General features: G+C 44.3%; 10 protein-coding genes and 1 non-coding gene across 12 annotated transcripts; 3 read left to right on the top strand and 8 right to left on the bottom strand.

The window, feature by feature from the left end:
• The first annotated feature begins 60,777 nt into the window (after positions 1 to 60,777).
• dpp10 (dipeptidyl peptidase like 10) lies at positions 60,778 to 213,890 on the top strand. 2 transcript variants are annotated; one of them, XM_076746890.1, is made up of 26 exons: positions 60,778 to 61,113; positions 150,792 to 150,906; positions 153,525 to 153,620; positions 176,506 to 176,600; positions 176,707 to 176,781; positions 190,475 to 190,527; positions 192,218 to 192,299; positions 194,745 to 194,865; positions 195,474 to 195,628; positions 197,029 to 197,126; positions 197,733 to 197,856; positions 199,368 to 199,406; positions 201,275 to 201,382; positions 202,686 to 202,777; positions 202,979 to 203,026; positions 203,604 to 203,725; positions 205,336 to 205,380; positions 207,353 to 207,451; positions 207,532 to 207,601; positions 208,362 to 208,556; positions 209,653 to 209,707; positions 209,846 to 209,945; positions 210,362 to 210,420; positions 211,094 to 211,166; positions 211,468 to 211,541; positions 212,294 to 213,890. In XM_076746890.1, the coding sequence occupies exons 1-26, from the start codon at positions 61,054 to 61,056 to the stop codon at positions 212,429 to 212,431; spliced, it is 2,391 nt and encodes a 796-aa protein (XP_076603005.1). In that variant the 5' UTR covers positions 60,778 to 61,053; the 3' UTR covers positions 212,432 to 213,890. The 2 variants fall into 2 exon arrangements, with proteins under 2 accessions (XP_076603005.1, XP_076603006.1); XM_076746891.1 differs by lacking the exon at positions 60,778 to 61,113 and adding an exon at positions 130,988 to 131,794.
• A 1,938-nt stretch (positions 213,891 to 215,828) lies between these two features.
• On the bottom strand, positions 215,829 to 308,616 carry LOC143330370 (inactive dipeptidyl peptidase 10-like). The gene is made up of 26 exons (XM_076746893.1): positions 308,242 to 308,616; positions 253,683 to 253,794; positions 252,901 to 252,996; positions 246,904 to 246,998; positions 246,435 to 246,509; positions 230,843 to 230,895; positions 230,400 to 230,481; positions 228,904 to 229,024; positions 228,116 to 228,270; positions 226,325 to 226,422; positions 226,086 to 226,209; positions 225,967 to 226,005; positions 224,836 to 224,943; positions 224,351 to 224,442; positions 224,218 to 224,265; positions 223,755 to 223,876; positions 222,807 to 222,854; positions 222,182 to 222,280; positions 221,525 to 221,594; positions 221,204 to 221,398; positions 220,463 to 220,517; positions 220,288 to 220,387; positions 219,555 to 219,613; positions 218,446 to 218,518; positions 218,214 to 218,287; positions 215,829 to 217,219 (listed from the first exon to the last, which is right to left on the bottom strand). Exons 1-26 carry the CDS (start codon positions 308,296 to 308,298, stop codon positions 217,082 to 217,084), a joined length of 2,388 nt encoding a protein of 795 aa, XP_076603008.1. The 5' UTR covers positions 308,299 to 308,616; the 3' UTR covers positions 215,829 to 217,081.
• Positions 231,971 to 232,044, bottom strand: trnan-guu (transfer RNA asparagine (anticodon GUU)). Its single transcript has one exon. It is a non-coding gene; the product is annotated as a tRNA-Asn (tRNA).
• Positions 308,617 to 331,288: 22,672 nt separating the features above from the next.
• On the top strand, positions 331,289 to 339,471 carry cops8 (COP9 signalosome subunit 8). Its single transcript, XM_076747286.1, has 7 exons — positions 331,289 to 331,421; positions 332,129 to 332,199; positions 332,487 to 332,535; positions 333,030 to 333,162; positions 337,724 to 337,831; positions 337,984 to 338,046; positions 338,910 to 339,471. Exons 1-7 carry the CDS (start codon positions 331,350 to 331,352, stop codon positions 338,987 to 338,989), a joined length of 576 nt encoding a protein of 191 aa, XP_076603401.1. The 5' UTR covers positions 331,289 to 331,349; the 3' UTR covers positions 338,990 to 339,471.
• trim63b (tripartite motif containing 63b) lies at positions 334,363 to 335,979 on the top strand. Its single transcript, XM_076747285.1, has one exon. The coding sequence runs from the start codon at positions 334,500 to 334,502 to the stop codon at positions 335,568 to 335,570; it is 1,071 nt and encodes a 356-aa protein (XP_076603400.1). The 5' UTR covers positions 334,363 to 334,499; the 3' UTR covers positions 335,571 to 335,979.
• An 18,154-nt stretch (positions 339,472 to 357,625) lies between the features above and the next one.
• Positions 357,626 to 453,587, bottom strand: LOC143330789 (collagen alpha-3(VI) chain-like). The gene is made up of 45 exons (XM_076747549.1): positions 453,503 to 453,587; positions 452,340 to 452,960; positions 449,844 to 450,434; positions 448,643 to 449,236; positions 447,217 to 447,840; positions 446,530 to 447,123; positions 375,606 to 376,217; positions 374,808 to 375,428; positions 373,929 to 374,528; positions 373,161 to 373,766; positions 372,688 to 373,022; positions 372,344 to 372,419; positions 372,075 to 372,220; positions 371,895 to 371,987; positions 371,725 to 371,778; positions 371,426 to 371,497; positions 371,291 to 371,317; positions 371,147 to 371,191; positions 370,918 to 370,971; positions 370,754 to 370,816; positions 370,405 to 370,470; positions 370,224 to 370,277; positions 370,096 to 370,131; positions 369,945 to 370,007; positions 369,663 to 369,725; positions 369,332 to 369,394; positions 368,939 to 369,001; positions 368,404 to 368,454; positions 368,190 to 368,225; positions 368,018 to 368,080; positions 367,642 to 367,704; positions 367,383 to 367,415; positions 367,224 to 367,260; positions 367,098 to 367,109; positions 366,496 to 366,989; positions 366,276 to 366,378; positions 365,137 to 365,838; positions 364,917 to 365,019; positions 364,764 to 364,819; positions 364,170 to 364,430; positions 363,718 to 363,801; positions 362,140 to 362,325; positions 360,978 to 361,037; positions 359,891 to 360,076; positions 357,626 to 358,528 (listed from the first exon to the last, which is right to left on the bottom strand). Exons 1-45 carry the CDS (start codon positions 453,585 to 453,587, stop codon positions 358,488 to 358,490), a joined length of 9,492 nt encoding a protein of 3,163 aa, XP_076603664.1. The 3' UTR covers positions 357,626 to 358,487.
• Positions 377,917 to 381,535, bottom strand: LOC143330763 (collagen alpha-3(VI) chain-like). The gene is made up of 4 exons (XM_076747523.1): positions 381,486 to 381,535; positions 380,389 to 380,975; positions 378,747 to 379,340; positions 377,917 to 378,542 (listed from the first exon to the last, which is right to left on the bottom strand). The coding sequence occupies exons 1-4, from the start codon at positions 381,533 to 381,535 to the stop codon at positions 377,917 to 377,919; spliced, it is 1,857 nt and encodes a 618-aa protein (XP_076603638.1).
• Positions 383,107 to 384,865, bottom strand: LOC143330762 (collagen alpha-3(VI) chain-like). The gene is made up of 3 exons (XM_076747522.1): positions 384,816 to 384,865; positions 383,730 to 384,282; positions 383,107 to 383,112 (listed from the first exon to the last, which is right to left on the bottom strand). Exons 1-3 carry the CDS (start codon positions 384,863 to 384,865, stop codon positions 383,107 to 383,109), a joined length of 609 nt encoding a protein of 202 aa, XP_076603637.1.
• Positions 386,414 to 387,849, bottom strand: LOC143330761 (collagen alpha-3(VI) chain-like). Its single transcript, XM_076747521.1, has 3 exons — positions 387,837 to 387,849; positions 387,037 to 387,596; positions 386,414 to 386,419 (listed from the first exon to the last, which is right to left on the bottom strand). The coding sequence occupies exons 1-3, from the start codon at positions 387,847 to 387,849 to the stop codon at positions 386,414 to 386,416; spliced, it is 579 nt and encodes a 192-aa protein (XP_076603636.1).
• Positions 389,721 to 391,479, bottom strand: LOC143330760 (collagen alpha-3(VI) chain-like). Its single transcript, XM_076747520.1, has 3 exons — positions 391,430 to 391,479; positions 390,344 to 390,896; positions 389,721 to 389,726 (listed from the first exon to the last, which is right to left on the bottom strand). The coding sequence occupies exons 1-3, from the start codon at positions 391,477 to 391,479 to the stop codon at positions 389,721 to 389,723; spliced, it is 609 nt and encodes a 202-aa protein (XP_076603635.1).
• On the bottom strand, positions 396,358 to 446,405 carry LOC143330759 (collagen alpha-3(VI) chain-like). Its single transcript, XM_076747519.1, has 12 exons — positions 446,401 to 446,405; positions 445,809 to 446,353; positions 444,710 to 445,291; positions 443,667 to 444,101; positions 442,752 to 443,294; positions 441,551 to 442,144; positions 441,116 to 441,427; positions 400,502 to 400,847; positions 399,550 to 399,823; positions 398,689 to 399,171; positions 397,885 to 398,289; positions 396,358 to 396,363 (listed from the first exon to the last, which is right to left on the bottom strand). The coding sequence occupies exons 1-12, from the start codon at positions 446,403 to 446,405 to the stop codon at positions 396,358 to 396,360; spliced, it is 4,530 nt and encodes a 1,509-aa protein (XP_076603634.1).
• Positions 453,588 to 454,056: the final 469 nt, after the last annotated feature.

The raw sequence follows: 454,056 nt of genomic DNA, 5'->3' as shown, positions 1-454,056 counted from the left end.
GCCAGAGCTGGAGCTCAGGGACATGAGGCTGATGGAAGAGGGAGAGTTCGTCAAGAGCATATCTTACCATGCGCAAAGCCGCCACGTCTCAGTTAATCAATCAGTCGACCAATCAACCATCACTAGCGTTAATTTAAAGCCTGTTGAATGACTGTGAAATTGATCTAAAAGCATGTAAACAGCCAGCGTCTCGTGGTCAGCAGGTGGTGCAGCGAAGCTTCTCTGGCCCTCATTTCTAATCAGAACTCCAGTTTTATATATGCAACAAGCTCAACAGTCCTAAATACGCTGCAAAGCTTCACTAATCAATATTATCACAGTAAGAATGGATCAAATAAACATGTGTTACATGCCCTCAGCTCTACGGAGCAATTTCACCTCTTTTAGCTCCTTGTTTTGGTTTTTTGAGCCATGACTTGTGACTGTTCTGCTCTCAGCAACCTTATAAGTTTATGAGCTGCTTTTGGAAAAAAGCATCAATAAACCCACCGTACAGCATCGTGGAGCACGTCTTGAGCAGCTAAAGATATTTTTCTTAGGAGTTTGTACTACTGAAATAGAGTGAATACTGGACTGAAACTCATCACCAGACAGATGTCAAGCACAATGCTAACCAGAGCTAAACTAACCACACTGCTCCCAACACACATACATACATACATACATAAGGCACCGCTTAATAAGTTACAGCATACATGTACACATTTCTCACTCAGAGCAAAGCACAGGTTTGGTCAAAACACTGCGAGCTCATCATCTGTGCGGAAACAAAACCACCTCTGGAGTCTGATGATTTTATTACCATCAAATGTCAGAACAAAGGACAGAATAAAGAGCTGTAACACAGAGCAAAAGGAAAAACATTGTTGGAAAATGCCACATCAAAACTCTCTCTGAACTGTTGGCCTTGGAAATAATTATGGTATGAAATGCTGAGTTCAGTCTGGAGTGGGTGGAGGTGGCAGTGCCAGCAGACTGGTGTGTGACGGAGGGATGGAGGGACTGGCACACCGCTGCATCGTGGACCTCACATGTTTCCTCCAGGTGCTCCGGCTTCCTCCCACAGTACATGAGGATTGTTGAATTGGGACACCTGAATCGCTGCAGGTGTGTGAGCAGCAGTCTGTCTATATGTGTCGGCCCTGTGACAGGTACACCTGGGTGTAGCTGCCTCACACCCAGTGAGTGCTGGAATTGGCTCCAGCCTCCTGTGAAAAGGCAGGTGAGGATAGAAGCTGGGGGGAAGTGGTGGCTGCTGGGAATCGTAGATGCAACAGTTTATTTTAACCTCATACCAGTCCAGTAAAAAAAATAACCTAAAACACCTATTCAAGGTACACCTGAGGTAAACTGAAAGCTGAGCTTGAACCATGTGGAGAACATGGTTTTGGTCTCATTTGAAAGGTGCACTCTAAACTTTTATCGTCACACACACTGAAGCAGGTTTGTTTCCTGTCTGAATTTGCGAATATATGCCTGCAGATGACTTTATCTGGGACTTTGTAGCTGGAAAACACAATGGGACCACAGCATGAAGCCAAGTCAAAGTTCAATAAAAACTGATAAAAATAACACAGGAACTGAATATTTTCATGTTTACAAAAAAGAAAAAAAGAATATCTGTATTTCTGAATATCTATATTTGATAAATATCTATATTTATGAAATCAAACATTTTGAAGGTATTTATACATATATTTTGGTTACATATCTTTATATTGAGGCAATTTACCATATTTATCACTTCAAACTGTGTGTCATATCCATAATCACCCCATTATCACTGAAATCTTTGATATGAGGTGATTGGAACTCATTGAAGAAGCATGTGGGGGGGGTTGTTCAAAATTTTGCTACTGGCTATTTGAAGTGTCAGTCATCAGCAAAATCAGCTTGATTGGCTTGATTGACTCTTTACATGGAAAAATAGAAGGCGGGCCTTCTGTTCATCTCAGACCTTTATTGGCTTCTCTGGCTCTTAGGCTTCATATAGCAGATTGTGATTGGTCAGATTAGGCAATAATTGAATTTGGCGCTTTTTTTTTTTTTTTTTTTTAACTTTCCGGAAGTTATAACAGAAAACACAGTAGTCAAACGGATGACACGTCTGTTAATTCGAAAGGAGAAAATGTCTTTCTGGAGATTATTATCATGTTTTGGACTAAATATTTTCACTGTAGTGGATCTTCTGGACCTCTGTGGATGTTTCCAGACCGTTTTTGTTGGACTGTTATGGACCTGCGGATGACTGAGAGACGGCAGCGGTGAGTTAGCTTAACTTTAAAAATGTTTGTTTGTGTGCTGCTGGCTACCTTTGCCTCCTGTTGTCATTGTAGCTTGAAATGGTTTACATGAATGATTCCCGTGAATTTTATTTTTCAAACGGCGTGTAATATGAGTATAGAGGTGAACGTAACGTTTGTGTCAATAGACGGAAAGAAGATTAAAGACCAATAAGTTCTCCTAAGGCCCACTGGCTGGCCGTTAGAACAGGAAGAGTTTCTAACGTCAGAGCAGGAGGGCTAACATAAGTTTATGGGTATGTCTGTTTCTTTGATTACGCCTATAACCGGACCACGTCATTAAATCTGCCAGCGAAACTTGTTCAGCTTCGTTTCATGGACTTGCTCTGAGCTACCAGCTAACAAGAAATCATTTGTCAGTTTACAGTTGAAGTTGATGCAGCGTTGTGGCTTAGGCTGCGGCTACACGGACTTTACGGAGGTGCGCGTGCGTGCGTGCGTGCGTGAGTGAGTGAGTGCGTGCCCGCGGGATGGCTGCTAGCCTAGTGAGTAGTTGCCTGTGTTGTGGTTTTGTTGAGGTTGTGTAATGAGTGACATTGTCACAGAGTCTCAGGTGGATGTGTGGTTGGCTCGCTTTCACTTGACTCTGATGCTTTGCGTCAGCTGCTGTTTGTCTGTGGTATTCAGTGCAGTAAGTGAGATTTTGGGTGACAGAGCTCAATAACCAAAGGCAATGGTGCTGTGGTTTGGCTGTTTGTGTTATTTATTTATTGTTTTTTTTTTTTTTTTAAATAATGCTAATTCCATGTGGCTATAAATGTGAGTAGAATATTTTCATTTTGGCAAATCGAACAGCAGAATGCCTGAATGTAAATCCTCAATTTTCTCTGTGTAGTTACTGCGTTTTGTCTTTGTATGGTAACAGCAGTGGGATCATTATGAGAGGACATAAAGAGGAGGAAACACTCCAGAACAGCCTCCCTTTATGAATCTATGGCAAAGGCCAGATATCATTGTGCTGTATTGCCAGTTCAGTGCAGCATTGAAAACTTTTGCACAACTGCTGCAAACTTGTTGTTCATGAGACTCCATGTCCGTGTACTACATGAAGAATTTCAAGTGAAGTTGTCCCTCAGAGATGGTGGGTGGCAGACAGGCCAACACAAACCCAGACCACAAACATACACGATGAAGATAAAGGGGGGAATATACTGCAAAGTGCTGTGATACTGTCAGGTTGATACGCAGTAAAACTCGCCTACAGTGTGGTTTAAAACTGATCTACAGACATGAAATCTCACAAAAAGATGCTCTGATGGCTCAGTGAGAGCAAACCAAACAGGAAGTCAAATCCTGTGGAAAGTTAATGCCAAACGTTTAGAAACACCCATCAATCAAATGAGGATGTAATGTTCAGGTGTTCGTATACTTCAGGTGGTTTAGTGTAGCTGTAAATTTGTCCAGGTATTCTTGGTTGTTTGGACCTTGGAGATCTGTTATTAAAGTCTTATTTTCAACATTTTGATCTCTTCAGTATGAATTACAAATTAACCTGAAGGCGAGAGCCTCATCTGAATGGAGGGGGAGTGTTGCCCCCATGTGGGTAATCACTTCTTACTGAAAGTCAAACAACACACCACAGCACCAGGTGGAAATCTGCATTTAAATAATGTTATCCTCCTGACAGGAAGTCAATTTGGGAAAAAGCTGGCACATAGGCTTGTGTGACATTGTTTTTAACAGCGAAGGACGAATCAAACTTGTGACATCTACATTTAACTTGACAGAATTTTTTCAAGTCTACAACTTGATCTTGTAAGTGTCTGGAAACTAATTGTGAGCAGAAATAAATCTGCTGCAGAGGCCGAACTCTTTGAGTCAGGTCGGGCTTTCTTTTAAACGGTCTTTCTTTGATTGAGAGTCACGTGCATGCACATACTCACACACATAATATCGCTTGTTTCTGAGAATATTTCATGCATGAAGTTCTCCATTTTTCCAACAGATGTCACTCTTTCTCTGCATTTCTGGATTTTTCTTTTCCATCTGAACTGTTATGACATTTGTACCTTTGTATGAACTTGTAACCTAATGGAAAGTGATTAATTTGGTCTGTAAGCTACATTGTGAGCACCAAGATGCACACAAGGCATCCGCTGGGTGTCCTCATACGTTTTCAAGCCACACTTTTTTGCAGCAGTGTAGGTGAAAGGTCTCAGGAGTGGGAGGAATTAATGTCTAGACCAGCACCGTGTGCAAAATGATGTGCAGGCACCATCCAAAGAGACTGCAGGAAGGTTAAATACTGACATGTCACAGCAGGCAGATTGATTTGACAGGGCATTTCCTTTCAGAGCCTAAATCGTCATCACTTTTCACTCCACACAGCCGATGTCCTGATTCATTTGAGGGCTAATGACACATGTACAGCAGTGATCATCGTGCTCCATAGAGGAAAGTCATATCTTTTTATCTTTAATAACACGCCAGAAATCAGATGTTGGCCAGTCTCAGGATGAAGCTAAGACGCAGCTGTACTATCAAGATGTACATCAAGTTAAAGACGGTCGCTTATTACTGCAGAAACACAAACGATCTCGCAACTGATGTGTTTTGTATTTCTTACTTTCTGTATAACAGAAATTATACATTATGAGTGACAATGAAAAAAATAAAGGCTTCTCATTACATGTTTAACAAAAGCCAATTGGTCATTTGGCTGCACAGCAAGGAGAGAAGAAAAGAAAAAGGAAACGGGTAATTATTCTGCATAATTTGCAAACAGGCTTAATGCCAACGTTGTTTGGTGTAAAACAGAAGCGGGCATGGTGTGACTGTCTGTGACACGTTGGAAAGGTCAAATTATTTAGAAGAAAAGGTGCAACGACAAGATGATGCAAAGCCTCAGTCTCTTGCATGTCTGTCAATTCCTAAACACGTGGAGCCTATTCATTGATGCTACCCACGAAGTAGCACATTTTTTCACCTTGTTTGCTAATTTTCTGCACGTTTTCAATAGAAATTCCTAAAATCATCGCCAAGAATCAATTGATTTATACTTCTCTGAAACAGTTGCTTCTTCTATGGCTGATGTGCTTATCTTTCAGTTCATACGCACAAACAAGCAGCTGCAGCATGAGTGACGCTGTTTACGTGTTCACCTGTGTACTTGGAGTGAAGCTGGAGGGTTGAAAAATCTTTAATTATTCACTGCTCAGCAGATCAGAGCTGATAACAAAAACTGGAATATCTTGCTTGTGAACATATTTGGGACATTAGAGGAGGTTACTAGCAGTTGTATAGTGAGTTGCTCTACAGGTCTGTGATTTATTGAGACATTTCCTGATATCTAACTATGACGCTGCTCTTGGTTTGTACAGAGAAAACAGACAATGTTCTGAGACTGTTGTGAGTTTAATTAGTTGTGGTGAGTCTATAAACCAGCTGTTGGGCTTTCAGAGGAATACCCTTGAAAGAAATGTCTTGTTTAGTCATTTCATCGACTTTATTGGAAACTGTTGTTGATATACGTTGAATCGAGTGTTTGGTTTCTGAAATGTTTTACATTTGCTTCATGTTTTGCTGATCTGCTGTGCACTGACTTAAAGAACTCTGTGAGTTATGCTGTCCATTAATTTGAACTGCTTAATTGGTAGTGTACTATTTTCCCTAAAATTAGCACTTAATTACATTTCCAGGATTTTCAATTTTACAGGAAACCTCTGAGGAAATAGTAGAAAATGACAAACCTGTAATGTAAAACCTTTTTATTTTAATGGAAACATGTCAGAAGAAGAGGCAGCATGGTGTATTCTTTCCTCTATTCTGGTTGTTTGCTCAGAAGTGCAGTATTTGAGGATGTGCAGCCGGTTTTCCTTGGCATGTGTAAAACCATCAGCGAAGTGAACACAGCAGTGCAGCAGTAAACATCTTGTATGTAAACATGTGGTTCTGGCATATTTACAGTTTTTATCAACATGTACCACCCCTGAGAAATAAACTAAATAAATACATAAAAATCAGCATGCTACCTTTAATTCTACCATTAACAGAAATAATGAAAATGTTGCGAGAAGCCCGTCTTTGTGCTGCATCCTGCCCCGATGTTTTTTTCAGATTATGCCGAATGATGGAGCGAGATGTCACCATTGCCTCACCAAAACCCTGTTGACACAAAAATCAAGCAACACTAAGATCACATCAGTCAATCTAAAAATACAAATTGTAATCAGCTGATTAACAGTTTGCCTTATTATCTGTAATCATGCAATTCCTCAGTTTAATTTCAAACTTGGATGTCTCCCTTCATCAGTCACAGCTTCTTCCCATGGCCCACATACAGCAGGCTTTTTCAGACAGATGCATTCAGATTGATGTACCCTAAAGGGTTTTAGTGCATTGAAAGTTTGATTTGTCTGCCAGACCTCTCCTCTAAACTCTCGTCCAGAGCGAAAATGTAGAGAAGTAGAAAGACTGATGAGAAATTGGAGACTTTGTGTCCAGTGGAGGGAGCAGACATTATGTTTCCAGGAAGCTGTTGCCAGTGAGTAGCACTCAAAATGACTTATTAACAAAATCCTAGAACAGGCAAAATGTAGAGATGCTTCGGCTGCGTTCATCATCTGTCTTTTGAATATTTCATGGTTATGCTACGGGTCAAACTGCTTATGAACCAGTGCTGTGTGGTATTAAGTTGGTTGCTGCTGCCGCAAATGTCAAAGCCAAAGTCCTACATTTTATTTTGGAAAAAAAACACACATTCATTTCAGGTGGAGTGTAAGACGAGAGGATCAATACCCTGCTCATTAATAAGCAACTGCCAGCAGCCTGTTAGCTTAGCACAGCACAAAGACTGTGAAACAAGGGGAAACAGCTAGCTGGGCCAAATGAGAGCCGACTTGTAATAAACCTGCCTTATCCTCTAGTATTGTCAGATAGTTTGGTCCAGACCCCGTTAAAGCCCCGGAGCAGGCTCCTCGGTATCCTTGTTAAACTTAACTACATCCTCATAAAGCCTCAATTCAGAGGTTGATGTTGTTGTTGTTGAACCTCAGCATGTGCACTCTTTATGACTCAAAGGCACAGAATATGTTGTCACTATATTGTGAATGCAGAAATCATGATTACATATTTAATTCATTAACAGCAGAGCTTCCTTTTTTACATTTAAATGGAATCCGTCAAAATTAAAGTCGTCACCCCACAAAGGCCTTGCTCGTGTCTGATCTTGCTTTATGTCGATTTTCCTTCAGTAAACTACAAAGAGCATGGTCAAGCTGAAGAGCGGAGGGAGGACATCAAGGTTGTTGGATTTGTTTTTTATCATTTGGGGGCTGAACTTGAAGGAGTCAGGAAAGATCGAGTCAGGGGAGAAGAGTGGAGATAAAAGCGGCTGAAGTCTGAGGGCTGCATAGAAGTGGATAAGATCGAGTCCAGGACGTATGAAGGAGACAGGCAGAGATGTGGAGGGTGATAGGAGTTTCAAGGAGGTTGGACGGTTCCTCTCCTCTCGCGGCTGAGAGCAATCAGGATGTGGGAAGGAAAGAGACGACTCAAGAGCATATCTGTCATATTCTCTTCTTCACTGCCTCTTTCATCTTTGTCAAGATTATCTCCTTTTACACAGTCGTAGATAATAATGCTGGTGTGGGCGCAACACAGACAAGATAAGCACAGATTCAACATAGCATGTGAATCTTAATGTGACCCCTAATGTGACTGCAAAGCAACTCACAACAGCACTGAAAAAAGGAAGGATGTCACAGATGCAAACCTAATGGTAAATCTAATGATACTGTAGTGCTGATGTTTCACACTATGACTTCTAACAGGATGTTTAATCATTCTCCGCAACCTGTGCACAATCGGCAAGGTAATATCCTTGGCAAAGAGAGGGTATTTGCATGAGGATGGTAATATGTCTGGCGAGCGGTCGCAGATAGGGCGGAGGCAGTTTTTGAATACCTCCAGGAGGTGGTGTGTCAGCCCCGCTCACTTGGCAAATGTACACATTTAGGACATAGAGGAGCAGATGGTCAAGCTGACCTTAGCGAGCAATTCCAACAGCTATAGCTGTGTTTACCAAACAAAAGGGCATTATGGGATGTCACATATCAACAGTGCCCCCACCAAATAGGGTTATTTGTCATAGAAATAATCATTAGCTGACACTAATATAAGCCAAAAGCGTTAAAGGACAGAGCTTGTGTTTTTCTCACCATCGACAAATCTCATTAAGACCAAAACCAGCGATGTGTTTGCCCATTTCTTCTGCAGGATGGCCTCGCTGATTCATTGATGAGATATTCTACACACAGGTGCAGGTGGGCAGGCTGGTAGGTAGACAAAAACAAGACACAAGAAAGCACCTGGCTGACAGTGAATGGGAGTGGGCAGTTACAGCAGCTCGATCAGCTGCCGTAGAGGCTTTTGATTTGTGTCTGCGCACATGGGCACTGTGCTAACACCAGTTAATCAATGACTGATATCCAATAGCAGGGCGTGCTGACCAGTAGAAGACTTCCATGAAGGCTGCTCTTGTGTGTTCTCGCTCATAGCTCCTCAGAGGTTCCTCCTTGCCCCTCACAGCAGAACTAAGAGACAGCCTTCAAAATGGCGGACCAGAGCGACTTCTGGTCCAAGCAAGGAGATGTCAGGCTTGAGATGTACCGACAGAATCAGACTGTGACAACATCATTGAAAAGCACTTAGAAGTGTGAACACACTGCTCCAGAAGTGGGTCAGAGCAGGTTCAATGTTAATTAGCAGCATTTTCCGGCAATGATGAGGTCTGGCAATCAGCACGTTGATGTGCAAGGTTTTAAAGTAACACCAGACAGCTAACACAGCTCCAATTAGGCCAAATCATCGGTCCACGGTGCACCCTCATTGGCCCAAAAAGAGGAAAAAAATGAAGTGTTAAAATGTCAAGAGGCTCAAAAGCCTTGGCGACATATTTCAGGCAGAAACACCACATGGACAGCGCTCACATGTACAAATACTCGTCATAGTTGTTCTTTTGCTAACATATGGCCCAATGTGGCTCACCTTTCTAACGGTGTTTGCAGCGTTGATGTATTGACTTTTATTTCTGTCCACATTATTTCATTCCTCCACTCATATCTTCGCAATTAAAAGGTTGCTGGTTGTCTTAATGAATGATAGCCATGCGCTGCAAAAGCATGATGCTGCTCCATTGTTCCATCTGGCAGCTCAAAGTGTTGCAACGACAACAAAAGCCTTTGAGCCAGGTGACAGGTGTGGTAAATAACCCTGTCTGTGACCCTGGGGATTCCTTTGAGGATGCTGCTTACAGTTAATAAGGTGTGAGGCGAGCTGTAGTGTTGCTGTCAGGGCAGCAGGAAGAGCAATGTCAGGTTCGGTGTTTGGAGGTGGATTTTAAATCCTGTGTGTCTCACAGACCGGCCTGGGGTTGTGATACAAGTGTCAACAGTTCAAAGACTTGTATTGTGACCAGAGAGACGAGAGCCAGACTGCAAGCCTGATGAGCAATCTTCTCTGAGGAGCCTTCTGGAGGGATTGTGAGCGCTTGATATGTGCTTGGAAAAATAACAGTAAGAAGCGGTGCGGTTATGCCTCCGTGCTACATCGAGAAAATGTGAGTCAGAACTAAAACGGCTGCTCAATTAACCGTTAGCTGATCAAGCAAAAACTTTCGGAATGAATTAACACACCTTTCAGGAAAAAAATGGCAACCGTTAGCTGGATCAGCTTTTCAGAAGGGAAGAGCTGCTGCTGCTCTCTGTTTCATGTAATTGTAAATTGAATTGCTTTGTGTTCAGCGCTGTCTCCATTTCAAAGTCCTGTACTCTGCCTACCATCCACCACTGTGGCTTTCATGTTGTACAGACACTTTGTGAACGGCAAAAACATTGCCAATTAAATGAATAATCTTTGCAGCAAATGTGTTTCCCCCAAATCATATTTGGCAAAACCATTTAGTGCTATATATATTTATATATTTGTAGGAAAAGGTAGGGACAATGTGTAAAAGATAAAACACACTGTGACAGTTTGCTAATCCTTTTTCACATATGCTCTATTGAAAACAGTGTGACAACAGATTTAATGTTTGACCTCATCAGCGTCATTGATTTTTGGAAATGTATGCTTGTTCTGAAGACATGATTGTAGAAAGGATATTACCACATGGGCTCGAGAACACTAAACTAAAACCGTTATCTTTAACATAGTTCTTTTGGAAGTAATTGCAGATAGATGGATAAGAGTTGTGTTTACTGTCTCAGTGCAAGCAAGATAACAGGAAAGACCCATGTGCAGACCTCTGAGGAAGAGCTGGTGCAGTTCACTGATTTTACTACAGCAGCCAGAAAATCTGAAAGGCTTGCAGCATAGTGAAGCAGACATTGGTCATAACTGTAAGGCAGCAGTCCAACGCAGGCAGTCCAAAATCCAACACAGAGGTAAAAGTCAAAGACAGGGATAAGGCAGCCAAGACAGGTTCTGTAACAAGGTAACACATAAACAGGGAGGAGGAAAGCCATGAAGCATGTGGATACTGAGCTAACAACCTGGAACAAAGGAAGCAGAGCAGCAGGGGGCTGATGATGGAATGAGTTGCAGGTGAGGAGGTGGGGCAGCAGTCCAGGTGATTGCAAAGCAGATGAGGGAAGTGAGAACAAGGCTGCGTTTCATTAGTGGTTCCACCTCCTCTCCTTCCACCTCCTTCGCTTGCCCTCAGCCCTTGGTTTTACTTAACAGCATACGTCGCATGGAGGCCACGTGGAGAGCGGAGGGGAAGTGGACGGGGAATGTAAATGGAATGCACCTGCACTAGTCATAGGCTCAGTGCCATACCGCTTTTACAAACCATCAGAAATACCTGCAGACTCATTTCAACGAGTCGAAGGCATCTTCTGTGGATAATTAGAAGTTATTAGCTCTTGATGATTATCAGTGATTTAGAAATATCTGTTTGTGGTCTGTATCATGATCATCAGAACTGTTATGGGTTTATATCTTGCAAAACAGCTTTTTTTCCACTCACTTAGATATAAGCAAGTTTTATCTACATTACTGCCACCAAACCTTGGATGTATTTTTCTTTCACCAAATGACTGCAATGCATTATGGGTGATATACACCTTTGGAGTGCCCATCGTTGTTGACTAGCTCCCTCAGCGCTCTGAGGATCGATCACACCAAGTTCCCTCCAGTTTTCTAGACTAATGGAACAAAACGTATGGCAGTGGTGGAGGTTCCCCTGAGGAGACGAGCTGAGGGGAAGTCAGCGAGGGCGTGTTGAACGACTAATGAAAGGCAGCACCGGCGTGTGGAGGGGCGGGCCGGCCAGGTGATGGACAAAGGAGAGGAAATTCAAGGGCATCTGGCGGATCAGTCGACAGTCGCACTGAAGGACCAGGGAAGCAGAAAACTGCTTCATTTTTGTGCTTATTGTGTTTTCATACATAACGTTTTTTATTCCAAGAGAACAATTTGACTCACTCTAAATGAAAAATACCGACGTGAAACATCAATATATGAATTTCTGTGGTGCTGTCAAGATTTTTGCTTATCAGTACAGAAAGAGTCATTTAAGCTTCGGCTGAGCGTGTTTGAGAAATAGCATTAGCTCTGTGCTTCTGTCACAATCAGATAACTTTTAACTGTGAGCGCCGGTTGCACTTTATCTGATTCCTGATGTAATTTGTGGAAGTTCATAGAAACTTTGTTGGGAAGGATGCATCCACTGGACCACTGCCTATAGATGTGGGTAGAAATTTTAACATTCGAGTGTGCTGATGTGATTGTAGACAAGCAGTGATGTGGATGGAGGAAATGTATGCAGTAATTGCAAATGTGGCTGGAGATGTAGGCTGTAATACAAAAGCTATTGTCGGCGGTTATTGGATACTTACAATGTTTTTGCACTGAACTTACCCGACTACGGATCTGTCGAATTGTCAGCCCGAAATAGGGACCACATGTGAGCTTGCTGATAGAAAGAGCCAATGTGTTCGCACGCTCAGTGGGACTTTTCCAGTCAGTTTAATCAGAGAAGCCAATGTAGAGGAACTACAAACGCTTCACACATTCATACATACTCCACTTCCACGCATGCCTGCTGGCAGCCATGCACACATACACGCATGGCACTAATGGAACATGAAGAGTGTGATTGATGTAACTGTTAAACGTGTTACCTGCTGTAACCCATATCTTGAAAGTCATGGGAAATTGAACACAGTTTGCCGGCCTTGTTCCATCCGCGCAGGTCAGGCTAGACTGCCCTGTTCCCATGCAGGTCTAATCTCAACTCTCCCCCATGTGTGTCACCTCGTACAGCTTGTGGTAGATGAGGACACTGAGGAAGGTTTGAACAAAAATGAGTAGTGTTCAGATGAAAAGCGATTGCTCACAGGATGAAGGATTACTTTTTGCTGGAAGTGATGCAGTTTCAATGCCAGAATTTTAAAGTACTGACAGATGCTTTGGTACATTGGAAGGGCATCTGCTCCCATCATCTGTGCTACATTAAGCCTCATTAATATACATATACTGTCCATCTTATGCTTACTGCGGCCATTAGCATATAGCATTAAAGCTGCGCTGATAAATATGTTTAAATCAACAATAGATTAAATGATCATGCGTGATGTGACAGGTGTCACTCATACAAAAACTCTAACTTGGCTGTGACCTCGTGGAGGCTTTCAGAGTCTTTTAGCTCATTGTTGGAAATCTTCAGGTGGCACCTTTTCCCCTCCTGTCTTTGCTGGATCGTCCAGTGAATAGCAGTCAATGCCCAGACCACTGTCTCAATTAACTGACTACGCCACTTGTTTTTTGCTTCTTGCTTACAGTTTGCTCTTGATAGGTCTGACTTTTGAGTGAATGCAGCCTCTCCTCTTTCACCCAGTGTGCTGTGTGCATTGCAAAGAGAAACAGAAGTCTATTTTTTCCTGCTGCTTCTAATGTGCACGGACAGGTCAGACCTAAAAAAAAAAGTGATTTTCCAGACAGGCAGATCATTGGACAGAACGTAAGGCAGATACTTACGGGTTTATGAGATCCACTGCTTTCCCCAGTCAAACACCTTAGGTGACAAGACTTTAATATAGTTTGCACAGCAGCTGAAGAGACAGGTCACAGCGAACGGGGCTTTTCCATCACTTCTCGAGCTGCTCAAGGCTCGCTTCAGTGAAATATTTCCCAAAATGAATCGTCTACGGGCCCCTGTCACCCGAACTTACCCGTAACAAGCTGTCCTGTTGAAAGACTCTTTTCAACTTTCAGTCGGATAAGGACTGGAATCAATGATGACGTTCAGGCTGAACTCTTTGTCCCTGCTGTCCTTTCAAAGGCTGAATCGTTGGACTATAATGAATTCATTTCAGTGTTCAACACCAGGCCTCATCATCTTCTGCTGTAATCACCAACAGTAAGCGAATGGATCATTTTCAGCTGTTGTAGCTGATGTCAGTACGGTTGTTTAGAGGCTGTAGATTTGGTAACGGTGTACAGTCGGATTTTATGCTGATGTTGCTGTGTCAGCTGTTTGTATGTGTGTGTGTGTGTGTATATCTGTGTGTGTTTTTATGTGGCCGCCATGTTCAAGTGCCATTTTTAATGTCCCTGAGCATGTTTATGCCGGTGTATCCTTAGGCTTGATTAATGATACTGTTTGGGTGCATGCGTGTGTGTGCGTGTGTGTGTGGCATGCTATGCAATGCTGTTAATGTTCGTCTCGGTGCCTGTAACGCCTCTAATTATGTATAAGGATTCTATGACCGTGGTGCATTCAGGCACGTACAGTTACGACAGTAAACAGTTGTCACATACGTGTTTCAGAACATATTAAATATGACTGGTCATGGCGGGGTTTGGTCCACCTGATTTTGCCTGTGCCCACCCACACTTTGAGTTCTGCCTACAGACTAACAGTGTCAGCAACTAGCTGGTGAACATTAGTCCTTCAGCCAGGTTATTATAAAATCTCGTTGATGACATCATTCAGCCGATAATGCTGCCATGGGGACTGAAACCTTTCACTTCTCCTGAAGCAGCACCTCCTCTGTAGTCATGATTGCAGAAACGGATTCAGGCTTCTAAAATATACATGAAATGCAGACACATCCAAACAGGGCTGGAATCACATACATACACTTACTATTTATTTCTATTGTATAGTATTTGCATTGTATTATTGATGTGTGAAGACTTGTTCTTTTCAATTGGCCATTATTGCAGTTTTAGAGGTTATGAGCTTGGTAAAGCACAGGCCTGCGTAGAGCACCTCGCTTTATAATGATTAACATTTTTATTATTTCCCTGAAGAGACATCAGAGAACAAACAATGCATTTTTAAAAGATATATTGACTCAAAGTGTACAAATTCAGTGTCTTTCTTGGATTTTACCCAAATTGTTCAGAGAAAACAGTATATTTGAATAACAATGATAAATGCATGAAAAGAACAAATCTGAATGCATTTTCCAATGACATTAAGAGGAGAAATAATTTCCCCACATTTGCAGTTTCATAGTAATTGATCCTCAGTGACCTCAGTAATCCTGTTAAAGCTGCTGGTCATTCTGTAATTTCAACTCAAAAAAGACAACGAGGTTTCATCTCATTCCCAATTTTCTCATGGTCAGATGATCTGTCAGCTAAATGTGAATGAACCGTTACGGGCTGAGGGGGTGGATTTAATCCTGTCACAAGGGGCAGAGCAGTAAGGCACGGCCGTTTGAGAAAGACGGGCCAATCAATTGTGGCTTCTTGCCAGAGATATGGGCTGTTTATTCAGAGAGAGGGGAAATAAGATAGGTCTCGAGATAGGCTGGAGGAGACACAAAAACACTTGGAGGTAATCAGATTTTACCCACATTTCCATACGTGGGCCTTTTTTCAGAGAAAGCCTTTAAGCCCGTGGCTTTGACCTGACTCTGCAATGTGATTTTCTCATGGTACATATTGAATTAAACAAAGGAAGTTTTCCAGAAAGTTTCATGTTGTTCTATTATTATTATTATTATTCTATTTATCTCACAGGGATGATAGCAGACTAACGGTACGTTTCAATTGTGGTGGACGACCGTTCCTTGATTCTAAAGCAGCAAAGTGGCAGGATAGATTTTGTTCCTTGTGTGGACTTTAACCCTGATGTCCAGATGTGGGTGTGTCCACTTGCAGCTTGCCGGTCAAAAACGGTTAGCAAGCAACCTCTTGCAATCTCAAGTCCTCAGAAGTTGCAGAAAAGCTGAAGAAAAATGAGAGAATAGACTCATAAATGAGAGCATGCATGATCGGACCTGCTCTCCATAACACCTTCATTTAAAACCACTAACAAACACTTGTAAAACAGGCCTCCAGTTGTACAGTTTGGTCAAGATTAAGGTCATTTGGCAGCCAGTCATTTAAGGATTGAGTGGACGCAGAAAGAACCCCAGTTTTTGCAATTAAGCAATAAAAAATTCACATTGGACTTACTGTCTCTGATGAATTAGCCCCATCCTCCTGCTTGTATCTAAAGGTGACCTGCTGCAGACAGATATTTTCTGTTTTCCATCAATAATTAGTGTATGGATATGAGCTCAAATCATTCTGAGAGTTCTGGTTTCATACCCTGTTAGCTTGCCAACATTGCTTACAAACATCAACAGGAGTCTGGCACTGATTTCTCAGAGACAAACACAAACCAAAATGTCCTGCAGGTCTCTCCAGTGGGGTTTTGGTTCATGTTCAGCAGGACCAGCTTCTGATCATCCTGAGCGTTCCCTCGAAACCCCAGCAGCTCATGGCAGCCTGTAATGTTTACTGTTCTCATGGCATCCTGTTTGCTTACAGTTAATTTAATGTCACAGGCATTTACTGCGTTCCCATTGGCTACATGGGTCCTGTGAGAGTGATGAGCAGTTCTGGTACGCCAGCAACCATGAAGAATTATTAAGTAAAATTGGATTTTCATGTAATAATACATTGAGGTAAAGCTATGCAGATTTCATGAAATTGTCTCTTAATGATCATGTAACTTTCACGCTTTCTTGAATTAGAGCTTTAAGACTCAGGTGCAGAAAATCATCTGTGGGGCTGTTTGATCACATTTTCACAGGAAAGCAAATGTCTGCGACGTCTTCTCAGTAAAGCAGACACAAAACACACAGGAGCATTGGAAAACAGCACTAACAACAATAATAAACAGGTATACAAAATTGCTTAACAGCGAAGAACTGCCGTAATGTTTCTGTTGCTGTGGAAGAATTGAAAAATGATGCAAATAAAGGCAGCAGGAGTCAATAAAAGTACATATGCAAATATGGCAAGCTTGCAGTTAGACTATTATTGCCTGTGTGAAATGGTTATTGCTGTGAAAATGAAGCTTTTCCTCATTTCTCAGTATTATCTTGGCATTTGGTAATGTGGGGGGAAATAAAATGGGAGCGATGGAAATATCAAGGCAGTAATGAAACTATAATTTATTACAGGAGGGCCAGAGAGGGAGAAAATGATGACACAGTAGCCTATATTTAATCTATGATCACAACATGTGGGATTATCCAAAAACGTTGGGATGTTGCTAATTTTGCACTCAACACATAAACTCATAAAGCTTAACAGAATTGAAATAGCTCATAATTAGACTCATTTTTAATACGTGTTCACAGGTGCAGGAGGCCTGAGCCCTGCCAGATCCAGCAAACTGTGAATAAGATTACGTTTTTGGACAAAATAAGAAAGCTCATCTTGCTGCTGCCTAAAAGCTGTGTTTAGTAGACCAGGAACGGGTTGTGAATGTTTGCAATGGGGCACGATAACGTCCAAGATACATACATAGCACACTTATAGGCTGAGAATTTCATTCATTCAGTTATGCATCGAGTGAGCGCCGTCCCAGGGGCGGCGTGAGAAAAGAGGACTGCCTTCAAACACACTTTCATACACACATTTTCGCATGCACATAAAGTTAGCAGAAACACACAAGACTCAGGGATTCCCAGGAGTAAGTGGAGCTGGAAGAAGTGGAACAGAGAGCATAAAAGACATATAGGCGACTTAGCCTCCTTTAAACTGTCACAAAACAAATGCACTTTTTTGGAATAAGATGAAATTGAGCATTCACTAACCTCTGACACATACAGTGATGATGACGGTGGCAGATTTAAAGTACAACTGAATAATCGACTGGATGCATAAAAGATGAGCAATTCAAAATAAATGAGACAAAAAAAGAAAGACTGGAGCCGTTGAGTAGGTATTTACCGTGCGCTTTGATAGATTAATCCTGGATTTGAATGGTAAATGGCTGCGTTTATGTTGCACTTTTCCTCTAAAGCTTTACAATTTGCCTCTCAGTCACACACACTCACGCACTGATAGCAGCAGGCTGCCATGTAAGGTTCTGCCCTAAGCATCGTGTGTGGCTCAAGGATACTTTGACAAAACAAGCTAGCACTTCACACTTTTTAAAAATATATGCAGACCATTTCTGCAGCTGTCTCACAGCAACCAGATGCAAAGTAAAACGTCTTGTTTTTGTCAGCCCTGGCTGAAGTAGGTGAGGATGAAACCACATCAAGGCTAAAACAGTGTTTTTCAAGCACAGAAATGAACCCTATATTCCCACTGACCGGTGTGATGAAGTCCTGCAACAACATGAAACACTGTGCTCCATTAAGCCAAAAAGAGTTGCATCTCTTACATCTGCCTCTGCACAGCTCTCACGCTAATAAAGCATTCAGTGTCCATACCACTCAGTTGGAAAGTCTCTCAGATCAGAGCGTGTCATCTACTGCATTCCCTCTCATACCGCATTGGAATAATGATTTAAAGTATCACGGTCAAAACACGGTGTACAAAGGGAGGTGAGCACCATGGACCTTTTGTTCTTCAAGGATGTGCTACAAAGCTGCAGCCTAGTCCATCTGATGTGATTATATGGTTCTATATCTCGTTATAAGGATGTTACTTCTTATTTAAGAAGACAGGAGAGCAGAATGATGAAGCCTCTAACTAGAACAACGATTATTAAACCTCCTGGCAGATTTTTGGCGAGTGTCCATCAAGTTCAAGAGAGAAAACGTGTTTGAAGAAGGTCTTTAAAGGCACGCTCTTGATAGAGTGCAGCTTGAAACAGTCCAGTTAGTGGATGGATGGAGTTAATTTTGATCTTTGTGGTTATTTTATTCTGTGTGCACCTGTGAATTTATAAAAGAGGGAATAAATAAAACAAGAAAATCACTGTTGGCCCTAAGATAAGATTCCTCCCCTCTGCTGTTCCTCAGTGTGATGCCACATGATCTTGTCCTCCTGCTGCTCCCTCCAGCTCCTCAAACAGGACCTTTTCCTGACTCTATATAATACTACAACCATAAAAAACAGCATTCAGTGCATTACTGCTGAGCATGTGTTATGCTTATTTATTCAGTAGAGTATAGCCTTCATGGAAATATGCTTTGGTGGCAGATGAATCTGAATTCAAGCAGACAAAGGCAGTAAAGATGACTCATCATGATGCTGGGCAACCACTCGCTTTTAAATATCAGATCAACGAGGTTTGGGTTAACTAGTCCATCTTCTTCTTCTTCTCTTATTGGTGAGTGCCGTTTTAATAGGAAAGTTAGAAATACAGCAGAATTATAGGAAAACACGGACAGTGGGAGAGACAGATCAAATATGGGAGAATCCAGGGGAAAAATGGGAAAGTTTGACAAAGCTGCTGTCACATGACCTCCCTGCTGTGCATTTGCTGAATGTGGACTACACGGTATCAGCCCATTAATAACTGGACCGGATGTTGGGCGCGACAACTGATGGATTTATCCCGTGTAGTGTATCATAATGGACGACAACCATTACAGCATCTGGGATGCCTCATGACATCAGGCTCAGAGCGCTCCTCCACACACACACACACACCTGTGAACATGGTGAAGCAAACAGGAACGAGGTTTTTGTGCCGCGAGGTGGAACTGTGAAACTGAGGAAAGGTCACCGTCAGTTTTTTTTCTTTTTCAGGCTTCTCCAAACACCAGAGAGCCAGTATCACACACACTGCCATCACTGGTTTGATTGGCTGTTCCTGGAAGTCTGTCCCCAGCACGTCCTTTCCAATGAAATCAAGCAGGTCGTGACAGGCGGCAAGCTGTGATTGATTGAGAACCAACCTGTAGTCTGTCATGTCTCTCGGCCAAGATTTTATGACTCTAATCACCAAATCTGACACAGTGACCATCTCAGCAGACAGAAGTATTATCGTCTGGATCCAGCCTAATCCTTTTTGGATAAGTTTGCCTGTTCGTATCTGCCTGCATGGCACATAATCATACCTCCCAAAATGTTGCAGGAGCCCACTAAAACTATATTACCACTATATCTAACTGTGTACTTACAGCCATACGAGGTGAATGCAGAGGAGTGAGGGGGTGTTCAGAGTTTCAGTTGTCATTGGACAGATGAGTGAATGATCTAAACGATGTCCTCAGGGCTAGCCTAGTGCTTCATATGGTTGGAAACGAGAAGCTGTGCCTGATCACACCTTAACTAAGCTTTATCTGAGCTGCTCATATAATCTTGCTAGCTGGTGAAAGCAGTATTTATATATTACTGAGACTACGCTCACCAGAACAATGACAGAAGTGGTCGTTTTAATGCTCAAAACGGCTTATCTACACTTTCCTGACAGAGTGTGTGATGTTAACACGTGTGACCGTGATGGTAAACACTCACATTAATGGACACGCGGGTCTTTTGGACTTTTTCTCACCGTATAGCAAATGCTACAACATACTGGCTACTAAAAATCCAGATATTTTCTGTTATCAGACACTGTTTACCATCCTCACCTCAGTCTACATGCTGTGTTGTACAGACGTTGCTCTGCTCATAATTGTGGGGAAGAAGAGCAGTTCAGGCAAACTACAAATTTCAGAACCATTTTTTACTTCCAATTATAGCACTGAAATTTGCTATGTGTGGTGGCCCCCAAGCTCAAGGCACTGAAGCTCACAGATGCAGCCAAAACACTGCCAAATGAGAGAAGAGCTTCACCACTTTGGCACCACATATGCAGGATAAAGAAATGCTGTGCAAATGCAGACACACAGCAAATTCTGCATAGAATCAAAGGTTTTCATGGGGAAGTAAAAACTGAGCCACCGTATGTCGGTCATTTTATGAGCTAATGATAAGACATGTCTGGATTTTGAGCGCTAGATTGGGAGAAGTTAAATAAATTCTTGATTGAGTGCTTCAGCAATGCATTAAACTGAAATCAAGCCAAATTTTTAGGAGGCCCTCAGTGGCTGGAGCGTCCCTTTTGAAGTTGAACTGTGAAAACTTAAAGTGCACTGTGAAGATAGAATATGCAGTGATTCTTATAAATATCTCTGTGCTGCTTGAGAGCAGGCCCTGGTTTTAAAGGCCACTTCTGAGACTCAGCAGCTGATGGAAAAGAAATAATGTGATGTTGAGGCTCTTTGAAGAGTATCTACGATCCACGGTCACTTTCAAAAGACGTTTCACAAAAGCAATTAATTCTGTATCTGAAAGGGTGCAGTGGTATGTTTTAACACAGACCCAAACTACAAGTCGAAGTACTTTCTTTCATACGTCATCTCTATCTGCTCAATTTAGAGAAAGAACTGAACTGCAGGGTTTTTTTCTTTACGAGACAGTGTGCTATGGACAGCAAATATAAGCAGAGGCAGTGGATGGCAAAGGGCAAAGGTCCTAAACACCTGTATGACGTTGACCACACCTCCCAGAGTCAGCGCCGTGTGTAACCAATCTGAAGTTCAGTATTTGCATTCAATTTATTTTAACTTTTCTGTTTGCAGTGTCAAATATTTAAAATGTTCCTCTCTTAAATTCGTTCATGCTCATGTTCCCCAATAACTAAATCTGTGAGCCAACATCATCTCCATTAATCAGCTGCAAAAAAGAAAATGGAATAGAAATCATTTTGTGTCTGCATGCAATCACTTGAATCACAATAGATTTGAAAAGCAAGAGAGCTGTTGCTGAAGATTTTGGAATATGTAGATGTGTGTATACTGTATATATATATTTATGTACAGTATGTATGGTGCATGTGAGCGGAAACTCACCTTTACTGTTCATGTGTAGTATTGTACATACAATGTACAGTATGCTCTGTAATGAAGTGATGGTCAAGTTCCCCGTTGATGACTAGTGTACAGGGGGGATTTTAATAGAACTGATTCGTCTTAGAGTCTTAAAGTTATGCAAAATTACAGGCATGGCCGCTAGTCCTGCCTCAGCTCCACCCATGATCCACTTCTTGGCCTGTTTTTTGGATTAGCTGGGAGCTTCGCTGAGTCCTTTTCCCTGCAAACTCTGCTGATTAATAAGCTGTTCAAGCTGTGGCAGCCACAGCACTGCCAGGGCACGCTGTGTCCAGTGAGCAGGACACATTTTAGCCATCATCAATCTCACGTGCATCCCACACAGGAGACGTTCTTCAGTATGGCCATTTACACCGGACAGTTTTCTTCCAGCTTACACACTTAACTGATTCTGTGTTGGGCTCCAAGGCAGCGGCAAGACACTTCTGATTGCACAGCAGTACTGTGCATTACCACATCCAGTGTGGCACTGGAGCTGCTGCTGTTGAGCTGCTGACCTGCTGCTTCAGCTGTTGTAGACAAGCTGTTGGTTCAGCAGCAGGCTGTCAAAACTAAGTAAGAAAAAGCAAGGGCTTGTATGGAAGGGGTGTATTGTTTCAGGTCGTGGAGAGAGGATAAAAGATGGTTCAGGAAGGTTTGTGTAATACATCATAGAGTTTGAAAGATTAATCAGATGCTGAAACACTGAGCACTTTGTTACACAATGAGACAGGGTTTAAAACTCTGGAAAGCAGCAACCGTTTTATCTTTCATCATATCAAGTGCTAGATACACAACAGAACAAGTCTGTCCTGTACTCCACCAGGAAGAGTGAAGCTATCGGACTGACCAGTGCAGGACACTGCAGCAAAATACTGAGTTATGTCAAAAGCTGAGCCAGGTTCGACTTTCTTGTCTCAACATAGACTAACCGCTGATGCCAACAAGTCCTTCAAATTAAACCATGAAAGCATTGTTTGTCCACGCCCTCTTGAACGACACATAGGAGTGTTTTCTGATCTGATGCCTCTGTTGGCAGGACCAGATCATTTGTCAGTGCCTTCCAAAATTATTCCAAGTCACTGGTGCAGAAATAAATCAGTTTTATGATGTGACAAGGCTGCGGTTTGGCACCCAAACAACTTTGTAAGGTGGAGGAAAAGATAATGGTTTGGGTTTAGATGATTAATTCATTAAGATTAGAGACCTCAGTGAAGATCCTTGAATGATCGTGGTCATCCTCTGGCTCTGCCTTTGGGTTTGGGTCTTGCTCTGATGAACCATGGCTCCTCTCTGTCACTCAGCTGCTTGCACCACATGGTTTGTTTGGTTGAGCTGTACCTCTCTGTATTTTGCACCACACAACAGTACACTTTAATACATCCACTCACCAACACCGCTGACCTGCTGAGGAACCATTTCACACATTTAGTTCATGTATTCTGTTTCCATTTATGTCAATGAGTATGATTTTTAGTTCTGCATTTATTTATTTATACATGATTTATTTACTCTTTTTATGCTTTTTATTCAAAGGTCATCAACCTGACAAACTCCTTCTAACTGAACTGTGTATTAAAAACAAATGCTGTGAAATTGTGAAAACCTTTAATAATTTTTCAAGTTTATGCAACATTAAGGCACAAAAGCAGGAAAGTACCTCCCTACTGATGGATGTTTTCCTCACAAAGTCCACCATCTTCATGTGGTTTTCCAGCAGTTGATGTAGAGTGTGAGCACAGCTGAAGTACTTTTGATTATCAGTATGAAGCAAATGTAATTTACCATATGAAGGGCTGTTGGTCTGGAATAACTATGTATTCCATTTAACACAACACTGATTATTTGTATCACTGCCAGCACCAAAATGTGATGCCTTTGAACGTTACACAGTCATTTGAGTTGACTGTCAGTGAAGGCCTGAGTGCTGCTTTGTTGGATTTATAGGATCCCATCATGGTTTTGACAGGGGCTGTTTGTAACTTTCCCCTGGGTCGCCCTGTAAAGCGGCTATGTAACACCCGTACAGCTTATTCACAGCAGCATCATTCAGTTCACATTTGGCGCGATGGTCTCGTATTCATCTAAGACAAAAGAGAAGCACGTTTTACAGAATTCAATCCAGCGACCGTTTTTCACCCAAAGAAAATGATTTTGTTCTCAGGACCCCACATGAGCTCCAAACACCATAAAGAATGCTGGTTACATTAGCTAAAACTGTTATTGCCTCAATACTATTACCTCTAACTCCCATGGTGATTTCCTGTTAATGGAAAGGTGTGTAGCTCTCTGTAGCTTCACCCCTGTGTGTGTGTGTGTGTGTGTGTGTGTGTGTGTGTGTGTGTGTGTGTGTGTGTGTGAGTGTGAGCGAGCGACGGTACTGCATGCCTACGGCAGACAGCGTGTTCGTCTGCGTATATTTAGCATTGCTTCCTGAGTGCAGGTCAGCCGACAAAATAACAGTACACATTTTGTTCTGTGTTAATTAGAAAAAGTCGATTATTTTCTGCTTTGAATAAGCATGAAGCCTAATGGGGTTTGGTGGTTTGTGTCACTGGCATTCTTTGGAGGAATGAGCTCTGGTGTAATGACTTGACAGGTGCAAATGCCAATTTACTGTAGTGTATCAGAATTGACCTTATCAAGGTTCAGAATTTCATAAATCCACAAGAAATAGCTGTTCATTATAAGTTTAATTTGACACTCCATTGGTGTGTGTCCTGGTGAACTTCTCATTAAAGAATCATAATTAATCATTGTGTGTGTGTGTGTGTGTGTGTGTGTTAAAATACTTCCTAAATAAGTAATCTTTTATTAAATGCCACTGTATAAGTGGTTAGCTAAACGAAGGTGTCTCCGAGGTGTTAAAGGGGCGGCACACAACAGAGGAGATTATTTAATGAATGCAGTGCAGTTGATCTGTTTCACGTTGACAGTGAGCGCTGTCAGTCAGGCAGCAGCCTGGGGGGTGTTTCAGGGCTAGATGTTAACATGAATGTACACAGCTGGTGGGTCAAGCTGCTCAAGAACAGCTGAGTGATGACTGGATTCATGACTCATCATTCTGACTTATATTTCAGATATAGTCTCTCATGATCATGGTAAATTCACACACTCTTGCACAGACACAAACACATCGATGGCAGTGAGCTACGACGCAGGGCTCTGGCTCTCAGGGCTCCTGGGTCCTCTGTTCATATATCAACAACAAACCGTAATAAAACAACAAAACATATCGAACAGTAACATTCTGTGATCACCGCTGAAAGCCTGTAAACCCAGAGATTCACACAGTGGCACCATGACACTGGAGATGGACCAGGAGGTGTGGATCCACCCTCTGCAAACCTCCGTAGCTGACCTTGTGCATCCATCACAGGCTGCCGGTGGAGCTGACCTAAACACTTCTGTCAGGCGTGGGAGGCAGTTCTAGAACTGTCAATACAGTTAGTCCCATCCACAACATGATCAATTGCAGCCATTTGCGGAAGTTTTTCAGTCATTTGTAGCCATTTTCTTTACCAGTTACACTGCAATAGTGTTCAGAGACGGACTGTTTTAAAGTCCAGAGTCAGTCAGGAGACTGGCGTTAACATGCCTTTGCTCTGCTTATTGTGCTTAAGTTTACTACCAGTTTTGATTATGTTAGTTTTGTGCAATTTCCATTATAGGTAAACATCCATTGTTTGAGGGTTTAAGGAGCTTATTATTCTAACTCTAAAACTAAAGCTGCTCTTCCCATGCTCTCCTGTTGATGGTAGGTCTGAGCTACAGATATGTTTTTAATATCCACACAATATAGCTGTTAATGTAATATTATTGTACTGATGATGTCCTTGAAAAAAAATAAAAATCTTAGAAAGGAAGTCACATTGACATTAAAAACTCCTTTACAAACGAGACCTAGTCTAGACAGGGTCAGAAAGCAGCATCGAGCTGAATCAGTGAGTGATAAATGAGGCTGTGAATGAGGCATCAAATACGCAGAGAACAGTGGATACCAGCAGGGTCTGTGGTGGCAAAAGTTCCACATATAGACCCTTTTTACCGACTTGATAAAACAGGAAAAAGCAGCTGTTACTACTGACATTACGGCTCCATTCCATTAAGTCTCAGTGAGCATGCATAACACCAACCCTGGAACCTGCTCACTTAACTGTCTGCTGTGAAAAGGATCTATTGCAAAGTAATGATGACGAGTAAGAAAGGCTTCTATAATAAGTGGGCTAAGTTAGAATTACCAGTACCCTCGTATTTTGTTTTGGGCCTTATTTCCATCCAGGAGGGACGTCAGCGTAGACTGTTGCTGGACGGTTGACAGTATTTCAACAGAGTCTCACCTCAGCATTAACAGCAGCACTTAAGAGATGTGAGTCACCTGCAAAATGTGATGGAAGGGGTTTCAAAGCGACCTCTGTGCATCGTTCGCTGCTGAAGGGAGGTCACTCGCTGTCAATGCTGTGTGACACACGTTTTTGACAGCTGCCATGACAGGGCAAACATCTGGATTCACAGCGGACACCTATAAATCCAGACAGATTTACTGGTCCTGATCTAGGTCCTGTGGGATCTGGACAGCCGTGCTGCATTCTTATGTCAGGGTGAAATCAACAGTTATTATCTTTGACTTTGACACACATACGACCTGTATCCATGTCATGATTCTCATCCTGGTCATGTGATCACGTTCGTATGGAGTATAGTCACCTGGTTGCTTATGTGGGATTCTGATGCAGCAGTGTGAGCGAGGCTGCAAAAGAAGAGGCATCCAGCCTCAGCAGGTCTTCGTAGCCTCAGGTGTTTAGTGCAGTTTGAGCACTCATTGATTTTGGCCCCCCTCCACCCCCCTCGATCACCTGCCTCTGGGCCCAGGTTAGTATAAGTCATACTGATGTCATGTTAAGTGATTGTGGGTATTGAACTCTGTGGAACTCGCTGTACGCTGATCTTGTGTGTTTGGGGTGACAGTGTCTTTGAAGTACTATTCATGTAATACTTTTAAACTGCGACGTTCATTCTACTCGTGGTTTAAGGCTTGAAAGTATCGTTTTCTGCCTTTTCAAATGTTATTTTTATCACCACCGAGAACAGCCATGAAGTGGCAGCAATTACAGTATAACCGTAATGATAGCGGATCATAAGATCATTTCAAAGCATTATAATATAAAGAGTAGTCAGAGGATCCACATCACAGCATTACAGAGATAATCAGACCAGCAGGGGACCTGGACTCCTTGACACAAATGTCCTTGGACCTGACTATTATCCTCACTGTCTCCATTTTTCCTCATAGCTCTCGCTCTCCTCCTCCTCCTCCTCTTTCCTCTTTCAGGTGTTTTCCTCTCATTCTGCCTAATGATACATGCTAATTGTTTCTAAATGGGTTTTTTGTGCTGGCGCACCTTCTCTCCCTTCAATTCTATTATATCTGCTGGACCATGAAAAACCAAAAATTCACACAGAGGCTGGTCAGACGTATGAATCAATACATCTAAGTACAATTGGAGGGTGACTCGAGGCGCTGGGGGCTTTCTTTTTCCAGCCCTGATGAAAAAGTAAGAACAAAGACAGTATTGTAACGTTGGTGGCACGATGTGCTCGGTTCAGACTCTTCTATAAACCCATGCAAAATACAACGCTGTCATGTCGGATAGATTACATGCCGGATACAACAGGATGCAGGATTTGTTTCTTATCCACAGCACATTAAGTGTAAGACAATGAATGAATCTGAACATGAAACCAAGTAACAGCTGTTTGCTTTGTTATCCAGTTTATGATTATAATTTCTTCCATAGTGCATCTCGGCTCCATATGGCACATTTTCACTCCACATCCCTGCGTAGTGTGTGACATTATCTTTTATTACTTGCCTTGTTGGCACAGATATGAGACAGGAGCAGCGCCAAAAGAAGCAGTGCCTAGAAACAATGCTCGCAAGATGAAAGGAACAAGTAAAGTGGGAAAAGAGGAAGGAGGAAAAAAAAGATTTAAAATGAGCGTGAGAGAGGTTTTTTTTTTCTGTGGCCGTCCACGGCTTTTTAATTTCATCTGAGATTACAGAGCGTGATGAGCTTAGTCGTGTTACGAATCCCTCCACACGGGCTTCTCCAACGCACCCCCGCGCTCTGATGGAGCTCCATGAATTCCCCTTATTGCTGTTTAATGGAGATGGGTACCCAAACAAATGAGCAGCCTTTGCCTGGCTCAGCACCGCGGGTTCTCATTAATCCGGATGCTGAGACGCTGATGGCACTAATTTTTCAGACTAAGCGGTGTGTGTGTCTCACTGCTTCATGGCACTCCCACAACAAGAGAGAACTTCAATCAGAGACACAGCCCAAAGGCAAAGAGGTTGTAGTGTTCATGTCACACCTGGTCTGTTGAGCGAGCTGCCTCACTGTTGGAAAATCTCCCCCTGCAGTGCCCATCTGTGTCTGTGGGAAAGCACAAAGTGATGCAGGCGTGATGAGAGTCTCTGCCTCAGCATTAAAGGAGACACATAAGTGCAAATTACATTTGAGGCAAAATGTCCTCAGAATGCAGCCTTAATTTTCAGACTAACATTTTTTTAATTCATTCTTTAAAAAAAAAAAAAGTGTAATATGAGCTGCGTTGCAGGGAATGAGAACTAGATTGCTGGTAAACACAACAATATTAAAATTTGGCTGTTAGGCTGAGCAAGGCTATTCAACCGAACAGTACGGTGAATGAGAAGCTGCTGGCGAGCTGAAATCAGTACAGAGGTGCTTGAAACCGTTTCCATACGACACTGTGGTCCAGTGAGATGTAAGTGAAGGTGTTGAGGCTTTGAGTGTAGCTGAGAGGCACATTGGGCATTTCCTGCATCACTATTTGCATTTATATGCAGTTTAAGCTTTAACACTATCAAAGAGCTTTAGCAAAAAAATAAAACAAATAAGTAAATAATGCAGGGTCATCTGGCAAAAACGTTTCACGTGGCTCGACTTTTGCCGTGATGTGACCTCATCCGGCCGATCAGGGGCGTTGAAGCAGACTTTGGCGGTGGATTTGTGACATGAACACTGCTCTTACTTATACTGGACGTCCACCTTCTGCCGATGTTTCAATGCTTAGTCTGTTCAGTATGTTCTACATGCAACTGCTTTATGATGCATGTATCTCCCAATACTGACTTATGCTGAATACAGATGGGTCTCTAAAGAGGCGGCTCAGTCGTTGCTTTGCTTTCTATCAACAGATCCAGTTTGTGTTGTAACGGTAAATCCATGAGAAATACTCTTTTGTTCAAATCTGAGGAACAATTGTTTCTTGTCAAAATCAAGATTAAGGCTGCGTCGGCCAGGTGAGAACTGCTGCTCTTCCTCTGGAGGTCGGCAGAGCTCAAAATATTCAGGACTAAAGCAGATGATGTGAGCGGTCTAATTTTGGATATGTGATAGAGGCTGATTTTCTTTTGTATTTTGAAAACTACGATGGTTAGAGGATGATAATTATACATGAAATAGCTCAACAAAAGCCTGGCGTATTTTGTTGTACAGATGATGAAAATGCATGTGCAGCCTGGTGGATGTGGCTCAAACACTGTTCATTCATTCAGATATTATTTGACCACAGTGGTAAAAAAGTGTACCGCCTTGTTCTCACCGGGGCTAAAAACGAGCTCACTTTCTGTACTTTGTGATCAGGACGACCTCCTTCCTCGGCTCTGGTCACTGTGGTAATTATGCGTGAGCCAGAGTTTCCCAGTCGCCCTGTGGGAGTTCCTGAACTGCTTCACAGTCACCGAGCATGGGATTCCCAGGGGACTAACCGACATGGAGAGTGTCAGCGGGACTGATGGCGCCTTTTGAGATTTATTATGAATTTGCATAGATTTCAATATTGGATGGGTGCGGGGGGAGGCGGGGGGCTGAGATAGTGCTTCCATTTGCAGCAGCGATATGGCCTACATTAGAAATTCAATATCTCAAGCGTGGTTGAGAGCTGGCGGTATAGAAGAGGGAGGGCGATGATGAGACCTGTGCCTTGGTACTCAGGGGTAATAACCCCCGGGGAACGCGGGCGGTAAAACTGCAGATGTTCGCCTCGATGGATACTCACGTGTGCTTGGCGTCAGTCTGCTCTACAGTGCGAACTAGCCAGCGACTGTACTGTAACCCAGTTTGTTAGTCAAACTGACTGGGGTGGGTTCATTTTCTCCAACTTTCTGACGGATGTTCCACATCTGCTCATTTGCACATGATGATCTCTCAGCAGGAGCCATCACGCTGCGTTACTTCACTGCCTGTTTCCTGATTCCCCCAGCGCTGCAGAACCTCTCCAAACTACCACAGATGACGCAGACTGTTTGTGGAACGTCTTTATTGGGTGGCGGCACCATCCCTGCAAAGAATTTCACATTTTGCCGAATTTTGTTGTATTATTCATGAATTGTGCCGGTGTGATTAAAAGAAGGAGAAAACGCTCTGTATTTTGATGTAGACGACATAATATGTGGGAGATAAATGTGCAGCAGATTTCTCAGTAATGAGTGTTTCTCGTAGGTTGGGAACTACTCCGCAAGGATTTTTGAGAATCTGTATCTATTTGCAGAAAAGATAATGAGAAGGTTACAGCAATAAAGGAGCTTACAAGATGTCAAACTATCCATCCATTTTCTTTACTTATCTTGCTGAAGGTTTCAGGGACGACAGCTCTTTGCTTAGGATTCACAAAGCCTCAGCTCACCAAACCAAAAGGCTTTATTAAACATAGAATCAGCAGCTGTATACTGCACCCTCTGACCTCTTATTAACTCATCTTAGGCCATAACAGTGAGCCACAATATGACATTTTATTCACTCCTTCGCTCTGTGTCCTTTCAATGTGGAATTGAAATGTGGTTAAAATACACAAATGGCAAACACGTCCATTAACTGTGACATCAGGAATACGTTTCCTCTCCAGTTCTTTTTGCTCTATAGGTGTTTCTCACCTCATTTGATAAAAATATGCCTTTTGCATGATCAATCTGTGCAACTGCAGAGTTCCTATTGATGAATAATTTGTGAGATGTCAGCTTCCAGCTCAGAGTAGGCTTACGTCATCTTTAGTTTTTCTACAGTTCAACAAATGGGTCCTTATTTCCATATCGACCTCAGACTGTTGCAGATGTTAATATAGAATATGGGAAATAGAAATGCTGTAGAACTGAACTGAACAAACAGCTCTGAAAGGCAGAGCCTGGAAGAGGAAATATTCACTCTCATTAGAAGTCAGTGGTTGGGAGAAATACAGCTTTGCTGTTTTGTTGAACCAAAGCTCATTAAAATGCTTTTATTAACTTCAGAATAGCTTGTGCATGAGGCCATCCAAATGACTTTCACAAATGACCCTTAAATCACTCTGCAAAAATCCAAAATAGATTTAACCAACACTTAGGAGTCTCCAGCCGTGCCTGCAGCTCTGTGAGGCAGCGCTGAGGTCTGTGTGCTCTGAGTTACCGTCCTGATGGATCCACAGCGGCAGCGTTTAGCAGGTTTACTGTGTTCATCATCTTGGTTTGGTGTGTTAGCATGCTAACATGTTTAATTAGCACTGAAAACAAAGCACAGCTGAGGCAGATGGGGCTGTCATTAGTTTTGCACTTATTTGGCCATAAAGTGTTGAACAAATTAACATTTTGAGCCGATGATGGTGCTACAACAGTAATCACTGAAGTTATTACAAACCATCCTGAGGGTGACATCAATGTCTGTACCCAAATCCTGTCCTGTCCACTTCTATTCATAATTGGATGGATTGCCATCATATCTGAGACACTTTTCAAAACCACAAATGTGGAAAAGACACAATCTCCAAATTCAGTATCACACACCAGGGAACCATTAGCGCCTGTTCAAACTCTGTGCCCGTCCATCCAGTAGACGTTGGTACCAGCCCTTAAACATGCTGTTCCAAACTCCTGTTTGGACAAGTGTAATATTATCCCATGTGAGCATCCCTGGAGGGGTGCTGGAGGGTCGTTTCAGATTTCCACTCCCAAGGTCACCCCCCAAACAAAACTGCGCAGCGCATCATCGCACCAGTGCTGTGTTATATTCACTGGCTTCATAGAATTTCTCACACTTACACTTTAAACACACACATACACCAAATGTTAAATGTGTTCATGAGTGAGAATAAAAGAAAATGAGAAATATTCTTTGTCTGTGTGAGCCTCCACAAAATGAGTCCACACAAAACAACAATAAAAAGACAACAGTCAAAGTCACACAGTGTCGACCGTAAAGCAAAAGCAACCGAGCTATCACAATAGTCTCACATCGACTACATCAAAACATAAAAAACAACAAACAAATGGGTTCCAAATACAACAAGGCCAGTGACTTTTTGATGGAGGATCTTTCTTTTAGTCAGTCAGATGTTTGCTGGCAGTATATTCCAGGCAGAAGAACCTCCTTAAAGACAGTTCTCATCATGAAATAGGTTCATGGACTTGGTACCAGCATATGATCAGTACTCACTCATACTCGTCTTGCACCCATGAGGGTGTATTCCACATGAGTAACAGAGGGCTCGTTCTCAATTTAGCCTCCACAGAGAGCCAAGATGGTATTTTGTGCGTATCACACACATCAGTACAGAAAGACCATTCTAGCTAATTGGCAGCTCTGTCTGTGAAACATCTCTAAGTGTTTTTTTCTTATATATTTTCAGCAGCACTTGACCAGATGAGTGGGCAGTACTCAGGCGTGACAGGACAACATCAAGCATAACAGAAGATGAACAGTGATGCTCTTTTGCATCTTGCAGATAATGATATCAGTCTGGTCAGACCAAGACAGCGAGGTGTCTAATTTAACATCCAGTAATCTGGTTTTAGTGACCCGCTCAGATGAAATCCATCTATGACACGTTGAGCCCAGCGGTGTCAGCATGAACAGTCCTTCTGCTGAATATATTTAGTTTTGGCAGCGTTTGTTCCTTTCCACCTATTTCGCAGTCATCTGCAGCTCAGCCTGTAGATCCTCTCTCAGCTCTGTTTGTGATGCACAAAGCAAAGCCGAGTCATCAGTACACGTCGCCACATTGGCTCTTTTAACAACATGTGGTAAATCTTTAAGAAGAATTCAAAATAAAAGTGGACCCAAGCAGCTCCCCTGTGGAACACCGCAGGATCTGTTTTTACTGTCAGAAATATTGGCATTGAAAAACACTAATGTGTTGACATGGTTTCACGTTGATGTCATTCAGCTGCATACAGAGACTCAAACTGTCCACCTTGTTGTTAAAAAAGCTTCAGTGACGAACTGACCTGCACATTCCACATCTTTTTCATAACTGCTTGACTTCTTACACATTATTTCATTCAATGTTTTCCATCATTTTATTTTTATTTTTTTTTACTATCATTTACATATCTGCATTTTTTTTTAATTCAAATTATTCTTTCTTTTTGAGTAACTGAACTTTGTGACCTTGTTTCTCAGCCTGCAGTAAAGGCTTCTTTGTAAGAGGCACCCTGATCTCTGAGCAGCAGCCTTGGTCTTGTCTCTTTGAACCCACCGTGTAACCGCTGCTGCCTCTACACACCTTTGTCTAAGTGTAGCATGTGTGTCCATCACCTTCACTAACCACTTCTCGACATAGACAGACCACTGTAAATCTTCAACAGCATTTAAAAATCAGGTGTGTATTCAATCTTTTAGAAGACCTGCAGTAAACAATTGTAGCTCCAGAGTTCAAATTATTAAATGAAATAACATCTCAGATCCACAGCGAAACTATTCAGTTGCTTCCTTTGTCTGATGAATCTGTTTAGTTCAGTTTACTGTAAAATATGTGTTTTGAGTTATGTTCAAGAGAACTATGCTGTCATAATAACATGATGTAAGTGAATCTATTATAACAATAATAACATATCACGAGTCAGGTGCATTCATATTATCGGGAACATATGAATCCTTTCCTATAGGCAACAGCCAGAATTATGAATGCAATGCACTCACCAGATTAGCACCTATGGTGTGTGTGCAGAAGCACATACATGTGCATGAACGTGTGGTCCACTGAAGGGTCCTGGGCTCAGGGTTTGAAAATATGGTCAGTCTAAAGTATAAATATTAGCAGGAGCGGCGGTGTTTGCTGTAGAAGCAGTGTGATCACGCAGATGGACTGATACTATTGATCCAGAGGGGGCAGCAGCACAGTGGCTTTACAATCTCACAGCTCCCTGGAGAAATCTCTGCACTGCTTTGCATTGACAGTTTGTTGGTGGAGAAGCATCGGCACACTGATGGATGTCTTATCACCTGAGGACGTACTTAATAAACATTTTATTAACTCCCATAAACGGTCCACAGAGGATTAGAGACATGCTTGTTTGACATTTGGATACATTCGGCTGATTGGCAATTCGTCATCCAGCTTCACACTCAGCAAGGCTGCCCGTCCATTCAGACTTTATCTGCCTGTTCGCCCAGTGCTCTCATTCAATAGATGATCAGAAAAACTGGTTTAGGAGAATCAGAACTCCAGTAATCACTCGCTGGGCCTTGGAATCTGAATATGTGAGTGTTGAATAAGAGAAATTAAATAATAATAAGTGGAATTTGTTTTGGCTCTGTTGTTAAAAATCTGTCTGAAGTGTTTTTTTTGTTTTTTGCTCTGTTGCCTTTGACTCCCCCTACTGGCAATGAGAGTAAATACACAAACACGGTCAACGTGATCATGACGCCATCGGCTCCGTCTTGCTTGTAGTTGCTGTAGTGTGCTCCTTTGTCTTTAGCTCTGGAGAACCAATCAATGCTAGATTTAAAAACTCTGCAAACAGAGAGATTTACCTGCTGCTCAAAGGCTTCATCATTGTTGTGTGAACTCCTCTGGAAAGGCTGGCGTTCATTTATGTGTAAAACACCCACACAGCAGGTTTAATTCAAATCACACAAAATACCAAAGCTGACCATTTGCAGTTGTATTCAGAAGATTAATAAGAATTCTGCTTTGTAAAAAGTGGAGATAAATGAAACACTAAGCTTGAGAGGTAATATGTGCCACAGTAATTCAGCTATATGAGTAATGATAGCTTTCTGGTGCATGATCACAGCGGCTTCTTCAGGCTCTGATGATGAGAATGCTATGAATTAATCAGAATTTGCTCGTGGTAGAGGGTCAGCTTCGGTAAATGCCACAGCTGCGACTGTAAAATGGCATCGGTGTGGTTTTTTTTTTCTGCTCCTCACCCGGCCACTTCCTGTATGCTTCTGAGTTCGGCTTTGTCAGGTTGTCCAGGTATTCCTTTGATAAGTGCTGGTGCACTCTTAGAAAGTCTGCTAACCTCTATTTGCCTTGTCATTCAGCGTCATTTTTTTTTTATTCACCAGGTCGGCAAGGCACTGAACTGTCACCAGCAGGTCTTGACCAGTGCATCCAATGTTCAGAACTCCTCAGCAGAAAATGGTTTCTTTCGTAACAGTCAGGCTCCCATTGTTCAGAAACAGAAGGAAGGCGAGTGCTTTCCACTGCAGACTTAGCTACTCTCCCCTGGTTCAGACAGGTTTTGTGGTGGGAAATTTCACTGAAATTTTCATGGTATTTGAGTATGAATGAGGCCTCATACTTTCCACATCCATGGCTCCATTATGGCAATAATAACCTCTATAATGAGCTCTCGCTCTCTGCAGCGAGTCCATTACTTTCTTTCCGAGCTGCGGTCTTGAGACGCGCCCATATCGTCAGTTTGATTGTAGATTATCAAACAGACTAACTTTTGCCTAAAACTACAGGAGGAGATCGCCTTCATCCTCGCAGATAACGTGATTCTCTGCAGTGGCTAAAAATTAATTCAACACAAGCATGTGTGTTCACTTTACATCACACTTTTTTTTTAATAGAAATCTTTTACTGCATCATCTAATCTCACATTGTGCTCGTGATTATGTCCAACTCATTTATTTCTTCCAAACCGTAGAGCTCACAGCTCACATCAGAGACAGAGATGTGCAGCCTCCTGATGGCAAAAACACCTCTTATTTTATTTAGTGGACCTTTATGTTTCTGACTGAGGCTCCCATTCATTGTTCATCAGGGCCACCTTTCAGGACCGCTCTCATATGACTCTTAGTGCACACCGCTGTAGATCTTGCTGACAGTGAGTTTGGTAGACATGTTGTCAGGAAGGTTAGATTTCAGTACAAAGATTCACAGTCACTCCCTTTGTTCCCTTTTTTTCCTGAGCTCAACAGTCGAATCACCCTTCCGACGCTCTTCAGTACATTCTGTACAACTGTAGGTAAACTCAGCTCCGTCCGTGTGTTCACAGCAGCAGTGCTGTTGCTACTCCAAGTCCAGTTCAGCTCGACTCCAGGCCTAGGATTATTATTACAGCAGCCTGTTTCTTACAGCTGAGCCACCAGATTCAGATTTAGTCTGTGCCTTCACATTCTTTGATATGAAACTTTTAACAATGAACTAATGTGCTGTGAATCACAGCGAGCTGACGTCGATGTTTCAGCGGAGTCAGTTTGCTTTTCTGAAAGTTTGAAAGATTTGTTTGTACTGAACACCTGTAGTAGACACTCATCAGCATGCTGAAGTCCCAGCTGTCATCACAGTCTGTAGGACCAGTGCACGACGCCGACAGCTGGAAAACACACAAAGACGATGTGCCGCGTCTTCAGAATCAACGCTGGCATTATTCAGTACAGGACAGTTTAGTTTTATTTATCAGGTTTGAATCTTTTTCCTTCACGTTTCTGCTTCGATTACACAGTTCCCCAAAGAGCCATCAAAATTCCATCTTTCATGTTGTCATGTGTTGTTAATTGTCACATTGGCGAACATGCTGTGAATAACACAGAAGAAGACGACTCGGGTCTGACATCTTTCCTGTCCTTTGTAATATTTTTAAGTTAATGATGTTACATGTCATAATTGTTTCAGACACATACACCCACACACCTGGCATGATGAGAAACTCTGTCTTTAGTTGGTAAATTAATCAAACCTCCACTGGGTTCATGTGGAGTTAACATCACAGCCAGGCTGGACTCAGATGAAGCAGAAACATTATCGCTTTTATTGAGAAGTTTTGGGAAATTTTTGTCACAATTAGAGTTCTCATGAGCTAAACCACATTAATGCCTTCTGATCTTGAAAACACAAACGTGTAAATTCCAATTAATGGAGCTCAGATGTGATTTTTATGTCATGTGATGTTATGTAATTGCAGTGAAGTGGTTTGAACATTGTAGGTGCAGACAGCACAGCTGCAGCTTATCAGGCTGGTTACAGCATCATATACAGACCAGAAAACACACACAAGAGCAGTTCACTTCATTAAGTCAAACCTGCAACAAGGATAATAATGTGGAATTCAACGACACGACGAGTAACAGACAGCAGGTGCTTTGAGCGTGTTTCTCAGAACAGTTGATGTGTTGAGTGGCACTGCTTTGTCACGGCTTCATATAAAACCCAGACAGAGAAGAAACCAAGTGACACTGAGGGAAGAAACTGGTGAAGACAGCTGAGCATCCACAAAGCTGAAGACCCAGATATTTTTCACAGGATTGGAGGAGACCAAATCCAGGCTCGTTTCATGGGGGAATGAAAGACCGGCCTCATGGTGATCATACTTCTGACTGCCTAACTAAATTAACAGATGAACACGATAGTTCCTGAATTTGGCTCGATGAATGAGAGGATTTTGTTTTGGTAATGAGCTTTTTCAACACTGCATCTTTCTTGATGAAGTTGGACTGTGTTAAGTGATAATGGTGGCCTGTGGTGTTTTTTTTAATGCTCATAACATCTAATTTAAATCTAATGTGCCTCACTCTAATGATCTCCTCGTCTTTGCAGGTAGGGCCATTTTAACATTCTGGCAAGAGACTGCAGATGAGAAATGAGCCAGGCTTGGCACAGTTAAAGTTTCATTAATGTTGATTAATATGCACTGTCCCCGGTAAATAAATACATACACATACAAATACTTAAATCAGGTGCACTGAAAAAAGGTCTCCAGTGGGAGGTGGATGTTTTTTGTGTCTGCTGGTTGGGTCGTTTGCTGACAGCCATAACTAAGTGAAGACTGAAGGTGTTGGTAGGCTGCTTTTTTTTGGCTGTAAAACCTGAACTTAAGGCAAGACCACCAAAAGTAGAGAACCACGCAGCAGTTGTAGTCATCCCTTCAAACCTGTCTGCTTTAGCCAAAATAGCTAGCATTGGCTAACTTCATGGCATTTCCCAACTTAATCACCAGTGGCAGAAAGGAATCTGCATTTACTACAAATACTTTTGTACTGATTGTAAATTTGAGGTACTTTTGCTTGAGTTTTTCTATTTTCTGCTTCTTCAAACTTCTACTCCACTGCATCTGTCTGAGCTTTAGTTACTTGTTATTTTGCAGATTCAGATTAACAATGCAAAGTATAATCAATCAATGAATTAGGATATGCCACAGCAGGGCATCAGCAGGCACCGGGGACGAAGCTCTGAGGGGGAGCAGCACTGAGTTTAGCTGCCAGCTGTGCACAGACGAAGCGCGGCTGAGCTGGAAACGATGGTTGCCAAGTGGCACAAATGTGCATGAAATGCTTGTACAGGTGACAAGAATTAAAAGTAAAAAGAAAGAAAAGATGAGGTGCGTTCTCCCTCTTCTTCCCTGCTCTCTCTTCCTCCTTTCTCTCCTTTTGTGGCTCTCAATAACTGCACCTTTTCTCCTCTAAATGAACATTATTAACACGCTCAGCGGATATATTATAGCTCCTGCATCTTGCAATCTGATGATCTTAATGTGACATTAAACCACTGCGGTCTGAATGAGTTGCGATAAACTGTAAACAATGTTATCGGGTTTTAATTTGTCAGTTCCAGCAAGCGTAGAACACATCAGTGAAACTGTATATTTTGCATCCGCAGTGAAGCTCCAGGGTGTAGATGACAGCGACATCCAGCAACGCTTTCCGAAGTGCAGTAAAGTATCTGGAAGAGGCTTTTAAATTTTCCTCAGTTTACATCAGCTGTCTCAGTGGCAATAAATCAAGTCAACTATATCAACTCATCTGTATAACAGCTTATGTGCTATAAAACAGGACGCTCTGAACACGTCTAGAGTTCTGGTATGCATATCTTTTAATAATCTATATAATGAAAAAACAGTGTCAGAACACAAAGTTCCATATTACAAGTAATAAAGAAGTTATTCAAGTAAATATCACATCCTGCACGATGAAACAGTCGCACAGCAAATGAAAAGCTAATATTGATCGACGTGGACTTTCCAACACTGGAGTATGGAGCTTTCTGCCAGAAACATTGACTTTAATAGTATGGAGTTAGAGCTACTGAAGGAATGCTTCCTTAATGTAATGACATGTAGTTAATCAAACAGTTTAGATGCTGTTATTGTCATTTTCAGTCTCAATGAATTTCATTGAAGTTATGTAATATAAGCTCTATGGATGACTAATAAGAAACAAGTCCTTCACGGTGGAGAGGAGATGTCCTCTTTGCTGGATGTGCAGATATAGAGATATGTCATCCACAGCCTGCTGGCAGAATCAGCCCTCTGGTTAGCAGGCTAGCTGTTGTACCACAGCCCAGTGATAGTGTACTGTACAGAGCAAAGCCTAACGTCGTCTGCGTTAGCTAAGTGATGCTAGCAGGAAAAGTTAGCGCAGCAGACAATGTAGAAGCCTTAAAATCCAAATTCTGAAATGACCTCGGGCACCTAAATTTAGCAATTCAGACCACAGTGACTCGAGGAACAGAATGTATTCACTCATGTTCTGGAGTGAAGCTGACGTGTTTTGAAGCCAGGTGGGATTTCGTGGAGCCGGCACCGGGCGGCCGTCAGCAGCGTTGCACGTGAAGGTGCTTCCACGCTGGCTGCAGCCTCCAGCCGCGGCACTTGCTGCTTGGATGGCTGCTACAAATGCCAACATACAAATAAATCACACCTCAGTCGCTCACGCACCCACACATACAGCAAGACACACAAAGTCTGTGATTTCTCCGCATTCATCAGCGCTGTTCTATTTTACCACTAAATGAGTAGGCTGGTGCAGAATCTGAGAGAACGTCCCCCGAGTGCTCCTTTTACAGTGCAACTACACGCTCCTAATAATAACAGTTTACTGCGGATGTGTGTGTGAGTGTGTGTGAGTGTGTGTGAGAGAGAGAGAGTTAAACAGGAGGAGTGTGTGTGATGGAGCCTGCAGAGAGAGAAGGACCTAGACCTTCTCTTAACCGAGGTAACTCTTGCCTCAGGGCGGAAGGGGAGAAGACTTGGCCTCTACCATTTCTCATTTCGCCCATTCGCCTGCCTTTAACACGATTTTCTTCCTGGGCCTCCCCCACACACACATGCGTTCACACTACACACACATGAGTTCACCAGCAATGGCACCTGTGCTTCGACGCCTTGAGCTGTCTCGAGTGGAGAGCTCATGAGTTGCTCCTAATGGGCTGAGGGGAATCTATAATAAATCTGCATATGAATTCATTAATGCTGGATACACACTCGCATGCACTTGGTAGATATTTATTGTGGAAACAAGCCTCGCTTAGAGAAGGATTGCTTGTGTTAGTGTTGAAAATACATGCAAATATAGCACCAAAACGAGGATTGTCACAGCCTGGTTAGTCACCCGACGCTGCTGAGAGCGGTCTTTTATGATATCGGGACTGAAGCGTCTGTCAGGTGCTGATTCTAAACAGCTCACAGAGAACGAGCTGTTACCCACAATATTTTATGTTTGTAAACTGCCAATATGTCTCTTCTCATGCCTCCTGCATATTTACAGTATTATAGGTGCTGATATTCCATTTTTCCAGTTCTCCCACACTGCTGCAGTTCTTTGACCTTCAGGGCGTTCTGGTGGACTTTAAGCATCTTCTGCACTGTGTGAAGAAGTGATTCTGAAATGACATGCTGTGGAGGAGTCTTCGCCCTGAGCAAAGACATGCATGGACACTGTATGTGAAATGTATGCAAAGCAAACACCGGCTCTCTTGAACCTTCAAGGACGGCGTGATTTAGGCTTGATTATTACTCACCTACGCTACATTTCATTGCTGGACTTTACCATAATCCTCAACACTTCTCACTGAATCACTATTATTGATCTCTCGGGCAACACAAAAGCATCAATCCCAGTCATCTTCACCCCACCCGCTGTCAATAGGCACGATATAACTTCTCTGACCTTCAGCGAGCTCGGTATGTCAAGTCTGGTACAATACCACACACTTCATGGGTGGTAAAAATCCTAAATAAATGGTTTTAGCTCCATGCTCCTGACCTCTGTCAGATAAAATATGGAGGTGAAATATGAAGAAATTCTGATGCCTCCACCATGATCCATCACATTAAAATCCCCAAAACGTAGCAGCTGTGCTTCAGTGAGAAAACTGGTGGCCTTCTTTGGTTAGAAAGTGAAGTCTGTGGAGTCACTGGGACAGTGATCCTGAGAAGTGACACATGTAAGTGTTTATTAATGCGTTTGTCAGCTCCCGCTCTGTAACTCCTCCTCCGGACACTGATGACTGGAGGCTGCTGTATCGTCAGATACTGACTGGATGCACAGTTGTAATAATATATGTCTTCATAGGATAATTTGTATTTGTTGTTTACATAAAAAAACAATTACAGATGTCTTTATGGCTTTCATACATCCTCATTATTTTGTGTTTAGTTTTATTTATTACATTAATAAATGCTGAACGGGAGGACTTAAAGTGTTACTAATTGTTCAAATGTCATCAGTCAATGTTTGAAGCTCTGCAAGCTAAACACAGCTCACTTCCATTATGTAGTATTCTGGTGGCTTTAATTCAATTAATTTACGTTATTGCTGTATTAATTTGGCCTTGGGGGTAATTAATGAACAGCAGATAAAACAAAACAAGTGAACAGGCAGTATGTGGTGAATATTACACTCTATATTAGCTTGTATTGTGTCAAAGATCCAACCTCCACATGCACACAGTTGAACAAGTTCAGTCATTTAATGGCTTTATGCTCAAACCTCTTCTTTGGGAGGCAGAGGGAGAAATTCTTCATGGATTGATGGTCACATTAAAAATATGCTGAAGCTTATTCAGAGCCTTTCTGTCACAGCGCTCTTTGGCAGACATACAGCTTTGCCCTTCTGATCTCACTGACCTGCTGGGTGACATGGGCGAGGGCGTTTCTGTGTAGTAAAACCAACAAAGCATGAAAAAACATAAAACTGACTCAACAAAGGAGTCATAAAGCATTCTGATCATGGCTCTCTGAATGCTAAAGGATGTCAGCTTCCTTAAGTTTCTTACACTCTGAATCAGCTTGTGGTGGCTGAAATCTCAACATTAGAGACCTTAAACCTGGACCCAGACAGGGACGCAATGAATCCTGGCCGGAGTGGAATGCAAAACTCAACTTCAAGCTACATCATACAGCGACATGAACATTGTTTTCCCTGACAAAGAAAGAACAACCCTTTAAATAGACCCTTCAGTCTAACAATCAGCCTGAACCACTTCATTCAGGGATGTCTCAGTCCCTCACCAAAGAGCACTTCGCAAAAGCTCAGTTTATCTGTAATCATCATCACTACATCAGACTTCAATAGTCCTCACCATTTTGCCAAGAAAGCTCTAGAGCCATTACAAACAAACACTTAACATGGCCCGCTAAACCGAGGACAGTCCCACCGCACTCAGACTAACAGGTGATGTCTTTGATGCAGGAGAAGCAGGAAGTGTACCCATGGATTCATGAAGAGAGCTGGATGTGATGCTGCCAAGCCCAAGAAGCATTTTCATCATCAGAAAGGCAGAAAGGAGACATCTGTGAACTGTTGACAGGACATCTCCGCTGCAAACCAGGTCAGTCACGACAACAACAAGGAGCTGATAGATAGCTCAAGAAATTAAATGGGAAACAGAACAAGTAGAAGACAAAGATACAAACATCTATAGAAGGCTGTGTGCATTGTTATTGCACATTTAAAAAACACACATATATATATCGCACAGGATAAGTTGCGTAGTAATGATATTAGTGTATGATGACATAAATAATCGTGAAAAAGCAGGTTTGTGATGTGAAACGTCAGCACGGTGCTGCGTTAAACGATGCTGGGGTTGAACAGTCTGACAGCTGTTTGAATGAAGGACCTGCGGTGGCGTTCCTCCTTCCGCAGTGGATGCAGCAGTCCGTGGGAATAACAGCCGATCCGACCTTTTAATCCATGCACACGGTCTTCCTATCCTCCATCAGCGATACCTGCTGCCAAGGTGTCGTATATTCCCCCGCCACAGCTGTGTTTTTTATGATCAGGAATTGATCTGAGCTGGAGTTTGTCCATTAACTGCTGCGATTGTGCAGGCTTTAAATTATGAGTGCGCCTGTTCGCTGCACTACCGATCGAACAGAGGAGAAATAACTGGCTGTAATAAGTGCAGAGAAACTGTAGTCGCTCACCACAGACGCTGTCAGGGAGCACAGCACTGACACAAGATGTGGCCTCGAGGAAAATGCCAGCAGGTTGTCTCAGCTGCTCTGTGACTCATTGCTCGAGACGAGGACGCAGAGTGCAGTATTTCAGTCTTAGTATCAACTGATGAACACTTGTCTTTGCTGGGACCCTTTGAGGTTCAGCCATGAAATCAGCCCGGTGACAAATCAGTCATAAAGTCGAGCTCATAACAATCGATGCCTGTTCTCATAAAAACAGAAAATGTTTATTACTTTAATTAAGCCCTCCTTATTGCTGTTTGGTCTTTGCTTTTATCAAGACTCACACCTCGCACGGTGTCATAGCACGATGCTATCAAAACTAGTCTGAGAGAACAGAGTTCTGATCATAACACAGCTGAGATACCCATTTTTACCCTGGAAGCTCAGCACTTTGCACGTTGTTTGACAAGCATTTGTTTCTGTGTTTGCTGAAACGTACCTGTGTACATGTACGTGTACTGTGTACTGTGTACTGTGTGCGCGCATGTGGTCGTTGCTCATGACTGTAGTCATCCACAAAGCACAGAGGCAGATAAATGGCTAAAGCTGTAGCGAGCTAATTGCACAAAAATGGCAGAGGAAGTTCAGCCAAAAATTCCAGTTCCACCTCTACAGAACTACGTTTAGAAGAAAAGCTGCAGTGAGAGGAGACAGCAGAAAACTCCACAGAACATTTTCTGTATTTTTGTGTTTGGTAATCTCTGCTTGCTTTGCATTACACACGTCAGAAGCACATACAGTAGATATTACACTGCTCTGCACTGGCATCTTCTTTCATACAACACATGCAACTGCATTTCTACAGGGGAGACACTGAAGGAGCTGCGCAGTTTTCACACAGTACTTCCAACCCGTGTCATTAACATATGGATCTGTTTAAAAGCACATGAATTATGAAGCGCATCATTAGAGTGGGCTTTGAGAAATATGCAGAAGTTACAGTTGTGGACTGGGCAATTCATATCAGCTACAGTCGGATCCTCACGCAGAGACGGCAAAGATAAATGGCGCACACTCAGGGGGTCTCCCATGGAAAAGTGCAGGGGGGTGTGCTGGGGTGGGAGCTCACCTGGTGTCTGATGGAGCACTGGATAAGGTCTATTCATCAGCCTGCCTCGGTGAGAGATCGCCCCGCCAGCGCATCCACTGCTCACGATGGGCTACCTTGAATAAATAAAGGGACGATCCGTGGGAGCACCCGTGCTGTTGACCACAGCTGAAATAGGATCCTCTGTCACTGGACTGCGGGGGAGTGTCAGCTGAATGATGGATTGTTTTTATTGGGCTGATGAGGCTTTTTTACCCCTCAAGAAAGCGACAGCCGTAGCATGTCCACAGAGTTCAAACCAGAGCGTGTTTCACGAGGAGCTTTCAATTTTCTTTCCAGCATCCAAGTGAACCATGTGAATTTGAGATAGAAATTAGCTGATGTGTCTTACTGTCTGACACAGGCACTGACAACCAGATCCATCCCCGATAATCCTCACGAATGAGATTTCAAACGTTACACCTCTTAGAAGTGCAGTGACAATCGCTCTCGCAGGTTTTCAGTTACCAGGCCTGAGCTCTGTCACTGAGGTGTTTCCAGGGATTTAGACCTGTCACAAAGCAACAGATGCAAAGACACCTGTGAAAGTTTTCACTCTTCACCACTGAAGTTCAAGAGGAATAACACATCAAAGTTGAGCAAACCACAAGCTCGAATCAAACGCGGAAACAAAATGTCCAAAACAAGATGGGTATTATCCCCGAGGACACGGCGCTGGATGGAAAGCTTGAGAGAAAAAGATGGAATAGCTTCTTCCTGCTTTTTGTTCCACAGAATGTGATGTCAGATGTAACGTCTCATGCATCTGGAGATCTGTCCAAATACTTCTAAGTGCAGATTTTTTGTCTCATACAGAGACAGAAAGAAGGAATCGTCCACATGCTTCATTATTGCAAAATTCTCGCGCTGTTTCTCTCACTTCCGTTTGGCAGCAGTGTGAAACACACATCTGGACAATTGCTCCCACTTAGCTAAATGAAACATCTACTCTAAAACTCTGACAGCCAGTTTATACACTTAGAAAGAAGAGGAGACGCCTGTAAGTCTTTTCTCCTCGAGTCTCACACCACACACATAGATTTACAGCAGTACTCCCTGAAATACACAGTTCCCTCAAATTAAATGAAAAAATCTGTTTCTTCGTGCTCTCTGGAACGACTCAAGTGTTTTCTGATCGTGTCCTCTGGGATGGTACATAAAACATGATAAATTGTTCTCTACAGTTGTCCAGTGTGCACGACAATGTGAGGCAGTGTCGTTTAAGATTCCTACCTGTGCAGAGGTGAAGTAGTTCTACTTTAAGACTTTAAGACAAAATACCTGAGTTTCTATAAAGACATACTTTCTAAAGAATATAGAAGTTTTAACTAATGGCCACGATTAAATGTTCAGTAAGTAACTTTTCTAAAAACAAACTTTTTTGGTCATTTTTTCTGAAACTGTCACTGTATCCTGACAACACTACATGAGACAAATAATCTGAAAAAATCCAGTCCCTCTGGCTCCTCAGCACATCCTCATACCTAAATGACTGAATTGGTCACTCGCCAGTGACTCCCAAAATGAAATATATCACTGTGTGCAGATGACACACACACACACACACACACACACACACACACACACACACACACACACACACACACACACACACACACACACACACACACACACACACAGCTAACATAATCTCGTTCTGTTTTTCCCTGTGATATTCGTTTCGTCACTGTTTGCTTAACTTTAGGCCCCAAAACTTCTTGGTTAGCTTCAGGGAAAGAAGGTGCTTTGGGCTCTAATGAGTACATTTACATACACGACGTAAAGTGACGCTGACTTTCAGTCACACGTGGGACATGACCAGCGGGCTCCTGGGTGAAAGGTGTGTTTGACCATCCACCTGCCCCACCTTCCTCCACATGCAGACTTTCTCGCTCTACGTCACCTGACTTCCTCCTTTGCTACCGTCACAGTTACAACAGCCACTAGAGATCACCGCCCAACAATTAACGTAAGTGTGGGTTTCAATGAGCTCCTTGTAAAGTCGACCCAACACAGACGTTTTCCTGGGGAGGACGGCCCGCCTCCTCCCAGTGCTCCTTATAACATCTACAAGAAACCAGTCTGAAGGAAAATGTCCAATCAGAGGCAGTTGTTTGCTGGATCTCATTCCGGGTCGTCACGCACTGAAGCTTTGACTCTAATGGCCAACCAACAGCATCAGCATTCGACGACTTTGGAATGAGACTCAATCAGCTGTCTTCCTCCAAAGTGGCCTACTGCACCTTTTAATGGTGAATAAATTATTTCTGAATGCTCAATGTATTAAAAATATGCCTTTAATAAGTGAGTGGAAAAGTCCCTGAGAGGCAGCTCTCATGGAGACGTCGACCAGTTGCAGAGCTGCTCCTGCAAACCCCTCACACTGAGATCTTATTAGTAAAATTACGAGCGGCATCATTTCCCGGACTGTTTGATGAAACAGGAGTTTTGGCTCGTCTGCACAGTGAGCATAATTTGCTAAGATGATTTGGTTATTTCACGATATTTCATGAGGCCAGAGTTTAAAGGAATTCTGTCTGATCTCCATTTCAAATTAAAAAAAAGATGCTCAAAATGATCTCATTTTGTCTCAAAGAACAAATAAGATCAGTCTGTGTGATTGGAATCGGCCAAATCAGTCAAGGATAAAAATACTTGACCGCCCTTTGATCACCCTCTTCGTTAATGCTCTGCATGCAGCCGCGTTTTAATCCCTGCTGGAGCTTTCCTCTGTGGTTTGGTGCGACTGTACCTTGATTAATAATGTAATGATCTCCACATAACGGCCTAAAAGATGGGAACAAGCCCCTTTTACTTGAACACTGCTGAAAAATGCATGAAAACCGCAGCGCGGGGGGGGGGGTCGTCGTGATCGGGGGCTACAGGTGTGAGTGCCACAGGTGATTGCAGAACACCTTCTCAAGCTGCTGTTAACACAGTACATGTGTGATCATGCAGAACGGAGCAGATGCAGAAAAACATAAGCCTCCATCCCTCAAGAAAGAAACGTGTGAAGAAAACAAGCCGCCACCTGTTGTTGACAAACCTGGCCAAGACGTGCTCGTTATTTTCCTTCAGTCACACTCAGTGATGCCTTCACTGAGTGTTTGAAGGCAGGCGGTAAACTCTGCTTCGTGGGCATAAAACCTCAAAAGTTCACAAATACACTAAAAACTCATCCAACCGTGGATGCCTTGTCTACCTTCTACGTGATATCATTTACATATTCATGACGAAATTAATGTCTGCATTAAAGAACTGAGATCAGGCTTCTAACCTGCTGCATTATGGGTAGATTTCAGTGTGCGTCCAGTAAGTTCTGTCTCAGTCTGTGTTCAAGATCGTCAGACCCCACCTCACGACCCCAGTCCTAACCTAATATTAACTCAAAGCTGAACTTGTGGACATCAGACACTCGTCCCTTTTGACTAATTCAGGCGAACGCTCGTTTACAGACGTTCACATCATTAAAGAACCAACACACGTTGATTTCACTGTTGTTTATTCACACCTTTGACATCATTTCTGAATAAACTGGCTCTCCTCATGTCATTCCCTCTCTTTTGAGTGACGGAGCTGTCGGTCGGGGACGTCTGGCCTCCACCATGCAGAAGACTGACTGGTGTAATGAGCGGTGTTAAATTTGCACACCTGGGCCTGGACCCGGACCCGGGGGTGGGTTCAGTGCGCTGTATTTTGAGTTCAGTTCTGTTTTGCTGACCTCCTTTAGGGCCCAATTTAATTAATGCTGCTTTGCCTTTTATGCTCCACTTATGAACCCATAATCCTGCGTCTTGCTGCTGCTCGGTCCCTCAAAGGCTCACATCGGTTTCTAACCAACGGTGGAAACAACAGAGGAATGATGTGAACCACTAATTTATATTTCTGTCCTTTACAACCAAATGATTAACATCAAATGATGAGCACAGGGGTCTTAAAGTCAGTCTGAAAGCTGTTTCCTTTTAGTGATTTCCCGTCCATCCATCCATCAGCTATCGAGCCTCAGCGTCATGCTGTGCTGACTCAGGGTCAGGACAGGGGTGGAAATATTGGACACGTGTCCTACATGCAGAGTTGGGATTAAAGCTGGGTTTGTAGTCGATGCAGCAGGTTAACTACCTACAGTGAAAGTTTCAGTTTATAGTTCAGTGATGGATGTCACAACCACAGCAGCAGACTGATGTAGTGCATTATCAGGCTTTAAAGACTTCCCCCACAGTATGTGTGTTTACTTAGTGTGTTATGTACATTCTGGAGTTACATCCTGGTAACTTGTACTTTGTTGTGCTTGATTTGATTAATGTGCTCTGACAGAGTGCAGCTATCGTGATGAGAGGAACTCGAGACGTCTCTTTGTTAGATGTGTTAGTTAAAAATAGCAGATTACTGAGCCTTTCTTCATCTTCCGTCGTGTTGTCATCAACATGTCACAACGATTTCCACCAGCAACAGAAACTTGGAGAGACCACAGGAAGCCTGACGCAGTCCTTCTGGTCTTATGGCGTCTCCATGCGCTTCAACCCTTGAATACAAAACTAAGATGAAGGTTTATTCTGTTATAATTTCACCCAAAAGCGGCACTTCAGCTCGCCAGACAGGAAGTTTGCCGACCAAAGGGGCATTTTGGTGGACTAGAAGCACTTCAGGTGACGAGGGGGGACTTGAGGTAACATGCACTTGTTTTGTACGTGAGCCACCAGAGTGGAGGTTGGAGGCCTTATAGAGCCACTGGTGGCTAAATCTAAAAATATACTGACACCACAAGTTAGTAAGTTTGTCAAAGAATTAGTCAAATAAACCTCATAATTCCAAGGTCACGATACACGAATGCAGCATGTGTTTATAACTCTAGCATATGTGTGCTGGATCAACTGTCTTTTTAAGATGAGGACGACATGTTCTCTCACCTACAACAGAAACAATTTTCTAAACTGGAAATAAATAACGCCCTTTCCGCAAAACAAACACATGCATCCGCCCACGTGCCAGATCCCAGCTCATTGTCGTCCACTCTTCCTCCAAACAACCCGGGCTTGTCGGCAAATGAAACCATCCTCTTGCTTCCTGTACAACAGACAATAAGGCTGCTTTGAATGAAGGCGAGGATCGTTCATGAAAACCCGTTTCGAGTGGCTCTGTGACACCGCCGTGCGCCGCAAACAGGGCGAGTTGAAAAGGCAATAAAGTTGCTTGCTGTGGGATGCTGACTAACAAGATGAACAAAGATCAGAGCGCGATGCCTCATCTTTCATTCTGCGACAGTTAGAAGTTAAACGCTCTGCAGGCGCTCGCTGCTCCGCCCGCTTTGTGCAAGCAAAGCACGGGCGGGTCAGCAAAGGAAGGGTGCACACGCTACATGGCGGTTATTCTCTCGCTCGCCGGCACATGAATAAACGCTCCCCAGAGGCGCAGTGGATGTCCCTTCCATGATCGACCAGGTTGAACCGAGCATCGACCTGCAGATCGTTTTTAGCAGCAGAGCCAAAACCCCAAGGCTTGACCAGCTCATCATCCCTATCCATCTTTAGATTAATAATCTATAACCTAATCCATCCTCTTACACAGATTCTATCTGGCTCAGAAGGAATCCCTGAAGAAATAAGCACTCCAGTGCTCTGAGGTGTGTGTGTGTGTGTGTGTGTGTGTGTGTGTGTGTGCGCGCGTGTGTGTGCGTGTGTGTGCGTGTGCGTGTGTGTGTGTGTGTGCGTGTGCGTGTGCGCTGCAGTTACGATTTGTTACTCCAGAAATTAAACACAGGAAAGGTGTTGAGCTTCAGCGCGATGCAGTGATTATGTGATATTAGATACTTTTACAGTAAGATAAAGAATGATGAAAGGAAAGTGCTGCAAACCTGCCTCCCAGCAGGGATTTAAATAAGAAATCAATACTGCTTAAAGGACTATTGTCATGATTTATGTGACAGTGTCTCGATGTAAGGAGACTAACCATAAATGCATTTGTTGAGTCATTATATGAGAAAAGCTTGGCTTCATCTAATGGAGCTGATAGTACAGCGCATTGCCTCTAAAATTCAAATTTCAGTCGCGCGTTGGGAACAGATCATGTTCATCCATAAGAATGTGTGCAGCCTTGCTCGTCTCCAGGAACAAAAGGAACATCTGATACCATCTGCAGTGCTTCGCCTGCCTCCACAAAACACCACCCGGACATAAAACAATCTTAAAATAAAATGCTTTTTTCTAAAAATCTAACTCCGCTGGGTGAGGGATAACATCTGTTCCATTTTGGATGGCGTCTGTGAATGTTACGTCTGAGATAACCATTTCAAACTGCTCAGGTTTTATTGTATTCCTGTGGAACCATCGCGCCGAGGAGTTCTGCGCCGTTCCAAGTGAAAAATTGAAATGTGCAGTCTGCAGTTTCTGAATTAATTCCTAACATTTACCGAACGCTGATGTGAGCCTCTTCTTTGTAGAGCCACTGATATTCACGCTGCCTCACACCAGTCCGTCTCCTCTGACTGCAGCACACTGGACACGCCGAGCTCTCTTTGGTGCTTACTGCAAAGATCTTTCATTTTCACACTAACTAATTGGACAAGTACCTGCGAAGTGGAATGCACAGTCCCTCTTAATATATTTTTAGTAGTCAGATGTGTGTTTTTTATTTTTTTGTGACCTTTGACTTGCTGCTTCTTGCACAGCCCGGCAGATTCTCTGTAAGAGATTAAAGATACTCTCAAAGAGAAAATCACACACTAAAAAAAAAAAAAAAAGAGCTTCAGAAAAGATTATACATTTTTGATGAAGTGCCCTTTTAAAGCTTAATTTCTGACACCCTTAGAGACATCAAGCATTTGATCAAAGGCGCTGAATAATTAATACCTTTCATGGAGATCATAAAGATTAGCCTAATCTGACTGCTCTCAAAAATAATATTTAAAAAATTACTAAATGCACCCGAGTGCATATAAGCTGATCGGAGGGATGCTGAGTGTTTACTTCATGTCACTGACGGCTTCTGTTTTAAGCACTTCTGAAGCACTTTGTGCCTTTAAATTACAAGTAGGAATCTATTCCCGGAAGCAAAGGTTAATTATGTTCTTTCTTTATTAAAGGTGATGATTCGTTCTCGCTGAACTGCTTCTGATTATTTTTACCCACAAGTTCAAGTTCAGTTTAAATTGGAAAATGAAGAATCTGTGCACACTTTACAAAACAGATAAAAAAACATGTGTTTATCCAACTCACAGTCACTCATGAGTAATGCTCACATGCATACATGCCCAAACACGTGATAATCATCAGTCAGCAGGTACATGTGTGGATGATAAAACACATGTTTCTGTGTTTTGAATATCTTAAATGTGGACACTGATGCAGTTAAAAGGTTGGTTATAAAAATATATTTTTACAAGTAGCCAGCATTCTAGACAGCGAGCCTGCTAAGGTCACGTTAATGAAGTGCTTGATGATGGTATCTGCAGAGTGACATCAGTCGGCGTCGGCGTTGAACTCACCTGTCTGACCAGCATCCTGAGGTCACACCAAGTCCTCCACACTCTGCTCCAGGTCCACCTTGCATACAGTCATATAACCAGTCCACTCAACCTCTCCGGCTCCACTGCACTCCACCAACAGTTTTCAAACACTTGAGCTGAAAGAGCTCTCAGTAGTCAGAGCTGTGACAGGGATTAACAGTCACAAAGAGCAGAAAGGCCTGACACACCTGAGTGAAGGAAGGAGCTCTGCAGTGAAGGTAGAGACACTGCTGGGTGATCCTGCATGAGCATGTAGCTTTTTGGTTGGCAAGTAGTTTCAGGTGCTAACTCTGTCCGGCTCATAAATGGATTTAGAAAACATGCTGCAGAATATCGTTCAACTCCCTCCACTACATGTATGTACACGTTTGTGTTTTAAAACAAAGTAAAACCAGAGAAAACGTGATTCTGATATCGTACCTTGAGGTTGTTGAGAACGTTGCTGCACAGCAGTTTTCTTATCCAGGAAGTAAAATCTTTGAACCTCAGTACCTCAGAACCAATCCTCAAAACACTTATGATCCAAGCTGAATCAGAAGAAATCAGAAATCAGAATATGGCACCGCAGACGGCTGCCTCGGTGTGTTGGTGCGCGTTGTTTTTTTTTTTTTTATGATCCAAGCTACATGCACATAAATATCTCACACATGTATCCGTCCAGTTGCACCTTCTCCTGAACACCAGGTTAGCATTAGTCTTTTATTGGATAGTATGTATGTGCCAAAGTTGTTGATTACACTCGGAAATTGGGTTTTACTGTTCGGAAACTGGATTTGGCATCTTTGAAAATCAAATCTTACGCTGGAGGCACACTTTCAGCTATATGCTAATGCTGCAGACCTACGGTGAGGGGCTGTTGAGAGGATTAACACCAAATACAAACAAAATAATCACAAGCTTGCAATAAACACAGGTATGTGCTTTTCTCGCCAGGTATTGTTTTCCTGCCGTGTATTTTAAAGGATTTGATTCTCTTGTCTCTCGGAGAGAGTCTGCAGCTGTGCTACAGGACTGTCTCGAATGCTCCAGTAATTATTCCTCCGTCTTCTCAAACATTTCTGCACCAATTTATGAGCAGAGGAAGAGATGAAACTATAATGAACATGAGTTATTTTTCATTAAGCTTTTATTGCTCAGCTTCCATCTGTCAGTCATGTTGTTGCTGCTCTGCACTGCACTGGCTCTTATTTCCACACCATGCATATATTGTTTGGTATACTTCATTGCATTTCACTCATATTGATTGATTAAGATATGAGCTTAAAATTGTGGTTTTATCCGTATCGTCTGCACGACCCGCAGCACAATCAAAACACTTTTCATCGGCCCATATCCACTCATACTAATTGTGTGTAATGATGTTTCTCTGATTGTGTTAATATCAAGAGAGTCCTTTTGGCTCTCGGTCTAATTGCCCAACCTGATTTCTCATCTCTCCCATCACCCTCGTAGGCCCTACGCCGCATGGATTCCATCACAGAGTGCAAATATCTTCTTTTTGAGAGAAAGTAAGCGTGATGCCACTGGCCTGTCAGACTGTTGCAGCAAATTATTGCTTTGTGAAATGACAGCGTCGTGGGGTATTACTGCAATTAGGAGAGAGGATCAGTGAAAGCTGAGCAGAGCCACAGAGCCGCTCGTCTCGTGTCTTCTTTGAGTCACAGTGTTGATGACCTGTCGGAGAAGCGAAAAGTCACTTTATCTGTCAAAATGGCTCCTTGTATTGGATGTCAACAGTCATTGGCACGGTGAATAAAAGAGCCACGAGGGCCTCAGAGACGTCATATTACAGGTTGTGTCTGGTAAACAAAAGCAGTCTCTCGTGCTCGTTGATTTTGTCGACTGTTGCTGGCAGATTTGATCCTCTGAGCTAACGTAGCTAACATTGCTGCACAGGGTGGTTGATAAATATCTGGTTGCCTTTTTGATGCTTCCACCTGACTTGTACTTAAATCTTGTGAAAGGGATCTGGAATGACCTCACGCATGATGTTTTGATAAAAGACTGAGGCTACGGGCACATGTCCCAGGGAAGATGTCAGCATCCTCACCGCTGAGGATTCATGGAGAAGACATGCAAATACACACATGGCATTGTTCTTGTATTGCAGTGTTAGAGCTCGTTAGTCATGCTGTCATAAGCGTGATATGGAAAATGCATAATCAGACTGACTGCTGCTTGGCTTCAGTGCTTTTTTATATTCTTTAACATTTTCATTTTAAATTCTGAGAGAAGCTTTCAGGATGCAGACCAACCGATGTGTTTGACAAACATAATGGTATCTTTGACTTCCTCAAATCCAATAAAGAGCGAGAGAGAGGTGCAAACTCCTTGAAAGGAAAGCTGGTTCACTTCTGTAGGTAGTAAGCGTGTTAGCAGGGCATGCTACGTTAAAGCAGACAAACACACTTTCTAATCCATTCCTTACACTCCTGCTGCTGTGATTTTTCTGCTGGAAACCGTAAAATAAAGACATCACCCTCCGAAATCTTCAAATGCGTGATGTCATATACAACAGCCATCCACATGCAGAGAAACCAGGAGGTCTGCAGGTCCCTGCCACAGTTCAGGGGAAGGGTTTGCTCTTCCAAAACTTCATACTAGTCCAGTTTGACTTGTGAATGTTCTGGAGGAAACGAGTAAGTAGACCTTGAGTTGAGGTTGAGGTATTTCCAAGGTGAAAATGAACTCACATGCTTCTGTTAACAATGGAGCGCTGTGCTTGTGCTCTGTGTGATTTCTGCCGTGTTGAAGCAATATTGCATTTTCAAGCTAAACGCCTGCAGTGTGAATGAAATGGTCCATCGGAGCTGAGGGGTTGGAGACTCACTGATGTGGTACAGGGTTGTGTTATGTTGGCTCGTTAAGTGTTCGGAGAGACAGGCTCGACTTCTTTTCCAGCTTGTGAAGTCCGTATCTGTCATTAGTTTATTATGAAGGAGTGGTCACCTGAAGTAACGAAAGCCATCAGGTATGAAGAGCGATGCTAATATTGCATGATGATAGTCATTCAGTTCACTGCATCAGCCTGATTAATCTTGTCACTTGAAACCGTTGCTGTGACTAAAACTCACATTCATGACGCCTATGGGCTCCAGTGTATTAGCACACAGCAGGACCTTAGCTTATGGAAGCATTCAAGACTAAAATATAAATCAAATAAATGAAGGCTCAACTCATTCCCATGAAATGTTATTTCATCAGTCATAAAAACAGAATGTTATGGGATAGCATTTTATTCCAAAATACACTTTTTCAAAAGCCAGTTTTTATTTCATGATATCAGTTCTCCTAGAAACTCATTTATTTTACGCCATCACTTTACGACCGTGGTGTTTTCACCGCCCGTCATGCTCCCCGCCATCTTAGCTAGTAAACAGAATAGCTCCTTTTAGCCACATCAACAACAATGTAAACAGACAGTGACTGTAGTTTTCAAGCCTTAGCTTAGCGATCATGCTACATACCTTAGCTGACGTATTAGCTAGCAGCTGCTGCCTTTGTTTACTTTTGATTTATAATGACTTTAGCATTGTTGTTGCTCTAGCTAACGGTGCTAAATGGTGCACACCACCACTGAGAATTTCTGATTCTGAAATAAAATGTCCTCTTAAGCTCTGCAGTACTTTAGCATTGATTATAAAAACCTTATATAATTATAAGGTAAAGGTGATATGTAAATATCTGACGAGTTATTTTATAGTTACGTATTTAACGTTGCTCACCTAAAGCAGAGCAGTGCTCACTCACTGATATGCGTCATGATGTTTTTCTTCTTTTTTTAAATTAGTTTAATTTGTTTTCTCTCTGTCTTAGAGGTTTTTAAATTTAGTCCATCTGACTGTGGCTCATTAATGGAACGAGGCCACGTGAGCTGTGGCTCCTCACTTGCATGTTATTTATATTTTGCTACCTCATATTTGCATCACCATCTGTACTCTTTCCTGCTGTGAGAGTAAACAGATTGTTAGTGAAAGTACACTCTGAATTCACGCCCCTTGTTTTGCAGAGAAGACTGCCAGCTGAATCGTAAATCCAGTGTAAAGCACATGTGTCAGTATCAGCATCTAACAGTCCCTTTGTCACGCTGCTGTCCGCTGGATAACAGCTGGCACGCACTCCAACCGGCGGCCATGAGGATTTAGACAGGTAATCCAGTTTCCCAGCACCGCATTTCATGCAGGCGAAAGGATGAGAAGACTTAAAATCTCATTTGTAGTCCATTGCATGGGCAAGGTGAGCAAACCCAGAGACGATGACCCATGAAATGAAGGTGCTTCCATCGGGCCCCGTCCTCCTTACAGCGTCTTACAAATCAGGGAGGAAAAGGTCACAGAGGCTCCGAGACCGAGGAGAAGTGAGATTCAACCTTGAAAATGTATACAAGGATATATTTATATACAGGAAGTGCACAATCTTGACTTGGCTGGGGGTGTGATCAGTGCCAGTAATCACACTGTGAAGCGACATGAAAGGATTTCTGTGGATGATTTTTGTCCATTTTGTCTCTGCATGCACAAAAAAGCCAGGTGATCAGACGTCGTTAAGCTTGTTTAAAAAATGCAAATTTCCGGCTTTTGGTTTCATAACAAGGAGTAAATAGGGACAAGTCTTTGTGTCCCACTGAGCTGTGATGGACTCTGCGAGATGAGGAGGCTATTTCCCCTTCAAAGCAAATTGAACAGAATTGATTTGGTCCCATCCTCTGCGAGAGTGCAGCTTCAAAGAGAATGTTTCTCCAAGGCCTCGTAACCAGTGTCATTTCACTGAAGCAAAGCAAATCCCCTGTGTGTGTGTGATCCGGTCTCCAGTGAACGTGTACTTAATTCATTCCTCTGAAAGACAATTAGTCTGTTCAATCAAATCCTTTGGGCCTGTTTGAATTCGGATAAGTCCAATTTCCCACTAAAGCTAATGATTAATCGCATTGATTACCCACTGTGTTCATAAATAGAATTTTTCATCGCCACACAAAGTGAACGCGTCTTATCCTCGATCCCACAGCTTTGGTCACGCATCATGATTTACACCATAAACAGGTTTATTAATATGACTCATTATGGCTGCTTATTAATCTTGAATGCCCATCACAATGCATATGTATGACTTCACGACTGATATTTGAACATTTTAGCATTTAATTTTCACATCAAAAGGCCCGTACGTACACTGGTAGTACTGATCTCATAACAAAATGCTGTGAACACGTATCCTTAAAGACCAGCTCCGAGTTCAAGACGCAGAGTAGGAATACTTGGCCTTGGGCCGTGTAGTATTCAGGGTTACCGTGTTTTTTCTCTTTGATTCTGTTGGTGACGTGTGATCGTAGCCAGGCAAACAGAAAATCAGACTTTTTCTCAAGGCTAACATACAAATGATGAAAAGAATGGAATAAAAACCAGCTCGGAGGGAACAAGAGATGGGTCAGTTTTCAGCTTTTTTTGCATGATTTTGCAGAACTTTCTCTTGATTTTTCGAGCAGATCTGAGAGAGCACTGTGATATCCTACACTGTTTGAACTAGACTTGAATGAAATGTTCCCAAACATGAATAAGGTCTTTACTTGGCTTGAGATGAATAGAACTTTATTTTAATGTATACTGGAGTAAAAGTTTAGCGTCGTTCTGTCAAACATGCAGTGTCTATTGTACTGCTCACAGCTGATGGAATCGCTAACTGTACTTGTGTGGCTTTCAGATATCAGTAGATTAAAGAACATGGGAGGTCAGCAGCAGTGTCTGAGTTGAATGGAGGAAATCTTGCTTTCTCAAACCTATACGTGTCCATTAGTCAAAGCTTTTGCATGGTCCTTCTTTATTTATTGAGAAGCTCTCAGGAATTGCTTTAATCTGCAGCTCTGTCCATGTGTGGAGTAGGCAGGCAGCCTTTCACTGAGCTGCTTGAACCCGGTTTCGCCTGCAGGTACTATGGATCTATTAGCCCCAGCCACCGCTCGCCGTGCCGTGAGTGCTACAGCGTGCACACAATGGTGCTTTGTAGTGACGAACAAAACGTGGAAGTCATTGAAAGGACCTTTTTCCGGGATGCATGCATGCTCAGTCATGCGCATCACCTGTAGCACTCCGCTTCTGACCATCTGAAGGAGGAAATATCAGTTATTGCAGAGTGATAAGAATCTGCTGTGTGTTTAATTTGATGCTGAGATGTGCACCTATACAGGAAAATACAAACATTTAGAAATGTGTTAATGTATGTATAGTTGTATAGGGTACTGTGTTTTCTTATTTTCCAAATGTTAAGTTTACAGGACTGAGAACTGAAACTCGTTTTCAGCTTGACTGCAGTGCCTTGTTCGGGTCATCCAATGTGCTCTGACGTGACTTCATCAAGCGCTGCAAATGGCAATACGTTTTTAAAGGTTTTCATACGCAGATACAGAAACAGACACAGGAAGTCAGATGCTTGCAGAAATAATTAAGTACAAGACGCACATTCAAACACAGCAGCAGTATACACATCCATACACACCCTCATCACCTATTCAGGCATGACGGATTAAAGTGAACCTGAGCTGGTGATTCAGGCGCTGCATACACACCCCTTTGCATGTAACCAACCCCACACATTTACACTGAGCTCACTACACAGCCTATTAACTCATGTGCCAATACACCTCTGCACATGGGAACTTATTACCAGAAAACCTGAACATGTACAAGCAACCAACAACGGTAATTTACACCTATGTGTACGCATTCTTTCAGACGCATACAATGAGCTGACCTTCATTAGCAGAGAGTAGCCTTCCAGTATTAGCATCAACCCTCCAGTTTAAATTAAAGCTTAATTAAAGGCTGAAGTATACTTGAATATGCTGATGTGCTGGGCATTAACACGCTGCCAAAAGACACAACAATATGCAGAAATATATACAAATGAGAGGCGTGTTTTCCTTTCCCCCTTATGCAGACATTGATATGAGGCTTCAGACACTTGTAAGGCAAAAAGCTAGTCAAGATGCAACGGGCAGGTTTGGTGTACAACATCCCTCTAATGAACCCCCAGATGGGAAACAGATGTGCTACAATTGTTCAATTAACCCCCAGTCCTTTGATGCAGAGGGTCCCTGAATATCTCAACATGCTCTGCTGCAACTATCTGCAAAGCAGGACCCAGGGAGACATGTGGACAACAGAAATGAGACAAAAGAGGAAAACAAAAAGGATGAAAGGCAGTTTTTTTCCCTTCGACAAAGAAGCGAAGCTGAAACGCCGTGACACCAGAGGGCTGCGCGAGTGTAATTTATCAGCTTCTGAAGGCCACTGCAGACACATTTACTCACTGTGTCATGAAGAAACATATTTCTCCTCTGCCTGTGGAATCACCTCATATCAGCGCTGTTCCTCTGTAACTGAGAGTTTCATTCAGCAGTGGAATAAGATTGTGTCCCTGTGTGCTATACCATCCATGATTAGGGTATTTTTCAATGTTAAATTCCATTATTGATGCACACAGTGTCAAGAATAGTGAATTACATGTGCTGGAATGGTGTGGACTTATATCTGACTGTTCTGTTCCCAAGGTGTACCGTTCTAATGGCTTTTTTGAGGGAGGAATAAGACTTCTGCTCATTCTCTTTCTCAATTCACAAATGTAGAGATGAAATTACAGTTCTGAGACATCGTCATCACGAGTCACTTACTGCTGGACTTTAGAGTTCTACCCACGAGCACAACAGTCGAGGCTTAAATCGTCTTAAATTTGGCAGGTTTCCGTTTCGTGGTCTTTTAGTAGAAATAGATGGAGATATTAAAAAAAACAGAGGACATGATGAAGAAGTCACACTGACAAGGAGAGTGAAATGAGATGTGTGTTATTGGTGTGTGACCGCAGAGCTGGCTGCATCCACAAAGGTACAGAACATCATTTTTAAGCTGACTCTCCATCATGTGCTGCATCGTTATTGTGAAGTCGGGCCTCTGCTCAACAGCAGGTGTGACAACTCAACAACCAACACAACATGAAGGCACGTGGGAAGACTGAAACCGCACCCAAGGCTGGTAATTACTGCACATTGTCAAGCAGAACGTCTTAGCCCTCATAAGTGCCTCATTCAGTGTGTGCGTGGAATCATGCCAGTTTCACACATGTGCACGGCTTCGCACTGGCCTGCTGTTGGAGATGCGGCAGAAACTCGTAATCCACAGTAATTAATTAGACACCAAAAATAGTAGATTCAGGTGCAACACGTTGAAACTTTGAGGACGCACTCAACACCACTTATGACCTCAAAATCTGCTCCCCCATGATTCACAGTGAAAGCAGCACGTGAATAAAATGTTTCCTGATGGTACTGAGTGAAACACAACATCCATCTGCAGCAGATGGAGATAGACAGCCCGTCTATAATGTGTGGATATACTGCGTCTGCAGCCGCAGAGATATCAAACAGAATTAGTCAGTTGTCTTAAAATGTCTTCAGTAACATGCACCTCTAACGCTCTGAGTAAGATAAAATGATCAGAGCCTTCAGGCAGCTTCTGCAGTCCCACATGATCCTGAGGCACCTGTGCTGTTCAGGGGCCCTTTGTCAAACCTGCTCTTATCGTCTTCATCATTTCACTTGATATTATGCTTACATGCTGTATGTACTGTCCCTCGTTAGGGATTTGATCAAACTACAGTTAACTGATGCACAGCAAACTTGGCCATGAACGGTGGTATTCCAGCATGGAGCTGGCTGGTTCATATGGCTGTGGGCTAAATCTAATAAAGCTGGTGAGTAGCCTGCTGCGTGCACTGTGCTTAATGCCAAATTAAAGCTATCTGAGGAAGGTTTGGGCTTTAGGAGTAAAACTGACTTGAACTTAAAGCAGTATGAATTGATATTTCTATTGGCAGTCACAGGAAGTGGAATCACCTGAAAACACAGCTGTTACCTTTAAAGACAGTATGGCTTTTAGCAGACCGCTGTCTCTTATGTTCGTTTGTATGAGCGACCTCCGTCACATTTGATGCAGCCGTTTGATTTATTGTTAATATAAAGAAACTGACTGGTGCTGTTGTAAAGGCCATGGTCAAAGAGACGCCATAGTTTATCTGCCTCGGGACATTCTGGCAAGTTAATCCAGTCCTGCATTAATCATCAATATTACAAGGTATTTTACTCTGTGTGTGCGTGCGTGTGTGTGTTTACACACTGCTGCCTCTAACATATCTTGTGTAGACATATTCATTTTGCTGGTATGTGTTGCATGTGTGCACGGTACATCTGCAGGCGTTACCTGCCTGCTTCAAGGTGTGTTGTGCAGCATGAAGCGAAGTGAAGCCTTTTCTTGGAGGTGATCGTCTGTCAGTGCTCGTTTGTGTGTCATTAAGCTCGCGCTCATACCTGGGCTCCTACTATCCCCTGGCCACCCCATTCAGAAATTTCTGCGGTCGCCCCTGACTAACCAATCATCAGCGGTCATTTGTGCACATACCAGCCGCGCTGCGCTGCGCGAGGCACACATCCTTACAGTAGCTGTCAGATGCGGTCGCGCGCACCAACCGTACACCGACCAACGATCGAAAACAGCGATCATCACCGAGCTGGAGAGAGGAAGAGGAGGCTCGCTCTGCGTCTCTCCCCGGCTGCTTTCGTCTCACTTGGATAGGAGAGCTGCTTGTGTCGGCGTGCCAAGATGAACCAAACCGCCACCGTATCGCATCAAGTTAAATGCCAGTCCACGAAGGCCATCAAGGTAAGGCTGGAATGAACTTCTTCGTGTTTCATGGAACTCTGAGGCAGCAGCAGCAGCTCTGTGGCAGCTCAAAACTTCAGTGCGGCTTTGGTGAGCGGGGATGCGCATTGACGCACAGGGCTTTGGAGACGGTCTGGACACATGCATGTCAGCGTCCTCCTTACAGCCCGCTGAAGTTGCGGCTCCTATTTGAAACTGTTTGGTTCTGACATGAGAGTAAGCAGATGATCTGACTCCTCTGGTCTTGACGTCCAGTGTGAACGTGTTGGACGAGGAGCCACACACTGGTGCAGTGGCCAGATTTCATTCATATCACGTCGTGCTGCTTATTATTATATTGTCTGAATAAGCTGAGAGAAATTATAGAGGCCGTCTTCAAACAGAGTCTCTGTCTGCCACTTCAGGCGGTCACAGAGAGAAAAGGATGCCTGATTGGTCCTTGTTGGCGCATCAGTTGCTTAACTTTACCGTGCATGGTCTCAGGAGATCATCCTGATTTCCGACCTGTTGTTAAGAAATCGTATGAAAAGTGGCTGCAAGGAGGCAGCAAGACGTGTGTGTGTGTGTGTGTTACGGACGGTGTGACGGCAGGTAACGCAGGTTAACGCCGCCGTTTTCTGTTCGAGTCACGATCGAGAAACGTCTCCGCGCGGCAGCATCCGCATTGTCTTCATACTGTGCACTTAAACCTGAGCTGTGAAGGAGTGGGGATTTTCTGCTGGTGTGTGTGTGTGTGTGTGTGTGTGTGTGTGTGTGTGTGTGTGTGTGTGTGTGTGTGTGTGTGTGTGTGTGACTCAACAGCAGTATCGATTTTGCCGCGGGTTCTGCATCACTTTTCAACCTCGAAGTCCCACCAGAGAAATTTAGCTTGGGGCAAATCTATCGATCCTCCTCCTCACCATCCCAAAGGCTGCAATTTTGGAATACAAGGCCGAATGTTGAGAATTAGTGAAGTTCAGTTTAGCATGAGAGATGGCAGAAAATATGAAATTGGTTAATATGATCCGTGGTGCTTTTTTTTTCCTCCTGGTATTTCACCATTTTGAAGGAGGGACTGGCTGGAATGGCTGAGGCAGGTGCAGGTGCTGTTGTCAGCTCTGGATGCTGAGTGTGAGACATCAGCGGCGTCCCTTGCTGCTTTTACATCCATGTGTGCTCCTGATTGTGGGTCCCTCGCTGTGACCCCTGAGCTGAAGCCGACTCTTCATCTGTCATCTGTCTTTGCAGTGCTGACGCTCACCAGATCCTTTCTGTAAAGCCACGAGATAGCCTGCTCATAAAAGGCACTGGGCTGTGTTCAAAACGAGGTTGCGGCTGTCAGGCTGCACGTTTTGGGTGCAGTGCATTGTGGGATGCATCCCGCTGAGTGCTGCTAAACATCTTTAATGTTAATTCCCTTTTTTAAGATCAAGCAAGCTAACTGAGAGAGTTGAGTTCTTTTGTTCCAGCAGCACACGTGGGATGACTCTTTGATATTTCTGGTGTATTGCATGTGGCTTCTTGTTTGCGTAGCTTGTGCATTTCTGTCTGTTCATTGCTCAGATTTGGCAACACAGCAAAATTGCTACACGCCACGAGTCCAGTGGGACATTTTACTTGGAGCTAAAACTGAAGGGGTACCCACCAAATAACAGTTTGGGTAATTATTCTGTTGTGATCCTTAGTTTTCTATTCCAAATTAGTTTGGCTAAGCTGAGGGTTAGACTGTATTTTTAGTGCTTTTTCCGTCTTCCCTGATCTCAGCGAGTGCCTTGGTGAGGAGAACGTTATCAGAGATGATATCCAACCTTTGTGAATAAGACCCATGTTGTGATAAACAAGCATTTTCCCTTAAAACCTCTGAAGACGAGGCTCCACATCCGCAGTATTTCTGCAGAGCATCTAAATATGAATCATCTTCAGGTATCATTTATTCAGGTTAACACTCAAAAGTTCAGTTAATCTCTGTGTGAGCTTCATCATCATCAGCTTTTGAGTCAAATGTCCTGATTGGTTCACAGAAGTATGTGACGTCACCTCTTTCCAACCTGCCTCCGCCCACATTCAACCGGCGAGACAAACAAAGACAAAAACACAAATGCAGAAACGTCGAGTGCAAAAAGACCAAAACTGTTGGAACTTTCACAGAAAATAGTTTGCTCTTGATTCCGTCATTCATTGTAAGAGGCTGACTGAGGAATTATGTTTTCAGGGCCTGTAAAGAGCAGCCTGCCAGATTAAAAAGACAAATCTCAGCAAGGTCGATGGCGTGGAGTCACTGAAGGTCCATCGATTTGCTTTTTGTCAAATCTTAAACATGTCTGTCGTTGCCTGTGAACAGCCCCTTGGATGTCTACGCTCTTTGGCTTCAACTGTGTGAGTCATTACTCAAAGTCAAGTCATTGAGACGCTCTACACCAAAGTGTCAAAACACACCTTTCCTTGAAATGGTTGAATCTTTATTCCTGCGTGAGGCTGTTAATGGAATAAGAGTTTCGCAGTCAGTCGGGATGGAGCAGCATATTCCATCAGTTTCACTTGAATTACCTACAAACTCACACTGGCAAGGACGGTCATTTGGGAATTTGGGGCTGCTTTAATCCAGTGAGGATCAATAGAGGTTCTTGAAAGCAGCTGATTGGCTTCAGGAGCCAAGGAAAAGAAACAGACAGGGCAGAAATGACTGGTCTTCAATGGACTGAACGCACAGAAAACCAGTCCTGTTGTGTTAATCCCAAGAAGAATTAGAGGTGAAAGAGCTTGTGTAATATTTTTTTGCCTTGGTTCGCTTCACTGCAGCTTCGGGCACTGACACATATTGACGCATGGACAAACAGAGGAACACGATATTCTGTACATAACTGTGAACAGTCTGTAACAGCCTAATACATTTCAAGTTTCTGAATAGTGAGCGAATACAATCAACACGGTATTCCACAGGAACACACTCGCTGAGCCGAATTGGTTTCAGAATCTTTGCTTTGTCTTATGGTGACAATAAACAGAGCTTGAATTCCATTCTTTGAGAATATTCAGCCTCATATTCGGTTGCCTCGAGGGTTGCCGTGTAAGAAAAGACATTTTGTGAATCTCTGTGTGCAGCACTTTTCTCTTTCATGGCCTGTCTTTTCACTTTTGGAGAAAACGCACTGGAGCCGGGCTGCCTGCTGCATTCGAAATCGGCATTGTATAAAACATCCCCAAATCGGTGAGCACTGGTTTGGAGTCTCTGACACCCCGAGGCATCTGCTGCAGCTTGGCATGATGCACTTTGCCTTCAGCTCACAGCGAACCTGTCTCGGAAATCAGTCAAACAAGCAGGGATCATAGTCAGGATTAAGCACTCTGAAACTCCCGTGTGTTGCACAAAAACGCTAATCTCTCCATGTCTGACCCCCATCGTCTGGCTCTGAGGTCTTAACAGCTCTCTGTTATCCTCTTAAATGCCCCCTCTTCATTTCATAGCTGTGTCCTTACGCCACATGCCAAGATAAGAAATCCAATTAGGACGAGGAAGCAGATTTTTCGTGGGCCTTAACTCCTGGGGTCTGGCTGAGTTTGAGCCTGGATGCGGCCTGAAGCTCATGCCATGGCTGGTCCTTGGAAGTGTCAGGTCCACCCACGTGCAGATTGCAGCTATAAAGTGGGATTGTCAGAGAAGCAGGGAGCTCTGTCGGAGATCCTCTCATGGTGCACGCATCAGTGATGGGAGCACAAGGTCGTATACGAGAATGTGCTGTACTTCACAAGCTGTGCTGTAACATCGTGGCTTTTACACTGAATTTACACAGCAGGGCTCTCGACAGGACGTTTGGGTGAAAGTGACAGTCAGAGATTTATGTGACAAGAATGAGGTTCTTTTTTTTTTTTTTTTTTTGTTGAAATACCAATTTTAGGATTCTGTTTCATGTGAGTGTGAAGGTACGGCTGTATCCAACACCCTCTACATTCAAGCCATTTATAGTCACATCACTTCTTGAGTGACAAAAAAAGAGCTTTGAGCTGCATTTGTTGTATGAAAGGTGCTATACAAATTAAGTTCATTATTAATATTAAAAAGCCTGAAAGTGAAAATTAAAGTGACATGAGGTCTTTAAGCAGTGGGAACAACAGTGTCCTAAACCAGATGTGTTTGATAAAATCTCTGCACAATTAAAGCAGTTCAAGAGAATACAATCAGAAAATAACACACTCTTAGTCTCTACCTCTACCTATGTACAGCTAACCAATGTATAAATGCTAAGCTTGGGATTACCTACTTTTTTTTGTTGAATCTTGTGAGTAAGTTGCAGAAATCTAATCAGGATGTTCAACAAAAGCCACGAAAGCAGTTTCCATGTTCTTTTCAGGTTAAAGGTATGACATTTTTTAAATATAGTGAAAGTGCAGATGTTATGCTAATAATGGGTAATGTAGTTTGGAGCTGCTAGCTTCAAGCAGAGATGAGGTAAGCTCACATCTTTTGAGCTCCACATCTGCAGTCAACCTACGCTGACTCAAGTGACGTCACTTGAGGTAATTTATCAGACTTCATGCAGCTCCCTCTGGAGTCACAACAGGGAAATTTTTTCATATCATACATGAGTGATTTCCAACACCTGTAATAAGACTTTGATGTGTAAATTAGTGGAATTCTCATTGTAGATGAGGAATTGTGGGTTTGTACAGCTCAGCTCATCATCTTGGTTTTGTTCAAGCTAATGGTCAGGCCGGTATGCCTGTGTGAACTGGTCAAAGAGGGTTTACAGGTGTTACTGGGAGTGTGTCCAGGGTGATGAGTGGTCTGACCTTCGTTTTAGCTTTGAGTCAAGCGAGGTTGAATAGATTACTGTCTGTCCTTGTGTGGAGATAGACTCCCATAGTTCATGTTCTGAGGCTTTTCCGCAGAAGGAGGGGAAAGAATATCAAAACAAGTTGGGCGCCTTCATACGTAACTGCTTGACACCATAACAGATTTTGAAAGGGGTTGAGGTGGACCCATTAAACTGGATGGTGCCTTGCATGTCAGTGGGGATGGACTGGGAGCTGCAGAGGAGTATTGGGGCCAATCTGTCCATTCAAACATCTGGAAGAGGTCGCTCATACTCACAAGGTCAAAAGCTTTTGTAGGGTCAGTTTGAGTTTGAGATTTCCTGCTCTCTGCTGTTGTCCTGCTCCTCTCTCAGAGGGAAGATCATACCTGTAGTCGATGTTCCTGCTCTGAACCCTGCCTGTGACTCTGGGTAAAGCTTCCTTGAAGTCTGTTCAGTGCAACGCTAGCAAAAGGTTTACCGGTGATACTTAGAAGAGGGATGCAGCTGCAGTCGTTGGAGTCGCCTCTGTCGCCCTTGTTCTTGTACAGAGTGAGGACAGTTGCACCTCTAATGTCCTTTGGGATAACACCTTCCCTTCAGCACAGGGAGAGGAGCTTGTTGAGTTTGTGAAGAAAAGCAGGCTTCCCACACTTCTACCCAACATTTGAGCTGTTTTGAGCAGTCAGCAATCAAATTATCATCTGGAGGTATGATTTGGTAATTCAGAACTCAATGATACACTGCCCATTCTCATTCATTTTGCTAATGCCACGGTGTTTTAAGCTATACGGCCAGAAGTCTGCACCAACTCTTGAATTGAAGTCACTAAGTAAGGGAAGTTGTTCATGTTTAGGGATGTTTTTTTACAGTCCCTTTCGCTTGGTGAGTCTGATGAGTTGAGTCAAGTTTCCTGAAGGGTCGAAATGTCAGTTTTTTGCTTCTGGAGTTGTCTCTTGGTCTGGGGGTCATGGTCCTGATGTTCCAGCTTCCCAAATGTAATGCTGGAGTTTTTACTTTCTTTGTCATGTTTGCTTCCCAAATTTACAGCCCACTTGTCTGGGTAAATCCATAAGCTTCATGCATCTCTATGACATCTGAGGAAGGGATTAAAACCGGTAAGTGCAAAGTTAAAATCTGCCGGAACAATGCTTCAAAACACTGAACTGCCTGACTGAGTCCAAGCTGTGATTTCCGTCATGGTTTGCTTCATTAACCTTTTCCTTTTAAGACGATACCCACAAAGTAGTGGATGCTTTACCCATAGGTGGAGCAGTGATTGATGAACGCCATGGTGTATCCACTCACTGGTGGGTCTTTGAGACATGCCTCTTGGGCCTGCTTCTGTTCTGAAATCCCCTTGCAGTTCGGTCTTTGATCGCATGATACCCAGCTACCACGTGTTGCTGCAGGAGTCTTGGTGGTATAACGGGTATGTACTGGCAGCGGAGGCTTAAGCACTCGGCCCCTCTTTACTGCTCAAAGTTGAAGAGCTAGCCAACGGTAGGCATGCAGAGCAAGTCGCTCAAAGCAGGAGTCCAACATTCTGCCACAGAAGAGTAAAGCTGCTGTTCTACCAAATGCCGTCTTCGCTGTGTTCTTCAACGCTAACACACGTGTGAGAAGAAAGCTAATTGAATCCTGGTTTACCGTATTTATTGGTTGCAAAGTTGAGTGTACTGAAGAGCGAGTCTTCATTTGAAAGCCTCTTCACCCATAATGATAATTAATTATTTACTCTGCATTACATAGGCCAAGTGGAGGGAGAAAAACGCACTAGATTGTCAGTGATGAAGTCCATGAAAATGCCTGCTCTCAAAATAGAGCATTTTTGTCACTGGAGATATATTCAGAGTTTACACACTGACGTGCTTTGATCCCGCTCAAAGCGAGCCTTATTTCAGATAAAGTACTTTGACAAGTTCTTATGTTGCAGTTGAAGTGAGAGCTACTCAGATTTTAAAGAGAAGTAATGAGGACAACATTGAGGGAGACAGAGCTGCAATCTGTCCTGAGTCGGGGAACAAAACAAGTCTCAGATTGAAATTTCTGCTGTCATGTCTGCTGCTGAAGGATCAATGAGGTCGTTTAATGGTTTAATGTGAAACTTGTCCATCCTTAAAAGAGTTTGCCTTCAATCTGGAAAGCCGAATCCCAGCAGATATATCAAGTAATGCTTCCTAGATTACCGATGGTTGCTCTGTATTGCGTGATATATTTGTGTGATAAAAGACAGAAGAATATAAAATGATGAAAAATGTTCGGGGAGATGAACACAGATAGGATCACTTGTCTGGATAAACAAAATATTGAATTCCCAGATATTTCATTCATAGTTCACATTGTATGTAAATAACAGTACGCTCAGATGCACTTTTCCTCCGAGGTTTACCCCGTCGCTGGCAGGAAGACCACCATTGTTTGCAATATCTCTGCCAGCGTGCGGCACCGATAGCTCTCATCGCCGTAACTCGGCACACTGGATGCTCAACAACTCAGCCGGCAGGTTATTGAACCTGCGAGGCGTTCCCCTGTTCTGAAGATCTATCACATAAACAGTCTTTAAAAACTGCTCGGGACTGGCTGGCTCTGGGAGTGATAGATTGCCAGAATCAGTCTCATAAGAATGATTGCATTGGCTCTTGAGTCTCTGAGTCTATAAATTATAGAGCTATGCCAGCTGATCTCAATCCATCCTCCTCTCCGAGCACATCTCTCATTCCCAAGACTCACCGACGGATATGTGATAGATGTATTGCTAATTTGTGGTTGATTTTGTGGTTGAGACGTATCCGCCATTCATTTGCATAAGAGCACTTCCTCTGGAGAAGGCTTATTTGTCCCTGTAAAGAAAAAAAATGTAACATGATATAACCTCTCATTTGCCCAGCCATGCATACTCCACTTACCCCCGTGGGTCCTGTAGAGTTCTTGCTACTGCGTAATGACTTCCTACTTTAAGATCTAAAGTCGATGCTCCTGAGAATGTAATAGAAGTCAGTGTTGTTAAAAAAAACAATTAGACACTCAAACATTTAGTCTAAAGCTAAAAAGCAAAGTGTGTAAAGACGTAGGTGGTTCAGCTCTTCCCATAAGATTCTCTGAGGGTCACATTTTACTGAAGGAGCTCAGTACAGTTGAAAACACAATCACAAAGACTGATGAGTTCATTCTCATGCTGAGTTCGTCTCGCGTTATTTTTCTCTGCTTAAGTGTGTGTGATGGTGCCGTGTCTGCAAATGAGAAAGCCATGGAGAAGAAGATGCCATTTAGATGCAATTTGCTAACTTCATTAAAGCAAGTTATGCAGTTTTTATACAACAGAGTGAAGTAACTCTTAATTTATCACTGTTATAAAGATTTTGCAAGAAGTTATATTTCTGCGTGTCTAATGAAGTAGAGTCTGTGGAAGTCAAGGCAGTGAGATTACGTCAGGCCCAAATGGGCTTCAGAGCCCGCTGTGCAGTGAAATTAATAGGTGTGAGTGCATAATGGAGTGCTAGTAGGATACACTGATTCCTGAGGTGCAGAATGACTACATTTCGAGTGGAGTTTTGGTTATAAAATAGGCGATAATGTCCTCTCTGTGCTATAATTTTAAAGAATTAATTTAGTTATGATTAGGTGAGTAATCATCTAAGAGATTAAAGAAATGACAAAGTTTTTTTTTATGGGTGTTTTAGTCAAGAATGGCAGGAGGGATTTCATGCAACAGTTTTTTTTTTTTTTTAACAGACTCATTAAATTCCCAGATCTGGGCTTATCTAAACAAGAGTGTTGTTTGATGCTTTGTAAAATTCCACCCATACGTGGACTCTTAAGTGTTTAGTATGTCCCACAGGTGCATGTTTTTGTTTGCTTTATGTCTTTCATGGTTTTCCATATGGAAGAGCCATATGTTTTTGTCTTATCCGGTTGTCCTGATTGCAGCAGAAATGCTTAGAAACGTGATTTTGAATTAATGCCATTTTTCAGAAGCTGTGTACAGAAAACAGGCTTTCTTTGGGGCCTCAGGTGAATCCCTGACTTCACTGCACTTCACATACATCAGTCGCGGTTTAAAAGTGTCGGCACTGCGTCGGGCAGAAATCTGATTATTGACCAACTCCGTGCAAAGTGGGCTTTTCTTTGTCTCAGTTTTTTACACGCAGGACACTGACATAACAACAATCAGAAAGCTAAATCACCTCTGTGAATAGTGTTTTTTTGTACAGGGATAACGTGTGCATAGTTCATTGTTGACCACATTGTTGGAGTATCTGTTATAGCAACTATCTGAAAATTGTTGACGGACATAGTGTTTGTCTGAGCTAACTAGCTAACATTAGCATGACAGCAAGTGAAGGGACGTAATGCTAACATGATGGTTTCGTCATGTGGCATTTTGACATTTGTCTGACAGTCTTTGATTTCTGTCAGACGTTTGTCTTCCTTGTCAAAACCTGGCACCTGTCTTTCCCACAATGCAACATGCCCGCTCACAGGTCTGTCAGAGATTCTGAGTACTCTTCTTTGTAACTTCACACCTCCAAATGAATTTCATGTTCAGACTCGTAGTCTTCAGCCCCAACTGCCACTGACTCAAGTGATGTCACTCGAGGATGTGTATCAGATTTCATGCAGCTTCCCCTGGAGACACAAAAGGCTTTATACAGCTTTTTCCACCATGTAGAAATACTCCTCAGCTGCTGTAAACTCACCTTGACGTGTAAAATTGTTGACGTTCTCCTTAAAGTCAAAGTCCAGCTTTTCCTGGAGCTTTGAACTGCATCTCTTGATATTCTTAGTCTTTCAAACTTCACGTCAAGATTGATTTGTAAAAAAAACCACCAAAATCATAAACAACAACGATAAACATCGCTCACCAATCGGAGAGTAATTGAGAGCCTGTACTCATAGAAAATGGGGTTATGGCACATAACCAACATTTGCTTGGTTTAAACATTTGAAAAACTTTTTTGAAACACGACAGCAACAGAGATGAACAGGCCGACATGTTGGCACATGGTCATGAGACTGAAGGTGTGTCAGGCGTCAAAAGCATGAGAGTCGGCAACCCTGATGCTGTGCAGTTTTCTTTTAGAGGGAAAATGACAACAGATAACACAACAGGGGAACAGCTGGCAGACTGAATCGGAGGTGAACTTTTTGAAGCGAGGTCATGCCCCATGCAGAGAGGACGGAGCCAACCAGCAGCCTCAGTTCTGGGTATTTCATGAGAACTGACGTTTTAGAGAGATTTGCTGCTTGAACTGCAACACTGCCGCCACAAATACTGGTTCTCTATTGAAGCCCAGTGCCAAATTTAATTTACTCTCTGCTGGTGGAGTCAATCAGTGACCACATACATACGCTTTTACTTTTCCTATTGTTTAATTCTTTGTTCCAATGCTTTGATGAAATATGTTAGAGGCAAAGCATAGAAATAACCTGTATTATTGTGAGCACATTAGCATGCCAGCCTTGTCTGTGAGCCCCCTGAAGAGCGAGAACAAAATCTGAATGTTTTTCTTCTAATCAACATCAGCAGAGTATGTTTGAGGTGATCTACAGCTACTGCGACCTCGTCTTGTATGAAGGTGGATCTCAGATATATCACATACGCACACGGTCTCCCAGCAGTGAGGATGACTTAATTAGCACAGATGTGGGTTTTATTTCAGGTTTAGACAGGAGGGCAGGGGTCAATTGTTCTTCTCGTGCTGAATATAGTCATTAAAACAAAACCTATTCATCACTTTCAGCAGCTGACACTATTGGCAGAGCTGTTTTTGTTCTGATTGATTTCTGGCTGAAGAAAACGTATTGCTCGCCGTCTTCCCCCGACATCAGGTCACGTCAGTGATCTTACATTAGTCCTGTGGAGTGTTTTAGCATCTTCTAGCTCATTGATTTCATTCAGCCTCACTGCTGTTATCCACCTTGTTTGCAGCCTAAACAGGCAGCTTTTTATATCGAAAAAGCTCTGAGAAACCCACTGCACGCTAAGCTGACAGGCAAAGTTAGCAACTAGCAAGTGAACAGAAACATTTCATTCGCCCTCAAGTGGCCAAAAATGCAGCAAGACAGCAAGCTACTGCAGCGGTTGTATTTGAGCTTATATGTTGCATCGATTTAACGTTTTAAAGGACCAATGTGTGGGATTTATAGGCATTTAGCAATGAGGTTACAGACTGCAACCAGCTGAATACCCCTCGCTTCACCCTTCCTGCTAAAATCCTAAAAAAGACCAAACACCCACTTTAGAGCCAGTTTCCTTTGTCCAGTCTGGGCTTCTGTGGAAACACGGCGGCGCAGCATTCCTCTGTAGATATAAAGAGCTCATTCTAAGGTAACGAAAACCCAATTTTGAGGTGATTATACACTAATGAAGACATAATTATGATTACTACATTTCATGCCTGCCGGTAGATCCCTGTAAATCCTGCACACTGGACCTTTAATTTAAGAATTACATTTAAACCTCCCTGAGCGGCTGTAAGTCATTCCTTAAGTGATGTCATGAATGAAACAACCTTATTTCAGCTGGTGCGACAGCCTGCAGGACCCTCCAGGACTTATAGCAGTAGTATCATGTATCTTGGTAAGGTTACCACAGTGCCACAGTAAGCAACATTAGCTGCACCCTCCAGCTTTCATATATATATGTGTAACAAGTTTTAGTGGCCTGGTTGTAGCTCGACCGCAAGAGTCAAGCAGGAAACCATCTGTTTCACAGCTTGCCAGCAGTCTGTCCAGCGGTTCCCTGCCTCAACACGCTGCCAAGTTTCTAAGTTGAAAGCTAAGGGGGACATTTGCGCTGTGAATACATAAACCGAACGCAGTGTGCTCTTCAGCCAAACTTTAGTACGCCGAGGAGTTTATCCATCACCTAATATTCAAGGGGAGGACTCCCTGTTTCTCTGTTTTTAAATGATTATCACCTCTGGTTCACAGTCGTTGCAGTGGTCAACTTTGACCCAAAAGTCTTGTGGTCTTTAGGGGTAAAAAGATTATAAGATTATATAAGATTAAAGCTCTTCTGTCACCTTCTCTTTCATTCAGTAGTCACAGAAAATATCTATATCTTTGACTCCCTTGTGCAGCAGTAAGTGTGTTTATTCTACTCATTGTCATATGCTCCACAGACCTTTACCCTTTCATTAGTGCTCCAAATGTCTGTTTGTATGTACTTTAATATTCCCACGGTGTGTAGAGTCCTTAAACATTCCATTTAAACGAGGCAGTATGTAAATGTCACATCCCATTCACGATGCGGTGCACCAGCCATGTATGGCTTTCTGATGTATTTCCTCTGCACTGCAGTATTAATATATACACTCTGTGCTGTGAAGATGCATTTAGACTTCTCCTCCTAAAGGAGAAGCAAGAAGCAAGAAGTTCAATCACTGTTAAATATCATCTGAATACTGCTAGCATCTAAAAGGACCTCATGAGAGGAAGCGGTGGAGGATCAGCTGAAGCAGAGGAGAGAAACACTCACGAGTACGTGCTGACATCTCGTTGTTACTGCAGGTAACATGGCCAGCGAGGGGCCACCAGGCCACCTCGGCTTTCAAATGACTGTCCCCTGGCGGTAGAAGACATTTATAAAGGTTTAATTCAGAATGTTAGAGTGGGCCTAAAAGGCATCCTTTGACATTTCATTTATTTTCTCTTTGTGTTTTACTGAGCTGGGGAAGGAAATGTTCTCTTCTGTCTGTCTGTCTTTTTAATCTAAAGATAAACTGGGTCAAATCCAGTGCAAAGTGATTAAAAAACACTGGCTGGGATGATGCGTTTGCTTGGATGCATGTAAACATGTTTGCTAACGTACGCTGACAGACGAGCGCGCAGCCAACCTCAGCGAGGTGTCACGTTGACCTATGCATCAAGCAAGCTGATTGGCTGATGCAGCTGCAGCCAGGAGGCGGATTGGAAATGGAGAAAAGAAAAAGCACAACATTATACGAGTTCTGTGTACACCTGATCAGTGTCTGCACACAGGCGTCGTGCACATTTGACTCCATGCAGCCCAGAGACGTTCGTCCCAGCCTTGAAAATAATATCAGGATGCTGAATTTCATGTGAAGTCAAAATCCTTGATTTGCCTCAATCCAAACTGGCACGAGCCAGAAAATTATGTACAAAATTATTGTCAAGTAGTGCAGGTGAGAAGAAATAGTCTCTCACCTGATGCAAATTGGGTTGTGAAAGTAACTCAGTACATTTACTCGACTGCTTTTGAATTTATTGTACTTTAGTTGAATCCATTTTCAGCTGCTTTATGCTTCTGCTCCACTAGATCTCAGAGACAAATATTGTACCAGTTTATTTGTTAACTTTAGTTACTGTTATTCAGATTAATTATGCAAAATGTAATCAACAAATGAATTCTGTTGTTATTAGAGGTTAAACTTAGAAGACAAGCGATCCAGAAGTATATAAATTGTTTAAGATTAGCCCCACCTTCACACATGAATGCATCAATAATCACAATCCAGTAATATACATCATTCTGAAAAGTGCATTTTGATGCCAGTGGTTTTATTTTGAGTGCATATTTCCGCTGGTTTTGCTCCAGTGTGAGGACAGTGTTTGCTGGTCTGCTGTGGGAGAGGCTGTCGTCCTCCTGCAGCCTGTTTATTCTCTCACTGCTGCTGCTGTCATGATTCAGGATGCATGATGCTGACATTTACCCAACATCTGATAACTGATTGCTTTCATTGTCCTTTTGCACAATCGCATTGCCAATATTTATCATTTCATTGCAGTGCAAGCATGGATTAGATTTCCACCGTTAGCGACTACCCATCATGCTCTAATTTTGATATTTGGTGCAGACTGAGAACAAGTGATTTATCGGTAATTGCTTTCTTCTGCTGCACAGGATAGGAGACAGAAGGTGGATCAGTGGAAGATGAAACATGACTGAAAACATGAAAACTGAAACTTTTCCACCTTCAGATCTTGCTGAAAAAACAAAGACTTAGATATTAAATTGCTTAAAAGCTGACCAGTAATTGTCACATTTAAACAGATTACTATATCATCCAGCACTCACACACAGCATAATCACAGCGTCCTGACAATGACAGTGTCATGCATTCATGCATAATTTTTGTTTACATTGAGTGATTTAATGATGGTGTGAGCTGACGGCTGACCTCCCGCCGTCAGGCTGCTGGTCAGGGCAGAGCAGATAACCTGCGACTGAGGCTGATGTCATCCTCTCCTCCCCTCTCTGGGGGCTGCGTGGGAGACTGTCTTGCTCCGCTGTCGGCTGGAAAACAACAGGTTTGATCTGTCGGCCGTACTCACCGTCTGCTGAAAGGTTGCTCTTTAAACAGAATCTAAAATGAGCGGTGAGGGGAAGGCAGCGCTGCTTTTGGCCCTGATGACTGTTAAAGCTGCACCTGGTTGAGGAGGCTTTCAGACAAAGAAATCTCTCAGCACCAAGGACTGTTCCTCCTTCAAAGTACGGCCTTTACAGACGCATGTTTCATTCTGCTGTCCTCGTTCATCTGCCACAGAAGCAGGGTGTTGATTGGTGCTGCACCTCCAGATTAGTATGTGAAAACTTGGCCAATTAACAGCAGGTCTGAAACCTGCCTCGGGTGCTAAGTAGAAAGCTTTTTTCACTTGACTCACTAGAAATAACGTTCATTTTCAGATGAACAATTGCATAATGTAGAACCAGTTCTCGTTCAGAGGTGGTGCGATGGTCTTCACTCTCGACACACTGTTCCCATGGCATCATTTAGCAACACCTTAGAGTTTAATCGAAAGCCTTTTACCTTTGTTTCAGTTTTATATAACGAGGGAACTGGACCTCCAGCGCTTCGAGGCACCTGAATGTAGAATACATTTGCAGTCCCTGACTGGATATTCACTGAACAAAATAGGCTGGACTGTGAAATGAATGTATTCCTCATTGCCTTTGCCGTGGCCTGAGGCTGCCCAAGAACTCTGGGGAGAGAGGAGTTATTGCTTAAGTGTGTTATGTGTATGCTCTGTGCATTTGTATAAAGTGTTGTACCAATGTGCCCGAGGAGGAAGCAAAAGCTCATCCCAGTAACACAGAGGAGGGGAGGGGAAGAGGTGTCAAAACATTAATGAACGGGTGCGTGTTCCTCCATTCACTGCTCCAGTGAGGTGACAGAGCTGCAATAATAGGAGCTGCACATAATGAGTCGCAGCAAGAGGGGAGTACACACACACACACACACACACACACACACACACACACACACACAGTGCTTAAAAATCGTGCTTACAAAGAGAGCCACTGGCCCCTGTTGGTTAGCAGAGGAAGTGACTGTGTGCTGGACACGTTCAGCTGGACGGGCTTCAGTTCTGTGGTCCCTCGTGTTCGTCTCGTCCTGCATTTACAGGCTTTTGGATCAGCCTCGCGTGTCTTATCTCGACGTGCCGTGTATTATTATTTTCAGTGTAAGTGGGGAGACTTAGAAATGTCAGCAATTAGCTGGAGTGGTGTTTATCATGCTCTAGTTTCACAGTTTGAAATGAATGACGACTGTAATTGTTGTATTAATTATCTGGTTTGAGCCAAATGATTTCAGGATATTTTAGTTTTAATTCAGTTTTCACGTCAGTAATTTTCCTGCAATTATTTGACATTTCATCTTCCAACAATCTTCCTTGTTGCATCTTCATTTAAGACACTGACACCAGCAAGTCCTCGTGGTTGGTTGGATCTTTGTGGTGCGTTCAAGTGCGTCTTACAGAAGACACGAGACGACACACAGCATTTGATCGCTTGGCTCGTGACGCTTCAGATCTTTGAGGTCAGGGTGGAGTTCAGGGTGTCTTAAAACAGCAGCGTCTTCAGTCTGGAGCTCGTTCTGTCTGACACTTTGCTCGTGTTGTCTTGAAAGCAGCCTGTACGGGATCCTCCCTGAGCTTTAGACCTTTAGCTCGACGTTCAGCTGTCTTCATGTGCTTCTTCATATGCATCTCTGAAAGCTGTTTTTTAATCATCGCTTCAGACTGAAGACACTGAACATTAGCTGCCAACACAGAGAAACTCACTCCACACTCGATAATCACTCCCCTTCCACTGCTCCAACAGGAAAATTCCTCTGAAAGCGAGACCGTTCACGGTGCAATGGGATTTAATGGCGGTAATAATCTGTAGCAGTGAGACCTGACAGGTGATGTAATTTCCTGGGCCTTTGCTTTTCTTCTAATCTGGTTTAATAGGATGCGAAGCTCCGGTTGTACTTTAATCTCAGTGAACAGACCACAATCCTTTACCATGCTCATAGCCCAGCTTGATATGACAGAGTACTCAGCAAATTATTTACTTGGAAAGAGATTACTCTGTGCGCTGAAAGCCAAAGGTGATGTAAGTTTAGCTGGGGATTGTTTTTGCCAGTGTACTGCTCGGGGATGTTTTGGGGGCTGACAGGGACGCGACGCCGGCTATTCATTGGTATTCTGGCGCGGCTCTGCCTGTCTTGCTGTACTGTAGAATGCATAGACTTTGTGACAAAGTTGATGAAGCGTGCATTTTCATCACAGTGCCAGGACAGAGCCCCGACAGAGTGCGGTGGAAGCATTAAGCAGCGGCGGAAAAAAAATAAGGAGCGCGCACACACGACTTATGTAATGTGTGTACAGGTCGTTGTACGTGTGTGTTTTTGTATATCTCAGGCGTGTGTGGCAGCTTGTATGTACAGTCAACTATTAAAACAAGTGAGAATCAACAGCGGCGCGTGTCTTTGCAGAAAACTTCTCATGTATGGAGTCAAAGTGAGTGGGAGGAGTGGGAAATGTGATAACTGTAATCTAGATATGTGCATTTCGGCCTCATTACTGCTGAATGATGACTTGTCCTTCGCTGTGGAGAAGCACACTGGCTCCTAATTATAATACAAGATGTGTTTTTCCCCTGTGGTCTAAATCAGAGGTTTTCACGTTGCGAGGCAAAGGGACAGGTGTGTGCTCGTGTTATAAAAACAGTGGGAAGTATTGTAGTAATTATTGTAATTTGGCCTGCTGATTAGGGCCACTTATGGTAAACAGTTGCTGCAGCGATGTGACACCGAGCTCATGGAGGCGATTAAGGAACTTTAAAACCAAAAGCGCCTCAGTGCCGCAATTGGCAGCAAAATTTCCGTTCAGAACTTGTCTTAGAATCATCACATTTTGAAGTTTTCTTCAATGTCAGTGAAATCAAGTCATAGTCGTCTGTACATCCTCGGGTGCGTGACAAACAGCAGCTGCTAACAGCTAGTTTGGCAGACTTTTAATGGAGCCAATGTGCTAAAAGCGAAACGAATATAGGCTAAAAAAATACAGGACCCAAGTTGTAGGCCACAGCGTAACTCACTGAATCCATAAGATCTTCTGACTTCTTCAGTTTGCATCATCCAAAGCATCACGGGGGTGTTGTGGGGGTGCAGGTGTCCCACAGTGTCAGGCTTTGAAAGCCCCTGACCTAAATTCCACCTCATGTGATGAGTATGGATCAGTGAACATCCTCAGACTCTGATAAGGCGCTCTGTCATTCTGTCCTCTGAGCTCTAAGAAGAATGAAAAGTGCCTGCTGCCTGTGCTTGAACGCCACTCTGAGTGTGAAGATAATCATTTTATTTTATGGCAGTCTTCACGCTGTGTTCCAGTTTTCACGGTTTACCAGGATAAGATGCGTCTTCTCTGTTGCTGAACTCTTCAAGTGACATTCTCCTCAAACGCAAAGCTGCTGCACGTTTACCCCGAGCAGAGACAGTGCGTGAACTTCACAGAAACGATGGCGTGGTGATTAAAGAGCTGACTGCTGGGCTCCCACAACCCGCAATTGAAGCGTCCGAACAAGGGCAGTGCAGCCAGTTTGTGCTGCATTCAGCGGGTTTCTGCAGATCTTTCTTCGTCTCATCACGTTCGCTCGTCACCTTAAATAAGCCCCTCTATGCTACACGTGTGTTCAGTGGTCAAAGGGCTGCCCTCTTCTGACAGATTGAGGGTGGTGCTCAGGGCTCCACCTGCATCCATCACGCAGCTGCAAAAAGTATTTTTCACTGCCTCTGGTGCTGACTTTAATAAGAGTACAGGGTTGCTGGGAGAACTTTTCAAATATAGAAGAAAATGAAAAAAATGATCTGAGTGTAGACCCTAATTAAGAATTTAACTCGTCTCTGTTGCCACGTTCATTCTCACGGTCTGTGAATATAAACTGTGGAAATGAGGGAAGCTATTACTGGCTGCCTTAACTCTTCGACCCCTCTGCACTTGCAGGGCAGAAGTGTTCGTGCAATCAAATGGCCTCAGTGTAAATGCAGAATACGGTCGTTGAATGGCAGTGATGCCTGAAAGCTCAGGAAACAACATTTTTCTCTCCTTCAGTCAACAAGTGTGTTGACCTCCAAACACCAGCGGAGCCTCCCCGGTTGCTCGGCTTTACAGACGAAAGATAAGACGGGTCGCACGCCATTAGTCACGATGTGGAAATTAATTATCCAAGTTTGGAGCTCAAGGTCTTCGTCAGGACATAAACGTGGCTCAGTGTTTTCTAAAATGGAAGGGCCAGTGTTGTGTACCTGAACACATCAGTTGTGACTCTTATAGGGACCACTAGTACTAAAATGGACCATGCAGCTGAGCTAATGAGAAATGTGGAACTTGCACTTAATGAAACTGTCAGTGTTGCATTATGGGAAGTGTAGGATCTCATGTTCTTTGGAATTTGACCCATTCCAGGGACTAAAACGCCTGAATATCTGGGCCTCTGCTGCTTGATTTTGACCGTTCGTTTTATAATCTGTCTGCTGCAGATTACTCCAAGTCGTTAATAGAATTACCACAGCGACGCCATGACGGCCCTGCGACTGGCTGCTGACCTGCCGGTGCACCCCGCCTCTCTTCCACTGCATGCCCCCTGCACCCTGAACAGGATAAGCTGTGCAGAGACCAGATGGATGGATGGATGTTTCATGTGAGCATCGCTGTCCGAGTCTGAAATCTGTTCTCTGATTCTGGACAAAAAATCTATTTTTTTACGTCTCTGGAGGCTGTGCGTCCTGCACAGAACTGTGAGGAAGGACAACACTGTTTTATTTTTCTCCTAAGGCAATGAGAGCGAGCGTTACGGAGGGTAGATGGAAGATGATCGCGCAGTACTACGAGATAAGTAACAATGTCAGTGAAGCACAGAATATTGAATGTAAAATGAGTAAAAAATCCATTAATTTTTGGCAAAATCGATATGAAGTTCCAGTCCCTTTGAGTGGAATTGCAGCTGAGCTGAGTGTGGTCATTGTGGGGGCTTCTGTGATTCAGTCTCATAAAAAAAACATTAACTTTCCTCCCACATCTCACCTACTTGTTCGCACTCAGTCAAACCACAGTGACTAAACCTCACACTTCGTAAGTTGAACTAAAACTCAAAGAGAAGCCTTCTGTCACCCCCCACTTGCAACTTTGTGATTTATAGTTGCCAAGGCTTCGACTTATTTATTTATATTCTCGCAAGATAGCTGATCGTAAACCAAAAAGGCGAGAGGAAAGGGAGGGCTGGCGAAGCAGCTTGATAAATGGTCTGTGGAAAAAAACGGACACCTGATAGGCAATTCCAACGGGCGAGAGACGGATATTGGCCAGAAAATAAAAACGCCTCCCTCAGCTCAGATAACACCTCAATCTGTCTCTTAAAGGAGTGAGAAGAATGGAGCTATAGTTCCACGATGGGGCACAACCGATTCTTTTCAATATGTTTGGAGAATAAGGGTGCCTTCGCGTCCCCTTTTCTGAATGTCAATTGTGTTTCTCCTCGCTGCCGTTTCGGTCGCCAATTTCCTTCTGGATTTGCCGATTGCGAAGCTTAGAGAATTGAATATAGAGCGGACAGAGGTGCTAATATGCGTCTTCTATTGCTCTGTGCCTGTGGTGAGACAGAAAGCAGATACATGGTCGGGACTTTAATAACAGCTGTTTTGTGTACGGCTTCAGTAACAGAAATGAGGAGCTAAATAGGCTTCTCATTGTGTCGGAGGGCGCCGTTTAGCTGTCCCTCATTCTCTGCATGTTAACAGAACTGCTGCTGACATCAACTGTATTGAACGTAAACTCTCTCCTCCTGAGTCATGCGCTTTCAATTTCCCATCACTTCTTCCATTTGTGGGCTCCTGCTCAATTTCGGCTTTGTGTTCAGAGAATTATTTATGTGAGCAGTACATATCAGCGAAGGCGGCGCTGCCTTCAGTGCTGAGGTGTCCTCTCAGACGTGGGGGGGTGAATGCAGGATGCTCTGGCCGGTGGGACCGCCGTGCTGCACGTGTGTCACGTCTCCAGGCTTCACTCATGGCCGCTGTGACAGCAGGTTTGTTGCTGTTCACAGAGGATTCTGCAGCCTCTTCAGGCAGAGCTGTGCCTGCTCGTGCAGTACCTCCTGCTGACCAGCAGGAGTCAGCATTGTTCTGCATAAAACGGTTTTCAGACCGCTCTGACAGACTGCAACAGACTTATTTATTTTTTTATTCATTTAATACCTTTGTAGGCTGATAATGGTACCCATAAAAGTCACTGAATTATATTGCTCATACTAATAACAACAAAATGCACTTATGCACTTTTGAATAAGCCTTCAAGAAAACAAGAGAAACGTTCAGAATCTACAAACAGAATGTGCTCTTTCAGCCCCTGTTTGTTTATGAAAGGAAGAAATAAGGAACTTTGTTTGGATTATTTATATAGTTGACAGACTACATTAATACTCTATTAAAAATAATCAATTTAATACATTTTTACATATGAAGTTTGCTCAGCTGCAGCAGTTTGTTACTGCTCCTCTAATAAAGTGAGATCACGTGACTTTATGTATCTGACATTATTGAGTCATGCGTGAGTTACGCAGCAGTATGGATCCTGTAGACCACCGAGGCAGAGTCCGTATCAGGTCAGATCAATGAGGCTCATCAATGATCCTCCTGGTGCCGCTGAATGCAATCCACGGACAGGAAGCCGAGAAGTCAGTAACAAAATATGACGACAGGTTAGAAAAAAACGTCAAGATATGTGGTGCTCACAGCATTTAAATAAAGTTTCTATGGTATAATGTTTTAATAGAGCAAAAAACGGATGTCAAACACTGACACACACACACACACACACACACACACACTCATATATACAATGGCTTGTTGCTTTCATTGTCCTTACAGCAACGTTGCCCTCTTCGTAGCAGACTCCCACACAAGCTGAATATAAAGTTCTAAGCACTCACTCAACAAAGTTGCAGCAGATGTCTGAATGTAGGGCAATGTCACAGTTTTGCAGAGAGGAAGGTGGAGGAAGATGAGGTGTGATACTACAGTGTGAGTTATGAGAGCTGGGGGAGGGGTTCCGCTCGGCAGACAGCAGGGGAGGATCAGATGCAGAAGAAGAAAAGCCACAGTGCACAATGAAACCTCTCACGTAGTCATGGAATCGCTCTTTGGGGTCACGCCTGCAGTTTGCTGTCACCTGCAGGTCTACCTGAGCTCCGACACGCTCACATAGGCCTTTCTGCTGGTGTCAGCTCACAACGTCAGCGTGGAGGATTTACTGTCAGCGGGCCAGGCTAACGAGAGGTCATGTGGGGACCCCTCCTCCTGGGTTCATCATTACTCCCACCAGTCACTGCCAAAAAATCAATAGCTGGTGCTGTGACACAGCGAGGTCGAGGATTTTCCTGAATGTTTTCCCTCTGCTTTTACACAATACGGGACACAGCGAGCGATCCAGCCCTTCATTATCACAGGGGATGTTGGGAGTCAAGCTGCAGGGTGGTGTGATGAATGGAAATAGTTCTCCCCTCCTCTGGCGATGAAAGCACAGGCATCCCCGCTGAGATTTACATGACCCTTTAGATTGCGACTCAAAGACAACATGATGATGATCCATCTTCATTTACCGCTCCTCACATCTGACGGGGCTGTTGTGTGTGTTCAGTTGATCTGTTCATAATGTTATGAATTTATACAAGGCTATATCTCAGTATGAGTACCTATCTGCATTCCCCGCGCTCACACCCGCCTCTCATCTTTCACATATCAGTATAATCAGCAAGTACAACGCTGACATTCAGAGCCTTGACAGTAAATCAGCGGGGACTTCTCGGCATACTAAATCACGCTGAATGTGAATACAAAACAATGTTCTGAGGCTCTTGTGATGCATGGATGTGCATAATTACACAACACAGGATTTTTCCCTCAGCTGCACTCCTTTGTCTGGAGATCGTCCTTCCTTTTGACATAGTTGTTGTATCCAGGGTGGCTTCAGTAAGCCGCCTCCACGTACTGTTTGACAGACGGGAAGATGTGCGCATTGAGTCTAAAGAATGAGAATAAGGCTGCTATTTTTCTTATCGTCATGAACTGAACCTCCTTAAAACTGCTGTGTATGCAAACCCTGATTTATCTTCTTCCTCCATTGTTGTGCAGAAACTATTAAAAACACACCAACGATCACACTGTTGCACTGGGTGACATGTTCATCGCCGTCCTGCTGGATGCACTAAATGTGGATTGGCCTTAATGAGCCACGAAACAGCAGGGAGGAAGAGACTGCCAGCTAGTAAACATGGATGTAAACAGTGTTAAGCTTTAAAAAAGATCAGATACCTTAAACTTAAGTCACTGCTGAGAGCTGCTAAACAAAACAATGACTGAATAATTTTACCATTTAAGTGATAGATCGTTTGGCAGATTGAAGTCTTCTAACCAGGCACGCATGCTTTCTCCCACTTGTATTCATTTATCTTCATTTTGATCATTTCTGTATTCCTGGCTGCTGCTGGCCTGTTACTGTGTGTAACATTCACAGAAGGTGTGATAACACCTGAACGCTGCAAACCCATTACTTCCTGTGGCATGGGTCCAGCCTGGCGGCCTTTCACCCGAAGTGCAAACTGAAGTCCTTTGTGTTGTTGTGATGAAAGCGGCGGGCATCCAATCACATGAAGGAGAAATCGAGGGTGAAGATGTCAGAGTTCTTCATCTGAAATCAAATGGAATTTCCAAGATGTCACATTTTGGGCGTCGAAACACAACGAAAAAGATGTGTCTAAAAAAAGAAATATGAAAGGTGATGATGTAAAGGGGAAATGATGGGAAGTGGAATTAAATGAAAAAGATAAAGAGGAAAAAGAGCCAGCATGTATGGAGGAGGTGGACTCGTGGACACATGTCCCACGCTAATCATGTCAGCCTGTTCCACACTTACTGAGCACAAAGATGAGTATGTTGCTGTGCTGCTGCTGCAGAAAGCCTGGAGCTAGCAATAACTCTGCTGTTCAAGGTGCTACGTGTGGACCCTCGATCACGACAGCACGTTTATTTACACCCCAGGGAAGGAGTCTTCTTCTGCTGAAATAGCAAATGGGGCTCCAGAAGAAGACTGTGGACAGTTTATGTAACGCCTCAGCTTTTCCAAACACCGAGTGAACAAACCGCAATGTGTAGCAGGAAGGTCTGTGCATCCACCAGAAACCAGTTTGCTTGAAGCCAAGAACAGTCTCACAATTGATTGGTGCACGGTCAGAGTAAGCCAGCAGCAGTCAGGAGGGATATACTATATATATATATGTACGTGAGGCATTCAAATACTGTACATCAAAATGACCAGCCGGTGGACGGAGTGGGCCTTATTGATTTATTCGTCAAAGAGAAGTTTTACTGATGTTTGAAGCTTGGCAGGTGTTAGGATCAGACGCCACAGCCAAAGTTTAGTGCTGATGCAGAGCATTGACAGGCCAGTGGGATATTTGTGTGTGTGTGTGACAGAAGTGAGCTTTAATTCGCGGTGCCTACAGGGAAAGCCGATCGACTGGACCGCTTCATTTCACGGTGTGGATGGAGGGATGAAGCGCTGTATGTGTGGACGGGAGTGTGTTGGAAATGATGCATTTTGAGTGCGGTTTGTGTCAAGGTGAGAAGGTGGTGCGACAGCTGTCTCCAGGAGTCTTACCGGCGAGGCCACAGGGGGCCGTCTGGAGGATGTTGTGTTGTCGAGCTTCCGCTGTGGACGTTCCTCAGATGAGACAGACACGGGACGGCCAAGCAGTGTCAGCTGGTACTGTTAACTGGAAGAATGAGACGAAGCACAGACGCTTTCCTTTTTAAACTCTGCTGGCTTTGTACGATTTCACGGTGTTTGCAGACTGAACACATATTAGCTGCTCTAATCTTCAAAGGAGTAGTTTGACATTTTAGGAAATACACTTATTTGCTTTCTGACAAAGAGTCAGATGAGAAGGTCGATGCTATTCTCAGGTCTATAGACGGTTAGCTTAGCTTAGCATAAAGACTGGAAACAGGGGGAAACAGCTAGCCTGGTCCATTTTGACCAGAGACTACATGACTTGAGACTATATGATTTGTTAATTAGTCGACCTTTGGACTGAGCTAGGCTAGCTGCGTCCCTGCAGTCTTTAAGATACGCTAAACTTACGGCCGCCGCCTTTCGCCTAATAACTGTCAGAGTGCGATGGAGCTTTTTCACCTAACTGAGGGCGAGACAGAGAATGAGCGTATTTCCCAAAATGTCCAACTGTTCCTTTAAGGACTTCATCTGTATTCTTCTGTTTCACCGACTGCTTCAAATCTCTGTGTTCATATGTTTTATCTGTGAGTGCAGGAGTGTGCCGTGTGTCTGCAAAGCACAGTGTTCTGTCTCGAAGGAATACATGTTGCTGCACATACACGTGTCCTGTGTGTGCTCGCTGCTGCTCATGCTGCAGCTCGTCTGTTTGAGATTCTCAGCCTGTGTTACAGTAACTATCAAAGGACAGAGTGTCGCTGTGGAGGAATTAATTACAGCAGAAACGCTCGCTGCTTCCCGCGCTCAGCGGCGGCCTGATTTGAGCAATCCGTTCAGCATCTCTATCTGACCTGTGCAGCACTCCGCCTCATCAGATATGGATGCTGTTATGTGGGTCATTGATAGCCTGGTCAAAGAAACAGATAATTAAATCTGCTTGAGAAGGGAAACATAACGGACTCATCGAGATAGGCTGTAATTCTTCGAAGTGTTCCAATAAACAAAATTTCCCATAGAAGTTGTGAAAGGGAAGAATAATTGCTTTGAACTATCTCCACCGGCTTCCAGTAATGTGTTTCTTATCACGGCTGGGGTGGCTGGAATGCACCATAGCGCCATGTTGTTATTAGATGCACATTGCAGCCTTTATGGAAGATTCCAGTTTTTCAGCGAGATAGGAGACGCTGCCGGAGAACAGTTTGAACCGCGGGTGAAAGTGTGCATGTTCTGGTTCTGCACTATACTGCTAGCAGCTGTCAGCTTTGCTCGTCTGCATCCTCCTCCTTGAGTCCTTTTAATAAACATACAGTCTAAAAAACAATAAGCTCAAACGTCCTGTTGCGATCTTCTGAGTTTGCAGTATTTGAGCCAACCCTGCACATTTGCTGAAGAAGAATGACGGAAGAGCTCTGAAAAGCAATAAGTTCACTATTGTAATCCAAAATCAGCACTTACTGCAGGATTAGTGAAGTTTGCGAGCAGGTGTGCCGAATTAAAAAACTCCACATACAGTCAGTTCCAGGGTGTCAGCAAAAAGTCACATGACCGCTGCACTTCAACAGGTCCTCCAGTCGATGTTTCCCGCTGAGACTGAGGCGCCTCGGATCAGGTTTGACCTCGATCCTTTTCACTGTCCCAGGATGAAAACCATTCCTCACATTAGCCTCATGCTGCTGCTTCTGTTATGGTCAGCTGCATCTTACAGAAACAGAAACACACACATACAGTAAGTAAACACCAGGAAAATAGAATGATGCTCGATATAAGAGTGTTAACCCCGTAAATAAGTCTCATGTGATGCTGCCTGCCCTCCACACACAGCGTTTTAGCCTCCAGTGCGCAACAACAGCGGTTAGACTAATACGCCTAACCACAGAGAACCTTTTGAAAGCAGCACTCTCTTCATTTAATCTCCTCGCTCCCTAACCTGATTCCCCTTCATCTTCTCTGCCGTCAGTGGCCGGGGGAATCTAATTCACGAGAGGTCGATGACAGAATGGGGCCTGTGGTCCTCTTAAAAGCCTCCTGTGCTTTTTTACCAGTGTGGAGAGATTAGTGTAGTTAAAGCTGGACATCAAAGGACGAGTGGAACAGGGAATTTACACTGTGGAGTTACTGGAGTTGATGTGAGTTTGACGGAAAGTTAGAAGTGAAATCCCACTGTTATCTTTGTAAAAAAACACGTCAGAGAACAGGATTTTTTTATATCTACATGAGCGCTGCAGCAAAGGTGATGCGTGCAAGGTTTCATGCTAATTGATGATCCCTGATTGGCCAACTGGTGTGTCCATCATATCCCTAATGATGAGTTTTAGCTTGTGACCAATGTCAGGATTTTGAGGTTGGCCCCTGTGACAATAATAAAAGATCAGTCAACATCAAAGGAGAAGACACCAAAATGTCCCGACAGTTATTCAAAAACAGTGGATCCTACATTTCCCATCATGCATAGCATCTTTTCGTTAGCCCCTGCCAGCCTGGTGAATGCAGACATCTTCCAAACTCCACACATGCTGGCTGTAACATTAAAATTGGTTGTCTACCCCCACGACATCATCAGGGTAACTTTCTCAGACTGAAGGACGCCCCTTCTGGATCCACATACGACTGTTTTCACAGGCTGAATAGTTCTCCTCATGATGAGTAAACTGACATTTATGCGTAAAGTTGATGGAGTGCCTCTTTAATGCAAAGTCCCCTTCCATGATTTTGTATAATCACACTAAATGCCACGCAGAAAATGCCAGCTCATTTTCATTTCCACTGCTAGCGTGATGCTGCAGCCTATATCACCAGAGAGCAGGAGCTCGGTAGCATCAGTGCACTGTGCCGCTGGTCTGGCAGTGGACTATTTGGTTTGGTCAATTTATGGTTCATATTTTGCTGCTATTGACCCGCCTCCAGAGGGGAGCGGCTGAGTTGCCCACAACAGCGATTTTCCCCTGCAGCATGAACACCCCTTGCCCAGGCATGAAATTGACCTTGGCCTGCAGGCTCAGCGCTGAGATAAGCCCAAACAGGTGCGATAAAAACCTGATTCCCTGGGCACCCGTGGTCTGAGCGGTGAGAGAGCAACCTTGGGGCCATGACGTCAGAGAGGTTTTATTATCCCCTCGCTGCGAGCGGGGAAAGACATGCAGAGAGTCTGAGCGCAGCTCGCCTGCCCACCTGCTTGCACATACTGCCTGTGTGGCGTATTAAAATTCATGAGCTACGTTGGTTTGAATGCCAAGGTTTATGGCAGCGTTCTCCCTCTGCATAGGTCCTCGGGGATGAACACCGGGAGAGATTAGAGAAGGACGGTGGAGAGAGATATGGGATCAAGAGGGGAAGAGAGTGATAGAGGGAAATATGGAGGATAGGAGGAGATAAGGGGAGAATGGAGGATAGGGGGGTTAAAGATAGTGGATGGAAGTCGAAATCCCAACCCTGTTGCCAGACACAATGTTGATATTGCACATTTCATTAAAGCCCAGGATTACATTCAATGTTTGTAAAATTAGCTTTTCTCCAATGATAGCCGAGCGTGGCGACGACAGTGTGTTAAGGTTAGAGGAAGGTTGAGGCTTAACTGTGGTTTGTGCTTGTGCGCTAAATGCTAACATCAGCATGCCAAAATGCTAACACAGTGAAGACTGTGAGTCTGAATCAAAGCGATGCAACGCCGACCAACCGACATTTCCATCCCCCGAGCTATGCCGCTAGCGTGGCTAAAAACGCAAACATTGTGATGAAACTCTGCTCTGCTACATGAAACTCAGATATACTACAGTCCAGCCACCGCCCTGACCTCCACAACCTTACTTTCCGCCTGGCTACCTAAGCACATTGCTTCCTGCATTGGCAGAGGATGCTAGCACTGGATGCGAGCCACGCCGAATCATTCAATACAGCAGTAATTCTTTGAGATATTGAGCTGAGAAATAGTTTGAGCAAGGACGAGAGGAAAACACTGAGACAGATAATGGAAGAGAGAAAGAGCGAGTCAGAAGAGTTGAAGGCGGCATAAAGCAAAGAAGTAGTAGTGATGAGAGGCAGAAACTAAATGAATTGCTTGAGGCCAAGCGGAATAAAACGCTGAAGAGGTTTGAAGCACAGGGAGCTCCAGCTAGGTTCTCCAAAACAAAGAACACGAGGGCTTTGAGAGAATGAAAAGTTCCCCCAGTCAAACGACCGACCAAAGCAGGCTGCTGACAGTTAAAACCTCAAACTAAGAAGTGTTCTGTGATGGATGGGGGGAAAGTGCAGGTGAGTGAGTGAGGGGGAAGTGAGGTGTGCAAATAAGGAGAGAGGGATGGAGTGAGTGAATGAGCGGGAGACTGACAGACTGAGAAGGCGAGGCACTGGCTGAATAAGGGAATGGGACACGGCTGACTGACAGACAGAGAGAGAGAGCGAACGAGGGAGAGATTGGGTGACAGTCTTACTTAGTGAGACACTGGGTGGAATAAGAATCGCAGGAGTGTGATGAAGAAGTGCAGTGCCCCGTGGAGACACAGGGGGGCAGTGTTGCACCGAACACGTCCTTCACATGGCTCTGCAGCGGTTTGTGGTTAAGGCAGGGCCGTCTTTGCAGCAGAGGGGCTTTAGACAGATTGCAAAGGTTCAAATGAAAGGCGACTCTTTACTTTAACCCCCTCCAATCCACAAAGTCACAAGCAGCACATAATCTGTAAACTGTTTCTAACACACGTTATAATGTAGTGATAATGTGTGTGTTTCTAAAAATAAATGTAAAAAATGGTGAGGAGGCTCCTGTGACTCGTGGCTAAAAGCAACAGAAAACTCTCATATTAAGATTGAAGATTTATTTGTAAGATTTTCTTCAGTCAAACTGTTTTTTCAGGGTCAAGATTTAACCTTGAACACATGAATAAATTCTAGATTTCACCAGTTGCCAATCTGGAAATGGTTTGGCCATCTGTCTAAAGGTAAAGTCATTCTTTAGAAGACGCTGTAAGGACTCGATCCCATATCATTCCCTCAGATTAAAGCCATGTTGTACTGCATTATTTATGTTCATTAACCTTTTACCCGGGCTGGCGCTCTGGCTCTGGGCCTGGTTATGTCAGTGAGCCGCTTTGGTCCTCACTGAATTTCTCAGCTGTTTCTGTAGACGGATCGCTGTGAAATTTTGTCCAGACGTGTGCTCCCCAGATGGTGTATCCTAATGGTTTGTGTGATCCCTGACTTTTTGTCTGGTGCCACCATGAGGTTGGCATTTAGGGCTCTGAGTGAAATATCTCCACAGCTATTGAATGGGTTTCCATGAAGTTCACTAGAATGAATTGTAATAACTTTGGTGACGCCTCACTTTTCATCCAGCACCATCATCATCATTCAGTTTGAAAAACATCTGCAAGTTGGTGGAAACGACCTTTGTTTGTGGTTTATCTGGTCTTCGTAGGATTCAGCTTTTCTTCAGGTTTGGCCCATGTTTAACTTGCAAAACTGATGACATTTCCCTCAGCGTCAGAGGTGCTTAGCATTTAGTGCTAATAAGCATATGTTAGCATGCTAGCATGCTTACTAAGATGGATAAGGTGGTAAACACACTGTACCTGCTAAGCATCATCATGTTAAAATTGTTATTGTTAGCATGATGACGTTAGCAGAGCTGTTAGCACGGCTGTGGACTCTCAGTAACAGATGCTTCTCAATGCTGACAAATTGATTTGAAGACATGTAAAGTGGCCTTTCCTAACAACAACGTTGTGTTATAAACAGTTTACGTGTTTACTGCTTATGAATGCTAAATAGGTGTTGTTAAAGTGAAGTATTTCCACTGACGTCCCAATTTTTCATTCATGTGGCTTCACCAAACCATTATAAGAGGAATAAAAGTGGATCAATCCAGTGAAGAGCCTGTTGGAAAAGTTCGGTCTTCTCTCGGCAATCTCTCAAAAACATTTCAAGAGCTTCCTTATCAACTCGAGCCTTCACCTGAAGTGGTGTAACATTCAGTTTTAGTGTGAACAAAACAGCCTTCTTTCAGAATATTCAACACAATTTACCTTGAAAAACTTGTGACAACGTCTGAAAAGAGAGCTTAATGGCTTTTATGGTGATTGTGACATTCATGGAGGCCAGCAGAGCCTCTGTTCCGCTGATCAGCTGACAACGCTTTCAGCTGAACCCTTGAAGACGTTGACAAAGAGCCACTAATTAGAGACTGAAACAAGAACTGCTGTAGGCAAGTGGAGAACTGCAGTGACTCCTATAGAGAGGGCGAACAGCAGGAGATGTCTCTGCGCAATGACGTGCTTTATGCATAAAGCACGGTGTTGTTGGAGGAGAGAGCGAGTCAGTGAGAGTTCACGAGGACACCTGCTGCAGTGGATTCACGCATGTGTCGGTGCTGCACGTTAGATCAGGATTTGATCCTAAAGCCTCTCTTTGAAACGGCACTGTATACAGTAGCTGCTCTCCTGCCTTTGTTCTCTGCTCTTTTGTGCGAGACATTTCCAGCAGTCACGGTCATCTCGTTGTGGTTTTGGTGGAAACAAGGACACGAGCGCTCACGTGAGCTCCATAGACACAGTGTGAATCTCACTGAATTGGACAGTTGAACCCTCTTAAAGGTCCCACCCGTTTGTGCTGGTACAGAGCTGGTCTTCAGTGAGCAGTCAGAATAGTCTAGAGACGGCCGTCTCTCCTTCCTGTGTGTGTGTGTGTGTGTGTGTGTGTGTGTGTGTGTGTGTGTGTGTGTACATGCACCCGCTATATATGTATATACACATGAACATGTACCTTTTTATGTATATATAGTGTTTTGAGTATATGTCCAAAAGGATTAACAGATAGTCACATTAGATAGTCACATTGTGTTTTTAGGTTTTCCACAGTGTCCAGACTTCTTTGGAGCAGATGACTAAGAGACGAGTCTCATTCTGTGGAAAACATAAAGTCTGCACTAGAGGTGAAGTTAGCAAGAAAAAATAATCTCCTACTGGGACAGAATTTATCAAGCGGCTGCAGACAGAAGCCCCCTCAGTGCTTTCAATGGATTATGTTCACCTGCGTTTCCTGCTGCTCAAACCCACTCGTGTGCAGAGGATCACAGACCTCTCCAAATCCAGCACGCTTTGCTGTGGCGGCATGGACGCCTTCATTAATTATGGAAATCTTTGTACTGACACCAGGATTTAGCAGAACTTGTGTGCTTCTCCAAACCCCATTTTGCATTTATTGGATGATAAAAGAGTGCACGTGGATTTTTATTTATTGGCCTTTTGGAACATGCAGAGGACGAGCGGAGCCGCAAAGATTAAATGAAATAATCAGCCCAGATTTCTGCAGCTATATTAGACAGGCTGATGTTTACCTTCTCACTATGAGAGGACTGTTCAGCAGGCGTGGCAGACTAACGGCCACACTTGAATCGTCTCATAGGCTGACATGTTTTACCGTATTCTGCTTTGTGCTGAGATGGGAAGTGAAGCCGGGAGCTGCTGTAGACGAGTGGAGAGCGATGCCCTCTGTGGAGAGCTAACGAGAGCCAAGACCCACGTCTGTTCTGTTCCTCAGCAGCCATGTCGGTTTCAGTAAACCTCACGAGGCAAAGCTGAAAACCAGGGTGAGAAAAATTACAAGACCCTCCCCATCCATCCAAAAAAGTCCGGAGAAAGCCACAGAGACGGCCTGCTACACTAATGAGCATCAGCCCATTAAAACCTCCATCCTGCGCCTCCTGCTCTGATATCACCGACTGCTGTGTCACATCAACCCAGCCTCACATCAGCATGTCGCACAAAATGTTTGATTTCCACAATAATGGCTGTAAAACATGAGATACTTACATTCTGCTGCCTGTTCGTTTCTATTGTCTTTCACTGTCATGTGACTCCAGTTTCTATCTGTGAAAACACCAAAAAAAAGAAAAAAATGTCAGATTTCTTTTTCATTCTCAGTGGAAAATTCAGTATTTTAAGATTCATTTAAATGAATGTGATAAGATTGACAGTAATAAATGTGTGTTGTGTTACTGTAGAAGACTTTTCAGGTCCTCTGTTGTTGCTGGACTCACTGAAACCTCACATTAGATCTGTTTGGCCAGTGGCTGTCTGCATTCTGGGCTCATCTGTGCTCTTGTGTTATGTTTTGTAGCTGTTTGATGATGTTCAGGCTTTCATTTAACGATGGCGTCGACATTTGTCAACACGGAAAGCAAAGCGTCCTCGGTTATTGATGACGAAAGACCAAAGTGGATAACTGTGAGAGAAACTTTGGCCGTCAGTCAGAAGCAGGTGACACATGTCCCCGATGACTGAGTCCACATTTAGGACCAAGGTCCCAGCATTCCACGCTGCCCTCTTTTCTCTGGCCTCCGCTGGCTTCACGGTCTCAACCTCCTCTTTTGAGGTTTTGTGGTGCTTAGAAGTGCCAGCGTTTCACTTCCAAAGCGTGAAAGCGGGGCAGACGACTCGGTGGTCGTTTCACCACCTTCCATGCCTCGAAGCTGACGTGCACAGGATGACACAGACTGAAGACTATCAGACCCGCCTCACACAGTGTGACCTGCATTGAAAACTGCACTTCAGACCTTATTAAGGGTTCTTGTAATTGGGGTTAAAGCCACTTCCAGTGCAGCACTATTCCAGTAATTAAAGTTGCAGCATATATTTTTGCGCCTGCGTTCGGGTCATAAGCCACATATTGAGAAACTTTACGAGGGTCGACAGCTCCGGCTTTGCGACCCTCCACCGCTGATTAGATGTCCCGTTTTACAGTTGTGATAATTAGAAAAGGCTTACCTGGCACTTTCCCAGAGGTGTTGTCCCCAGAATATGGCTCTCAAGGCTGTTGAACACACAGTTAATTGCTCTGATGACTGCTTGGTCCTTTCACCTTCATTCCTGATGCCTTCCTCTCTGCTCCTCTTTTGTCTCTCCTCCTGTACTTAACATCCTCTGTTCCTCCCCTGCCTTTCCTCAGCTTTTCTTCTCTGTGGCCATTATGTGATGAAGAAATGAGTCCTATTTTAAGATCGCTCGCGTCAGACTCAAACCCCCTCTGGTGCCTTTTTCTCTGAAGTGGTCTTGCAGTCGTAGCTACCTTTGCAGAGGCACACCTGAACGATGCATGGCCAAATCACAAGCACACAACTGGGAAGTGCACATTTATAACTTGACATCCAAATGTGTTGTTTCCCTCCTGTAATTAGCTGGAAATAAACCCAGAGACTTGAGTGTATTTTTAATTATACCCCCCATCACAACAACAGTGACATTTTGCCTGAAATCAATCAACTGCAGTGAATTCACCATGATTATTTTTCTGAAGGGGGGCAGTAAGTTCACGCGTTTTCTTTTAGTTTTTTTGCATCAGGTTCAGCTTTGTTAGATTTGACAGACGAATTGGACCTTTGAGGGAACGCAGAGCTGCAGTGTCGAAACTGGACAAAGCTAATTTAGCATATTAGCTCCTCTGCTGGAGTTTGAAGTGCTTGACAAAAGAATGATGGTTTGCAGTTGATTATATAAAAACTTCTTTCCCCTTCATTAACTCACTATTAAATAGATTAAGTAGAATCCTGAAAACAAAGCCAGGAAGAAAAAGAGCAGGAAGAAGAATATAGAGGTGTTATGTCTGACTGACGCCAGCCTGCTTTGCTTGTGCGTTAGCGGTTAGTACCACATATTTCATGAAGGTGCAGATGAATTTCAGAGTGCCACCTTCTGATGCAACCAGGCCTTTACTCACAGTGTTCACTGTTTTTATCTTACTGCTGAAGCTCTGCCTTCAGCACCACACCACAAGCAGCTAGCAATTAGCGCCCAGTGCTCACAGAGCCTTTAAGAGAGTAATACAAAGATCAAACCTTTGACAAATCAACCATTATTAGAAAACTGCCTCCCTGTGCCCACTTCAGTTCATGGAGAGCTGCAGCCACTTTAATGAGAGTGTAATTCAGTTAGTGTTTCAGGCAGCAGGTTTCCTGATTTCTCTGCAAACAGATGACAGATGATTTAATTTGCATGAAGCAGACGTTCTTGGACAGCTTGTCCAGTTTGACCCAACAGTTTGGAAAATCTTTCTAAGTGTGTGACAGACTGGAGTTTGCCGACTGCACTTGAGGTCTTAGCTGACCAGGTGATGGGAAAAGTTTCACAAATCTGCTCCCCAATTAAAGACACGCATAAAGAGAGAGGCACCCCGAAGGTGATGTGATTTAAATAACTGCTTTTAATAGGCAGTGGCTCGGAGGGGTTCGCTGGCAATTATCACTTGTGACCCACAGCAATTATCACCTGCTCCCAGCAGACAAAAGGCAATTTTCAACTAATTGAGTGCTAAGCCACAGGAATTGTGAGAGCTTGACCTTTCAGTGGTGGTTTGGAGGAGGCACGGGCACATTTTTGAGGCCAGAATGTCGTTTTGAAAGTGTGACAATCAGCTTTACTTCCCTGACCTTGATGGCATGCAGAAAGGCAGAGGATGGACACAAAAGTACAGCGCATCACGTGGTTTGTTTAGGCAGTCAGATCTAATGGCAGGTTAAATCATCCATCGTTTTCACCCACATCGGGTCAAGTGCTTGAATGTTGACTCAATCAATTAACGATGGCCCTCTGTCACCGGAGTCATAATCACGACTCCCCCCCAGAGCATTGAACAATGGACTCTGCTTGTTGATTGGCCGATGAGGGAGAATGTCCCTGAGATATTTTCAAGCACATGCATTCAGTATTTTCTGCGATTAGCGATGCAGATGATGTCATCTGAGCCATCTGCTAACAAAAGGGCTAATTAGTATATCGCCCTGATCGCGCCTGAAGTGCATTCTGAGTGAATCGATCCGTTTCAGGGATTCAGAGATCATCCATTTCTTTAATGGAAAAAGGTGAAAACACAGATTTACTGGTGGGAAATTGAAGTGCTCAGTCAATGTCACGTGGGCGTCAAGGAGACCTTTGTGACCTGAGGACGATCTGCCGAACTGTTGTCCATATAAATGGTGGGCTGGTGTCAGTGTGCAGCTGTTATTCCCTTCATCAATGCTGTTCTCCAGTAGCTTTACGTCGACATGTGACGTGCATATAGTCCTGGTGGGGGTGTCGGTGGGTGTTGATTGGGCGTAGAACATGCTGACCTGATGGATGCACTGTATGGTAGGAAAACTCTTTTTTTACGTCTGAGTCCAAATGGAAAAGTCTTGTTAAAGTTTCCACATTGAAATGAACTTCCTTTTGTCCTTCCTGTGTTTACGGTTTCTAGCTGACGGGACTTAACGCTGCTGCCTCGCACCCTGCCTGCGCTCCATTTAAATGGCTTTTTGCCACCGTCGCTGCTGCGTAACAGGCCAGCTTGGCCAAATGGAGCCCAGCAACAACTTCCTCGCTCACTGACGTCGTGAGTGCTGCTCATTGTAGAACTAAATAACAAACAGGGAAGAAGAAATGTCTTAGAGAATGTGTGAAAATATGTACACTGTACTACAATATAAATCAACCATGAATCATAAATGTGAATATCTACACTGCGTATTCTGCTTGAAAAAATAGTAACCATCTATATAGAAATATATCTGTTGTGCATCATTCTGCATTAAGTAACAAGAATAAGAGAATACTAGAATACTACTACTGCTAAAACTCATACTGTAATAATAGTAATACAAATAATGATATTGATATATAGAGGTAGAATAATGCAGTATGAATAATATACAGATACACACACTCCAGTTTTCTTATTTTAAAATAACAAAACTAGTAGAAAAGTGGATTTTTAAGCAGCCTTGTGATTTCTTCTGAGTCGATGTATTTTGTTATCCTGCACACAGCAGGCCGTCCTGCAGGAGCAAACTGTATGATTATGACATGGCACAGAACATAATACTCCTCTGGGTCCAGAGGGGGAGCGAGCACCTCTGGAGACCTTTCCCACGTAGTTTGCTTCATTCTAAATGGCCTGTGGCAGAATTTATCGTCCTCCTCTCGGCTCTGCATGTTCCTCCATCTCTTTTGTCCGCCTGTTTTTGTCTGTTAATGCAACCTCAGCTGCAGCTTCAAGCGTGTCTGTCATCAAAGTAACCTCTCTGCACTCTTTGTCCCTGAAGCCACGACAAACTGCGCCTTTGATATTAAATTAAAAAATACATCTTTTTCAAATATTTCTTTCATTTGATGAATTTAGCATCTTAATAGGACTCTCAGAAGAAGTCAGAGCTGCATGTGAATGAGTTGATATTTAAGAGCTGAGTTTCATTTTGTTTTGTTTTTAATCAGCTTCTGCCCTGCTGCTCTTACATCATTCTTGACTCAACTTCAAAAGTGGATTTTTTACTGGCTGAAATCAATGAACAATGATTGGTCTGAAGGAGACGGCTTCAAAAGACGAGACGTTAGCTGAGTTCACCTTCATTCATCCTGCCTAACAAACTATCAGCACGCTGAATGCCCGAGCTGAGCGGTAATGCGAGGCCTCGCTCCACATGCGACCTCAGCACTCCAAAACCTGGTTCCAGAGGCTTCTCAGCACAAACCGTATTTCAGTATTTCAAACAGTATTTCAAACCTGTTAACCTGTGCTTTGCATCTTCATGCAGTTAGCATTTGCATTTGTCTCCTGAGAAAGAAAACATCTTTGCACAAGGCGGAACCACCTCTCAAATCCAGCATTCCACAGTCCAGAACCCAGGACTGCATACCCAGTATCCGGTTTCTGGAAACCTGGATGCCCATCCTTTAAGGAACGCTTCCGTAGGCTACATAGTTTTCTGTGTATGTCGCATGTTAGCAAGCATTTAGGAATCAGTGACAGACACATGACAACCAGAGGTGGAAGCTTGAACTGAACTGGAAAACACTGGATTTAAACATGGATTCCACCCCTTGCAAACATGATCTCGTCCCTGGCAGCCATTAAACACCTGTGCAATCGTGAAGCTATGTCGGAAGCACAGCTGGATTGCAGGTACTTGGACTCTAACTACTGCAGTATATCAGTAGTATCCTAAGGTACACTTTGCTGTGACGAGAGGGACAAATGCTATCTGATATTTCTCGATACACGCAGCGGCACCAAAAGGCTAACAGGCTAATGCTCTGACAAAAATGCAGTTGTAGGTATTAAAGCTTTTAAATACCAGTAATACCTGTAAGCAGCACATGTACATTAACGGGAAGTCATATCCATACAGTGTATAAAAGAACCTGAGCCATTCATCGTATGTCATTTAAAGACCATTCGATGCTCGCAAAGTCTTTCGTTCGTCCCCACTGAAACCAGATGAAGGAGCTATTTTGGGCGTGCTGAGTGCACTGAAGGTCAGCACAGCGCGTGTGCTTTGATCCTGGAGAGAGATACAGCCAGGTCTCTGAACGAGCTGGCCGGCTTGCATCGAGGCCCTGGAAGAGAGGCGGTGAAATGCAAACATGTCCGAGGTTATCCTTCCTCACAGCACCGGGCTGGAAGAATCTACACAAGCATTGCTGGTGTCGATGTTTGCAAGAGTGAGTTATTTATGTCTCTGTGAGGTTTCATATGTGTTGTGTCTCCAACAACATGGTTCCAGAAGATAATTCATTTACTGATGATATGTGAGACTCAAAACATGCAGTGGAGTAGTCTTATTTTCTACATGTAATGGCAAGCAGGCAAATTGTAATGCTAGCCAGAGCGGCTTTGCGTTACAGGGAATTATGGGTGATCTTTTATCTTAAAATATGAACACAAAAATGCATATTAGAAACGGCTGTGCAGACAGGCTGGAGGTCACCAGGTGACTTCAGTTAGGTAATTCACATACTTCTGTGAACCCAAACCACCAGATTCTCCTCAACCTAATCAGGCAGTTTTGGTGCTTAAAGCTTACCAAAGCGACCGTTTCACGACGTTAGCTAAGCAGCGACAAAGTTTCAGCTCGCCTGTTGCTGGTGTGTCGTTTTGGAAGTCGCTGGCGATCAGTGCGTGCGTTCGCTGAGGTGTGAGGACACTGGCCGTGCTTCAGTTTCCACTGCAGCACCTTCGTCCCACTGCTGGGCTCAGCCTGCCAGCTGCTGTCAGTCGTACATGAACGCTGATCTGCACTGAAGCTAACATTTGCTCTAAAGCCTCACCCGATAAACAACATTAAGAGCACAGTTAGAAATCACATAACAGTTCAAAACAAAAAGATTTTTTTCTTCAGCTTCAAAGTAAAGCCAGCGATGAGGCGGTGCTGCTCCCTCCTCGTCCTTCATCCCTCCATGTTTCCACCTGCTGCAGATGATGCTTCACCTTTATGCAGCGTTTCCTTCTATAACTTTCAAACATGCTGAAAAATTAATTCTGCTGAAGCAGCGCCTGTAGCAGCTCCATCCCTGTAGCCCAGTGCAGCACCACCCAAGAGACTGGAGTTCAAACAGGTAAATAATCACCAGAGGCCGTCCTGCTTTCTTCTGTCTCCTCCAGGTTGTCAGACGTCATGTTTTTGTTTCTGTCAGTGTTTCTATCGCCGTTGTTTTCTGTAATGCAGGATTTTCTGTCGGACAGAAACTGTTGCGTTCTGTGAAATATTACTGTCTGAAATGTTGTGTTTTCTTATTTGTTGGTGTGTTCATTCCAGTGTTTTCTCTCAGGGCCACAGCACAGCACAATAAGTCTTTTCACAAAGCATCTATACGTGGATTGTTGGCTGTATGGAAGCATTCATTTTTCAGTTGGAGTGAATAGAAAGCGCTGTGTTCTCTTTACCTGCAGCAGACAATCTTTCAGAGCACATAGAGGAGGTGATGGTCATTCAGGGCGGAGTGTAGACGTTCATGGTCCACCGCTCACAGACATGACCAGCCCAATCATCTGCTCCGCTCGGCCCGCCGACAGCTCGGCTCGTGTGCTCTGGCTCGACTGATCAGTGATTAGGTCTTGGATCGGCGACAATCCTCGTGGACGACGGTTACATCGTTCACAGTGAGGCTGAGAACCATCGCACCATGCAGCTGTAATCTGGAAATGTGCGAAACCGCCGTCCCTTAGACTTGAAGAGGATTTAGTGTATTATTCCATTTCACCTCTGTTTGGCCTTTCCTTCCACTGTGAGATCCTGTAATTTGATAACTGCCATAAACACAGCAGAGTTTTTCAGGGTTACATCTCCGACGTGGACACACGTGCAACGCGTACCTGCCTGCAGTAACCTCGCTCTTTTCATGGCACGTTAATCCAAAGCACACATTTCTTGAATTGTTTAGAAGGAGCAGAATTGTATTGTCATCACAAAGGGGCTGTATAAAGGTGCATTTTGAGCCAGCGCCTTCACCTGTTATTTGTCTGCTGTGCACCGTCTCACTCTGTGTATCTATTAGTCATAAGCTCCGCTAAGCTTCTCAAGGTTATTTGGAATTTCGTGCATGGATGGTTTTCTGTCATGGGCTTAATATTGGTGGCTTCGAATGAAATATTTAACCTCTCAGGTGCACTTGTTTCAGATTATGCGAGCTACAAGGTTGCAGACCTTGAGTGGAGCGCTGCCTCGGGCATCATAGACATCTCATTGTATCTGTCAATCACTGGCAGGTGATGGACAGTGCTGTATTTACCTCATTGATTTAAAATCATTGACCCCATCTTATTACTGCCAGTCAAACAGGTGGCGGTAGATCCTGCATGTGTCTTGTGAGACAACAGGCTGTCCTACGTTTCATTTGTCTGTTGGCCCACAGTGCAGCACAGTTCAATGTGTTACGGACAGCAGTAACAAAACATGATGAACGCAGTTATAACACGAGAGGCTCAAACGGGGGCTCGGACCCTCCCGACACTGGACCCAGCACGTCTCATGTACTCTATAAAAAACTCTAATTCTACAAACAAGTACAACAAAATGAGTCCACATGTCTTTGGTCCATCCTCAGTGTGATTGAAATGACCTGACTGTGCAGTCTTATCCTTCAGGAGCGTCTTGCAGTTTGTGTCGTGAGTCAGCAGTCAGACCAGCTTGTACAGTCGATGCTGCTCACTTTGCCGTCAGAGTCAGCAAACAGCCTCACATTCACCGTTTACGGCGTCGAACCCCGAAACACGTCGGATGCTTCTCGGAGTCCACGGCTTTCCTCGCTAGTGTCGGCCATTTTTAAAATTAGCTTAGTCTGCTGATCAGATCAATTAGGCATGACATTTGGTCTAGCTGATGGAGAACTTTAACAGCGCCCTCTGCTGGACCACAAGGAAAACTACTTGAGGTGGTCTTGGAGGAGCATTATATTTATTCAACAGTTATTTTTAACTGAGCAGATGTGGAAAACATATTGACTGAAGAAACTATACTCCACTGTAGATAAAACGAGATTTAAATTAAAAAGCTTTACCTTCTTGTTCTGCTGCTCAGCGCTTTTTATTCTTCAGTACATCCACCATCGTCTTCACTCTCGCACTGACCAAACACAGTCTGGAAATCCATTTACGGGCTGTGTGAGATATTTTTTGACTTGCCGTGTGTTGTTGTGAAGGCTCCTGATACACAGCGAACACCGTGTTCTGCTCAGAGACGCTGGATGAACGTATCGTTGGTGTGTTTCTGCTGCTTCCTGTAAGCACACAGTCTGGCTGTAGTGATTTCATTGTGGGTGGTCGGGGGAGGGGGAGGGCTGAATTACATGTTAGTGTGGATACCATGAAATGGTTTATTGATTACGCCGGTGTGGGGGTGATTAAAATTCATCGAAAGGGAGAGACAGACAATGGCAGGTGTGGCGACAAATTACCCGTCCACACCTTTGAGGCGGTCGGCCCACGTCAGCTGTACATTTCAATCCTTTGTCAGCCGTGCTGCTCATCCGTCAGCTCACCGCCTCGTATAATGGCTGACAGTGACTGAGACCGCTGAGTGCGTATGGATTCGTGTACTGTACAGTCACCGTAGTGTGTATGTGGATGGGTGGGTGCATGCTGTGAGCACGCTGCTGTGCTGAGATAAGTCTCTGCTTCAGCTCTGATAACGTCCAGCGGATTGGATACTTATCGACTGATGCTGGTCATCACCGATAACTTGGTTCAGAAGTCAAATCCTGCTGATTAGAATAACAGATTTAACTGTGGTCTCCTGTGGACAAAGAGATGTTTTCAGAGACTGTTATCATCTGTTTGTCCAGCAAACAATCCCCAACTTTAACAGAGACAAGTTTGACTTCACAGTTACATTCACTCATGATTCCACTGTTCAACGTCTGATCACACACACACACACACACACACACACACACAAAAAAAAAAAAAACTCCTGAACATACACAGCCCAGCTTATGATGAAACTAACAGACTCTGCAAATGTTCAACATGTTTTTTGACAACTTGGAGGCAGAACACAAGCTGTAAACACAATATTTACATATTAGCTGCTTATGAATTTGTTATGGGTACAGTGTTAGCAAACAGCTGCCTATTTGCACAACCAGCAGACACGGAGCGACATTAGCATTCATCTAGAGTCGTGTTTGTGGCCACTTTACAACCCCTGAGAAAGATATCTGTCTCTTTAGCTGCTCCGTAATGTTCACCAGCTCACGGCTAACGCGGGATCATCGCAGCCTGACAGTCAGAGCTGTGAGAGGGGACCAAAACAAGTCTGAGGCTGTAAAACCGATGAGCTGATAGAAGCTAAAACGGCTGCACTCTAACGCTGTGAGTCATTTCTTCCAGTGATAACGTACAAATATTGATTAGCGGCTGTAAATCTTTACAAAACAACCCGCAGGGTGTTTTGGAGGAAGGCCGCTCCTCTGTGAGTCTCCTCTGCGCATTTCTCTCAGAGGTTTGCTTTCAAGGGAATCTTATTTTGAGTTTTTGATTTTGGTCGACCGGACGCAGACGCACCATCTGTGATTCACGTCACTCAAGGACGGACCCGAGTAGCTCATTTGAAACTTCTTCTTCGTCTTCCTGTCGGCGCTGACTGACTCTGACTTGATTCTTTCCATCTGTGTCAGCAAACTGAACATATTTGGCTTCCCTCCTGCTGAAGTTCCCTTGGGCACGGCAGGAATCCCCAGCTGGCCCAGTGAAGCTGACGATCGTCCAGATGTTCTTTGGACAGCTGTCCTCTTGTCTGCGTGTGAGAGTGTTTGCTTCACGTCTTCTGCGACTCTCTAATCAGTTTGCATTGATAACTGAGAGGTAACACACGCCCAACCACGTATAGACAATGCACAAGACGTATGAGGCCAGCCTTCACTATGCATCACACTGCTTGATGTATAGTTCTCCACAGCGGCAGGCGATGGATTGATTAATCATGCCTGTCTTTAATAAACAATGACTGGGCTCCGACGAAGCGTCTTCTCCGAGGCTGCAGCTGTTTGCTCTAATTCCTTTGCGGTCAAGGTCAAACACAGCGACTGGAGCCGCGAGCAGCAGAAATTGATCAGTCTCTATTCATTGTATTTACTGTGCTGCTTTTCGACAATTTGATTGCCACAGATCAATCCGTCTGCACCTTGAACCGAGGTCGCAGAATTTGGGCATGTGACTGTATTGTGGCCAAATGGATCTGAAATTGATATTGATCCCCTGGTTTGCCCAAGAGTAGACATTATTCATTCAATAAGAAAGAAGAAAATACAGCACAGGGTGAGCAGAAGTGATGCTTTCTGCTTCAGTGTGTTTGCTTCACTGAAATGTAGCTATACATCTGTCTGGAATTTAATGACGGACAGATGGACAATGCATTGACTTGCCCATCCATCCATGGAGACGTCAGCCAGATGTGTAAATGACAGACGGGGTTAATGACGGGTTCAGACCCCAATCTGTTCAGATGCTCGCTGTGTCACATCAGGCCGTTAGAGACTCTTGAATTCGTCGTCCCTCGTCATCCCTCGTCGTCCCTCGTCCCTGTTGTCAACTGAAGAGCGCTCTGTGCTCCCGTTCTTCCTGTCGGGATGTCGTGCAGCGTCGTTGTTGACCTGACGTCATGTTGTCTGGATCTGGCATTAGACGCTGACAGCGTTGGCGCTGAGTGAGAGTTCACGTTGCTCACACCAATGCAACACATAGATGAACTGTGCCGTACATTGTTAAAGTCATCGTTTCACACTTGCTTTTACCTTGAAACTCTCTCAATCTCACCTACAGTTCAGCCATTTATTGACCCTTAAACTTCATTATTTATTCTTTGTCATGCAGTCAGGGTTCCTGTTGTCTCGTGTCTGATTTGGACGTCACTGCTGCGCTCGCAGTGTTTAATGTTTTCTCGTTGTTCCTGTTATAACTTGGAGGGGTGTAAACGTATAAAACTGAAAAACCATTAGAGCAAGAACATCAAAGCTGTGCTTAAATGCAGGACCTCAGTGCTGTATTTAAAGTCATTGGTCTTGACTTTCCACCAGTAGCTACTCCACGAAGCAGTTCATGGCAGAGAAGCAGCCAAAGTAAGTGACTACTCACGGCAATCAGTAGCCTCTTTAACAGCAATAAGATTCTGTGTTAGAGAAAAGGCGAGAATAAGGCTCCCGAGTCATTACAGTCACCCCTGACAAGCACTGCTCTCCTCGCGGTCAGACAGCCTCAGCATACAGCGCACTCACAGGCACAAGCTCGACTCATGAGCTGGAGGTTCACCGAAAATGCCAACGGCACCCACCCACAAATACTCAAACACACACACACCCACATTTAAAATACACGAGTTATGCCTTCCATTGTGTGTTTGGCATGGAGTGCATAATATTCTCCGTGAGCGAGTGGTTTAGATAAAGCAGCGCGTCAGGCTTTGGCCTTGTGGAAAGAAGCAGTCCTTAAAAGCACGTCTTTGTAAGCTGGACCAGTCAGACAGAGCTTGTAATTAAGGGATCCATTTTTAACCAAAGCGATTCAGCGTGCACAAAGAGGAAGTCATTGTCCCCTCAGCCTCATGCATTAACAATGAACGCCATCTCCCTGATAGGAAAGGAAGAGGCGGCGTTTGAACGATGAAATATTCGACCCATTTCTGTCGCAGACTGCTGATCAGCTCCCTCTGTGCGTTCAGGCCGGCCAGGCGGACTCCATAGGATGTAAATGCAGCTCTTTAGGAGCGTGTTAAAGCGCATACTCGCATCTGATTGGGCAGCTCGGCGTCCAGCTCTGATTATGTGAAAAGTGAAGCTCACGCTGAGCCGCAGTGTCTCCTCTGTTATTCTGCAGGAATGTCTGCTCGTCTGTCCAAGCCTGCCCATCCGTCTGTCCAAAAGCTTTCTCATTTTTGCTGAATGCAGGTCAAAGTCAGCCTCTCTGGTGGAAACTGAAACCGTTGTACTGCTACTTACTACTACTACTGCTGTTTTATACTTCTTCTTCTCCACATTTCAGGCAGAAATATGTGACGGTAAATGTTAACACAGGTGATAATCAATGATACGTTATAGTTTTTGCTAATAGTAATTCTGTATTTTCACTTGAGACCTGAAGCAAATCAAAAAACACATGCACAGTCCGCTCACTGGAGGTGTTTCCAAGCCATTACCATGCGCCCCAGATTGCTTGTGTTTCTCCCTTTGGTGGCTCTGAAATTACACTGTGATAAATAGTGTCTCCTTGGCACATTATTAAACGCGTCCTTTGCTCTGATAATAGTGAGATCTCTAGTGGTGCCCCCCCCAAGTGATGATGGACTGTCTCGGCTACAAACCGCTCGCCATCCATTCATATCCCGAAATGCAGTTTGGCTAAATGTCCCTGGGCATCGCTGCTGCCAAGTTATGGAGCCGCGAAGACGATAAAGCAGATCCTGCACTGTAGTCGCAGCTCTAATCGTTGTTTCGCCTCAGTTTAATGTTATATGTATGAATAGAAAAGAGGCGCGGTGACATTGCAGATACAGGACAGCAGCTTCCAGCAGGCGGGCAGCAGAGCAAAGACCAAACACTGATGGACAAACGTATAGAGGACATACAGTACAGAATCCATCATAATGTGCACCCTGCTGGATGGTGTACAATAACAGTGTAGATACAGGCTACTGGGAGTTTCCCCCAGTGCAGTGAACCACAGCACCACTACACTTGTAGCACTGTACAGAATAAAATGCAGCCCCACAGCACAGCCTCTGACTGGATGACCAAAATAACCACCGGACACCGCCAGCCGTCCCACAGGGCTAATAATGGCTCTGCCTCTGCGCCCCTTGGCTTAAAAATATAATGTCTGTGCACTGGGGTGATGCTGGAGCTTGTGTTGCCAAACACCGGCGCGCCATTATCACTGCTTCCAGAGTGGCAGCGAGGCGGAGACATTTAGCAGGGTGTCAAACTCGCTGGGGTCCTCCATCAAACAGCAGCGACCAGAATAAAGGCTCTGTCAGAAATACTGACAGCTGTAATATTTCACCTGGCCCTGGAAGCCATTCCATCAGCCAAAACACAGACGCAGAGAAATATTTCTTCTCTTTAGCCCCCCTCCTATGAATATATATGAATATTTTTGGGGGGTTATTGCCTACATAGTTGTTGTCATTGTTGGGCTAATGCGGAGAAAGTTAGAAGAGCAATTTTTTTTTATGGTGCCTTTGAGGACGTTCGGAGTGAGGTTGATTTAGCAGCAGAAACGATGTGTTTTCTCATTAGCTTGAGTCATTTTCTCTTCCATTTTTATTCATTGTACCGACTTGGATAAAGTATTTTCAATTTTGGCTAATTGTGTCGGGTCTTGAAAGTGCGAGTCCACCTTCAGCTGAGGATGTCACCCACAGAAGTGCAGTTTTGCACAATTAAGAAAAGGAACTTTCACTTCATTTATATCATCTGCACAGAGACACAAGGGCACAACTGCAACTTTTAATCAATGTAAGTGATTCATGCGTTCACATTAATGTCACGTTTCTCAGCTGAATGGATTTATGGCCCAGCTGCGCTGAGTCTTTAAAGGACAGTTGCACCGGGCATAATTTCCACGTTGAATATCACCTTTCAGCATGTTTAATTTCAATGCTGCTGCTCTCCTTTCTGATGAGCAGGCAGAGGCAGCGTGAGAGTGATGTGGCAGGAGGGAGATGTCACGGATAAGGTCATGGATCATTTTTAATTGATGTCACTCCTCACGTCCTACCGCTGGAGCTTGTAGGCAGCCATTTTTCTTAATATATATTGAATTATCCATAGTTGCAGTGAGGGTGTTTTATGATTAGGCCGTATGATTGCGTACAGCACAGCTGACACGTCTGCACACGATGCCACCGGCTGACCGCTGAAAGTACACAATATCGACTGCGTGTACATCAATACTAATGCATGCAACATGCATGCTACCAATCTGTCAGTGTTATGTCAATATTCATAGCTTCATGGATCCCTCTGCCATCAAAATGCAATGAAGACTCAAACCATAATCTGTCACTCGACGCTGTCATGCTGATGGCAGGCTAATGGCTGCTGAAGACCTGACACTGATCGAGTGGACCAGGGGAATACTGGAGCTTATTCATATGCCACTTCCCCTTTGTATGACATTATAAGCACAGTATGGCGAGGCAAGTTTATTTGTACAGAGCCCTTCAACAGCGAGGCGATTCAAAATGTTTTAAAAGGATGTTAAAACAAAATGAAAAGAGACACTTAACGGCACCCTGTGGAGCTTTATCTCTACCTGTGGCGATTTTATAAGGTGCTTCCTGCTCACAAGCCCGACGACGCTCTTTCCTGCCCCTGGTTTCACAGTGTCCCGCTGATTGACAGCTGGTGGCAGTAACATGTAAACAAGCGTAGCCCCGCACCAGTAAAGGCAGTGAAGCAGAAGACGGACGATGAGCTGATGAAAAACAGACGTAGAATCAGCTCTGTGGATGTCTCAGTGCACTCAATCTGTCTGTTAGACAAACGTGTAAAGACTCAGCAAAGACACGTTTGAACCCAAAAGCACAACTCTTGAGATCAGACCAGTAAAATCCGCAGTTCAAGCTGAGTCAAAAACAGGCAGAAAGCCGAGCAGGCGGAGAGGTGAGGCGGACGCGTCCAGTAAAGGATCAGGCTGCAGAGCAGTGGTGGGTAACACCAGCTGAGCGGTGCCTAGTTTGAACCTTTGAACTTTATGTACCGCTAACATTTTAACGATTACACCAGCTGAAATAGTTGCAGCGTAGACTTAAGTTCCAACTTAAATTTTACACCTAGCCTGGAGGAGGAGTGACGTCCTCCATAAAATAGCAGCCAGCATCGACAACATATGGACGGTGTCATAGGCTAGCAGAGCCACTGGACTAAATTTGACATTAGATACCAACGTTATAGTGTTGGCAATCAAATGTTTCAGGTTTGGTAACTTTCTAATGAACAGCTACTATTTCATAACAGGTTTCCAGTGTAGACTATCGTTACGTGTTTGTCATCATGTGTTTGTCATCATGTCTGCCCTTTAACAGGATGTATCATCCTTTGTTATAGTCGGAGGTTTCACCACTCGATGCCACTGTGGTTATTTTGCATCAGCTGTGGATTGAGGTTGTCCAGTTATCACCTTATCATAACGCTGTTTTTTGGTGATAAATGTTAGCTATTTTTAGCCATTAGCTTCTTCACTATTACATAGCAAAGAGCTCAAAGACGATTGGGCACAGGAGACGACACGGTAACACACATGACTCACAAACCTGACGTTTAGCTGGTGCAGCAGGCCACAGGAGTCCAGAGGGTGGGAGGGGAGTCATAAGAAGGCAGAGGCACAGCTGAACGTGTGATCGCTGGGAAGTGAATGGAAGTGGGCAGGTATATGTGCTGCTGGGCTGATGGTGAAGTGGGTGCAGGTGTGTAGGTGGATGTGAGAGGTGAAGTGACGGAGGATGGCGAGGACAGAGGTGTTACTGAAGGGCAGGTAGGAGCGGCAGATCTGAAACAACAGGAGAGCGAGGAGGAAAATAAACAGACTTGATTGACAAAAGATGTTACTCGAAATAGAAGTTAAGTAATTATTCATCAGTACTGATTTTTTAAACCTTATTAGAGGATTTTTCTCTCTTTCCTCACACACAAACGCACACCCACGCGCACACACACACACACACACACACACACACACACACACACACACACACATACAAGGGACTGCCGTTAATCAGCACCCTTCATCCATCAGACCAGCAGCCTGGCAGACTATTACCGCTCTACCTCCGGCTTCCTTTACTAATTAAAAAGCCTCAGTAATTGAACTTTCTATTTTCACCTGAGCTCTTCATACGCTGGCGCTGGCACCAGTTAAAGGGTAAAGAACACGCAGCTGTCACAGCTGCCACGCCTTTGTTTTAACGCCGGTGTGACACGGTAATGAGGTCAGGAGACCTTACGGCAGCTGACAGACGAGGAAAGCTGCGCTGTTTGTTCATGTTTCTGTGGGATGATGAGAAAGCTGGAGAGTGGAGGCGTGTGTTGCTGTCTTGTCAGCGACCGCGTGCTACCTCGCCTGTACATGTACCGGCATGCCGTGACATCTCTGCTTGTTTTGTTTCCACCACACAGCCCAGTGATGGATAGGCAGGTCATCGTATGAGGAGGCGCCGTCAGCCGAGCGCCTCGTACTTCGTCCCACTCGCCTGACTGATTCATGGTGACGCGATGTGGAGATCTGCAGGCGGCACGTGGATATTTAGAGACTAGCCCCGGCCTACGAGGAGAATTGCATTAGAAAAAGATTGATTCAATTCAATCCTGAGACAAAGGTCTGCAGGAAAACAAATCATTGATCTTCCCAAGAGCAAAGAGGAGAAGATCATTCTTTAAGAGTTTTGTCTGAGAAATGACATATTGTTTGCCAGAGGAAGGCAAACTCATCCACATGTGCATGGTTCATTAAATGTATGAAATCCCACACTGCTTCTGACAAACACCGCAGAGATCACACACTCTGCATGTACAGTATGGTTTGTGTGGCATCGGCGCATGGCTGAGAGAGCGTCCATAGTCGAGTGTCTTTGTGCCCTTGTTTGTCTTTCTTGATATAGACCGATTAGTTAAAATGTCAGGAGTATCAGTCTCCAGAGGTAGCAAAGCCATGCTGAGCTTTTTAGGGCAAGGGCACCTTTATCAGGATTTGTATTCAGCATTCGACGAGATTGGTCCTAATCAAATGACATCATTGAGACGTTTTTGTCCTCTGCTGGTCCTCAGCAACTCTCTCAACATTACTGGAGACATGCCTGCAGCACAACATGAGGCGAGACAGACAAAATGAAAAGAAACTGACAAAATACAAAAAACACTGAGGTTTGTTTGCTAGCCCGTCAGATTGATCAGACACTGTAGAGACTTAAAATATTTAGTTAAAACGTTCAGTGAAAAATGTTTCTTCACAAAGACAGAAAATGTGATGACAGTACACAACCTTGGAAATGATGTCTATTCAGCTTTCGCATCTGAATTTCAAATATGCTCGTTGGAGCCACCTGAGGTCAGGTGTAAACGACAGTTGTTGGAGTTCACGTTCACAGTTGGCCTGATGTGACATCTTATCTAATCTAATCACCTGATTGGTTACTTTTGCATAGAAAAGCCTCAATCAAGCGGTTTGGTGACCAATCGAAGATTCTCCACAACTCTATTAAGCATAACTTGACCTTTACTTCAGCATTTTTACCTTGTTTTACTTCTTCTCCACCATTTTTTGCATCTGTTTTTAATTATTCGTACTAAAGCACTGAAGGAACACAGCTGACCTCGACCTTTGGACTAACACTGAACGTCCATAGTTGAGTATCTCCAGTAATGAAAATCTCTACAAGCGTCAAACGCTGCACTGCTGTTCATTGAGGTTATTGATAGATAATGTGCCGTGGCTGCTTCAGGGAGCCCGGAAGATTCATTACTGTCATTTTCTGCTAAGAGACAAGCAAATATTGTAGTTTACAGTAAGTGAAGTTTGCCAATTAGGCAACAAAATGATGGATGAATGCACGAAATCCAAGCACTCGTCATCAGCTCTCTGGTCCAGAACCAGATGCGGATGCTAGCTGCAGCTTAGTTCAGGTGCCACTAACTGAAATTCATTCTCAGCACAAACTGGCTCAGGTTAACGCCTCCCAAACCGAGCCAGCATCTGGTGCCAGAACACAGCTGCGAGCTTCACCAGGTGTTCAGTTGATGTAGACGTTTCCACCTGAGTTTCATTATTTCTAAGGCCAAACTCGCCGTGATTGTTCCCAGAATATACAGAGCTGTACTCTGCTGAAGTCTCGACTGCTAGCTCCAAACACTGCAGCTGTGTGATGTGCATCGAGACAGACCACTATTATTTTCTATATAATCCTATATTCAGTGTTGGCAAGGTGCACAGGACAGGTGGAGGGAACATACCATTTTCCTATTTTCCAGTGTCGATGCCCCAGAAAAGGAGCGCAGTCCCTCCCTCGCTTGGCACAGCGACTATTGCACCTCCACTTCCTTTGCTTGTCCGGTGATAGTACTCCCCTGTGGTCATGTAACTGTAATAAAAAAGGAACAGGAACTCAGTGATGAGGGAGAAAAATACGTTGACCTTTACCTTCCTGCAAACCTGGCAATATAAAGATAATTTTAAAAGGACACTGTGGTGCTCTAAAAGCCTACAGCACTCTAAAGCCAATTAATGCTTTACATATAGCAGTAAGGTGCCCTGTGCGTAAGCTTTCGTGTTTCTGGCTTCCTGTTTGTGTTCAGTGCATCACATAACACACGTTGTATGATGTGTTGCTGCAGCAGTACTGCATGGTTGTGTGTCACTGATCATATGTTGATATAACTATGCTTTAGCTGCATTATAACTGTCAAAGCTCATACTCAACAATCCAGTGATCTCTGGGTGATTTGACAAGACGAACAACATAATACTGATGGAAGGAGAAAACCTTTATCATGAATAAAAGCGTCGCCGTGCGGTCGAGCCTTCAGAGAGGCAGTGGCTGTGACTGGTGTTGCTGTGTGACACAGTTTGTCAGGACAGAGAGGTGCAGGGCTGCACAGAGGTGGCTGGATGTTTCAGAGGTTTACTGAAGCAGACCTGCACGTTGTACCAACAGCTCTGACAGTCCATGCATGAGGCAGTAACTCTGCTGTCTGACAGGCTACACAAACACAACACACTGACAGTGTGTACTCATACACAGGTGTCCATACCTTCCTACCTCAGCTGTACACAGCATGTCCTCATAATTAAACAAGCGAATATGTTGACTGCCAGAAACTCCCAGAATGACAAATATCACCTTTGGAGAGTACCAGCAGCACCACAGTACCAGGCCTTCGTCCTCACCTCATCAATGCTCATGGGCTCATACCTGTACAGCTGTTTTTCCGGTGAGGACAGGCTGGCTGTACGATGATCAAGCAGCTAACAAAGCAGCACAAACAGCGGTATCATAAATGATAACTGTGAAATTTTAGTTCACCGCTGAGATCCTTCAGCGTCCAGATGAACGCATATTCACCTGGAGCTGCTGACAGAAACCTGAGGAGAACACTGAAAGATGAAGGAAGACGCGTCCCTGTGTGTCATATTATTTATCAGGGCTGCATGAAAATTAAGGCAGAAACAATCAAGAAGTGATAAAACATTTAAAAACATGGAGTGCTAGTGTTTGACCTAAAATGAAAAACCACTGTTTTATATTTTCTCTCCTTCTTTTCTTTGTCTGAACAGGGTTGAATCACAGATCACCAGACTCAATAACATCCTCTATGTCTAATATCACAACATATCTTGCTTGCTGCAGAACTTGCTGCAGAACCTCCAGCATGCACTCAAGGCTGCCTTGAACATTGCGTTTCACCTCTTGCTGCCCGCTGCTCGGCTAAAACCTTTAGCTTACTTGGGTGAAAACGAGCAAAGATGAGCCAGCAGTGTTTTCAGAATGCTGTTGTTTTTATTCTAACAGTAAGAAGCCATTGTTGGTTGAAAAAATCCTCAAATTAAACTGCAGGTTTCAGTGTCCATGCTCGAAAAGTTAAGCTAATTAGCCATTAGCCAAGGCTGCTAAGTAAGACGGGATAAACACACACTTCTTAGCTGACCTTTTCAAACTCCCAGTTCAAATTTATGCTTAAATGTTTTACTTATTGCCAGCAAATCCCATGAAAACACCTAAAGCAACAATGTGCTCGCTATGTGCCCCCCTCTAAATACTCCCCGACCCCGTCTGTGCTGGGGGTGCAGGCAAGTTAATGTGGCAGAAGAGTTCTAGAAAACAATCATCAGATCAGATCGTCTTTTCTGGTCTCGGCTGGTTACTTCAGGCGCTGGCAGCCACTGTTTCAAGGGCTGCACCACTAGTTTCTCTCCTGCAGTGTGTGTTGTGTCTTAGAAGTCCTCAAATGGACACCCGTCCTTTGTCTCTGATCCAAACAACACCAAGCTGCAGTCAGTAGATGCTTGTTGCACATCCAGCTCCCCAGAGCATTACCTGCTGAGTTTCCTGTCAATGTCGCGTCACATACAGGTGAGGTCAGAGAGCAGATCACACATTCTGTGCTATGGCTTTCAACTGACACACACACACACACACACACACACACACACACACACACACATATCTGTTGTTTTCTCCACATTGTCGGCAGCCATCAGTTTCCCAGCCATGAATGAGGAATGGGTGATATGGCTCACCTCAAGACATCCGAGGCTGAACCCCTCCCCTCCAATCCCTTTCTTCACAGCCTCCAGTGTATTTATTAAATGTCAAGCAGCCAAATAGCTCTTTTCCTGCGGTGGAGAGTTCTCAGAATGGCACGTTAGGGTTGCAACAGTGAGGCAGGCCGTTCTAACTCGGATGGATGAGCACCCGGGACACAGCCTGTAATTTAGATTTCATTACGATAGCAGCACAGGTGCAGAAGGCAAGAGGTGGTGTGGCGAGGAGGAGGACGGTTGGATGGTTCACCAGGGAAGGTGGTGCACGGTGGTGAGGGGGGCTAAAGGAGGAGATGGTTGTGGCAGATAGTAACCGACAGAACAGGAATAAAACCAGGGTGAAAAAGAATACAGGTGAGTGGTTTTACAGAGGCACGAGGTCCGCCGAGTGCCAGGATGAACAGTTAGAGTGGATCAAAAGATGATCGCTTATGAAAATGGATGAGGAGGAGAGGGCAGGAGAGGTTTGTGAAACGTGGCGCTGGTGAAAATGACCATGAGGGAGGAGACTGTGTGTTCAGCAGCTGCTTTTAGGTCCTTGCAGAACATGAATTACATCATCTTTTCTGTGGCCTGCCATGGAGCTTGAAAATCAGAGCAGTGGGAAAAGCGTAGCAACATAATGTCCATCAGATAAAGCTGAAAACTGGTCAAAGCATGTCAGTAGTCCAAATGGGTATTTAATAAGCTGTGCAGAATAAGTGGAGCACACATTGCAATCCTATTAAAACTTTGCCACCTCTCAGCTCTTTCTTGATCTGTCGAGCTGCAAACCCTCAGCCTGCTCCCAGATGGAATTTTTTTCCGATGCTAGAGGTGATGTCATCTCCTGCAGCCAGTTGTTAATTGGATGTTGTTAAGCTGTCCACTCTTCCGCAGCCTTATCAGCTAAACGGTCTCATTAATGAGATCCAGCTTTCTATATGATTCAGTCTTCACATTTCAAAGCCTTTTCTGATCAATTTCTGACAGAACTGTGGACTGTCCCCAACATCCTGAGCTCAAACTGTGCCAAGCATTTTGTTCTTTTAATTTAATGTTACAATCAGGTTGGATTATTTCAGGAACTAAAAGATAATTTAAAAAACTAGTGACAAGTGTCATTTGGCTTTTGGAAATAGCTGATAAAAATTAGCTGTCCACCTCCATTAACTCCTGTCTCCAAAATGCCAGACTGTTCATTTCAGCCTGATCAATCTAAATGTTTTTTAAAGGTTTTTAGGATTCCAGGGGCTGAAAGTGTTGAGTTTATTAGAGCCTCATGCATCAAAACTAAAAAAAATTAAACAGGCAAGTGTACTGTAATTGTTAGCAAAGATTTTTCCAATTATATTCTAATCATGCAGTAAAAACACAAATATAAATATAAGCTATAATCAACAGTCCCAGTTTGCCCCCCCCCCCCCCCCCCCGCTAGCTCTGTTTTCAGTTTTTATGCTAAGCTAAGCTAACCAGGTGTAGCTTCACATTTCCCTCCTGTTGCTGTGCCTCGTGCAGCACGTCAGGCATACAGCTCCCGAACAATACCAGAAAATGAAAACGACACAATCAGCCTCTGTCTGCGGCTGCAGGCTGAACGACAATTACAACGCACAGCTTTCTTTATTTTCCCTGATAGCCTGGCAATCAGTGAGATGTTCGTGTGATGGCCGTGCGATGACAGTAAAACCCTTAAAATGCTGAGTCTCAAAGGTAAAAGACGAGGCTTTAGAGGAACATTCACGCTTCCTCGTCAGCTGAATTTATGTGATTTGAAGTTGTGTCTTCTGAAGAGGCAATTTGGGACTTGATGGCATCAGGCAGTCTGATTGCTTATACTTGCCAGTTTTGTGGACTGGATACCAATGTGTGCGAAAAGCAACACTTTCCACTGTAATTAGGAAGCATCAGGAGTTTAGTGGTGATTTAGAAATCACTTGTCCAGACTGCCATCATTTGAGGAGAGCAGCTACAGTACGCCAGTCACAGGATTCAATTCAAACTGTCAGGTGTTTCACGAGCAAATATAAAGAGTCTTCTGTCAGAGTGGCTGGATCCATGTTTAAGTGTTTGAGCTCGCCATTAGCCAGCATTCAGGTGTCATTTTTGCAGTGCTGCTTAAAACAGCAGCTTTTCACATGTGTGCCTGCAGCCTGTAATGCATCCTTTCCTTCGACGCGAGTTCTCATCGCTCTCGACCGAGAACAGCCTGATTGAAGGCAAATGGATCAATATAACGATCCTTCAGCGCCTCTTTTCCACACTCCTCTGTGCATCCTGATAGACCTCTGTGGAGGAGAGGTGATAGCATCTAACATGTGGCTAACAATCCTGACTCTTGGAGAGACTGCAGCTCTGGCCTGCAGTCAACTGAATGACTATCCATCAGGACGGGTTATTTTCTCCACGTCAGCTGTGCTGCTCTCCTCCCACACAGCGCTCGCAGAGATTTGGCTGTGCAGCGCGTAGTCTCTCTGTCTTTTCTCTCCCTGTTCATCATTGTTTTTCTGTCTCCTCTCCCTTTTCCTCCTGTCCCTTTCGTCTCCCCCTTCTGTCAAGCCACCAAAAAGCTTGAAAGTGATTCCCCTCAGTTCTCCCTCTTAATCCTGTCATATGCTCCATTTGAGATTTTCTTTGTTTGTTTTGACGTACGTGCTTGAATACTACAAATCGCTCTCTTCTGTGAAAGCAATTTGTATTTTTCTTCAAATTCAAAACCAGATGGAACAAAGGAACAGTTGTTCCCAACAAGTGCAACGCAGTAAAAAAACAATGCAACAGAGCAGAAAACAAAACAAAACACTGTTTAACTGCGTCAAAAATATTGTCACACATTTGTGTACTTCTCTTAAATTATACACGTATTTATTTATCATTTACAAAAATAAACAAAGTGTTTGAAGGCCGTGAAGGCCCATGGTGACATCAGGTGCGTAGGCAAACAGAATCTGAAAAGGAAAAATGAAAATCAGTAGATTAATACATTTATGATGCTTCAACACGACGTCTTCATCAGAAACATGTGACCAAGAAGGTCCATGTGTGGACTTCACCTGTTCAGCGCAGGTGTGAATCCCAGGATGAACCATAGGAGTAAGAATAATAAGGGGTATGGATTATGATTGGATATGATACACCCACTGACACAAAGCAAGGATCCATCACTGCTTTATCGACTAGTTAACAAATAAACAGATAAAATACATTTTACATGGAACTGCTCCATTGACCATACATCACCTTTGCACTACCCTCATTCCCACTTCTACCTTAACTCTTTTGCTACTCACATATTATGTTGATATTGCCCATATTGTATGTATTTTTTGTATAATATATACATAGCTGTATATCTTCCTTGTAGATATAATTCAGTTTTCCTGTTTATTTCTACTTTTAGTGCATCCTTTATACGTTTAGATTTTCTGCGTGTCATTTTGCAGAACTGTGCTGTGTAACAAGAATGAAGCTTAACATTGACGTGAACAAATGATGGTACGCCAACCATAATCAAACCAAAAACTACGAACGAACGGACAAAATAACACAAAAACACTTTAAATCCTTGTCCAATCTATGAGGAGACGCACTGTTAATGTTTATATATTCAGTGTCCTAAATACATTTGTAGCTTCCATCCATGTCAGCGGGTAAAGAAGAAGAGCTCGGAGGGTCACACACGTCAGATTTAAGCAGAATATCGTGGACATTGGGGGGTTTTGTGAACACAGTGTGGGGGGACATTTGAAGAAAGGTTTTAGCTTCAGACCAGACTGGATGATAACACTGCTGCTCATAATTGTACCATATTCTGCTCCGAGGGCAGAATATTCAACACAGCACATAATATTATCTGTGGGAGCGTTTAGACAACCAGACTATAAACTCTGTGCCTGAGAAATCTTATCAAAGCAACTCCTGGACACATCAACCCATTTTCCTTTGAATCCCCCTAAGAAAGCGATCAGTGGTGTCTGGAGCGTGACAGGCATAGAGTTGATCCCTGCCGCAAATTCTCTGTGCTCGGTGGAATTGACTAATGGGCGAGCCTTTAATAAGAGACGTCGGGTGGAAGCTATTCCCCTGTAATACTGTGTTTCGGTCGGTGGGTTTGTGATATAATTCACTGTGCAGCTGATTATCCACTGTGTGTAACCATGCAGGCAGAAAACTAATACAGAACACCTCTCATCAAGCTCCAAACTTGTTGAACAACTGTTGAATAATACCTGATGATGACGTGATGTCAGAATGTCTCAACCCGTCTGTTTGGGAGCATCTGTTGACAAAGGGTTAGGGTCCACATATTCACCCCTTTAACGGACATCCAGTGATGTTTACGGTCCTGACTGTTTCTTGAACATGCACATTGCTCTCAAAGCACTTTGACTTTGTCTATTTTAAACAACGTTTGGACGTTTTCAGGTAGTCGGTTTGTTTTTGACCTTCGTGATTTGTGCTGGTTTCAAATGTGAGTCAATTAAATTCAGCCTTTCATATGTTTTTTTGTTTACAATTCTTTTAGTTCTTTCTGAGGATTATATATATGAATTTGATTTATTGGTATTTGTTTTTCTATGTTTTTCCCCGTACGACCACATAGTAAGCAAATGTAACATAACAGAACGATAGAAAGTTTATGATGATGCTTACTTGAAGAAGCCAGTCCACAGTATTGTGATGGACTGTGACGTTTTTGCTTTGACACAATTAATATGTTTTTTTCTAGTATTGTTTATTGTCTATAGTCCCAAAATTTGATTTCAGACACTTTCAGATTCAGCTCAGCATGAATTTGTGTCAGCATCCACAGTGTCCAAAAGGTGTTCCAAAAATAGATTTGTATCATCTGCAAAGAAATAGATAGAATACATAAAATACTTTTTCGTGTTTTTGGAAAACTTGCTTTTGTCTCTCGTGAATAATAATCAGTAATGGGTCTGACATTGAGCCCTGAGGAACCCCACAAGTAGCCATCAGTAATTTTGTAATTGATATAATCTATCAGAACATATATTGATACCAGTTTTCCGGGTAGATAATTAACCTTGAGTGTTCACCCCCTCGAGTGACATGTCTCCTCTTCCTCTGAAGCTTTAAGTAATCAGTAGAGCCAAATACTTTCTTTAATACTGTACACTGTAAATTCATTATTTTCTATTGCACTAATTTATTATATTTTTCCTTCAAAAGCTCAATCAATGTAAGTAAAGCAACCAATCAGCTGATTAATACTCAGCCTCCTAAAGGGACTGTTCCTGAAATGTCAGCTGGATTAGCAGCTGTTCTGACTGTAAGCATCCTGAGTGGAGAAGTGAAGGAAGGCGTGCATTGGTTTGGACGGACTCTGTGACCTTGAATAAATAAGCTCATACTAAATTTCACATCACCGGTGGACTGATATTCCCTCTGAAGGGTCTGGTACAGGGCTCCTCCTGCTGCTGCAGACACTGGCCCACTTAAGGGCCACTGGTGATTTTCTATCTGGGCTATCATTGATCCCAAGGCAGTTTCAAGTTAATGTTGAGTTAGCTTGAGGTATCTTGAAGTCTGCTCTCTCTCTCTCTCTCTCTCTCTCTCTCTCTCTCTCTCTTTCTCTCTCTCTCTCTCTCTCTCTCTATTATCCCAAGTGGAAAAAGTTTGCTACTCTAATTCCTCCCATGTCTGACAGGAACATGCTCACTCCTGCTAGCTCAAACTGCTAACTCCGTAGAGCTTTGTGAGTGGAGGACTGTGCGTATGACTGTCATTGTAAGACACCAGCGTTTCTGGTGCAGAGCTGTGTGCGTGTTGGTGTATTCCTCTTTAATTATGCTCATATTAAACATCAACCCTTGCTGTGTAGGATGTGTTTTCACAAATGCTACCATTAGGTCTGCTTATTGTTATTATACAAAACCAGGTGATAATTACACACATAATTAGAATAATGACTTCTCCAATCAGACTAAATGGATCAGCGCTCCTGTGGGCTGGCTGGGAGCGTGCAGAGCTGTTGACCTCTTGGTCTGATGCAGTCGACAAGGAGAAAACATGAAAACCGAGCTTGAATTCATCAGTTGCGTGGGCTTTAACTGAAGTGAAAGCAAGATGGAGCAAACATCTGCAAGATGGAAGCATTACATAATCCTCTTTGAAGATTTACATTTGGTATTAATGTGCAGCCTGTACTGGTGTGATCTTGATATGAAGCATTTCAAGGGAAAGCAAGGTGTGAATATATGCACAAAGCAATGCAGTAAAGTGAGAGATGAGCCCGTCCTCAGCATAAGACAAACAGGTAGAGCCCACACAGCAGCAGCTCTGCCTGCCTAATGCAGGCTTTTATTAACAACCACTATTAATATCAGATGTAAAAGCACAGATTGTTATTATTACAGAGAACGTAGCCTATCCACAGACTGATCCTGTGATCACACTCGGTGTAAAGGCAGTCTGAGCCATAGGTGGAGCTTCAGGGAAGCTCAGCCGTCTCATTAACAGCCTGATAAACAGACAGAAGCTGTGCTCTCAGCGTTTTAAAGTGAGCTTTGAGCTAAAGGGGACCACAGGAGCAGCCAGCGAAGCCAAGATGTGCCGTTCAGCTGCACGTTTAATGTCCATTTTTCACCACACAGCCGGCCAATCTGAACCTCAGGATCACTTCACACTTGTAAACCTGCGTGACTCACACCCACATGGGATTGTTCTTTTTATGTTATAGCGCTTTATTTTATTTATTTATTACAAAAATAGCTTCGATAATGACTCTTTTTTTTATCCTGACTTGTGAACATGTCTGTCATTTTGCAGCTTTCAGCGTCACTCTCCTCCAGGGCTGTTATTATGCTCCCTCTCAGCTCCACCTTTTCTCCGTCATTCTTTCTCTCACCTGCTCGGCCTCTTTTCTCTCCACAATGCTCAGCCACGTGCAGTCCACACCGACCGCTGCGTGGACGCGTATGTGCGTGCTGCCAATGGCGTGCGATGACAGACAGATCATACAGCCGGGTTAAAAGCAGGCCGAGCGCTGATGGTCTGCAGTTCTGAGTGACCGTGGCTTCCCTCTGTTGATTTTGCTTTGATTTACACATTTCATTTTGCATTTTTAACGCTGTCCTGACACTCGGGCTAATTAGCTGGCCCTGATGGCCAGTCTGGGCCTCGCTTTAAAGGTCCCAGAGGGAGCACTCACACCCTGGCCACTTTCACGGTGGGCTAGCTCGGAGCTGTTGTGGATTTATGTGCAAGTTGCGTCAAAAAGTCTGTTTGTTTTTTAGACTTTTTGATGCATAAATACCCTTAAAAGACATATTTAGGAGTGTGCTTCTTTCAGTCTGTGTTCATATTGTATTTCCCTGATTACAGCAAATATATGTGCCATTTATCCTCTGCCTACTGGTGTATTCTGAGGCTGCAACTCTTTGTTATAGTTGCCTCTGAAATATTCATATCCCTGTTTAAGTATGTGTCCTGTTTACACTGTGCTTACACAGACAGTATGCACTCTGTAGATTTTCTGTTTCTAGAAAATTGAACAGTTTTCTCAAATCAGCAAATGAAATACCTCTGTGTCACAGGAATTATTTTCACTGTCAGTGTTATAATCCAGAGGTCTCCCATCCTGCCATGACATTAAAATTAATCACCTTGGAGCCTGTCAGAATGGATGTAAGGAAACATCCTCATGTTCTGCATAACTCGTGTCAATGATTAGGATGACTTTACACACCGCATGCCGCCTTGGCTTTTCTGTGGCGGGGATGAAACGCTGCATCCAATGTCAAAGAATGCCTGAGGGCTCTCAGAGCCCTTTACTCTGCAGCCAAACCCTGCCTGCCTCTGCTGATCCATGATGCACAGAATGCAGAAACAAGCTTTTGAGAGGCGAGAACGCAGAGTGCTTCAGCCCTGCCTTTGATCAAGCAGGGAGGGCTTGAGCTTCCTGTTATGCAAAGACCCAGAGGCTGTATCGATTTTGAATAATGCTTTGTGTCTCCTCGAGCTGCATACATGCATAATTTATCTTCATTATGTGTTGAGCAGAGGCATGTCTGCGTGTTTTTGCTTATATTCCAAAGTGGGTTTGTTTTTAGTGGAAGAGGTCGAGACTGTTGTTAGTGGAGGAGGGCAGATAGAGAAAAGTACAGTGTAAACGGCATTGCATAGTTTTTGTTTTGTGCATCGCTGCTGGCCTGTGCATGAAGGTGGTTAAATCAATACATTTCACAACAGGGATGATATGAAAGCTTTTTACTCCAAATTATTTATTAACTGCTTTTAAAGGTGTCAGAGGTGAAACATACCTCCTGTAAAGTTGGGCTCATTGTGTCACATCGAGAGCAACATAAAGCCATCATCTATCATTTTACTGCATGAGGCTGGCTTCACTGTCCTCACTGTCCTCACTGTCCTCACTGTCCAACAGACCAGCTCTCAGCACTGTCCAGCTTTCCTAACCTGTCTGTGGCACTCAGCTCAGACCCGTTGGTTCTGACCAAAGATGCACTTTTTAAATGAGGAAGTTGAAGATGTGGAGGTTCTTTTTAAAGCTCCTTCAGGCTCAGTCGTTTCCTCGAACAGCTGGTCGCTGTAGGTTTTCACAAACATTACTCAAAGAGGAAACAGTGCATTTATTGGGGACTGCTTTCAGTGGCGGATAAATCCTCATTTGTTGCTCTGGTGAGTATTTGGGGCAGTGGGATGGCGTGTGTGTGTGGCTTTGAATCACAGTAAACTACAGTGTGTGTGTGTTGATGGTAACCACAGTGCAACAGTGTGTCTCACTGATGTGTTTCTGGACAGCAGTGGAGCTCTGTGAATAACACCAGGTTTGGATATACACAAAGTATCGATGGTCAGATCAGTTCATTGATGGATTTGATCTTTCATGAGATGTATTGACTGTAAGAGACACAACTTGGCCAACAAGGAGGATTCATTTGTGCAACATCTGCACTGAATCCTGCTGAGACTCATCAGACTGCTCTTACAAATAAGTCAGAGCGTTTGGAGGCTTTATGGAGCTCATTGCTGCTTAAAACTGTTCCTCCTCCTCGACAGCCAACATTCTGCTGAACCGCTGCGATCCGCTGCAGCGGTGTGCTATTGTTATCATGGACTGTGAAACGCTGGCCTTTATTGATCCCTGTGGGAAATTCTAGCGCTTCACTTTCCAGCATCCGTAGTGTGGTCGAGCTGTTAGGAATGCAGTGATTCAGCCGAGGACACCTGGACAGGTTGGATGCCTGTGGCTCCTTTGCTTGAATGTGTTCCTAATGAAAACATACTCCAGTGCTTCTAAGTTGTGCTCACATTGATAGTGGATGATGATGGCAATACATTTGGGCTGTTTGGAATCAAATAACAGCAGCATGTGAGATTTTATGTGTGTACCAACAACAGTTAATTGCATTGCAGTTTCTGGACTGTAGCTGCCTTTATAATGTTGAAGTAGATCTGTGTGAGTCGAATATAGACGAGTACAGCAGCTGTTTTCTGTCTTGTCTGTAGAGAAAACACTGATGTTTGGGTCTTTATTCAGTTTCAAAACACGAGTGTGATACTGGATATGATACAGGATCAATGTCCAACCTGCACGCTGTGGATGTGAAAGTGCTGAGGAGGAATCAAACCCCACATCATCAAACCTGCGCTCAGTGATTTCTTTCATTTTAATCTGAAGAAATGTTTCGTTTAATAAGGATCTGAACTGCACAATACTGTAAAAGTGGAATGACGGCCAGAGAAACATCAGGGAACACAAAGCAGAGCGATAGAGAGCTGTTGGCTCGCCGTGACATCATTTCATGGAGGAGGTGCTTTTTTTTTTCTCCCCAAAGTCTCAGTCTGGTGTTGGTGCAGCATTACACCATTAGTGCAGAAGATTACACTGTGAATAATGGAGCACTGTGTGGCTGTAATCTGAACCCGCAGACGTCTCTTCACAGATGATGCGTTAACCTGGACTTCAAGCTGAAGACTGAAACTTTCGTTGTCTGCCAGCGAAACGCGAGTCGACCCAAAACCTGCGAGCCGGGCCGGTTTGGACGCTCATTCACTGATCGTGGCCTCTACCTGTCTGACCCTGACTTCAACCTCAACCCAAATCTTTCCTCAGATTGAATGATGTACTTTATAGCTCCAGCATTTTGGTCTGCACACCATGAGTGGGCTTCTGGTGTGGGACCCCACAAATATAGGAAAACACACACAAACGCACAAGCAGATTTCTGATCAGTTTGTCCTTCGTGGTTTTGGTCTGCATGTGTTTTACAGTGTTGAGGTTTCACCCATGATTTTCCGTTTGTTTACGTTGCCGCTGCCAAACCTCCTACACGTAGCACTCCCGTCAGGTCCAGGTTCATCATTAAGATGTGAAGGATGCATCGTTTGTTTGTTTATTCGTGTGGGTTAATGAAGCTTCACTCTGTTTATTTAGCCCAGATCCTCCCCCTGCTGTGGGTGAGGCAGAGAGGGAGCACCATGGACAGTCCGTAGCTGCTCCCAGCTTCAGGGTCGGGTGCGGATGGTTGATTGAGGCATGTTTTTGCAGGTTGGGCGTTGCTGATTGGCTCTCACGGCGGCTCAGGTGGGCGTGCAGGCGTCTGACTGAACTGCGTCTGAGAGTCTGAGCTGGCGTCGCCTTCCTCACTGTGGGCGGCACCCTCATTAGGATTTCATTCAGCTCATCTGACACACCCCTCAACAAGCACAGTGGGAGAGCACAACGGTAATGAATGAATTACACTGACTGCAAAATGAATGACGTCGCAGCGTCAGCAGCGGGGGGCCTGTGTCATCTCAACTCTGCCGCATACGATTGAATTAATGAATTCCTGTTTGCTGGATGGAGCGCACAATGTTCCCCAGCAAAGATTTAAGCTTGGTGAGGCTCATTAGGGTGGCATTTGGCTCTCAATCAGTCCACACTCTGCATTTATCCCGTCTAATGATATAATTACAGTTATTACTTTGATGCACGATCACAGATTAGAACACATATTAGACAATCAAAGACATTAAAGTTATTATTTGCTCTACTGTTTGGGGCTCGTTCCATTTCTCCTCTTCTTTTGACTCTTAACCATCACCGTAAACCAAACAAAACAACCTGAAATGCATTTTCTTTAGGTAAGATTGCAAATGTTAAATGTGTTGTGAGCAGTATTTTACTTGAAGTGATTGTGCTTGTAAAATATTTTGCAGAATGATCTCACTTAGCTCTGTCTGGTGATGAAAGGGGCCTGTGCTGGTCATGTGGTGTGTCTGATGTTTATGCACCCCGGGCAGATCGTTTGAAAAACCCAAATTGCGGAGCAAATCGACCATTTTGATGTCAGTATTCATGGCACTGGGATCCTGAAATTGGAGCTGATATGCAAATACTGAGTGTAAAAAAGAGTTTATGGCTGGACTTCAGAACCGGCCTTGGTCCCTGTCTGCCTGTGCCAAGCAGACCACATAATATATACATCAAGAGATGTTTGATTAATGCACACGATACAGACAATCATCTATTTTTCCATGTTCCAAAGATTTAAGTTGCTCTCAACATTTCTAACAGCCGTTTTTATGGGAAATAGACGGAGCTTGATTTACTTTGTATTGAGTGTTAATGTAAGGGAGCTTTCAAATCCCCGAGTCTTTCCTGCAAACATTTGGCCTTTAATGAAAGAGGAGAGCGATCAAAGAAACAAATCACCAAGCGTGAGCCGTATGCTTCACAGAGAGACAGAAAAACATTCCTCTCTATCAACTTTGTCCAGATTAATCCGCAGTGACGCTTTCAGTCTGCCTGTGAACTCAAACCCTTCAATCAGCATTACAGGTTCAAGCCTCCAGGAGATGAAAGAAAGGGCCAAATCAGACATAACGACCTTCCAGTTTGTGACTTTACACCAACCAACGCGACTGAAAACAAAAGGACTGCACGGAGGCCGAAGACGACCCGCCGAGGATAAGCCTGCTGTTTATGAGGGTCCGGGCGGTGATACAGTCAGAAGTGCTCGCAGTGCTTGTAATAATGTGATGTGCTGAGTGTGGAGCTGCTCGCTGAAGCCACAGTGGCCCACAGCGAGGCTGGTCATGAAACTTTCATCAGCGGTCTGGTGGCGTGGACTTCCTGAATGTCTGCACTAAATTGCCCCAGGGTCATAAATACTTTATCAAGAGCGGACACCTCAGCAAAACACCTCCCCAGGGCTCCCTTTCCCTCCCCCACCCTCCCCTCTCCCCCCTCCACCCCCTCACACTCCTTCTGTGGCTCTCCACAGCCGTGCAGGTAGTTTAAAGTAAAGTATTTCACCCTTGCAGCCGCTCGCTCGCGCTCTCTACCTTCACACCTCCTCTTAGCAATTATACGCGCTCAGGCTCTCTCATGGAGTCGCAGGCTGAGGTGTTTGTGACTCTGCACTGCTGGAGCAGCATGTTCGCCCTCAAATATGTGCCAATGAGAGTCTTTTCTTGGAAGTTTTATTGAAAACAAAGGGAGGGAAATGATCCAATGCACCAAAGCAAACCTCTTAACTCCTATCTGTTAAAGCACTGCCTTTGATCTTGTGCCGGTCGTTCAGTCCAGGCTGCTTAACGTTAACGCCGCTGCCTTCGCTCTCACAGCGCCGTGCACGGGCCGTGTTTGAAGCGGGACGCCGCTCATTCAGAGAACCTCAGCTGACCTTAAACAAGCCGGAGAGCGAGCACATCTCCAAAAGGCTTGATGAGAAGTGGAGAGAAATAACAGTCAGATCCTGCAGCAATCCTGCTGCAATCACTGTGACTGTACCTCTGCTGCATAAGTGGACATGAATTTAGCTGTGAATGTGCAGCAAATCACCTGAAATACAGTTTGTTCCAGCTCACCTTCATGTCTCATGCTATGAGTAGAAAGCTGACACTTATGGGGTTTTTTCTAGGTTTCTATTATTTAATGTTGTTTTATATTTCAGTGTGTAGATGTCTGTTATCACTGCGTCACACAGCAGTGTTGATGTCGAGGGGAAATTATTTACCCTGATTTATTTCACATTTCTCATATTAATAAAACAAATGGTACTTTGCAATGTTAAACTTTTGAAATATGAAGTGCTCATAAATATAGTTTTAATGTCTTTAAACCTTTGTTGCTGCTGTGGATCGATCGTGAGGCTCATCCTGGGAACACGCTGTGTCTTCATAGCTTTAGCTGTTAAACAGTTTATGGTTTGATAGGTATGTTCAGAAATGGTGATCGAATGCTGGGCTGTAAAATGAAGTGTCCTGTTTATGACACATGTAGTTTGGCTCTTTCGTCTGCTGGTGTCCTGTTGGACCCTTTAATTATTCATTATGTGCTGGGTGATTGAAAAAATACTAACAGTCTAGTTCAGTTCCACATGCCTGAGTACAAATTTTCCATTTTATTTCTGGGACTTCTTCATTTGTACTGTCAGTATAATTACCCCGTCACTGTTCTGTGGTACCTGTAACTGAACAGTTCTGCTCAACATGCCCTCAGACCACTCCGAGATTTAAAAAGATCCCATGAGTTTGCTTCAAACTGGTCCAACAGTCACAACAGTCACGCTCTTAGTCCTGTGTTAGACCCCCGCCTGCATCCTTCGTATCTGAATACACCATAACCAGGTGCCATATGTGTCACACTGAGCTGCTTTACATGTTTCATTTTCTCTCGTGTCAATAAGCTCATTAATAGTTTATTCAAACACAAAGTTTAAGAGGATTTATATGCTTCCATCTAAGTAGCATAAGTGTTAGATCTTTGTGATTAGATTGAGGCAGAGATCATGTGCGTCACGCCAAATATAGCTGTGAAAATGCAGCGTTCAATCTATGTTATAATAGCTACTTAATATTAATTGTCAGAAATGAGTTACTTTAGAGCGACAGCAGATGACGTGTGGAAGGGTTTCTGTTTTTTACCATTGAAGAATGAACTCCAGTTGAAATTTCCTGACAAACATCGTGAAGAGGCTCAGTTTTAGGTTCTTCTTTCTGTTGTTTCCATTCATTTCAGAGCTCAGTACAATGACAATGAGTCAGCGTATTGATCATAATGAAGAATATAAGATGAGCTTAACACATGGAAAAGCAGTATTTACAATCCTCTCTGACTGAAAGTTTCAGGTTCAGACACTCAGCAGGGATTTCAGTGTACCTGAGTTCAGCAGGTATTAAGTTAAATCACCAATAATGTGGCAGACATAGTTCAGTTCCTCAAACCAAACGATCCCTTTAAATCAAGCGGAGTGAGCTGCTGCAGCCTCATCAGGAGTGGACACAGGCTTCGCATTGTGGACCATACGACCACTGGCAACAGTCACACCGCCGCGCACAGCGAAGGCAGAGAAAAGCCACATTTTGCAGATGCTTCTGAAGGCTAACCAGAGTGGATCCAACCTTTACCTCCGGATGAAACAGTCCACTGAAGGTTATCAGATATATTCATCAACAAGCAGATCCAGTGTGTGTATCACTCCCTCTTCCTAATAGGCAAACTCCATTAGTCTCCCAGAAAGAGGTGCACACAAGCAAAGGTTAAGAGGAATTTATGCTAATGTGAGCTCTGCTAATGCACTCAACACACCCACAAAGAATGAAGCCCAGTTTTATTCTTTATTTTCACCTCAAATTCGTTGTCAGAGGCAGCGCTCGCGTTGACCTTCAGGGATGACCACAGTGTGCTGTTTGTACCTTTGTTACACGCCGTGTTTACTTTACAATAATTTCACGTCTTTGACATTCTGAAGGTGGAGCAGGTCAAACACAACATGTCAATATTTGAGCGTCAGTGTTTTGGCTGAGAGAGATGTTTAGTCTGCCCTCACTGCCTATATGAAGGTCTTTTGCTGACATTTCTCCCAATTGCTTGAAATATTTGACAGGGGCTTTACTCCGTGTTGTCACTGTGGTGGAAAGTGGAGTAGATCTGTTCCCTGAAGAGCAAATACCCAGTTTCATGTTTTAAACTGATAATTGACATCAGGGCTGAGTTATCAGGAGGGCAACAGCTGCAAGTTTCCAGAGTCAAAGGGACAAAAAGTGTCCAAGGTTTGGGTCATCTCATGTGGTTTTTGCTGATATGACGATGATGAATCTACCAGCCGCATCTCTCATTTCAGCCTAACATCGGTGGCTGCTTGTTTTGTCCACCTTTATCGGAAATCAAACACCCCTGGTTTCAAAAATTATGAAGAATTTTGAGTGCTAAGTCTGCCGATATGGAGAGGTTGATATGTGGTGTGTCATGGTGGACCACAACCAGTAAGAAGACCGTGATGTCCCAGTCTGTTGCTCAGTATGACGACTTTTTCGACGTTAGCCAATCTGAGCGCGCAGCACTTTTCCACCCACATGCATCACAAACACCCCACCGTCCCCTGAACACATCTTTATGCTGCTCGCCCCCCCGCTCAGAGACCATGAATGGCCACAGGTTGACTTTCATGAAACGTGATCAGAAACTGTCTTTGTTTGTGCCGTCAGGTGGAACAGTGAAGTCGGGATTATGAGCCAAGCAGCACATTTTTGCTGTGGGCCGTTACAGCAGGTTAATTCAGCCATGACGGACATCGCTGACAATCTGAATGTACTACAAATTAAAACAGAGCGAGACGTTTGGGCGCGCTGATCGTCCATCCAAGGCTGATTCTGAGGGAGCACAGGAAGAGGAAGAGCACTGAGAACGAGCTGTTAGAGAAAAGCAGCTGAGCTAACTCAGTTATTGTGTCTGATCCTCATAATCATGCAGCTGTAATAGCAGCACTGAGCGATGCCGTCGGCCCGTTTGGACCAAACTTACTTCTCAAAGTGGATTGATTACCCTTGTCTACAGAATGGAGCACACGTATCGATTCCAGCCTTCATTTCAATACAAGCAGAGTGTTTTTTCAACGCGGCCGTATTCCACTCCACTCTGTTTAATGTGATCTCATCTCTGCAGCTCGACAGGTGGCTGACAAATGAAAGAAATCAGAGCGGAGATAATTCCACACGCATCACGAGCGGCCGCTGAATAATTTAGGAAAATTGTGTGAATCCTATTGTTTTACACACTGAACCCTCCACCTGGAGCTCGTCCCTCCAGCACAGTTTCACACACTTTATGTCAAAAGAACAGCGAAAAAATGATCCGTTTTATTTCATGTGGTTTGTCTGTTCATTTTAATTCTCCGCTGAGTGTTTTGAGTTTGTTTTATGAGCTACAGTTTGAAGTGTAATCAGTAAAATGGAGCTGATTTCAAACAGTAATTGGCTGCAGGTCTGAGAAGAATGCTTAAAGAGCCTCTGGAGGAACGTGAGCTTGCAGTGAGCGCAGTGCTTCTACGACTGGAAAGTACAGCGCTGTCGTCGTCTTCATCGTCGTCCCAGCAGAGCTTTGAGTTAGTGTTGAGCACAAAAACTCTCCCAAATCTATTCTACTTAACTGCAGTTTGAGTTGTGTTCAGAATAGACACTCAAACGTCAGTGATTGGTGCACAGCAGTGGTCGACCGGTTTGGGTTTTTCAATGGCTGAGTCCAATATTTAGGCTGCCCCAGTTTTTAAGGTGATATGGTGAATTTGTTTGGAAACAGTTGCTTCTTCCAATGTGCAGCAGTTACTGTCTGTTCATCCACGTGATGTTCCGCCGTGTTCACCAACTGGGCAGGTAGTGTACGGGGGGTTTAGAGCTTTTTCACTGGTTTTCTGGATCAGCTGAAAAAGATGCTATGAGAGCAGGGAAGTGCAGCAGAACAGTGGGTTCACTATGAGAGCTGGACAGATAAACAATGAGCTGAAACTCATCGTGAAGCTCTGTAAGGCTGCGAGGAGCCGCAGCTTCAGGTGATAACTGACATCCTTCAGGTAAAATATCAGTAAGAGCAGCTTTAAAGTAACAACAGTCAAAGAGGTTATTATGCAGGCGGCATTGAATTATTCTATTATTGAATCTTTATTATTGACACATTTACATAAAAAGGACTTAAACGTTGGAGATGAAGCTAACTTTAACAGCTTCTTATACTTTTAATCCTTAGCATGTAGAGGAATACGAAGCAGCATGAAACAGGAGTACTGGAGCAAACTGTACTTACGTGAAGCACGTGAGTAAATGTCGGCTGACTTACTTTGACTGGTGTGTCCTCATGTGAGCGCATGTGTGAGCCTCACGATCCCTGATCAGCTCAGTGATTCACCGCACAAGTCAAACTCAGATATAAAATATCGATCCTCGTCTGGCAGAGACATTAAAGATATGAGACTTAATATCGCAGCCTCTCATCCTGTGTGTGTGTGTGTGTGTGTGTGTGTGTGTGTGCATCATAAAGTTGGCCACAGAAAACGTTGCCCTCTTATAAACCCGGCGGTAAGTTTGATATAGCTTCGGGTTCGCAGGTGTCATTCCGCTGCTAAGTACTCCAAAGAGCGATGCAATCACATCTTTGCCCTGCACGTATTTAACAGCCCACAGCGAGCTGCGGCGAGCTGAGGCTCTTCTTATTGACCGTTTAAGCTCCTCGCCTTAGGCCAGGGAAAAGCTCCTTCATAGCAAAACAACAACGATTTTCAGGCGAAAGCGGCCGTCTGACAGAGCGTGGCCAGTGCTCGGCTCATGAGGACGCAGGCAGAGGTGCTGCGGCGTGTGCACCTACGCGAGAAACAAGATGAGTGTGCGGCGGGCTTTCAGCACCGCGGACAGCTCCCGCACTGCTCCAGGATCAGTGGCTGGGCGTGATGCGGGATTTCAGCCACGTTTTCAGGGAACTCTCACACGGTGCCGATAAAACAGTGTGCAGACATCATCCACATGCAGAAGAGTTCGTGCTGCACTCTCATCATGAGCGTTTTTTAATCCAGCAGGCGCAACCCCCCACCCTCCCGGGGAACCATCACAAGACCACTTGAAGACCCCTCCTCCTCCTCCTCCTCCTCCTCCTCCCCCTCCTCCTCTCTGTGCTATATCCCCCCCCCACCCTCCAAAATACCAGCGTCACTGGGAGTAGACGGGGGGAGAGTTATCGAGCCCCTTCCTCACCCAGACGTTCAAGAGAAGTGGCAGAGCCGTAAAATGCGCGAACATTTCGGCTTTCTCGGTTCGGTAACGAGCGTGTCCGAAACTCTCCTCCCTTCCCCGGGGCTGATGTGAACGCACAGGCTGCGTTGGCTCCTCGTCAGACGCTCGTCCAAGACCTCGCAGATATTCAATCGTGACGGATCCGTCCCTCCGCTCCGCTCCTCTTTAAGATTCCGCAGTTGACAAGACGGCGCTTCAGCTTCTGACTTTTTTCCACGGAAAACGGGAATCTGGCCGTCTTTCTTCCAGGATTCAACCAAGTTTGATCATACGAGGAGTTTATAATGACAGCTACCAAGGAGCAGCCGAATCAGAGACCCAATCAGGCGCAGCAGGATGAGGTGAGCAACTGGCTTTTCTTTGGACTTGATTCGCAGGTTCCCTCCACTTTATCCCTGCACGTTAGGCTAAACTGCAGCGGGAGACCTGCTCTGCAAGGTCAGTTCATTTCTCAGCGTGTAGCTTTATTTGATTGGCTCAAACGGCGGCTGACAGCCAGTTCTGGCCACATACGTGAAGTGAAATGTGTTAAAGCCCGTAAGTTGCCTTTGGCTGCTTGCCCTCATCAGCATCAGTTTTGTGCTGTGACTAAAGCCGAGACTGACTCCAGCCGGGCCGCACGCGCCAGCGCCGAAACAATCAAGCCGTCGTCAGCTGTGCGCGCGGCTCATTGTCAGCAGTCAGGACTGGGTCACACGGATCTTGAAGCCGTGGGCACATGCAGTGCCAGTGAAGGGGAAAGAGGAAGACTGCGCAGGGCGCATTGTAATTCCGCCGCTGCCTCCTGTCAGCTGCCCCTCGACACCTTGAAAGAGAACAGTGGTGGAAAATCACTTTGTGAGAGGAGGAAAAACGGCGCTACGTGCGCATTTCCCTCCCAGACACACTGACTTCACGACGGGCCGCTGTGTCTCATCTCGGCACCTTGAGTCGCTCCCGTCAGACCGCAGGGGTTAAATGATCCCGTTTGAGGCACCTTTCCACAGGTGGCGTCGGGCACTGCAACGCTTTTCAAGGCTTTAAGAGGAATGAGATCACGCTCTTTGCCCGGACTGGCGTGTGCAACTTGACAACCAAGCACTTGTGTTTGCGTCAAACCGCCGAGCCTCTGTCACCATTAATTATTGATCTCCGTCCTCTGAATGTGTTCCTTCAGGCACATGTACCCTCCGCTCAGGAAATGCGCTTTTTTATTACGTTGTAGACCAATAACTAATCCTGTGAATGATGCAAAATTCATCTGTTTCACTGTGGGCCTTCCTCTGAGAGATTGCCAAATATATTCTGGGTGCTCTTAATTGAATTCAGCCCTGTAGCCCTATTATTCTAAGAAATCAGAAACCTCGGCCTCGTAATTGAGTTTCTGTGCCTGAAATATAAGAAGGCCTCATGAGATGTGGTTGAAATATGATAGCTCGCAGCCTCCAGTGCTCTCTCCTTTATATTTAAAGCTGTTGGATGCTGCTCAGTGGCCCTCAGGCTGTTTAACGTCGTGTTATTGATTTTATGTGTGAATGGTGTTCACTGTAATTAGCGGTGATTCTGTCCTGTGTGATCACGTGTGTGAGGAGCTGCTGCTGGAGCCTGCCGTCGTTGCAGACATCATGAATGTTTTCATGCTTTTGTGAGTTGCTCGATGCTCTTTTTTTGGGGGTCTAAAGGTGTCTAATAATCAGCAAACAGCTGCAGGATATCAGTAAAACACTGATTTTTAAAACGGTACATTCCTATTTACAGAAAATATAAGAATGTAAAGATCACAGAGTCCGATGATTTAAGTCTTTGTGACTAAAAACCTCTGTTTGCCAACTGTACACAGTCTGAAAGCCTCAGTAAATTTTTGATCACTGTATGCTGGGCAGCCAGTCGAAGATATTGCGTAAGATTTGTGCAGCAGGCTGGCGTCACGTTTGCAAGCATTGGGGGTGAGAGTAGTGCCTTAGCAGAGCCGAAGCTATTACTGTCCCAGGCTCTGTCAACCCACAGCCTGTATACATAGCTCTTTGGCAGGCTCTTAACAGGGTTACTCTTCATCAAAGATGCATGACGATGCTGAGGGAGTTACAAAAGGGGTAAACACGAAGGATCTTTAAATAATAGGTGAAGGTGAAAACCAAGGCCTGAGCTGTTTCAGTGTCTGCAGGGTGGAGGAACAGTAATTCTCTTCTTCTACTGTTTATGCTTTGCTACAGTTAATCCATTGTTGTTGCGTTGAAAGCTCTTTTTTGTTTGTGGTTTAGTGGCAAGAAAATGCGAATGTCTTGCCAAATAAACAACATTGGTGGGAAGTGTAAGGCACAAATCCATAACTCTGCAGCTCGAAGATTTCTAGTATTTTTGTCTGGTTGTAGAACTTTGACGGCCAACTTGTTCTTTGTTTTGCACCAGCGCCAGTTTTCACAAAGCTACCAGAAAAACACATCAAAGGTTCAGGTTTAGTAGCAGAGGGTGCAGCAGCAGAGGGCTTGTTTGGTTGAATATGTTGGTCTAGTCTGCCCGACTCATCGATCCGTTATCTGACTGAGTTTTGTGAAAGTTCGAGTCTTTGTCCCCGACCATGACTTAAACACCAGCAGTCTGACTGTGCTGTGCTGATGAATCCATGCTGCTGTCCACGCTGCTGAAGCAGCAGACGGATTTGTAATTCGTCTCAGTTTCATCTTGAATCTGAAATATTCTCCAAACTATATGCTATAAATACTCAATTCTGTACTATTCTGAAGCCTGTGTACTCAATATAGCGGCGTCACCTTCAGGATCGAAGTGACAAGCAGCAGCGTGTAGTCACAGAAGAGTCAGAGGATCATAGAGACACACCGCTGCCTGTGCTATTCCTATAATATGTGTGTGATCGTTCAGCAGCGTCTGGGCTGCTGAAAACACACCTGCAGATGAAGCCACCTCTGGAGCAAAATATTTTAGGTGGAGACACGAGTGCAGAAACAGATTTTACTGTGGATGCTTGGTGCAGCCTGGGAGTGGAGCAGCTAATGTGAGTGAGGAAATGAACCTGCACTGACTGCACCACACTCAGCTGCTGCAGGAAGACAATGGGAGATTAAGTTTATCCTGCCAATGTATGTATGTAAGATTTAGCTTTGAAACATACGTGACAAAATGCCACAATTCATTTTATTTGAACTATGGTGTCGTTAGCGACTGCTAACGTTAAAGAAATGTATAAAGCCTTATGTGGCATCAGTGGGAGCTGCGTGAAGTATGATGACCTGAAGCTACATTAGCGTCGACTGAATAAACTGTGGGTGGTCGAGGTGCATTGTGGGAAATAAGATGCCAGGTAGATTAATGTGTGGAACAGCAGAGTACTCTTTTAATGGGGATTAAGGGTCAGCAGCTACAATAATAACCAATAACACAGACAGCTATTCGGTGAACTCTTAACGGAACACAAACAAATGATGTTGCCTGGATCCTTTGAACAACATGTAGACGTGTAGGTTGGAGTTATAACCACTCACAGTCGTTTTTTTTACTCACAAGGCTTTTGTGCTGTTTGCTCATGAACAGACACCACTGGTTCATGAACAGGCGTCACTCAAACGCTGGGACTGACGGTAAATGCAGCTCATTAGGATAAATGGCTCAGTGGTGGAGCAGTGGTCAGCGCTGTGGCTTCACAGGAGGTCCTGGGTTTGGGTGGAGCCCCTCTGTGTTCACATGTTGTCCTCGTGTCGCCGTGGGTCGTCTGGTGTTTGGGTTTCCTCCCGCGGTCCAAACAGGGCACGCTCGGCTGATTGGAAACTCTAAAGTGCCTGTCTGAATGTTTTTCTCTGCACTGTGTGTGACCTGGATAAAGGGATTATAGGAAATGGATGGATGCTTTTTTTAATAGCAAACCTTCATACAGTCATAATAAAACAGGTGGATACATATGGTTGATATGACACCACAGGCCAGACTGACGGGTTCACCCTGGATGTGAATAAATGTACTTAAAGAGAATACGTGCATAACTTCAGGCAGCCGGCCATGACTGGGAGCACTGGAGCACTCTTGGCAGTGAAACTGTACAGTGTGGCCAATCCCTCTTTAGTGTCGCTGAAAGAAAAAGCTGAGAACAAACTGACTCGTTTGACATTGGCTGGTCTCAAGCTGTGTCACTGCCTCCTGTAACCACAGACATAATAAAAGCTGACAGAGAGGTTGACCCCTCGCCGTGACCCCGCGGCCCGCCCAGGCTCTGTGTAGTCAGTGGGGTGTGTAGACTTACCGCCTGGCCTGTCCTCCTTCACTTTGTTAATGGAGCTGTTGTTGTCTGTGCTTGGGACAAAAGGCAAGCGTTAGGAAAAATGGATGCCTAGCTTATTGTGAGTAAGAGGAGCGCTTTCACGCGCCGAGCTCCTCTGGCCCGGGAAACTGTAATTCACACTAATGGAGAAAATGTCCGGGACACTGCTGCTGCTTCACGGCGGCCTCAGAGAGGGAGGGAGTGAGGAAGGGATGAGCCGGGGAGGAGAAGAAAGAGGAGAAAAGAGTTGTGAAGGATTAGAGATGGAGAGAGGGAGAAATGAGGGGACTGATGAAGAGACAGAAATGCAGAGGATAGATGTAAAGAGAGGAAGAGGGGGAGGAAGGCAGGAAAGTCCAACGGCGTGAATGACGGATTGATTTGAAGGAGCGGATGACGGGGAGGACTAATGAAGTGAGAAGAAGAGGTGTTAAGATGAAGATGGGTTTGAGAGGACCAGTTTAGAAGCACGCAGGTTTTTGTTGCTTCATCACTGTACCAAAAACGACCCATGAGAGCATTTTCTGATCTGCTGACACGAAGCTGAAATGGAATAAGTGACCACGCAGGGACCAGTCGCGGCACATCGTCACATATTAAGTTAATGTGACAAACTCGTTAGCAAACAGCAGCTTATTTACACATCCAGCAGTTACACCTGGTCAAACACACGTTCAGCAGAGCGTAAAGGCGTCGTGATCGGATCTGCCTGGAGGTAGACATGAACGTAATCTTACACCCGTGTTTCTGCCCACCTGATGATATTCTCCCTCTTCTAGCTCTGGTTTTGGTCTCCTCCAGCTCCTGAGGCAACTGGCTGTTTTAGCTGCTAAAAGCTTCACTGACCCATCTCACACCGTTGAGTAAATTTGAGGTTGTGACTGCATATTTTTGTTGTCTTAGAGCCTTTTTACGTCTTATGTGAATCATCTTTGAATTATCCTGCTGCTCAAAGGTGCACTAGCTTGCCATGGCAACTAAAACTGTGGATAGGAGTAAAGTTCTCAATATGGATCAAACAAACAAACAAGCAAGCAACCAAACAACGCTTCTCCATGGCAGGAATGATGTGACTGATTTGCATCCAGTGCCAGTGCAGCAGTCTGTGTGTTATGAAGACCAGGCAGGACGTCAGATCGGTGAATTGGGGTTGTAACGTGAAGCAGCAGCTCACAGCTTCACATCTTAAACACTGTGTCAGGTTCACATGGCAAGCATCAAAACAAACAAACTCACAGATAAATGGTCGTCTTATTTACATCAGCGTGATGAAAACAGCAGAAATGGCCAATTTATGTACTGTAAACTGCGGAGATTCAAACAATAATCTCCATGATCGGATCCATCCGCGGATGAACCGCCTCCTAATTAAGGAGGTGTGAAACAACAATGATGAGTGTCCCCAGCTGAAAGCTAATGAATGTATAAGAGTGAACGCTGCGGACGGCCGTGGATGAAGCATCTCGTCACAGAACTACAGTTTAGGCAGAATCACAACCTTCACCTGAACTCCTCTTGTTTAGTTTATGCAAATATCCCTCTGATTCACTCAGTGGAAGACTTGACGAGTCGTTTCCTGTGTTTGTGTCACATGGGATTGCACCGCCCTTTAGGGAGACTTGCAGCAGGTCCCGAGTCTGTTCCGTCCAATGGGAGGACGAACCAATCAGGAGAAAATGAACTTTGTTTGAGACCTCATGAGATCTTTCTGCCAGCTCTCAGATAGAAACGAGCTTCAAAACAAGGCCCAAACATGACATTTGTAGTGTATCTGGTGTTGTTTTGGACAAGAGGTAATTGTTAATAATGCAAAATGGGGACGGAGGGACGAGACGGTCTGTCAGAAAAATGTAAAAATGAACAAACTGTTGTTTCTTCTGTACTGTGGGATGAGATCTGTGAATGTTAAGTGCTGACAAATAACTCAGCGCCGGTTTGCATTCATGAAAGGACAGGAAGAAAAAAGGCTTTTGGAAATACTACAGCAGCTGATCTGAATTCAGGGTGCGTCTTTGCATGAATGTGGTATAAGGTCATCCTAATAAATGTTCAGCCCACATCTGCACTCGCCTCTCTGAATACTGAGCTAGTTCACAGAGAAGTGCCGTCTGAAAATATCACAAACCTGCTTCCTCACGATTCGGAGACGCAGACGCAGAAGATTTTATTTGCTTGCTGAACTCAGAGGTTTTATTTTCACATTTCTCCGTCGAGCGTCTGGATGTAGATGTGGCTTCATTTCGGTGTTTGTTTGTTTTTCTCGTGTCTCCTCCTGCCTTCCTCTGCACTGCTCAAAGACACCTGGCAGACAGTTGAAGCAGGAGAGAAGTCAACGCTCCTGCATTGACTTTCCTGTCCGACACTCCCGGCCGGGCTGGGTGCTGATTCACACTCGCGACCTTCGTGTCATAAGCTTTCCTCGGTATCCCGAGGCGGCCGGCGCTCCGAATTACCCGACACTGACACATGTTCCATCCTCGAAAGGATTAAAAGGCAATTACAAAGTTTGAGTCATCAGTTGTGACACGGACAGGGGACAGACTGCAGTCAAACCTGAGATAACGGGAATGAGGACGAAGGAACTGTGTGTGTGTGTGTGTGTGTGTGTGTGTGTGTGTGTGTGTGTGTGTGTGTGTGTGTGTGTGAGAGATAACGGAGGATGGCTTGTAAGTGCATGTAAACGTGGAGGGCGAACACAAACCTCAGGCACCTTCATCCACTCTGATTTTACGGGTGCAGGAGTAACATCATGGCATCTTTTTAGAGCCGTATTGTGTAAATGGATAATTTTATTTTATTTATTTATTTATTTTTGTCTGGCATCCAAAATGCTTGAAAAATGTAACGTCCCCTCAGGCGAGTTTCTGCAGCCAGAGGCTCAGCTCTGATTGAGACGGCATGCATGGGCTCTGGCGTTGTGCGTACGGACGGTTCTGGCTTCACGGTGAACCGCAGAACTTTCTCCTGAAAGAGAAGAAGAACAAAAGGAACAATTACCAGAACAAACGTCGGCAGACGGGCACGACTTCTTCGTTTCCTGTGCGTTCCTTCACACACAGCGATGGACGCTCTAGTTTGAGCTTCCTGTCGTGTGAAGCCGCCAGACGTCAGGCACAAACGCTTTATGAAGCACAGTTGATTAAATCTGCTGAACTTTATATTTTGTGTTAATTAATTCCATGTGCCGCACGCCGTTGGCATAGTTTCTCTCTGAGGTTGAAGTAAAGCGATTATTTTTAGTGTATTCCACGAATAGTGCTCTCATTAATATTGACAAGGTGGCTCCTGCCAGGCCTTTACTCACCACTAGTTCATCAGCTCTGCTCAGATGAAGTGCAGGAGTGTTTCTGGCAAACACACTTTTCTGCACTTCTAGGACTTCTAGTAAGCTCTGAGGGCAGGCGCGGATCGATTGGACTCCCCGGGGCAGATAATCAAGGCTCATCTGAAAGGGCAGTGATATTGATGGCACTCTACAGATAGACAGAGCGCCACGTCTACCTGCTGCCTCTGTACTGTACTCATCACGGCTGCTCAGAGGAAATTAAGCAGACCTGTACAGTGTGTGTGCAGGTGAGGGATTTACACCTGTTGTGAGAGTCAGGTCAATCTTAAAGGGACATTTCTGCTTTGTATCTCGTGTTTGGCTCTCTTTCCTTAGTGAACTACTTAGTGAAATAAAAACAGATCCAAAGATCCGACAGGTTTTAAACAAACGTGTTAGATAATGTAGGTTAGTATTTGTTGTAAACATCCGTCGTATTTTACTCCAGTGTTCATCTTCTAGAAAGCAGCCTTACTTGCTTTACTGGCCTTCGTTGTGTGGAGCCGTGAAGCTTTTCAGGTACGCCCACTTTCACTTCTCCCTTTAACTTCATCGTTGTCGTGTTCTTCCCAGATGACAGCAGTTTCTCCGGTGAGTCTTAACCAACAGAAAAGATAAAAATCCAGCTCCTCCGGTTAATCAGAAATGAGCTGGAATTGGTCCCGTTAAGATGACTGAAACTAATCTGTGCTGTTGTGACCAGAGTCTCACATTCCTCTCATTAATCACTGAAGCTGCATCTTTTCTTCTTCGCTGTGACAGAAAAACATCAGTCAGATGCGTCTCAGTTTCCATCATGCTTAAGTCAGTATGTACGACAGCGGCCGTGGAAAGTCAAAAATGGTTTGTACAGACGTGTTATGAACGTCTGTAATTATCTGGATTGACTTGACTGCGTCCCTCCTGTGTGTGCCGTGCTGCTGCTCCCCGCTGTCATCGTTCACCTCGTCCTGAAGCTCTTCTCTCCGTCTCTGTCTCGTTGTGTTGCTGCTGTCTGCGCTGCGTTCCTGCTCGGGCTGTCAGCTGGTGTCAGCGTGTCGTACAGTGAGTCAGGAGAGGTGTCGACGATGGGAATGCTTCTTTCTGCGGAGCGGAGAAAAGGAAGGAAACTCATGCAACATGCTGTAATGTAGCGTGAGTTAGCATTTTGAAAACCATCATTCTTCCTTTTCTTCTGCCTTTGCGCGACACATTCAGCCTGTTGGTGTTTCACTGCAGTGTTGCAGGTAGTTATTATCTTCTTCAGTCTGCTAGAACATCGAATTTTACGGAGCGAGACTGACCTTCACCTTACTGACCATAATTGCATTCAAAGTGGAAATCGAGTTATTCACCCTGCTGCTTCAAACAGAACCCTTTAGCATTGAGCGCTGCTTAGCTTAGCTTACAGTTAGAGCACCAAAGGTCAACCTGTTGCCAAAATGGCAGCCTGATTGCAAAGGTCAGATGCTAACAGGCTCAGTGAAGTGTCATTGGTGAACGAGTCGGCTCCTTCATGCGAACGACGGGAGTCGGCTCTTTTTCATAGAAATGAACCAAGGACAGAATAACAGATTGATCACAGGATGTGTTGGATATCCAGAGACGTCTCACTCACACATGATGACACTTCTGAACGTCACGCCGCTCGCCAACATCTAAAACAACGTTCAACACAAATAAAATGAGCAATAAACATGTTAGAATTCCAATGTTTTTACGTCATTTAAGGCTTTTAAACCAAGAATAATTGAAAGTTTTCTGGAGATTAAAAGGTTTAGTTGACTGTGCATGGAATAATTGAAGTGATATATGAGCATACATACCAATGAAAGGTCAGAATGATGCTGAATTTGGCTGGATTATGAGTCAGAAGCACTAAATGAAGGGCTGAAAAGGGCGTTTCTCCTCACTGAGCTGAGCCAAATGATCTGGACTCTCCATCGCTGACAGGCTTCCTCTCTCCACCCCCCCCATATGTGAACCACACAAAGCCCATAACTAACCACCTCTGACATATTCTCCTAATTCATCGAACCATCCATCGGTTATTAAAAATTAAAAATGCATGACACAGTCTGCTTTCAGGCCTAGCGTGCAGCAGATTTCTGAATCTCTTCAGCTCTGTGGAGTCTTGCATTAACCTTGTGAGCTTCAGTCAGTCACGAAACGTTGTGCTGTCGGCCTCGGCGTTTTCACAGCTCGCTCAGACAAACACACCTGTTACACTTCTTCATCGACTTGTTTTTGAAAGTGACATTTCATGAGTCAGACCTCACAATTGAATCATTCTCCTCTCATCTGTGTCCTTAAAGTCAAGCATTTCTTCAGGGCTGCCAGCACACGTGTATCTGTGACTGCCAGCAGATTAATGATACTACTAACAAGTACTGTCTGCGTATCTGCAGCCTGTCATATCTTATCCCTCCATTGTTGTCCAAAAGCTATTTAAAACACATCCGTGACATGTTCCTTCATCACCATGAACACACACACTGTAGTTTATTCTGACTCAGCCCCACAAACACACCCCGCTGCTGCAGATCCTCTCCAGAGAAGCAGTCGTGTATTAATCCGCAGCTGAAAATTAATCACGAACAAATGCTCCTTTTCCTCCTGTTTGAGTCACATTTGTTAAAAACTTCAGTGCCGTTGTTTCAGGAGATTACTGAGCTTTTTTTAAAAAATGAGGCGATGCAGTTTGAAGTACTGCGTTTTCATGGGATTTGTTGACAATAAGAAAATTAAAGAATAATGTCAACTGTCCTTCGTGGCTTTGCAGCGTAACACTGCTGTGAAGTGGAAAGTGCTTCTCCGTCATCCTAACAGCTGATTGGATGGCAGCATTGATGAACTGTATTATTATCTCACTTCCTTTGAGTGCAAAGCAGAAAGGTTTATCTACCTGTCTGACTGACCTCCATGACTATCAAACATGTAAAGGTCGTGTGTAGTTTGCAGTGGAGGAGGTGGAAAACTTCATGTCATCACATCTTCACAGTTGGAAACATCGCTCATGTCTTTGGCGTCAGCTGCTGCCCTGACATGGAAAGTGACATGTTTTTTTGTCTAAAGTGACTCATGTTTACCTTTTTCTGAAAGGCGATCTCTTGTGTCTGACTGTTGTCTTTCTGCTGCAAAGCAGAAGTAACATAAAGATCAGCATCGTTCCCAAAGACTTGGCTGCACAGCAGGTGTTTTTTCAGTCATGTGTCTCATGAATCTAACAGAAACGTGTATCCTTAAACTTCAAGTCAGTTTCCTGTTTTTATATTATGCATTGTGTGTTGGGCTGCGAGTGGTGCCAAACACTCAGTAATGTGCAGGCGTGGACGCAGGACTGAAGGTGCATCTCCTGCTCTGCAGATGTGCTGCTGTGACGTTATATAAGCTTATCCAAGAACGTCCAGTTCCAGTGAACCAGACTTTAACCAGAGGTATGAGGAGTCAGAGGCCGCTGAGGAGCCTCTTCACACTCCTCCTCCATCCAGACTCTGAGGCAGAAAGCCCACCTCTAAATTCTAAACTGCTCTCACAAATCATTTTTAGAAACGTTCATGTACATTATGGACACACTGACAAACACAGCGACCCTGATGAGGTGGGCACCGGATGAGGAAGGCCAAGTGTTGTTCAGGTTATGGATGTTTTTCTTCCTGCCCAGGTCCACTCGTTAACCAGCTTCCTCCCCTCTCCGCCTCTCCATCCCCACTAATTCCCTCTCAACTAGCAATTTTATAGCTCGGTGCCCGCTGAATCCTCCAATGTCACCCCATAGGTATGACAAACACACAGCGCCTCTTTCAACCACACACAGAGAGACAATTTCCTGCCTTCACTCAGACACATTCAGCTCCATGTCAATGAGCTTCTGCTGCCTTTGCTGCCGATGTCAGGTTCTCCTTTCAATTTTTATTTCTCCAGATAAATGAGATTTGTTTTTGAATTGGGAGGAAATGGCTAGAATCTTATCCACAGCCTGAGGAATAATTTGCCCACGAATGTAGTCAAGTGTGTCTAATTGCGTTGAAATCAGAGATTTGACTGCCAGGGACAGACAAAGGCTCTGGCACCCAACATGCAAATGACTTATAATCATGTTTCTATGTGCAGAGGAAAATCACACATAAAAGCTGATTAATGGAATTAACGTTATTGTCCTGTGTGTCTTAACGTACGGTAGGTGGTGGAGCTCAGATTGATCCTCTGTAAAGGTCCAATGCAGATGAAAACGTTCCATTAAACCCTCTCGCTGCCTTTGGTCGACTTAGAAAAATCAGACATTGCTTCCTTTTTGTGCATCAGTGGCTTCAGCATTAGAATGAACAAACCTTACAGTACGAGGAAGCTTTTTCAGATGCCTTCAGGAAGAATTCACACAATCTGAAAACTGATTGGAAACCTCCAGCAGATTCCGGCCCCCCCCCCCCCCCCCCCCCTTTTAAAGTCTCCGTGCAGCACGCTTTATGCAGGTCTTCACAGATTTATTTATCTATTATCAAACACACATTTGCATCATCTCTGTTAACCCCACAGCTGTAAAGAATGCGTATTAGCTGTCAGCTTTCATTACGTTAAGAGCAGCTTGATTTAAAGTGACAGACACTTAAACAGTCTCAATGTAGATGGAACATTTTATCACAGCGCATTTAAAGCGTCACCGTGGTGGAAACCTCAGGAGACGCACAGTAGCTATCATTGGTTAAAAACATTAAATATGGCATATTTGTATATACCATTCAAGTACTGTATGTAGTGTAAGGCACAGCTGTACCTCATATTTTATACATAACAACAGCCTAAATGGTTATTTTTTTATTGCAATTGCAATTTTGAAAGGGTTGACCCTTAACCCTAAACCAAAAACTTCTGCCGATTTCACAGACCATGGAGCCCACTGCCACAGACACGTTCACTCAGCTGCAGCTAACTGACCTGAACACCATGACTGGGACAAATAACAACCAATAAATCAAGGACAGATTGACGCCTTAAAAACTTCATGTTTGATTCTGCAGAATTCAGGGGTAAGCAGCTCCTCCTGTCAGGCTAAAGTTAGCGTTAGCTTAAGCAGCTTTTGTGCGCTAACAGTGACTCATCGTGAATGTATTTTAACATCATCAATTAATGTCAAGTTCACCAATTAATGTAATAATAAATGTGGGATAAACTGGCCAATTTATCTTTATGGAAAAGTCTCCAAGTTTCCGAGTTTGTTGATACAGTGAACGCCTCAAACACAGGCCTGAGAGGTTAAACTGCAGTCACAGCACTGCTTTGTTCAGTACTGTACACTGTACCCAGTAGAGAGGGGCGTCCTACAGAGGGCTGCCCTCTCTCGTTGCTGCAGTCAGGACCTGTTAGCCTCACACACTGAGCGCTCGGCGTGAGCGTCTTCCTGTGCCACAGCCACACACCCTTTCAGGTCGACTATTGACGATCAATGCTGAGTTTGAGTTGCGTGAACCCCCGCGTGTGCAGGCTTAACTCTGCTTTGACAGCCTCACTCTCTCTCTCTTAACCTCATTGTTTGTTTGAATCCTGCCGCTCGACTTTTTTTAATTCGCTCCATTATGCTCATGTCATTTAAGGCACTCGCACGGCGCAGGTGAAGGCTGAGCGAGCTGCTGGCTGATGGTTCAGATACATCTTCACATTACTTTTTAATAAGCCAGAGATTGTTACATGCGTTTCCCCGAGGAAGACGTGCAGGCTGCAGTTTAGTCTGATATAACGAGGTGTACGTTTTCATCTGCTAACAGTTTTACTGCAGAAGCAGACGTGCTTCAGTGCTGCAGTCAAATAACAGCAGAGGATGCACACGGCCGCGTTCTAACCTACAGACTCAACTGTAGAATTGATATCAGACACAAAAAAGATTGAAATACTTCTGTTTTGCAGGCCTGTGCGCTGCAGCCCCTGTCTTAGATCTCTCTTACATTATTAATGAGTCAGTCTAACTGCTGGAAACTCCACCAGACTATAATCAGCAAAGCAGCAGCAGTTAATAAGATAACGACAGAAGATAATGTGAACTAATCTCCTCCTCATTTTTAGAAGCTTATTGATTCATAGACAATAACATGACTCCTCTTTACTGTGAGGCCAGCAGTGTTCAAAGAAACCCAAGCAGAATGATGAAGTTTGTGCTGAGTTGTGTTTGCAGAGGTTAACGACATGCGTTGGACGGTGCAGACTTTTTCACTCTGACATGTAAATCTGAGGATATTAGTGTCACGCTCTAACCAAAGAGATTTTACAGATGTTTAAACGGGTTAACACAGACTTTAATAAATGTGTTAAGAGCTCATATTTCATTTTCTATGCAGCTTTGGATGTTAGACGTGTGACTACGGCCTTTAAAATGCCTCTTTAACAGTATGTGGTTAGCATTCATGAAGCGTTTACAGAAGGCCTCTTTAGTATGCCGTCCTTGTGGAGCTCAGCTTGCGTTATAGATTGCATTACCTTCACTTTCTTTATTCCTACCAGCTTATTATTGGATGTTCAGGAATATTTTTGAAATACCAGAAGCAAATTGCATGTTTTCAGCACATTTTCCAGTAGCTAATGTGGTGGTTGTGTATTGCTAATCTTGGCGTTCATATTAATATACAGTAATATCTTTGTGCTGCTGTGTGAGTCAACAACCTTGTGTATCTGAAACCAATATTCAGGGACAGTGACTAATTGAGAATTATCTCACACGGACCAAAGGCCAGTGGCAGCGTCCTTGAGGGCGAGGCTGATAATGCTAAATACAATAAGATGACAACATGGAGCTAAGCTTGTCGTTTCCTATTATCCAGTGGATCAATTTCAGATTTTAAGCCCTGGGACCCCAGCACGGCTCTGGCTGTGGCTGTCAATGACTCGCGAGGCGGTGAGAAATGGTATTTCGTGGGTAAACAAAAATAAGCCCGTACAGATAGCATTATTTTTTATCTCCCCCTCTGACCTGCTGTCTTTGTTAAAATGGCTGGGCTTCGGCTGAAATGCTGCTTGTCATTTGTCACACTCTCTCCAAGGTCAGGGTCCAGGCGAGGGGAGCTCACAGCTCTATAAATAGCCTCCAACATTGGGCTTGTTGCATGTGCACTTGTGCATAAACACACATGTGTGCACAGTAATCCAGTGAGGACTAAGCTTATTAGCAGGAGTTTGATGAAGATGGCAGGGGTCTTAATCAAACATCTCAAAGGCAGCATTAGCATTCTGATTTTACATAATGTTGTGTCGCACTCTCCCTCTGAAAATTAAATGTAGGCCAGTAAACACAATAAGTGAGCAAGTAGTGAGGCGTATTGGAAAAAGCAGCATTTTCAGCGTTGGAATAGCAACAGCTCACATCTGGATGCGCGCACACCTCCATGACTGTGTCATAGCTTATTACTGACGTCTCCTGCAGCTTTCAAACACAGGAGGGCCACACTCTGCAGCGGCTGGGAGGACGGGTACACCTAACGTGCAGAGCTGTTAAAAAAAAAACACACACACACTGAACATCTGTGGTGTTTTTTAAGGTCTCCAGCTGAGGGAGAGGAGGGCGACAGCCACCGTGCTCCCGTCCAAAATGAAAAACTTTGCATTAAAGGGACAGAAACACAGCGAGCACGCCCTTCACAGCGTCCCTGCTAACCCAGCACAACACCCGACTGATCGTACAGTACGTACAATGCAGTATAAGTACCATGAATGTACTGTCAGTGACGTCGTGTCAGTGCTGCTCCTCGCCTCCCTGCAGTTGTCTTCTCTCTCTGCTCTCGTTATAATCTCGCTGTAATAATGAAAGTCAATGTTATTTTTTACGTTCGGTTGTTTTCCCTCGGTTTCGGGGCCGCTCAGAAACAGATGATGTGATTAGAGGAAATGGCTTCGGTTAGCCCACAGCTAAAGCCCAATGACGGCCGAGGGACTGCTTTGCAGCAATCAGGGGGGTTTTTCTCCATCGTCCTCTCGTCTGCTTTACTGCTTTATAACACAGATGCCCTCCTGACGTTAATTATTTAAAATATTATGGAATCATCTCACCGTGACTCGGATACTGCGAGCTGAAACTGCAGGCGGATGCTTTGACAGAAGCTCGACTCAGTGTGTGAGGATGTAACCCTGATGTCACCGGGATAGCATTACCGCTGCTCACTCAGCTCGGCCCCTCAATCCTTCTCCAGCAACAAATGTGTCCCATCATTGCCTGTGGTCTGCTTGACCTCATGAATAATTGATTGTATTGATTGAGTGTGATGCTGTTTGCTCCAGAGACAGACAGGTAGAATTACAGTCAGTCAGTTTAATTAAATGAGGGCTCTAATCGTTGTCCTGGTTGCATAAATGAATAATAACTGATGGGAGTAAAATAAGAGGCTGGGACACGCAGGCGTGTAGTGTTTCTGGAATGTGGGCGCCGAGATTCAGCAGAGGGGAAAAGGGATGGAGCTCACACCAGAAGCGAGACATCAAGCACCGTTCAAGCATCCGTCCTTGAAAAGACACAAGTTTCGACCTCCATACTGTCCTCAAAGCCAGCTGCCTCGTCAGCAGCATGGGGGACGTCAGACAGACGAGGGACTGGCTTTCTCTTCAGAATATTCTCAACTTGGTTTGCTAAATTATTGTGTTGCGGTGAAGCTTGATCCCTGTTTGGGTGAATGAAACGCTGCATTGATGTGGCGAGCTGAGTCACAGGGAGGCGGTCGGGGTGGAAGTGCAGGACTGTGGCAGAGGGATTCAGGGCGCTTCCTCCACTGTATGCAGCAGACTCAGGTGCCTCTGGAAGGAAACTTCCACAGGAAAGCAGCACAGATTGCTTCAGTCGCTTCTTTTCCAAATGAGTAGCTGTGATTCGTTGCTCTCTGCCTCTGCATTGAAGGAAATACATGTTTTTTTGTTCTACGTCAGTGCGTTGGTTCATGCTACTCTCCAGCTGGGTGTACTGTTAGCACACTCAACGCCTCCTCTGGTATCACTGTTGGCGCCTTTGTTGCATTGAGACTTTGACATTTAGACATATGCGTTAATGCAGTCGGCGTAGATATACCACTGACACCCGCGCACTTTAGCACAGACTCCTTGTCAGGTGTACTGCGTACAGCCTATTGTACTGTGCGTACCATGATACGCCGACAGCTGATGATTCCCACGCGCTGCACAGACACACATTTATAAGTAGAAACATGTGAGCAGCTCAGACTGTCAGACACACACTTCTGTTGTGATATTGAATATGGCAAAGAGCATTCAGATCCTGTACATAAGTAAAAGTACTAATACCACACTGTAGATACTACAAGTAAAAGCCCTGCATTCCAAACCTTACTTCAGTGAAAGTATGTGTCGGAAAGTAAAAGTACTCACGATGCAGTAAAATGTTCCCTGTCAGTGTTTTTCTCTGCTGTTTGTGGATTCATCACTGCTGTAGATGTTTGAGCTCATTTGAACTCCTTTAGATCCTGTTTGCTGGTTTAATCTGCAGCAACGCATCATATTCTGTAAGATCATCACATTTGTCCTGTGAGAACCTCGTATCTCTAAGACGTTTGACGAGCTCAGCTTTGTGACGATGCGTTCTCAGCTGATCCAGGAGGATTTTTGAAGAGTTTATTCATCCGTTTCAGTTTTCTTAACCCATGAAGATTCATCCTTCAGTTTATCTGGAGGCTTCAACATCACCAAATCTGGACATACATGTTTTTCACTGGATGAGAAGGGTATAAAAACTTCAGTTTAGTGGAATGAAAGTTTCATAAAAAGGTAGTACTGAGGTAAAGTAAAAGTACCTTTAATTTCTACTCAATTCCAGTAGTTGTACTGAGCTGACTGGTGGAGGAGAATGGGTGGATGAAGAGGTACTTTCACTGGAACAGGCTTTTGTCCTGGTACTTTCAGTGTGAGACGCAGAAAACTGAAGGCGGTGGACTTTGTGCCTCTTGCTGCCCAGCCTGTCAGGGGTTTATTTATAACCCTGAGTGTCCCTTTGTGGCACACTCGCACCTTTATGTGAAGGAAATGAACACATTTTTAAAGCAGAGGGACAGAATATGCTCTCAGGGAACAATTTGAATTGGAAATGAAATGTGCCTCATTAAATCATGTTAATGTGGGATGGTGGAGGTTTGGGTAATACTCATTAGCAAGTCTTTTGTTTGTTTGTTTGTTTGTTTTAAAAGCATTTTCGACTGAAACAATGACTGCAGCTCTTACTGGCTGCTGAGAGCTCCTGAGGGCCCCATCCTGTCCGCTAGTCTCATGGATTTCTCTGGAAAAGCATTTCCTGGGACGAGGGTCGAGCGGCGGCGATCCGGCCCGGCTGTGGTCCCGCTCCCTCTGCTGGCTGACCGTTTATCAAGGCCCTCTCTGTGCTTCCTCTATGATGGTAATGCAGAAACTCAGCGGGTCAGAATTCTCTTAGTGGTTCCATCATTGCTCATAATTGAGTTAATAAATTGAGGATGATGATTCAAAAGTGGCTAAATAGGAAATTGGGGGAGAAGACGAGATAGAAAGTGAAAAAGAGCCGCAGAAAGAATCTCATGCATGGAGGCACAAGGGCAATTTAGAGACGGCGCCAGTTTTCAAGGACACGTCAGCGTTTTGTGGCATTAATGAAGTGAGCAGCGGCCCAAGTCCTGATAATAGATCAGTCCTATGACTCCAGGGGGGGCTGTAGGGGGCGTAACGCTGCGACCGTGTGTGTCTGCGGTCACGGGGTCAGGAAGTCCGTGTAGTCTGAGGAAGAGCCGAGTGCGCTCTCGTGTCCACCTGTTACTCAGTCTGACGACATCAGCAGAACATGAGCGCTAAACAGCCAAAACTCTGTTAGACCGGGGTCGCAGCCGCTGACTTCGTCTTCCTGTCTGCTACTTTGTGGTCTGTGAGAACTAACAGGAGGTGCTTCAGTCATAATTGGCTCATCAGTCAGTGTGTGTGACGTTTCCAGTCACGACTATCAGCTGAAGAAGTGAGCTGCGCTGCTTTGAAGCCGCCATGTGAAGTCGTTAGGAAATGGATTTCAGAGAAAATCAGACAGATGTGAGGAAAGCTTCTTTGTGAAAGCGGAACCCAGCTCTAATTGGCAATCATTTTGCTCCCCCTCCCCTCCAGCCAGAACGCCAGAAATCACTGTACTTCACCTGCAGGGTTTTGTGGGTAATTGAGGCAGAAGATGCTGCAGTGAGGAGGAATTTATAGGGGTGGGGGCTTAATTCACCTTATCAGAAGCAGCAGATTTGGTGGAGACCCAGTTTAAGAGCCTCTAATGCAGAGACTCAGAGATGGAGCTGCAGGCCGAAGCTTCACAGACTCTCCTGGAGCTGTTTCAGTGCAGATGATATCACACGGTGCGCTCGACCGTCTCTCCGATTGCTCAAATCGAGCTTGTCTGTGGCCAGTTTGACCGTCGGAGCCCTCAATGCAAACGCCGCTTTATTCCTTATCTGCAAAAGATGTAGCGGCAGCTCCGTCTGAGGGTTATAACACAACATTCAACTGAGCTGAACGGAGTGCGACTCGTGGGTTAGAAGGTGTGATTCAGAGGAGAGGCTGTCCACGCGGAGATTGAACTGTCTTTCAGCTCTGCAGCTCTAATCAGACCCGGCGAGCGTCATCCTCCAGACTCACGCCGTCGCTCACGCAAAGCCTTTCGTGGCAAATGTGAAGTGTGCATGCGACTGGGTTGAAGCGTCAGTGCGACAGTGCTAACAGCGGCCGCCGGCAGCACCACGATGTGTGGCATGTGCAGCATCTTTCTCTCCTCCACCCTGACCTCCGTCTCTCTCGCTCTTTGCAGGACCTGGGTGGGGTGAGTCCTCCTCAGAGGAACTGGAAAGGGATCGCCATCGCGCTGCTGGTCATCCTGGTGGTCTGCTCCCTCATCACCATGTCCGTCATCCTCCTCACACCAGGTAACACCCAGCGGCTGTGCTCTGCTCTTACATCTGCTTCTGCTCCACCGTTCAGACTTTGTCCCGACATTTTTCACAAGTCTACACAAAGAACGACCGACGACACATCATGCGAAAATAACTTTGCATGACACTGAGGCATTAAAGCTGCACTTATCAAGATTGACTCTGTGTGCTGATGTGTGAAGGGGATCGCTCACTGACAGTCACCGAACCCTCAGTTCCCCTCAGCTCTGCACAGCTGTTTAGCTCCTTTTAGTTCATTATTTTGCTTTCAGGGCCCACAAATTCAAATCTGATCAAATTCTGCAGCTTGTTCTGTGAGCAGAAAGAGATTTTGATTCAAGGATTTTGCATTTGATGTCAACAAGAGTCCACACGGCTGTAAACATGCTTAACATTCAAGCTTGTAATAGACCTAAAAGCCAGTGGATGAGCAGATCATGGACCTGTAGGAGGCGTCAGTGTGGTTCAGCCCTCCTCCAGAATATCTGGAATATGCTGAATGCTGACAGTGAGACGATGAGTCAAACCCAGTAAATGAAGATGCTGCTAGTGTTCGTGACTCCAGATGAATGCTGATGCTCCTGTAAATAGGCTAACGTGAGGCCATATCAACTTTAAAGGCCAAAATATGTCAAATGTGTCTGATTTTTAGCAAAACAAAGCAAAAAAAACAGTTTGATGCAGCTTTAAAATGTTGTGCTGTGTCTGCTACCCTGAGTTTTTTTTAGCACCAGAGATACCCACACTACTCCAAACTGGTTTTGGACCTGTGAGACCCCTCAGACCTCTAACCCGGTGCCTCTATACCACACAGTGCTTTGATCCAGGCAGCTGATCGTCTTCTTTGGTTATCTGAATATCATCGTTCACTGTACACCTACAGAAAAACCTCACTGCTACTCAGATGTGCAATCATCACAATCCGCTCCCCATGCAGCCACACTCTCCCCTGGGTATTCCACGGTTGGTTAGACTTTCATTGCCTCCATAAACAAACATGCTGTGTGGAGTTATAAAGGGAAGCCAATATGGCTGACATTCAAAATGACTTGGCCCTCCCATTCAGCTCACAATCAGCAGCTGTCCTGTTCAGAAGGAGCTTACAATTGGCACGTTTTTTTCTGCTAAAGGCGAAACATTTCATAATTAAAAATGAAACATTTCCAGGGGCGACGCTGGAGCAGCTTGAGGATTTTCGAGCCTGCTAATGATCATGTTCATGAACATATGAAATGCCACACGGAGGGAAAAAAAAGAAAGTGTTCCGTGTGCATCTTTTCATGTACATGGATGTCATTGTGTGTTCAGGTGCCTTTATGCAAATCTGGATTAGAGGATGCTCAGCACACCTGTCCACCAAGCACATGTAAACATCCAGATATTTCCATTTTATCCCGCAGGGAGAAGAGGACGTCCTCAATGAGACAGAAATCCACTTTAAATCTCTAAGACACTTTCATCAGATTTCAGCCGCTGAGGGCGAAGTGTCCACACTTCGTGTTTGACCTTTTTGCTCTGGTTTGGTCTCCATCAGCTCCTGAGACAAAAATCTGACATCATATTGTTTACGAAGACATGAAGGAAATCATTTCGTATCCATTTTTTTATGTAATTATTCTCATAATTCATGCAGCTGCTGTATAAGCGTCCCTCTGTTCCTACATGGACGGTGGTTTCTTGTAATATCTTGACAGGATTTCAAACTCTGATCATAAAATTCTTGAAGTTTCCTCCTCGTGCGACAGACATGAGTCACACCAGGTCGTAAAAAATGATAAAAAGCTGAAAAATGTAACTTTGGGCAGAAATGTTAGCGTTGCTGCTGTTCTCTGCAGGCTCATCCACTAAAACGACATCCGGTTTGCCGTCCACCATCTGCCTGAATCCATGTCAATGCCGGATGATTGCTGTGTAATTGAATTTAATTAATTTTATGACTCAGGGTTTGTGCCAACATTTGTTATACTGGCCGTGATTCTTTTCAATAGACGTAAAAACATGTCATAAACAAACATTTTTGACAAGGATGGCTTAAATTTGGCTATTAAGGAATTATATTTCGCACATTTTACATCTGAAAAATCAACTTGTCGGCTCTGTTGGCCAAACGATTGTTGCTCCTGCGATTTATCTTTGATGAGCCAAAATCAATCAGTGATATTGGCCCTGCTGATACATGTTAGACTCCATCATTGATGTGAAGATAAAAGGTATTTAATATTCTGTGGTGCAACATAAAAACGTCCTGTTTTATTTTCTCATCACCTGTCCTGGTAACTGCACCTGCACTTCCTGTTTAGAGAGTAACACACACACACACACACACACACACACACACAGGCGTATCCCCAGCATGCTCTCTCAGCCCAGCGTCTTTCGGTTTAGGGGGTGACTTTGTGTTGGTGGTGTTCTGATGTGGGTCATGTTCATCTCAATGCCGGTGGTGGAAGTGAATCCCAACGTCGGGTAGTGCTGAGGATTGATTTCATGTGTGCTACACAGCAAATTGGCTCGAGAGATAGAATTGATGTTTGATAAGTGGAGCGAGCTTCACGTTAACACGGCGTCCAGAAATGTTAGGCAACTTAATGATTCACGGCTTGTTTTTGCAGCTGACAACCAAGCTGGAAGCGACACCAAGCTGACTGTGGAGGATCTGTTCAAACCCGAGTTCAAGGCCCACGACCCGGACGCCAAGTGGATCAATGGTGAGTAATTCTGTACCTGCTGGGATTCACTGAAGAGTCGTGAAAAGGTTGAAATACACATAAAACTGCAGCGTTTTCACACAATGACCGTTGGCCTTGACGAGGTTTCTGCGTCCGTGAAGATATAATTTGAAACTGGTTCTAATGAAGCTTGTTTTCAGGCTTTTGTGCCTCCATAGAACAACAGAATCAGCACCAATGACGAATAGTTGTTGTCACTCTTGAATTATTCCCCGGTTGAGTGACAGCCCGCTAAACTCCGACATGTCTTGTCCTCTGCTTCATGTTGCTGTACGTGTATTTATCCAAAACACACCTCCACTCTTACTTGGCACGAATGACATTTCGGTGAGTTCTGAGTGTGTTTTGCAAAAGCAAACAACAGCGCTGCTTTTGTTCGGCAGCAGAGGGGTGACATCTCTCTCCGCCGCCTCTCCTGCTTTGTAATTGAGGCTGACTAAAACAGCAAGCAGACAGTTCAGTCTTTAACAGGCTGCCGCGCTTCGCCCCAGCTTTACCTTGCGTGTCGTTATGCAGATTCAGGCGTTTTTAGAGTTATTTTCCCTCCTCTTATTTGCATTGTATTGATTCCTTATTTGCCAGAAGGGGATCACATGTTAAGCCTGGAGGGCTTTGGCTGGAAATAAACCACATCAAGTGAAGTGCAAGAGAATCTGATTATGGTTTGCTTAGGGGAGGGAGAAGATAACGATACCTCGGAGGAAAAGGATGGACAGGATTGTGGCGGCCCCGCTCTCCGTCTGTCTCCTCTCCTGCAGATTAGTCTGTTTGTTTTGGCTTTCCTCTTCGTTGCCCATCAACTACGTGACTCTCAGTCCACGCCTGAGGGCGAGGGAAAGAGGCGAGGCCTTTCTGTCCATCAATATTTCATTCCCGGGTGACATTTTTCCACTATCTTCGCAACGCCATCTCATTCCCTGAGCTGACCTCGGGCTAGACAGAGAGAGCCGCGATGTTGTGCGATGAGGCAGTCAGAAAGTCAGCTTTATAGGGTGGTTTGTGGATGGATGGGGCAAAATAGACCCCAGACAAATGGGAGAAGATAACAGACAGACGGGCTAGAGGAAAGATTGATCACTAGGATTTGGAGCAAAAATGAGATTTTTTTTCCCTAAGTCAGAGGCTTTGGAGGTTTTGTTTGAAAGTCTTTCATCTCTGTCTACATTAGAGATCAGCTGGGCGGGCATGTCATGTGATCCGACGAACAGTCCAGTGCAAACTGGGTGCAGTGACATGCAGATCACTGCATAACTTTATTTACACAGAAGCATTTGAACAGTCCCTGCTTTTAAGACGACGTTAGCTTCACGACTGCAGAGGATGAAGTGAAATAGAATTCCATGATGAACATACACACGAACATGAACTTAAAAACATGAACTCCTCATCATTAACGTCTGCTTGCTCAGGTCAAAAGTCACGGTGATGATGCAGGTTATTAAATAGAAAATAATGTATATTTTGATAATATAATTTGGAATAATGAGCTTGTTACACAACAATGATCCCAGACTGGACGGTGGCTGCTCTGGAGGAAGAAATACTGAATTAACACACGTTTTTTAATGGCGGCACTCAGACAGCATCTGTTATGACACACTAACGTATATTAGCACATAATAAAACACAAATATCACCGTGATTATTAAAACAGCAACACGTCGAGATGATCCTAGATGAGTGTCGGGTGCAGGAACTGATCTAATTAGTGCAGCTACATAAACAGCAGTCGATGTCAGTCAGCTCCTCCACCTCCGTCAGTTCTCACCAGAAACACAGCCGCATAGGTCGACCTTGCAAGTACGACCCATATTTACAGTTATTGTTAGGCTGCAGTAATTATTACAGGAGCAAAGCAGGAAGTCAGGTGATGCTGCATTCAGAACAAGAAAGTCTGCATTTGGAGGAAGGTCGGGTGGATGGATGGTCAGACAAACACACTCAGGAGGCTGCTTCCTGACATCACCTGCATAACAGTGACGTCCTTGTCTTAAGCCACAACCTTTTTCTAAACCTAACCAAGTAGTTTTGACACCCAAACCTGAGCAAAATGCAAACGTTTCACTGCGTTAATGCATAAAGACGACGGGCGCTGTCAGTCTCCAGCAGTCATATATGATGTATTGTGATGGAAGTCGTTGGCAACCAACCTGTTCAGACTTTCGGGTGTGAGGATGCTCAGTCCTTCACGCTGTACGTTATGCTATAAAACTCATCAGATGTAAATCTACGCAGTGCAGCGCGTTCACACTTCCGGTGCGGACAGGAAGTCTAAAGACCAAGTTGCTGCAACACATCAGATGAAGACCTCCTGGTCCGTTTGTAATACGTCGGTGTGATCAGCAGTGAAAGGCGACGGTGTGCCATTTCTGAGCCTAAATGTAAAGCTGCACATGGATAGGTTACTCCAGTCTGATGATTAGTCAGATGAAGTGCATCATTAGGGATTAGATGTGCTGCTGAGAGCGCTGTGATTCACCGGGCACACCCCCATCTCTCTGCTAATAGAGCCAGTTTTTCACAGGAAACTGCTTCTTTGAAATGCCTCACCTCTTTAAACACGGTGATGATGATGACTATAACCCCCAATTATCTGCAGTTTGGACGGGTGAATTAGCATCTTTTGATTGGACCGTGCATCATTAAATCAATCACATCAGTTAACACTGCAATTAGATTATAAATAGCACAGTTATTCTCCATTTTTTATGTTGTTTCAGACAAATCTGCATACTTACTATCCGTCAGTGAGACATCCATGTACAGAGTGTCACCAGGCTGCAGCGCTGTCTGACATTGCTGCGATATAACATGAACTTCATTGTCATTCTGATGCGGTGTGTTATTCATGAAGATCTGTGCCGAGATTAGAGCGAGACATCTGGTTAATGTCGGGCACGTGTGCAAAAAATGACGTGCATCACCTTCTCCAGCTGTTGTGAGTGCACATCGGTGCGCGCGCCTGTTTTTCACCCTGATGTATTGATGGAGAAAGTCACATTCAGCTGCCGCCACATGATTCAGCGAGCGTCGCCGTCCATCAGTGCTGTCGCAGGCCCCTCTGGCGGGCTGGCACCCTGAGTCCATCATTGACAATCTGGTGAGAGAGGGGCATCGTATTGTGCTCGCACTGGCTTGGAGAGTTGGCCAGAAACTGTTCAGTCAACAGAGAGTCAGTGAAGTGGGCAAACACTTTAAGATAACTCAAGACAAAATGTATTCTGAACATCCACTCAAACATTCCCCGTTCCTTCAGCCGCTCTCTTCAGCTTTCACATCAGTGATTGTTTATGGCTCGTCATGCTACGTGTTGGATGTAAGAGTGTGTGACAAACAGCATTCCTTGCAACGTTTCTGCTGTTCGAGCCTGAAGGTGCATTCAGAAGATGAGTGGATACGGATTCCCCCGAGGCAGATCGAATCGAAGCGACGAGCCGAGAATATCTCCACCTGAGCTAAAACTTATTGTGTCACTCAAACGGTTGGAGAGAAGAAATAAAAGGCCACACGTCTTCCTACTTGATGGCTGAATAGGTTGATAGCCAACGATTCCAAACGCCACATTTATCAGTGTTGGAGAGCAGCAGCAGCAGCAGCAGGCCTTTGTCCTCACCACCCACCTCCTGCCACATGTGGGTTTTCTTGCTCTTTACACTCCGTCATCTGACTTCCTCCTTTGCTCCTGTCATAAATGCTGTGGCCACTAGAGGTCACCGTCTAAAAATAGCTCTAAATGTGGGTCAGATTGACCTACTTACCAGGTCGACCTATATGGCCGTTTTTCTGGTTGGGACTTGAGGAAAACATGGGAAGAAGTGAAGTTTTTAATGAGGTCTGAGATCAGTCAGAGGCTGAGCTGTTACACACGAACCACACACACACTGTCAGTGTGTTTGGTGCTAGCTCGCTAAAGCTAGCTGCTGCACAGCTAACGTCAAAGTGCAAAGTGATGCAAGGTGACATTATGCTTCAGTCTGAACATTTATGGTACAGATTCACCGTCTCAACAGCTCTCTAACAACTGTCACAAAAACAAAACTAACACATGTTTGTGTAAGCAGGATCATGTGTCATCACAGCTCGTTTGGAAGCCCGTCATTGGTCCATTGGTGTGATGTGGAAACTTGGAGGAAGCCTCCAATGCAGACATGCTGAGAACGGAGTAATTGAACTGTTTTTGTGGAAAAAAAACATATCAGAGACAAATTATTATTAAACCCAGATTATTTTAAGTCTGAATGAGAAGTTTTAAGATGTTTTGTCCAACTGTCTCTCAGTTCTGCTGATTCTCCTTCTATGACATCGATCTCTCAAACGTTCTCAATCTTAAATATCGTTTGATTAGTTGTTTAAGCTAAGAAGTCACTTGATTGTTCTTTGGTTGTACAGGCTGTAAGTATAAAGGCATTTTGGGACCCAGGTTTTAGCACATTTGAAAATATGAGGTCAGACTTTGTGCACATGTGGGAGCAGCTGTGTTCCTCCCACTCACACCAATCATCTCTCACCTCAATAAATGGTCAGTTCTGCAGTAATCTCTGTAAATCTGTTACTGAGCCTTCAGCCGCCAATACTGTTTACTTTGTACAAATTACCATTCGACTTCACCCAATCACCAGTCAGCTGTGCTGCCTGTCAATTCTCCTCCTTCACTGCCGTCGAATTCATCTTTTTTATTGCATGAAAAGCTGGCGTGTTCGTGACAGATTAATAAATCCTCCCCGGACTGTTGGGTGTGTTCGTTTTTCTGCACAGCTCACAAAAACAAACGTGTGATTATGTGAAAATGAAAGTGGGTGCTGCTGAAATGAAGGAAGAAATGCAGTGCATCACCGTGAGACGTTTTGGTTTTTGTAATAGATGCAACAACTATCCCCCTCCTGTATGTCCCTAACACAGTATTGCACTTAATGATCTGTTCATGAAATGTGCCCTGTTTCTCTATTCATGTTAGCAGCTGTGTATTCGTTTAAGCCTTTCCAAGCTAAGCCCATGGTCACTTCTCCATAAAAGCAGAACTAGTTTCTCATCTAGCAGCAGCATCTTCTTACACATCTGACAACTTCCACAGAATAATTCGAGGTGCACTCACATACCCGAGTGTCAAACTTGAGCCGCGAGTCTCCTCACAGGACGTGATTGCCACGCAAGCTATATTATTAACAGGTGAACTTCCTGAAGCAAAACTGAGAGGATAATGATGCTCAGAGGCGCGAATGCATTAATGGGCAGTGACATCTGCCGAAGAAAATCCGCGGTCGAGTGTGTCGAGTCCTTGACGGTGATGAATGCTTTGCTGCTGTGGCCTAATTACTGACATAAGCCCACTAATTCTGATTCAGCTAAAGGAAAATCCCAATTTTCATTCCCTGCTCGTATCTGTAGCTCGTCTGAACATGTGTGGTGTTTGATCTCTTTCTAATGTGTAAGTCCACAAACACTGATAGACATGATCTGTGAATGCTCTTTGTTTACATATGTGACACTCAGAATGAAATCATGGCTCGTTTGATTGGCAGACGTTGGAATGAGTTTCTGCTGTTTGACATATTCAAACACAAATCACAGAATAAAACAGGAACAGATGAAGCAGAAAGACGGCTCGTCTCAGGAGGACCGGCTTTCGTCGCTGCAGCCTTGAAGCGACTGTTTATTAGAACGATGAAATCACATGAAGTCAAAATATACGTTTAGCAGAGCTGAAATGATTCATCAGTTCATTAATTAGTCAACCTACAGCAACTGTTCTGGTAATTACTCAATTATTCAGCTTCTTAATTGTGAGGATTTTCTACTTTCTGTGTCTTATGCGATAAAAACTGAATGTTTTGGAGGCTGCAGGCTGTTGGTCGGACAAATGAAGCAAAAAAAAAAAATCAAGTTTCACCTGGAGCTTCAGCAAACTGTGATGGGAATCATCAGAATGATTACTCAGTTCATTGAGAAAATAATTAGCAGGCTAATTGACGGTGAGAACCTTAGTCACAGCCCTAATTTTGTTTACTTTACCCCGAAAACATCCAAAGGAGGACGAGTAGTTTCTTGCGTTCAGCCTGCAGAGCTTCACACAGTCACAGGGTTAGGGCGGCGTGTGTGCAGCCTGACAGGCAAAACCCAGTGATGAGCGTTTAATGTGTTCAGCTCGGGCCTCTTCTCCTTAGGATTTTGGCAGCCGGACTGTGGGGTTGTGAGGAGGTCGTGTTCCCTCCATCCTTAGTGGAACTCGAGCCCTTGAACTCGCTGCGGCTCAGGAAATGAGAACCACTTTCTCTCCCGCTCGCGTCAACGCTGGAGACACAGCACGTAACATCAGGGTGATCTTTGCCACCAGTGTTCCCCTCGGCTGAGCCTCTTACCTTGGCACCGACACGTCCCATTACTCTCACTATGGGGCAGTGTTTGGTGAATCACTGTTTTCCTTCCACACCTTTTATTCTAAATCAAGAAATTTGGCATGCGGCAGGAAGCTCTTGGCTCGACCGCCAACGAGCAGGCTGTGACCGGAGCTGCAGTTTGTGGGGTGTGGATGCGCCGACAAACTCGAGCTGAAGCTGTTTGCTCATGGGTGTATTTCATGGGCGTGTGGACGTAAGATAGCGTGCACATTTTGTTAATAAGTGTAAAGCGTGCAGTAATTGCATGTCAACGCCAGGTCATGGTCTGATTTCTAATAAATGTTTGCATGCAAGCGCACATGTTTTCTGCGACTAATCACCGCCGCTCAGTTCAGTTCCATAGACCCTCTCACATTCAGCCTTCAACCCACCTTGACTTTCTTTCATTTTCTTAATGAGCTACATGATCACACCAATTAATCTGCGTTCCCCTGCCGCTCGGCGTGGCGGCTGAAGGAATAAAAGATCAGCCGTGCTGCTGTCAGTGATCTGCGAAGCCCGTTGCAACGTATGGATCGTTCACAGGGAAACGGGGGCTTTGAAAAGTAAAGTGCATTCTTCCTAGGCTGCTTTTCCACTTGCATGCCTTTGCAGCATCGTTCTCAGGGGTTAATTAGGAATCGCATGCTCTGGTGCCTCCCATTAATTAACATCAGAGACATCCCAAGCTGCACTGGGAACTGCTGCGAAGGCATCAGTGTGTTTGTGTGCACGCGTGTGCGCTGGTCTCCGCCGACATGCATGTAGCGCACACACACGTCTGTCAGAGCGTGAAGTTGCTAATGGCTGCATGCTACTGCTCGCCGGTCAGCTGTGGGTACACGCAGAGATCAGCGCACACGTGGAAACCCAGCCTCCGCTCCTCTTCGTACTCTAAACATTCTGGTGGGGAAGGCGTCTTATTTGTTGAGCCTCCGTTAAGCTTTACATCTCTCGCACTCCTCTCCATCCTCCATTAAGCTCCTGTCAGCGCATCCTATTTTTGCGTCTCCTGGCATTTCCATTGTCGCTGCTGTGAGCAGGGAGGGCCTCTGATTAAAAGGGAGAGATTGGATCCTGCTCAGCTCTCCCTGCGCCCTTGCTCGTTGCATGCAGCGCTGAAGGCAGACATGAACACAGCCATTAGTGCATCAGAAGTCTGGTGATTCAGCGCTGTTCTCAAAAACAGTCTCTCAATAATATTTCTCGCTCTGTACGTTGCATTTGGATGCTTTTTTTGTCATTTGCATAATAACCCGACACGAAAAAGTGGACAAATGGCTACCAAAATAGAAATTCATAACGATGCTCAGCCGTAAAAGCAGGGCTGTCAGGAAGCTGTCCTGTCACAGAGCGTGATGTTTGGGCTGGAAAGAACAGGGCAGGGGCTGTAAAACACTGTGGCAATAAAGTGGAGAAATGAAATGTCTGTCTCTTCTTGTCCTCTGTGAGAGACAGAGGAAGCGAGAGTATTTGACAGCTGAAAAAATGGTTCTCGTCCATTGATTTCCCACTAACAGAACCATCAGTGTCAATCCACCACATGCATCTTAACGCTGGGAGGAGAGCCACGGTCCCCGGATCCCTTTTTCCAGAACTTTCTGTATTCTGTTGACCCTTAATGAGAAAGTGCAGCGCAGACAGGCTGCAGACGCGCAGAGGCAGCCTCCATCGAGTGCTGTAAGTCCAGCTCCATTACACCGGCACTGTAATTCAGAGGTGTAGACAGAAAACAGTCAAAACGAGTCGGCCTCACCTGCTGTCGCACCGTTTGGCCAGAATGAATGAAGTGGATACCTGCCTGCCTGTCTCCCTACGCACCTGCCTTCCACCATTCCACAAGAATGACAGAGAATGCTAACATGCTAACATCCTAGCATGACGGCTGTGAGTGCTAACAGTAGCCATGTTGGTTGCTTACACTCATTATGATGAAGTTTGGTGTTTTCTTGCATGTGAGGTAGTAGGATGCAGTGGTTGATGGCGGTGAAGCGCTGCCCTCCAGCACAAACCCCCTGAGCCTTCAACGACTATGTTTTTTGACCCAAACCACAAACTTCCAGTAGATCTCACTCACATCCAGCTGCGTTTGGGTCACGGGTCACAGTTTCTAAAAAATCAGCTTTTGTAATCTCCCATCAGATCAATATTTTAAACACTTTCCAATTTGGCATGCATCATGGATGGATTGCAGCTGGAAGACCGATTTCCCCCCCCTGCAGGTTGTTATAGATTAATCAGCGCTGCACTTTACATTTCACAAAACGAGCCATCAATCATCAGCTAAGGTCACAGTGAAACACGAGTTCGAGCATATTTATCTTCCATAACGTCACATTTATGATATGATGGTTGTTATCAGCTCTTCGCTCCATATCACATTTGATTGGAAGAAAATGTGGAATTGTCATCCAGGTCAAGATGAAACATCAAAAAATGTAAAAGTGCATGAGAAGGTGTGTTAGAAACGCAGGTGTTTTCACCTGTACACACACGGCATGTACAGTCCTGAGAGGAGGAGAGGGGGGTGTGACTGTGGGTGTGAACGGCCTTTACTGAAGTTTGTTCTGTTTATGATTAGATGCAGTTCAGATTGTCCTCTGAGCAAAATCAGATTTCCCTCAAATTTAATGCACCCCAGAATCAAACTGGTCAAACTCAGACTGCTGCTCATTTCTCCCTGATGAACACATTTTACTGATGTGATGATGAGATGTGCCCTAATGACGGTGCAGTCGTCTGTTGAAGGCCATTTGTTGGGATTCTAACAAAGGAGGGTATTGATTGGCTCACGCCTGCCCGCTGGGGGAAGACAGTGATGTATTGGATGAAGGTGAGTGGCTGACAGGTCTCAGCAGCAGACCTGCAGAGGGTTAAAACCACCAGTGACAGCCCATTCACGCTGGGAGAAAGCAGCTCTGAGGCGGGGGAAAGAGCTTCAGAGCTGAACGTCTGGCCAGATATCTCTGTTTGTTATCATTAAATATTTATTCAAATAACACTGTTTTGTGCCTTCAAAAGCATAAAAGTTCTAAAATTAGTTGTTTAAAGGTTAAATGGTGGAAGTTAACATCCCTCAGATTTTCACAAAAGGCTCTTTTTCTGCTTTGTGTGGCTCTGTGCCTCCAGGTTTCCTGCCTCATAGGTTAGTTTGAGCTTTTCCCAGCAGTTTGTTTGAGGGTGGAGAAAAGTACCCGCTTTCTCTTCCCTTTATTCTCATTTCCATCCAAAAAGTTGAAAGGAGGCTTTAAAATTGCAGGTGCATCACAAATTAAAGTAAAACACAGTTCGCATCCAAATGCCAAATGATTTGGAAGGGAATAAATTACACTTGGATTAAAAAAAAAAAACTTTTCTCAAACACACACTTTCCTTTCGGAGCCACACGACACGTTTAAAAATAATACGACTGTGTCTCCTGAATATGTGATGAATAGATGGTGTCCCAGGAATTAAGTGATTAATGTCTCATACGTCATTTACTTCCTGTGATTACGTGAACAGTTTGGATGACCTCTGTGTGATGTCACACCTTTAACAGCGTTCTCTGAGGGGCAAAGCATGTAAACAAGTGTTACTGGTCATATAACACGTTTAAGGGAAGCTCAATTTCGACTTTGCGGCGTAGTAGAAGTAGTAGTAGTAGTAGAACCTTTGGTTGTCTTAGATCTTTGTGTGGGTGTGTTTTGTGGGGTTTTTAGGAGGGTCTGTCTCGTTTCCTGTTGCTTTCAGGTGCTTAGAGATCAGAAAGCACGGTGGGCAGCATTTAGTGAGAAGCAGAGCGACGTTCTTAATTTGATTAAAAGTAAATGCTTGAATTCATTTCGCACTTTTATCCAAAGTGCTTTGCCTCTCGTTCACCCTTTCACACACTGATGGCAGCCAATCAAGGGTCCTGCGTGCACCACCAGCCCTGATTATGGTTCTACCCGCTCAGCAGCACCATAATCCAGAGTCCACAATTCTGGGCGAAGCTAACAGTCGGTGAGCAGTGGCTCATCAGAAACAACAGAAGACGAGCTGGTGTTTCAGTGCAGCCAAAAAGCCTGACGCTGAGAGTCCTGACCTTCACGCTTTTATGCTACAAAAACAATACATACTGGACTGTCACCGAAAGCCGTGATGGATGCAAATCACAGCAGTGAGTCGCCCAACGCTGGCACAGTTCCTAACGATGCTGCACTGCTTTAAATCATGAACCGCCGCTCACACAGTGGCGCTCTGTGCTCCTGGTGACCCTCTGAAAGTGTCAGACCTTCTCTCGTCTAATCAAAAGTCTGCGTGCGGCGTCTGTTGACGTGACAGAACAACACAGCAGAAGAACAACAGCAAAGCCCGATTAAGGTTCCACATCCAGTTTGATTTATTATCCACCTCAGGCAAAGTCTGAGGAAGTCCGCGCTCCACAAGCTAGCAGGACTCATTTCAAGAGCGTGTCTTTAACATTATTTCCGTGATTCAAACAAGCTTAAAAAAACACTAAATGCTCTAGAGGTGTCGTTGAACAGGACGCTGATGTCGCGGAGAAGCGGTTGTATCTGTTGCAGTGTGATCCACTTTACACTCAGGCCTCGGTGCCGCTGTCCCCCTGGGTCATGGGGGCCGATGCATTATGGAGTGACACTCATAGCCCATCTATAACCTGCGTAGCCCTGCCATAGGGCTGTGACATTTCACTTCATTAAGCCCTCAGTACGTTTGATGTTCCGTCTCAGATACAAGGCCAGTGTGAAAGGACGGCGGTTGACGATGAATTAAACATGGCGGGTTTAAATATAGACTTCTTGGGACAAAGGAGGCAGTATAGTATCTCATTCTCCAACCTCCTCACACCCTCTGACATCATCTGCTGCTGATGGCGACGCATTTTAAAAGGTTCTCTGTGTAGAAAAAGGCAAATACTTTAAAACATCTTTTCTCACTATGGACAAATCCCAGTAAAAGACCAAATCCAAAAATGAACTGATTGTACTGACAGTGACTGTGTGTGCATCCACAGCCTCACGTCTCGCTCCTCTGCACCATAGAGCTCCATTGTTGTCCAAAAACACATCAGGGAGCCGCACTTTTGCACGGACGACATAATCCTTCATTACCATGAACACACTCACTGTGGTTTGTTTTGACTCAATCCCACACATGCTGCAGTAAATACCACTAATACACCAAATGTGTATTAATCCACCGCTGAAAATAGTCCCAAACAAGGGCATGTTTTTAAGATTTCCATCTTCAGAGGGAATCCGTGGGCGTGGGGCTCGGTGCCACAGACTAGCACATGAATGGTTTTGGTGTCTTTGTGGGATTTGTTGTATGATAAAAAGAAAGTAGAAACTAGCATCAGTCTTATCCCTTAAACCTGTGATATCAGATTTTTTGCCCTTTAGCAGAGCAACAAGTTGAATATGAACGCCTTGTAACCTTCAGCGCTGCTGCAGATCCTTCATTCCAGCAGCTGTCAGACTGTTAAACTCCAGCATCATTTAACGTAGCGCTGTGCTGAGGCTGTTTTCCCTTTCTGCCTCACAAACCTGCTGTTTCTGCAGCGCTCTTGTTTATGCTAATATCAGCACACATCCATCACATCTGGTGCAATTTCTTACTTTGTGGTATATTTTCTTCAACAACACCAAAACAGTGACGCGTCGGCTCGTCGAAGCTGAAAACACGGTGCGTGCCGCGGAGCTGAGGGAGCTGAGCTGGGTGATAATTCTCTGATTATGAGCCTTTTCACACGTCGTCATCTGATTCATGGTTGATGTAAAAGCGTGGATTAGTGCAGCTTTAAGTTTCAGATGTGAGCTCATATTAATTCAGTGTCGCTGCAGTGATTTATTTTTGAGCATCCCGACTTCAAGTGTGGATTTTAGCATCCAGCAGTAATATTTAATGTGTTTACTCCTCCAGCGGCGACCAGAGGGTTAACTGCAGACTGGCTGGGAGACTCCTTTCCTTCCATCCTCCCGAACATGTTTGGTTTTTTTAACGAGTGCATGATTAACACGTTCAATAACGTGCAGCGCGTCAGCGACACTCGCTTTGCAATGCAAATCAGATGTGGATCATATCAGGCTCGCTCGAGGAGCAGTCAATGAAGAGAAATTAATAAGAGGAGTCAATGAGCTGCGGTGACTGAGGTCCGCCGTTCAGGAAGCTTTAAAACACACTTCCTCTGAATATACAAGACATAGGTTAGAGGCAGCCACTGTGTCTCATCATTACAGCACGTCTCAGGAAGCTTTAAGGACCACTCAGCCACTTTGGCAAATAAAAGGTGCTGCTTGCTACAAGATAGAGGAGACCAATTAAAGTGAGTCTGTGATGCATGCCGCTGCCACCTGTCCATCTGCAGACGGCCGATCCCGCAATTTAGATAAAATATATATATATTCAGCACTCAGACCGCATCCAATCATCCACTTTACACGCCGCGCTTTTCCCAGTGCGCTCACATAGCAAAGTAACTGCAAAGCCTCATGCAGTGGAGATTTGTGAGGTTACACATGTTGAGCTTGTCTCACTCGTGGAGCAGCTCAGTGAGAATTATTTCGATGTCGACGAGGATGGAGGCGCGTATCGATAATAAAACAAATGCCACATGCTGACATGCTAATTAAAACTAAACAGTGAAGACAGCTGGGTCTGAATTAAAGGTGATCATGGAGTCTTTCTTTCAAAGCATACCTGAGACGCACTGAAAACAGTATTACAGCCTGCTGTTTGTTCAACAGCCTGAAAATAATTAATGTTTGCAGATTTTAATTGTACAATTTGACTGAAGTGTTTTTTCTTATTTGAATGAAATTTAACTGCGGTGGAGGCCAAATATTCAAAATTGGAGTCAGCCTAAAATAGTTTATATAATGGTGTTTATCAGTTGAGGCAGGCATGAAGGCAGACCTCCCAGCATGCACCAGGACAGCAGACCTCCTCTCTCTTCATGTGTGCTCCTGCATCCTCGCTGCCGTCCGTTAAGGCCTCTTTTGTCGTCGTTTCTTCGAGTGTCTCCTGTCTGCTGAAATCCAGATGAGGTTTGAGACTCTCTCCTTCACCGCTGCCACGTGTACCATCTATATCAGGTTACACATCTGATTGCATCAGCTTAGTTTTCCCGAGCTACATGCAAATCAGGGCTGGCATTTCTCCCGAGCGGCGGCTGGCTGGCTCCGACTCACGCCGCTCCTTCACCCATACTGATCAGTGAGTGGTTGAACTGATCAGGGATCAGATAAACGCTGCAGCAGCCTGATGTCCGTGTGTATTTAATTCTATGACTAGACATTTTCTCGACGCTTTAATGAGACAGGAAATGGTGTCTTTACCACAGAGGACAGGCAGGACAGTGACTTGATGAACAGATCGCTTCCTGACATAGTTACAGCGGGGAGGAGTGAGACTTATTGTGGAGACGGACTCATTTCTACTCATTTAATCTGGCTGGAGAGCAGAGGAATGTCGGATCTCGGATGCTTTTGAGATTGGATTATTAATACAGACCCTGGTGCATCGCACAGGTTGGCCAATCAAACCCCGATGTGGACTAAAGCACCGGACTGAGACATGGGGTCTCTACGTGTTAGCTGTCCAATAACATGCAGTCGATTTGCTGCTCTTTGTGACACCAGAGAAAACAGATGTAACCATGAGACGTGAGATTTCCTCACGCGGGTCCTGATGATGCAGGATGCAGCTGCCTGTCGTTCACTCAGGACACTGATGCTCGTGTTCCTGTTGGTTTGAAGGTCAGAGTTTGCAAAGACTGAGATGTTGAAATACAACACTGCACCTTTCTGTGTGCACGATACGCACCAAACCATAAATACACATCATAAACGACCTGCTGCAGTTTGAGTCAGGAGCTAGACATCATCTCCCCGATTTGAATGTAAATGATGTTGATTTATCTGGAGCATGTTCAGTGTGAATCCTTACATCAAAGTCGGGTCACGTTGTTTATTTTCCCAGCTCTGTTCCTTCGGGCCGCTGTCGGTCGGCTGCACGCTTGATGTTACTGTATTTAGCGAGTTCCAGTAAGGTGACCTAGTGATGAAGGACCTTGAGATAATGGAAATGTTCCTGTTAGAGCCACAGGGGAAGCACAGGTTACAGGAAAAAGTGCTGACTGCACGGAACATCGCAGCACAGGTGCATGCTGGGAGCACCTTTGAAGAGGACTCTGCTGCTTCCCCGAGGCAGAGGAGCCCTCGCTGCAAGGGAAGGACCAGGACGGCTCAGTAACAGGAGGAGCTTATGATGTTCACCTGCTTTCAGAAGGTGACGATGAAGAAGAGGAGATGTGTAGCTGAAGAACACAGTTAGGGTTCTCTCTCTCTCTCTCTCACACACACACAGACACACACACACACACACACACACACACACTCACCAAATAAATTCATGATTCATAAGCGTATGTATTCAGGGCAGTGGTGCAAACTGATAGCATGTCTGTGTCTCATTCTTCTGGCCTGCATGTCCACTGCTGCGACAGTGAAAACCTGATGGGCTTTGAGCTGATGTTCGGCACAAAGAAAGAAATCATCTGCAGTTCTGATGAAAATGAAGCATGTGGTCATTAGCGTGTCGCGTGGGTGGACGAATTAAGACGAGCAGAGATGAAATATAAGCACACGAGTTGATGGATGCGGCTGAAACATGTCAGCATGCAGCCCAGTGCAGGACATGCGTGTCTCACATGAGCTCCACGTGTTCTCTGGGTGTCTTACAGCAGCACTGAACTCTCCTAATGCTGGAAAATTCAACCCTGCTGGCACATCGCCCTCGGACAGTGAACACAACCCCAACGAGTCAATTAGAACGATTCAGAACGGCTTGTTAAATAATGCTCAGTAATTAATTAAATCTCCTTATTGACGATGTCTAAAAGGTTCGTGTTGCAGAGGAGGTGTTCTGCTAATCTGTCTCTTAATCTTCTAATCTAATCAGAGAAGGTTACTCGTTTATTTCTCTGGTGGAAAAAATATCGAGTCGCAGGCGAGAGGGATTGCGGCGCTGTGCCCTAATTCAAGGCGCTCGTCTGCTCCTGTTTTGTCAGTCAGAGCGCTGCGAGACTCAAAGCAACGGGAGACAGTTTGTTGGACGCGGCTCGTGCTGAGAGTCTTCCAGTGATCTCAGATGATACAGAAATGGTAGGTGTAGAAATTCAGAGGGATGGCATTGAACTTTCATTACGGTTACACACTCATGGATGGATCAGAGAGGCGACTGTGCGGCGGCCTGTCTGTTAATGTGATCTGTGAGTTTAATGTCTGTAAGTTGAAGTGCAGAGGATGTGAGTGAGAAGAGAGCTGAGGAGCTCCACCGCTGCCTTCACACATTTCCTCTTCGTGTTTCCCTCCCCGCTGCAGAGTGACGACGGTTAAGCAAAGTAGACTTGGATTAAAGAACACAACAACAACAACAACAACAACAACAACAACAACAACAACAACAACAACAGAGCCACGTGTTCAATGCTGTTCATGTACTCAGTCCTCTGAGGTCTTTAAGGACGCCCATCTCGTCCTCGTCGTCTCAATATTTACATTAAAAGTTCACTATTGACTAATTTTGGAAAGTACGTTTACTCTAATACTACACTTAAGTACAGTATATTGTACTTTTTACTCTGACATTCATTTCACAGCATTAGTTAGTCTGCAGGTTCAGATTGATAATCAATTAATAAATGACAATCTATTGCTGGAGGGAAGTTCACAAGCTCGCCGTGTTTTGAATAATTCAGATGAGCTTCACCTGGACTGCTTGCATAACGAGTGCTTCTACTTTTGGCACCTTAAGTATATTTTAAGTACTTTGACTCTGCAGGACCTGTAACAGAGTATTTCCACACTGTGGTATTGCTGTTTTTCCTTTGACCTTTGAAACAGTATTTACCAAAACAATCACACACATCACACTGAAGGTAACGTGTCTGAGCCCTGCAGAGCAGCTGCTGTGTTGCTTACTTGTTTCCGAGGTCAGTGTTGAACCTGTAATCTCAAAAAGTGCTTCACAGTCGTTTGTCTCGTTAGTATGCAACCGCACTGAATCTGAGGGGAAGTTAAGGTTTGGCTTCTGCAGCACGTGCGCACTGTTTCCCGTTCATGCGCTCTCTTTCCTCTTCCTCTCTGTAGACCAGCTGCAGAGCCCTCGTCCCTCATGCCGTCATGGATTCCAGCACCAACCTGTGCTTGCTTCCCGTGTTTGTGAATACATGTAGCAGTGAAACTAATCAACATCAAACTAATGTCCACAGAACATTCAGAGGACGGGCCCCAGTTGGATGCGCTCACGGCCCCAACGCCCACTCCTCCTCCAGCGGGAGCGTGTTTACCACTCAGTGGCGCTCATTAACAGCTATTGCACTGAGTGGTTGTTGTGTTCATAATGTTGTTGTCACGCGGCTCTAAATGAGCTCTTGTGTCATTAATCCTCTTTTGCGTTGAGTCTCTGTCCCCACAGGGTTTATTTATTCCACCAGTATTAGTAAAAATCTTGCACATCCTCCTACCAAGTGAAGTGATGAGAGTGTGTCAGTAAACAGTGGTTTAATCCACAGTAAATCTGTGGTGGAGCTCTGATTTTGTGATGTTTGTGGAAGGATTTTAAATTTTCAAGTTATAGTTCACCGTCCAGTTGTGCTGCTGGTTGTCTGGGTGCAGCATGCGTGTCCAGCATGTACCCGACAGACGGCTGTCACAGCATCCATCCCTGCACATGAGCTGACAGAAGTGCTTCTGGTTCTGCTTTTTGTTCATCAACACGAAAACTGGAGTCAAAGCAGCGAACCACAGAGGCCTTTTTTAATTAAACACACACACACTGGCAGAGGCTGAGTCTTCACAGACCTGCACATGTGACCTTATATACTGTCGGCATCTGCAGAACCAAGCACTGGTGTTCTATCTTTAACAAGTTGGCTTTGAGTTTGACCAGCTGTGACATTTGGTGGAACCTTAGGGACTGCAGATACAGCATTCACGCATTACGCAACCTGAGCTAAATTATTCACTGTATGCTATGCATATTACATTGTGCCCAGACTTCCCACTTGGCCCCCAGATTCTCCTCTCCATCGCTGTGCATCCTCTGCTGGTGGAGGGGCTTTCAGTCGGGCTAAAATCCGCTTCTGTGTTCCTCGCCCCCCACTTTCCTGTACTTATGAGACTGCAGTCAGTGTCACTGTGGCTGCGTGAGTGATGACTGTGCATGCTTTACAGGAAGTGACAAACGTTTCTCTCTGCTGCTGTGCACAAGGAAACAGGAGAGGAGCTTCCCCAAACTGCTGGCAGAGGGATGGAAGCTCTTTAGTGTCTAAAACAGCCTCCAACCAAAAGTACAGAAATACATGTTATAGGAGTTTCCACGTGCTTTTGGCCATATGTGTGTCAAACCTGCAGAGAATGACAGTAAACACCAACGAAGAAGACGCAAAGACACTTTACAAAAGAACAAAAGAGACTCTGCGACTCTTTGCGTGACTCCACGTACATCTGATAAACACTCATTATCGTCTCCTCAAGTAATGAAACACCGGCTTTGGATTAAGAATGTGACACGTTACCACTGGCTGCTGTAGTTAGCCGTGAACGCTGTCTTTCCTTATTGCTGCCTTCTGGCGGTGTGCAGAATTACTCTTTTATTTCCTGACAGTTGTGTGGGCAGCAGACTCTGGAGCTGGACGTTAAAACCCAAATAAATCTGCAGTTTTCAAAGGAAAATTACAAAGTGTCTTGTGGCACACCAAGTACAAACACTGGAGGAGATATCATTACCCAGGCCTCATTTATTTCTTCAAGCAGTCCTGCGCATGGCATGGGAGTAAATACTCACCTGGGAGCAAATTTCCAAGGACTGTTAGTATTATGAGTCGACAGTCTGGGTGCAAACGCGTTTTTGTTTTTAGAGGCAGACATATTTCTCACCTTTTGATAATCTGTTGGCGTGCTGCGAGCCGCTGTGGACTTTTTGTGTCAGAGAAGCCTTTTTGTGGATATGATGCCAGCTTGGTGACATTTCCCCTTGAAGCAGGACATATTAATATGCTGTGGTTATAACTCCAGTTGAGCCACGTGTGACTGTCATACGGACGGTTTTTAATGAACGTAAGGCCGTCGCTGTGCTCGGTGGTAATCAGCAGGGACTGTCGGCGCTGAATGTTTTATTGATGTCGGGTGAACTAAACTCTTCCTGCACTTGTACTGGTTCACTTAAGGTGCGTTCAGACAGAAAGTGAAGCGGCTCGGACGCTTCCTGTCATTTCCCTCCAGTCTCTCCTCTTTCTCCTCTCTGGACATTTGTGAAGCAGATTCATATTTGATATACGTGTGAATTTTTCAAGCTGAAACATCTTCAGCTCGTGCATGTTTGTGTTCAGGTGAATTTGCACGTTCTGTCTGAACACACAGTTTGAGCCGGAGCAGCAGCAGCGTCTGTCGTTTCTCTCTGAGGTTTGCTTGTACGAGCGCTCCATGTTAGACTCATTAAACTCTCTCAGCTGCACCAACCTGCTGTAAACTGTGTCTGTCAGATTTGTCCGTTAGCGTAATCGACGCACCTAAAATTGTCATATCTTGCTGTGCTCCATCTGTGGGCACGTTTCATTCATGACAATGTTACCAAAGAGTAGAAAGAAAAGTCACGCCGTCAGAAATCTGCAGCCAATAAGTTCAGCAGGTAACGTGATGACATCACAGCTGCCACTGACGTGTGTCAGAGCAGCGACGTATGCTGCAGACATAAGATAGAGATATTAGAGGATATTAAAGCCCACAGAAAGAACAGCTGCCAAGCAAATCGGGGTTCGGACTCTGAAGTCGAGTGTTTTTTAGCTGTAGATGTTCACTGTCTTCATTAATGAATTCATGAACTTTGTGCCTCCGAGAAAAAGGCTGAATGACGCGAACTTCCTTAAATCTGTCAGAACGAATGGTACCAGCGTTGATCCCATCAGGCCCGTGTGTCCTCCCAGCCCTAAATGGTGCTCATTAAGCGACGTGCACCTCTCACAGGAGGACACCGCCTCCTCTTCCATGGCTCAGTGCTGAGAGCGCTGCTTTAAGCACTGAGTGTTTCATCGGGGGTGACTAATGTCAGCCCGCTCCTCAAACACTGCTCACGTGTTGTTTCTTTCACTCAGTGCTGTGTCGAACTGTTTTAGCCACAAAAGTACATCTTTTTCTGCCCAACATCAGAGAAGATAACATAATGGGCTAATCTTAAACTGAGTGATAATGACTTATTTCAGGAACATCTCATACTCACTCGCCTGAAATAACACCCGGAGCTGCAGCGGTGGCGTGCGGCGCGTACGGTGACCATTACTTAATCCACAGGAGTCCACCTCGGTTCAGAGTTAAGTGTGGTACAAAAAAGCCGAGGCGTTTCATTATTGATGGGGTTACAGACGTAGGACATTACTTATACATTAGAGTCTTAGCTTGTTCTTTTTCAGCTGCGAACGTTTCATTATTTAAGGCGACACGTGCAGAGCAGTGCACAGACCTATGGTGATGTTTTAAAGATCACAGGAAAGAGTTCCTTTTTATCAGCTCTAAATATTCATTTCTCTCTGGAAGGCATGCGCTGATTTGAGGTTTAACACAGCCAGACATCAAGAGGAAGTTATTTCCATACTTTAAGCAGTGACCTCATCGGCGACGAGCGTTTTTGGAGGGACTCAGCGTCCAGCAGGGGAGCCTCGATTTCACCTTCCAAACCACCAGCACGGCCCGTTCAGACCGCTGCGCTCCTTCACATCGCACACTAATCCAAATTCTTAAATCTCTGCTTTAATCATGTGTTCCCGTGGCCACGTTGGATGACAGCAGAAGAAACCTCGCAGGCCGGAGTGAAACGTGTTCCTCAGGGCGCAGAGTGCCGACAAAACGGAGCATCGGCAGCTGTCTGGGATTAGTCGAAGGATTTCAGCACAGGCAGCTGTGTTTACTTGTAAAGCTATTCATTACTATATGAGTCCCAGTGGCACTGGATAACCCCAGAGACCCAGCCATGACCCACACACACACACACACACACACACACACACACACACACACACTGATCTGCTGCTGTTTCCACCAGATGGACACATCATTCATGTCTCACTGCCACTGATTGTCAATGCCGTCACTCCTCCAGAAGGTCTGCAGACAGAAGGAATGATAGTCGGTGTTGGGTTTGGACAGCCTGGGACTCAAAGCTCTTCTGTGGGACAGCGTCTCACACACTGTCTCTCTGGATGAAAGCATCTATTTGGTCATAAATTAAAACATTGATTTAGACATTCGGAGCGGATGACAAAGTCAGAGGATGACCGCGGTGTGTCCTGAGGGAGGCCTGAGCCAAATCGCTGCGATCCTTCGTGTCGCTGTGGAGATGTTTCACTCTGGAGCTGATAAGTCAGCCTGTGACGCCACAGGACAGTCGGGGATCTCCAAAGCCACGAGGATTAGCTGTCTGGGAACCGTTGTTATATTACTTATATAAATGAAAGCTGAAGTGAACTGATTGCAGATCTGATTTAAAGGCTGGCTCTGTCGTATTTGCTGGCAAACTGAAGTACAGTAGGCAGGTTTTTTATATCGTAATATATTTCATCACATGACTGCCACAGTGTCAAAAAACAGCGTGGAGGGCGGCGAGGAAGCTCACGTGGTTAATCACTCTCTGTCACCAAACAATGCCTCTCCATTTATCCACGCTGGAGTTCTTTATGACGCCGGCTGCTGTGCTGCTTGTCAAAGCAGTGACTCATGTGTGGTTGGCATTTCGCTCGTCTGCCGGGGGCACGGTGCCCACGTTCTGTCACCGCTTCATCCCCATCACTGGGTTCCTCTCATGTCATAAAGTGCTGTGTTTACTCACATCACAAACACGTGTAAATGTGACATCCTGGCCAATAATGTTGACAGGTAAAACACAAATAAGGGGACGCTTAATTAACCATTAGCGGCCGTCTGCCAATCAGGAGGTCGGTGGTTCGATCCCCGGCCTCGGCAGTCCACATGCTGAAGTATCCTCGGCAAGACGCTGAACCCCAAAACTGCCCCCGATGCTGCGCCATCGATGTGTGGATTGACGTGTACGTGGCTTTGGATGACAGCGTCTGCTAATGACCGACTGTAACTGACTGCTGATAGCAAAGGTCTGTCATGTTTCTTATAACCACAGAAGAAGAGTTTACAGGTCAGAGCGCAGTCAGACATGACACTTAACGTGGTTATAGACAATATAGGTGTTTGTTTCTGATATTTCTATGTGTTTAATATGTATTATGTCCTTGTTTAGGCCTATATTTAGACGCTAGGCTGCATTAAATATGATTTACAGTTAGATATCAAATAAAGGAATAATCTCTTATGCAATTATCATTATAACAACATTATTTAAATGTCTTTACAACAGATGACAGCCAGTTTTTGGCGTCTGCTGCGTCTGTCGAGTCGTCCCCAGCTCACTGTCCGTCTCTCTGGCTTTTGAACGTATTAAACAGCGTCGTCTTTGATGCCGTTTCATTCGTTTTGGCTTCGCTCGCTGATCTTATTGATCTCTGCTCAGCTTCATGCGTGACTTCTGCCGTCTGCTCTCTTCTTCTTCTTTTGTCTTTGTCTCTAAAACACTTCGGTCAGCTCATGTTGTTGTTAAAGTGCTATTGAAATAAATTTAACTTGACAGTAATCGTCGAGCTATTACTGGACTGGAGGGGTTTAAGATTAAGTGCCTTGCTCGAGGGAATGCTGTCAGTCGCTGGTGATGGAAATGCCTCCGCTCTCTGTGGCCAGACTGAAAGATTCATAATTTAATGAAAAAAGGGAAGAATATTGATTGTTTCCGTCTGTTTATCTGCTGTCAGCCAGCATATTGAGCATTAAAATGGTTAATTTGTATGAAACAGATTGGTTTGCTGTAGTCATGCTCAGTAACTGTGTATTCTGTGTGTGTGTGTGTGTGCATGCATACACTTAAGATTACAAGTATTTGTGCGTGCTGTTGTGTAGACACAAGTATTATCACCGGTTTTATCGTTCGTGACAATCCCTCGCACCGTGACTTTGGAGGTGGGCTTCGCTTCTGAGTGTTTGGCTCCGACACAAAACAAACAAAGCTGTCACGTACAGGCAATCCAGCTCGGCACAAAAGATGTTTTCCTGGCGCCGCCGCACAATGCTCCTCTCATCAATACAGAACACGCTGTGTTACCTAGAAGATGAAAATATAGGCGTTCGCTTTGTGTGTGTCTGCCATTCAAATCTCATTTTGGGTCCTCACAGTTAATCACATTACATCAAAGTTGCACTAACTTCTGGCTGCTGCTTTGTTACTGTTAGTTAATTTGAGAGAACAATGAGGCTCGGAAAGCGTTCGAGGCTGCTCCGCCATGTTCGCTGCTTTGATGTTTTTAATGTGTTTTTTGGGGACGGCTTTCGAAATGAAGTTTCCTTCATGCAGATGTTTTCTCGTCTTTGTTCCCTCTGTTTTCTGCACAGACTCTGAAGTCATCTACAGGAACAGCGACGGCCACGTCATCAAGTTCAACATCCTCACAAACCAAACCGAGATCGTCCTGACAAACACGACCTTTGTGAGTACACATCAGTCAGCGTGACATCATTTATTAGAATGGTTTCAGAAGACGCTGTTTAGCTCTGACCGTCTGTTTCCGCCTTTGTTTCTCTCATTTGCACCAGATCAATTTCAACGTGGCCAAGTACTCCGTCTCTCCTGACCTGAAGTACGTGCTCTTCGCTTACGATGTGAAACAGGTACGTTTCCTAACAACAGCGGTGCCGTGAGTGTCTGCCTGTAAGACTTTGAATTTCATTGGACCACAGTGGTTGGTGCAGTGTGCTAATGTTGCTGTTACTTCTTTTTAGAAACGTTTTCGTTGTTGAGACGCTCTCATATGAGGCTCTCTCAGTTAGCTCAGAGTTAGCTTCAGCAGTGGAGCTGTGGGTGGAGCTGATGGATAGTTGTGCACACAGCCTGGTGAGGAAGAGCCAATGTTTTTGAGGATGTGTCCGATCTTCAGATGTCGTTGACGTGATGAAAAGCTGACTTTCCATCCCTCCTGTCACATCATGCGTTTCACTTGGCTTTGAGAAATGATGTCGCAGGGCTGTGAAGAAAACCCCAACGCACTGTGAGGGCGGAATAAACATCTACAGCAGAGTCCTCCAGTGCTTGACGACATCTGACGAGCGCTCGGGTCAGGGGGTGATTAAAATTCCATTGTGGCCTGTGTGCGGCTGGCAGATCACATTCACTCACTAATAGAGCGGCGGGGCGAGCTTGAACCATAATTACCAGCTTTCCATCAGAAAAGAGTAGATGCAAAATGAGATATGCAAATTGGACCCTCCACTCTGGAAGGGATCAACTGTAAGGATTAGTGACAAGGCGATTAATCAGAGCTGATTTGCATATTTTGCATGAAGGGTTACACTTTGGAGCCATGTGACCAATAGCCACAAGCCCAGTTTATTTTTACCACAAGGTCACACTGAAGGAAGACGTTCTGTTGGTCTGTTTCCAATCTAGATGTTTTTGTAAGCTCTAATAATTAAAGAAATGTGTAAAATTATAATTACCTCACAGGCTTGTGAAATAATCTTGTGTAATTGAGGAAAGGAGGAGCCTGCAGGAGGAGATATTTGGAGGATGAGTCAGTGTCGCTGTAAGAGCTTCACCCAGAGAGGGACGTTTTCGATTTGACTGGAGCCACTGCTGCTCAGTGTGGACTCCAGACTCCAGCCTGGACTGCCCTCCGGACTCCACGGAGGAGGTGGGCCAGAGGGGGGTGTTAGCCAAGCTGCCGTCGATCACGGACCATCCCTCACACCCTGCACGAGCCGGTGGGCCTTCAGCAGCTCCTTCAGCAGCAGACTGCTGCATCCTGTTTCACATCACATCACAAACCTTCTTCTTGCTCTACTCCTCGTTTGCTGATGTCCGTTTCATCTGTGCAATTTTACATATTTTTTACTGTTCTATATATATTTTTACTGTTCTATACCTTCTACCATGCAGTAGTACGAAAAAACACTGCGTTTTATATCCACTTTAAACTTTTCCATCGTAAAGCAGAGCCGTCCTCCACAAGTCATTACTATTTTTATACTCTTTTCTATATAATGTACATTCTACTTGTTCTTTTTCTCTTTTTTATTCTGTGCAGAACATTTCTCTGGCATGGAATCACTTAAGTTTTATCTCATCTTAACATTTTCTACTTGGCACAAATCACAAAGTACCGCTGAGGCTGATGGGAGTGTCATTAGTTTTGCAGGTGTTGAAGTGCTGGACAGTTTCAAGTTTCGATCTGATGATGGTGGACACAGAGACAGACCAGGTGATCACAGTTCATCGTTAAGGGAACAGGAAGGTTCAAACCTGCGTTCATGGCAATCCATCCGATGGTCATTTCACTCAGAACCATGAATGTGAAGCTCATGTTGGCGCTCAGGGAATCACTGACGTCTTCAGGATGAGCGTCTGTTCCCGATCGTGTGCCCATCCATCAGGCGGACGTCGGGAAGTTTCACAGGATAAGTGAAAACAGCGAGCTGCTGGTGGTGCTGCAGGGAAAGGATTCATCCTCTGGGCACCATGAATGTCTGCACAGAATTACAAGGCAGTCCATCCTGTGGGCTGAAGATATTTCACTCTGGACTATCGCTGACAGACCGCCTTCGCCTTCCCGAGAGCCACGCCAGCAGCACGGCTATAAAGCTGCGCTGTGCTGCCGTAAATATTTACCACCATGATGTGCTGCTGAATGCACACCTACAGGTGCAGCACTGCAGAAAAAAATGGAAAAAAATCAGAAAATTCCGATAAGAGGAACAAACCTTTTATTACAGGATTAATTAGCAGATAGATCCACGTCTTTCACATTCAGCGCCGACACACAGACCCGTATTTATGTGCTAATTCCCACTTCTGGTTATTAGGGAGCCTTCCTGTTCTTGTAAAACACTGATTATTGTGAGAAATGGCTTATTTCTCATGTCACGTTTTGACTAAGACAGCTGCTGCACGAGAGCTTAAAAATATCTGATAAAATGCCTTTTGGTGTTTCAGCAGCTCAGTGAAATGTGCTGCTGGAAAAGTCTAAAATTACTGTCGCACATCTGCTCACGATGGTCGATGAGCACGGACGCTGCGCTTCACGTCATCCTGGATCTAACCGACAAAACACACCTGTGTTCAGCTAACCAGGATGTGACTCACAGGGTTTTGCTTTACCTGATGAATCTCCTCATGATGCCCTCTGATCAGAGAAAATATGTCGTGAATGAAGAATCATTAGTGTTAAAGGTTAATATTCATTTCTTTTCGTCTATAAATGTGCATCCTTCAAAATGTCGCAGCAAAGCGAAGCGTGTGGGTCATGATAACAGCTTTTCTGACCGGCTGGCAGGCTCTTTTAAAGCTGAAGTTCCATTAAGTGGCACAAGCCGATGCCTCTTCATTGTGGATTGTTTTAACTTCGGAGGCAGAAATAGACACGAAACGAGCCTCCATCAGCTAAGTTTCTGAAAACGAGAAGAAATGAAATGAAGACAGAGCAGCGGGGGGGTGCTGACATGAAAGCTAAGAAGTGATGGTAGAAAAACTCCTGAGCAGACCAGAACTCATCGTCATCATTAGTCACCTCACAGTTGCCTTTAACTCACCTCTTCAGCTGGACTTGTGCTGCACTGCCTCCTTTGTTCTCTGTAGACTTTGCATGCCAGTCGATAGCCTGCGCCTGCTGCTTGACTTGCTGGCCATGTGTCAAAACCTGAGGCTCCAGTTGGACTCGATCCAAAGAAAAACAGCTCTGGCTTGTCCAGTGATGTGCATCAGTTTCGGTGTACCGGCTCTTCCTGTATGTACTCGTACTCTCCCAGCAGCGTCAGGCCTGACACCTGTGAGATGAAGAGTAACAACAGCAGATTAAATAAATGACTTTTCTAATAGTTCATCTCTGAAGCACTGGATGAATTAAAACATTCATTAAGGCTTCGTGCCAAATGTCAGCGCCTTGGTAGAGCTGTGACAGTGTTTGATTCTCGTGTTTGTTCTTACATTTAATGTTAATTCATCCGCTGCACGTCCAAATCCACCGTACATGTATGAAAATACAGTCCAGCTCGAGTGTGCGTGTCTGTGTGTGTGTGTGTGTGTGTGTGTGTGTGTGTGTGTGTGTGTGTGTGTGTGCGCGCTGCTGCCAGTTTCAGCGTCTCCCTGAAGCCTCGCAGACTTTAAACAGCATCACCTGTGAGATCTCTCTGAATGTGTGAGGATGAGGAGGTCATGTTACCTGGACCAGCGTTCGTTTGGACGAGAACTTTGAGAAGTTTGAGTTTTAGTGGCTCACTGAAGTCACGTGTTCGTCAGTGGATCACTTGTATTGATAATGTAATGAGTTTCGTGCTACAGTGATGATTTGACTGAGGGATATTTCTCCTCATGACCTTTGTGGCCTCTGCATGTTTGGTTGCACAAAACAATCTCATCTGACATTATCGATGTTACAGATGTTATAGGAATCAAATTATGGGCTGACGGCCCCTCTGTCAGCGCGCCGCGTGATGAATTATAGGAGAGACAGCCTGCTTTATCATGTTTATTTCCCAATAAAACACTCATTATGTTAATGCAGAACATAATTCCATCAGCATTACATTTCCTTCAAAACATATTTGCTCTTGCTAATCATATGTCTGATATTAACATACTCTCTTGGAGGCGGGGCTCCTGGCACTTGGTGACCAATCACGACATTGCAAAGAAAACCATTTTCCCCGTAGAGCACCGTTATAAAAGAGAGGTCTGTAAAGATGCTGATAGAACAGTTTGACCTTGCATCAGGGTCGGTTATCTTGTTCAAATCCGTGAAGGCTGTGCGTTTGTAAGACTTTCCCAGAAAAGTGACTTTAAAGTGCACGATGTCCCGGCGTGAAGTTTACGAGCCGAGTGGGAACGTTCGGGGGGGGTAGAGGGAGAAACATGCACCTGAGAAGCAAACCTGGAAGATGGACAACTTTCTTGGTTAATGTGCTCAGTGAGCAATTTTCATTCAAGTGACTGGACGCCATCTTTGAGTTTGGTCTCCAGTTGCGATGATCCATCCATGGACAGCCCTGTGAGCGCGTTAATGAGTGAAGATTTGTGAATACATGACGATCTAAATTAAATCTGGTGTCTGTGGTGACATTCCTATGAATGTGAGCACCGAGATGTTCATGTTGTCTGTTTAATTCACGATGTTTCAGGACGCTGCTGACAGCAGTCACACCAGCTGACAACAGTGTGTATCTTATTTATGACCAAGGCTCAGCCAGAGATACAAATGAAGGCGAAATGTGCTGAACGTTAATCCCTCCAGAGCGTCACACGAGACGGACCAAAGCCTCCTGGCTGCGAGACATTTGGTGAAAACTGGCAGAGAAGCAGACAGTGTATGCTCGTAGCCTTGATGCTGTAGTTCAATTGGTGCAGACAGTATTTAAAATACGTCTGCTGCACAGGTCTTAAGGGCACACTGACCAACAGAGTATTTAGTACATGTATATAGTACAGGCTCCTTCAGCGATGCAGGAAATACTTCATGATTTTTACACAATGGCCTGTTTAAACTCTCGATTGCCTGCATCATATTTATTACTTCACATCAGGGACGGAGGCTGTGTGAGCGGGTCAGGGTTCTCCGGGGAGCAGTTCTCAACAAACCACAAAGATCTGACGTAGCAAGCATGTGAGAGATAACTGAAGGACATCAAAGGTCAGAATTAAAAAAGAAAATTCCCCCTTTTTTTTTTGCAATGGTTGCATAAAGTAGACTTCAGTGCTGCGGGGATAACAGTTATGCATATGAATTTGGATGACCTTGAATAAACCAGCCTCAGATTTCTTCATTCTCTCAACAGTGGCAGTCATCTGCAGCTCTTTTTTCCACTTTCTATGAAATTCAGTGGTGATTCTGGGGTCTGTTGGCGCCGCGGGCCAAACATAAAGAACATTAACAACCTGAAGAATAAAAACCTAAATAAATAACTGCAACGCTGTCACATTGTAAATAACCCACATTATAAAGCCGCCGCTCGTCAAGACATAAAGCATTGATTTTAGAAATTCTGCTGCTGTGTCCTCACATCATGAGCTCACAAGCTGCCGGAGAGGTGGAAAACAACTGAGCTCAGAGAACGAGGAGGCGCGACGGCATCTCAGGCGTGACCGAGGGAGGAGGAGAGCACTGAGGGAGCAACGCTGTCCTCCTGCACCAACACTTCATCTGTTTAGGCGTGACTCAGTGGACTGCTTAGCATGTTTAGTTCAGACCAGTTAGCAGTGTTGCTAGCTGAAGTGATACCAGTGTCCCCGCCATTAGCTGAGGGTAGCCTAAAGAACGGCGTTCAGTTACTCACCATTCTGATTAATCAGCACAGAAGGCAGTGATTCAGCGTTCATTTCATGTTCAATGCAACACAACTGGCCTGCTTTTGAATAACCTCTGCGTCTGTTCCATCGTGCTGCTGCAGTCTAGTTTGATTGGATTTCGTCTGAAGAGTTCTCTTTGTGCACACGCTTCATATATAAATGTGAATCCTTTTGTCAGCCAGGTGCCAAAACCAATTCATGCTGCACAGCAGTGGAGCGTCGGAGCACGAGGTCGTGTCCAGTCATTGTGTGATACGGGATTCTTTGTAGTATCTGAATGCACTGTGTTTTTCTTAATTGAATATGTTTTTATTACATGTGTGTTTTGCCATAATTGCATTTTAAAATGGTGGGTTTTTTTTTTTTTGTCTTTCAGACTCGAAGCAGGCCTTTAATGTGGGTTTGTTGTATTCCAGGCTTTGATCTATGAATTGTACAAAGAAGTCTGTGCTTGCAGTTAATCATAACCTGTAATTAATGATGAAAAGAATAACAAAGGGACGTGGATCTGTTCTAAAACGAGTAAACCAGTCTCCTGCTAATCACACACTTTGATCCCATGCAGGCTTTGAACTGGAAAGTTGTTCTATTTAGCACAGTCTTTGTTCTCGGGCTTCATAAGAAACGCTGGTTATAGCTGCCTTCAGGATCTGCTCTGACGTCAGTGAAGGACTCTCCTGTTTCAAGGTGTTGGAGAGCTCTCTTCTCACCTGTCTGCAGGATTACATACGGTTATCTGACTACATCTGTATCTGGAAAGGATTAGGCTTGATAAAAGCTGCTAATCTCTGGGACTGTTGTTTGTCACTGCTGACAACAGGCTTGTGTTTTTAAGTCTTGTAGACATCTTGTAATGTTCTTGTTAGTGCAAATCCTCCCAGCTTAGTGACTTTTTCCATGCATTGAAATGAGAGACGTCTTTGTGGGCTGTTGGTTTCAGTCATATGTGAATTTATATCAGGTGTGGGGGGGCATTTGTCACATATTCTCTCTCCTAACGTGCAGATTTTCTGTTCCTTTTCCACTGAAGCTGAAAAAACATTTAAAAAGAAAAGAAAATAGCTCTAAGCCATGAAGTCACAGAAGTGTGTGGGTTTGAAGTTGACTGATTTCTCACTGATTCTGACTGACAGCCTCCATTCTTTGCATGTCAGGACATAAATGGTTTGGACGCTTGCGTTCATTCTGCGTTTTTCTGCAGCACTGATAGAAGATTCCTGTTTGTTTCTGCCTTTAAAAGCCAATTTCCTATACAGAGTGTTCTGAATAATGCAGATGTGGTGAAAAACCTTAAAAATAATTTATTCCATATTCGATGAGTGTGTGTTCCAGGGTCCCACCTCGAGCCTGAATTGCTGATGAAAGAGCAAATGAGCTAAGTGGCGACCGCGAGTGGGAAGTCGCACATGTAATGCCGAAAACAAAATGAAAAGGAACGACGGGAACTATCGCTGCTGCCTCCGTTGAGCCCACCTGGTATTTTAGAAAACGAAGCAGATATCCCACTGATGTATAATTTTATGGTGGAAAAACAGCACCTGCGTCCTGAAACAAGGCATCGCGTCTGCTTGAATGCAATGCCGAATATTATATATCAACATTTCTCCAATCATGCCGCAAAACACAAGCAGCGCGCTTTTGTGATTTTGTTGACATGGTGCAACACCTGCGTTCCTTAAGGTGTCTCGAAAAGCCCGTCGGTGCTGTTGGATATGTTTAATGCAATCTGACTATGAGTGCATGCAGAATATTAGGAGGGAGGGAGCAGCCAGAGCAACACAGTCAACACAGACAAAACTCCGAATCACACAGAAACAACACAGCGAGCTTCTGTGCGTAAGCTCGGGCAGCGTGACGAAATACGCCGTGAGATGATAGAAATGTATCTGTCAGAGATTATTCAGGCAGAGGTATCCATCCTCCATACCTCTGCAGCTGCACCATGAACAGGACAGGCTTACTGGAAAATGGGATGTAGAGGATTTTGCTTCAGTGTGATGGTTTCTGTGATTGTCTGGGATTTCAAACACACATTTTCACATGATTTTATCCAAAAATGTTCCGTGACTTCACTCACAACATACCAGAGGTGCATTGTTTTTATGTTTATCAGTTGCAGTTGTCTTGGCAGTGGCATGGAAACAGAATATTGCCGCTTATGAATCGTTTTGATAACTTACTACTACTTACCACCAAAGTCACTGCTGATTTCTCAGTAACGAGCGAAATCACTAAAATTGATTGAAATTAAGACATTCAGACAGGTTGAGACACTACAGACAGATTAGTTCGCGCTTTATTTGGAGGTAAAGTTAGCAACGCCCGGTTAGACTTTCAAAATAAAGCTTGCCAAGGACAATGATAAACACGAGGTTAACGTTGTGAAACAGTCACACTTTAGTTAAGACTACAAAGCTTCTTGGTTAGGTTTAGGAAGAGATGACGGTTTGCTTAAAATATGTACCCATGTACCCAGTGCTGTAAAAAGTGACGCAAAGGGGTCCTGACCAGGTGTCCATATGTGACGATTTGAAAGGTTGTTCTGATATATCCTTTTTAATTAGCGTTAGGGGACAATCTTTGTTGTTGTTTTTTTTCTGTGGATTCTTTTTCCTCTGACTTCTTGCACTCTGTCTTGTTGCTGCTGTAACGTGAATTTTCCCCCATTGTGGGAAAAATAAAGTCTATCTTATCTTATCTTATCTTGAAGCAGCGTTGTCATGGCAGCCAGGTGGTGTCAGGGTGGTGTCATTGTCAGCTGCACACATCCTATAGGCCAAAGCTTTGCTGTTCCTTAGTAGCTATTTGGCCCAACATGTTTTCCACTTCACAGATGCATCCAGGGAGCTGCTCCCACCAGGCTATCGATTTTCTCTTTGCTTATAAGTGGGCTGATGCCAGGAAGGGGAGGGCGAGACTCAGTTACACTTCTATGGTGACACTCCCAAGACGCCCCTTAAGTGTTTGTGCTGTTTTTCCTTGTTTTTTTTCTTCCTCTTTGTGTTACTCACATGTTGTAGTTTCATGTCATACAGTGTCTATGGGGAGACTCCGTGTTGTAAAACTCTTGTCTGTAGTGAGCTGAAGTGAAACAAGAGCTTTGCATTCAGTTCTAGAAGCTTTGGGTTCAGTTCTAGAAGCTTTGCGTTCAGTTCTAGAAGGTTTGCGTTTTAAAAAAAAAAAAAACTAATTAGACAGAGACAGGGAAGATGTTTTATTTTAAACGATGTCATATTTGTCTTTACTTTAACATTTGGCTCTAAATACAGCAGTCACATGTCATCTCTGTGTTTACACAATTATTGCAGTCTATCATCCATTCAGTGAAGCCATCCCTTCACAGCAAAATGTAAGAAATGGGAATTTTTCGTAACTCAGTGTGAAGTCTCATAGATTCAACTGAAATGTAGGAAACCTTTTTTCTACCAAGGAGAGAACTGTGGATTTTGATGTTCACCATCTTTTATAAAACTTTTACTATTTCCCATAAGCCTGAGAAAAGCCACAAACCTGACAGACTGGAGCTCAAAGCACACCTTCTTAATTCACCTTTTTAAAGGCGATCCCAAATGAGAGGAAGATATGAATAAGGAAAGATAAAGAAGAAACAGTTACAGTCGTGAATGATGAACATTATGAGAGCAGTCATTGTTTAACTTTGTTCAAATGATCAGGGGTAACAGCAGCAGCTGTAGTCGATGCTCGTGTACCACAGAGTATTGATGGTGAATCCAGAAACATGTTTAACTTTTGCTTAAGAGACTTGAATTGCAGTAGTTGAAGTCAGGCATACTCAGTCTTTTTGTTATTGTTCCTCACAAATACAGCTGACAAAGTGATAAATTAACCTGCTTTCTATAACATTTCAAATTAAAGTTAGGCAATGTGGCAAATCATAAATAAGCTAACTAGCTTGCCAGCCCTGCAGCTTGACTGCCCTAAACCAAGAACCGCAGAGAACAAGTCTGAGTGAAAATTTGACAAAACTTCTGATAAAAAAGAAAGCGTGTTGAGACTGGACTTGTGGTTTCATCACTACAACCAAGACGTGAATCACTGGAAGAAGTCACCTTGAAATTATAAGTGAAAAGGGGACAAGTATTCGTTCATCATATCTAATACTACTGATCCTGTTCAGGCTGGATCTAAAGGTTTGGACATTGATCCAGCTGCTGCTCTAAACTGTAGCGTCACGCCTCATCAGCCAATAAAAGATCATTAAAATTCAGGTTTCAGTTATTTGTAACTGAAGCTTTGTGTAAACGTTGAAGGACAGAATTCTGTGAGGGATTCAGAAGCTTTTGGGTTTGATGAAAAGCCGTCAGACTCCATCCCTGTTCGTCAGAGGTGATCAATAAGTGCTTTCAAAGATCAGCCTTGTCATATTCATAACTTTCCGTTATATTGGCCCTCACGATTATGGTTTCGGACGTTATATTCATCTTCACAGCCACTGTTGTGTTTGAGTGCTGGAAATGTCACAACCTTTTTTGTTTTATCATCGAGCCGGAAACAAAGGTCACCGTTCCCATGTGAGCTCATTTAATGGAGTATTGCTGAAAAGTTCGTTTGAGGGCTCATTTGGGGCCCGTGGAGGATTTTTCTATTTCATGGCGGAAAATTAGGAAGTTTCAGCTCATCAGAGTTTGAGAAACGTGTCTGAAAACCTTGGAGAATCAGTTTTATACTCCCGGGCACAGCTCTCCACAGCACAGAGGGATATTTGTAATAACGCCCACAAATTTATATCCAGCACCCTCAACCTCTGTGTCAACAGCAGTATATTCAGTGTTCGCTGAGAAGTTACACTCTGCATAAAGTCGATATGAGTCACTCGGAGTTCGGTGAATCCTCTTCTCTCTAAACAGTAATTTACTTTCACTACGAGCTAGAGTCTGTATTATTGATGTCCCAGCTTATTGTTATGGGCCGTTCATGGGTGCTTAGGCTGGGATCCAAAGCCTTATTGTAGTCTTTGTATAATGTCTTTGTAACTGCCGTAAGCCTCATTAACATCTGTTTAGTTTCTTAGACGTGTACTTTGGAGAATAAGATAACAATATACTCTGTAGGGTTTAGATACCATTTACACTGCAGTGTAAACTTAGTATACAGAATATTTCACGTTTAAGGGAGGTGTAGCACACTGTAGTTATTGCTGTAACACTTACAAGTGCAGTAAGTGTTTGTTTGGTCTCCTGGTGGCAGCAGAAACAAGCTGTGAATGCTGACAGATGATGATCTGAAAAGCTGATCTGGTGAACTTGTTAGCAAACAGTTTCCTGTTTATACATCCGGCACAGTAAAATTAGCCTCCTTGTTTCTTGTCTGTCTGCCCTTCGGTGCTGAGCGGTGGTGTGTGTGGTGTATGTGGCTGAAAAGGATGCCATGAGAGCGCTGACGCTGAACCCACAGAGGAAAGCTGCGAGCCAGAAAATCAAAACAAAGAGCTGAAAGGTGTTAAAAATGTCTGCAGAGCTCAGGGAGCTTTACAGAACCACATCCTGCTGCTGGCTTTACACAACATGATTCAGTGGCAGAGACGCCAGTCAGACCTGCTGTTTAGGATAATTACACTTGAATACAAACTCCATGTGAGAAATAAACCTTTCATCTTTCAACTGAATCCAAATCTCAAATCCGACTGCAGTTTCTCAAACAGCGTCTCCAAAGTATAAAACCACCATTAACAGCATGATGGTCACAAAGCCTGTGAGCTCTGTGGGCTCCAAGTTTACCTTCTTTGCAGTTTTAGTCTCCACTGTGTTGCTTTTAATGGCAGACATCCATGAATCTCCTGATATGATGACTTTGGTGCTTTACACAACGTGTGTCGGGCAGAGTGGAACATAAGTGTGATACGCTCTGTGTTTGTGAGATGGACGGCAGCAAACACGTCCTACGAGTTACTGAGGAGCTCCAGTCATGTTGCTGCCTTTGTGTGCCGGGGAGGCGGCGTCATTCTGCCAGCAGGCTTGACACACTTGTAGAAAGAAAAGGAATAAAAACATGAAGGCTTAGCCTCTGCTGGGTCGGCCAGCCTGAAGGAACGGTCCAAAATTAACTCCACCTTGGACAACACCTTCCAAGATGATGCAGAGCCGTCGTAGCCTGTGGCTCGTCCCTCCGGGGTGCGGGGATGTGCCAGGGAGCACTCGAAGCTCCCATTTGTGCCATTGAGGTGCACATTTGTTCTTGCTGAAGCAGCCTCAGTGAAATGAAAAGGTGCTGAAAGCTGTTTCTTTGGACTGTTTTCTCCTCTCGTGTTTGGAAAGCTGCACCTGCCTCACCAGGGCGCTGTGAATCTGAGAGCGTGCTCTCTCAGGTGTTCTGTATTTCTCTGCATATCTTTGTGAATGCACAGACACGTCATTCATTAACAGCCTGTTCAAGGCGGGAACGTTGCACCGTTATGTGCCGTTCTGCACGAAACGTATGAACACGGGGTGAGGGGCCATTGTTGTCCCACCTTTAAGGCGGACCCGGTGGCTCTGTCAAAGCTTGGGCTGACAGGGTGTGTGACATGTTGATGCTGTGTTATGTGTGCGACCCACCAGCAGGGGACTTCAAAAGCAGCTAGCAGCAGTTAGCAGCTAACTCATAAAAGAAGAACAGCGACAGAGAAGGTCTGAAAACTGGGGAGACAACAGGCTCCAGGAGCCTTTTAGCACTCTTCATGTCTACGGCTCCTTTCAGCTCCTGCACTTTGTGTAATCTACATGCACATTTCACAGAGTTAAAATGTTCCCGACCTGAAGCAAAAAGGCCCTTTTTCATTGACGAGAGCCCTTGATGTTACAGCACACAACAATAGTTTAGACACTATTGTGTGTCCAACTTTGTAGCCACAATTTAGGGAGCGCCATTTCCTGTTTCAACATCACAGTGCTCCTGTGCAGAGAGCGAAGTCCACAAATACGTCACTGTCCGAGTCTGGTGTGGACGAGCCTCTGTGATCTGCACAGACGGCCCAGCAGCCCTTAAATTATATTGATATTCGACGATTCTGCAGCTCACCGTCAATGTCAATGGACTGAAAGGGTGTGGACGTACCTTAATTAACCATCGTTTATTTACCATAATCACAGTCTATCTAATAATCTGTCAATATACTGAATATGATTTATTCATAGTCACGATGCAGAGACAGGCTGAGAAAGGCTTTCACACAGTGTCTCATTTCAGTTTTTCTGTCATAGAAATGATTAAAACTGTCAATTATTGATATTTACAAGGACATAGTGCAGATAGACTTTCAATGAAAATGATAAAATCACTGCACATGTAAACAGATTGTACTATAGTTTCATTTTCCTTGCAGTATTTCAGTGTATAAATAGCAAAACAATATCTTTTGTCATGTCATGTTTCCTTGAAATTTAGGCTCTCTTGCAGTTTTTGTCTTGCTGAACTTGAAAAAGATGCAGAGTCAGACTAATAACTGAGTTTGTACTGACAGTTTGAAATGTGTATTATACCAAAGTGCACTCTGTCTGTCAGTCAGGTCTATCTGAGTTTTTAGCTGTACAGAATACTGCGTCAGTTGCCTCTTGTAGTAGATTCCTCTGCTCTGTGTCTGAAGACACAAGTGTCATTTTCATGATGAAATGCAAAAATATGGCCTGTTTCTGCGCCCGATGGCTCGCCGCGGTCAGAGGTCTATTATCATGTCAGCCACAGCTTCTCCGGTGGGGGTTCCAGACAGCTTTACATGCACCCCTCTGTCACTTTGAATCTCTCTCCCCCCTCTCCCTCTGTCTCTCTGCCTCTCCCGGGCTTTCGGCGCAGAGGCACTCGGCGATGATGGGTTTTGCAGATGGAATTAAAATGTCTCGTCCCACAGCTGTCACCCATGCAAATTGCATTGTCTACAGATTCTATCACTGAGAACAGCCAGCAGTCTGTTTTGTTTGACGCCTCCTTCCTTTTCATTTTTTTGTCATGATGTCATTATCCGCGGCACTGCTGCTTCTCTCGTTAATGTTTCAGACAGTCATCTTTTAATCTCCCTCTCTCTTTATTTTGCTGCAGGTTTACCGCCACTCCTACGTGGCCTCCTACAGTATCTACAACATTCAGACACGGTGAGTGTTTTTGTTCCCCTCAGCAGTTGCTGCGAGGCAACCTGTCTACTAAAAAACACTTGTCACCGGGGAAAATATCTAACTGTGAACCGTCCTGGTTTGCAGAACTGCACAGCACAGATTCGCTAAATGAAGGCTAAGTGTGAGCGGTGTTATTTTCCTCTGTGTCAGGCTCGTTATGTTGCAGCATACATGAAGAAAAGGTGGCTGCTTGTCAGTTTGTGCTGTGGCCTCAGATTGGCTAAAAAATGCATTTTTTGGATGAATGTGTGCATGAATTTGTCCCATATCTGTTGATGCTACTGAGCATCATTAAATGTATGCTGAATTAGCGATTAGCATTTCCTGTTTAAGTACTGTCACTGATGTCGAGTCTCAGGTAAGTTCTTCTAAGGAACGTCTCACTTACTGTGATTTCTAACTGGATCTGTGGATATTTGTTGGTATTCATGTGTTTGGCAGCGCAGTGGCTCAGTGGTTCGCACTGCCGCCTCAGTCTGAGTTTGATATGATCAGATCTTCTTCTTCTCTTTGTGTTGGACGTCAGAGATAATGACACACTGATCAACAGGATGACACAGATTCACCTGAGTCCATGTATTCATCTCCTTCATCCAATCATGTGTTCACAAAGTGTCGACCCTCCAGCTGTCTTAAGAACACCAGCATGCTCCTGTACCTTCCACCTCATGCAGGATGTTTGAGTCACGTCTCTCTGAGGGGCGCCTCACGGTTTGGAAACCTCTGCTTTAGGAGAACTCGCTCAGTTCCTGCCATCGTGGAGATTTGCATGATGCTGGAAACAGGAAGTCCAGGATGTTTTGTGCTGAAAGAGCAATCTGGACTTTGATTTTAATAGCACTTGTGCAGACAGACATCAGATGCCTGCTGCTTTACACAGCAACACTCTAGAATAAATAAATCTCTCAGTTATTGTTTCTAACACACAATAAAGTGTTCTTAAAGAGACTTTTGTTATCTTCAGTCGCTCACTATCTGCATTGCGCTCAGGCTGGTGTCAGTGTGCTGTGGAGCTGCAGCAGTGTGGATCAAAAAGGTGAAGAACTGAAAACTTCAGTGTAAAATAATGTTGAGTTATTGTACAGGCTGGAGGCGATCAGCAGATCAGCAGACAGTCTGCAGCCGCCCGCTGCTTTACAGGAGGATCCTGCACACAGTGGCACAGTGTCCAAAGTGCTGATCCCAGACCTGCTGGGATGAGCTCATCCTGCCAGTCACGGTGAAGGGCAGGATCAGTCGAGGAGGATTAGAACGTTACACGGCCGATTATTCCACGAGGCTTTGTGATAAATTCCTCGGACTTTGGGCCATTTGGGGGCCATCTTGGTCATTTCTGTGCTGATCTGAGGCTGCAGGTCTGTGGCCGCTCGCCTGCACACACACAGTCACGTACATTAATATCAGTCATGAGCCTTAGCTTGTGTTAAAGTGTTCGTATCACAGGTCATAATTGTACGTGTGTTTTCGTCATTGATCACACTGCTGATTATTGATCACAGTATCAGCGCTCAGAGTGACCTCAGGAAACGTCTCAGTTCAAAACCCTGAACACAAAAACCTGCAGCCATCATCTTCTGTGCACTTCTTCTTGATAAACGTCAATCAGAGTCTCGTGGGAGCCCCTCCACGGCCTGTCGCTGATAAAATGGCTCTTTGTGCTTGTTTTCAGGGAGGTCTGGGAGCTGGACCCTCCTGAGGTGGTGAACTCGGTCCTGCAGTACGCTGCCTGGGGAGTGCAGGGCCAACAGCTGGTGAGAGCACACACGCTGACTTCCCTGCTCTTAGCTTTGTGCCTGCTCAGCCTTACTCTCATTAAGTTACTGTAAAAGCAGGATTTTTTTCAGGGATCCAGGAGATACTGGAATAAAAACCACATGGAGCACATTTGTCTTCACATGATGTCGCAGCATTTCAAAGGCCGTGTGACTGCAGAGAAAACAAAATAAGACTTTAGCTTCAGCTCCAGGCCTGTAGGCGACACGATGTGTATGAAGACACACCAAGTGTCACGGCGCTTTCCAGCATGGCTGGAGGTGTGTGTGTGTTTCTGCTTTAACCACATGTGTATCTGAGCTGTGTGTGTGTGTGTGTGTGTGTGTGTGTGTGTGTGTGTGTGTGTGTGTGTGTGTGTGTGTGTGTGTGTGTGTGTGTGTGGTTTTAGTGTCTGCTCGTACTGCACTCATGTTCACTTTAATTAGCTGTTAATTTCCTCCCATCGTACCTGTTTTATTTATCTGCACTGAACAGATGGAGAAGCTTTTTTTAAGTTGACAACTGAAAGACTAAAGTGCAGGAGAGCTGCTGCTTTGTCCATATTTTCACATTTCTGCACGTCATGTTTGAGCATAAATCAAACACGACTCCATTAGGAAGTCATTACGGCGATAAGGAGGTGAGAGCTGCGCTGATGCGAAGGCTTCCAGCTCTGGAGGAGCATCATTAGCCAGAAGTGCATCTTTGGAAACGAAGACGTGACGTGTGTTTTTGTCAAAGAGCCTCGTTCTTTGGGAATTTGTGTGTTTTATTGATGAAGATGCCGGAAAGTTACCTGTAGAACAGGAATCAGCGCTCACCGTGTCTGAAGCGAGGGATCGTTCAGCCACGGCGGCGCTAACAGGACTAGCTGACGAGCTAATCGTCTCCTGTTTGAGTGTCTTTCTGACGCCGTTAAAAGCTTGTTGAATTAGCTGTGAGCGGCTCAGGATGGAGGTGATGATCTTATCAGAGAAAGCAGAAAAATATCACAGAAGCTTAATGGTCTCAGTGTTTCAAAGATCTGAAGTAAATTATGGTTTGAGTCTTTGTTCATATTCTGCCTGTTTGAACCTGTAGTCAGAGGTGTTGTACAGACGGTCCAAACTCTGGAGTCTCGTCAAGTCTCTCATTACAGACACAGAGCAGCATTAGCATTTCTTTATTACATTTAGTATTTATCTTGGTTTCCAGCAGCTTCTTCAGCTCCTCGATGCTCCACTTTATGCTCATTAGTTTTGGTGTTGGACACGTTTGAGTGGAGAGTTTTTTCCAAGCACATTTCTGTTTTTAATAGCAGTCACAGGCTTCGGAAGTTGGAGATATTTGACAGATTGATTAGTTCATTGTTGTTTTTGGTCTTTTCGTGGGATTTGTTGACAGCGTGCCTGTCACTGTTCCAGCTTCAGTCGTGACCTTTATCCCCGACAGATTTTCTTGTTGGCATTTGGAGCGATGAGAGCTTCTTAAATGTAAACACTAATTCAAAAATGTTCATTTATTGTCGACAAACACTTTCCCCTCAGAACAAAAACTCATTCGGTTTTATTACTCTTCAAGCATCGTCATCTAGAGGTGATAAAATGAGTAAATAGCACATTTGTGGTGGTAAAAAAATGAAAAATAAGACACGTCCATGTTGTTAAAATCGTCCAGCTTCTATCGTGTGATCACATTGTAAAGCAGAGCTTCGTTTTTGCAGAGTCTGCTGTCGAGTAATCTTTGTCTGAAGCTTTCAGCACATCCTGTCCGTAGACCGGACTCTGGACCGAGGATATCTTGATGCCTTCCAGCCCTGCTGACAGCGAGGCTGCGTTAGCGCAGAGAGAGGCCCTTTGCTGATTAATTTTTATGTCAGATCACATGAGGCCGCAGACTTCTGGCTCTTCAGAAAGGCCAAAGAAAGACGGTGTTTCCATCGAGACGCACTGCGGTCTGCGTGATGTTGAGAGACGGATTTCTGGGATGTTTGATACCAAGTGGGGTTTGTGAATTGTGAGATGTCGGTGTCTAAGTCCAGCATTGTTTTCCTCTGCAGGGACGTGTAGGTAGCATACTGCATACTGGAACGGTGCTGAAGGCTCGTACTTCTGTACTGTTCCAAACAGCTCAGAGGCGAGAGGAAAGAAGGCTCCGTCTGACTCCACAACTAGCCCGAAAATCATCACCCTTTTCTTCAGAGTCACATTAAAGCAGTGATAGTGTCCTCTGCCTCCATCAGTACACTGCACACAGCTGGCTTACTTTAATAGTGTGAATATGTTAACAAATGTAGGCCAGCGGTTCACAGAGTATTTCACTGAATCCATAACAACATTATACTTCCTGTTTACACTCTGGAAAAGCATCATGGGAACTGTGGACGTGTTCTTAACGTCTGAAATCCGGCACACGCTCTGACATCTCGCAGCCCTGCAGCTCTGAAGTCTCGTCTCTGTCTGCAGATCTACGTGTTTGAGAATAACATCTACTACCAATCAGACGTCAAGAGCAACTCCCTCCGGCTGACGTCCTCGGGAAAGGAAGGGGTCATCTTCAACGGGATCGCCGACTGGCTCTATGAAGGTAAAACCAGCCAAAGCCGCAGCCCACGTACAGATGAGCTGACTGTCTGTCTCGCTGAGCTGAAGGCCGTGTTGAGAGACATTAGGGATCAGACTCTCCTGATGTTTGCTCTGGTGCAGGTGTCTCCTCGCTGTGAGGACTCGTTTCATCTTATCAGAAGACAAGCAGCCGCAGTACCTGCGCTGCTGTTTTCTCCTCTTTTTTCCTTTACACTTAATTATATTGTGAAGTATAATAAAGTAGCAATCAGTGACCGTTGACCCCAAATTAAAGCTTCATTTAAAGCCTCTTTTGTTAGATTAGTGCGTTTTTCTCTTCAGTTTTTTAGATTCTATTAAGAACTACACACGGCTGTGTTTCCTCTGAAGTGACGACTGGACGACATTTAGACATGTATCATTACTTACAAGTACAAGTACATAATAGTAGTATAATAGTACCACTGGGGGGGGCACCGCATCAAACTGCTCCATATATTTAAGCTGGCGTTGAGCACTCATATGTTATTTTGTCTCATAAGATGGTAAAAATTTGACCTTTTGATCTTTAACTTGCATGACTGATGTCATTTAAAGCATGTAGCTCATCCTGTTGTTGCCTCCAAACAGAGGAGATCCTTCTGACCCACGTGGCACACTGGTGGTCACCTGACGGAGAGAGGCTGGCCTTCCTCGTCCTTAATGACAGCCTGGTGCCAAACATGGCTTTACCCCGCTTCACCGGCATGATGTACCCCAAAGGAAAGCAGTACCCCTACCCCAAGGTACTCGCTATTCAGAGGACACGGTGCCGTGAACGTTAGCGCTGCTTCCAGCAGATGTTAGGGACCACACACGCGTGGAACGCTCGCTCGTTTGCTTTATTTTCAAGAGCGTGATGAGGAGATCTTTGCACTCACCGTCCAATCAGCAGGCAGCACATACAAAGCTCTCGTGCGGACCTGCACCCACGAACTCCGGCTTTGAGGCTTCACTGCCGCCGGCCGTGCCCACCCATGACCCCCATCTTCCACTTCATCGGGCTGGAGTGGGAAAGCTGAGATGAGAGGTGCTGATGATGATGATTGGTTGATGATTAGCCTATCAGACAGGGCCTGGCCCGGCTAGCTTTTAGCCCACACTGTCCTTTCAACATGCTTTCTGTGTACAGATTAAACAGAGAAGGAGCCTCTTCACTGGGAAAGTTGTTTTTCCACTTCGGACCAGTGAAGACTGCTTCCTGCCTCCAGCCTTTATGTTAATCTCACTCATCTCACTCTCACAAAGAGAGCAAAAAGCATTGTTTCCGAAATATTGAAGTTTGCCTCTAATGAAAAATTGAGCGGTTGTGTCTTGTTAAGTGAGTTATTCAGACCTCTGAGGCTATTTTTGTGTTCTCTACAACAAAACATGTCCGTAGCATTTAATCAAAAGGCGAATAACACCTGAACAAGCTCAGCACAGAATATTACCTGCTCTCATTCTCAGAACGGGGTTTTACAGGCACTACAATATTTGTGTTTCACTGCAATCAAAGAAAAACAGTAAAACAGGTTTTTGATCAGTCTCTCAGAGTCTGTCTGCAGTCAGTCTCCCCATAAAAGAGGCAGAGAGCAGGCTTCCCCCGACAGCGCTCTCCTGACGTCACGTATCCACGGATCCCGGCGTCCGCAGAGCGTCCGTCCAGCTGCAGCAGCTTCGTCCGTCCCTGACTGTTGTCCTCTCAGCAGGTCTTTCTGTAGAGCTGTGCAGCAGCAGAGGTCGTTTCAGGAAGGAGCGGTTGCAGGTGGCGTGAAAATGAAAGTGAATTAATGGAACACCACAGAACACTGATCTCAACAGCGTCACGATGTCTGAGCGAAGGTTTCAAAGTTCAGATGGGAGCAAGACAGAATGCAAAGTCCTGCTGCTCAGGGTTGTAACGTCCAGCTGCTCCAGCGGAGGCTTTCTCTGGTCTCTCATGTTTAATGTTTGTCAGGTGAAACTACATCACAACACATGCTGACGTGTCCAACTCTGCTGATTTTAGAGAGTTTGAAGGGACTTTTAAAGGGTTCTCAGTGAATTATTCATCCCAAATCACTTTCACTCATTCTGCAGCCTTTTATGCAACACATTTAAAACGGCAGCACCGCAGTGATGTGAGGTTTGTGTTTTAAGCCCGGACTGTTTGCTCTGCACGCAGGCCGGTCAGCCCAACCCGGCCGTGAAGCTCTACGTCGTCAATCTTTACGGGCCGACGCACACGCTGGAGCTCATGCCTCCAGAGACCCTCAAACTGAGGTAAGAAGAAGCCTGTGGGGCAGTTCTGACGAGGTCAACTTCACCTGATCACTGTTGTGCACTGCGCTGCAGATCCCAGCCTTTCCATTTCACAGTGAATGCAGCTGCATTTGTCATTTGAACAGTTTTTAGAGACCTCGTTACAACCATCAGATTTAGGAGGTTTCATCACCGTGTACCAGAACTCAGTCCTATGGCTGTTAATGAAGAGGACTCTTCCTGCTCCGTCCCCTTGCACCACTCGTATAAATGTGTTTTATTGTGCTGGACTGAGTCTGGGACCTCTCTGCATCACGACACAGAAACTACGTCCTTCATGCACTAAAAGTCATCTCTTGTAGCTCCGTCATAGGTTGGAGTTACAAGAAACTAACCTGCATCTCTGACCTGAGTTCAGTTCCCGACAGCAAAGAAGTACAGAAACATCAGCATCACATCCACTCTGTGCAAATACATCATCTTCATTTGTGCTTTATTTCAAGCATTTTTCTTGTATGTAATTAATCTGCATCTCCTTGACGTATGTGATCACCATCCATTATCCCTGACAGCCTGCAGGTAATTACAGAATTGAAATAAACAGCGTGATTATGATGCTTTTCACAGGGAACACTATGTGACCATGGTGAAGTGGATTAGCAAGACCAAGACATCTGTCAGGTGGCTGAACCGGGCCCAGAACATCTCCATCCTGACCGTGTGTGACACCACCACCGGAGCCTGTGTCACGGTGTGTGTGTGTGTGTGTGTGTGTGTGTGTGTGTGTGTGTGTGTGTGTCCTTGGGTAGAAATAGAGACTGCCAATGCAAACACAAAGAAAGGTGTCATCAAGTAATCAGGGAAAACGCTGTCGGCTAAGTTATCAGGTAGAAAATGCGACATAATGTTTCCTTTCTGTTGGACGACTCGACAAACTTCGGGCGCTCGCTCTTTGAAAAGTGTGTGTTTGATGGAGCTTCGTCGATTTGATTTCCAAGGCGACGCTCCAGCCTCGTGTCTTCTTCATCTTTCATGAGCTCTCGTGGTTTTAAATCGTTTCCTCGGTACGTCTGCTGAGTGGCCGCTGTTTGCTGTGTTGTTGTGAGTTGAAGAGCTGAAGTAGGAATGAAAAGAATGATGGCATCTGTAATTGATGCTCTGAGCGCTTCGGTGAGACTCGTTAACCTCGTCAGCAGTCACGCAGACAAACATCGTCTTCATCGCAGCAGCACAGAACCTGGAAATACGTCTAGAAGGTCTTTACTTCATGTAAAGCATCGACGTCTTACCGAGCAGTGGACTTCTGCCGTGTGAGCTGGATCATATTTAACATTAATGAAGTCAAATAAAGGACCTGCAGCACAGATCCAAGTCTGAAACTTTAAAGAAAAGGAATACGCTCCAGGTGAAGATGAGGTCCAGCTCTTCTTCTGCAGGGGTTGAACGCTCGTCTTGTCCGTCTCTCCTGACTGGAGCATCATGTCACGTAAAGCTCATTTAGTAGCAGCTGTACCTTATGTGTTTCCTGTTTTAATGAACAGGCTCAGATATGTAATAAAACTAACAGCAGGCTTTGGAGAACCGTCGTGGAATAACACGTGAACGCTCCCGTGTTGCATTGAATGCAGCATGAAGGACGTTACAGGTGTGAATATTTCGAATATTTACACTCTTTAATTACTCTCTGATTGGTGTGTGATGCTATCATGTGTGTGGCTCACAGTCACTTGGCACAGATTTCATCTTAAATTGGAAAGAATGCAACAGTCATTTGCATAAATTTCTGAATTTGTAATGAATCGGTCCCGAGCAGAGCTGAAGTCAAACACTGGCCACCCTGAGCTGACCATAACGGCCCACCTGCTCACCTGTTAATCTAATAATTCTTTGGTTTGAGGAGAACTTTGCTGAAGCACATCTGCGTTAACCCTGCAGTTGAACCGCGGGGACTGGACCGGCTGTTCCAGCGCTGTGCTCCCTGATTTGGTGTGATTTGCACGAACAAACGTCGCGCTCAGCCAAGAGGCGGCTTAGCTCGGATCTGGACGCGGCGCCCGGCCTCCGCTGCCAAAGCTCCGGCTCCCGCTCGAGCATGCGGCTTTGAAATGAGGCGTCAGACCGGGAAAGGTGTCGCAGTGGAAATGAAGGACGTTTGCAGAATCTGAAAAATAAAACGCTTTCACAAAATGTTTTCTGACGTAGAATCTAAGTGATTTGGGGAAAGCTTGTTGTGTCAGCTGACGCTCTTCTCTTCTTTTGCAGAGGCATGAAGAAAGCTCCGAGCTCTGGCTCTCCAAGCAGGTAAAGTGCTCCCCTTCATGCATCACAGCTGGTACCTCTCTATGCTCCTAAACTATAATTTCACTGGATGTCAGTCTTCTCTGTCTCAGTACCTTTTAAATCATGAGACATGACGGACATCTTCACCAGATTTCCTCCTCATCTCTGCACGTTTCTGCCCGCGCTGCTCTCCGTGCTCTCCGCCCTGAAGGAAGGCTCTATTCGCGGCTGAAATCCTTCACCTGATGACACAAACGCAGGCTGAGCAGCGGCTGAAACGGCGCACGTTGGCCCTCCGTTCGTGCTCTGAACGCAGGGAGCTTCATTACCGTAGCAGCGCGGAGCAGAGCCCTCCATGGAGATGCAGATGATACTGAAGTGCGTTAGATGTACAGTGTAGGACAGAATCAGCTGTTTCAATCAGTGCTTTTTATTCCATTCATGTAGTTTCTTCCAAGAACCTGTTGAGCTCTTTATGTAAGAATAATAATCTTGGAGATGGACTTCTGCAGAGCGTGGCTGTGCTGAGGCTTTATTTATCTCATCATCAGCCTCTTTGCTCGTGGACATCCAATAACCTGCAGCCTGCACCAGCAGTTTGATGAAAACATTATCCAAACTATTATTTCTGTGAGTCCAGAATGAAACGCTCCCATTTTGGCTCCAGTTATTTCAGAGGAGAGGCTGAATGCTGCTCAGCGTTAGCGCTTTCGAGGCGGAGGAGAGGAAGTTCTTGGCAGGACTGGATCCTGAAACCCTGCAGTCATACATGTTTGGCTGTGACGGCGGGTAATTTCACCACTTGACAGTCTTGGCATGCAGAGCTACTTGTCTTTGTTAAGGTGGTAATCTGCAAGATGCTCATTTATTTCCTGACTGTGAGGTTGTGTCAGCGCAGAGCCAGAGCCTCCGCTAACAGGTCTTTATGTAAGATCGTCCCGTAAGACCTCAGAGATTTACAGCACTTTCTTGGAAATGCCAAATGCTCATTCTGGATAAACTCTCCCCATCAGAGGCTGAATGTGTTTCATCCAGCGCTGGTTTCATGAATTAAACTCGTAAAATGTAAAGCGCTCCATCGAACACTGGGTCAGCGCACAGCAGAGTGTGTGTTTATGTGGCTGGAGGTCGAATATTTCATTTATTTAGGTGTTAAAAGTAGTCAGATACTCAGGAAAGGTAGTAATACCACAATGCAAGAAGATACTGAGGTCAAAGTCTCAATAGAACATACATATACTCAAGTAAAGTACATGTACCTCAGAAATGTACTTAAAGGGCCGCTGCAGTGTGTTGTAGTGTACTTTGATTAACACTGACAGACTCAGAAAACACAGTTTGAAAAAAATGATCACATTTATGCATCAGATGTTGAGAAATCCTGACTTTCACTCTGTAGAGGTCGAGCTCTCAAAACACTGGATCCTACATTTCCCATAATGCAATAGCTTCTTTTGTTTGAAGCTCCCAGCCTGGTCTGTCAGTGTTTTAATCCCACACACGTGTCACAGGTGGGCTGATGTTGATGTGTGAAGTCAGCGCCGTTCCTCCTCCTCACAGTTTCAGGACGTGGGAAACGGTTCGCGCTCGCTTCCCTTCGTGGAAACGGCTTCACTCGCTCAGACCTGCATCAGGCAGCAGCAGCAGGATAGACATTTATTTTCAAATGATTGTTCCAAATATTGCAGATTACAGCTTTCAGGCTCAAAGTAATTGAACTGCAGAGGCCGTCTGCACGTCACGCATCACTTTAATCTGCATGCTCGTGCTGTTGACGCAGACAGTGAATGCATCGTAAGCCTCTGAACACTGGATCACGCTTCACACCGTCTCACACTGATAAGAGTCAGCTTTCTGCTGTGGAGCTGATGCATCTTTGCTTTCTGCAGACTCAGCAGCCGGTGTTCTCCAAAGACGGCAGCCGATTCTTCCTGACTGTCCCGGTCAAGCAAGGAGGACGTGGAGAGTTTCATCACATCGCCATGTTCACCACGCAGGTGAAGGTCCGGTTTCTGAAGCAGCTTTAGCAGAGCCCTTTTATTTAACGTGCAGCCGAGCGCGCGCCGCCACGTAGTTTAACCAAAAACTGAGGAAATGACTCACAGCAGGCCTGTTTGTCACGTTAATTGAAGCGTAATCTAGAAACTTCTTGCCACTGATTTATGAGTCTTTCCTCCCCAACAGTAACCCAATAAAAAGAGCCTGTTTCCACCAGCACAGACAGTAAAACCTCCCCATCGAAACCAGACAGGTACACAAGTTCCATGTTGGATTTCAGCTGTTGGTGATGGTGATCGGGGTTAGTGCAGAGCAGGTTTTTGAGCCGTGCACAGTTCCCCTGCTGTTCTTCTACCACAGAGGTTCCTCATGTTTCATTCCAGTGATGGGAACAGTTTCCATTTTAAAATTCATTCAGGACCAGATGAATAAATCTCTGGGCGAGCTCGTTTGGCTCGTAATGAATTTGGCCTCATACTGTTTTCTACAATTAAAAGAAGCTGCATGAGGGGATTCTACCAACAAGTCTTTGTATGTAAAGAATAAAATTTACTTTTTGAATGTTTTCCAAAGTGATTCATGACTAACAGAAGTGATTTATATGACCTGCAGCCTCAGTGGTTACAGTCCAGGACTCCTCTGTGTAGATAAAATTAGATCATGGTCAAGATGAAACGAAGTCTGCATTGACTTTTTGACAGGAAGTGCCTCACTGAGATTAAAAATGTCTTCACAGGAGTGTTCTGCACAAGACACGGTGCCAAACACCATAACAACCTTTTATGAGCTGAAATCACCTGAACGGATCCACACGAGATCTTTTTACTTAAGTCAGACGTTACTTAATACACCGGTGCACTTTGGTGTGTCAGCAGCTTGATAGAAATGCATTGTTTCATCGTCAGACGTCCTCAGGGGACGAACCAGGTGCTGGTGACACTGAGAAAGCAGAGGCCGGCATGGAGGGAGGGTTAGAGCCACAGCAGCTCCTCCTCTGCTCCTCACTCCTGCCGGTGCTGCTCGCAGGGCTTCGGCTGGACGAGCCCCAACGTTCATCTCAGTTAGCATCACCTGCACAGACTTTGTGTCTGTAATGTTCTTCCCCTTCAGCCAGGAAACACCTTCAGAGTCTTTGCAGTATTAGAACGCAGTAATACTACTTCCACAGTGATAACACACGTGCACAGAGGCCGTCATAAAGACCTTTGTTCTTCTGTGACGCTCACAGCATGAGGCTGAGACCTGAACGTTCAGAAGCGAAGGGCTCATCAAACTGTGCTCACTTCCTGCTGTTTCTCTCAGTTCAGAGCAGATCAAAACGAAGTCCGACATCTAACGTCGGGGAACTGGGAGGTGACCCGGATCGTGGCCTACGACGAGAACACGGACAACCTGTAAGTCTGCACGGTTTCAGAACAGGTCTTAGAGAACAGTGATCCCTCAGATGGATGAATTAGCCTCTGGTCTGATGAGTCACACGTGAAGCACTGAGCTCATGCTGTACCTAAACGAGCGCGTGCTTTGCTAATGAGATGTACGACGTGTGTCTGCGAGGAGATAATGAAGGTCTGTCTCTGTCTTTGTTTTCTCCTCAGTTACTTCCTCAGCACCGAGGGGTCGCCGCGCAGACGCCAGCTTTTCAGGTTTGGTCTGCGCTGCTGACAGCTGCTGCTCACACACACACTTTCATGTGTGCAGTTTAATTAACATTTGTCATAACAAGAGCTTTGCAAGACTCTGACCGCACACGTTCATTAACCTGATCTTATTATTAGAGAAGAGTTGCTGAGTATGTGTTTATTAAAGGACAGTGCTGGGAGTGTTTTAGATTTAACTCTCTACAATGATAACAAGTGTTGTCTGTGTCGTGGATTGAATAGTTTATTCCTCTCTGCCAGAGATCTGCAGCCTCTAAAACTATTAAAAATGTAAAACACAGCCATATTTTTGTATTTTATATTATGATAATCACAGCCAGCAGAGGTTATTCTGACATAATCTGGCGACTGGATTATCTCCATCAGGCTGACGTCACTGAGCGCGCTCAGGAACACAGATTGGCTCTTTGTTTGGTCTGAAAAGTGTCAGAAAATAGTGAAAAACACAGCGACTTGAAGCTGGATCCAGGGAGTGTTTAGCAGAGGTGTAGCCTGGATCAGCTGGATGTGTTTCATCGTGTGATCTTTGTCTGCTTCCTAACTCAGCATCTTTTCTCCTCAGTGTTAAAACTGTGGGTCTCTTCCCACGACGGTGTCTGACGTGCGAGCTAAATAAAGCTCACTGTCTGTACTTCGACGCCGACATCAGCCCGACCAACCAGCACATTATCCTCCACTGTAAAGGTAAGCTTTCTGCCTGATGTCCTCTCCGACGCGCCTCCAGTGTCTGCTCTTACATGTCTTTAATGTCCAATCGAGGGGCAGTTTGAGCATCTCCAGCTTTCATAATGAGAAAGATGATTTTATAAAACCGCTCACAGGCTTGATTTTCAACACGTGGGCTTGACTTGAAACTTGAAGCCAAAAACACGACTCACAGGCAGGTTAAGGTTAAAGTTCACGTTGACTGAATTCAGCAAACAAACAGAAGTCCAGAGTCCAGACCAGGTCCAGAGTCCAGACCAGGTCCAGAGTCCATGGATCAGGCAGAAATGGTCTTTTCTGAGTTTACGTATAAACTGTAAAACTGGCTGACTGAACGCTAGTCGTGGTTTCTTCTTCCAGGTATATGTGGTGGTGCTCTGCATCCTCACGGCTTTGCTGTGTGAGATGCATAAAGACAGTCCACATCGTGCTCACCTGCACAGGTGGACCAGGCTCAGGTGACCTCAGCGGGATGTTTGTGTGTTTCCTGCTCCTGATTTACTCGTCTGGCAGATGTCAGGGTTTGCCCGGCCTAATCCGTCACCCTCCAACTATTCAGATTTAAACTCATCTCTCATCAGTTCCAAATGAGAGGCATCAAATTAAAGTAATTAGCCTCACTATTGTGTATAATTACTTCTAGGTGGTGTTATTGGGCAACAAGTAGCTGTTTAATAGAGGGTAACTCTTTATATTGTTTGTAGTTTCAATTTATTTTGAGCAGATGAGAGTGCTTCACGCTCAGCGGCGTTCGGGCTTTGGCTCGTGATTTATTGAACAGCAGCTCTGTTCCCTCTCCCAAAAACAATACAAATAATGGCAAAAGCTTGTTGTCTTCACAGGCCAAGTTCACACAACCCCGACAAGTTCGCCCCGACACCTGATTTCATCCGGAGCGACAGCGGCCTTTTAATTCCACTCGCAGAAAGCTTCTGACTGGTTTAGTGTTTCCAAGCAGCTGCTGCACATAATGAAACCATCTCTGTGTGTGACATCAACAAGTGTAGTAAGAAATGCAAAGGTCACAGCTAATGCAGCACGGCAAGGGTGAGCGCAGGGGAGGGAGGGAGGGAAGAGCTGCGCTGAGTTTTAGAGCAGAGAAAGCGGAGCAGGAGGAATGTGGAGGAGGTGGAGGAGGTGGTGGAGGAGGAGGAGGAGGTGGAGGAGGTGGAGGAGGAAGAGTGTCTTTTGCGGCTGCCAAGGGAGCAATTCAGCTGCAGCTGAGCCATTGAGCAAACCTGCTATCCCATTAACCTCTGACTAAGTATTTTGCAAAAAGGAAATTGAAAAGACTTAATTTGACACACTGAGGCTGTGAGGGAGGCGACGCGTGACCTTTGACCCCTCCTTCATACAGGTGAGGTCAGCAAAAGGAGAAAACAAGACGGCTGCAGCTTTCCTGTAGCCGCTCGTACAAAGAGAACCGTTTACAGAGACGATCTTCACTCGGTCCAAATGTCTTCTTCTTCTTCTTCTTCTTCTTCTTCTTCTTCTTCTTCTTCGTGTGTGCGGCGGCTCAGTGAGGACAGTAACAGGAAAATGATTCAATCACACTGACAAGCTTTTTTTTTTTTTTTACCCCTTTGTAGGTCCTGGAGCTCCCACTGTGATCATACACAGCCTCAATAATTCAAGTAAGGCCTCCCTTTACTCCTGTGTGAGTGGTGTGTGTGTGAGTGGTGTGTGTGTGTGTGTGTGTGTGTGTGTGTGTGTGAAGATTATGATAATTCCACTTATTTCAGCCTCGTATATTTCCCATTAACGTTGAGCCTTTATGATTTATGCTAACTGCACTCACTGCGTAGATTTGGTGAAATGAGGGCTGAACGTATATAATAATGATGATTCCACAGTTATTTCAGACACTCGTCTCTGAGTGAGAGCAAACATGAAGACAGAAATAAGCCACCTGAAGGGGCCATTATGGCCAACTGCACGCAGCCGTCTGCACAGCAGGGCCGAGCTAGCTCGACCCACCGAGGCACAGCACACACATTTATGGGCGACGACAGCAGGTGGAAATAAACTGGAGTTTCTTCAGTGGTGGTGGGCAGAGTGGCCGACTTTCTTCTGGAAAGACCCTCCAGTTTTACCAAACTACACAGAGAAAAAGCTCCTTTCAGAATCCACCGTAAAGAAGCTGCTCAGTGAAAGCTCATCGGCTCAAAGTCCACAGCCCTGTTAATGCTACGCTAACGTTAGCTTCCTCTTTTTCTGAAGGTGTCTCTGGTTATTTCTTTTAGTCGGATTGAGGATGAATTTGGTCCGTAAATCTGTTTTGCTAGCTCCACGTTAGCAGACGCTAAGCAGCTAGAACAGCTTGTGAAGAGGAGATGTTTGTGGGTGGAGGAAGATGCTGTTCAACCAGCGAGAGTTCACAGCATTCGAATCCACAGATTCAGACTTTTAGAAACTTTAATTAGCTCATTTGTCCATTTTTCACCTTTTACTCTTTATTCCTCCATGAAAACCGTGATGTCCTTCAAGTTTCAAAGCTCATTTTCATCTCGTTTTTCGTGGAAACAGAAGCGACGCCGTCAGGGACAGCAGATAAAAGGCGACCACAGCCCTCCACCCTGCTGGTGACGGAGGAGGAACAGTCAGCCTGCACATCACGCCGGTGAAGCAAAGTGTGCTGAAGCTTAATGAAGGCTGATGAGTGTTTTTAGGTGACGCTGTCAGAGCTCCACCTCGGGGGTCTCAGGGATGCAGATTCTTCTCTTTCGGCCTTTCTTTCTTCGTCCTCTCCCACCGCGTGGACACAAACGCACATGCTTCCTCTTCTTATCCACGCCTGTGTGTCTATCAGTATTTTTTTTTTTAGTGAAAAAAGTTAACAGCTGTGCTGCAGAAAAGCAAGCAATTTGCCCAGGGTTATTTGGACAGGCCCTCCACCCACAGCTGGGAACTGCGGGCCCCTGGCGGTTTCATAATGAGACGTCTATTGATTTTGGGTTTTCCATTAGAAATGCTGGATGAATTCCATTTCATTTAGCTGCTTCTCAGATGGCGCGAATGGAAAAATGGCCAAATCAGAGTCATTGTTTATTACATGTGGTGAAAATAGCGGGGCTCTTGTTTTCGAGGCCAGGATGAGCAACCTGCTGCGTGCAAACACCTTCCACACATCCACCCTTCAGCTGAATGTGGGGTTTTGTGCTCATCCAAGTTTAAGAGCGGCTCCACATTGTTGTTTTTTTAATTAAGGTCGGAGGCAAATTATTTTGTTTCCTTTCCAAAAACCATATCCAGCTTTTGGGATTTTTGATTGACTGTCGTCCTCGGCTGAATGTTTCGTATCACAGCTCGCTATTTCCACCTGTATCCTGTATTTGCAGCAGTTAAACCCCAGAGATGAAATCCAGGAAAGTCTCCAGCTTCCCGAATCCTTGAAATTGACCATAAAATCAAACGATGTCAGAAAGGATCCTCCAGACTCGGCCTTTATCCCCTCACATACTCTTTCCATCTCATCTCATTATATCAGCGGCTCCAAAGACAAATCCTGGGGTTATTACGGGTCATTTGTATGCAGCGACACTTCGATTATTGGCAGCAATTTTTGGACTCTTTAATCCTTTAAACGCATTCCCCTCATCCTGACAGATTACTACATCCTTGAGAACAACTCTTTGCTGAAGGCGGCCTTGAAGTACAAACGGATCCAGCTGACTGACTTCAGAACTGTCGCGATGGAACACTTTGGTGAGAAAAAACCATTTGTTTCTGCACTTTTACGGCGAATCACCGGCGAGTTTTTTTTTATTCATGTGTTTATTTTGCAGATTTACCTCTGAAGATCTCCTACCCACCAGACTTCTCTGATTCCCGTCACTATGGGCTGCTGTTGGTGATGTACGTACATGAAATGCTTCTTCTCGTGCAGTCAGCGGTCAGCCGAGCTGCAGTGCAGAGCACAAGAAGTGTGTGTGTGTGTGTGTGTGTCTTTAAGGCGGCAGGTCGTCTGTGGGCAGTGACACACTGACCCCGGCCATGTTCTGCCAATCACAGGGCACCTTTGTGGCACCATGTGACTCAATGAAACCAGTGAAAAAGAGAATTAAAGGCAGAGAGAAACATGTTCAGACGTGCCGCAGTGACGCACTGAAAGGCTTTTTTCTTCATCCACAAATTTCACCAAACCAGCGATGAGTCGGTCGTTTTAAAGAGCCGCTGTTTCCCAAAAGTGTTAAACACTCATCAGTGAGTCACACCGTCGCTCTGACACGACACGAACACACACACACACACACACACACACACACACACCGTCCCACTGCTTTAAATACTCACTGAGGAGTAAATGCACGTTAATCCGCCGCTGAAAATAGTCCCTACAGACGCTCCTTTTTGTACAACGTTAGCTAAAAAACTATTCCAGGACGTCACTGAGCCTTTTTTAATTAAAGCTGTTTTTAAGGGTTTATGTCTTCAGTGGGACTGAAGTGTTTTATGTCACAGACGGACGGAGACGGTTTGTTGACGTTAAGATTACGTCCCTTCAAATTTCACTTTTCACATTAGAACAAATCTCCTGAAACTCTGAACTAATCCTCACTGACTGCTGGATTTTCCCTCTGCTTCTGATTCTTGTCCTCGTCTGCGCTCTGTTCAGTGACAGCGCCCCCGGTGGTCAGGCCGTGAGCGACCGCTTCTCTCTCGGCTGGGACTCGGTGCTCGTCAGCTCGGACGGCGTCATCGTGGCTCGTCTGGACGGCCGGGGCAGCGGCTTCCAGGGTCAGAGGATCCTCCACGAGGTTCACCACAGGCTGGGAACGGTGGACGTCCAGGACCAGATCGCAGCCGTGGAGTACGTCAGATTCACTTCATTCCACTTTAATTCAGCTCAGAGCTGGTTTGTACAGAAGAGGACTCACCTTCTAAGACACCTGTGGACAGACAGTCTCACCTCAGGGTCCAGTTAGTGGTTGCTGCAGAGCTTCTGACTGTCAGCTGATCCTCTGAGCCGCTGAGGAGGACCTGAGTCACAGATCAGAGGCTCCAGAAACGTGAGCTGAGCTGCTTCTCCAGCAGCGGCTTCCTCTCTGAACCTCGTGGGCTGGAGAACAGTGTGCTGTGTGTATAATTGAAAATGTGGCGTCTGCACGGCTGACCTGCTGCAGCTGCTGCTTTCGTCTGAGCTCCAAACAAACTTCTGGTAGAAAGTTACAGCTTTCTGTTTTGTTTTCGGTCCCTGAGGTGCTCACGAGAAGAATAAGACTCGCATTGATTTTGTTTGCAATCTCTTTCCATTGTCTGCACTCGTCAATGTGTCACTAGACTCTCTTTATTATGTGTTTTCTCTGCTCTGTTGTGTCTCGTCCACCAGCAGGAAAATCTTTCTCCTGCTCCACTTTGGTTTCTTTTCACTTCCAGACCATTTTCAGACGCTTCCTTTTATTTCACAGGTCGCCTTTTGCTAATTTCACTTGGTAATTGCAAGATTTTAAACACATATCACACAGAGAGCAGCGGCTGTGGGTCAAGCCTGGTGTAGATTGGCTGCAGTTAATCACATGATCAATGGAGAGCGGCTCTTAGAGCTCATTCACACACCTTGCTGCAGGTAAATGCGTCTTATTTGACACTTCCTGCAGACTTTTCTCCTCTCAGCTCGGCTCCTCGGGGCCTGTCATCCTCAGACCAGCCTTACTGAAGGCCGCTGCTCTCCTCCCGCCCTCAGTCAGCTGTTTGTCAGATTACATCATCCTTCATTTGGAACAAACCCATCTCACCGAGCTCGTGCCGCTCATTACTTTGCATTAATTAACCAACATGGCTGCTGTGATCCAGAATGTGATTGCTGAAACATTTGTGACACAGCTTGATGATGATGATGATGATGATGATGATGATGATGATGATGATGACGCGTGTTTGAAACGCTCACACTCTTTCTTTTGCAGATACATGATGAAGTTCCCGTATATCGATCGCACGCGGATAGCGGTGTTTGGGAAGGTGAGGCCGCGCTCTCGTCTGTCATCGGATGTAAATTCAGCCAATCTCCAGTCTCCTTTCCCAGTGAAGTACAGAATATTCAGTGAAGTGAATTTAGGTCGCGTGAAGCCTCATGTTCGTGTCCTCTCTGTGTGTCAGGGTTACGGAGCGTACATCACGTTAATGATGCTCAAGTCGACTGACAGCCTCTTCAAATGCGCGTGCGCGATGTCGCCGGTGACGGACTGGAAGCTGTACGGTGAGTATCCACCGACCCCGCACCTCCTTCCTTTAAACTGCAGCACCAAGCGAAGCTTTCTCTGCTCGTTTCTCCTTCCGGCAAGTCGAGAGTGAAATGAAACGTTGAAGCATTGAAGTGGAGTTTGTGTGGAGGCAGCAGCGTCACTAAAGGTGGAGTCTGAGCTTCATCCTCCGCCCGAAAACAATCTGTTTACCTATGAACAAAAACAAAAAAAACAAAAACAAAACGTGAGCTCCCAGCAGCAGAGCGCAGCCTGGCGACCCTCTCACCTGCACAGGTGTCATGTCCTCGCTGACAGCACGTCACGTGGGCTCAGGATGACAGCAGCTCCGCTTTGTTTACGCACTGAGCTGCAGCTGAAGCTCCGCGCGCCGCCGCCTCTGTTAACAGTTTATCACTTCTCGTTTGCACAGCATCAGCATTCTCTGAGAGGTACCTTGGCATGCCATTACGGGATGACAGCAGATACCAGGTGCGTGTGTCCCGCCTCCCCTCACTTGTCTGCCGTTGATCTTTGAAAGCGGCTTGCCGTAACATCACTGACACACCTGCAGTTAAGCTCCCACCGCCGCTGAATGCTGCTATCAGAGTCGGAGGCAGCGGTGCTTTGCCTTTTCTTCTGTTTTTTCATGCTCTGTAGGATTTTGTCACTCATCTCTCTTTGGTAGCGCCGGTGTGTCAGATCACATGCCGGAGGTTTCTTTTTTTTTCTAATCTTCTGCAGAAGGGTTGCCTGGCTCTCTCAGGCCTCCCGCACTGCCAAGATGTTGAGCTATCAGAGGTGTTTTCAAGATGTTTGCAGGCACATTGTAAGCAGGCGAGCACCGCATCTGTCCCGACAAGTAATTGACTGCTTTCGCTTGACTCGAGCTTTGCATTTCCTGTCTGCAGACCCGATTTTACATCTTCTTCCGCACAATTTGTACAAACACGCATAGAAAGTAATGTCAATGGGAGCTGCTTTATCACTTGGAAATCTCTAATTGGACTGAAAGAGCGTCTGCGGGTGCATGCAATCAGGATATGAAGTCATTTACCGCAGCGTCTTTCATCTGATCATACTTTTATGTTTTCATTGCTTCCCTCAATGCCAGCTAGCGTGTCTATCAGCCCATTATCTCCCCACTTTTTCTGATTTCTTGCAGTTTTCCAGTGTGCTGCAGAACGTTCAGGCACTTAGGGAGCAGACGCTGATGCTGGTGCACGGCACAGCAGATGGTAAGAGAAAATAAACTGTGACAGAATGAAAATAGTGTATCTGTGGAGCATCGCTGCTGAGCACAAAGAAGCATGCCATTCTGGAAGGTAATGAGGCAAATGGTTTTTAATCAAAAGATAAAAGCAAAAGTGGGTTATCTAAATTGATGCTGGGATTTCCAGAGGAAAACATTCACCGGCGAGCCGTGCATGTCGGCTTCGTCGAGGTATTTCCATCCTGCCACAATCTGATCGTCTCTTCTTTTTCCCAGTTAGGATTCAGGCCGAATCTTGCTGACATGTTTGGTTTCTTTATTCACAGCCAACATCCACTTCCAGCATACTGCTGAGCTCGTCAAGAACCTGGTGAAAGTTGGAGCAAACTACTCGATGCAGGTGCGTATCGCAGCGACGAGGAGGGTTCTTTGTACCGCATTTGTAAAAACACATTTTGTATAATGAAACTGCAACACACACAAAATATTGTAAATAATGCATTTAGATTCGGCTGAAAGTGTCAGAATGTGCTGCTCAAACCTTCGGGGAGATAAGAGCCAGGCCCGACAGATAACGAGGTTTTACCTCAAACATCAGGACGTCGACTGTCAGAATCACAGGAAGTCAGTGAGCGTGCTCTTCTTCAGCAGTAACCGCAGACTGCAGAGGAACACGAGCTTCTGGGAATATGTTTGTATGACCTGTTAGAGGAATACTACAGCTCAGCTGCTGTTTCCAGCTTTGCTTTGGTCTCTACCACCTCCTGCCTTTAGCAGCTGTGTTTTGGTGCTGAGCAGGTTTTGTGTAGTTTTCACACGTTGTAAGCTGATGATGCTCTACAGAGAGGTGAGCGGGAACAAAACATTTCGCTTACAGGCCGTAAAAACCAGAACAATGAGCTGAACGATGCTGAAACACTCCGCAGAGCTGAAGCTAGCACAGCTGGGTGATGACTCGTGGGTTTGTCGACACCTTAAGGATCCCACAGTTATTCTAAAGATCGTGATTGGAGCAGCATTAAAGACACAAGGTGGAGAACTTTAGCGCCCCCCAGTGGCAGAAGATACATTGGCAGACAGCAGGGATGTGCATCTCTTACCTATGCTAATCCTGTTATGTCAGCTGACCTTCATGCACCTCTCACCCTCCAGATCTACCCAGACGAGGGCCACTTCCTGTCCCAGCAGAGCCGCCAGCACCTCTACGCCACACTGACCAGCTTCTACAGGGAGTGTCTGAAGGAGGAGCTACTACCGCTGCCTGATGAGGAAGAGGAGGAGGAGGAGTAGGCTGCAGGCTTTGAGGATCAGACCTTTGGCAGAGCTTGAGGAATTTAGCTAAAATCCGTCAAGGCCTTTCGCGTTTTGGACCAAGTGTTTAGCCGGACATGGAGACTGGGTGAGAGCTGCTGAGGCTCTTAAAGTGTGTGTGTATGTGTGTGTGTGTGCGTGTGTGCATGTGTGTGCGCGCGCGTGCGAGTGTGTGAGCACTCCAGTGTTGTATGCCGGTGTGTAAATGTGACGAAAAGATAACCGAAGGACACGACAGCGACGCTCGCCGGGACTTGAGACGGGAACTGCCCTTTAGCATAAAGTCCTTTCAGTTCTGGGACGCTCGTTTCTCGTCACAGCGCCTCCATCGTCTGCAGGCTCTCGTCACCCTCACCCACCCACCAAGTGCATGGTTCTTTTTCCCCTCTCGGCTTCACCCATGTTTGCCATGTTAGTCTCCTCCGTGGTAGCACACGGGAGGAGGACACAGATGTACACTCTCGATCTCACCTCTCCTTTGGTCGTTGTATTGTTGCACAGGGAGATGCTGCAAAAATGTTTAGTCACCCACTCTCAGCCGACCCCGGATAAGTGCTATTTCCTGCTGAAACCCTCCGCCATCGCCCACCCTTGATGAAAACAGTCTTTTTAGGTCACACGTTATTGTACAGGGGTCTTGTGTAGACATGTACGATGCCTTATAAGGTTCAACATACTGTAATACTACTCGCTGGCAGTGATAGTCGTCCATTAGCAGTGTCATGTTAACCTAAGTCAACTCAGGTCCTCGAGACACAGCATCGCAGTCGGTTTAGTACCTGGAACCTGCGTCTTCTGTACGGTCATGAGTACGTTATGAATTCCACGTGAAGATATCGGCCGTACAGTCATTTCAGTGTCAGCCCACGCTGCAAAAGTTCTCCATCTTAATATCATTTAACCTCGTTTTCTCCAAACGATGATGAAATCTAAACAGGTGTGAGGTGATTTTTCAGTGTGTCTCCACCCGATTCCAGAACTTTCTTGAGGTCAAGAGACTTTTTCTCGATTTCTGGATGTTCTCTTACTTCAACAAAGGACTGCTGAACCGCGGTGGATGTTCATGGAAATAGGTGTACTAAGATGGACAATTTTCCAGTGTCAGTAAGGTGTTTGCATGTCTACAGGGAATGTGTCAAGTGTTGCCACATTTTGTACAGTACAATACAGCAGAGTGTGTATATAAATATATTTTTGAGATGTCAGATCTCATAGATAGTTTAGTCTATGGGGAAGGATTGATTTGACCTGGATGTCTTGTACTTCTTCTTTTGTTTTCTTTTCCTTTCAGCTGTTGATTTTCTTCTTAGGATGGATTTTGTAATGCTTGTTCTTCTTCTTTTTGCTGTTTTAAAGGGAAAGGGCAGGGCTGAGGTTTGGGGGTTATTGTGATTGTCCTCTAGTGATGATTATGAATAAAAAAAAACATGAAAAACAACTCTTCACGCTGATATGCAGAGCACACATCACCGCGGAGAACCCATCAGCCGCATCTGTTTGCAGGATTGATTATTTGGGAGGATGACTAATGCAATCATCTGAACACTTCAATTTAATGTTTCATTTGTTTCTTTACTCTGGGACTCACATTAACGGGTGGAGGTAGTCTGTCATGGTCTGAAGATATCTGCATTAATGACTTCGCTGGCCTGATCTGCTTGTTTCCAGCCATCCCGGCCGCCTCAGCGCCGCGTGTCCGCCTGCATTAATCAGCACGCGGAGGCCGAGCAGATGGCGACTCTGCCGAGTGACAGAAACTCTTAAATCTGCAGGATGTGAAGCACCGACGTTCACGTAGGTGTTTCTTTGTCACGACAGACGAGCCTCTTACCCACACCGTGATTTATTTCCAGTCCATGAAAAGGTTTTGTTGTGATTTGAGAGAAAACTCATCAAAGGAACAGCGTCGAGGTTTTTATTCGTCAGATATAAACTCCAGTACGACCCGCGTGCATCAAACTCGGAGTAACGAGTGCGTGAGGGTGTGAAACACATCAGCTCAATGCAAATGTGCAGGTGGCGTGTTTACGGCTGAGGTCTGATGGAGGCAGGATCACTGTTGAATCACGTCTGCACGGGGAGCTACAGCCAGCAGCTGCTTAGCTTAGCTTAGCATAAAGACTGGAAACAAAGGGAAACAGCTAGCCTGTGTAACAGCTCGTCTAAACTCAGAAACTGAAGTGTGAAGACAGAAAGTTGTGGTTTCACCGCGAGTCATGTGCGAAACGATCTCTGGGCTGGACACCGTCGCCTTGACGTTGCTAGGCAACCAGTGGAGACTCCAGGAAGTGGCTTCTTCCCGCCAGGAAACAGTCCAGCAGCAGCTGCCTATGTGAGTACTCTAATTATGACGTACTTCATAGTGTACTCCAGTGGTAATCAGTATCACAGTAAGCATGCAATTAGATTCCAAGTTGAAATTATGGGCTGTTTGCTGGCACACATGGAGCTTCAGCTTCCAGATGCAGTGTCAGAAACAAACCCGGTAACCAAAGAAAGCACGTTAAACATTGACGTGTCTCTTTGATTTAAAGGCTTTTCAGTGTTTTATATCGTTATTTGGCCTCACGTACAGATAACGCCTAGTTTACGTCATCACTTCCGTCAACCTGCTCACCTCGTTGTCTCTTTCGCAGCGTCCAATCAAATCACACGAGCTTCCTCAGCAGGAGTTTGGCCGGTTGACGTTTGTCTCAGCTGCTGGGACGAACGTCGAACCTTCTGTTGAAGCGTTTAGTGAAGCTGAATCTTATTTACTCCGAGTTCATTTATTTATTTATTTGTACAAGGACGAGGGGCTTTAATCAGCATCACAGTAAATGTGCTGGCGTCGGCTAAAAGGCTCGTTTTTGACTGCTGTCCCTCTGCCAGATGTTAAACTGGCCATTACCTGATGAGATTAAACACACGCGTGTCGTTATTATTCAGGAGCTTTTCCGCGTGGAGCCAAACTGCTGCTGCTGGAGCTCAGCTTTGTTTCTGCTGCAGATAAAATATCAAACAAACATTAACCGTCAGCACTGTAAACTGAGGCTGAGAAGGCAGAGTGATGGGATGTGTCAGTGTTTATGAGCCCAGTCGCTGGTTTCACGTCTTCAGCTCAGCTCGATGGTGTTTTTCTAAACGATGGTCCCATTCAGAGTAAAACAGACCGTAAAGCAGGTTATCCTTCAGGGCGGAGCCACCTTTGACTGACGAGCTGCTCCCACAGTGAAGTCACATCCAGTCAGGGTCCAAAAACAAGTGGGTTTATGTTTCAGTCAGTCTGTGTTGGAGGGAAATCTGTGAAACACACACAACATCCTGCCTCTCCTCTTGAAGCTAACCGCTAAGCTAACGGCTAAGCCGCTTTCCACATGATTCCACACACAAGAAAAACTGTCTGAACAATTTATTTCAGCATATAAAGTTTCCCAAGCATACAAACGTCTACTGTGACGTCATGGCGAGGATGACAGTTTGACAGGACGAAGCGAGTGCAGCAAAGGATCATGGGGTGTGAGGGTGGTCTGGTTTGTGATGAGGGAGATTCGGTCGTCACAGAATTAAAGGACTGGTTATGGACAAAGCTCAGTGTACACACAGACTGGTAGCATTTCCATTTTCACTTTTCACATTTTGGGATGTTGAACGCTACATGTGACGCTGAAGAGTGACGGAGGAAAAAGACTTCATCAGGACAGGAATCAGACGATCAGTGTCGTCAATAAGAGACTAAATTTATCATCATGTTGCCCTGAAAACAAACACTCTGATCAATAAAACGTCTATTATGTGATGAGTTTGATTATATATATATGTATTTCTGAAGTACTCCAATTTAATTCATTGTATTTCTATAAATAGAGCTCAGAGAGTTCAGAATCATAAAAGATAAATGTCCATCTGTAGTTTAGCTCATCGTCCCAGATGACCCTCTACGGTCTCTAACGTGGACGTTCAGCAGGACAAAGACAACAGAAGAAGTCAAATTCAAACACAAAGACGTCCCTCTGGACGGGTTTAAACCACACACAGCTCTCTGTGAAGTCCTCATTGATTTAAAGGGCTGATCAGTGCAGGTAACGTTGATGAAGTGAACGTGAGTAAAACCACCAAACAGCAGCTGTTCTTCATCGTCTGGTCGGCGAAATGAGGAATTTATCACTATTGAAGAAGCAGATGCTCAGTCGATCCTCAGTGCTTCATTATCTGATTAGACGTCATGCTAAGTGTTGCTCTACGGGCTGAAAATAAGGACGGCTGTAATGAGGTAAAGGCACCCGCAAGTATTGTTTAGTGACGTGACCGCTCAGAATCTGGTGTTTAATGAAATTGCTTTGTTTGCAGTAAATAGAAATATTCACAGTAGATTACAGCGATCAGCTAAAACTAGAGCTTCAAATGGAAAAATACGAGTTTCTCTTGTTCCCTGACATTTGTGCTCAGTTCATGAGACAAACATTACAAAGCATAATCTGGAGCTTTAGAATACAGCGACAACAACAGCTAACGCCACGTCTCCTGGCTGATGCTACGTATGTTACACGCTGGACGTCCTCCTCGCGCTCTCAGTGTTTCACAGACTGCAGCCCTTCAGGAAAACGCCGCCTCTCTTTGTTGGCTCGTGGCAGCAGGAGCCTCTGCGGGTTAGTCGTCCTCCTGAGGCGCCTCAGACACGACGACCTGCTCGTCCTCGAAGCAGCGCCTGAAGAAGGTGAGCGCAGAGTTCAGCATGTACTGCTGGCTCTTAGCGGAGGAGATACTGTGTCCTTCATCAGGGAAGATCTGGGCAGCAGGAGACAGAGCAAAGAGTCAGTTAGAAAAGTCTGCAGGCTAAACATGTAGCTGGAGCTAGCAGCCGATTAGCTTAGCTTAGCACAGTGACACATCATGTCTTCTTTGTTTAATCTGGACGAAGTGACAGTTTCCTGTTTGTGTTCCCTTCGTACAGATGATGGCTGGATCATAAGCTTCATACGGTCCAGCCATAGAGCACCACTGTGAAAGATTATTACTCTTTGTCTTCTACATTTTTAAGCTGTGGAGGTTTAATGTCAAACTTTTTTCTCTAAACTTTTCTGAATGACTCGGATTGGTTCACATCGCCCAGCTGGGCCAGAGGCATGATGGGATTAACAGGACTGCAGGTATTCAGTGGGTTGCATATTCCTGGAAGCCACAAACCTTCTGGCTGATGCACTTCTGATCGGACTGAAGAGCCCTAATGACACATCCATGGGACAGGGCCGGCTGCTTCCTGCTGCTCCTGTGCTAAACTAAGATAAGCTAAGCTAACCGACTGCTATCGAACTTCTCATCAAACTCTTAGCAGGTCAAAGTGTCAGTACCAAGATGTCAAACTTTGCCTTTAATGCTGAGCTGCTGAGCTCTTTGTGTGTGTGTGTGTGCTGGTGCTGTGCAGCACTACACCAGGAGCTTTAACCTGATGAAGGCAATAATACGACTGCACAACTCTCCAAATCAGCTTTACTCCAAAATAAATGAAAATCAGCTCATTTGTCAGCGTCTTCCAGAAGCTCTTCTTCTGCCTGCTCTGCTGTCAGCCTCCTGCAAATCCATTACAAATGACTCTCACAAAAATAACCACGGTGTCTTCCATCACACCTCACCGACCCGACCGTCGAGCCTGTCTGTCGACCACGCAGCAGATAACTCGCGCTGCACACACAGACTCCTGTGATCGTAAACAGACGAACATCTGACAAAGTGCTGTTAACTCATCTGACCCATAAACACGCCGACACCTCCCGTTCCTCACCTGGAGAGTGTAATTAACGTTGGAGGCGGACAGCAGCTTGACCAGCTCAGCAGAATGCTGGAAGTGAACGGTGGCTGAAAAACAACAGAAGAAGAATCAGTGAGAATTCAGCCACTCAGTCTATAATAACTGTAGTGCTGCAGCGTGTGGCCAGCCAATCAGATCACTTCATGTTGAATCTTGTACAGACCTGTGATGCCTTGTATAATCTGTATGTATGATCCGCACTCACCGTCCGCCGTGCTGTGGATGATCAGGAAGCTCAGAGGACTCGGCGCTGTGACGTTAGTGAGCAGAGAGGAAATCTGCAGGAGACAGCGAGCAGTAAAGTTAGCGTCCGCAGACAGAGGCAGCACCGTGACACCGTCTCACTGGAAGCTAATCAACCAAAAGTCGAGTTTGTGCATTACTGAAAATAACCAAATAAACATTAGACGTTAAATAACATTATGAGGCAGAACTGCATCTGCTGCTATTCAGGTAGAAACCCAGCGTCAGCAAACAACTCTATAGGCTTCATTTTAGGGGAAATCATCTGTTTTGGCTCAAATACTACAATACCCATCAGCCTCAGCCACCCTCGCCATGGACAGGAAGTCAGTCAAAGGTACGAATCTTTGTCCTCTCGTGTCCATCGAGGATGTTTTGTGATTAATCACCTGTCCACAGTGTCTCTAAACCACGGCAGGGAGCCGGCATGTGCACGACACGAGCCCTGAGCTAAATGGAACGCAGCCACCGTTAATGTCATTGTTTACACCTGAGCTGAGAACAGGGCCACAATCTGAAAGAGGAAGACCCACCTGCTCTGACGCAGGCACAGAAACAGCTTTAATGGATTCTATTCTACTTGATTCTATTTGTTTTCTTTCATCACACATCAGGAAGTAACGACACGCAGCAGCTGTCAGCACGACAGGAAGGACACGGCTGGACTTCCAGCCTCTCCGTCACTGTCTGGAGAAGCCGTCTGTGCCTCTCTGCTGTCTGCAGAGGTATGAGTACAGAAATGTGTCCGGCTGACAGAACAACGACCGCCGCGCTCTCCAGGTCTGACCCACCCCCTCTGCACGTGCCGCCAAAGCCCCTCACTCGGCTGAAAATAACAGGTGTGCTTGGACGATTCCTCTCAAGCGCTGCCGCTTTGAGCCGGCCGTTGAAAACTAAACAGGCTCCTGTGTGTCATCTGCATGCTGAATGTCACGATAAAGAGTTTGACAGGAGTCTGGACTGGACTCCAGCTGTGGGGCAGCGTCGTTTCTGAGGCTGCGTCAGGCCAGGAGCATCAGCTGATGTGCTCCAGCTGTTCGCTCTACATGGAGAAAATAGCTGCAGTCATACTTGGTATTTGTGGTCCTCCTTCGCCGGCGAGCCGAAGTATTTCTCAGCGTGGGCCGACCCTTTGTGAGGATGAAGAGGGGAAACATTAATGAGCAGACATTACTGGTCTAATTAAGTCACAGTTCATTCACGATAACGCTTCCATTACCTCTCAATGGACAGACTGTTTACTGTTTGCTCTTTTTCTGAGAAAGACAATCTCATTTTTAAGCTGCTTCCGTGGCTAATGAAAATGAACATTCCACTAATATTCCTGTTTACATGCAGCCGAGCAAACTCTGATTAATGAACACATGCACATCCAAAAACCTGTTGATATCCAAGTCTTTCATAACGTTTGAAGTCGGTTTCTGCTTCAGACTGTAAATGTGGGCTTCTCTTTCCTGCATGCGTCTCTCTCCAAGCCTTACAAACCAGTGTCTTCATCAGGAAACGCTCCACTGGGAATAAGGTCTGATTCAGAATATCCAGATGGAATATGTTGTTTACACGAGTCGAATCAAAGTCAGGCTGTTGTCATGTTTGGAGTAATAGTGGAATATTCGCGTGCATGTCACCAAAGTCATTGTGACAAATGGAAAATGCCATTAAAGATTAATGCTGCTCCACTCGCTCGTTGTTTAATGACGTCTCCTTCCATGAACGTGACAGTGAATACATGGCAGCACTGATGCTACGAGCTGCAGCTGCACATCACTGTGATACTGTGAGCACGTGTGATACTTCATCTCACCGTAAAGTCTCCAGTTTGTTATAGGAGCCACAGCGATGCCGCACTGGAACACGGAGCTGTGGGAGAGGAGCAGGAGCGAGGACAGAAATCCTCCGTACGCCTGCAGGAAAACAGCATGGCCGCTTTAAAAGGAGTAGACATGTTACCTATATGTTACATACAGAAGCTACGTTACCTTTCCATAAACTCCAACTTTGTTGCCATCGATGTAGGGAAGCCTGACCAGGTGCCTGAAAGGTTGAAATAACAACAATCATCCCTTCCTACGCAGAATACACATTACAAATTCAGCCAATTTCAGCTAATTTAAGGCTTTAGCAGCTGAGTTGGCAGCATAAGGCGGATGTGTTACATCCGTCAGGTGACTGTTTGGATCTGAGAAGGTTTATTAGCATTTCTCACAGCAGGAAGAAACAACTTCACAGCCAGTGTGAAGAGGAGGAACGACTCCAGTGACCAATAACTGTCTAACGAACGTGTGATTATCGTATTAAAACAGACTTTTAAAAACCATCAACTTACTTTTTTAACAAGCAGCTAGCCTTCTAGGAGCGACTCACTGACCTGTTACAGCCAGCTTAGACCATGAAGCAACCCAGAAGTCCTCACACTGAGGTTTACCAGCGCCTAACCAGCTAACAAGTCACAAACTTTGGGGTTACTGGAGGGCGGATTCTCCTCTTCTGACAGAGTCTGAGCTGGTGCATTTAAAGCAACTGCTGAATTTCAGAGTGCAAACACTGACACCACATTACTGTAACAGCTCATGTGTTACAGCTCAACACCGGTGTGGAGATTTAAAGACATGCAGCATGAATTCAAGTTATACATATATGTACCATACTGGATCATTAAAAATACACACATACATACATACATACATACATACATAAATAAATAAATATACAGATCTTACTCCAGAGCTGTGATCTGGTCCTGGACGTCCACCGTTCCCAGTCTGTGGTGAACCTCGTGGAGGATCCTCTGACCCTGGAAGCCGCTGCCCCGGCCGTCCAGACGAGCCACGATGACGCCGTCTGAGCTGACGAGCACCGAGTCCCAGCCGAGAGAGAAGCGGTCGCTCACGGCCTGACCACCGGGGGCGCTGTCACTGTGAAAGCATGACTTTAGACCCTTCAGAGGCTCAACAACTCAATATAAACCCAGACTGAATAAGCATGCATGGTGGCTCGTGCTCCTTACAATGTTAAATGTATTTGAAGATGAAACTACGTACAGAATCAGTAACAGTGGGTGCTCCTTGGTTTCATCCAAATTTATCGGGACAATTAACTCCAGACGAAGTGCTGCAAAACAATGAATTATCATGAATTTACATGACGGACATTCAGGTCCATTTCAGTCTGTGCAGGTGAGTCATGCTGGAAACCATCACACCTGCCACCAACAGCCACAAGCTTGAAGTCTGACCTTCTAGCAGCTCCCACAGGTTTTCAGCTGAATGCTAATGTCAGCATGCTAATAAGTTAGCAATGACAATACCAACATGCTAACGTTTAGCAGGTGCAACGTTTGCAGCATGTTAGCATTGGAGCTAAACACAGAGTAGAGCTGAGGCTGATGGGAGTGTCATTCGCTCTGCAGGTGTGAGTTCACAAACTAAGTACTGGACAGATCTCGTGTGCATGGAAACACATGTATGGGAAAGGCTGCACCCTTGAAGTTTAACCTAAATTTGGTTCTTCAACCTCCCGATTATGACTTATTAACTGAGCCGGGAGAGAACGAGAGGCAGTCGGTGGAAGGAGCTGCTTGTAAACATGGTGACGGAGGAGGTGGAGACAACACAGACGACGCTGGAGGGCAAGCTGAAGAAAAACAAATCATTACCACAAATATGAAAGGTTTGCACATCGTTAAAAATGTGTCATACCATAGTTGTTGATTTGTACAGTTCTTCTTTCCCACTTGGGTACTGTCCTGTTTCTCAGAGCGTGTCTCAGCGCCGTGTTCTTCTCCAGAGTCTTGTGCTCTGTGACACGACAGGAAAGAGCAACGATTACCTCCTGATCGGCTACAAGCTGCAAAACTCTGCTCAGATGCATCATCAAACATGCAGGAGTCACATTTAAAGTCACCCGAGTCAAGAATCAGTGAGACGACGCACTGAAGTGTCACCGAGTCAATGTCAAACAGCACGGTAACAGACGACGTGCGGGATAATCCACACGTCTCAATCTGCAGCCTGTCGGAGTGGAGGAGGATAATCACTGCTCTCAGTGCCTCTGATGTACACGCAGAAACATCTCAGGCACTTAACGCTTTAACCTTAATTGCATCCTCACATGCAGCTTTTTCTACGGCCATAAGTACGTCTGTTGTTGAATTTTGGCTAAACGACTCGTGATCTTCATGTCTTAATCTCCACAGATGAGCTGATGGATTGATGCACTTTTCAGACACAGAAGGCGCAAAAATCAAACTCCTACCAAACCATAAATAAACATGATGTAACTGAGTGAAAACGGGTTCAGGTTCATCCATGTCAGAGTACTCACTGTTCATATCAGTCAGTTTGTGGAGAGTAGTTTGTGGTACTCCAGGACCTGAGCGGGAAATAAAACATCAGCGAGGGTTAACGAGGGTTTCATCCAGACATGAAACCTGAAGAGACTAAAAACAAACGGTAAATATCAGGAAAACGGAGGAGTGTGAAAGATAAGACACACTGAAGCAGAGGCGGTTCTTTCGCGCCTGCAGATGATTTAATCTGGGTCTGATTAGCTGGAAACACGAAGGGACCACAGCATGAGGCCTGAGCCGAGTCCAAGTTCAACACGAGCTCAGAACAAACTGAATGTTTGCATGTTTTCTCTCAAGGTACGTCTGTGTATCCAAAATAAATATTTATCTGCATTAAAATCTACAGCTACATTCATGAAATCTACATTTTGGCCAACTGTATTCATATTTAACATTTCTATACATATAGTTTGGCTTTCTATGTTTATATTGAGGCCATTTATCATATTTACAAACTGTGTGTAGGCCGTGTTTTTCATTTAAAGAATACTTTGGTGGTAGCTCTCCGAACACCGAGACAAGCTCATCGCAGTCGAGATAAATGCAGGGATTATTGTTAAAACCTCGTCTGTGGATGAGTTCTCACTAAAGGCTGACATGTCGCTGTAAACGTTCATGTTCTGAGCGTCCTCGGTCAGGACGAACACTCATCAAAAGCATGTCAGCCTGCAGTCCAGCTCGCTTTAACGTTTCATTGATAAATAAATGATTTACTGACTGGACTCCGCAAACACGGAAGATCAAGACTGAGACTCTCAAACTAAACACGGTGTCTGGCATGTTAATGAAGCAGGTGCTGTGAAACGTGCGGTTCTTCAGCAGGTCGCGTTCCTGCGGTTTCCATCTGATGGCGCCGCGTTGGGCCAACCTGCTGTGAACCGCTCCGTCACGAAGCCGCCGCTCAGGGCTCGGTGAGGCGTTACCTCTGCAGCTGAGGAGAACGTGCTGACGGTCCGGGCTGAGGACGCTGTCGTAGAAGGTGCACTTTGACCTGAAGAGGGAGCAGGTGAGGCACGCTTTATGGAAGGGATCCACGGTGGAGACTCTGTTAGAGGGAAACAACCGAGACGGGTGAGGAGGGACGCTGATTTGACACGATCTGAAACCTTTGAGACAAAATCAGTCTGCGGCAGAACAAAATGCAGTAATTCATCGTAGCAGCACTGTTTTAGTGCGTCTCCATCCTGCTGAACATGAACACGACTGTCGTGGATGGAAACACACTTCAAAAATAAAACACTCTTTATTTTACAGCCGCTTCGCTCCTGTTTTGCTTGTTTTATTAATGTTGTGTTTAATATTCACCGTACGGACACAAGAGTGATACCAATCAGTCAAATAAGCACATTTCCCATCATGCCCTCCTTGATGAACTCAGTGTGGTACCTGTACAGGTGCCGCTGTGTTGAGCCCTCCTCTGTGCTCAGGAAATAACTGAAACACATCAAATGAAGCAGTTAGTGCAGAGTTCATGCTGTATGTTCTGTCGCGCGGCCTGGTGTTAATGACTCCTGCTTACACTGAGCTGCTGCTCTCGTCGTACGCCAGAATCCGAGTCACTTCCCAGCTTCCTGAGGTCAGGTGGCGGATGTTGACCTCCTGACCCTCCGACTGAGGAGCAGCAGAGAGAGCCTGTTAGCGTGCTCTTTAAGGGATGTGATGAGCTTTCTTAACCCGGCCTCGACCTTCAACGTTAAACTTCTGTTCCATTATTGTCTCGACAGAAACTGAATTAATGTGGAACGGCGCCTCCAGTGCATCTACTGTACAACCCTGTTCATTTATTCAAGTGAACGTATTCTTCAATCTCTGCTGTTTCAGGAAACAGAGTCAGGATATATAATTCAAAATGATGAGACTTCAAAATGGAAGCAGTATGAATAATTGGAAGGCCGTCACTGCAGGCGGGACAGATAAGGGACGGGAGAGCAGACAGACACGAGGAGCTTCATTCAAACAGCGAACTGAACGCATTCGTTAGTCAAAAGTTTGGAAGAGTTTTACGAGGTCGGAGATCATGGTGATGTGGTTGAACGTCCCGCGGCCGCCGTGCTTTAAGGGCATAGTGACGAAGAACGAGGTGCAGTCCTTGGAGAACACTGGCTCCTCGTTCTGGGAAAGAGACAGAAAAAACGAACTTTTAGACATTTCCACACTGCAGAGCTCCTCCAGCCTTCTTCTCCAGGTCACCAGAGGGTCCCCCATCCATCCATACCCAGACCCTCAGCTCAGACTGAAACTCCTGAATGTTAGAGACACTTTGTCTCTGGCTGGATTCCAGACTTACTTTGGAGGCCCGTGTGGAAAACCCATCAAGCAAACTGAAGGTCAAAATTGGATTTCTGAATAGATGCAGATGGTTTCTCACCCGCGAGGACACAGAGCGTCACAGCTCTGCAGCTCTGTCTGTCTGGTGATGTCGTATATTTGCATTTTTCTCCCTCCACTTAAAAACCTCCTGACTATTCGTTTCTCACTCTGTGTCTTACGAAGAGCTGAGATGGTCCTCCACAACAAACAGAGCCGCCAACTGTCTCACAGTTGATGCTTAAACTGTGTTTATCACGTATATATTTTCTAACCGGGTCTCGATCTCGATGACAAACTGTTTAAATAAGGGATTAAATGAATTTAGCATCTTAAATAGTTTAATAGTTTCCAATTAAGTTGAAAAAGACAGAAGATTTTCTTCGGTGACAGAATCGGCTCTTTGGAGGAATCTTTCTGAATTTTCCAGCAGCAGTCCTCCTGACTGCCTTTCATTCAATTTCTGCTGTTTCACAGATAAAACGTATCGTGTTTAACATGAAGTTTTCTGATCTGGTCCACTTTTAAGGACAACAATGGACTTTTCAGTCGCACTAACTCAATCAGCTCAACAGCTGTCACATCAGCAGGAGACAAACAAAATGTTTTTATTCAATTAATGATGTTTCATGCTACAGTTAAAGAAATTTCATCTGCCGAAACAAACAAAACAGCCATAAAAAAAAAGTTACTGAGTAAGTATTTCTGTCCCCCTCCCTTCCAGTGTTTCCACTGCCCTCCATCAGTGCTCTGTCTCTGTTCATGTGGCTGTTTTTTAGATTTGGGCTCTTCACTTCATGCGAGGCCTCTCTGGAGCGACGCACTCACCTGACGATCGAGCCACTTCTCTGTGGTCATCACGTGTTTCTGCAGAGGACAGATCTTGTCAGCACAAAGCTCTTGGCTAAACGCATATTTTAGAAGACTCTTGACAGTAAGCTGCTCACCTTCGTGCAGTCGCCCGTCGTCACGTCACACAGCGAAAGGATTGACGTGTTTTGAGCTCGATTCACCCAGCGCACGCTCAGCCTCTCGCGCCCCACCCACTTCAGCATGGTGACGTAGTACTCGCTGAGGAGAACAAACACGGGAGGCAGTAAGCAATAAAAGCAGGCTGGATCCATCAGATGCTGTTAAAGGTAGATAAGAAGGGAATCAGGCTGAATTAAGTGAAACTGAAACGCACCTCTTTTCAAAGCTGTCAGGGGGTCTCAGCTCAGTGGTCAGGGAGCTGCCGTCCACAGTGACCACGTAGAGCCTGACGGTGGGGTTGATTTGACCCATCTGGAGTAAAAACGGTACAAATGGAAAATTACATTCACAGCACGCCGCCCTTGTTTTCTATTTTTATGTGCTGTTATCCTGAACAATGCCGGCAGGACTTAGCCACAGAGAATATAATGGAATATGAAACGAGCAGAGAACAAACTGAGTTGTTGTACCGCGTGCGCCCCGAGGCCAGTCAGTCATTCTCCTTCGCCTCCCTCCAAACACAGCTCATTAGTCAACAAGGGAAGAGACCTATCACAAGCATGGCAGTCTCTACTCTGCACTTACGCCCTCTTATTTTCACTGGTTATCGTTCATGTCTTCTCCGATCCTTCACTTTCTGCTCTCCTGGAAGTGAAAGAGCTTGTTGAATAACTCTGTTCCGTTCTAATGAAGATGTTTGCAGCATATTACACGACAGGTGACACGTCTGAAACCTAATGTCACATATGTGCACATGAAGCATGCTGAACATGGTAAACATGGCTTTTAAACAGCAGCATGTTAGCATCGTCATGTGTTAGTACATAGGCGTTAGCACTGAGCTCAAAGCACTGCTGTGTCTGAGTGCAACCTCGCAGAGCTGCTAGCATGACTGCAGACTGTTAGTCTTGATGTTCTATAATATCTATATTGGCATCGGCTTCAAAAAATTAAGTACAGATCAGGCCTTAATGGGTTTGTCTCTGAGACAGTAATTAGATGTTTCCTTAAGCGTGCATGCATGATAGCCGTGAAGGATACTCTGCAGGGTATTACTTCACTGTGTACTGGCTGATGAGGAGATTCCCAGCTGAACATTTATCCCCCAGAGACTGAAGCAGAAGTGTGACTGTCAGACTGCTGTACAGCATCCACGCTCTCACAGACCAAAGGAAAGGGACGCCAATTAAATCTCTCCTTCGTTTAGTCCCACAATATGATAACACTGACCCCACTCAAGGGTTTAAGCAACATAATCACTGTGTGTGTGTGTGTGTGTGTGTGTGTGTGTGTGTGTGTGTGTATAGAAAATTTACACACTGTGTAAGAAGGCTCAGATCAAGGACAGTGCTTCGTTAATTACAAGCCTTCCTAAGAACCCCCTCCCCCCCCCCGTGGTTCTGAACCGACAAATAAGGTTGCTCGGCACCTTTTGACCCCCATTCCACCAGTTTTCCACAACCCATCTCCCATCTTAGAGGAATTTGATACGCTAAACATCCGCATCAAAGGATGGGAGGTGTGTTAACTTGCCTCGCTGAAGCATTTCACATTCCCATCCCTCCCAGCACCACATATCCCTACAGGCAAGCCTTCAAAGGAAGCACTGTCAGATAAATTAAATAAGAAAAGGATTCACTAACCTTCATGGATAAACTGAGGCACACAGCCTGTAGTTGTATTATTCATAGTGCTGGTTTAATACGACGAAGCTCTGTCCCTGCTTCTGATTATTTGTAGCGCTGCTCGACTGCTGCAGGGATCAGAGCAGGCTCGAGCTGGCCACAAGGTTTTGGATACTGATGTTGGATTCAGTTTTAGCTGTAAACAATGTTTGCAATTAAGAAGTGCAATATTGGAATTAGTGTCTGTCACTCTCAACTGAATGTGTGTGTTCGCCATCTGGTGTTTGTTTTAAAAGAAGGCCCCTTTAACTGGAATAATCAGCGTGTGAATACCCAGAACCAGTGCAGTGATGTCATGTGTAACCAGCTGTGAGTCCCACCTTTGGATAAGGGTACTCCTTCCCTCTGGGGTACAGCGAGCCCGTGAAGCGGGGCAGGAGCATGTTGGGAACCAGGGAGTCGTTGATGGTGAGGTAGGCCAGTCTGGAGCCGTCAGGTGACCACCAGTGAGCCACCTGTGTGTGCAACACCTCCTCTGGAAAACCAAGAGAAGACCGAGTCACACGTTCTGCGCTCAGGACTCAGGACTGCTTATTAACCACAAAATGTGATCCCTTCAGTCTTTACGCTCCTCTGTGGTCAACATATATAATTAGTTAAGATGTAAATGGATGGCTGGTTAAATAGTGGCTGACTGACTCCTCAACTGAGTGAACTGATGGATATACTGCATAAGGTACACGTTTTAATGCTCAATCAAAAGACCTAATGATGTGAAGATGTGCAGAAAACAGAACAGACCACGCACACGATGACTTCTTTCAAGCTTCCTCTAAGCTTGAGGTTTTCTTTGGTTTGAGCTCTAAAAGTACTCGATGATTGGAGAAAGCTCATCAGCACTGTGCACAGAGAGAAGCCTTCACTGTTCGTAGGAAACAGGCTGAAACCGCGGTCTCATGTATCCAAGTCACTCTTTTGACCCTGACATCCATCCACATGTTCTGTAGATAATCTAAAAAAACAACATGATTTCTGTCATCTGCTGCTGCTGCACTGCTTTCTTCAGCTACAGGAAAGCCAGACTGTGTAGGGACACGTGATTTCTTCTGTCTGTCCTTGAACTCCGTGCACTGTGTCGCGCTGCGTGGAGCCTCAGCTTCTCTCTTACCCTCATACAGCCAGTCTGCGATGCCGTTGAAGATGACGCCCTCCTGTCCGGAAGACGTGAGCCTCCACGAGCTGCTCTGAACGTCCGTTTGGTAGTAAATGTTATTTTCAAATATATAAATCTGTGGGATGGAGAGGAAATGCCACAAGCTGTGATGAGTGCGATATTATATTGAATGTAACGTATCTTTGTACACACACAGTTTAAATGCAAAGGGAACCAGAGAGAGAGAAAGATAAAATCAGCTGGTTCTCGTATTTGGATTTGATTCATTCAGAGCAGGAACACGTGAAGATGTCACATAGACGAGTCATCTTTTATGAATTAGTCTTGAAGTTGGAGCACGCCACGTTCTGAGGCCGTAGACAAACCAAGTGCCAGGAAACATGTTGGCATTGAACATTTCTGCAAACCACAGACATGTTGAGACTTTATGCTGCTTCGTGTTCAAACCTTATGCTTCTTTATATTTTAGCTTCTATGTTGTGCTAAAGGTTTGGCCACAAAAACCCCTCAATTAAGTTCTGAAAAAGATCAAGTTTTGGCTTAAAATATCTGGTTTTGTCGTCACAAACGCAGCTCGGACAGCGGTCTGCGGTGTTCTCGCCTATCTCCTCCTCCTGATCACAGAACCCAGCTCATCTACACGTACTGGTGACCTGAAGTACCTCATTTTGATATCTCTTGTAGAAATTACCGTACCTGGGGTTTGCAGAAAGGCACAATGCTAACATTGTATTTTGCCGTCTGCTGATCCCCGGTGAAGGGATCTCACTCAGAGAACATGCTCATCGATCAACACGTATTCAGTAACTGCTGTCATCTCCTCTGATAACAGACAAATATGCCAAGGAGGGTTCACGAGCGCTGAACACTTCTTTATCATCAGCGGTGTGAAACACTGCTGCAGGGCCTCCTGGAGAACAGCTTCCACTGAGGGCAGGTAGAAATACTGAGGAAACGAGATAAATATGCTATCACATGCTTAATTACTTTCCTTGTCTGCACTGAAGAAAATAATGGACTGATTATTCTGTGCAGAACACTCTGCCCGACGGAGGCATTACTCACAAAGAGAGCTTTGGCCGCCCAACAAGATGTCTTCCAGCGGCCGTGTGATTAGTTAACTGTTGCTGGTTGCTTTTCAAATAATTGTTTTCTTTAAGGGGAGTTTGTCTTTGCTATCAAGTCAAAAACAGCCTGTGATCCGCCTTCACGTAGAACAGAGACGGTTCGACCAATGCAATGATTTATACATCAGTGGCGTTCACCTTTCTACATGCAGCAACGTTTCTTCATCTGAACTGAATGAGACAACACTGAATCCAATGCAGGCGTTCAGGGCTGCAGCACCATCTGCTTCATTAGCAATAACTGGATTAACTCTTTGGTCTACATTATATTCCAGAATGTCTATGTGATGTTTGCATGTGTGTATGTCTTTATGTGAATAATGGAAGACTGAGTTCATGTGATTTGACCAGGTCAATACTCACCAGCTGCTGACCATGAACGCCCCATGAGGCAAACTGGAGGACTGAATCTGAGACCTCTGGAGGATTCAGCTCCCGCACCTCTCTGATGTGAGCACAATTAAAAACAGGACACACCAGAGCAGGACGCATTTACATCTGCCTTTAAACCTCAGAGCAGAGACAACCAGTGCAGATTCACAGGTTGAATCATTTTCAGGTGAATAATCTGAATAAAATTAAGTGAGTTTAACTGTGAAGGTGATGTGAGGTCGTCAAACATTTCATCAGGAAGATACATCAGTCCACTTTAAACTTAATCTGAATTTATCTGAGCTTGATTTGTCTCAACTGTTACTGATTTTATAGAAATGCTTTGATATGTTTGTCCTTAATTTGGGTTAAATGAAAGAGAGGTCCTTTAATGATGGTCTGTGCTGATTAGGTTTAATTCCTGGTTTGCTTACCTTGTATACAGGTTGTAGATCAGGTACGATGCCAAGAAAGAATGCTGGTAGACCTGAAAGACAAACAAACGAAAAACAATTCAAAGTTATTATGAGACCTTTGTTCTTTCCCCATTAATGATAATTAGGACCCCAACAGCCCAGAAAAACAAGGAAACAATTCAAATAATCAGGACTAATACTGCAGATTCATCCAAAGATTCATCATCAGAATGGATTTTCTATCATTTTAGCCTCTGGTGAAAAACAAAAACACACGATGCAAAAACATCCTGAGAGGATTTTGTGATTATGTTCTGTGATGGAGCACCGGCTTCTTCTTTACCGGCTTTGTGTGCTTCAGTTAACTATTTCCTGATTTGTCTTCCTGTTCTTGTGCAGAATGAGGTTCTCTGTATTTAATTGGACAGTCAGTAATAACAGAGCTTGTTTCTCAGGAGCACACGCTGTGATTGGACTGCGTTATGGGCACGCCTTGCTCCTTCAGTCTGACCCTAGAAACTAAAAATAATGAAATTAATCAACTTCAAAGTGTCTTCTCCAGGCTGTTTTACTTACACACGGCACATGTGAACTAACTGTGAGTACAGAAAGAAAATTGTGGTTTAATGAGCAGCATACACTGGAGCTCACTGACCAGTGACTGGGCTCACTAAGCATTATCTCAAAAGTCCCACCAGCACAGTGATATTATCGGCTTCACACACTTCATTAACTCTGAAAAATAGCATGTGGATCTTTACTGATTGCCACCTCGATGGCTAACAGGATAGAACATGTAAAGAAGGCCATTTCGGAGCAGCTGAGAGACACATTTTCCTTCTGTAGCAGAGACTAACGCTAGCAAGGCCGATGCCCCGCTGCTTCCAGGCTTTGTGCTAAGCTAGGCTAACAATGTCCCAAACACGCTAGATTAGATTAGTTGCAACTTTATTGTCATCGTCAGAGTGCAGCACAGAGACAACGAAATGCAGTTTAGCATCCAACCAGAAGTGCAAATGGTCATAATAGCCAAAAACATAAGTACATGTAAGTAGTGCAAGTGGCATGAAGTATAAACAGTGTGACAGTCAGACTGGCTGTCTGTGGTGACCATGTACGTGATGTTTACTCAGGCGTAAAACACTGCGTCCCTGGGTGGGCTCGAACCACCAACCTTTCGGTTAACAGCCGAACGCGCTAACCGATTGCGCCACAGAGACTGCTCCCATTCCACTTTTTCAGAAAAATAATCAATACAATAAAACATTGAAAACATGATTTACATTATGAGGAGCCCATATGGCGCCTGCAGCCGACACAACAAAGCCCAAAGCCGATAAATGGATAAATTACAACGATTAATTTGCTGTGGCGAAACTCTCATTAAAACCTTGCAAATAAAAGTGAGGCTGGAAAGAACCCAAGAGGTACTTAAGCTGTATAACTTCACATTATAGCTCATCTTAGATGATTATTTTCCAATTACCTGTAAATAGGTGCATTTGAGCATGAAATGTTCGTATGAATTCCGCTCCGCTGTGCCATATTTAGAGTCACTTCACCGTTCTTGAGCTTCCACTGCACGTGCGGTGAAGTGACCAGAGAATGTCCACTCACAAAGCTTTTGTTTTAGGATTCAATTAGATAATGGCTGAAAACCTGAGTGCCTCTGCATGCTAATCAGCTGAGGCATTAGCATAACAATGTTACAGTAAGCTCACCCCACAGCGATATGATAAATACTGTAGAGCCACTCCGTTCCCCTCGGCTAAAGATCAACTGTGTGCAGAACGGAGTCTGCTGGCTGATCTACTCGCCACCCAGCCTTCACTCCTAATTTGGACTTTCCTCTTCACTGTACAAAAGAGAATTCTCCTGGAAGGAAAAATGAAATTGTATTTGAACTTGACTGCTCTTCTTCTCCTCCTTCAAAAAAGACGTCAACATCATTCGGCAGACAGCCCTCATACAGTGGGTGACAGCTCCGTGATGACTCCTTGATAAGGCTGTCAGTGATGGGTGACACATGAGAGGGGAGGCTGTTCAGAGATGTGCAGCGAGTAACAGGCCGATTTCGACGGCAGCCGTGTGCTGTGCGGCGTTCTCAGCAGACTGGGGCTACGTGCCACTTGTAAACACTGTAATTCCTAGTATTTGTTGTATATATCTTAGAAAAGCACATAGATGGTGTTCGCTGCATCGTCACACCTGCAGCAGAAAAGCACTTTAATGTAAATACAACAATCTGCAACTTAATTAGTGCTTTTTTCTCACAGCTGAGTCCTTTACTGAGAATCTGTGATTCACAAGCTGGAAGGCTTTGGAAGGTTGAGAGGGTGGAAAGGAACGAAACGTGAAAATACATGAGTGGGAAAAGATAAAAGGTGCATGGATGTATGTTGTACTGCAGTTTGCACAGACTGTGGAGGGCTGCATTTACATCTCGAACAACACCGAGAGGTGCAGACAGAGCTGGAACTTTGTATTCACCGTTCGAACACAACTAAAGCGCCAGTGTTTGATCTGGAATGATCCAATTCAACGAAGGTGGGTCGCAGAGATAACATGCATGCTCGTGCATCGAGCAAGCTGATTGGTTGACGTCCTGTTGGGAAGTCACGTCTCTGTTATTCCAGCATAATACTGCCACATGTGATCTGAGACTACTCCTCTTCAGATTCTTAGTATCGTTGGCCGTCTTGTCATTGTCCCGTCCATTATGCTGATGGATGTCTTTGTTTTTCTTGTTGTTTTACAGACGGAGGCTCGTGGTTCGTTCACAGGACACAGTCACAGTTCTCACTGTGCCTGAAATGAACGACACTGTACGATGTGTTCGCACGTCATCCTGACGGCCACACGTCTGGCTTCATCGCACTGCCTCTTCAATCCCTCACAAACAGATCTGTGTCATTTGTCTTCTTTGGAGTCTTGGCACAATTAAGCATACATATGGGCAGTTTCAGGACGGCCTCTGCTCGAAGGCATCTGTGGTGCTGTGCTCTTCAAATCCTGCCTACTTTCTTATCTGCGCACATCAAGCCGAGCTGCATGACTGGCTCTTTGAAGCATACTGACCCTCAGCTTGGGAGGCAGCTGGACTTGCGACAACATGAGATCAGGCGACTTGAGAATCCATCTTACCGTTTTCCAAGTTTTGTACTTTTGACTGAACAATCGGTCAGCGTCCTGAGGAACTACTGGCAGCTGTGGGCAGGTGAGGTGTAGGTGTGACGACAATGTCACGGCTCCTACAGAGGTTAACGTAGATGCTGCTAAAGCATCAGCGATCTCAGAAGTGGAAAGTGTTTCTTCATTAAAAGAAGAGCAGATACAGACACTGAAGGCTTCCTGGGTGGAAAAGATGTTTTCGCTCTTTTCCCGACTGGCTCTGGCAAGAGTTTCTCTTCTTGCTGATCTGAATGGTTGTAGTTAGCCCACGATAGACAGATGGTTCGTCCAATCACTTGCCAAGTATTTGTTTAAAGTACCTGCCCTTTTCCAAACAGTTTCCATGGACATTTTCCCAGATGGTTCAGTGTGACAAACCATCTGGTGCGTCAGGTTATAACGAGCCCTGAAGCTCAAAAAACTGTTTCTTGTCCATCAGCCGCAGTGTTTGTAAAATGCTGTCATGGTGGACTTGTGACAGTAGAAAGCAAAGACGTTATTAGTGAGATTAACAATGGCTGCACTCCAAGACCACTCTACGGGCATAACTTATTGGAGCTTAATAACTTCATGGAATGGAGCCATAATTAATATTATTGATTACACATCTGCCTTTATTGTTGTGCTGTGAAGTCAAAATTCAGCCGTGAAAAAGGGCCTATCGAACGACCCGCTGTCAGTAAACGAGGCCGCGGCGTGTCGAACATCGCGACCGAACCATCAGACGTAATGTGAGGAAGCATTCACTGAAAATTATTTCATAAACTCTCAAGTTGTGATGATTAAAAAATGAACTTCTAATCCTTTAAAAGGAGTTTCATATCCTTTGAGCACCATGAGGAAAACACAAGACGTTCTGAGACGTATAGAAACATTTTTAATTGATGATTTGAAGTCTGCCAAAGAAGAATGTGGCTCATTAAATCAGTTTCTGTCTTCTCTCAGAGATCAACTCTCCTGAATGCTTTAGCAACAGATTATGGGTTAATTAGTGCCCTTTGTTTATTTTCACACTATAATTTCATTAGCATGATTTCCAAATGAATAAAAATGGATACTCTGTGACAGCTGCACTAATCAGCACCTCAATAATTATGTAAGTGTACTTGTACAAGTCATGAAAAATGCCCTTTGTATTCTGCACAGAAGGCTGCTGACCATAAAAAAACAGTAAGATTTATGGAAACCTTTGACGCAGCAGTACAGCACAGCAGAGACTTGGCATGATTATGATAAATTCATAAGACAGCGGCAGACAGTGGTGTAGCAGCAGGCCATTACTCTCCATAGATCCACGCCGTCACTCCGACGATGAACACATCTGCTCCGTCCATCTCAGAAAGAGACAGCAAAACTCTGCTGCCTCAATCCCATCGAGCTCATTATCAAGCCACAGACACTGAGATGTTCCCGTGGATCTCAAGCAGCTTCTTCAGCACCACAAAGTCACAGCCGCTCGTCTCTTCGCTAACAGAGTCCAAGGTGAGCCGTGCAGAAAAGCGCTTATGGAGACCAACTTGGTGACCAACATTCAGCTCTTATTCTTGTCACAAAAGCTAAACCGAGTGCATTTCTACGTACAGCACTTCTCTACCTTAACGGACAAAACGCTTCACAGCTGGTCCCTCGTTCACAGTCATGCTCTCTCATTTATTATATTGCACACTTGCTTTTACCAGTACGCACGCAGTCAGCGTGGAGCTGCAGGGATTCGTTTGTGAACATCAGGTCTGTTATTCAGTGAGATGTAACCACATAATAGATGTTTATTTAGCAATTATGAGAAACATCTTTGCTGCTGGGATTCTATTCTGCGACAGTGTTTGTGAAGGGAGGCGCTACGCCGCCATCAGTGGGTTGGTTTAGGCAACAAAAGCACTTTGGTTTTAATATTTGAACCAAGACCTGAATCTACACCAGAATCTGTGCCTGACCACAGCCAAGTGTGAGCAGCTGAAACAGCCCCTGAAACATTTGACCTTCATCATGCAGACGTAGAAAACAAATGACGTTCGTGGATACGACCAATATAAACACATTTCAACTTGCCAGATGTGCTAATTAACATTGTTTGTTGATCAAAAAATAGAACTCTGTGAAATTGTATGTGCTTTTGTAAAACTGAAGTGTCTGTAAATGTTATTTCAAAGACAGAGCTGTACATGAACGTGTGTGTATGTGTGCAGAATGGCTGCTAGGACTGGGATACAACACCACTGTCTTAGTTTTATTATGGACTACACACTACTCCCATATTGTTTTAACTATATTTTTTTTATTTATTTGCTCTCTATATGTGTATAGATATGAATTTGTTTATGGTGTCAGTGTATAAAAAGTCAGACGTTTTGGTTCCAGAGGTATTTTTATCAGTGTACATTTCTGTTTTTTAATGAAATGCCCAATAACGGTTCATATCCTGTATAACACGGGAGCCACATAAATAATTCAATGACGCTACAGTTTAATGTTGAGGCCGTCACATTTGATTATTTCAGCGTTTTCTGTACGGCAGGTGACTATGAATACAATGATAGTCATGAGCTTCAGCCACTGTTCCTTCAGTCAAGAAGTCAGTCTGAGTGACGACTGTCCTGGAAAACACTGAACTTTGAACCACAGCGGAGAATTTTAAGCGGTGAGGCTGGACTGAAACGCTCACTCTGAGTTGTTGTTTATTTCCATATTTGTATACACACACTATTGTTTGTTGGCTGTGAAAAATAAACAGCAGTCTTATTCTTTAATTTTTAAAAATGCAGATTTGTCTTTTTCCACCATAAAGGAAACATGTCAGGAGACAAACGTACTTTAAAAATGTGATCTCAGCACGCATTCCATTTCTATTTGGTGGTAAAAAGGAGGATCCATGCAACATGCACAGCAGCTGATTAGCACACATTCACATGCAATTTCGTCCTGGAAGTGGGAAAACGTTGCATTCAGTCAGCTTCAGGGTCCATCTTAGATATGTTAACGCTAAAAACAAGAGTGTAAGAAGACTTTCAGCCGTGTCTCTGTAAACAAGTCAAAGAGCTTCTCTCCCTTACAGATGGTAGCTAACAAATGCCCTCTGTATGCTGCAATGTTAATGAGTTTTCCAGGATTGTGTGCACAGCCTGTTTCTATCTTTAGATCCACAGTCCCTTATCTCTGCTGCATGGCTGGATCATATCTCAACTGTGATGAGAGCAATACAAAGGACACAAAGAGTTAGCGATAGGCTTGATGTGAGACTTGGGAATGGTGATTATTTTATTTAATATGTTGAAATACAGCTGCACTGCTGCCGTAATATGAAAAATACACTTGTGCTTTTTGATTTCTCTTACGGCAAGATTTCCTGTGCCCTTTTTTGCATTTCAGTGAACGTCATTGAGAAACTGTTTGCTTCGCTGCATCACTCAGAAGCTGTATGAAGCACATGAATGGAGTCAATCAGCTCAAGTATATGCAAAGATCTGAGCAATTAAACAAGCTTAAAATCCCCATCAGGGCTTCAAACCAGGCACTGAAAACTTTAGCTCAGTTTTACACAGAATGTTCCTCTTTAAGAACAGAACAAAGTAAATGTGCTCTGTGGACACACACTGCTGCATTCACAGAAATAAAACGCATTTCTCTGAATGTCCGCAGATTAGCAGACGTGAATGTTCAGTTTCCAACACAATAAATAAACGGATATGAGACCAAACAGCTCCATTGAGTAAATGTGTGTTTTCCAGTCCTAAAACTGCTCTATCTATCTGTGTAAGTAATGGCCTCCTAAGTATGTGGAATATTCCTAACCAATCTGTTTTCAGACCAGGAAACTGTAAGTAAATACGATGTCAGACGTGTGATGTATGACGCTGTTAAGCACTATTAATCCAAATACTGTCTCTGTAAACACAGCTAAACTTTCCCACGTGATCTTTTGTGGCCACTCAGATTTATGTGCTGCACACAAATTGAAAAATGCATTAGTTGTGTTTGAGGAAGAAAACGGTTCCTCCAGTCCGACGGCCATCAGGCAGAATATTCACACTCATCTGCCCTGTGGAAATGAGTTCATCACAGCTGCCAGAGGACCAATGGCCAGATCTAAATTTGGGCTTCAAAGAGAGTTTTTTTTTTTTTTTTTTTAACAAGCAAGTTGACCTGCACACTTACAGCAAAGTATTAAGCAGCTCCAAACCAATGTCCACCATCCCTGCACATCCACTGACTTCATTTTCAAACAAGTCTTCATTCTGCGAGAGGCTCAATGTCTGAATCTGTGAAGGAACGGTGTGTAAAAAGGTGTGTAACAGACCTGCAGAAAGGATAGTGTGTCAGTGTCACGCCTGACACGCTGTCCTTTAACACATTTACAACTAAAAATATCAAAACAACTATTAAACGGATGACCATGAAATTTTACCCTCAGGATGAGCTGTACTAACTTCAATGATTAACGGACTTTTCACTAGCGCCATCATCAGGTCACGCATGTAGTGCCTCAGCAAATGTTAGCATGCTAACCCACTGAACCAAGACAGCCAACATGGTAAACATTACACCTGCTAAACATCAGCATGCTAGCATTGTCACTGTGAGCATGCTAGCACGCTGACAAAGAAGTAAACAATTCCACGACTGCACCAGAATCTGCTCACAACAACGAAAACCTGAAATAGTGCTGACTCAGCAGGTACAGAGCTGATTGTTCTGATAATCGTGCATTCCCTCAACACACACAAACAATCCTCCAACCCATCAACAACTCTACAAACACCACGCTAAATGGTGAAGCCAACCTGGAGTGGCTGGGCAGCAACACAAAGCTCAGTGTTCGTTTTTTGATATTGCCATTTTAGAATAAGACATGCTGGGACTGCTGGGGGCTCGGAGTGCTGATCCTCAACTAGGCAACCATTTAAATGGGATTTTGCTATTTATTTTTTCTGTGGCACCAAAGAAAGAGAGGATATGTGCAACCCCACAGCATCACCAACAGCCCTGCTATGGCTGCTCTGAATATACCTGAGACAGATTCATCATTCATCATGTGAAAGTGAAAAACGCTGTTCGAAAACACTAACAATGAAGCAGATCAGTGGAGAGAATTAAACAGTCAGCTGGAAAATGTGATTTTAGCAAACTCGGTGTTAATTATCTAGCGAGCTAGAGCTGGTAAAATACACCAGTGACAGTCATCATTTCAGCCAGCAAAATCGATGTTTGTCAGCTAGAGATGAGACGCCTGCTGCTGTTGACTCCTGTGTGAAATTGAAGAGCCATCCACCCATTATTCCAAAATTTCTGAGAGTGCTGAATCTGCCACCAATGTCTTTGCAAACGGCATAACTGCTGTGCTTGAAGCTTGACTGGCAGAGCGACTGTAATTTAATTGAGTCTGACACGTATGTACACAGCCTACACGTATGTGATGATGCCTGGTATGTCCCACACTTGGTTGGGAACAACAGGGGACAGCAGGGAGGTGATGACGACGCTGCCAGTGCACAGATTTTCAAAGTGAATCTTAGATGGCTAAATTAAGTGTCTGTTGTTTAGCGGGCACTTGGCCTTAGCTGCTAGAGGCCAAGAGCGGCAGCCAAGGCCATCCAAGACACTCGGTGGGTGATGCATTTACTTTTATTCTCTGCCAGCTTGTCTCATAAACCAGCCCAACTTCACCCATGAGGCTGTTAGAAGCAGCAGGGAGGGAAGCTGCGTATCACAGCAGAGATGGTAAAAGTTCCTTCAAGGATAAGATGAAAGAAACATCCAATGATGGAAGCAGCTGTACAGTTGCTGCAGTCCGTTAGCAAGTTAGCAGAGCAAACAATGGGTTCATCATTGTGACCAAAGCTGACTGTTTCTGACCTTTTCTGTGAGCAAACGCAGCCAATTTTTCATTGTTTTATTTTACCTTATTTCAAGCTTTGCTATTTTGCAAGACATCTGGATATTAGCATGATTGTTGCAAATGAAAAAGATGTTTTCAGTCAGAATGTCTTAGTGTTCGTGGTATCGTATCTGTGCGAGCTCTATACATGTAAGAATATTAGCAAAAGACCACAGCTCTTTGGTCAAATAAGCCTTTTGTGCCAGTCTGACGTCTGCGTGTGGAGTTCTTCATGGAGTTAAGAGTAATTGCTAACGCATTGGCTCAGTCTGGTGTTGGCCTGTACCTGCCTTAATCTGGAGGTGACAGCTGGACTATCATGTCAGTGTGTGTTGTGTGATTGGATATTTAATCAGACCCATTAAAAAGCAGTCCATCTAAAACTACCAATAGTGCTGGTATGAAACTATGAAACTACAAAAATGAGGGAGGACAGAACTATGATTTTGAAAAGTAAGAGGGACATGTCTCCTCGTCCCCAGTGGACATCATGCCGAGCACACAGAGATGACTGTGGGATTGTTACAGTTAATCTATCGCAAAGCTTGTGTACCAAATCCAATTACCTTGGAAGTAAAAAGACTCCTTCATGCAAATATTGAAAAGTTAGAGAGCTCAGATCTGATACATACGAGGTTTCGGCCTGTCTAATAAACCAGCGTCTTCTGATGCTTGATGAAAATATAAAAGGGAGTGAGAAAATAACTTAATTATCATAATGCTGGCTGCTGTGCTGGACTGCATAGAACAGGTGTTACTGTGTTCGTCCCGTCATTGTGCTGACTTCCTTTGACTGAAGTCTTTCACTGTGGAACATGTAAAGAGATTCAAGGATCTGCACTTCTATAAACTCAGACTAATATCAAGTGTTTTCACTTATTAGCTGGTGTTTTGCTTTGCTGGTCATAAACTGTGGAGCATCTTCTGTTTTTCTGGTCATTTCAGTCATAGTTTAGGCAATCAAGCATCATTTTGTGCACGTGTGAACACCTCTGTTCAGCAGTGTACCGGCACCGTAGCTTACTGGGCTTCCTTCTGACTCTGCTGTGATGTGGGATATTTAAAGCATCAAGCTGAACAGATGCGTTTGCCTCAATCTAAGAAGCTGTTTGTTGATGAAATTAAAGCAAGAAAAGAAAACATAGCTTTGAGTAGCTTTCCACAAAATGCAATAACTACATGTTTGATTGTTCCTCTCTCTAACACTTGCTTAAAACACTGCATGGTGCCGTCGTGGCTGCAGCAGCTGCAAAATGAGCTTGTTGATCAGAGTGTGGAAACAGACTGTAAATGGCCAAACTGACACACAATAAGCTTTGTTACATTCAGAAAATAGGTCAAGAGGCTTCAGTGTTGCATGGTCTAAATGATGAGTTCTTCTCAACACAGTGAGGAACAACACTGATTACAATTATGTGCACAGAAGACAGCAGGTTATTGTAAGAAATCAGGTCAGCACCACTGGAGGATACATTTCCACGTACTGCAATAACCTGGTTTCTTGCATATTTTCAATTTATTATAGTTCAATGTTACAACGTAGATTGTACCCCTTTCACACAGCAGACGACCCGCACGGCTCCATTCATATGAGACAGCACGCTCTCAGTATTATTCAGTTTATATCATCGCTCACAAAAAAAACAGCTGGTCACCAAACCTGGGTCGGGGGAGGGTTTTGAAGGAGGGTCAGCTAATGCATGCTGATCCATTCAGATAGACTGGCGACATGACTTTGACATGCATCACTGTCTCAGGGTTACTGAGGTATTAGAAACCTGTTCCCATCAGCCTAAAGGGCCTATCCAAGGCATACCCAAAGTAAACTGAAAGCTGCTCTTGACTCATCTACAGTGCGTGCACGGTTTGGTCTCTTTGAAAGGTAACACTCTGAAGTTTTACCTCCAGCAGTCTGAATCACAGTAAGTGCGACTGGCACTCACTATTATAAGTTTGAACACACTCAAGCAGAAGGTTTTTAATTTCCACCTGAATATTCTTTTGTAAATAGATGTCTGCAGATGGCACAATGGGACCACAGCATGGAGCCTCAGCCTCGTCCAAGTTCAATAAAAATTGAAAAAAGCTTTTTTATCTGGTTGGAACATTTGGACTGAGGTCCTCGTCGGATTAAAAACAACAAAAAAACAACAGAAAACAGCAGAACCTGATGTGCTTAAAGTACATCTCAAAAGGGAGAGCCAGTCTGGAGGACTGAGCACAGGCAGACCAGAGAACTATTAAAACTAATCCAAAATACTGCTGTTGAATAGAGTGAAAGTCACATTCATCCCACAGTCAGGGTTACGTGACCCACAGCTGAACCACTTCAGTGTCTTAGACAGGCAGAATCCTGCTGATCAACAGGACAAAAGGTGGACAGTTGTGTCAGAAAGGTCAAAGCTATAATCCTGAGCACATAAAAACATCGGGGGAGGACTCAGCTACAACTCCCACGGAGCCTGATTACGCTGCTGAGAAAACTCAAATCTGCAATCAGTTTGCTTCTGGATCCTGGGCTGCGACACCTCTGACTGACGGCTCCTTCGTAGCAAAGACGACTGACACTCATGAGTGCTGCAGTATTTAGAGAACATGACTTCTCTTGAACGAGGTTGAAATTATTCAGACTGGTGGCCGAAACACACACCTGTAGGATCATTACATTATCAGGGAGAGTGTGTTTTCGTGTTTAGTAACGCAGAGGATATAAAAGAAGAAAAAAAAGAAAAAGAAAAACCTGAAATGGGAACACAAAGTTTGGCATCTTAGCTATTCGATGACGACAGGAACAACAAACAGCAGTGGTCAAAGAGAGCAGCCGTATCAAATCATGCTCTGAACACATGAACGAACGAACGTTAACTCAAAGAAACCAAAAATAATGTTTATATGAGCAGTGAGCTTCACTGACAGCGATACTTTGTCTGAAGTCTTGGATTAAAAGATAAAAATGAAGGTTTTTGTGGAGTAATGTTGCTCTCTGCATGTGTTTATCCCTTACCCTGCTTAAGGAAACAAGGTTTATTGTTTGCGACATTCAAATAATCAGGCTGGTGCAGAATGCCAACAATACCACAATTACAGGCATGTCAGCGCATCGTCATCTGCGGTGATTATGAGGGAAATGAATTGTAAATACAGCAGCAGAAGTGCATGTTAAGTGAACAATAGGAGACAATCAGGAAATGTCAGAGAAAGAACTCCTTCTCATACGGATAAAAGCAGACAAATGTCGTCTTAATAGGACAATGAAGCTGCTTCTCCACAGTCCACTTCCTGGTCCTCTTTAGTCTGTGTGTTTCTGACAATGTTCAGTGTGAAACACAGTAAATATTGCTCCTCTATGTATGTATGGGGGAAAAAACTTGTAAGGTATTTCTCAAAAGGATGACCTTTCCTCCCAGAAAATTCACAACCACAGGGATCAAAACAACTTGTACAACCTCAGCATCACCATAACCAACGGACTACAGGATACTGCATGTTTGGATTATTTATTTTGTTTTGTACTCAGATGAAACATGAAGGCTTTCTGCAGACGCCTCGCTTGAGCTGGGCTTGGAAAGCGTGTCTAAGAAACACTGAAGGAGTGCAGTTAGCAGAGTTCACGACACAATGAGTGTTTGATGAGTGGAAGTGACGAAGAAAACAAACGCTTACAGGACCGACAAAGCATCAAGGTCACTCTGTCAAGGTCCTGCAGCTGATGTCAACAGCCTCCAGCAGCCTCCGACAGCCTCCAACAGCCTCCAACAGCATCCGACAGCCTCCGACAGCATTCGACAGCATCCGACAGCCTTCAATAGCCTCCAACAGCCTCCTACAGCCTCCAGCAGCCTCCAGCAGCATCCAACAGCATCCACCAGCCTCCAACAGCTTCCAACAGCATCCAACAGCATCCACCAGCCTCCAACAGCTTCCAACAGCATCCAAAAGCATCCAACAGCCTCCAACAGCCTCCAACAGCATCCACCAGCCTCCAACAGCCTCCATCAGCCTCCAACAGCATCCAACAGCCTCCAACAGCCTCCATCAGCCTCCAACAGCATCCAACAGCCTCCAACAGCATCCAAAAACCTCCGACAGCATCCACCAGCCTCCAACAGCCTCCAACAGCATCCAACAGCCTCCAACAGCATCCACCAGCCTCTAACAGCCTCCAACAGCATCCAACAGCCTCCAACAGCATCCGAAAACCTCCGACAGCATCCAACAGCCTCCAACAGCATTCGACAGCATCCACCAGCCTCCAACAGCCTCCAACAGCATCCACCAGCCTCCAACAGCCTCCAACAGCATCCAACAGCATCCAAAAACCTCCGACAGCATCCAACAGCCTCCGACAGCATCCAACAGCCTCCAACAGCATCCAACAGCATCCAACAGCCAAGCAAAAACTATCCTTCTTTGGCTCCTGCTTGCATGCAGCACACTGTAGGTGCATTATCACCACCTAACTAAGAACTATAGGTATCACCAATTGAAATAGTTGGATGGTAGAACAGTGTGACGTGAGAATCAGTCTGAACATACAGACTACTGCCTGAAACGAACAGAATCAGTTAACGTTTATAAGATGGTCTGAATCACGACTGATCTTTAGAGCAATGATGCTGAACAGCACAGGCGGATGGTGTTTGTACCACTCGAAGAATATGATGATTTTCTATGTATTTCCTATTGTCTTTAAATTTACTGAAAAGACCAAAATCAACAATTAGTGTATCCCACTAACGAATGGCTTGTGTGTGTGTGTGTGTGTGTGTGTGTGTGTGTGTGTGTGTGTGTGTGTGTGTGTGTGTGTGTCCAAAGCCTGATGCATCTACTTCCTCTGGGCCATAGAGCTCCATTGTTGTCCAAAATCTATTAAAAACAGATCTATGCGGGCTGTAGGAGCGTTTGCTGTTGTTTATTGTTATTCCAGGTTATTGACACAAACACTACATTCACTTATATTCTCATATTCAACACTGTTAGAAAGCTAAGAGTCATGTGAATTGACTGGTTGACGACAAAGGTCCTGACGATCCACCGCAGTGAAAGCATTTAGTCCAACACATGATAATAACTTCGTCTTCTGCTTTTTCACCGTTGCAACTTCTGGAAACATGTACAGACAGGCGCCATCTTGTCTCCAGTTACTCTGTGGAGTCTCAGGTTTCAAATGACACCTCACTGACCAAATGACCAATCACATCTGTCATATGAAGCCTAGCAACCAGAGCAGCCAATAACATCCTGTGTGGAACACAAGAGCCTCGCTCTCATCATCCATGTGAAGACCAAGCCAATCAGAACTGACTGTGCAGGTGACTGACGCCCTGAACAGCCAATGAAATTCTGAAAACACAGATATGCCACTTTAGTGGCTTACTTACAAGGTTTCATCACTAATATGGACATTATTAAAGACAGCTTTGGGTTTACTTTGGGTAATGGACACAGCTGGGACGAGCTGTTAGGATCATCTGATACTGAGGACAGTGAGTTTGAGGGAAGTGACAGCGAGAAAGCTTTTACACATAATCTGACATTAGCAGACCTCGATGTTACCAAAAAATAGGATGAAATATTTCAAAGGAAAAAACATAATATGTGGAGTAGAGGTAAGAGATAAGAGGTAAGAGAGATAATTATTAAGAAATGAAATAGCATTGACTCGTTTTGGATCCACGCTGACTCTGACTCCGTTCAGCCGTCACTGTCCTCATGAGCAGCTGTCCTGTCAGCAGTACAAACTGTCTTCACCAGGGTGAGTAACATCAGAGATTCACCACAACAGTATTCAAGTAGGTTCCATGAGTAGAACACAGGAAGAAAACAGTCTTTAATCCAATGATTAATTGACTTAAATTCTGATTCACTGTAACGGGTGGAGACCATTTACCTACAGTGAAACCAGAAAGCCAGCAGAAACCGAGGCCCCGGATCAATGATTGCGACTCGGATGTCACATAGCGAGTTGTTGTGGATCTTTACGTTCACTAGAATAGAAGCGTAACTGTTTTCTGAGACGAACGAGTGGGAGACGTCAAAAACACTTTGTGTTTACACTGTCCTCCAGGCTGACTCCAGCATATGGAGGGACTTCTAAAAATAAGTGCACTGAGCGATAACAGAGTATCACTCGGCACAAACAGCTACTCATGCCCCTCCAACAGAAACGGTCTGATAAAATAAAGATACTACCGAGCATAGAAACATCTCTTCTTTGAATCACAGGCAGCGAGCGAAGCAGCTCAAGCACGAAGTCGTTTAACATGTTTTGCAGTTATGTTTTAACATGTATTAATACTTGTAAATTTCACAGCCCACGGCCTTGATGAAGTGTGTTTGTGAACTGCTCCCGTCTCACAGATGAAACATTTCCTCTCATATTTCTTAAACTTGTACCCTCCTGCTGGATCAATACTGGCTTTAACTCACTGACTCTGAACAGATAGATATCTCCATGCTGGTCACATTTCCATTTTAGTTCATGAACTGTAAACCTTCAATATAAGCAGCCCCAAGCCAAATACCAGTGTCAGAATATATGCAACCTGAATATTAAGAGGTTCTCACCTGCTTGACATCATATCCCAGAAGAACAAAGTTCAGATCTGGAGAAACTGCAAACTTTGAGGCCTTAAAAGTTGCCTGTGGGGACAACAAGAGATGGATGAGATCTTCTTTTTCCAAAACAAACCAATTTTTATTCTAAAACTGAGAATACTTCTCAGAAACACATGCCAAACAATCAGTCTTGATGCAACGCCAAAAGCGTTCGCTCAACCTGACATCAGCTTAAAGTTACAGTGAAACTTTGGCAGGTTAAAACACCTGCTGAGGGCGAAGCTTTACCAAACTTCATTCTAATACAATATTAGCTTGCATACAATAAAATGTGTGACAGAATTTTCATGCGATGTTCTTTCAACGAATCTTTAAATCCGTTGTCATTTTGTTGACACTGGCATGTTGGGTTTTTCTTTATTCACACTGTGCAGGCGTGTGGAAAAAGCATCTAAATGCACTGAAAACTCGCACTTACAAACGTTGTGTTTTTCAGCAGGAGCTCGGTCTCGTTGCTGTGAGTGCTGACTTTCAAAATGTCTCCATCCCAGCTCCGAAAGATGATTTCTTCATCTAAGACAGAAACAGGCAAACTGAAAGTACTGCACGTAATCATTGGATCGGTAATCATTTTTATTTTTACTTGGGCACAAACGGTGAAATGTGACAGCTGCGAAAGCTTTGGATACTTGGTTTGAAAATTCTGAGTAAAAGAGAAAAAAGTCATGTCTTTGGATGTCAGAGCATGTTGGAGTTTAGAAATGTGTTTCACCAGAGAGATGATTCACATCATTTCAGTATGCAGCACACGTAGCTTCGGACACATTATATATAATACTAGTTTAAAAAGCTTTCATCCGATTCTTTTTGTCTATACTTATATTACGCTCTGTTATACCGGCTGCAAGTACTTTGAGTGACAGGGAACCTATTACCCCTCCAATAATGGGCTTAATTAAGAAACTGTTAGGATTAACTTGAGCACGTCTCTTTTAATTTACAGCGCTTTGTTAAAACATACACAGAGGAATCATCATTGACTGGGAGTTTGGAGGAATGTTTCCAAATCATAAACTAACAAACATGAACTTCACATATCAAACTTATTGGACACCAAAGCGCCGTTTCACGATGAAGATGATTCCTTGTCTAAACTGTCGTCTATGTGATTTGAACCAAGCGTGTCCTTCATTTAGATGTTGTGGGAACACATTACAAAACGTCTACCTGAGTCCTGCTGAACGATGCTGATTCCAGGCAGAAACCAGCCTCAGAGCCAGCTGTGGCTGTCAGCGACACAGACCGCAGGCTCGTCTGTTCACCAGTGAGTCGCTCTTTAATAGAGATTTTATCTGAGGAACTGTGTGTTGTTAGATGGACGGGCAGGCCAGGTGACACTGTGGCTCGTACTGTCTAAGTCTTAACATTATGCTAATTATTTTATTATTTTCTGTTTCTAATTTACCACCTCGTCACTTTTATTAACGTACACATATTCACCATTAACTAGTGACACATTGGCATTCCTATTAGTAGCATGTTGGCCATATATTACTCATTATAAATCACTTATTATTGCCTCATTTTAGGGGTTACGCTTGTTCGGGTTAGGATATTAAGATCGTAATTCATGTACATGTTCCTTATTTACTACCAATAAGCAACAGTTGGGAGGTTATTGAGGCAAAACTCAATAACTAGTTAATGGTCTAATACTTGAAGAACATGGTGAGGCATTAATAAGTGCTTTATAATGACTAATAAAGAGCCAATATGCTACTAATATGCATGCTAACAAGTTAACTAGTTAAAGGTGAATATGTCCACCTATACCCCTAACCACCCCATGGGAGAGGTTAAAACGTCCAAAATGACTCCAAAAACAACAAGCAAGAAGATGATTATGTGAAGGAAAGATGCCAGTGGAGCCCCTGAGAGGAGAGTTTAACAAGAGAGAAGAAAACAACAACAAAGACTCATTTAGGAGGATCTGTCTGAGGCAACTCGGCTCAATGAGATTACACTTCAACTTTCAACAGTGGAAACAATGACAGGAGTGCCTGCAATAACCCCGTCTAATCCCAAACCAACACTATAGCCCAGGGAGGCTGAATTTCATTAATGCATTTGACAGGTCTAAATAATTTCAAGGTCCCAATCTCATGTAAATGTCAATGAATAAGCTCTGAGGCATCAATCTCAGACAAGAAGGCTATAGACTGGCAAACACTCAAAACACTTCTGAGTATAATGCCGGGAAAATAAATATGAAAGACAGATGGATTGCTTGTGCTCAACAGGCAAGAAATCCTCAAAAGGGCTCTTGTCATTTAGAAACCCTACACACAGTTAAAAAAAAGAGAAAGAAAAGAAAAAAGTCCTTTTGCCTCTTTGGTATGCCTCGCATGTATCAAATCAATGGTTACATAAAACATTTTACAGCAGCATTAATTGGAAATCTGGGCAACTCCTGAGCTGACAACAGTTTCATCAGTAAGAGCTCAGAGGATACGATGACACGCAATCTCAGCCGTGATTAAAAGTGTCCCCGCTATCCCGTGACTTGAAAGTGCTTTGTGAGGCCAAGAATTACAGGAAATCCCCTGTTATGCCGCTATCGACACGGTTACTGAGAAATGGCACATCACCGGTCTGTGAATTTAATACAGCGATGTGGAGAAACTAATCACGTTTCAGCGTCGTATCAGTTAAAGCAGCAGACACGCTTTTAATTGTTGACCCGACATGGTTGATTCAACATGCAAAGGGGCTGGAAATTTAAGGTGAAGGTAGCAAACAAGTAGGAATTCTACCCTAATGTTGCACTTCAATATTCAGCCTGTGGAAACAGTACAAAAACATGTTTTCTGTGGCTCTGGAGGGCTGAGCCCATCCTCGCCAGAAAAGCCACAGAGCTTTCAAGCAGGTTAGTACGACCCATAGTTATTTAGTTTTGGTGTCTTGAGCCACGTGATGATGAAGGTTGTCTCGGTTTGGGTTTGGTGGCAACAAATCTTCAAAAGAAAGTCTGTTACAAACTGGGGCTGTGGAGTTTGAAAGAGCAGTCAGAAGGCGGCTGCTGCTGAGTTGCATTGTGGGAACTCCAGTGTTTTTGGAGCTTGGCACTTAGATCTAAAACAAAGAATATCTTGGCCTCCACTGCTTTCATCCATCCCTTCTTTCTTTTTGTTATTTGTTTATCGCAAGTCTACCAACTTGTTTCACTCTCTTTCAGCTCTGTTTGCGTTTGCACCAACATCTGAGAGAAATATCTGGCTCTTTAGCTGCTAAATGCTCCCCTGGTTTGCCAGCTAGTGGCTAACTTTGGCTGTGTGCTGCTTGGTTCTGGGCAGGAAGTGCACAGTGGTTCATCAGAGGGTTTTGCTGGAAACAGCTGCCTGCTGCAGCCAGAAACAAGGCTGATGAGTCTGCAGGCCAATAATCCACAGTGGACTTAAAGGCTTAATGGAGGGAACTGCAGAGTAATTCAACATGAGTGACACCTTTCACATTCCACAGTCCTTTGGCTGATTGCTAGCATAAACACCACTGACTGGTGCAGCGTTGAGTGAAAGAATAATTAATCATTTGAAGGATGTACTTTTTAAAGTAGAAAAAATATCCAATGTTATTATATTTATATTATATTAAGATGAGTACTCTACTTGTACTGAGTTTTATACGACCTCTGCTTCGGCAGCATGCAGGCTCTCTGCTCACTCTGTGACTGTTGTACAGCAGCTGACACTGTGTATTATGGTAGAAACACACTGGAATAACAAAAATACTGCTGGTTCTTCTCTCGTCTCACTGACTGCCATAGATAAGCTGTGGAAAAATATCCGTTGGTTGATGTTTCAAAAACTGAATTCTGCTGAGTCAAGGGCAACTTGACTTTGTTGTAGAAACTTGGAAATGTTTCGCCTCTCATACAAGGGGCTGCTTCAGTTCTACCTGATTGGTAGAGAGTTCCTGGTATTTAACCTCAAAGACTGTGAAAATGACCCCAAAGGAGGTTAAATATCAGGGACACCACACCAGCCACTCAAAACTGAAGGATTTCCTTGGATGAGAAGCAAAATGTTTTCCAGTTCCACAACAAAGTCCAGTCCCTTGACTTTAGATAACCATGACCTGGATGACTGACACTCCGCACGGACATGAGTACTGTGAGGTTTGGAGGCCAAAACATCTCAGCACTTGTGTATAAATGACCAGCACAGCTGAGTCACTGCTATTGGAAAATTCACCCTGCAGACACATTGTGCTTATTTTGGGCTTAGGAGCAACACAAGTTTGACTTGTTGTACCTTCATGATCCAGACGGACCTCACATTGGCTGACCAGAGGCTCAAAGGGCAGCCGGACTCTCACGAGTCCTAGTTTTACTTCTGAAAAATGAGCATGATTGTCAAACTGTGACTGTCAAAGTTTTTAAAACTAAAATGACTGAAATTGTTGGTGCTCTCATAAATATAAAGTTAGACAACCTTTGTATCTTCTGTTGGTATTTCCATTTACACCTTGTATGGTTTTGTTTCCTTTGTCTTCTTCCTATATATTGTAATTACGCACCCTGGTGTTACTCCAACAAATAACAGGATGCTTTTGGACCCTGGACACTGGACTGACTTAGCATTTTAGTGTGGAGCAGCTGTCATGGAGCTGGCATTCACACACAAATGGCACTGCAGTCCGTGGAGGGGGCGAGGTGTGTTATCTGTGGCGATGAAGCAGGTGTTCAGATGCACTTTAACAGCCGTCCTGATGGCAGGTGTCTCTGTTGCTCTGATGGTCTGATTTAATTTAAGTTTAAATCAACATGTTGTCAAGGTAAAGAAATGCACATTCAACAGCCCCTTGTGAAATAAATTCATATAAACCTGTGAGGAGAGTGATTCTTGATGCTGGTATGTAAGACTGAACAAGTGTCACTTGTCATTTGCAGTCCCATAGAGTCAGTTAGTGACATACGGTTTCTCCAGAGAAGTAAAAGTTTTGCGGCATCAGACGACAACACACACAAGAACCAGCAGCACGGGCTTGTTATCGAGCTATTACAGAGGAACATTATAATTGTGTTTATAGCAGCAGCTTTCATATTTGTATTGAGCCTGTCATTATCATAGCCACACTGAAAGCTCCATTTGTTTGTCACTGACATGTGGCTTAGTGCTCTCAGAGAAGCTTTATGTACGAGCATAAAGCTGGGTTTACTTAGGTCCATACAATTTGCAAGGGCCGGTACATTGAGCTTTCTGGTCTCAGAGCTAAATTCATCAATATTACTACGTTTACAACGGAGACAGTGAGTATTATGAAAGATCCCACTAAGACCACCCAACTCTACGGAGAGCTTTAGCTTTGTTTTGTTTTGTTTATTTCTGCCAGTAAACTCTCATCAAGTTTGACTCCAGTCACAGCAGGCAGCTTCTTTCAGCCAAAAGAATGAACCACAGCAAACTACCTGCCCAGCACCAAACAGCAGACAAACAAAGTTAGTAATTAGCTGGTCAAAATATTGGAGCATTAGCCACCAAAGAGCCAGATCTTCCCTCAGGAGCTGGTGGAGGCCACAAACGGAGGTAGAAGGAGAGTGAACCTCAGGTGGACACAAACTCCACTCCAAATGAAGACCAACGTTGATCTACGTCTGCAGACGTTTATTTAGATTACTTGAGCTCTTCTATGAGCCAGCCAGCACTTGAGCAGGTAGATTTGCAAGGTCGTGCTTTCAGAAGTGGAAGGCTGAGCGTGACTGAGCCACAGCGGTCCTGTCAGAAGAAGGAAGGCTCAGACAGCTTGACAGCACCAGGACGAACAGCTGGACTGGATTCACCAGAGAGCCTTAAAAGAAGAGGACCATTCCATTCTGAAAAGTGGTAATTGACGTGTAATTCATGGTGTCTGCAGGAGGAGAGCCTCTTGGATTCTTAAGAGAAACGAAGAAAACAGATGGTGGCACAAACATCTCTCCCAGCATCCCTGAAGGGTTTCACTTCCAGTCGTTGACTGTGACCCACCGTGGGAACTCACTGGCTGAAGATGGTACTTTGTGTGACAGAGGCACATAAATGACATCATTTCATTGGTTAAATACTGCCAACAGCACACTGACATGTGTTTCTAAATGACAACACGCCGTCTGTAAGTGTCAGTGATCCTGAGTTCATTATTCCTGGACCTGAATTCCCGACTCTTGTTTATCAGCATCTCGTGATGTTTGTCTGAGCACACGTAGAAACTGAGCTTTGTCTTGAGGGGAAGGGAAGACTAAAGCAACAGAGTTATGCAAAAATACCCAGACTAAAACCTGTTTCTGCTAATCTGTATGCCAGATTAGAGCCACTCAGCAGTAAAATAAGTAATAATGGAGCTTCCTGTTCCTATGTCTTAATGTCTTACCGTAACAGGAACAGCAGTCTGACTAGCAGAAAGCTTTGACAGTTGTCTCATGAGTTTCTGACATGCTTACCACTGATCCACTTCGCGTCGGGATCGTGTATTTGGAAGTTTCTTTGAAAGAGGTCATCCAGTGTTAACTGTGAACCAAAGGGTTTGCCACCATCATCTACAGGGGAAAAAAAACACATTTAATATACTGTTGACAATTTATCAAGTGTCAAAACAAAACAAAAAAATGAACTTTCAGTGATTTACAACTTAATTGTAAATTCAGTTTTTCTGAATTTACAATTAAGTCTTAAAATGCAGCGAGAAAGGTTTAAGAAAAATCACACGTTTAATCAAATGTTCTTCTATAAATCACACAGAAGGAAAGTGTACAGGCACTGAGGGAACAGGTAAAGGGTAAGGTAATATTATTTAAAGCTACTGAATAATAAGTAGCCCTGCTTCATATGGACAAAGCATTTTTCATAAATGTCAAAAACTGACAATTTTTGCAGTAAATCCCTTCTCGATGTTGTCTTACACAGCTCCTCTCCACGTTTTTATTTCCCCATCATCATATTTTCTCTGGGTAAACAATTCAAACCTGGCTTGATTCACCTCAGACAGTGTCTCTGATTACCCGCTGAGTACTTTCAGTGCTGCTCTCAATGAACACAAATGCTAATTAGGCAGAACAAACGGAGGAGTTTGCGGCATACATGCAAACTGTGAAAGGATCCTGATGTGATATAGATTAAACTGATGCTGAGCACGAGAATAACAAGTTGAAAGTCTGCAAACGTACATTTTTCCATTTATTTTTCACAAACTCTGACGATCTGATGGATCCGTAGGGAGCCTCACCTTTCGACAGCAGAACAATGGACAGTCCGATAAGTGAGAGCACCACCAAAATAACCAGCAGGGAGATGGCAATGCCCTTCCAGTTTCTATCCGGTCCAATAGGTCCGATGTCCTGCACAAGACAAACAAATCACATCAATAATGATGCATCATGTAAATAATACCACAAAATAGCACGACACAGGGAAAGAAATGAGGGAAAATGATTTATATTATCTGTTGGTATTAAGCATCCTCTTTCCAGAAAGCTGTTGAAGTGTCCTTGAGCAAATCAGAGTACCTACATCCGTCTGTGCAGTAGTTGACTGAGCCTGTGCATAAATCCAAGGGGACAAAGCAGATTATGCAGATTAAAACGAATTGTGTGAGTTATGTAACGTACAAGATCAATAAAAAAGGCAGTCTGAGGTTATAATGGCCACACTGCACACCTGAATGAATATGATTGGATGTTCCAGCCCACACAGCTGTTAATGAGCCAGTGATTGTGAAGCAGCTGATGCCAATCAGTGGCGACAGACTTGAAGGCAGCCCAAACCCACTGGTACACTGCTGGCTGCTGCCAATTCATCCAACTCCTCCTCAGTAATCAACACAACATTCCTAAAGCCCAAGATGATGTAGGCTGACATTAGACGGTGTGTATGTTTTGTTGACACTGGCTTTACTTCCTCATTGATGTGCTACACACAAAGCCAACAATCCAGAGAAGCATTTCCAATATCCAGAAACATATTTACAAGGCCAGTCTGTCACAAACTGTTCGCCTGTTTCATGAGGGTGATCGAACACAGAAAAGACCATAAACCACTGTTTGGCCTTTAATGTTATATACCACGCTCCTGTATGCACACTTAACCTGCAGTATATATGCTTTCACATACCCATACACATGTATACTACTGTCTATACTGCATAACTGATATATATTCAGATTTATACTGCTGCTGTCCATACTGCACATATATGATCTATACTGTCTCATGTACACATTGTATTCATATGATACCTCCAGATATTCATTCTTGCCAGTACTTGTACCTGTACGGTATAAATCTGTATAAATCTTGGTGTACACATTTGTACCCCTTACTGTTTATTCTATACACACGTACACTACTTTACACTTATTCACACCATTTGCACTTGTGGTTAGATGCTGAACTGAATTTTGTTGTCGCAGTACCTGAAAATGAAGGTGAATCTAATCTAATCTAACCTAATGTGGGTTATGCCTGAACAAAGAACCTGTTGCTGTTGATATGACATGTTGTGATCATATGTTTCCCAGCATGGTCACTGAAGGGCTGTGTCCATCTTTTTGTTACGAGGATGGACAGATGGAACATAAAAGACCACGATGGAAGTAAATCTTTCACTTGACAATGTTTTACTCACTTGTATTTGTACTACTACATTTAACTTCTGTCCGATAAACAAGGATACTCCATGTTATCCTACACAGTGATGCTTAACCAGGACAGTAAAACACTGAACCTATCTGGAACTTGGCTTGATACAGCCTGAAATAAACAAATAAATAAATAAATAAACAAACAAAACCTCCATTTGTTCTTGGTTTTCACCGTAACTCAGTAAACTTGCTCCTTGGAACAAACCCAGAGAGTTGGGAGTCGTAGCTGTTCTTACTGTGCTGAACTTGATGAAAGCTTGATGAAAGAACAGAGCAATTCTCTGAAGACCAGGCCCATTTTTGGACGTATCACTCTTTGTCTTCCTGACATCAATTATGCAGCCTTATTTCATTTGCAGTGACAGAGCTGTGTTATAAATATATCTTGCTTACAGAGCCCCAAGCTACTGAAAACTCATCTGTGTATTTATGGATCTATTTGCTCTCCAAGTCTTTTAATTGGGAGGATGATTCAAAGATAAATATCTTGGAGCCTTGTCAATTCTACACCCCCCCTAGTTCTACTCAACAACTTTAGCCTTACGCCGAGTCCCTGTGGCTTCTCAGTAATAAAATTCTGGATCTCTCACAAGAGAAAGTAATTTTCCACAGTGGACACTTTTCCTCCAGTCTGGATTCAACATCATTTTACTTGTGCTGTCCCCATTTTCTCTGTTTTGTTTAGCCTCATTAACTAGACCAACCCTCACTGCATGTCAGGGAACATTATTTGCCTTTGTGGTTTCTTCATCAGATCATTATTCATAGACCTCCAATGATGCACTGTGCTGTCAGGCCGTTATGTTCCTGATAGTATACATTTACATATGCTGGAATTCAGTGAATCTTGTCGTCCCCTGAAGTGAAAATGTGCTGCTGTGTATTCAGTTTAACGATAATTGCAACTGCCATGACAGAAATCCATTGAACAGCTCTACCTAAAATGTAGAAGAGACAATTTCAAACCAATTCAGTTGACTTCAACTCAGTTTGATTAGATTCAAGTCAGAAAGTTTGTAAAAAGAGAACCTGCATGTAAACAATTAATAAGCAATAAATGAGTGCACCCTTTTGAGCACTAATTACAAAATTTCATGACATTCAGCACATATGGCTGAGCCACTGCACCGTTTTCATGTCCATCCTCAACACCGGCGTCACCCGAAGCTGCACCTCAGTCCACTCCTCTCCTCCCGTTTCACTACACTCCCACAGCTCAGACGATATAAGTGTGGGCCAGATATCCAATGAGAAGCAATCAGCCGACGTGGGAGGAGGTCCAGACTGTCTGCATGGTGTCAAGACGATGACCTGAACCTGAGGATCCCGAGGTGCAACAGACTCCTCCAAAAACTGCACTATTTAGAGTATTCTGACATACTGCTGTAGTCTGGTACTCCAGTTGCACCGCAGCAGACAGGAAGGACCTACAGCGGATAGTTGAAACGGCTCAGAGGATCATTGGCTCTGCACTCCACAACCACACGGACCAACAGGCTGAGAAACAGCTTTTTCCTCGGAGCCTTCGACAGGCAGCTGAACCCATAAGAAGCCCCGGCCTCAAGTGGAATACCTAACTGCTGCTGCTGCTAACGCAGTAAGTGCAGTAACACTGTCAATGCACGTATGATACTTTATTTCATTTTAAAGATGTATGTATGACTATTTACAAATTAGGATTATTTGATTTCTTGTTTCTTTTATATATTTATTTATGCTGCTGAGTGGATTGCTGCAAATCTAATTCTCATTGTGTTTAATTAATGGGATGTCAGTAAAGCCCTTGTCTGGCTGTCCGTCATGAACTGTTACTGGCCTGACCAATCAGTAGTGAAGATAATTCAACTGAGCACATCGGGGCAGAAGAACTAGCTTTAAACACAAATGACACATTATCAATCTTTTAAATAGTTATAGCGCGAGCTTAGCTTTACTTTGTCTGAGGGAAATATCTGGATCTTTAGCTCCTCAAAGCTCCATTAGCTAGTTGCTAAGTTTGTCTAAGGGCTGTTTGGTGTTGTTCAGGTGGAGTACAGTGACTTTATCAGCACTTTTTGCTGAAAACTGCTGTCAGGGGTGAGCTTGAACCACAACCGGTAGAGCTGCAAAACTGATGTAAAAAGTGAACCATAAAAGACAATAGAGGACTTCACGGCATCGAGAGGAACTGCAGTGTGAAAAACACAAACTCTGTTGGTCTTTAAGATGCCAAGTCATGGTTTATTGTTTGTCAGCACCGTGCGAGAGGGCTTCTTGTTTATGAAGCAACACCACCCAACAGATACCAAATACAATGACACGTATCTCACCTGCTAACCTGTCAACAGAGGCAAATTATTTCCCCACACATGCCATTTCTGTCTTTGCAACTGTTTTTTTTTGTGAGGTCGGTGTGATTTTACTTCTTGTCTAATGCACTCACCTGTCTGTAGCACTGTGACAGGTGCTGTTTTGAGGATGTGGTTGCAGAAAGTGAACTGCACAGTAAGCAGGACATGAAGTGTACTGTGTTCCAGTGCAGCTAGTCTCTCGTTATGTCCATCTGAATGTAAGCCTCCGTCTCCACTGTGTGCTCTTGGATTCTTTAAGGGAGGGACCAGCGTACAATATCCTGCAGCCGAACGCTTTGTCTAATCATTGGATTAGTTGGCAGATCAATACAATTCAACAGGAACATGCACAGTGTGTGTTCTGGATAACACCGATCACTGGAAAACACGAGAGGAGCCAGCTGGGAAACTTCAAACTGACTAAACTTCAAACAGAAGTTAACTTTGTGTAACTTCACACTGTCAAACAACTTGCATCAGAAACATGAAATGGCAGCTAGTTTTCGTCACACTGTGATTTCCTGTATGTCCTTCAGGCCGAGAGCTTGAAAGCTGCTCGTTTCCAAGGCTCCTGCTCTTTTTCCAGCAGCGACAGAGCTCACTGTGTTTGAGGCCGGTTAACCCTTCTCGACCAGAAACAGGACTGCTGGCGATTCAGCACATGTGCAATACACGAAACCTACACAATTCTCTTAAAAACACAAGATTGGAAAATTGTTTCTGTGGTTGTTCTTGGATATTTAGTTGTAGCAGTGAGGTGATTATCTGCACTCCTCTTATTCACTGTGTAGTCTGATGGAGCCTCTATCCTTCATGGCCAGTTAAGCAAATTGTTTAATTGCCTTCGTCATTTTCATGTACAGATTTACACTCAGCAGGTACAGCTGAAATGATTATCCAGTTATATTACAATACGAGCAACTCCAAATCTGGGCTATAGCTACAGCTGTTTCATGGTCGTGTTGATGAGGGTTTGGTGTTTTCATTAAATATGGTCGCCTTAAAGGTATAAAGCTTTTGACCACTTGCACTGTTATGAAGCCATGTTTTTAAGAGTGGGTCCCTACTTGTATTGTGCACCTATGGACGCACATGCCCAAACAGACAGGCGATATCTGCATTAATGCTGCTGGCTTCACACTATTACTGATCAACACTAGGTGGCGTTAAGGTGCTAAGAAGTATAGCAATGAGCCAACAAAGGCAGCAAAGATGAAAACTGCCTGCAAGTAAATATGGATAGCTTAGAACGGTTAGAAATATTTTTTATGTTTGACAGACTTCAAGGATGAGCACAATGAATGTTGGTGAGTTGTTCACGAGTGAATGAAAGAATGAAAGAATGTAAACATTGTTTGTTAACAAGAAAACTCTACACAGGACCTTTAAGGTGCACACAGACACAGGATTTCTCCTTGAAAACCAGAGCGCCTGTTGGCATGAATTCCTTGGACATACCAGGATTCCTCACACTGGACAGTTTCAATAGACCTAAATGCTTGTTCTTCATCTTTATTAGTTTGCCATTTGACCGCTGAAATGTACCCATTGATCAGCTGCCAAATTTGATAAACTCATCTGTGTCCAGTCACTGCCTCGTTCTTCCTAATTCTTTGCAGTTCCATGCAAAACTCTGAAACCAGGTATCTGACTATGGTGCGTAATCAGTTCTATTCATATGGCACATATTTTGTGTTTCCGCACACTTTGTGTTTTCAGTCATTATTAACCTCGGACCTTTGTGCTAGTCTGACAGTTTGCAGTTTGGATAGTACTCAGACACATCAGCGTCGGCAGTATTTATCACTATCATACTCCATCACCCAGGGGAGCAGTACGAATCCTCTCTGCTCAGACTCTCTTTTCACCACATCTCCGATGGGGAAAATGGCTTTTTCCACATTGTGTGACTGTTACCTACTGAATGTTCTGTGTCGACAAATAGAGACAAAGGGTCATTTGGGGCAAAGCGCCACCTGCTGGGTTCTGGTTTTAGTGGCACTGAGTAACTTAGAAATTCATCTAATTCTGGATTAATGCATGTTAAACAAATCCTTGGTTTCTGTTATTTACCATTATTTAAGGTCAGTGGCTGGACAGAATATTTTCATTTTATGCTTGGTTGAGAAGCTGCTATGTGTCGCCCCACGCTCCCAATGACAACTGATGGAAGTCAACCTGGTCAAGAGCAGGCTTTCAGGATCTCAGGTGCCTTTCTGAGGGGATTACAAAACACGAAAGCAGCAGGAGTCCTTTAGGCAACGCTGGGCTTATTCAGCAGTGCAAACAAAGCTACCCAAACTAAAACATTTAAAGAGTAAAATTGAGGAGAACAAGTTTATGCTCAGTCAAACGTTCACCTGTGTTAAACTGTGTGGAAAATGTAAAATGGCACATTATGTCGAATTGTAAAATTCTTTCATTTTCTGTTTTTACATCTATCCAAAGTAGCTGCTCACCTAAAAATGCTACTGATGATGGAGATGGTTACACGCGTTGTGTGTACAAATGCATAACTCTAATCATGACGTAAAAAAGTCAATTAATTAATTGGCTTTTTGGATTTTCATTTAGAGCAGAGGAACCCAGTCAGTCAGCCACATACCTCTCAAATGACTCCACTTTCAGATGCATTCCTATGCAACAACAACGTTTCAAGGTAACTTGCTTTCAATGAAAGCGAGGGTAAAAAGCTTTAAGTGCAAATGTCGCCAAATTCAGACAGAAGTTGTATAAAACACATTATGTTTGGTTTAGCAAAAATCCCTTTAAGGCTTGGGAACATCTTTAACATGTAAAACGGCTACATATAAAGTCATAACATTCAGTACTCGAACAAAGCAGGCAGATGTGCTACAGAAGGGAAAAAGCTGCAAAGTGCCTTGAAAAATTGCTGGATTAAAAGCAAGGCCATGAAGTCGTCGTTTTCTGTGAGCTTTAAAATGAGTTTCGTTTGGGTCAGTCTCAGATGGTCAGCACTGGTGCAGGGTTTGAGCATCCGACTGCATACAGCAGCTCTCCACTATATACAGCTCTAATGTGTGTCTGATGCACGGCTGAGCCAACCAATCAGAGGGATCAGTCTACTGAGCAGAACTGTAAGGATCGAAAATAATTCTTTACAATTTCAAGTCTTATCTAAATTAGGGGGATTTCAAATTCGGACACTTTGGATCCTCTGCAGACAAAATCAATACAGCTGTGTCGCCCTCCTCATCATGTTCTGAGTTTCTCAACTACAGTTTCAATAATTTAGGGGCTTTGGGGGACATGAAATAAGTATAATGTTGCCATGGTGTCCATGAGTTATGCTGTGGACTGCAACTTCACCTCCATTCTTTTAGTCCCTATCTGTTTACATTTTTCTTTTTTAGCTGTTCTCATCTCCTGTTTGAGATATACAAACTACAATAACTAACTTCCTGTTGTTTTAGAACACAGACATGCACCTGTCAGTTTCACATAAATACAAATAGCTGGCTTCACTGCAGCTGCTTTTGACCCCGTAACTGTTGCAAGAGTCCAAGTCATCCCCAAATCCGTCTTCTGGTGATGCAAACTCAGGCCAGCTGTACTTAGAAAGACACACTAAAGATACACAATCGTTGTCTTCACCTACAAACCATTAAACTATAGTTAGGTTTTGCAGCAGGAAGAGAAAATGGACGATGATAAAAAGAAACTTACTAACCTTACTAGACACTAGTCTGTGTGTATACAGGCTTGTCATTTGGTATGAATGCATACAATACAATTAATTTTCCATTACTCATTCAATAATGTTGTAAATCAAGGCACGACACTACAGATGAACAGAGTAAAGAAATGAACCAATAGATATCAGCAGGAAACTTCCTCAGCTGATTACTTACATTAAGACAATTATTTCTTGCATGACAAATCCTCTGAGCTTTTATGTTTGAATATGCAAATGACTCATTATATAATTTAATAGACATAATTAATTAGCATACATTTCCAGAATAGGTTCAAAATTCTTTTATCACTCGATATATCAGTCTGTGAACAGCCATTAAAAGTCCATTTTCACCACATTTTTAGGAATAAAAAAATTAGTGAGAGAGAAGATATGTTGTGGAAGCAAAATAACCCAAAATCTCCAAATTGACTTTGACGTTTCCACCTGTAGTGAGGTGAGTTTTTTCACCAAAAATATGACCTGGGACCAAATCCAGCCGAAGTGGTCTTGAATGCTCTTGCCCGAGTGGTTTTGGACTTATTTAACCTGACTGAATTTAGCATGCTCATCTGTTGACAATGACAAGCTAAAGAAATGGAGTGCATGCTGTGTCTCAATTCAGTATTTTACTGAGCTCTTTGGCAGATGGGAACAAATTTACATGATGAATTGGCAGAGTGAAATATTCTAATAAATATCCCAAAGGCTGAATTTGAGAGATAATATATCACCTAGCTTTGAGTGTGGAGCCTGGACCACTTGACATTTCTGTCATATAAAAGCAGGGAGGAAAGCTTTGCTTCAGCGGTTATTCAGGACACTGAATATTAAGAGAAAGCACGAGTAGGAGATGTCCTTTGGTTGCATAAAAAGGCTTGCAAGGTTGGTCTATGAACGTTGTAATCTCTGCAAACAAACCTAAGGAGATAAAGCAGTCTGGTACAGATGGAGCAACAATGGATTCATTACTCATCTTCGACAGAAACTGAGTCATCTTATGCAAACAGGTGTCGGACCAATATGACGCTCCAAATCTGAAGCTGCCGTATTATTCAATCTAAATACACTTGAGTAAATTCTGAAAAGTCATAGGATGCTACCACTGTTACATACTGACACATCCTTAGGAGGGTAGGTGCAACAGACTTATCGACATGAGCTTTAGTACATGAGTGCACAGCTCAGGCAACACTGTTCAAGGTGAAATCACAGTTCCTCCTATCTTTACACCAAAGTTTGCCACATGTTTAATCACAGCTGGTCACATAAAGTGGTGGCCAGCACTGTGTGAAGCACTCACACGTCACAGGGTTCTCCAGGAGGCAGGTGAAGGCACTGACTGCTACCTGCTAACTCATCACAAGCAGCAGAAAGGGCCTGTGTCCTCACACCTGGATCTTATTCCTCTGCTGTGGACCGTGATGCTGTCCAATGATTCAAACACCTGAACCAGTCACACTGCTGCACTGGATGACACGCTCCCTCACTATCATGAACACACACGCTGTAGTTTATTTTGGCCCACACTCCTACACACACCACGCTGCTGCCTGAAATACATCAAATGTGCATTGAATGTGAATCAATCCGCTTATAAAAATAGTCCAAAAATGCTTCTGTTAATGATTACTTTTTATTCTTTTTCTACATTATACACAAGCCAGCTCAGCCTCTTGTGGACAAAATCATGAATGTGATCAACTTTGTCAGACGAACATCAAGCAAGTTGATGTTTGTATTTTTGGCCAAAACCTTCGGTCACTTGAATGCTCTTTATTTTCAGCTGCAGGAAAAGAGAAAGCGGTGGTGGATACGGTGGGGAAACTGGAGGCCTTTTGTAAGAAACTTGAACTGTTCCCAGCAGATGTGGCATGTGGACGACCCCCTACGCTTCAGTGCGCTGCAAGCAGCCAGGCTTAGAATAAATGGTAGAGTGGCCTCGTTTGGCATGCCTCTGTTTACGCAGACATTGAACGTTATTATAAACTGCATTTCATTGTCTCTGTGTTGCACTCTAACAATGACAATAAAGTTGAATCTAATCTAATCTAAAATTATTAGATGATGAGCAGCCATATTTATCAGAAATTACATAAGACTTAGACGTAGTCGTATAGTTATCAGCTGCAGGTATATGACAAATCATGTACAAACTATAAAAAGAAAAACTGTTGCTTTCATCTGGGGGCCAATTATTTCTGCTTAAGGGCTGGATTTTCCCCACGAGCCAGTATTTGCCGACCGCTGCTGTACATGATGCATTATATTAATAAAAGAACACTGAGGGTCACAGCTTCTACTTCAGGTGTGAACCTCAGCCTTTCCCACCTCTCTTAAATTATCCAAAACATTTTCTTGTAGTGCAAATAAATAAAATAAATATTAGAGTAACGTGTGATTTTTTACTGAGGCTGGATAACAAGTGCAAACTCTCAGGGGTTTTCTTCAGCATGATATAGTATATCTGAGTTATTTTAACACAGAGTGGAGCCACAGAGGCAGCAGATACAGGAGGCTGGAGGAATGCATCACATTAGCACTGCAGGCTCTGAGCATGGCTGAAGTGCTGCTCGCTCTATGTTTCTGAGTGCGTTATCAAGCAGGAGCAGCTTGCCTGGTTCGTAAAGTGGTGGCTTCTGTGTGTGTGTGTGTGTGTGTGTGTGTGTGTGTGGAGGACCATATGAGAAGTAGGGCGAGCAGTTGAAGTGCAGGACAGTAATACAACATTGAAAACTGTTTTCCATCACACTTCATCCGGTCTGACCTCACCAGAAAAACGACCGTACAGGTCGTCAGTGTAAGGAGGATGATATGACTTATATTTCCGTTAATTGCGAGGCGGCGACCCCTAGTGACCGTAGTAATTACAACGGGAGTAAAGGAGGAGGCTGCTTGGTCAAACAAACATGGGACTTCTACCGAGGAGACCTCTGTTAGTGTCCTGTGTGAAACTGAAAGTCAACGCTGACTTATCTTAACCCACGTTAAGTACTTAAGGAGCATTTTTAATTGCGTATCATCATCATTTATCACATAAATAAGTACGTAAGTAGTAGATTTGGTGCCTACACCGAAGCAAAATGACTGTTTCACGACATTCACCACGAGATGTCGTCAGATATGTCATTTTGAGAGTCACTGGCAATAAACATATTCTCTCCCACTACGGTGGCGGGTGTTCAGAGTTCCTTTAAATCCACTTAATCTTAATTCAAGCAAGCTAACAATTAAAGCACCAAACTTACTGCAGTTTACTGTGAAAAAAGAATAGAGAGGAATGACCAAGTGGGTTGGATAAGCTGTTATTTCAGTGGGTCAGATACATGTTCCATCCTCTCCTGCTCACCTCACTTTCAGGTTTTATCTATGAGCTCGTCACCTTCTCAGCCAACAAAAAGTATGAATCTCATTGAAATCTTTTCGGTTTAATTATTTCTAACTTTTCTTACAAGTGTTGCTGAGCCCAAATTGATTCAACAGGGGATTCAAAACTAGACTCAAGTTTTGGTAAAATGACACTGAACCCCAGGTCTCATCAGGAGTAATATCACACCAAAGCACACCTGGAAATTTGGCTTTTAAATGTTATGCAGTTTATTTTAGAGTTTAGGACTCAAAACACAAAATGTAGGAATCAGACTGAACTTTGGAAGAATGACCAGCGATGGAATGTAACTAAAGACATTTACTTTACTTGAGTATAAGTTTGAGGTACTTTACTTGAGTATTTTCATTTAGTACCACTGAATACTTCATACTCCATGACAATTGACAGGTAATTATTTTACTTTTTTTTCCACTGCAGTTATTTGACAGCTGTGGTTCCTTGTTACTTCCCAGATATTTTTCACACAAAGCAGATGATGAGAATATAATACACATTTCTTGTACCTCAAATGAGATGTTTTTGACGTGATCTCCACCTTTATCTGTAACAACAGTCTTTGCCTTGATCAATAACTGACAGTGACCATCGTCAGTGCTCTCCAGGCATTAACAGTCCAGGACATTTAGGAAAGAAAACTGTCAGCCAGATTTAATGAATTAATCTGAGGAGTTATAACAAAGTGAGTTTTCATGCACAGGCAGGTTCTGCAGACTCATTTGCAGAGGTGAGCGGAGCCAAATTGAGGTCACGAAAAAGGTAGTGATGTTATCAGCCAATTCATCTCCTTTCAATGAGCTTTTTAATTAAAAGAAAGAAAAGTCAGTTAAAGGTAGTCTTTCCATGCTGGATACTTGCTGAAGCAGGAAAGGACTGCCGTTTCAGTGAAAAGCAATCAATGGATTTATCTGCAGTATTACAATTAGCACAATTTACTTTATGAAAATAAAGTCGGCCAGACATCTTATCAGTAAGATAGGCAGTTCCATTTATATATTACTTCCTGATTCCTCTTCTTAACTCTGTACAGATTTGGCACAGTGTGCCATAACATCATCCTAACATCATTTCTGTAAGATTTGGGTTGTTTTTATTCAGAATTTGCTCCACATGATCGCATGGCTTACAGCATCCTTGAGTATGCTCACTTTTATTTAGCATTACAGACAATATTCTTCCCCAACCTAAACCAGAACAGAAGGTTTGGATGTGTTTTGATAAATATATTTTGGGGAACAATGCATACTATACAAACCAAATCTTTTTTTTTTTTTAAACATAGCATGGCATTCTTCCAGCATCTAAATGTGTTCAAGTTCCTTCAGCTGAAACTGTCATATGTCCTGCAACACTTCCATCAAACCACGAGTTAATTTAAAATATCTTTATCAGAGGAGTTAGCCTTCAGTGTTAGCTTTACAATAGCTTTATCAGAGGAGTTAGCCTTCAGTGTTAGCTTTAAAATATCTTTATCAGAGGAGTTAGCGTTCAGTGTTAGCTTTAAAATATGTTTATCAGAGGAGTTAGCCTTCAGTGTTAGCTTTAAAATATCTTTATCAGAGGAGTTAGCGTTCAGTGTTAGCTTTAAAATATGTTTATCAGAGGAGTTAGCCTTCAGTGTTAGCTTTACAATAGCTTTATCAGAGGAGTTAGCCTTCAGTGTTAGCTTTAAAATATCTTTATCAGAGGAGTTAGCGTTCAGTGTTAGCTTTAAAATATCTTTATCAGAGGAGTTAGCCTTCAGTGTTAGCTTTACAATAGCTTTATCAGAGGAGTTAGCGTTCAATGTTAGCTTTAAAATATCTTTATCAGAGGAGTTAGCATTCAGTGTTAGCTTTAAAATATCTTTATCAGAGGAGTTAGCGTTCAGTGTTAGCTTTACATTAGCTTTCTCAGAGGAGTTAGCCTTCAGCTTTATCAGGGGCCCGAAATGGATAGGAAACAGACAGAAGGAGAGGTAGCAGGAGACATTGTCAAAGTAATCAATGATGAAATCCATTGCCATCTATTTCTGTAGTTGATTTTAATCAATTTAATCAATTAATTCTTTCAGCCTAGTCAGAACTAAGTGGTTAATAAATCTTACATGTGATTCATTGAGATATACACTGTCAACATATTGTACAAGTGAATGATAATGTGTACCTGCACAACATTTTGAGTTAAGCTGCTCTCATGTCCCCCAGCTCCTCTGACGAGCTCCCTGTGGAGTTTGTTTACTAGGAGAACATACTGATGCTCTGGAATGAGGTGTTAATGTCCTTGCTCCAGATGTTGGAGAGTCATTATTACCATTGAGACATTCGGGTCTTGACTTTGAAAATGTCACCTAGGGCAGACACTCAATTTATCAAGCTTGGCAACAGCAGAAGTGTCATTTTAACCTTGAGCAATGACCAGATAAACCAGCATGCAACATTTTAGTCCTTGAAATCAGTGTTCAGGCATTTTGGGGATGTATTCCGGGAAAGGTCTTCTACAATCAGATGAAAGCTTAAAAAAGAGGATATGGTCAGTGAATACTGATGATGAGGTATCAAAATGTTTCTGTCCTCGAACTGCGTTGATCTTCTCTGACATGTGATTACAGAACGCCGACTTGGTTCAATTCAGACAAGCCTTCAAAGGCCCAGGAACGCTGAATCAAAAAGTCCTTATGGGTCATTTTGGAAAGCTATGACAAACTACCTGTTCTGTCGTTAAGGGATGGGGATTATTGTATCAGAGTTACGTCTGACTCGGTTTCAAAATACACTTAGAAATACATTTATTTTTTACAAGAGACGAGGTGGACCTTTTGTTAAAGTCCTCGTGTTGACTGCTTTTCCCAAGATGAAGAATAAATTGCCATTTAACCTGAATTTATACTCTCTTGACCAAGACAGCATTGATAAAAACATGGGAGGTAGAGGTGAACTCGATCAACGACATGGGAAAATATGATGCTTAAGTCAAGAAACCTTTCCTTTGGAATGGGTTAATTGAGTGTCAATATCACATACTCCATAGACTCCAAAGAACATCACAGTTTCTCAACAAGAACAGGTCCAACATCTCGGGGTGAGGAGACCTTCTTCTTCTTCTTTGGTGGTGCTTGTGTCCGTTTATTAAAAGAAATGAGGCGAATACGAAAGGTTTTATTTGTTTGGGCTTTGCACTGAAGGCTCAGACTTTAATCCTGGACAGTACATTCTGATAAAAAGGTGTTTTTATTATTTCTTTAAGCCACTGGAGTAAAAGGCACCAAGTGTATTTGGTTCAATATCAAAGACGTCCTACAATACTATTCACGCTTAAGGGCTGAAGCCAGAAATCGTTTGGCCCTTTGGCTTTTAGAAATGTCTTCAGTGATTCATAAAGAAAGTTGCAGACTGTTTTTCTGCTGATCTGCTGGTCGACTCAGTGTCTCAGCTCTAATTTTCTTTAGGAACTCATTTATCATGACGGACTAATGCTCCAACACTGCACAATCATCACTGGTTTTCTTTTTCTTTCATACTGTTGTTAATGATGTGTGCAGGGCAGTTTTGATATTGACGCTGTCATAAACAGTAGTGGTAGCAGCAGACTCATACTTTTCAAAGCTCCCTTAAAGGGGATTTGGCATTAAAAAGATATTGACATCTTTGAGGAATGAGGACACTGACTATTATGAGGAAGCAATATAACTGCTGTGTTTGGAAAAGCAGCGACTGGTGACTATTTTTCCAGGAAAAACATTAATGCAGTTCCCTTTCATCTCCTCACCAAACAACACTGGACTAATAAGCAAACGGCTTCTTTTTCCAGCTTTAATACTACCTTTCAACAGTGTGACAGCACTAAATTTCTGTCAAAACAAACTGCATTCCACAAACATAATAATGAGGCTGTTACCATATTGTCCACTGGTGTGTTTACTGACATATATTCTCTTTCTGTCCTCGCCATCTGCTGTCATGAGAGGCATTATGCGGAGGTGGACCTTTTGCAGAGTGGCACGCAGACAAGATAGGATGCTGTATCTGACAGGGAGGAAAACGATGCACCGCCACCTCGCCATGCGGCACATCTCATTACCCTGGCCACCCTGTCGACAGCGGGATCATAATTAATCTTCATTGAGCCACTGGGCTGTCTGCCTGACAGGCTAAATGATTGGGGCGGTCGAAAGGGTGGATAACAATGTCCTCCAACGTGGCGTTAAAGTGGGATTCAATGGAGTTTAATAGCATGTTGAGGAAACACAGCTAGTCATGGCTTACAATGACTGCTGACTCTTAAAGGAGGTAAAGAGCAGAGTAACAACTGGGGGCTCAGTCACTTAGTCCCATGGGCATTACATAAGTATGAAAGTATTAACTGTGCTGCGGTGACATGCAGTAGATCAGCACCATGGTAGAGTAATTTACTCACTACTGCTGAGGTGTTGAGAAGTTTCTGTACCTCAAAATAAAAAAAAAAGAAAGTATTAGCATGGCAACCCACTCGCTTGATTTAAATATCAACTCATTTATACCAGCCTCAGTCTCCCCAGATTCAGGGATTTGTTTACATCCTGACAGTAGCCAGAGGGTGATCAATTCACCAAATCGATTGTAACTCCTTTTGAGCTCATCAGTTTATTGCGCTGCAAAACAGCCTGGAGAAAAACAACTTATTCCAGCAGTAATGGCATGCATGTATGCGTATAATGTGATTTCTGCACAACTCATATCCAGTGTTGCTGTCAGACTGTTTGACAGACCGTCAATGGGAGGTTTGAACTACAGTCTGTCTAAAGTAAAAATCTGTGAAGCAAACGAACAGAAGTACGCAGTCTTCAGCTCATATATAAACAGTGTGTACAAACCTTGTTCCGTGTCATTAACTGCAGTCAAAGATGGACGTCCCAGAACACTACATAACCTGCCTTTAATGTAATCATAATCATGGGCTCAGAAAGTCTGATTTGTTGGCCTGATCCTCTATACAATCAAAGGGGCTTTTATTATGATGCCTGATTCATTCCTCAATGTACATTTTTCTTCGTTCTTCACCTTTCTGAACAGTATGATTAACAAAATGATCTTAAATGAAAGGGCCACTTTTTAGTAGAGCTCTCAAGTGATTAAAACATGAATCTAATTAATTACGTGCTTTGTGATTAATCAATTTTAACTGCTCGCACATATAATCTGTCACAGGTGGACTTACGCAGCCAGCCTCTGAACACCTGTTGGAGTGTGACGAGACTGGTCGCTCATGGCGGCCTTAGAGGCTGCGCTGGGTCTGACCTCTGAGCTCGCTGCTACGCGCTCTGTGCTGATATTTCATGCTTGAAATACTCTGGTACGTAAATTCCTTCCTAGGACAGAGCTCCTATCAACAGCTCCATCTGGCTGTTTTTTTAATTGATTTTTCTATTCACTGGGCCAAGCAACGTTTTGTCATCTGTTTACAAAGCTACTGCGGATGGTTGTACGTTCAGTGATTTAAGGTGTCAAGCGGCGTCATAGATTGTGATTATTTTTTTACAGTTGAAATGAACACATTGTTTTGACAACCCTACCTTTTAGCTTTCTGAAGCTTTTAACCTCATCTCTGTGATTGACAGTTTGACAGTTCAGAGCATCTACACACCCACCACCTGCATTAAATTCATGTAACAGATACAAGAAGCTAATGTTTTGCTCTTAAGACTCATGTGTTATTCCATCATCTGTAATGTGAAAACTCATGTCACTGTGTTGGTATGAATCTGGGGATTATTCGATGTGATTCAGTGTAATTCTCGGGTTCATCACTGAAGTGTATGCTGTCAGTGAGAAGCAGGGTGACAGCAGTCTAACAAATGGATCCAACATGGGTTGAATTTGCATTGCGCAGACCTGCATCACGTCTGAAAGAGGTAAAGATGAGGTCTGACTCGGGGGCTTCCAATCATTTGAATCATCAACATTTCTGGGACAGCCCTAATTATGTCACATTCAGCTCTGCTGATTTATAAAAGTGTGTCAGGCTACACAGGAACGTAAGCATGCATACTGTGCACATATTGTTTGTCATGTCCCTTCTTTATAAATACCAATTCCTGTTTGTAATGTGGTGTGTGAATTCCTGATTTGAAATACAGGACTTGACTTAGGTCATGAACACAACTCAGATATGGTAGTAATGGTTTGTTTGCTCCCGGAGGAACTCAAGGTAACCTTATCTCTGTTTAATAAAGGGCAACTCGCAGGCTGGCTTTTTTCTTTAGGTTGGATTTGATGCATGCCAGTTACATTCCTCCTCTTCTTAGTTACACTCGAACGTACTTAAACCTCACAGTGATGCTACTTTGCAGTCTTTGGCGAGATGCGGCTTTGTCCTCTGGGAGCACAACAATTAGCCCATGCTTAAAAGCATATTAAGGTCTATCCACAAGCAAGGAAAACAATCAATTGAAGAAGTGGAAAATCAGACCTGAAGCTGTTTAACATGCTTCATTAAATCCAAAGAGAAAATGCTGGCATGTTCCCAGAGATGCTATTAACTAGAATTCATACACAACCATGTTTTGTTATGTTCCTGCTTTGGACAAAATGTGAAAAATAAACATGACTACACTTTCAAACACCGGCAAATAGACTGAACTCATTAAGTATTCTGTGGGTCACTGGCACATGCATCTAGAAGAGTAAGTACTATGATGAGGAAAACCACTTAAAAGGCTGCAAAATAATCCATCCTGCACTCAGAAACTGCCCATGGGTCAAGGTACATTTTAATATTCGTTTGCCAGTAATTAATATACTTATATTTCATGTTGTAATACCCTCTGTGGAATAAATAAAGAGGTTTGAATTTAATGCTAACATTCTGCCATTCAAAAGAGGGGGAGTATTTGTAATCAGTTTCACATAACTGCATCGTACTCAGGCAAGTCCATTTAAGCACACTGCCTTTGTTAACTTATCCAGTGAATGAGTTACGTCTCCATGAATCTGTACTGCAGTGACAAATCATCAAACACTAAACATTTCTCTCCAGAAATGACTCAACCTATTGATCCATCACTCCAGCACAATCCCTCTGCCTCTTTGCTTCTCCAAACGTCAAATTACCTACATTACTTATCATATTATCTATCTGAACGGTGACAAATAATGCTCTGCTGGAGCTTTCTACATTTTAATCAGCAGGTACTCACACAGGTCAATCAGCGGTACACCAATGGCAAACTGAAGTTATCTGTGTAAAGCAAATGGCACCTGAACACATCACTGCATTTCCTCTTAGGTAAACAGTTAGTTGCTCATTATACAGACGACTGACGACATTATCAAAGGTTAGCTAAATGACAGAAAGAAAAAGATTTCATTATTACAAGGCACTAGAAAGTTTGATCTGAGTTGAGATTAATCACACCAGAACATTACAACTTGTTCTCATAGCTAAACGACAACATAGGCTGTACTAATTTTAACAAATCATTCAGAAAATTTTCAAAAAAAAAAAAGTTAATTTAATTTTCACTAATTTTTTAATGCAAAATCTGAAGAAGCACATTGAGAGTTTTTTTTTTTAGCAGTATAACAATGCTACGTCATATTACTTCTGCTCATTGTAACAGTCTTTGTTTAGCATTTGAACATGTGGCCAGTGCTTCTGGTGAGGACAGTAATGAACCTCATGCACCGCTCTAACATGCCTCTGCCTCTGCCTTCACTCTAATGAGAGCGGTCCTTCTCTGAATCACCTCTACTGCCCGTCAGTCAAAACTGGACCCTTTCCTGTAGCTCCATTTGCTGTATTTGTCATATAGCCCCCAATTATTATTTCAAGAATCTCCATTAACACAATTGCTCATAGAGTCAGTGAGACCAGCTCAGCTCCATGTCTGTCAAAGGTGTTCTTCTTTTGCATGAACCATTTTCATGCATGTGCTGCAATTCATGTTGTTACTGTTGGCTTCAGGGGGGTTCATGTAATGCTGTATTTTCTTCAGTTTGATCAGGTAAAATGGTGTGAAGGATCTCACTTGCAGTGACAAAACCACAAAGAATTATCACCTGTCTCACTCGGCTCTACTGAGTGTTTAGCATCTTTCTTTCTCTCATCCCTCATCAGCCCTGTTTCCAGCAGCAACAGGTTTTCAGCTGATAAACACATCACAAACACACCATCTGCCCTGCAACAAACAGAAGACAAAGTTTGCAGCTAATTAGCAATAACTGCTAAATGTATGTAGAAGTTAAAGAGCTGATATTTTGAGTTGATGGAGACAGCAAGAGTCTCTGAAAGGAGAGTGAATATTGGTCTGAAGTTCACCATGTGGGCACCATTCCTAATGAATACTTATGTTGCTCTATGTCTGATGTTAACTTTGTCTCTAGAAATTACATCAAATTACAGTTATTCTCCTAAAGTATTCCCTCACTACAACAAATAAACATTAACATTATAATGATTGGGCTGAAGCTAAAAGCATTTGGTAAAGGTTAGAGAAAGACTGTCATCATGAAGGAGGGGCATGAAGGTGCGTGGCACATGGCGTGTTCCCCCATTAAGCGTCCTCCATCTCCCAAAATAAAATTTCAACCGAAAAGTAAATAAGAAATAGCCTGGTTGAAAATTGGTGCATCCACTGCAATGTGGGAAAAGTCAGTGTGAGTATTGAGGAAAGGTCTCGCTGACCACTGACTGATGCACCACGCAGGCAAGATACATCTGGTCCTGAGGAGAATCCTCAACGAGGAATCTGCTCCGACCTGATTGTCTTGGTTCAGCAAGAAAAAGATACTGTGCAGTAAATCTTGCATAAGGATCACGATGCAACAGGTGCAGCAGCCTCTCAAATTTAAATGAACTAATCTATCAATATATTCCTGAATTCTGTCAAACATGACTGTTGAAATAAATAGGAATAATAATTTATTAATACACACTGCCCAGGGAAATCAGATGCCTGTCAAAAAAAAGGTTCCTTCCATTGTATTTATTCTCAAAGTCCCACATTTTTATCAAAACAAATTAACAGTACATAAAAATAAAAGTCATTTCTAGGGAGAGAGGGCTGCTGCTGTACGTGCTAATGGGCAACTGTCTTCACCTTATACCACGACTCTCTGGGGCCAAGGAGTCAATTAATGCTGATTTAATATTATCATTAGTCTTAGTATGAATAAAACATTTACTATTACTTGACACACGCTTAAATGGCTGCCTCTGTTTTAACGAATAACATCATTCATGCTTTTACAGTGACATTTATGCAGCGTTACAACAGCCCATTTGGTGAGCTCAGGACGTGTTGCTCTCATGTGAACAGTGTTGGTATTAATGAACTGCCATCCATCACGTTAGCAAAATCCTTCTGTACTTCTTCAGTTGTCTCAAAGACCTGAAGCTGTGTGCAAAGCTGATCAAACTCACTAACAAGAAGCACAAAATCTCAGAAACATTTTAAAATGTAAAGCCTCTTAAAGTATGGCAAGATGAGCAAAAATCACTGACCATTTAATATAAAAGTCATCCACATGGGTCCTTAGAGTGGTATGAAAACAGCAAGAAGTCATAGGCAAAATGGGAGAACTTACATTATTTTGGACTCCTGTTTTAATTGGCCAGTTGATTAAGTATGATCATTTTTTAATTCTCACTGCTGTGTGTGAAACGTAGCTCATGGATTTCAGGTATATTCAATCAGTCAAGAGCCTCTAATCCAAAGTTAACAGCTGCAAAGTTTGTGCCAGCTATTGAAAGTTTGGAGCTGAATGAAACAGTTCTGCAACTCAATATTCCATCAGCTAAACCTGGAATTGTAAAGAACTCGTATTCTCAAAGTGGCAGAGGTAAGGAGAAATTCTGTCTGGGCTGCAAGTCGTGACAGAATACAATTAGATCTACTATTAATGACTGTGCAGAACAGCTCTCAATCTGCGAGGCATTTTATGCCCTCACAGTAAAGCTCATCCCACTAACTATATTTCAAAATGCTAAATCGTTACGAGGCTGACCTTACAGGCAAATATCCACCAGGATCCTGGGACATGCTTGATTATTTATGAGTGAACACATTGCAAATAATGTTTATCTTACAGAGTGAAACCGATTCATTAAAAATCCCCTCACTTTCCCTCAATCGAAGCACTAGTGATATACAGCACGTATGACTCTATGAGCTGTAAAAAGGCATGATTTATATTCCTCTCTTTACTTCAGAGAATCCCTTTCATGGCAGCTTAAGATGGTAATAACGATAATGTCTGACTTAAATGTGTAAACTGTATGTATCTCAGTAAAGGTTTATGATGTTGTTTGAACGATGGTGTAATAAAATCTAATTTATTCACATTTGTTCTGTGTACTTGATGTTTACAACAACTCATCAAGAAGCAGTCTGATTTGTATCTGTTTATTTTTAGTGGTACCAGCAACTATTTGCCATTACAATTTATCCAGACATTCACAGTCCCCAGAGGATGAGTTCTACAGACTTTGGTGAACATACGAGTTTTCATCTAGCACCGCCATCACCAGGATACTCAGTCATATTCTAGTGCTGGTACAATGTTAGCATGCTAAGCTAAGATGGCGAACATAGCAGACGCTACACCTGCTACACATCAACACATTAGCGTTGTGAGTACTAGTGCAGTGCCGTTCAGAACAGACCACTTGCCTGACCTCGCTTCTTGAATAATGTAGCTCACCATAATGTTGAGTCGACAGGTCAGCAGCCTTATACCTTTCACTTACTCCAGAAGATGGCTGATCATGTATCTGAATGAAGCTGTGATGCCGAACCAGCTGTCTCACCCCGTATTACATTATCAACTCTAAGCTTTGCCACTGGCCACACAGAATTCATCATTATCAGTGTGTTTCTTGAAAGTAGAGTCTCATGTTTTACCTCTGCAAGAAGCTGTCGACTAGAATAAGAGAGCAGCACTGCGGTGCTCCACAGAAACAGACTCATTCGCTTTGTTTTGGATCAGCATTTTAACTGACTGAATTAGTTTGGAATGGCAGGTTACACAATGTACTGTCACTGGCAAAACACAATGAGTTCCATGATGTGAATGGGAAAACATAACCTAACTGCTTACAGCAGCATGTTCACATGCCATTTGCAGAACTGCTTTCAGGGAATCTTTTTATCACCAATAATCACAAGAAACTGTTAAAATCGTCTGGAGATTTAGTGACAAGGCTGTAAAATACAGTGAATATTGGACGGTTGTTGTAATAACAGCAGCGCAGACTGTTTTTGATGCTTTAATAGGATGAAAAATCTAGTTAGGTTCCTGAGCCTTATACTTCGCCGTGTAATTCTGGTAAAATACAGCATGGGAGAAATTTACTAGGTGCTTAGGACTCCATTACATTTCATGCCTTGATTTATCATTTGGGATAGTGTTTAGGTCTATCGCAAGCTGGGTGATACAATTAAGTGGATGGGAGGTAGTGTTTGGAGCACAGATTGGTGTTGAAACCTCCTTATTCTTTCAAGACATTACTACACCCCAGAATTATCAGGAGAGTGTCTGGAAAAGCTTAAAGGAGGCAGTGCAGGGGGAAAGAATAAGAAGGGCTGGTAATCATCCTGTGAAAGTGGAAACAATGAAATAATGCATTTATTATGCTTAAAGCTAAAAATGTTTTGTACAGTAGGGGGCTGAAGAGCTGCTAAACAAGCTGAGAACTGTGCAGTCTTGACACAAATCATTGAAATCAATGAGCAGAAATGCAATAAGTATCCAAACAATTCAAGGGTTATACATTTTAAGTAGCCTCCATTTTAGTATTTTCATCTTAATTTTAATACCATGCTATGAGGTGAACTCTATTCACTGAAGTACAACACAGTGCTGCTCCCTCCTGTATGTTACATGGTGAGGATGCTGATGTTATGCCTGGCACATGTAGCTTTAGCCACAGTCTTTTAGCATTACATCACGTATGCAGCCATAAACTACATATCTAAGAGTTCTTTACAAGGCTTTAATTTTAACATATGTCACATGGAAATGTCAGCTGGAAAAGGACTACTCAGCTGACTCACAGAGTTTAAGCATTAGCATTAGCTTACATTAGCTAGCGACACTTCTAAAATCTGCTGGCGAGTCATTGTTTTAGTTGAAGAAATGAGGAGGAAATGAGAAGCCTGCATTTGTTTACTTCTATGTGGAATCGAGGACATTAGATGGTGAATCTGCCGCCTTCATCCCTGTAAGTATGGCAGGGCTTAATGAAGGGTCAGGTTTGATTTGAAAGAACACAAGTTCATGAAAATGTCCTTCTACAAACAGCAGCAAAGTCAGTGTGTGGCACATCGTCCTCTCCACACTCACATTTCTGCTGGTGCATGACTGTGACCTGCTGAACACTTTTTACTCAGCTGCTCAATGCTTAATACAATGGAATTAATGTTGAATACAGCAAATGGGTCTTCAATTGTAGCAGGTGATTATAAAATATCAGCCATTACTACTTTCTAAAGTAAAAGCACAAAACTGCTCTACGCCAGCTGACCTCAAATGGTTTCCATTGCTGTCAGAGGAGCACCTGTGGCATCAGACTAATCTGTCACAGACCTGCATGAACAGATGGGCTCCAGTACATCGTTAGTGTCCACAATCCACCGGGGCGTCCGCGGCATCATCAGTGTCTGATTCAACTCAGACCATAAATATTCATGATTCGTCCTTTCTCCCAGACAATGTGATGAAAGTTAAGGCCAAAGTTCCACTGAGCATATGTGGTCGGATATGGATCAAATTATCATCCTCGTCCTCATTTATCACTGGATGTTTCTGGGCACATGACCACGTGGGTGTGGGTGTGACACATGGTTTTAGGCAAAGTGACCATCCCAAGTGAAAATATGATGCAGACTATTTAGTGTAAATGTGGCTTTGCCATCTCAGCCAGTGGGACTATGTCTACCAGCTAACTTGGGACTTATCAGCCAGGAGAATAGGACAAGGAGGAGATGGACTCCTCTATTAGCCAACTTGTCACTCACCATCTCTTGACCTGTCCTCACAAACAGAGGGGAACATGGTGCTTCCACTGTTTTGGTAGTCTGCACCTTCCTTATTTTGTTTGCTGTCGCACATTTTAATCTGCTCCACTGATTGCTTTTTGCCTGCATTGGCAGACAGCCCCACAGAGCCTAATCACAGGGCCAGAGTTTTATGTCACTGCTGCCCAAACATAATCAACTGGACAGATTATGCTAATGCTCTCACATCCGAAGAGCACTGTAAGCCTCAGTGCTCAGACAGAACCACAATCCTAGTCAACGGCATGTGACAAAAAATTCATTTTCTCCTGGGATTGGCTATCTCAACTCCATCATTTAAAATGTACAAAGTGAGTCGTTTGGTAAACCTTATTCTGTTTTCTCTCCCTTCCTTCAGTACGTGTCTTGCAGGAGTTCCAGGTCACAAGTTGGCATATTAAAGCAGTGCTTTGTAAACGCCGGACTAAGCCTTTGCTCCACAACAATTTGGTAAATGGATTAGGGGCATTTCTGCAATTTGGTTTCTCTCATTGTCTTGCAAGACACACATTAACTGCCATGGTGTTAAACACACATAAAAACTGCCTCAGGCGTATATGTTCCAGGGCTAGCAGCATTCATATAGTTCAACCAACAAGCAGAGAACTTGAATTTGGCTTGGTACGTGCTCGCTTTCCATTCAGAATCTCTCCAGTTCACAAAATAGTAATGTCCTTACTATTATCAAAGCTTACATTGTCCCATGCCTACACAAAAATAAATAAATAAAAATACGACAAGCAGCACAATTATTTCCATTAAAATGCCAAAGCATCACAGAGGATAGTGTGAGCTATACTTGTTAGCTGCCTTGTGTTATGAGAGTTAGACTGAACGAACATAATGGACTCAGTGGCAGCTGATACACAGTGTACAAGAAGCAAAAGGAGCGGTTACTGTTGACTTGTTCATGGTCACCTGCTTTCAAAATTTTCCTTTAAGAGCATTTTGCTTGAGAGTAGACTGTTCAGCTTTTATAAAACGCAGATGTGACTGTAAAAGCATTCTGTGAGCTGGTGTATAGGATGACGAATGCAAAGCAGCAGCCTGACCCTGGAGGATTTTCTTTATTCTTCTAATCTCGGAAATTAAATCTTTAGGTTTCACTTTGCATTAGTGATTTAGTTGTTAGACGATGCCAACAAGCCATAACAGAACTTGTTAAGTCATTAAGAAGAAAAAGAACCCCGTGAGCATCATAAAAGCTCAGCATACAGGGTAGATGCCATACACAACCTACGTATGTTTACCTGACCAGAAAGGGGAATTATGACTTTGGCCTATGAGGAACAAAGGTGGAAGTAACGTGATGTCGTTACAACATTGCAAAACCTTTCGGGGAGGAGGTCCGGTAGATGAATGGGTCAACAAAGCATGTGCCTTTGATTCAGGAGGGTACACGTTAACGCACCAGTGACCATATACAGTATTATTATAACTGATGGTGCATGAACATAATGATCCAGAAGCTGCAGTATATAATGTGATAACACTGACATAATGAGTGCATAATGCAGGGCTTTGACTTTAAGCCAGTGTTTTTGCAGTTCATCATTGCTACTCTTTTGCACAAATGCAGTCTGAGTACTTCTTCCACCACTGGCTCTGGTAAGCATGGCTGATAAGGTAGTTCGTAACAGGCTGTTTCTGGAGGCGCTGATGCACGTTTAGTCACTTAGTCAGGAGAACTTCTTGGACTATTTTTCTTATTTAAATTTCAGTCTCAGGATTTAGGAGATTAGACTGAAACCAATTATGCACCACAGCCAACCCAAACACCTCTTCTTTCATCACAAGGTTTGTCAAGAGCCTGTATGGTTGACTATGTCCAAGTATCCCAGCCTTCTGTATATGCCTAACTGGATCAGTACAATACACCAACAATTTCCTCCACAAACTCTGACAACTGATGCCAGTTGCCCAAAGCGCCTGAATCCCAGTCTCAGTATTCATTAGACTTTTAGTTGAAAGTTATTTGGGCTCTGGGCTTTAGCTTACATTGGAATTCTGCTCCTGTACTGACCGACTGGCTTTGATGTATCCTCACAATTTCATGGCTTGCACAGATCCATATTATTCCCTCAAACTTTCTAATTTTGTTTTAGTTCCTGCTCCTCCTCCTGTAGGAGAACTCCAACTAAAATTGCATGCTAACATTTTAAAAGCTCAAGCCAACCATTTGTTATTGCCCAATGGTAAACCAGGTTTGCATTTCAAGCAAATCAAGGACATATGTATGAAGAGCATAATTTCACAATTTATATTTACTATATTTAAAAGATTTCCTTTTATACAAATTCAGCCTGAAGCTGTGTTTTTACCGTTTATGATCACAAAACATAAATGCCTTTGTACATCAGCATTATGAATTTAAAATGCATTATACTTAGTCCCCTGGCCACGTCCCCTTCTAATTCACTAGTTCTTGGCTGAATATACTTGATTGGGGTTTTTTCTGTAGTGAGCCATATAGCCCAAAGCCTTATTTAAATTAGTATTGAGGCTGCGTGCATGTACAGACAGAAAAGTAGGCAGGCTGAGACCTTGAGGAGGTAGAAATGAGTCGCGAGGCCTTGCTACTCCTGCTCATTAGAAACATGAAGGAAAGAGGTGGGATAGTATCCCATAGCATACGGCTATGGGATGAATAATAGATCCCAACATCAAAGTGGGGTCTCTCTCTGCAGTTTTCAATGCCCAGGGCTTGAGTAGACCAGTCCTGCAAATTTCTCCCTCTCAGCCCCTGCCGAGCCAAGGCTCCGGTCTATTTGCTCTCAGCACTGTCCAGCCCATGAGACAGCGTGTGCCTGTGTGTGTGTGTGTGTGTGTGTGTGTGAGTGTGTGTGCGCACGCATGAATGTTTCATAAGGCACAGACATAAGCAGCATGCATATGAAGATTAGACCTCTGGCTGCAATATTCACATCTATGTGTTATTTTTGCCTGCCTGTCAAAGGGACAGGCAGACGACTGACCTCTGAAGGACGTTTGCACATGCGTGGTGATGGTGCATACATCATCTTGCATCTATGTTAAGAGGACCAAAATGACATAATTCCCATGTAGTTGAGATGTGTGTAAATTTGTTTCAGCACAGCTCTAAGATGTTTTTATATCCTGTGTTAAAAATTGCCCATCACACGCTTGTTTTCCTCTCGCCGAAAAAAAAGTTGTAAATGTACAATGAGTCATATCTGTTTGTCTCCTTCCTCCAGCTCACATTAGCCAGATCCGTTATTGGATATCAAACGAGTCTGAAATGAAGAGCTGGCATATCAAGATGTCTGAGTCCACATTATGTCACATCACTCACAGGGACATGCTTCAAAGCCACTGGAAGTGAGTCGCAGGTTTTGGCTGCCAAAAAGTTAACGCCTATGCTCCCAGCAGTGGTCTCCAAGATCCTCATCCTCATTCCAAGCACCGTTTGTGGACTGAAAGAAACAGCCATGTTTAAAACTGCTCTAATCAATATTCCTATCTTATAATTAATGAATGACCACGTTCAATGTAAAAAGGCCCACAGTGAGTTATCATCTGACTCCCCTGAACTGTCCGGTCGTGTCTTTCAGCTAGTTTTGGTTCACTCTCACCGCTGTCATCGACCTGAGCTGGTGCTGGTTGCTAAAGAGCCGGACCTCCCTCAGGGGTTGGTGGGGACTAAAACAGAGCTAAAGACAGAGTGAATATCGGACGTGCATTCATTCATTCAGCTGGCCTGAAACTCAACTTTAAATGTTTGCCAGTGTTGCTCCATGTTTGCTGGCTGAGTAAAAAGGCATTTTTTTACCAAGATGCTTGCCATAGAAACTTTGTAGTTTGATAGCATGTTGATGGTTAACGACTTGTTCTTCTGACCCCACACAGGCCAAAAGACCAAAAAAGAGAGAAAAGAAATCGAAGGTGCTTTTTAAAAAGAAAATGTTTTCGAGCAGAGACCCGGAGCTTCTGACCCTCATCTTGCTTTGTGTGTATCATACGCAGACGTTTTACAAGGAAAACTGAAATAAGTCTCTGATGCATGATGGCATTTTCTACTAAATCTCATATCCAAATGACTAAGTTAGATGCTTTTGTGTCTCTTTTAATATTGGATACTTAATCTAGATGTTTGAAATTTACAAGCAATTCTGCTTCACAGAGTCATGATGTTCTTATCACACATATCAATAGTTAGAGAAGAATTACTCTATGAGGAGATGGAGGTTAATTTAATATGAGATCTTAGAGGTGTAATGGGCAGTTTGAGTGTGGTCTCCATCAATCAATAAGTTTCAGCCATCACAAAAATACAAAAGCAAGACATTGCTGTGTTTGGGTATTCATCATATCATCTGATACCTTCATCTTGAACCAAAATCAAATGTCTGATGTTCTCAAGAATCTGACTTTTTTGACTGGTTATATAGAGACACAACTTTATGAGCACAACATCGTGGTGTTGCTGTTGATCATAAATAATGTATTTCAGCATCACCTCTCACCTCTTTTCTTCTTCTCCCCTCAGTTCATTTGGTTGCGAACATCAGAGTGTTTAAAGTTGCATTAGGTAGAAAGCAGACTTAAAAAAAAAAAAAAAACATAACAAAAAAAACTTGATTTTCTTTCAGTGCATTTTTCTTTCCTGCCCTCTCATTTGCTCAGCCTTCCTCTGTGCTGTCAGCCACTGTGGCTCAATGCTGTCATATTTACAAATCTCTATAAATAAACTTGATTGGAGAATTTTCTGTGATGATTTATAAACAACCACTCTCACAAACATTTGCCTAAACTTACATATCTAGTAGAAACTGGCTGTTTCAGTAATCTTCTTGAATTCTCTTTTTCACTACCTGTCAAATGAAATATTGATTGGTGTTTTAGTCCTGGTTTGGTCCGCCAACTCCACAGCAAAAACTGACTCTTTTCATCCCTCACTTGTTTACTTTGGCTCTCTGCTATTTCATACTGGCCAAAGTAGAATGCAGTACATTTGGCTTATGTGAGCTTGTGTGCTGCTGTCCGTAGCTTTAGAGAAGAGGGTGAGTGGGTGGATAGAGTCAGCGAGAGCCTTTGGGACTTAATCATTCTGACCAGCAAACCAAAACAATGAGCTGAAAGCAGCTTAAAGCTGAGGAGAGCTGCAGTGTTGATTCCCAGAGGGACCCGCAGTGCTTTGATTTTACAGGAAGTCATTTGATTCAATAATATCAAATATCAAACATCCTGCTTAATTTGAATTTCACAGTAAAGGCTGAGGTGACATAAGGTAGCAGACCTACAGGGAGCTAATTTCTTTACAGCGCACACTGACCAACACTCAAACCTCAGATAACCGTCTAATTAAAACATGGAGCTGACAGGATACACCAGTGAGTCAGAGCAAGTCAGTGAAAACAACTTCGCACCGGCGAGAAGAAAGATGGAACCAAGAGAAGAAAACCCGTTACAAAGCATGGCGGCTGGTCTCAACTGTAATGACAGAACTCATCACTGACAGTCGGGTTTGGCTCTTATTTTGCTGTGCATTACTTTTCTCATAACAAATAAACAAATAAACAAACAAACAAGAAGCAACATGGTGGCTGCAGTCACAACCTTGAGGCAAATGCAGATAGGCTTCACCCTCTGCTGGCATGTTATAGCCATCATTGATAGGCAAAATAATGTAATTATGAGATGATTCAATTGCTAATTATTTTATTACAGTATATCATAATATAATACATTCTAGTCTCTACACTGATTAACTCCTCCTGTGACTGACATCGTTCCCTTCAGGATTCTCATGATAAATTGAAGCAAAGGTACCATTAAGACCGGGACCACATCATTCACCTACAGCACATCTGTCCATCTCTTCTTTCCTCAAGTGACAACAAAAACATAGGATGATTAAGACTGTAAACATAACTGTGCCGACCATCTTTGCTTTGCATAGATGTGTGTGCATATTCACAAATCATGGGTTACTTTACTCTTGGAAAATCACAGTCGTCACCTCCATTTTTGGGTCTTTAAAACGCCATTTCTTACAGGAACAGAGTGTAGGATTTCGGGGATCTCTTAGCAGAAATGGAATATAATATTAATAATTATGCTTTCATGAGTGTTTAGTGATATGACTCTTTCACAGAGTCCGCCATGTTTCTACACAAGCCTTCAGTGGACGTGGCCGCAGCAGCGGGGGTGAGGTGAGGGGTACACAGTGGGCTGCTCCACACTGGTGTCACTCCCAACAGTAACAACAACAACACCGGCCACTAACTATGCTGCAGCCATGCGCCACACACACACACACACACACACACACACACACACGACGGTGTTCTTATCCAGAAAGACCATGTAACATTAGCGCGAGACGCCCTTACAACTCCAACAGCCAGTCCGTGGGCCATACGAGAATTTATCGCGCTGTATAGCTTCTCCCGACTTTTGACAAAAACGCTCGGTTCACGTTTATACTCGTATTACACACAGTTAGAAAGCTACCACTCTCGTGAATCGATTGAGGCAAACCATTTCACAGCAACAGCAGACAAACAACCGTTTTTTACATTAACAACATTGAGGCAACTCACCAGTTACGTCTCCGGTGATCCACAGGTGGATAACTCCGACAAAAACGGTCTAGAAACATCGACACGGGTCCAGAAGATCCACTGAAGTAAAAATACTTAGTCCAAAACATGATAATAATCCACAGAAAGTTGTTTTCTTCTTTCAAATTAACAGGCATGTGCTTGTCTTCTTCCTAGCTTCTGTGTTTTCCGCTAAAAAACTTCCGGAAACCACAAAGACGGTAACTAGTTTACAGTTACTGGGTGGAGTCTCAAGTTTCACCAATCGTTTGACCAATCACGATCTGCAATATGAAGCCTAGCAACCAGAGCAGCCAATAACAGTCTGCTTTGAACAGAAGTTCCCTTCTTCAAGATCAAACCAATCGCAACTGAGTTTGTTGGTGATTGACACTTTGAATAGCCAATGAAATCATGAATCCACCATACGCCACTTTAGTTGGTTATTTACAGCTCCAGCGCCTCCTATCACCTAATAATGATACTACACACAGTTTCAAGTGATAAATTTAGTGAATGGCCTCAATATAAAGATATAAAGCCAAAATATAGGTATTGATACATTAAATATTAATATAGATGGGCAAAATGTACATACATATATAATAAACTGCCTTTTTTGAATGATGTCGAGACATACTTGAAAAATATGAAAATAACAATAAAAAATTCTGTGATATTGTTATCAGTTTTTTTATTGAACTTGGACTCAGGTAAGGCTTCATGCTGTGGTCACGTTGTGTTTTCCAGCTAATAAGTCAGGTTACCTTTCAATAAACATTCTCCTCAATGTTATTTATGTCATTTTAAAAGTGTTGTTGCTGTACCTGTAATGATCAAATGTTAAAAAAAAAAAAAAAAATCTCAGCTGCTGTAAAACCCTCTGCTGGCAAACATGAATCTGAAATCAGACATGCAGCAGACCCCTGCTGTTAGAATAACTTAACAGTCAGGACACGGTTGTATCTGTATGTCTTCTGTGACTGCAGTGCACATGAGAAACGCTTTCCTTAAATTTCTGACAGTGCAAAATCGTGTGTCATATGTATTTTCAATAGAAAACAATGGTGTCTGTCTCACTTACACTGCTGTGGCTCTCAGGTGAGTAACACAGAGGAAGAAGTGACTGCCAGGCAGAAACCTTGACTGCAGAAAACATAAATTTCCATAGATATGAGACAAAGCCCTGGTGGTGCCTTTGATATTTCATGGAGCATTTCTTTGCCCATTTGATTGTGATAAGGTTAGAGACAGTGTACCAGATGGAGTAGCAGCCCCAGTAAATATGTGCTTTCCAGCCAGGGATTCAATTACGGGCAGCAGATGACTGACCTCATATGCAAGCTGGAAATGAATATGTCGGGGATCATCCAGATGAGGTTGGAATAATAGACTGGTGAAAGAAAGGGCAAATAATGATCCAAAAGACAGATGAAAACAACTGGCCGCTGCGGTGCTCCTTTGAGCTGCAGCGTGCTGTACTGCTTCCAATCACAAGCTCAAGATGAAAGAGGATCGCCTGCCTCAGTGGTCCACCTGAAGAAACTTCTGATTACAATTTGTTAGACTGAGTCCTTTGTTGAAGTTGAAGTGGGGAAAAGAAGTGGAGGCCAGTGTAATGAAGCTGTGTGCTGAGATGTAGATGTAGCATCGTGAGATTGAAAGGATTAGAAGGAAAACCTGTGGCGTCTTGACCCCGACTGCATTTTTATTTTAATGACCTACTTAACCTTGGAGGATCCACTGGGAGCATTTTAGCATTTAGGCAAACCCAGCATGCACCTGTAGGTCACGCAGTCTGGGTGTGCCACTGGGTGGTGCATTAATTCAGTCTTTAATTGAGGTAGATGCTACCTTTTTTAAATTAAGTTGAGGGACAGTAATGCTAAAAACTACCCATGATGCCATCCTTCACTGTACTGCGTTATTTCACATTGTTGTACTGTCCTCTAACCACTAGCCCTGGCTGGGAGACTGCGCTCATCGCATCCCCAGACACTCGGCCAGTGAACACACCACCAACACGCCAATCATGAAACTGACTTCTGTTTCCTGAAAAATAAGGAGCAAGTTCAGAAGAGTGTTCGTCTCCATCGCATTATTTGTGCTTTCCTGAACAACGGTTTCAGGTTCGGGTATACATCCCTATAGAATATCCAACAGTCAATACCCAACAAGTATTTTCTGATTTAAAGTACAATACCTCAGTGCAGGAGGAGTGTAAAACACACAGTCAGTGTCATCATCCAGGCTTGGTGAAAAAACCCCACACTATAGACATGGATGGCCAAACATGTCTGAGGAGCGCAGTAAATAGATAAATAAATGGAGCATGGACAAGCCTCCGAGTGTCAGAGATGTGCTCAGAAACACAGCAGTCCGTGAAAGGTTAGACAGATGCAAAGCTGCAAGACAGCCCATGGAATTCCTCTGAAAGAAGAAGTCAACTTTTGTCTAGTAGTGAACTTTCTGTAAAAAAAAAAATCTCACAGAGGGGTGGTACGCATCAATATTTCTCCTTCAGGATAGCATTAAGACCCTTAGAGAGCAGGGCAGCGTCTGGAGCATTGCACGGGTTCACCAGGAAGCCAGCTACTTCCAGCAAATGAAAAAGAAGAAGGTATTTTTCAGAGCTACGTACCTCTGTTTGTCTCCGGTCTGTGATGAACAGCTGCTCCCACAATAATGCAGATTTTAATATACGGATGATGTTTGTAAATGATTGCTTTGATAATAAACTGGATTTTTTTTTCAAACAAATTATATGTTAACACAATTATTATTTAAAAGATGCCTGTAGATTGAGTTACTACTAATCCTTATTGTGACCACAGCATTACCCTCATTCAATAAATAAATAAATAAATAACAATAGCACAGAAAAACGCACCAACAGTCGTCCCACGGCTCTGCGCCTCTGCTCGGCTCTGCAGGGTGTCTCAGCGTCTTTCAGCTCTTTTAGCTTCATTGTTTTGACTCACTCTGGACGCTCATCGACCAGCGGCTGTTTTCAGAGAGGCAGCCCTGATGAGCTCACTGTAAACCACCCGCTCAGGCCCTAACAGCAGATAAACAAAGTTAACGACTGTCTTGTGAACAGAGTGGCACATTTATCAGCTGTTGGACTTTTATTGTTCAGGAGGGCAGACACATGCAACAAGTCCTCAAGATTAAATGAAACTATAACTCCAGTCAGTTCAGATCCATGTCCGTCCACACTTATTTATGTACGTGGTCAAGACTTTAAAAGAATTTAAGAAAAGGTATTAAGAGTATTTTCTGGCTAAACTGACGTCATCACTACATCGTCATGTAATGTGAATGATTCCCAGTGAGACATCCTCCTGACGAGTGAAGTCCAGCGTCCACTGGTGGTCCCTCCTCGGGTTGGTCCACCAGCTCCTGGGACAGACGCTGAATCCCTTTTGCTGTTAAATGTTCACCTTTCTCCTTCAGCCACTTGTTTACGTTTCCTGCCCGACTTTTTTTTTTTGTCGTACGGTATCATGGGTATGTGTGAGCTCGTGAGCTGGGAAGTCAGTGACAGCTGCTGGGACTCAACAAGCACAGAGACCAGTGAAGCACAACAACGAGCTCAAAATGGCTGGAAGCTGCATGGAGCTGAGCTGACTGATACCATCCATCCTTTCACATTACAGTCATTTACGTGACTGTTGGTGACATTTTGCTGCAGTTTCCTTCCTCGAGTACATACAGTACATAAACATTTATAATGGACTGTATATATTTTCACCACACTTCAAAGACTGATGTTTCTGAGAACCTAATATCTAATTAAGGTTGCTTACAGCAAATCTATAATCCCCATTATGGCTATTAATCAGGATTCCATAATTGTCCAAGCTGAGACTATTAGCATAAATTAATAAGCTCCGTGCCCAGTGTTCTCCATTGGGGTCCTGTTCCTGCCCATTAAGGATTTGACTTTACATAAAATGGGAGGCAGAGACAATGGCAGAGGGATGTTCCTACAATTCCTGGATGTCTTCTCACAGCCATAAACACCATTTCTGGACACGTGTCTCTTCTTATTTTAGTGCAGCCTCTAATCCTGCCACAGCCAAAGCAGAAAAACAAACAAAAACACAGTTGAGTCATCCTTTTCCTGCCTGTGTGCACCGTCGTCCCTTCAGTTTCATACTCCTATCAGATCGTGCAGTAATATGATATGCATGTGATCGAGCTGGAGAACTCCCAGCCCCTCTGGGGGAGGTGGGGTGTGAGAACTTGGATGAATTTATAGATAGGCTATCTCCTGAATGCAGCCTTTGATATCTCCGCCAATGAATTTAAGCTCTCCAGAAAGAGATATGAGAAAGCAGGGAGAGTGAGGGGCAATCTGGGTCCAAGTGCACAAACTCATTCTTCCGACTGACAAGCTGCTGATATCCTTTTCTAAGCATGGCATGCTTCATGTGCGAGCTGATCGCTGAAGCCTGGAGTGTCCATCTCCTGTCCTTCTCCACACTGTGTTTTAATGTCTCTGTCTCCAAACAACAGACGGAGCCACAGTCGACCTTTTCACTCTCCTCTCTTCAACAAACGTCAAGAGGTAAGAAGATCAACGTTAAAACAGGCTCATGAGGCTGATCTCTATCACAGGAGGGACACGACAAAGTAGGTCAGCAGATAAGCCCTGAGATTGATAACCTAGTTACTGATGCAATCAAAGCCATCACTCATTAAAGCACACGTGGGATTCAGTGGCTCCTTATCACAGGATGTACTGCAGATCTTCATTTCTGCAACCAGACACACAAACACATGATGACAGGTGTGTCAGTTAATACCATCAAGCAACAATGTGGGAGGACGCCTCGCGGCTAACGTACGTTCTTCACTCACTGACTAGAGGTCACGTGGAGAGAAGCTTCATGTTTTTCAGAATTGAGATTTTATCCTGGTTTGTTTCGCTGATGTTTTATACACACTCCTGCAACAAATCCTGCACACACGCAGGAATCAGCTCACATTGTTTATTTTCCTCGTTTATTGACATGCACTTCCCCACTGTACCAAGCAGCTTTTGCTCAGTGTGTGACTGCCCCCTACTGCTTATAATGAGCCATTGCAATCATTTCCCCTGCAGGTCTAAATCACAGTGAACAATTTCTGTCACTGCTGCTGCAGTAAGCTTGTCAGTGTGATTTATACGGCATGCCTGAGGGGATGACAGCTACATACATCTGATGATAGTTCATCTGTTTTAGAAGTGAGTATGTAAATATATCTTATGTGAAGTACAGGTGAAATGTTTATCATTATCACAAGGGTCTCACAGTATTAAAAAAAATCCTGGTGATAACGTCACGCATGAAATTAATCATCCTATAGGGTGAGAAGAGGGAGGGAGGGCAGAGACACATGTTTTAATTACAACTAGTCCTTCATTTATTAATAATCCATACATTAAAGCCGTGGTGGCACAGCACAGGAACATTACAGTATATTATAATTAATGCAATCTAACATCATTTAAACTAATCAGTGTAAGAATATCTGACTCATTATTTATGTGATAACTCACAGGAAGTCAGCGCAGAAGAGAACTGAGAAGAAAACGTTGAGAATAAATACAGACCGAGTGATGCAAACTGGCCATTGACAACGGTGGACACAGACAAACCTGGCAACCCAGAGACTGAAGAACCATGTCCCATATCAAAATAACACTCATAAAGTGTAATATTCACACACACAGGCAACATTCAGCATCTACTCTGGTGAAAACTGATGTCACAAAAGGTGTAAACCACAGTACATCAGAGCATCTCACAGCCTGAGGGATAACATATGAACGTGTACCAAACGCCTTCAAAACCGTCTTTTAAACCTTCTTTTATTCTTTTATTTTCACCTCGGTTCATCTCATCAAAGTGTAACACACAGCACTGTGCATAACACTTTCTACTTTTTCTTCAAAATTCAGCATTATTCCACTTTAATTGTAATCATTGCATAGCCTGCTTTAATCTGATAATTAATTATTAATTATGGACACGTCATTAAAGCCAGTTTGAATCTGACAACACATATAGAAACAGTGTTCCTGTGTATTAATAAAAAAACATTAAATATGTATGTATGGTCGAAAGAGACCAGCATGTTTATACTCTGAGTTTATACCTTTGGCCATTGGACCCACAAATCACTTCACAGCCAGTGTGAAAATATTGGATTGCAGTGAGTCTTATTTCCCTTGTCACTGTTAATGATTTAAGACCTGCTAATGCATTGAGTGCAATACAAACATAACCGATGGCTAACAGGCAACCTCCACCATCCGTCCGTCCTCCAGCAGAGCTCCCATCACACAAGGTCTGGATCTATTAAGTGGCCTTGACTGGATATGCCCTGAGGCACAGCTTTTATGTGACACTTCGCAAATGACATCATAGATCCTTCAGGTATAAAACGGCCCCTCCATCATTAAGCCGAGTGTGATTTATAAGTGTTCAAGAAACTGCTCAGTTTAATGGCTTTCTCATGGCGCACTTGTATAAAGAAACAGCACACTTCCTCTCCATTTCATGCATTAAGGGCATTCAGAGGAGCCAGAAAATGGATGAAGCATGTAAATGCAGAGTGTGCGGTCTTCAACTTTCACATATTCTATAGAAGAACACATCAAGGAAATTTCAGATTTTGGTGACGAGGTTTGGTGTGAGTTAGTTAATTGAGATGCCGCAAGGAAGCCGACTGCCTTAACGTGAGCCTCAGGGGTTCACTGAACAGAGAGGGCATGCTAATGCTGAAAGAGAGTGAAGTTTCTGCTGCTTAGGGAAAAGAGGACTTTTATTTTGAAGAACTGCTAGAAAGTGACTCATCGACACAACAATGACTCCACAAAACAGGTGGTGGCAGAATGCTACCTCCAAAGCTAATGAGCTACGAGCTAATCAAGGTTACTTGTAGAAGTGTTTAATTCTAGTTTGTTAAATAATCTTAAGCTACTGCTAATTTGCCAACAGCTACGCAGCAGCTGTCAAAAGGCAGTCCAAGGAACGGCAGCGTGTGATTTGTTGACAGCGGGGCGCATTTGGATTTCACTTTCATCAACTGGAATTTATATGTCGGCTATAAATTCATAGGACAGCGTTAAACAGCCTGAGACGTGTGAATTTCAACTTCATCAGCTGGAATTTAACGTATAGTCTATAAATTCATACGTCAGCCAGTCTGATTGATGTTTTCAGACGAGACTCATCACTCCTCGGGCGGCTGGAGGGCCTTGTTAGTGGAATGGAAGCAAATGTTTTTGTAGCATCTGGTGAATTGACTGATGCTCTCATTTGTCTTGGGAGGACAGTCTTGATTCAGCATATCTACTGGTCTGATCAGTGCTGGTGTGACAGAAATATTAAATTTTTCTGGTATAATGTCACAGGACACGTGGAGGCATGCTGTTAGTAATGTCCAATCATCATAAGTCTGTTAAATAAAATTTCAGTCAGAAGAACTTTCAGTATGTTGACGAGTTAAATGGCTGTACAGTTCGATTTGTCAGAAGGGGGTCTGATCTCTGAGGGAGCTCTCAAACAAGGACTCTGTTTAGAGCACTAATACTCCCTTAATAATAAGAATGGAGAGCTCCATTTGCTGGGACGATGAAAGGAGCTGCAGCAGCGAAAGGCATTTGTGTGAGCCATAACAACACGAGTCAGCTGACAGCCAAGCAGCTGATAAAGGGACTGTGAAGACTGAATGAAGCAGCTGACGCCAATCAGCCAATACAAGCAGGAATTAGGTGTTCTGCCCGACCAGCGCTGGAGAGGGACATCCATAGACAGGTCTGCACCATCTCCATCAGCATACAGTCTCACAGTCCAGCTTATCCATGCATCCATGCATCCATGCATCCATCCGTCCATCCGTCCATCCGTCCATCCGTCCATCCGTCCATCCGTCCATCCGTCCACTCTCTGAATGGCCGGTCCTTTTCAGGGTTGCATGGAGCTGGCTATCTCACGTTAGGCAAGGCTAATACGCCCTGGATAAAGAGCTGGTCTATCACACCGGCTCACTTCATTCAAAGCAACTGCACACTTGCTTCATTGTTCCCTAAGCAGCCAGAGGCATTCTGGGAAGTGTAGGAACCCACCAAATGCAGCAGAACAAGACAATGTAATTAACACAGGGGGGAGGGTTTCATTGACAACAGCGGGTACTGTCAGTTCATAATGACCAGTGTTTACCAGCCTAAAAAAAGCTGAAATAACCATGGAAGTTAAAGACGTAGTAGACATGATAGATCCAGTCTCATATCTGCTCCACCTGCTCATCATTATGGGTTCGTTCAGAGGATGGACCACATGCTGCAGATCGACAACACGTGCTGTCACGTCCCACTTATTATAGTTTTGCCATACGATACCCCCAGCGCTGCATTTCTTTTGTGGTGTTCCTCAATAAAGAGAGAGAGAAAGCGGCGAAAGAGGGACAAACTGCATGCAGATATCCCTCCTCTCATGCACACACATTCACACAGACAGGGAATCACAGCCCCCTGTGGATTTATTCCTTCAGCATCCTCTGTTCTTCAAAGCCAATCCGAGCTCATGCATGTCTGCATCCTATGGAGGCTCTCTTTAGGGGGATTATCATAATGAGGCAGCACTGCAGCACATTAAACAGCTGCTCCTCCAGCCCTTTCTTCACCTGCACCTCAGATCTTGTCTTTCACTCACAGTGCGGATGACCGCCACCATCAGCACACTCTGCAGGACATCCACTGGCAGCAGAAGATGCATGCGCAGGGCGTGGGGTTTTATTCTGACGCTGGGCGTGCACATCAAGCCTATAAACCAAAGTGTAATCAGATACAGATACAGAGGAGCAGCACGGATTAAGAGTGTCTAAATGGAGGTGCAATGAAGGACAAAATGGTAGATAGTAAACGGAGAACACGGATGGTATGTGGAGCGGTGCGGAGCCGCTAACGGAGGCTTAACGTAATCAATATTGTTTATGAGAAGGTGTGTGTATTAGGTGTGTGCATTGTGTGTGTGTATTAGGAAGATAAGGGAAGAGTGCAGAGCTTTAGCACAACACTGAATATCTGCAGGAGGCTGCAGACACCTGAAGGTGAACAACATCGGTGGCAGAAATAAGTTTGGCCTGGATCTACTTAAGATTTGCTCGCCTCTCCTCTCCACCTATGTGCAGATAAGGTCATAAATCTCACCGAGGGGGAGACTCAGAGGCTCAATCTGTCATCCAATGCAAAATAGAAAACACTGAAGAGCACACCATCACACCCCATCCCTGAGTGTCTGAGTACAGTTCTTCGCTCCATATGGATTCGCATCAAAACATACAGTCAAAGCGAATCATGTTGAATTTAAATTCAAACCCTGCAGAGGTTGGGGTGAATTTTGGCTGATTGAATTTCAAACCCTACACATTCGGATTGTGTGCAGTATATAGAACATGAAATATATACACAAAGCTAAATTTCTTTCCAGCTATTTTTCGGTTTTATCCTGCTCCTGCACTCAGATTTTTCTTTTCAGTTAAACAATCCTCCTAGTTCTAAAAGCATTTTGGATGTGAACTCTGAAAAGTGGCACCAAAAATAAAATTTAAAACACCAGCAGCAGAAGAGGCTGATCTAGGCTAAGGCTAATCTTTTCATAATCTCTCTTCTAGGACTTTTCATTCGTTTTCAGGGTTTCTTTGTTTATACATCATCCGCTCCAGCAGTACCTGCTGTGGAAACCGTCCACACATTTTCCCCCGTCGGCTCAAAACCTTTCATGGGCTGACAATTGTTATTTACAAAAGGAGGGGAGGCACCTCCGTTCCAGTGGCTGACTTATTCAAATCGCTCCTTCTCTGAACAACTGGAATGATAAGAAAGCAGCTGTATCTTATTAGGTGTAATTATAATTGACAGGTATCCAAAAACAGATTTTGTGCTTGTGGGTTTATGTGTGCAACGTGCACAAATATCTGTGTCTCCTCTGGTTTGTTGCAGCGAGGTGGTGCTCAGCCAGCTGGAAAGGAGGTGTAAGAGGAGAAAATATGATCGGAAGACAGAGGTACACCGCAGCTGTGCGGAGCTCTTATGAACCACAATGTGACAAACAGTCAAAAAAAAAAGAGTTCTGCTCATTTTCTGTGTAAAGAAACATCACCTATTGTGATAGCACAGCTGGTGCTTTTCCATTTTCAAACAAGAAAAAAACACCTTTGTGGAAGCAGCGTCTAAGATCAAAGAATCTGGATGACGTGACGTCGGCTGACTGACATTTGACTGAATCAGCCTCTGTGGTGTGCTGCTGACTGGGACAGGTCACCGTCCTCTCGCCTTCAAACGTAGATACAAGAGGATTTTCCCTTTCTTCATCAACCCCTCATCAAGCACTGACCCATCATACTGCTAAGTTTCTTCTCCACTCAGAAGGTGGAAGCTAGTATCAGAGCGGTGGTAGTGGTTCACTGAATGGCTTGATGAGTTGAAATTGATGTGAATGAAGCTTCACATTCTTCACTCTCCACCACCATCTTCATAACACCGGATTAGGGAGTAACAGCGTTCATCCCTCCAGTGGAGTATTTACTGTACGTTCTGCAGCTCACGCTAACACCTCATCAAGACAGTTTATGTTGTGTTTTTCTTTAGCTTTTCTCACTTTACACTGACTCTCAGTCACAGTCGTGTCCTGCGTTAGTAGTTCTCTGCGTTTTCCTCGGTGTGGTAAATGGAAAGGTTTCTTACGTTGGATGTCACCGGGAGCAGAAGGTGTTGTAGTATAATTGTCTTTGGCTCAGCACCTCACCTGGTGTGAATCATCTCGATGCTGTTATATCAGACTTACTTTCACACCTTCTTGTCCAGACCTGTTCTGTATCAACGTGTTAAAATTGGAAGGTGTGATGGAAAGAAGGACCTCAGAGCTTCTTTTGATTTGATGCTAAAATTACACAGTTGAAAAGTAATTTTCATTTGCTGCCAATCCAGCGGTTTAGGCACCATCTGGTGCTCCTAATGGGTTCATGATGACTCATTACCTGCTTTTGTTACGCTCCTGAATGGTGCTGAAGCTGCAGAGCTCATATAACATCATTTGCAGTTAAGTCTGCAAGACCTGGATATGCCAGACGTGACTGAGACAGTAACAATACTTCTATTGCTTCTACAGAACACTGACGGGAACTGTGACATCACAATCTACAGTGAAAACAAACGTTATTTCTTCCTTTCTTATCTTAACTTTCTAACCTGAAGTTCTGACTTCTCGATCTTTGTGTAATCGTTGGCTGAACATGCGATGGGCAGACACTGTTATGACTGCTAATCAAGAACATTTTGTTATTAAGTTTATTTATGAACTTATATTTGCTGATGCACATTGAGTGTCGTTACACAGAGACAGGGCTGAACATAATTTACCAGTTTGATACATGACTTAAAATACATGACATGTCACAGCTCGGCTCCCAGACTGGGACAAAAACAGGGACTCACAGGTGTACTGAATCACAACAGTAAAAGGTGGGAAGACTCTTTAAAGTCGGGGTGATGATGTGTGGAAATGTGCTGTGTGGATGTCGTGATGCAAAAACAAAGAAAAGGAAACAGAAGCCACAGTGCAGACGTGTGTGGAGGAGATCTGCCAACGGACCGGCTGCTGCCCCGGCTTACATACACTGGGCTCACCTGGTCCAGGTGGGTCCCATCCCGCTGATTAACCTCTGACAGGTCTGCAGCCCACGAGACAGAAAACAGGCAGAACCAAGCAGACGGGCATGACGTGCCAATATACGTGAAATTATACAGAACGACATAACGTGACATGACATTACATTACATGGCATGTTGTGCCTGAGAAACATGAAGAAGTAAACAGAAGGCAGCAGTTTCAGAGTGAAGAGTGTGTCAGAATGTTTGGGAGCTAAAAGAAAAAAGAAGAAATGGATTCCTTTCCTCTGCAGACCAAAATGCTCAAGGCCACTTTATAAAAACTGTGTTTGAACTTTGTTTTATTCATGCCGGGGATGAAGCCTGGCTGCCCTAAACAGCTGGCCAACAGAGGGTATAATCCTACCGTGGAAGAAGTCCTTGCAATAATACAAGATTGTGAGCAGTCCTTCACATCTGTGTGCGTTTGATGCCTCACTTGCAGTGGATGGAATTGAGATTTGACTAAAACGGCCTGAAGCCCAGCCTTCAATCTTTAATATAAGCTGCATCTCATCTAAACTTTTCTGTAACAGCAGTTCAGGACTCACTTCTTCCCACAAACACTGTGCAGAAAACACCATAGAAAGCCATGAAGTGTGCACTGAAAGACGTACATAGGACGTGACAAATGCTGGACCGGTGCTTGTTACTCATCGTTATATTTGACTTCATGTCACTTGGTGGGCAGATAGCAGTGCTACCACTGGGGCGACTGGGCTGAATCTGCAGGCTTATGGAGACGGAGGCTCCCGTGTATCGCAGCTCAAATCCATACAGACACTGAAGCCTTTCAAACTGAGATGTAATGTATTTCCTAACCTGAATATGATGCCTTGATCAAGATTTAATGGAGGTGTAAGGCGGGTATGTCAGGTCCAAAAATACAAACACAGCTCATTACACAGTCCTAACAAATCATCCTGCTGCTGGCTCCACTCCTCCTGACCCAGATTCACACTCACTAATAGCTGATGTTTCTGGCAGCTAATAACTGCACAGCTAATAATGCGGTTTGTCCAGTCAGAGACAGCAGAGAGCGAGGGAAGCCCCCGAACACCAGGGCTGAGATCTATGCCTCTGAAGCTCTGGAGCTCGGCTGCAGTCTCATCCCGTCCCCTGGGTGAAATCAGGAGTCTTCTGCAGCTCCTCCAACACTCAAAGTCTGGATGAAGTGATGAAGTGCACTGCGTGCAGACACAGCTTTGTTCTATTTTGATGTAGTTGTGGCATGCTCTCCGTTTCTCCATCTGACAAGTTCTCCTTTCATTTGTCTCTGTTTTCTTCTCCTGCTCGCCGCCCTTCACTCTCAAACAGCTCAGTGCTTTTATTTGGCACTTTGTAAGTGATAATAATGATCTTTGTCCTCCTGCTCTGTGAGCTCATAAATAACAACTATTTATAGAATGGTGGAAGACATGCAGATAACAAAAAAGTTCCTCACTCTTCACTGAAAACACAAATGAAAGTATGTTCTTCATGCAGTGTATTATACACCACTGACAGATGTAAACACATGTTTTTCCTGTCCTCCAGCACATACACATCATAAATATCAGCTCCAGATGTGCTCTTCAGGATCAGACTCACTCACATCAACCTAATCAGGGATCATGCAGCATCTCTCTACATGTGCAAACCTCATTGTTGTATTTAGCCCTTCGCTCGTATAAAGACCTTAACAGACCCGAAGTGATGAAAAAAAGAGCTCTAATTACTTTTTGAATCTGCATAGCAGGAAACATAATGACAGCTGAGAATAATTAATTTGTTTTGGGGAAACTGTTGGTGTGACCCAGTTTTAAAGTTGGCTGGTTTCTCAAGGATGCTGTTTGTGCGAACAATGCACCATCCCTGAAAAATTCATTTTCAGGGGCTTTCAATTAACGCCTGTGCTTCACAGAGTGCATCAGCTTTCACCGGTTTGAAAGGGAAATGTGAAAGGACAATAAGTCGCTCATAAATAAATATCAAAGAGGTCTCATCCTTTTCACTCCTGCAAATCTACGGGTCATTATTAGCAGCAAAGTACTGCTGCACTGCTCATGCTTTTACCTAATCTCAAGGAAAAGGTTAGCCGAACATTTTCAGATAAAAAGGCAGAGAAATTTGTGGTATTTGTGGAGACTTTACAAGAAATTAAAGGTCTTACAAGCAAAAGAGAGAGACCAAGGTAATGTTTAAGTCTCCATAAAGGCCCCTGGTGACGACATTTCCAACAAATCAAATTAAAAATGATTAAATATGAGAGTTTAAAAAAATGTGCATTCTGTCTGAAAACTGTGAGCAGAATTAAATAACTGAAAAAGGCTTGTGCATATTTGAAGTTCACTTTGACATGAAAACCACGGCGAGGTGGCAGGAGGGTTGGGAAACAGCTGATGGACGGTGCACCAGCTGACCGCTCGGGAGCATCGGCATCATCTGTGTAAAGAGAAGCCAAGAGAATCACTACTGTCACCTGAATATTAGGAGTTGAGTCACTGAGATAAACAGTGGATGGTGCCATTAAACCGCTGCAGGAGAAGACAAGGACACAGCGAGACGACATAATTAAAAGAGAGCATTTAGGTTTTTATGAGCAAACTGAAAATGTGCATAAAAACCATAAAAACAAACACAGTTTGTAAGAACGTCCTCAAATCAGCACTTTGCACCTGGTATCCTGACTGCATTCATTCCTATTTTAACTTCACCTCTAACGCTCTGGATACACCTGATTGGCTTAGAGACAAAATACAAAGGAAATCACATTTAACAGGAGCCAAATCAATTCAACCGTTTACTGGAAGAAAGAGGAAAAACTAAGAAGAATCCCATCATGGACGTCAGGTTCATGACAACCCAAGAAGACTTCATATTCACTATATTCATTCTTCTGTCTTTCACTCCAAACGCCCTGGCTGCAGCGCTGACTTCAGAAAGTGCCGTCATGCAGTGACCCAAAGACACACACGTTCTCCATTTCACAGCACTGGTCTGACTCAGGACTGAGTTCTGCTGCTGGACAAAAACAGCCTGACTGACTGTATGTTGGAAACATATATTCCAAGCTGCCATGGGCAACTGTGAAAGGTTAAAGAGTCTCAGCTCAGTGTCTAAAGACCGGAGGTAGTCCACATACTTCAGGGCCTGGACCAGGACGTGAAAGGGTTCCATGCCCGTGTAGGTTCACCACACATAAACAGCAGCCCACACCTGCAGCAGGCCTGGAGGCCAGACTCCTCTCACATCTTAAACCCCAAACACAGACAGAGAAAGAGCAGGACGAGTCTCGATTTCTGTCTTCAGTGTGAACTTAAAGAAATAAGGTGAAGACGGTCCTGCTGCTCTTCATTCTGTTGTGTCCCTGTGTTCAATAATTCTTTATAATAGTCATACGTTCACCTGTGCGCCCACTATAACGACCCACTTTACAGTAATGACTTGTGCATTAGTTAATTGCCGTGTACGAACGTTAATTTGACAGCTCTGATTTTCTCTCAGGCTCACCTCCCCGAACGGACAGCTTTCCACTCCATTTCAGCATCAGCTCTTCCCTCGCCATTCATCAGAGGATCTTCTCAAACTGTGTGTGCGCTGTGTGTGGAGAAACACACCCCGTGATTGACAGGAAGAGGTGCTGCCCCTCGCTGAATGCTCGCCTGATTGCTGAGTTTGGCTCGCTGGATTTCCAGAGGGGGCGATTGCAAAGCGCTCACCGTGGTTGCACGCCTCACTGAGTGTTTTAAAAGAGCAGAAGAAATGGATGGATATGGAAGATTGATAGCTTCAAGCTTTTTTATTAAATTAATTCAATCACCTTTGAGGAGGAGCTGTGTCAGAAACCCAAAAGAAAATGATCCTACAGACCAACACAAGTGTAAGCTGCCTATAAGACGAGTTTATTGATCAATCTGGTTGCTGATTGATGTGCTGCGCTCTCAAGTGCCGCATCCATTACTGCAGTAGCAGAATGGAACCGAGCACACGTTTAGGTTAATCGTCCCCTTCGACACCTATCTCAAATTAGTTCTGAGACAGAGTTTGGGGAAAGCTAACGTCACCGTGCGTCTGCGTCCGACGTCCACAGCCTGGATGCTGACGTGCTGTGTGGAGCAGCTGACTGAGTCCAGACTTAATCACCAGCAAACTGTGATTCCTTCCATTGTAATCAGATCAACTGAACAGCTTCATAAAATACACAATACTGTGAAATGAAATCAGTCGGTCTTCATGGACCCTGGCCGTCCTCTGTTGGCTGTCGGCTCAGAAAGCACTCAAACACGAGGGTTTAACAATAATGGAGGTTTAAAAAGGTAGAAGTGATTTCATGCAGACTAAGTGGCTCACGGCTTTCACTTTCCACTTCTGTCTTTCCCAAAGTCTGGAAGAGTTGCAATGTAAGTAGTTTTTTTGCAAAAGCTCTTAACGAGTGAAATCCTTTGCATACAGTTAAAGCAGGTTTACTGTGGGTGTGTTATAAAAGCTCTCTGAAGACTTTCATTTTTCAGTTTACAGGCGCGGCGCCACCAGAAAAACGGCAGCTTGTCGACTTACTCCTACAGAGGCCATATTTTATGTGAGATTAGCTCTGATTTATACTTATACAAATGCATTTCATGTGATCAGGCAGCATTTAAAATGCCACCAAGTCACTGTGTGTTCATGAGTGTGCACACATCAGGACGGTGTCGCTACAGGACCTTCACGCACACTCACAAGGTTTACTGTAGCGCCATTGACGCATGTAACAGCTGGTTGTTGTCGCCACCTTGTGAATGTTAAATGTAAATGCAGGTTAGGTGTTTCGTTACTGTTGGCTGGAGTGTGTATGTGTAGCCTCACGATGCGACATTGAAGTGAGAGGAAGAAACCCGGCTGTACAGATGAGCGATGAGTTCAGCTCTCAGACTGTGTATCTTCATAATAACAATATATTAAATGACAATGTAAAGACATAGTGAAAGGGATCGATCATACTGACGACCTGACAGAGGATGATCAATCCGCAGCTCCTCAGCTCACTGTTTAGCTGTCTGACTGGCAAAATCACTGCTCTCATTTTTGGTTTCAGCTGTTTTCAGCTGGGAGAAAGCTCTAAAAATCCGACGTGCACCACCTGCTCAGACGGACACAGTTAGAAACTCGCTGGTGAACAAAGTGCAGCATTTAGCAGCTAAAGAGGCTTTTCTCTCTGTAGCTGGTAGAGACCAAAACAGCAAAAAGAGAGTGAATGTTGGACTTCTGTTCACCAGGTGGACAGAAACATGACTCCTCGTACATGATAACGGTGCTGGTTGTGTAAATTAACAGCTGCTTGCTAACAAGTTTGAGCTAACAGCTTCAAAGTGATGATATGTTGTTCTCAGCTTGTTTCTGCTGCCCCCAAAACAAATAAACAATGTTATTGTTGGTTTGAGGCCAAATTGATGCAATAAATTCTGGAAAATTGTCAAAGTTAAAATATTTTCATAGTATCACACACCAGTTTTGAATCCTTCATGACAGCCTTTCAATGAATATGCAGTCTGCTTGTCCATTGGCAGATTCACACATCATCCATAAGCTAAAGCAGTTCTGGCACATGCTGTTATTATAACACACTTGTAATTATCATCACAGGTGTGATCATCCAAATCATACCGAATTCAGGCCCATTTGCTCCCAGCCAAGCCCCTATATGACACAGCCCCGTCCAAACATGTGATTATCTCACCGTACCGTGCCACAGTCGAGCCAACAGTATGCCCTGAAATTACCCGGATAACATGTAATCAACACGGAATGAGAAAATCACTTCACACCTGCACTCGAGACAATGGCGTCCCATCAGAACGGCACGCCTGCCTTCCACCTGCGTTCCCGCTCTGCACGCCGCTCACCTCACAGAGCCACGCAGGGAGGACTGCTGGGAAACTGCAATCACAATCATCTCCTTTCAGAGCCAGACTCAGATCAGCCCTCCAGCTGCTACCGAGCATTGACACCAAGAGATCCCAGCAATATTAAAACGCACGCCGCTATAATTTGCCTTAACACTTCACCCAGATATGGCTGATGAACATCAGAATATCAATTATGGAAGCTTATTTTTAGTCCTCTTCTGCTTAATGCTTCTTGAGTAACAGCAGAGGCAGAAGTGATGGAAGTGGGAGTTAGTGTCTGTGTTCATCTGATGACGAGAACCGCACTCTTATCCCGTCTTTGTGGTTTGTTTTCCGATTACAATTGCCCAATGAAATCTAAGACGCTTATACTCAACAAGCCGACGGTGCAGCTGGCAGCGGCTGAGGAAGAGTTGAACCAATTTCAAGGATTTTTCTAATGACTTCATCGTGTGGAGGATCGCCAGCACTGCAAAGAGCTGACAGCCGGATTCATCTTGATGTCTGCGAGCAGCACGTCGCGTCTGCGCGGCCTTTCAATAGTAATTCAGATCCTGTTGTGGACTGTGAGTCTGCCTGGAACCATACACATATTTAAAATGAAGAAACAACATCACCTGTCAAACACTGTACAGCACTTGCCAAACGATAGTCCTCACCAGGCTGGCAGTGACAGCGCTTCTCGTTTTCCTGTCAGTTGCATCCAGTCTGATAGATTTTAATTAAAACCCTTAAATATTCTAATAATGTAAACGATGTTCCGCGTGTTGCAGGAGCTGTTATACGATACTGCGCTGTGTTCCTTACAGTCCCTTAAAGAACAATCCGTTGTTTGGTTCATGCTTGTTTGATGCTTTCAGGAGTTTTCACAGATCCTGGAGAACCTTTTTGGTGAAAGGTTCTCGTTCAGGCACTTTCTCCTGGAACACTCTCTGCAGGGAGAGCCTGGCTGTTTTCCCATCTGTCCCGCTGTGAGGGCTCCCTGCGGTGCTCCCGGTGAGCCCTAATGTTTCGAGGGGATTTCCTTTAAATGACACGCCGGGCTGTTCCTCTGTTCCCCTGCACTGATCTGTTTGCAGGGAAGCTGTTTGCTCACTGGAGGGGCCGATAATGGAGCTGCAGAGTGGCTGAACTGTCATTTGTACCTAAAAACATCAGACGTTGTCCCATGTTGGACAAAGGGAATAAAAACTGTGCTGTGTGCATGTTTTGCTATGTTGAACGCCCGGTTTGAGACGCTCACAGCTGCTGTTTGTCTGTCGACAGACTACCTCTGTCAACCTGCTGGCTTTATGGATCCCATGTTTGGGTATGACAGCTGATTATCCAGCTGGGTGTCCAACACATCACCACAGGCCAGACGAGCACATGCAAACTCTGCTTTGGATGATCATAGAACTAGAGTTACAACGCATAACCTTAAGTTTGAAGGCTAACTACACTGAGACGGGGCTTTACAAATCAGAAAAGTTTTCACGCCAGCAACCATTTTATCTTTGATTGTGACTTAACAGTAGAAACGTTCCTACCAGGAATAGGAAAATTTGACTGTCCACCACAGTGTCTTGCTAAATGACGTATTGCGATTCAGAGTATATTGAGTCAGGTTCATCCTTTGAACCTTCTGCATTTCCATTCTACTGAATGAGGAGGCTGCGCAGTCTAAGGCTGTTTTCACCTGTTATTTCAAGTGTCTCATATCCAGATAAAGTTCAGATGAGGTTTAAGACCCTCAGTTACACGTAGCCACACACACACACATCTGTTGGCCTGATTTCAAATCTGTAATTTGTCTGGGTCTTCCTGGCAAACATACAAATCAGGCTTGGCATCGCTCCAGCCCAAAAGGACGCAGTGATGCACCTGAAGCTGGTGGGTAACAGTCACACGTGCCAGAAGAAGAATAACTTGAAACACTTAGCAATTTAGCTTCAACAATAACAGTTAAGCTAGTTAGCTAACAGCTCCCACAAACTAACACAACCACATGGACGACTCCTCAGCCTCAACCTCAGGAGGTGGTTTGAGCAACCGGTCCGCACCCAAGACACATGAAGTGTTTTAGAGTGGCTTCTTCTTCAGTACCAAAGCCAGAAAGCACCGTTTAGATAGACAGGACAGACAAAGAGGTGACAAAGCATCCAAACCTCAAAGCCAAATCTTAACCAGTCACGCTGTGAGCACAAGGCAAACACCGACTGTTCCAAAACACGGCAGGTTCCTTTAATCGGCACCGCTCGCCGCAGCAGACGAGTCCAACCCCACAGCACTTTCATATCCTGGTGACACATCGCCTTTGATAACTACATCCCAGCCGGGGAATCCAAACAAAGTGAGATAATGGCGATGCACCGTTCAGGTAGAGGTGTGTGATCATCGCTGTGGAGAACTCGGGGACGAATGTTTAAAAACCTCTGTCTTAGCTGTGAGCCGCCTCGAGTGCCTGGATAGTAAAAGAAAGTGAACAAGAAAATTTAAAGCGCTTCTTTAATATTGTCCTAGTTTCTTAGGAGCTGTGCGAAAATAGAGGCGTTGTACTCAAACTGTGCTGAACCGCAAAAAACTGGCAGATATACAGTATATATATCAGCATATATATATCTATAGTATATGTGCAGATATATATAGGTGTACCTAATACCTAGTACCTAATAAAGTGGTTACTGAGACTGTCATATATTTCTGTCTGGACATACATACATACACACACACACACACACACACACACACACACACACACACAGAAATATATAATGCTCTCAGTGGCCACTTTATTAGGTACACCTGCCCAATCTAATGTAAGCCCTTTTATAACATGAGTCTGCAGAAGCTGACAAAGTGTTGGAAATGTCTAAATTCAATTATATGTGTTTCACTGAGGTCCTATAAGAGGTGGTGTTGTACTGGACTACATCATGTTTGTTGTCCTCCCTGTTTACATGCATGAGGAGGACAGAATATCAGAAACACCTCTCAGTATAATATCACTAAGAATTTGTTACCTTTTACCAAAACAAATGAGCTTTTCTCAGTCATTTCTGAGAATTCATAACACCAGAGCCTGACTCAGTCATGTTTCAGGATATTGACATTTAACCCAGAGGAAAGAAATCCCGTCGGAGAGTGGAGTTATCTTACTACAAAACAATCCTCGTATGTCTTCATATGCTGAGCCTCAAACAGGTCTAACACTGTGTTTATAATATTGGGATGGTTCAGAGTGTCAGCTCACATCCAAAGTTTAATGGACAGACCGGAGGAGGCGAGAAAATGAACAACTGGATCGCCGCCAGCGAGGAACGTACATTTATTTCTCTCTCAAAGCCTGGGGGGGGGGCAGTGTCCACAATTGTCCTCATTTTCCATTTTCTGCAGCTGGTTTTAATGGCTACAGAATTCTGGATGTAATGAGACAAGCACTATGTGAAGCATATAGCTGAGATGATTGAAATTAACGTCTGTTCCTCAGCATGAAGCCATCATTTCACACCGCTGGCCTGACTCAGTCATTGGGCCCGGTGGTCCATTAGTCTGTCAGCCTGACACCTCAAGGAGCGATATCTCAACATCACTTATAGATGTCTGGAGCTTATGAGGATGCTAATGACATTAATCCACTGACTTTACATGCACCGACACAAACAGGTTCACATCTCCACCTGTTCAGGACGCTTTGAACGCAACCAAACATGACAGAACAACAGGATGCACGTGAACATGCTGCACTGGCTAAACATGCTCAGAGGCTACATGCTACATGTTGGATTCCAGCCTGTTAAAACTGTTAATACAGAATGAAATGTTCACATTACTTCAGCAAAACACAGACATGTTAAATTTGTCTGTTTCTTATCAATATTTCTACAAAAGGCATCAAAGCGACGGATGGCAGGTACGCGTGTGTGAGCTGAGTTTCTCCTCAGGAGGAGGATGGAGGTGGTGTGACGGCGAGATGAGACGACCGTCAAACAGCAGACTTTTTAATGAGACATCACTGCATTTTCCAGCTGTGTTTATGGAAAAAAAACCAGGTATTTTAAGACTAATCATGACCTATTCATAGCCCTGACCACAGCGTTGTCACATCAGAAAACTGAAACGTAAAGAAACGTAAAGCTTCAACATATCTGTGGTTTGCACAAACGTACATTGCTAACATTTACTCTGGCGACTGCGCTGTAATTCCAAGCAGCTGGTGACGCCATGTTATGACGCTCCGCTCTCAGAAGTTTCATTTTATGTTGTTTATCACATCCTCTATACTGCAGTACACTGCACCCCTCAATAAGGATCATGCAGTTTTAATTTACTATGTATTTTGTATTCTTGTAATCACTCAGACGGCTGCACCTGATTCAGGACGCTGCTGTTACTGAGACCGAGAAGGTGAAACGTCAGCTGAGGATTTGGGACTGGCTTTCTGTGTGTCAAAGAAATGACATGAAAACACTGCTGCTGGACCAGAATCACACTGCAGCTGCGGTATGAACCGTCCACACCGCTCAGATCATCTGGGCAGGTCTGCTCGCTGCCCTCAGGGCCGACAGTGAGCAGACAGGAGCCACATATCTGGAAGAAACTCCCAGAAAAGTCTCACTTCTTTCAAATAAAGGAATAAAACTTTTATGCCACTGCTTCTTAATAAATCCAATTTGGGAGTATTGCACTGTAGCCGCGGTGCAATTTTTCATTCTTCTGTTTATTCTGGGTTTTGACAGAATCATTTGAGATGATTTTCTTCTGTTTTGTTTCATTCATTGTGTCTATGTGTCTCTCTGTATCGCCTCGTGCTCGTTTGTATCTCGTCTTAATGCTTGTTTATGTCCTACGTGAAGCACTTTGAGGCGTCTTGTTGTTGAAAGGTGTTACACAAACACACTCGCCTTGAAATTCACAACATGTCTAACACGGAGGCTTCTTTCTGTGAAGACGAGGGTACAGAAATGTGTCTGTACCATTTAGTAACTGTAATCATCTTTATCCTCCATAGTATTATATTTTACAATGTATATTAGTTTTTCTATTTATTTACTGCATGGTGTACATGATTTAACATGTGGTGTGCTCCGAGCATCGTGGGCACAAACATTTCCTTCAGGATGAATTAAGTTCTTCCCTGGCTTACCTTATATTACATCTTATCTTATCTTATCTTATCTTATCTTATCTTATCTTATCTTATCTTATCTTATCTCATGTACTCTGTCTTCATTGGCTTGTTGCTGTGCTGTCACCTGAATGATGCCATAAAGAGAGCAGAGGTTAAGAACTCCAGTTGACCTGGCTTGTATTGAAGAAAGTTAAATCAATGGTTAGCCGAGCATTACTCAGCATTAAGCACAGGCTTTGCAGCATCATGAAAGCTCTGCTGAACAGGAAAACATTCAGCCTCTCTTACAGGTGGAATCAGTGCTCACTGCTCTGCAGAGAGGCGTATTGGATTTGAAACCCAGCGGAGCCTTTGGGCCTAAATGAAGAACTGAACGGATGCTTCCTGCATCCTCTTGATGGATGCAGTGCTTGTACTTCTATCTCAGTAACTTTAACAGAGATCTGTGTTCTTTTGTTTCTGATGGGATTCCAGTGTTTGGGGTGTGGCAGTTTGACGTTAGCTGTGGCAGCTCCTGCTCTTGGATCCATTATCCAGTAGATCTGAGATCCTGTTTGACCAGTTATCAAAGACAATTGTACACCTGCTCCAGGTTAATTTATGTCTTTGTCCATTTGACTCTAATTCACAGCCTTTAACTGTGCAAACAGACAGATGTTTCAGCACTGCTGTGTCTGCGTCAGTGTGCTTCAGTCCCATTTTTTCCTTTAGGAAGTTTGCTTTTGGAAGTGTCTGATTCAGCTGCACGAACACACAGTTTCCACCAAACTTACCTCGAACAGAGGCAGCTGCTGAGTCTGAGCACCAGTCTGACCATTAAACACTGAAGCACTAATGGGCATTACCACCTGGATGGGTGGATCTATAGGCCGAGTCTTGTTGATGGACTCTTTTCATTTCCACTGAAACACCACCAACAACGTCCATTTGATCCGTTTCACTTAAAGGACTTAAAAGTCTAAATAAATGCGTTCAGTATCCGGGTTGGATATTAATTGTTAATATTTGGCCTGCCATATGTCGGTAGTATTCAAAGGCCCATAAATCATTTAATCAAGTGGATGCACTCGGGAGAGCCCGTCCTCAAACGGAGCACCGCTTGTCCTGCCTTCCTGTTAAATCATTCATCCAACATCGTGCCTGCGCTGAAGCAACACAACGACCGATCAGATGTTCGGACACAGGAATCACACACACACACAGTTTCATGTCATTTAAATCACCCACAACTTCCTCCACGTGTTTTACTTCTGCTCCTCGCAACTTATCCTCGCAGCAGCCAACTTTATTCCGCCGCTGAGAGTTCTGATCACAGACACAAAAGACTGTGCGCCGCTGAAAGTTGAGCCTCGCATGTTCCAATCACACAAACAGCTCCACTCATTCAACTTGCACTATGAGGCAGAACATGAGACACGAACCCTTCGACAGGATACACGACGCAGTGGACGGCGACATCCAGCCCTCCTCTTACCTTTCCATCAGTGGAGTACCGCCGGCTGTGCTGCGCTGCTCCTGCGCTTTGGTTCATGCTTCAGCACCGTGGAGAGCTCCGCCGGCAGAGAAAAAAGCCAATCGGTCCGCGGATCGATAAACTGCTGCTCAGGGTGATCACAGAGAGCAACTGGCAGACGCAAGGGAGCCACTGGGACTAGTTTACTGGTTCGTTAGAGCTGGTTACTGGTTCGCTGTGCTTCTCCGTGACACGCAGGGGTTTTCAGCCAATGGTGCCTTGTGCGTAAAGACTGCTGGTGCGCCAGCTGTGAGCGCAGGCGGGCTGTTCACTCATCCGACAGTTAGCCTTCACTAACCGAGATAACACCAACAATCTGGCTGCCGGATGCTGAAAATATATAGGAAGGCTTCTGATACATTTAGCAAATGTGTTTCATAAATCCTAAACCATTACTTCACGTGGGGACAGTTGCTGGCTCAGGAGTTAACCTTTGTTTTATCCGTCCACGGGGTCAGATTGCATAACGTGATAAAACTGATGACAGCAGTTTGCTGCATGTAGAAGCATCATGTTGACAGAGCTGCAGAACACATTTCTTACACTGCTGCTGTCTTCATCCACAACTTTCTTTTAGCACCATTACAAAATGAGTTTGGGAAATTATTGTGAGAAATGTGCTATTTGAATCAGAAAGTTCGGTGATTAAAGCATGAAAACATCAAGTCTGTCATCCCCATCATCTATTCAACATGAACGTCCGAGGAATCCTCACAGAGTGACGTTTAATGAATAATACATGGACATGCACACAGCAGCAGATTAACTCATGATGTCCTCACATGAAGGATTCTGGACTCTGAGTAACGACTGATGCTGGAGACCATTTGAATTGAATTCAGAGCTTCCAACTGAGAAACATTCACCACATCCCAGCAAACCACATTGGACATTAACGAGTTTCCTTTAATTATGTCTCCATATCATAATCACTGCAGCGTCGTCTCGCTTCCTGCACAGATTCTGAAGAGACTTAGGACTTATAAGACAGATGGAAAATGGATTCCTTGCTGGACTCCACCTTTAATTAAGGCACGAAATCCCTCCCCATGTTTCACAGTAACTTAATCCATGCAAAGGAAATTCCACCATTTTTCAACCTGGATATTATTTTCATATTTCAAATGTTTTTCTGCTCTGACTCTGGGTTATAAACTGTTACTGTAAATGTCTTGCAGTAGCGATGAAGAAAGGTCATGATGATTAGACTCAGTGTGAAGCATCTTCATTAAATGTACGCCCATGAAGGCAGCAGCTGAGACGGATCCCTCCGGAGCCCGGGCGCTGGTGGTGGTGGAGCAAAGCAGCAGGAGGAGGATGGAGCCTCTCGGCCTGAAAGTCATAGCGCTGATGGGGAGGTGGCGGGTTTAAGGAGTGAGTCTGAGCACAATCCTCCAACCAACTGGCTCAAGACAGGTGAGCACGAAGATGATTGGTCAGGCGGAACTCGTGGGAAAGTGAGAAAGAGGAAATACAGGAAATTTACCAATAGAGGGAAACTATTATTGAACTGCCTCCAAGTGACTAAAAAATTTAAAATAACTTATTCTTTGAAATTGGAGGTGAGAAACATTTGTGCCTTTGTGGCTACACAGTGAGTTACATGTATGATTTGATGATTTTCTCTTCGGTTAACCTTGAAAACATATTTCTACAGTCCTCGCTCATAAGCATGAAGCATGAAGGTGAACCACCAACAGCTCCTCCAAAGATCATCTGACATACAATCCAAAACCACCACAGAAGAATATTTCATACCCTGCGAGCCCAGAAGTGGATCAAGTTTTATTACCTTTGACCATCTTAAAGTTGTTTGCACCATTTGCTTCCTCTAAATTTTAGTGTGGCTCTTAGAAAAAAGCCCAGTAATCTTCGTCCACATGTGTCCCTTTAAGAATTTCCGCTGCTCCATCTTCACAGGTCAAAACCAATTTCCTCTGTGTTTTCCTGCTCAGATGAGGAGGCCGTGCTGTTGGTGTTTGTGCTGAAGGTCCTGTATTCACCTCGTTTCTTAAGGCAGTCCTGTGTTTTTATTCTATGAAATAAACATGTGAGCAGATCTTCACAACAAGGTTTGCTGTGAGTTATTCAATCAGAGCATCGAAGTCTTGCAGTGTCCGGCTTTGTTTGACAGCTGTGACATTTTCAGGTAATTGTCTTGAAACATGCTAAGAATACATGCTTCAGCACTGTAATGTGAAGGATCCTGGAACGTCTGGTGTCCCCTCTGCTCTGTTAACCAGCGACGGTGCAGGGGCCTCCGGCTGTAAACTAGCCACGCTGCCCGCTAACTCTCACCATCAATAAGTAAAGGCCTCCTCTGCTGTTAACTTACCGCAGAGCACTTTGAAGGCCGCTGCTCGCCTTCACTTGAAAGCACGTATCCAGTTTTAGAGAGGACGAGATGCAACCTTTTGATGCATGAAAGGTCGAGCTGTGATAGGAAACGTGTCACAAACGCCAAAATGTCACCAGGAAGCGCGAGCCTGTGCGGGGGCAGACGCTAACGACCCAAACAAGGCTGAGCAGCTTTGGAGGAAATTCAGCAAAGGCAGCGAAGAAGAAAACCACAAGCGAGTAAACATGGAAGCAAACAGTGCAGCTTTGTGAAGAAGATGCATTCAACAGGTCTGTGAGCAGCGCTGAACAGAAACATCTCTGTTTCCTGTCATTCTCCTTCAGCGTCACCTGATTCCCAAACCCACCTGCAACCTTAAACTATGGCTCAGTTCCATGAAGCGTCTCTGTGAGCCGCAGTAACAGGAGCCTGACACCAGCTGGTTATTACTGTTATGAATTACAGCTGCTGTGACGGAGCTTTGTCACTGCACGTTAGTCCTCTGGTACCTACACACACACTGTTTCTGGAGTCACTCCCTCATTGGCAGCTGTGATGTCACATGACTCCATTACACTGTTAGCATAACTGTAAATAGTGGTTGCAGAAACAGAAATTGTGAATCGTGTGTATGAAAGGGGCGTCCTGGAAAGGCTCAGTCGTTCATAGAGGATGGAGTCATGTGTTCACCACTTTGTGAACACATGATTGGTGAGCCAGCATGCACAGTACCAGGACCGTGATACAGAAGCAGCTAATTGGAATCCAGCCATCATTTGTTTCAGTATTTAAACGCGTGCTGTGACATGTCAAAATGTCTTCAGTGAAGAAAAGATCAGCGTTTCCTCACCACATCATTTCTAACCAATCAGCTCGCACAGACGCAGGTAAGCAAGCAGACTTGTGGGTGTTGGACTTGTCCGTCACCAGTCTGACCAGTCAGCCAGCGGTCAGCTCTCCGTGCAGGCCTGAAGGAAACGAGGTTTATGAAGATTCAGGAGGATAATTACCTGCAAACTGTGACATTTATCTACATGGCTGAACACACACACTTCCAGCGATCCTAATTTCCTTCATCCACCCACAATCTGCACACCCTGAGGCCTTTTTCCTGAATGTTCTTCCCTTTTAGGAAAACGAAATGTGAACGCGCCCCCTCCGCCTCGCTGTCACATCAAATCTGCTCAAAGAGATCGGCTGCTGTGGCGGATATGCTTACAGACTTCTGTGAATTCAGTCCCGCCACGCTGCCCCTGCCCACACGGGTGCCAACTGTACTAATCCCTCTGACTCTTTCGTAATCTGCGGCCTGAGGATAATGCATCTGAGGTTACGTAACAACGATTTGCCTTTCTTCCGAACCTTTTCTTATTTCAGCCAGGCTATTTCTGCTCCTCTCGATTGAGGTGTATTAATACACTCGTTTCCTGTGCACAATCAATTTTCTGACACCGGATGAAGTCTAAATTTGTATTCAGGAAGCAGCACGTTGCTGCAGGTTCACCATGTTAGCCTCGACGGCGTGGACGATGTTCCACTGGAGCGAGAGTGCAGCACGGCTCTGACTTGGTCCACTCAGGAATTCCTTTTAATCTGCCTCATCTATTCCTGGGTGCTCTTCTGCTCTCATTCATACGCAGCATGTGTATTCTTTTACGTTAAGATGATCGATTCCTCTTTGATCTACGTGGCAGAATTATCCCCTGCTGCTGCGGCCGAGTGCTTGGTGGAGGAGGAGGAGGTTCACGGGGCCTCGGTCGGACGGCAGCTGCCGTCCACAGCGACGTGTTGTCTCTGCTTTCCCTCAATCAGCTTCAGGAAATAGATGAGTGAGGTGCATCTCTCCTTCAGTTCCCCTTCGATCATCACTCATCGTTTAATCTGATCCCAGAGAGTCTGCATGTTTATTTGTATGTTCTGCAACTGTGACAGCTTCACTCTTTCTCAGCATTTCAATCCCAGGCTGAGGAAATGAATTTACACACATCTGATGGGTTATATTTGAACCACGCAGCTCGACGGACGCTCAGAGTCTCCGACTCTCCACCTCCACTTCCCACGATGCCAGACGGCTTCGTTTGAGCGCAGTGCTTTCATTAGTGACCGCATCAACTGCTGCCTTCTCGTTATACCTCCCATACAGAGGAAACAAACAAAGTGCTCGTCTTCTGTCTTTGATGGATTCCCAGAATTGTCAGTGCTCCGAGTGGAAGTGATTCACTGCACTTTTATTTATTTCTATCACAGGAAATTGCTATTTCCCCAAAAATAAAGCTCATTACTGCAGTAAGTGGTCTTGTTTCAAATGGGAAAAGATGTCCAGACCATCTTCATAGACATCAGTTGAATTCAGCTTTAGGTGAACCGAGGTAATTTAACAATAATCCCAATTATGAAACATGTCAGTATGAACGTGTGGACATTATCAGGCTATTTCTGACACATGTAAGTTCATCTATTCAGTTCCTTTCCTTCTATGACTATATGTGATTTCAGGCTGGTGGAAATAGGAGACGGATTGAATTATGGACTGCTGAACACAGACTGAGCATCCTCAGGTAGAGAGACACTGATCTGAATTAGAGCGTGATCATGACAGAAACACCCTCTCCTGTCTCAACACTGCATCAAATCATGGTATCCTCACAAGCTGACCGCCTACAAATGATGTTTCTGTATCTCTAATTTGTATCGTCATGCTAGCTAACGTTAGCCAGTGTTTCCAATCACATCACATTGTTTGTGTTATGATCTTGCCCCCGACGTCTTCAGTAGCTCTGGAGCAGCCTCCCTGAAGGTCTTATGGCTCGAAATCTGTTTCCAGCTTTAAATATAATCTTAAAACAGACGTGTTTTTCCTTTTCACCTGACAGCTGTTTCATCTCGTCTTATCCTGTTGTTTTATTTCTACTTATTTTATTTATGTAAAGCTCTCTGGATGCATTTTATGCATGATTTTTTTCTAAATAAAGTTTATTGCTATTGTTGTTGTTATTGTTATTATGCTTTTGTATAATTTTACATTCACTGCCAACTTTCTGCAGCGTTTCCTCGTGGTGTAACATAATCCAAGCAGCATTGTGTCGCTTTTAAAACACACTTTGTGTTTTGGATTGGTGGCTCTCGACATAAACATGCTGGTCCTGGAAGTAAAGGCCACAGGAAGCAGAAACGGTCGCTGCTCTCGGCCTCTGTGATGAACACACACGCAGACGGCAGAGAAAATAATTGCGATTCCTCCTTCCTCCCTGCACAGAGTCAGCTCTTAAACAGTACTCTGCATCGTCCACTTGTGAGCATTTACTTTGGCGTGAAAAGGACGAGTGGGACCATTCGCTCCTCTGTTCACAGTGAATTAGGTGGTTGACCTTCCTGCCTCCATTCTGATTACCTCTTTGGCTTCTCTTAAAGTGGGAGCTGATCTAATCAGAACCTCGCCCATGCAGCACCACGATCTAATTCTCTTTCTATGCCTTCCTCACATTACCATTCTGTTTCCACATGCAACTCTTCAAGCCTGTTTTCAAGCTCGCTCTCTTGGGGTGCTTTCCCTCACCTTTTCATATGTCGCCCATTAATTATGAATGAGACAGGGGTCTCTGAAGAGTCGGAGGAGCAGTGATGGTATAGGGCCACGGGTAGGCCTTGGGGAAACAGGGGAATTGTGCACCTCCTTGAAGAGGAAATAGAGAGGAGGTCCTGCAGTGCTGCATATCCAAGTGCTCTATGTGATATACCCATAATAATTCATCAGGAAGTCGCTCAGTGAAGCAACTCTGCTTTGTTACGGAGCTTGAAGTAAAACTCAAACGTTGTACTTTAACTGCATTTTATATAAAATTCACTCGCTCGCTTACGTGGACCGTGAGCAGGTACAGGTTCGACCTTGAACCCACCGTGAGTCGAGGAACGGGGCCACGTCTCTCTGCTGCATTTGGGACCGGCGCCGTGACACACTTCAGCGTACAGCGAGGGTGCACGGCTGACAGGAAATGATTAATGCACGGCTCTATTTAAGACTTTTTGTAATTACAGAGAGAATAGAGGGAGAAAAACTAAATCCACAGAGGGAATAACCCTCGCAGTAAGACATCTGTGATGAATTGAGGACTGAGCCGGCGACACATGTACCATAGAGAAATTTTATAATATTTTAATGATGTTTGACCTAATACTTGAGAAGGTTCTGTATTATAAGAACAGCTATGGAAACAGGATAACCATAGTGATTATATGAAAATAAAAGAACAGCACGCTGGGAGTTTATGGTAATACATTTAATTAAGTCGTTTTCATTTCATATTGATAACACTTATTAAAGCACAATGCCTCGTCTGAAGATCCAGTTTTTATTGAAAACAGCCACGACTCGGAAATGACTTTCAGAGCTGTGGAGCTGTAAGAGCGTACTTCACTTTAAGATTCACACATCTATTATTTTCAGAAAACAAGCCTGTTACAGAGGATAAAACTCATTTTTAGCAATTTCTGTGAGTCATCTTCTAAAACTGACAGCTGCCTTCCACAAATCCATCCTTCAGTAACATTTTCTTCACCAGTTATTCTTCACGGAAAAACACATTTAGCGTGACGTGACGGCCTCAGTGTCAAAGTAACTCAATAATAGACGATACCATAAAGAACATGAGAGGCAACAATAAAAGAGAGAAGGCCTGTGTGTGTGTGTGTGTGTGTGTGTGTGTGTGTGTGTGTGTGTGTACAACCTTGAAACCCAAACTGCTCTGCAGGTTTATTGATCATTATTTGTTGAGAGCAAAGGAAACATTCACAAGGCCTTTGTGCATCCTCGCTCTATTTTTATTAGTCGCTCTGAGGTGAGCTCGCCGTTATGGAGGCTTGTTTTTCTTTACTTCTGTTGTGTCTTCCCATAATCCTCCTTGTAAACTGCTTCCAGCTTAAGAGCTATAATGTTTATTATCATCATTATCATCGTCTCACGTTGCAGAAACCTCTCACCTGCGCCAGCCGGGGTTCTGCTTTCCGCAGTCAAACCTCTGATGGGGCTTCTGAAGCCGCTGTTTGAGCTTTAATAGCAGCTACAGCACAGACTCAGCGACACGAGCTAACAATCAGAAACAGCTTGCTGCAGGGGAAATGTCAGCTACACGTTATGGTATTAAATTGATGCAATAAACTAAAGACGTGTGATACCACTGCAGAAAAAACAAAGGCATAATTAGACTAACCGTAATTATTTATTAGGCAAAACCTTAAACTTTAATATCTTCTTAATGGAAGAATATTATTGCCACCAAGACACACATTAGCAGTAAAATTAATTACCAAATTTTAAAGCTAGCATAACAAAAAGCTCCAGTAAGTTTGTGTTTGGAGGGAGAACAGCAGCTGGATTAGTGCGGTGGGTATAATTCTGTGTCCACTCTTCACTGACAAAGATCAGCTGCTGTTTGAGGTCCAGAGGAGGAGCAGGATGGGCCGGCTGATGAGACAGGCAAGAAGTGACAGTAAAACTTTAATGTCCCCGAGCAGCAATTTGGCTTTCAGTCAGCAGTCGATAATAAGAAATACAGAAAAATACTGCGATGAGTAAAACTGTCAATCAATACAAAAACTGGAAAACTGCACCGGTTTACAGTCTGGAAGAAGAAGAAGAAGAAGAAGAAGAAGCCAGAAACCAGAGGGCACCATCACATCAGACCAAATCACAGTTTATTTTCACCTCCTCCAAGTCAACGGGAGGAAAAGAGCGAGGCCAGCCGGACCAACGCTCAGCAGGAAAAAGCAATTACAGCACGTGAAGTGCTGTGTGAGGAATCACAACATGTGTGACCCACCGGCCAGAAACACACGCATGTGCTCATACGTTTTCTGTAACGGCAGCTGAGCGAAAAGTTGGATAATTAGCCCCAGGTAGAAAAATATCCATAAGGACAAATGATGTGACAATGATGTGAGCAATTATCCACAGCAGGGCCTCCATCATGCAGCAGCAGCGTTAGTCAATGAACAGCTCCTCATCGTTTTCTTGCATTTCAGAAACTTGCAGGTGCTCGTTTGCTGCTTCTCACACATGCTAAATGGAGAGCTAGCCACAGCCTACACAATGTTTTCCATGAGTGCTACAGAAGAGGTGACAAGGGCAAAGTCAGCCCGCCCTGTGGAGCCATGTCGGCCGGATGGGGCCGACGTTTCAAGAGTTCAGGCTGAGGGAGAAGGAACAGGTGATCCTCTTTAGCTACTCTCTGGAAATGATGCATCTATGCTGCAACGGTTCAAAACCCTGGTTAAGATTAGAACTGTTTTTATTATGTGACTCAGATTTAAAGCACTACAGCTCTGTAACACAAACAATTAACTATTGAACCACTCAGAGGTGCGTAGAGACCAACTAATTTCATGGCGTGTCGGGCAGGAGTGCTGTGTTTTAGCACGGTGGATTCTCCCAGCGCTCCCGACGGCCAGCCTGGGCCTTTGCATGACATATCATTATGACTTGGACACCTGGAGTAGCCGGCAGGATGAGATGTGTTTCATCACCTCATTGGCCAATGAGAGGGCGTCAGAAAGTTTCAGGTTTTGGATCTGCGCCCTTTGTCTTGTGAGTGTTGATTAGTAAGTTAGGATAAGTCTCCAGGAAATGAATGTAAGTCAATGTGAAGTCCTTTGAAGTGGTGGAAAAACAACTGTGTGTGTGTGTGTGTGTTGCCTTGGGGGGGCTCTCATCAAAATTCGTGGGGCCCAGCACCCCCTGGATCCAAACCCATGTCTTTTAATCATTGCATTTCATCTCTCGGCCATCACTTCACTTTCATGTTTGTGCAAACTCACTAAAATCAAACCAGCAGTTAATTGCGATGATTGCTTCTCGTGCCGGAGTGAGCGGCGCCAACAGTCTGATCTCCTCACCGGTGGCCATTTTAGATTCACATTTTATTATTAACCGCAGCGTGTGGAGACTGGATGATTAAGAAAAGGAGTCATGCTCATACTGCAAGTGTAAGCAGCATTCGTAACAGAGCATTAAGTGTCAGGCAGGTGAGTGAAATGCATAATCGGAGCGGACAGCGAGCACTGTTAGCAGAATGTAAACAGACTTCAGTATAATCCGTCGTCCATGCAGTTTAACACACTGAGTTTGGATAAAACCGAAGCTAATGGAGGCGCAGTCTGATTTTCTGTTTATCCAATACCATTACGCACGATGTATTGCTCTGTTTAGCTGGGTGAAGATCACCTAAATCATCTGTCCAGCGGCTCAATTTTCCCTCAGCACGCAGACCCTCTGCTGCTGCTAATTGATTAGCACCCTGCCTGCAGATGGATCATGCATGAAGTTGTCTGCTGCCCGCTCCGACACTCCTCCATTACTCAGTAGTTGTTCTGCAGTACGACATGCTGAGCAGCAGAAGCTGATGAACATAGAAAATCATGTGAAGTAGAGATGACTGACGCAGGTGATGTGATGTCTGGCTCTGCTTTGAAAAAGATGAAAACTCAGTTTTAGTGGAGCCGCCTGGGGACCGGAGCTGATGCAGTCGAACTGGTGCACAGGCCGTATGTTTCTCCACCCTGTCGGGATTCATTAAGCTTTTCTCTGGGTGTGAAGCAATGTGTTTTGTTGAGCCCCAAAACCTTTATTCATATTGTTCGCTCTGCTGTTGCAAGGCTGTTGGGCCTCAGCGGATATGCTGCGGAGATTCATTTTGGAGAATTCATATGGACAACAGGAGACATTCGTGGAAACAAAAAACAGCATTTTGCCGTAGACAGTGCAGCGATGGTTGAGCTGAGTTCTTCACACGCCGGCACAAAGCGTGACTGTTTAGTTCTGGTTATAATACAAAGCATCTGCACTTCTTCATTCCTTTGTCAACACATTTGAAGTGAATCAGACTCTGTGAGCCTGTTAGAGGATATCTGCACCTTCCTGACGGATCAGAGGACTTCTAAAGCTTCAGCTTCCCTCCTCTCAATCTTCCCTGCAGCCACTGTTGTTGTTCTGAATTCTTGTAGCTATTTCTGTTTTCCACATGTTATGTTTACTTCCACATCCCACTGGCATGGCGTGTAAATAAATTAGCACCTGCAGTGAGTAAATTTATGCAGTGCTAATATTCAACCGCGCTGCTATTTTGGTCAAGTTCATCTTCAGTGTTAGTATGTGTCTTCCTTTGAAGCAAACTCTGCAGTGTAAAAATAGGATGTAACACACCTCAGGTTCAAAGGAGTTTCTCTCCCAGATCCCAGAAATAAAAATTAATCAAATATATAACACTGATGTATTAGTTTCTGTTCTATTTGCGAGAGGCATGACTCAGACAGAAGCTTCACGAAGGACAGACGATGTGGGGAGCAAACCCAGGACTGGCGGCCTCGACGCGAACACGAGTGCTGCAGCATGACTGGTTCTTCACTTCGACACGAGCTGCAGACTCTGCTCAGTCTGCGGCCCTCATGGACAAGGACCCTCGAAGCAATGTCGGGTGTTACTGTGTGATGCCTGCAGGGGGCGCTTTGCACAGGTAAGCCCTCTGCAGCTCTCTGGCTCAGGATGTGATGACAGTAATGGTACATTCGTTTCTGTATGTATTTCATAGAGGGAACAGTTCCGCTCGTGGTCCAGTGATCGATTGTGTTCTGGACTCTCACAGCTGATGTATTCGTCTGAGTGATGTGTGAAACACTTTATTACAGTTGGTTAAAGAGGTTTGTGTATAAACAAAGCTGTAAATGTCTTAAGAACAGATGATGAAGTGTGAGTTCAGATCACACACTGGATGAGCGTCTGACTATAACAACACTGATAACAACCCTGTATCCTTGACTGGAGAACGTCCTGCTGTCCTGACAATGCTCTGACGTCCATCTGTGGTTTGAAATGAAGATAGCCGTACTTGCAGCTATAGTCAAGCATTTGTCAGCATATCGCTGCCTTTAAAACAAAGATAAGATTCAGACGGCCTCCATCAGATTCAGGTGACAATCCAGTAGAATGCTGGATCTTAACTCTTGTGGATATCTTGAGGAGGATGTGAGGCAGACAGTCGTGATTCGCCTTTATTCATATTTAACAAACAAGCAGCACAGCTGGAACACGGGTCTAGAAAGGGCACCCAGAGTTCAGAGGGCTTGTACAAATCTTTTCATTAAATCCAGTCGTCCTCAAAGCAGCCGATATTCCAGCCACCAAATCAGGACGGAGAAATAAATAAAGTGTTGTTGCGTGTCAGTCGGCAGCCTGTGCAGAATCAAATAATCAGCAGACGACATGCACACCTGGAAACAAACCTTTCAATATGAATCTGTTTTGCAGCATTGTGCGCTCTGTGGCACCAGTAATTGGAAGTCTGTGTGTGGAGTTACCTTCAAAGAAAATTCACAATTTGCAATCGTGAACCTCCCATCGCTCTGTTTATCTGCACACAGTTCAGGAAGAGTGCAGATACGATTTTGCATTATTGATGCACTCTGCTAGATTGTCATCAATAGCTCCAGCCGTCACCTCGACCAGAGAGCCCGCTGACTGCGATGTACGAACTGATGCACACAGACGTTGATTGCAATTGACACACGCTGAGCTGCAGCGCCGACTGGCAAGCAACCAAAGAGCTTCTGTCTCGTCCGCTGCTGCGACGCAGAAAATAGAACAGCTGGAGCAGAAACAGCTGAAGTCCACAAAGAGATTTAGGTTTGCAGTGATGCCGTTACAGGTTCTGCATTTTTGGTACTTTTACTGTGATTTCTCAGTTTGGCTTGTGGAGGAAATCATCTTTATCAAAGGTAACGTTTCTCATGAATGAATGTATGATTGTTTGTTATTGTCAAAGGAAACGTCTGCATAACTGAGACTTAGCTTCGAGGTCTCCAAGCAGACTCCAAACACCTCATTAGGCTATAGGTGAAATGTCTCAGTGCAGTGCAGAGCATCCAGCAGGGAGCATCCTGTCGAGTCACATTTCAACCGCTGCAATGAAAGAAGCTGAAAAACACAAAACCACTGCACAAAAACAGCCCTAATGACACGCACTGTGCTTCCATTGGCACCACTCTCAGCGTACTGTCTACTGTATGCCGTCATTTGATATGAGACTATGAGCCAAGACAAACCACAGCAAAAAACCCAGGACTTTAAGAGAACCCACGCAAACCAGAGCAAAGCTGCTATTTACACTTTCAGCGCAAAATCTGGGTCAGTTGCAAATCCGTTCTAAGCTCAGGATGATCTGGCGGCTCGCTGAAGGTTCTCTCGTCCTCAAATCCAGGCAATGCATCCAGCTGCCACAGCCGGTCCCTCGGCACACACTGAAATGTGACCTGAGGAGGAGGAGGAGGCTCCAAACAGCAATACCTCATGCAACACAGATAATGAACTCCCAGATTCTGCATCAAACCAATAAGACACTAAAAGAGACGTTTTGCTTCGTGGCGTCACTGAAGAATAAAGAATGTTAGCGTGTGTGAGAGTTGATTCTTGTTTATACAGTTCTATAGCATAGATCTTTACACTGTGCATCCATGTCAGAAGTGTCCGTCAGTCAGTCAGGCAGCAGGAGAAACGAAGCCAGCGGTCGAGGCGGGCAGGTCGAAACACAGGAAGCAGAGAATCAGGTGGACGATATGACAAACTAGCAGGGAGCCGGCTGCCGAGGGACGGAGGAGATCATGACAGGCAGATGTGTCGGCAGGTGGGGATGATTTGGGAGTGTGAGGGGGTGGATGTGGGAGTCAGGTGGAGACTGGCAGGTCTGGGAGGCTCCTCAGAAATGCATGGCGGTCCTGGGGGAAGTGGCTGGAGGCTGAGACGGAAGGACAGGCCGGACAAAATAAAAACAAGGGAGGCAGCAGACAGTCTGACAAATGCTGAATGAACTAAGACATGTTGATGTCGAGTCAGAGGCATTGAGCTAAATGAGGTGGGCAAAATAACAAGACCCCCACACCACAGAGTGCAGTCCAGTGACAGGAGACTGTAATAAGCATACGGTTAGAAATGTGGGTCTGTCTGTGAGTCCTGCAGCTCATTCTCATCACACTGCTTCTGTGATTTAAGGCATGAATTTAGTGAAAAATGTCATTCCAGTCGTTTCACCTTCGATCAAGCATGTTCAGGAGACTGACGCTGAGGACAAACACAGACTTAAATCCAGGAGGAAGACTAACGAGGGACAGGTGAAACAAATCAGCAAACACACAGGAAGTAAAGCAGCAGATGACGCGTGAGGAAAATCCTTTCAACGTAAAACAGGAAACAGCAAAACTAAACCCAAAACCAGGAGAGTAACCAGCAGCTTTTCACAGCATGTGTGTAAAATCTGTGTGATTCTGTGGACGTACGATAGTAAAGATGTCTTATTTTCTTTTGCTAAATTCACTCTGATTGGTGTCAAATCAAAAAGATATTTAAGATCTGAACGCCAACATGAGGCGGTCTGGAAAGAACTAATCACCTCTCGTTCTTCAGACTGTCCTAAATCTGACAGCGAGGAACGGCTCTAATTTTAGAAACCTTTGTTCGCACAGACCCAGAAGGCTGTTTTTAAGTCTTTTTTTAGAATTTCTAATAAAAAACCAGCTGATGCTGCTGTGTGTTTTTTTATGCATCTGTTCATGTCGGAGCAATTTTGAGCTCACAATCGCATCTTATCAGGAAACGCATGAGCAGCCTTCAGCGATAGTTTGTGCTGTCGGCATTTAAAGCTTCTCCTCTGGTTTTACTGCGTCCAACACAGACTTACAAAGAAGATGATGAGGATGAAGGGACAAACTGTGGCTGTAATGGAGACAGAAACATTGAACTGTGTTGATATGATGGTTAATGGTGGTGAAGGAACAAGTGCAGCAGTGTGCTTCAATACGACTCTTGTTAGGAGGATCGGCTCATTGTTGGTTTTGTTCTCATCGTGATGTTTGTTGAAAAATCAAAAATACGGAGTATCAGCAGTCGTACCCTAAAGGCAGATGTGTTGTTGGCATCTTGTTCACAGCAGCGGAGGGAAGGATGATGAAACTGGACCCCACTGTGGGAAGATGATGCATCTGCAAAGCAGTCCGCCTGCAGCTCAGCACCCTGCTGCGCTTCCTGTGACTCTGGTGGCCCAGCTCCATCGACGCCGCTTTGTCTTCCTATTTAGTGCCTTAAATTTCCCTTTGCTTCGAATCATGACAGAATCAGCGGCGGCGTTCTCCAGATGATGACGTCCGTTTGTAAATGACTTCTGATAATGGCACCAATCACGTGGATAGACAACGACGCACTTGTTCACATTGTAATTCTGCTGCTTGTATGGCATCAACGCAAAAATGCATCTTTTCCCAAACGTTATAATCATCTTTGGTTCAGTCGTTTGCAGACAAACACTGAATTTTCTATATATAGCACATTCAATGCACTCGCTGTTGTTTATGTATCTTGACATCAGGCGCACATTGTTTTCACCTGCAGTTGCGTTCTGCAATCAAGCATCTTTGACTCGAGGCGCGAAGTAATTAGTCTGACAATTAGTGCAGAAATTAGAAATGTGCACGTTTAAGAGTCAAAGACATTCCTGCACAGACGGCTGAATGTGATCTCAATTCAAAATCTAATTACATTTTATTGTGTACGCAGGAAAATGGCTCCATTTACGTAAATACGACATAGACTCAGTACTGAGGTGCAGGAGTACATAGAAAACACACTGCAGGGCTTCACTCTGGAGTACTGACACACATTTATATGGATTTATTTTAAAGGCATTAACATGTTTACAACTGTGTCTGTGCACACTGTCTCTCTGCTTCTTTCCCTGACACACACACACACACACACACACACACACACACACACACACACAGAGTGAAATCATAAATATTGCATCTCTCCATCCCTTATGGGAATATCATAAAGATGTTGACATACACCCGCCTACCATCTGCGATTCTCACCTCTCAGAGAGAACTTGAATGGTGATGAATGCGCCGTTCTTGGCGAGGGAACATAACAAACTGGAGGATCAAAGGGGTTTGGGATTGTGCCAAGATGAACTATGATATGTGTTTGAGCTGAAGCGAGCTTCATGTTGGATCTAATTCATGGCAAGCCCTGAAACTAAGCGCAGTCATTAGGCAGGCAGGCTGAAGGGAAAATAAAAACAAACTTTCCTCCAGCTTAAAGCTTTCTGAGCACCTTCACGCCGGCTGAAGAGCAGCGTTTCACTGGGTTTGAGCTCTGGAGACCAGCCCATCCAGCATGACGGAGGTTTGTTTGTGGGCATCAAACCTGCAGCAAAGTGTGTTCAGGTCATCAGCCAGCTGATGGTTGTGTGTGTGTGTGTGTGTGTGTGTGTGTGTGTGTGTGTGTGTGTGTGTGGGTGTGGGTGGGGTGGGGGGGTCGGGGGGATGGGCTCCTGTAGACGCTCCTCTTCTTCTTCTTCTTGTGCAACATATATGTATATTTACTGTGCAATAACCCAAAGACACTGTTTCATTATTCATATTTTGCTTGTGTGCATTTCAGTGTGAAATTGAACCAAAGCAGCCGACTGAGCCTCCACACCAATGTTTTTACTCTCTTTGATTATAATGTACATCGCCTGCACAGCCCATTTTATTTCTTCTTGCTCTACTTGCTCCTTTCTCTCCTCCTTCTCATTCTAGCTGCTGTAACAGGTGAATTTGCCCAGTGTGAGATCAGTAAAGTCTTATCTTATCTTATCTTATCTTATCTTATCTTATCTTTGCTCCACGCTGATGAAAGGTGACATGTTACAGTGATTTTTACAGAAACAGACTTTTTACTTCACAATTCGTGGCTCACGATCACATCTGTGTGTGAAAAAGCCTCTTTTGTGATTGATTGACAGCAGTTTTTTTGTATGTAAGATCAAATCTAACTGAATTAAAATCCAACCTTGCTCTCAGCACAGAGAACGTGATGATCTGCGACATGTCCAGAAACGTGAGGTTAAAAAGAGACGTCATCTGTATTTTCATGTTTGAAACAATATGAAGTTTCCTCTGAGAAAAACTCCCAGACGGTCAGCGCGGCGTGACGGGAGAGCCATGTGTTTACAGCCGAGACTGTTCGATTTGATTGATGCAAAACATTTCAGGATGCGATCAACTCCACAGGGATGAAGTCTCATTAATCCACCAGTCGATAACACTCTGGTTACACTGGTCCAGAAGATCTGACCCATTAAAATATTTAGTTCAAAACACTGCAATAGTCCAAGGAGAGGTGTTTCGTCATCTCATATGAGCTGACAGACATGTTGATCTTCCATGTTTTCTCATTGGCATAGGTGAAAATGGCGGCTGCACTCTGACCAATTAGGATCTCCCGTCATGTCAACAGCTGACAAACGCCAGCAAGAGTCCCTGCTGAAAGGAAGGACGTCGTTCTCTCCTTTCAAGTAAAGATCAAACCAGTAGAACAGATCACTGGAGCTTCGTACAGCCAACGACAGCCAAACGAAGGACTTCAGATCAAACAGGGATTTTATGCAGAGTTTGAAATGATGGGCTAAAAATAAAGATATATGGAATAAATATGAGTATAGATGGCATAAATATGGATTCCTTGTTTATTTAGATGGATGTAGTAAAAGGCTTTATTTCACAACCCAAAACATAACATTGAAAAACAGTTAAATTTTCAGCTTCTGTGGTCTTATTATCAGTTTTTATTGAACTTGGACTCCTTCAGCTTCATGCTGCGGTCCTATCGTGTTTTCCAGTAATAAGGCTCAGATAAAGTCATCTGCAGGCATCTATTCGCAAAGACTCAGGCAGAAATAAAACTTTCTACTTCAGTGTGTTCAGACTTCTATTACTCAATGCCAGTAGCACTTAGAGTGATTCAGGCTGCTGGGAATAACAGTTCAGAGTTTTCCATTTCAAAGGAGATAAAAACCAAGCATGTACTCCAGACGGGTCAAGAACGATGGGCGTTTTAGGCTAATTTTACAGGAATTCAGAGGAAGCAATCTTACCGTTTGGCAAAGGTAGGCGAGAGAAACTCAAAGGAGAATAATCATGTTTTTTTTTTATTTCAATTCAAAGAAAACCATTCAATAAAAACACTCCCATCCTTGTCAGAATCTATAAATGTTGAGGTATGAACTTAGAAAAGGCCCTGACGTCACTGAAGACGCCACACTGTTCAATGGAGTCGTGGTAGTCGTAGTTTAGTCAAACAAAGGGAGAACAGAACATCTCAGGAACCATCTTCAACACCGAAACAGGCATCAGCTGCAGCGGACGCCTCAGAGCATCCACAGGGAGCTCCGGCTGACCTCAGCGTCGGATCCAAACCCGCTGCTTGACGTCATTTTACACAAACAAATGCTTCCTCTGCTGGGACCAGCAGTCAGTCCCGGTGATCTATACTCAGCTGTGGTGATGAGTTAAAGGACGAGCCGGGAGAATCGATAATGTCTGTTGACACAGCTTCAAACCTTTAAGCTGAACCTGGTGTGTGGTTGAAAAGTCAATGGATGGAAGTAAATGGTGAAAAGGGCTCGTTAAGTGATGATAGATGGGTTATCTGGAAAAGTGTTCTGTCTCCATTTAGAATCAGTTTTCTGTTGATTTCTGATGAATCAAACCAAAACAAGCACAATGAGAACAAGCTGCTGCTCTTCATTCACGACGGTTGCTGTGGAAGAAGCTTTGAGATCCAAACCGCAGTGAACGTCCTTCATCACGAGTGTGTAAGTATGATCAGCCTCATTAACTGAAAGTATCTAAAAGTAAAAGTACTCACAGCGCAGTAAAATGCTATCACCATCGCTGTATCACTGCTGCATCTTACTCATTTGAACCCCTTCATGTCCTGTTGGCTGGTTTAATCTGCAGCAGTGCATCATTTCCTGTAAGATCATCACATGTTTGTCCTGTGAGAACCTCGTATCTCCATAGAGCCTGTTTTCAGCTTTGTGGCGATGCACTTTCAGCTGATCCAAGAGGCTTTTTGAAGAGTTCATTGAGCTGAAGACCCATAAAGGAGCTCTTCATCCTTCAGTTTATCACAAAATCTGGAGATACGTGGTTTTCACCGGACAGAAGGACAATGACAACTGTAAATTGCCCCCCCCCCCCCCCCCGTCAGACAAATGCAGTGAAGTAAAACATTTTCCCCTGAGATGAAGTGAAGTATGAAGCTGCATGAAACAGAATTACTCAAGTAAAGTACAAATACCTCAAACTTGTACTTTGTGCTTTGGTTAATTTCCACTAATTGAAACATATTGTGTGTCTGTGCATCTACTCTTTGCATTTTGAGTCAAGCTTTCTGAGTTTTTCCCAAATTCATTGAGCAGTTTAGAAGTGGAGTAAAACCTGGACCAGCAGTCACTGATTACATCACAGCTGGGATTGGAGAGTCTGGTGTTTTCTGGGAATTCTTGCCAAAATCTGCACCTGTTTCCTGTGAAAAATAGCTGCAGGATTCTGGAAATATTTGTGTGTGTGTGTGTGTGTGTGTGTGTGTGTGTGTGTGTGTGTGTGTGCGCACACTGAAGACTTCCGGTGTGACCTTGAAATGCTGTTTTAAGGTGGTATAAGTGAATCAGCGACATGTTTCCTCCACTTACTTTTCTCAGTAAAATGACAGCTTATAGTCCAGCTGTGTCCTTAAACACTGATTAGAGCGACTGTGGACGAAATCTGCAAACAAAAACTCAGTTCAAGTTAACAAGTGGCTCAATCAGACCAGCACAAATCAGCGCAGAGCGCCGTTCAACAAGCGTTCATCGAGTGCAGATAATCGCCCGACATTACAGATTCTCCTCCCCTCTAAGCACAGAAACCACAAATGGCTGCTTTGTCCCGTTTGTTGTCACTCCACGCAGTAATAACCTCCCCTACGACCACCGGCAATCTTTAAAAACACATCGAGGTTGGAGCTGTGTTCTTTAGAGGACTTTCAAGAGGTGGTTTATTCTACGGCCACAAAAAATGAAAAAGAAAAACGAACGGGGAAACTTAGAAATTCAAATCCAAATCCAATGAAATCGCAATGAAATTTGGATTTCATTGCGAGAAGAGCAACATATTCAAGGTAAAAGTGGCTTTAAGTTGTCAGTGTTGGTCAATAAGGTCCAGCAGCAGCAAACAGATGATCCAGAATCAGCTGGAAAACAGAGCAGGTTCCCAAAATCTGGAATAAAAAGTCAACGTTATAAAGAACTCATTTCTACTTTAACTTTTCAGACACGTAAAGGTGTGAAATGTTTGTTCTATGAGGCGTTAATCCCCAGAGAAACTCACAGCGAACAGGCCGTACGGGCTCTAAAGATGCAGCGCCTCAGTTCAGTTTATTTGCAGTGAAGTAAAGGTGAAGCAGCCTCTCTTCCAAAAACTCAGTGGTGCGTTCAGTGTCATTAAACTCAAAGATCAAAGCAGCGCTTTCTCAGCTGCGTACAGGAAGTGAAGCAGAACAGCTTTCAGAGGCGGAAATAAAAACATCCCATATCAGGCTCTTAATTACCACCTCTTATTCTCCCTCTGTGTTAAAAACGTGTGTATTAGGCAGCATTTCCCCGCACCGCTCCCTCAAAATCTGCTTTTGTGAACTCCACATTTCAACATTTGTTTGGTTGTTCTAATTAACCAGAGTGAGACAGAAAAAGAAAAAAGATGCTAATTTTCTCTGGCTCTTTGAAACGCTCGCCACAGAGAAGAACATGTATACAAAGTGATCTGCAGAGTGCTGCAAGCTGAGAGCTCCCAGCGGGGAAACACTGGAGGGGGAACATTTAGAGGAAGAATGAGCTCTGAGTCCCATTGATGCTGCAGACTGTGAGCTGCTTCACAAAGCTCAGCACCGACATTCACTGAACGGCAGAGAAGCTCAGTAAACCACATCTGTGCATTAGAGCTGCATGTTGTTTCTGTCATTTACAGCTGACTTTGTTCTCTAATCTCATCTCCGCCTCGCAGGCAGGGAGGAATCCAGCAGGTATCAACCACACACCTGTGAGGAGCATCCAGTGAAGTTAAGATTAACCCTCCATAGACAGTCTGAGAGGCGGGTCACGCCTAGTTTACAGCCCTGAAACCCACTCCGCAGAGAGGGAGGATGGTCTAATATTTTTCATGTGTTGATGTTTGATTCATGCGTGCGTCTGAGGGATTCAGTTTCAGGGTTTTTAAACTGATAAACTGCTGCTTGGCGTTCCTCTGATCCTCTGCGTTAGACTATATCGCAACAGGGGATTCTGGTCTCAAGATGCTTTAATTATTGAGGATGCGACCCGAGCGTCATCTTGGATAGCGGTGCACGGATTAGTTCGACTCTGAGATGAACGGCTCATCTTATAGATAAATTCTACCATTTCCAGGAAGAGGAGAGGAGGGGGAGATAAGGGCTGCAGGGTTGGACTGGGGGCTTCATAATGAGGCGGCGGATCAGAAACATATTTTGTCCCTAAAGCCTTCAGTGCTTTTATACTGTAAGCCTAAAATAGTATCAATCCTTTCTCTGACACGCAGGGAGGACTAAGAGCTGCAACGGCGTCTGAAAAAAAACAAAAAAAGAAAAAAACAAACAAACCTAGTAAACTGCAAAACTGAGCAATGCTGCGTGCATGTGGTAACTTTAGTCACTGCACCATCATGCATCACTGCAGCTTCATGGGCAGTGGAGTCAGTGCAGGTGCTCGAGCTCATGCACATTTTAAAGCCGCTGAAGTCATGATTGATGGATGGCCTTTTCTACATCACGTGCAAGGACACGTCAAGTTTTGAGAGCTTTTCCAAAGCTTCAGGGTTTTTTGTTGTTGTAGAAAAAACATTCAGTAACCAGCAGTGATTTTTTTTTTTTTCTGTGTGGATTTGCTCCTTTTCAAGAGCAGAAATGGTTTGAGAGCACTTGTGCTTCAAATTTTGGGTCCATGTTGCTTTTCACAGCGGGAGCAGAGACCGAACCCTTCGGTTTACCATCCACAGTCCACCCACCTGAACACTGAGCCTGAAGGTCCACGTCTGCTGCAGGCCGGAGCCCCGATTCTTACAGACATCAAATGTAAATATCGATAACGTAACGGTGCTAATCCACCTGAAACATTTTCATTTTTCAGCATTTTGGCTCATTTTTAGAAGAACAGACCATTTGTTTATATCCCTCAAACTCTTGGATGGATGTAGATATTCTGTGTGGTGTCACTGCAGACCTTTACGGGGCGGGAAGAGGGACACAAGACTTGGATTAATGAGATTTCTTGTATCTGAGTTTGCAGTAAATTGTTCCCTGTCAGTGTTTTTCTGTCAAATCTGCTGCGTTCACGTGTCTGTCGCATTTTATGCTGCAGAGGTTTGAGATCATTTGAACTCCTTTATATCCTGTTGATAGTTTAATCTGCAGCAGTGCATCATATTCTATAAGATCATCATATGTTTGCAGCCTGGCTGTCCTGTGAGAACCTCGTATCTCCAAAGAGTTTGATGAGCTCAGAAAAAAAGCCTGTTTTCAGCTTTGTGACGATGCATTTTCAGCTGATCCAAGAGGCTTTTTAAAGAGTTTACTGAGCTGAAGACCCATAAAGGAGCTCTTCATCCTTCAGTTTATGACAAAATCAACAGATCTGGAGATACGTGGTTTTCACTGGACAGACTTTTAATAATTGATAATAATTTAAGTAATCTGAACATCAAGTCAAGCTGTGAAACAAATGCAGTGGAGTAAAAAGCACAATATCTGCCTCTGCTGTGCATTTGAAGTATAAAATTGCATAAAATGAAGATACTTAAATAAATACAAGTACCCTGAATTGGTACATGCAGTATTTATTGCAACATGTTTTTATTGTTGCCCTTAGATATTAAAACTAGATTGTGAAGCTTAAAAACTGGCTGACTGTGTGCACATTTTCCCCAGAAGATGAAAACAAGTATTTTATTTCTAAACTGAGGGAAACAGGATGGCAGCCTTTAAACTGAAGCTTCATAAAAGAGACGTGAATCTGAAAGAAGTTTCACACAGCGGGTGCAACATTATTTGGAAGAGACGTTTGAAGTCAGCAAACTACAAAGCTCTGAAAAGCAAAATAATACTCCCACATTTACTGTCATTAAAATGAAAGAAATTTGGAGGAGTCTCACCCTGAACGCTGGCGACGACCTAAAGCAGGAAAGATGAACTGAGTGCAGATGTGCTCTCCATAACAGCTAAAAAAAACATCTAAAAACATCAAAATGGAGGAAGCACATTATAGTTCTTCCTGTGGTGCCAAGCCATTTTCCAAAACGGAGTAAAAACATGTATGTAGTCAACAACATCAAAGAAAATGGAGAGATCAAAAAGGATTAAGATGCAGAGAGCCGTGACACTGGCAGGCAGGAGAGCGTCGTTAACGAATTTAAGCACTGAGGAGTCACTCAGACCAGACTGAATTCTCCAAAAGGCTGTTTGTAATCAGTTTTTAAAAAACAATCTGAAGGAAACTTTCAGGCATAAATGAGAATTAAAGGATAAATCTAGATTTCCAGGTTTCCGTATCATATTTTTATGTTGAGTATTGTTTAACAAATAAATTTGGACATCGTTAATGTAATTTAGATGGAATGTTATTTCCATTTTATTGTATTATATCGCACTGCAGTCTAATTGACTCTTGGATTGCAGCTGTGATTTAAAATGCTCAAGGCGAACACAGATCCTGTAGTTCGCTCTTCATCCAGTGGAGGGCAGCAACACATTTGCAGCAACTGGAATTAGGCAACACAGAAGAAGAAGGTGCTGCTGTAACTGCTACAGCTAGGCATCATCATGCCTGCTGCTGTGATTATGGAGGAAAACTTTGATAAATTATTAGAGCAGTGTGAAGCTCAGGAGCTCGAGGTAAGCGCTGAATTTCGATACTCTTTATTATTTTGTGCCGACAGTAATTGTTGTCTTTCAGGTTTTCTGTCGCTGAAGGGCTTGGTAGAAGTCTTTCTGACAGTTAGCTCATGAGCAGTTTAGGCTAACGTTATGTCTACGAAGCTAGCTTGTTTTCAAGTTTGCCCTCAAACACTATTAAATTAACTTACGTTCGGTGTTAACACGTAAATCAGCCAGTGCCATGCTAACAACGACTGGAAATGTGTCTTCATTCAAACGGAAGCGGCTCATTTAGCATTACTGGCGTTTCACTGCTGCTATAAGAAGGTAGCTAGTTAGCTAACTTTGATAGCCAACGAGCTATTCGCTATGTTAGTAAACAAAGCTACAGCTAACACCTTTGTATTGTTTTACGTAGGATTTGCTAACATAGAAACTATTGCTAGGTTAAGTGCGTGGCGTCAGGTGGTTATTTACCTTCACAAATACAGTGATACTGTCAGGTAAGGGACCAATGCTATGACGTTAGCATAAGCTAAGGACATTAATAACACACCCGACGGGACGGCTAATGCTGAATGTGAGAATGTGGAAATTACAGTCTTTAGCTAATATCTACTAGCTAATAATCTTTAAAATATGCAGGATTGTTTAGGGACATGAGGGTAGCTTGGTTTTCTGCTAGCTTCCAGCTTTAACATCACACCTGCATCCATTTCTAACAGGCTCCAGGGGGCATTGCAACACCTCAAGTCTACGCTCAGTTGCTGGCGCTCTATTTACTTCATAATGACATGTAAGTCAAGTGTGTGTCTGTCTTCAGCTCTGTGTGCTGACAGCAATACTGTAGTCCATTACACATATAAAACATGACAGCAAGAGACAGAGGACATCCAAAAATGAAACACAGACTGTCATCATCACCTATAGCTCGAAAGTACTATAACAACGTCTGACTTGGTAATGATTATGTGACAGTAGGTACCTGAAGTCTGTTCAGTCATATCTGCAAACCCTGTGTTCTGCTGTTGACCTGCCCCTTTAACATCTGTATTTTCTTACTTTTCATGGGGGATCCAACAGGAATAATGCCAGGTATCTTTGGAAAAGGACTCCTCAGGCAATAAAATCGGTAAGCATGTTGAAGCACATGTAGACGCTGGTAATGAAGTACGACTGAAGGCCGTTGCAGTCGGATACATCTGACTGTGCTGCTTATGCTTTCTGCTTGAGTAGTCACCATATTTACCTTTTTCCAACTTGTAAATACTGTTCACCTCAACATGTGATGGTCATTATAACCTCTGAGGTACTTGCTGTTTTCTTCTGGCTGTCAAGTGTGAAATAAAGAATGGAATAAATAATGATGAATGACAATAGTCAGATCACACATCTTTGTCAGATGCTCAGCTGAGGCCTGAGGTTCTCAGATTATAGAAGAAAAAGCCTCACGTTGCATAAACATATGATTTGTCATTTCTGTTATGGACAGGATGGTTAAAAAATGGAACCACTGTGATTCAGTATCCTGAGTATTTGGGTGTGACTGCTCTTTATAGTAGCATGAAAACCACAGCCTTGTCATGCTGAACGTTTTTCAAATGTTTTTCCTCTTCTGGTGTTCAGGCAAACCCCGAGTTAACAGCTATTTGGGCCGTTGGCCAACGCATTTGGCAGCGAGACTTTCCAGGGATCTACACCGCCATCGCAGCTTACCAGTGGTCAGAGAATATCCTTCCGGTCATGGAGGCCCTTCGAGGTAACAACAAAAGTCACGTCTAATCCGACATTTCTCTCTTAATTACTTTACATGTCATTTAGCTCTTTAGATTATGAAAACACTTGAAATAATGTTCTTCTGCTTTACATATTTGGCTCTGGTTAAAAATGGCTTCTGCATGACTGAGAAGTAGAATCAGCAGAGGGCACCAGCTGAACAGTTTCAGTTATGATGCAACACAGGAGTCATAACATGTTGGAAAATTAAGAGACTGACTTTGACGGTTTATAATGCCTTTTTATTTCCGTCAGTGTTACATACAGGAAGCTAGTTCAGGTGGTTACGACACAGTAAGATATCAGTTTACATGCTCACACACTTTCACTGATACTCTCTCATAATGTCGCAGAATATCTGAATGTTTCTGCTTTGTCTGGATTTCACACGTCACCTTCTAACATCAAATGCATCGTTCTGAGAAACATTCCTGTGTGAAATCGTTGCCCTTGTGCTCGCAGTCATTGGGGCATCTGTGTCATGTGATGTTTCCTTGTGTCAGAGTTAAGAATAGCTTCACCCTCATGTTTACGGCACTTTGTGTTGACCTGCTGTGCATGCTGACGTCCTGTTATGCCATAAGACTCTTTGGCAATCGTTGATGATGAACCTGGTGAATGTGTGCCGTACAGTGTGTTTGAATCTCAGTGCACACATTTTACTTTTTTAAAATGCTTTTAGTAAAGCAGATTTAAGACTTAAACTTTATGTAATCGATTACTTGATAAAGTTGTAATTAGTCATCAAAACAGTGATTTTTCTGTCAATTAATTTCATTGGTTGATTTAAATTGGCAATAAAGCGAACGCAGTAAATAACAACAAATCAAACCAGATAAAATGGCCAAAACAACACAGGAGTCACAGGATGTTGACATTGACTTGTTTACCAATTAGATTGAGCTCCCTCTGTCAGCCCGTCCAGTCACATGGACCGTGGCTGTCTCTGCTCAGTCCACCACTTCAGTCAGTGCGAGGAGGGACGCAGCGCCCACTGGGACATGTGACACATGCAGCACCGCGGAGGAGGGGGCCATTTCTGTGAAAAGATCCCAAGGCAGCAAGCAGGCAGGAATGTGGGCTCTGGGTGGTGGGACGGATCGGATGTCACCAGCTGTGAGGGGCTTTATAAAGGACGGAGCTGCTAACTGTCAGCCAGAATACATATCAGCATTTCACTTGTTGCAGCACATGAAGGCAGAGTCTGCCCTTCATTTCAGGAACTTTCTGAAACCAGCAGAGAGAGCGTGAAGGTTTTTGATTTCTCTTGTGAAAACTAGGACATTTACTGGTCTTACTGAAGGCACAGACATTTCCATCATGGACGTCCAGAGGACAGGATCTATGGTTCGTCCCCCGAGCCCCATGGACAGCCTGGAGAAGCAGCTGAGCTGCCCCATCTGCCTGGACATGTTCACCAAACCTGTGGTCATCCTGCCCTGCCAACACAACCTGTGCCGTAGTTGTGCCAGCGACCTCTACGACTCGCGCAACCCGTACCGCTTTTCTGGTGGCGTCTTCCGCTGTCCTACGTGCCGGTTTGAGGTTGTGCTTGACCGCCACGGCGTGCATGGGCTCCAGCGCAACTTGTTGGTAGAAAATATTATTGACATCTACAAGCAGCAACAAGAAGGCAGCGGCAGTGGAAACACAGAAACCACCCTGAAGCCCAAAGAATCCAAAGAACCGCTGTGCCAAGAACACGAGGACGAGAAAATCAACATCTACTGCGTGACCTGCCAGGTGCCCACCTGCTCTATGTGCAAAGTGTTTGGCCAGCATAAGGACTGTGAGGTGGCGCCTTTAGCAAGTGTTTACCAGGCCCAGAAGGGTGAACTCAGTAATGCTATCGACACCCTGGTGGCCAGCAATGGCCGCCTGCAGGCCCTGCTCAACCAGATGGAAGATGCCTGCCGTGCCGTGCAGGAGAACGCTCAGCGTGCTAAGCAAGGGCTAGCTGAGCGCTTTGACCTGCTGTACGCTGTCCTGGAAGAGCGCAAGACCGTTCTCCTCGAGCAGATCGGCAAAGAGCAAGACGAAAAGGTGGCAGCTCTGCGGGAGCTGGCTCAACGTTACGGTGAACGACTGCAGGCCAGTTCAGAGCTCACAGACACGGCCGTGAGGGCGCTGGAGCAGGGCGGCGCCGCCGAGTTTCTGTTGGCCTCCAAGGGCCTCATCTCGCAGACCAAAGATGCAGCGAAAGGCTCACTGGGGGAAGAGAGGCCAGAGCCAGGCTTCGAGAAGATGGACCACTTCACTTTGTCAACAGAGCACGTGGAGGCCATCCTGGCAAAAATGGACTTTGGAGCGGCTGACGATGATGAATTTGAGGATGCAGAAGAAGAAGAGGAGGAGGAGGAGGAGGAGGAGGAAGAGGAGGAGGAGGAATAATGAAAATTGAAGTGGTTGGGACTTGTAGGAAATTCAGTAACGTGTGCTGTTGACGGTTTCTGACCAGTGTTTGTGTCAGGGACTTCTGCTGTTGAAAGGATTCTGAGGTTACGGTGGATTTGGGCTAAAATGGCTTGGCCTCACTTTCAGTGCAATATTTAATTTCACTGTTGTATTCGTACTTTTTCTTAACTTTTTTTATACTTTTGTACTTCTAAGCCATTTGAATGGAAAAATGGGTCTTGATAAATGTAAATATAGAATGTCTGAAGATTGATTACACCTCATTTTCCTCATAAGTTGCTTCTGGACATGTTTTTCTCACTTTGTCTGTGTTGAATTGGTGATCAGCTGATCTGCCTGTAATCACCAAATCTGTCTTTAATGGAACGTGGAATAAAGCTGCATGAAGTTGAGCATCCATCTTCTTTATTGCTGAATGAAAACATGAAGTTTAAGTTAAGGGAACCTACAAAGGAGGAGAATATATTTTGGTCTTACAGCTTTTCTTTGGAGTGCTTCCATCAAAATGTCCCCCAGTCTGTTGCTGCTCTTAACTTGGCATCAGGTGGTATTTAAAAATAAAAGCCCTTGCCGTGTCCTGTCTGCTTTGCCTTTGCTGGTGAAAAGTGGGGGCTATTTTTAAAAGGTGAGAGGGTGAGAAATGATAGCGGCCCTAGAATAGTCCAGCAAGGACAGGCCAGGTCCTGTTTCTCCTCCATAAAACTCCCGTCCTCCCACTTATGGACGTCTTGCTCAGCAGCTCCGACCGAACTCCAGAGTCAGGAGGGCAGACTCAGGAAGGCCGGTCCAGTTGCCACACGAGTCATTGCCTAACGGTCAAGAGGCCAGCGGTAAAAATACACGTCTGCCCGAGGACTGGGTTACAAAAAGCCCCTCGACATGACCTGCTTGGCTGTGCTGGGAGCATTAGAGACCTCATCTCTTTTCTAATATGCAGCCAGTCAGGTGCAAGAAAGTTGTTCCAGCACAAGAAGCGGTTTTATGACGCAAGATAAATGGTTCATGTTTAACAGATGGAAGTTTTATACTAACTTAAGAGGGAAAAACAACTCGTGCATCAGCGGCGAGACGGCACAAAGGCAAAACAATAGTTTTTCTCTGTAACCATTAAAATAGTCTGCTGCAATCAGAGCCTGAAGAAGAACTATTTTCATCTACAAGCGCCACTTTGATCAAAACCATAACACAATAAAAATGAAGTGCCTCCAAACAGTCGATACATAAACACTGCTTTGACGAACTTTTCCAAGCTTTTTGTCTCTTTTCAGTCAAGTACAATAACAGAACAGGAAGCCCCTTGGACGGCAGGATGGGAAAGCGCTCTTGACAAATCTCCAGCCCTCCCCTCACAGCTGTCTTCTCTCATCCCACTTGTTATTGTTACTGCAGCGAGCTGCTTCAACAGACCGGGGTCCACTGTTGGTACACATGAACCGTTGCTAGGCTATAAAAAAACCAAAGGCCGCAACCCCGAGGCTTTTACGTGATAGCCGCAGGAGCTGCAGCAGCAGATTCGTGCCGGTGTGTGTTGTCCCAGGCTGTTGTGAGGCCGGTCACTCTGCAGCACCACGTCAAGTCAGGCTAGATAAATAGGGCCGCTTTGACATTTTGGAGCCTGAGTCAGTGCAGGATGTCATGTCATGATTCATCTGAAGCTCGCCTCATTTAACAAGATCTATTGTGAAGTATTCCTGCTTATGAAACATCTTAATTTCCTATTTATCCCAAATGCTCCATTTGATTCAGAACAAATCCAGATGCTAACAGCAGCTAAAGGAGGACAAGCCAGACTCTTTGTCCAGAATAGCCTGATTTTATTTAAATCCTGCAGTGGCTCCTGTAAGTTGTTAAGTTGTTTGTGACTGTGAGCTCGTTTGGGCAGATGGAGGAGACGGAGTGGCGAGAAGAAGTGACGTCATGACCACAAACACACAGAATTAACAAAACCAGAAGAGGAAAAGCATGAAATACAACAACTGACCACAGCAGAGAGCTGTTTGTTTGGTGTGTTTTTATCAGCCGCTGGCTTAGAAAACGCCGCCTGTCACTCTCAGTCGTTAATTGTCTTAATCTTCAGTGTATCCACGTGGGCCTATCGGACATTAACGTGCTTCATGACTCGTTCACAGAGAGCACTCGGCAAAGGGCGTACAGTCTGGTGGCTCAGGCTTACACCTCCATCACAGCAGAGGACTTCGCCGCCTTTGTGGGATACTCTGTGGAGGAGGCAGTGAAAGGTAAGACCGAGCGTCCTTCAGGACCCTTTATATTCAGTGATTTTCAGCGCTGTGTTTCCACAGAGACGTGTTGTAGTTCCATTACGTCACCCTCTTACATACTCGCTGATGAAGGTATTTTCTCCTCCTCTCTCACCTGTCTTTGTCTGAAGGTGTGGTGAGCCAAGGCTGGCAGGCAGACCCCGCCACCCGCATGGTGATGCCCAAAAAGCCAGGTAGGTGGCAGTGTTGCTCTTCTTATTTGCTCCCGTCGTCAGCCCCTCTCCCCTCATGAGTAACCCTACACCCGCCGTCCTGCTACTCTTCCTCCTAGATTTTATTAGGCACAAAAAATATATTGAGAGCAGGGATTTAGGAGCCATTTTAAACTCAAAGAACGACGAGTGGCTGTTTCGTTTTCCAAGAATCTCTCTTTGATTTGCTAAATCTCCCTTGTCTACTGTCCATATTTCCAAACTTTCACTCGTCCACTCCCTCTCTTTTCTCTCCCATGCTCCCTTATTTTGTCAGATTTCATAATCACATCATCACACGTCCTCAGTTGGTGCATTGATCCATCTTGTCAGACCCACTGATTGATGCAAACAGTCAAAGGGGAGGTCACGGTCCGCCTTCGTCTCTGTAACCATCAGACGTTGCTGCAGAAGCATCTGTTGCACACGTGTCCTGCACAACACGCTAACCCACTCACCATTAATCCTCACATGTCTGCCTTTCCCCCCGTCCACAGCGCCACTGGGACTTAATAGCGCTTCGGTGATGTGGGTTGTGAGTGGATCTCGCACAGGAAATCACTCTGGTTGTGATAAATGTAAGGAGCTGTAATGATCTCCAGGCTGAATGTCTCGCAGACACATGGAGACTCTGTAGGTCGTGTTGTTAGACAGGACGGGGGAGAAGCGGTGAGGTCAGATGTCAACAGCGCGGTTAAGTTGAAACCTGCTGAGTCTGTCCGAGCTGGAACACGTGGGCTTTAACCGCCGGGAGATGTTAGAAGATCGATAGCGTTTGGCACGACGAGGAATCCCCCTCTGACTCAGCTTCTCCTCCTCGGTGTCTTTCTCCTCTCCCTCCACAGATCCTCCCCCCGTCTCGTTGGTTCCAAATGAGCAGCAGTTGGCCAGACTCACTGACTACGTGGCTTTCCTGGAGAACTGATAACCCACCGCGACCACTGCCACCCTTTCACCGCTTGCTTGGTACAGAGGGAGGACACAGGTTCGGACAGACTCTTCCTCCTTCCTGCAAAGACCCCCTCCCCGATAAAGACGTACCAAAAACACACACATCCTCTTGCATGAATGCTGCGAGCTCTTCTGAGGCCGGCCTGTAGCTTCCCCTCTCGATTCAAACGCTGAAAACAGACACAGTGTTGTCTTCTTTGTTCTCTCTCTGATGTATACATTTGGGCCTGATTTTGAAGGAGGTATTACAGGAATTATGTTTCCCGTTGACTGTCAGTATGTTTTTATTGCTCGCCTAACAAACCTTCCTCACAACAGAAATACACCAACTTGTATGTACAGCACGTCCGTTCTGGCTGTCAGGTAACAGAAGTCTTGGCATGCGTGCAGCACCGTGTGGATTTCAGACCTCATATTTTGAAGTTTTGACTGGTGAATAAATATTTTGCTGTTTCTAATCCAGAGTTTGTCATTTCTCTTATTCATGACTTTCAGGTTCAGGGCCAAACGGTGTCACATGCAATAAGTTTTCCTTTTTCTCAGGCCTGGCATTAACAATGCACATACATGAGGAAGAGCATAATTAAACCTATATGTTCCTCATGTATGAGCTGCTGTGGATAATTAAAGGAGTGGTCGTGACATCACCCTTTAAGTCTGCATGACTGAACCCACCGGGTTGCTTTACTGGAACATGTGAAGCAGCTTTACGCTCAGTGCAAAGATAGAAAATCGCTGTATGGATGAAATCATTGTTAAATATCATCACAATTAAAATTAATGCTCTGAATCTAATTAGCAGGAGTTAACATCAGAGAAATGATGGATGTTTTATTTTGGAAAGCCGGATCTGGCTGCCATCTGTTCATCAGTGCTACAAAATAAAAGTCTGGTGATGATTTTTTATTTTTTTTTCCTTTTCCTCAAAGATAAACTTCTTATTTACTTATCGGTCATTTGATCTGCGGCGTAGCTTCACGTTCAAAGGAAGTGGCAGACATTTGATGTGATTCAGTGTGAAACCACGCACATCAGGGCCGTTCCCCGCGTGTTCGCGGAGGCGAGGAACTCATTTCTGTCCTGACACGGTTCACTTTGTTTTCAGAATTACACATTGGACACGACTGCACACACGGAAACGGACGTTCGCTTTGTATGTGCTGTGCTGGCTCTTCCTCACTCGCCCTGTTAAGCAGCAGCAACAATCCAGCAACTTCTTCCTATAAATACAAATCGCCGCCACCGTTTTTTAACATTTCGTGCATGTGGCTCAGACTTAAACGCATCTCGCTGGTTTAGATTACTCTCACCTATATATAGAAATGTTACAGTATGTGTTTGCAGTATAAACACGTGTTGGCTCAAACGCCACGACAGGCATGTGTTGAACCAGCGTTGGCCTCACGACAGAGCAGCGTGCCAGAATCAGTCAGCAGGAGTGTGAGAAGCTAAACGACCTTCATCACGCTACTAAATCTGAACACAGGAGCACATGCACGTCCACAAAGCTGAGGCTGGAGATGGAGCTGTGCGTCAGTGCAGAGACAGACTCCAGAATAAAACTAAAACTTCATGTTAGACCTGATACTCCTACTGGCTTTCGCTCCTTTAATCCAGAATGTGCTGACAGAGGGCTTCACAATCAGCATCAGAATCAGCTTTACTGACCAAGTGTGTGAGCACATACAAGGAATTCGCCTCCTGATGTTTCAGACGACATTATGATGTAGAACACCTGTTGTACGTGGCCGGTTAGCTCAGCTGGTTAGCCCGTCTGTTGCATGTTTAAGCCTGTTTTTCACCATCTAAAATTAGCATCCTGATATCACAGTTAATGTGACATATGGATGCTTCTTGCTAACCAAGCTAGTGCTGGTGTCAGCTGACAGCGAGGCTCTCAGTCAGATCCATCCGCTCCTCCGATTATGGCCACTTCTGGCTCCAAAAAAACAAGATGGCATCGACCAAAATACCAAACCCGAGGCAGCCAGCGGATGACGTCACAGTGTCTCCATCCACGTCTTCACAGAGTCTGTGTGTGCGTGCACGGGTGAGTATGGAGTACATCCCTCAGCCCTTCAGACGTGTTTTAAACGCTGTGAAGAAGTTTCGTATTTACACCGGCAGGTTTCCTCCAGACGAATGAGAAGTTCTGTGAAGCACAAAACTAAAACATCTTTAAGGAAATCTATAAGTGAAACAAGGCCTGTGTCCTGCCAGCGGACACTAAGTCAGCCGTCACAGAGCAGTTTGGTGCTCTTTAAAGCTTCAGGTCATTAATACTGAGTAACATAATGCTCAGCACAGTTTTACAGGTTCGTATGATCCATAAATTATGTGGCGGCTGTCGTGAAGCAGCTGGAGAACACTTTGAAGTGCCGACTCAACGTCACTCTGCATTTCCAGGATAGATTCAGCGAGTTTTACACTCACATTGGTTCAATGAAGGTCAGTTTAGCCTAAAGCAGAGCCAGACGGAGGGAAACAGCAGTGACGACGTGCTTAAAGGTTATGACCGCTCAGAGCCGGACTTCCACTGGACACGGTGATGTTTGTGCCATGAAGTGCAAAGACGAGCGCGTGCTGTTCGACACAGACCTCCTGTAACGAGCTGCAGCCATTGTTTCAGATAGTCGTCAGCACTTCAAATCCGCCTCTCCTTCGCCGAGTTTCTCACGGCTCCATGCGAACTGGCCCGTCCTCGTCATGTTTCCGCTCCAGCCTGCAGCCTTTCAAGTGGCTGAGATCACTGTTCTGCATTATTTGTACAATCATTTGTGTTTGCAGCGAGCCTCCAGACAGATAGCAGATCTTAGAAACAGTAAACACGAGAGCAGAGAAACAGAGAAGTGAAGGACAAAAGACGGACGTCGTCTTTATTTTCCGTCTTTGTCTCTTCGTTTAATTGTTGTATATTTGAGTGAAAAAAAGAAAACTTGTGGGATTCGACTGAGTCAATGACCGATGGTCCTTTGCACAGACGCTCGCATGAAGAGCCGGGGGGGCTTCATGAGGTAATCCTTTCCAGGGGTCAAAGGTCACTCCTGCCTCACATCATAGAACATGCCACTGACATGATGTTACAGAGGTCTGCAAGGGTGGTATACAAACATTTGGCTAAAGCAGGGGCTTTCAGAGCCTAACATTTGGCCCCCTCCCCAGACACAATGACACAGCTGTGCTCCCCCACCCCCCAAACACTACACTTCCTGTTTACAGGAAATAAAGTGTTGCCATGGACTCAGTCAGCTCGCTGCGGGCTACATCTCGAGCTCGTGTGTGTTTCAGTATATTTGTTGATGTTTTGGTGGATTGTAAACATTTAAAGCAGCTCCTGTTTGTAAACGACCAAAAAGCAGAGACATCCATCCAAAGAAGAACTGTGGACTCCTCAGACTCCTGCAGACTGATGCATCACTCTGGGTTTTGACATGAACTGGACATTGAGAGTGCAAAGTGCCTCTTTCACCTCCGTTAACTGTCACGACCGCTGCTCCTGCTGCTCCTGCTGCTCCTGCTGCTCCTGCTGCTGCTCCCACGTCTCACCGTGTCGACAAGCAGCCAAACTACAAACTTTAACTGCCCGTTGATTTTCAACAGTGAGCGCCTGCACGTTTCACCTCCCTCCCTAAGAACGCTCCAAATGTCATATCCTTTACACTCTGAATTTTGTGCTGCACATTTAGTGCTTGATAAATCACTTTCATCATTTTAGTAACATGAAAAGACGTGAATTACACAACTATAATCTATTATTCCTGAATTTAATGGATAATTCAAATCACTTTTAAAATCTGTGCTCTGAAGTATCCTGATGACACAGCAGCTCTGGCTGTAAATCAGGGGGAGACGGCTGAGAGGGCCACGCTTCAGATGGGGAGGAGGTTACGTAAGAGAGGAGGTGAACCAGCAGGAGGCGATCTTCACTGACAGATGGGGTGAACTCGGAGAGATGTGACACATGCTGCTCACTATTACAGATACTAAAACGCATCAGAGACAAGTTTAGAAAGCCTTCATCAAAAGCAGCAATATTTGGACAAGAGGAGAAAAAGCAGATTTCCGTTTTTTTCTTCCATTTTTCCCTTCGCTCCAGCTTGGGGGGGCGTTGTTTAAATTTTCATTAGCAGCAGTAAAAGTTCCTTCACATCCACAGAGAAAATGTTTCCATGTGGGATGATGAGTCATGAGCATGAGACCGAGAGAGGACTCCAAGAGGATGTGGGAGACTGCACAGAGGACGGTGATGAGAAAAAGAGGGAGATCAGAGGAGGAGGAGGAGGAGGAGGAGGGAGATGGTGCGAAGGGCCAGTAGGAGCCAAAGTGGGAGGAAGAGTGAGGAGGAGGAGTGAAGGAAACATTGCAGAGGCACCGCTGCATGAGTTCCAAGAGGGCAAATATCTGCTGCAAAGAGGACGAAAGACAAAGACAGAGGCTGGAAATTCAACGTCGCTGAAGCAGAAGCGGATTTTCCAGCACTCTGTCGGTGACATTATGGGATGTTTACAGATCACTGCACGGATAAATTCAAAAATCTGCTTCAAATCATGTAAACAATGAGGAAATGTATGAATCTGTGGCAGCTTTTCAACATTTAACATTTGTCCCACTGCAAGCAGATTCCTGTCAAACGCAGACCACCGAGTCCAGCTTCCTCCGACGGGCTCACGAGAACCAACACAACGTGAGCGCTCACTCTCACGAACGGAGCATCAGACGCAGTGTCTCCACGCAGCTGTTTCCCAAACCATGTGACCTCAGTAAGAGTTCCCAGATAATGGCCACGGGCTCCGGGCCCTCATGTCTCTCATCCAGCAGATTTCCTAATCCGCCATTAAAAGTCAAGATATCTAGCAGGACTGGACTTGGCTTAAGCGACCCTGCTGCCAGCCAAACTGAATGGGTGTTTCATGAGCCCACCTCGCACCCTCCACTCGTGTCCCCCTCCTGGGGACGTCACGTTTAGACTGTGTGTGAATGCAGAGGAGATGAAGTGAGGAGAATGGACACAGATGAGCGGCCGAGCAGCAGCATGCTCTCATTATTCAGCTTTAACGTCTGCTCTCATCTGAGAAAGACATAAAGTCAAATATAAATTCTCAGTTAATGCCAAAAGTGTTTTTCAAAGACTGCTTTGGTGTTGCATAATACGTGTTGGAAAGCAGGACGTGGTCAGCAGAGATGGCTCTCGCAGCGTGCAGCCTCAGCCTGCTGGAACACGCTCAGGATTAATCCCTCCATCAAAGACTTTGTTCCTTTTCGCTTCCAGAAGCAACAGGAAACGTCATTATTGTATATTACAGCTGCACTGGTTGACATCTTCCTTCATTTCCATAAATACACACACAGTACTTTATTTATACACCTGCAGCCCCAAATGTGTCCAAAAAGTAGTCCCCAAAGGCACAATTTACTCCTGTTTGCACTGTTTTATGACATCATTGAGCTTTTTTAGTCATGCTAAAGGTGTCGATCAGTTGGAAATATCTCAACAACTTTGAATTACAATGAGTTTTGGTGCGTTTTCCCCTCAGGATGAACTGTAATAACCTCACTGATCTCTCAACCTTTCAACCAATCATCAGGTAAATGATTGGTTTAAAACTAAAGACACTCCCATCAGCCTCGGCTACAATGTTAGCATCTAGCACGCTACGCTAAGATGATGAATGTGGTTAACGTTAAACCAGCATTAGCCTTACAGAGCCGTTAGCACGGCCGTGTGGACAGAAAGTCTTGTTTTAAACTGAAACTCTGTGTTTTGGGGGATTGATGAAGGAATTATTCTCATGGAACTATCAGAGGAAGACGCTGGAAAAAGGCTCATCAGAGTGCGTCTGTGCACTGTCAGTGTCCTTCAGTCACCATCCTGCTTGAACTCGTGTTCCCAGAGATCAATCCAAACATGTCATTGTGGTTTCCAGCGAGCCACAGTCACCTACCATGTCATTATTTCTTACTTTCTCTGGATTCTCTGGATATTTGAGGGTCTGAGTCACCCGACGAGGCTCAGGAGCGTGACGTCACGACACGTCACGTGACACCGACTCGGCTTACACTCTGGATTACAGAAACTTATCTTTGCTGTAAGATATTCGCCTCCTCAAGGTTCAGCGTCGGCACAGGTTGTCAAATTCCCCCCCCCCCCCCGTGTTGGAAAAGATACTGTGGATGCTGTGCCAGTTCCTTAAGCCTGCAGTTGAGGAACAGGGTCCACCAGGTGCAAAGGCACAAATCCAACTTCCTCCTGCAGGAAGCTGACGCCGCTGCTCTGAGCCTGATCCTTGTGCCACTTCAAACCAGAGCATCTTAATGGCTTCTGCACATGTGGAGGGAACTTTTCCTTTAACGCACAGGCTCGCAAATAATGAGAAAAATGAACGGGGCACTCCAGTGGCTCTCTGGTGGGAAGTCTGACAGAATAACCCCGATGATGTCGTCAGGGTAAACCCCGGGACTAGAGATTTATTACAGAAAGCCCGTGTTACAAACTCAGGCGTGGAGTTTGAAAGATGTGGACATTTATAAGGCAGGGGAAGTCTGAGGGTCTGGCAGTGGGAGCAGATGGCCGCCCACCCAGAGCCGGGATCTGTTGGAGGTCTCGTCCTGTTAAAAGTGTTTGCTCATGGGGGAACTGTTGGGTCTGTACATCAAAGCGTCTAGACCTGCTCTGTGCGGGGAGTTAATATTACTTCCCAGACTTCAAACTGGAGACACAGAAACATGACATGAGACAGCTTTTGTTGTGATTTTGCATTATATAAATACACTGAACTCAATTAACTAAGATGCTACTGAGTTGCATTTTGGGAAAGTTGAGTGTTTTTGAGGCTTTGCCAACAGATCAGTCTCTGCTGCAGGTGGACTGTCCCTTTAAATCAACCACTTTAAAAAAGAAACTCATGTTTGTGACCGAAATTTCAGAAGTTCACCAGGTTGTGGTTCATGTTTTTCCAACGAAGCTTTTTGTAAAATTGTTCTCAGAATCTGCATCATGAGCTGTGATTGATAACCTGAATAAATATGGCATCTATCGTGCAGTTTGTCCCCGAGTCTTGGACTATTCTGCTTGAGTTGACAGAGTTCCATGTCTGAGTTTAAGAGGCGCAGCTGCACAAGATACGAGCTCGTGTAATAATGTTTGTTTGAATCACAGCCACATAAATTCTGCTTTAACAGATTCTAGGAATATGTGACAGTTCGAGAAACTGAACAAAAAGGTCCTGGAAGGCCTCAGCTGGCAGGGGGGGACTGCTGGGATCCCCCAGACAGGGTCTCTCACTGCGGACGACGAGTGCGAATGCAAAGCTCAAGAGTGCAAAACAGATTTTATGTGATTTTCATTTTCTCCTTTTAATTAAGTTGTGGTTAGCGTGACTTTTGCTGCGAAACACGTCCATGCTGCATTTAAGATCAGTCACAGGCTAATTACAATACAAGGACTTGAGGACCCGCTTGCTCTAAATTCAACTTAACTGCTGCTCCTTAATTAAAGCAAGTTTGATAAACATAAAACTTAAATATGTCTCTGCAATGACACTGGTTTTACAGAACGAAAATCGGGGAATAAGTAGTTGTTGTGTGACTTTAATTCTTTATTGATTGCTGCTTATTGTTTGGTGCATTGCTTAAACTGATGTGTTGGAGGCAACCTGAAGGAGCAGGGCATGAAATGCACCATCAAACGCTTCCTTGTCCTCTCTGGTTGACAGATTCAAGCCCGTTTCACGTCCACACACACACCACTTAGCTGGTTTGGTGTGGGCAGAAGCATCACACTGCAAAGGTAATGCCTCGGGGGGCTGGAGTACATTCCTACGTCTGCAGCCAGGTGAGAAGTTCAACCACAGGGGGGCAGCAAAGACAAGGTTTTCAGGGGCGTTCTTCACATTCTTCGCCTACATTACCCACAAAGCAACTTGATCGCAGACAGTTCGGTCGGAGATGTGGGCTCGTTATGCTAGCAGCTAGCAGTGATGAGGGGAGCTACAGAGATCTGGTCAGCTCTGACTCCACAGCCCAGATTCTTTCAAACATGAGTCTGACTCAAGTGACATCACTTGAGGACTTTTGACTTTGTGCAGCTCCCCCTGAAGGCCCCCCCCCCCCCCCCCCAGAAAAAAAAAAAAAAAATTATAGATCTGCTTTCACACCTGTAACAAGAGTTTGACATGAGCTCATAAAAGACAGGTGAGCTTGCTGTTTAATTTGCTTCAGGAAAGACAAAAGTCTGGACTGCAGGCTGATGCTATTAAGAAACAAGTCAACAAAACCACTTCCAGAGGGTCTGTGCACAGGAGACGTCACACTGGTTGGCAGTCTGGCATTAATATTGTCAAGCCAAAAAACTTCATCTGATGGAGAGAGCTGCTCTCAGAAAAGCTGTTGTTCTCTGTTCGTTCTGTGCCAACGTCGTCTTTGTTGATGATTGTTTCCACTTGTGAACAATAGAGCATCCCCGACAAACAGAGGGTACGTAAGGCAACTCTGCGCACAAGCACAGGATCTTCATATGAAATCATGGCCACTCAGATCTACTCCTAAAAGTATTTTTGATGTCATACACAGACTGGGACAGTATTCCAGACAGCGATGACGTGACTTGTTATCAGTTCCTGTTTTCTAAAAGAGATAAAGACATCTCTGATAAATCATTTCATCTAATTATCTTCTCTCAGAGCATGTTTCACACCGCTGACTGAGGACGGAAAGAATGTTTTCCTGTCAGACCAGAACTGAGGAGCTGGGTTGAACTGAAGTTTTACTGCTGAGTGATTAAACCACCACAGCGTGAAGTGGAAAAAAGGGAGAGCAGAGACATGAAGGTGTCAAAGGTGCACTCCTGGCTTGTAGTTCCAGCTGGGAGAAACTCTTAGCTTAGCTCTTAGCTGTTTTAGTCTAATACATAAATATCTCTGTTACATGCCGCAATCATATAAACACAGAATAAAATAGAGTCAAACGTCTTAACACCCAAACTCCTCCGGTGCTCCAAGCACCTGGGACCGCTAGCTGCACAGCTAACTGTGCTAACTAGCCAATGGCAGCTACAGTTAGCAGTTACTTTTACAAGAGCAAAGTGAAGCTATCTGTCCATTGGGAAACTGTACATCCATGCTATGGCTAGCCATGCTAACGATGTTTTTCTCCTTGACATGTATGACAGAGTGGCTGGTCGCCTTGGTACTGGATTATTTTTGACCACATGCGTGTTCTTTGTCTGAGAAAGAATGAAAAACAGGAAGTAAGCCTGCATTCATGTGGCGTTGGAATAATGGCGTGAATGTATTGAGCATGAGATCTTATTTCTGCAGTTAAGACAACATTTTACTCCCTGCTCACCAAAGGAATTGTTAACATCTGAGAAAAAAGTCCAATGGGGCAACAAACATGAGCAGTCACATGATCAGATTACTTAAACCACTTCATCTGCAGGTAAATCTGAAACTGAGCTCACCTGTAATATGACTAATAATCCTTCACTGCATAAAAAACTGCATATTTATATTGTTGGACACCAACCTCTGCGATGGCTGGAACTGCTCCTCTTTCAGGTGGTTGCTAGCAGCTCGTTAGCAGGGCGCTCCTTCACAAATCCTCCTTCTGAATGAGGTTTTAGCTTCTTAGCTGTTAGCTCGTTCAACACAAACCTGCCTGCAGAACACTGTCAGAATGTGGTCTGTGACAGCTGCTTGTTGGTCATCCAAACTCCACTGAAGAGCATCTGTCCTCGCAGCTAATCCAGATTAGCATGTTTGAAGCTGTAATGAGGCTCCAGATTATGATTCCTGATCACTGTGAGCTGCTTCACACAAACTAACACTCGCTTGTCTGTTGCTTCAACAACAAAAAAGTAAATTGTTTGCTGATTTCTCTTGGAAAGTGCGACACTTTGCGTCTTTTTACGTTTTGTTGACGGGCGCCATGATGCAATGACGTGTTTCAACCGCGACGAAGGTGTTGCGTTCAGGGATCGCTCGGTAAAGCCTGAAATCTACTTTTTATGTTATTTTATTTGTCGTTGTAAAATAATGAAAGTAATTGCTTTTTTTGTTTTTTCGCATTGATGAGTTGCCTCACAGGAAGTTTTTGGGTTTCTGTTCCAAATAAGTTTAATAGCTTTTCTTTGTTTGTGGTTTGTCACTCATTTGAGGCGTCTTTCTATTTTTCATGAATCTCAGCAATTAAAATGGTAGGTGCAATGTCATCAAAACATACATAAACGATGGCAAAAAGTAGAAGAATAAGACCTAAACTGTAATAAAAAATAACCATCCTTTTAAACAAAAACTAATGTTTGGCAAAATTACCTAAAGTCCACAGCCAGTGTTGAAACCAGAAAAAGGCTTTAGTGTATTTACGGAGCTGTATGAGGCTACGTTCACAGCCCCAACACTGTTTGGATTACACAAACACACTCTGCCCTAATAAACCGTAAAAGGTTTCAACTTTATACGACTACATTGGGAAACACTGCTGAGTCTGCTCATAAACAGCATAATGCAGTGTTTTGTTGCATTTTCATGGCAACCTTTACACACATTTGAAGAATGTCAGAGTGAAAACATCTGTCGCCCTCGGGAGAATCCGAAGAATGCCATCAGAGAAGATTCCTTTTTATCAGAGTGTGTTTTCAATCTCTTTCTCTGGAGATCCAGCTGAATTCCTCGTGATGATGGTGTTACCTTAACTGGAGGTCAGGGGCGTCGAGGAGCCACAGTCGCTGAGAATAAACTAGCTCTCAGTGTTAATTAGGTGAATATTTACAGTTTATGTTTTTATATATGTGTTTTAGCCCATTAAGAACAGATCTGAGTGCAGACAAACAGCATTCAGTATAATCACTGAGCTCTGCTCTGTGTCTATTGTTGGAAACCTCATAGGGAACTTAACTACATGCAGATCATTTAACCAAACTAATAGAATATGGATGCAGAAAGAGAACAGTGCTGCATAAAATGCTGCTAAACTAATGTCTGAAACTCTGCAGCTCAGCGCTTCATGGAGCGTAAACACAATGCAAGTCATAATGGAGCACATCATAAACGAACAATGGACTGTAACAGTCACCACTAATCAGATCATATTCAGATTTCAGAGAAACTACATTCTGCTGCTAAATGAGGTGTCGTATTGTTGTCGTATTGTTCTGTTTATCTTCGCTTGTGAAAGGCTTATTTATGACTGGGGGGCCACTCGTGCACATTTTTATCAACACAAAGTGCAACTGGAGTCTTTGTGGTTTGGCTGCAGTTTGTCTTGGTGTGCTGCATTTACTGTTATATAATGTGATTCATGTAACCCAACACGATCCAGCATTTCTTAACAAACATAGGTGTAGAGCAAGAAACACGAGGGCTAGACTGAGCTCAGCTAATCAGCTAACATCAGATATGCAGGTACAGTTTGTTCCACAGGACTCTGAGCGTTACTGCCTGCAGTTAAAGTCTAAAGCAAACCAAAACTTAATCAGTGTCCTTTTGAATTAAAACCACATTTTCAGTATTTTGCACCCCTGCCTTTCCACAGTGGCGGTTTTCTCTCTTTACTTGCAACCATAACGAGCACACCTCGTTATGGTTGCGTGCAGTTTTCTCCCAAAAAGGCTGCACATGTCGACTATACCAAAATATTTGGGCAAGGGCCACTCCAAGTTCATTTGGATTTGGCGGTTATGAAGAACTGAATCCGATTTTTCAAACAGAAATCCCTGCTGGTCAATTGTCAAATGTAATTTTTTGTAATTCGGGTGATATCTTTGGGGCCTGTACCTATAAAAATCCTGTACAATCAACTCAAATGACTGGCGTAGATTCTGAAAGCTATCAAGCTCTGCAGAGGGAACAAGTTCCAGCATTGAACTGTTAATCTGTTATTGATCTTTTATGCAGAGCAGCAGCTCAGAGCCTGAAAAGTTTAGAGTTTAGACTGAAAGTGCAGACTCATTTTTGACCTTATCTATGATAACGTGTTGTAAACTGAAGGTCCAGCTACGAGCAGCTGAAGAAGGCCAGGCTATCTGAACGAAAGCTCTGGAAAAGGCTTGTGAGTTAACCTCGAGACTGTCTTACATCTGTGTCTTACGTATATCTGTGTACAGTATGTACATGTGTTTTACTGGCTCTCTCTTTACATCACCGACAAAGACTCTGAGTTTTACACGATTTTTGATTTGTCACACAAAAAACCACAAACTCTAGAAAGGTTAAAGAGGCTCTGGTCAAACTAGTCCATTTTTGCCCTTATTCTGAAAAAGATAATATGTCTGTGAAACTGTTTACGTGGCCCATCAAACACAGCCGCCCTCTCATTCATTCAGCCACCATCTTCAAAAGCCTGGCATTACAATATTTGCTCATATTCAAAAACCTGCTGATATCCAAGAGTTTGATAATGTTTGAAAGAAGCAGAAATGTGAGATTTTCTTTCGTGCATCATCTCTGTACACAGAGCTGACTGTAAAAGAGGCATAAATACATACTGTATATATATAATATCTGCATTTAGAATCAGAAAATGCAATAAGTTTCTGGTTTATTCTCTTTCTCTTTGGAGGAACAGGCTAACGCAGGGATTTATTCTATTACAAAGAACTCTTAAAACGTCTCATGATGGATAATATGATGGTTTGCTTTGGCAAATATGTCTCCAGAACAAACTTTATGTTCAATCTGGACTTCAAACTGTGCTTGATTTAATCACATGAGATTGATTACAGACCCTTAGTTGAAGAAATAAAGTAAAACTTTCTCTGGTTCACAAAAAAATGTTGAATATCCGCTGACAGATATTCAAAACGCTTCTATCGTCTCCTTGTTTTTTTTTTTTTCTGACAATCTATGGGAACCATGAGGACCGCGCTGACCCAGCTGTCACCACAAAATTATGACATTTTTGAGGACAAAAAAGAAAAAAACAACAGATCTTTCTCTCAGATCTTTTTGCTCCTTCATGTCAGACATTTAACTTGGCAGCGGCCACCCGTCCAGGGAGATTTACAGACTGTAAGCTCAGCATTCAGCCTGACCATGAATGGGCAATAGCTTCAGGTCAAAGGAGCCAAAGGAGACAGAGGGACGAGGGAGGAGATGAGTCTGCTGGTGGTTTCTGCTCTGACTCAGGAGCTGCAGATAGTGGGAGTGCATTTACAGCTCTGCTGCTCAATGTGAAAGTCATTACAGACCCCTGACTTTTATGGCTCTTGTGGAAAGATGCAGAGCCAGCAGTGTGAGTCATCGATGGAACGACTGCATGTGTGCTGCTACAGCAGTAAAAAATCCTCTCTGCTTTCCCCACCTCTTGTTCTTTTGGCTGCATGGAGCATGAAGCCACCAGGGACGGAGCAGAGCTCCCACGCTCGTAGTTTCATCTCGCCAAGTTCATCAATTGGAAAGTAGTTGAGCAAACCGCAACTACATGATCCTTCACCAGCAGGAACGCGCAGCTTCAAGACTCCATTAAAGGGTATCTTGGTTTAGGGTTTGCTAAGATCAGAGCACAGTTTGAGCCCCCAATTATCATTTCACTCATCCTCAGAGAAGTTCATGCAGATGAAACCAACGCTCGTTCCAAAGTTTCTCCAGACTTGCTCAGAGAAACCACACATTTTTCACTAATGTCTCTGAACAGTTTCAGTTTGGGGCACAAAGCTCAGCGTCGGTCTTTCCTCCGACAGCGTTTACTCTGGCACTCCCATGGCCCTGCATGAATCATCAGCCTGTGGAAGTGACCACACAACCACGGGATTGGTAGAGGCACCACATGGAGGAACCAGAGGAGCCCGCTCAGTTAACTGGAAGTGATGGGAGCTCCTCTGTCTGCTGGGCTCCTGATAATATCACGCTGTCACAGTGAGGATGAGGAGATATTTCACAGGACGCTGGATTGGTTCCTGTTTGTGAATTAGAGAGAAGTAAATGAAAAGGCTTCAAATTGCAGAGGAAACGAAGCAATCTGAGTTCAACAGCCACAGATGCTAAATAAAAATAAAAAAGTGTGTTATATAATCGTCTTGCAAGTCTTTGTTTACTTCAGAGCTTTTTTTAAATGTATTTATCAAACACTCACATCCAAACATCCACTGGGAAATCTGCTGTGGAAACTCTGAGCGTACAAAAATCACTCGGCCACCCCCAGTGGCTCATTACGTGAACCCATGCGTACGAAGCAAACGGTCCAGAGGATCCAGAAACTGTCGTATCGATGGATACAGAGCCGTTCTGTACGCCCAGACAGTCCAACATGTGCACAGAGAAAGAAAAGGGAAAACAGCCGGAGAGAAATGGTAAACAGAGGAAACGAGTAGTAAAAGGGCAGCGTGAAGGATCAGGGTAGAAATGGAGAGTTTAGAGAAGGAGTCTGTTACTTCACGTGATCTTTATGACCCATTCGTTACCTTGCAGAAACCAAAATAAGGATTTGCTCCATGTGATGGTGCTGAGGTTATTTGTTTTCTTCATATTCTGCTGGGTGGCTGCGTGCTGGAGGAGAGAGGCGGTTTGCTTTGGCTTGTGCTGAACGCCTCGGCAGCGTCCTGCAGGGAGCTGCTGTTCGCTGCTTTCTGCTCATTGTGGAAACTCTGACACAGAAGTGCCAGTTTCTGCAGCCTCTGTTTCTTCTTGTAAATGGACGACTGGCAGCATTTTCCCTTCTTTCATTTGCTTATTTACTCTACTTTTTAACTTGAGGTACACCTAACAGACTGTCACATGAAACGAACATGAACCTGACTGACACTTTAAGATGGCTGTGCGTCCTCTGGGCTTTATGACTCGGACCAGGAGATGACGATGACAGCAGAAATACTCCATTACAAGTAAAAATCCTGCGTTCATAACTTAAAGTTTTAAAGTATTATTAGCAAAATATATACGTGAAGTATCCGAAGTAAAAGTACTCTTTCTATAGAAAAAGGGCAATGATTGACACATGTCATACTAATGCATCAGTGTGAGCTGCAGCTGCATTTAACTGCATTATATTTGATGCATTGTAACTACAGGTGGGATATTTAGACCAAACTCAGGGTCGGGCCCCTCCAGAGGGTCCTAGTCTGAGGGACAGAGAGGATCAGTGGGAGAGGAAAGACGTAGACACTGAGACACTGAAGAGTTGGATAATTAAAGGATTTATCGTCACAAAAAATGGCTAATGATCAGTGGGAGATCCAGAGAGGAGCGGGCAGGTAGGTGGGGTTCTTCAGGTGGTGGACTGGATCTGGGCAGATTTGGCAGGTTTGAGACATGAGGAGAGCAAACTACTCAAAAAACAGGGAGGACAAAAACTCCAGAGCTCGTAACAAAACACAAGGACAGCAGAGAGGCTGTTTCCAGGCCAGTGAGGACAAAGGTCTGGAGACGACCGGTGAGGAGATTTTTATCTGCTGCGGCTGATGAGTGTGGATTGGCTGCAGCTGTGGTGGCTGATTGGAGGAAGGAGGCGTCCTCACCATGCCTTCCTCACGTATATTTGGGAGTGAAAGGGTTTAAAGGAGAAATGTCTCTGAAACACGACAAGAAGCCCCAAGATGACCCCATCTATTAAACAAACGTAGTGGAGTAAAAAGCACAATATTTCCCTCTGAAATTCAGTAGTGTGGAAGTATAAAGTAGTATAAATTGTACTTTAATTGCTGTACTTTGCAGCAGACATGCACCCGAGGGGTGAATGAATGAGGAGGCTGCATTTCTTCATCATTTTGGGGAAAAAAAGGTTTTTTATTGGTTTCCTGCAGAGATTTAGAAAATAAGACACTGTTCTAACTAACATCTGTCCACTAAATAAAAGCTGGAGCCAGCAGACGATTTATCTGAGCATAAAGGCTGGAAGCATCGAGCCCGGCGCTGTCCAAAGAAAGCAAAACTAAAAACAAACTCGTTTCCCAAAATGTCAAACTATTTCGTGTTAACACAGTGCTTTTGTGAGTCTGAGCGCTGTTTTACATCAATCACAAGCCATCGAGTCTGACCTGTCCGGGACGTCTGACCAGGGTGTGTCAAAGCTGCCTGTTATCCTCAGCACCGACATGCCGTCGGCCTCTCCAGCTGTCATGCCTGGGATTCGCTGTGCAGAGCTCGGCGTGCTGTCACAGCTCACACTGAAGACTGGGATGGATTTACAGACACACAGAGAAACGACTGCTGAGTATTTTCTGATCAGGTCCGACAGGATCCACTGCTCCGTGCAGGACATCGATGTGTGTTCAGTGCATCTGCATGTGTTGCGTGTGAATGTGAGTTTTTACTCTCATTGGCACACAGCTGTTCAGGTCTTTATCACATGTGTCCAAAAGAACAAATTCCCACACACAGAGAGAAAGAGGCAGCGCTGGTGTAAATATATCAAGTCTCACCACTAATTGTGAGCAGTTGTCTGCAGTTAGAGTTTGGGATTTGAATGATTGTCCTCCAGAGTGATGTTTTAATGTGCTAACGAGATTCGACTCTATGTGATGTGGGACGTTCAAAACACTGAGTCCCACAGTAACTGAAGGCCTGAGCAGCACAGTGAGCAGAACCAGACCACAGTGAGATCATGCATCCTGAGTGGAAATGTGTGTATTCTAGCCCCAAGCTATCGACAGTATTTGTATGACATGGCCATATGTTTGTGGACACCTGAACATCTCATTGCATAATCGTAGCTAAGTGTTGCTACAACAGCCTCCACTCTTCTGGTTTCTGTCTTTCCACAGTTTTGGAACGTGGCTGCTCCCATTCGACCACAACACCATTAGAGAGGTCCAACGCCGACACTGGGCACGAAGCCCTGGCTCTCAGCTGGCATCACAGTTCATCCCAGAGGTGTTGGGTCAGAGCTCTGTGCCGGCCAGAGACCAAAGTGGGAGAAGGGTTTCTCTGATAGAGCTTGAAATGTGCAGAGACGGCATCAGTATGCCGAAACAGGAAAGGGGGAAACACACATGTTGCCATAAAGTTGGACACCTTGGTCTAACATATAATTGCATGTCCTGCAATTGGACCTGCTCGCTGTAGACAGGGGCGTCCACATACTTTTGGCCTGATTGTGTAATGTCTAAAAGTCCTTGTTTTCATCAGAATATGATTTATTTACTCTTCATCACAAATGTCAGACTGTGCTCCACGTTGGGAAAAAGCGACGGGCCCTGGTGGGAGACGAAGTGGTGATGAAATACTGAAGTGAAGTGATGAATATGGGAGGAAATCAGGGGAGTTTATCAAAACAATGAACTATTCTCAACACCCAGGAGGAAAGACATCTGGACGTTTTGCTGTGGTTGGACACAGAACTCGTCCCCAGGCTTTTAAATCCACTGACCAAATATTTAATCTTCTCCTCTCCAGACAATGACCAAGCTTGCACTTCTCACTTCTTTGTTTGACTGGTCTGATCTCTGAATGGACGCCTCCAGCCATGCGTGTTCACACAGTCCACATCGTTTCTGTAGCGACTGTGTGCAGCGTGTCGTATCCAGACCGCGGAGATAGATTAACAGAAATAGAAACACTAAACTCTGTTATACAGTCCGTCCCCTCATTTTATTAGAATTCATTCTCTTACTTTTAAAGCTGTTGGTGCAAAAACAAGTGTAATTTTCTTGTTACTGTGGAGCCAAACTCCTGCTCAGGTTGTTAAACTCCCCAAATCCCCAGTGATGTACCCTAACGTCATACGCACACTCACATGCACCTCTATGAATGAATAATGGACAGTAACTTGGATTTATTGATAAATAAAGAGCTTATCCTGTACAAATGTATATTTACACCTCAGCCTGGTATACTGTGTGTTATTGGTGGCTTCATGCAGAAAAACACAGGTATGCTGTCCGACAGGTAAACACTGCGTTAGCTTTGGTCTCTGCAGCCACACTGCGTCCGTCAGGCAGGAGGCGCAGGTGCAGCCTGGCCTTCAGACCCTCTGGAGGTGAAAACTCTCCAGGCTGAGACCTTCTTCTTTGAGCTCAGCGTCACCAAACCGCAGGTGGCAGCGATAAACAAGACACACCTGGAGTAACAAAGCTTCAGGTTCGGGGTCCAGGTTCTGTGGATTCTGGCTCACAGCTGACTGAACAGAAGACAGCTGACAAATCAAAGCGTCTGCTGTGAATCTGCTGGTATTTACTGAACAGGAGAGTTAATATTCACTCCTGTCTCTAAATGTTTGTCTTTATCAAGATGACGGGGACATTTTTAAAGGATAGTATGATTCAGTCTGCGGCTTGTGACGTGCGACCTGTAGAAAATGACTGGAATGATCCTAAAAAATGAGTCTCTGCTTACGGGGAAATGTGACGTTATCAGAGTCTCAAGCCTTGAATATAAAATATTATGAGAAATACTCAGAATGTGTTCTTTAAATTATTCTAACTATAATTAATAATGAAGTCTGTGTTTTGATGCTTGTTTGATTCTTCATCTGAACATCAGAAAACATGTGAGCATTAATATTTGGGTTGTGAAGCCTGAAGACTAAAAGACAGTAAAGTAATACTAAATAAATGATCGATGGCCTTTGTAGGATTTCCTTGTCTTCTCTTTTAAAGGATGTCGAATGTCGTGTGTTCGTCTTCGTCTCTGAAACTGTTTCACGTTTTTAAGTCTTGATTCAAAACAAGAAAGAAAAGAATCAGTTGCTCACGTTTATTAGAAAGTCTAATTCATTTTTATTTCCCCTATACCCCGATGATGAAACACAAATTTCAGTAAAACCAAATGAAACAAAAAACAAAACCAAAAAAAAAACAGCTTGACAAGTGCATTCCATTCCTCAATAGCTGGAGGGTGTGTGTGTGTGTGTGTGCGTGCGTGTGTGTGTGTCTGAGGCAGCGGATCCAGAAGTGCACTTAACGTTTCGTTAATGTTTTAGCATCCGAGCAGTTGGTCACTGTCGTTTACACACACACACACACACAGTCACACACACACCGCCGTACGAGACTTGTGTAAACATTGCTGTGGTTTTGTGGCTGTAACGTAGTGAAGGAATGATTCCACAGGGATCAAGTGAAAACAGTATAAATCCATGAAAGCCGATGTCGCTATGTGAACGTGGAATGTCAAAAACACAATAGAAAAAAAGATTACTGCATTGAATAACGCCAGTCCTGCATGTACTGACTCATGGCTGATCTTCGTCCAAGATATTCATATATGTTTCTTGCTTAATTATAAAACTGCATTTTAAAAAATATCAAAATATGACGTCATGGTTCCAGAAAACTCGACTGAAGGCACTTTAACAACTCATCTGTCAAACGAACGTATGTAGCACCAGGAGGTTAAAACCAATCATGCAGCAAATCGTGTTGCCTTCCTTCTCGTTGTGAAACAGACTACTTCAAGAACATTTGGGGATAAAGTCCATTTTGTGGAATCCAGTGCAGCCACCATTGCTTTGGTATTGCATCCTGACAGTACGGCCATTTTGGATGGTCCTCCTCAGAATCCCCTAAACGGAGGTGAAAGCTGGCCGTGAGTGTCGCCTCTGTCCTATGTTCTCATGGCAGCGATGACTCCTTGTTTGATGGGTGCTGGAGATGGACGGGAAAGAAAAACACCGTCAGCCTTTTAATTCATCAGGAAGCTTCTCTCACACAATGATATTATATCTATGTTATGATGTATATGTATATGTGTTAGAAAGGTTTCCCATGAGTTTTAGCCACGTGCTAACTGCTGTACTTCAGTGTATGAAACGTTTAGCGAGCAGGTTGAAGCAGCAGCCATTATGAAGTTAACAGTGAAAGAGGTTCTCAGCCGTCGGTCTGTGGACTGAACATTTCCTACAGAGAGATATGATTTGCTAAAAAAAGCAGAATTTCCTCGCTTTAAAGGCTATTATGGGCTATTTTTGTAGTGATAATCCTGAACTTGGCGCAGTCTTTGCTTCCTTTTTCCTCGCTTCCTGTCAAGCCCCCAACAACAACAACACGCTGATTGATTTTTGAGTAGGTCACCAGAAGACGAGGAAACAGCCCTTCATCACCACATCTCAGCATTCAGCAGCACATGAAGTCTGTGTGAGGACACCTGAGCGATGCTGAGAGGTCTGCCCGAGCTCAAATGTACTTAGTAAGAACAAGAAACACAAGCTGAATTAGATTAATTTCAGTTTTCAGTTTGGTTTCCAACACTTTATTAAACGCTAGCTGAGAAGTTTAGAGAGGAAACGTTCATTAGATGGAGCTGCTGATAACTGACAGACCAAATCTGCCAAAAATGTTAAGTTCATCTTGAACAGTGTATTTTGCAGTGGATTAAAAAGTCCAGTGTTTGAATGTAGTGGAGTGCAAATAGAAACTAACACACAATGGAAACAGTACAAGTACCTTAAAATTGTGCTGAAGTACAGTACTTGAATAACTGTTTTGGGTTATTTTCCATAAACTGTGTGAACTCACAAACACATTAAAGGGAGACCCTGAGTCATAACGTGATTCTTCAGAGTGTGAACTGATGGAACTTTATGAAAATTAACTCGACGTTCAGCTTTTTCTTTGATGAATTCAACATGTTTCCACAGAAATGAGGCTGAGGGACAGCGAAGCGCTTTATCAGCGTGACTCACTCTGTGCTGTGAACGCTCTAATTGCTCCCCCAGAGATGGTAAATGGGTAAAGTCGTGTTGGCAACCTTGCATGCCAACTCAAATTGCAACACCTTGGTTTATTTCTGCAGCAGATCACTGCCAAGAGAAAGATGAACTGCACGGCGAAGTTCATGTATTTTGTCACTACTTTTATGCTGTTTATGAATCAAAGTCTGCGATTGTTGCATTGAGGATTTGGTGTCTTCTTCCACTGAAGCAGAGCCAGCCTGCAGCATGACCCACAGTGCCGCTTTCGCTCAGGTGTGTTACCTGTGCGCTGACAGTGAGACAGTGAGACACGTACCTGGTTTTCCACAGGCCTTCTCACACTGCTCGTGCGTGTCAAAGCGATTCTGGTTTCCGCCGCAGCCTCCGTACCAGAAGCGTGTGCAGCTCTTGCTGGGGGCATCGTAGTGCCACTTGAGGACAAACTTGGCACAAGTACCTTCCTCTTTGGGGAGCTGGCAAACGTCCACGGCTGTAGAGGCCGCTGCGAGGGAAGTGACGAAGAGTTACAGTCAAAGAAGGAGCACTGATCTCTGGCAAGGCTGCATGGTTGAACTAACTGCAAATACACTAAATCAGACTTAAAATATGAACAATGAGAGGTGCAATCAGCAGTAAATGTATAATCATCATTACACATAATGAGCAGTAATGCAGGGATGATGGCAGGATTTTGCCAGCGACTTGTTTGTGTTGTGGGATGGAAATCAGTACAATGCTCAGAAACGTTTCTAGGAAAGAACAAAGGCAAACCCGTCACAGCAGACTTTATTCTTCCACAATCATGAGATACACCACATTTGCTTTGGAGCAGACTTTGCATTACTGTAAGAGGCTTGTGCCAATTTCCTCCAGTGCTGACGGGGTACTGACAAATTGAACTGGCTCTGCGTGGGGACCGCTGCCAAAAAACAATGAACCAGCGAACAAGGCTTTCCATTCATTTTCTCTGTGGTCATGACTTGGCTCGCTCCCGTGACAAAAGCATAACCTTCTCATTTTCCACGTTTGGCTCTTGACTCGTTCCGTCAGTCATTTAGATTGTCTGAGGGGCAGCGGAGGGGGTGGGCGGGTTCGCAGCGCAGCACAAAGGACTTCTTGTTTTGTGGAAATTGAATTATTTAACAGTGATGTAACACTGCTGACTTGATGTTCAGATATACTGTACGCTCAACATTAGGGGTGGTCTCAAAGTTTAATTCAAATCATGATTTCAGGATGTGGATTCGCTTGTTTAAAACCAGGAAGGACGTGCTTCTAATTTCCTACTATCTGCAGAGCATACACGTCCCTGCACATCAAAGTCGGTGGTGTCTACAGGGGAAGGAGCAGCAACGTGACACTGCAGCTCCACAGATGTTTAGTGTCTGTGTATCAGATCTCACCTGGAGCCGGGAGGATCTTCACCTGTTCAGCCTGCTGCACTTTTGGCTGAGGCTCTGGCACTGTGGAAATACGAAAATATAAATGTGGCTTCAGCTTCAAGGAACAGACTTTCACCAGGATATAAATGACCACAGACATTCACACACATGTAATCTTCATCATGTCACACACTGTCCACACTGGCAGGTGGCTCTCTTATCCAACTTTAGCTTCTATGAATTGTGTGTTTAATTGACTGTTTGCTAAGCCCCGCCCTGCTTCCTGTCAAGCTTCCAGTTCTCTCAGTTTCCAGTCATAACTGTGGCAGATTTTCAATTGACAGTAATTTTTTAAACAACAGGTCTTCAATTTCACACATTAGTGATTAAAACACGCGTCTCATTTCTGGCCAACAATTATAGATTTTTTCTGCTGAGACGACAACTTTAACACTACTAGATTTATCAGCTAAAGCTAATGCTAAAGCTGAAATGTTGTGAGTTGTTTTGAAAGTCTGTGTCCAGCTGATGTTTTAAAATAAAAGCTGATAAAAGGGTTTTAAATCTCAAGGTGGCTTCATCCTATCATGCTTGCATCTGTAAACTCATGTTTCCGGTATGGACTGGGAAGAGCTGGGCAGAGCGGCTATCGTTAGCGACTGCAGATACGAGCAGCTTGGCTCCCACACAGTGGATGTTCCAGCCCTGAGCAGGTACTTTCTAAAGAAACCTGTAAGCCTCTGTAATTAAACGACATGCCTCATGCATCTGGAGTTAATACTAGGGTACTGCAGGCAGCTAATTAGCCAGGCATGCTAGCGTTTGCAGCTTTCATTGGAGCAGATAAATACACTGTTCCATTCATTCTTCACAGGTTTCCTCCTGCGTTTTTAATTTTGGAGTGGTGATTAAAAAAATACCCCACCCTGCAAACTGCGGTCGTGTCGCTCACGCAGCCTCACGCACGCCATGTGGAGAAACCCGAAACCCGACAGACCTGCTGTGCCTAGTTATGGCTGCTTAGCCTCGATTGGACTCTAATTGTTCTGGAGCGAGGTTTAGCGAACAGTCATTTGTCAGTTTGTATCTGGAGCTGTAGCTCATGATGTGCTACTTCACATCACACCCCCACACCAGGGGGCAGCACATTCCCTCAGAGGGCCTGGCACGGGTAACGACTTACCTGACCTCGTGCAGCTTTTCAAGCAGAGGGCCTCAGTGTCGAACCTATTTTCATTGCCTCCACAACCTCCAAACCAGAACTGTGTACAGATCCCGCTCTTTCTGTCAAAGAACCACTTAGCCTGATAGTCTTTGCACGGCATTCCATGGTCATAGTCAAGCGAGCATGGGTCTTCAAATTCATTAACTGGAGCATGCAAAAAACAAAAAAACAACAGCAGTGATGGAGGACAGAGAGAGAGAGAGGATGAGTTCGTGTTAGGAATAAATGTACAACTGTATGAGGCGTACGGCAGTGACTGTGCTGTTAAAACGTTGCTGGTAGTGGATAAATAAATTAAGGGTGTTCACATGAGTCTTAATGCTGATATGGTTCATTCTTCTAGTGCAAAGGAAATGGCATTCAACATAATGGCATAACATGCTGGAGTCAGCTCAGGGGCCTTGCATTATTAAGGGTTTGGACATTTGAAAACTAAAAGTCGCCAGCAGAAAGAAACAGGTTTAAAAATCGGTTTGACAGGTGAACTGAAAAGTTAGTTTGTTATCACTACAGCTACTGTTCCATGTTAGTTCATTTAGTCATCTAGGGTTTGCACGGCTGTGGTCCAGGTTATCTGCACGTGACCAGTCCCAGAAAATCTCCTTCACGGGTCATTACGACAAAAATCAAAGCACAGCGCTCACTGACTTCTTTTTTTACAGCGACGCTCGCTGTCAGGTTTCACTCCAAAGACAAAAGTGTACAAAGTAAATCACCTCTATTTCCAGTAACAATAGCCATTTCTCTCCAAGGTGACACAGATATATTACAACCTCAACTCATGTCTTGTCATAACAAATTATGGAGAAGATTAAATCTATAAACCAAGACTTCAGCTGCCTTGAGAGAGCTGAGCTGTAGATTCCTAAGATTTCCTGAATGAGAAACAGTATATTTTGGCAGGAAATAGAGAGCTGATTAATAGCACATTGTGTAGTAGTTGAGTTAAAATATTGCTGCATTACAGCATAGCACACTCATGTCTTTGAGTTGAACCATAAGGTTTTATTCACATGACTAACATTCTGCGTAGGGAACACAGCCAAACTCCACAGGGACCCTTAGTGTTAAAGCACCAGAGTCAATACTGAATGAATCTGTGCAGAAAGTTCAAAGAGGGCACAATGTTCAACGTTTCGGTTCCTATTGAGGTGCATTGTTGTTCTGACGTGTGACTGATGAGGCCGCTGGTCCAGCAGAAGAAAATACAAAACCAAAGATGTTTCTCATTAGGAGTGAGCTCAAATTCATATGTACCCTCTTAGAGTTTCACTTCAAACTCAAACTTCCCTCAATCACAAGTACTGCGCAGCAATTTCATCAATTTCATCAATTTCATCAGTTTCATTAAATGCAGAAATTTTGCAAGATGTACAAATCACATAAAACTACTTTTAAAGAAGCATCTTTTCTGCTAAATGATGTGGGTTCAAGATTACAGAATAGAGGTCACAGCAGAAGAAAATGTCATGCACACACACACACACACACACACACACACTCACACACACACACACACACACGCACGTCACTCACCAGTTTCTGGTTTGTCCAGTGGTGCGGTGTCGACAGTACTGGTGACCTGGGCGGCTGGTTTATGCTCAGCAGGCTCTGCTGCTTCTGTCAAGGTGAAACGAGGGGAGTCTGTGACAGCTGCCTGAGTGTTTCATGTTTAGCCTTTAGCTTAGCTTTAATTTACTTGATTGCACAAATAACACCACCCCCTCCCGAAAACACTACGATGCATTAAAGGAGTGAAAAGGGAAGGAGGAAAATGTGTCAATGTGTTTGTTCACAGAGCTGCAAAGTAGAAAACCCAGAAGTCTTCTTCCCTGGTGCTGTTGATCAATCCACATATTTTCTATACTGCTGCGTCTGTGTCAGCGGGCAGGGCGAATATTGCTTATACCTCGTTAATATAATACGTCATCTTGTGGGATAAGAAGGAAGCTTACGGCATATTTGTGGAGGTGTGTTTATGGACTTACTGGTAGTCATGATGCCTTTGCGGGTGGAGACAATTTGACCCTCTGCAGTGTGGGCAGTGACCACAGCATGATACGTTTGAGCGCTCTCCAAGTTGTCCACGGAGAGCTCCGTGCCCGACACGTTGGTCTTCAGCACCAGCGCGTGGTCCTGCAGCCGTGTCACCACCACCTCGAAGTAGACGAAGAGCTTGGGGTTCAGGCTGCTCCAACGCAATTTCAAGCTGCTGGAGGTGACGTTGGTGATGTGAAGCTCGTCCGCATCTGAGGAGGTTAGGTGGAGTGGAGTCAACACACAAAAAGAAGGCGTTAGCAGAAAGAGGAGGCCAGCAGCTGGTGTGGTTGAATGTCAGGGTGATGAAAGAAATGAATCGTTTTCGAGTCATTTTTCTGTTGTCAAGTGTGTAGAAACGAGTCTGAGAGAAGTGTGAACTCTGGTGCTGATTGTTGATTTATGGGCAGCCACTGTTAGCGGTTAGCTCTGCATGACTCTCAGTGAAGAAAACAGAATCAAGCAGTCAAATCAATCTTCACCCCGACATGGCCTGCTGAAGTAGTTTAAGTTCATTTTAAGGCGCTGTAGGTCCAAAACCTCACCTTTGTGCTTTCTTTGATGAACTGCTTGGTGGTTTTCATGATGTTTCTGATGTTTCCTATAAGCGCACCAACAAATAGGGAATAAAACCATCAATGTTTCTGAGAAATTAACAGTAACCAATGACATGGAACCAACAAAACCACAATACTGACTCCTGCTGCTGTGATGACGTGAAGGGGTTCTTCAGTGGCTGGTCACTCTGGAACCACTTGCAGTTTTTGGAGACTTCAGGGGACATGTAGAAAGCATTTTCAACTGGAAAGAAAAAGGACGTGAATTAACTGATGAGATTAATGACATTAAGCCTAAATAGAAAAATCTGCAAAAAGTCAATGAAACTGATTGACGGATCGATATCGATCCTGAACTTACTGCTGATGTACTTTGGCATCAGCTGGCCGAAGGTCTGGATGTGTTTGTCGTAGAAGTGTGAGATGCTGTCTAGCCGCTTGAAGAAGACATCTGTTGGCTCGCTCGCCATTCGCGACAAGACACGAACGTCTCCAGCACTCAGCTTCTCACCCACGCCCAGGATGACCAGGAAGTAGCCTCTGCACTTCACCTCAGTGGCAATACGCACCAGCTGCTCCTCTTCCTCCTCCACACTTCCTGTCACAAAGAGCACCAGCACCTTCCTGTCACGTTGCAGAGGCGCCTTCTCAAACACCTGCTCCACGGTCGATTCGATAGCCGCTGCCAGCGCCCGGCCGCCCTCTAACTGCGGTGTCTTCTCCAGCACGAATTTGACGATGTCCTGAGCTGAGTGGTGCTCGGTCAAGCCGATATCCACGTGGATGGGGGATCCAGTTTTGTTGCGGATGAACCCGTAAGGTGCTTGCTGGATCACAGACACTCTGGCGTGGTGAACGGATGATGTGGGATTTGAGGACACGTGCAGCTGCTCCACTATGTGCGCTATGTAGCGTTTGATTTCTGTGAAGACCGTCGGGTAGGTGGACTCCGAGCTGTCCATGATGAAAGCCATGTCGATGTCCACGTCTGTGGCGGAGGACCTCTTGTCTCGGCCAGTCTTTGGGGGAATATAGTCACACATTTGGTCTGGAGAGCAGATGTCTAAAAAAGGAAAACATGTGATGTAGTATAACTTTATGGCGACATGGAGGCAATGTATTTCTAATCAACACAAGATGTATTCAGATTTTCTTTAAACAGTACAGTGTCATCGCCCAATGGGTGTGTCACACAAGATTAAAAACATACTAACATTAGGGCTATTTTTTCTCATTTTTCCAAAAATAAAAATCTGGCAATGTTTAAACAATGTATGTTTATACTGAAAACTTTAAAATGGGATAAAATAACGAATAATATAAAAATATTCCCAATTTTCAGAATTCATAGTCGGAAATGGGGAAACTATTGGAAGCATGAGACAATCGATGTGGATTAACATCAGATCAGGACAATCTTTAAAAAATGTATATTTTTCAGTGAAAATAAAATCAAAAAGCTTCAGCTGTGACGTCATTATTGGAGCACAAACATCTTACCGAGGCAGACGTGGCAGTTCATGACCTTTTGGATGACTGAATTGTACTGTGCGCTTCCAGGGTTGGGAAGGACGATCACCTGGGCCAGTGCCGTGTTGTTGACCTGGTGTTCAAAGAGAAGCACAAACATTGATAATACAATGAGCACTGTGTGATTCTTCTTTGAACGGAGAGGCTGTAAATGTTCCCCTCAGAGACATGTGTCCTGTTTCTGTTTCACCTGCAGTGCTCTGCTGAGCGCTCTGTCCTCACGGCTGACCAGGAACAGAGTGGCGATTCCAGCGTCATGGAGGCGAAGAGCTGCATTGGTAAGTGCTTGTGCCTGACCGACTTGCCCGCCAACAAAGAAGATGGCCACCTTCCTCATGAGGAAACCACTGCGCACTCTCTTGAAGGTGTTCTGGGCCACGAAGCTCATTGCGGTCTCCAAGTTGCGCGGCTTCTTGGTCTGCAGGGTCTGCAGTCCCTCGATGTGCTGCAACAGGGCCCGTTTCTTCATTGCATCAGCGAAGCGGATCTCAGTGGTCACTTCGTTGTTGTACAGGGTCAAAGCAACGCGAGCTCCTCTTGGACAGTTGCTCTCAGCGATGGTGATGTCTCTGAGCAGGCGCAGGACTGTGTCACGCATGTTGTTGAAGGTCGGGCGACCATTGCCCTCAGAGACATCCAGGGCAAAGGCCAGCTCAGTGGGGTAGAGCGGGCACTCCTGTTGGCCTAATGGTGCACACATAGAGCATCGTGTTCTGTGCACAGTAGTACATACAGTGTATATACACAGTATTCAAAAAGTTCTATCTTATTCATGCTGGTTTTTGTACTTACCGTAACAGCAAGCTGGTAGTAAAAAAAGAAAAAAATGTAGTGAGTAGTTGTAGCACATAAGACATGAACATCTTTACCTTTCACATCATGGCATGATATCGCTGATTGTTATGAAATTATACTTACGACAGTTGTCCCTGATCTTCTTGACCAGGTCGCATTGCTGAGGACAAAGAGAAAAATGTTGAAAGATTTTGATCACAAGAAGAAATGATTGTTTTGTTTTTTTGTCTTTTTTTTGCTCAGCTCATTCGATTTTAAACAGTTTGATGAATGTGCACATACCACGACTCCTGGTCCTCTCGGTCCTTTCTGACCCTGTGGGAACAACAACAGCAGTCGTGTTAACAGCTGGACGTTGTCAAGGCTTTATTATTTTTTGTATTGCTTTTAGAAAATGATTCATTTAGTTAAATCGTGTGAAGAACTTAACATCACTGTGCTGCGCATCCACGAGAAGACACAAGCAAGAACAGATCACTCAAGACAGTTTATATTGTACGTCAGTTATATGGAAGTTAAAGAGTAACTTTAAGCTGCTTACATATGGCCCAGAGTATCCAACCTCTCCCTTCTGTCCGGGTGCACCAATGTTCCCAGAGACACCCTGAAAAGAAGGAAAAGTCAGTGATAAACAACTCACTTTGAAAGCTATTCAACTGTCAATAGTTCTAAAAAGAGCTTGGCTTTGAGACTCACTGTCTTCAACACTGAGCCAGCATTAATGTGCATGTTCATCCAGCTCATTCACTGCCAAGAGCTACTATACATCTGAAACAGAGCTTTAACACCAGTCCTCTGGTGTGCGACCAAACGCGTGTCCAGTCATTTCCATTCCAGCTGGAGGAGGATAGTGTCTGCTCTCACATTTAGAGTACACTCTCATATTAACCTGACCTAACTCGGCTCTGAAAACGTACCCTCTGTCCACGATTTCCTCTGGGTCCAGGTCCGCCCTTAGTGCCAGGGTCACCACGAGCTCCCTGCAGCCATGCAACAAAGACAATTAATCAAAAGGCACATTGTCAAAGTGCGGCAACACTAGAATTTGCAACTTCTGTTGAGATTTCAAGAGTCTGTGTTTTCTCTCACCTTTATTCCTGGGAATCCTGGGAAGCCCTCATCACCCTGCGCAGGAAGATGCAGACGTACTTTAAGAATTATGTATATCATTGTCATCCCACTGAATGAGTATATAGCTGCACTGATACTTGATCTTTACATAACAGTTCTAAAACTGTTTCACATTCACCTTCTGCTTACCATATACTTATATGTACATTACTAGTGGTCAAAATTCACTTGCCTTTCTTCCTTTAGGCCCAATGACGCCAAACCCATCTTTGCCATCTTCACCCTATAAGAAAAAAAATGCTCGACCAATTTGTTTTCTTTGCAATGTGCAAGCTGCACACAGTCTCGGTCGGAAAGGGGACACAAGAGCAACACTTCCCGCTCCCCTCTGTCCTAACATCACAGCCTTATGCACTGTTATGTGATATAAGCAATGCCATGGCACTCCTTCAGCAACAATACCAGTTCCCACATTAAAAAGACCACATACATTATCAGACACAGCAACAAAAGTCTAGTTTTAAACCGCACATGGCAGCGATGCAGAGAAAAGCTTCCTCTGCAGCCTGAAGCAGAAGTTGAAGCTGCCAAACGACAGCGCGAGGACAGTTATTAAGTAGATTATCAAATAATCCTATACTGTATCATGAAGCATCTGGTTTCATAAATCACTTAGCATCTACAGTAAGTCTGATACTTTTGTAGTGCTGATTTTTCACCGGTGTTATGTTACAGTGCATGCAGGGATGATGTGGTTTCATTCTTACAGGCTCTCCACGGGGACCAAGAGGTCCAACGACACCCTTAGGTCCTGGATCTCCAGGCTCTCCCTGCGAAGGCAGAAATACAGAGAATGAGACAGAGACAGACGCTCTCAAAGGCAACGTCAAGGCTTTAAATTAAGACTGAAATATTTCTTTAAGCTGTCGGGCCCGTTTCAATAAATTTAATTACGCCCATATGCTTTTTTTTTTTTTTCTTGCAGTAGATCTCAAGCAGAGCCTTGATGTTTTCTTATAGCGCTTTCATGTTTGCTCAAATAGACTACACATGTGTGTCCAGTAATGTGAGAGAGCTCGGCTTAGGCCAGTGTGTTTTTAAATGAAACAAGCCTGTTATAGAAGAACACAAGCCACGCCTAATCATCTTCCACTCAGTACCTTGCGACCAAGAGCTCCTCTTCTGCCCTTCTCTCCAGAGGGACCTGGGATACCTCCGGGACCCTAGAAAACAAAACAGTAAGACATTAGAAGACATTGCTTTTCTCAAAATGAAGTGCTCTGTGCGCATGATTTTCAGCCTGTGTTGCAACGAGTGGTAGTGCAATGCAACTTCAGTTTGTCTGCTCTGCATTTTATCATGACTTAAACCTGATGCTGATTTTAAATGTGCTCCATAAATATATATGACTTCACTGGAATTAATATATGTTTAATATGTTACAGACACGGCAAAAGATTTTATATAACTAAACAAAACAGGCTCACTCACTCGGGGTCCAGGGTTTCCATCTTCTCCTCTGGGTCCTGGTGCTCCAATCGGTCCTGGTGGACCCTTAAAAAGACAAACCAGACATCGATGACGCACCAGTTTCTTGAATTTTAGACATAGACTTCAAACACATGAGTAAAGAATGAACACACATTTGAAGATATATAAATAATCCAGTCACAGTCAGCATTAACAGTCATGACAACATTCGCTATGATACAAGTTTTGGCAAGTGCACTTGTAGACTGAATAATCTGTAAAATACAAGGATGACAAACTTACCCTTGGTCCTCCAATACCAGGCTCTCCTGCAACACCATCAGCTCCTGGCCTTCCAGCGTTTCCCTTTAATGACGTGCAAAGAACAAAATGTTGTAATTCCTGCAAGAGTTAAGTATCAAACAACGTATGTTATCAGCAAAAAGGGACTTACAGATGGTCCAGGTGGGCCTCTTCTGCCATCAGCTCCCTAATGAAGTGGGAGTAGAAGTAAGCCTTGATTAACAAAAGACAGCAGTAAGTGTTGAGCAAAGATAATGAACACATGGTAACATTATTTACCCTTCTTCCAAGTTCACCGGGGCCTCCCTTCTGTCCATCCTCACCAGGCTCTCCCTATCATTTCAGAGCAGACAGCCAAGTTAAACAAACCCATGCAAACAGCCGCGTAATGTAAAACAGCTCGAGAGCTACTGGCAGGATTTTAATCTATTGCAAAAAATGTGTGAAGGGGAAACATTACCGCAGGTCCAGCATCACCGGGGTCTCCTTTAGGTCCTGCACGGTTGTTGTCTTGTCCAGTTGTACCCTATTAGACAGATATCACTTTTTCATATACAAACTGTCAGGGGGAGCAATGGCAAGCTAATGGACGAACAGAGTCACATACTAAATGATCAGACACAATTTAAACTGCTGACCATTGCTGAGCATTTAAGATCAGTAAACAGTGGCTATTAAGAATGAATGAATGTGTAGATTTAGCAACAAAACAAACTCAGTTCAGGTATCCATGTTCAACACAAGATGGCATTTTATGGATAATTGTTACGACAGTAAATAGCACTATAACCAGTTTCCATAATACTCACTGGGTCTCCTCTGATTCCCATTTCTCCTGTGTCTCCTGCTTGTCCTTTGATGCCTTTGGGGCCCTAAAAGCAATAAATACGTTAAGTGAACATTTACCAGCACTGATCACATAGCACTGAAAGAAATGGACAGAAAAAATCTGAAGTTGCATCCAGATACTCACTCTTCTGCCAGGATTTCCTCTATCTCCTGGGGGTCCCGCGACTCCACTTTTGCCCTGAAAACATGCAGCAGATGCTAATTCAAGCCCACAAACATGCATAAACCAGAGCACATTCACACATGAATACATTGGTGGGACTCACTTGGTACACAGCTGGAACAAGAAGCTATCATGCATGATGTGTCACATATAAAACGAATGGACTTAATCTAATATAACACACACTTACCTCTTCGCCATTGATTCCATCAAGCCCGATTTCTCCAAATTCACCCTACAAAATGAGAGCAGTTGGTTAGGTGATGAGTGGATCGTCCCTTGCTTTACAGCTTTATCTAATAATGAGAAGTTTTAAAAAAAGAAAAACACACACCTTTTCTCCTGAATACCCACGACCACCCTGAAAGAATAAAAAATAGATAGTGTTACATCATTATAACAAATTAATAAATGATAAAAATGACAGTTCACAAAACCAAAAACATTTGAGCTGAATGTTAACTTTTACCTTGACACCTCTCTGTCCAGGACATCCCTGGAAACCCTGAGTTCCATTCACACCAGGAGGACCTCTTTCTCCCTGTCATCACAGAATAAAGACAAAAAACATGCAGACAAAACACAGGAGGGCTGTAATATGAGGGAACCTGAAGTGGTGGAAAACAAAAAGAACACTGAAGGTTGTCACTGAACAGAACAAAAAACATGGTTAGACAACAGTTACAGATAAGGGCAGGCTACAGAAGGCGTCTGACGGAAACACTGTCAGGCTGTGACCATATGTGTGAGCAAGGCATTCAAACGTACAGGTCCACCCTCATCTCCAGGATGTCCCTGGCTTCCTGGTGATCCTGGACTACCCTGAAAGACAAAGAAAACAAGTATTAGCTTGTGATGAAATATTACCTGTTATAATTAGAGGTAGAGTATATTTTGAAGTGCAAAATATTTTTTGTGTTTTTTTTGACAGTGGATACCTTAGACCCTGGAAGTCCAACTCCACCGCGGTCTCCTCTGGTGCCAATACATTTGCATGGTACTGCACAGCATTCCCTCTCTGCAATATTGTCCTGCACAGCAAAACAAAACAAATATTAAGTAATTCAAGTGGACAAAATAAAGCTCAAGAAGTATTCTGTCTAATGACTAGTACTCACCAGTTCTTCCATTAGCTCATAGTCCAAGTCCATGATATTGACTCGTAGGGGTCTGGAGTACCTGAAGCCACGACCAAATTCCAGTTGCAGAGCCTCCTCGAATCTGGGCACCCGCTCCAGCCCGACCAGGATGAAACTGTTGACTCCTGATTTGAACATACAGGAGTATCAGCAGCAGATTTATCCTCACTAATTACTTCTGAATATGACGGCTTTAGTTTCACAGAGGTTCAAGCACTGAGGTCCATTTGTACTTTATCATGTCTTACCTGACTGAAGTTCCTCAACTCGCCTTTTCATTTCGGCAATCGGGGCATCCAGACCATCAGTCAGATGAATGACAACCTTCAGAAAAAAAACACAATTCAGTTTCATACTTCTGTACATTGGCTGCAAGTGCACAAATACATTCCCGCACTCGTGTGTGCACAGCCAGGCTGTCATAAAGGAGAATGACAATGCAACACAATAGGCAGAGGTGGACTAAACACAGTAGAATTCAGTAAGGGAAGTATCTTATTTCCATCTGCTTTATTTTAGCTAATGCTGATCCTTTAAGATCTGCTTGGATTGGCTTGGGATAACTCTAGTTTAAACTGTTCCAGTAACCAACCTTGACAACATTGTCCTGTCTGGTTTTGAACCTATTGGTGTAGGCTGAGATGGTCTTGCCGTTGAGGACAAAGGGACCACGACTCCGTAGGGCTCTGAAGGCCTCAAAAAGCTCATCAGCATTGTCTGTGAAGTCCAGCTGGACAGGCTCAGAGGCAGAATCCATGGCCAGGATGCCCACTTGCACAGAGGGAATCTGCCCAGATGAGCAACTGATAGATGCCATTTTGGAAATTCTCTGCAGAATGGCACCCATCTTGCTCTGGAGGTTGGTCTGAGCACTGAAGATGTTCTGGGCAGAAACATCAAAGCCCACCAACACCTCTATGCTGCAGGCTGTAATACAGAGCACAGGTTTGAACCACAGAAAACATCTGGAGACTGAAACTTCTGAATTTTAAGTTGTTAGTTTAATGTGAAACAGCTCAGCTATAAAATGCAATTGAATGAAAAAAATAACACTATGCCTCTTACCTTTAGGATCTTCTGGCACACCAACACACAGCTTCCCCTTGACTTCATCGTCCAGAGTCTCCAGGATTTGCTCATTGAGCTCTGAAAGTTCTTGAATGGTGCTCGCTCGAGCGACAGTGGTGGACTCGCTTGCTAGGTTCTCTAACTCAATCTCAGTGTCGCCCACTCCTACAGCGAAGACTCTCACGCCCTTTTTCTTCAGACCAAGGGCTGCTGTTTTGCTGTCATCAGCTGAACTTCCTGCAGTGATTACCATCAGAATCTGAGGAGTGCCCTCATCTGCCCTGCTGCCTTTTTCTTTGGTGAAGTGAACATCTTGAACATGGCGAATGGCTGCACCAGTGTTGAGTCTGTTTCCACCTTTGTACTCTGCTCGGCTGATGCCGTTCATAACGTCTTGCCTGTTCTTGTATGTGTTGAGGTAGAAGACATCAGTCACGTCTGCAGCATAATGTGCCAGGCCGATCCGCAGGTCGTCTCTCTCAGTGTAGAACAGATCAATTAGGTTGGTGATAAAAGCCATCACTTCACTGAAGTCGTTCCTGCTCAAGTTGATGGAGCCATCCACTAAAAACACTATATCAGCCTTTTTGGATGCAGGCAGGCCTATGATAAGGAAAATGAGATATTGAAGAGGACAGGGTAAAGGAAGGTGAGAACAGGAGAAGAAATGGACGAAGAGTGATTCATTACATTTTAGCATCCTTTGACTGTATGGTTAGGATAAAATGTGTTATCTATGTATCTGTGTATTTTTGCACAACTTACTTGGACCCGGGTAAACTGGGCCTTGTATATCTGGGATGCTCCCACTCAACCTGGCAACAAACCTATCCTGGATTGCTGGCAGGCCAGGGAATGTAGGAACCTGAAGGACATCATCTGAGGAGGTGGCAATCTGGGTTAGCTGCCTCGTGTTAGCACCACCAGCTCCAACACCAATGCAGTTGACCCGGGAACCCTTAAGCAGAGGTCCATAGATGGAAACATCTTGGGAAGAACGTGCGCCTGTGAGAACCACAAGATGCTGGGAGGCCTCAGACAGACGAACGCCGGAGGAGGGTTTTAACTCATTCTCTATAACATACTTAATGGCGTCAGCCAGATCTGATGAGCGGCCACCCATCTGACGAAGTCTTTTGATAGCAGAGATAACAGCTGGCTTGTTGTTGTGTGAGTTGAGTGAAAACTCTGTTTTAACTCTGTCTGCATACTGGACAACAGCGACACGCACTTGATCAGGCTGCACGTCGAGTTGTTGGACAATGCTGAGTATGAAGTCACGGATATGAGCGATGCCAGCAGCACCTGTACTGTCTGAGCCATCGATAAGGAAGAGAATGTCCTTTTTCCCAAGATTTAGGTTGCCTGCAAAATAAACACAACAAAGAGAAAGGGAGATATACTTTATTTTGAAGTCTATTAGAAGAAGATGGACACATTTTTTTTATTTCTACCACTACACAGGAACTCTAGAGGAGAATCAAGCTCCAGGACTTTGTAGTGGTGGACAGGAACTTTTTGTCAGTTGTGGAAAATGAATGAAAAACAATGCTAAAATGTAAATAGTGAAAACAATCAATTACTACTTTGAGCACCAATAACTTGAAGTTAACTTAAACCTTGAATATACATAGTATTTCTTACCGAAGTCCACTGTGGGAGGAACATAACTGCTGATATCAGCGGTGGATATTGTTTTGACTGAATCAATGAGCTGTGTCTCCACTCTTGGAAGCTGCTGGAAACTGTCAACTGTATATACAAGTTCGGGCCTCAGGGAAATCTGCCTCAGTTCATTAGGGTCTGCATTCCTTGATCCGATGGCAAGAGGTGCAACCTGGTTCCTCTTGAGTTGGTCAGCTGCAGTGGATACATCATCTGTAGACTTGCCACCTGTAACTAGAATGAGGAACTGAGGCACTCCATCCTCAAGGCGACTTCCTGCTGACCTCTGGTAGATGTTTCTAGAAACCCACTCAAGCGCACGACCTGTATTTAGGCGGTTCCCTCCTTTGCTTCGAAGTTTCATCACAGCCTGGCGTACTTCCTCTTTGGTGGAGAATTCATTCAGAAGGAATTCTAACTTTGGGTCATCACTGTACTGTACCACCGAAACTCTGACCTTATCCAGTCCTACATCCAGCTTCTCCACAACTCTTCTTATCATTTCACGGATAGAAGGGAATTCACTGCGCACTGCTGTCGTGCCATCAATTAGAAATACAACATCCCTCCTGTCTCCTTCTGCAGGTGCTGGAGTGATTACTGCTCAGAAAGAAGGCAAGCACAGCAATATGGTATGATTACTAACCACAGAGTTCCTAATAGACATACAGAATGACTGATAAATTCAAATATTGGGTAAAAAATAAGTCACAACTTATAACTTGATATTTAGGTTGCAGTTAAGATTTTCTGACATAATTTAATGAGTGAAATTACCTTCATAGGTTGGGAATACTGGACGCATTCTGGCGATCTCATCATCAGATAACTCAGTCAGAGTGGTAATCAAGTTTTCTTGGACTGTGTACAAACCAGGGAGGTCATCTACAGCGAAGGCATAGTTCGGCACGTATGACACCACCCGGAGCTCCGAAGGGTTAACGTCCCTGGTCCCAATGCTGAAGGGAATAACTCGAGATTGTTTGAGGGAAACAGCTGCCCGACCGATGTCATCTGTTGAAGGTCCACTGGAGACGACAATCACAAACTGAGGTACACCCTCTTGCTTCCTGCTGCCACGTGCTGCTGTCAGAACATCCTGACTGATGAACTGCAAGGCCTGACCCAGGTTACGTTGTCTTCCTCCTCGCTGCCTTATTCCCCTGACAGCATTCAAAACGCCTTCTTTGGTTGTATGTGTGTTCAGATACATGTCAGCCTGAGCAAAGTCACCATACTGGACTACACCAATCCGGATCTTATTCTCACCCACGTTTAGACTATCTACAACCCTGCGGATAAACTCCTGGATGATAGGAAATTCCCGTCCAACACCATCAGATCCATCAACAAGGAAAATGACATCCTTCCGGGGGCCTTGCGATTCAGCTGGAGGAGAAAGAGAAAAGGCAATATTATGTTCTGCTACATGTATAAACAAATATGGAAGAAAAAGTCAAAGGAACATCATTGCAGCAGTTAGTGCTATCCAAGGCATACCCAAACTGAAAGTTGTGGAATGCATACATGGTTATGGTGTCTTTTGAAAGGTAACACTCAAAGGTAACAAAGTTTTATCCCCAGCAGTCAGAATCACTGTAAGTGCTACTGGCATTGAGTGATGTACGTTTGAACACACTGAAGCAGAAGGGGTTCTTTTTTGAGGTAATATTAGAATTCACAACATCAAGTGTCAGCTACCCAGAGTGCAAACATGAGAGGAACGATTTCTGCTGAATGAAAATGTCAGCAGTCAGACACTTTTGAAACCATCAGCAGAAAACACCACAATTCTAATTTAAAATAAAGACTACAATGATTCATATCCTAAATTTATTACCTGACATATGAGCTGCCATATGTCTAATGATAAAAGCCATTTTTTTTCTTTAATGAAGTGTAACCTTTTGTTTGCTGATGACATATAAATACAGTATTCCTCATTTATTATACATTGTGCTACCAGGTTTAAACAATGGTGATAATATTCAGCTTATTTCAACAGGAAAAAAACTCCAGTTTTTGCTTTGCCGGACTACAGCTTTTTCGTCCAAATTATGAATTCAAGGATAGTCGTTTGTGGCCATCTGTCCATGAAGAAAGTAATATCCTGTCATTCTGTGCATAATGCAAAATGTGAAATAATTACAGTAAGTAAGAACAAATAAAATGATAAAGGAAGATCATTCCAAAGAATTGCTTGAGAATAGAAAGACAAGCTTCCTGACAATGCTGCCAGAAAAGGAAGGAAGATTAATATTGCTTTCGTTGAAACAAACAAGGTAGAAAATTATTTTACGAAGCAATAAGAACACAGATTGTGGATGTAAATAAAGATTAAAAAAATAATCAGAAGAGAGACTATGAATAAGATTAAAAAGAACATGAAAAATAAGAAAGAGATGAAAAAGAGAACAAGTGGTTGCTGGCAGAGGGCTCAGACTGAGGAACATCATCAGTCAAGAATGTCCTAATTGTTTAAAAAGGGCAGATCCTTGAATACAACTTGGATCACAATTTCTTGCCAAAAAAAATTGACAAATTTTCAAATGACTTCTCATTTCTTTCAAAAATCCACAAGTGGAAAATTGAAAGCAAGACACGAAAATGAAAAAAATCAACATGGTAAAAAGCAATTACTGCAAAGGTGAGGGTTCATTAGGTGCAGCAGTAAAAGGGCTGGATGAATAGAAAAAAAAATCAGCAATTACTGTGATACAGATATCATGATTGCTTATGGAATAGCAAGAAGACAACATAGGATGATACTTTCACCAATGAAGATTGAAGGGATGCCATCACAGACAGGATTATGAGCACTGGGAAACTGGCATCTCTAACACAAACTCTTGCAGAACAGAGTAAAAATAATAATGAAAGTAATAATTGATTGATGTTGTGCAAAAAGAGGTGGGTGTGGTGAATGTGTGACAGCCTGCTGTTTGAGCGTGATGTAAATACAGTGTGAAATAAAAAACAACTTAAGATAGTTGTATCGACGTAATGTCATGATGGACCTCAATGTTATTCACTTACTACATGTGAAATAAAGTAATAATTGGTGGATGAGCCACAAAAGGTGAGCACATTAAGACATCATGATTGTTAACATACCAGGTACAGTTGGTGATTCTGGGGTAACGTCAATGACCACAGCCTCCACGAAGGACTGAAGTTGTTGTTGGACATTGGGAAGGTAAGTGAATTCAGATACAGAGAGAGCATAACTGGGATTGTATGATATCTTCTGCAGTTCTCTAATATCAGACCTCCTGGTTCCAATTGCAAAGATCAAGACACCCAGCTGTTTGAGAGCGGAGGCTGGTGCGTCAACACTGTCAGAAGAACGTCCACCACTTAGCACTATTAGCACCTGTGGAACTCCTTCCAGGCGCCTGCTTCCAGCAGAGGCCGTGAGGACATTGTCCCTCAAGTACTGCAGAGCGGCTCCAGTGTTGAGGGGTCTTCCGCCTTTGTGCCTCAAACCTCTGACAGTGTCAAGGATCACAGCCTTTGTTGAGTACGTGTTCAGATAGAATTGGACAGCCGGATCTCTGCTGTACTGAACCACTGAGACACGGTCTTTGTTGTCATCCAGACTGAGTGTCTCCACTACTCTCTGGACAAAGTCTCGCATAGCTGGGAATGCACTTCTAGTGCCATCAGATCCATCCAACAAGAACACAACATCCTTTCCTGCTGGCTTTCTCTCCACTAGGGAACATAGAATTTGAGACATATTCAGCTTTATAGATGCCAAAAACTAACCTCAGTGTTTACAACTCACTCTATTAAAGCTAGCACAACTCTTTTGTCACAGCAGCACTGACTGACTGCAATTGGCTAACATGCATTTTAATACAGTTCAATTTGCATCCCACCATGAGGTTGGAATGTAAAAATCAGTCACTTGCTTACCAGTTACTGTTGGTGTCATGGGTGTCGCCCTCACTCGCACTGTGCTCATGACAGAGGAGAGCTGTTCTTGGACAGTGGGGAGGTCAGTTAACTCAGAAACTGACAGTGCATAACTTGGCTCATATGATATCTTCTGCAGCTCACTTCTGTCAGAGTTCCTTGTTCCAATGCCAATCACAAAGATGCCCTGCTGTTTGAGAGCAGCGGCTGGGGAATCTACATTGTCAAAAGACCTTCCACCATTTAGCAGGATCAACATCTGTGGAACACCTTGCAGGCGTCTACTGCCAGAGGAGGGTGTAAAGACGTTGTCTCTGACGTATTGGAGGGCTGCCCCGGTGTTGAGGGGTCTGCCTCCTTTGTGTCTGAGCCCTCTGACCGAATCCACAATATCCTCTTTTGTGGAGTGTGTGTTCAGATAGAAATTGACCTCTGGATCTCTGCTGTACTGGACCACAGAGACACGGTCATTGTTTTGGCCCACATTGAGTATCTCCACAACTCTCTCAACAAATTCACGCATGGCAGGGAAGCCATTCCTTGTGCCATCAGAACCATCCAGAAGGAACACGATATCTTTTTTGCCACTGTCAACTGAGAAATGAGAGGAAGACAGAAAGAAGCAATCTGGTGGATTAATCATGAAGTTGTGGACTATTGGTTTGAAAGCCTCTAGCACTGCCTACTTTATTAATAACTGGCAGGAACATAGACCACTACCTTTCTTTCAAAACAAATGAAGATAAACAACTATCACACTAAATTTCTTTCCATTAGTGTAGGTGAAACAATTCAGGTAGCCAATCAGGACAGCAAGAGGTCATGCTTGTTAACATACCAGGTACAGTTGGTGATTCTGGAGTAACTTCAATGACCACAGCCTCCACCGAGGACTGAAGTTGCTGTTGGACACTGGGAAGGTCCGTGAATTCAGATACAGAGAGAGCAGAAGTGGGATCGTGAGATATCGTCTCCAGCTCTCTGCTATCAGAGCTCCTGCTTCCTATCGCAAAGATCAAGACACCCAGCTGTTTGAGAGCGGAGGCTGGTGCGTCAACACTGTCAGAAGAACGTCCACCACTTAGCACTATTAGCACCTGTGGAACTCCTTCCAGGCGCCTGCTTCCAGCAGAGGCCGTGAAGACATTGTCCCTCAAGTACTGCAGAGCGGCTCCAGTGTTGAGGGGTCTTCCGCCTTTGTGCCTCAAACCTCTGACAGTGTCAAGGATCACGGCCTTTGTTGAGTACGTGTTCAGATAGAATTGGACAGCCGGATCTCTGCTGTACTGAACCACTGAGACACGGTCTTTGTTGTCATCCAGACTGAGTGTCTCCACTACTCTCTGGACAAAGTCTCGCATAGCTGGGAATGCACTTCTAGTGCCATCAGATCCATCCAACAAGAACACAACATCCTTTCCTGCTGGCTTTCTCTCCACTAGGGAACATAGAATTTGAGACATATTCAGCTTTATAGATGCCAAAAACTAACCTCAGTGTTTACAACTCACTCTATTAAAGCTAGCACAACTCTTTTGTCACAGCAGCACTGACTGACTGCAATTGGCTAACATGCATTTTAATACAGTTCAATTTGCATCCCACCATGAAGTTGGAATGTAAAAATCAGTCACTTGCTTACCAGTTACTGTTGGTGTCATGGGTGTCGCCCTCACTCGCACTGTGCTCATGACAGAGGAGAGCTGTTCTTGGACAGTGGGGAGGTCAGTTAACTCAGACACTGACAGAGCATAACTTGGCTCATATGATATCTTCTGCAGCTCACTTCTGTCAGAGTTCCTTGTTCCAATGCCAATCACAAAGATGCCCTGCTGTTTGAGAGCAGCTGCTGGGGAATCTACATTGTCAAAAGACCTTCCACCATTTAGCAGGATCAACATCTGTGGAACACCTTGCAGGCGTCTACTGCCAGAGGAGGGTGTAAAGACGTTGTCTCTGACGTATTGGAGGGCTGCCCCGGTGTTGAGGGGTCTGCCTCCTTTGTGTCTGAGCCCTCTGACCGAATCCACAATATCCTCTTTTGTGGAGTGTGTGTTCAGATAGAAATTGACCTCTGGATCTCTGCTGTACTGGACCACAGAGACACGGTCATTGTTTTGGCCCACATTGAGTTTCTCCACAACTCTCTCAACAAATTCACGCATGGCAGGGAAGCCATTCCTTGTGCCATCAGAACCATCCAGAAGGAACACGATATCTTTTTTGCCACTGTCAACTGAGAAATGAGAGGAAGACAGAAAGAAGCAATCTGGTGGATTAATCATGAAGTTGTGGACTATTGGTTTGAAAGCCTCTAGCACTGCCTACTTTATTAATAACTGGCAGGAACATAGACCACTACCTCTCTTTCAAAACAATTGGAGATAAACAACTATCACACTAAATTTCTTTCCATTAGTGTAGGTGAAACAAGTCAGGTAGCCAATCAGGACAGCAAGAGGTCATGCTTGTTAACATACCAGGTACAGTTGGTGATTCTGGAGTAACTTCAATGACCACAGCCTCCACCGAGGACTGAAGTTGCTGTTGGACACTGGGAAGGTCCGTGAATTCAGATACAGAGAGAGCAGAAGTGGGATCGTGAGATATCGTCTCCAGCTCTCTGCTATCAGAGCTCCTGCTTCCTATCGCAAAGATCAAGACACCCAGCTGTTTGAGAGCGGAGGCTGGTGCGTCAACACTGTCAGAAGAACGTCCACCACTTAGCACTATTAGCACCTGTGGAACTCCTTCCAGGCGCCTGCTTCCAGCAGAGGCCGTGAAGACATTGTCCCTCAAGTACTGCAGAGCGGCTCCAGTGTTGAGGGGTCTTCCGCCTTTGTGCCTCAAACCTCTGACAGTGTCAAGGATCACGGCCTTTGTTGAGTACGTGTTCAGATAGAATTGGACAGCCGGATCTCTGCTGTACTGAACCACTGAGACACGGTCTTTGTTGTCATCCAGACTGAGTGTCTCCACTACTCTCTGGACAAAGTCTCGCATAGCTGGGAATGCACTTCTAGTGCCATCAGATCCATCCAACAAGAACACAACATCCTTTCCTGCTGGCTTTCTCTCCACTAGGGAACATAGAATTTGAGACATATTCAGCTTTATAGATGAGAAAAACTAATCTCAGTGTTTACAACTCACTCTATTAAAGCTAGCACAACTCTTTTGTCACAGCAGCACTGACTGACTGCAATTGGCTAACATGCATTTTAATACAGTTCAATTTGCATCCCACCATGAGGTTGGAATGTAAAAATCAGTCACTTGCTTACCAGTTACTGTTGGTGTCATGGGTGTCGCCCTCACTCGCACTGTGCTCATGACAGAGGAGAGCTGTTCTTGGACAGTGGGGAGGTCAGTTAACTCAGAAACTGACAGAGCATAACTTGGCTCATGTGATATCTTCTGCAGCTCACTTCTGTCAGAGTTCCTTGTTCCAATGCCAATCACAAAGATGCCCTGCTGTTTGAGAGCAGCGGCTGGGGAATCTACATTGTCAAAAGACCTTCCACCATTTAGCAGGATCAACATCTGTGGAACACCTTGCAGGCGTCTACTGCCAGAGGAGTTTGTAAAGACGTTGTCTCTGACGTATTGGAGGGCTGCCCCGGTGTTGAGGGGTCTGCCTCCTTTGTGTCTGAGCCCTCTGACCGAATCCACAATATCCTCTTTTGTGGAATGTGTGTTCAGATAGAAATTGACCTCTGGATCTCTGCTGTACTGGACCACAGAGACACGGTCATTGTTTTGGCCCACATTGAGTTTCTCCACAACTCTCTCAACAAATTCACGCATGGCAGGGAAGCCATTCCTTGTGCCATCAGAACCATCCAGAAGGAACACGATATCTTTTTTGCCACTGTCAACTGAGAAATGAGAGGAAGACAGAAAAAGGTTTTAAAAAGCCTCTGAAAGAAGCAATCTGTTGGATTAATCATGAAGTTGTGGACTATTGGTTTGAAAGTCTCTAGCACTGCCTACTTTATTAATAACTGGCAGGAACATAGACCACTACCTCTCTTTCAAAACACTTGGAGATAAACAACTATCACACTAAATTTCTTTCCATTAGTGTAGGTGAAACAAGTCAGGTAGCCATTCAGGACAGCAAGAGGTCATGCTTGTTAACATACCAGGTACAGTTGGTGATTCTGGAGTAACGTCAACTACCACAGCCTCCACCGAGGACTGAAGTTGCTGTTGGACACTGGGAAGGTCCGTGAATTCAGATACAGAGAGAGCAGAAGTGGGATCGTGAGATATCGTCTCCAGCTCTCTGCTATCAGAGCTCCTGCTTCCTATCGCAAAGATCAAGACACCCAGCTGTTTGAGAGCGGAGGCTGGTGCGTCAACACTGTCAGAAGAACGTCCACCACTTAGCACTATTAGCACCTGTGGAACTCCTTCCAGGCGCCTGCTTCCAGCAGAGACCGTGAAGACATTGTCTCTCAAGTACTGCAGAGCGGCTCCAGTGTTGAGGGGTCTTCCGCCTTTGTGCCTCAAACCTCTGACAGTGTCAAGGATCACGGCCTTTGTTGAGTACGTGTTCAGATAGAATTGGACAGCCGGATCTCTGCTGTACTGAACCACTGAGACACGGTCTTTGTTGTCATCCAGACTGAGTGTCTCCACTACTCTCTGGACAAAGTCTCGCATAGCTGGGAATGCACTTCTAGTGCCATCAGATCCATCCAACAAGAACACAACATCCTTTCCTGCTGGCTTTCTCTCCACTAGGGAACATAGAATTTGAGACATATTCAGCTTTATAGATGAGAAAAAATAACCTCAGTGTTTGCAACTCACTCTATTAAAGCTAGCACAACTCTTTTGTCACAGCAGCACTGACTGACTGCAATTGGCTATCATGCATTTTAATACAGTTCAATTTGCATCCCACCATGAGGTTGGAATGTAAAAATCAGTCACTTGCTTACCAGTTACTGTTGGTGTCATGGGTGTCGCCCTCACTCGCACTGTGCTCATGACAGAGGAGAGCTGTTCTTGGACAGTGGGGAGGTCAGTTAACTCAGAAACTGACAGTGCATAACTTGGCTCATATGATATCTTCTGCAGCTCACTTCTGTCAGAGTTCCTTGTTCCAATGCCAATCACAAAGATGCCCTGCTGTTTGAGAGCAGCGGCTGGGGAATCTACATTGTCAAAAGACCTTCCACCATTTAGCAGGATCAACATCTGTGGAACACCTTGCAGGCGTCTACTGCCAGAGGAGTTTGTAAAGACGTTGTCTCTGACGTATTGGAGGGCTGCCCCGGTGTTGAGGGGTCTGCCTCCTTTGTGTCTGAGCCCTCTGACCGAATCCACAATATCCTCTTTTGTGGAGTGTGTGTTCAGATAGAAATTGACCTCTGGATCTCTGCTGTACTGGACCACAGAGACACGGTCATTGTTTTGGCCCACATTGAGTTTCTCCACAACTCTCTCAACAAATTCACGCATGGCAGGGAAGCCATTCCTTGTGCCATCAGAACCATCCAGAAGGAACACGATATCTTTTTTGCCACTGTCAACTGAGAAATGAGAGGAAGACAGAAAAAGGTTTTAAAAAGCCTCTGAAAGAAGCAATCTGTTGGATTAATCATGAAGTTGTGGACTATTGGTTTGAAAGTCTCTAGCACTGCCTACTTTATTAATAACTGGCAGGAACATAGACCACTACCTCTCTTTCAAAACACTTGGAGATAAACAACTATCACACTAAATTTCTTTCCATTAGTGTAGGTGAAACAAGTCAGGTAGCCATTCAGGACAGCAAGAGGTCATGCTTGTTAACATACCAGGTACAGTTGGTGATTCTGGAGTAACGTCAGCTACCACAGCCTCCACCGAGGACTGAAGTTGCTGTTGGACACTGGGAAGGTCCGTGAATTCAGATACAGAGAGAGCAGAAGTGGGATCGTGAGATATCGTCTCCAGCTCTCTGCTATCAGAGCTCCTGCTTCCTATCGCAAAGATCAAGACACCCAGCTGTTTGAGAGCGGAGGCTGGTGCGTCAACACTGTCAGAAGAACGTCCACCACTTAGCACTATTAGCACCTGTGGAACTCCTTCCAGGCGCCTGCTTCCAGCAGAGGCCGTGAAGACATTGTCCCTCAAGTACTGCAGAGCGGCTCCAGTGTTGAGGGGTCTTCCGCCTTTGTGCCTCAAACCTCTGACAGTGTCAAGGATCACGGCCTTTGTTGAGTACGTGTTCAGATAGAATTGGACAGCCGGATCTCTGCTGTACTGAACCACTGAGACACGGTCTTTGTTGTCATCCAGACTGAGTGTCTCCACTACTCTCTGGACAAAGTCTCGCATAGCTGGGAATGCACTTCTAGTGCCATCAGATCCATCCAACAAGAACACAACATCCTTTCCTGCTGGCTTTCTCTCCACTAGGGAACATAGAATTTGAGACATATTCAGCTTTATAGATGAGAAAAACTAATCTCAGTGTTTACAACTCACTCTATTAAAGCTAGCACAACTCTTTTGTCACAGCAGCACTGACTGACTGCAATTGGCTAACATGCATTTTAATACAGTTCAATTTGCATCCCACCATGAGGTTGGAATGTAAAAATCAGTCACTTGCTTACCAGTTACTGTTGGTGTCATGGGTGTCGCCCTCACTCGCACTGTGCTCATGACAGAGGAGAGCTGTTCTTGGACAGTGGGGAGGTCAGTTAACTCAGACACTGACAGAGCATAACTTGGCTCATATGATATCTTCTGTAGCTCACTTCTGTCAGAGTTCCTTGTTCCAATGCCAATCACAAAGATGCCCTGCTGTTTGAGAGCAGCTGCTGGGGAATCTACATTGTCAAAAGACCTTCCACCATTTAGCAGGATCAACATCTGTGGAACACCTTGCAAGCGTCTACTGCCAGAGGAGGGTGTAAAGACGTTGTCTCTGACGTATTGGAGGGCTGCCCCGGTGTTGAGGGGTCTGCCTCCTTTGTGTCTGAGCCCTCTGACCGAATCCACAATATCCTCTTTTGTGGAGTGTGTGTTCAGATAGAAATTGACCTCTGGATCTCTGCTGTACTGGACCACAGAGACACGGTCATTGTTTTGGCCCACATTGAGTTTCTCCACAACTCTCTCAACAAATTCACGCATGGCAGGGAAGCCATTCCTTGTGCCATCAGAACCATCCAGAAGGAACACGATATCTTTTTTGCCACTGTCAACTGAGAAATGAGAGGAAGACAGAAAGAAGCAATCTGGTGGATTAATCATGAAGTTGTGGACTATTGGTTTGAAAGTCTCTAGCACTGCCTACTTTATTAAAAACTCGCAGGAACATAGACCACTACCTCTCTTTCAAAACAATTGGAGAAAAACAACTATCACACTAAATTTCTTTCCATTAGTGTAGGTGAAACAAGTCAGGTAGCCAATCAGGACAGCAAGAGGTCATGCTTGTTAACATACCAGGTACAGTTGGTGATTCTGGAGTAACTTCAATGACCACAGCCTCCACCGAGGACTGAAGTTGCTGTTGGACACTGGGAAGGTCCGTGAATTCAGATACAGAGAGAGCAGAAGTGGGATCGTGAGATATCGTCTCCAGCTCTCTGCTATCAGAGCTCCTGCTTCCTATCGCAAAGATCAAGACACCCAGCTGTTTGAGAGCGGAGGCTGGTGCGTCAACACTGTCAGAAGAACGTCCACCACTTAGCACTATTAGCACCTGTGGAACTCCTTCCAGGCGCCTGCTTCCAGCAGAGGCCGTGAAGACATTGTCTCTCAAGTACTGCAGAGCGGCTCCAGTGTTGAGGGGTCTTCCGCCTTTGTGCCTCAAACCTCTGACAGTGTCAAGGATCACGGCCTTTGTTGAGTACGTGTTCAGATAGAATTGGACAGCCGGATCTCTGCTGTACTGAACCACTGAGACACGGTCTTTGTTGTCATCCAGACTGAGTGTCTCCACTACTCTCTGGACAAAGTCTCGCATAGCTGGGAATGCACTTCTAGTGCCATCAGATCCATCCAACAAGAACACAACATCCTTTCCTGCTGGCTTTCTCTCCACTAGGGAACATAGAATTTGAGACATATTCAGCTTTATAGATGAGAAAAAATAACCTCAGTGTTTGCAACTCACTCTATTAAAGCTAGCACAACTCTTTTGTCACAGCAGCACTGACTGACTGCAATTGGCTAACATGCATTTTAATACAGTTCAATTTGCATCCCACCATGAGGTTGGAATGTAAAAATCAGTCACTTGCTTACCAGTTACTGTTGGTGTCATGGGTGTCGCCCTCACTCGCACTGTGCTCATGACAGAGGAGAGCTGTTCTTGGACAGTGGGGAGGTCAGTTAACTCAGAAACTGACAGTGCATAACTTGGCTCATATGATATCTTCTGCAGCTCACTTCTGTCAGAGTTCCTTGTTCCAATGCCAATCACAAAGATGCCCTGCTGTTTGAGAGCAGCGGCTGGGGAATCTACATTGTCAAAAGACCTTCCACCATTTAGCAGGATCAACATCTGTGGAACACCTTGCAGGCGTCTACTGCCAGAGGAGTTTGTAAAGACGTTGTCTCTGACGTATTGGAGGGCTGCCCCGGTGTTGAGGGGTCTGCCTCCTTTGTGTCTGAGCCCTCTGACCGAATCCACAATATCCTCTTTTGTGGAGTGTGTGTTCAGATAGAAATTGACCTCTGGATCTCTGCTGTACTGGACCACAGAGACACGGTCATTGTTTTGGCCCACATTGAGTTTCTCCACAACTCTCTCAACAAATTCACGCATGGCAGGGAAGCCATTCCTTGTGCCATCAGAACCATCCAGAAGGAACACGATATCTTTTTTGCCACTGTCAACTGAGAAATGAGAGGAAGACAGAAAAAGGTTTTAAAAAGCCTCTGAAAGAAGCAATCTGTTGGATTAATCATGAAGTTGTGGACTATTGGTTTGAAAGTCTCTAGCACTGCCTACTTTATTAATAACTGGCAGGAACATAGACCACTACCTCTCTTTCAAAACACTTGGAGATAAACAACTATCACACTAAATTTCTTTCCATTAGTGTAGGTGAAACAAGTCAGGTAGCCATTCAGGACAGCAAGAGGTCATGCTTGTTAACATACCAGGTACAGTTGGTGATTCTGGAGTAACGTCAGCTACCACAGCCTCCACCGAGGACTGAAGTTGCTGTTGGACACTGGGAAGGTCCGTGAATTCAGATACAGAGAGAGCAGAAGTGGGATCGTGAGATATCGTCTCCAGCTCTCTGCTATCAGAGCTCCTGCTTCCTATCGCAAAGATCAAGACACCCAGCTGTTTGAGAGCGGAGGCTGGTGCGTCAACACTGTCAGAAGAACGTCCACCACTTAGCACTATTAGCACCTGTGGAACTCCTTCCAAGCGCCTGCTTCCAGCAGAGGCCGTGAAGACATTGTCCCTCAAGTACTGCAGAGCGGCTCCAGTGTTGAGGGGTCTTCCGCCTTTGTGCCTCAAACCTCTGACAGTGTCAAGGATCACGGCCTTTGTTGAGTACGTGTTCAGATAGAATTGGACAGCCGGATCTCTGCTGTACTGAACCACTGAGACACGGTCTTTGTTGTCATCCAGACTGAGTGTCTCCACTACTCTCTGGACAAAGTCTCGCATAGCTGGGAATGCACTTCTAGTGCCATCAGATCCATCCAACAAGAACACAACATCCTTTCCTGCTGGCTTTCTCTCCACTAGGGAACATAGAATTTGAGACATATTCAGCTTTATAGATGAGAAAAACTAATCTCAGTGTTTACAACTCACTCTATTAAAGCTAGCACAACTCTTTTGTCACAGCAGCACTGACTGACTGCAATTGGCTAACATGCATTTTAATACAGTTCAATTTGCATCCCACCATGAGGTTGGAATGTAAAAATCAGTCACTTGCTTACCAGTTACTGTTGGTGTCATGGGTGTCGCCCTCACTCGCACTGTGCTCATGACAGAGGAGAGCTGTTCTTGGACAGTGGGGAGGTCAGTTAACTCAGACACTGACAGAGCATAACTTGGCTCATATGATATCTTCTGTAGCTCACTTCTGTCAGAGTTCCTTGTTCCAATGCCAATCACAAAGATGCCCTGCTGTTTGAGAGCAGCTGCTGGGGAATCTACATTGTCAAAAGACCTTCCACCATTTAGCAGGATCAACATCTGTGGAACACCTTGCAAGCGTCTACTGCCAGAGGAGGGTGTAAAGACGTTGTCTCTGACGTATTGGAGGGCTGCCCCGGTGTTGAGGGGTCTGCCTCCTTTGTGTCTGAGCCCTCTGACCGAATCCACAATATCCTCTTTTGTGGAGTGTGTGTTCAGATAGAAATTGACCTCTGGATCTCTGCTGTACTGGACCACAGAGACACGGTCATTGTTTTGGCCCACATTGAGTTTCTCCACAACTCTCTCAACAAATTCACGCATGGCAGGGAAGCCATTCCTTGTGCCATCAGAACCATCCAGAAGGAACACGATATCTTTTTTGCCACTGTCAACTGAGAAATGAGAGGAAGACAGAAAGAAGCAATCTGGTGGATTAATCATGAAGTTGTGGACTATTGGTTTGAAAGCCTCTAGCACTGCCTACTTTATTAAAAACTCGCAGGAACATAGACCACTACCTCTCTTTCAAAACAATTGGAGAAAAACAACTATCACACTAAATTTCTTTCCATTAGTGTAGGTGAAACAAGTCAGGTAGCCAATCAGGACAGCAAGAGGTCATGCTTGTTAACATACCAGGTACAGTTGGTGATTCTGGAGTAACTTCAATGACCACAGCCTCCACCGAGGACTGAAGTTGCTGTTGGACACTGGGAAGGTCCGTGAATTCAGATACAGAGAGAGCAGAAGTGGGATCGTGAGATATCGTCTCCAGCTCTCTGCTATCAGAGCTCCTGCTTCCTATCGCAAAGATCAAGACACCCAGCTGTTTGAGAGCGGAGGCTGGTGCGTCAACACTGTCAGAAGAACGTCCACCACTTAGCACTATTAGCACCTGTGGAACTCCTTCCAGGCGCCTGCTTCCAGCAGAGACCGTGAAGACATTGTCTCTCAAGTACTGCAGAGCGGCTCCAGTGTTGAGGGGTCTTCCGCCTTTGTGCCTCAAACCTCTGACAGTGTCAAGGATCACGGCCTTTGTTGAGTACGTGTTCAGATAGAATTGGACAGCCGGATCTCTGCTGTACTGAACCACTGAGACACGGTCTTTGTTGTCATCCAGACTGAGTGTCTCCACTACTCTCTGGACAAAGTCTCGCATAGCTGGGAATGCACTTCTAGTGCCATCAGATCCATCCAACAAGAACACAACATCCTTTCCTGCTGGCTTTCTCTCCACTAGGGAACATAGAATTTGAGACATATTCAGCTTTATAGATGAGAAAAAATAACCTCAGTGTTTGCAACTCACTCTATTAAAGCTAGCACAACTCTTTTGTCACAGCAGCACTGACTGACTGCAATTGGCTAACATGCATTTTAATACAGTTCAATTTGCATCCCACCATGAGGTTGGAATGTAAAAATCAGTCACTTGCTTACCAGTTACTGTTGGTGTCATGGGTGTCGCCCTCACTCGCACTGTGCTCATGACAGAGGAGAGCTGTTCTTGGACAGTGGGGAGGTCAGTTAACTCAGACACTGACAGAGCATAACTTGGCTCATATGATATCTTCTGCAGCTCACTTCTGTCAGAGTTCCTTGTTCCAATGCCAATCACAAAGATGCCCTGCTGTTTGAGAGCAGCGGCTGGGGAATCTACATTGTCAAAAGACCTTCCACCATTTAGCAGGATCAACATCTGTGGAACACCTTGCAGGCGTCTACTGCCAGAGGAGTTTGTAAAGACGTTGTCTCTGACGTATTGGAGGGCTGCCCCGGTGTTGAGGGGTCTGCCTCCTTTGTGTCTGAGCCCTCTGACCGAATCCACAATATCCTCTTTTGTGGAGTGTGTGTTCAGATAGAAATTGACCTCTGGATCTCTGCTGTACTGGACCACAGAGACACGGTCATTGTTTTGGCCCACATTGAGTTTCTCCACAACTCTCTCAACAAATTCACGCATGGCAGGGAAGCCATTCCTTGTGCCATCAGAACCATCCAGAAGGAACACGATATCTTTTTTGCCACTGTCAACTGAGAAATGAGAGGAAGACAGAAAAAGGTTTTAAAAAGCCTCTGAAAGAAGCAATCTGTTGGATTAATCATGAAGTTGTGGACTATTGGTTTGAAAGTCTCTAGCACTGCCTACTTTATTAATAACTGGCAGGAACATAGACCACTACCTCTCTTTCAAAACACTTGGAGATAAACAACTATCACACTAAATTTCTTTCCATTAGTGTAGGTGAAACAAGTCAGGTAGCCATTCAGGACAGCAAGAGGTCATGCTTGTTAACATACCAGGTACAGTTGGTGATTCTGGAGTAACGTCAGCTACCACAGCCTCCACCGAGGACTGAAGTTGCTGTTGGACACTGGGAAGGTCCGTGAATTCAGATACAGAGAGAGCAGAAGTGGGATCGTGAGATATCGTCTCCAGCTCTCTGCTATCAGAGCTCCTGCTTCCTATCGCAAAGATCAAGACACCCAGCTGTTTGAGAGCGGAGGCTGGTGCGTCAACACTGTCAGAAGAACGTCCACCACTTAGCACTATTAGCACCTGTGGAACTCCTTCCAGGCGCCTGCTTCCAGCAGAGGCCGTGAAGACATTGTCCCTCAAGTACTGCAGAGCGGCTCCAGTGTTGAGGGGTCTTCCGCCTTTGTGCCTCAAACCTCTGACAGTGTCAAGGATCACGGCCTTTGTTGAGTACGTGTTCAGATAGAATTGGACAGCCGGATCTCTGCTGTACTGAACCACTGAGACACGGTCTTTGTTGTCATCCAGACTGAGTGTCTCCACTACTCTCTGGACAAAGTCTCGCATAGCTGGGAATGCACTTCTAGTGCCATCAGATCCATCCAACAAGAACACAACATCCTTTCCTGCTGGCTTTCTCTCCACTAGGGAACATAGAATTTGAGACATATTCAGCTTTATAGATGAGAAAAAATAACCTCAGTGTTTGCAACTCACTCTATTAAAGCTAGCACAACTCTTTTGTCACAGCAGCACTGACTGACTGCAATTGGCTAACATGCATTTTAATACAGTTCAATTTGCATCCCACCATGAGGTTGGAATGTAAAAATCAGTCACTTGCTTACCAGTTACTGTTGGTGTCATGGGTGTCGCCCTCACTCGCACTGTGCTCATGACAGAGGAGAGCTGTTCTTGGACAGTGGGGAGGTCAGTTAACTCAGACACTGACAGAGCATAACTTGGCTCATATGATATCTTCTGTAGCTCACTTCTGTCAGAGTTCCTTGTTCCAATGCCAATCACAAAGATGCCCTGCTGTTTGAGAGCAGCTGCTGGGGAATCTACATTGTCAAAAGACCTTCCACCATTTAGCAGGATCAACATCTGTGGAACACCTTGCAAGCGTCTACTGCCAGAGGAGGGTGTAAAGACGTTGTCTCTGACGTATTGGAGGGCTGCCCCGGTGTTGAGGGGTCTGCCTCCTTTGTGTCTGAGCCCTCTGACCGAATCCACAATATCCTCTTTTGTGGAGTGTGTGTTCAGATAGAAATTGACCTCTGGATCTCTGCTGTACTGGACCACAGAGACACGGTCATTGTTTTGGCCCACATTGAGTTTCTCCACAACTCTCTCAACAAATTCACGCATGGCAGGGAAGCCATTCCTTGTGCCATCAGAACCATCCAGAAGGAACACGATATCTTTTTTGCCACTGTCAACTGAGAAATGAGAGGAAGACAGAAAGAAGCAATCTGGTGGATTAATCATGAAGTTGTGGACTATTGGTTTGAAAGCCTCTAGCACTGCCTACTTTATTAAAAACTCGCAGGAACATAGACCACTACCTCTCTTTCAAAACAATTGGAGAAAAACAACTATCACACTAAATTTCTTTCCATTAGTGTAGGTGAAACAAGTCAGGTAGCCAATCAGGACAGCAAGAGGTCATGCTTGTTAACATACCAGGTACAGTTGGTGATTCTGGAGTAACTTCAATGACCACAGCCTCCACCGAGGACTGAAGTTGCTGTTGGACACTGGGAAGGTCCGTGAATTCAGATACAGAGAGAGCAGAAGTGGGATCGTGAGATATCGTCTCCAGCTCTCTGCTATCAGAGCTCCTGCTTCCTATCGCAAAGATCAAGACACCCAGCTGTTTGAGAGCGGAGGCTGGTGCGTCAACACTGTCAGAAGAACGTCCACCACTTAGCACTATTAGCACCTGTGGAACTCCTTCCAGGCGCCTGCTTCCAGCAGAGACCGTGAAGACATTGTCTCTCAAGTACTGCAGAGCGGCTCCAGTGTTGAGGGGTCTTCCGCCTTTGTGCCTCAAACCTCTGACAGTGTCAAGGATCACGGCCTTTGTTGAGTACGTGTTCAGATAGAATTGGACAGCCGGATCTCTGCTGTACTGAACCACTGAGACACGGTCTTTGTTGTCATCCAGACTGAGTGTCTCCACTACTCTCTGGACAAAGTCTCGCATAGCTGGGAATGCACTTCTAGTGCCATCAGATCCATCCAACAAGAACACAACATCCTTTCCTGCTGGCTTTCTCTCCACTAGGGAACATAGAATTTGAGACATATTCAGCTTTATAGATGAGAAAAAATAACCTCAGTGTTTGCAACTCACTCTATTAAAGCTAGCACAACTCTTTTGTCACAGCAGCACTGACTGACTGCAATTGGCTAACATGCATTTTAATACAGTTCAATTTGCATCCCACCATGAGGTTGGAATGTAAAAATCAGTCACTTGCTTACCAGTTACTGTTGGTGTCATGGGTGTCGCCCTCACTCGCACTGTGCTCATGACAGAGGAGAGCTGTTCTTGGACAGTGGGGAGGTCAGTTAACTCAGACACTGACAGAGCATAACTTGGCTCATATGATATCTTCTGCAGCTCACTTCTGTCAGAGTTCCTTGTTCCAATGCCAATCACAAAGATGCCCTGCTGTTTGAGAGCAGCGGCTGGGGAATCTACATTGTCAAAAGACCTTCCACCATTTAGCAGGATCAACATCTGTGGAACACCTTGCAGGCGTCTACTGCCAGAGGAGTTTGTAAAGACGTTGTCTCTGACGTATTGGAGGGCTGCCCCGGTGTTGAGGGGTCTGCCTCCTTTGTGTCTGAGCCCTCTGACCGAATCCACAATATCCTCTTTTGTGGAGTGTGTGTTCAGATAGAAATTGACCTCTGGATCTCTGCTGTACTGGACCACAGAGACACGGTCATTGTTTTGGCCCACATTGAGTTTCTCCACAACTCTCTCAACAAATTCACGCATGGCAGGGAAGCCATTCCTTGTGCCATCAGAACCATCCAGAAGGAACACGATATCTTTTTTGCCACTGTCAACTGAGAAATGAGAGGAAGACAGAAAAAGGTTTTAAAAAGCCTCTGAAAGAAGCAATCTGTTGGATTAATCATGAAGTTGTGGACTATTGGTTTGAAAGTCTCTAGCACTGCCTACTTTATTAATAACTGGCAGGAACATAGACCACTACCTCTCTTTCAAAACACTTGGAGATAAACAACTATCACACTAAATTTCTTTCCATTAGTGTAGGTGAAACAAGTCAGGTAGCCATTCAGGACAGCAAGAGGTCATGCTTGTTAACATACCAGGTACAGTTGGTGATTCTGGAGTAACGTCAGCTACCACAGCCTCCACCGAGGACTGAAGTTGCTGTTGGACACTGGGAAGGTCCGTGAATTCAGATACAGAGAGAGCAGAAGTGGGATCGTGAGATATCGTCTCCAGCTCTCTGCTATCAGAGCTCCTGCTTCCTATCGCAAAGATCAAGACACCCAGCTGTTTGAGAGCGGAGGCTGGTGCGTCAACACTGTCAGAAGAACGTCCACCACTTAGCACTATTAGCACCTGTGGAACTCCTTCCAGGCGCCTGCTTCCAGCAGAGGCCGTGAAGACATTGTCCCTCAAGTACTGCAGAGCGGCTCCAGTGTTGAGGGGTCTTCCGCCTTTGTGCCTCAAACCTCTGACAGTGTCAAGGATCACGGCCTTTGTTGAGTACGTGTTCAGATAGAATTGGACAGCCGGATCTCTGCTGTACTGAACCACTGAGACACGGTCTTTGTTGTCATCCAGACTGAGTGTCTCCACTACTCTCTGGACAAAGTCTCGCATAGCTGGGAATGCACTTCTAGTGCCATCAGATCCATCCAACAAGAACACAACATCCTTTCCTGCTGGCTTTCTCTCCACTAGGGAACATAGAATTTGAGACATATTCAGCTTTATAGATGAGAAAAAATAACCTCAGTGTTTGCAACTCACTCTATTAAAGCTAGCACAACTCTTTTGTCACAGCAGCACTGACTGACTGCAATTGGCTAACATGCATTTTAATACAGTTCAATTTGCATCCCACCATGAGGTTGGAATGTAAAAATCAGTCACTTGCTTACCAGTTACTGTTGGTGTCATGGGTGTCGCCCTCACTCGCACTGTGCTCATGACAGAGGAGAGCTGTTCTTGGACAGTGGGGAGGTCAGTTAACTCAGACACTGACAGAGCATAACTTGGCTCATATGATATCTTCTGCAGCTCACTTCTGTCAGAGTTCCTTGTTCCAATGCCAATCACAAAGATGCCCTGCTGTTTGAGAGCAGCGGCTGGGGAATCTACATTGTCAAAAGACCTTCCACCATTTAGCAGGATCAACATCTGTGGAACACCTTGCAGGCGTCTACTGCCAGAGGAGTTTGTAAAGACGTTGTCTCTGACGTATTGGAGGGCTGCCCCGGTGTTGAGGGGTCTGCCTCCTTTGTGTCTGAGCCCTCTGACCGAATCCACAATATCCTCTTTTGTGGAGTGTGTGTTCAGATAGAAATTGACCTCTGGATCTCTGCTGTACTGGACCACAGAGACACGGTCATTGTTTTGGCCCACATTGAGTTTCTCCACAACTCTCTCAACAAATTCACGCATGGCAGGGAAGCCATTCCTTGTGCCATCAGAACCATCCAGAAGGAACACGATATCTTTTTTGCCACTGTCAACTGAGAAATGAGAGGAAGACAGAAAAAGGTTTTAAAAAGCCTCTGAAAGAAGCAATCTGTTGGATTAATCATGAAGTTGTGGACTATTGGTTTGAAAGTCTCTAGCACTGCCTACTTTATTAATAACTGGCAGGAACATAGACCACTACCTCTCTTTCAAAACACTTGGAGATAAACAACTATCACACTAAATTTCTTTCCATTAGTGTAGGTGAAACAAGTCAGGTAGCCATTCAGGACAGCAAGAGGTCATGCTTGTTAACATACCAGGTACAGTTGGTGATTCTGGAGTAACGTCAGCTACCACAGCCTCCACCGAGGACTGAAGTTGCTGTTGGACACTGGGAAGGTCCGTGAATTCAGATACAGAGAGAGCAGAAGTGGGATCGTGAGATATCGTCTCCAGCTCTCTGCTATCAGAGCTCCTGCTTCCTATCGCAAAGATCAAGACACCCAGCTGTTTGAGAGCGGAGGCTGGTGCGTCAACACTGTCAGAAGAACGTCCACCACTTAGCACTATTAGCACCTGTGGAACTCCTTCCAGGCGCCTGCTTCCAGCAGAGGCCGTGAAGACATTGTCCCTCAAGTACTGCAGAGCGGCTCCAGTGTTGAGGGGTCTTCCGCCTTTGTGCCTCAAACCTCTGACAGTGTCAAGGATCACGGCCTTTGTTGAGTACGTGTTCAGATAGAATTGGACAGCCGGATCTCTGCTGTACTGAACCACTGAGACACGGTCTTTGTTGTCATCCAGACTGAGTGTCTCCACTACTCTCTGGACAAAGTCTCGCATAGCTGGGAATGCACTTCTAGTGCCATCAGATCCATCCAACAAGAACACAACATCCTTTCCTGCTGGCTTTCTCTCCACTAGGGAACATAGAATTTGAGACATATTCAGCTTTATAGATGAGAAAAACTAATCTCAGTGTTTACAACTCACTCTATTAAAGCTAGCACAACTCTTTTGTCACAGCAGCACTGACTGACTGCAATTGGCTAACATGCATTTTAATACAGTTCAATTTGCATCCCACCATGAGGTTGGAATGTAAAAATCAGTCACTTGCTTACCAGTTACTGTTGGTGTCATGGGTGTCGCCCTCACTCGCACTGTGCTCATGACAGAGGAGAGCTGTTCTTGGACAGTGGGGAGGTCAGTTAACTCAGACACTGACAGAGCATAACTTGGCTCATATGATATCTTCTGCAGCTCACTTCTGTCAGAGTTCCTTGTTCCAATGCCAATCACAAAGATGCCCTGCTGTTTGAGAGCAGCTGCTGGGGAATCTACATTGTCAAAAGACCTTCCACCATTTAGCAGGATCAACATCTGTGGAACACCTTGCAAGCGTCTACTGCCAGAGGAGGGTGTAAAGACGTTGTCTCTGACGTATTGGAGGGCTGCCCCGGTGTTGAGGGGTCTGCCTCCTTTGTGTCTGAGCCCTCTGACCGAATCCACAATATCCTCTTTTGTGGAGTGTGTGTTCAGATAGAAATTGACCTCTGGATCTCTGCTGTACTGGACCACAGAGACACGGTCATTGTTTTGGCCCACATTGAGTTTCTCCACAACTCTCTCAACAAATTCACGCATGGCAGGGAAGCCATTCCTTGTGCCATCAGAACCATCCAGAAGGAACACGATATCTTTTTTGCCACTGTCAACTGAGAAATGAGAGGAAGACAGAAAGAAGCAATCTGGTGGATTAATCATGAAGTTGTGGACTATTGGTTTGAAAGCCTCTAGCACTGCCTACTTTATTAATAACTCGCAGGAACATAGACCACTACCTCTCTTTCAAAACAATTGGAGAAAAACAACTATCACACTAAATTTCTTTCCATTAGTGTAGGTGAAACAAGTCAGGTAGCCAATCAGGACAGCAAGAGGTCATGCTTGTTAACATACCAGGTACAGTTGGTGATTCTGGAGTAACTTCAATGACCACAGCCTCCACCGAGGACTGAAGTTGCTGTTGGACACTGGGAAGGTCCGTGAATTCAGATACAGAGAGAGCAGAAGTGGGATCGTGAGATATCGTCTCCAGCTCTCTGCTATCAGAGCTCCTGCTTCCTATCGCAAAGATCAAGACACCCAGCTGTTTGAGAGCGGAGGCTGGTGCGTCAACACTGTCAGAAGAACGTCCACCACTTAGCACTATTAGCACCTGTGGAACTCCTTCCAGGCGCCTGCTTCCAGCAGAGGCCGTGAAGACATTGTCCCTCAAGTACTGCAGAGCGGCTCCAGTGTTGAGGGGTCTTCCGCCTTTGTGCCTCAAACCTCTGACAGTGTCAAGGATCACGGCCTTTGTTGAGTACGTGTTCAGATAGAATTGGACAGCCGGATCTCTGCTGTACTGAACCACTGAGACACGGTCTTTGTTGTCATCCAGACTGAGTGTCTCCACTACTCTCTGGACAAAGTCTCGCATAGCTGGGAATGCACTTCTAGTGCCATCAGATCCATCCAACAAGAACACAACATCCTTTCCTGCTGGCTTTCTCTCCACTAGGGAACATAGAATTTGAGACATATTCAGCTTTATAGATGAGAAAAACTAATCTCAGTGTTTACAACTCACTCTATTAAAGCTAGCACAACTCTTTTGTCACAGCAGCACTGACTGACTGCAATTGGCTAACATGCATTTTAATACAGTTCAATTTGCATCCCACCATGAGGTTGGAATGTAAAAATCAGTCACTTGCTTACCAGTTACTGTTGGTGTCATGGGTGTCGCCCTCACTCGCACTGTGCTCATGACAGAGGAGAGCTGTTCTTGGACAGTGGGGAGGTCAGTTAACTCAGAAACTGACAGTGCATAACTTGGCTCATATGATATCTTCTGCAGCTCACTTCTGTCAGAGTTCCTTGTTCCAATGCCAATCACAAAGATGCCCTGCTGTTTGAGAGCAGCGGCTGGGGAATCTACATTGTCAAAAGACCTTCCACCATTTAGCAGGATCAACATCTGTGGAACACCTTGCAGGCGTCTACTGCCAGAGGAGTTTGTAAAGACGTTGTCTCTGACGTATTGGAGGGCTGCCCCGGTGTTGAGGGGTCTGCCTCCTTTGTGTCTGAGCCCTCTGACCGAATCCACAATATCCTCTTTTGTGGAGTGTGTGTTCAGATAGAAATTGACCTCTGGATCTCTGCTGTACTGGACCACAGAGACACGGTCATTGTTTTGGCCCACATTGAGTTTCTCCACAACTCTCTCAACAAATTCACGCATGGCAGGGAAGCCATTCCTTGTGCCATCAGAACCATCCAGAAGGAACACGATATCTTTTTTGCCACTGTCAACTGAGAAATGAGAGGAAGACAGAAAAAGGTTTTAAAAAGCCTCTGAAAGAAGCAATCTGTTGGATTAATCATGAAGTTGTGGACTATTGGTTTGAAAGTCTCTAGCACTGCCTACTTTATTAATAACTGGCAGGAACATAGACCACTACCTCTCTTTCAAAACACTTGGAGATAAACAACTATCACACTAAATTTCTTTCCATTAGTGTAGGTGAAACAAGTCAGGTAGCCATTCAGGACAGCAAGAGGTCATGCTTGTTAACATACCAGGTACAGTTGGTGATTCTGGAGTAACGTCAGCTACCACAGCCTCCACCGAGGACTGAAGTTGCTGTTGGACACTGGGAAGGTCCGTGAATTCAGATACAGAGAGAGCAGAAGTGGGATCGTGAGATATCGTCTCCAGCTCTCTGCTATCAGAGCTCCTGCTTCCTATCGCAAAGATCAAGACACCCAGCTGTTTGAGAGCGGAGGCTGGTGCGTCAACACTGTCAGAAGAACGTCCACCACTTAGCACTATTAGCACCTGTGGAACTCCTTCCAGGCGCCTGCTTCCAGCAGAGGCCGTGAAGACATTGTCCCTCAAGTACTGCAGAGCGGCTCCAGTGTTGAGGGGTCTTCCGCCTTTGTGCCTCAAACCTCTGACAGTGTCAAGGATCACGGCCTTTGTTGAGTACGTGTTCAGATAGAATTGGACAGCCGGATCTCTGCTGTACTGAACCACTGAGACACGGTCTTTGTTGTCATCCAGACTGAGTGTCTCCACTACTCTCTGGACAAAGTCTCGCATAGCTGGGAATGCACTTCTAGTGCCATCAGATCCATCCAACAAGAACACAACATCCTTTCCTGCTGGCTTTCTCTCCACTAGGGAACATAGAATTTGAGACATATTCAGCTTTATAGATGAGAAAAACTAATCTCAGTGTTTACAACTCACTCTATTAAAGCTAGCACAACTCTTTTGTCACAGCAGCACTGACTGACTGCAATTGGCTAACATGCATTTTAATACAGTTCAATTTGCATCCCACCATGAGGTTGGAATGTAAAAATCAGTCACTTGCTTACCAGTTACTGTTGGTGTCATGGGTGTCGCCCTCACTCGCACTGTGCTCATGACAGAGGAGAGCTGTTCTTGGACAGTGGGGAGGTCAGTTAACTCAGACACTGACAGAGCATAACTTGGCTCATATGATATCTTCTGCAGCTCACTTCTGTCAGAGTTCCTTGTTCCAATGCCAATCACAAAGATGCCCTGCTGTTTGAGAGCAGCTGCTGGGGAATCTACATTGTCAAAAGACCTTCCACCATTTAGCAGGATCAACATCTGTGGAACACCTTGCAAGCGTCTACTGCCAGAGGAGGGTGTAAAGACGTTGTCTCTGACGTATTGGAGGGCTGCCCCGGTGTTGAGGGGTCTGCCTCCTTTGTGTCTGAGCCCTCTGACCGAATCCACAATATCCTCTTTTGTGGAGTGTGTGTTCAGATAGAAATTGACCTCTGGATCTCTGCTGTACTGGACCACAGAGACACGGTCATTGTTTTGGCCCACATTGAGTTTCTCCACAACTCTCTCAACAAATTCACGCATGGCAGGGAAGCCATTCCTTGTGCCATCAGAACCATCCAGAAGGAACACGATATCTTTTTTGCCACTGTCAACTGAGAAATGAGAGGAAGACAGAAAGAAGCAATCTGGTGGATTAATCATGAAGTTGTGGACTATTGGTTTGAAAGCCTCTAGCACTGCCTACTTTATTAAAAACTCGCAGGAACATAGACCACTACCTCTCTTTCAAAACAATTGGAGAAAAACAACTATCACACTAAATTTCTTTCCATTAGTGTAGGTGAAACAAGTCAGGTAGCCAATCAGGACAGCAAGAGGTCATGCTTGTTAACATACCAGGTACAGTTGGTGATTCTGGAGTAACTTCAATGACCACAGCCTCCACCGAGGACTGAAGTTGCTGTTGGACACTGGGAAGGTCCGTGAATTCAGATACAGAGAGAGCAGAAGTGGGATCGTGAGATATCGTCTCCAGCTCTCTGCTATCAGAGCTCCTGCTTCCTATCGCAAAGATCAAGACACCCAGCTGTTTGAGAGCGGAGGCTGGTGCGTCAACACTGTCAGAAGAACGTCCACCACTTAGCACTATTAGCACCTGTGGAACTCCTTCCAGGCGCCTGCTTCCAGCAGAGACCGTGAAGACATTGTCTCTCAAGTACTGCAGAGCGGCTCCAGTGTTGAGGGGTCTTCCGCCTTTGTGCCTCAAACCTCTGACAGTGTCAAGGATCACGGCCTTTGTTGAGTACGTGTTCAGATAGAATTGGACAGCCGGATCTCTGCTGTACTGAACCACTGAGACACGGTCTTTGTTGTCATCCAGACTGAGTGTCTCCACTACTCTCTGGACAAAGTCTCGCATAGCTGGGAATGCACTTCTAGTGCCATCAGATCCATCCAACAAGAACACAACATCCTTTCCTGCTGGCTTTCTCTCCACTAGGGAACATAGAATTTGAGACATATTCAGCTTTATAGATGAGAAAAAATAACCTCAGTGTTTGCAACTCACTCTATTAAAGCTAGCACAACTCTTTTGTCACAGCAGCACTGACTGACTGCAATTGGCTAACATGCATTTTAATACAGTTCAATTTGCATCCCACCATGAGGTTGGAATGTAAAAATCAGTCACTTGCTTACCAGTTACTGTTGGTGTCATGGGTGTCGCCCTCACTCGCACTGTGCTCATGACAGAGGAGAGCTGTTCTTGGACAGTGGGGAGGTCAGTTAACTCAGACACTGACAGAGCATAACTTGGCTCATATGATATCTTCTGCAGCTCACTTCTGTCAGAGTTCCTTGTTCCAATGCCAATCACAAAGATGCCCTGCTGTTTGAGAGCAGCGGCTGGGGAATCTACATTGTCAAAAGACCTTCCACCATTTAGCAGGATCAACATCTGTGGAACACCTTGCAGGCGTCTACTGCCAGAGGAGTTTGTAAAGACGTTGTCTCTGACGTATTGGAGGGCTGCCCCGGTGTTGAGGGGTCTGCCTCCTTTGTGTCTGAGCCCTCTGACCGAATCCACAATATCCTCTTTTGTGGAGTGTGTGTTCAGATAGAAATTGACCTCTGGATCTCTGCTGTACTGGACCACAGAGACACGGTCATTGTTTTGGCCCACATTGAGTTTCTCCACAACTCTCTCAACAAATTCACGCATGGCAGGGAAGCCATTCCTTGTGCCATCAGAACCATCCAGAAGGAACACGATATCTTTTTTGCCACTGTCAACTGAGAAATGAGAGGAAGACAGAAAAAGGTTTTAAAAAGCCTCTGAAAGAAGCAATCTGTTGGATTAATCATGAAGTTGTGGACTATTGGTTTGAAAGTCTCTAGCACTGCCTACTTTATTAATAACTGGCAGGAACATAGACCACTACCTCTCTTTCAAAACACTTGGAGATAAACAACTATCACACTAAATTTCTTTCCATTAGTGTAGGTGAAACAAGTCAGGTAGCCATTCAGGACAGCAAGAGGTCATGCTTGTTAACATACCAGGTACAGTTGGTGATTCTGGAGTAACGTCAGCTACCACAGCCTCCACCGAGGACTGAAGTTGCTGTTGGACACTGGGAAGGTCCGTGAATTCAGATACAGAGAGAGCAGAAGTGGGATCGTGAGATATCGTCTCCAGCTCTCTGCTATCAGAGCTCCTGCTTCCTATCGCAAAGATCAAGACACCCAGCTGTTTGAGAGCGGAGGCTGGTGCGTCAACACTGTCAGAAGAACGTCCACCACTTAGCACTATTAGCACCTGTGGAACTCCTTCCAGGCGCCTGCTTCCAGCAGAGGCCGTGAAGACATTGTCCCTCAAGTACTGCAGAGCGGCTCCAGTGTTGAGGGGTCTTCCGCCTTTGTGCCTCAAACCTCTGACAGTGTCAAGGATCACGGCCTTTGTTGAGTACGTGTTCAGATAGAATTGGACAGCCGGATCTCTGCTGTACTGAACCACTGAGACACGGTCTTTGTTGTCATCCAGACTGAGTGTCTCCACTACTCTCTGGACAAAGTCTCGCATAGCTGGGAATGCACTTCTAGTGCCATCAGATCCATCCAACAAGAACACAACATCCTTTCCTGCTGGCTTTCTCTCCACTAGGGAACATAGAATTTGAGACATATTCAGCTTTATAGATGAGAAAAAATAACCTCAGTGTTTGCAACTCACTCTATTAAAGCTAGCACAACTCTTTTGTCACAGCAGCACTGACTGACTGCAATTGGCTAACATGCATTTTAATACAGTTCAATTTGCATCCCACCATGAGGTTGGAATGTAAAAATCAGTCACTTGCTTACCAGTTACTGTTGGTGTCATGGGTGTCGCCCTCACTCGCACTGTGCTCATGACAGAGGAGAGCTGTTCTTGGACAGTGGGGAGGTCAGTTAACTCAGACACTGACAGAGCATAACTTGGCTCATATGATATCTTCTGCAGCTCACTTCTGTCAGAGTTCCTTGTTCCAATGCCAATCACAAAGATGCCCTGCTGTTTGAGAGCAGCGGCTGGGGAATCTACATTGTCAAAAGACCTTCCACCATTTAGCAGGATCAACATCTGTGGAACACCTTGCAGGCGTCTACTGCCAGAGGAGTTTGTAAAGACGTTGTCTCTGACGTATTGGAGGGCTGCCCCGGTGTTGAGGGGTCTGCCTCCTTTGTGTCTGAGCCCTCTGACCGAATCCACAATATCCTCTTTTGTGGAGTGTGTGTTCAGATAGAAATTGACCTCTGGATCTCTGCTGTACTGGACCACAGAGACACGGTCATTGTTTTGGCCCACATTGAGTTTCTCCACAACTCTCTCAACAAATTCACGCATGGCAGGGAAGCCATTCCTTGTGCCATCAGAACCATCCAGAAGGAACACGATATCTTTTTTGCCACTGTCAACTGAGAAATGAGAGGAAGACAGAAAAAGGTTTTAAAAAGCCTCTGAAAGAAGCAATCTGTTGGATTAATCATGAAGTTGTGGACTATTGGTTTGAAAGTCTCTAGCACTGCCTACTTTATTAATAACTGGCAGGAACATAGACCACTACCTCTCTTTCAAAACACTTGGAGATAAACAACTATCACACTAAATTTCTTTCCATTAGTGTAGGTGAAACAAGTCAGGTAGCCATTCAGGACAGCAAGAGGTCATGCTTGTTAACATACCAGGTACAGTTGGTGATTCTGGAGTAACGTCAGCTACCACAGCCTCCACCGAGGACTGAAGTTGCTGTTGGACACTGGGAAGGTCCGTGAATTCAGATACAGAGAGAGCAGAAGTGGGATCGTGAGATATCGTCTCCAGCTCTCTGCTATCAGAGCTCCTGCTTCCTATCGCAAAGATCAAGACACCCAGCTGTTTGAGAGCGGAGGCTGGTGCGTCAACACTGTCAGAAGAACGTCCACCACTTAGCACTATTAGCACCTGTGGAACTCCTTCCAGGCGCCTGCTTCCAGCAGAGGCCGTGAAGACATTGTCCCTCAAGTACTGCAGAGCGGCTCCAGTGTTGAGGGGTCTTCCGCCTTTGTGCCTCAAACCTCTGACAGTGTCAAGGATCACGGCCTTTGTTGAGTACGTGTTCAGATAGAATTGGACAGCCGGATCTCTGCTGTACTGAACCACTGAGACACGGTCTTTGTTGTCATCCAGACTGAGTGTCTCCACTACTCTCTGGACAAAGTCTCGCATAGCTGGGAATGCACTTCTAGTGCCATCAGATCCATCCAACAAGAACACAACATCCTTTCCTGCTGGCTTTCTCTCCACTAGGGAACATAGAATTTGAGACATATTCAGCTTTATAGATGAGAAAAACTAATCTCAGTGTTTACAACTCACTCTATTAAAGCTAGCACAACTCTTTTGTCACAGCAGCACTGACTGACTGCAATTGGCTAACATGCATTTTAATACAGTTCAATTTGCATCCCACCATGAGGTTGGAATGTAAAAATCAGTCACTTGCTTACCAGTTACTGTTGGTGTCATGGGTGTCGCCCTCACTCGCACTGTGCTCATGACAGAGGAGAGCTGTTCTTGGACAGTGGGGAGGTCAGTTAACTCAGACACTGACAGAGCATAACTTGGCTCATATGATATCTTCTGCAGCTCACTTCTGTCAGAGTTCCTTGTTCCAATGCCAATCACAAAGATGCCCTGCTGTTTGAGAGCAGCTGCTGGGGAATCTACATTGTCAAAAGACCTTCCACCATTTAGCAGGATCAACATCTGTGGAACACCTTGCAAGCGTCTACTGCCAGAGGAGGGTGTAAAGACGTTGTCTCTGACGTATTGGAGGGCTGCCCCGGTGTTGAGGGGTCTGCCTCCTTTGTGTCTGAGCCCTCTGACCGAATCCACAATATCCTCTTTTGTGGAGTGTGTGTTCAGATAGAAATTGACCTCTGGATCTCTGCTGTACTGGACCACAGAGACACGGTCATTGTTTTGGCCCACATTGAGTTTCTCCACAACTCTCTCAACAAATTCACGCATGGCAGGGAAGCCATTCCTTGTGCCATCAGAACCATCCAGAAGGAACACGATATCTTTTTTGCCACTGTCAACTGAGAAATGAGAGGAAGACAGAAAGAAGCAATCTGGTGGATTAATCATGAAGTTGTGGACTATTGGTTTGAAAGCCTCTAGCACTGCCTACTTTATTAATAACTCGCAGGAACATAGACCACTACCTCTCTTTCAAAACAATTGGAGAAAAACAACTATCACACTAAATTTCTTTCCATTAGTGTAGGTGAAACAAGTCAGGTAGCCAATCAGGACAGCAAGAGGTCATGCTTGTTAACATACCAGGTACAGTTGGTGATTCTGGAGTAACTTCAATGACCACAGCCTCCACCGAGGACTGAAGTTGCTGTTGGACACTGGGAAGGTCCGTGAATTCAGATACAGAGAGAGCAGAAGTGGGATCGTGAGATATCGTCTCCAGCTCTCTGCTATCAGAGCTCCTGCTTCCTATCGCAAAGATCAAGACACCCAGCTGTTTGAGAGCGGAGGCTGGTGCGTCAACACTGTCAGAAGAACGTCCACCACTTAGCACTATTAGCACCTGTGGAACTCCTTCCAGGCGCCTGCTTCCAGCAGAGGCCGTGAAGACATTGTCCCTCAAGTACTGCAGAGCGGCTCCAGTGTTGAGGGGTCTTCCGCCTTTGTGCCTCAAACCTCTGACAGTGTCAAGGATCACGGCCTTTGTTGAGTACGTGTTCAGATAGAATTGGACAGCCGGATCTCTGCTGTACTGAACCACTGAGACACGGTCTTTGTTGTCATCCAGACTGAGTGTCTCCACTACTCTCTGGACAAAGTCTCGCATAGCTGGGAATGCACTTCTAGTGCCATCAGATCCATCCAACAAGAACACAACATCCTTTCCTGCTGGCTTTCTCTCCACTAGGGAACATAGAATTTGAGACATATTCAGCTTTATAGATGAGAAAAACTAATCTCAGTGTTTACAACTCACTCTATTAAAGCTAGCACAACTCTTTTGTCACAGCAGCACTGACTGACTGCAATTGGCTAACATGCATTTTAATACAGTTCAATTTGCATCCCACCATGAGGTTGGAATGTAAAAATCAGTCACTTGCTTACCAGTTACTGTTGGTGTCATGGGTGTCGCCCTCACTCGCACTGTGCTCATGACAGAGGAGAGCTGTTCTTGGACAGTGGGGAGGTCAGTTAACTCAGAAACTGACAGTGCATAACTTGGCTCATATGATATCTTCTGCAGCTCACTTCTGTCAGAGTTCCTTGTTCCAATGCCAATCACAAAGATGCCCTGCTGTTTGAGAGCAGCGGCTGGGGAATCTACATTGTCAAAAGACCTTCCACCATTTAGCAGGATCAACATCTGTGGAACACCTTGCAGGCGTCTACTGCCAGAGGAGTTTGTAAAGACGTTGTCTCTGACGTATTGGAGGGCTGCCCCGGTGTTGAGGGGTCTGCCTCCTTTGTGTCTGAGCCCTCTGACCGAATCCACAATATCCTCTTTTGTGGAGTGTGTGTTCAGATAGAAATTGACCTCTGGATCTCTGCTGTACTGGACCACAGAGACACGGTCATTGTTTTGGCCCACATTGAGTTTCTCCACAACTCTCTCAACAAATTCACGCATGGCAGGGAAGCCATTCCTTGTGCCATCAGAACCATCCAGAAGGAACACGATATCTTTTTTGCCACTGTCAACTGAGAAATGAGAGGAAGACAGAAAAAGGTTTTAAAAAGCCTCTGAAAGAAGCAATCTGTTGGATTAATCATGAAGTTGTGGACTATTGGTTTGAAAGTCTCTAGCACTGCCTACTTTATTAATAACTGGCAGGAACATAGACCACTACCTCTCTTTCAAAACACTTGGAGATAAACAACTATCACACTAAATTTCTTTCCATTAGTGTAGGTGAAACAAGTCAGGTAGCCATTCAGGACAGCAAGAGGTCATGCTTGTTAACATACCAGGTACAGTTGGTGATTCTGGAGTAACGTCAGCTACCACAGCCTCCACCGAGGACTGAAGTTGCTGTTGGACACTGGGAAGGTCCGTGAATTCAGATACAGAGAGAGCAGAAGTGGGATCGTGAGATATCGTCTCCAGCTCTCTGCTATCAGAGCTCCTGCTTCCTATCGCAAAGATCAAGACACCCAGCTGTTTGAGAGCGGAGGCTGGTGCGTCAACACTGTCAGAAGAACGTCCACCACTTAGCACTATTAGCACCTGTGGAACTCCTTCCAGGCGCCTGCTTCCAGCAGAGGCCGTGAAGACATTGTCCCTCAAGTACTGCAGAGCGGCTCCAGTGTTGAGGGGTCTTCCGCCTTTGTGCCTCAAACCTCTGACAGTGTCAAGGATCACGGCCTTTGTTGAGTACGTGTTCAGATAGAATTGGACAGCCGGATCTCTGCTGTACTGAACCACTGAGACACGGTCTTTGTTGTCATCCAGACTGAGTGTCTCCACTACTCTCTGGACAAAGTCTCGCATAGCTGGGAATGCACTTCTAGTGCCATCAGATCCATCCAACAAGAACACAACATCCTTTCCTGCTGGCTTTCTCTCCACTAGGGAACATAGAATTTGAGACATATTCAGCTTTATAGATGAGAAAAACTAATCTCAGTGTTTACAACTCACTCTATTAAAGCTAGCACAACTCTTTTGTCACAGCAGCACTGACTGACTGCAATTGGCTAACATGCATTTTAATACAGTTCAATTTGCATCCCACCATGAGGTTGGAATGTAAAAATCAGTCACTTGCTTACCAGTTACTGTTGGTGTCATGGGTGTCGCCCTCACTCGCACTGTGCTCATGACAGAGGAGAGCTGTTCTTGGACAGTGGGGAGGTCAGTTAACTCAGACACTGACAGAGCATAACTTGGCTCATATGATATCTTCTGCAGCTCACTTCTGTCAGAGTTCCTTGTTCCAATGCCAATCACAAAGATGCCCTGCTGTTTGAGAGCAGCTGCTGGGGAATCTACATTGTCAAAAGACCTTCCACCATTTAGCAGGATCAACATCTGTGGAACACCTTGCAAGCGTCTACTGCCAGAGGAGGGTGTAAAGACGTTGTCTCTGACGTATTGGAGGGCTGCCCCGGTGTTGAGGGGTCTGCCTCCTTTGTGTCTGAGCCCTCTGACCGAATCCACAATATCCTCTTTTGTGGAGTGTGTGTTCAGATAGAAATTGACCTCTGGATCTCTGCTGTACTGGACCACAGAGACACGGTCATTGTTTTGGCCCACATTGAGTTTCTCCACAACTCTCTCAACAAATTCACGCATGGCAGGGAAGCCATTCCTTGTGCCATCAGAACCATCCAGAAGGAACACGATATCTTTTTTGCCACTGTCAACTGAGAAATGAGAGGAAGACAGAAAGAAGCAATCTGGTGGATTAATCATGAAGTTGTGGACTATTGGTTTGAAAGCCTCTAGCACTGCCTACTTTATTAATAACTCGCAGGAACATAGACCACTACCTCTCTTTCAAAACAATTGGAGAAAAACAACTATCACACTAAATTTCTTTCCATTAGTGTAGGTGAAACAAGTCAGGTAGCCAATCAGGACAGCAAGAGGTCATGCTTGTTAACATACCAGGTACAGTTGGTGATTCTGGAGTAACTTCAATGACCACAGCCTCCACCGAGGACTGAAGTTGCTGTTGGACACTGGGAAGGTCCGTGAATTCAGATACAGAGAGAGCAGAAGTGGGATCGTGAGATATCGTCTCCAGCTCTCTGCTATCAGAGCTCCTGCTTCCTATCGCAAAGATCAAGACACCCAGCTGTTTGAGAGCGGAGGCTGGTGCGTCAACACTGTCAGAAGAACGTCCACCACTTAGCACTATTAGCACCTGTGGAACTCCTTCCAGGCGCCTGCTTCCAGCAGAGGCCGTGAAGACATTGTCCCTCAAGTACTGCAGAGCGGCTCCAGTGTTGAGGGGTCTTCCGCCTTTGTGCCTCAAACCTCTGACAGTGTCAAGGATCACGGCCTTTGTTGAGTACGTGTTCAGATAGAATTGGACAGCCGGATCTCTGCTGTACTGAACCACTGAGACACGGTCTTTGTTGTCATCCAGACTGAGTGTCTCCACTACTCTCTGGACAAAGTCTCGCATAGCTGGGAATGCACTTCTAGTGCCATCAGATCCATCCAACAAGAACACAACATCCTTTCCTGCTGGCTTTCTCTCCACTAGGGAACATAGAATTTGAGACATATTCAGCTTTATAGATGAGAAAAACTAATCTCAGTGTTTACAACTCACTCTATTAAAGCTAGCACAACTCTTTTGTCACAGCAGCACTGACTGACTGCAATTGGCTAACATGCATTTTAATACAGTTCAATTTGCATCCCACCATGAGGTTGGAATGTAAAAATCAGTCACTTGCTTACCAGTTACTGTTGGTGTCATGGGTGTCGCCCTCACTCGCACTGTGCTCATGACAGAGGAGAGCTGTTCTTGGACAGTGGGGAGGTCAGTTAACTCAGACACTGACAGAGCATAACTTGGCTCATATGATATCTTCTGTAGCTCACTTCTGTCAGAGTTCCTTGTTCCAATGCCAATCACAAAGATGCCCTGCTGTTTGAGAGCAGCTGCTGGGGAATCTACATTGTCAAAAGACCTTCCACCATTTAGCAGGATCAACATCTGTGGAACACCTTGCAAGCGTCTACTGCCAGAGGAGGGTGTAAAGACGTTGTCTCTGACGTATTGGAGGGCTGCCCCGGTGTTGAGGGGTCTGCCTCCTTTGTGTCTGAGCCCTCTGACCGAATCCACAATATCCTCTTTTGTGGAGTGTGTGTTCAGATAGAAATTGACCTCTGGATCTCTGCTGTACTGGACCACAGAGACACGGTCATTGTTTTGGCCCACATTGAGTTTCTCCACAACTCTCTCAACAAATTCACGCATGGCAGGGAAGCCATTCCTTGTGCCATCAGAACCATCCAGAAGGAACACGATATCTTTTTTGCCACTGTCAACTGAGAAATGAGAGGAAGACAGAAAGAAGCAATCTGGTGGATTAATCATGAAGTTGTGGACTATTGGTTTGAAAGCCTCTAGCACTGCCTACTTTATTAATAACTCGCAGGAACATAGACCACTACCTCTCTTTCAAAACAATTGGAGAAAAACAACTATCACACTAAATTTCTTTCCATTAGTGTAGGTGAAACAAGTCAGGTAGCCAATCAGGACAGCAAGAGGTCATGCTTGTTAACATACCAGGTACAGTTGGTGATTCTGGAGTAACTTCAATGACCACAGCCTCCACCGAGGACTGAAGTTGCTGTTGGACACTGGGAAGGTCCGTGAATTCAGATACAGAGAGAGCAGAAGTGGGATCGTGAGATATCGTCTCCAGCTCTCTGCTATCAGAGCTCCTGCTTCCTATCGCAAAGATCAAGACACCCAGCTGTTTGAGAGCGGAGGCTGGTGCGTCAACACTGTCAGAAGAACGTCCACCACTTAGCACTATTAGCACCTGTGGAACTCCTTCCAGGCGCCTGCTTCCAGCAGAGGCCGTGAAGACATTGTCCCTCAAGTACTGCAGAGCGGCTCCAGTGTTGAGGGGTCTTCCGCCTTTGTGCCTCAAACCTCTGACAGTGTCAAGGATCACGGCCTTTGTTGAGTACGTGTTCAGATAGAATTGGACAGCCGGATCTCTGCTGTACTGAACCACTGAGACACGGTCTTTGTTGTCATCCAGACTGAGTGTCTCCACTACTCTCTGGACAAAGTCTCGCATAGCTGGGAATGCACTTCTAGTGCCATCAGATCCATCCAACAAGAACACAACATCCTTTCCTGCTGGCTTTCTCTCCACTAGGGAACATAGAATTTGAGACATATTCAGCTTTATAGATGAGAAAAACTAATCTCAGTGTTTACAACTCACTCTATTAAAGCTAGCACAACTCTTTTGTCACAGCAGCACTGACTGACTGCAATTGGCTAACATGCATTTTAATACAGTTCAATTTGCATCCCACCATGAGGTTGGAATGTAAAAATCAGTCACTTGCTTACCAGTTACTGTTGGTGTCATGGGTGTCGCCCTCACTCGCACTGTGCTCATGACAGAGGAGAGCTGTTCTTGGACAGTGGGGAGGTCAGTTAACTCAGACACTGACAGAGCATAACTTGGCTCATATGATATCTTCTGCAGCTCACTTCTGTCAGAGTTCCTTGTTCCAATGCCAATCACAAAGATGCCCTGCTGTTTGAGAGCAGCTGCTGGGGAATCTACATTGTCAAAAGACCTTCCACCATTTAGCAGGATCAACATCTGTGGAACACCTTGCAAGCGTCTACTGCCAGAGGAGGGTGTAAAGACGTTGTCTCTGACGTATTGGAGGGCTGCCCCGGTGTTGAGGGGTCTGCCTCCTTTGTGTCTGAGCCCTCTGACCGAATCCACAATATCCTCTTTTGTGGAGTGTGTGTTCAGATAGAAATTGACCTCTGGATCTCTGCTGTACTGGACCACAGAGACACGGTCATTGTTTTGGCCCACATTGAGTTTCTCCACAACTCTCTCAACAAATTCACGCATGGCAGGGAAGCCATTCCTTGTGCCATCAGAACCATCCAGAAGGAACACGATATCTTTTTTGCCACTGTCAACTGAGAAATGAGAGGAAGACAGAAAGAAGCAATCTGGTGGATTAATCATGAAGTTGTGGACTATTGGTTTGAAAGCCTCTAGCACTGCCTACTTTATTAATAACTCGCAGGAACATAGACCACTACCTCTCTTTCAAAACAATTGGAGAAAAACAACTATCACACTAAATTTCTTTCCATTAGTGTAGGTGAAACAAGTCAGGTAGCCAATCAGGACAGCAAGAGGTCATGCTTGTTAACATACCAGGTACAGTTGGTGATTCTGGAGTAACTTCAATGACCACAGCCTCCACCGAGGACTGAAGTTGCTGTTGGACACTGGGAAGGTCCGTGAATTCAGATACAGAGAGAGCAGAAGTGGGATCGTGAGATATCGTCTCCAGCTCTCTGCTATCAGAGCTCCTGCTTCCTATCGCAAAGATCAAGACACCCAGCTGTTTGAGAGCGGAGGCTGGTGCGTCAGCACTGTCAGAAGAACGTCCACCACTTAGCACTATTAGCACCTGTGGAACTCCTTCCAGGCGCCTGCTTCCAGCAGAGGCCGTGAAGACATTGTCCCTCAAGTACTGCAGAGCGGCTCCAGTGTTGAGGGGTCTTCCGCCTTTGTGCCTCAAACCTCTGACAGTGTCAAGGATCACGGCCTTTGTTGAGTACGTGTTCAGATAGAATTGGACAGCCGGATCTCTGCTGTACTGAACCACTGAGACACGGTCTTTGTTGTCATCCAGACTGAGTGTCTCCACTACTCTCTGGACAAAGTCTCGCATAGCTGGGAATGCACTTCTAGTGCCATCAGATCCATCCAACAAGAACACAACATCCTTTCCTGCTGGCTTTCTCTCCACTAGGGAACATAGAATTTGAGACATATTCAGCTTTATAGATGAGAAAAACTAATCTCAGTGTTTACAACTCACTCTATTAAAGCTAGCACAACTCTTTTGTCACAGCAGCACTGACTGACTGCAATTGGCTAACATGCATTTTAATACAGTTCAATTTGCATCCCACCATGAGGTTGGAATGTAAAAATCAGTCACTTGCTTACCAGTTACTGTTGGTGTCATGGGTGTCGCCCTCACTCGCACTGTGCTCATGACAGAGGAGAGCTGTTCTTGGACAGTGGGGAGGTCAGTTAACTCAGACACTGACAGAGCATAACTTGGCTCATATGATATCTTCTGCAGCTCACTTCTGTCAGAGTTCCTTGTTCCAATGCCAATCACAAAGATGCCCTGCTGTTTGAGAGCAGCTGCTGGGGAATCTACATTGTCAAAAGACCTTCCACCATTTAGCAGGATCAACATCTGTGGAACACCTTGCAAGCGTCTACTGCCAGAGGAGGGTGTAAAGACGTTGTCTCTGACGTATTGGAGGGCTGCCCCGGTGTTGAGGGGTCTGCCTCCTTTGTGTCTGAGCCCTCTGACCGAATCCACAATATCCTCTTTTGTGGAGTGTGTGTTCAGATAGAAATTGACCTCTGGATCTCTGCTGTACTGGACCACAGAGACACGGTCATTGTTTTGGCCCACATTGAGTTTCTCCACAACTCTCTCAACAAATTCACGCATGGCAGGGAAGCCATTCCTTGTGCCATCAGAACCATCCAGAAGGAACACGATATCTTTTTTGCCACTGTCAACTGAGAAATGAGAGGAAGACAGAAAGAAGCAATCTGGTGGATTAATCATGAAGTTGTGGACTATTGGTTTGAAAGCCTCTAGCACTGCCTACTTTATTAATAACTCGCAGGAACATAGACCACTACCTCTCTTTCAAAACAATTGGAGAAAAACAACTATCACACTAAATTTCTTTCCATTAGTGTAGGTGAAACAAGTCAGGTAGCCAATCAGGACAGCAAGAGGTCATGCTTGTTAACATACCAGGTACAGTTGGTGATTCTGGAGTAACTTCAATGACCACAGCCTCCACCGAGGACTGAAGTTGCTGTTGGACACTGGGAAGGTCCGTGAATTCAGATACAGAGAGAGCAGAAGTGGGATCGTGAGATATCGTCTCCAGCTCTCTGCTATCAGAGCTCCTGCTTCCTATCGCAAAGATCAAGACACCCAGCTGTTTGAGAGCGGAGGCTGGTGCGTCAACACTGTCAGAAGAACGTCCACCACTTAGCACTATTAGCACCTGTGGAACTCCTTCCAGGCGCCTGCTTCCAGCAGAGGCCGTGAAGACATTGTCCCTCAAGTACTGCAGAGCGGCTCCAGTGTTGAGGGGTCTTCCGCCTTTGTGCCTCAAACCTCTGACAGTGTCAAGGATCACGGCCTTTGTTGAGTACGTGTTCAGATAGAATTGGACAGCCGGATCTCTGCTGTACTGAACCACTGAGACACGGTCTTTGTTGTCATCCAGACTGAGTGTCTCCACTACTCTCTGGACAAAGTCTCGCATAGCTGGGAATGCACTTCTAGTGCCATCAGATCCATCCAACAAGAACACAACATCCTTTCCTGCTGGCTTTCTCTCCACTAGGGAACATAGAATTTGAGACATATTCAGCTTTATAGATGAGAAAAACTAATCTCAGTGTTTACAACTCACTCTATTAAAGCTAGCACAACTCTTTTGTCACAGCAGCACTGACTGACTGCAATTGGCTAACATGCATTTTAATACAGTTCAATTTGCATCCCACCATGAGGTTGGAATGTAAAAATCAGTCACTTGCTTACCAGTTACTGTTGGTGTCATGGGTGTCGCCCTCACTCGCACTGTGCTCATGACAGAGGAGAGCTGTTCTTGGACAGTGGGGAGGTCAGTTAACTCAGACACTGACAGAGCATAACTTGGCTCATATGATATCTTCTGCAGCTCACTTCTGTCAGAGTTCCTTGTTCCAATGCCAATCACAAAGATGCCCTGCTGTTTGAGAGCAGCTGCTGGGGAATCTACATTGTCAAAAGACCTTCCACCATTTAGCAGGATCAACATCTGTGGAACACCTTGCAAGCGTCTACTGCCAGAGGAGGGTGTAAAGACGTTGTCTCTGACGTATTGGAGGGCTGCCCCGGTGTTGAGGGGTCTGCCTCCTTTGTGTCTGAGCCCTCTGACCGAATCCACAATATCCTCTTTTGTGGAGTGTGTGTTCAGATAGAAATTGACCTCTGGATCTCTGCTGTACTGGACCACAGAGACACGGTCATTGTTTTGGCCCACATTGAGTTTCTCCACAACTCTCTCAACAAATTCACGCATGGCAGGGAAGCCATTCCTTGTGCCATCAGAACCATCCAGAAGGAACACGATATCTTTTTTGCCACTGTCAACTGAGAAATGAGAGGAAGACAGAAAGAAGCAATCTGGTGGATTAATCATGAAGTTGTGGACTATTGGTTTGAAAGCCTCTAGCACTGCCTACTTTATTAATAACTCGCAGGAACATAGACCACTACCTCTCTTTCAAAACAATTGGAGAAAAACAACTATCACACTAAATTTCTTTCCATTAGTGTAGGTGAAACAAGTCAGGTAGCCAATCAGGACAGCAAGAGGTCATGCTTGTTAACATACCAGGTACAGTTGGTGATTCTGGAGTAACTTCAATGACCACAGCCTCCACCGAGGACTGAAGTTGCTGTTGGACACTGGGAAGGTCTGTGAATTCAGATACAGAGAGAGCAGAAGTGGGATCGTGAGATATCGTCTCCAGCTCTCTGCTATCAGAGCTCCTGCTTCCTATCGCAAAGATCAAGACACCCAGCTGTTTGAGAGCGGAGGCTGGTGCGTCAACACTGTCAGAAGAACGTCCACCACTTAGCACTATTAGCACCTGTGGAACTCCTTCCAGGCGCCTGCTTCCAGCAGAGGCCGTGAAGACATTGTCCCTCAAGTACTGCAGAGCGGCTCCAGTGTTGAGGGGTCTTCCGCCTTTGTGCCTCAAACCTCTGACAGTGTCAAGGATCACGGCCTTTGTTGAGTACGTGTTCAGATAGAATTGGACAGCCGGATCTCTGCTGTACTGAACCACTGAGACACGGTCTTTGTTGTCATCCAGACTGAGTGTCTCCACTACTCTCTGGACAAAGTCTCGCATAGCTGGGAATGCACTTCTAGTGCCATCAGATCCATCCAACAAGAACACAACATCCTTTCCTGCTGGCTTTCTCTCCACTAGGGAACATAGAATTTGAGACATATTCAGCTTTATAGATGAGAAAAAATAACCTCAGTGTTGACAACTCACTCTATTAAAAGCTAGCACAACTCTTTTGTCACAGCAGCACTGACTGACTGCAATTGGCTAACATGCATTTTAATACAGTTCAATTTGCATCCCACCATGAGGTTGGAATGTAAAAATCAGTCACTTGCTTACCAGTTACTGTTGGTGTCATGGGTGTCGCCCTCACTCGCACTGTGCTCATGACAGAGGAGAGCTGTTCTTGGACAGTGGGGAGATCAGTTAACTCAGACACTGACAGAGCATAACTTAGCTCATATGATATCTTCTGCAGCTCACTTCTGTCAGAGTTCCTTGTTCCAATGCCAATCACAAAGATGCCCTGCTGTTTGAGAGCAGCGGCTGGGGAATCTACATTGTCAAAAGACCTTCCACCATTTAGCAGGATCAACATCTGTGGAACACCTTGCAGGCGTCTACTGCCAGAGGAGTTTGTAAAGACGTTGTCTCTGACGTATTGGAGGGCTGCCCCGGTGTTGAGGGGTCTGCCTCCTTTGTGTCTGAGCCCTCTGACCGAATCCACAATATCCTCTTTTGTGGAGTGTGTGTTCAGATAGAAATTGACCTCTGGATCTCTGCTGTACTGGACCACAGAGACACGGTCATTGTTTTGGCCCACATTGAGTTTCTCCACAACTCTCTCAACAAATTCACGCATGGCAGGGAAGCCATTCCTTGTGCCATCAGAACCATCCAGAAGGAACACGATATCTTTTTTGCCACTGTCAACTGAGAAATGAGAGGAAGACAGAAAAAGGTTTTAAAAAGCCTCTGAAAGAAGCAATCTGTTGGATTAATCATGAAGTTGTGGACTATTGGTTTGAAAGTCTCTAGCACTGCCTACTTTATTAATAACTGGCAGGAACATAGACCACTACCTCTCTTTCAAAACACTTGGAGATAAACAACTATCACACTAAATTTCTTTCCATTAGTGTAGGTGAAACAAGTCAGGTAGCCATTCAGGACAGCAAGAGGTCATGCTTGTTAACATACCAGGTACAGTTGGTGATTCTGGAGTAACGTCAGCTACCACAGCCTCCACCGAGGTCTGAAGTTGCTGTTGGACACTGGGAAGGTCCGTGAATTCAGATACAGAGAGAGCAGAAGTGGGATCGTGAGATATCGTCTCCAGCTCTCTGCTATCAGAGCTCCTGCTTCCTATCGCAAAGATCAAGACACCCAGCTGTTTGAGAGCGGAGGCTGGTGCATCAACACTGTCAGAAGAACGTCCACCACTTAGCACTATTAGCACCTGTGGAACTCCTTCCAGGCGCCTGCTTCCAGCAGAGGCCGTGAAGACATTGTCTCTCAAGTACTGCAGAGCGGCTCCAGTGTTGAGGGGTCTTCCGCCTTTGTGCCTCAAACCTCTGACAGTGTCAAGGATCACGGCCTTTGTTGAGTACGTGTTCAGATAGAATTGGACAGCCGGATCTCTGCTGTACTGAACCACTGAGACACGGTCTTTGTTGTCATCCAGACTGAGTGTCTCCACTACTCTCTGGACAAAGTCTCGCATAGCTGGGAATGCACTTCTAGTGCCATCAGATCCATCCAACAAGAACACAACATCCTTTCCTGCTGGCTTTCTCTCCACTAGGGAACATAGAATTTGAGACATATTCAGCTTTATAGATGAGAAAAAATAACCTCAGTGTTTACAACTCACTCTATTAAAACTAGCACAACTCTTTTGTTACAGCAGCACTGACTGACTGCAATTGGCTAACATGCATTTTAATACAGTTCAATTTGCATCCCACCATGAGGTTGGAATGTAAAAATCAGTCACTTGCTTACCAGTTACTGTTGGTGTCATGGGTGTCGCCCTCACTCGCACTGTGCTCATGACAGAGGAGAGCTGTTCTTGGACAGTGGGGAGGTCAGTTAACTCAGAAACTGACAGAGCATAACTTGGCTCATATGATATCTTCTGCAGCTCACTTCTGTCAGAGTTCCTTGTTCCAATGCCAATCACAAAGATGCCCTGCTGTTTGAGAGCAGCGGCTGGGGAATCTACATTGTCAAAAGACCTTCCACCATTTAGCAGGATCAACATCTGTGGAACACCTTGCAGGCGTCTACTGCCAGAGGAGGGTGTAAAGACGTTGTCTCTGACGTATTGGAGGGCTGCCCCGGTGTTGAGGGGTCTGCCTCCTTTGTGTTTGAGCCCTCTGACCGAATCCACAATATCCTCTTTTGTGGAGTGTGTGTTCAGATAGAAATTGACCTCTGGATCTCTGCTGTACTGGACCACAGAGACACGGTCATTGTTTTGGCCCACATTGAGTTTCTCCACAACTCTCTCAACAAATTCACGCATGGCAGGGAAGCCATTCCTTGTGCCATCAGAACCATCCAGAAGGAACACGATATCTTTTTTGCCACTGTCAACTGAGAAATGAGAGGAAGACAGAAAAAGGTTTTAAAAAGCCTCTGAAAGAAGCAATCTGTTGGATTAATCATGAAGTTGTGGACTATTGGTTTGAAAGTCTCTAGCACTGCCTACTTTATTAATAACTGGCAGGAACATAGACCACTACCTCTCTTTCAAAACACTTGGAGATAAACAACTATCACACTAAATTTCTTTTCATTAGTGTAGGTGAAACAAGTCAGGTAGCCATTCAGGACAGCAAGAGGTCATGCTTGTTAACATACCAGGTACAGTTGGTGATTCTGGAGTAACGTCAACTACCACAGCCTCCACCGAGGACTGAAGTTGCTGTTGGACACTGGGAAGGTCCGTGAATTCAGATACAGAGAGAGCAGAAGTGGGATCGTGAGATATCGTCTCCAGCTCTCTGCTATCAGAGCTCCTGCTTCCTATCGCAAAGATCAAGACACCCAGCTGTTTGAGAGCGGAGGCTGGTGCGTCAACACTGTCAGAAGAACGTCCACCACTTAGCACTATTAGCACCTGTGGAACTCCTTCCAGGCGCCTGCTTCCAGCAGAGGCCGTGAAGACATTGTCTCTCAAGTACTGCAGAGCGGCTCCAGTGTTGAGGGGTCTTCCGCCTTTGTGCCTCAAACCTCTGACAGTGTCAAGGATCACGGCCTTTGTTGAGTACGTGTTCAGATAGAATTGGACAGCCGGATCTCTGCTGTACTGAACCACTGAGACACGGTCTTTGTTGTCATCCAGACTGAGTGTCTCGACTACTCTCTGGACAAAGTCTCGCATAGCTGGGAATGCACTTCTAGTGCCATCAGATCCATCCAACAAGAACACAACATCCTTTCCTGCTGGCTTTCTCTCCACTAGGGAACATAGAATTTGAGACATATTCAGCTTTATAGATGAGAAAAAATAACCTCAGTGTTTGCAACTCACTCTATTAAAGCTAGCACAACTCTTTTGTCACAGCAGCACTGACTGACTGCAATTGGCTAACATGCATTTTAATACAGTTCAATTTGCATCCCACCATGAGGTTGGAATGTAAAAATCAGTCACTTGCTTACCAGTTACTGTTGGTGTCATGGGTGTCGCCCTCACTCGCACTGTGCTCATGACAGAGGAGAGCTGTTCTTGGACAGTGGGGAGGTCAGTTAACTCAGAAACTGACAGTGCATAACTTGGCTCATATGATATCTTCTGCAGCTCACTTCTGTCAGAGTTCCTTGTTCCAATGCCAATCACAAAGATGCCCTGCTGTTTGAGAGCAGCGGCTGGGGAATCTACATTGTCAAAAGACCTTCCACCATTTAGCAGGATCAACATCTGTGGAACACCTTGCAGGCGTCTACTGCCAGAGGAGTTTGTAAAGACGTTGTCTCTGACGTATTGGAGGGCTGCCCCGGTGTTGAGGGGTCTGCCTCCTTTGTGTCTGAGCCCTCTGACCGAATCCACAATATCCTCTTTTGTGGAGTGTGTGTTCAGATAGAAATTGACCTCTGGATCTCTGCTGTACTGGACCACAGAGACACGGTCATTGTTTTGGCCCACATTGAGTTTCTCCACAACTCTCTCAACAAATTCACGCATGGCAGGGAAGCCATTCCTTGTGCCATCAGAACCATCCAGAAGGAACACGATATCTTTTTTGCCACTGTCAACTGAGAAATGAGAGGAAGACAGAAAAAGGTTTTAAAAAGCCTCTGAAAGAAGCAATCTGTTGGATTAATCATGAAGTTGTGGACTATTGGTTTGAAAGTCTCTAGCACTGCCTACTTTATTAATAACTGGCAGGAACATAGACCACTACCTCTCTTTCAAAACACTTGGAGATAAACAACTATCACACTAAATTTCTTTCCATTAGTGTAGGTGAAACAAGTCAGGTAGCCATTCAGGACAGCAAGAGGTCATGCTTGTTAACATACCAGGTACAGTTGGTGATTCTGGAGTAACGTCAGCTACCACAGCCTCCACCGAGGTCTGAAGTTGCTGTTGGACACTGGGAAGGTCCGTGAATTCAGATACAGAGAGAGCAGAAGTGGGATCGTGAGATATCGTCTCCAGCTCTCTGCTATCAGAGCTCCTGCTTCCTATCGCAAAGATCAAGACACCCAGCTGTTTGAGAGCGGAGGCTGGTGCATCAACACTGTCAGAAGAACGTCCACCACTTAGCACTATTAGCACCTGTGGAACTCCTTCCAGGCGCCTGCTTCCAGCAGAGGCCGTGAAGACATTGTCTCTCAAGTACTGCAGAGCGGCTCCAGTGTTGAGGGGTCTTCCGCCTTTGTGCCTCAAACCTCTGACAGTGTCAAGGATCACGGCCTTTGTTGAGTACGTGTTCAGATAGAATTGGACAGCCGGATCTCTGCTGTACTGAACCACTGAGACACGGTCTTTGTTGTCATCCAGACTGAGTGTCTCCACTACTCTCTGGACAAAGTCTCGCATAGCTGGGAATGCACTTCTAGTGCCATCAGATCCATCCAACAAGAACACAACATCCTTTCCTGCTGGCTTTCTCTCCACTAGGGAACATAGAATTTGAGACATATTCAGCTTTATAGATGAGAAAAAATAACCTCAGTGTTTACAACTCACTCTATTAAAACTAGCACAACTCTTTTGTTACAGCAGCACTGACTGACTGCAATTGGCTAACATGCATTTTAATACAGTTCAATTTGCATCCCACCATGAGGTTGGAATGTAAAAATCAGTCACTTGCTTACCAGTTACTGTTGGTGTCATGGGTGTCGCCCTCACTCGCACTGTGCTCATGACAGAGGAGAGCTGTTCTTGGACAGTGGGGAGGTCAGTTAACTCAGAAACTGACAGAGCATAACTTGGCTCATATGATATCTTCTGCAGCTCACTTCTGTCAGAGTTCCTTGTTCCAATGCCAATCACAAAGATGCCCTGCTGTTTGAGAGCAGCGGCTGGGGAATCTACATTGTCAAAAGACCTTCCACCATTTAGCAGGATCAACATCTGTGGAACACCTTGCAGGCGTCTACTGTCAGAGGAGGGTGTAAAGACGTTGTCTCTGACGTATTGGAGGGCTGCCCCGGTGTTGAGGGGTCTGCCTCCTTTGTGTTTGAGCCCTCTGACCGAATCCACAATATCCTCTTTTGTGGAGTGTGTGTTCAGATAGAAATTGACCTCTGGATCTCTGCTGTACTGGACCACAGAGACACGGTCATTGTTTTGGCCCACATTGAGTTTCTCCACAACTCTCTCAACAAATTCACGCATGGCAGGGAAGCCATTCCTTGTGCCATCAGAACCATCCAGAAGGAACACGATATCTTTTTTGCCACTGTCAACTGAGAAATGAGAGGAAGACAGAAAAAGGTTTTAAAAAGCCTCTGAAAGAAGCAATCTGTTGGATTAATCATGAAGTTGTGGACTATTGGTTTGAAAGTCTCTAGCACTGCCTACTTTATTAATAACTGGCAGGAACATAGACCACTACCTCTCTTTCAAAACACTTGGAGATAAACAACTATCACACTAAATTTCTTTTCATTAGTGTAGGTGAAACAAGTCAGGTAGCCATTCAGGACAGCAAGAGGTCATGCTTGTTAACATACCAGGTACAGTTGGTGATTCTGGAGTAACGTCAACTACCACAGCCTCCACCGAGGACTGAAGTTGCTGTTGGACACTGGGAAGGTCCGTGAATTCAGATACAGAGAGAGCAGAAGTGGGATCGTGAGATATCGTCTCCAGCTCTCTGCTATCAGAGCTCCTGCTTCCTATCGCAAAGATCAAGACACCCAGCTGTTTGAGAGCGGAGGCTGGTGCGTCAACACTGTCAGAAGAACGTCCACCACTTAGCACTATTAGCACCTGTGGAACTCCTTCCAGGCGCCTGCTTCCAGCAGAGGCCGTGAAGACATTGTCTCTCAAGTACTGCAGAGCGGCTCCAGTGTTGAGGGGTCTTCCGCCTTTGTGCCTCAAACCTCTGACAGTCTCAAGGATCACGGCCTTTGTTGAGTACGTGTTCAGATAGAATTGGACAGCCGGATCTCTGCTGTACTGAACCACTGAGACACGGTCTTTGTTGTCATCCAGACTGAGTGTCTCGACTACTCTCTGGACAAAGTCTCGCATAGCTGGGAATGCACTTCTAGTGCCATCAGATCCATCCAACAAGAACACAACATCCTTTCCTGCTGGCTTTCTCTCCACTAGGGAACATAGAATTTGAGACATATTCAGCTTTATAGATGAGAAAAAATAACCTCAGTGTTTGCAACTCACTCTATTAAAGCTAGCACAACTCTTTTGTCACAGCAGCACTGACTGACTGCAATTGGCTAACATGCATTTTAATACAGTTCAATTTGCATCCCACCATGAGGTTGGAATGTAAAAATCAGTCACTTGCTTACCAGTTACTGTTGGTGTCATGGGTGTCGCCCTCACTCGCACTGTGCTCATGACAGAGGAGAGCTGTTCTTGGACAGTGGGGAGGTCAGTTAACTCAGAAACTGACAGTGCATAACTTGGCTCATATGATATCTTCTGCAGCTCACTTCTGTCAGAGTTCCTTGTTCCAATGCCAATCACAAAGATGCCCTGCTGTTTGAGAGCAGCGGCTGGGGAATCTACATTGTCAAAAGACCTTCCACCATTTAGCAGGATCAACATCTGTGGAACACCTTGCAGGCGTCTACTGCCAGAGGAGTTTGTAAAGACGTTGTCTCTGACGTATTGGAGGGCTGCCCCGGTGTTGAGGGGTCTGCCTCCTTTGTGTCTGAGCCCTCTGACCGAATCCACAATATCCTCTTTTGTGGAGTGTGTGTTCAGATAGAAATTGACCTCTGGATCTCTGCTGTACTGGACCACAGAGACACGGTCATTGTTTTGGCCCACATTGAGTTTCTCCACAACTCTCTCAACAAATTCACGCATGGCAGGGAAGCCATTCCTTGTGCCATCAGAACCATCCAGAAGGAACACGATATCTTTTTTGCCACTGTCAACTGAGAAATGAGAGGAAGACAGAAAAAGGTTTTAAAAAGCCTCTGAAAGAAGCAATCTGTTGGATTAATCATGAAGTTGTGGACTATTGGTTTGAAAGTCTCTAGCACTGCCTACTTTATTAATAACTGGCAGGAACATAGACCACTACCTCTCTTTCAAAACACTTGGAGATAAACAACTATCACACTAAATTTCTTTCCATTAGTGTAGGTGAAACAAGTCAGGTAGCCATTCAGGACAGCAAGAGGTCATGCTTGTTAACATACCAGGTACAGTTGGTGATTCTGGAGTAACGTCAGCTACCACAGCCTCCACCGAGGTCTGAAGTTGCTGTTGGACACTGGGAAGGTCCGTGAATTCAGATACAGAGAGAGCAGAAGTGGGATCGTGAGATATCGTCTCCAGCTCTCTGCTATCAGAGCTCCTGCTTCCTATCGCAAAGATCAAGACACCCAGCTGTTTGAGAGCGGAGGCTGGTGCGTCAACACTGTCAGAAGAACGTCCACCACTTAGCACTATTAGCACCTGTGGAACTCCTTCCAGGCGCCTGCTTCCAGCAGAGGCCGTGAAGACATTGTCTCTCAAGTACTGCAGAGCGGCTCCAGTGTTGAGGGGTCTTCCGCCTTTGTGCCTCAAACCTCTGACAGTGTCAAGGATCACGGCCTTTGTTGAGTACGTGTTCAGATAGAATTGGACAGCCGGATCTCTGCTGTACTGAACCACTGAGACACGGTCTTTGTTGTCATCCAGACTGAGTGTCTCCACTACTCTCTGGACAAAGTCTCGCATAGCTGGGAATGCACTTCTAGTGCCATCAGATCCATCCAACAAGAACACAACATCCTTTCCTGCTGGCTTTCTCTCCACTAGGGAACATAGAATTTGAGACATATTCAGCTTTATAGATGAGAAAAAATAACCTCAGTGTTTACAACTCACTCTATTAAAACTAGCACAACTCTTTTGTTACAGCAGCACTGACTGACTGCAATTGGCTAACATGCATTTTAATACAGTTCAATTTGCATCCCACCATGAGGTTGGAATGTAAAAATCAGTCACTTGCTTACCAGTTACTGTTGGTGTCATGGGTGTCGCCCTCACTCGCACTGTGCTCATGACAGAGGAGAGCTGTTCTTGGACAGTGGGGAGGTCAGTTAACTCAGAAACTGACAGTGCATAACTTGGCTCATATGATATCTTCTGCAGCTCACTTCTGTCAGAGTTCCTTGTTCCAATGCCAATCACAAAGATGCCCTGCTGTTTGAGAGCAGCGGCTGGGGAATCTACATTGTCAAAAGACCTTCCACCATTTAGCAGGATCAACATCTGTGGAACACCTTGCAGGCGTCTACTGCCAGAGGAGGGTGTAAAGACGTTGTCTCTGACGTATTGGAGGGCTGCCCCGGTGTTGAGGGGTCTGCCTCCTTTGTGTTTGAGCCCTCTGACCGAATCCACAATATCCTCTTTTGTGGAGTGTGTGTTCAGATAGAAATTGACCTCTGGATCTCTGCTGTACTGGACCACAGAGACACGGTCATTGTTTTGGCCCACATTGAGTTTCTCCACAACTCTCTCAACAAATTCACGCATGGCAGGGAAGCCATTCCTTGTGCCATCAGAACCATCCAGAAGGAACACGATATCTTTTTTGCCACTGTCAACTGAGAAATGAGAGGAAGACAGAAAAAGGTTTTAAAAAGCCTCTGAAAGAAGCAATCTGTTGGATTAATCATGAAGTTGTGGACTATTGGTTTGAAAGTCTCTAGCACTGCCTACTTTATTAATAACTGGCAGGAACATAGACCACTACCTCTCTTTCAAAACACTTGGAGATAAACAACTATCACACTAAATTTCTTTTCATTAGTGTAGGTGAAACAAGTCAGGTAGCCATTCAGGACAGCAAGAGGTCATGCTTGTTAACATACCAGGTACAGTTGGTGATTCTGGAGTAACGTCAACTACCACAGCCTCCACCGAGGACTGAAGTTGCTGTTGGACACTGGGAAGGTCCGTGAATTCAGATACAGAGAGAGCAGAAGTGGGATCGTGAGATATCGTCTCCAGCTCTCTGCTATCAGAGCTCCTGCTTCCTATCGCAAAGATCAAGACACCCAGCTGTTTGAGAGCGGAGGCTGGTGCGTCAACACTGTCAGAAGAACGTCCACCACTTAGCACTATTAGCACCTGTGGAACTCCTTCCAGGCGCCTGCTTCCAGCAGAGGCCGTGAAGACATTGTCTCTCAAGTACTGCAGAGCGGCTCCAGTGTTGAGGGGTCTTCCGCCTTTGTGCCTCAAACCTCTGACAGTGTCAAGGATCACGGCCTTTGTTGAGTACGTGTTCAGATAGAATTGGACAGCCGGATCTCTGCTGTACTGAACCACTGAGACACGGTCTTTGTTGTCATCCAGACTGAGTGTCTCGACTACTCTCTGGACAAAGTCTCGCATAGCTGGGAATGCACTTCTAGTGCCATCAGATCCATCCAACAAGAACACAACATCCTTTCCTGCTGGCTTTCTCTCCACTAGGGAACATAGAATTTGAGACATATTCAGCTTTATAGATGAGAAAAAATAACCTCAGTGTTTGCAACTCACTCTATTAAAGCTAGCACAACTCTTTTGTCACAGCAGCACTGACTGACTGCAATTGGCTAACATGCATTTTAATACAGTTCAATTTGCATCCCACCATGAGGTTGGAATGTAAAAATCAGTCACTTGCTTACCAGTTACTGTTGGTGTCATGGGTGTCGCCCTCACTCGCACTGTGCTCATGACAGAGGAGAGCTGTTCTTGGACAGTGGGGAGGTCAGTTAACTCAGAAACTGACAGTGCATAACTTGGCTCATATGATATCTTCTGCAGCTCACTTCTGTCAGAGTTCCTTGTTCCAATGCCAATCACAAAGATGCCCTGCTGTTTGAGAGCAGCGGCTGGGGAATCTACATTGTCAAAAGACCTTCCACCATTTAGCAGGATCAACATCTGTGGAACACCTTGCAGGCGTCTACTGCCAGAGGAGTTTGTAAAGACGTTGTCTCTGACGTATTGGAGGGCTGCCCCGGTGTTGAGGGGTCTGCCTCCTTTGTGTCTGAGCCCTCTGACCGAATCCACAATATCCTCTTTTGTGGAGTGTGTGTTCAGATAGAAATTGACCTCTGGATCTCTGCTGTACTGGACCACAGAGACACGGTCATTGTTTTGGCCCACATTGAGTTTCTCCACAACTCTCTCAACAAATTCACGCATGGCAGGGAAGCCATTCCTTGTGCCATCAGAACCATCCAGAAGGAACACGATATCTTTTTTGCCACTGTCAACTGAGAAATGAGAGGAAGACAGAAAAAGGTTTTAAAAAGCCTCTGAAAGAAGCAATCTGTTGGATTAATCATGAAGTTGTGGACTATTGGTTTGAAAGTCTCTAGCACTGCCTACTTTATTAATAACTGGCAGGAACATAGACCACTACCTCTCTTTCAAAACACTTGGAGATAAACAACTATCACACTAAATTTCTTTCCATTAGTGTAGGTGAAACAAGTCAGGTAGCCATTCAGGACAGCAAGAGGTCATGCTTGTTAACATACCAGGTACAGTTGGTGATTCTGGAGTAACGTCAGCTACCACAGCCTCCACCGAGGTCTGAAGTTGCTGTTGGACACTGGGAAGGTCCGTGAATTCAGATACAGAGAGAGCAGAAGTGGGATCGTGAGATATCGTCTCCAGCTCTCTGCTATCAGAGCTCCTGCTTCCTATCGCAAAGATCAAGACACCCAGCTGTTTGAGAGCGGAGGCTGGTGCATCAACACTGTCAGAAGAACGTCCACCACTTAGCACTATTAGCACCTGTGGAACTCCTTCCAGGCGCCTGCTTCCAGCAGAGGCCGTGAAGACATTGTCTCTCAAGTACTGCAGAGCGGCTCCAGTGTTGAGGGGTCTTCCGCCTTTGTGCCTCAAACCTCTGACAGTGTCAAGGATCACGGCCTTTGTTGAGTACGTGTTCAGATAGAATTGGACAGCCGGATCTCTGCTGTACTGAACCACTGAGACACGGTCTTTGTTGTCATCCAGACTGAGTGTCTCCACTACTCTCTGGACAAAGTCTCGCATAGCTGGGAATGCACTTCTAGTGCCATCAGATCCATCCAACAAGAACACAACATCCTTTCCTGCTGGCTTTCTCTCCACTAGGGAACATAGAATTTGAGACATATTCAGCTTTATAGATGAGAAAAAATAACCTCAGTGTTTGCAACTCACTCTATTAAAGCTAGCACAACTCTTTTGTCACAGCAGCACTGACTGACTGCAATTGGCTAACATGCATTTTAATACAGTTCAATTTGCATCCCACCATGAGGTTGGAATGTAAAAATCAGTCACTTGCTTACCAGTTACTGTTGGTGTCATGGGTGTCGCCCTCACTCGCACTGTGCTCATGACAGAGGAGAGCTGTTCTTGGACAGTGGGGAGGTCAGTTAACTCAGAAACTGACAGTGCATAACTTGGCTCATATGATATCTTCTGCAGCTCACTTCTGTCAGAGTTCCTTGTTCCAATGCCAATCACAAAGATGCCCTGCTGTTTGAGAGCAGCGGCTGGGGAATCTACATTGTCAAAAGACCTTCCACCATTTAGCAGGATCAACATCTGTGGAACACCTTGCAGGCGTCTACTGCCAGAGGAGTTTGTAAAGACGTTGTCTCTGACGTATTGGAGGGCTGCCCCGGTGTTGAGGGGTCTGCCTCCTTTGTGTCTGAGCCCTCTGACCGAATCCACAATATCCTCTTTTGTGGAGTGTGTGTTCAGATAGAAATTGACCTCTGGATCTCTGCTGTACTGGACCACAGAGACACGGTCATTGTTTTGGCCCACATTGAGTTTCTCCACAACTCTCTCAACAAATTCACGCATGGCAGGGAAGCCATTCCTTGTGCCATCAGAACCATCCAGAAGGAACACGATATCTTTTTTGCCACTGTCAACTGAGAAATGAGAGGAAGACAGAAAAAGGTTTTAAAAAGCCTCTGAAAGAAGCAATCTGTTGGATTAATCATGAAGTTGTGGACTATTGGTTTGAAAGTCTCTAGCACTGCCTACTTTATTAATAACTGGCAGGAACATAGACCACTACCTCTCTTTCAAAACACTTGGAGATAAACAACTATCACACTAAATTTCTTTCCATTAGTGTAGGTGAAACAAGTCAGGTAGCCATTCAGGACAGCAAGAGGTCATGCTTGTTAACATACCAGGTACAGTTGGTGATTCTGGAGTAACGTCAGCTACCACAGCCTCCACCGAGGTCTGAAGTTGCTGTTGGACACTGGGAAGGTCCGTGAATTCAGATACAGAGAGAGCAGAAGTGGGATCGTGAGATATCGTCTCCAGCTCTCTGCTATCAGAGCTCCTGCTTCCTATCGCAAAGATCAAGACACCCAGCTGTTTGAGAGCGGAGGCTGGTGCATCAACACTGTCAGAAGAACGTCCACCACTTAGCACTATTAGCACCTGTGGAACTCCTTCCAGGCGCCTGCTTCCAGCAGAGGCCGTGAAGACATTGTCTCTCAAGTACTGCAGAGCGGCTCCAGTGTTGAGGGGTCTTCCGCCTTTGTGCCTCAAACCTCTGACAGTGTCAAGGATCACGGCCTTTGTTGAGTACGTGTTCAGATAGAATTGGACAGCCGGATCTCTGCTGTACTGAACCACTGAGACACGGTCTTTGTTGTCATCCAGACTGAGTGTCTCCACTACTCTCTGGACAAAGTCTCGCATAGCTGGGAATGCACTTCTAGTGCCATCAGATCCATCCAACAAGAACACAACATCCTTTCCTGCTGGCTTTCTCTCCACTAGGGAACATAGAATTTGAGACATATTCAGCTTTATAGATGAGAAAAAATAACCTCAGTGTTTACAACTCACTCTATTAAAACTAGCACAACTCTTTTGTTACAGCAGCACTGACTGACTGCAATTGGCTAACATGCATTTTAATACAGTTCAATTTGCATCCCACCATGAGGTTGGAATGTAAAAATCAGTCACTTGCTTACCAGTTACTGTTGGTGTCATGGGTGTCGCCCTCACTCGCACTGTGCTCATGACAGAGGAGAGCTGTTCTTGGACAGTGGGGAGGTCAGTTAACTCAGAAACTGACAGTGCATAACTTGGCTCATATGATATCTTCTGCAGCTCACTTCTGTCAGAGTTCCTTGTTCCAATGCCAATCACAAAGATGCCCTGCTGTTTGAGAGCAGCGGCTGGGGAATCTACATTGTCAAAAGACCTTCCACCATTTAGCAGGATCAACATCTGTGGAACACCTTGCAGGCGTCTACTGCCAGAGGAGGGTGTAAAGACGTTGTCTCTGACGTATTGGAGGGCTGCCCCGGTGTTGAGGGGTCTGCCTCCTTTGTGTTTGAGCCCTCTGACCGAATCCACAATATCCTCTTTTGTGGAGTGTGTGTTCAGATAGAAATTGACCTCTGGATCTCTGCTGTACTGGACCACAGAGACACGGTCATTGTTTTGGCCCACATTGAGTTTCTCCACAACTCTCTCAACAAATTCACGCATGGCAGGGAAGCCATTCCTTGTGCCATCAGAACCATCCAGAAGGAACACGATATCTTTTTTGCCACTGTCAACTGAGAAATGAGAGGAAGACAGAAAAAGGTTTTAAAAAGCCTCTGAAAGAAGCAATCTGTTGGATTAATCATGAAGTTGTGGACTATTGGTTTGAAAGTCTCTAGCACTGCCTACTTTATTAATAACTGGCAGGAACATAGACCACTACCTCTCTTTCAAAACACTTGGAGATAAACAACTATCACACTAAATTTCTTTCCATTAGTGTAGGTGAAACAAGTCAGGTAGCCATTCAGGACAGCAAGAGGTCATGCTTGTTAACATACCAGGTACAGTTGGTGATTCTGGAGTAACGTCAGCTACCACAGCCTCCACCGAGGTCTGAAGTTGCTGTTGGACACTGGGAAGGTCCGTGAATTCAGATACAGAGAGAGCAGAAGTGGGATCGTGAGATATCGTCTCCAGCTCTCTGCTATCAGAGCTCCTGCTTCCTATCGCAAAGATCAAGACACCCAGCTGTTTGAGAGCGGAGGCTGGTGCATCAACACTGTCAGAAGAACGTCCACCACTTAGCACTATTAGCACCTGTGGAACTCCTTCCAGGCGCCTGCTTCCAGCAGAGGCCGTGAAGACATTGTCTCTCAAGTACTGCAGAGCGGCTCCAGTGTTGAGGGGTCTTCCGCCTTTGTGCCTCAAACCTCTGACAGTGTCAAGGATCACGGCCTTTGTTGAGTACGTGTTCAGATAGAATTGGACAGCCGGATCTCTGCTGTACTGAACCACTGAGACACGGTCTTTGTTGTCATCCAGACTGAGTGTCTCCACTACTCTCTGGACAAAGTCTCGCATAGCTGGGAATGCACTTCTAGTGCCATCAGATCCATCCAACAAGAACACAACATCCTTTCCTGCTGGCTTTCTCTCCACTAGGGAACATAGAATTTGAGACATATTCAGCTTTATAGATGAGAAAAAATAACCTCAGTGTTTACAACTCACTCTATTAAAACTAGCACAACTCTTTTGTTACAGCAGCACTGACTGACTGCAATTGGCTAACATGCATTTTAATACAGTTCAATTTGCATCCCACCATGAGGTTGGAATGTAAAAATCAGTCACTTGCTTACCAGTTACTGTTGGTGTCATGGGTGTCGCCCTCACTCGCACTGTGCTCATGACAGAGGAGAGCTGTTCTTGGACAGTGGGGAGGTCAGTTAACTCAGAAACTGACAGTGCATAACTTGGCTCATATGATATCTTCTGCAGCTCACTTCTGTCAGAGTTCCTTGTTCCAATGCCAATCACAAAGATGCCCTGCTGTTTGAGAGCAGCGGCTGGGGAATCTACATTGTCAAAAGACCTTCCACCATTTAGCAGGATCAACATCTGTGGAACACCTTGCAGGCGTCTACTGCCAGAGGAGGGTGTAAAGACGTTGTCTCTGACGTATTGGAGGGCTGCCCCGGTGTTGAGGGGTCTGCCTCCTTTGTGTTTGAGCCCTCTGACCGAATCCACAATATCCTCTTTTGTGGAGTGTGTGTTCAGATAGAAATTGACCTCTGGATCTCTGCTGTACTGGACCACAGAGACACGGTCATTGTTTTGGCCCACATTGAGTTTCTCCACAACTCTCTCAACAAATTCACGCATGGCAGGGAAGCCATTCCTTGTGCCATCAGAACCATCCAGAAGGAACACGATATCTTTTTTGCCACTGTCAACTGAGAAATGAGAGGAAGACAGAAAAAGGTTTTAAAAAGCCTCTGAAAGAAGCAATCTGTTGGATTAATCATGAAGTTGTGGACTATTGGTTTGAAAGTCTCTAGCACTGCCTACTTTATTAATAACTGGCAGGAACATAGACCACTACCTCTCTTTCAAAACACTTGGAGATAAACAACTATCACACTAAATTTCTTTCCATTAGTGTAGGTGAAACAAGTCAGGTAGCCATTCAGGACAGCAAGAGGTCATGCTTGTTAACATACCAGGTACAGTTGGTGATTCTGGAGTAACGTCAGCTACCACAGCCTCCACCGAGGTCTGAAGTTGCTGTTGGACACTGGGAAGGTCCGTGAATTCAGATACAGAGAGAGCAGAAGTGGGATCGTGAGATATCGTCTCCAGCTCTCTGCTATCAGAGCTCCTGCTTCCTATCGCAAAGATCAAGACACCCAGCTGTTTGAGAGCGGAGGCTGGTGCGTCAACACTGTCAGAAGAACGTCCACCACTTAGCACTATTAGCACCTGTGGAACTCCTTCCAGGCGCCTGCTTCCAGCAGAGGCCGTGAAGACATTGTCTCTCAAGTACTGCAGAGCGGCTCCAGTGTTGAGGGGTCTTCCGCCTTTGTGCCTCAAACCTCTGACAGTGTCAAGGATCACGGCCTTTGTTGAGTACGTGTTCAGATAGAATTGGACAGCCGGATCTCTGCTGTACTGAACCACTGAGACACGGTCTTTGTTGTCATCCAGACTGAGTGTCTCCACTACTCTCTGGACAAAGTCTCGCATAGCTGGGAATGCACTTCTAGTGCCATCAGATCCATCCAACAAGAACACAACATCCTTTCCTGCTGGCTTTCTCTCCACTAGGGAACATAGAATTTGAGACATATTCAGCTTTATAGATGAGAAAAAATAACCTCAGTGTTTACAACTCACTCTATTAAAACTAGCACAACTCTTTTGTTACAGCAGCACTGACTGACTGCAATTGGCTAACATGCATTTTAATACAGTTCAATTTGCATCCCACCATGAGGTTGGAATGTAAAAATCAGTCACTTGCTTACCAGTTACTGTTGGTGTCATGGGTGTCGCCCTCACTCGCACTGTGCTCATGACAGAGGAGAGCTGTTCTTGGACAGTGGGGAGGTCAGTTAACTCAGAAACTGACAGTGCATAACTTGGCTCATATGATATCTTCTGCAGCTCACTTCTGTCAGAGTTCCTTGTTCCAATGCCAATCACAAAGATGCCCTGCTGTTTGAGAGCAGCGGCTGGGGAATCTACATTGTCAAAAGACCTTCCACCATTTAGCAGGATCAACATCTGTGGAACACCTTGCAGGCGTCTACTGCCAGAGGAGGGTGTAAAGACGTTGTCTCTGACGTATTGGAGGGCTGCCCCGGTGTTGAGGGGTCTGCCTCCTTTGTGTTTGAGCCCTCTGACCGAATCCACAATATCCTCTTTTGTGGAGTGTGTGTTCAGATAGAAATTGACCTCTGGATCTCTGCTGTACTGGACCACAGAGACACGGTCATTGTTTTGGCCCACATTGAGTTTCTCCACAACTCTCTCAACAAATTCACGCATGGAAGGGAAGCCATTCCTTGTGCCATCAGAACCATCCAGAAGGAACACGATATCTTTTTTGCCACTGTCAACTGAGAAATGAGAGGAAGACAGAAAAAGGTTTTAAAAAGCCTCTGAAAGAAGCAATCTGTTGGATCAATCATGAAGTTGTGGACTATTGGTTTGAAAGTCTCTAGCACTGCCTACTTTATTAATAACTGGCAGGAACATAGACCACTACCTCTCTTTCAAAACACTTGGAGATAAACAACTATCACACTAAATTTCTTTCCATTAGTGTAGGTGAAACAAGTCAGGTAGCCATTCAGGACAGCAAGAGGTCATGCTTGTTAACATACCAGGTACAGTTGGTGATTCTGGAGTAACTTCAATGACCACAGCCTCCACCGAGGACTGAAGTTGCTGTTGGACACTGGGAAGGTCCGTGAATTCAGATACAGAGAGAGCAGAAGTGGGATCGTGAGATATCGTCTCCAGCTCTCTGCTATCAGAGCTCCTGCTTCCTATCGCAAAGATCAAGACACCCAGCTGTTTGAGAGCGGAGGCTGGTGCGTCAACACTGTCAAAAGAACGTCCACCACTTAGCACTATTAGCACCTGTGGAACTCCTTCCAGGCGCCTGCTTCCAGCAGAGGCCGTGAAGACATTGTCCCTCAAGTACTGCAGAGCGGCTCCAGTGTTGAGGGGTCTTCCGCCTTTGTGCCTCAAACCTCTGACAGTCTCAAGGATCACGGCCTTTGTTGAGTACGTGTTCAGATAGAATTGGACAGCCGGATCTCTGCTGTACTGAACCACTGAGACACGGTCTTTGTTGTCATCCAGACTGAGTGTCTCGACTACTCTCTGGACAAAGTCTCGCATAGCTGGGAATGCACTTCTAGTGCCATCAGATCCATCCAACAAGAACACAACATCCTTTCCTGCTGGCTTTCTCTCCACTAGGGAACATAGAATTTGAGACATATTCAGCTTTATAGATGAGAAAAACTAATCTCAGTGTTTACAACTCTCTCTATTAAAGCTAGCACAACTCTTTTGTCACAGCAGCACTGACTGACTGCAACTGGCTAACATGCATTTTAATACAGTTCAATTTGCATCCCACCATGAGGTTGGAATGTAAAAATCAGTCACTTGCTTACCAGTTACTGTTGGTGTCATGGGTGTCGCCCTCACTCGCACTGTGCTCATGACAGAGGAGAGCTGTTCTTGGACAGTGGGGAGGTCAGTTAACTCAGACACTGACAGAGCATAACTTGGCTCATATGATATCTTCTGCAGCTCACTTCTGTCAGAGTTCCTTGTTCCAATGCCAATCACAAAGATGCCCTGCTGTTTGAGAGCAGCGGCTGGGGAATCTACATTGTCAAAAGACCTTCCACCATTTAGCAGGATCAACATCTGTGGAACACCTTGCAGGCGTCTACTGCCAGAGGAGGGTGTAAAGACGTTGTCTCTGACGTATTGGAGGGCTGCCCCGGTGTTGAGGGGTCTGCCTCCTTTGTGTTTGAGCCCTCTGACCGAATCCACAATATCCTCTTTTGTGGAGTGTGTGTTCAGATAGAAATTGACCTCTGGATCTCTGCTGTACTGGACCACAGAGACACGGTCATTGTTTTGGCCCACATTGAGTTTCTCCACAACTCTCTCAACAAATTCACGCATGGCAGGGAAGCCATTCCTTGTGCCATCAGAACCATCCAGAAGGAACACGATATCTTTTTTGCCACTGTCAACTGAGAAATGAGAGGAAGACAGAAAAAGGTTTTAAAAAGCCTCTGAAAGAAGCAATCTGTTGGATTAATCATGAAGTTGTGGACTATTGGTTTGAAAGTCTCTAGCACTGCCTACTTTATTAATAACTGGCAGGAACATAGACCACTACCTCTCTTTCAAAACACTTGGAGATAAACAACTATCACACTAAATTTCTTTCCATTAGTGTAGGTGAAACAAGTCAGGTAGCCATTCAGGACAGCAAGAGGTCATGCTTGTTAACATACCAGGTACAGTTGGTGATTCTGGAGTAACGTCAGCTACCACAGCCTCCACCGAGGACTGAAGTTGCTGTTGGACACTGGGAAGGTCCGTGAATTCAGATACAGAGAGAGCAGAAGTGGGATCGTGAGATATCGTCTCCAGCTCTCTGCTATCAGAGCTCCTGCTTCCTATCGCAAAGATCAAGACACCCAGCTGTTTGAGAGCGGAGGCTGGTGCGTCAACACTGTCAGAAGAACGTCCACCACTTAGCACTATTAGCACCTGTGGAACTCCTTCCAGGCGCCTGCTTCCAGCAGAGGCCGTGAAGACATTGTCCCTCAAGTACTGCAGAGCGGCTCCAGTGTTGAGGGGTCTTCCGCCTTTGTGCCTCAAACCTCTGACAGTGTCAAGGATCACGGCCTTTGTTGAGTACGTGTTCAGATAGAATTGGACAGCCGGATCTCTGCTGTACTGAACCACTGAGACACGGTCTTTGTTGTCATCCAGACTGAGTGTCTCCACTACTCTCTGGACAAAGTCTCGCATAGCTGGGAATGCACTTCTAGTGCCATCAGATCCATCCAACAAGAACACAACATCCTTTCCTGCTGGCTTTCTCTCCACTAGGGAACATAGAATTTGAGACATATTCAGCTTTATAGATGCGAAAAACTAACCTCAGTGTTTACAACTCACTCTATTAAAGCTAGCACAACTCTTTTGTCACAGCAGCACTGACTGACTGCAATTGGCTAACATGCATTTTAATACAGTTCAATTTGCATCCCACCATGAGGTTGGAATGTAAAAATCAGTCACTTGCTTACCAGTTACTGTTGGTGTCATGGGTGTCGCCCTCACTCGCACTGTGCTCATGACAGAGGAGAGCTGTTCTTGGACAGTGGGGAGGTCAGTTAACTCAGACACTGACAGAGCATAACTTGGCTCATATGATATCTTCTGCAGCTCACTTCTGTCAGAGTTCCTTGTTCCAATGCCAATCACAAAGATGCCCTGCTGTTTGAGAGCAGCGGCTGGGGAATCTACATTGTCAAAAGACCTTCCACCATTTAGCAGGATCAACATCTGTGGAACACCTTGCAGGCGTCTACTGCCAGAGGAGGGTGTAAAGACGTTGTCTCTGACGTATTGGAGGGCTGCCCCGGTGTTGAGGGGTCTGCCTCCTTTGTGTTTGAGCCCTCTGACCGAATCCACAATATCCTCTTTTGTGGAGTGTGTGTTCAGATAGAAATTGACCTCTGGATCTCTGCTGTACTGGACCACAGAGACACGGTCATTGTTTTGGCCCACATTGAGTTTCTCCACAACTCTCTCAACAAATTCACGCATGGCAGGGAAGCCATTCCTTGTGCCATCAGAACCATCCAGAAGGAACACGATATCTTTTTTGCCACTGTCAACTGAGAAATGAGAGGAAGACAGAAAAAGGTTTTAAAAAGCCTCTGAAAGAAGCAATCTGTTGGATTAATCATGAAGTTGTGGACTATTGGTTTGAAAGTCTCTAGCACTGCCTACTTTATTGATAACTGGCAGGAACATAGACCACTACCTCTCTTTCAAAACACTTGGAGATAAACAACTATCACACTAAATTTCTTTCCATTAGTGTAGGTGAAACAAGTCAGGTAGCCAATCAGGACAGCAAGAGGTCATGCTTGTTAACATACCAGGTACAGTTGGTGATTCTGGAGTAACGTCAGCTACCACAGCCTCCACCGAGGACTGAAGTTGCTGTTGGACACTGGGAAGGTCCGTGAATTCAGATACAGAGAGAGCAGAAGTGGGATCGTGAGATATCGTTTCCAGCTCTCTGCTATCAGAGCTCCTGCTTCCTATCGCAAAGATCAAGACACCCAGCTGTTTGAGAGCGGAGGCTGGTGCGTCAACACTGTCAGAAGAACGTCCACCACTTAGCACTATTAGCACCTGTGGAACTCCTTCCAGGCGCCTGCTTCCAGCAGAGGCCGTGAAGACATTGTCCCTCAAGTACTGCAGAGCGGCTCCAGTGTTGAGGGGTCTTCCGCCTTTGTGCCTCAAACCTCTGACAGTGTCAAGGATCACGGCCTTTGTTGAGTACGTGTTCAGATAGAATTGGACAGCCGGATCTCTGCTGTACTGAACCACTGAGACACGGTCTTTGTTGTCATCCAGACTGAGTGTCTCCACTACTCTCTGGACAAAGTCTCGCATAGCTGGGAATGCACTTCTAGTGCCATCAGATCCATCCAACAAGAACACAACATCCTTTCCTGCTGGCTTTCTCTCCACTAGGGAACATAGAATTTGAGACATATTCAGCTTTATAGATGAGAAAAACTAACCTCAGTGTTTACAACTCACTCTATTAAAGCTAGCACAACTCTTTTGTCACAGCAGCACTGACTGACTGCAATTGGCTAACATACATTTTATACATATTTAGGTTCATGTTTCTTGCATGCATGATGTTTTGTTAATCATCCTGCCATTCTTTTTCTGTGTAGATGCTGGTTATCCTGGCCTTAGTATCACCCGGCCCTACTCTGAATATCAGAGTAATAAACACAATTAATATTCAGTGGTGAGTGTCAGTGTGGAACCATGCATTAAGACAATGTTGGAAATGGAAATGGTTTTCTTGACGTGTTCGAGATGGTTGTGTAATTGACTATAAACTAATCATGCAATAAACTGTTTCTATGCATTCCCTCTTACCGATCAGGTCTGTTTTGGAAATTTCATTTTTCAATTTTTCTTCTGTAATTGCACCAACAACTTGCTCTTGCATACTTGGAAGTTCAGCAATTTCAGAAACTGATAGGGTATAACTTGGAGGATGTGATATCTTCTCCATTTCCTTGCGGACAGAGTTTTTTGTTCCAATGGTTAATATTGTGACATTGCTTTCTTTCAGGGAAGCAACAGGTAAATCCACACTGTCACTTGATGGTCCATTACTTAAAAGAACAAGAATTTGTGACACATTTGCTGTGGATCTGCTCCCCGAGGCAGCTGTGAATACATTTTCTTTGACATATGTTAGAGCTGCACCAGTTTTGAGAGGTCTTCCTCCTTTGTGTGACAGCCTTCTGACAGCTGTTAGGACATCTTCCTTCCTCATGAATGAATTCAGAAAGAAATTGGCAACTGCCACATTGCTGAACTGAATCACAGCAGCTCTGTCTTTATTTGGTCCAATGTCAAGCCTTTCTATTACTTTGTACAGGAAATCTTGAATGGCTGAAAATCCATTTCTGGTATTATCAGATCCATCCAAAAGAAAGACTATATCTTTTCCTTTTTCATCATTTTGCTCTGTTAATGAAAACAGATATGAAATGTATTATGTTAATCAAATTCATTAGAAATATATTGACAGCCAATGTTGAGTAATTTAAATTAAAATTTAAATAATCTAAATTCTTACCTGCTTTAGTTTCTTCCTCAACTCCCATTTGAGTAAGATGACTCATCAAACTTTGCTGAATACGAGGGAGATTTACAAAGTCAGGGACTGAGTAAGCATAGTTTGGGTCAGATGAAATGACTTGCATCTCAGCTGGATTTGACATTCTTGATCCAATTGCAAATGTGACAACTCCTGCAGCCTTGAGCATACTTGCTGGGCCTCGTGGAGAATCTCTAGATCTTCCACCAGCCAACATGACAAGTATCTGCTTGGCACCTTCAGGATGACGACTTCCAGCATTTGAAACGAACACATTTTCCCTCACAAACTGCAGTGCTGCTCCAATGTACTGAGGCCTTCCACCTTTTGGTTTTAGGCTGGCAACATGCTTAAGAACACCATCTCTTGAGTTGTAAGTATTCAGATTGAAATTAAGTTCAGCATTGTTGCTATACTGTACAACAGCAACTTTATCTTTTCCTTGGTCCAGGTCAAAGGTGTCAACCATTTTTGCCACAAATTCGCGTATCACAGAGAATCTACTTCTGACATCATCAGATCCATCAATGAGAAAGACAATATCTCTTTTCCTACTGGAGCTTGAACCTAGAAAAGTCCACAACCATGTAAATTGTGTTAGTTCACAATTTGAAAAAGAAATCTGATTACTGCTGATGTAACTGGAATACATGCAGTTTACAGGGTTTGAATGTATATCGATATTATTGGCTCTATCTATTAATTAGAATCATTTAAAGTACAATTAATTAATACTTGGTTTCACTCACCTACACCAGGGCTGACAGTGCCTTTTTGAGATGCAATGGCTGAGAGTAACTGTTCTCTCACAGGAGCAAAGTCAGAGATTTCCTTGATAAAATACTTTGCTCTAGGATTGTGTGCTAATTGTTCCATCTCCAACATATCTGCATCATTCACTCCAACAGTGTAAAGAACAATTCCAGCATTTCTGAGTCCATCCACTGCACCCAAGACATCATCCTCTGACTTTCTCCCACTTAAGAGAATCAGTATCTGTGGAACTCCCTGCTGGGCTCTGCTCCCAGATGAAGGAGTGAACACATTGTTCTTCACATAATCAAGGGCTGCACCAGTGTTTGAAGTGAACCCGCCTCTCAGTTGTACATTGCTTAAATGACTCAAGACATCGTCTTTCACTGAGTATGTATTCAGGAGAAAATCAGTGGTGGGCTCTGTGCTGTACTGAGTCAAAGCAACTTGTGCTTTGCTTGGCCCAATTTCTATTTGCTTGACAAACTCTCTGATGAAATCCAAAATTTGTCTTTCACTTGGCCTCATATTATCAGATCCATCAAGGACAAAAACAATATCGGCACTCTGGAGTTTTGATTCTGTGGAAATGTCTGAAATGGATACAAACAAACATTTTACAAAACTATTTTTGCTGTAAAGAGAGACATTTTTAATATACCCATGATATATAATCATACACCTTTATGTCCATGTGAAGACGTCTCTGCAATATTAAAATGCAAATTTCGCATCTACTTCTTACCGACAACAGTTGGAATTTCTGTTGCTTCCTTAGCACCCTTTAATGTGGCTTCCACAGATGGTTGCATGCTTTGCATATTGTCAAAGCTTGTGACATGAAAATAATGTGCTGGCGTGAATGAGATGGTTTGCATTTCCAGCGTATCAGCATTCTTTGTTCCAACACTAAAAGTCTTTATTCCATTGTCTTTGAGTGACTGTGCTGGTCCTCTGACATCATCCCCTGATCTCCCACCACTAAATACATACAGATATTGGGGGACTGATTCTGCACGTCTGCCTCCAACCGAAGAAGCGAAGACATTGTCTCTGACAAACTCAAGTGCTTTGCCAACGTTTAGGGGTCTTCCCAACTTATGCCTCATTGTTCCAATGGCATTGAGCACATCAGTCTTGGATGAATAGGAATTCAGGTAGAAATTGGCTGTGGCATCACGACTGTATTGAACAACAGCCACTTGGTCTCTGTTTTCATCCAGACTTAAACTTTCAACAAATTTTTTAAGAAAGCCTCGTATTCCTTCAAAGCCATTTCGTGAGTCATATGATCCATCAATAAGAAATACTACATCTTGTTTCTTAGAATCTGCAACAAAGACAAAAGATGTAAAGACAAAGGCAATGTGAAGGTAAACAGCTCCAGTGACAGCCCCCATATAATTAAATAAACATTTTTGGGGGGGTAGAAGGTAAAAACATTATATCTTACCAAGACCATCGGTGGGAGTGGTTTGCTCTACATGGTGGGGAGCCTGTCTTAACAGTAAAAACACATCCTGCTTAGCAGTAGGGAGCTTCTCATAATCAGTAACTGAGAGCGCATAATTGGGTTCGTGGGATATTGTCTGCAGCTCTAGGGTGTCAGCCTCAGTTGTTCCAATGGCGATGGAAATGACACCAATCTCTTTCAGCATTCTGACCGGGGTTCTTATATCATCTCCAGATCTCCCACCACTCAGCAGTATGAGTATCTGTGGAACTCCCTCAAGGAGTCTACTTCCTGATTCGGAAGTAAATACATGGTCCCTCACATACTGAAGAGCCGCTCCAATGTTGTGAGGATAACCTCCCTTGTGTCTTAGGCCTCTTACTGCATCAAGAATTTCATCCTTTGTTGAGTAACGTCTCAAGTTAAAATCCGTCTCTGCCGTGTTGCTGTACTGGACCACGGCCACATGATCTTTGTTTGTGTCAATGTTTAGGTCCGCCACTATTCTCTGCACAAAATCCGTAATATCTGGGAATTTCTGCTGAGAATCATCAGAGCCATCGAGCAAAAAAACAACATCTCTTCTGTTGGGATCTGTAATCACACAGGCATTTAAACAAATAAACAAGTGTTATATTCCTGCAAATGTTCAGTAACTCCATGAGAACAACTTGCTTTGCTATTTAATGGACCACTGTGTTTACACAAACAGCGCAGTAGAGTGCAGTGCTTGGCGGAGTTGAATGCAACTGCCAAAACAATACAGATGGAAGTCTAGTCTAACAGTTACCAAAATGCAAAGCTTGCTTGAAATCGCCCAACAATGGTGAATGGAGGAAATGGCTTGAAAAAATGGAATGTTACATTTTAATCATGATTAGATCACTAGTATCAATCTTAGTTAACATTTTGCTGAGGAAAGAAGTAAAAATTGTTTTCTTTTCTTCTGAATAAACCCAAAATTTTGTCCACAATGGAACTCCTGTTGTCCATTTCTGATGTGTGGTTGTACAGACTAAAATCAAACATATGCCTGATCCAATTGCCAGTGGATCTGACAGTCACAAAAGAGCACCAGTCTGTAACTGTTCATCATTCACCCACAGTTGAAATGAATGGCATGTGATCTACGGTAATCTGACAATGCCTGAAGTTGTGCATGTGGTGTAGAACATGAAGTCTTTACAGTCATTAGTCTTACCATGTAATACTGGTTTGATAGCAGGGGTTTCACCCATCACGATGGCAGAAAGTATTTGTTGTTCAATGTCTGGCAGATCACTGGGGTCTGCTGCAAAGAAAGCATGACTGGCTTCCTGTGACATAGACTGAATCTCAAGGGTATCTGCATTCCTTGTTCCAACCACAAATACCATCACACCAATTCCTTTCAAGTTTTCGACAGCATTTTTGACATCATCAGTGGACCGTCCGCCAGTTAAAAGAACCAAAATCTGAGGGACACCCTGTTGCAGCCTACTTCCAGAAGAGGCTGTAAAAACGTTATCCTTGACGTACTGGAGGGCTGCACCAGTATTACGGCGTGTGCCTCCTTTATGCCTCAGAACTCCCACACTGTCAGCAACATTCTGCTGTGTTTTATGTGTGTTCAGAAAAAATTCAACAGAGGGTTCTCTGCTGTACTGCAACACTGAAACACGATCTTTGTTCTCATCCACAGTGAGTTTCTCCACCATTCGCCCAACAAAGCCACGCACTGCATTAAAGTCATTTCGCATTTCATCTGAAGAATCCAGTAAAAATACAACATCGCGCTGAATGGATTCAGTTAGATCTGCAGAAACTTTGACAGACACAAAGATAATGCTTTGTTAGAGTTACACATGAAGTTATATAAAGATTATATATAGAAATATTGTAACAATCATGATAGATAGATAGATAGATAGATAGATAGATAGATAGATAGATAGATAGATAGTCTTACCTAGACCACTCTGTGGTTTTGGTCTTGGCTGCTGTCGAGGCACCCTTTTCACAAATGACACAAGTTGTTGTTGGATGCTCCCAATATCATCAAACCGAAGCACGGAGAAAGCATACGAAGGGTTATACGCAATCATTTGGTGCTCGAGTATGTCTGCATTTCTTGTACCGACACAGAATGCAACAACTTTGTCCTGTTTTAGAGCTGCAGCAGCACCAGCAACGTCATCTTGAGATCTTCCCCCGCTCAACAGAATCAGTATCTGAGGGACACCTTCTTGATGTCGACTCCCAGAGGAATCGGTGAAAGCGTTATTCCTCACATAGTTGAGAGCTGCCCCAGTGTTGAGTGGTTTGCCCCCTTTATGGTTCAACTGCTTGACAGCAGCAAGAACATCTTGCTTTTCTGTGTAGGTGTTCAAATTGAAATGTGTCTGTGGATCTCTGCTATACTGGACCACAGAAACACGGTCTTTGTTCTCACCAACACTGAGTGTATCGACCACTCTTTGGACAAAACTTTTCATTGCTGGGAAGCCACTCCGTGTGTCATCTGACCCATCCAATAGAAACACTATGTCTCTTTGAGGGGAATCAAGTTCAACTAGAAAAGAACAGGAAAACCTTGTTTAAGAAATAGACACACAAGCTAAAATATATCGTGATGCAATTAGTACAAATCAGATAGTTGGTAAAGCCATAAGAGCTGACAATTGAAATTCAAAGTAATTGCTGCAATAAACAGGGTGTTAGATGCCAGAACATTTTGAAAAACTGGTAGATGAAAAAATTATTGAGAAACTTGGAAATAACTACACAAAAAGAAACATATTCCTCTTTCACAAATGAAAGATGGAGAAAGCTGGAAAAAAGATTTCACTACTCTTCAAATATTTGGTCAATGATGTGATTATCATTGGCTCAAGGAAGAGCTTAAGAGTAGAAAGAAGTGACATTTCCTGATGTGGAGCTGTCAAGAAAAGACTCTCCAGGGTACAAGACGAAAAAGGATGAGAGCCGAACAAGAGACGGCATAACCACGACGATGCCTCGAGCCAGTGTAGACAGTTTGAGAAACATGAAACTGATCAACTGATATTCTTCAGAAGATGATGCAGTTTCAATGCAATTCAAATTATGAAGGAAAAATGTACTAGAATATAAGCAGTGAATCAGTTTGATTCTCACCCACTTATCAGTGGCACTTCTTACCTACAACAGTGGGAGGTTCAGTCTGTATTTCCGCCCGGACAAATGCAGCTATCTCCGGTTGAATGGACAAAAGTTCACCAAAGACTGGAAGGTTGAAAAGAAATCTGGAGGAGAAGGCAATTTTTTGAAGCTCCTGCTGTTCAGTGCTTTTCATTCCAATGGCGAAAGACAGAATGCCGATTTGTTTGAGGTTTATCGCAGGTCCTGAAACATCATCAGCTGATTTGCCACCAGTCAGTAAAAACAGAATCTGAGGGACTCCTTCTAGACGTCTACTCCCAGATGAAGCCGTGAAAACATGGTCTCGCACAAACTGTAGAGCAGCTCCAGTGTTCCGAGGTCTTCCTCCTTTATGGCGAAGACTTCTTACAGCATAGATGATAGCCTTTTTGGATCTGTGAGTTTTCAGGTTGAAGTAAACTCTGGTGTCATCACTATACTGTACGACAGCCACTCGGACCTTATCTTCATCAATGTCCAGCTCTTCTACCATTCTTCTGATGAACTCTCGAATAGCTGGTAGTCCATTTCTGGAGTCATCTGACCCATCAAGGAGAAACACTATGTCCCTCTTGTTGCTTCCTGTGTCAACATGGTGATAAATGGATAGATAGAAAGAGAATTCACGAACTGCGCGTTCAAGTCTTTTCTACTCTCATGCATATTTATCAGCATGAGCAAGTTCAGAGGAATAAGGTGAGCACGGAAAGAAAGATGAGCCGTTGCTCTGAAAGTGTTATTTCAAGCAGAACTACTAAAGAACCATCTTTTTATCAAAAAGATGTATGAAAGAATCTGTCGACTCCTCTTCAGCACTGAAGTAGACAATTGGGGAAAAAAGGGCTACATTCTTGAAAGCTGAAGAAATACAGAACAGTTCATCCTTCAACAGAATAGATTTTCTAGCAAGGGTAGTCATGAATGTCATGCAACAGAAATGCACCAAAACATTTCATAATTGTTTATCACGTCATCATCAATCATTAGATTATATGGATTTATGTTAAATATTCTTGAGAGTTTTCAAGAGATGAAAACTCTCAAATAATGTAACACGATAATCCAATTATAGGGGTGTATTCAACTGTGGCATTCTTACCTACTAAATCAGAGATTCCAGTCATGGTTTCCTCAGTGTCTCTGTTTATGTTCAGTGTAGCAACAAGTTGGGATTGGATTGAGGGCAACTTGGAAAAATCTGTGACTTTGTATGCAAAACCAGGTTTGAAGGCAATCATTTCCAACTCTGAAAGTTTGGCATCTCCCACTCCAACACCCACTGACACAATATCATGCTCTTTAAGAGCAAAAGCTGGGCTTCTCACATTATCAGTGGATGGTTTTGAGCTTAGAAGAATTAAAATCTGGGGCACTCCTTCTAGTCTTCTGCTGCCCGTTGAGGAAGTGAAGACACTGTGCCTCACAAATTGGAGGGCTCCACCGATATCAAGGCGCCTTCCACCCTTGTGCCTTAAATTATCTATGGCATTTAAAGTGTCCTTCTTTGCCTTGTAAGAATTGAGATCAAAGTTGACCTCAGGGTTATCAGCAAACTGAACCACAGACACTCTGTCTTGGTTCTCATCGACAGAGAGGTGTTCCACTATGCTCTTAATAAAGAGTTTAATCTCTGGGAATCCATTTCTTGTGTTATCAGAGCCGTCCAGTAGGAACACAATATCTCTTTTTACAGCATTGCTTTGTGCTGAGACACACAACAAATGAAATTCAATTAATTTGATAAAACACCAAAAACATCAGCAGAAACGTTTCTCTTTCAGCAAGTTTAACCCGCCAGTAACAAATAAGATTTGTCTTACCTTGCTGTAGAACTACGGTCAGCTCTTCACTTGGAAGACTCAAATAGTTATTGAGCCTTTGTGGTATGGTGCTGAGCTCGCTGAATTCCTTCACGGTGAAGGCAAAGGAAGGGTTGTGTGAAATTGCCTCAATCTGCCTTGGGTCTGCATCCTTGACTCCAACACCAAATGGTACGACTCCCTCCGTCTTCAGTGCACCGGCAGGTTCCTTCACGTTATCCCTGGACCTGCCCCCAGTCAAAATGATCAGAAACTGAGGGACATTTTGCGCAGCCCGGCTACCATGCCTTTCAGACAAGATGGTGTCCTTCATGAATCTTAGAGCTGATCCCGTGTTCAAGCTGCGTCCACCAGCCAGTGACATTCCATTGACAGCTCTTATCACCTCATCTTTGGTTTGATAAGTGTTAAGGTAGAAACTTGGAGTTGGCCTTTCACTGTGTTGAACCACTGAGATTCGTACCTTGTCAATCCCAATGTCAAGTGGTTCAATTACTTTAATGATAAAATCCCGGATGTAGGCAAAATCTGCTCGAACATTGTCTGAGCCATCAATGAGGAAGGCGACATCTCTTTCACCTCCTGAAACAACAACTGAGAAAAGAGAAGATAAAAGAAAACATAATTAACTGTCACCAGTCACATCACATTTTTTTATTCATAGAAACAGAGAAATATTAAGCTCACCAGTTTCCTCTGGGAATGATGTCACATCTGTATCGCCAACCACTGTTATCAACTTTGGCATGATTACTTCAGCCATAGCTGGTAAATTAGAAAATCTTGCCTCATGGTAAGCCAAATCTGGCACAAAGGCAACCGTTTTCAGTAGGGCATCATCTGCTTGCCCAGAACTGACGGTGAAGGTCAAAACACCAGCCAGAGCCAATTTATCAGCGATGCTTTTAACCTCATCTTGGGCTGGGCCACCTGTGATCAGAACCAGCACTTGCTGGACTCCTTGTCTCCTGCGTGACCCAGTTGATGGCTGGAACATGTTGGCAAGGGCATAATTCATGGCAGCTCCTGTATTCAAGACTGAGCCTCCAGTTAACCTGAGTTGAGAGACTCTATCCACAACATCTTGCCTGGTACGGTGGCTGTTCAGATAAAATTCAATTTTTGGACGGTCAGCAAACTGCAGGAGCCCAATCTGAACCCTGTCAGGACGAATTTCCAGCTGGTTGACCACGTTGATAATGAAGTCTCTGACATAGGGAAAGTTACTGCTGCCAATGTAGTTTGAGCCATCCACAAGGAAGACAATGTCTCGGACCACTCTCTGAGTCTGCACTGTGGTTATCTCCACCACTAAGAGAAAGCACAAGAACAGAAAAATTAGCTTCTGTGTAACACCATGTACACAGACTGCATTTTCAGTTTACAGGCTCTAAAAAATGTACCACTATTAATGACAAAATATTAAAATGATTCCCTCTGAAACTGAGAGCCAAATTAAAGAAACAACATGAGATATCTTAGTAAAGTGTTGGTCCAGCACAAGCCAGGAGAAGCAGCTTCAATGTGCTTATGAAGTTTTTAGAGTGTGAGTGTGTGTGTGGTGGGAGGGGGTACTAGCTCTGAGTCAAATTATGAACAACTGACCCCACAGCACAATGAACATGTGCTGGCTCATGTTACCTGAAGTTCTTCATCCTCGCAGCTCCCTATGCTAACTATTCCTGCCTGGAATACTTAAAACTGATCCACTGACCAAACTGTACTTACTATGTCCTTATCTTGTTAGGTAAGACAATTTTTAGGCACCAAAACTACTTTGTCAGGTTTAGCAAAAGATCATGATTTGTCTTAAATAAGCTTAACTTTTCACATTTGTTTTCATATGAGACACGAACCCAACTGGAACGCAACGCAGCCATGCCTGGTGAAATCATGTGTGTCCAAATGTCCCACGTGTTCAATTGGGTTGAGATCAGATTAGCATTTCAATGCAACACAAAACATGCAGGATCTGCATCTGGTGTTTTTCTACTTATTTATTAAAGGTTTTTAATTAACTTGTCACTTCTCTGTCTCAGTTTCATCGAAGATTAGACAATTACTTCACTGAATCTCTCATGATATTGAATGTGGTTACAAGACAAATCATTACCTGGCTCGGTGGGTACTTCGGTCACCACCACCCCAGCTAGTGTTGTGAGTGCATCAAGAATTGCCCTTGGGCTGCGAACCAGTACACGGAAGTCCCTCAGCATGAACACAACAGATTCAGCGAAGGCAATCTGCTTCAGCTCTTCTTCATCAGCAGCTTTGGAGCCTGAGGCGAGAGTCAACACCCCCATTCGCTGCAGGGCCTGAGCAGGACCTTCCACACTGTCACTGGACTTTTTACTGGTCATCAACAGTAAAAGCTGGGGCACCCCCTGTTGAATACGACTGCCTTTCTCAGCTCTCAGCATATTTGTCCGCACAAAGTCCAAGGCTGCTCCAATATTGATTGTCTGTCCAGGTCTTGGTTTGATACCGCCCAAAGCACCAACTACTGCCTCCTTGGTTGAGTGAGAGTTGAGATCCATTTCGAGTCGAGGGACATTGCTGAACTGGGCCACACCCACTTGAACGTTATCTGGACCAATTGGCATGCTGTCGACAAACCGCCTGATGAATTCGCGCACAGAGTTGATGCCCTGTGAGCCCATTGTATTGTCGATTAGGAAAATGATGTCTCGTTTTCCAACTGCCAAGACTGGAAAGGAGAAAAGAAAAAAGCATTAATATGAGAAAAAAAAGCTGATTTAAAGATATGTTATAGTAATAAATTTGTAAGCACTAAAGTTGATAAAGCCAAACAAGGATATTCCATGATTTAATTTCTATTTCAGATTTTAGAATGGATTTTTTAGTATATGCCATATGGAGTAGTTCAGAGATGTTCCCTTGTGATGTATTATGAAGACATATTTTAACACTATTTTCCATTGTTTGCACTAGCTGAAAATATGCTGTATAAAAAATTGGGTTCCGAAAGGCATGGTAAGGTAGCAAAGCCTCTTTTAATGCCCCTCTTCAGTAGAATATCTGTAAACCATTAGGCTATTTACCTTTACAATGGATTAATAGAACTTTTTGGATGTATAAATTTGAATCAACTTAGTCAACTCAGTCGAATTACAGGTACAGAACACCAATAGTAATACTTTTACTGTGTCACTACCACTTAATTTCAAGCAATGTAAATTCAAGTTTAGCACAAGCATATCTTACCTGGCACACTATGTTACATTCATTATGAGATTTTTAGGACCCTTCCACAACAACAATGCCCTGCCAACATTTACAAAGAAGTTACATACCTTCTGTGAACTCATTCTGAACTATAATGGTGCGTTGGATCACCCCGTTAACGTATGGGAACAGCTGGTCACCCATGTTTGCCACTGTTCTGAAATCAGGGGCTGACAGGACAAAACTTTTATCTGTAGCAACTGCTTCCAGATCTGCAGTGTCACCAATCGCCACGCCAATCGTGATAACGCCAGCCCTCTTAAGGGCCCGGTCACCGGCACCAGTATCATCGTTGGATGGACCAGCACTGATAACCACCAACATCTGGGGCACACCATCGTCTGCCCTGCCCCCAGCTGCTTGGCTCAAAAGGCTATTGGCCACTTCCTCCAAGGCAGCGCCCAGGTTAGATTCGTCGCCCCCTGAGTAGGCCAGGCCCTTCACAGCTTCCAGGACTGATGATTTGCTGTCATAGCTATTTAGATAGAACTTTATCGCTGGGCTGCCGTTGTACAGGACCAAGGCCACCCGAACGGTGTCCCTGCCCACATCAAGGCGCTCAATGATTCTCAAAACCAAATCACGCACAAAGGGGAAGTTTGCTGCTCCAACGTTCTGTGATCCATCAATTAAGAGTATTAGGTCAGCTGAATCTTGTGCTTTAAGGAGAGAGAGAGAAAACAAAACAAAATGGAACTTGTGAAAGCGTAAACATAGTGAGACAGAGACAAGAACTCGTGCTGGCATATCACGCCATGTGTCAAGTGACATTCAAGTGAACAAATCAATAACACAACATCGCAAAACACATCATACTGCATGTAGGCTGAACCAAGGAGATTTCCTAAAGTGATGTAATTTGTTGATTTTTTTCCCCTAAATGCAGCTCTCTCTTAGCACTCTTTAGTCAAGATTGTTGAAAGCTATAGTGTGAATTTTCCCTTTCACAGAATAGTTATTTGTATTGGATTTGGGTGACAGTAACATAAGAGTGAATGTTGAAGTACAATACAGTATGAGTACTAGCCACCAATACAGGAATAATTTTAGCTAATTCTCCATGTCATGTATCAACAAATACAGATTAATGAGACCATAAATATGCTGAATTTCTATGAAAACAAATCTTTTACACATCAGGGGCTGATTAGAACTCCAACTGAAGGCAAATTGAATTTGACGTCATTGTTATTGTTAAAGAAAAATAATTATGTTTAATGTGGCGGAAAGACTTGAAGTTACTTGAACGGAAAAGCTGACATTATTTACAAAGTATCTGAGCCTTATAAAATGTGTAACAAAATATAACTGTTCACTGTTGTTAATACAGTGATTATTAGCTCACACTCAATTATTGTTAATTTAAAAATCAATTTGGGGAGAAAAAGGTTTATAACTGGTCAGGGTGCCAAGGGTACTCCATTATGAGACCATACTGTGATGATGAGTCAAAAGAAGAATAATGCATGAAAGAGCAAATCATTGAGCTATTGTGTCAATAAACAAATGTTGAATTTCTCATTGAATCTGTGTGATATGTCCCTTGAATAAGCTCCACTGAGTTCAGCCTTCCCATGCAGACTCTTGTTACAGACCTCAGATAACGTGACCAGTCATGATCCTGTGGCCTATCCTTGGTGCCTGCAGGTTTACAGTACTTCAGAATATATTCCATCTGATTCAATGTAAAATTAGTACAAATTTGTGCATTACTTATGTTTCTATTTCATTTTAATTTGAATCACGTGTCCAAAGGTAATGTCTTCTTTGGACACGTGATTTTTTTTTACGCACGTAGGTTCATATGTGGACATATAAAAACATTCTCAAAGTACTTCTTCTGCAGGTCAAGGATGAGTTCAGGCAGGTTCATCACTGTTTCAAATACAGAATACTGCACATATTTTCACACAGATAGACATTGTGACTGATAAAGACAAACATATAAATGCAAGACATGTAAGCAGTTGTGCATGGTTAGCCTTTGTTAAAAGATCATTGTTTGATTTTAAGATGTGATGATTAAAAGGATCAGGCATTCCCGAGGCCATCGTCTTTTCCGGAGCCTTTAAGAAGGGATGTTGTCTGAAGTGTCACTATATGGACTTCATCCTGTTGCTGTCTGTATATGTGTCCTCTCACCTACAGCTGTGTCTAAACGGTATCTTAAATTATGACTGAGGTTACTGCTGTATTCTGACACAGAGCTGAAATTACTTCAAAATTTAAAATCATTTTCATATTGTTTTGATAGCTTCCTGTCAATCCACACTCGTATTTGTTCTGACTTTACACAATCTTATATTTGTGCCATTTTTACACCCTACTTAACACCCTAATCTGAGATGCAGTACGTCAATGTCAATCACATGCAGATCTTATAGTGATTTTAAAAGCATTGAGGGTATATCAAGACAAAACAGGTGAGGTTAATTTTGCAGGTGGATAGTGAAAGGTTATTGCGGTTAAAAATACTTGAAAAATACTTGACCACATATGCAACAGCTTCTTCCTGCACATGTGGACACATTAGTATGGTAGTGACACTGGTCCCATTTCATTACCTGTCCCTCTTCCAGCCACGGGGGCCTCTTGTGCCACAGGAGCACCCCCTGACCGGGTCACTGCGCCGCAAAGCCCCACTACTAAATCTTGGATTATATTCCGCAAGGCCAGGAAAGAGTCTACACTGAAAACATGAGTCTCACTGGGCTGGCTAGCCATCTCCCTGAGCTCAGAGTCCACTGCATCCTGAACTCCAACTGCAAAGACCTCCACGCCTGCCAGCCGCAGCACCTGAGCTGGCATTGCCACGTCATCCTGGGAGCGCCCGTCTGTTAGCACCACCACCACTTGGGTCACCCCGTCAACAGCGCGGCTGCCCGAAGCGGTGGTCATGTGTGTGCGAATCAGAAAATCCAGGCCTAGGCCAGTCCGGGTGCCCCCACCACGGTAAGACATAGCCTTGATGTGTGCCAGGACTCCCTGTGTGGTTGGGTAGCTGTTGAGCTGGAACTCAGTCTCAGGCTTGTTATTGTACTGCACAAGGGCAAATTTAAACCCGTCCCCGGCGACCTGGTGCAGCGCTTGTGTCAAGCTGTACAGAAATTGTCTGACATGCTCAAAGTTCTCCTCTCCAATACTCCAGGACGAATCCACTAGAAAGTATATATCAGCTGCCAGCCCTTGTGCACAATCTTCAAAAGAGTGTTTGAAGGACAGAAGTAAAGACCAGTGAAAAGATGCTTTGTGTTTGGTTCCACAATAACGTTTCAGCACCAAACATTAATACTGTTACACAATACATCTGAAATGTGTCGTTAATTCTAGGGTTGAAAGCATCATTCCTGCTTTGCTGATCATCAAAAGCATCTGACTGGACTTGATACTCCTCTAAAACTCCTGAGACCTCTAGTGTATTTTTTGTTCACTGCTGCGATACACACTTTCAATCCAGATTTTAAGAACTAATAATGGAAAAATAGCCAGTTTTTACCAACAATGCTCACTGAAGTGAAAAGTAAGGTATCTACAGGACTATATTTTGTTTATATTTTATAGATCCCACTGTTCTTCAGATGTGGATTGCATATTTTCAGGAGAGCAAAAACCTGAAAAAACATCCCACTGAGCATTGCTGAAAACTGGAACGAGTATTACAAGCAGATCGATCATCTGCACAATGAGCACACCGTGCCGACCTCAGCTGAGATTTAGTTCAACTTACCTTCCTGAGCATCGAGGTTTGGGAGGAGTCCTGCGAACAGGACGGCCAGGAGGGCACACAGCGGCAACAGCCGATGCCTCCTCATCTTCTTTCACCAAAGCAGCAAAGGGGACACCTGCAAAACCAGATATGATACAGACATGAACCAGAAAGCACATACAGCATCCCTATCTCACAGCACAAGGCCTGTCCAACACTTCAGATGAGTCTGCTGAAGAGTTAAACCAGCAAACGTCAGTTGAGGTAAGATGCTCTTAACGTATCTCGTGTGGCGTATGAGTGGTTTAGTGGACGAGTTTGACTTGTTCGACTGTTTTTTTTTTTTTTTGGACACCCTTCTTTTACTGCAGTGCCTCTCTAAATATACCACACAACACTGCATAAGCCTCCTGTCAGTGTGAGCGCAAATATGAGATATCCTACTGTTACCACTGCCGAGAGGTCATCGCGTCCCAGTTGATTAACACTGGGATGAGCATTTTTCATTTCTCACATCAACATCAGGCGTCCTGCCAAAGCTTTAGGACAGGCACAGTATCGGGCATTAAAGGCTG

The sequence above is a fragment of the Chaetodon auriga genome, chromosome 13 (assembly GCF_051107435.1).
Source record: "Chaetodon auriga isolate fChaAug3 chromosome 13, fChaAug3.hap1, whole genome shotgun sequence".
NCBI classification, from domain to species: Eukaryota; Metazoa; Chordata; class Actinopteri; order Chaetodontiformes; family Chaetodontidae; genus Chaetodon; species Chaetodon auriga.
This window is presented reverse-complemented; position numbering and strand designations above follow the sequence as displayed.

Bases quoted from the DNA above. Each gene is read 5' to 3' on its own strand.
- LOC143330760 (XM_076747520.1), bottom strand. From the start codon at position 391,479: ATGTCTTCACGGCCTCTGCTGGAAGCAGGCGCCTGGAAGGAGTTCCAC. The intron at 390,897-391,429 runs GTGCTAATAGTG...CTCAGTTGACAG, and splicing joins GCCTGGAAGGAGTTCCACAG to TGGCAAAAAAGATATCGTGT.
- cops8 (XM_076747286.1), top strand. From the start codon at position 331,350: ATGCCTGCTGCTGTGATTATGGAGGAAAACTTTGATAAATTATTAGAG. The intron at 332,536-333,029 runs GTAAGCATGTTG...TCTGGTGTTCAG, and splicing joins CTCCTCAGGCAATAAAATCG to GCAAACCCCGAGTTAACAGC. The intron at 337,832-337,983 runs GTAAGACCGAGC...CTTTGTCTGAAG, and splicing joins TGTGGAGGAGGCAGTGAAAG to GTGTGGTGAGCCAAGGCTGG.
- LOC143330763 (XM_076747523.1), bottom strand. From the start codon at position 381,535: ATGTCTTCACGGCCTCTGCTGGAAGCAGGCGCCTGGAAGGAGTTCCAC. The intron at 380,976-381,485 runs GTGCTAATAGTG...CTCAGTTGACAG, and splicing joins GCCTGGAAGGAGTTCCACAG to TGGCAAAAAAGATATCGTGT. The intron at 379,341-380,388 runs GTAAGCAAGTGA...CTCATTTCTCAG, and splicing joins CATGACACCAACAGTAACTG to TTGACAGTGGCAAAAAAGAT.
- LOC143330370 (XM_076746893.1), bottom strand. From the start codon at position 308,298: ATGAACCAAAGCGCAGGAGCAGCGCAGCACAGCCGGCGGTACTCCACT. The intron at 226,006-226,085 runs GTGAGCAGCTTA...TGTCCTCTGCAG, and splicing joins CGACGGGCGACTGCACGAAG to AAACACGTGATGACCACAGA. The intron at 224,443-224,835 runs GTAAAACTCTTC...GCTGCTCCTCAG, and splicing joins TCACCATGATCTCCGACCTC to TCGGAGGGTCAGGAGGTCAA.
- trim63b (XM_076747285.1), top strand. From the start codon at position 334,500: ATGGACGTCCAGAGGACAGGATCTATGGTTCGTCCCCCGAGCCCCATG.
- LOC143330759 (XM_076747519.1), bottom strand. The intron at 443,295-443,666 runs GTACAAGAAATG...TGGATTCTTCAG, and splicing joins AGTTGTTGCATTCTGTGTCG to ATGAAATGCGAAATGACTTT. The intron at 400,848-441,115 runs GTGCAGAATCAG...CTCATTTCTCAG, and splicing joins TTCTTCGGTTGGAGGCAGAC to TTGACAGTGGCAAAAAAGAT.
- LOC143330789 (XM_076747549.1), bottom strand. From the start codon at position 453,587: ATGAGGAGGCATCGGCTGTTGCCGCTGTGTGCCCTCCTGGCCGTCCTG. The intron at 371,779-371,894 runs GTATCCACTGTC...TTTGTCTTTCAG, and splicing joins TTGGACTTCCAGGGTCTAAG to GGTAGTCCAGGATCACCAGG. The intron at 367,705-368,017 runs GTACGTTTTCAG...CCTTCTTTTCAG, and splicing joins GAGGAAATCGTGGACAGAGG to GGTGTCTCTGGGAACATTGG.
- dpp10 (XM_076746890.1), top strand. From the start codon at position 61,054: ATGAACCAAACCGCCACCGTATCGCATCAAGTTAAATGCCAGTCCACG. The intron at 176,782-190,474 runs GTACGTTTCCTA...ATTTTGCTGCAG, and splicing joins TCGCTTACGATGTGAAACAG to GTTTACCGCCACTCCTACGT. The intron at 208,557-209,652 runs GTACGTCAGATT...TTTCTTTTGCAG, and splicing joins GACCAGATCGCAGCCGTGGA to ATACATGATGAAGTTCCCGT.
- LOC143330762 (XM_076747522.1), bottom strand. From the start codon at position 384,865: ATGTCTTCACGGCCTCTGCTGGAAGCAGGCGCCTGGAAGGAGTTCCAC. The intron at 384,283-384,815 runs GTGCTAATAGTG...CTCAGTTGACAG, and splicing joins GCCTGGAAGGAGTTCCACAG to TGGCAAAAAAGATATCGTGT.